Source organism: Scyliorhinus torazame, chromosome 1 (genome assembly GCF_047496885.1).
Source record: "Scyliorhinus torazame isolate Kashiwa2021f chromosome 1, sScyTor2.1, whole genome shotgun sequence".
Lineage (NCBI taxonomy): Eukaryota > Metazoa > Chordata > Chondrichthyes > Carcharhiniformes > Scyliorhinidae > Scyliorhinus > Scyliorhinus torazame.
In genome coordinates, this window is record NC_092707.1 from 218,310,081 (window position 1) to 218,871,790 (window position 561,710).

The 561,710-nt window shown below is 52.9% G+C and overlaps 1 protein-coding gene and 1 long non-coding RNA gene across 2 annotated transcripts in view; one reads left to right on the top strand and one right to left on the bottom strand.

Moving 5' to 3' along the window:
• LOC140430138 (uncharacterized) overlaps positions 1 to 120,446 on the top strand; it is a 143,352-nt gene extending 22,906 nt beyond the window's left edge. The window contains exons 2-3 of the long non-coding RNA XR_011949332.1: positions 38,537 to 38,601; positions 119,186 to 120,446. This is a non-coding gene — a long non-coding RNA (uncharacterized lncRNA). The remainder of the gene's footprint in view (positions 1 to 38,536; positions 38,602 to 119,185) is intronic.
• An 85,657-nt stretch (positions 120,447 to 206,103) lies between these two features.
• Positions 206,104 to 487,113, bottom strand: tinagl1 (tubulointerstitial nephritis antigen-like 1). Its single transcript, XM_072503177.1, has 11 exons — positions 487,071 to 487,113; positions 486,864 to 486,927; positions 373,421 to 373,510; positions 370,506 to 370,620; positions 367,741 to 367,864; positions 333,171 to 333,321; positions 315,221 to 315,404; positions 308,239 to 308,284; positions 275,218 to 275,341; positions 214,898 to 214,943; positions 206,104 to 208,269 (listed from the first exon to the last, which is right to left on the bottom strand). Exons 1-11 carry the CDS (start codon positions 487,111 to 487,113, stop codon positions 208,129 to 208,131), a joined length of 1,128 nt encoding a protein of 375 aa, XP_072359278.1. The 3' UTR covers positions 206,104 to 208,128.
• Between the last annotated feature and the right edge of the window lie 74,597 nt (positions 487,114 to 561,710).

Sequence of the window (561,710 nt, forward strand, 5' to 3'; positions counted from 1 at the left end):
ACCCACAATAGCCCCTGGCAACGACAGTGCCAGCCAACGGTACTCCTGGCATCATGGATGGGTGCCAGGGCCAGAGGCCCCCATGGTGCTGGACACCAACGGGGCCAGGGTTGTGGGGGTGGGGGTTGGAAGGAACATGCGGGGCAGATCCCACAGTGCCAACCGGGGCCACCATGTACCCTGTTGAACCTGGTTGAGCACGGGGATAGGCACAACGCTAACATGTCAACCTTTCACCCTGATGTACCATCAATTACCACGAGACAAGAATGGTGAAACAATCGAGGCTTTATTGAACAAGGTGTTGTGCCTCCCGCAGTTGGAACCAGAATGGAATCAGCGCAGGAGAGCACACACTTTTATACGTCGCCTGCTGAGCGGAGCCAGCAGGCAGGGATTTACCGTCATACCTGTAATATACGGGCAGTGCCGTAATACATACAATATACCACTAGTTGTGTTTACCATATTCACCCCCTGTTAAAAAAAAAGTCCGGCGGGGGTGATGAAACATTACAAATTAAGTCTGTTGGGAATTTTGACCCTCCGCCGCGATCGCCTCAGTCCTGGTGGTGATGTGGGCGCCGACCTGGTCACCTGCGACTCCGGGAGCATGTTGTCCTCGTCTTCGTCACCCTGAGTGAATCCAGTGGGAGGACGGATCCCGCTGGGGTGGGGGCTGCGCTGAGGTTTGCTGATGGGAGGGTGGGTGGCGCAGGGGTGAATGAGGCAACCGGGGGGGGTGGGTGGGGGGCGGTATCAGGTTGAGGGTCGTGTGTGGGGACCCCGCGGGCGCCAGGTCCCGGAGGTGGACTTTCCCGACCAAGGGGTCCGATTTATGGCTCCGCACATGCTTCCGGAGGAGGACGGGTCCAGGAACTGTCAGCCATGTTGGGAGGTGGACTTCCTGGAGAAGGCAAACACACGTTCGTGAGGGGTCTCATTCGTGGTGGTGCAGAGGAGCGACCGGATGGAGTGGAGCGCATCGGGGAGGACCTCCTGACACCTGCCCGTTTCCCCGGGGGTTGTAGCTGGTCGTCCTGCTCGAGGCGATGCCCTTGCTGAGCAGGAACTGACGCAGCTCATCGCTCATGAACGAGGATCCCCCATCGCTGTGGATGTAGGTGGGAAACCGAACAGAGTGGAGATGCTGTGCAGGGATTTGATTACTGTGGCAGAAGTCATATCGGGGCATGGGATGGCGAAAGGGAACCGGGAGTACTCGTCAATTACGTTGAGGAAGTACACGTTGCGGTCGGTGGAGGGGAGGGGCCCTTTGAAGTCCATGCTGAGGCGTTCAAAGGGGCGGGAGGCCTTCACCAGATGCGCTCTATCTGGCCGGTAGAAGTGCGGCTTGGCAGTCTCTGGTGACGGTCCTGACCTCAATGGAGTAGGGCAGGTTGCGGGCCTTGACAAAATGGAAGAACCGGGTGACCCCTGGGTGGCAGAGGTCATAGTGGAGAGCCCGGAGTCGGTCCACTTGTGCGCTGGCACATGTACCGCAGGATAGAACATCAGGGGGCTCGTTGAGCTTCCCCGGGCAATACAAGATCTCAAAATTATAGGTGGAGAGCTCAATCCTCCACCTCAAGATCTTGTCATTTTTGATCTTGCCCCTCTGTGTATTATTAAACATGAAGGCAACCGACCATTGGTCAGTGAGGAGACTGAATCTCCTGCCGGCCAGGTAATGCCTCCAATGTCGCACAGCTTCCACAATGGCTTGGGCCTCCTTTTCGACAGAGGACTGCCGAATTTCAGAGGCATGGAGGGTGCGGGAAAAGAAGGCCACGGGTCTGCCCGCCTGGCTGAGGGTGGCGGCCAGAGCCACGTCCGATGCATCGCTATTGTCATGTGAGGGTACCTTTAAGAAATGGATGTTTAAGCAATGTACCTTTAAGAAAGGCAGTGATGTCAGAGTGTGGGTGGAGCTTGGTTTTAGTTCAGCCATTTTGCAGTTTAGTTTCAGTTTGAAAAGAGCTGGGTGTGTGTCTGTGTTTTGCAGTGAGCTGGATCTGCTGTGATCTCTGCCATGAAAGACTATCTCTGGATCATTTGGGTGATTTAAACTCATAAAAGTAATCCCTTTAACCTGATGTGTTTCTGTTTAAAGGTGGTTAACTCTCATGGATGTTGAAAGGAATAACTGAAGAATTATTTAGTGCTGTAATATTTTCGGGGTTGTCTTTGAAGTAAGGGGTGTTAAAGATCCAATGTTTATTTCGGAGGTTAAGTTGAGTTCATAGAATAAACATTGTTTTGTGTTTAAAATCCCACTTGTCCATAATTGTAATTTCATAGAATGGGCCTGGATGGGCCCTGCTGCTGCTCGGGTGTCCCAGGTGCCATAGTGCCGCCCTGTTCTGCCTGCTGCCCATCAGGTGTGCCGGGGACAGGATGGGGGAGGTTCGAGGTGGTGCGGTGTTCCGGTACCTCCCCTGCGGGATTCACCGGCACGGACCCCATCACCTCCTCCTCCCTCGGGGTGTCTGACACCCTCCTCCTCCCTTGGGGTGTCCATGGGATAGGGCTCCGAGAGGAGCTATCCCTGAGGCGCCCCCGACACCTGGTGCTGCCAATTCTGGAGGCCCACTCTGGTCTCGACAAGGGTCTGCATGCTCGCGGCCGTGGAGCACAGGGAGTGGCCCATCTCCGCCTGGGACTGCACCACATCACCCATTTGTGTTGCATCAGCCAGTGACTGTGTCATCTCCCTCTGGGACTGGGCTACCTCCGTCTGTGTCTGCGCCATGTAGGCCAGCGCCTGGGCAATACCGCCAACGTTCCCAGCTATGGTCTGCTGTGACTGGGCCATGCTCAGGAGCGCCGCTGCAATTTCCAGGTGGCTCTAGCACTCTGCCTGTGAGATAGCAACCCTGTCCTGCGCCTTGGCTAGCGCCTGCACAGAATGCCCCAGGTCTTGGACATGCTGATGCATAGCCCAAATGGTCGCCCCCGGTGCCACCTGTGTGGTGTTGGCCTGGGTGCCACACATTGTTGCCACCACCTCCTGCTGCTGCATACGGTTGGACTCCTCCAACTGCGCCTGCAGGTGCTGGATGCTCGCCGACAACCCAGCATGCAGTCCTTGGCTCTGCGACTGCATCTCCATCGTCAGTTCCAGAAGCCCAAAGCCCGTCTGGATGGCAGCTAGTTCCTCGGGTCGGCCTGCTCTCCGGCCATCCGCCCCCTCGGGTGTTCCTATCTCCACCTGCTGTACCGGGTCAACTGTGTGGTGTTTACCAGAGTGTGTCCCAGGGGCTTCTTCACTAACATGGCCAACCGAGGTGATAGCCTCTGGGTTGGAGGAGGTGTTGGAGACCACTGTGATGGAAAATCAGTGTCATCCTCCAACCCAGGTTCTGGGGTTTCCTGAGTCTCAGGCGGAGGGCTGGTGTTCGGGCTGATCCCATCACTGCTTGGCTCACAGGGGAGCTCCAGGTATGGCAGTGGCTGGGGGTGAGGGGGCGCCAGATGGACCCGCCACATCTCCAGCAGGTCCTCCAAGACATAAGACAGCCAGACCAAGAAAAGGTAAAGGCGATATTGAACATGCCAGGCATGGTTGGACCAGGGTTGGGGGGGGGGGGGCGGGGGGGGGGGGGGGGGGGGGGCGCGGTAATGTGGGAGTGATGTAGGGTGAAGGTGTGGGTGGAGTGAGAGAGGTGTTGGCGTGACGGGGTGAGGGTGGTGTGGGAGATGGGGGATTGACACACTTGTCACCGAGAACCGCAACTCAGCAGGGTCTCACATCCTTGCCCATGGCCGAGCTCCACGGCGGCATCCTCCCTTTCCTCCGGGCCACCAACCACGTCCAAGGCCCACTGCTCTGCCACGGTAAGGGGCCACATGTCCGGCATTCCCCCTCCAGTCTTCTCCCAATCCTGACGGTTGTGCACGGCCTTCTCCTGGGCGGGGGGGGGGGGGGGGGGGGGGGGCACACATAAAACGACAGTGTTAGACAATCCAACGTATGCAGCCCAGGGGGTGGGTTGGCGATGGCCTCAATTGCCAGGTCAGCTGGCCATGGCAGCTGCTATTATTACCCGCATGTGGGGCAGGATGGGGGATCGGTAGCGGCTGGCAGCCTCCTTCCCGCCGGGGTACAGGGTCATCCGCCTCTCCTCCACCGTGTCCAACAGTGTCTCCAGCTCTGTGAACCTCAGGGCTGCTCTCCTCGCTGCCATACTGTTGGCTGGACACAAGAATTATTTATATGCGGCTGCAACTTGTCAGCCTTTGGCTGTCTATTGTGAAACTGGCAAATCTGGTTCTGTTTTTCATTAGAATCGATTGTGTTCCACGTGGCGCTGGTGCAAGCCCCTTAAAAGTAGCGGAAACCCACCCCTTATCTCTGTAACTTCATCATTATACATTGTATCCTTGGTGACATCTCATTCAGATTTTTCTTTACTATTATCACAAGTGATCTGTGGTTAGTTTCCACTCAGAATGTCGGTAGGCCATACATATAATCATGGAATTTGGTTAATCCATTTATCAAGCCAAACATTCTTTTTCTATTTGAATATACCTGTGCTCTGTGTCAGTCATTGACCTTGAAGCATAGGCAATTGGAAGCCAATTTTCATCATTGCCTTGCTGCTCTCGTACTGCTCCCAACCCATCTTTCGATGCATCTGTTGATATCTTTGTCTTCTTCATCGGGTCAAGAAATGTCAGCACCGGGCTGTAGTCACTGCTTCCTGTAACACTCGCCACTAATGCTCATGTCTGTCAGACCATTGGAAAACAATATCCTTTTTGATTGTTCCCGCAAACACGTTGTTTTCGCTGAAAGATAAGGAATAAATTTTCCTACGAAATATATCATGCCAAACATCCTGAGGACTCCTTTTTTGTCTGTTGGATGTGGCATGTTAAATATTGCCTTGATCTTTTCTTGGTCCGGTTGTATACCTCTTGCAGTAAGTTTGTCTCCGAAGAATGTGATTTTTTTCGACATCAAACTGACATTTGGCTTTATTTAACTTCAGACCATGCTTTTTGATGCTTCTCGGCTCTCTTGAGAAACCTTTCGTCGTGCTCGTCTCTTGTTGAACCCCAAACGATAATGTCGTACTCTGATGGCTGGAATTCCTTCTACGATGTGTTCCATTGCCCTATGGAAAATTTCAGATGCTGAAATAATACCAAAAGTCATTCTGAGGAAACAATATCGCCCTAACAGAGTGTTGAAGGTGCAGAGCTTTGTGCTCTCCTCATCCAGCTTCACGTTGCCAAAAACATAGAGCATAGAACGATACAGCGCAGTACAGGCCCTTCGGCCCACGATGTTACACCGAAACAAAAGCCATCTAACCTACACTATGCCATTATCATCCATATGTTTATCCAATAAACTTTTAAATGCCCTCAATGTTGGCGAGTTCACTACTGTTGCAGGGTGGGCATTCCACGGCCTCACCACTCTTTGCGTAAAGAACCTACCTCTGACCTCTGTCCTATATCTATTACCCCTCAGTTTAAAGCTATGTCCCCTCGTGCTAGCCATTTCCATCCACGGGAGAAGGCTCTCACTGTCCACCCTATCTAACCCCCTGATCATTTTGTATGCCTCTATTAAGTCTCCTCTTAACCTTCTTCTCTCTAACGAAAACAACCTCAAGTCCATCAGCCTTTCCTCATAAGATTTTCCCTCCATACCCGGCAACATCCTGGTAAATCTCCTCTGCACCCGCTCCAAAGCTTCCACGTCCTTCCTATAATGCGGTGACCAGAACTGTACGCAATACTCCAAATGCGGCCGTACCAGAGTTTTGTACAGCTGCAACATGACCTCATGACTCCAGAACTCAATCCCTCTACCAATAAAGGCCAACACTCCATAGGCCTTCTTCACAACCCTATCAACCTGGGTGGCAACTTTCAGGGATCTATGTACATGGACACCTAGATCCCTCTGCTCATCCACACTTCCAAGAACTTTGCCAAATATTCCGCATTCCTGTTATTCCTTCCAAAGTGAATCACCTCACACTTCTCTACATTAAACTCCATTTGCCACCTCTCAGCCCAGCTCTGCGGCTTATCTATGTCCCTCTGTAACCTGCTACATCATTCCGCACTGTCGACAACACCACCGACTTTAGTGTCGTCTGCAAATTTACTCACCCACCCTTCTGCGCCCTCCTCTAGGTCATTGATAAAAATGACAAACAGCAACGGCCCCAGAACAGATCCTTGTGGTACGCCACTTGTAACTGAACTCCATTCTGAACATTTCCCATCAACCACCACCCTCTGTCTTCTTTCAGCTAGCCAATTTCTGATCCACATCTCTAAATCACCCTCAATCCCCAGCCTCCGTATTTTCTGCAATAGCCTACCGTGGGGAACCTTATCAAACGCTTTACTGAAATCCATATACACCACATCAACTGCTCTACCCTCGTCTAAGTGTTCAGTCACCTTCTCAAAGAACTCGATAAGGTTTGTGAGGCATGACCTACCCTTCACAAAGCCATGCTGACTATCCCTGATCATATTATTCCTATGTAGATGATTATAAATCTTGTCTCTTATAATCCCCTCCAAGACTTTACCCACAACAGACGTGAGGCTCACCGGTCTATAGTTGCCGGGGTTGTCTCTACTCCCCTTCTTGAACAAAGGGACCACATTTGCTATCCTCCAATCCTCTGGCACTATTCCTGTAGCCAATGATGACATAAAAATCAAAGCCAAAGGCCCAGCAATCTCTTCCCTGGCTTCCCAGAGAATCCTAGGATAAATCCCATCAGGCCCCGGGGACTTATCTATTTTCAGCCTGTCCAGAATTGCCAACACCTCTTCCCGACGTACCTCAATGCCATCTATTCTAATAGCCTGGGACTCAGCATTCTCCTCCACAACATTATCTTTTTCCTGAGTGAATACTGACGAAAAATATTCATTTAGTATCACTTCATCTCTTGAGACTCCACACACAACTTCCCATCCCTGTCCTTGACTGGCCCTACTCTTATCCTAGTCATTCTTTTATTCCTGACATACCTATAGAAAGCTTTTGGGTTTTCCTTGATCCTACCTGCCAAATACTTCTCATGTCCCCTCCTTGCTCGTCTTAGTTCTCTCTTTAGATCCTTCCTCGCTACCTTGTAACTATCAATCGCCCCAACTGAAACTTCACACCTCATCTTCACATAGGCCTTGTAACTATCAATCGCCCCAACTGAAACTTCACACCTCATCTTCACATAGGCCTCCTTCTTCCTCTTAACAAGAGATTCCACTTCTTTGGTAAACCACGGTTCCCTCGCTCAACGCCTTCCACCCTGCCTGACCGGTACGTACTTATCAAGAACACGCAGTAGCTGTTCCTTGAACAAGCTCCACTTATCCAGTGTGCCCAACACTTGCAGCCTACTTCTCCAACCTATCCCCCCCAAGTCATGTCTAATGGCATCATAATTGCCCTTCCCCCAGCTATAACTCTTGCCCTGCGGTGTATACTTATCCCTTTCCATCACTAACGCAAACGTCACCGAATTGTGGTCACTGTCCCCAAAGTGCTCTCTTACCTCCAAATCTTACACCTGGCCTGGTTCATTACCCAAAACCAAATCCAAAGTGGCCTCACCTCTTGTTGGCCTGTCAACATATTGTGTCAGGAAACCCTCCTGCACACATTGTACAAAAAACGACCCATCTAATGTACTCGAACTATATCTTTTCCAGTCAATATTTGGAAAGTTAAAGTCTCCCATAATAACTACCCTGTTACTTTCGCTCTTATCCAGGATCATCCTCGCCATCCTTTCCTCTACATCCCTAGAACTATTTGGAGGCCTATAGAAAACTCCCAACAGGATGACCTCTCCTTTCCTGTTTCTAACCTCAGCCCATACTACCTCGGAAGAAGAGTCCCCATCTAGCATCCTCTCCGCCACCGTAATACTGTTCTTGACTAGCAGCGCCACACCTCCCCCTCTTTTGCCTCCTTCTCTGAGCTTACTAAAACACCTAAACCCCGGAACCTGCAACATCCATTCCTGTCCCTGCTCTATCCATGTCTCCGAAATGGCCACAACATCAAAGTCCCAGGTACCAACCCATGCTGCCAGTTCCCCTACCTTATTTCGTATACTCCTGGCATTGAAGTAGACACACTTCAAACCACCTACCTGAACACTGGCCCCCTCCTGCGAAGTCAAATCTGTGCTCCTGACCTCTATACTCTCATTCTCCCGTACCCTAAAACTACAATCCAGGTTCCCATGCCCCTGCTGCATTAGTTTAAACCCCCCCAAAGAGCACTAACAAATCTCCCCCCCAGGATATTTGTGCCCCTCAGGTTCAGATGTAGACCATCCTGTCTGTAGAGGTCCCACCTTCCCCAGAAAGAGCACCAGTTATCCAGAAATCTGAATCCCTCCCGCCTGCACCATCCCTGTAGCCACGTGTTTAATTGCTCTCTCTCCCTATTCCTTATCTCATTATCACGTGGCACGGGCAACAACCCAGAGATAACAACTCTGTTTGTTCTCGTTCTGAGCTTCCATCCTAGCTCCCTGAAAGCCTGCCTGACATCCTTGTCCCCTTTCCTACCTATGTCGTTAGTGCCAATGTGGACCACGACTTGGGGCTGCTCCCCCTCCCCCTTAAGGACCCGGAAAACACGATCCGAGACATCACGTACCCTTGCACCTGGGAGGCAACATACCAAACGTGAGTCTCTCTCGCTCCCACAAAATCTCCTATCTGTGCCCCTGACTATCGAGTCCACAATTACTAATGCTCTGCTCCTCTCCCCCCTTCCCTTCTGAGAAAGAGGGACAGACTCCGTGCCAGAGGCCCGTACCCCATGGCTTACCCCTGGTAAGTCCCCCCTCCCCACAAGTATCCAAAGCGGTATACTTGTTACTCAGGGGAACGACCGCAGGGGATCCCTGCACTGGCTGCTTCTTACCAGTCCCTCTTACAGTTACCCATCTATCTCCAATCTTTGGTGTAACTAATTCCCTGAAGCTGCTATCTATGACCCCCTCTGCCTCCCGAATGATCCAAAGTTCATCCAACTCCAGCTCCAGTTCCCTAACTCGGTCTTGGAGGAGCTGGAGATGGCTGCACTTCCTGCAGGTAAAATCAGCAGGGACACTAACTGCATCCCTCACCTCAAACATCCTGCAGGAGGAACACTGCACTCCCTTCCCTGCCATCCCTCTAATTCCAACCAAGATCTGGTTCATAAATACATTTGTTTTAAAAAGAAAAAAATAATCATATAATATGGCACTTACCTCACACCAATGGGTTTTACTATTAGGTTAGAGGAGGAGGGCGGGTGGGAGACACTACACGTGTAGTGTCTCGGGTTTCCTCTCCACCAGAATCTATTGGGGGGGGGGGACCTTCCCAGAAGTCCACGGGTCGAACTTCCGGATCCCGCCTTAAAAAATCAAATAAAAAATAAAACAGAAAAGAAGAACAGAAACGGGACCAGGTAAGTGTTTTAAACTCAAATACTCACCTCCCAGAAGGCCCCTGCACGCCGCTCCCGCTGAAACTCAAAGTGCTGCTCCTGCAAGGTAAGTTTCTAGTTTGCCAAAGCATGTCGCTCCTGACATCTCGCATGTGGTTTCTTCTCTTTTCGGAATAGGATAGTGCTCTCTCTTTATGTTTAAATTGAGATCTTTAGGATCCATGCAGATTCTCAGGTCATTATTTTGTTTCTTCACACAGACCATGGAGTTCACCCAATCTGTTGGTTCTTCAATTCATTTTATCACCCCCGATTTGTCATTCTCCCTAGTTCAAGTCATTCCTTCAGTGAAGCTGGTACACGTCTTGGTGCGTGTATGACTGGTTGCGTATTCTCTTTTAAGTATGTACGATAAGTGCATGGTAACACTCCGAAGCCTTGAAAATTTTCAGGTAATTCTTTCAGGATTGCATCCACTGATGTACTTTGCGCAGTTACAGCACAATCTGAACTGTAGACTCTTTTTACTAGTTCGAGTCCTTCACATGCTTCCCAATAATTATTCATGCTCAGCCTCTCCAATGGAAAGTTTCACTTTATGCACATTATTCTTTACATGGACTTCTAATTTGCATACTCCCAGTGTATTAATTCTTTTCCCGTTGTTTTTGTTTTGATTAAATTTAGAGTACTCAATTCTTTTTTTTTCCAATTAAGGGGAAATGTAGCGTGGCCAATCCACCCACCCTGCACTTTTTTGGGGATGAGAACCACGCAGGTACAGGGAGAATGTGGAAACTTCACACGGACAGTGACCCGGGGCCGTGATCGAACCCGGGTCCTCGGTGCTGTGAGGCAGCAGTGCTAATCACTGCACCTCCGTGCTGCCCACCTTTTGTAATCAGTTAAAAGTACTGCTTTATTTAAAACCTGTTCAATTTTTATTTCATATCGGATAAACTTATAAGATTGACTCTCGCTCACGTGTCGAGTTTGACAACAAACAACAAAGAACAAAGAAATGTACAGCACAGGAACAGGCCCTTCGGCCCTCCAAGTCCGTGCCGACCATGCTGCCCGACTAAACTACAATCTTCTACACTTCCTGGGTCCGTATCCCTCTATTCCCATCCTATTCATGTATTTGTCAAGATGCCCCTTAAATGTCACTATCGTCCCTGCTTCCACCACCTCCTCCGGTAGCGAGTTCCAGGCACCCACTACCCTCTGCGTAAAAAACTTGCCTCGTACATCTACTCTAAACCTTGCTCCTCTCACCTTAAACCTATGCCCCCTAGTAATTGACCCCTCTGCCCTGGGGAAAAGCCTCTGACTATCCACTCTGTCTATGCCCCTCATAATTTTGCATACCTCTATCAGGTCTCCCCTCAACCTCCTTCGTTCCAGTGAGAACAAACCGAGTTTATTCAACCGTTCCTCATAGCTAATGCCCTCCATACCAGGCAACATTCTGGTAAATCTCTTCTGCACCCTCTCTAAAGCCTCCACATCCTTCTGGTAGTGTGGCGACCAGAATTGAACACTATACTCCAAGTGTGGCCTAACTAAGGTTCTATACAGCTGCAACATGACTTGCCAACTCTTATACTCAATGCCCCGGCCAATGAAGGCAAGCATGCCGTATGCCTTCTTGACTACCTTCTCCACCTGTGTTGCCCCTTTCAATGACCTGTGGACCTGTACTCCTAGATCTCTTTGACTTTCAATACTCTTGAGGGTTCTACCATTCACTGTATATTCCCTACCTGCATTAGACCTTCCAAAATGCATTACCTCACATTACCTCCGGATTAAACTCCATCTGCCATCTCTCCGCCCAAGTCTCCAAACAATCTAAATCCTGCTGTATCCTCTGACAGTCCTCATCGCTATCCGCAATTCCACCAACTTTGGTGTCGTCTGCAAACTTACTAATCAGACCAGTTACATTTTCCTCCATATCATTTATATATACTACAAAGAGCAAAGGTCCCAGCACTGATCCCTGTGGAACACCACTGGTCACAGCCCTCCAATTAGAAAAGCATCCTTCCATTGCTACTCTCTGCCTTCGATTAATGTCGATTAATGACGTCGATTAATGTTTTATTAATCATCAGAGAAACTTCCAGTTATCTCTTTGAACACTCATATTTGCATTGCTTTAACTGCAAATTTGCTTTGAAGCCTTGTCTTCTTGCATGCCTTTACAATGCTTATCTTCACTAGATATGATATCTATGAAAAATGTGTCTTCGAGATTTACCTCATCAATCACGTTGATTGATTTTGGTATGTCCGATTTTTTAATGCGAAAAACATTGATTTGCAAAGTGATTTTTGACTTTGCATTTAGAACAGATGTTTCCAAATTGCCTTTGCAAATGCTTTTTGCAGCATCGCTTGCATAAAATGGTGGTTTTGATAACTCATTTAAAAAGGCCGCCGCTGCAGGGACCACATTTTGCCTTAGGACAGGTTGCAACACGAATGGCATCTGCTGCATTTCCGAGCTTCGCGCCAAAATGCTTTAGGTTTAGCTCACTGGCATGGCAACCTTTAATGGCATTGTCGAGCTGGAGTTCATTCTCTCTCAACAATCTCTCCCGAGCCTTATCATTGCTAATCCCAAACATTGTTTTGCAAAGTGATTTTTGCCTTTGCTTTAAATGAGTTGATTCTGCAAATCATCGTGAATGACTATGATTTTGTGGCCATTACTGAAACATGGTTAAAGGATGGTCACGACTGGGAGTTAAATATCCACGGGTATCAAACTATTCGGAAGGACAGAGTGGATCGTAAGGGAGGTGCTCTTCTCTTGTTGAACCCCAAACGATAATGTCGTACTCTGATGGCTGGAATTCCTTCTACGCTGTGTTCCATTGCCCTATGGAAAATTTCAGATGCTGAAATAATACCAAAAGGCATTCTGAGGAAACAATATCGCCCTAACAGAGTGTTAAAGGTGCACAGCTTTGTGCTCTCCTCATCCAGCTTCACGTTGCCAAAAACCCTGTTTCCTATAACAGTATGAAATGGAACCTACAAGGGAACAAGCAGTCCTAGATCTGGTCCTGTGTAATGAGACAGGATTGATTAATGATCTCATAGTTAGGGATCCTCTCGGAAGGAGCGATCACAGTATGGTGGAATTTAAAATACAGATGGAGGGTGAGAAGGTAAAATCAAACACTAGTGTTTTGTGCTTAAACAACGGAAATTACAATGGGATGAGAGAAGAGTCCACAAAAGATCAGCCATGATCTCATTGAATAGTGTGTTGATCCCCAAATTTCTTTCTCTGTCAGTCTGGCCTCAATAAAAGTTGAGATGGATTCGCACGTAAAAAGAAGTTATTTATTTAGCTTGCAAGCTTGATTCATTTCATAGAAATATAAGAGACATCCAGTTTCCTATATCCCAGAAAGCGAATGAACAAAGAAACAAAGGGATCTCTGCAAATCAATTCAAATGGTATCAAGTTTCACATACTCGACGGACATAGGTCAGCCTATGTCCCTCCTGACCTGTTCGATCTATTCTGATTGGCTCACTTCCAATCCCTTTCTCTGGCCCCTATCAATGCAGCATCACTCTCATAGACACACCTCTTCCTGCTTTTTCCATGCGGTCTCAAACCCCTTTGTCCCTAACTGCCAGAATCAAAGTGGCTTATTTCTACATTACATTAACTGGTATCTCTAAAGTAACTATTTTATATCACATTCGTCAAGTGGAGCAGGCTCGAGGGGCCAGATGGCCTACTCCTAGTTCTTATGTTCTTATGTTCAAAGACAGTTTGATCGTGGATCATCGACGCTTGCAAGGTTGCAAAGTTACATGTCTGAGCCTTTCACCTCAAGCCTGTTAAGAAGCTTTCGAACGATTTACCTGCCACGCTGTGTACGTGTGCAAAAAACATACCGCTTGATCGTTTCGTTTTTTTTGGGTGTGCAGTGCCGATCAAATTTTTTGATGACTTCATCAAAGTTATTTTTATCTGCTTTGTTATCGAATGCAAAGGTGTTAAAGACTTCTATCGCCTGTGGACCTGCTACAGTGAGCAGCAACGCTATTCTCCGTTCATCAGGCTGTGCCTGAAGACCTAGAGCTGCTACGTAGAGAGTGAATTGCTGTTGAAAAGCACACCAATTCGCATCTACATTACTAGTGACTCGAAGCTGGTGTGGTGTCTTCCGACCTTCCATCAAGAATGTCGATGCCTAGTAGTGCTTTGAGTGATATCTGTCAGTACTCTACATGGTTAGTATTGATGTTTTTTTCTTCTTTCTTCTCTGTTATCTTTGTTCTCTGGTCTTCTTAAATCTGCAGACCTGGTAACATGTTACATTCTGTGCTTGGCCGGTCAGAATCAGTGCACTAGAGAACGTCTAGTTCTTGACTAGTTATATATTTATTGTTGAACAATAACATGGGTTAGATAACCATAAGAACATTTTCAAAATCTATTCACTATTATAAATTATCTGCGAGCTACTACAAATTGTGACTATCCACTACAAAGACTATACCCAGACTCCCAGAGGTAGCAATGTCAACCGGTTGTTCTCTACTGCCACCTGCTGGTTGGAGGTCTTGTCTATCACTATATACATGAATGCTTATGCATATCATCACAATGAGTTTTTATGACAATCTACAATGGTTTCATGATCATCATTAGACTTTTAGTTCCAGATATTTTCAGATATTTTGAGTTTGTACCTGAGTCCCCAGATCATTACCCTGGGTCTCTGGGTTACTAGTCCAGTAACAATACCACTACGCTACTATCCCGCTGTGGTCAAAATCTATACTAGTCTGCGAACCACATGCCTCCCCCAACATTCAGTATGTGTGCTAAAGCTGCCAGGTTTCACATTTGGCATAGGATGAGGCCCGTATGTGGCCATTAATTGTGGAGGGGGCAGAGTCAGGTGGGTAGGCGAGAGGCATGGCACCCCCTGGATTTGACCCCCACATTCTAATCCACCATGAAGGGAACATTAAATCTAGCCCACAAAGTGACATCGGAAATACTTCTGTCCCCAATCTTTCCCAGTGATTCTGTTACCATGGTTATATAGTCCACCTAAGCCCTCCATCACTTTATTACAATAAAGAGTGTATCCCAGTATCTCCCAGTACCTGAAGAAGTACCATGGATAAATGAGATTCACAATACATTCCTGTTCAACAAAACAAGACATTTGAACCCAATTTTTTCCCCACTATTCTTTCCACCAGGTGTAACATTTGTCCCATTTAACAGCCAGTGGTTATGCAGGTGTCACATGCCAAAATTTTTCAAAGGATTACATATCCTTCGGATTTTCTAATAGGCATGTGAACAAACAGACCATTCAGATCAACCAGTCCGTGGATTAAAAAGACCACCAAACAAAACCACTCGCTCCATGTGAGCCTCCTCACAACTTTCCTCACCTAAATTTATCAGTGAACCCCTTTATTTTCCTCTCCCTCATCTGTTTATCTAGCTTACCCTTAAATTCATCCATATTATTCACCCCAGGCCCACAGCAATGTGGTTGGCTCTTAACTGCTCTCCGAAATTGCCCAGCAAGCCACTCAGTTCCAGGGCAATTAGGGATGGACAACAAATGCTGGGCCAGCCAGTGAAACCCACAACCCAAAATGAATTTTAAAAAATCTCCCCTTGTGATTCACAAAGATTGGCCGGGTGGTTAGCAGTGAGCTAGAGTATCTTGGGTTACAGGAAGATATAGACGGGATGGTCAAATGGGCAGAAGAGTAGCAGCTGGAATTTAACTCTGAAAAATGTGAGGTGATACACTTTGGAAGGAGTAATTTGACGAGGAAATATACTATGAAAGGTCTGACACTGGGAAGTTCCGAAGAACAAAGGGACCTTGATGTGTTGGTCCATAGATCCCTGAAGGCAGAAGGGTGGGTTAATAGGGTGGTTAAATGGGACACTTACTTTTATCACTCGAGGCATAGATCACAAAAGCAGAGAGATCATGTTGGAGTTGTATAGAACTTTGGTGAGGCCACAGCTGGAACACTGTGTGCAATTCTGGTCACCACATTATAGGAAGGATGTGATTGCACTGGAGGGGGAGCAGAGGAGATTCACCAGGATGTTGCCTGGGATGGAACCATAAGATTATAAGACATAGGAGCAGAATTAGGCCATTCAGCCCATGGAGTCTGCTCCGCCATTCAATCGTGGCTGAGCACGGTAGGACAGTGGTTAGCACTGTTGCTTTACAGCTCCAGGGTCCCAGGTTCGATTCCCGGTTTGGGTCACTGTCTGTGTGGAGTCTGCACGTTCTCCCTGTGTCTGCGTGGGTTTCCTCCGGGTATTCCGGTTTCCTCCCACAAGTCCCGAAAGATGGGGGGCGGGATTCTCCGAGCCCGCTCCGGGTCAGAGAATCGCCGGGGGCGCGGGAAATTCCACAGCATGCCGCTCCGATGCCGGGACGCGACCAGAGAATCGGTGCCAATCATGCCCACGCAGTCGCCGTGGCGTCGGTCGGGGGCCGCTGAAATAGCGGTGATTCTCTGCGGGCGACGGGCCGAACTCCCACCAAGTCTCGCCGGCGTGGTTCCAACCCGTTACCACCCGGCGGGAGCTCGGACCCACGGCTGCGGTGAATGTCCTGGGGGAGGGGGGGGGGCGCGGAGGGATCTGACTCCGGGGGGGGGGGGCCCTCCACGGGGTACAGGCCCACAATCGGGGCCTTCCGATCGGCGGGCGACAGCGATCTGGAGGGGGCCTACCTCCTTCCGCGTTGCCCGCTGTAAGGTCCCCGACATGTTGCTCTGCGCCGGCGTGGAGATGGCAACCACGCGCATGCACTGGCGCGGAGACGGCCGTCGTGCACATGCGCGGACCCGCACTGGCCGTGCAGGGCCGCGTTTCGGCGCTGGAGCGACGCACAGCATTCCGTCGCCGTGCTAGCCCCCTGAACACTGCTGAATCGCTGGGCCAGGAGGCATGTTGACACCAGCGTTCACCACTCCGGTGTTTACGCCGGCGTCAACACTTGGCTGGCATTTCGGACAATCCCGCTTGTGCTGTTAGGTGAATTGGACATTCTGAATTCTCCCTCTGTGTATCCGAACAGGAGCCAGAAGTTGGCGACTAGGGGATTTTCACAGTAGCTTCATTGCAGTGTTAAAGTAAGCCCATGTTTGACGATAATAAAAGATTATTAAGATTGTATATGTTCCTCATCCCCATTCACCTGCCTTCTCTCCATAACCCCTGATCCCCTCATTAATCAAGAACCAATCTATCTCTGTCTTAAAGACACTTAAAGAGGTTGGATAGGTTGGGTGTTTTCGCTGGAGCCGAGAAGACTGAGGGGCGACCTGATCGAGGTGTACACGATTATGAGGGGCATGGACAGGGTGGATAGGGAGCAGCTGGTCCCCTTAGTTGAAGGGTCAGCCACATGGGGCCACAAGTTCAAGGTGAGGGGTAGGAGGTTTCGGAGAGGATTTGAGGAAAATCTATTTTACCCAGAGGGTGGTGACGGTCTGGAATGCGCTGCCTGGGAGGGTGGTAGAGGCGGGTTGCCTCACATCCTTTAAAATGTACCTGGGTGAGCACTTGCCACGTGATAACATTCAAGCCTATGGGCCAAGTGCTGGTAAATGGGATTAGGTCGACAGGTCAGGTGTTTTTCATGTGTCGGTGCAGACTCGATGGACCAAAGGGCCTCTTCTGCACTAGTATTCTGTGACTTTATGATACTGAGTACCACATTCCCAACACTCTCTGGGTAAAGAAGTTTCTGCTTCATTCCCGATTGAATTTCTTGGTGACTGTCTTTTATTGACAGTGTCCAGTGATGCTCTTCTCTACATGAGGAAACTTTCTCTCTGTATATATTCTGTCAAAACCTTTCAGAATTAGAAAAACCTCTATTAGGTCACCCGATAGCTTCATTTTGTCAACAGAGAAGGGACCCAGCCTGTAAATGCTTTCCAGTCCAAAGATGTGCAGGTGAAGTGGATTGGCCGTGCTAAATTGCCCCTTAGTGTCCAAAGGTTAGGTGGGATTACAGGGATAGGGTGGCGGAGTGGGTGGAAGGTCAGTGCAGACTGGATGGGCCGAATGGCCTTCTTCTGTACTGTAGGGATTCTCTCATTCTCTGATATGTGTACCCATGTGCTTCTGATATTATCCTTGTAAATCCTCTCTGCATCATCTCCAAGTGCCTCAATATCCTTTTCATAATATGGAGACCAGAACGCACCCAATATTTTAAATGAGTTCTATCCAAGGTTCAAAATGAAATGAAATGAAATGAAAATCGCTTATTGTCACAAGTAGGCTTCAAATTAAGTTACTGTGAAAAGCCCCTAGTCGCCACATTCCGGCGCCTGTTCGGGGAGGCTGGTACGGGAATTGGTACCGGCCTGCCTTGATCTGCTTTCAAAGCCAGTAATAGATTTAGCCTGACTTCCCCACTTTTCAATTCTATCCCTCACGTAATGAAACCTTAGTGATTGCTTGCTTATGACCTTACTAACCGGAATGACAACTTTTATAATTGGTGCATTTGTATTTTGTTCCTCTATCCCATCTAGACTCATACCTTACCAATAGGCCCAGGAGAGCGGGCTGTGGGGCGGGGGGGGGGGGGGGTCTGCAGACGGTGCCAAGCACCAGGGCCCTCGGGCTAGCCTCTGACAGTTCGATTTTATTAAGCTGATCTTTCAGTTGAGTTTCACCGGCCAGTTGTTGTAAACAGGGCCTGGTGCTGCATCAGGCAGCTTCGTGGTTCCAATTATTTTTAAAAGACCACCAAACAAAACCAGAAAGCTGCCTGAATGTCCGCAGCAGCAGTAAGAGTAGTGGAGTGAGGCATAGGTGGTGGGGTGGCGACAGGGGGTGGGTGGGAAGGGGGATAATGGGATTTAGGTATAAGGGGCTGGGGTGAGATGTGGGTTGGGGACAGGGGGTGGGTGGGTTGACAGGGAATGGTGGGGGTGTTGGGAGGGTCACTTTTAAGGTTCAATACCACAAAATTAAATGCTGCATACTGTGCACTGCTCAACCGTTTCATTATGGGCTAAAGTAAAAACAATTCTGATGATATGCTGTGTTGATGTCCTAGAGGCTTGAGAATCTTGGCCCTCATCAAAGAAATGTAAGAAAATAGAAACTGGGAGTGAAACAGGGTGTTGACTCACTAACGCCTATTTTATTATTCTTGCAGCATCTGGGAATGAAATCCCTATTTGTCGCTAGAGATTGCTAGAGGTCACTAGAAAGGTTCTACAAATCTCTGCACTATCCTAGGTTCACCCCAGATAGGCTGTAAATTCACAGTGTACAGCACAATTTGTATAACAGTTTCCAGGGGAAGGGAAGTTGAGACCGTACTGAATGTATGAACTATATTGAGGATTTTCAGAGGATACAGCATAGATAGGTTGGAGATTTGGACAGAGAAATGGCAAATGGAGTTTAATCCGGACAAATGTGAGATAATGCATTTTGGCAGGTCTAAAATAGAGAAGAAATATACCGTAAATGGCAAAACTCTTAGGAATATAGAAAGTCAGAGAGCATGCAGGTCCACAGATCTTTGAAAGTGGCAACACAAGTGGACAAGGTAGTCAAGAAAACATATGGAATGTTTACCTTCATTGGACGGGGCATTAAGTATAAAAACTGGCAGGTCATGCTACAGTTGTATAGAACCTTGGTAAGCACTTGGAATATTGTACACAATTCTGGTCGCCACACTACCAGAAGGATGTGGAGGCTTTGGAGAAGGTGCAGAGGAGGTTTATCAGGATGTTGCCTGGTTTGGAAGGTGTTAGCTATGTGGAGAGGCTGAATAGACTCGGACTGTTTGTGGTAGTCACCACTGATGTATTGTACTGTATATATATATATGGGTTTTACGGTAAGTCCCTGTACTACAGGTACGGAGGTAGATCCCTGCCTGCTGGCTCCGCCCAGTAGGCAGAGTATAAATATGCGTGTTCTCCGTACAGCAGCCATTTCGTCAGCTGCTATAGGAGGCCACACATCTCTGTGTAATAAAGCTTCGATTACATCCTACTCTCGTCTTGTCGTAGTTGATAGTGCATCAATTTATTACACAGAGATTTTTCAGAGATGGACCTCCGCGTCAAGCCGGATCGCCTGCAGCTGCATCCTCAAGCAGACAATGCCAAAAAAGACTTTGAACATTGGCTAGCTTGCTTTGAAGCCTACATCGGGTCTGCACCAGAGCCAATCCCAGAAGCACAGAAGCCCCAGATTCTGTACACACGGCTGAGCTCCAACGTTTTTCCCCTCGTCCAGGACGCGCCGACCTACGCAGAAGTTACTGAAGGAAAATTACGCTCAGCGGACTAACAAAATCTACGCCAGGCATCTCCTATCCACGGCACAAACTTCCCGGTGAATCTGTGGAAGATTTCTGGCGCGCCCTGCTCGCCCGACGGAAAGACTGTGACTACCAGGCCGTTTCGGCCACTGAACACTTGAACCTACTGATGAGAGACGCGTTCGTTATGGGCCTAGGGCCTGACTACATCCGCCAGCGCCTCTTAGAAGGGGCTAGGCTTGACCTTGCGGCAACCAAAAAACTAGCGCTCTCGCTTACGGTCGCAACACGCAATGTTCGGCCTATGCCCCACACCGCGTGGCCCACCCCCCTGACGATGGCCACCCCACCATGGACCCCATCAGCGACCGCCCCCAGCCAACCCCACGCCTGCGCCGCGCGGCAGCCAACCAACCCATGTGTGGGCAGCACGGTAGCATAGTGATTAGCACAATTGCTTCACAGCTCCAGGGTCCCAGGTTCGATTCCCGGCTTGGGTCACTGTCTGTGTGGAGTCTGCACGTTCTCCCCGTGTGTGCGTGGGTTTCCTCCGGGTGCTCCGGTTTCCTCCCACACTCCAAAGACGTGCAGATTTGGTGGATTGGCCATGCTAAATTGCCCTTAGTGTCCAAAATTGCCCTTAGTGTTGGATGGGGTTACTGGGTTATGGGGATAGGGTGTAGGTGTTTGGTTGCAGACTCGATGGGCCGAATGGCCTCCTTCTGCACTGTAAATTCTATGAATATCTATGAATAACCCCGGGGGACCCGACCCAAATGCCACTTCTGTGGACAGTCAAAACATCCCCGGCAGCGCTGCCTGGCGCGGAGCGCTCTCTGCAAGGCCTGTGCCAAGAAGGGACATTTTGCTGCAGTGTGCCAGGCCCGCTCAATCGCCGCTGTTGTTCCGGCACCCCCCCCACCCACGTGCGGCCAGTGGGCCCCGCCATCTTACCCTCCTCGGACCATATGCGGCCCGTGGGCGCCGCCATCTTGCTCTACTCATAACACGTGCGGCCCGTGGGCGCCGTCGTCTTACCCGCCTCAGTACCCTGCCCGTCGGGCACCTCATCAGGCTGCTCATCGCCTGCAACCGCTGCCGACCAGCCGCGTCTCGCCTTGTTCACGATTGACCAGTCTCGACCGCACAACCTCGCGACCGCTTCGACAAAGGTGAAGGTCGACGGGCACGAGATCTCCTGCCTTCTGGACTCCGGGAGCACTGAGAGCTTAATCCACCCCGATACGGTAAGGCGCTGCTCCCTCGCGGTACACCCCGTTAACCAGAGAATCTCCCTGGCCTCCGGATCCCACTCCATGGCGATCCGGGGGTACTGCATCGCCATCCTCACCGTCCAGGGCGTGGAGTTCAGCGGCTTCCGCCTCTACGTCCTCCCCAACCTCTGCGCTGCCTTGCCACTCGGCCTGGACTTCCAGTGCAACGGGAGATGAACTGAATGGTTGACCGGTACGGACTGCGGGCCACCTTCCCGTACCTGGACAACAACACCATCTGCGACCACGACCAACAGAACCACAAAGCTAACCTTTCCAAATTTCTCCACACCGCCACAATCCTCAACCTCACGTATAACAAGGAGAAGTGCGTGTTCAGCACAAACCGATTAGCCAACCTCAGCTATGTGGTCCAGAACAGAGTTCTGGGGCCCGACCCCGATTGCATGCGCCCCCTCATGGAACTCCCCCCCCCCCCCCCCCCCCCCCCGCCCCTGCCCCAAGGACCTCAAACGATGCCTGGGATTCTTTGCGTATTACGCCCAGTGGGTCCCAAATTATGCGGACAAGGCCCGCCCACTCATTCAATCCACCGTTTTCCCACTGACGGCCGAGTCTCACCAGGCCTTCGACCGTATCAAGGCCGACATCGCCAAGACTCCCCTTCCAAGTCGAGAGCGATGCATCAGGCGTCTCTCTGGTCGCCACCCTCAACCAGGCAGGCAGGCCCGTGGCATTCTTTTCCCGCACCCTCCATGCCTCCGAAATTCGGCACTCCTCCGTCGAAAAGGAGGCCCAAGCCATCGTTGAAGCTGTGCGACATTGGAGGCATTACCTGGCCGGCAGGAGATTCACTCTCCTCACTGACCAACGGTCGGTAGCTTTCATGTTTAATAACACACAGCGGGGCAAGATCAAAAACAATAAAATCTTGAGGTGGAGGATCGAGCTCTCCACCTACAACTACGAGATTTTGTATCGCCCCGGTAAGCTCAACGAGCCCCCGATGCCCTATACGGAGGTACATGTGCCAGCGCACAAGTGGACCGACTCCGGACCCTGCACGACAATCTCTGTCAACCAGGAGTCACCCGCTTTTACCACTTCATTGAGGCCCGCAATCTGCCCTACTCCATCGAGGAAGTCAGGGCTATCACCAGAGGCTGCCAGGTCTGCGCAGAGTGTAAACCGCACTTCTACTGCACTTCACCAGACTGTGCACACCTGGTGAAGGCTACCCGTCCCTTTGAACGCCTCAGCGTGGACTTCAGAGGGCCCCACCCCTCCACTGACCGCAACACATACTTCCTCAGTGTGGTCGACGAATATTCCAGATTCCTCTTCGCCATCCCATGCCCCGACATGACGTCTGCCACCGTCATCAAAGCCCTCAACACCACCTTCGCTCTGTTCGGTTTCCCCGCCTACGTCATCAGCGACCAGGGATCCTCATTTATGAGCGATGAGCTGCGCCAGTTCCTGCTCAACAGGGACATTGCCTCGAGCAGGACGACTAGCTACAACCCCAGGGGAAACGGGCAGGTGGAGCGGGAGAATGGGACGGTCTGGAGGGCCGTCCAGCTGGCCCTATGGTCCAGAAATTCCTGGTCTCCCGCTGGCAGGAGGTCCTCTCCGACGCACTTCACTCCATTCGGTTGCTCCAGTGCACCGCGACTAACGAAACCCCCATGAACGTTTCTTTACCTTCCCCAGGAAGTCCACCTCCGGGGTTTTGCTCCCAACGTGGCTAGCAGCTCCAGGACCCGTTCTCCTCCGTAGATACGTGTGACTTCACAAGGCGGACCCGTTGGTTCAGAGGGTACAGCTACTTCACGCCAACCCGCAGTACGCTTACGTAACGTACCCTGACGGCCGCCAAGACACAGTCTCCCTCAGGGACCTGGCACCAGCCGGGTCCCCACACACCCCTCCCCTCCCCCGGCGCACCCCACCGCAGCCCCCGCTCCAGGACAATCCATCCTCCCCTTGCTCCCACCCGGGGATGAAGAGGATTTCACATCTCTGTAATAAAGCCTCGATTACATCCTACTCTCGTCTTGTCGTAATTGATAGTGCATCACTGTTTTCATTAGAAAGACGGAGATTGAGGGTTGACCTGATAAAGGTGGATAAGATTATGAGGGGCATGGATAGAGTGGATGGGCAGGCACTCTTTCCCAGGCTGCAGGAGTCGGTCACCAGGGGGCATAGGTTTAAGGTCTGTGGGGCAATGTTTAGAGGAGATGTGTGAGGCAGGTTTTTTACGCAGAGGGTGGTGAGTGCCTGGAAGGTGTTGCCAGGGGAGGTTGTGGAAGCAGATACATTTGCGGCGTTCAGAAGGCATCTTGACAAATACATGGAAAGGATGGGTATGGAGGGATATGGCACAAAGAAGTGCAGAGGGTTTTGGCCAAGGTTGGTATCATGACCGGCACAGGGTTGGAGGGCTGAAGGGCCCTGTATTGTTCTTTGTTCTTTTATACATCATTCTTGAAAAATTTAGAATGACAATTCAATCTACATTTTTCCTGAGTTGCTGTCTGATTGACAAACCCTGGGGATTGTATCATTGGTGTAACAGTAGCAGATGCCATTGATGGTATATTGTGGGTTGGTGCCAGAGAAGTCAGAATGGTAAGGCTGTATGAGCTATAGATTTGAATTGTTTTGGAAATGTAGTAATTTTTTTATGGTCACTTTCCTAACATTGGTCGATTGCTCAATGACTAATTATCCTGAGAGAATCTGCAGTGGTCTCCAGCCTCACCATTGCTCCAGCCACTTTGCCTAATGTGTGCAAGTGGAATGAAAGAAAGACTAAAGCTACATTTATACAGCAAGTTTCACAATGTCCCAAATCACTTTACAGCCAATGAAGCACTTTTGATTTGTATTCACTGGTATAATGTGGACAATATTATCAAATGGCAGAATAAGATTTAGGGACTGAATGGTCTGCTCCTGATCTTAATATGTATGTTTGTATGTCATCATGGATGGGTGAGATAAGCTGAGCTAGGTGGCCTTTGTCATTTATAATTATCTTGTGAATAGAGGGGGGAATCATGGCTCGAGTTGTGTGTAGCTTGGTGCTCATGGATACTTACTATGAGGGGGCATTGTGGGGTGAGATTGCCGGGACAGGAGTATGTAGTGCTCATAGTAAATTGGTAATCTATTTTACACTGTATATGATTTTCAGGAGTGTTTTCCATTAACTTCACTCGTGTCCTTTGTCTACTTATCTATTATCCCACTCTATCTTGGTGCTTTTCTGAATTTTTTGAGGCATTGAAATATTGTGATAAAGTTGTGTTGCATTTTAGATGTTGAAAATATATTGTAGTGAAAATCAACAAATCAGCACAGTCATCAGACTTGCTGATCAGCAAAACAGACACAATTGTCAATCATTCAGTATTTGGGAGGCAGTAGCATAGTGGTATTGCCCCTGGACTAGTTATCCAGAGTAATGCTCTGGAGGCCTGGGTTTGAATCCTGCCATGGCAGATGGTGAAATTTGAATTCAATAAAGAAAAATCTGGAATTAATTACCTAAAGATGACCATGCAGCCATTGTCGATTGTCGTAAAAACCCATCTGGTTCACTAATGTCCTTTGGGGAAGGGAATCTGCCGTCCTTACCTGGTCTGGCCACATGTGACTCCAGACCCACAGTAATGTGGTTGATTCTTTAAGGCTCTCAGGGATGGACAATACATGCTGACCCAGCGAGCGACCTCCACATCCCATGGAACGAGTAAAATAAAAATTGTCTTCTGGTATCTTAAGAGTTGTCACACAGGGACACCTGAGGACTCCACAGCTTCTCACTGATAGTGATATAATCAGTAAGGGAATGATGGATTATGGGGATAAGGCGGGAAGGTGAAGTTCAGGGATATGGTATCAGATCAGTCATGATCTCATTGAATGGCGGAGCAGACCCGATGGACTGAATGGCCTACTTCTGCTCCTATATCTTCGGGTCTTATCATGGTCTCAGACCTTTGTAGTACAATCGTTCCACTATGTTGTACAATCGTTCCACTATGTTGTACAATCGTTCCACTATGTTGAAAGGGAATCACTTGATTTTTATATCCTGTGAGATTATTGATAAAATAGAATCCAATTTCAACCTTTGTATGAAATAATAATATTGAATAATATCTTGCACTCAGGCAGAAGAAAATCATCTACTTCTTCTGAAGAATGAACAAGATTGTGTGCAGTTTATCGAGTTACAAGTATTGTGGGCTGGATTCTCCATTGCCCGACGCCGATTTCGCAATCAATGAACATGCAGAGAATCTCTTCTAATGCCCAAATCAGGGGCGGCACCTTTTTGACGCCGGTTAGTTAGTCTCCGACCCCCTCCAAAATGGCATAATCACATTGCGCGCCACACGCCTTTGAAACGGCATTGGCGTGTCATCGAAAGGCCCCCCCCGTGATGCTCCACCCCCGATGAGCCGAGTTCCCGACTGCTCAAACCCACACGTCAACCACACAGTCGGGAACTTGGCCCATCGGACTGTATTCACCACCACCACACTCAGCCGGGGTTCGTGCCGCTGGTCGGTAGGGCTTCTGCGAGGGCCGAGGGGACTCGTGGGGGGTTGCCAGGGGGTGGCCTGTGGTGTTGAATTTGGTTGGTTGGGTCCGCGCATGGCAGGTGCCATGTTGTACGCCGCAACCACTGCACGTCATCGCCATGCACATGCGCGGTCACGGACTTGGCCATTCTCCAGTCATTTTTTCCGTGGGAGTTTCACCCGGCGCCACTGTTAGCCCCTCACCGGTCCCGGAATCGGTGAGGGTTCAGCGCTGATTTTGGCGTCGTTAAACACCCAGGAATTTTCCGTTTCAGCCGGCACTTAGCCGCTGAAATGGAGAATCTAGCACTATGTTTCCCCCCGGAACTGAATTGTACCAGCTGTACAATCCCCTTGCAGTCGTGAAGCGTGATGCAATTTAGTGTTCCACACCATGCAAGTTGATGTATGGCGTGGAATACAAGGGATTCCCAGGGAATCCCGCTATCGGGCAGCCATCTTGAGCGAGTGGCCCGAGAGCAAGGTTCCACGGCTGGCCAATGCCTCCCCCACACAGCAAATCAGCCCCAACGCACCCCGACCGCACGCTAGACCTCTGCCCCCGAATTACCTGGGTGCCCCCCCCCACCCCCAAGTACGGGGATGACCCCCCCCCCAGGGACCCCTGTAATAGGGGGACATTTTTGGGATCCATATAGTAGGGCAGCACGATAGCATAGTGGTTAGCACTATGGCTTCACAGCTCCAGGGTTCCAGGTTCGATTCCTGGCTTGGGCCACTGTCTGTGCGGAGTCTGCACGTTCTCCCCGTGTCTGCCTGGGTTTGCTCCGGGTGCACCGGTTTCCTCCAAGGCCTGAAAGACGTGCTGGTTGGTGAATTGGGCATTCTGAATTCTCCCTCTGTGTACACGAACAGAGCCAAGGTGGCGACTCGGGGATTTTCACAGTAACTTCATTGCAGTAAGCCTACTTGTGACAATAATAAAGAGTATTATTATTAAATCACATGCTTGAGTGATTGGAATGCACTTAGTGCACTAACTAGATCGGCCCCCCCACACCAGCCCCCCCCCCCCCCCCCCCCCCCCCCCGCAAGGCATACCATGTGCAGGCGCTGTGTGTGAGTGCAAACTCAACAGACAGACAGGAGTCAGACTATGGGATAGATTGAGGAGCACCAGAGCTCAGCTCACTGCGGTTTATCGTCACCCTCCTGCCATGTATATTGACAGTGCTGATGCAGGCCCATCATACTGGACTGATGTAACACTAAACCTGGGAGGGTGGAACAGGGTGATGGGGATGTTAGGGAGAAGTGTTTTGGGGAGACAGTAGGTGGGATGGGTGATGCACTATCAATTACTCCAAGATGAGAGTAGAGAATAATCGAGGCTTTATTAAGCAGAGATGTGTGGCCTCCTGCAGCTGCTACCAGAATGGGAGCAGCTTTGGTGCACACACACATTTATACACCGCCTACTGGGCGGAGCCAGCAGGCAGGGATTTACCCCCGTACCTCTAGTACAGGAGCCTTACCGTACTACATCTAATATACAGTTACTACATCTCATATACAGTTAGTGGTGACTACCACAATGGGAAGAGGGGTGCGATGATGGACAAAGGCACATCCTATGTGAAGCGGGCGAGGATGGGGCCTCCCTGATCCTCGGGCATACCGAACCCTCGCCGCCGCCACCTGTCCTTCATCCTCCGGCTGGTCCCACGGGTCGTCCCTGTGCTCGTACTCCAGCCCTTCTGGTCAAGCTCCTCCTCCTCGGTGGCCGCATGTTCCTCCAGCTCCACCTCCAGCATATCGCCCTGTTGCTGTGCCAGGTTGTGGAGGTCACAGCAGGCTACCAGAAAGCAGATGACTCTCCCAAGGGTGTACTGGAGAGCACCACTAGAACAGTTGAGGCATCGGAACTACATTTTAAGCAGTCCGGGTGGGCCTCCTTATACCAGATCTCCGCATCGGTCACCGGCCTCCACACTGGCTTCATTAGCTAGGACCTAAGTGAGTACTGATCCCCCAATGGCTAACTGGTCACTCTGTTGTGTCCCTCGAAGATGCCGAGGATCTCCGACTGCCCCAGGATGTAGCTGTCCAGCTCACTCCCTGCAAAGCGTGCACAAATGTTCATGACCTTGAGGTGGTGGTCACACACAAGTCAAACGTTCAGGGAGTGGAACCCCTTCCTGGAAATGAAGGGCACTCCTGGGCCGCCCGTGCACGCAAGGTGACCTGCGTGCCATCTATTACCCCTGGACATGAGGCATCCCGCCGATGGTGCAGAATCCTGCTACCCGGGCATGTTGTTGGGCTTAGTTCAGGTCAAAGTTTATATAGCCATGCCAGGGCAAACAGGGCATCTGTGACTTCACGGATGCACTACTGGGCTGTTGGCTGGGAAATGCCACATAAGCCCCCGCTCGAGCCATTGAATAATCCCAAGGCCTAAATGTTCAGGCTGCTGTAACCTTGACGACCACCGGGAGCAGGTATCCTCCTCCTCCTCCACATGGTGCCAAGGACATGGAACAGGTGCTCTGCTGTCTCCTTATTCAGGCGGAGCCTCCTGTGGCACATGCTGTCTGACATCAGGTTAAAAGACCAGCGACATCTGTACGCCTTGGACCGTCGCTGGTCTCCCCCTCTGGGTCCTACGCCGGCCTGATGGACGGCTGGGTCCTCAGGGTGTGGGGCGGGACCCCCCTGCACACGAGCCGCTTCCTCGAGCCTCTGCCGCCGCCTTCTCCAATGTCTGGCCGCTTGGCCTGCCAGCAGCACCATGAGGGCAGCTTCCAGAGGGTCCCAAATATCATCCAAAATGAGGGTGAGACTGACAATCAGCGATGTCCTCCATCCCGGACCCACGGGTTCCCCAGGCCTTCCTCACCCTCACATCCCCATGGCATCATCCAACATGCCCTGCACACTCACCCCTGGCCGCAGCATGGACTCCTGGGCAATGGACTCCAGACTCTGTGTTCCAGACACATGCTGGAAATGTTACCTGGACTAGACGATGATCCCCTCCCTGGTCTATACAGCCACTCTCTGGTTGCGGCGATGTCCCCAGTGCTGTGGCCCAGCTCTTGGGTGTTAAAATGTTGGCTGCTGCCGCTGTGGTGTTGATGTGGTGTTGATGCCTCTGGAGTTCAGGCAAAGTGTCCGGACCTCGCAGCCTGGTTGGAATGTTAGACAGTCACAACCACCTGCTTCAAGGCACGCCTATCCCTGGGAATCCTCTTGGGAGCTGTGAAGTGTTCCCATTACGGGAATTGCCAACTCCCTATCAGCAATAGCCTTCAGCTGTGCAGCCAGTGGCCAACACGGATCAGAGGGAGTTAATGTGACCTGCACCATATGACCACAGATGGGCTTTGTCACAGGGGGGTTTGGTGGGACAGACACAGGCAGCAGCTGGAGCTGCCCCATTAAGGGGTGGCACCATGGCACAGTGGTTAGCACTGCTGCCTCACAGCGCCAGGGACTCGGGTACAATTTTGGCCTTGGGTGACTGTCTGTGTGGAGTTTGCACTTTCTCCCCGTGTCTGCATGAGTTTCTTCCCAGAGTCCAAAGATTTTCAGGTGAGTTGGCTTGGCCATGCTAAATTGCCCCTTAGTGTCCAAAGATTGTTTGGAGACTTGGGCGGAGAGATGACAGATGGAGTTTAATCCGGACAAATGTGAGGTAATGCATTTTGGAAGGTCTAATGCAGGTGGGGAATATACAGTGAATGGTAGAACCCTCAAGAGTATTGAAAGTCAAAGAGATCTAGGAGTACAGGTCCACAGGTCATTGAAAGGGGCAACACAGGTGGAGAAGGTAGTCAAGAAGGCTAGTGTTCAATTCTGGTCGCCACACTACCAGAAGGATGTGGTGGCTTTAGAGAGGGTGCAGAAGAGATTTACCAGAATGTTGCCTGGTATGGAGGGCATTAGCTATGAGGAGCGGTTGAATAAACTCGGTTTGTTCTCACTGGAACGAAGGAGGTTGAGGGGCGACCTGATAGAGGTCTACAAAATTATGAGGGGCATAGACAGAGTGGATAGTCAGGCTTTTCCCCGGGGTAGAGGGGTCAATTACTAGGGGGCATAGGTTTAAGGTGAGAGGGGCAAGGTTTAGAGTAGATGTACGAGGCAAGTTTTTTACGCAGAGGGTAGTGGGTGCCTGGAACTCGCTACCGGAGGAGGTGGTGGATGCAGGGACGATAGTGACATTTAAGGGGCATCTTGACAAATACATGAATAGGATGGGAATAGAGGGATACGGACCCAGGAAGTGTAGAAGATTGTAGTTTAGTCGGGCAGCATGGTCGGCACGGGCTTGGAGGGCCGAAGGGCCTGTTCCTGTGCTGTACATTTCTTTGTTCTTTGTTCTTTATTCTATTCAGCCTCTCAAAGAACAAAGAACAAAGAAAAGTACAGCACAGGAACAGGCCCTTCGGCCCTCCAAGCCCGTGCCGACCATACTGCCCGACTAAACTACAATCTTCTACACTTCCTGGGTCCGTATCCTTCTATTCCCATCCTATTCATATATTTGTCAAGATGCCCCTTAAATGTCCCTATCGTCCCTGCCTCCACTACCTCCTCCGGTAGTGAGTTCCAGGCACCCACTACCCTCTGCGTAAAAAACTTGCCTCGTACATCTACTCTAAACTTTGCCCCTCTCACCTTAAACCTATGCCCCCTAGTAATTGACCCCTCTACCCTGGGGAAAAGCCTCTGACTATCCACTCTGTCTATGCCCCTCATAATTTTGTATACCTCTATCAGGTCGCCCCTCAACCTCCTTCGTTCCAGTGAGAACAAACCGAGTTTATTCAATCGCTCCTCATAGCTTATGCCCTCCATACCAGGCAACATTCTGGTAAATCTCTTCTGCACCCTCTCTAAAGCCTCCACATCCTTCTGGTAGTGTGGCGACCAGAATTGAACACTATACTCCAAGTGTGGCCTAACTAAGGTTCTATACAGCTGCAACATGACTTGCCAATTCTTATACTCAATGCCCCGGCCAATGAAGGCAAGCATGCCGTATGCCTTCTTGACTACCTTCTCCACCTGTGTAGCCCCTTTCAGTGATCTGTGGACCTGTACTCCTAGATCTCTTTGACTTTCAATACTCTTGAGGGTTCTACCATTCACTGTATATTCCCTACCTGCATTAGCCCTTCCAAAATGCATTACCTCACATTTGTCCAGGTTAAACTCCATCTGCCATCTCTCCGCCCAAGTCTCCAGACAATCTAAATCCTGCTGTATCCTCAGACAGTCCTCATCGCTATCCGCAATTCCACCAACCTTTGTGTCGTCTGCAAACTTACTAATCAGACCAGTTACATTTTCCTCCAAATCATTTATATATACTACAAAGAGCAAAGGTCCCAGCACTGATCCCTGTGGAACACCACTGGTCACAGCCCTCCAATTAGAAAAGCATCCCTCCATTGCTACCCTCTGCCTTCTATGGCCTAGCCAGTTCTGTATCCACCTTGCCAGTTCACCCCTGATCCCGTGTGACTTCACCTTTTGTACTAGTCTACCATGAGGGACCTTGTCAAAGGCCTTACTGAAGTCCATATAGACAACATCTACTGCCCTACCTGCATCAATCATCTTAGTGACCTCCTCGAAAAACTCGATTAAGTTAGTGAGACACGACCTCCCCTTCACAAAACCGTGCTGCCTCTCACTAATACGTCCATTTGCTTCCAAATGGGAGTAGATCCTGTCTCGAAGAATTCTCTCCAGTAATTTCCCTACCACTGAAGTAAGGCTCACCGGCCTGTAGTTCCCGGGATTATCCCTGCCACCCTTCTTAAACAGAGGAACAACATTGGCTATTCTCCAGTCCTCCGGGACATCCCCTGAAGACAGCGAGGATCCAAAGATTTCTGTCAAGGCCTCAGCAATTTCCTCTCCAGCCTCCTTCAGTATTCTGGGGTAGATCCCATCCGGCCCTGGGGACTTATCTACCTTAATATTTTTTAAGACACCCAACACCTCGTCTTTTTGGATCACAATGTGACCCAGGCTATCTACACCCCCTTCTCCAGACTCAACATCTACCAATTCCTTCTCTTTGGTGAATACTGATGCAAAGTATTCATTTAGTACCTCGCCCATTTCCTCTGGCTCCACACATAGATTCCCTTGCCTATCCTTCAGTGGGCCAACCCTTTCCCTGGCTACCCTCTTGCTTTTTATGTAAGTGTAAAAAGCCTTGGGATTTTCCTTAACCCTATTTGCCAATGACTTTTCATGACCCCTTCTAGCCCTCCTGACTCCTTGCTTAAGTTCCTTCCTACTTTCCTTATATGCCACACAGGCTTCGTCTGTTCCCAGCCTTTTAGCCCTGACAAATGCCTCCTTTTTCTTTTTGACGAGGCCTACAATATCATTCGTCATCCAAGGTTCCCGAAAATTGCCGTATTTATCTTTCTTCCTCACAGGAACATGCCTGTCCTGTATTCCTTTCAACTGACACTTGAAAGCCTCCCACATGTCAGATGTTGATTTGCCCTCAAACATCCGCCCCCAATCTATGTTCTTCAGTTCCCGCCTAATATTGTTATAATTAGCCTTCCCCCAATTTAGCACATTCATCCTCGGACCACTCTTATCCTTGTCCACCAGTACTTTAAAACTTACTGAATTGTGGTCACTGTTACCGAAATGCTCCCCTACTGAAACATCTACCACCTGGCCGGGCTCATTCCCCAATACCAGGTCCAGTACCGCCTCTTCCCTAGTTGGACTGTTTACATATTGTTTTAAGAAGCCCTCCTGGATGCTCCTTACAAACTCTGCCCCGTCTAAGCCCCTGGCACTAAGTGAGTCCCAGTCAATATTGGGGAAGTTGAAGTCTCCCATCACCACAACCCTGTTGTTTTTACTCTTTTCCAAAATCTGTCTACCTATCTGCTCCTCTATCTCCCGCTGGCTGTTGGGAGGCCTGTAGTATACCCCCAACATTGTGACTGCACCCTTCTTATTCCTGATCTCTACCCATATAGCCTCACTGCCCTCTGAGGTGTCCTCTCGCTGTATAGCTGTGATACTCTCCTGAACAAGTAGCGCAACTCCGCCTCCCCTTTTACATCCCCCTCTATCCCGCCTGAAACATCTAAATCCTGGAACGTTTAGCTGCCAATCCTGCCCTTCCCTCAACCAGGTCTCTGTAATGGCAACAACATCATAGTTCCAAGTACTAATCCAAGCTCTAAGTTCATCTGCCTTACCCGTAATGCTCCTTGCATTAAAACATATGCACTTCAGGCCACCAGACCCGCTGTGTTCAGCAACTTCTCCCCGTCTGCTCTGCCTCAGAGCCACACTGTCCATATTCCCTAGTTCTCCCTCAACGCTCTCACCTTCTGACCTATTGCTCCCGTGCCCACCCCCCTGCCATACTAGTTTAAACCCTCCCGTGTGACACTAGCAAATCTCGCGGCCAGGATATTTATGCCTCTCCGGTTTAGATGCAACCCGTCCATCTTATACAGGTCACACCTGCCCCGGAAGAGCTCCCAGTGGTCCAGATAACCGAAACCCTCCCTCCTACACCAGCTGTTTAGCCACGTGTTTGTCTGCTCTATCTTCCTATTTCTAGCCTCACTGGCACGTGGCACAGGGAGTAATCCCGAGATTACAACCCTCGAGGTCCTGTCTTTTAACTTTCTGCCTAGCTCCCTGAACTCCTGCTGCAGGACCTCATGCCTCTTCCTGCCTATGTCGTTAGTACCAATATGTACAACGACCTCTACCTGTTTGCCCTCCCCCTTCAGGATTCCCTCTACCCGTTCGGAGACATCCTGGACCCTGGCACCAGGGAGGCAACATACCATCCTGGAGTCTCTTTCACGTCCACAGAAGCGCCTATCTGTTCCCCTGACTATAGAGTCCCCTATAACTATTACTCTTCTGCGCTTTGACCCACCCTTCTGAACATCAGAGCCAGCCGTGGTGCCACTGCTCTGGCTGCTGCTGTTTTCCCCTGATAGGCTATCCCCCCCGACAGTATCCAAAGGGGTATACCTGTTCGAGAGGGGGACAACCACAGGGGATTCCTGCACTGACTGCCTGCCCTTTCTGGTGGTCACCCATTTCTCTGCCTGCACCTTGGGTGTGACCACACTTACATAACTGCGATCTATGACGCTTTCCGCCACCTGCATGCTCCTAAGTGCATCCAATTGCTGCTCCAACCGAACCATGCGGTCTGTGAGGAGCTGCAGTTGGGTGCACTTTCTGCAGATGAAGCCATCCAGGACGCTGGAAGCCTCCCGGACCTGCCACATCTCACAGTCAGAGCACAGCACCCCTCTAACTGACATTGCGTCAATTAATTAAAATTAAAATTTGTCTTTTTTTTATAAATACTTTTTTTTTTTAATTACAAAGTTACTGTCAACTATCTGTTTCCTAGCACTAGATTTCTAATAGAAATGCGATAGCTAACTATAATATCCTCCGATCTCTGGCTTAGATATCCTCTAAATTATAATTAAGTTATTATGTTTAATTAGTTCCCAAATAGTCAAAAAAATTTAGGTTAGAATCCCAACCAGCCACTCAGGTCACAGCTTTTCTGTGTCCCCCCCGACACACAATTTGAAAAAAGGTATAAAAGTAAAAATCACTTGCTTACCTTCTGAGATGTTCTCAGGTTCTCTCGCTGACAGAGACTGCTCCTCCACCTCCAATCCTTGGCCTGCACAATGCTAATAATATATAATATAATATGGCACTTACCTTCCACCAATGGGTCTTATTATTAGGTTAGAGGAGGAGGGTGGGTGGGAGACACTACACGTGTAGTGTCTCGGGTTTCCTCTCCACCAGAATTTATTGGGGGGGTGGGGGGACTTGCCAGAGGTCGAACTTCCGGTTCCCGCCGAAATCCAAAGGGCTGCTCCTGTAAAGGTAAGTGCTTTTAAACTCACTACTCACCTCCAAGAAGGCCCCTGCGCACCGCTGCCGCCGAAATCCAATGGGCTGCTCCTGTAAAGGTAAGAGCTTTTAAACTAACTACTCACCTCCCAGAAGGCCCCTGCGCACCGCTGCCGCCGAAATCCAATGGGCTGCTCCTGTAAAGGTAAGAGCTTTTAAACTAACTACTCACCTCCCAGAAGGCCCCTGCGCACCGCTGCCGCCGAAATCCAAAGGGCTGCTCCTGTAAAGGTAAGTGCTTTTAAACTCACTACTCACCTCCAAGAAGGCCCCTGCGCACCGCTGCCGCCGAAATCCAATGGGCTGCTCCTGTAAAGGTAAGTGCTTTTAAACTCACTACTCACCTCCAAGAAGGCCCCTGCGCACCGCTGCCGCCGAAATCCAATGGGCTGCTCCTGTAAAGGTAAGAGCTTTTAAACTAACTACTCACCTCCCAGAAGGCCCCTGCGCACTGCTGCCGCCGAAATCCAAAGGGCTGCTCCTGTAAAGGTAAGTGCTTTTAAACTCACTACTCACCTCCAAGAAGGCCCCTGCGCACCGCTGCCGCCGAAATCCAATGGGCTGCTCCTGTAAAGGTAAGAGCTTTTAAACTAACTACTCACCTCCAAGAAGGCCCCTGCGCACCGCTGCCGCCGAAATCCAAAGGGCTGCTCCTGTAAAGGTAAGAGCTTTTAAACTAACTACTCACCTCCCAGAAGGCCCCTGCGCACCGCTGCCGCCGAAATCCAAAGGGCTGCTCCTGTAAAGGTAAGTGCTTTTAAACTCACTACTCACCTCCAAGAAGGCCCCTGCGCACCGCTGCCGCCGAAATCCAATGGGCTGCTCCTGTAAAGGTAAGAGCTTTTAAACTAACTACTCACCTCCCAGAAGGCCCCTGCGCACCGCTGCCGCCGAAATCCAATGGGCTGCTCCTGTAAAGGTAAGAGCTTTTAAACTAACTACTCACCTCCCAGAAGGCCCCTGCGCACCGCTGCCGCCGAAATCCAAAGGGCTGCTCCTGTAAAGGTAAGTGCTTTTAAACTCACTACTCACCTCCAAGAAGGCCCCTGCGCACCGCTGCCGCCGAAATCCAATGGGCTGCTCCTGTAAAGGTAAGAGCTTTTAAACTAACTACTCACCTCCCAGAAGGCCCCTGCGCACCGCTGCCGCCGAAATCCAATGGGCTGCTCCTGTAAAGGTAAGAGCTTTTAAACTAACTACTCACCTCCTAGAAGGCCCCTGCGCACCGCTGCCGCCGAAATCCAAAGGGCTGCTCCTGTAAAGGTAAGTGCTTTTAAACTCACTACTCACCTCCAAGAAGGCCCCTGCGCACCGCTGCCGCCGAAATCCAATGGCTCTCCACATAGCTAACGCCCTCCAGACCAGGAAACTTCCTGGTAAATCTCCCCTGCACCCTCTCCAAAGCCTCCACGTCCTTCTGGTAGTGTGGCGACCAGAATTGTGCGCAATATTCCAAGTCTGGCCTTACCAAGGTTCTATACAGCTGCAGTGCGACTTGCCAGTTTTTATACTCGATGACCCAACAATGAAGGCAAGCATTCCGTATGCTTTCTTGACTACCTTGTCCAGTTGTGTTGCCACCTTCAAAGATCTATGGACCTGTACGCGTTTTGATCACGGTGACTGTTTGATAGAAAGTCCTTCCCGTTAATGGGATAGAGATTGGACTTAATTGGTGATTATTGGTGTCCCATCACGCCGCGACTGGAACCGTATCGCGCCAATGGTGCGTGCCGGTTAGATCGGAAACCAATTGGTGCCGCGTGGTTCTCGATTTCAGCCTCACCCGTTGATCATGGTGAGATTACCTAGAGGTCACTGGGACCTTTCTGTGGTTGTTTGGTGGAATGATTGGTGAATCTTGCAAGTGGAAAACTATCGGGTATGATTGAGGGGGAGGGTTAAAAGGGGGAGGGGGTGAGGAACAAGTGGCATGGAAACAGGACAAGAAACAGGGCCCATGATTTATCTCCCAGGCCCTGCTTCACAATAATATGTGACCTCCCTTTTCTTCCTACAAAAATGTATTACCTCATATTTATCCGTGTTTAACTTCATTTTCCAATTATTTGCCCATTCTGCAAATTTATTAATGTCGTCCTGGAGATTTTTTGTCCTCCTCAGTATTGAGCATCCCTCTTGTAGCCAGCTAAAATGGCTAACTCCCGATTAGAATGGCCAAACCCCGATTTAAAATGGCGAATGGAGGAGGCTGATGGGAAAATCAGCCAACAGGACTCAAACAGGCAGCTGCAGGCAAAACTGTGTATTCGCCTCTGGGAGGCCAGACAGAATCGATACCTGCAGCCATCAACATAACAACACACCAGCCATCTGAATATAAATTAGCAATCCCCGGGAACAATGTGCAACAAATTAGACACACAAAGTCAACCCAGACTTTTCGGCGCCAGCAGGATCCTACACAAAAGAGAGGTGAACGACCACCCCAAAACCGCCATCGATCAAGGAATCGCTCCAGCATTGGAGAATATCGAACTAAGTGATTGGGACAAAGTCCAATCACTTGGAACCAGGTACAGGGTCCGCCCCGAAAGGCAGGAAGCCCCTGGGGACTATAAGAATAGAGTCCAAGTTCAAATCGACCCTTCTTCACCCTTCTTCTCCTCTCCGCACCCTTCGAGACCCTTCTACTGACCTTCTACAACAGCCGCAAGAACTGTAAGTCTTACCCCAACGCTCGCTACGAGATAGGCGCTCCTGACTATTGACCTGTACCCGCTTTGAATCCCGTAGGCTCAGAACCCATACGAAAGGCCATTCGTTTCCCTGACCTGATGGGCCATTTCCAAAGTTATTGGCCTGATTAGTTGTAGGAAGTAGCTTAGAAGTAGAATTAATGTATAAGTATTGATTACTGTATATATTAAATGTGCGTTGATTTAACTCTTACGAAGCGGTGTGTTAAATTATTGATCATTACTCGGACTTGAACCACGTGGCGGTATCAGAAAGATACCTGGTGACTCAAGAGCAAAGGTGATAGAACAAGAAGAACAAGAGCAATTAAACTAAGGCTAAAGCGAGCAACACTCTCAATTTTGGCTTCCACAAATTTAGAAATTGTGGCTTTTGATTTCAAAGTACAAATGATAGAATCAAAAAATGAGGCCATTCAGCCACCTGTGCTAGCTTTCTGAATGAGCAATGCACCCACAGCCATTCCCCCGCCTTCTCCTCACGGCCCTGTATATTCTTCCTTTTCAGATAACAATCTAATTCCTGCTCGATTGAACCTGCCTCCGCCGCACTCTCAGGGCGGTATTCTCCCAGCCCGCTGGATTGGGTGGTGAGTGGGAGTGGAGAATCTAGCAAGAACTGAAAAGCCGAAAACCCGCAGGTGTAAAATCACAATTCTCCCAAAGACAGGTTAATAACGGGCCGGTCTTCCCACTGGTTGGTGGCATGAATGTCATTTGCATTCATTTGCATCTCATGAATGTTGATTAAAACAGCTGTCCTGGTACCGGCATCCCCTCGGGCCTTTCAATCTTGCGTCATGGCATCAAGAAATTACATTGGTTCCAGCAGAGGGCAGTAGAGTGGAGCTGTTGATTGGCTGTTGCGGGGAAAATTTGCATACGTCCGTTGTGCTCACCCTAACTTAAAGGTGTACCTGAGCAAGAGACCCTAGCTGTTCAAGTGAAGACAAGCATCCAGCAGAGGGCAGTAGAGCGGAGCTGCTGATTGGCTGTTGCGGGGGAAATTTGCATACGTCTGTTGTGCTCACCCGAACTTGAAGGTGGTTAGTGGAGGAGCTGTTGTCAAGTGGCACTTAAACCCAAAACACTTCTTCAGTGTTTCCCTCCCTACCCCCTCCTCTAACCAAAAAAAATCAGCCAATGTAAAGATAAAGAGAAAGGCTCGAGGGCAGGTAGAAGAAGAAAGAAGTTGAACCGTGATGTCACAGCCTGCAGGTAAGGGATTGGCTGGTGACTGGTAAATAGTTTTTCTTTTATTTTCCCTCAGGTGTTATCGTGCAGGGCGCCGAGGTTGCTGAGTGAGTGCTTGCTGAGAAGGGGAGTAAATAACAGGTAAGCTATTTTTTGCTTTTTTTATCGAGAGGGGATGGCAGGGAAGGTAGTGCAATGTTCCTCCTGCAGAATGTTCGAGGTGAGGGGCGCTGTCAGTGTCCCTGCTAATTTCATCTGTGGGAAGTGCACCCATCTCCAGCTCCTCAGAAACCGCGTTAGGGAACTGGAGCTGGATGAACTTCGGATCATTCAGGAGGCAGAGGTGGTCATAGATAGAAGCTTCAGGGATGTAGTTACTCCGAAGAATAAAGATAGATGGGTGACGGTGAGAGGGGCTGGGAGGAAGCAGTCAGTACAGGGATCCTCTGTGGTTGTTCCCCTTAGTAACAAGTATACCGCTTTGGACACTGTTGGGTGGGATGACTTACCAGGGGTAAGCCATGGGGTACAGGTCTCTGGCACAGAGTCTGTCTCTGTTGCTCAGAAGGGAAGGGGGGAGAGGAGTAGAGCATTAGTTTGGAGACTCCATAGTTAGGGGGATAGATAGGAGATTCTGTGGGAACGAGAGAGACTCACGGTTGGTGTGTTGCCTCCCAGGTGCCAGGGTCCGTGATGTCTCAGAACGTGGTTTTGGGATCCATAAGGGGGAGGGGGAGCAACCCCACGTCGTGGTCCACATAGGTACCAACGACATAGGTAGGAAAAGGGATAGGGATGTAATGCAAGAATTCAGGGAGCTAGGGTGGAAACTTAGATCTAGGACAAACAGAGTTATTATCTCTGGGTTGTTACCCGTGCCATGTGATAGCGAGACGAGGAATAGGGAGAGAGAGGAGTTGAACACATGGCTACAGGGATGGTGTAGAAGGGAGGGTGTCAGATTTTTGGATAATTGGGGCTCATTCTGGGGTCGGTGGGACCTCTACAAACGGGATGGTCTACACCTGGACCAGAGGGCTACCAATATCCTGGGGGGGGGAAATTTGCGAATGCACTTCGGGAGGGGTTAGACTAGTTCAGCAGGGGCTTGGGAACCTGAATTGTAGCTCCAGTATACAGGAGGTTGAGAGTAGTGAGGTCATTAAAAAGGTTTCAAAGTTGCAGGAGTGTACCGGCAGGCAGGAAGGTGGTTTAAAGTGTGTCTTCTTCAATGCCAGGAGCATCCGGAATAAGGTGGGTGAACTTGCGGCATGGGTTGGTACCTGGGACTTCGATGTTGTGGCCATTTCAGAGACATGGATAGAGCAGGGACAGGAATGGTTGTTGCAGGTGCTGGGGTTTAGATATTTCAGTAAGCTCAGGGAAGGTGGTAAAAGAGGGGGAGGGGTGGCATTGTTAGTCAAAGACAGTACTACGGTGGCAGAAAGGACGTTTGATGAGGACTCGTCTACTGAGGTAGTATGGGCTGAGGTTAGAAACAGGAAAGGAGAGGTCACCCTGTTAGGGGTTTTCTATAGGCCTCGGAAAAGTTACAGAGATGTAGAGGAAAGGATTGCAAAGATGATTCTGGATAGGAGCGAAAGCAACAGGGTTGTTGTTATCGGGACTTTAACTTTCCAAATATTGACTGGAAACGCTTTAGTTCGAGTATTTTAGATGGGTCCGTTTTTGTCCAATGTGTGCAGGAGGGTTTCCTGACACAGTATGTAGATAGGCCAACGAGAGGCGAGGCCATATTGGATTTGGTACTGGGTAATGAACCAGGACAGGTGTTAGATTTGGAGTTAGGTGAGCACTTTGGTGACAGTGACAACAATTCGATTACGTTTACTTTAGTGATGGAAAATGTTGCTCTTTTTAACCTTAGTCTATTTGCTCTGATTATGTCACCTTTGCTCATGAGTCGCCAGGTATCTTTATGATACCGCCACGTGGTTCAAGTTCAGGTTATGATTAATAATACAGCACACCGCTTAGTAAGGATTAAAACAACGGTCATTTATTATATACAACAAGCAATATTAATACCCTAATACTACTTTCTATATAATAAACCTATCACTACTGGCCAATACTTCACTTAGGAAGAGCCCACCAGGTCAGGGAAACGAATGGCTTGTCCAATCAGATCTGGCCCGCGGGATTCAAAAGACTGCTACAGGTCGGTGGCTAGGTGTCTCTATCGGATAGCGATCGCTGGATTCAAACTTACTGTTGCCGGTTGCTGTTCTTGCGAAGGTCTCGAGCAGGCGAAGAGGAGAGAGAGAGAGATCTGAACTTGGCCCCTCACTTTTATAGGGCCCAGGGGCTTCCCGCCTCCCGGGGTGGCCCTTGACCCTGAGTCCCAAGTGATTGGATCTGTCCCCAATCTCTGGGGTCGATGTGTCCAATGGTGAGGCGATTCCTCGATCGGGGGGTGGTCGTTCACCTGTCTTTGTTTCGGCCACTGCAGGCGCCGACAGGTCTGGCCCGGTATTCAATTGCTAATATGTTGCAATCGTTCCCGGGGATAGCCGATTTAACTGCAGATGCCTGGATAGATGGGCTGCTAACAGTCCTGAATGAAACTGCGGATACCTGGGTTGATGGGCTGTTGATAGCCCTGAGTATCGATCTGGGCTAACTTCCCCAGAGCCGAATATGCAATACTGTCTGCAGCTGCCTGCTTGTGTCTTCTTAGCTGCTTTTCCCAGCAGTCTTTCGGATTAGCCATTTTAAACTGGGTTTTGGCCAGATTAATCGGAACGCAGCCATTTTACGTGGCTACAAAAGGGATAGGTATATACCGCAGGGCAAGAGTTATATCTGGGGGAAAGGCAATTATGATGCGATGAGGCAAGACTTAGGATGCATCGGATGGAGAGGAAAACTGCAGGGGATGGGCACAATGGAAATGTGGAGCTTGTCAAGGAACAGCTACTGCGTGTCCTTGATAAGTATGTACCTGTCAGGCAGGGAGGAAGTGGTCGAGCAAGGGAACTGTGGTTTACTAAAGCAGTCGAAACACTTGTCAAGAGGAAGAAGGAGGCTTATGTAAAGATGAGGCATGAAGGTTCAGTTAGGGCGCTCAAGAGTTACAAGTTAGCTAGGAAGGACCTAAAGAGAGAGCTAAGCAGAGCCAGGAGGGGACATGAGAAGTCTTTGGCAGGTAGGATCAAGGATAACCCTAAAGCTTTCTATAGATATGTCAGGAATAAATGAATGACTAGGGTAAGAGTAGGGCCAAGGACAGTAGTGGAAGTTGTGCTTGGACTCCGAGGAGATAGGAGAGGTGCTAAATGAATATTTTTTGTCAGTATTCACACAGGAAAAAGACAATGTTGTCGAGGAGAATACTGAGATTCAGGCGACTAGACTAGAAGGGCTTGAGGTTCATAAGGAGGAGGTGTTAGCAATTCTGGAAAGTGTGAAAATAGATACGTCCCCTGGGCCGGATGGGATTTATCCTAGGATTCTCTGGGAAGCTAGGGAGGAGATTGCTGAGCCTTTGGCTTTGATCTTTAAGTCATTTTTGTCTACAGGAATAGTGCCAGAAGACTGGAGGATAGCAAATGTTGTCCCCTTGTTCAAGAAGGGGAGTAGAGACAACCCAGGTAACTATAGACCAGTGAGCCTTACTTCTGTTGTGGGCAAAGTCTTGGAAAGGTTTATAAGAGGTGGGATGTATAATCGTCTGGAAAGGAATAATTTGATTAGAGATAGTCAACACGGTTTTGTGAAGGGTAGGTCGTGCCTCACAAACCTTATTGAGTTATTTGAGAAGGTGACCAAACAGGTGGATCAGGGTAAAGCAGTTGATGTGGTGTACATGGATTTCAGTAAAGCGTTTGATAAGGTTTCCCACGGTAGGCTACTGCAGAAAATACGGAGGCATGGGATTCAGGGTGAATTAGCAGTTTGGATCAGTAATTGGCTCGCTGGAAGAAGACAAAGGGTGGTGGTTGATGGGAAATGTTCAGACTGGAGTCCAGTTACTAGTGGTGTACCACAAGGATCTGTTTTGGGGCCACTGCTGTTTGTCATTTTTATAAATGACCTGGAGGAGGGCGTAGAAGGATGGGTGAGTAAATTTGCAGATGACACTAAAGTCGGTGGAGTTGTGCACAGTGCGGAAGGATGTTACAAGTTACAGAGGGACATAGATAAGCTGCAGCGCTGGGCTGAGAGGTGGCAAATGGAGTTTAATGCAGAAAAGTGTGAGGTGATTCATTTTGGAAGGAATAACAGGAAGACAGAGTACTGGGCTAATGGTAAGTTCTTGGCAGTGTGGATGAGCAGAGAGATCTCGGTGTCCATGTACATAGATCCCTGAAAGTTGCCACCCAGGTTGAGAGGGTTGTTAAGAAGGCGTACAGTGTGTTAGCTTTTATTGGTAGAGGGATTGAGTTTCGGAGCCATGAGATCATGTTACAGCTGTGCAAAACTCTGGTGCGGCCGCATTTGGAGTATTGCGTGCAATTCAGGTCGCCGCATTGTAGGAAGGATGTGGAAGCATTGGAAATGGTGCAGAGGAGATTTACCAGAATGTTGCCTGGTATGGAGGGAAGATCTTATGAGGAAAGGCTGAGGGACTTGAGGCTGTTTTCGTTAGAGAGAAGAAGGTTAAGAGGTGACTTAATTGGGGCATACAAGATGATCAGAGGATTGGATAGGGTGGACAGTGAGAGCCTTTTTCCTCGGATGGTGATGTCTAGCATGAGGGGACATAGCTTTAAATTGAGGGGAGATAGATATAAGACTACTGTCAGAGGTAGGTTCTTTACTCAGAGAGTAGTAAGGGCGTGGAATGCCCTACCTGCAACAGTAGTGGACTCGCCAACACCAAGGGCATTTAAATGGTCATTGGATAAACATATGGACGATAAGGGAATAGTGTAGATGGGCTTTAGAGTGGTTTCACAGGTCGGCGCAACATCGAGGGCCGAAGGGCCTGTACTGCGCTGTAATGTTCTATGTTCTATGTTCTGACACTCGACTGATAAAGAGTCCTCAGTTCAGCAGAGACTTTGAGGTGAATGCACCAACTTCCTGCCACAATGTGGCACTGCTCCTGACGCGCCGTTCACCACTCTGCCGGGCAGATCGAGTCCTCCCCTCCAGCTCCATGTCAAGCTGGTCTTCATGGACAGCACCGCGCTGCTGGACCCATGGACCCTCCCGTGCCACCGTCTTGGATCAGTACTGTGTCAGGGGTTGGGGAGCAGAGGGGGTAGAGTACCACAAAGCAGTGTCTATCTGGACATGCTGTGCTGTGGGACTATTGCAGCCATTGAAACAAAGGTCTAATTTTCAAAGGCGGGGTGAAGTGCGAGGTGAGGCCAGGATGGGGGTAGCCTGATGAAGACAAGGTGGGGGGAATGTGGAAGGAACAGTTTGCAAGGGGGGGTGGAGGGAAAGGTGGCTGAATCGAGGAACAGACTTCCTCTTGAAGCTGCTGGCCTTTTCCCTTTGGGTTGCTGACATCCTGCCCAGTCTGGTGAATATAGGTTCATAGAGAGAGTGAGATGACTGTGCTGAACTGGGTTTAAAAATAGCTGCGGGACCGTTGAACCCGCCAGCTGACAGCAGGCGGACAAATCAGCTCCAGGCCACCAGGATATTCAGAGGGGAACCTTTGTGTGCATCAGTCACAACAGGTTTCAAACATTCTGCCTAAACACACATCTCGATATAAACAATGAGGAATAAGAAAAGAAGAGAAAAGCTATTCCGTCATCGCCTCATCCTGTCTGTAACAAGCCATTCTTGTTGCCAGGTTTTTGTGCCAGGGCCAGGAGATGTGGTTGATGGATGTGCTCACAGTTGTAATATGCCTTTAACGGATGGCAGCATGCCATTCACTGGAAAAGGCGAATACCATGTGGTCCTGTTTTAGTTCCACTTTTGTTTTCAGCAGAGCACACACACACAGCTCTGCAGCTCGAATCTCTTCAAGATTTTCACCCATTTATATCTGTTTACATGTGCCTAGTCTTAATAACTGAACCCACAACACGTTTACACAATACACTTTATTGGTGCCTTTATGTCATTATAACAACACAGAACCCAAGTTTTTGATGTCCATCCCTAATTGCCCTTAAGAAGGTGGTGGTGAGCTGCCTTGAACCGTTGCAGTACATGTGGTGTAGGTACACCCACAGTGCTGTTCGGGTCGGAATTCCAGGATTTTGCTCCAGTGACAGTGAAGGAACGGTGATATATTTCCAAGTCAGGATGGTGAGTGACTTGGAGGGACCCTGCAGGTGGTGATGTTCGCATTCATCTTCACGTTTGTAGAGAACACGATTTGAAAGGTGCTGTTTAAGGAGTTTTGGTGAGTTACTGCAGTGTATCTTGTAGGTGATACACACGGCTGCTACTGTGTGTCGGCGGTGGAGGGAGTAGATGTTTTTAAAAGGGGTACCAGTCAAGCGGGGCTGCTTTAGCCTGGATGGTGTCGAGCTCCTTGAGTGTTGAAGCTGCACTCATCCAGGCATTAAACTCCTGACTTGTGCCTTGTTGATGGTGGACAGGCTTTGAGGAGTCAGGAGGTAAATTACATAATTTCCAGCCTTTGAACTGCTATTGTAGCTGCAATATTTATGTAGAGAGAGCAGTTAAGCTGGTCAATAGTAACACCTCATGATGCTAATGGTGGGGTTTTAGTGATGCTAACACCGTCAGCTGTCAAAAGGAAATGGTTAAATCTCACGATCATTGCCTGGCCTTCATGTGGCATGAATATTATTTGCCACCTCACAGGAACAATGTTGATAAGATACTTTAGGCCATGTAAAGGACTGTATGGCAGAGTCCAAGGGGTCTATAAAGTTGCAGAGTGGTTTGAGAAAGGATTCAGCCTGATGAAGTGACAGCTTTGGAGTCACTTTTATGCCAAGTGCTCTGTACAAGATTCAGCTGAGACCATTTAGGAGAGTGTACTCTAATGGCAAAAGTTCCACTGGGATCAATTCAGAGGGGATTGAATACAAAGGACCCATAGGTTGAGGAATGAGGAGTTGTGGGAATAAAACCAGACCGAGCACTTGGGCATGTTGGTGCTGTCCTATATATTGTGTTGTCACAGCTGCAGATTTCAGATGCAGGGATCAGATTTATTTTTATCCAAACAAATTACCGGAACACACAAGAATATTCTCACAGATTTGTATCTGCTCCTCAGCTATTTCTCATCGCCGGTAAAGCCATCCAACAGGTCACAGATCGGCAGACTGAGCTGGCCAATTGTTTTCATTGTCCTCCACACCTCCCCTCGTCAGTGCTGAAATAGGTGGTGTGACTTTCCCATGGCTCTCCCCGTTCTCCTCCTCTACCTCCCAGAATCCTTTCTCCATAACACAACCTCAATCAACAAATTACTGGAACACCCAGGAGAATATTTTGAATCGCAGAAGCAGACAAGTGTTTGACTCATTGCAATACACGCAGACCTTAAAAGCTGAACGTGCCATCACTGGCCACAAGCCCTGGGTCCATGTCTCCCCCCTCCTCCCCCACACCCCCTACCCCGACCAGATTAACTGGACGCCAGAGTCATATATTGTTACATCTAGATTTTGGGTATTGGCCCAGGGTTGCCAACCCTCTAAGACTGTCCTGGACCTCTCGGGAGTTAAAGCCTCATCTTCCAGATAGACAGGGTTGCAAGTGACTGGGGGGAAATAACACAGGGCTTTGAAAGGACGGGTGTGTTTGGAAATGTTCTTTCACCAACTGGGTGATGGAGATTGTTCTTCTTACAGTGAGTGAGTGAGTGAGGGAGGGTGGGGCTCAGTGTAAATGGACATGCCGAGTGACTTTGAGGGAGCGCGGTGGTTAGCGTTCATGATAAAACCTCCCAGAATACCAACCAGAATTAGTAACCCCTTTACAGTAAATCACATTGAACTAAGAGGGGGTGCGAAAAGCCTATTTTTTAAGGAGTCAGAGGGAGCTCATTCCTGAATGAGGCTGGATATGGGGAAGCCAAATTGTGACATTATCATAAATGTGAAGAATTGTAACGGTTAATGTAATGTCTAAGTCAACCACAAGAGGGAGCTAGATACTATATAAGACATTGATCGCCTTGTGGGTGAGAGATTGAGGAGAAAGCTAGAGAACAGACTGAAGGAAAGATAGTGTGAGTCAGAGCAGACCATAGTTAATGTAATAGTGTAGAGATTAGTAGTAGATGAGTGTAGATTATGGGCTGGATTCTCTGATTCTCAGGCTATGTCCTGACGCCGGTGTGGAAACGGTGGCCTTTTACGACTGTAAATTCGGCGCAAAACAGCCACCGAACCTCCGTTTGGTGGGGGGCTAGCAGGAAGGCAGTGTAGAGCACCCGGCTCTAACTGCCGATACGGTCCCGGAGAATTGCCGGGTCCGTGGCCGCGCATGCACATGGCGCCGGCTTTCAGAGGCCGCGCCGTGCAACATGCAGCTGCACGCGGACCCGGCCTGCAAAATAGTGCCCCCCTTTTGACCGGCTCGCGCGCTCTGGACCACCCCCCAAGAGTGCCCCCAGCCCCTACCCGCAGATCGGCTCTCGCCCGACTGTGGCGCCGGCTCGCGCGCTCTGGACCACCCCCCAAGAGTGCCCCCAGCCCCTACCCGCAGATCGGCTCTCGCCCGACTGTGGCGGCGCTGGACTGAGTCTGCAGCCGCCACACCGAGTTCCCGACGGGTAGTACCATGAGAGACCCACGCAGTCGGGAACTCGGCTGGTCGGGGCGGAGCATCGGGGGTGGGCCGTCGATACGGCGTGCGGTGCCGTCCCCGATTTAGTCGGAAACGGGATTTCTCCGGCCGATCGCCGACCGGAGAATCCCGTCCTATATGTTTAGTATCAACTGTCGATTTCAGCGGGAGCGGAGCAGGTTAGTCAATTTCAGCGGGAGCAGTGCGCAAGTGATTTCTGGGCAGTAAGTTTCTCCTTTAAAAACACTTGTCTTTGCAGGAGCAGGCCAGTCGATTTCAGCGGGAGCGGAGCAGGTTAGTCAATTTCAGCGGGAGCAGTGCGCAAGTGATTTCTGGGAGGTAGGTTTCTCCTTTAAAAACACTTGTCTTTGCAGGAACAGGCCAGTCGATTTCAGCGGGAGCGGAGCAGGTTAGTCAATTTCAGCGGGAGCAGTGCGCAAGTGATTTCTGGGAGGTAAGTTTCTCCTTTAAAAACACTTGCCTTTGCAGGAGCAGGCCAGTCGATTTCAGCGGGAGCGGAGCAGGTTAGTCAATTTCAGCGGGAGCAGTGCGCAAGTGATTTCTGGGAGGTAAGTTTCTCCTTTAAAAACACTTGCCTTTGCAGGAGCAGGCCAGTCGATTTCAGCGGGAGCGGAGCAGGTTAGTCAATTTCAGCGGGAGCAGTGCGCAAGTGATTTCTGGGAGGTAAGTTTCTCCTTTAAAAACTCTTGTCTTTGCAGGAGCAGGCCAGTCGATTTCAGCGGGAGCGGAGCAGGTTAGTCAATTTCAGCGGGAGCTGTGCGCAAGTGATTTCTGGGAGGTACGTTTCTCCTTTAAAAACACTTGTCTTTGCAGGAGCAGGCCAGTCGATTTCAGCGGGAGCGGAGCAGGTTAGTCAATTTCAGCGGGAGCAGTGCGCAAGTGATTTCTGGGAGGTCGTTTTCTCCTTTAAAAACACTTGTCTTTGCAGGAGCAGGCCAGTCGATTTCAGCGGTAAACACTTACCTGGTCCCGTTTCCGGTCCCTCTTTGCTGTTTTTTAAAAGAATTTTAGTGTTTAAGGCGGGAACAGGAAGTTCAACCCGCCTTCTGGGAAGACCCTCATCAATAAATTTTGGTGGAGAGAAAACCTGAGACACTACACGTGTAGTGTCTCCCACCCGCCCTCCTCCTCTAACCTAATAATAAAACCCATTGGTGTGAGGTAAGTACCATATTTTATTATTATTATTATTAAAAAAAAAATTAATTTAGTTGTTAGACAGATCTTGGTAGAAAGTTAGAGGGATGGCAGGGAAGGGAGTGCAATGTTCCTCCTGCAGGATGTTTGAGGTGAGGGATGCCATTAGTGTCCCTGCTGATTTTACCTGCAGGAAGTGCTGCCATCTCCAGCTCCTCCAAGACCGAGTTAGGGAACTGGAGCTGAAGTTGGAAGAACTTCGGATCTTTCGGGAGGCAGAGGGGGTCATAGATAGCAGCTTCAGGGAATTAATTACACCAAAGATTGGAGATGATGGGTAACTGTAAGAGGGACTGGGAAGAAGCAGTCAGTGCAGGGATCCCCTGCGGTCGTTCCCCTGAGAAACAAGTGTACCGCTTTGGATACTTGTGGGGGGGGGGGGACTTACCAGGGGTAAGCCATGGGGTACAGGCCTCTGGCACGGAGTCTGTCCCTGTTGCTCAGAAGGGAAGGGGGGAGAGGAGCAGAGCATTAGTAATTGGGGACTCGATAGTCAGGGGCACAGAGAGGAGATTTTGTGGATGGGTGAGAGACTCACGTTTGGTATGTTGCCTCCCAGGTGCAAGGGTACGTGATGTCTCGGATCGTGTTTTCCGGGTCCTTAGGGGGAGGGGGAGCAGCCCCAAGTCGTGGTCCACATTGGCACTAACGACTTAGGTAGGAAAGGGGACAAGGATGTCAGGCAGGCTTTCAGGGAGCTAGGATGGAAGCTCAGAACTAGAACAAACAGAGTTGTTATCTCTGGGTTGTTGCCCGTGCCACGTGATAATGAGATGAGGAATAGGGAGAGAGAGCAATTAAACACGTGGCTACAGGGATGGTGCAGGCGGGAGGGATTCAGATTTCTGGATAACTGGGGCTCTTTCTGGGGAAGGTGGGACCTCTACAGACAGGATGGTCTACATCTGAACCTGAGGGGCACAAATATCCTGGGGGGGAGATTTGTTAGTGCTCTTTGGGGGGGTTTAAACTAATGCAGCAGGGGCATGGGAACCTGGATTGTAGTTTTAGGGTAAAGGAGAATGAGAGTATAGAGGTCAGGAGCACAGATTTGACGTCGCAGGAGGGGGCCAGTGTTCAGGTAGGTGGTTTGAAGTGTGTCTACTTCAATGCCAGGAGTATACGAAATAAGGTAGGGGAACTGGCAGCATGGGTTGGTACCTGGGACTTCGATGTTGTGGCCATTTCGGAGACATGGATAGAGCAGGGACAGGAATGGATGTTGCAGGTTCCGGGGTTTAGGTGTTTTAGTAAGCTCAGAGAAGGAGGCAAAAGAGGGGGAGGTGTGGCGCTGCTAGTCAAGAGCAGTATTACGGTGGCGGACAGGATGCTAGATGGGGACTCATCTTCCGAGGTAGTATGGGCTGAGGTTAGAAACATGAAAGGAGAGGTCACCCTGTTGGGAGTCTTCTATAGGCCTCCAAATAGTTCGAGGGATGTAGAGGAAAGGATGGCAAGGACGATCCTGGATAAGAGCGAAAGTAACGGGGTAGTTATTATGGGAGACTTTAACTTTCCAAATATGGACTGGAAAAGATATAGTTCGAGTACATTAGATGGGTCGTTTTTTGTACAGTGTGTGCAGGAGGGTTTCCTGACACAATATGTTGACAGGCCAACAAGAGGTGAGGCCACGTTGGATTTGGTTTTGGGTAATGAACCAGGCCAGGTGTTGGATTTGGAGGTAGGAGAGCACTTTGGGGACAGTGACCACAATTCGGTGACGTTTACGTTAATGATGGAAAGGGATAAGTATACACTGCAGGGCAAGAGTTATAGCTGGGGTAAGGGCAATTATGATGCCATTAGACGTGACTTGGGGGGGATAAGGTGGAGAAGTAGGCTGCAAGTGTTGGGCACACTGGATAGGTGGAGCTTGTTCAAGGATCAGCTACTGCGTGTTCTTGATAAGTATGTACCGGTCAGGCAGGGAGGAAGGCGTCGAGCGAGGGAACCGTGGTTTACCAAAGAAGTGGAATCTCTTGTTAAGAGGCTTTGTGAAGGGTAGGTCATGCCTCACAAACCTTATTGAGTTCTTTGCGAAGGTGACTGAACAGGTAGACGAGGGTAGAGCAGTTGATGTGGTGTATATGGATTTCAGCAAAGCGTTTGATTAGGTTCCCCACGGTAGGCTATTGCAGAAAATACGGAGGCTGGGGATTGAGGGTGATTTAGAGATGTGGATCAGAAATTGGCTAGCTGAAAGAAGACAGAGGGTGGTGGTTGATGGGAAATGTTCAGAATGGAGTTCAGTTACAAGTGGAGTACCACAAGGATCTGTTCTGGGGCCGTTGCTGTTGTCATTTTTATCAATGACCTAGAGGAAGGCGCAGAAGGGTGGGTAAGTAAATTTGCAGACGATACTAAAGTCGGTGGTGTTGTCGATAGTGTGGAAGGATGTAGCAGGTTACAGAGGGATATAGATAAGCTGCAGAGCTGGGCTGAGAGGTAGCAAATGGAGTTTAATGTAGAGAAGTGTGAGGTGATTCACTTTGGAAGGAATAACATGAATGCGGAATATTTGGCTAATGGTAAAGTTCTTGGAAGTGTGGATGAGCAGAGGGATCTAGGTGTCCATGTACATAGATCCCTGAAAGTTGCCACCCAGGTTGATAGGGTTGTGAAGAAGGCATATGGAGTGTTGGCCTTTATTGGTAGAGGGATTGCGTTCCGGAGTCAGGAGGTCATGTTGCAGCTGTACAGAACTCTGGTACGGCCGCATTTGGAGTACAAAGAACAAAGAACAAAGAAATGTACAGCACAGGAACAGGCCCTTCGGCCCTCCAAGCCCGTGCCGACCATACTGCCCGACTAAACTACAATCTTCTACACTTCCTGGGTCCGTATCCTTCTATTCCCATCCTATTCATATATTTGTCAAGATGCCCCTTAAATGTCCGTATCGTCCCTGCTTCCACTACCTCCTCCGGTAGTGAGTTCCAGGCACCCACTACCCTCTGCGTAAAAAACTTGCCTCGTACATCTACTCTAAACCTTGCCCCTCTCACCTTAAACCTATGCCCCCTAGTAATTGACCCCTCTACCCTGGGGAAAAGCCTCTGACTATCCACTCTGTCTATGCCCCTCATAATTTTGTATACCTCTATCAGGTCGCCCCTCAACCTCCTTCGTTCCAGTGAGAACAAACCGAGTTTATTCAATCGCTCCTCATAGCTTATGCCCTCCATACCAGGCAACATTCTGGTAAATCTCTTCTGCACCCTCTCTAAAGCCTCCACATCCTTCTGGTAGTGTGGCGACCAGAATTGAACACTATACTCCAAGTGTGGCCTAACTAAGGTTCTATACAGCTGCAACATGACTTGCCAATTCTTATACTCAATGCCCCGGCCAATGAAGGCAAGCATGCCGTATGCCTTCTTGACTACCTTCTCCACCTGTGTTGCCCCTTTCAATGACCTGTGGACCTGTACTCCTAGATCTCGTAGTATTGCGTACAGTTCTGGTCACCGCATTATAGGAAGGACATGGAAGCTTTGGAGCGGGTGCAGAGGAGATTTACCAGGATGTTGCCTGGTATGGAGGGAAAATCTTATGAGGAAAGGCTGATGGACTTGAGGTTGTTTTCGTTGGAGAGAAGTAGGTTAAGAGGAGACTTAATAGAGGCATACAAAATGATCAGGGGGTTAGATAGGGTGGACAGTGAGAGCCTTCTCCCGCGGATGGAAATGGCTGGCACGAGGGGACATAGCTTTAAACTGAGGGGTAATAGATATAGGACAGAGGCCAGAGGTAGGTTCTTTACACAAAGAGTGGTGAGGCCGTGGAATGCCCTACCTGCTACAGTAGTGAACTCGCCAACATTGAGGGCATTTAAAAGTTTATTGGATAAACATATGGATGATAATGGCATAGTGTAGGTTAGATGGCTTTTGTTTCGGTGCAACATCGTGGGCCGAAGGGCCTGTACTGCGCTGTATTGTTCTATGTTCTATGTTCTATATAGGAGTGAGTGTCGAATCCAATTAAGTAGTGTTAATACATTTGTAGCTTTGTTCAATTTAAAAGCTATTTGTGGTCTTTGTGAACACTATGCCAACCATCCTAAAAGTAGCAACACAAAGAACACCACACAAATGCAGAAGGAACTGGTCCACTGCACTCCTCTGCACACGAGAGTAAAGAGTAACTGCTGCTTCCTGTTATCTCATTATCACTGTGACTTACTCATAGACCAGACAGTCGAACAGCGCAGAAAAGGCCCTTTGGTCCATCGAGTCTGCACTGACAATAACTTGCCTTATTCGCGTTAATCCCATTTAGAACCATAGAACCACAGAACTCTGACAGTGCAGAAGGAGGCTATTCAGCCCATCGAGTCTGCACTGACCCTCTGAAAGAGCAGCCTATCTAGGCCCACCACCCTGCCCTGCCCCCGTAACCCCACCTAGCCTACAGATTCTTGAACACTTGAGGGGCAATTTTGTAGCCTGGCCAATCCATCTCACCTGTACCTTTTTGGACTGGGCGAGGAAACCGGAGAACCCGGCGGAAACCCACACAGACACGTGGAGAAAGTGCAAAATCCCCAAAGGTTGTGAGGTTTCCAGCCTCCACTATCTTCCCAAGCAGTGCATTCCCCTTTCTCACCACCCTCTGGGTAAAAAATACATTCCCAAAACCCTCGGAATCTCCTGCCCCTCACCCTAAAACTTTGCTCCTTTGTGACTGACCTCCCAGCCAAGGGGAACAGCTGCTTCCTATTTACCCTGTCCAAAACCCTCATAATGTTATACTTCTCAATCATATCTCCCCTCAGCCTTCTCTGCTCCAAAGAAAACAACCCAAGCCTATCCAGTCTCTCCTTCTAGCTCCGATGCCCCATCACCAGCAAAATCCTGGGTAATCTCCTCTGTACCTCCACCTGTGCAACCACCTCTCCTGGAGTGTGGGGAATACCTGTGACCAGCACAGGGCAGGCAAGGTACAGAGTGATGGCGGGTTGGGTTGAGATTTGACCATGATCTGATTAAATGCAGTCAGGCTCTCGGGGATGAATGTCCAACTGTTCCTGTGGGTTAATTTAGATGATGCACGATAGGCCTTAACTCTCCCCTGAGTTATGAAAAGTATTGGTGGCACTGGTGAATCAATCTTACAACCTCAGCTCTCCATTCACATCGTCCTTTAAACACAACTATTTCCGTCTTTATTTGTTGTTTGTTTACAGTGTTTCTGAGATTACTTTCTGTACCTTGCAGATTTGATCAATCACCTCAGGATTGGTGCCACATATTCTGTTTTAGGCTGGACTTCAGATTAAGATAACTGACATCAACACCAGTAGCCTGCTGCTCGCAGACTCAGAGAGGGGGAGCGGCATGGAGATTACAGGGAGGGAAGCTGCTGAGAGAGGAGAGGCAAAGGGAAAAGGAGTGGAGGGAGGAGCAAGTGGAGGGTGTGGAACAGAAGGGGAGGATGGGTGGTAGCAGGAGGGGCAGAGGAGGAGGAGTGGAGGGGAAGGAGTGGAGGGGAGGAGTAATGGGGCAGGAACGGTGGGAAGGAGCAGAGGGAGGAGGGGCAGAGGGAGGAGGGGCAGAGGGAGGAGGAGCAGAGGGTGGGGGGGGAGAGTAGAGGGGTAGGTTGGTGGTGAAGCATTTTCTGCTGCTCACTCACAGATTCTCCATTCCTGTGATGCCCCAGCAGTACAATATCTGTGTCCAGCTCAGGGGAGCTCAGAGAGAGCTGCATCCTCTAATGTGCACTCTCCACAGCTGATCGTGTCAGCACCTGCAGCTCCTGTTCACTTGTAAACTATTACATATCCAGTGAAAATCCGAGAGCGGGCTAGTCCTTGTTCCAACTAATTTTACACTGCTCCCAGTGATAGAAGCTTGTGGGTCACTTATCAGAATTGTGGGCAGGCTCCGCACACAATTAGCCGAGGGAGCGTGAGGATGGCGGTCCATAAAGTCCAACCCGATGCTACAAATTAATTTGGCTAATAAGAAGCTGCATCTGCAACGATGCAGCAATCCCTCAGTACTGACCCTCTGACAGTGAAGCACTCTCTCAGCGCTGACTCTCTGACAGTGCAGCACTCCCTCAGTACTGACCCTCAGACGATGCTGCACTCCCTCAATACCATCTCTCTGACAGTGCAGTGAAATATTTGTTTCTATTTCACTCTACATCGAATACAATGGAGTGTTTGTTGGAACATTTGAAGTGTTCTTTGGACCAGGATGTAGAGAGTGAATCATCCACATATTATCATTAAACTGAGGAAGGAAGTTGATTAATTTCAGCAAAGTGATCTTAAAAAAGCAAATGATTTAAATAGAATCAACACAGTAAAAATGGAAACAATGATTTGAGCAAGGAAAGAAGGAAATTGGCTTGGATTGATTGGAGAAAGTGTAGCTAGCGAGGGATCCACATTGAGAGTGTCAGGTGTAGCTGACGATGGGATCCACATTGAGAGTGTCAGGTGTTGCTGGTGAGGGATCCACATTGAGAGTGTCAGGTGTCGCTGGGGAGGGATCCACATTGAGAGTGTCAGGTGTACCTGGCAAGGGATCCACATTGAGAGTGTCAGGTGTACCTGGCAAGGGATCCACATTGAGAGTGTCAGGTGTAGCTGGTGAGTGATCCACATTGAGAGTGTCAGGTGCAACTGGTGAGGAATCCACATTGAGAGTGTCAGGTGTGGCTGGTGAGAGATCCACATTGAGTGTGTCAGGTGTAGCTGGTGATGGTTCCACATTGAGAGTGTCAGGTGTGGCTGGTGAGGGATCCACATTGAGAGTGTCAGGTGTAGTTGGCGAGGGATCCACATTGAGTGTGTCAGGTGTAGTTGGCGAATGATCCACATTGAGTGTGTCAGGTGTAGTTGGTGAGTGATCCACATTGAGAGTGTCATGTGTTGCTGGTGAGGAATCCACATTGAAAGTGTCAGGTGTGGCTGGTGAGGGTTCCACATTGAGCGTGTCAGGTGTAGTTGGCGAGGGATCCACATTGAGTGTGTCAGGTGTAGTTGGCGAGGGATCCACATTGAGTGTGTCAGGTGTAGTTGGTGAGTGATCCACATTGAGAGTGTCAGGGGTTGCTGGGAGGTATCCACATTGAGAGTGTCAGGTGTAGCTGGTGAAGAACCCACATTGAGAGTGTCAGGTGTCGCTGGGAGGTATCCACATTGAGAGTGTCAGGTGTAGCTGGTGAGGAATCCACATTGAGAGTGTCAGGTGTAGCTGGTGAGGGATCCACATTGAGAGTGTCAGGTGTAGCTGGTGAGGGATCCACATTGAGAGTGTCTGGTGTAGCTGACGAGCGATCTACATTGAGAGTGTCAGGTGTAGCTGGTGAGGAATCCACATTGAGAGTGTCAGGTGTCGCTGGGGAGGGATCCACATTGAGAGTGTGACGTGTACCTGGCAAGGGATCCACATTGAGAGTGTCAGGTGTAGCTGGTGAGTGATCCACATTGAGAGTGTCAGGTGTAGCTGGTGAGGAATCCACATTGAGAGTGTCAGGTGTGGCTGGTGAGGGATCCACATTGAGAGTGTCAGGTGTAGCTGGTGAGGGATCCACATTGAGAATGTCAGGTGTACCTGGCGAGAGATCCACATTGAGAGTGTCAGGTGTTGCTGGTGAGGGATCCACATTGAGAGTGTCAGGTGTAGTTGGCGAGGGATCCACATTGAGAGTGTCAGGTGTAGTTGGCGAGGGATCCACATTGAGAGGGTCAGGTGTAGCTGGTGAGGGATCTACATTGAGAGTGTCAGGTGTAGATGGCGAGGGATCAACATTGAGAGTGTGAGGTGTAGCTGATGATGTGATCCACATTGAGAGTGTCAGGTGTACCTGGCAAGGGATCCACATTGAGAGTGTCAGGTGTGGCTGGTGAGAGATCCACATTAAGAGGGTCAGGTGGAGCTGGTGAGGGATCCACATTGAGAGTGTCAGGTGTAGCTGGCGAGGGATCCACATTGAGAGTGTGAGGTGTTGCTGCGGAGGGATCCACATTGAGAGTGTCAGGTGTACCTGGCGAAGGATCCACATTGAGAGTGTCTGGTGTATCTGGCGAGGGATCCACATTGCGAGTGTCAGGTGTAGCTGATGATGTGATCCAAATTGCGAGTGTCAGGTATAGCTGGTGAGGGATCCACATTGAGAGTGTCAAGGCGTAGCTGGTGAGGGATCCACATTGAGAGTGTCAGTTGTAGCTGATGATGTGATCCACATTGCGAGTGTCAGGTGTAGCTGGTGAGGGATCCACATTGAGAGTGTCAGGTGTACCTGGCGAGGGATCCACATTGAGAGTGTCAGGTGTATCTGGCGAGGGATCCACATTGAGAGTGTCTGGTGTAGCTGATGATGTGATCCACATTGCGAGTTTCAGGTGTAGCTGGTGAGGGATCCACATTGAGAGTGTCAGGTGTATCTGGTGAGGGATCCACATTGAGAGTGTCAGGTGTACCTGGTGAGGGATCCACATTGCGAGTGTCAGGTGTAGTTGGCGAGGGATCCACATTGAGAGTGTCAGGTGTAGCTGGTGAGAGATCCACATTGAGGGTGTCAGGTGTAGCTGATGATGTGATCTACATTGAGGGTGTCAGGTGTACTTGGCGAAGGATCCACATTGAGAGTGTGAGGTGTTGCTGCGGAGGGATCCACATTGAGAGTGTCAGGTGTAGCTGGCGAGGGATCCACATTGAGAGTGTCTGGTGTAGCTGATGATGTGATCCACATTGTGAGTGTCAGGTGTACCTGGCGAAGGATCCACATTGAGAGTGTCTGGTGTATCTGGCGAGGGATCCACATTGCGAGTGTCAGGTGTAGCTGATGATGTGATCCAAATTGCGAGTGTCAGGTGTAGCTGGTGAGGGATCCACATTGAGAGTGTCTGGTGTAGCTGATGATGTGATCCACATTGCGAGTGTCAGGTGTAGCTGGCGAGTGTTCCACATTGCGGGTGTCAGGTGTAGCTGATGATGTGATCCACATTGAGGGTGTCAGGTGTAGCTGGCGAGGGATCCTCATTGAGAGTGTCAGGTGTAGCTGTCGAGGGATCCACATTGAGGGTGTCAGGTGTAGTTGGCGAGGGATCCACATTGAGGGTGTCAGGTGTTGCTGCGGAGGGATCCAAATTGAGAGTGTCAGGTGTAGCTGATGATGTGATCCACATTGCGAGTGTCAGGTGTAGCTGCCGAGGGATCCACCTTGAGGGTGTCAGGTGTACCTGGCGAGGGATCCACATTGAGAGTTTCAGGTGTACCTGGCGAGGGATCCACATTGGGAGTGTTAGATGCACCTGGTGAGGGAAACACATTGAGAGTGTCAGGTGTATCTAGCGAGAGACCCACAGTGAGACTGTCAGGCGTAGCTGACGATGGGATCCACATTGAGAGTGTCATGTGTAGCTGGCGAGGGATCCACATTGAGTGTGTCAGGTGTGGCTGGTGAGGGATTCATTTTGAGAGTGTCATGTGTAGCTGGCGAGGGATCCACATTGAGTGTGTCAGGTGTGGCTGGTGAGGGTTCCACATTGAGAGTGTCACGTGTAGCTGGCGAGGGTTCCGCATTGAGAGTGTCAGGTGTAGTTGGCGAGGGTTCCGCATTGAGAGTGTCAGGTGTAGCTGGCGAGGGATCCACATTGAGAGTGTCAGGTGTACCTGGTGAGGGATCCACATTAAGAGTGTCAGGTGTAGCTGGTGAGGGATCCACATGGAGAATGTGAGGTGTAGCTGGGGAGGGACCCACATTGAGAGTGTCAGGTGTAGTTGGCGAGGGATCCACATTGAGAGTGTCAGGTGTAGCTGATGATGTGATCCACATTGAGAGTGTCAGTTGTAGCTGATGATGTGATCCACATTGAGAGTGTCAGTTGTAGCTGATGATGTGATCCACATTGCGAGTGTCAGGTGTAGCTGGTGAGGGATCCACATTGAGAGTGTCAGGTGTACCTGGCGAGGGATCCACATTGCGAGTGTCAGGTGTAGCTGGCGAGTGTTCCACATTGAGGGTGTCAGGTGTAGCTGGCGAGGGATCCACATTGAGAGTGTGAGGTGTAGCTGATGATGTGATCCACATTGTGAGTGTCAGGTGTATCTGGCGAGGGATCCACATTGCGAGTGTCAGGTGTAGCTGATAATGTGATCCAAATTGCGAGTGTCAGGTATAGCTGGTGAGGGATCCACATTGAGAGTGTCAAGGCGTAGCTGGTGAGGGATCCACATTGAGAGTGTCAGGTGTACCTGGCGAGGGATCCACATTGAGAGTGTCAGGTGTAGCTGGCGAGGGATCCACATTGAGGGTGTCAGGTGTAGTTGGCGAGGGATCCACATTGAGGGTGTCAGGTGTTGCTGCGGAGGAATCCAAATTGAGAGTGTCAGGTGTAGCTGATGATGTGATCCACATTGCGAGTGTCAGGTGTAGCTGGTGTGGGATCCACATTGAGAGTGTCAGGTGTACCTGGCGAGGGATCCACATTGAGAGTGTCAGGTGTAGCTTGTGTGGGAAACACATTGAGAGTGTCAGGTGTGGCTGGTGAGGGATCCACTTTGCGAGTGTCAGGTGTAGCTGGTGTGGGTTCCACATTGAGAGTGGCAGGTGTAGCTCATGATGGGATCCACATTGAGAGTGTCACGTGTAGCTGGTGTGGGTTCCACATTGAGAGTGTCAGGTGTGGCTGGTGAGGGATCCACTTTGCGAGTGTCAGGTGTAGCTGGTGTGGGTTCCACATTGAGAGTGGCAGGTGTAGCTGGCGAGGGATCCACATTGAGAGTGTCAGGTGTAGCTGGTGAGGGATCCACATGGAGAATGTGAGGTGTAGCTGGGGAGGGACCCACATTGAGAGTGTCAGGTGTAGTTGGCGTGGGATCCACATTGAGAGTGCCAAGGCGTAGCTGGTGAGGGATCCACATTGAGAGTGTCAGTTGTAGCTGATGATGTGATCCACATTGCGAGTGTCAGGTGTAGCTGGTGAGGGATCCACATTGAGAGTGTCAGGTGTACCTGGCGAGGGATCCACATTGAGAGTGTCAGGTGTATCTGGCGAGGGATCCACATTGAGAGTGTCTGGTGTCGCTGATGATGTGATCCACATTGCGAGTGTCAGGTGTAGCTGGCGAGTGTTCCAAATTGAGGGTGTCAGGTGTAGCTGATGATGTGTTCCACATTGAGAGTGTCAGGTGTAGCTGGCGAGGGATCCACATTGAGTGTGTCAGGTGTAGCTGGTGAGGGATCCACATGGAGAATGTCAGGTGTAGCTGGGGAGGGACCCACATTGAGAGTGTCAGGTTTGGCGGGTAAGGGGGATCCACATTGAGAGTGTCAAGTGTACCGGGTGAGGGATGCACGTTGCGAGTGACAGGGGTACCTGGCGAGTGATCCACATTGAGTGTGTCAGGTGTAGTTTGCGAGGGATCCACATTGAGAGTGTCAGGTGTTCCTGGTGAGGGATCCACATTGAGAGTGTCAGGTGTACCTGGCGAGACATCCACATTGAGAGTGTCAGGTGTAGCTGGCGAGGGATCCACATTGAGAGTGTCAGGTGTACCTGGCGAGAGATCCACATTGAGAGTGTCAGGTGTAGCTGGTGAGGGATCCACATTGAGAGTGTCCGGTGTAGTTGGCGAGGGATCCACATTGAGAGTGTCAGGTGTATCTGGCGAGGGATCCACATTGGGAGTGTCAGGTGGAGCTGGTGAGGGAACCACATTGAGAGTGTCAGGTGTAGCTGGCGAGGGATCCACATTGAGAGTGTCTGGTGTAGCTGATGATGTGATCCACATTGTGAGTGTCTGGTGTAGCTGATGATGTGATCCACATTGTGAGTGTCAGGTGTACCTGGCGAAGGATCCACATTGAGAGTGTCTGGTGTGTCTGGCGAGGGATCCACATTGCGAGTGTCAGGTGTAGCTGATGATGTGATCCAAATTGCGAGTGTCAGGTATAGCTGGTGAGGGATCCACATTGAGAGTGTCAAGGCGTAGCTGGTGAGGGATCCACATTGAGAGTGTCAGTTGTAGCTGATGATGTGATCCACATTGCGAGTGTCAGGTGTAGCTGGTGAGGGATCCACATTGAGAGTGTCAGGTGTACCTGGCGAGGGATCCACATTGAGAGTGTCAGGTGTAGCTGGAGAGGGATCCAGATTGAGAGTGTCAGGTGTCCCTGGCGAGGGCTCCACATGGAGAATGTCAGGTGTAGCTGGGGAGGGACCCACATTGAGAGTGTCAGGTGTAGTTGGCGAGGGATCCACATTGAGAGTGTCAGGTGTAGTTGGCGAGGGATCCACATTGAGAGTGTCAGGTGTAGCTGGCTAGGGATCCACATTGAGAGTGTCAGGTGTACCTGGCGAGGGATCCACATTGAGAGTGTCAGGTGTAGCTGGTGAGTGATCCACATGGAGAATGTCAGGTGTAGCTGGGGAGGGACCCACATTGAGAGTGTCAGGTGTACCTGGCGAGAGATCCACATTGAGTGTGTCAAGTGTACCTGGTGAGGGATCCACATTCAGAGTGTCAGGTGTGGCTGGTGAGGGATCCACATTGAGAGTGTCTAGTGTACCGGGTGACGGATCCACGTTGCGAGTGTCAGGTGTACTTGGCGAGGGATCCACATTGAGTGTGTCAGGTGTAGTTGGCGAGGGATCCACATTGGGAGTGTCAGGTGTTGCTGGTGAGGGATCCACATTGAGAGTGTCATGTGTAGCTGGTGAGGGATCCACATTGAGAGTGTCAGGTGTTGCTGGTGAGGGATTCACATTGAGAGTGTCAGGTGTACCTGGCGAGAGATCCACATTGAGAGTGTCAGGTGTAGCTGACGGTGGGATCCACATTGAGAGTGTCAGGTGTCCCTGGCGAGGGATTCACATTGAGAGTGTCAGGAGTACCTAGCGAGAGATCCACATTGAGAGTGTCAGGTGTTGCTGGTGAGGGATCTACATTGAGTGTGTCAGTTGTAGCTGGCGAAGGAACCATTTTGAGAGTGTCAGGAGTACCTAGCGAGAAATCCACATTGAGAGTGTCAGGTGTAGCTGGTGTGGGATCCACATTGAGACTGTCAGGTGTAGCTGATGATGGGACACACATTGAGAGTGTCAGGTGTAGCTGATGATGGGAACCACATTGAGATTGTCAGGTGTAGCTGATGATGGGATCCAAATTGAGAGTGACAGGAGTAGCTGGCGAGGGATCCACATTGAGAGTGTCAGGTGTAGCTGATGATGGGATCCACATTGAGAGTGTCTGGTGTAGCTGATGATGTGATCCACATTGCGAGTGACAGGTGTAGCTGGCGAGTGTTCCACATTGAGGGTGTCAGGTGTAGCTGATGATGTGATCCACATTGAGAGTGTCAGGTGTAGCTGGCGAAGATCCTCATTGAGACTGTCAGGTGTAGCTGGCGAGGGATCCACATTGAGGGTGTCAGGTGTTGCTGCGGAGGCATCCAAATTGAGAGTGTCAGGTGTAGCTGTTGATGTGATCCACATTGCGAGTGTCAGGTGTAGCTGCCGAGGGATCCACCTTGAGGGTGTCAGGTGTAGCTGGTGTGGGATCCACATTGAGAGTGTCAGGTGTACCTGGTGAGGGATCCACATTGGGAGTGTTAGATGTACCTGGTGAGGGAAACAGATTGAGAGTGTGAGGTGTATCTAGCGAGAGACCCACAGTGAGAGTGTCAGGCGTAGCTGACGATGGGATCCACATTGAGAGTGTCAGGTGTGGCTGGTGAGGGATCCACATTGAGAGTGTCAGGTGTAGCTGATGATGGGATCCACATTGAGAGTGTCGGGTGTAGCTGGTGAGGGATCCACATTGAGAGTGTCAGGTGTACCTGGCGAGGGATCCACATTGCGAGTGTCAGGTGTACCTGACGAGGGATTCACTTTGAGAGTGTTAGGTGTAGCTTGTGAGGGATCCACTTTGAGAGTGTCAGGTGTAGCTCATGATGGGATCCACATTGAGAGTGTCAGGTGTAGCTGGCGAGAGTTCCACATTGAGAGTGTCAGGTGTAGCTGGCGAGGGATCCACATTGAGAGTGTCAGGTGTATCTGGCGAGTGATCCACATTAAGAGTGTAAGGTGTAGCTGGTGAGGGATCCACATGGAGAATGTCAGGTGTAGCTGGGGAGGGACCAACATTGAGAGTGTCAGGTTTGGCGGGTAAGGGGGATCCACATTGAGAGTGTCAAGTGTACCGGATGAGGGATCCACGTTGCGAGTGTCAGGTGTACCTGGCGAGGGATCCACATTGCGTGTGTCAGGTGTAGTTGGCGAGGGATCCACATTGAGAGTGTCAGGTGTTGCTGGTGAGGGATTCACTTTGAGAGTGTCAGGTGTAGCTGGTGAGGGATCCACTTTGAGAGTGTCAGGTGTAGCTCATGGTGGGATCCACATTGAGAGTGTCAGGTGTAGCTGTTGAGGGTTCCACATTGAGACTGTCAGGTGTAGCTCATGATGGGATTCACATTGAGAGTGTCAGGTGTAGCTGGCGAGGGTTCCACATTGAGAATGTCAGGTGTAGCTCATGGTGGGATCCACATTGAGAGTGTCAGGTGTAGCTCATGATGGGATCCACATTGAGAGTGTCAGGTGTAGCTGGCGAGGGTTCCACATTGAGAATGTCAGGTGTAGCTGGAGAGGGATCCAGATTGTGAGTGTCAGGTGTCCCTGGCGAGGGCTCCACATGGAGAATGTCAGGTGTAGCTGGGGAGGGACCCACATTGAGAGTGTCAGGTGTAGTTGGCGAGGGATCCACATTGAGAGTGTCAGGTGTAGTTGGCGAGGGATCCACATTGAGAGTGTCAGGTGTAGCTGGCTAGGGATCCACATTGAGAGTGTCAGGTGTACCTGGCGAGGGATCCACATTGAGAGTGTCAGGTGTAGCTGGTGAGTGATCCACATGGAGAATGTCAGGTGTAGCTGGGGAGGGACCCACATTGAGAGTGTCAGGTGTACCTGGCGAGAGATCCACATTGAGTGTGTCAAGTGTACCTGGTGAGGGATCCACATTCAGAGTGTCAGGTGTGGCTGGTGAGGGATCCACATTGAGAGTGTCTAGTGTACCGGGTGACGGATCCACGTTGCGAGTGTCAGGTGTACTTGGCGAGGGATCCACATTGAGTGTGTCAGGTGTAGTTGGCGAGGGATCCACATTGGGAGTGTCAGGTGTTGCTGGTGAGGGATCCACATTGAGAGTGTCATGTGTAGCTGGTGAGGGATCCACATTGAGAGTGTCAGGTGTTGCTGGTGAGGGATTCACATTGAGAGTGTCAGGTGTACCTGGCGAGAGATCCACATTGCGAGTGTCAGGTGTAGCTGACGGTGGGATCCACATTGAGAGTGTCAGGTGTCCCTGGCGAGGGATTCACATTGAGAGTGTCAGGAGTACCTAGCGAGAGATCCACATTGAGAGTGTCAGGTGTTGCTGGTGAGGGATCTACATTGAGTGTGTCAGTTGTAGCTGGCGAAGGAACCATTTTGAGAGTGTCAGGAGTACCTAGCGAGAAATCCACATTGAGAGTGTCAGGTGTAGCTGGTGTGGGATCCACATTGAGAGTGTCAGGTGTAGCTGGCGAGGGATCCACATTGAGAGTGGCAGGTGTTGCTGATGATGGGATCCACATTGAGAGTGTCAGGTGTCCCTGGCGAGGGATCCACATTGAGTGTGTCAGTTGTAGCTGGCAAGGGATCCACTTTGGGAGTGTCAGGAGTACCTAGCGAGAGATCCACATTGAGAGTGTCAGGTGTAGCTGATGATGGGATCCACATTGAGTGTCAGGTGTAGCTGGCGAGGGATCCACATTGAGATTGTCAGGTGTAGCTGGCGAGGGATCCACATTGAGAGTGTCAGGTGTAGCTGATGATGGGACACACATTGAGAGTGTCAGGTGTAGCTGATGATGGGAACCACATTGAGATTGTCAGGTGTAGCTGATGATGGGATCCAAATTGAGAGTGACAGGAGTAGCTGGCGAGGGATCCACATTGAGAGTGTCAGGTGTAGCTGATGATGGGATCCACATTGAGAGTGTCAGGTGTAGCTGATTATGGGATCCACATTGAGAGTGTCAGGTATAGCTGGCGAGGGATCCACATTGAGAGTGGCAGGTGTAGCTGATGATGGGATCCACATTGAGAGTGTCAGGTGTCCCTGGCGAGGGATCCACATTGAGTGTGTCAGTTGTAGCTGGCAAGGGATCCACTTTGGGAGTGTCAGGAGTACCTAGCGAGAGATCCACATTGAGAGTGTCAGGTGTAGCTGATGATGGGATCCACATTGAGTGTCAGGTGTAGCTGGCGAGGGATCCACATTGAAAGTGTCAGGTGTAGCTGGTGAGGGATCCACTTTGAGAGTGTCAGGTGTAGCTGATGATGGGATCCACATTGAGAGTGTCAGGAGTACTTGGTGAGAGATCCACGTTGAGAGTGTCAGGTGTAGCTGATGATGGGATCCACATTGAGAGTGTCAGGAGCAGCTGGTGAGGGATCCACATTGAGAGTGTCAGGTGTAGCTGGTGAGGGATCCGTATTGAGAGTGACAGGAGTAGCTGGCGAGGGATCCACATTGAGAGTGTCAGGTGTCCCTGGCGAGGGATTCACATTGAGAGTGTCTGGTGTAGCTGATTATGGGATCCACATTCGAGAGTGTCAGGTGTAGCTGACGGTGGGATCCACATTGAGAGTGTCAGGTGTCCCTGGCGAGGGATTCACATTGAGAGTGTCAGGTGCAGCTGGCGTGAGATAAACATTGAGAGTGTCAGGTGTAGCACATGATGTGATCCACATTGAGAGTGTCAGGTGTAGCTGGCGAGGGTTCCACATTGAGAGTGTCAGGTGTAGCTGATGATGTGATCCACATTGAGAGGGTCAGGTGTAGCTGTTGAGGGATCCAAATTGATAGTGTCAGGTGTAGCTGGTGAGGGATCCACATTGAGAGTGTCAGGTGTTGCTGGTGAGGGAATCACATTGAGAATGTCAGATGCAGCTGGTGAGAGATCCACATTGAGAGTGTCAGGTGTAGTACATGATGGGATCCACATTGAGAGTGTCAGGTGTAGCTGGCGAGGGATCCACATTGATAGTGTCATGTGTACCTGGCGAGGGATCCACTTTGAGAGTGTCCGGTGTAGCTGGGGAGGGATCCACATTGAGAGTGTCAGGTGTAGCTCATGGTGGGATCCACATTGAGAGTGTCAGGTGTAGCTGGTGAGGGTTCCACATTGAGACTGTCAGGTGTAGCTCATGATGGGCTCCACATTGAGAGTGTCAGGTGTAGCTGGCGAGGGTTCCACATTGAGAATGTCAGGTGTAGCTGGAGAGGGATCCAGATTGAGAGTGTCAGTTGTCCCTGGCGAGGGCTCCACATTAAGAGTGTCAGGTGTAGCTGGTGAGGGATCCACATGGAGAATGTCAGGTGTAGCTGGGGAGGGACCCACATTGAGAGTGTCAGGTGTAGCTGGCGAGGGATCCACATTGAGAGTGTCAGGTGTAGTTGGCGAGGGATCCACATTGCGAGTGTCAGGTGTAGTTGGCGAGGGATCCACATTGAGAGTGTCAGGTGTAGTTGGCGAGGGATCCACATTGAGAGTGTCAGGTGTAGCTGGCTAGGGATCCACATTGAGAGTGTCAGGTGTACCTGGCGAGGGATCCACATTGAGAGTGTCAGGTGTAGCTGGTGAGTGATCCACATGGAGAATGTCAGGTGTAGCTGGGGAGGGACCCACATTGAGAGTGTCAGGTGTACCTGGCGAGAGATCCACATTGAGTGTGTCAAGTGTACCTGGTGAGGGATCCACATTCAGAGTGTCAGGTGTGGCTGGTGAGGGATCCACATTGAGAGTGTCTAGTGTACCGGGTGACGGATCCACGTTGCGAGTGTCAGGTGTACTTGGCGAGGGATCCACATTGAGTGTGTCAGGTGTAGTTGGCGAGGGATCCACATTGGGAGTGTCAGGTGTTGCTGGTGAGGGATCCACATTGAGAGTGTCATGTGTAGCTGGTGAGGGATCCACATTGAGAGTGGCAGGTGTTGCTGGTGAGGGATTCACGTTGAGAGTGTCAGGTGTACCTGGCGAGAGATCCACATTGAGAGTGTCAGGTGTAGCTGACGGTGGGATCCACATTGAGAGTGTCAGGTGTCCCTGGCGAGGGATTCACATTGAGAGTGTCAGGAGTACCTAGCGAGAGATCCACATTGAGAGTGTCAGGTGTTGCTGGTGAGGGATCTACATTGAGTGTGTCAGTTGTAGCTGGCGAAGGAACCATTTTGAGAGTGTCAGGAGTACCTAGCGAGAAATCCACATTGAGAGTGTCAGGTGTAGCTGATGATGGGACACACATTGAGAGTGTCAGGTGTAGCTGATGATGGGAACCACATTGAGATTGTCAGGTGTAGCTGATGATGGGATCCAAATTGAGAGTGACAGGAGTAGCTGGCGAGGGATCCACATTGAGAGTGTCAGGTGTAGCTGATGATGTGATCCACATTGAGAGGGTCAGGTGTAGCTGCTGAGGGATCCAAATTGATAGTGTCAGGTGTAGCACATGATGGGATCCACATTGAGAGTGTCAGGTGTAGCTGGCGAGGGATCCACATTGATAGTGCCAGGTGTAGCTGGTGAGGGATCCACATTGAGAGTGTCAGGTGTTGCTGGTGAGGGAATCACATTGAGAGTGTCAGATGCAGCTGGTGAGAGATCCACATTGAGAGTGTCAGGTGTAGCACATGATGGGATCCACATTGAGAGTGTCAGGTGTAGCTGGCGAGGGATCCACATTGAGAGTGGCAGGTGTAGCTGATGATGGGATCCACATTGAGAGTGTCAGGTGTCCCTGGCGAGGGATCCACATTGAGTGTGTCAGTTGTAGCTGGCAAGGGATCCACTTTGGGAGTGTCAGGAGAACCTAGCGAGAGATCCACATTGAGAGTGTCAGGTGTAGCTGATGATGGGATCCACATTGAGTGTCAGGTGTAGCTGGCGAGGGATCCACATTGAAAGTGTCAGGTGTAGCTGGTGAGGGATCCACTTTGAGAGTGTCAGGTGTAGCTGGTGAGGGATCCACATTGAGAGTGTCAGGAGTACCTAGCGAGAGATCAACATTGAGATTGTCAGGTGTAGCTGATGATGGGATCCACATTGAGAGTGTCAGGTGTAGCTGATGATGGGATCCACATTGAGAGTGTCAGGTGTAGCTGATGATGGGATCCACATTGAGAGTGTCAGGTGTAGCTGGTGAGGGATCCGCATTGAGAATGACAGGTGTCCCTGGCGAGGGATTCACATTGAGAGTGTCTGGTGTCCCTGGCGAGGGATTCACATTGAGAGTGTCTGGTGTAGCTGATTATGGGATCCACATTGAGAGTGTCAGGTGTAGCTGGCGAGGGATCCACATTGAGAGTGTCAGGTGTCCCTGGCGAGGGATTCACATTGAGAGTGTCTGGTGTAGCTGATTATGGGATCCACATTCGAGAGTGTCAGGTGTAGCTGACGGTGGGATCCACATTGAGAGTGTCAGGTGTCCCTGGCGAGGGATTCACATTGAGAGTGTCAGGTGTAGTTGGCGAGGGATCCACTTTGGGAGTGTCAGGTGTTGCTGGTGAGGGATCCACATTGAGAGTGTCAGGTGTAGCTGGTGAGGGATCCACATTGAGAGTGTCAGGTGTAGCTGATTATGGGATCCACATTCGAGAGTGTCAGGTGTAGCTGACGGTGGGATCCACATTGAGAGTGTCAGGTGTCCCTGGCGAGGGATTCACATTGAGAGTGTCAGGTGCAGCTGGCGTGAGATAAACATTGAGAGTGTCAGCTGTAGCACATGATGGGATCCACATTGAGAGTGTCAGGTGTAGCTGGCTAGGGTTCCACATTGAGAGTGTCAGGTGTAGCTGATGATGTGATCCACATTGAGAGGGTCAGGTGTAGCTGCTGAGGGATCCAAATTGATAGTGTCAGGTGTAGCACATGATGGGATCCACATTGAGAGTGTCAGGTGTAGCTGGCGAGGGATCCACATTGATAGTGCCAGGTGTAGCTGGTGAGGGATCCACATTGAGAGTGTCAGGTGTTGCTGGTGAGGGAATCACATTGAGAGTGTCAGATGCAGCTGGTGAGAGATCCACATTGAGAGTGTCAGGTGTAGCACATGATGGGATCCACATTGAGAGTGTCAGGTGTAGCTGGCGAGGGATCCACATTGATAGTGTCATGTGTACCTGGCGAGGGATCCACATTGAGAGTGCCCGGTGTAGCTGGGGAGGGATCCACATTGAGAGTGTCAGGTGTAGCTCATGGTGGGATCCACATTGAGAGTGTCAGGTGTAGCTCATGATGGGATCCACATTGAGAGTGTCAGGTGTAGCTGGCGAGGGTTCCACATTGAGAATGTCAGGTGTAGCTGGAGAGGGATCCAGATTGAGAGTGTCAGGTGTAGTTGGCGAGGGATCCACATTGAGAGTGTCAGGTGTCCCTGGTGAGGGCTCCACATGGAGAATGTCAGGTGTAGCTGGGAAGGGACCCACATTGAGAGTGTCAGGTGTAGTTGGCGAGGGATCCACATTGAGAGTGTCAGGTGTAGCTGGCTAGGGATCCACATTGAGAGTGTCAGGTGTAGTTGGCGAGGGATCCACATTGAGAGTGTCAGGTGTAGTTGGCGAGGGATCCACATTGAGAGTGTCAGGTGTAGCTGGCTAGGGATCCACATTGAGAGTGTCAGGTGTACCTGGCGAGGGATCCACATTGAGAGTGTCAAGTGTACCTGGTGAGGGATCCACATTCAGAGTGTCAGGTGTGGCTGGTGAGGGATCCACATTGAGAGTGTCTAGTGTACCGGGTGACGGATCCACGTTGCGAGTGTCAGGTGTACCTGGCGAGGGATCCACATTGAGTGTGTCAGGTGTAGTTGGCGAGGGATCCACATTGGGAGTGTCAGGTGTTGCTGGTGAGTGATCCACATGGAGAATGTCAGGTGTAGCTGGGGAGGGACCCACATTGAGAGTGTCAGGTGTACCTGGCGAGAGATCCACATTGAGTGTGTCAAGTGTACCTGGTGAGGGATCCACATTCAGAGTGTCAGGTGTGGCTGGTGAGGGATCCACATTGAGAGTGTCTAGTGTACTGGGTGACGGATCCACGTTGCGAGTGTCAGGTGTACCTGGCGAGGGATCCACATTGAGTGTGTCAGGTGTAGTTGGCGAGGGATCCACATTGGGAGTGTCAGGTGTTGCTGGTGAGGGATCCACATTGAGAGTGTCATGTGTAGCTGGTGAGGGATCCACATTGAGAGTGTCAGGTGTTGCTGGTGAGGGATTCACATTGAGAGTGTCAGGTGTACCTGGCGAGAGATCCACATTGAGAGTGTCAGGTGTAGCTGACGGTGGGATCCACATTGAGAGTGTCAGGTGTCCCTGGCGAGGGATTCACATTGAGAGTGTCAGGAGTACCTAGCGAGAGATCCACATTGAGAGTGTCAGGTGTTGCTGGTGAGGGATCTACATTGAGTGTGTCAGTTGTAGCTGGCGAAGGAACCATTTTGAGAGTGTCAGGAGTACCTAGCGAGAAATCCACATTGAGAGTGTCAGGTGCAGCTGGTGTGGGATCCACATTGAGAGTGTCAGGTGTAGCTGAAGATGGGATCCACATTGAGAGTGTCAGGTGTAGCTGATGATGGGACACACATTGAGAGTGTCAGGTGTAGCTGATGATCGGAACCACATTGAGATTGTCAGGTGTAGCTGATGATGGGATCCAAATTGAGAGTGACAGGAGTAGCTGGCGAGGGATCCACATTGAGAGTGTCAGGTGTAGCTGATGATGGGATCCACATTGAGAGTGTCAGGTGTAGCTGATTATGGGATCCACATTGAGAGTGTCAGGTGTCCCTGGCGAGGGATTCACATTGAGAGTGTCAGGTGTAGTTGCTGAGGGATCCACATTGAAAGTGTCAGGTGCAGCTGGCGAGTGATCCACATTGAGAGTGTCAGGTGTAGCTGACGGTGGGATCCACATTGAGAGTGTCAGGAGTACCTCGTGAGGGATCCACATTGAGACTGTCAGGTGTAGCTGACTGTGGGATCCACATTGAGAGTGTCAGGTGTACCTGGCGAGGGATCCACATTGAGAGTGTCAGGTGTAGCTCATGGTGGGATCCACATTGAGAGTGTCAGGTGTAGCTGTGGAGGGACCCACATTGAGAGTGTCAGGTGTAGTTGGCGAGTGATCCACATTGAGAGTGTCAGGTGTAATTGGCGAGGGATCCACATTGAGAGTGTCAGGTGTAGCTGGCTAGGGATCCACATTGAGAGTGTCAGGTGTAGCTGGTGAGTGATCCACATGGAGAATGTCAGGTGTGGCTGGTGAGGGACCCACATTGAGAGTGTCAGGTGTACCTGGCGAGAGATGCACATTGAGTGTGTCAAGTGTACCTGGTGAGGGATCCACATTCAGAGTGTCAGGTGTGGCTGGTGAGGGATCCACATTGAGATTGTCTAGTGTACGGGTGACGGATCCACGTTGCGAGTGTCAGGTGTACCTGGCGAGGGATCCACATTCAGTGTGTCAGGTGTAGTTGGCGAGGGATCCACTTTGGGAGTGTCAGGTGTTGCTGGTGAGGGATCCACATTGAGAGTGTCAGGTGTAGCTGGTGAGGGATCCACATTGAGAGTGTCAGGTGCAGCTGGCGTGAGATAAACATTGAGAGTGTCAGCTGTCGCACATGATGGGATCCACATTGAGAGTGTCAGGTGTAGCTGGCTAGGGTTCCACATTGAGAGTGTCAGGTGTAGCTGATGATGTGATCCACATTGAGAGGGTCAGGTGTAGCTGTTGAGGGATCCAAATTGATAGTGTCAGGTGTAGCACATGATGGGATCCACATTGAGAGTGTCAGGTGTTGCTGGTGAGGGAATCACATTGAGAGTGTCAGATGCAGCTGGTGAGAGATCCACATTGAGAGTGTCAGGTGTAGCACATGATGGGATCCACATTGAGAGTGTCAGGTGTAGCTGGCGAGGGATCCACATTGAGAGTGTCCGGTGTAGTTGGCGAGGGATCCACATTGAGAGTGTCAGGTGTGGTTGGCGAGGGATCCACATTGAGAGTGTCAGGTGTAGCTGGCTAGGGATCCACATTGAGAGTGTCAGGTGTACCTGGCGAGGGATCCACATTGAGAGTGTCAGGTGTAGCTGGTGAGTGATCCACATGGAGAATGTCAGGTGTAGCTGGGGAGGGACCCACATTGAGAGTGTCAGGTGTACCTGGCGAGAGATCCACATTGAGTGTGTCAAGTGTACCTGGTGAGGGATACACATTGGGAGTGTCTAGTGTACCGGGTGACGGATCCACGTTGCGAGTGTCAGGTGTACCTGGCGAGGGATCCACATTGAGTGTGTCAGGTGTAGTTGGCGAGGGATCCACATTGGGAGTGTCAGGTGTTGCTGGTGAGGGATCCACATTGAGAGTGTCATGTGTAGCTGGTGAGGGATCCACATTGAGAGTGTCAGGTGTTGCTGGTGAGGGATTCACATTAAGAGTGTCAGGTGTACCTGGCGAGAGATCCACATTTAGAGTGTCAGGTGTAGCTGACGGTGGGATCCACATTGAGAGTGTCAGGTGTCCCTGGCGAGGGATTCACATTGAGAGTGTCAGGGGTACCTAGCGAGAGATCCACATTGAGAGTGTCAGGTGTAGCTGGTGTGGGATCCACATTGAGAGTGTCAGGTGTAGCTGAAGATGGGATCCACATTGAGAGTGTCAGGTGTAGCTGATGATGGGACACACATTGAGAGTGTCAGGTGTAGCTGATGATGGGAACCACATTGAGATTGTCAGGTGTAGCTGATGATGGGATCCAAATTGAGAGTGACAGGAGTAGCTGGCGAGGGATCCACATTGAGAGTGTCAGGTGTAGCTGATGATGGGATCCACATTGAGAGTGTCAGGTGTAGCTGATTATGGGATCCACATTGAGAGTGTCAGGTGTCCCTGGCGAGGGATTCACATTGAGAGTGTCAGGTGTATTTGCTGAGGGATCCACATTGAAAGTGTCAGGTGCAGCTGGCGAGTGATCCACATTGAGAGTGTCAGGTGTAGCTGACGGTGGGATCCACATTGAGAGTGTCAGGAGTACCTCGTGAGGGATCCACATTGAGAGTGTCAGGTGTAGCTGACTGTGGGATCCACATTGAGAGTGTCAGGTGTACCTGGCGAGGGCTTCACTTTGAGAGTGTTAGGTGTACCTGGTGAGGGATCCACATTGAGAGTGTCAGGAGTACCTGGAGTTGGACAACATTGAGAGTGTCCGGTGTAGCTGGTCAATGATCCACAATGAGAATGTCAGGTGTAACTGGGGAGGGACCCACATTGAGAGTGTCAGGTGTACCTGGCGATGGATCCACATTGGGAGTGTCAGATGTACCTGGTGAGGGATACACATTGAGAGTGTCAGGTGTATCTAGCGAGAGACCCACATTGAGAGTGTCAGGTGTAGCTGATGTTGGGATCCACATTGAGAGTGTCAGGTGTAGCTGACGATGGGATCCACATTGAGAGTGTCAGGTGTAGCTGATGATGGGATCCACATTGAGAGTGTCAGGTGTAGCTGGCGAGGGATCAACATTGAGAGTGTCAGGGGTAGCTGATGATGGGATCCACATTGAGAGTGTCAGTTGTAGGTGGTGAGGGATCCACATTGAGAGTGTCAGGTGTAGCTGACGATGGGATCCACATTGAGAGTGTCAGGTGTCCCTTGCGAGGGATTCACATTGAGAGTTTCAGGAGTACCTCGCGAGAGATTCACGTTGAGAGTGTCAGGTGGAGCTGCTGAGGGATCCACATTGAGAGTGTCAGGTGTAGGTGGTGAGGGATCCACATTGAGTCTGTCAGTTGTAGCTGGAGAGGGATCCACTTTGGGAGTGTCAGGAGTACCTAGCGAGAGATCCACATTGAGAGTGTCAGGTCCAGCTGATGATCGGATCCACATTGAGAGTGTCAGGTGTAGCTGACGATGGGATCCACATTGAGAGTGTCAGGTGTAGCTGATGATGGGATCCACATTGAGAGTCTCTGGTGTAGCTGATGATGGGATCCACATTGAGAGTGTCAGGTGTACCTGGCGAGGGATCCACATTGAGAGTGTCACGAGTACCTGGTGAGGGATCCACATTGAGAGTGTCAGGTGTAGCTGATGATGGGATCCACATTGAGAGTGTCAGGTGCAGCTGATGATGGGATCCACATTGAGAGTGTCAGGTGTAGCTGGTGAGGGATCCACATTGAGAGTGTCAGGTGTAGCTGATGATGGGCTCCACATTGAGAGTGTCAGGTGTAGCTGATGATGGGATCCACATTGAGAGTGTCAGGTGTAGCTGGTGAGGGATCCACATTGAGAGTGTCAGGTGTAGCTGGTGAGGGATCCACATTGAGAGTGTCAGATGTAGCTGATGATGGGATCCACATTGAGAGTGTCAGGTGTAGCTGGTGAGGGATCCACATTGAGAGTGTCAGGTGTAGCTGACGATGGGACCCACATTGAGAGTGTCAGGTACAGTTGATGATGGGATCCACATTGAGAGTGTCTGGTGTAGCTGAGGATGGGATCCACATTGAGAGTGTCAGGTGTAGCTGACGATGGGATCCACATTGAGAGTGTCAGGTGTAGCTGACGGTGGGATCCACATTGAGAGTGTCAGGTGTACCTGGCGAGGGCTTCACTTTGAGAGGGTCAGGTGTACCTGGTGAGGGATCCACATTGAAAGTGTCAGGTGGACCTGGTGAGGGATCCACATTGAGAGTGTCCGGTGTAGCTGGTCAATGATGCACAATGTGAATGTCAGGTGTAACTGGGGAGGGACCCACATTGAGTGTGTCAGTTGCAGCTGGCGAGGGATCCACTTTGAGAGTGTCAGGAGTACCTAGCGAGAGATCATCATTGAGAGTGTCAGGTGTTGCTGGTGAGGGATCCACATTGAGTGTATCAGTTGTAGCTGGTGAGGGATCCACTTTGATAGTGCCAGGAGTACCTTGCGAGAAATCCACATTGAGAGTGTCAGGTGTACCTGGCGAGGGAACCACATTGGGAGTGTCAGGTGTACCTGGTGAGGGATACACATTGAGAGTGTCAGGTGTATCTGGCGAGGGATCCACATTGAGATTGTCAGCTGTAGCTGATGTTGGGATCCACATTGAGAGTGTCAGGTGTAGCTTACGATGGGATCCACATTGAGAGTGTCAGGTGTAGCTGATGATGGGATCCACATTGAGAGTGTCAGGTGTAGCTGGCGAGGGATCCACATTGAGAGTGTCAGGTGTAGCTGATGATGGGATCCACATTGAGAGTGTCAGGTGTAGCTGACAATGGGATCCACATTGAGAGTGTCAGGTGTAGCTGATGATGGGATCCACATTGAGAGTGTCAGGTGTAGCTGATGATGGGATCCACACTGAGAGTGTCAGGTGTACCTGGCGAGGGATCCACATTGCGAGCGTCAGGTGTACCAGACGAGGGATTCACTTTGTGAGTGTCAGGAGTACCTAGCGAGAGATCCACAGTGAGAGTGTCAGGTCCAGCTGATGATCGGATCCACATTGAGAGTGTCAGGTGTAGCTGACGATGGGATCCACATTGAGAGTGTCAGGTGTAGCTGATGATGGGATCCACATTGAGAGTCTCTGGTGTAGCTGACGGTGGGATCCACATTGAGAGTGTCAGGTGTCCCTGGCGAGGGATTCACATTGAGAGTGTCAGGAGTACCTGGTGAGGGATCCACATTGAGAGTGTCAGGTGTAGCTGACGGTGGGATCCACATTGAGAGTGTCAGATGTACCTGGCGAGGGCTTCACTTTGAGAGTGTCAGGTGTACCTGGTGAGGGATCCACATTGAAAGTGTCAGGTGTACCTGGTGAGGGATCCACATTGAGAGTGTCCGGTGTAGCTGGTCAATGATGCACAATGTGAATGTCAGGTGTAACTGGGGAGGGACCCACATTGAGTGTGTCAGTTGTAGCTGGCGAGGGATCCACTTTGAGAGTGTCAGGAGTACCTAGCGAGAGATCCACATTGAGAGTGTCAGGTGTCCCTGGCGAGGGCTCCACATTAAGAGTGTCAGGTGTAGCTGGTGAGGGATCCACATGGAGAATGTCAGGTGTAGCTGGGGAGGGACCCACATTGAGAGTGTCAGGTGTAGTTGGCGAGGGATCCACATTGAGAGTGTCAGGTGTAGCTGGTGAGGGATCCACATGGAGAATGTCAGGTGTAGCTGGGGAGGGACCCACATTGAGAGTGTCAGGTGTAGTTGGCGAGGGATCCACATTGAGAGTGTCAGGTGTAGTTGGCGAGGGATCCACATTGAGAGTGTCAGGTGTAGCTGGCTAGGGATCCACATTGAGAGTGTCAGGTGTACCTGGCGAGGGATCCACATTGAGAGTGTCAGGTGTAGCTGGTGAGTGATCCACATGGAGAATGTCAGGTGTGGCTGGGGAGGGACCCACATTGAGAGTGTCAGGTGTACCTGGCGAGAGATCCACATTGAGTGTGTCAAGTGTACCTGGTGAGGGATCCACATTGAGAGTGTGTCGTGTACCGGGTGACGGATCCACGTTGCGAGTGTCAGGTGTACCTGGCGAGGGATCCACATTGAGTGTGTCAGGTGTAGTTGGCGAGTGATCCACATTGGGAGTGTCAGGTGTTGCTGGTGAGGGATCCACATTGAGAGTGTCATGTGTTGCTGGTGAGGGATCCACATTGAGAGTGTCAGGTGTACCTGGCGAGAGATCAACATTGAGTGTGTCAGGTGTAGCTGACGGTGGGATCCACATTGAGAGTGTCAGGTGTCCCTGGCGAGGGATTCACATTGAAAGTGTCAGGAGTACCTGGTGAGGGATCCACATTGAGAGTGTCAGGTGTAGCTGACGGTGGGATCCACATTGAGAGTGTCAGGTGTACCTGGTGAGGGATCCACATTGAGAGTGTCAGGAGTACCTAGCGAGAGATCCACATTGAGAGTGTCAGGTGTTGCAGGTGAGGGATCTACATTGAGTGTGTCAGTTGTAGCTAGCGAGGGAACCATTTTGAGAGTGTCAGGAGTACCTAGCGAGAAATCCACATTGAGAGTGTCAGGTGTAGCTGGTGTGGGATCCACATTTAGACTGTCAGCTGTAGCTGATGATGGGATCCACATTGAGAGTGACAGGAGTAGCTGGCGAGGGCTTCACTTTGAGAGGGTTAGGTGTACCTGGTGAGGGATCCACATTGAGAGTGTCAGGTGCAGCTGGCGAGTGATCCACATTGAGAGTGTCAGGTGTAGCTGACTGTGGGATCCACATTGAGAGTGTCAGGTGTAACTGGGGAGGGACCCACATTGAGTGTGTCAGTTGTAGCTGGCGAGGGATCCACTTTGAGAGTGTCAGGAGTACCTAGTGAGAGATCCACATTGAGAGTGTCAGGTGTTGCTGGTGATGGATCCACTTTGAGAGTGTCAGGAGTACCTCGTGAGAGATCCACATTGAGAGTGTCAGGTGTTGCTGGTGATGGATCCACATTGAGTGTGTCAGTTGTAGCTGGTGAGGGATCCACATTGAGAGTGTCAGGTGTGGCTGGTGTGGGATCCACATTGAGAGTGTCAGGTGTACCTGGCGATGGATCCACATTGGGAGTGTCAGATGTACCTGGTGAGGGATACACATTGAGAGTGTCAGGTGTATCTAGCGAGAGACCCACATTGAGAGTTTCAGGTGTAGCTGATGTTGGGATCCACATTGAGAGTGTCAGGTGTAGCTGACAATGGGATCCACATTGAGAGTGTCAGGTGTAGCTGATGATGGGATCCACATTGAGAGTGTCAGGTGTAGCTGACGATGGGATCCACATTGAGAGTGTCAGGTGTAGCTGATGATGGGATCCACATTGAGAGTGTCAGTTGTAGCTGGCGAGGGATTCACATTGATAGTGTCAGGTGTAGCTGATGATGGGACCCACATTGAGAGTGTCAGGTATAGCTCATGATGGGATCCACATTGAGAGTGTCTGGTGTAGCTGATGATGGGATCCACATTGAGAGTGTTAGGTGTAGCTGGCGAGGGTTCCACATTGAGGGTGTCAGGTGTAGCTGATGATGTGATCCACATTGAGAGTGTCAGGTGTAGTTGGCGAGGGATCCACATTGAGGGTGTCAGATGTTGCTGCGGAGGGATCCACATTGAGAATGTCAGGTGTAGCTGGTGAGGGGTCTACATTGAGTGTGTCAGTTGTAGCTGGCGAGGGATCCACTTTGAGAGTGTCAGGTGCACCTGGCGAGGGATCCACATTGGGAGTGTCAGATGTACCTGGTGAGGGATACACATTGAGAGTGTCAGGTGTATCTAGCGAGAGACCCACATTGAGAGTGTCAGGCGTAGCTGACGATGGGATCCACATTGAGAGTGTCAGGTGTAGCTGATGATGGGATCCACATTGAGAGTGTCAGGTGTAGCTGATGATGGGATCCACATTGCGAGTGTCAGGTGTACCTGACGAGGGATTCACTTTGAGAGTGTCAGGTGTAGCTGGTGAGGGATCCACATTGAGAGTGTCAGGTGTACCTGGCGATGGATCCACATTGAGAGTGTCAGGTGTAGCTGGTGTGGGATCTACATTGAGAGTGTCAGATGTACCTGGCGAGGGATCCACATTGCGAGTGTCAGGTGCACCTGGTGAGGGATCCACATTGAGAGTGTCAGGTGTAGCTGGCGAGGGATCCACATTGAGAGTGTCAGGCGTAGCTGACGATGGGATCCACATTGAGAGTGTCAGGTGTGGCTGATGATGGCATCCACATTGAGAGTGTCAGGTGTAGCTGATGATGGGATCCACATTGAGAGTGTCAGTTGTAGCTGGGGAGGGATCCACATTGAGAGTGTCAGGTGTAGCTGATGATGTGATCCACATTGAGAGTGACAGGAGTAGCTGGCGAGAAATCAACATTGAGAGTGTCAGGTGTAGCTGATGATGGGATCCACATTGTGAGTGTCAGGTGTAGCTGATGATGTGATCCACATTGAGAGTGACAGGAGTAGCTGGCGAGAAATCAACATTGAGAGTGTCAGGTGTAGCTGGCGAGGGATCCACATTGAGAGTGTCATGTGTCCCTGGCGAGGGATTCACATTGAGAGTGTCAGGTGTAGTTGCTGATGGATCCACATTGAAAGTGTCAGGAGTACCTGGTGACGGATCCACATTGAGAGTGTCTGGTGTAGGTGATGATGGGATCCACATTGAGAGTGTCAGGTGTAGCTGATGATGGGATCCACATTGAGAGTGACAGGAGTAGCTGGCGAGGGATCCACATTGAGAGTGTCAGGTGTCCCTGGCGAGGGATTCACATTGAGAGTGTCAGGTGTTGTTGCTGAGGGATCCACATTGAAAGTGTCAGGTGTAGCTCGTGAGTGATCCACATTGAGAGTGTCAGGTGCAGCTGGCGTGAGATACACATTGAGAGTGTCAGGTGTTGTTGCTGAGGGATCCACATTGAGAGTGTCAGGTGTAGCTGGTGAGGGATCCACATTGAGAGTGTCAGGTGTAGCTGATTATGGGATCCACATTGAGAGTGTCAGGTGTAGCTGATTATGGGACCCACATTCGAGAGTGACAGGAGTAGCTGGCGAGGGATCCACATTGAGAGTGTCAGGTGTCCCTGGTGAGGGATTCACATTGAGAGTGTCAGGTGTTGTTGCTGAGGGATCCACATTGAAAGTGTCATGTGTAGCTGGTGAGGGATCCACATTGAGATTGTCAGGTGCAGTTGGCGAGGGATCCACATTGAGAGTGTCAGGTGTAGCTGGTGAGGGATCCACTTTGACAGTGTCAGGTGCACCTGACGATGGGATCCACATTGAGTGTCAGGTGTAGCCTGTGAGGGATCCAAATTGAGTGTGTCAGTTGTAGCTGGCGAGGAATCCACATTGAGAGTGTCAGTCAGGTGTTGCTGGTGAGGGATCCACATTGAGAGTGTCAGGTGTACCTTGCGAGAGATCCACATTGAGAGTGTCAGGTGCAGTTGGCGAGGGATCCACATTGAGAGTGTCAGGTGTAGCTGGTGAGAGATCCACATTGAGAGTGTCAGGTGCAGTTGGCGAGGGATCCACATTGAGAGTGTCAGGTGTATCTGGTGAGGGATCCACATTGAGAGTGTCAGGTGTAGCTGGCGAGGGATCCATATTGAGAGTGTGAGGTGTTGCTGCGGAGGGATCCACATTGGGAGTGTCAGGTGTAGCTGATGATGTGATCCACATTGTGAGTGTCAGGTGTATCTGGCGAGGGATCCACATTGAGAGTGTCAGGTGTATCTGGCGAGGGATCCACATTGAGAGTGTCAGGTGTAGCTGGTGAGGGATCCACATTGAGAGTGTCAGATGCAGCTGGTGACAGATCCACATTGAGAGTGTCAGGTGTAGCACATGATGGGATCCACATTGAGAGTGTCAGGTGTAGCTGGTGAGGGATCCACATTGATAGTGTCATGTGTATCTGGCGAGGGATCCACATTGAGAGTGTCCGGTGTAGCTGGTGAGGGATCCACATTGAGAGTGTCAGGTGTAGCTCATGGTGGGATCCACATTGAGAGTGTCAGTTGTAGCTGGCGAGGGTTCCACATTGAGAGTGTCAGGTGTAGCTCATGATGGGATCCACATTGAGAGTGTCAGGTGTAGCTGGCGAGGGATCCAGATTGAGAGTGTCAAGGGTAGCTGGTGAGGGATCCACATGGAGAATGTCAGGTGTAGCTGGGGAGGGACTCATATTGAGAGTGTCAGGTGTAGTTGGCGAGGGATCCACATTGAGAGTGTCAGGTGTAGTTGGCGAGGGATCCACATTGAGAGTGTCAGGTGTAGCTGGCTAGGGATCCACATTGAGAGTGTCAGGTGTACCTGGCGAGGGATCCACATTGAGAGTGTCAGGTGTAGCTGGTGAGTGATCCACATGGAGAATGTCAGGTGTAGCTGGGGAGGGACCCACATTGAGAGTGTCAGGTGTACCTGGCGAGAGATCCACATTGAGTGTGTCAAGTGTACCTGGTGAGGGATCCACATTCAGAGTGTCAGGTGTGGCTGGTGAGGGATCCACATTGAGAGTGTGTAGTGTACCGGGTGACGGATCCACGTTGCGAGTGTCAGGTGTACCTGGTGGGGGATCCACATTGCGTGTGTCAGGTGTAGTTGGCGAGGGATCCACATTGGGAGTGTCAGGTGTTGCTGGTGAGGGATCCACATTGAGAGTGTCAGGTGTAGCTGGTGAGGGATCCACATTGAGAGTGTCAGGTGTTGCTGGTGAGGGATCCACATTGAGAGTGTCAGGTGCACCTGGCGAGAGATCCACATTGAGAGTGTCAGGTGTAGCTGACGGTGGGATCCACATTGAGAGTGTCAGGTGTCCCTGGCGAGGGATTCACATTGAAAGTGTCAGGAGTACCTGGTGAGGGATCCACATTGAAAGTGTCAGGTGTAGCTGACGGTGGGATCCACATTGAGAGTGTCAGGTGTACCTGGTGAGGGATCCACATTGAGAGTGTCAGGAGTACCTAGCGAGAGATCCACATTGAGAGTGTCAGGTGTTGCAGGTGAGGGATCTACATTGAGTGTGTCAGTTGTAGCTGGCGAGGGAACCATTTTGAGAGTGTCAGGAGTACCTAGCGAGAAATCCACATTGAGAGTGTCAGGTGTAGCTGCTGTGGGATCCACATTTAGACTGTCAGGTGTAGCTGAAGATGGGATCCACATTGAGAGTGTCAGGTGTAGCTGACGATGGGACCCACATTGAGATTGTCAGGTGTAGCTGATGATGGGAACCACATTGAGATTGTCAGGTGCAGCTGATGATGGGATCCACATTGAGAGTGACAGGAGTAGCTGGCGAGGGATCCACATTGAGAGTGTCACGTGTAGCTGATGATGGGATCCACATTGAGAGTGTCAGGTGTCCCTGGCGAGGGATTCACATTGAGAGTGTCAGGTGTAGTTGCTGAGGGATCCACATTGAAAGTGTCAGGTGCAGCTGGCGAGTGATCCACATTGAGAGTGTCAGGTGTAGCTGACGGTGGGATCCACATTGAGAGTGTCAGGTGTCCCTGGCGAGGGATTCACATTGAGAGTGTCAGGTGTAGCTGACTGTGGGATCCACATTGAGAGTGTCAGGTGTACCTGGCGAGGGCTTCACTTTGAGAGTGTTAGGTGTACCTGGCGAGGGATCCACATTGAGAGTGTCAGGTGTACCTGGCGAGAGATCCACATTGAGAGTGTCAGGTGTAGTTGGCGAGGGATCCACTTTGAGATGGTCAGGTGTAGCTGGTGAGGGATCCACATTGAGAGTGTCAGGTGTAGCTGGTGAGGGATCCACATTGAGAGTGTCAGGTGTAGTTGGCGAGGGATCCACTTTGAGATGGTCAGGTGTAGCTGGTGAGGGATCCACATTGAGAGTGTCAGGTGTAGCTGGCGAGGGATCCATATTGAGAGTGTGAGGTGTTGCTGCGGAGGGATCCACATTCGGAGTGTCAGGTGTAGCTGATGATGTGATCCACATTGTGAGTGTCAGGTGTATCTGGCGAGGGATCCACATTGAGAGTGTCAGGTGTATCTGGCGAGGGATCCACATTGAGAGTGTCAGGTGTAGCTGGTGAGGGATCCACATTGAGAGTGTCAGATGCAGCTGGTGAGAGATCCACATTGAGAGTGTCAGGTGTAGTTGGTGAGGGATCCACATTGAGAGTGTCAGGTGTAGTTGGCGAGGGATCCACATTGAGAGTGTCAGGTGTAGCTCATGGTGGGATCCACATTGAGAGTGTCAGTTGTAGCTGGCGAGGGTTCCACATTGAGAGTGTCAGGTGTAGCTCATGATGGGATCCACATTGAGAGTGTCAGGTGTAGCTGGTGAGGGATCCACATGGAGAATGTCAGGTGTAGCTGGGGAGGGACCCACATTGAGAGTGTCAGGTGTAGTTGGTGAGGGATCCACATTGAGAGTGTCAGGTGTAGTTGGCGAGGGATCCACATTGAGAGTGTCAGGTGTAGCTGGCTAGGGATCCACATTGAGAGTGTCAGGTGTACCTGGCGAGGGATCCACATTGAGAGTGTCAGATGTAGCTGGTGAGTGATCCACATGGAGAATGTCAGGTGTAGCTGGGGAGGGACCCACATTGAGAGTGTCAGGTGTACCTGGCGAGAGATCCACATTGAGTGTGTCAAGTGTACCTGGTGAGGGATCCACATTCAGAGTGTCAGGTGTGGCTGGTGAGGGATCCACATTGAGAGTGTGTAGTGTACCGGGTGACGGATCCACGTTGCGAGTGTCAGGTGTACCTGGCGGGGGATCCACATTGAGTGTGTCAGGTGTAGTTGGCGAGGGATCCACATTGGGAGTGTCAGGTGTTGCTGGTGAGGGATCCACATTGAGAGTGTCAGGTGTAGCTGGTGAGGGATCCACATTGAGAGTGTCAGGTGTAGCTGGTGAGGGATCCACATTGAAAGTGTCAGGTGTACCTGGCGAGAGATCCACATTGAGAGTGTCAGGTGTAGCTGACGGTGGGATCCACATTGAGAGTGTCAGGTGTCCCTGGCGAGGGATTCACATTGAAAGTGTCAGGAGTACCTGGTGAGGGATCCACATTGAGAGTGTCAGGTGTAGCTGACGGTGGGATCCAGATTGAGAGTGTCAGGTGTACCTGGTGAGGGATCCACATTGAGAGTGTCAGGAGTACCTAGCGAGAGATCCACATTGAGAGTGTCAGGTGTTGCAGGTGAGGGATCTACATTGAGTGTGTCAGTTGTAGCTGGCGAGGGAACCATTTTGAGAGTGTCAGGAGTACCTAGCGAGAAATCCACATTGAGAGTGTCAGGTGTAGCTGGTGTGGGATCCACATTTAGACTGTCAGGTGTAGCTGAAGATGGGATCCACATTGAGAGTGTCAGGTGTAGCTGACGATGGGACCCACATTGAGATTGTCAGGTGTAGCTGATGATGGGAACCACATTGAGATTGTCAGGTGTAGCTGATGATGGGATCCACATTGAGAGTGACAGGAGTAGCTGGCGAGGGATCCACATTGAGAGTGTCAGGTGTAGCTGATGATGGGATCAACATTGAGAGTGTCAGGTGTCCCTGGCGAGGGCTTCACTTTGAGAGTGTTAGGTGTACCTGGCGAGGGATCCACATTGAGAGTGTCAGGTGTACCTGGAGTTGGACAACATTGAGAGTGTCAGGTGTACCTGGAGTTGGACAACATTGAGAGTGTCAGTTGTAGCTGGTGAGGGATCTACATTGGGAGTGTCAGATGTACCTGGTGAGAGATCCACATTGAGAGTGTCAGGTGTGGCTGGTGTGGGATCCACATTGAGAGTGTCAGGTGTACCTGGCGAGGGATCCACTTTGAGAGTGTCAGGAGTACCTGGTGAGAGATACACATTGAGAGTGTCAGGTGTATCTAGCGAGAGACCCACATTGAGAGTGTCAGGTGTAGCTGATGTTGGGATCCACATTGAGAGTGTCAGGTGTAGCTTACGATGGGATCCACATTGAGAGTGTCAGGTGTAGCTGATGATGGGATCCACATTGAGAGTGTCAGGTGTAGCTGGCGAGGGATCCACATGGAGAATGTCAGGTGTAGCTGGGGAGGGACCCACATTGAGAGTGTCAGGTGTAGTTGGTGAGGGATCCACATTGAGAGTGTCAGGTGTAGTTGGCGAGGGATCCACATTGAGAGTGTCAGGTGTAGCTGGCTAGGGATCCACATTGAGAGTGTCAGGTGTACCTGGCGAGGGATCCACATTGAGAGTGTCAGATGTAGCTGGTGAGTGATCCACATGGAGAATGTCAGGTGTAGCTGGGGAGGGACCCACATTGAGAGTGTCAGGTGTACCTGGCGAGAGATCCACATTGAGTGTGTCAAGTGTACCTGGTGAGGGATCCACATTGAGAGTGTGTCGTGTACCGGGTGACGGATCCACGTTGCGAGTGTCAGGTGTACCTGGCGAGGGATCCACATTGAGTGTGTCAGGTGTAGTTGGCGAGTGATCCACATTGGGAGTGTCAGGTGTTGCTGGTGAGGGATCCACATTGAGAGTGTCATGTGTTGCTGGTGAGGGATCCACATTGAGAGTGTCAGGTGTACCTGGCGAGAGATCAACATTGAGTGTGTCAGGTGTAGCTGACGGTGGGATCCACATTGAGAGTGTCAGGTGTCCCTGGCGAGGGATTCACATTGAAAGTGTCAGGAGTACCTGGTGAGGGATCCACATTGAGAGTGTCAGGTGTAGCTGACGGTGGGATCCACATTGAGAGTGTCAGGTGTACCTGGTGAGGGATCCACATTGAGAGTGTCAGGAGTACCTAGCGAGAGATCCACATTGAGAGTGTCAGGTGTTGCAGGTGAGGGATCTACATTGAGTGTGTCAGTTGTAGCTAGCGAGGGAACCATTTTGAGAGTGTCAGGAGTACCTAGCGAGAAATCCACATTGAGAGTGTCAGGTGTAGCTGGTGTGGGATCCACATTTAGACTGTCAGCTGTAGCTGATGATGGGATCCACATTGAGAGTGACAGGAGTAGCTGGCGAGGGCTTCACTTTGAGAGGGTTAGGTGTACCTGGTGAGGGATCCACATTGAGAGTGTCAGGTGCAGCTGGCGAGTGATCCACATTGAGAGTGTCAGGTGTAGCTGACTGTGGGATCCACATTGAGAGTGTCAGGTGTAACTGGGGAGGGACCCACATTGAGTGTGTCAGTTGTAGCTGGCGAGGGATCCACTTTGAGAGTGTCAGGAGTACCTAGTGAGAGATCCACATTGAGAGTGTCAGGTGTTGCTGGTGATGGATCCACTTTGAGAGTGTCAGGAGTACCTAGTGAGAGATCCACATTGAGAGTGTCAGGTGTTGCTGGTGATGGATCCACATTGAGTGTGTCAGTTGTAGCTGGTGAGGGATCCACATTGAGAGTGTCAGGTGTGGCTGGTGTGGGATCCACATTGAGAGTGTCAGGTGTACCTGGCGATGGATCCACATTGGGAGTGTCAGATGTACCTGGTGAGGGATACACATTGAGAGTGTCAGGTGTATCTAGCGAGAGACCCACATTGAGAGTTTCAGGTGTAGCTGATGTTGGGATCCACATTGAGAGTGTCAGGTGTAGCTGACAATGGGATCCACATTGAGAGTGTCAGGTGTAGCTGATGATGGGATCCACATTGAGAGTGTCAGGTGTAGCTGACGATGGGATCCACATTGAGAGTGTCAGGTGTAGCTGATGATGGGATCCACATTGAGAGTGTCAGTTGTAGCTGGCGAGGGATTCACATTGATAGTGTCAGGTGTAGCTGATGATGGGACCCACATTGAGAGTGTCAGGTATAGCTCATGATGGGATCCACATTGAGAGTGTCTGGTGTAGCTGATGATGGGATCCACATTGAGAGTGTTAGGTGTAGCTGGCGAGGGTTCCACATTGAGGGTGTCAGGTGTAGCTGATGATGTGATCCACATTGAGAGTGTCAGGTGTAGTTGGCGAGGGATCCACATTGAGGGTGTCAGATGTTGCTGCGGAGGGATCCACATTGAGAATGTCAGGTGTAGCTGGTGAGGGGTCTACATTGAGTGTGTCAGTTGTAGCTGGCGAGGGATCCACTTTGAGAGTGTCAGGTGCACCTGGCGAGGGATCCACATTGGGAGTGTCAGATGTACCTGGTGAGGGATACACATTGAGAGTGTCAGGTGTATCTAGCGAGAGACCCACATTGAGAGTGTCAGGCGTAGCTGACGATGGGATCCACATTGAGAGTGTCAGGTGTAGCTGATGATGGGATCCACATTGAGAGTGTCAGGTGTAGCTGATGATGGGATCCACATTGCGAGTGTCAGGTGTACCTGACGAGGGATTCACTTTGAGAGTGTCAGGTGTAGCTGGTGAGGGATCCACATTGAGAGTGTCAGGTGTACCTGGCGATGGATCCACATTGAGAGTGTCAGGTGTAGCTGGTGTGGGATCTACATTGAGAGTGTCAGATGTACCTGGCGAGGGATCCACATTGCGAGTGTCAGGTGCACCTGGTGAGGGATCCACATTGAGAGTGTCAGGTGTAGCTGGCGAGGGATCCACATTGAGAGTGTCAGGCGTAGCTGACGATGGGATCCACATTGAGAGTGTCAGGTGTGGCTGATGATGGCATCCACATTGAGAGTGTCAGGTGTAGCTGATGATGGGATCCACATTGAGAGTGTCAGTTGTAGCTGGGGAGGGATCCACATTGAGAGTGTCAGGTGTAGCTGATGATGTGATCCACATTGAGAGTGACAGGAGTAGCTGGCGAGAAATCAACATTGAGAGTGTCAGGTGTAGCTGATGATGGGATCCACATTGTGAGTGTCAGGTGTAGCTGATGATGTGATCCACATTGAGAGTGACAGGAGTAGCTGGCGAGAAATCAACATTGAGAGTGTCAGGTGTAGCTGGCGAGGGATCCACATTGAGAGTGTCATGTGTCCCTGGCGAGGGATTCACATTGAGAGTGTCAGGTGTAGTTGCTGATGGATCCACATTGAAAGTGTCAGGAGTACCTGGTGACGGATCCACATTGAGAGTGTCTGGTGTAGGTGATGATGGGATCCACATTGAGAGTGTCAGGTGTAGCTGATGATGGGATCCACATTGAGAGTGACAGGAGTAGCTGGCGAGGGATCCACATTGAGAGTGTCAGGTGTCCCAGGCGAGGGATTCACATTGAGAGTGTCAGGTGTTGTTGCTGAGGGATCCACATTGAAAGTGTCAGGTGTAGCTCGTGAGTGATCCACATTGAGAGTGTCAGGTGCAGCTGGCGTGAGATACACATTGAGAGTGTCAGGTGTTGTTGCTGAGGGATCCACATTGAGAGTGTCAGGTGTAGCTGGTGAGGGATCCACATTGAGAGTGTCAGGTGTAGCTGATTATGGGATCCACATTGAGAGTGTCAGGTGTAGCTGATTATGGGACCCACATTCGAGAGTGACAGGAGTAGCTGGCGAGGGATCCACATTGAGAGTGTCAGGTGTCCCTGGTGAGGGATTCACATTGAGAGTGTCAGGTGTTGTTGCTGAGGGATCCACATTGAAAGTGTCATGTGTAGCTGGTGAGGGATCCACATTGAGATTGTCAGGTGCAGTTGGCGAGGGATCCACATTGAGAGTGTCAGGTGTAGCTGGTGAGGGATCCACTTTGACAGTGTCAGGTGCACCTGACGATGGGATCCACATTGAGTGTCAGGTGTAGCCTGTGAGGGATCCAAATTGAGTGTGTCAGTTGTAGCTGGCGAGGAATCCACATTGAGAGTGTCAGTCAGGTGTTGCTGGTGAGGGATCCACATTGAGAGTGTCAGGTGTACCTTGCGAGAGATCCACATTGAGAGTGTCAGGTGCAGTTGGCGAGGGATCCACATTGAGAGTGTCAGGTGTAGCTGGCGAGAGATCCACATTGAGAGTGTCAGGTGCAGTTGGCGAGGGATCCACATTGAGAGTGTCAGGTGTAGCTGGTGAGGGATCCACATTGAGAGTGTCAGGTGTAGCTGGCGAGGGATCCATATTGAGAGTGTGAGGTGTTGCTGCGGAGGGATCCACATTGGGAGTGTCAGGTGTAGCTGATGATGTGATCCACATTGTGAGTGTCAGGTGTATCTGGCGAGGGATCCACATTGAGAGTGTCAGGTGTATCTGGCGAGGGATCCACATTGAGAGTGTCAGGTGTAGCTGGTGAGGGATCCACATTGAGAGTGTCAGATGCAGCTGGTGACAGATCCACATTGAGAGTGTCAGGTGTAGCACATGATGGGATCCACATTGAGAGTGTCAGGTGTAGCTGGTGAGGGATCCACATTGATAGTGTCATGTGTATCTGGCGAGGGATCCACATTGAGAGTGTCCGGTGTAGCTGGTGAGGGATCCACATTGAGAGTGTCAGGTGTAGCTCATGGTGGGATCCACATTGAGAGTGTCAGTTGTAGCTGGCGAGGGTTCCACATTGAGAGTGTCAGGTGTAGCTCATGATGGGATCCACATTGAGAGTGTCAGGTGTAGCTGGCGAGGGATCCAGATTGAGAGTGTCAGGTGTAGCTGGTGAGGGATCCACATGGAGAATGTCAGGTGTAGCTGGGGAGGGACTCATATTGAGAGTGTCAGGTGTAGTTGGCGAGGGATCCACATTGAGAGTGTCAGGTGTAGTTGGCGAGGGATCCACATTGAGAGTGTCAGGTGTAGCTGGCTAGGGATCCACATTGAGAGTGTCAGGTGTACCTGGCGAGGGATCCACATTGAGAGTGTCAGGTGTAGCTGGTGAGTGATCCACATGGAGAATGTCAGGTGTAGCTGGGGAGGGACCCACATTGAGAGTGTCAGGTGTACCTGGCGAGAGATCCACATTGAGTGTGTCAAGTGTACCTGGTGAGGGATCCACATTCAGAGTGTCAGGTGTGGCTGGTGAGGGATCCACATTGAGAGTGTGTAGTGTACCGGGTGACGGATCCACGTTGCGAGTGTCAGGTGTACCTGGTGGGGGATCCACATTGCGTGTGTCAGGTGTAGTTGGCGAGGGATCCACATTGGGAGTGTCAGGTGTTGCTGGTGAGGGATCCACATTGAGAGTGTCAGGTGTAGCTGGTGAGGGATCCACATTGAGAGTGTCAGGTGTTGCTGGTGAGGGATCCACATTGAGAGTGTCAGGTGCACCTGGCGAGAGATCCACATTGAGAGTGTCAGGTGTAGCTGACGGTGGGATCCACATTGAGAGTGTCAGGTGTCCCTGGCGAGGGATTCACATTGAAAGTGTCAGGAGTACCTGGTGAGGGATCCACATTGAAAGTGTCAGGTGTAGCTGACGGTGGGATCCACATTGAGAGTGTCAGGTGTACCTGGTGAGGGATCCACATTGAGAGTGTCAGGAGTACCTAGCGAGAGATCCACATTGAGAGTGTCAGGTGTTGCAGGTGAGGGATCTACATTGAGTGTGTCAGTTGTAGCTGGCGAGGGAACCATTTTGAGAGTGTCAGGAGTACCTAGCGAGAAATCCACATTGAGAGTGTCAGGTGTAGCTGCTGTGGGATCCACATTTAGACTGTCAGGTGTAGCTGAAGATGGGATCCACATTGAGAGTGTCAGGTGTAGCTGACGATGGGACCCACATTGAGATTGTCAGGTGTAGCTGATGATGGGAACCACATTGAGATTGTCAGGTGCAGCTGATGATGGGATCCACATTGAGAGTGACAGGAGTAGCTGGCGAGGGATCCACATTGAGAGTGTCACGTGTAGCTGATGATGGGATCCACATTGAGAGTGTCAGGTGTCCCTGGCGAGGGATTCACATTGAGAGTGTCAGGTGTAGTTGCTGAGGGATCCACATTGAAAGTGTCAGGTGCAGCTGGCGAGTGATCCACATTGAGAGTGTCAGGTGTAGCTGACGGTGGGATCCACATTGAGAGTGTCAGGTGTCCCTGGCGAGGGATTCACATTGAGAGTGTCAGGTGTAGCTGACTGTGGGATCCACATTGAGAGTGTCAGGTGTACCTGGCGAGGGCTTCACTTTGAGAGTGTTAGGTGTACCTGGCGAGGGATCCACATTGAGAGTGTCAGGTGTACCTGGCGAGAGATCCACATTGAGAGTGTCAGGTGTAGTTGGCGAGGGATCCACTTTGAGATGGTCAGGTGTAGCTGGTGAGGGATCCACATTGAGAGTGTCAGGTGTAGCTGGTGAGGGATCCACATTGAGAGTGTCAGGTGTAGTTGGCGAGGGATCCACTTTGAGATGGTCAGGTGTAGCTGGTGAGGGATCCACATTGAGAGTGTCAGGTGTAGCTGGCGAGGGATCCATATTGAGAGTGTGAGGTGTTGCTGCGGAGGGATCCACATTCGGAGTGTCAGGTGTAGCTGATGATGTGATCCACATTGTGAGTGTCAGGTGTATCTGGCGAGGGATCCACATTGAGAGTGTCAGGTGTATCTGGCGAGGGATCCACATTGAGAGTGTCAGGTGTAGCTGGTGAGGGATCCACATTGAGAGTGTCAGATGCAGCTGGTGAGAGATCCACATTGAGAGTGTCAGGTGTAGTTGGTGAGGGATCCACATTGAGAGTGTCAGGTGTAGTTGGCGAGGGATCCACATTGAGAGTGTCAGGTGTAGCTCATGGTGGGATCCACATTGAGAGTGTCAGTTGTAGCTGGCGAGGGTTCCACATTGAGAGTGTCAGGTGTAGCTCATGATGGGATCCACATTGAGAGTGTCAGGTGTAGCTGGTGAGGGATCCACATGGAGAATGTCAGGTGTAGCTGGGGAGGGACCCACATTGAGAGTGTCAGGTGTAGTTGGCGAGGGATCCACATTGAGAGTGTCAGGTGTAGCTGGCTAGGGATCCACATTGAGAGTGTCAGGTGTACCTGGCGAGGGATCCACATTGAGAGTGTCAGATGTAGCTGGTGAGTGATCCACATGGAGAATGTCAGGTGTAGCTGGGGAGGGACCCACATTGAGAGTGTCAGGTGTACCTGGCGAGAGATCCACATTGAGTGTGTCAAGTGTACCTGGTGAGGGATCCACATTCAGAGTGTCAGGTGTGGCTGGTGAGGGATCCACATTGAGAGTGTGTAGTGTACCGGGTGACGGATCCACGTTGCGAGTGTCAGGTGTACCTGGCGGGGGATCCACATTGAGTGTGTCAGGTGTAGTTGGCGAGGGATCCACATTGGGAGTGTCAGGTGTTGCTGGTGAGGGATCCACATTGAGAGTGTCAGGTGTAGCTGGTGAGGGATCCACATTGAGAGTGTCAGGTGTAGCTGGTGAGGGATCCACATTGAAAGTGTCAGGTGTACCTGGCGAGAGATCCACATTGAGAGTGTCAGGTGTAGCTGACGGTGGGATCCACATTGAGAGTGTCAGGTGTCCCTGGCGAGGGATTCACATTGAGAGTGTCAGGTGTAGCTGACGGTGGGATCCAGATTGAGAGTGTCAGGTGTAGCTGACGGTGGGATCCAGATTGAGAGTGTCAGGTGTACCTGGTGAGGGATCCACATTGAGAGTGTCAGGAGTACCTAGCGAGAGATCCACATTGAGAGTGTCAGGTGTTGCAGGTGAGGGATCTACATTGAGTGTGTCAGTTGTAGCTGGCGAGGGAACCATTTTGAGAGTGTCAGGAGTACCTCGCGAGAAATCCACATTGAGAGTGTCAGGTGTAGCTGGTGTGGGATCCACATTTAGACTGTCAGGTGTAGCTGAAGATGGGATCCACATTGAGAGTGTCAGGTGTAGCTGACGATGGGACCCACATTGAGATTGTCAGGTGTAGCTGATGATGGGAACCACATTGAGATTGTCAGGTGTAGCTGATGATGGGATCCACATTGAGAGTGACAGGAGTAGCTGGCGAGGGATCCACATTGAGAGTGTCAGGTGTAGCTGATGATGGGATCAACATTGAGAGTGTCAGGTGTAGCTGATTATGGGATCCACATTGAGAGTGTCAGGTGTCCCTGGCGAGGGATTCACATTGAGAGTGTCAGGTGTAGTTGCTGAGGGATCCACATTGAAAGTGTCAGGTGCAGCTGGCGAGTGATCCACATTGAGAGTGTCAGGTGTAGCTGACGGTGGGATCCACATTGAGAGTGTCAGGTGTCCCTGGCGAGGGATTCACATTGAGAGTGTCAGGTGTAGCTGACTGTGGGATCCACATTGAGAGTGTCAGGTATACCTGGCGAGGGCTTCACTTTGAGAGTGTTAGGTGTACCTGGCGAGGGATCCACATTGAGAGTGTCAGGTGTACCTGGAGTTGGACAACATTGAGAGTGTCAGGTGTACCTGGAGTTGGACAACATTGAGAGTGTCAGGTGTAGCTGGCGAGGGATCCACATTGAGTGTGTCAGTTGTAGCTGGTGAGGGATCTACATTGGGAGTGTCAGATGTACCTGGTGAGAGATCCACATTGAGAGTGTCAGGTGTGGCTGGTGTGGGATCCACATTGAGAGTGTCAGGTGTACCTGGCGAGGGATCCACTTTGAGAGTGTCAGGAGTACCTTGCGAGAAATCCACATTGAGAGTGTCAGGTGTGGCTGGTGTGGGATCCACATTGAGTGTGTCAGGTGTACCTGGCGAGGGATCCACATTGGGAGTGTCAGATGTACCTGGTGAGAGATACACATTGAGAGTGTCAGGTGTATCTAGCGAGAGACCCACATTGAGAGTGTCAGGTGTAGCTGATGTTGGGATCCACATTGAGAGTGTCAGGTGTAGCTTACGATGGGATCCACATTGAGAGTGTCAGGTGTAGCTGATGATGGGATCCACATTGAGAGTGTCAGGTGTAGCTGGCGAGGGATCCACATGGAGAATGTCAGGTGTAGCTGGGGAGGGACCCACATTGAGAGTGTCAGGTGTAGTTGGTGAGGGATCCACATTGAGAGTGTCAGGTGTAGTTGGCGAGGGATCCACATTGAGAGTGTCAGGTGTAGCTGGCTAGGGATCCACATTGAGAGTGTCAGGTGTACCTGGCGAGGGATCCACATTGAGAGTGTCAGATGTAGCTGGTGAGTGATCCACATGGAGAATGTCAGGTGTAGCTGGGGAGGGACCCACATTGAGAGTGTCAGGTGTACCTGGCGAGAGATCCACATTGAGTGTGTCAAGTGTACCTGGTGAGGGATCCACATTCAGAGTGTCAGGTGTGGCTGGTGAGGGATCCACATTGAGAGTGTGTAGTGTACCGGGTGACGGATCCACGTTGCGAGTGTCAGGTGTACCTGGCGGGGGATCCACATTGAGTGTGTCAGGTGTAGTTGGCGAGGGATCCACATTGGGAGTGTCAGGTGTTGCTGGTGAGGGATCCACATTGAGAGTGTCAGGTGTAGCTGGTGAGGGATCCACATTGAGAGTGTCAGGTGTAGCTGGTGAGGGATCCACATTGAAAGTGTCAGGTGTACCTGGCGAGAGATCCACATTGAGAGTGTCAGGTGTAGCTGACGGTGGGATCCACATTGAGAGTGTCAGGTGTCCCTGGCGAGGGATTCACATTGAAAGTGTCAGGAGTACCTGGTGAGGGATCCACATTGAGAGTGTCAGGTGTAGCTGACGGTGGGATCCAGATTGAGAGTGTCAGGTGTACCTGGTGAGGGATCCACATTGAGAGTGTCAGGAGTACCTAGCGAGAGATCCACATTGAGAGTGTCAGGTGTTGCAGGTGAGGGATCTACATTGAGTGTGTCAGTTGTAGCTGGCGAGGGAACCATTTTGAGAGTGTCAGGAGTACCTAGCGAGAAATCCACATTGAGAGTGTCAGGTGTAGCTGGTGTGGGATCCACATTTAGACTGTCAGGTGTAGCTGAAGATGGGATCCACATTGAGAGTGTCAGGTGTAGCTGACGATGGGACCCACATTGAGATTGTCAGGTGTAGCTGATGATGGGAACCACATTGAGATTGTCAGGTGTAGCTGATGATGGGATCCACATTGAGAGTGACAGGAGTAGCTGGCGAGGGATCCACATTGAGAGTGTCAGGTGTAGCTGATGATGGGATCAACATTGAGAGTGTCAGGTGTCCCTGGCGAGGGATTCACATTGAGAGTGTCAGGTGTAGCTGACTGTGGGATCCACATTGAGAGTGTCAGGTATACCTGGCGAGGGCTTCACTTTGAGAGTGTTAGGTGTACCTGGCGAGGGATCCACATTGAGAGTGTCAGGTGTACCTGGAGTTGGACAACATTGAGAGTGTCAGGTGTACCTGGAGTTGGACAACATTGAGAGTGTCAGGTGTAGCTGGCGAGGGATCCACATTGAGTGTGTCAGTTGTAGCTGGTGAGGGATCTACATTGGGAGTGTCAGATGTACCTGGTGAGAGATCCACATTGAGAGTGTCAGGTGTGGCTGGTGTGGGATCCACATTGAGAGTGTCAGGTGTACCTGGCGAGGGATCCACTTTGAGAGTGTCAGGAGTACCTTGCGAGAAATCCACATTGAGAGTGTCAGGTGTGGCTGGTGTGGGATCCACATTGAGTGTGTCAGGTGTACCTGGCGAGGGATCCACATTGGGAGTGTCAGATGTACCTGGTGAGAGATACACATTGAGAGTGTCAGGTGTATCTAGCGAGAGACCCACATTGAGAGTGTCAGGTGTAGCTGATGTTGGGATCCACATTGAGAGTGTCAGGTGTAGCTTACGATGGGATCCACATTGAGAGTGTCAGGTGTAGCTGATGATGGGATCCACATTGAGAGTGTCAGGTGTAGCTGGCGAGGGATCCACATGGAGAATGTCAGGTGTAGCTGGGGAGGGACCCACATTGAGAGTGTCAGGTGTAGTTGGTGAGGGATCCACATTGAGAGTGTCAGGTGTAGTTGGCGAGGGATCCACATTGAGAGTGTCAGGTGTAGCTGGCTAGGGATCCACATTGAGAGTGTCAGGTGTACCTGGCGAGGGATCCACATTGAGAGTGTCAGATGTAGCTGGTGAGTGATCCACATGGAGAATGTCAGGTGTAGCTGGGGAGGGACCCACATTGAGAGTGTCAGGTGTACCTGGCGAGAGATCCACATTGAGTGTGTCAAGTGTACCTGGTGAGGGATCCACATTCAGAGTGTCAGGTGTGGCTGGTGAGGGATCCACATTGAGAGTGTGTAGTGTACCGGGTGACGGATCCACGTTGCGAGTGTCAGGTGTACCTGGCGGGGGATCCACATTGAGTGTGTCAGGTGTAGTTGGCGAGGGATCCACATTGGGAGTGTCAGGTGTTGCTGGTGAGGGATCCACATTGAGAGTGTCAGGTGTAGCTGGTGAGGGATCCACATTGAGAGTGTCAGGTGTAGCTGGTGAGGGATCCACATTGAAAGTGTCAGGTGTACCTGGCGAGAGATCCACATTGAGAGTGTCAGGTGTAGCTGACGGTGGGATCCACATTGAGAGTGTCAGGTGTCCCTGGCGAGGGATTCACATTGAAAGTGTCAGGAGTACCTGGTGAGGGATCCACATTGAGAGTGTCAGGTGTAGCTGACGGTGGGATCCAGATTGAGAGTGTCAGGTGTACCTGGTGAGGGATCCACATTGAGAGTGTCAGGAGTACCTAGCGAGAGATCCACATTGAGAGTGTCAGGTGTTGCAGGTGAGGGATCTACATTGAGTGTGTCAGTTGTAGCTGGCGAGGGAACCATTTTGAGAGTGTCAGGAGTACCTAGCGAGAAATCCACATTGAGAGTGTCAGGTGTAGCTGGTGTGGGATCCACATTTAGACTGTCAGGTGTAGCTGAAGATGGGATCCACATTGAGAGTGTCAGGTGTAGCTGACGATGGGACCCACATTGAGATTGTCAGGTGTAGCTGATGATGGGAACCACATTGAGATTGTCAGGTGTAGCTGATGATGGGATCCACATTGAGAGTGACAGGAGTAGCTGGCGAGGGATCCACATTGAGAGTGTCAGGTGTAGCTGATGATGGGATCAACATTGAGAGTGTCAGGTGTAGCTGATTATGGGATCCACATTGAGAGTGTCAGGTGTCCCTGGCGAGGGATTCACATTGAGAGTGTCAGGTGTAGTTGCTGAGGGATCCACATTGAAAGTGTCAGGTGCAGCTGGCGAGTGATCCACATTGAGAGTGTCAGGTGTAGCTGACGGTGGGATCCACATTGAGAGTGTCAGGTGTCCCTGGCGAGGGATTCACATTGAGAGTGTCAGGTGTAGCTGACTGTGGGATCCACATTGAGAGTGTCAGGTATACCTGGCGAGGGATTCACATTGAGAGTGTCAGGTGTAGCTGACTGTGGGATCCACATTGAGAGTGTCAGGTATACCTGGCGAGGGCTTCACTTTGAGAGTGTTAGGTGTACCTGGCGAGGGATCCACATTGAGAGTGTCAGGTGTACCTGGAGTTGGACAACATTGAGAGTGTCAGGTGTACCTGGAGTTGGACAACATTGAGAGTGTCAGGTGTAGCTGGCGAGGGATCCACATTGAGTGTGTCAGTTGTAGCTGGTGAGGGATCTACATTGGGAGTGTCAGATGTACCTGGTGAGAGATCCACATTGAGAGTGTCAGGTGTGGCTGGTGTGGGATCCACATTGAGAGTGTCAGGTGTACCTGGCGAGGGATCCACTTTGAGAGTGTCAGGAGTACCTTGCGAGAAATCCACATTGAGAGTGTCAGGTGTGGCTGGTGTGGGATCCACATTGAGTGTGTCAGGTGTACCTGGCGAGGGATCCACATTGGGAGTGTCAGATGTACCTGGTGAGAGATACACATTGAGAGTGTCAGGTGTATCTAGCGAGAGACCCACATTGAGAGTGTCAGGTGTAGCTGATGTTGGGATCCACATTGAGAGTGTCAGGTGTAGCTTACGATGGGATCCACATTGAGAGTGTCAGGTGTAGCTGATGATGGGATCCACATTGAGAGTGTCAGGTGTAGCTGGCGAGGGATCCACATGGAGAATGTCAGGTGTAGCTGGGGAGGGACCCACATTGAGAGTGTCAGGTGTAGTTGGTGAGGGATCCACATTGAGAGTGTCAGGTGTAGTTGGCGAGGGATCCACATTGAGAGTGTCAGGTGTAGCTGGCTAGGGATCCACATTGAGAGTGTCAGGTGTACCTGGCGAGGGATCCACATTGAGAGTGTCAGATGTAGCTGGTGAGTGATCCACATGGAGAATGTCAGGTGTAGCTGGGGAGGGACCCACATTGAGAGTGTCAGGTGTACCTGGCGAGAGATCCACATTGAGTGTGTCAAGTGTACCTGGTGAGGGATCCACATTCAGAGTGTCAGGTGTGGCTGGTGAGGGATCCACATTGAGAGTGTGTAGTGTACCGGGTGACGGATCCACGTTGCGAGTGTCAGGTGTACCTGGCGGGGGATCCACATTGAGTGTGTCAGGTGTAGTTGGCGAGGGATCCACATTGGGAGTGTCAGGTGTTGCTGGTGAGGGATCCACATTGAGAGTGTCAGGTGTAGCTGGTGAGGGATCCACATTGAGAGTGTCAGGTGTAGCTGGTGAGGGATCCACATTGAAAGTGTCAGGTGTACCTGGCGAGAGATCCACATTGAGAGTGTCAGGTGTAGCTGACGGTGGGATCCACATTGAGAGTGTCAGGTGTCCCTGGCGAGGGATTCACATTGAAAGTGTCAGGAGTACCTGGTGAGGGATCCACATTGAGAGTGTCAGGTGTAGCTGACGGTGGGATCCAGATTGAGAGTGTCAGGTGTACCTGGTGAGGGATCCACATTGAGAGTGTCAGGAGTACCTAGCGAGAGATCCACATTGAGAGTGTCAGGTGTTGCAGGTGAGGGATCTACATTGAGTGTGTCAGTTGTAGCTGGCGAGGGAACCATTTTGAGAGTGTCAGGAGTACCTAGCGAGAAATCCACATTGAGAGTGTCAGGTGTAGCTGGTGTGGGATCCACATTTAGACTGTCAGGTGTAGCTGAAGATGGGATCCACATTGAGAGTGTCAGGTGTAGCTGACGATGGGACCCACATTGAGATTGTCAGGTGTAGCTGATGATGGGAACCACATTGAGATTGTCAGGTGTAGCTGATGATGGGATCCACATTGAGAGTGACAGGAGTAGCTGGCGAGGGATCCACATTGAGAGTGTCAGGTGTAGCTGATGATGGGATCAACATTGAGAGTGTCAGGTGTAGCTGATTATGGGATCCACATTGAGAGTGTCAGGTGTCCCTGGCGAGGGATTCACATTGAGAGTGTCAGGTGTAGTTGCTGAGGGATCCACATTGAAAGTGTCAGGTGCAGCTGGCGAGTGATCCACATTGAGAGTGTCAGGTGTAGCTGACGGTGGGATCCACATTGAGAGTGTCAGGTGTCCCTGGCGAGGGATTCACATTGAGAGTGTCAGGTGTAGCTGACTGTGGGATCCACATTGAGAGTGTCAGGTATACCTGGCGAGGGCTTCACTTTGAGAGTGTTAGGTGTACCTGGCGAGGGATCCACATTGAGAGTGTCAGGTGTACCTGGAGTTGGACAACATTGAGAGTGTCAGGTGTACCTAGAGTTGGACAACATTGAGAGTGTCAGGTGTAGCTGGCGAGGGATCCACATTGAGTGTGTCAGTTGTAGCTGGTGAGGCATCTACATTGGGAGTGTCAGATGTACCTGGTGAGAGATCCACATTGAGAGTGTCAGGTGTGGCTGGTGTGGGATCCACATTGAGAGTGTCAGGTGTACCTGGCGAGGGATCCACTTTGAGAGTGTCAGGAGTACCTTGCGAGAAATCCACATTGAGAGTGTCAGGTGTGGCTGGTGTGGGATCCACATTGAGTGTGTCAGGTGTACCTGGCGAGGGATCCACATTGGGAGTGTCAGATGTACCTGGTGAGAGATACACATTGAGAGTGTCAGGTGTATCTAGCGAGAGACCCACATTGAGAGTGTCAGGTGTAGCTGATGTTGGGATCCACATTGAGAGTGTCAGGTGTAGCTTACGATGGGATCCACATTGAGAGTGTCAGGTGTAGCTGATGATGGGATCCACATTGAGAGTGTCAGGTGTAGCTGGCGAGGGATCCACATGGAGAATGTCAGGTGTAGCTGGGGAGGGACCCACATTGAGAGTGTCAGGTGTAGTTGGTGAGGGATCCACATTGAGAGTGTCAGGTGTAGTTGGCGAGGGATCCACATTGAGAGTGTCAGGTGTAGCTGGCTAGGGATCCACATTGAGAGTGTCAGGTGTACCTGGCGAGGGATCCACATTGAGAGTGTCAGATGTAGCTGGTGAGTGATCCACATGGAGAATGTCAGGTGTAGCTGGGGAGGGACCCACATTGAGAGTGTCAGGTGTACCTGGCGAGAGATCCACATTGAGTGTGTCAAGTGTACCTGGTGAGGGATCCACATTCAGAGTGTCAGGTGTGGCTGGTGAGGGATCCACATTGAGAGTGTGTAGTGTACCGGGTGACGGATCCACGTTGCGAGTGTCAGGTGTACCTGGCGGGGGATCCACATTGAGTGTGTCAGGTGTAGTTGGCGAGGGATCCACATTGGGAGTGTCAGGTGTTGCTGGTGAGGGATCCACATTGAGAGTGTCAGGTGTAGCTGGTGAGGGATCCACATTGAGAGTGTCAGGTGTAGCTGGTGAGGGATCCACATTGAAAGTGTCAGGTGTACCTGGCGAGAGATCCACATTGAGAGTGTCAGGTGTAGCTGACGGTGGGATCCACATTGAGAGTGTCAGGTGTCCCTGGCGAGGGATTCACATTGAAAGTGTCAGGAGTACCTGGTGAGGGATCCACATTGAGAGTGTCAGGTGTAGCTGACGGTGGGATCCAGATTGAGAGTGTCAGGTGTACCTGGTGAGGGATCCACATTGAGAGTGTCAGGAGTACCTAGCGAGAGATCCACATTGAGAGTGTCAGGTGTTGCAGGTGAGGGATCTACATTGAGTGTGTCAGTTGTAGCTGGCGAGGGAACCATTTTGAGAGTGTCAGGAGTACCTAGCGAGAAATCCACATTGAGAGTGTCAGGTGTAGCTGGTGTGGGATCCACATTTAGACTGTCAGGTGTAGCTGAAGATGGGATCCACATTGAGAGTGTCAGGTGTAGCTGACGATGGGACCCACATTGAGATTGTCAGGTGTAGCTGATGATGGGAACCACATTGAGATTGTCAGGTGTAGCTGATGATGGGATCCACATTGAGAGTGACAGGAGTAGCTGGCGAGGGATCCACATTGAGAGTGTCAGGTGTAGCTGATGATGGGATCAACATTGAGAGTGTCAGGTGTAGCTGATTATGGGATCCACATTGAGAGTGTCAGGTGTCCCTGGCGAGGGATTCACATTGAGAGTGTCAGGTGTAGTTGCTGAGGGATCCACATTGAAAGTGTCAGGTGCAGCTGGCGAGTGATCCACATTGAGAGTGTCAGGTGTAGCTGACGGTGGGATCCACATTGAGAGTGTCAGGTGTCCCTGGCGAGGGATTCACATTGAGAGTGTCAGGTGTAGCTGACTGTGGGATCCACATTGAGAGTGTCAGGTATACCTGGCGAGGGCTTCACTTTGAGAGTGTTAGGTGTACCTGGCGAGGGATCCACATTGAGAGTGTCAGGTGTACCTGGAGTTGGACAACATTGAGAGTGTCAGGTGTACCTAGAGTTGGACAACATTGAGAGTGTCAGGTGTAGCTGGCGAGGGATCCACATTGAGTGTGTCAGTTGTAGCTGGTGAGGCATCTACATTGGGAGTGTCAGATGTACCTGGTGAGAGATCCACATTGAGAGTGTCAGGTGTGGCTGGTGTGGGATCCACATTGAGAGTGTCAGGTGTACCTGGCGAGGGATCCACTTTGAGAGTGTCAGGAGTACCTTGCGAGAAATCCACATTGAGAGTGTCAGGTGTGGCTGGTGTGGGATCCACATTGAGTGTGTCAGGTGTACCTGGCGAGGGATCCACATTGGGAGTGTCAGATGTACCTGGTGAGAGATACACATTGAGAGTGTCAGGTGTATCTAGCGAGAGACCCACATTGAGAGTGTCAGGTGTAGCTGATGTTGGGATCCACATTGAGAGTGTCAGGTGTAGCTTACGATGGGATCCACATTGAGAGTGTCAGGTGTAGCTGATGATGGGATCCACATTGAGAGTGTCAGGTGTAGCTGGCGAGGGATCCACATTGAGAGTGTCAGGTGTAGCTGATGATGGGATCCACATTGAGAGTGTCAGGTGTAGCTGACGATGGGATCCACATTGAGAGTGTCAGGTGTAGCTGATGATGCGATCCACACTGAGAGTGTCAGGTGTACCTGGCGAGGGATCCACATTGCGAGCGTCAGGTGTACCAGACGAGGGATCCACATTGAGAGTGTCAGTTGTAGCTGGCGAGGGATCCACATTGAGAGTGTCAGGTGTAGCTGATGATGCGATCCACATTGAGAGTGTCAGGTGTACCTGGCGATGGATCCACTTTGAGAGTGTCAGGTGTAGTTGGCGAGGGATCCACATTGAGAGTGTCAGGTGTACCTGGCGAGGGATCCACATTGAGAGTGTCAGGAGTACCTGGTGAGGGATCCACATTGAGAGTGTCAGGTGTAGCTCATGGTGGGATCTACATTGAGAGTGTCAGGTGCAGCTGATGATGGGATCCACATTGAGAGTGTCAGGTGTAGCTGGTGAGGGATCCACATTGAGAGTGACAGGTGTCCCTGGCGAGGGATTCACATTGAGAGTGTCAGGTGTAGCTGGTGAGGGATCCGCATTGAGAGTGACAGGAGCAGCTGGTGAGGGATCCACATTGAGAGTGTCAGGTGTAGCTGGTGAGGGATCCGCATTGAGAGTGACAGGTGTCCCTGGCGAGGGATCCACATTGAGGGTGTCTGGAGTAGTTGTCGAGGGATCCTCATTGCGAGTGTTAGGTGTAGCTGGCGAGGGTTCCACATTGAGGGTGTCAGGTGTAGCTGATGATGTGATCCACATTGAGAGTGTCAGGTGTAGCTGGCGAGGGATCCACATTGAGGGTGTCAGGAGTAGTTGGCGAGGGATCCACATTGAGAGTGTCAGGTGTAGCTGATGATGTGATCCACATTGCGAGTGTCAGGTGTAGCTGCCGAGCGATCCACATTGAGGGTGTCAGGTGTAGCTGATGATGTGATCCACATTGAGAATGTCAGGTGTAGCTGGTGAGGGGTCTACATTCAGTGTGTCAGTTGTAGCTGGCGAGGGATCCACTTTGAGAGTGTCAGTTGTACCTGGCGAGGGATCCACATTGGGAGTGTCAGATGTACCTGGCGAGAGACCCACATGAGAGTGTCAGGCGTAGCTGACGATGGGATCCACATTGAGAGTGTCAGGTGTAGCTGGCGAGGGATCCACATTGAGAGTGTCAGGTGTAGCTGATGATGGGATCCACATTGAGAGTGTCAGGTGTAGCACATGATGGAATCCACATGGAGAATGTCAGGTGTAGCTGATGATGGGATCCACATTGAGAGTGTCAGGTGTAGCTGGCGAGGGATCCACATTGAGAGTGTCAGGTGTAGCACATGATGGAATCCACATGGAGAATGTCAGGTGTAGCTGATGTTGGGATCCACATTGACAGTGTCAGGTGTAGCTGGTGAGGGATCCACATTGAGAGTGTCAGGTGTAGCTGATGTTGGGATCCACATTGAGAGTGTCAGGTGTACCTGGCGAGGGATCCACATTGCGAGTGTCAGGTGTACCTGACGAGGGATTCACTTTGAGAGTGTCAGGTGTACCTGGCGATGGATCCACATTGAGAGTGTCAGGTGTAGCTGGCGAGGGATCCACATTGAGAGTGTCAGGTGTAGCTGATGTTGGGATCCACATTGACAGTGTCAGGTGTAGCTGGTGTGGGAGCCACATTGAGAGTGTCAGATGTACCTGGCGAGGGATCCACATTGCGAGTGTCAGGTGCACCTGGTGAGGGATACACATTGAGAGTGTCAGGTGTATCTAGCGAGAGACCCACATTGAGAGTGTCAGGCGTCGCTGACGATGGGATCCACTTTGAGAATGTCAGGTGTAGCTGGTGAGAGATCCACATTGAGAGTGTCAGGTGTAGCTGCCGAGGGATCCACATTGAGAGTGTCAGGTGTAGCTGGCGAGGGATCCACATTGAGAGTGTCAGGTGTAGCTGACGATGGGATCGACATTGAGAGTGTCAGTTGTAGCTGATTATGGGATCCACACTGAGAGTGTCAGGTGTCCATGGCGAGAGATTCACATTGAGAGTGTCAGGTGTAGTTGCTGATGGATCCACATTGAAACTGTCAGGAGTACCTGGTGACGGATCCACATTGAGAGTGTCTGGTGTAGGTGATGATGGGATCCACATTGAGAGTGTCAGGTGTAGCTGATGATGGGATCCACATTGAGAGTGACAGGAGTAGCTGGCGAGGGATCCACATTGAGAGTGTCAGGTGTCCCTGGCGAGGGATTCACATTGAGAGTGTCAGGTGTTGTTGCTGAGGGATCCACATTGAAAGTGTCAGGTGTAGCTGGTGAGTGATCCACATTGAGAGTGTCAGGTGCAGCTGGCGTGAGATACACATTGAGAGTGTCAGGTGTAGCTGGTGTGGGATTGACATTGAGAGTGTCAGGTGTAGTTGCTGAGGGATCCACATTGAAAGTGTCAGGTGTAGCTGGTTATGGGATCCACATTGAGAGTGTCAGATGTAGCTGATTATGGGACCCACATTCGAGAGTGTCAGGTGTAACTGACGGTGGGATCCACATTGAGAGTGTCAGGTGTCCCTGGCGAGGGATTCACATTGAGAGTGTCGGGTGTAGTTGCTGAGGGATCCACATTGAGATTGTCATGTGTAGCTGGTGAGGGATCCACATTGAGATTGTCAGGTGTAGCTGGTGATGGATCGACATTGAGAGTTTCAGGTGTAGCTGGTGAGAGATCCACATTGAGAGTGTCAGGTGTACCTGGCGAGGGATCCACATTGCGAGTGTCAGGTTTACCTGACGAGGGATTCACTTTGACAGTGTCAGGTATAGCTGGTGAGGGATCCACATTGAGAGTGTCAGGTGTACCTGGCGATGGATCCACTTTGATAGTGTCAGGTGCACCTGACGATGGGATCCACATTGAGTGTCAGGTGTAGCTGGCGAGTGATCCACATTGAGAGTGTCAGGTGTAGTTGGCGAGGGATCCACATTGAGAGTGTCAGGTGTAGCTGGCGAGGGATCCACATTGAGAGTGTCAGGTGTAGTTGGCGAGGGATCCACATGGAGAGTGTCAGGTGTACCTGGCGAGAGATCCACATTGAGAGTGTCAGGTGTAGTTGGCGAGGGATCCACATTGAGAGTGTCAGGTGTAGCTGGTGAGAGATCCACATTGAGAGTGCCAGGTGTAGCTGGTGAGGGATCCACATTGAGAGTGTCAGGTGTACCTGGCGAGAGATCCACATTGAGAGTGCCAGGTGTAGCTGGTGAGGGACCCACATTGAGAGTGTCCTGTGTAGTTGGCGATGGATCCACATTGAGATGGTCAGGTGTAGCTGGCGAGGGATCCATATTGAGAGTGTGAGGTGTTGCTGCGGAGGGATCCATATTGGGAGTGTCAGGTGTAGCTGATGATGTGATCCACATTGTGAGTGTCAGGTGTATCTGGCGAGGGATCCACATTGAGAGTGTCAGGTGTATCTGGCGAGGGATCCACATTGAGAGTGTCAGGTGTAGCTGGTGAGGGATCCACATTGAGAGTGTCAGGTGTAGCTGGTGAGTGATCCACATTGAGAGTGTCAGGTGTAGCTGGCGAGGGATTCACATTGAGAGTGTGAGGTGCTGCTGCGGAGGGATCCACATTGAGAGTGTCAGGTGTAGCTGATGATGTGATCCACATTGTGAGTGCCAGGTGTAGCTGGCGAGGGATCCACATTGAGAGTGTCAGGTGTATCTGGCGAGGGATCCACATTGCGAGTGTCAGGTGTCGCTGGTGAGAGATCCACATTGAGAGTGTGAGGTGTAGCTGATGATGGAATCCACATTGAGAGTGTCAGGTGTCCCTGGCGAGGGATTCACATTGAGAGTGTCAGGTGTAGTTGCTGAGGGATCCACATTGAGATTGTCATGTGTAGCTGGTGATGGATCGACATTGAGAGTGTCAGGTGTAGCTGGTGAGAGATCCACATTGAGAGTGTCAGGTGTACCTGGCGAGGGATCCACATTGCGAGTGTCAGGTGTACCTGACGAGGGATCCACATTGAGTGTCAGGTGTAGCTGGTGAGGGATCCACATTGAGTGTGTCAGTTGTAGTTGGCGAGGGATCCACATTGAGAGTGTCAGGTGTAGTTGGCGAGGGATCCACATTGAGAGTGTCAGGTGTAGCTGGCGAGGGATCCACATTGAGAGTGTCAGGTGTACCTGGCGAGAGATCCACATTGAGAGTGCCAGGTGTAGCTGGTGAGGGATCCACATTGAGAGTGTCAGGTGTAGCTGATGATGTGATCCACATTGTGAGTGTCAGGTGTATCTGGCGAGGGATCCACATTGAGAGTGTCAGGTGTATCTGGCGAGGGATCCACATTGAGATTGTCAGGTGTAGCTGATGATGTGATCCACATTGTGAGTGTCAGGTGTAGCTGGCGAGGGATCCATATTGAGAGTGTGAGGTGTTGCTGCGGAGGGATCCACATTGGGAGTGTCAAGTGTAGCTGATGATGTGATCCACATTGTGAGTGTCAGGTGTATCTGGCGAGGGATCCACATTGAGAGTGTCAGGTGTATCTGGCGAGGGATCCACATTGAGAGTGTCAGGTGTAGCTGGTGAGGGATCCACATTGAGAGGGTCAGGTGTAGCTGGTGAGTGATCCACATTGAGAGTGTCAGGTGTAGCTGGCGAGGGATCCACATAGAGATTGTCAGGTGTACCTGGCGAGGGATCCACATTGCGAGTGTCAGGTGTAGCTGGTGAGGGATCCACATTGAGAGGGTCAGGTGTAGCTGGTGAGTGATCCACATTGAGAGTGTCAGGTGTATCTGGCGAGGGATCCACATTGCGAGTGTCAGGTGTACCTGGCGAGGGATCCACATTGCGAGTGTCAGGTGTACCTGGCGAGCGATCCACATTGAGTGTGTCAGGTGTAGCTGGCGAGGGTTCCACATTGAGGGTGTCAGGTGTAGCTGATGATGTGATCCACATTGAGAATGTCAGGTGTAGCTGGCAAGGGATCCACATTGAGGATGTCAGGTGTTGTTGTCGAGGGATCCACATTGCGAGTGTTAGGTGTAGCTGGCGAGGGTTCCACATTGAGGGTGTCAGGTGTAGCTGATGATATGATCCACATTGAGAGTGTCAGGTGTAGCTGACGATGGGATCCACATTGAGAGTGTCAGGTGTGGCTGATGATGGGATCCACATTGAGAGTGTCAGGTGTAGCTGATGATGGGATCCACATTGAGAGTGTCAGGTGTAGCTGGGGAGGGATCCACATTGAGAGTGTCAGGTGTAGCTGATGATGGGATCCACATTGAGAGTGTCAGGTGTAGCTGACGATGGGATACACATTGAGAGTGTCAGGTGTAGCTGATGATGTGATCCACATTGAGAGTGACAAGAGTAGCTGGCGAGGAATCAACATTGAGAGTGTCAGGTGTAGCTGATGATGGGATCCACATTGAGAGTGTCAGGTGTAGCTGATGATGGGATCCACATTGAGAGTGTCAGGTGTCCCTGGCGAGGGATCCACATTGAGAGTGTCAGGTGTAGTTGCTGATGGATCCACATTGAAAGTGTCAGGAGTACCTGGTGAGGGATCCACATTGAGAGTGTCTGGTGTAGGTGATGATGGGATCCACATTGAGAGTGTCAGGTGTAGCTGATGATGGGATCCACATTGAGAGTGACAGGAGTAGCTGGCGAGGGATCCACATTGAGAGTGTCAGGTGTCGCTGGCGAGGGATTCACATTGAGAGTGTCAGGTGTTGTTGCTGAGGGATCCACATTGAAAGTGTCATGTGCAGCTGGCGTTAGATACACATTGAGAGTGTCAGGTGTAGCTGGCGAGTGATCCACATTGAGAGTGTCATGTGCAGCTGGCGTTAGATACACATTGAGAGTGTCAGGTGTAGCTGGTGAGGGATCCACATTGAGAGTGTCAGGTGTAGCTGGTGTGGGATTGACATTGAGAGTGTCAGGTGTAGTTGCTGAGGATCCACATTGAAAGTGTCAGGAGTACCTGGTGAGGGATCCACATTGAGAGTGTCAGGTGTAGCTGATTATGGGATCCACATTGAGAGTGTCAGGTGTAGCTGATAATGGGATCCACATTCGAGAGTGTCAGGTGTAACTGACGGTGGGATCCACATTGAGAGTGTCAGGTGTCCCCGGCGAGTAATTTACATTGCGAGTGTCAGGTGTAGTTGCTGAGGGATCCACATTGAGAGTGTCATGTGTAGCTGGTGAGGGATCCACATTGAGATTGTCAGGTGTAGCTGGTGATGGATCGACATTGAGAGTGTCAGGTGTAGCTGGTGAGGGATCCAGATTGAGAGTGTCAGGTCTACCTGGCGAGGGATCCACATTGCGAGTGTCAGGTGTACCTGACGAGGGATTCACTTTGAGAGTGTCAGGTATAGCTGGTGAGGGATCCACATTGAGAGTGTCAGGTGTACCTGGCGATGCATCCACTTTGAGAGTGTCAGGAGTACCTAGCGAGAGATCCACATTGAGAGTGTCAGGTGTACCTGGCGAGGGATCCACATTGAGAGTGTCAGCTGTATCTAGCGAGAGACCCACATTGAGAGTGTCAGGCGTAGCTGATGATGGGATCCACTTTGAGAGTGTCAGGTGTAGCTGCCGAGGGATCCACATTGAGAGTGTCAGGTGTAGCTGGCGAGGGATCCACATTGATAGTGTCAGGTCTAGCTGGCGAGGGATCCACATTGAGAGTGTCAGGTGTAGCTGATGATGGGATCCACATTGAGAGTGTCAGGTGTAGCTGATTATGGGATCCACATTGAGAGTGTCAGGTGTCCCTGGCGAGGGATTCACATTGAGAGTGTCAGGTGTAGCTGACGGTGGGATTCACATTGAGAGTGTCAGGTGTAGCTGATTATGGGATCCACATTGAGAGTGTCAGGTGTCCCTGGCGAGGGATTCACATTGAGAGTGTCAGGTGTCCCTGGCGAGGGATTCACATTGAGAGTGTCAGGTGTAGTTGCTGATGGATCCACATTGAAAGTGTCAGGAGTACCTGGTGAGGGATCAACATTGAGAGTGTCTGGTGTAGCTGGTGATTGATCCACATTGAGAGTGACAGGTGTAGCTGACGGTGGGATCCACATTGAGAGTGTCAGGTGTCCCTGGCGAGGGATTCACATTGAGAGTGTCAGGTGTAGCTGGTGAGGGATCCACATTGAGAGTGTCTGGTGTAGCTGGTGAGGGATCCACATTGAGAGTGACAGGTGTAGCTGACGGTGGGATCCACACTGAGAGTGTCAGGTGTCCATGGCGAGGGATTCACATTGAGAGTGTCAGGTGTAGTTGCTGAGGGATCCACATTGACAGTGTCAGGTGTAGCTGGTGAGGGATCCACATTGAGAGTGTCAGGTGTACCTGGCGAGGGATCCACATTGCGAGTGTCAGGTGTACCTGACGAGGGATTCACTTTGAGAGTGTCAGGTGTACCTGGCGATGGATCCACATTGAGAGTGTCAGGTGTAGCTGGTGTGGGAGCCACATTGAGAGTGTCAGATGTACCTGGCGAGGGATCCACATTGCGAGTGTCAGGTGCACCTGGTGAGGGATACACATTGAGAGTGTCAGGTGTATCTAGCGAGAGACCCACATTGAGAGTGTCAGGCGTAGCTGACGATGGGATCCACTTTGAGAATGTCAGGTGTAGCTGGTGAGAGGTCCAAATTGAGAGTGTCAGGTGTAGCTGCCGAGGGATCCACATTGAGAGTGTCAGGTGTAGCTGGCGAGGGATCCACATTGAGAGTGTCAGGTGTAGCTGACGATGGGATCGACATTGAGAGTGTCAGTTGTAGCTGATTATGGGATCCACACTGAGAGTGTCAGGTGTCCCTGGCGAGAGATTCACATTGAGAGTGTCAGGTGTAGTTGCTGATGGATCCACATTGAAACTGTCAGGAGTACCTGGTGACGGATCCACATTGAGAGTGTCTGGTGTAGGTGATGATGGGATCCACATTGAGAGTGTCAGGTGTAGCTGATGATGGGATCCACATTGAGAGTGACAGGAGTAGCTGGCGAGGGATCCACATTGAGAGTGTCAGGTGTAGCTGGCGTGAGATACACATTGAGAGTGTCAGGTGTAGCTGGTGAGGGATCCACATTGAGAGTGTCAGGTGTTGTTGCTGAGGGATCCACATTGAAAGTGTCAGGTGTAGCTGGTGAGTGATCCACATTGAGAGTGTCAGGTGCAGCTGGCGTGAGATACACATTGAGAGTGTCAGGTGTAGCTGGTGAGGGATCCACATTGAGAGTGTCAGGTGTAGTTGCTGAGGGATCCACATTGAAAGTGTCAGGTGTAGCTGATTATGGGATCCACATTGAGAGTGTCAGGTGTAACTGACGGTGGGATCCACATTGAGAGTGTCAGGTGTCCCTGGCGAGGGATTCACATTGAGAGTGTCAGGTGTAGTTGCTGAGGGATCCACATTGAGATTGTCATGTGTAGCTGGTGAGGGATCCACATTGAGATTGTCAGGTGTAGCTGGTGATGGATCGACATTGAGAGTTTCAGGTGCAGCTGGTGAGAGATCCACATTGAGAGTGTCAGGTGTACCTGGCGAGGGATCCACATTGTGAGTGTCAGGTGTACCTGACAAGGGATTCACTTTGACAGTGTCAGGTATAGCTGGTGAGGGATCCACATTGAGAGTGTCAGGTGTACCTGGCGATGGATCCACTTTGACAGTGTCAGGTGCACCTGACGATGGGATCCACATTGAGTGTCAGGTGTAGCTGGTGAGGGATCCACATTGAGTGTGTCAGGTGTACCTGGCGAGAGATCCACATTGAGAGTGTCAGGTGTAGTTGGCGAGGGATCCACATTGAGAGTGTCAGGTGTAGCTGGCGAGGGATCCACATTGAGAGTGTCAGGTGTACCTGGCGAGAGATCCACATTGAGAGTGCCAGGTGTAGCTGGTGAGGGATCCACATTGAGAGTGTCCTGTGTAGTTGGCGATGGATCCACATTGAGATGGTCAGGTGTAGCTGGCGAGGGATCCATATTGAGAGTGTCAGGTGTAGCTGGTGAGGGATCCACATTGAGAGTGTCAGGTGTAGCTGGTGAGTGATCCACATTGAGAGTGTCAGGTGTATCTGGCGAGGGATCCACATTGAGAGTGTCAGGTGTATCTGGCGAGGGATCCACATTGAGAGTGTCAGGTGTATCTGGCGAGGGATCCACATTGAGAGTGTCAGGTGTAGCTGGTGAGGGATCCACATTGAGAGTGTCAGGTGTACCTGGCGAGGGATCCACATTGCGAGTGTCAGGTGTACCTGACGAGGGATTCACTTTGAGAGTGTCAGGTATAGCTGGTGAGGGATCCACATTGAGAGTGTCAGATGTACCTGGCGATGGATCCACTTTGACAGTGTCAGGTGCACCTGACGATGGGATCCACATTGAGTGTCAGGTGTAGCTGGTGAGGGATCCACATTGAGTGTGTCAGTTGTAGCTGGCGAGGAATCCACATTGAGAGTGTCAGGTGTTGCTGGTGAGGGATCCACATTGAGAGTGTCAGGTGTACCTGGCGAGAGATCCACATTGAGAGTGTCAGGTGTAGTTGGCGAGGGATCCACATTGAGAGTGTCAGGTGTAGCTGGCGAGAGATCCACATTGAGAGTGTCAGGTGTAGTTGGTGAGGGATCACATTGAGAGTGTCAGGTGTAGCTGGCGAGGGATCCACATTGAGAGGGTCAGGTGTACCTGGCGAGAGATCCACATTGAGAGTGCCAGGTGTAGCTGGTGAGGGATCCACATTGAGAGTGTCCTGTGTAGTTGGCGATGGATCCACATTGAGATGGTCAGGTGTAGCTGGTGAGGGATCCACATTGAGAGTGTCAGGTGTAGCTGGCGAGGGATCCATATTGAGAGTGTGAGGTGTTGCTGCGGAGGGATCCACATTGGGAGTGTCAGGTGTAGCTGATGATGTGATCCACATTGTGAGTGTCAGGTGTATCTGGCGAGGGATCCACATTGAGAGTGTCAGGTGTAGCTGGTGAGTGATCCACATTGAGAGTGTCAGGTGTAGTTGGTGAGTGATCCACATTGAGAGTGTCAGGTGTAGCTGGCGAGGGATCCACATTGAGTGTGTCAGGTGTAGCTGGCGAGGGTTCCACATTGAGGGTGTCAGGTGTAGCTGATGATGGGATCCACATTGAGAGTGTCCGGTGTAGCTGCGGAGGGATCCACATTGAGAGTGTCAGGTGTAGCTGATGATGTGATCCACACTGAGAGTGTCAGGTGTAGCTGGCGAGGGTTCCACATTGAGGGTGTCAGGTGTAGCTGATGATGTGATCCACATTGAGAATGTCAGGTGTAGCTGGCAAGGGATCCACATTGAGGATGTCAGGTGTTGTTGTCGAGGGATCCACATTGCGAGTGTTAGGTGTAGCTGGCGAGGGTTCCACATTGAGGGTGTCGGGTGTAGCTGATGATGTGATCCACATTGAGAGTGTCAGGTGTAGCTAGCGAGGGATCCACATTGAGAGTGTCAGGTGTAGCTGGCGAGGGATCCACATTGAGGTTGTCAGGTGTAGTTGGCGAGGGATCCACATTGAGAGTGTCAGGTGTAGCTGACGATGGGATCCACATTGAGAGTGTCAGGTGTGGCTGATGATGGGATCCACATTGAGAGTGTCAGGTGTAGCTGATGATGGGATCCACATTGAGAGTGTCAGGTGTAGCTGGGGAGGGATCCACATTGAGAGTGTCAGGTGTAGCTGATGATGGGATCCACATTGAGAGTGTCAGGTGTAGCTGACGATGGGATACACATTGAGAGTGTCAGGTGTAGCTGATGATGTGATCCACATTGAGAGTGACAAGAGTAGCTGGCGAGGAATCAACATTGAGAGTGTCAGGTGTAGCTGATGATGGGATCCACATTGAGAGTGTCAGGTGTAGCTGATTATGGGATCCACATTGAGAGTGTCAGGTGTCCCTGGCGAGGGATCCACATTGAGTGTGTCAGGTGTAGTTGCTGATGGATCCACATTGAAAGTGTCAGGAGTACCTGGTGAGGGATCCACATTGAGAGTGTCTGGTGTAGGTGATGATGGGATCCACATTGAGAGTGTCAGGTGTAGCTGATGATGGGATCCACATTGAGAGTGACAGGAGTAGCTTTCGAGTGATCCACATTGAGAGTGTCATGTGCAACTGGCGTTAGATACACATTGAGAGTGTCAGTTGTAGCTGGTGTGGGATCCACATTGAGAGTGTCAGGTGTAGCTGATTATGGGATCCACATTGAGAGTGTCAGGTGTAGCTGATAATGGGATCCACATTCGAGAGTGTCAGGTGTAACTGACGGTGGGATCCACATTGAGAGTGTCAGGTGTCCCCGGCGAGGGATTCACATTGAGAGTGTCAGGTGTAGTTGCTGAGGGATCCACATTGAGAGTGTCATGTGTAGCTGGTGAGGGATCCACATTGAGATTGTCAGGTGTAGCTGGTGAGGGATCCACATTGAGAGTGTCAGGTGTACCTGGCGAGGGATCCACATTGCGAGTGTCAGGTGTACCTGACGAGGGATTCACTTTGAGAGTGTCAGGTATAGCTGGTGAGGGATCCACATTGAGAGTGTCAGGTGTACCTGGCGATGCATCCACTTTGACAGTGTCAGGTGTAGCTGACGATGGGATCCACATTGAGTGTCAGGTGTAGCTGGCGAGGGATCCACATTGAGTGTGTCAGTTGTAGCTGGCGAGGGATCCACTTTGAGAGTGTCAGGAGTACCTAGCGAGAGATCCACATTGAGAGTGTCAGGTGTACCTGGCGAGGGATCCACATTGGGAGTGTCAGGTGCACCTGGTGAGGGATACACATTGAGAGTGTCAGCTGTATCTAGCGAGAGACCCACATTGAGAGTGTCAGGCGTAGCTGATGGTGGGATCCACTTTGAGAGTGTCAGGTGTAGCTGGCGAGGGATCCACATTGAGAGTGTCAGGTGTAGTTGATGATGGGATCCACATTGAGAGTGTCAGGTGTAGCTGGCGAGGGATCCACATTGAGAGTGTCAGGTGTAGCTGATGATGGGATCCACATTGAGAGTGTCAGGTGTAGCTGATTATGGGATCCACATTGAGAGTGTCAGGTGTCCCTAGCGAGGGATTCACATTGAGGGTGTCAGGTGTAGTTGCTGAGGGATCCACATTGAAAGTGTCAGGTGCAGCTGGCGAGTGATCCACATTGAGAGTGTCAGGTGTAGCTGACGGTGGGATTCACATTGAGAGTGTCAGGTGTAGTTGCTGATGGATCCACATTGAAAGTGTCAGGAGTACCTGGTGAGGGATCAACATTGAGAGTGTCTGGTGTAGCTGGTGATTGATCCACATTGAGAGTGACAGGTGTAGCTGACGGTGGGATCCACACTGAGAGTGTCAGGTGTCCATGGCGAGGGATTGACATTGAGAGTGTCTGGTGTAGCTGGTGAGGGATCCACATTGAGAGTGACAGGTGTAGCTGACGGTGGGATCCACACTGAGAGTGTCAGGTGTCCATGGCGAGGGATTGACATTGAGAGTGTCAGGTGTAGTTGCTGATGGATCCACATTGAAAGTGTCAGGAGTACCTGGTGACGGATCCACATTGAGAGTGTCTGGTGTAGCTGATGATGGGATCCACATTGAGAGTGACAGGAGTAGCTGGCGAGGGATCCACATTGAGAGTGTCAGGTGTCCATGGCGAGGGATTCACATTGAGAGTGTCAGGTGTAGTTGCTGAGGGATCCACATTGAAAGTGTCAGGTGTAGCTGGCGAGTGATCGACATTGAGAGTGTCAGGTGTACCTGGCGAGGGATCCACATGGAGAGTGTCTGGTGTAGCTGGTGAGGGATCCACATTGAGAGTGTCAGGTGTAGCTGGTGAGGGATCCACATTGAGAGTGTCATGTGTAGCTGGTGATGGATCGACATTGAGAGTGTCAGGTGTACCTGGCGAGGGATCCACATTGAGAGTGTCAGGTGTAGCTGGTGAGGGATCCACATTGAGTATCAGGGTAGCTGCTAAGTGTGATCCACTTTGAGAGTGTCAGGAACATAGAACATAGAAAAATACAGCACAGAACAGGCCCTTCGGCCCACGATGTTGTGCCGATTTTTTATCCTAGATTAAGAACAAATTAATCTACACTCCATCATTCTACCGTAATCCATGTACCTACCTAATAGCCGCTTGTAGGTCACTAATGTTTCCAAGTCAACTACTTCCAAAAGCAGTGCATTCCATGGCCCCACTACTCTCTGGGTAAAGAACCTACCTCAGACATCCCCCTCATATCTTCCACCATTCACCTTAAATCTATGTCCCTTTGTAATGGTTTGTTCCACACCGGGGGAAACGTTATGACTGTCTACTCTATCTATTCCCCTGATCATCTTCTAAGCCTCTGTCAAATCGCCCCTCATCCTTCTCCGCTCTAATGAGAAAAGGTCTAACACCCTCAACCTTCCCTCGTAAGACCTACTCTCCATTCCAGGCAACATCCTGGTAAATTTCCTTTGCACCTTTTCCAAAGCTTCCACATCCTTCCTAAAATGAGGCGACCAGAACTGTACACAATACTCCAAATGTGGCCTTATCAATGTTTTGTCCAGCTGCATCATCATCTCACGGCTCTTAAATTCAATCCCTCTGCTAATGAACGCCAACACACCTTCTTCACAGCTCTATCCACTTGAGTGGCAACTTTCAAAGATCTATAATGTCCTGCAGCCGCTCCGAGACATCCTTGACCCTTGCACCAGGGAGGCAACATACCATCCTGGAGTCTCGATTGCGTCCACAGAAACGCCTGTCTATTCCCCTTACAATTGAGTCCCCTATCACTATAGCCCTGCCATTCTTCTTCCTGTCCAACTGCGCAGCAGAGCCAGCCACGGTGCCATGAACCTGGCTGCTGCTGCCTTCCCCTGGTGAGCCATCTCCCTTCAACAGTATCCAAAGCGGTATATCTGTTTTGCAGGGAGATGACCACAGAGGACACCTGCACTGCCTTCCTACTCTTGCTCTGTCTTTTGGTCACCCATTTACTATCTCCCTCAGTACCTTTCACCTGCGGTGTGACCAACTCGCTAAACGTGCGATCCACGACGTCCTCAGCATCGCGGATGCTCCAAAGTGAGTCCATCCGCAGCTCCAGAGCCGTCAAGCGGTCTAACAGGAGCTGCAACTGGACACACTTCTTGCATGTGAAGGAGCCACGGACAATGGACGTGTCCCTGAGCTCCCACATCGCACACGAGGAGCATGACACGGGTCTTAGATCTCCTGCCATGTCTTAAACCTTCGGTTAACTTCAACAATTACAATTTCCCCCCCCCAAATTTAAATAAATAAATAAACAGCGAAGAAAAAAAAAAAATATATATATACCAATGAAAAGAAACAGAAAAACAGAAACACTACTTACCAGTCACTCATGGTAAACGCGAGATCGAGCGTAATAGAATTGACTTGATCGTCAAATTGCCCCTTCGCCACAATGTCTCAGCCCTCCGGTCATTTTTAGGACTAGTTGGTTACTGCCGAAACCATATTGACTGTTTCGCCACAAAAGCAGTGTCCCTTTCCGAACTTCTCAAGAAGCAGGCACCTTGGGAATGGCTTCCACAGCATACAGATGCCATGGACGCTTTAAAAAGAGCACTCAGCACTACAGGTCCCAGATCCACTTTCCCCGTACGCTATATAGGTAGCAAGCACTGACCGAACCCTTTCGTCCGTGCTCCTCCAGGAACGCCACGACCAGCATTCGCCTCACGCGTGTTAGACCCCGTAGAGCAAGGATTTTCTGCCTGTGAAAGGCACCTGCTCGCAGGTTTTTGGGCAGTGCAAAACTTCGCCTACATTACAGGACTCAACCCCCATCACCATCTTTACAGAACACACACTGGCACAGCTATTGTTAGACGGCCGACTTAAAGATGGCACAGTCAGCCAAATCCGTGCAGCCCGCTGGACCCTTCTTTTACAGGAACGGGACATCACGGTAAAGAGAACCAAAGCCCACACATTCCTTGCCGATAATCTGCAGTATGCAGGCACCCCTCACGAATGTGAGATCATCACCACTAAACACAACACAGGCCCATTTATTCCCAAAACACCCCCCAGGAAAACAGGTAGTACACCCTAGAGACCCCAACCCACAGACACGTGCGCACCCCTAAGGATTTATGTGGATGGCTCATCCACAGTGTTAAACAGAAAAAGAATTGCCGGTTGCGGTATATATGTGGAGGACGTGCAGGGACGCGCCCCAGATGAAATTTCCTTGAAGTTGCCAGGACACTTAGGCTCACAAGCAGCAGAGCTGGCAGCAATTGCGTATATTGTAGACCACCCAGACTCGTTCCCGACCCCAGCAGACATCTACTCAGACAGAGTAATTTGACAGAGTTCCTACCACTCTGGGAAACTAGAGGATTTGTTTCCACGGACGGTAAACCCCTACCCTCAGCCCCATTACTCCGCCATATCTTAGAGACAGCGAAGGATAGGAAATACGGAATAATTAAGGTTCACAGTCATCAACGTTCTTCCCCCGCTGGCAACGTTAAAGCAGATGCCCCAGCGAAGGCAGGCTCCATGCATGTATATTTTTGGAACCCCCCACGAAAGCACCCCAGTACATGCAGTTCAGGTCTCACAGACCAACATTCAGGATTTAGCGAAGGCCCAGAAAGAGGACGAGAAATTCAGAGAAGTTTTAAAGGGAACCTTCCCAGCCCCATACGACAAGTTTAGAAACGCGATCACCACTCATGACAGTGTGATTTTAAAGGATGGCATTTATATAGTTCCCAGCCAGGACAGGAACCAGATCATTTGTCAGTTCCATGACAATCATGGACACCAAGGAATTGAACCCACCCTAGCCCACCTCAGACCGCTTTGTTGGTGGCCTGATTTAAAAATCGATGTCACACACTACGTAGAGAACTGTTTAATCTGTGCCCAGAACAATCCGGACAGATATGCTAAAAAGGCTCAACTTAGTCATACCCGCCCCGTTAATGGACCCTGGACAAATCTCCAGATAGATAATATAGGACCCCTACCCCCATGCAGAAATGGTTACAAGTATGTGTTGGTGGTCATAGACACCTTCACAAAATGAGTGGAAGCAATTCCGTCAAGAACTAATACGGCCAAGACAACGGCTAAAATATTAACACACCACATCTTTACAAGATGGGGCTTCCCACACAGTATAGAGTCCGATCAAGGCTCCCATTTCACCGGACGTGTAATGAAAAACGTCCTCACGATTTTCGGCATTAGACAAAAGTTCCATATCGCATACCAGCCCAGTCAAGTGGTGTTGTAGAACGAATGAATAGGACATTGAAAGCCACCCTCAGGAAAATGGTACAGCAGAATAACAGCACCTGGGATTCAGTACTCCCATTTGCTTTGATGTTTTTAAGAAACACAGTATCTACATCCACAGGGTACACCCCCCACACCCTCATGACCGGACGCCCCATGAAAGGCACTGAGTATTTACTTGGACTGGATTTGGCCAGCCCCGCAGTTACAGCCCTCACACATGAAAACGCGGTTACACAACTGGTACAGAACATAAAGGCAGCCCAACTCGCCGCAGCAGTGAGACTTGGAACCAGGGAGAAACAGAGCAAGGCCTGGTTCGACAAAACAGTACACACCACTGAGTTTACAGTAGGGCAACAAGTTATGCTTTCCCTTTACAACCCCAGTTCATTCCTCTCCCCAAAATGTTCCGGACTGTACTCCATTTCGGACAAAGTCAGCCCCTCAGTATACAAAATAACCTATCCCAATGATAAGTCTGTGTGGTTTCATATAAACCAGCTCAAGGCTTATGGCTCACAGAATAACCACACACACCACATCCTGCTCGCAGCAGCAGATGATCACGCCCCGCCCACAGATGACGTATTCCTACCCTCCCCCAACCACTCCAGCCCGCCCTCAGACACGACTTCAACTCCACCCCCAGAGGCACGACTCCGCCTCTCCCTTCGCTCAACCAGCAGCGACAGTGATAGCGATCATGACGACGATAGCCACAGCACACCACGTTACAACTACACCCCTGCACCAGGCCCCACTCCCAGTGAATCTGAGCATGATTATACCGACCCATTTGAAATCACCTGTATCAAAGCCCCTGACCCAGACCCACCGCCCGACGATTTCGGATTGAAGCATAGCAGCTCCAACCTCGACACACGATTCTGGCACCGAGACAATTCATTCAGGCTAATCCGGAATGATGAGATGGACCCCAATTCGCCCCAAGCAGCTTTAGCACGATTACTACAGACAAGAGTTTGGCAGCCGGGAGAAGATGATGACTTAGAGTCTGACTCCCACCAAACGAATCTCTTTGCGACCCTGTTCGCTATTGAGCACTGAGGTGTCCAGATGATGCAGAAAAAGGAACCGATGGAGAAATACGGTGTCCTTTCTGATGGAACCTGCACCATGTTTGTTGAATGTTTGTTCGTAAGTGTTATCGCTAAATGTTGTGTGTAAACTTGGAAAGTTTTTCACGACCCCACGTCACCAATGGCTTTGACGGCCAATGGCTGTTGGAACAAGTTTGTCCCAGACAATAGTTCAGAGGAACTAGTCTGTCGGCAGAACCCGACTCATAGTTGCCCTCCTAATTCGAGAGGCAGCCCCCCACGACGACCACATTCTCACCTGTTCTTGCCGGTTGCTCAGGCAGCGGAGAAACGGCATTGGTCCCTGCCCTGCCTGAGGATCCCCCTCTGGTCAGCTATGCTCGGGTAGAGCACATACGGCATTGATCACCGTCCTACCCGGGGATTCCACCCATTTCTTACCCGCCACGGCCCATACGCACCCCATTTTGGCTCGTTACATTCAAAATCCTTTTGTTTGGTTTTGGCAACCCTTAGGTTGCTTCCCTATGCTATTTACATCCTCAAACATTGGGATGGTAAACCTCACGGGCTGCGAGATGGCTCGCAGTACGGCAGTATTTTCTTAGATGTCTTGTCCAAATATTTGGTTTAAACAAAAAAGGAGGGAGTCACAGATGGTGAGCAATTATAAAGGGAAATTGGCAGTAAAGGACAGGCGGACAGACATACGAGATCTTAAACAAGATAATAACAGAAATTATGCTTGTGTTCACAGAACTCAGAAACCCAGGAACCACAGAGGAAGACAAAGAAGTCCGACAAAGATGAAGACAGCCTTTGTGTTCACATGGACCTTAGCGGGATCCCTTCAGTTGCGCGCGGACGCTATCCCCCTGACCCCTACCACACAAACGGTAAATGATTCTCACCCCTGTAATACACGGAACCCTGAGATAACTAGCCCAGCGACAGCTAGCAATACCCCGACCTGCTGTGATAAGTTTATCACCTGGTACTCACTCTCATATGTAGTCGAAGCACTCTTAGTGCTGGCGATACTTTGCAGTGTCGTGCAAACGTTTAGAGTCAGGAAATGGCGAAACAGAGCATAACGCTCTCGCACCCCGGTATACAGATTTAGGTCCCCCATTTTTGGATTTCATCCAGACCCCCGAACCCATTGGGACGGATTAAAGAGCATCCATTTTGTTGGGGACAAAAGGGAAACATTTAGATACACAATGTTAGGACAGACTCCCCGGCGCCAGAAGAAGCTAAGACAAAGCAGACTGACAGTCACCAGGAGACGCCCAGCGATCAGGGAACCACCCCTCTATTGGGGGAAAATCTATATCGATGACTGGGAAAGGCCCAAAAGAGCGCGAAACCCTGTTCATAGATTATCATAAATTTACAGTGCAGAAGGAGGCCATTCGGCCCATCAAGTCTGCACCGGCTCTTGGAAAGAGCACCCTACCCAGCTGCACAGCTCCACCCTATCCCCATAACCCAGTAACCCCACCCAACACTAAGGGCAATTTTGGACACTAAGGGCAATTTATCATGGCCAATCCACCTAACCTGCACATCTTTGGACTGTGGGAGGAAACCGGAGCACCCGGAGGAAACCCACGCACACACGGGAAGAACGTGCAGACTCCGTACAGACGGTGACCCAAGCCGGGAATCGAACCTGAGACCCTGGAGCTGTGAAGCAATTGTGCTAATCACTATGCTACCATGCTGCGTTCGGGTATAAAAAGTATCCCCCAAGGGAGAATCTTTCTCCTTTGGCTTTGGCTCTCAGTGAAGAGAGAGACCAGCCTAGCAGCTACAACAGACCAAGTAAGTTCCAAGTCAACGCACGCTACGAGATAGACGCTCCTAGTTGCTACCCTGTAAACAGCTCAACCCAGCAGCCTCAGAACCGAGCAACGGCCATTGTTCCTCTGACTGAGTGGGCACCCGAAGCTATGTATAGGCTTTAGTAATAGTGATAGTTTAGTTTGTAGAGTTTATGCATGAGTAGATTTGACTGTGTGTAAATAAATGAGCATTGCTTTTGAACTTACTAACTGGTGTATCGAGTCATTGATCAGTATTCGGTTCTTAAACTTGTGGCGGTGTCGAAAGATACCTGGCGGCTCTTGAGCAAACGTGATTAAATACAGCCAAATTAAAAGCCAACCAAAAGTTAGCAAGAACCCCTTGTTAAAAATGAGTCCGGCGGGGGTGATGTGAATCTATATACAAATAATGCAATTATGTACAGTGTTAAGAAAAAAAAGAAAAAGTCCACGATGACAGTCCGGAATCCGTCAAAGGTTCAGCCCGTCCGGTGCTTTGGTGCTTCGTTGGGATCGGCGTAACAGTGGTGGCGAAGTCGGTGCTGGCGGTGGTGGAGGTGGCACCGATGGCGGTGGTGGCGATGCTGATGCTGGCCAGTCATCGGGGAACTCCGGGAGCTTGCCGAAGTCCTCTTCGTCCTCTTGTGCATAAAGGGGGGGGGGGGGGGGGTCTGGTGGGGACAGTGCTGGCGGCGCATTGGGAGGGGGGGGGGGGGTGGAGGTGGGGGGCGTGCATGGGTGGGGAGTGTGTTGGGGTGGAACCTGACGGTGCCAGGTCCCTGAGTGAGACAGTATCTTGGCGGCCATCGGGGAACTCAACGTAGGCATATTGAGGGTTGGCGTGGAGCAGGTGAACCCTGTCCACCAAGGGGTCCGCCTTGTGGAGTCGGACGTGCCTATGGAGAAGGACTGGTTCTGGAGCTGCGAGCCAGGTCGGGAGCGACACCCCGGATGTGGACTTCCTGGGGAAGGTAAAAACACGTTCATGGGGTGTGTTATTAGTGGCGGTGCACAATAGTGACAGGATGGAGTGTAGAGTGTCAGAGAGGACCTCCTGCCAGCGAGAGGCTGGGAGGTTCCTGGACCGTAGGGCCAGCTGGATGGCCCTCCAAACCGTTCCATTCTCCCGTTCTACTTGCCCGTTTCCCCGGGTGTTATAGCTGGTCGTCCTGCTGGAGGCTATACCCCTGCTGAGCAGGAACTGATGCAGCTCATCGCTCATGAATGAGGATCCCCTGTCACTGTGGATGTAAGCGGGGAAACCGAACAGAGCGAAGATGGCGTTGAGGGGTTTGATGACGGTGGCAGACGTCATATCGGGGCATGGGATGGCGAAGGGGAATTGGAGTACTCATCGACCACACTGAGAATGTTCGTGTTACGGTCGGCGGAGGGGAGGAGCCCTTTGAAATCCACGCTGAGGTGTTCAAAGGGGTGGGAAGCCTTCACCAGGTGCGCACGGCCTGGCCGGTAGAAGTGCGGCTTGCACTCCGCACAGACCTGGCAGTCCCTGGTGACTGTCTTTACTTCCTCGATGGAGTAGGGAAGATTGCGAGCTTTGACCAGATGGTACAATCGAGTGATCCCCAGGTGACAAAGGCTGTCGTGTAGGGCCTGAAGTTGGTCCACTTGTGCGCTGGCACATGTACCTCGGGAGAGGGCCTCTGGGGGCTCGATGAGTTTACCGGGGCGATACAAAATCTCGTAATTATAGGTGGAGAGCTCGATTCTCCACCGCAAGATTTTATCATTTTTGATCTTGCCCCGCTGTGTGTTATTGAACATGAAGGCTACCGAGCATTGGTCTGTAAGGAAAGTGAATCTCTTACTGGCCATGTAATGCCTCCAATGCCGCACAGCTTCAACGATAGCTTGGGCCTCCTTTTCGACGGATGAGTGTCAAATTTCAGAGGCATGAATGGTGCGGGAAAAGAATGCCACGGGTCTGCCTGCCTGGTTTAGAGTGGCGGCAAGGGCGACGTCTGAAGCGTCGCTTTCTACTTGGACAGGCAGTGACTCATCCACTGCGCGCATCCCGGCCTTGGCGATGTCTGCTTTGATGCGGGCGAAAGCGTGTTGTGCTTCGGCCGTGAGAGGGAATTGGGTGGACTGAATGAGTGGGCGGGCCTTGTCTGCATAGTTTGGGACCCACTGGGCGTAGTAGGAAAAGAACCCCAGGCAGCATTTGAGGGCCTTGGGGCAGTGGGGGAGGGGAAGCTCCATGAGGGGGCGCATGCGGTCGGGCCCCAGAAGTCCGTTTTGGACTACATAGCCGAGAATGGCTAACCGGGTCGTGCTGAACACACACTTCTCTTTGTTATAGGTCAGGTTGAGAGGAGTGGCAGTGCGGAGGAATTTATCGAGGTTGGTATCGTGGTCCTGCTGGTCATGGCCGCAGATGGTGACATTATCTAAGTATGGAAAGGTGGCCCGCAAACCGTACTGGTCGACCATTCGGTCCAACTCCCTTTGGAAGACCGAGACCCCATTTGTGACGCCGAAAGGGACCCTAAGGAAATGGTAGAGGCGACCGTCCGCCTCAAAGGCAGTGTATGGCCGGTCCGACTTCTGGATGGGGAGCTGGTGGTAGGCGGATTTCAGGTCAATTGTTGAGAAGACCTTGTACTGCTTGACCATATCAGATATGCTTGGGAGGGGGTACACGTCGAGCTGCGTGTACCGATTGATGGTATGGCTGTAGTCCACGTGTTTCTCCCCAGTTTTAACCACTACCACTTGGGCTGTCCAGGGGCTGTTGCTGGCCTCGATCATACCCTCCTTAAGCAGCCGCTGGGCTTCGGACTTGATGAAGGTCTTGTCCTGGGTGCTGTACCGTCTGCTCCTGGTGGCAACGGGCTTGCAATCCGCAGTTAAATTGGCAAAAGGGGAGGGGTGATCGAGGCCGCAAATGGTAAGGGGGGGGTAAGGGCCCGCCGAATTTGAGGGTGAGGCTCTGGAGATTGCACTGGACGTCCAGGCCCAACAGGAGTGCAGCGCAGAGATTAGGAAGGACATAGAGGCGGAAGTTACTAAATTCTACGCCCTGGACAGTGAGGGTGACTGTACAGAAGCCTCGGATCGGGACGGAGTGGGATCCGGAGGCTAGGGAGATCCTAGGATGGACCGTGAGGGAGCAGCGCCTTACCGTATCTGGGTGTACGAAGCTTTCGGTGCTCCCGGAGTCCAGCAGGCACGAGGTCGTGTGGCTGTTGATTTTCACCGTCGTCGACGCGGTGGCCAGGTTGTGCGGGCGAGATTGATCCAGCGTCGCCGAAGCGAGCTGCGGGTAGTCGTCGGATGCTTCAGGTGGCGAGCGTGCGCAGTTCCGATCTCGGGATGTCCGGAGACCCTGTGGCGGACAAAATGGCGGCGCCCATGGTGCGCACATTGCGGGGCCGGGACAAGATGACGGCGCCCATGGGGCGCACGTGGCCCCGGGAGGAGAAGATGGCGGCTCCCATTGTGCGTTTGGCGTGGGGGAGGGGGCGATAGCGGGCGTGATCTCAGCGACTGCGCGGGCCTGGCACACAGCTGCGAAGTGGCACTTCTTACTGCAGGATTTACAAACGGCAGTGCGGGTTGGCAGTGTTAGCAGGGGTGCTTTTGCTGACTGCAGAAGTAGCAGCGGGGACCCCCGGGGTGCGCGGATCGGCGTGCGGCACAGGCGTATTTGGAAGGCAGGGCCCCGGCTGACAAGGTCGTCGGTGGGGTCCAGGAGGGGTAGGAAGGGGTAGAAGGGTGGGCAGCACGGCGGGGGGTGGGGGGGGGGGGGGGGGGTAAGATTGTGCATTATGGGATGCGACCGTCATGGAGAGTGCCAAGGTTTTCGTCTCCGCCAGTTCGAGCATGGCCCCTTCCAGTAATCGTTCTCAGATGCGGTCCGAGGCAATCCCCGTCACGAAAGCATCGCGCATGAGGAGGTTTGCGTGTTCAGCGGCCGTAACGGCCTGACAGTCACAGTCCCAGACGAGTGGAATTAGGGGGCGCCAGAAGTCTTCGATGGACTCACCAGGTAGTTGCGAGCGTGTGGTGAGTACATGCCTGGCGAAGAGCGTGTTCGCCTTCTGAGCATAGTGTTCTTTAAGGAATTCCATTGCTTTCGCATAATTTGTGGCGTCTTGGATCAACGAGAACACTCCGGAGCTCAGTCTGGAGTACAGGACGTTTATCTTCTGAGCCTGCGTTGGCGCGGTGTCCACAGCGTTGATATAGGCCTCAAAACATGCTAGTAAAGTCTTTTCTGGCGTCGGGCGAGTGCGGATCCAGCTGCAGGCGATCTGGTTTGATTCTGATATCAATTCTGTGTAAAATCTGACTGTAATAAATTGATGCGCAATCAATTGCACAAAGACGCAGATTGGGTACAACTGTGGCTTTATTGCAGTCAGATGCGTGGCCTCCTGCTGCAGCTGGTGAAATGGCAGGGCACTGGAGGTCACGCATATTTATACAGTTCTTAGTGGGCGGAGCCAGCCAGCAGGGGCTACCGGCGAACCTGTAGTGCAGGTCCTACCTTACATCCCCTAATACAGTGGTTCACCACACATACACTCTGAACCTTTCACACTTTACAGACTGACAGGATAGGCTGTCCATTTGCCCTCTTAAACAGCCGATGATGTCATCAAATTGTCATGTGATTAGACTCTTAAAGTGACCTTGTTCCAAGTAGAAACAAACATGAATACAGAGCACACAGTTGTGTGGCATCAGGCTGTAGCCACATTGTCCCAATATGTTGATCTCAGTTTTTCAAAGTTGCTCATCGGCAGAGAAGTCAAATCAGAGGAAGAAAGCCCCCATCAGCACCTCACACAGGCCTCTCCTCTCCTCCAGTTAGAATCTAGTCCTGGCTCTGAGTGCGTATGCGGTACTCAGTGTGCAGTGGGGGAGGTGAATCAGACAGGCCAGAAAATATGCCAAAAACGTGGAACAGGAAGATTCTTGTCATTAATCATTTGTTCTGTTCACCCTTTAATTGGAGGCCCTTGAATCCTGAGAAAGTTCTATGGGGGAGTGGAGAAGCAATGTAAAACTGGCCTCTGATACAATCAGCTTGGCTTTATTGTGCCTCCCTGGAAAAGGGAGGCTGCTTTATCAATTTGCCAGTTCCTGTGATTCCCTTCATTGCAACAATGCACTCTTCCAATAACTGAATTATACAGAATTAAGATATTTGTGTTTAGGATTTTGATGCTGGAAAAGAGGTTGGGAGACGGGTAAGCAGTCTCAATTCAGACTTCATCCAGGTGCAGAGAAATTCCCCATTTCCAATCGACTGTGTCCATCAATTTACTCAGCATTTCAGCCTATCACTCCTGGTAGAAATGGTTTGCCGACGTTGTAAAGCTGAGAATCTAGCCGCAAGATTACAATCGTAGCTGTAAGCTTGAGCAATGTGCGTACTGAGAATGTTGTACCTAATGAGGGAGGATTAAATAGATAACCAAAAACTGAAAGAGGTTAATCTGTTATGAACATCAGAAGATATGGAGTTTACCATTTAGCCCCTCAAGCATTTCAATACAATCCTGACTGATCTACCTACACCCACTCGCCACTTTCCAGCCACTCCATTTATCAACTGAGATTAATTCTTTACTTTGGAGCCTGTAACCTGGTTAAACTCCTCACGTCAGGAATCTGGAGTCTGCCTAGAATCCCACAGGAGCATTACAAAACAAAATTTATAATTGAGTTACATCAGGAGATTATGGGCCATAATGTCCGAGCTCTGGGCAATATATCTTTAGGGATACCCCAACATGCACTGGGGAATGGCCCGAGGGAATTCCCAGGTAAGGATTGCACGACAATTATCCGGGAAACTCAAACTTCCTGCACATAAGCTCCAGATGGTTCCAGCTGTGTCACAGTAATAGTGACCCAGAAGTGGTTAGAAGAATTCCCAAGGGTTCCCCGACTATTCCCAAATGCCCATGGGCCACCCCCCAAACCCCCATAGACTCCCCAGCCTGCCCAATAACCACCCAGCAAGGCTCCCCCAGGCCTGACTACTATGTTGCTTTCAACTGTAGGCCCTGGAAGTCTGCTACTACATGGACCTAACCTGGCCTGAGGTGGAGGGTCGGGCAAGATAGGATTGCCTGGATTTCCAAGTCAGTAATTATGAGTGGAGAGGCAATCCAACTTAATTGCCGATCCATCAGAAGTTATGGCCCACCAGGTCTCAGATGAGATAAATTCCAGAAGTGTCTGTAAAAGGAAAAAGCGAAGTTGAGACAGAAAGGTGTTGGGAGGGAATTCCAGAGCTTAAGGGTCCAGACAGCTGAAGGCATAGCAGCAAATAGTGGAGTGATTAAAATTGGGGATGCTCAAGAGACTGGAATTAGAGGATCAAAGAGATCCCGAAGGGTTGTGGGGCTGGAGGAGATTACAGAGATAGGGAGGGACAAGGCACAGGAGAGTTTCAAAATCATAGAATATCATAGAATTTACAGTGCAGAAGGAGGCCATTCGGCCCATCGAGTCTGCACCGGCTCCCGGAAAGAGCACCCTACCCAAGCCCACATCTCCACCCAATCCCCACAACCCAGTTACCCCACCCAACACTAAGGGCAATTTAGCATGGCCAATCCACCTAACCTGCACATCTTTGGACTGTGGGAGGAAACCGGAGCACCCGGAGGAAACTCACGCACACACGGGGAGAACGTGCAGACTCCGCACAGACAGTGAACCAAGCCGGGAATCGAACCTGGGACCCTGCAGCTGTGAAGCAATTGTGCTAACCACCATGCTAAATCAAAAGGTGTTGTTTGATCAGAAGCCACTGTATGTTAGCGAGCACAAGGTGATAGGGGAACAGGACTTGTCATGGGATATAAGTCATGGGAAACTGAGTTTTGGATGATGTTAAGTTTATGGAGTAGAATGTGGGAGACTAGCCAGGAATGTGTGGGATTAGTTGATTCTGGTGCTAGCAAAGGAATGGATGACAGTTCCATCAGCAGATGAACTGAGGCAGGGGCAAAGTCAGACAATGTTACAGAGGTGGAAAATGGCGATTTCAGTGATGGCGTGAATATGAGATCGGAAGCTCATCTTGGGGTCAAATGTGACACCAAGATTGTGAACAAACAGATTTGACTTTAGACTGTTGCCAGGGAACGGGATGGAGTTGGTAACAAGGGAAGGGGAGTTCGTGATTCACTAACCTGATCTGGTTTATCGAGGATGTGACGAAGATGATTGATGCAGGTAGGACAGTGGATGTTGTCTATATGGACTTCAGTAAGGCCTTTGATAAGGTGCCTCATGGCAGACTGGTACAGAAGGTGAAGTCACATGGGATCAGAGGTGAGCTGGCAAGATGGATACAGAGCTTGCTAGGTCATAGAAGACAGAGGGTGGAGGTGGAAGGGTGCTTTTCTGATTGGAGGACTGTGACTAGCGGTGTTCCGCAGGGATCAGTGCTGGGACCTTTGGCTTTTGTGGTATATATAACTGATTTTGGAAGAAAATGTAACTGGTCTGATTAGTAAGTTTGTGGTCGACACAAAGATTGGTGGAGTTGCGGATAATGAAAAGGACTGTCAGAGGATACAGCAGGATTTAGATTGGTTGGAGACTTGAGCGGAGAGATGGCAGATGGAGTTTAATCTGGACAAATGTGAGGTAATGCATTTTGGAAGGTCTAGTACAGGTGGAAATGATGCAGTAAATGGCAGAACCCTTAAGTGTATTGACAGGCAGAGGGATCTGGGTGTACAGGTCCACAGGTCACAGCATACGGCTTACTTGCATTGATTGGCAGTGGCATTGAATACAAAAATTCATAAGTCATGCTGCCGCTGTACAGAATCTTAGTTAGGCCACATTTGGAATATTGCGTACAATTCTGGTTGCCACAGTACCAGAAGGATATGGAAGCTTTGGAGAGGGTACAGAAGAGGTTTACCAGAATGTTGCCCTGGTATTGAGGGTATTAGCTATGAGGAGAGGTTGGATAAACTCATTTTGTTCTCACTGGAATCTACAAAATTCTGAAGGGCATGGACAGAGTGAATAGTCAGAAGCTGTTTCCCAGGGTGGAAGAGTCAATTACTAGGGGGCATAGGTTTAAGGTGCGAGGAGCAAAGTTTAGAGGAGAAGTGCGAGGAAAGTTTTTAGTGGGTACCTGGAACTCGCTGCCGGAGGAGGTGGTGGAAGCAGGGACGATAGTGACATTTAAGGGGAATCTTGACAAATACATGAATCGGATGGGAATAGAGGGATACGGACCCCGGAGTGTAAAAGGGTTTAAGTTAGACAAGCAGCATTGTCGGCACGGGCTTGGAGGGCCGAAGGGCCTGTTCCTGTGCTGTACTTTTCTTTGTTCTTTGTTCTTCTTTGGAACAGAGTTTGGGGAGGGGACTGAAAACAATAGCTTTAGTCTCCGCAATATCTAACTGAAGTAAATTCCTGCCCATCCAGTACTGGATGTTGGATGCGCAGTGTGATAGTTAAGCACCAGTGGAGGAGTCGAGAGAGGTGCTGGTGAGATAGAGTTGGGTGTCATCCGTGTACGAGTGAAGACTATCACTGTGCGTTTGGATGGTGTGACTGAGGGACAGTGTTCAGATCAGAAATAGGAGCGAGCCAAGGAAGTGATACCAGAGGTAACGGTGCAAGAACTGGAAGAGAAACCTTATTGCAAATGATTCTCTAGCTATGATGAGAGAGATAAGAATGGAAGAAAAGTCGCTTGAAGTGGGATGAGAGTGGAGAGGTGTTGGAGGAGGATGGTGTGGTCACCGTGCCAAAGCCGAGACAGTGGACAAAGATGATGAGAGAAAGTAATGTGGGCAACTCAGTATTTAAGATGCAAGATTTTGCAAACAGCAATATGTTGATGACCTGATAATTTGTTTTAGGTGACATTAGCTGCAGGATAATTACTGGCCAGGATGCTGAGGAGAAACCCCATTGCCCTTCTTCCATTTTAGAATCATACAATCCCTGGTAACTCTTTGTGTGGAGTTTGCACTCTCTCCCAGTGTCTGTGTGGGTTTACTCCGGGTGCTCCGGTTTCCTCCCAAAGTACAAGTCCTCCTCCTCGGAGGAGGAGCAGTCTCTGTCAGGGAGAGAACCTGAGAACATCTAAGACACTCAGAAGGTAAGAAGGTAAGTAAGTGATTTTTACTCATTTTTACTTTTATACCTTTTTTAAATTGTGTGTGTCGGGGGGAAACTGAAGTGACATCACAGAAAAGCTGTGACCTGAGTGGCTGGTTGGGAATCTACACTAAATTAAAAAAATTAAGCATTGGTAACTAATTAAACATAATTACTTCATTATAATTTAGAGGGGTATCTAAGCCAGAGATCGGAGAGTACTATATTTAGCTTTCGCATTTATATTAGAAATCTAGTGCTAGGAAACAGATAGTTAGCAGTAACTTAAAAAATATATATATATTAAAAAAAAATTTTAAACTTTTAATTTTAATTAATTGACGCAATGTCAGTTAGAGGGGTGCAGTGCTCTGACTGTGAGATGTGGCAGGTCTGGGAGGCTTCCAGCGTCCCGGATGGCTTCATCTGCAAAAAGTGCACCCAACTGGAGCTCCTCACAGACCGCATGGTTCGGTTGGAGCAGCAATTGGATGCACTTAGGAGCATGCAGGTGGCGGAAAGCGTCATAGATCGCAGTTATATAAATGTGGTCACACCCAAGGTGCAGGCAGAGAAATGGGTGACCACCAGAAAGGGCAGGCAGTCAGTGCAGGAATCCCCTGTGGTTGTCCCCCTCTCGAACAGGTATACCCCTTTGGATACTGTCGGGGGGGATAGCCTATCAGGGGAAAACAGCAGCAGCCAGAGCAGTGGCACCACGGCTGGCTCTGATGTTCAGAAGGGAGGGTCAAAGCGCAGAAGAGCAATAGTAATAGGGGACTCTATAGTCAGGGGCACAGATAGGCGCTTCTGTGGATGTGAAAGAGACTCCAGGATGGTATGTTGCCTCCCTGGTGCCAGGGTCCAGGATGTCTCCGAACGGGTAGAGGGCATCCTGAAGGGGGAGGGCAAACAGGCAGAGGTCATTGTACATATTGGTACTAACGACATAGGCAGGAAGGGGCATGAGGTCCTGCAACAGGAGTTCAGGGAGCTAGGCAGAAGGTTAAAGGACAGGACCTCTAGGGTTGTAAACTCGGGATTACTCCCTGTTCCACGTTCCAGTGAGGCCAGAAATAGGACGATAGAGCAGCTAAACACGTGGCTAAACAGCTGGTGTAGGAGGAAGGGTTTTCATTAATTGGACCACTGGGAGCTCTTCCGGGGCAGGTGTGACCTATATAAGAAGGACGGGTTGCATCTAAACTGGAGAGGCATAAATATCCTGGCCGTGAGGTTTGCTAGTGTCACACGGGAGGGTTTAAACTAGTATGGCAGGGGGGTGGGCACGGGAGCAATAGGTCAGAAGGTGAGAGCATTGAGGGAGAACTAGGGAATAGGGACAGTGGGGCTCTGAGGCAGAGCAGACAGGGAGAAGTTGCTGAACACAGCGGGTCTGGTGGCCTGAAGTGCATATGTTTTAATGCAAGAAGTATTATGGGTAGGGCAGATGAACTTAGAGCTTGGATTAGTACTTGGAACTATGATGTTGTTGCCATTACAGAGACCTGGTTGAGGGAAGGGCAGGATTGGCAGCTAAACGTTCCTGGATTTAGATGTTTCAGGCGGAATAGAGGGGGATGTAAAAGGGGTGGCGGAGTTGCGCTACTGGTTAGGGAGAATATCACAGCTGTACTGTGGGAGGACACCTCAGAGGGCAGTGAGGCTATATGGGTAGAGACCAGGAATAAGAAGCGTGCAGTCACAATGTTGGGGGTTTACTACAGGCCTCCCAACAGCCAGTGGGAGATAGAGGAGCAGATAGGTAGACAGATTTTGGAAAAGAGTAAAAACAACAGGGTTGTGGTGATGGGAGACTTCAACTTCCCCAATATTGACTGGGACTCACTTAGTGCCAGGGGCTTAGACGGGGCGGAGTTTGTAAGGAGCATCCAGGAGGGCTTCTTAAAACAATATGTGGACAGTCCAACTAGGGAAGGGGCGGTACTGGACCTGGTATTGGGGAATGAGCCCGGCCAGGTGGTAGATGTTTCAGTAGAGGAGCATTTCGGGAACAGTGACCACAATTCAGTAAGTTTTAAAGTGCTGGTGGACAAGGATAAGAGTGGTCCTAGGATGAATATGCTAAATTGGGGGAAGGTTAATCATAACAATATTAGGCAGGAACTGAAGAACATAGATTGGGGGCGGACGTTTGAGGGCAAATCAACACCTGACATGTGGGAGGCTTTCAAGTGTCAGTTGAAAGGAATTCAGGACCGGCATGTTCCTGTGAGGAAGAAGGATAAATACGGCAATTTTCGGGAACCTTGGATAACGAGAGATCTTGTAGGCCTCGTCAAAAAGAAAAAGGAGGCATTTGTCAGGGCTAAAAGGCTGGGAACAGACGAAGCCTGTGTGGAATATGAGGAAAGTCGGAAGGAACTTAAGCAAGGAGTCAGGAGGGCTAGAAGGGGTCACGAAAAGTCATTGGCAAATAGGGTTAAGGAAAATCCCAAGGGTTTTTACACGTACATAAAAAGCAAGAGGGTAGCCAGGGAAAGGGCTGGCCCACTGAAGGGCAGGCGAGGGAATCTATGTGTGGAGCCAGAGGAAATGGGCGAGGTACTAAATGAATACTTTGTATCAGTATTCACCAAAGAAAAGAAATTGGTAGATGTTGAGTCTGGAGAAGAGTGTGTAGATAGCCTGGGTCACATTGAGATCCAAAAAGACGGGGTGTTGGGGTGTCTCAAAAAAATATTAAGGTAGATAAGTCCCCAGGGCCTGATGGGATCTACCCCAGAATACTGAAGGAGGCTGGAGAGGAAATTGCTGAGGCCTTGGCAGAAATCTTTGGATCCTCACTGTCTTCAGGTGATGTCCCGGAGGACTGGAGAATAGCCAATGTTGTTCCTCTGTTTAAGAAGGGTAGCAAGGATAATCCCGGGAACTACAGGCCGGTGAGCCTTACTTCAGTGGTAGGGAAATTACTGGAGAGAATTCTTCGAGACAGGATCTACTCCCATTTGGAAGCAAATGGACGTATTAGTGAGAGGCAGCATGGTTTTGTGAAGGGGAGGTCGTGTCTCACTAACTTGATAGAGTTTTTCGAGGAGGTCACTAAGATGATTGATGCAGGTAGGGCAGTGGATGTTGTCTATATGGACTTCAGTAAGGCCTTTGACAATGTCCCTCATGGTAGACTAGTACAAAAGGTGAAGTCACACGGGATCAGGGGTGAGCTGGCAAGGTGGATACAGAACTGGCTAGGTCATAGAAGGCAGAGAGTAGCAATGGAAGGATGCTTTTCTAATTGGAGGGCTGTGACCAGTGGTGTTCCACAGGGATCAGTGCTGGGACCTTTGCTCTTTGTAGTATATATAAATGATTTGGAGGAAAATGTAACTGGTCTGATTAGTAAGTTTGCAGACGACACAAAGGTTAGTGGAATTGCGGATAGCGATGAGGACTGTCAGAGGATACAGCAGGATTTAGATTGTTTGGAGACTTGGACGGAGAGATGGCAGATGGAGTTTAATCCGGACAAATGTGAGGTAATGCATTTTGGAAGGTCTAATGCAGGTAGGGAATATACAGTGAATGGTAGAACCCTCAAGAGTATTGAAAGTCAAAGAGATCTAGGGGTACAGGTCCACAGGTCACTGAAAGGGGCAACACAGGTGGATAAGGTAGTCAAGAAGGCATATGGCATGCTTGCCTTCATTGGCCGGGGCATTGAGTATAAGAATTGGCAAGTCATGTTGCAGCTGTATAGAACCTTAGTTAGGCCACACTTGGAGTTCAATTCTGGTCGCCACACTACCAGAAGGATGTGGAGGCTTTAGAGAGGGTGCAGAAGAGATTTACCAGAATGTTGCCTGGTATGGAGGGCATTAGCTATGAGGAGCGGTTGAATAAACTCGGTTTGTTCTCACTGGAACGAAGGAGGTTGAAGGGCGACCTGATAGACGTCTACAAACTTATGAGGGGCATAGTCAGAGTGGATAGTCAGAGGCTTTTCCCCGGGGGAGAGGGGTCAATTACTAGGGGGCATAGGTTTAAGGTGAGAGGTGCAAAGTTTAGAGTAGATGTACGAGGCAAGTTTTTTACGTAGAGCGTAGTGGGTGCCTGGAACTCGCTACCAGAGGAGGTGGTGGAAGCAGGGACGATAGTGACATTTAAGGGGCATCTTGACAAATACATGAATAGGATGGGAATAGAGGGATACGGACCCAGGAAGTGTAGAAGATTGTAGTTTAGTCGGGCAGCATGGTCGCCACGGACTTGGAGGGCCGAAGGGCCTGTTCCTGTGCTGGTCATTTCTTTGTTCTTTGTTCTTTGTACAAAGATGTGCTGGTTAGTTGAATTAGCCATGATCAATTGCCCCTCATGTCCCGGGATGTGCAGGTTAGGTAAAGGGGTTATTGGGATAGGGCGAGGGAGTGGGCTTGGATGGTGTGCTCTTTCAGAGGGACGGTGCAGACTCGATGGGCTGAATGGCCTACTTTTGCACTGTAGGGATTCTATGTCCATCTGAGATGAGGCATCAGCTTAATGTTTAAATGATAAACAGCAACTCGCAATCTACACCTGACACCCTCAAGCTGGATAATAGTAATAATAACAATAACGTATTGTCACAAGCGGTCTTCAAAAAAGTTAATGTGAAAAGCCCCTAGTCTCCGCATTCCGGCGCCTGTTCGGGGAGGCCGGTACGGGAATTGAACCTGCGCTGCTGCCATTGTTCTGCATTACAAGCCAGCTGTTTAGCCCACTGTGCTAAAATGGCCCCATCGCCAGCAACACCTGACACTCTCCATGTGGATCCCTCACCAGCTACACCTGACACTCTCAATGTGATCCCTCACCAGCTACACCTGACACTCTCAATGTGGATCCCTCACCAGCTACACCTGATACTCTCAATGTGGATCCCTCGCCAGGTACACCTGACACTCTCAATGTGGATCCCTCGCCAGCTACACCTGACACTCTCCATGTGGATCCCTCGCCAGCTACACCTGACACTCTCAATGTGGATCCCTCGTTAGCTACACCTGACTCTCTCAATGTGGATCCCTCGTCAGCTACACCTGACACTCTCAATGTGGATCCCTCGTCATCTACACCTGACACTCTCAATGTGGATCCTTTGCAAGCTACACCTGACACTCCCAATGTGGATCCCTCACCAGCTACACCTGACACTCACAATATGCATTCCCCTCGCCAGCTACACCTGACACTGAGTGCTGAATTTGGGTGCATTTGAGTGCTATAGTGAGAGTTTGGTGACTGAGGAATAATAAGGGTTCATATTTATCTAAAGTCTAGTCTTTCTTTTATTTAGTTGCTGTTTGGTTTAGAAGAAGGTGAATTTTCAATCAGCTTTAAACAAAGGTTCTACTTGAAGCTACTTGCAACTGGAGCTTGTTAATTAGTTAATTGGATTAGGCCAGTTTTCAGGGGCGAGATCCACAGCATAAATGTGAGCCAGCTACAGTGCTGACTACGTTTGCACTGAGTGCTGAATTTGGGTACATTTGAGTGCTATGGTGAGAGTTTGGTGACTGAGGAAGTGCTGAATTTGGGTGCATTTGAGTGCTATAGTGAGAATTTGGTGACTGAAGGAGTTAGGTGAGGAGGGAGTAAGGTGGTCCCTTCATTTCATTTCCTACATTTCCTCAAAGAGCGTGAAGGGAGCCAGGAGTTTACAGAGAGTGCAGCTGACTGGGAGCAGCCGGAGGGCGGTGTTCCAGTTTGTCCACAGGGCAGCTATATTCTGTAAGGTAAGAGGGGATGGAGGCTGGGGCAGTTGCACGCTCCTCCTGTAGGATGTGGGTGGTGAGGGGTCCCACCAGTGTCCCCGCTGACTATACCTGCAGGAAATGCACCCAACTCCAGCTCCTCAGAGACCGTGTTAGGGAACTGGAGCTGGATGAACTTCGGATCATCCGGGAGGCAGAGGGGGTAATAGACAAGAGTTACAGGGAGGTAACCACACCCAAGGTACAGGGCAAGAGTAGCTGGGTTACAGTCAGGGGAAAGAAAACAAACGGGCAGATAATGCAGGGGTCGCTCGTGGCCGTTCCCGTTCAAAACAAGTATACTATTTTGGATGCTGATGGGGTGATGACCTACCGGGGGAAGGCCCTAGTGGCCAGGTCTCTGGCACTGAGTCTGCCTCTGGGGCTCAGAAGGGCAGGGGGGAGAATAGAAAGTGAAATGAAATGAAATGAAAATCGCTTATTGTCACAAGTAGGCTTCAAATGAAGTTACTGTGAAAAGCCCCTAGTCGCCACATTCTGGTGCCTGTTCGGGGAGGCTGTTACGGGAATTGAACCATGCTGCTGGCCTGCATTGGTCTGCTTTCAAAGCCAGCGATTTAGCCCTGTGCTAAACAGCCCCTGAAGCAATAGTGATACCAATGGTTCGGGGAATGGATCGGAGATTCTGTGGTCGCGAGCGAGACTCCCGGAAGGTATGTTGCCAGGGCCAGGGATGTCTCGGATTGTGTCTTCAGTGCAGTTGAACACGTGGCTGCAGGAATAGTGTAGGAGGAAGGGCTTCAGGTATTTGAATAATTAGAGCGCATTCTGGGGAAGGTGGGACCTGTACAAGCAGGATGGGTTGCATCTGAACCAGAGGGGCACCAATATCCTGGGAGGGAGGTTTTCTAGTACTCTTCGGGAGCATTTAAACTAATTTGGCCGGGGAATGGGAACCGGATTTGTCGTCCAGCAACTAAGGTAGCCGATGTTCAGGACGTCAAAGTGTGTAGTGAGGCAGGTAAGGGGAACGTAACACTGACAAAGGAGAGTACTTGCAGGCACGGAGATGGGTTGAAGTGTGCATACTTCAATGCAAGAATCATCAGGAATAAGGTGGGTGAACTTAAGACATGGATCGGTACTTGGGGCTACGATGTGGTGGCCATCACGGAAACTTGGATAGAAGAGGGGCAGAAATGGTTGTTGGAGGTTCCTGGTTATAGATGTTTCAATAAGATTAGGGAGGGTGGAAAAGAGGTGGGGGTTTGCATTGTTAATTAGAGATAGTATAACATACAGCCAGTGGATGGCAGGGGTGGGGTTATCGGTGTGGTGTTGGGTGCTCTGCACCCAACGATCGCGATTGGCGATCGCGCTGCAGTTGCATCCTATGCAGTACCGGAGCATGGTCAATTGTTGGTGCCAGGATGGAAGGCACAGTGGTTCTGAGGGCGCGACCCATCAGCAGCTGTGCTGGCGAGAGACCCGTGGCTAGTGGGGCCGAGCAATAGGCCAGCAGGGCGAGGTGAAAGTCCGATCCGGCAGCAGCAGCCTTGCAGAGGAGCCGCTTGGCAATGTGAACGCCCTTCTCCGCCTTTCCATTGGACTGGGGATGCAGAGGGCTGGACGTCACGTGTGTGAAGCCATACGAGGCTGCCATTCATGGCTGGCAAAACAGGGCCCATTGTCCGACATTGTCCGACTACTTCAATGCCAGGAGTATACGAAACAAGGTAGGGGAACTGGCAGCATGGGTTGGTACCTGGGACTTCGATGTTGTGGCCATTTCGGAGACATGGATAGAGCAGGGACAGGAATGGATGTTGCAGGTTCCGGGGTTTAGGTGTTTTAGTAAGCTCAGAGAAGGAGGCAAAAGAGGGGGAGGTGTGGCGCTGCTAGTCAAGAGCAGTATTACGGTGGCGGAGAGGATGCTAGATGTGGCCTCTTCTTCCGAGGTAGTATGGGCTGAAGTTAGAAACAGGAAAGGAGAGGTCACCCTGTTGGGAGTTTTTTATAGGCCTCCTAATAGTTCTAGGGATGTAGAGGAAAGGATGGCGAAGATGATTCTGGATATGAGCGAAAGTAACAGGGTAGTTATTATGGGAGACTTTAACTTTCCAAATATTGACTGGAAAAGATATAGTTCGAGTACAATAGATGGGTCGTTTTTTGTACAGTGTGTGCAGGAGGGTTTCCTGAAACAATATGTTGACAGGCCAACAAGAGGCGAGGCCACGTTGGATTTGGTTTTGGGGAATGAACCAGGCCAGGTGTTGGATTTGGAGGTAGGAGAGCACTTTGGGGACAGTGACCACAATTCGGTGACGTTTACGTTAATGATGGAAAGGGATAAGTATACACCGCAGGGCAAGAGTTATAGCTGGGGGAAGCGCAATTATGATGCCATTAGACGTGACTTGGGGGGGATAAGGTGGAGAAGTAGGCTGCAAGTGTTGGGCACACTGGATAAGTGGGGCTTGTTCAAGGATCAGCTACTGCGTGTTCTTGATAAGTATGTACCGGTCAGACAGGGAGGAAGGCGTCGAGCGAGGGAACCGTGGTTTACCAAGGAAGTGGAATCTCTTGTTAAGAGGAAGAAGGAGGCCTATGTGAAGATGAAGTGTGAAGTTTCGGTTGGGGCGATGGATAGTTACAAGGTAGCAGGGAAGGATCTAAAGAGGGAGCTAAGACGAGCAAGGAGGGGACATGAGAAGTATTTGGCAGGAAGGATCAAGGAAAACCCAAAAGCTTTCTATAGGTATGTCAGGAATAAGCGAATGACTAGGGAAAGAGTAGGACCAGTCAAGGACAGGGATGGGAAATTGTGTGTGGAGTCTGAAGAGATAGGCGAGATACTAAATGAATATTTTTCGTCAGTATTCACTCAGGAAAAAGATAATGTTGTGGAGGAGAATGCTGAGCCCCAGGCTAATAGAATAGATGGCACTGAGGTACGTAGGGAAGAGGTGTTGGCAATTCTGGACAGGCTGAAAATAGATAAGTCCCCGGGACCTGATGGGATTTATCCTAGGATTCTCTGGGAGGCCAGGGAAGAGATTGCTGGACCTTTGGCTTTGATTTTTATGTCATCATTGGCTACAGGAATAGTGCCAGAGGACTGGAGGACAGCAAATGTGGTCCCCTTGTTCAAAAAGGGGAGCAGAGACAACCCCGGCAACTATAGACCGGTGAGCCTCACGTCTGTAGTGGGTAAAGTCTTGGAGGGGATTATAAGAGACAAGATTTATAATCACCTAGATAGGAATAATATGATCAGGGATAGTCAGCATGGCTTTGTGAAGGGTAGGTCATGCCTCACAAACCTTATTGAGTTCTTTGAGAAGGTGACTGAACAGGTAGACGAGGGTAGAGCAGTTGATGTGGTGTGTATGGATTTCAGCAAAGCATTTGATAAGGTTCCCCACGGTAGGCTATTGCAAAAAATATGGAGGCTGGGGATTGAGGGTGATTTAGAGATGTGGATCAGAAATTGGCTAGCTGAAAGAAGACAGAGGGTGGTGGTTGATGGGAAATGTTCAGAATGGAGTACAGTCACAAGTGGAGTACCACAAGGATCTGTTCTGGGGCCGTTGCTGTTTGTCATTTTTATCAATGACCTACAGGAAGGCGCAGAAGGGTGGGTGAGTAAATTTGCAGATGATACTAAAGTCGGTGGTGTTGTCGATAGTGTGGAAGGATGTAGCAGGTTACAGAGGGATATAGATAAGCTGCAGAGCTGGGCTGAGAGGTGGCAAATGGAGTTTAATGTAGAGAAGTGTGAGGTGATTCACTTTGGAAGGAATAACAGGAATGCGGAATATTTGGCTAATGGTAAAGTTCTTGAAAGTGTGGATGAGCAGAGGGATCTAGGTGTCCATGTACATAGATCCCTGAAAGTTGCCACCCAGGTTGATAGGGTTGTGAAGAAGGCCTATGGAGTGTTGGCCTTTATTGGTAGAGGGATTGAGTTCCGGAGTCGGGAGGTCATGTTGCAGCTGTACAGAACTCTGGTACGGCCGCATTTGGAGTATTGCGTACAGTTCTGGTCACCACATTATAGGAAGGACGTGAAGGCTTTGGAGCGGGTGCAGAGGAGATTTACCAGGATGTTGCCTGGTATGGAGGGAAAATCTTATGAGGAAAGGCTGATGGACTTGAGGTTGTTTTCGTTGGAGAGAAGAAGGTTAAGAGGAGACTTAATAGAGGCATACAAAATGATCAGGGGGTTGGATAGGGTGGACAGTGAGAGCCTTCTCCCGCGGATGGATATGGCTGGTATGAGGGGACATAACTTTAAACTGAGGGGTAATAGATATAGGACAGAGGTCAGAGGTAGGTTCTTTACGCAAAGAGTAGTGAGGCCGTGGAATGCCCTACCTGCTACAGTAGTGAACTCGCCAACATTGAGGGCATTTAAAAGTTTATTAGATAAACATATGGATGATAATGGCATAGTGTAGGTTAGATGGCTTTTGTTTCGGTGCAACATCGTGGGCCGAAGGGCCTGTACTGCGCTGTATTGTTCTATGTTCTATGACAGTCATCGGAATGCCGTGGCGAGCAAAGGTGTCTTTGCAGGCCCTGATGACAGCAGACGACGTCAGATCGTGCAGGCGTATGACTTCTGGGTAATTGGAGAAGTAGTCCATGATGATAACATAGTCCATGCCAAGCGCGTGAAATAGGTCGACACCCACCTTCGCCCAGGGGGATGTCACCAGCTCATGGGGCAGAAGCATCTCAGGAGGTTGCGCCGGCTGAAACCTTTGGCAGGTTGTACAGTTGATCACCATGTTGGCAATATCGTCATGATGCCCGGCCAGTATACCGCCTCTCGGGCCCTCCGTCTGCACTTCTCGACCCCCAAGTGGCCTTCGTGTATTTGATCGAGAACCAGCTGGCGCATACTGTGCGGAATGACAATCCTGTCCAGCTTAAGAAGGATCCCATCAATGATGGCTAGGTCATCTCGTACATTATAGAACTGCGGGCACTGCCCTTTGAGCCATCCTCCCGTCATGTGGCGCATCACTCGCTGTAAAAGGGGGTCGGCCGCTGTCTCTCAGCGGATGCGGGCCAGACTGGAGTCGTCAGCCGGCAGATTTGCCGCTGTCAAGGCCACCTGTGCCTCAACCTGACATACGAACCCCTCCGCATCTGGCGGCGTGCTCACTGCTCTGGATAGGGCATCCGCCACGATGAGGTCCTTCCCTGGAGTGTAGACCAGTTGGAAGTCGTACCTCCTGACTTTAAGTACGATGCGCTGGAGGCGAGGGGTCATCTCGTTCAGGTCCTTGTTTATTATGCTGACCTGGGGGCGGTGGTCAGTTTCGACCGTGAACCGTGGAAGACCATAGACATAATCGTGGAACTTGTCTAAACTGGTTAGCAAGCCCAGGCATTCTTTTTCGATTTGCGCGTAGCGCTGCTCTGTGGGGGTCATAGCCCGCGATGCATAGGCAACCGGGGCCCATGATGACGTGTCATCCCTCTGCAGGAGCACTGCTCCAATGCCGGATTGGCTGGCATCAGTTGAGATTTTGGTGGGACGAGACCTGTCGAAGAACGCCAACACTGGTGCCGTGGTGAGTTTGCGTTTGAGCTCCTCCCATTCCAGCTGGTGTGTGTGTTGCCACTGGAACTCTGTAGATTTTTTGACGAGGTGGCGCAGAATCGTTGTGTGGGAGGCAAGGTTGGGAATGAATTTCCCTAGGACGTTGACCATGCCAAGGAATCGTAGGACAGCCTTCTTGTCGGCCGGCTGCAGCATGGCTGTGATGGCGCTCACCTTGTCTGCATCCAGACGGACCCCTGACCGGGAGATGTGGTCCCCCAGGAACTTCAATTCGGTCTGGCCAAAGGCGCACTTGGCTCGGTTGAGGCGCAGGCCGTTTTCCCGTATGCGGGCAAAAACGCGTTGGAGTCGATGTATGTGCTCCTGCGGAGTTGTGGACCAGATGATGACATCGCCCACACATATGCGCACCCCTTCGATGCCTTCCATCATCTGCTCCATGATTTTGTGGAAGACCTCGGATGCCGAGATGATGCCAAATGGCATCCGGTTGTAGCAGAATCTGCCGAAAGGGGTGTTGAAGGTACATAGCTTTTGGCTGGACGGGTCCAGTTGGATCTGCCAAAATCCTTTTGAAGCATCCAGTTTCGTGAATATCTTCGCTTGGGCCATTTCACTGGTGATCTCCTCCCGTTTGCGTATGGGATAATGTTCCCGCATAATGTTATTATTGAGGTCTTTGGGGTCTATACAGATGCGGAGCTCGCCAGAGGGCTTCTTGACACACACCATGGAGCTGACCCATGGCGTGGGCTCCATGACCCTGGATAGGACCCCTTGGTCCTGGAGATCCTGCAGCTGCAGCTTGAGGCGGTCTTTAAGTGGCGCAGGAACACTGCGAGGTGCGAGAACGACCGGGATGGCGTCCGGTTTGAGGCGAATTCAGTATGTGTATGGCAGTGTTCCCATGCCTTCGAATGCCTCCTGGTTGTGTGCGAGGAGCGATTGGAGCTGTGCGTTGAACTCTGCATCCGGGAAGTCAGACGTGCCGTCTGGAGAGAGAGAAAGAATTTGTTGCACAAGGTGGAGAGCCTTACATGCCTGTGCGCCCAGCAGGGAGTCCTTCGATGAGCCAACTATCTCGAACAAGAGTGTGGCCGTGTGAGTTTAGTGTGTCAACTGGAGCTGGCAGGATCCCATGGCCGGGATAACGTTCCCGTTGTAGTCGACCATTCTGCACCGGGATGGCCGGATTGGTGGTCTGACCTTCATGGCGTAGAAGGCTGACCATGCTATGAGGTTGGCGGAGGTGCCAGTGTCCAGGCGGAAAGTAATCGGCGATCGGTTGACCGTCAGGGTGGCACTCCATTCATCAGCCGGATTGATGGTGTTGACTCGGTTCCCATCAATGACCGCAACCCGGAAGGCGTCTTGGTCATCTGTGTCATCGGTTTGGATGTCGTAATGTGGAGGTTGAATGGTCCGCACGTTCCTGCGAGGTTGTCGGAGATGCGGGAGATCCACAGGTTGAGCCGCTCGACAGTACGCAGCGTAGTGGCCCATCTTGCCACAGCGTAGGCATTGTCGGGTTTTTGCAGGACATTGCCCTTTTAAATGTGCAGCTCCACAGTTGCCGCACGTCATGACGTCATGGCGTTCGTTACGCCACTGCGCATGCGCTGTTTGGTCTTGCGTCGGGCGCGCCTGCGCAGCAAGTCCCTCAATGTTGCCGTTGGTTTTGGCGCGCACAAACGCGGGAGGCCTCAAAAAGCGTGCGAAACGGCCGCCCTCGTCCGGGCCGCGGGCCGGGAGAAACTCGATTGCCTGGATGCGTTCGGCCTTGTGGGCGGCCTGGCTTGCCGATTCGATCGCTTGGGATCCCGTCCGTGCCGATTCGGTCGCCTGAAATTGGGCATAGCGGCTAGTCGCATTTTCATGCAGGACACAGGCTTCCACTGCAGATGCTAAGGTCAGGCCGTTAATTTTTAGAAGCTGCTGGAGTAGGCCACTGGAGGCAACGCCAAAAACGATCTGGTCCCGGATCATGGACTCTGAGGTGGTGCCGTAACCGCAGGACTGCGCGAGTATGCGGAGGTGCGTCAGGAAGGACTGAAAGAGCTCATCCTTACCTTGTAGGCGCTGCTGAAAGATATACCTCTCAAAGCTTTCATTGACCTCAACGTTGAAGTGCTGGTCGAGCTTGAGGAGGACTGTGTCATATTTAGATTTGTTCTCACCTTCCACGAACACCAAGGAGTTGTATACATCGATGGCGTGCTGACCTGCGGTAGTGAGGAGCATGGCAATCTTTGTTTCGTCCGAGGCGCCCTGTTTTTCGTTGGCTCGCATGAACAGTTCAAATCGCTGCTTGAAGAGCTTCCTGTTGGTGCCCAGGTTCCCAGCGACTTGCAACGGCTGTGGTTTGTTGTGGGTGTCCATGGCTCAGGACGGCAGATTTGCCGGTAAGTATCGATTTACTCACTGGTACCATGTGGTGTTGGGTGCTCTGAGGTACAGACGAACCAACACGGTTGCGATTGGTACAACGCAGTTTTATTCCAACTAGTTATTTACACATATGACTTGGTACTCAGCACGTGGTGACGGTGTGAGTGTCTTGTTAATGAGGTCCTGGCCTTGTCCTGTCTCCAGATGGACTGGCCAGCAGGTGTCGTGTTTCTTGTCTTATACTGTGTCTTCTCTTGTCTGTGATTGGCTGTCGTGTTATGTGTGCTAATTGGTCTGTTGGTCTGTCTATCATGATGTGTGTGTTGTGATGTGTGTTTGAATATCATGACAATCGGGCGATGTTGCTGGGGGGGGGGGGGAGAGTTATTTTGCTGACGTGGGGGGGATCTGAAGTACGTAATGGAAAGGAGGTCGGGGGTGGAGGCGGCCAAGAAGCGAGCCAAGAATGGCGCGGCGCATGGGCCGGGGGCGGTCCCAAGAAAGGTTATGGCTTACCGGCGGGGGAGGGTGGGGTGTGGGGGGGTGGGGGGGGGGGGGGTGGTTGTGCCCCCCAACCAGGCTGAGCACCTGGAATGTCAGGGGACTAAATGGGCTAGTTAAAAGAGTACGTGTGTTCGTGCACTTGCGCGCTCTGAAGGCGGATGTAATTATGTTGCAGGAGACACATCTGAAAGTGTCTGACCAGACTAGGCTAAGGAGGGGCTGGATCAGCCAGGTCTTCCACTCGGGCTTGGACTCTAAGTCCAGGGGGGTAGCAATTATGATGAATAAGCGGGTTCAATTTGAGGCGGAGGGCATAGTCGCAGATGGCGGGGGCAGATTCCTTATGGTAAGGGGCAAGCTGGAGGGGAGAAGAGTGGTGCTGGTGAACATATATGCGCCGAACTGGGACGACGTTGACTTTATCAAAAGAGTGCTGGGGAAAATCCCAGACCGAGACTCACGGAAGTTGATAATGGGGGGGGACTTTAATACGGTCCTTGACCCGGGGCTGGACTGGTCATGTCCCAGAATGGGTAGACTCCCAGCAATGGCAAGGGAGTTGAAATGGTTCATGGAGCAAATGGGGCTGTGGACCCATGGAGAGCCAGACAGCCGACGGGAAGGGGCTACTCGTTTTATTCGCATGTTCACAGAGTATATTCTAGGATTGACTTTTTTAATCTTGAGCAGGGACTGTGTAGGGGAGGTAAAGAATACGGAATACTCGGCAATCACTATCTCGGACCATGCCCCGGTGGACCTGCAGGTCGGGGGGGGCGAATTACCAACACCCGCAATGGAGGTTAGGCGTAGGACTGTTGTCGGAGGAGGGGATATGTGAGAGACTGCGGAAGTGTATGCAAAATTACTTGCAGGTGAACGATACGGGGGAGGTTTCAGCAGCGACCCTGTGGGAGGCGCTGAAGGCAGTAGTGAGGGAGGAGCTGATCTCAATTCGGGCACACAGGGTCAGGGCGGACAGAGCAGAAATGGACAGATTGGTTAGGGAAATTCACCGGATAGACGAGCATGCGGGGTCCCCGGGGGAGGAGCTACTCAGGGAGAGACGGAGATTGCAGGCGGAACTGGGGGTGCTATCCACGAGTAGGGCCGTGGAACAACTTAGGAAGGTGAGGGGAGTGATGTATGAGCATGGGGAGAAGGCCAGCAGATTGCTAGCGCAGCAACTCAGGAAGAGGGAGGCGGCCAGGGAAATAAGTAGAGTGGTTGATGGGGAGGGGAGCAGAGTGGAGGACCCGGTAGGACTGAATCAGGTATTTCGGGACTTCTATAGTAAGCTTCACTTCAGAACCCCCGGAAGAGCCGGAGGAGATGAAAAGGTTCCTGGATGGACTAAACTTTCCAAAAGTAGGCAGGGGACTAGTGGACGGGCTGGGGGCCCCGATTAGAGCGGAGGAGGTATGGGGGGGCCTAAAGGCCATGCAGTCGGGGAAAGCCCCGGGGCCAGATGGATACCCAGTAGAGTTTTACAAGAAGTTCTCGGAGATAGCGGGACCGGTCCTGACAAGGGTTTTTAATGAGGCAAGGGACAGAGGGACCCTGCCGCCGCCGATATCGCAAGCCACCATCTCGCTGATATTGATGTAGGACAAGGTCATACAGGCCAATCTCCCTGGTCAATGTGGATGCCAAGCTCCTGGCCAAGGTCCTGGTGATTAGAACTGAGGACTGCGTACCGGAGGTGATTGGAAACGATCAGACAGGGTTTGTGAAAGGCAGGCAGCTGACAGCTAACTTGAGAAGATTGCTTAATGTGATCATGATGCCCCCGATGGGCAAGGAGGTGGAGGTAGTGGTGGCAATGGACGCTGAGAAGGCCTTCGACTGGGTGGAGTGGGGCTATTTGTGGGAGGTGCTTGGACAGTTTGGGCTCGGGGAGGGACTGGTTAATTGCGCGGTAGCCTTGTGGATAGCACAATTGCTTCACAGCTCCAGGGTCCCAGGTTCGATTCCAGCTTGGGTCACTGTCTGTGCGGAGTCTGCACATCCTCCCCGTGTGTGCGTGGGTTTCCTCCGGGTGCTCCGGTTTCCTCCCACAGTCCAAAGATGTGCGGGTTATGTGGATTGGCCATGATAAATTGCCCTTAGTGTCCAAAATTGCCCTTAGTGTTGGGTGGGGTTACTGGGTTATGGGGATAGGGCGGAGGTGTTGACCTTGGGTAGGGTGCTCTTTCCTAGAGCCGGTGCAGACTCGATGGGCCGAATGGCCTCCTTCTCTACGGAGCGTCCTAACGACCTCCTCTGTGCCTCGCAATTGTGCCAAACAGGACACGATTGCCATCGGCTTGCGAGCTTTTCCCAAGCTCTTCTTGTGGATCTCTGACAGGTTCTTCCACCAAGTATGTCCTATACTCCCGGGTCCTGTTTCCTCATTGTCACAGAATTCACTCCAAAGGGGCCATCCTTTCCCTTTGAGATATTTTCTGATCTCTTCCTCCCAAACGGGACACTGTCCTATTTTACTGCTGGTCGCTGCGACCTCGAATTCCTGGGGGTTCATATGGCGTTCCATTGCCTTCATTGCCATTCTCTCCACTCGGATCTCTAACGAATTTGGAACAGGGGGTGATAAAGCAGTGATGTAAATACGGGTACGGCTTACGCTAATTTCCGGCCTACAAAACTCCCGACAGTTCTTGCAACAAAATCTCTCAGGTTTCCCTTATATCCCTGTTAGTACGCCTGCATTAACACACTTCCGTATCTCAGAGGCTTGATCAGTACTGTTTTGACGCTTGTGGTTTTTCTTTCTGTTCCCAATTGGATTCTCAATTCAAATTTTGGGTTCTCTCGGAGTGGTTAGGCCACTTCTAAATCGAGTCCCGTCAGATGTCTCCAGTAAATGTTGCTAACTTTTGGTTGGTTCTTAATTTGGCTCTATTTAATCACGTTTGCTCAAGAGTCGGCAGGTATCTTTCGACACCGCCACAAGGTTCAGAACCGAATACTGATCAATGACTCGCTACACCAGTTAGTAAGTTCAAAAGAAATGCTCATTTATTTACACAGTCAAATCTACTCATGCATAAACTCTACAAACTAAACTACCACTATTACTAAAGCCTATACTTAGCTTCGGGCGCCCACTCAGTCAGAGGAACAATGGCCGTTGCCCGGTTCTGAGGCTGCTGGGTTGAGCTGTTTACAGGGTAGCAACTAGGAGCATCTATCTCGTAACGTGCGTTGACTTGGAACTTACTTGGTCTGCTGTAGCTGCTAGGCAGGTCCCTCTCTTCAGTGAGAGCCAAAGCCAAAGGAGGGCGTTCTCCCTTGGGGGATACCTTTTATACCCAAAAGGGCTTTGCGCTCTTTTGGGCGGGCCTTGAACTTGGCCTCAACTAATTGGGTCTTTCCCAAGCATCTGTATCGATTTTCCTCCAATAGAATGGTGGTTCCCTGATCGCTGGGCGTGTCCTGGTGACTGTCAGTCTGCTTTGTCTTAGCTTCTTCTGGCGCCGGGGAGTCTGTCCTAACATTGTGTATCTAAATGTTTCCCTTTTGTCCCCGGAGATGGCTCATTAGTATGTAGATTGTTTGGTAGTTTCTGTCCTGTCTGAGCGTTTAAGGTTCTAATCAACAGACAGAGCTTGCACCTGCTTGTTTCTTAGCATTGTCCAATTTTCCCTGCAGTCTTTGCAACTGCCCATTTGTAATCGGGTCGTAGCCATCCCAGATGGCTACAGGGTGAATGTGGTGAACCACTGTATTATAGGATGTAAGGTAGGACCTGCACTACGGGTTCGCCGGTAGCCCCTGCCGGCTCGCTCCGCCCACTAAGAACTCTATAATTATGCATGACCTCCATTGCCCTGCCATTTCGCCAGCTGCAGCAGGAGGCCACGCATCTGACTGCAACAAAGCCACAGTTGTACCCAATCTGTGTCTTTGTGCAATTGATTGCGTATCAGTATGAAATTCTTAAAATGCATCCAGGAGAACATTTTAAGCCAGTTACATAGAAAGTCATACAAGAGAAGGGCAATCCTGGACTTAATTTTCGGTGAAGAAGCTGGGCAAGTGGTTGAAGTATCAGGGGGGAGAATTTTGCAGACAACAATCATTAGTCCGTTAGGTTCAAGGTTGTTATGAAAAAGTACAAGGATGGGCCTGAGATCAAAGGTTAAACTGGGGGAAGGCCGATTTTAATAAGATCAGATATGATTTGGCCAGAGTGGACTGGGAGCAGACACTTTTTTTGTTTATACCTACGTGGTCTGTATGATAAACCTCCACAAGGACCCCGGGGGAATAATAATGGATCTCCCTGTGGGGCTCGTGGAGTACGAGTTAGCCTGGTAACGGGCTGAGGCCTGCCCAGTTGTGACCCGTCAGTTCAGCCCTTTAAATGCCGGCCCAAATCTGGACCAGCTAAATTGGTAGCGGGGGCTGGAGCTTGTTGTTGTACACCACAATAGTGACTTGTATCCCTGTAACCCCGCCTAACCTGCACATATTTCGACACTAAAGGGCAATTGATCAGGACCTATGCACCTAACCTGCACATCTTTGGACTGTGGGAGGAAACCGCAGCATCTGGAGGAAACCCACGTACACACGGGGAGAATGTGCAAACTCCACAGTCACCTATCGCCTCAGCCTGGCCGCTATTAGTTGCGGCATACTAGTACACTTTTGGGCATTGCCCAGGGATGCAAATAGCAAACGCAGATGCCTGGAGTCGCCCAATGCTGCCCACGAGCCTGCCCCCCCACCCCCCACCCCCACCCCCCCAACTCTGCCAAGGATGAACAAAGCCATTACGACTCCAAATTCCATGGATACCTGCCTGTGTCCACCAAACAGATTCAGACATGGGCTCAAAAGGACCCTGCGCTGTCAACACTCGGCCATGTCATCCTAAGTGGCGGAGAACAAGGTCACCCCACAGAGAATTAAAAACCCTTCCTCACAAAACACTAGGAACTAAGGCGGCATTATCCTTTTTTAAAAATGTATTTTATTACAAACATGTATCAAAACAGGTTACAGCGAATAAACATGTTTGGAACATAGATCCCATGAACAATCCAGCGAAATCTGCAAGCGCTCCTACCCAAGATCTCCCTGGCCATTCCCAGGCCGATGGTGGGAGCTTCTCATTCTCTAGGCAGTTTGGACACTATTACCTTGTTCCCAATATCCGGGTTGAGTCCGGCCACCAGATGTTGCTCCTTGCGAGCGTCTTCATTTTTTAAGATAAATTTAGAGTATCCAATTCATTTTTTCCAATTAAGGGGCAATTTAGCTTGGCCAATCCACTTAACCTGCACATCTTTGGGTTGTGGGGGTCAAACCCAAACACGGGGAGAATATGTAAACTCCACATGGACAGTGACCCAGAGCCGGGATCGAACCGGGGACCTCGGCGCTGTGAGGATGCAGTGCTAGCCACTGCGCTGCCATGCTGCCCTCCCACAGAGGATTAATGATAAATCTCCCTGTGGGGCTCGTGGAGTGCGTGTCCTCCTGGTAACAGGTTGAGGCTTGGCCAACTGGGACTCGTCAATTCAGCCTTTTAAATGTCGGCCTGAATCTGGACTGGCTAAACTGGTAGCCCAGCTGGGGATTGCTGTTGCACACCACCATAGTGGCTTTACGTTTTGAGTTACAAATAAATTGAGTTCATCTCTAAGGTTGTGACCCCTGGATTACTGCATGCCTATCCTTTAAAAATACCACAAAGAAAACTGTGGACGAGGAGGTCAAAACCACACTGGAAGATTCCCAGAGAAGTAAAAAAAGAAGTAAAATCATCGATCAGTGCACTGACAAAGGGTTACCAAGCTAAGAACTTTGCTGCACCAAAGCTGGTGATGGAGGGGTGTCAAATATCAAATATCAGTAGCAGCCATCAAAGAAACCAAAATATGAAGTAGATTTTGGAGGAAACAACATCAAAAAGAAGCTCACCACTTGCTCTGCCTGGAAAAATGTGGAACAGTACAAGGAGCACGGTGAGTAGCAAGTCCCCTACAACAATGTCTAAGAGTTGAGGGTGTTTCAGAACTCAGAAGGAAGCAGGCTGAGCTCAGGGGTACCTTGTTTGAAATAAGAAGCGAGGTAGTGCTACAAATGTTGTAGCACATTTCCATCGTAAAAATGGTGGGAACATTTGACACCATGGGACCATGGGACGGTGGAGCTTATATACTGAAAGATTTGATTATATTGTCTAAACAAATAAAATTGTGGCAGATATTGTAGTCCCAACTTTCTTGAGTACAATGGAAGGGGGAACATTCAACTTCTTGCAAAGTCTGGTCCATCCAGAAAGATCAGGCTTGAAAAGCTATGATGAGATTGTGGAGATATTGCGGGGCCATCACCGAGAGGTTCAGCTTCCATAAAAGTAACCAACAAGAAGGTACATCAATCACACTGTTCCCAGCTGCTTTGAAGAAATTAGGTGAATACTGTGAATTTGGAGACGTCTTGAATGACACCATTAGAGATCGACTAGTGCGTAAGAAGTGAAGATGTCCAAAAGAGGCTGTTAACAGAAAGCAACTTAAAATTAAAGAACGTTTAGAAGTCACAATCGCTCTGGAATTAGCCGCTATGAAAGCACAACAATTAAGTTTGAGCATTAGAATCCATGAAATGTCGGCTGAGAACACAGATACCGGTTCAAAATTGCCAGTGATGTGCAAAAACCCGGGCACGCAGCAGCAGACGGCTGGTGCTAAGATGCAAAATGGAGGAATTGTGGTAAAATTGTGGTAAAAAGGGACACATCGAACGTGCTGGCAAAAAGTAGTAAATTATGACAGCCTTTGAGAAAACAAATGGCAAATAACTCAAAATGGTTAACTCAATGACAATTGAGCCGTAAAGGAATCAAGGGTTATGGGGAAAAGGCAGGAAAGTGGAAGTGAGGAATGTTGGATCAACCGTGACCCTATTAAATGGCGGAGCAGGCTCAAGAAGTCGAAGGGCTGACTCCTGGTCCATTTCTTTTTTTTTGCTATATTTTAATTAAACTTTTAACATTTTATACTCCATGAACTCCTCCAAACACATGATTCGCCCTTCCTGCCTGTAGAAGCCAAGTATTTCAAATACAACTAGTATAGGTAAAAGATAGCTGTTTAAGCATAAATGTTGAGCCCCAGTTTTAAATACCCATTTATACAGCATAATTCACTTTTACTGAAGTCCGTTGTTCTGGCAAATGCATATTTTCAAGATAATGACACTGTCTTGTGCTAATTGTCAAGGCCAAGGGATTGAATACACAGCAACATGAAGGCACCATTGTTCACAATGCAGATAACAGCTAGGTCAGAAAAGCTGATGTTGCACATTGAAGATGGACGGCTTGCCATCAAATCAAATGTGTTTGAGTCTAACCCAAACCAATTAGGATTATATTGGGGTGTAATTAGACGACTTAAGACAGATATGAAAGTGTATAACTGAAAAGTTTCTCCCCGCCATTTTAGGTTTTATTGTCTTTGAAAGTGTATTGTCTTTGGGGGTGTGTGTTGAGGAGATGTCTTTGTGTTGTCTTTCTGTTAGTTTAGTCAGTTTTGTCCTTTATAGTCTCCATTTTAGAGATGTCTTTTGGGGGTTCTGTCAGTCTAACAGTCTGTGTCAGTGATGTTAGTCCACTTTTGACTTTGAGTTTGAGTTTAGCTGAAGATTAGCTTTCTCTCTCTCTTCATGTTTCATTGCCAGACTTTGACCTTTTAAAAGTTACTTTCGAGCTGTCTGCCTAAGCAAAGAAAGATAATGTCTGTAATTCTCTGAAAGCTTCGAATTGTCTACGAATTGCCTTTTAAATGACTTTCAAATTGTCTACGAATTGCCTTTTAAATTACTTTCAAATTGTAATCAAGCGACTACAAATAAAACAATTCTTTTTGGCACCTGAGGAGTTTATACTGCAAATTTCTGCTGAGTTCCAGTATTCGCAAAGTGCTACTGATAACCGAATAGCAGAGATGATATAAATTCCTTCAACTATACACAGTCGAATAATACAAGGAATCGAACAACTTAACACAGTCTACAAATAGTACAAATCTTACAACTTGTCGTATTGCGCCAGGACTTGATTCATTAACTAAGCTTCCCCCAAACTTGGTGTAATTCGACAGGTTAAGATTCCTTAAATTAAAGTTTCCTTCATTTTGGCGTAGTCAGGCAGTAGGGGGGAGTACTGAGGACGACCTTCGGAGGCCCAGGTAACGACGGAAAGCTTTGAAGATAATCGGAGGAGGTCGGGAACCTTCGGGAAGCTTCGGAGATAATCGGAGGAGGCCCAGAAGACAGCCGGAACCCACGGCTAGACTAGGGTAAGAAATATCTTTTTCACCCATTAAAAGTCTTAAAGCCGCATCAATCAGTACTTCGACCCTTGAAAAGAACATTTTTAAAAAATAAACTGTGTTAAATAAATCAAGTGCCAGTCGGTCAGACTATCAGACGTGACTGGAAGATTAGTCACTGCAGTAACTAAAATAAAACGGCAGTCAGCGATCAAGAAAAGTTATGGCTGATCCAATTCAAAGTGTAGATTCAGAGCCTTTAGCAGACAGAAAATTACTCCCCACTACATCCAAGGGGGGTGCTGGAATACCAGATGTTTCTGTTGAAGATATGTTGGGGGATTGTAGATCTTTCACTCGTAGACATTTTAACCTATGTGAAACCTCAAAAAAAATTGAATCAAAGTATGATATCCCCAGAGGACAGTGGTCCTTCAATAATATCAAGAGAGCATGGGGACAATGCACACGATTACACGGTGCAGAACGTGTAAAATGGTCCCTGGTAATTACGGGACAGATACACAGTCAGCAAGAGATCATTGTTAAAAATAAAAGTGATCATCAGCTTCAGTCCATTAATGACCAACTAAGTGCAGTTCTTGAAGATTTGCAAGATGCAAAATCCAAACTTGAGCATTATGATGAAATTAGAACAGATTTGCAAAATAAAACCTCTGAACTCCAGCAGTTAAATGTTCAAATCGCAGAATTTCAAAATCAAGTTTTTAAAGTGGAGTCAGAATTCCAAAATCAAGTTTTTAAAATGGAGTCAAAATACTAACAGCTGCAATTAAATACTGAACGAAGTGATGATGAGTATAGGTCTACTAAAAGGCAACTAATTGCAGTTGTTGAAGAATTGCAAGATGCAAAATCCAAACTTGAAACAGATTTGCAAGATGCAAAATCCAAACTTGAGCATTCTGATGAAATTAAAACAGATTTGCAAGTTGCAAAATCCAAACTTGAGCATTATGATGAAATTAAAACAGAATTGCAAGATGCAAAATCCAAACTTGAAACAGAATTGCAAGATGCAAAATCCAAACTTGAGCATTTTGATGAAATTAAAACAGAATTGCAAGATGCAAAATCCAAACTTGAAACAGATTTGCAAGATGCAAAATCCAAACTTGAGCATTCTGATGAAATTAAAACAGAATTGCAAGATGCAAAATCCAAACTTGATACAGATTTGCAAGATGCAAAATCCAAACTTGAGCATTCTGATGAAATTAAAACAGATTTGCAAGTTGCAAAATCCAAACTTGAGCATTATGATGAAATTAAAACAGATTTGCAAGATGCAAAATCCAAACTTGAGCATTCTGATGAAATTAAAACAGATTTGCAAGTTGCAAAATCCAAACTTGAGCATTATGATGAAATTAAAACAGAATTGCAAGATGCAAAATCCAAACTTGAAACAGATTTGCAAGATGCAAAATCCAAACTTGAGCATTATGATGAAATTAAAACAGATTTGCAAGTTGCAAAATCCAAACTTGAGCATTATGATGAAATTAAAACAGAATTGCAAGATGCAAAATCCAAACTTGAAACAGATTTGCAAGATGCAAAATCCAAACTTGAGCATTCTGATGAAATTAAAACAGATTTGCAAGTTGCAAAATCCAAACTTGAGCATTATGATGAAATTAGAACAGATTTGCAAAACAAAACCTCTGAACTCCAGCAATTTCAAATCCAAGTTTTTAAAGTGGAGTCAAAATACCAACAGTTGCAATTAACTACTGAGCGAAGCGATGATGAGTATAGGTCCACTAAAAAGCAATTAATTGCAGTTGTTGAAGAATTGCAAGATGCAAAATCCAAACTTGAGCATTCTGATGAAATTAAAACAGATTTGCGAAACAAAACCTCTGAACTCCAGCAGTTATCTTTTCAAATAACAGAATTCCAAAATCAAGTCTTTGAAGTGGAGTCAAAATACCGACAATTGCAATTAAAAACTGAGCGAATTGAACTTGAAAATTGCAAGTTAGTGAAAGAAAGATGTGTTTTGGAAAGAAATATAACCAGCGTGACTGAACATTGCAATTCTTTGACAAACATGGTTTCTGTACAAAAGATTGAACAAACTCAGAAAGCAGTCCAAGCCACCCACCTAGTGGCACAATCGGCAATTGCACAGCCAAGATCAATTGTTAAACATAAATCATTTTCTCTGTCGGATGAATCAGACGAAGATAGTGTTCCTACAATACAAAATACTAAAGCAATTCGACTAGCCCCTTTAAAACACAAACGGGTTAGAGTTGGAAGCAAAAAAAATAGAGGAAGATGGTGAACCTATCACTAGAAACATATTTGACCACCAATGGGTTCATGAACAAATTGATCCTTCTAAAATTGACGAATGGTCCAAGGGTCTTCCACACCCTAAAAAGGGTGGTAAGATCACATGGGATGGAATTCACAGATTACAAGCCATTTACAGTCTCCACCCATTTGATGGAGTACAAATTCTGACTATCATGCTAGGTACTCGTATCAGTTCAACCCTTAGAAATGAAGTAGAAGTTGCCCTTGGAGACGATTTGCAAAATTTAGAAGCTGGTTGGCTAACAATCAAGAATTGGCTATTACAATTTCGCCCCCCGAGGACCAATTGGTCTAAGATCACAGCTTGCTTTCAAAAAAATGATGAAGATATTCAGGATTTTGAGGAAAGATTTTTACATACTTGGATGGAATATTCAAGGATGACACTCGACCAGGAAAATGACACATGGGATGCAAGCACTTTAAGTCCATTAAAAACGGCTTTTATAGCCGGTGTTAAACCTGGAGTTTCTGCTGCCTTGAATTTGGTTTTACCAGCTTGGGCCACAGCTGGCACATACCGAGACATAGTTGACCGATGCATTCAGGTAGATCGTGGTTTGCACAATCAGGCAACTTTTAACACTGCAGCTGCTCAAATGCAGCCTATTGCTCAAATCCAGCCCATGTTACCTGCTGCTCCAGCGGCGGCTGTTGCAGCACCTGCAGGAATATCAGCAGTAACTACAATTTCACCACCAGCGCTAGAACAAACACGTTCCCTTGCTCCATTAAAATCACGTAAGAAAATACCACAATGTCTTTCCTGTGGTAGAGTAGGACACTGGATGGCAAAATGCTATCAAAAACAACGGATGGATTCAAGAGATGATAATGAAGTAGACAATGTTCACTACAATACATCTCCACCTCGTGGTCAACCATGTAACACGTACCAACAAGACGCACCCAGTATGGCTTCTGGTCAGCAACACTGGCTAAGCAACTACAACCATGGTTTGCTTTTACAGTTAATCAACAACAGTATCATAATAGCCCAACTGTCTACCACATGGCTTTACAGAATCATCTCAGGCAACTGCCTGTTCGGCCTTCCACCATTATCCAATATGAAGATGATGTTCTGATAACCTCCATCAATAAAGATGATCATGACAAAGACTTACGGGTGGTCTTGAACCACCTCAGTACTAACAATCACAAAGCTAGCTTTCACAAAGCACAAATTGCCCAGAAAGATGTTTACTTGGGACAGAAAATTTCCAAACGAGAAAGGGAACTTACTCAGAAGAGAACGGCTGCCATCAAAGCAGCTAAAGAACCCTCGATGTATCGCTAAAAATTTGCCAAGAACTGTCAACTTAAGAAAACTGTAATTATTCTGAATGTTGCTTTATTAATTTAAAGAAATTAACATATCTTGTTAGCTGTGTTTCCTTTAACAGAATCGACAAATTCATCTACAGAAAATCAAGATACAGCACAAGATTGGTTCAGTTATATATTTAATAAGTTATTGTATTTGATATTTTAAAATAAATGTTTAAAATTAGCCTGGAAATTAATACTTCAAACAATGTGGAAGCTGGTTTTTAAAAAAAACCCCAACAATCATTGATTAAAAGCCAAAAGAACATATCGTTCAAAGAAATTTGATAACGGGAATTTGGCAGCAATCCAACTTTTACTCCCAGTCCATTTGAGTGACAAAAAAAAGTTTAAAGATGCGAATGGCATCATTCCAAGCTATACGCCTCTTTTTGTCTCTGCAAGAAAATTAACCCTTTCAACAAGTTTTTGTGTATTATCCAGAAGATGTCAAAGACTTGACATCAATTTTGATAATCATTTTACCATTTATTACTAGATCATATGTTCAACTTTTATTGTATAATCATTTTACAAGAAGTTATTATTAATTACCAATGTGATCAAATTTGATTAATTTATTATTTATAATAATTATTTTGAAATGCCTGTTGCAATGTTAATTCCATTTTATTGTTTAAAACTGCAATGATTCTTTGCGCGTTTACCTATCCTATCGCATTAATGATGTATTTTAATCTTTTCTGATATATCTCAATTTTTCGATTTATCAAAGGGCCGACTGTAGAAGCCAAGTATTTCAAATACAACTAGTATAGGTAAAAGATAGCTGTTTAAGCATAAATGTTGAGCCCCAGTTTTAAATACCCATTTATACAGCATAATTCACTTTTACTGAAGTCCGTTGTTCTGGCAAATGCATATTTTCAAGATAATGACACTGTCTTGTGCTAATTGTCAAGGCCAAGGGATTGAATACACAGCAACATGAAGGCACCATTGTTCACAATGCAGATAACAGCTAGGTCAGAAAAGCTGATGTTGCACATTGAAGATGGATGGCTTGCCATCAAATCAAATGTGTTTGAGTCTAACCCAAACCAATTAGGATTATATTGGGGTGTAATTAGACGACTTAAGACAGGTATGAAAGTGTATAACTGAAAAGTTTCTCCCCGCCATTTTAGGTTTTATTGTCTTTGAAAGTGTATTGTCTTTGGGGTGTGTGTTGAGGAGATGTCTTTGTGTTGTCTTTCTGTTAGTTTAGTCAGTTTTGTCCTTTATAGTCTCCATTTTAGAGATGTCTTTTGGGGGTTCTGTCAGTCTAACAGTCTGTGTCAGTGATGTTAGTCCACTTTTGACTTTGAGTTTGAGTTTAGCTGAAGATTAGCTTTCTCTCTCTCTTCATGTTTCATTGCCAGACTTTGACCTTTAAAAAATTACTTTCGAGCTGTCTGCCTAAGCAAAGAAAGATAATGTCTGTAATTCTCTGAAAGCTTCGAATTGTCTACGAATTGCCTTTTAAATGACTTTCAAATTGTAATCAAGCGACTACAAATAAAACAATTCTTTTTGGCACCTGAGGAGTTTATACTGCAAATTTCTGCTGAGTTCCAGTATTCGCAAAGTGCTACTGATAACCGAATAGCAGAGATGATATAAATTCCTTCAACTATACACAGTCGAATAATACAAGGAATCGAACAACTTAACACAGTCTACAAATATTACAAATCTTACAACTTGTCGTATTGCGCCAGGACTTGATTCATTAACAAACTTCCCCCAAACTTGATGTAGTTCGACAGGTTAAGATCCCTATAAATTAAAGATTCCATCACTGCCCCGGCGTCAACACTTAGCCTCAGGAACGGAGAATCAAGCCCCACACACCTTCTAGCCAGCTCCACCATGACATCCTGGTATACATTTACCACTGCCTTTCCACCTCACCTTGTGATTCTGCTTGGCCCATCTCAATACCTGCTCCTTCAACTGGTAACTATGAAAGCAGCCAATCACAGCTCTTGGTGATTTGTTTGCCTGTGGTTTCAGCCGGAGTGAGCGGTGGGCCCTATCCATCTTGGGGGGGGGGGCACGGACATCTTTCTTCACCTCCAACAGCTTCACGAACATCTTCGCAAAATCCTCCATTTGCATCGGCCCCTCCACACCCTCACGCAGCCCCATGATCCTGAGGTTCTGCCGCTGCGACCTGTTCTCAAGGACCCCAATCTTGGACTTCAGGCCCTTATTTCTGCCCTCTCCACTTTCAGCAACTCCCCTTCCAGCAAAGCGAGCTGGTCACTGTCTGGCGACAGAGCTTCCTCCACCCCTTTCAGCACCTCAGCCCATGCTCTCCGAAGTCTTTCCAAGAGCCTCCTTTATCAGGGCCAGCGACTCTTCCACCGATTTCTTAAGTTTGTCCTTCATCTCCCTCCCTTGCCACTCAAAATGTTTGACAAATTGTCGCTCAAACTCCACCGCCTTCATTCGGCCAATGTATCCACTGCAATGGGAGCAGCCCACCCGGGAAGCTTACTCCCGCCATCTTTCCTCCAACCGCACTCCACGCCATATTTGACTCTGCCGGCAGACTAGCGCTCGCTCCCTTTCTCCCTATGTTCTTTCTTTGGGATTTCAACATCCTCGAGTGCCCATGACTCTATTAGGATAAGCTTACCCACACGGTTCCTCCAAAAACTGGGTGAAAAGGGCCAAAAGCTGAGGACTCTAGCGGGAGTCATCCAACATGAAACCTTCACCTACATACCACCATCAGAAGCCCTGTTCCTATTTCTTATGGTCTTATTCCATAAGCTTTATTAATTACTTGCTGTAGCTGCAAACTAACCTTTTGTGACTCATGCATTCGAACACCAATATCAAATGTTCCCAACTGGCGGGCCACCAATAGTGGCTCAAAATAGGGCTCAAAATGATTGTACATTAATGTAAATAAACTGAGGCAGCACGATGGCGCGGTGCTTAGCACTGCTGCCTCACAGTGATGAGGATCCGGGTTCGATCCCGGCCCCGGGTCACTGTCTGTGTGGAGTTTGCACATTCTACCCGTGTCTGCGTGGGTCTTATGCCCGCAACCCAAAGGTGTGCTGAATAGGTGGATTGGCCTCGCTAAATTGCCCCTTAATTGGAAAAAAATAATTGGGTACTTTAAAAAAAAATTTGTTTAAAAATGTAAATAAATTAAATCTAATCTTTGTCTTCAGCTTTGTGATCGGCATCTCCAAGTCCCAATGAGCCTTGGGCCTCCCACACCTGTGCCGGTTGGGAATGGGCCATATGTGCATGGTTCGGATTTTTTAACATTGGTCAGATGCATGGGGTGGATTCAATGGGAAATCCCACTGACAGCAGTGGGACCAGAAAATCCTGCTGCCAGCCTACTTCTGGCCATCTCCTGCTGCTGAGAAACATGCCACGGACGGGCTAGAGAATCTTGCTCCAAGTTCCTCTCTTCTTCCACCACCTGATTCATAGCTATTACTGGAATATTTTTTATATTCACTATAGTGAAGACAGAAGCAAAATATTTGATAATTTCATCTGTCATTTCCTTATTATCTACTATTAATTCCTCATTGTCACCCTCTAGAGGATCAACACTCACTTCACTTACTCTTCTCCTTTTTAAATTCCTGTGAAAACCTTTTTGCATTCCTAGCTAACTTCCTCTCATACTCTATTTCTCTATCCTGATGAATCTGTTAGTCATTCTCTACTGTTCTTTATATTCTGATCAATCATCTGATCTGCCACTGATCTTTGTGCTTTTTCCTTAAGTTTTATGCTTTCCTTAAGTTCTTTAGTTAACCACAGATTGTGGGTCCTTCCTTAGCACTTTTATTTATAGTAGGAATCTACTTATTCTGTGTATTCTGAAGTATCTCCTTGAAATGTTTGCCACTGCTCCTCTATTGATTTAGCCTATAGCCTTGTATCCCAGTTCACTGTAGCTAGCTCAGCTTTTATGCCCATATAGTTGCCTTTATTTCAGTTTAGAATATTAGTCTTAGACCCACTCTTCTCCCCTTCAAACTGGATGTAAAATTCAATCATTTTGTGGGCACTGCTACCTAGGGGTGCCTTTACTCTGAGGTCATTAATTAAGCCTGTCACATTACACAAGATCAAGTCTAATATAACCTGCCCTCTGGTTAGTTCCAGAATGTGCTGCTCTAAGAAACTATTCCAAACTAACTATTCTATTATGAGAAAGCATTCGATGAACTCCTCATCCAGGCTACTACTGCCAATCTGATTTTTCCAGTTTATATGTAGATGAAAATCACCCACGATTATTGTCATCCCTTTATCACAGAACCCAATGTTTCTTCCTGTATACTGTGGCCTACATTGTAGTTATTGTTAGGGGGCCTGTAGACCACTCCCACTAATGACTTCTCTGCCCTACTCTTCCTCATTTCCACCCAAACCAATTCTACATCCTGATCTCCTAAACCAAGACTAACTATTGCACAAATGCCACCCTTGGTTAACAATGCTCCACCTTTACCCAGATTCCTATTCTTTTTGAATGTTATGCAGCTGTCAATATTCAGGACCTGATTCTTGTTGTCTTGCAGCCAGATCTCCATAATGGCTATCAGATCATATTTATTTACTTCAACGCGCGATCAATTCATTTGCTTTGTTATGAATATTATGCACATTCAATTATGTGTTTTTGATATCTTTGTGACATCTCGGGCTGGATTCTACGTTTTTGGGACCAAGTCTCCATGCCGTCGGGAAAACTGTGGTCTTTTACGCCAGGAAAACTGGAGTCAAAAGGCCACAGATTCCCCGTTTTGCCAGGGGCTAGCAGGGAGCTCTCGTAGAGTTTGCGATTTCAGCATCGGCGGGGGGGGTGGGGGGGTGGGGGGGGAATCCAGCCCCAAGTCTTTCCTGTTGATAATTCATGGCTGAAGCCCCTCCATCACAACATGCTGGTTCCCTTTACCTGACTGACCCTGCGGTCACAGCCTCTTGTCGCTGACCAACTCAAAGGGTCTGCCTAACCCATTGCCTCCTGAAAATATGTGTCCCGGTAACTTTGCCCACTCCCTGATGCCCCACAATTGCCGAAGCTATGTACACTTCCAATAGATATGGTTGCCTGGGATTGCAGTGCATTCCACAGATTCCTACATGTTGCTGTCATGGCAAACCATCATCCCTGTCATTTCTGTCCAATCTTACTTACTTAATTAGCAAATTAGGCGCGGAGATTTAAAAAGCGCGGGAGCTGCGAGTCGGAGCGGAGATTTGAAAAGCGCGGGAGCTGCGAGTCGGAGCGGAGACGAAAAAAGCGCGGGAGCTGCGAGTCGGAGCAGAGATTTAAAAAGAGCTGGAGCTGCGAGTCCGAGCAGAGATTTAAAAAGCGTGGGAGCTGCGAGTCGGAGTGGAGACTTAAAAAGCGTGGGAGCTGCGAGTCGGAGCAGAGATTTAAAAAGAGCGGGAGCTGCGAGTCGGAGCAGAGATTTAAAAAGCGTGGGAGCTGCGAGTCGGAGCAGAGATTTAAAAAGAGCGGGAGCTGCGAGTCTGAGCAGAGATTTAAAAAGAGCGGGAGCTGCGAGTCGGAGCGGAGATTTGAAAAGCGCGGGAGCTGCGAGTCGGAGCAGAGATTTAAAAAGCGTGGGAGCTGCGAGTCGGAGCGGTGATTTAAAAAGAGCGGGAGCTGCCAGTCGGAGCAGAGATTTAAAAAGCGTGGGAGCTGCGAGTCGGAGCAGAGATTTAAAAAGAGCGGGAGCTGCGAGTCGGAGCAGAGATTTAAAAAGAGCGGGAGATGCGAGTCCGAGCAGAGATTTAAAAAGCGTGGGAGCTGCGAGTCGGAGCTGAGATTTAAAAAGCGTGGGAGCTGCGAGTCGGAGCAGAGATTTAAAAAGAGCGGGAGCTGCGAGTCGGAGCAGAGATTTAAAAAGCGCGGGAGCTGCGAGTCGGAGCAGAGATTTAAAAAGAGCGGGAGCTGCGAGTCGGAGCAGAGATTTAAAAAGAGCGGGAGCTGCGAGTCCGAGCAGAGATTTAAAAAGCGCGGGAGCTGCGAGTCGGAGCGGAGATTTAAACAGCGCGGGAGCTGCGAGTCGGAGCGGTGATTTAAAAAGAGCAGGAGCTGCGAGTCAGAGCGGAGATTTAAAAAGCGCGGGAGCTGCGAGTCGGAGCAGAGATTTAAAAAGCGCGGGAGCTGCGAGTCGGAGCAGAGATTTAAAAAGAGCTGGAGCTGCGAGTCTGAGCAGAGATTTAAAAAGAGCGGGAGCTGCGAGTCGGAGCAGAGATTTAAAAAGCGCGGGAGCTGCGAGTCGGAGCGGAGATTTAAAAAGCGCGGGAGCTGCGAGTCGGAGCAGAGATTTAAAAAGAGCGGGAGCTGCGAGTTGGAGCAGAGATTTAAAAAGCGTGGGAGCTGCGAGTCGGAGCGGAGATTTAAAAAGCGCGGGAGCTGCGAGTCGGAGCAGAGATTTAAAAAGAGCTGGAGCTGCGAGTCCGAGCAGAGATTTAAAAAGCGTGGGAGCTGCGAGTCGGAGCGGAGACGAAAAAAGCGCGGGAGCTGCGAGTCGGAGCAGAGATTTAAAAAGAGCTGGAGCTGCGAGTCCGAGCAGAGATTTAAAAAGCGTGGGAGCTGCGAGTCGGAGCGGAGACTTAAAAAGCGCGGGAGCTACGAGTCGGAGCAGAGATTTAAAAAGAGCGGGAGCTGCGAGTCGGAGCAGAGATTTAAAAAGCGTGGCGGGGCTGCGAGTCGGAGCGGAGATTTAAAAAGCGCGGGAGCTGCGAGTCGGAGCAGAGATTTAAAAAGAGCTGGAGCTGCGAGTCCGAGCAGAGATTTAAAAAGCGTGGGAGCTGCGAGTCGGAGCAGAGATTTAAAAAGCGCGGGAGCTGTGAGTCGGAGCAGAGATTTAAAAAGAGTTGGAGCTGCGAGTCCGAGCAGAGATTTAAAAAGCGCGGGAGCTGCGAGTCGGAGCGGAGATTTAAAAAGCGCGGGAGCTGTGAGTCGGAGCGGAGACGAAAAAAGCGCGGGAGCTGCGAGTCGGAGCAGAGATTTAAAAAGCGCGGGAGCTGCGAGTCGGAGCAGAGATTTAAAAAGCGCGGGAGCTGCGAGTCGGAGCAGAGATTTAAAAAGAGCTGGAGCTGCGAGTCGGAGCAGAGATTTAAAAAGAGCTGGAGCTGCGAGTCCGAGCAGAGATTTAAAAAGCGTGGGAGCTGCGAGTCCGAGCAGAGATTTAAAAAGAGCGGGAGCTGCGAGTCCGAGCAGAGATTTAAAAAGAGCGGGAGCTGCGAGTCGGAGCAGAGATTTAAAAAGCGCGGGAGCTGCGAGTCGGAGCAGAGATTTAAAAAGCGCGGGAGCTGCGAGTCGGAGCAGAGATTTAAAAAGAGCTGGAGCTGCGAGTCCGAGCAGAGATTTAAAAAGCGCGGGAGCTGCGAGTCGGAGCAGAGATTTAAAAAGCGCGGGAGCTGCGAGTCGGAGCAGAGATTTAAAAAGAGCTGGAGCTGCGAGTCGGAGCAGAGATTTAAAAAGAGCTGGAGCTGCGAGTCCGAGCAGAGATTTAAAAAGCGCGGGAGCTGCGAGTCGGAGCGGAGATTTAAAAAGCGCTGGAGCTGCGAGTCGGAGCGGAGACGAAAAAAGCGCGGGAGCTGCGAGTCGGAGCGGAGACGAAAAAAGCGCGGGAGCTGCGAGTCGGAGCAGAGATTTAAAAAGCGCGGGAGCTGCGAGTCGGAGCAGAGATTTAAAAAGAGCTGGAGCTGCGAGTCGGAGCAGAGATTTAAAAAGAGCTGGAGCTGCGAGTCCGAGCAGAGATTTAAAAAGCGCGGGAGCTGCGAGTCGGAGCGGAGATTTAAAAAGCGCGGGAGCTGCGAGTCGGAGCGGAGACGAAAAAAGCGCGGGAGCTGCGAGTCGGAGCAGAGATTTAAAAAGCGCGGGAGCTGCGAGTCGGAGGGGAGATTTAAAAAGCGCGGGAGCTGCGAGTCGGAGCAGAGATTTAAAAAGCGCGGGAGCTTCGAGTCGGAGCGGTGATTTAAAAAGAGCAGGAGCTGCGAGTCAGAGCGGAGATTTAAAAAGCGCGGGAGCTGCGAGTCGGAGCAGAGATTTAAAAAGCGCGGGAGCTGCGAGTCGGAGCAGAGATTTAAAAAGAGCTGGAGCTGCGAGTCTGAGCAGAGATTTAAAAAGAGCGGGAGCTGCGAGTCGGAGCAGAGATTTAAAAAGCGCGGGAGCTGCGAGTCGGAGCGGAGATTTAAAAAGCGCGGGAGCTGCGAGTCGGAGCAGAGATTTAAAAAGAGCGGGAGCTGCGAGTTGGAGCAGAGATTTAAAAAGCGTGGGAGCTGCGAGTCGGAGCGGAGATTTAAAAAGCGCGGGAGCTGCGAGTCGGAGCAGAGATTTAAAAAGAGCTGGAGCTGCGAGTCCGAGCAGAGATTTAAAAAGCGTGGGAGCTGCGAGTCGGAGCGGAGACGAAAAAAGCGCGGGAGCTGCGAGTCGGAGCAGAGATTTAAAAAGAGCTGGAGCTGCGAGTCCGAGCAGAGATTTAAAAAGCGTGGGAGCTGCGAGTCGGAGCGGAGACTTAAAAAGCGCGGGAGCTGCGAGTCGGAGCAGAGATTTAAAAAGAGCGGGAGCTGCGAGTCGGAGCAGAGATTTAAAAAGCGTGGCGGGGCTGCGAGTCGGAGCGGAGATTTAAAAAGCGCGGGAGCTGCGAGTCGGAGCAGAGATTTAAAAAGAGCTGGAGCTGCGAGTCCAAGCAGAGATTTAAAAAGCGTGGGAGCTGCGAGTCGGAGCAGAGATTTAAAAAGCGCGGGAGCTGTGAGTCGGAGCAGAGATTTAAAAAGAGTTGGAGCTGCGAGTCCGAGCAGAGATTTAAAAAGCGCGGGAGCTGCGAGTCGGAGCGGAGATTTAAAAAGCGCGGGAGCTGTGAGTCGGAGCGGAGACGAAAAAAGCGCGGGAGCTGCGAGTCGGAGCAGAGATTTAAAAAGCGCGGGAGCTGCGAGTCGGAGCAGAGATTTAAAAAGCGCGGGAGCTGCGAGTCGGAGCAGAGATTTAAAAAGAGCTGGAGCTGCGAGTCGGAGCAGAGATTTAAAAAGAGCTGGAGCTGCGAGTCCGAGCAGAGATTTAAAAAGCGTGGGAGCTGCGAGTCCGAGCAGAGATTTAAAAAGAGCGGGAGCTGCGAGTCCGAGCAGAGATTTAAAAAGAGCGGGAGCTGCGAGTCGGAGCAGAGATTTAAAAAGCGCGGGAGCTGCGAGTCGGAGCAGAGATTTAAAAAGCGCGGGAGCTGCGAGTCGGAGCAGAGATTTAAAAAGAGCTGGAGCTGCGAGTCCGAGCAGAGATTTAAAAAGCGCGGGAGCTGCGAGTCGGAGCAGAGATTTAAAAAGCGCGGGAGCTGCGAGTCGGAGCAGAGATTTAAAAAGAGCTGGAGCTGCGAGTCGGAGCAGAGATTTAAAAAGAGCTGGAGCTGCGAGTCCGAGCAGAGATTTAAAAAGCGCGGGAGCTGCGAGTCGGAGCGGAGATTTAAAAAGCGCTGGAGCTGCGAGTCGGAGCGGAGACGAAAAAAGCGCGGGAGCTGCGAGTCGGAGCGGAGACGAAAAAAGCGCGGGAGCTGCGAGTCGGAGCAGAGATTTAAAAAGCGCGGGAGCTGCGAGTCGGAGCAGAGATTTAAAAAGAGCTGGAGCTGCGAGTCGGAGCAGAGATTTAAAAAGAGCTGGAGCTGCGAGTCCGAGCAGAGATTTAAAAAGCGCGGGAGCTGCGAGTCGGAGCGGAGATTTAAAAAGCGCGGGAGCTGCGAGTCGGAGCGGAGACGAAAAAAGCGCGGGAGCTGCGAGTCGGAGCAGAGATTTAAAAAGCGCGGGAGCTGCGAGTCGGAGGGGAGATTTAAAAAGCGCGGGAGCTGCGAGTCGGAGCAGAGATTTAAAAAGCGCGGGAGCTGCGAGTCGGAGGGGAGATTTAAAAAGCGCGGGAGCTGCGAGTCGCAGCAGAGATTTAAAAAGCGCTGGAGCTGCGAGTCGGAGCGGAGACGTAAAAAGCGTGGGAGTTGCGAGTTTGAGGGGAGATTTAAAAAGCGCGGGAGCTGCGAGTTTGAGGGGAGATTTAAAAAGCGCGGGAGCTGCGAGTCGGAGCAGAATTTAAAAAGCGCGGGAGCTGCGAGTCGGAGCAGAGATTTAAAAATCGTGGGAGCTGCGAGTCGGAGCAGAGATTTAAAAAGCGCGGGAGCTGCGAGTCGGAGCAGAGATTTAAAAAGCGCGGGAGCTGCGAGTCGGAGCAGAGATTTAAAAAGCGCGGGAGCTGCGAGTCGGAGCAGAGATTTAAAAAGCGTGGGAGCTGCGAGTCGGAGCAGAGATTTAAAAAGCGCGGGAGCTGCGAGTCGGAGCAGAGATTTAAAAAGCGCGGGAGCTGCGAGTCGGAGCAGAGATTTAAAAAGCGTGGGAGCTGCGAGTCGGAGCAGAGATTTAAAAAGCGCGGGAGCTGCGAGTCGGAGCAGAGATTTAAAAAGCGCGGGAGCTGCGAGTCGGAGCAGAGATTTAAAAAGAGCTGGAGCTGCGAGTCCGAGCAGAGATTTAAAAAGCGCGGGAGCTGCGAGTCGGAGCAGAGATTTAAAAAGCGTGGGAGCTGCGAGTCGGAGCAGAGACTTAAAAAGAGCGGGAGCTGCGAGTCGGAGCGGAGACAAAAAAAGCGTGGGAGCTGCGAGTCGGAGCGGAGATTTAAAAAGCGCGGGAGCTGCGAGTCGGAGCAGAGATTTAGAAAGATCGCGGCCTAGTTTCGGGAGCCGTTTGGAGGAGGAGGAGCAGTCTCTGTCAGGGAGAGAACCTGAGAACATCTAAGACCCTCAGAAGGTAAGAAGGTAAGTAAGTGATTTTTACTCATTTTTACTTTTATTACCTTTTCAAATTGTGTGTGTGTGGGGGGTGGACTGAAGTGACATCACAGAAAAGCTGTAACCTGAGTGGCTGGTTCGGAATATACACTAAATTTTAAAAAATTAAGCATTGGTAACTAACTAAACATAATTACTTAATTATAATTTAGAGGTGTATCTAAGCCAGAGATCGGAGAGTACTATATTTAGCTTTCACATTTATAGTAGAAATCTAGTGCCAGGAAACAGATAGTTAACAGTAACTTTTTTTTTCGAATTTCTTTTAACTTTTAATTTTAATTTACTAATTAATTGACGCAATGTCAGTTAGAGGGGTGCAGTGCTCTGACTGTGAGATGTGGCAGGTCCGGGAGGCTTCCAGCGTCCCGGATGGCTTCATCTGCAGAATGTGCACCCAACTGGAGCTCCTCACAGACCGCATGGTTCAGTTGGAGCAGCAATTGGATGCACTTAGGAGCATACAGGTGGCGGAAAGCGTCATAGATCGCAGCTACATAAATGTGGTCACACCCAAGGTGCAGGCAGAGAAATGGAAGACCACCAGAAAGGGCAGGCAGTCAGTGCAGGAATCCCCTGTGGTTGTCCCCTCTCGAACAGGTATACCCCTTTGGATACTGTCGGGGGGGATAGCCTATCAGGGGAAAACAGCAGCAGCCAGAGCAGTGGCACCACGGCTGCCTCTGATGTTCAGAAGGGAGGGTCAAAGCGCAGAAGAGTAATAGTAGTAGGGGACTCTATAGTCAGGGGCACAGATAGGCACTTCTGTGGACGTGAAAGAGACTCCAGGATGGATTGTTGCCTCCCTGGTGCCAGGGTCCAGGATGTCTCTGAACGGGTAGAGGGCATCCTGAAAGGGGAGGGCAAACAGGCAGAGGTCGTTGTACATATTGGTACTAACGACATAGGCAGGAGGGGCATGAGGTCCTGCAGCAGGAGTTCAGGGAGCTAGGCAGAAAGTTAAAAGACAGGACCTCTAGGGTTGTAATCTCAGGATTACTCCCTGTGCCACGTGCCAGTGAGGCTAGAAATAGGAAGATAGAGCAGCTAAACACGTGGCTAAACAGCTGGTGTAGGACGGAGGGTTTCCGTTATCTGGACCACTGGGAGCTCTTCCGGGGCAGGTGTGACCTATATAAGAAGGACGGGTTGCATCTAAACTGGAGAGGCATAAATATCCTGGCTGAGAGGTTTGCTAGTGTCACACGGGAAGGTTTAAACTAGTATGGCAGGGGGGTGGGCACGGGAGCAATAGGTCAGAAGGTGAGAGCATTGAGGGAGAACTAGGGAATAGGGACAGTGTGACTCTGAGGCAGAGCAGACAGGAAGAAGTTGCTGAACACAGCGGGTCTGGTGGCCTGAAGTGCATATGTTTTAATGCAAGGAGTATTACGGGTAAGGCAGATGAAATTAGTACTTGGTACTATGATATTGTTGCCATTACAGAGACCTGGTTGAGGTAAGGGCAGGATTGGCAGCTAAATGTTCCAGGATTTAGATGTTTCAGGCGGGATAGAGGGGGACGTAAAAGGGGTGGCGGAGTTGCGCTACTGGTTAGGGAGAATATCACAGCTGTGCTACGGGAGGACACCTCAGAGGGCAGTGAGGTTATATGGGTAGAGATCAGGAATAAGAAGGGTGCAGTCACAATGTTGGGGGTTTACTACAGGCCTCCCAACAGCCAGTGGGAGATAGAGGAGCAGATAGGTAGACAGATTTTGGAAAAGAGTAAAAACAACAGGGTTGTGGTAATGGGAGACTTCAACTTCCCCAATATTGACTGGAACTCACTTAGTGCCAAGGACTTAGACGGGGCAGAGTTTGTAAGGAGCATCCAGGAGGGCCTCTTAAAACAATATGTAGACAGTCCAACTAGGGAAGGGGCGGTACTGGACCTGGTATTGGGGAATGAGCCCGGCCAGGTGGTAGAAGTTTCAGTAGGGGAGCATTTCGGGAACAGTGACCACAATTCAGTAAGTTTTAAAGTGCTGCTGGACAAGGATAAGAGTGGTCCTAGGATGAATGTGCTAAATTGGGGGAAGGCTAATTATAACAATATTAGGCGGGAACTGAAGAACATAGATTGGGGGCACATGTTTGAGGGCAAATCAACATCTGACATGTGGGCGGCTTTCAAGTGTCAGTTGAAAGGAATTCAGGACCTGCATCTTCCTGTGAGGAAGAAGGATAAATACGGCAATTTTCGGGAACCTTGGATAACGAGAGATAGTGTAGGCCTCGTCAAAAAGAAAAAGGAGGCATTTGTCAGGGCTAAAAGGCTGGGAACAGACGAAGCCTGTGTGGAATATAAGGAAAGTCGGAAGGAACTTAAGCAAGGAGTCAGGAGGGCTAGAAGGGGTCACGAAAAGTCATTGGCAAATCGGGTTAAGGAAAATCCCAAGGCTTTTTACAAGTACATAGAAAGCAAGAGGGTAGCCAGGGAAAGGGTTGGCCCACTGAAGGATAGGCAAGGGAGTCTATGTGTGGAGCCAGAGGAAATGGGCGAGGTACTAAATGAATACTTTGCATAAGTATTCACCAAAGAGAAGGAATTGGTAGATGTTGAGTCTGGAGAAGGGGGTGTAGATAGCCTGGGTCACATTGTGATCCAAAAAGACGAGGTGTTGGGTGTCTTAAAAAATATTAAGGTAGATAAGTCCCCAGGGCCTGATGGGATCTACCCCAGAATACTGAAGGAGGCTGGAGAGGAAATTGCTGAGGCCTTGACAGAAATCTTTGGATCCTCACTGTCTTCAGGTGATGTCCCGGAGGACTGGAGAATAGCCAATGTTGTTCCTCTGTTTAAGAAGGGTAGCAAGGATAATCCCGGGAACTACAGGCCGGTGAGCCTTACTTCAGTGGTAGGGAAATTACTGGAGAGAATTCTTCGAGACAGGATCTACTCCCATTTGAAAGCAAATGGACGTATTAGTGAGAGGCAGCATGGTTTTGTGAAGGGGAGGTCGTGTCTCACTAACTTGATAGAGTTTTTCGAGGAGGTCACAAAGATGATTGATGCAGGTAGGGCAGTGGATGTTGTCTATATAGACAACTTCAGTACTTCAGTAAGGACTTCAGTAAGGCCTTTGACAAGGTCCCTCATGGTAGACTAGTACAAAAGGTGAAGTCACACGGGATCAGGGGTGAGCTGGCAAGGTGGATACAGAACTGGCTAGGTCATAGAAGGCAGAGAGTAGCAATGGAAGGATGTTTTTCTAATTGGAGGGCTGTGACTAGTTGTTGGGGCTGTCTCTGCCCTGTTTCGAGTATTTGTTCAAGCAGGGCTGATTTGGGGAAGTGGTGTGGATGGGCCAGGGGGAGGGGTGTTCATTTAGCTAGTTTATGTCAGGAGTTATAAGGTGGTGTTGCTGGGGGGGGGGGGAGAGTAGGCCTGCTGACGATGTTGGAAATTGGGCATGGTAACAGTGAGGAGGTCAGGGGTGGAGGCAGCCAGGAGGTGGGCCAGAGGAAGCATAACACATGGCTTGGGGGCTGGCCAAAGAAAGGAGATGGCTGATCAGCAAAGATGGGAGGGGGGGGGGGGCCAGGTGACCCCGACCAGGCTGATCACCTGGAATGTTAGAGGGCCAGTCAAGAGGGCGCGTGTGTTCGTGCATTTACGGGTTTTGAAGGCGGACGTAGCCATGTTACAGGAAACTCAGGTCAGATTAAGGAAGGGCTGGATTAGTCAGGTCTTCCATTCGGGGCTCGACACTAAGACCAGGGGGGTTGCGATCTTGATCAACAATTTGAGGTGGAGGGCACAGTTGCGGACGGGGGTGGCAGATTTGTTATGGTTAGGGGTAAGCTCGAGGGGGTGAGAGTAGTCCTGGTCAACGTATGTACCCCTAATTGGGATGACGTAGATTTTGTTAAGAGGTTGCTGGGGGAAATCCCTGACTTGGACTCAGGTGAACTGATCATGGGTGGGGACTTTAACACAGTTCTTGATCCTGGCCTGGACCAGTTGTGTTCAAAAACAGGTAGGGTGCCAGCGATGGCAAAGGAACTGAGAGGGTTCATGAAGCAAATGCGGGAGCTGCCCCATGGAGATTTAGTCACCCGTCGGCGAAGGAGTTTTCGTTCTAGTCTCACGTCCACAGGGTGTATTCCCGAATCGATTTCTTTATCATGAGCAGGGACTTGCTGACAGGGATGACGGGTGCAGAATATTCGGCAATTACCATCTCGGACCATGCTCCGCAATGGGTTGATCTGCAGATTTGCAAAGATAGCTTTCAGCGCCCACAATGGAGGCTGGAAGTTGGATTGCTAGCGGACGAGGCGGTGTGTGAGAGGCAGAGGAAATGCATGCAGAATTACCTGCAGGTAAATGATACTGGAGAAGTCTCAGCAGCGGTGCTCTGGGAGGCGCTGAAGGCAGTCGTGAGAGGGGAGCTGATTTCAATCCGAGCCCATAGGAACAGGACAGACAGGGCAGAAACGGACCGACTGAGGCACGATCAATTGAACAAAAACTAGAGTTGGATACAACTGAGGCTTTATTGCTCTAAGATGTGTGGCCTCCCACAGCAGCTGGCAAAATGGCTGCTGAATGGAGGACACGCATATTTATACTCCACCTACTGGGCGGAGCCAGCAGGCAGGGACTACGGGTGAACCTGTAGTACAGGTCCTACCTTACATCACCTAATACAGGTGCAACAGTGGTTTACCACATTCACCCCGTGTTAAAATTGAGTCCGGCGGGGTTGGTGGAGATCTATATACAGCAATGAATTTATATTTACAGTATTTGATCAGGAAAAAAATGACTTTTGAAGTCCGGTGCCAATTAGAGGTTTAACCGGTCCGGTGCCTTGATGTTCCGCTGGGACGACGTAGCGGTGGCGGCGATGTCGATGCTGGCCTGATGTTCAGTGACTTCGGGAGCGTGCCAAAATCCTCTTCATCCTAGGGCGTGGGCAGGGGAAGGATGGACGGTCCTGGTGGGGTTAATGCTGGGAGCGCCGGGGGAGGAAAGGGTGGCGCCGGACCGGAGAGGTGTGTGTGTGTAGAACCTGCTGGTACCAGGTCCCTGAGGGAGACAGTATCCTGGCGGCCGTCGGGGTACGCCACGTAGGCATATTGGGGGTTGGCATGGAGCAATTGCACCCTTTCCACCAATGGGTCCGCCTTGTGGAGGTGCCTACGGAGCAGGACTGGTCCTGGAGCTGCGAGCCAAGTCGGGAGCGACACCCCGGATGTGGACGTCCTGGGGAAGGCAAAAAGAAGTTCATGGGGTGTGTTGTTTGGAGCGGTGCCCAGTAGTGACCGAATGGAGTGGACTGCATCAGGGAGGACCTCCTGCCAGTGAGAGGCTGGGAGGTTCCTGGACTGTAGGGCCAGTTGGATGGCCCTCCATACCGTCCCGTTCTCCCTCTCTACCTGCCCGTTTCCCCTCGGGTTATAGCTGGTCATCCTGCTGGAGGCGATACCCCTGCTGAGCAGGAACTGACGCAGCTCATCGCTCATGAATGAGGATCTCCTGTCACTGTGGATATAGGCGGGGAAACCAAAGATAGTGTTCAGGGCTTTGATGATGGTGGCAGATATCATTTCGGGGCATGGGATGGCGATGGGGAACCTGGAGAACTCATCGACCACACTGAGAATAAAAGTGTTTCGATCGGTGGAGGGGAGGGGCCCTTTGAAATCCACGCTGAGGTGTTCAAAGGGGCGGGAGGCCTTCACCAGACCCGCACGGTCCGGCCGGTAGAAGTGCGGCTTGCACTCCGCACAGACCTGGCAGTCCCTGGTAATTGTCCGTACTTCCTCGACGGAGTAGGGCAGATTGCGGGCCTTTATGAAATGGTACAACCTTGTGACTTCCGGGTGACAAGGCTGTCGTGTAGGGTCCAGTGTCGGTCTACTTGTGCACTGGCACATGTACCTCGGGATATGGCATCTGGGGGCTCGTTGAGCTTCCTGGGGCGATACAAAGCCCCGTAATTATAGGTGGAGAGCTCGATCCTCCACCGCAAGATTTTGTCATTTTTGATCTTGCCCCGCTGGAGGCTACCGACCGTTGGTCAGTGAGGAGAGTGAATCTCCTGCCGGCCAGGTAATGCCTCCAATGCCGCACAGCTTCAACGATAGCTTGGGCCTCTTTTTCGACGGATGAGTGCCGAATTTCTGAGGCATGAAGGGTGAGGGAAAAGAATGCCACGGGTCTGCCAGCCTGATTGAGGGTGGCAGCTAGGGCGACGTCCGATGCGTCGCTCTCTACTTGAAAGGGCAGTGTCTCATCTACTGCATGCATCCCGGCCTTGGCGATATCGGCTCTGATACGGGCGAAGGCCTGCTGTGCCTCGGCCGTCAGGGGAAAATGGGTGGACTGAATGAGTGGGCGGGCCTTGTCCGCATAGTTTGGGACCCACTGGGCGTAGTACGAGAAGAACTCCAGGCAGTGATTGAGGGCCTAGGGGCAGTGGGGAAAGGGGAGTTCCATGAGGCGGCGCTTGCGGTCGGGATCGGGCCCCAGAACTCCGTTCTGGACCACATAGCCGAGTATGGCTAAGCGGGTCGTGCCCAACATGCACTTCTCCTTGTTGTAGGTGAGGTTGAGGAGAGTGACGGTGTGGAGAATTTTGGCAAGGTTGGCATCATGGTCCTGCAGGTCATGGCCGTAGATGGTGATGTTGTCTAGGTACGGGAAGGGGGCCTGCAAACCGTACCGGTCGACCATTCGGTCCATCTCCCTTTGGAAGTCTGAGACCCCGTTAGTGACGCCGAAGGGAACCCTGAGGAAGTGATAGAGACGACCGTCCACCTCGAAAGCGGTGTGCGGACGGTCTGATTTACAAATGGGGAGCTGGTGGTAGGCGGATTTGAGGTCTACCGTTGAGAAGACCCGGTACTGCGCAATCTGATTGACCATATCAGATATGCGTGGGAGGGGGTACGCGTCGAGCTGCGTGTACCGATTGATGGTCTGGCTGTAGTCCACGACCATCCTGTGTTTCTCCCCAGTTTTAACCACTACCACTTGGGCTTTCCAGGGGCTGTTGCTGCCTCGATAATGCCCTCCCGAAGCAGCCGCTGTACCTCGGACCTGATGAAGGTCCAGTCCTGGGTGCTGTACCATCTGCTCCTGGTGGCGACGGGTTTGCAATCCGGGGTTAGATTGGCGAAGAGGGAAGGCAGATCGACCTTTATGGTCGCGAGGCCGCACACAATGAGGGGTGGTAGGGGCCCGCCGAATTTGAGGGTTAGGCTCTGGAGGTTACACTGGAAGTCCAGGCAGTGCAGAGGTTAGGGAGGACGTAGAGGCGGAAGCCGCTGAATTCTACGCCCTGGGCCGTGAGTGTGACCATGCAGAACCCCCGGATCGCAACGGAATGGGATCCAAAGGCCAGGGAAATTCTTTGGTTGGCAGGGTGCACCGCGAGGGAGCAGCGCCTTACCGTATCCGGGTGTATGAAGCTTTCGGGGCTCCCGGAGCCCAGCAGGCAAGAGGTCACGTGGCCGATGATTTTCACACTGGCCGATGCGGTGGCCAGGTTGTGCGGACGAGACTGGTCGAGCGTTACTGAGGCGAGTCGTGGTCGGTCGTCACTGACGTCGGATGATGGGGAGTCTGGGGGGCCCAGGCCCTGGAATGCCATCGGTGTCCATGTCCCGTGGGGGAGACAAGATGGCGGCGCCTGAAGATCCTGCGGGGAACAAAATGGCGGCGCCTATGGGCCGCACGTTGCGGGGGTTGGACAAGATGGCGGCGCCCATGGGCCGCACGTGGACTGAGGGGGAGAAGGTGGCGGCACTCACTGGCCGCGCGTGGCCCCGGGAGGTGAAGATGGTGGTGCCCATTGTGTGTAGGCTAGGGAGGTGGGGGCGATAGCGGTGACTGCGCGGGCCTGGCACACCGTGGCAAAGTGCCCCTTTTTGCCGCAAGCCTTGCAAAGGGCAGCGCGGGCCGGGCAGCGTTGGCGAGGGTGCTTCTGCTGGCCGCAGAAGTAACATCGGGGACAACCGGCGTGCGCGGGCTGGTGTGTGGTGCAGGCGTACTGGCTGGGTAAGGCCCCCGCTGGAGCGGCCGTCTGTGGGGTCCACGAGGGGTAGGAGGGGTGGGCCGCGCGGCTGGTGGGGTAGGCCTGAATGTTACGTGAGGCAACCGTCATGGAGAGTGGTAGCTTCTTTGTTTCAGCTAAGTCGAGCGTGGCACCTTCGAACAGTCTTTGGCGTATGAGGTCCGACCCAATCCCCGTTACGCATAAGAAGGTTGGAATGTTCGGTGGCCGTAACGGCCTGACAGTCACAGTACCGGATGAGTGGGATTAGGGCCCGCCAGATGTCTTCTATGGACTCACCAGGGAGTTGAGAGCGAGTGGCGAGTACGTGCCTGGCGAAGAGCGTGTTCGTTTTCTGTGCATAGTTTTCTTTGAGAAGCGCCATGGCGTCGGCGTAGTTCGGGGCGTCCTGGATCAGCGGAAACACATTGGAGCTCAACCTTGAGTACAGGATCTGTATCTTCTGAGCCTCCGGAACAGGGATGGTCGCTGAGTTGATATAGGCCTCGAAGCAAGCTAGCCAGTAATGAAAGTCCTTTTTGGCGTCGCTTGATTGCGGATCCAGCTGCTGGTTTGATTCGGAGGTCCTTCTTTTAGAAAATCTTAGAGCAATAAATTGAGGCACGATCAATTGAACAAAGACTAGAGTTGGATACAACTGAGCTTTATTGCTCTAAGATGTGTGGCTTCCCACAGCATCTGGTGAAATGGCTGCTGAATGGAGGACACGCATATTTATACTCCGCCTACTGGGCGGCAGCAGGCAGGGACTACCGGTGAACCTGTAGTACAGGTCCTACCTTACATCACCTAATACAGGTGCAACAGTGGTTTACCACACCGACTGGTTAAGGAAATTTTACGGACGGACAGGAGCTATGCAGAGTCCCCGAGGCCAGAGTTACTTAGGAAACAGCAGAGGCTGCAGAGGGGTGTTGTCTACAGGGAAGGCCATAGAGCAGCTTAGAAGGGCAAAGGGTGCAATATACGAGCATGGGGAGAAGGCCAGCAGAATGCCTGCACAACAACTAAGAAAAAGAGAAACGGCTAGGGAAATAGAAAAGGTAGTCGACGGGGAGGGAAACCTGGTGGGGGACCCGGTAGGACTGAACAAGGTGTTTAGGGACTTCTATAGCAAGCTGTACACCTTGGACCCCCCAGGGGACCGGAGGGGATGAGGTGCTTTTTGGACGGACTGACCTTTCCAAGAGTAGGTAGGGGGTTGGTAGACGGCCCCGATCAGGACCGAAGACATACTGGGGGGGCCTGAAGGTCATGCTGTCGGGTAAAGCCCCGGGGCCGGATAGATACCCGGTGGAATTTTATAAAAAGTTCTCCGAGATAGTGGGGCTGGTGCTGGTCAGGGTGTTCAACGAGGCAAGAGACAGAGGGGTCTTACCCCCGACGAGGTCGCAGGCCACTATCTCGCTTATACTGAAACGGGATAAAGACCCGGAGGCATGTGGGTCCTGTAGGCCGATCTCTTTGATTAACGCAGATGCTAATTTACTGGCCAAGATCTTGGCGTCTAGAATTGAGGACTGTGTACCGGACCTGATTGAGGAGACCAAACCGGCTTCATAAAGGGCAGGCAACTGGTGGCCAATTTAAGGAGGCTGCACAAAATGATTATGCCGCCCCCGGAGAGCAGGGAGGCAGAGGTAGTGGGAGCAATGGATGCCGAAAAGGCGTTCGACCGGGTTGAGTGGGACTATTTATAGGAGGTGCTGGGATGTTTTGCGTTCGGGGTGGGATTCATTGACTGGGCTAGGCTGTTATATCAGGCCCCAGAGGCTAGTATGAGGATGAACAGGATGACATCTGACTACTTCAGACTGCACCGCAGGACTAGACCGGGATGCCCCTCTCCCCACTGCTGTTTGCACTGGCCATAGAGCCCCTGGCAATTGCTCTGAGAGCTTCAAGGGACTGGAAAGGGCTGGTCCGGGGGGGAAGTGGAACATAAAGTCTCATTATATGCGGATGACCTGCTGTTATACGTGTCAGACCCAATGGCGGGGATGGACGGAATCATGGAAACCCTGAGGGAATTTGGTCAGTTCCCAGGATATAAATTGAACGTGGCAAAGAGCGAGATGTGGGTAGTGCAGGCGAGGGGGCAGGAGAGTAGGCTGAGGGGGCTGCTGTTAAGGCTGGTAGGAGAAAGCTTCAGATATTTAGGGATACAAGTAGCGCGAGACTAGGGTAAGTTGTATAAGCTAATCTTGTCCCAGTTGGTGGAGCAAGTGAGGGACGAATTCCGGAATGGGATGCGCTCCCGCTGTCATTGGCGGGGAGAGTGCAGAGGGTGAAGATGTTGATTTTCCCGAGATTCTTGTTCATATTTCAGTGTCTCGCCATTTTCATTCCGCGGTCCTTCTTTAAGATGCTCGATAAAATTATCCTGGGATTTGTTTGGGCGGGAAAGTCCCCACGGGTGAGGAAGCCGATGCTCTAGAGGAACCGAGGGGTGGGGGCCTGGCATTGCCGAACTTCAGCAACTACTACTGGGCAGCTAACATAGTCATGGTAAGGAAATGGATGGTGGGTACGGGGTCGGTTTGGGAGCGGACGGAGGCTGCTTCGTGCAGGGGCACCAGTTTGACAGCCTTTGTTACGGCGCCTCTGCCGCTCCTGCCGGCGCGGTACTCCACCAGCCCTATAGTGGTGGCGGCTCTTCGGATCTGGGGCCAGTGGAGGGGGCATATAGGGGAAGTGAGAGCATTGGTGTGGACCCCAATTTGCGGCAATCACCAATTTGCCCCGGGGAACATGGACGGTGGGTTCCAATTATGGCGGAGGGCGGGGATTGCGAGGATGGGCAATCTGTTCCTGGAAGGGAGCTTCCCGAGCATGAGGGTGTTGGAGGAGAAGTTCGGGCTGGCGAGAGGGAATGATTTCAAGTACTTGCAGGTGCAGGATTTTGTACGCAGATTGGTACCATCCTTCCCACGCCTCTCACCAAGGGGAATCCAGGACAGGGTAGTTTCCAGAGGAGAGGTGGGAGAGGGGAGAGTCTCTGACATTTATAAAGAACTAATGGGAGCAGAGGAGGCACAGACCGAAGAACTGAAGCTTAAGTGGGAGGAGGAGCTCGGGGGGAGATAGAGGATGGCATATGGGCAGACGCTTTAAGTAGAGTAAACACGCCCGCAACATGCGCCAGGCTCAGTCTGATCCAGTTCAAGGCCGTGCACCGGGCCCACATGACGGTGGCCCGGATGAGCAAATTCTTTGGGCTGGAGGGCAAAATGTGCTAGATGTGCCGGAGGACCAGCGAACCATGTCCACATGTTCTGGGCGTGTCCTAAACTAAGGGGGTACTGGCAGGGATTCGCAGGCGTCATGTCCCGGGTGTTGAAAACTAGGGTAGCAATGAGTCCTGAGGTGGCAATTTTGGGGGTTTCGGAGGACCCGGGAGTCCAGGAGGAGAAAGAGGCCGACGTCTTGGCCTTTGCTTCCCTGGTAGCCCGGCGATGAATACTGTTGGCATGGAGGGACTCAAAGCCCCCGAAGTCTGAAGTATGGCTTTCTCGGGCTGGAGAAAATTAAGTTTGCCTTGAGAGGATCGCTGTCAGGGTTCGCCCGGAGGTGGCAGCCATTCGTTGACTTCTTCGCGGAGAATTAATCGTCAGCGGGGGGGGGCGGTTAGGGTAGCGTAGAGTAGGGGGTTGCTTAGGCAGGTTCTTGCAAGAGGTGAGTCGATGCTTGCATTATGTCTTATTTGCTTTTTGTACACTACGGTATAATGTTGCTGTTTTATATGCCAAAATCCTCAATAAAATTGTTTACTAAAAAAAAAAGGATGGCCAAGAAATTTTAGAAGTGGCAATATCTAAATGGTGAATAAAAAACACAGTTTGTGATTATTGTATAATTTTTTTCAACTCAATTGCTCAAGTTACTTCACACAACATGTTCATCTGCTACTCACTCCCAGTTGCGAAAACCAACCCAGACACACATCTACACCCTCTCAAACAGTCAGATAGTGAACAGACCTCATTGCAGACTGGCAAAGCTACCAGCATTGCACACATTATTGATAAGCATGGAAACAGTTAACTGGCTGGGAATGAGATTGAGAGATACCACTGTGTGCCTGGTTATATGTGATCAAGAGATTAAGACAGGCCAGGACATAACAAAACATTGAGTTATTCCATGGTTTCTCTCATTAGATGTGTCTGATAACTGGACGTTCACAGATAAGAACTCGGTGATACCTCAGCAAAAATACAGGGAAATGTAATGTGAGTTTCACTGAGTGTGAAGGAACCATGTGCTTCAGGATTGGCCATGCAACCCCCAAATCAAAAAACAACTAATCAGTTAATAATTTTCACCCAGGGTTTACAAATGGCAATCAATATGTCAAATTCATAAAGTCAGAGCAGATCTTCTCATGTGAAAGATGCAGCAAAAACATGGAAACGTGGAGAGGGAACTTTACTCTGTATCTAACCCCGTGCTGTACCTGTCCTGGGAGTGTTTGATGGGGACAGTGTAGAGGGAGCTTTACTCTGTATCTAACCCTGTGCTGTACCTGTCCTGGGAGTGTTTGATGGGGACAGTGTAGAGGGAGCTTTACTCTGTATCTAACCCCATGCTGTACATGTCCTGGGAGTGTTTGATGGGACAGTGTAGAGGGAGCTTTACTCTGTGTCTAACCCCATGCTGGACCTATCCTGGGAGTGTTTGATGGGGACAGTGTAGAGGGAGATTTACTCTGTATCTAACCCTGTGCTGTACCTGTCCTGGGAGTGTTTGATGGGGACAGTGTAGAGGGAGCTTTACTCTGTGTCTAACCCCATGCTGGACCTATCCTGGGAGTGTTTGATGGGGACAGTGTAGAGGGAGATTTACTCTGTATCTAACCCTGTGCTGTACCTGTCCTGGGAGTGTTTGATGGGGACAGTGAAGATGGAGCTTTACTCTGTATCTAACCCTGTGCTGTACCTGTCCTGGGAGTGTTTGATGGGGACAGTGTAGAGGGAGCTTTACTCTGTGTCTAACCCCATGCTGGACCTATCCTGGGAGTGTTTGATGGGGACAGTGTAGAGGGAGATTTACTCTGTATCTAACCCCATGCTGTACCTATCCTGCGAGTGTTTGATAGGGACAGTGGAGAGGGAGTATTACTCCGTATCTAACCCCGCCTCTGTACCCGTCCTCGGAGTGTTTGATGGGAACTGGGAAGTGGAAGCTTTACTCTGTATCTAACCCGGTGCTGTATCTGTCACATATGAAAATAAACAGGCAGTTGAAAAAGACGCATTATTACGTTACAAAATACAAAAGTAATACGAGTCCAGATGACAGCCTCCCCGAACAGGCGCCGGAATGTGGCGACTAGGGGCTTTTCACAGTAACTTCATTTGAAGCCTACTTGTGACAATAAGCGATTTTCATTTCATTTCATTTCATTCATGAGATAGAAAGTGAAATTAACAGTGACAATTCAGAAGATCAATTATATTTCATTCTGTCTGAACTGTAACTTAATGAAGGACTAAAGGTTGGCATTGCCTTAACTAGTGAAATGGTTCAAATGGAGGTTGACTCTGGAGCATCTGTTTCTATTGCTTCAGAGAGGACATGGGAGAACATTTTCAAGAAATGTCCATTGACGACAACCCTCCTCCAGCTAAACACCTACATTGGACAGCCTGTGAATATAACTGATAAAATGTCAGTTCAAAGTTAAATATGGAAACCGTTTGGACTTGTTAAGGTTAATGCAATCTGACAAAATGCAGAGGGATGCTGTACTCGCCAAAGTTTAGTTGCACACCCTGAAAGGTTGGTGTGCACCCCAAGAAGTGATTAGAGAGCTTGGGCATTACCACACATTTAGATTTGAGCCAACAGGGGCTGTTTAGCACAGGGCTAAATCGCTGGCTTTAAAAGCAGACCGAGGCAGGCCAGCAGCACGGTTCAATTCCCGTAACAGCCTCCCCGAACAGGCGCCGGAATGTGGCGACTAGGGGCTTTTCACAGTAACTTCATTTGAAGCCTACTTGTGACAATAAGCGATTTTCATTTCATTTCATTTTTCACTCTGCAAGATGGTGATTTGTTTGGGGAATCCGAGTTATTATTCCTCCAAAATTCTAAACAGAATGTTGGAGAAACTTCACCTCAGTCAATTGGAAATCGCCAAAATGAATGTGTGGTATTATTATACATGCCAGTAAAGTAAGGGTTAATAAAATGTACACAGAGAGCCACTAGAGGGTGCTAGTTTCAGAAGTATATAAGGGATGATGCAGAGCCTTGTGGGACAGAAGGTTGGAGTAGGTGCTAGGAGCAGGAACTGGCTCGAAGGACTGAAGATAGAGAGAGAGCAAGGGAGTAGTTTATTATGTTAATGAGTTAAATGTAGATGTGTATAGTTTATGTGTGATCAATCAACTGTTTGTTTCTTAGGGATAAGTGTTGAATCCAGTTAGTCATGTTTAATAAAATAGTTTTGTTGATTTACAAGACTCGTTGTTCTCTGATCAACACTACACGTTGAAGTCATCGGAGAGAGCAAGGCAGCGAACAAGACAGAATGCGTTGGTTCATCATGTCCGTGTATGGTGACTACACCTGGATAAACACATTGAAGACGCAGCCAGTGACTGCCTTCCATGCTGAGAAGTCCTCGCCTGCACCTGTTCCATTGCATCCGTGAGCTTGGCCTGATCGCCCATGGCACGGATTACATGTCACCTTTGCCAGATCACTACTTGGAAATATGCTCTGAATTGTGGTGGATAGCCACACAAAATGGACTTGTATTATTCCCATAAGGGACCTGGGAAGCACCGAGGATCAGAGGGACCTGGGTGTGCATGCACACAGCTCCCATCATTCTTTCAACCTTAACATTGATGCAGGATTGGACACAACTCTTGTTGCGAATCTGACTCCTGCTGAGCTGTGAAATGTGCTGCTTCAGCATTTGTTAGTGGAACAACCCATGGGATTGAAAGGCTGAGTAAATATTTCAGATACTTCTGGCTTTTGATGTCTACTGCACTAAAGCCAACATCTCCTATCCACTTTCACAGGGCATTAATGAAGCTTACATTGTTCACACTGCCTGTTGGGACCAGTATTAAAAGCCCAGCTCATCGCATTCCTCACATTCACTGGTGTCCACAGTCCAGACACTCAGACACATTCATACAATTGATTTTTTAAAGTCTCACTGAGTGACTGGGAGCAGCTGTAAACACGGAAGAATAACCATCCACATTGCAGCAGCACCCTACACAAGGGCTCACTTCAGCTATGAGAGCATTTGATGGTCTATTTCGTATGGCTGTAGTGATAATATTCTAAAGCCTCCTGCTGCCTGTCACATCTAATTCTCGCAACCCTTGTTGATGTACTCCCATTAGTCTCTACATTAAGCAGAGAACATAGCCTAATAAAAACTGGCAGGTTGACAATAGAATGCTTTACCCCCGGGCCAGGTGAACATTCAAACATACAAAGTAGGAGTAGAAGGAGACCTTTCAGCCCCTCGAGCCCATTCTGCCATTCAATAAGATCATGGGTGATCTGTTTGTGTTGAGTTCCACATTCCCATCTACCCTGATAATCGTTGATCCCTTTGCTTAACAACAATCTATCTTCCTCCACATTAAGAACATTCAGTGACTTCGCCTCCGCTGCCTTCTGAAGCAGAGTTCCAAAGTCGCACAATCCTCTGACAGAAAAGAAAATCTCCTCATCTCTGTTCTAAAAGGGTGACCCCCTAATTTTAAAACAGTGACCCCAAGTTCTGGACTCGCCCACAAGAGGAAACATCCTTTCCACGTCCAACTTGTCGAGATCGTTCAGGATCTTATAAACTTCAATCATCTCACCCCTCACTCTTCTAAACTCCAATGGAAACAAGTCTAATCTATCCTCGTAAGACATCTCACTCATTCCAGGTATCAGTGAGTAAATCTCCTCAACCATCTCCAAATTAGATACAGGTAACGCTGTAGGATTGTAACATTATCTGTCACAAAGAGCTGATTCAGGTGCAAAGTGGGGTGGAGAGCTTGGGTTGGGGGGTGCTGTGGAGTCTATCTAATGGCCAGGTTTTAAAAGTGTTGTGGACAAGCGCTCGGGGTTCCTACTCAACCCTACAGTCCCAGAAAAATATAATCGGATCTCACCTCTCCCACCCACAACATAATTGAACCATTCGGTAAACTCTGTCTCGAATATTATCATAGAATCATAGAATTTACAGTGAGAAAGAGGCCATTCAGCCCATTGAGTCTGCACCGGCCCTTGTAAACAGCACCCTACTCAATCTCACATCTGCACCCTATCCCCGTAACCCATCCTTTTTGGACACTAAGGGCAATTTATCATGGCCAATCCACCTAACCTGCACATCTTTGGACTGTGGGAGGAAACCGGAGCACCCGGAGGAAACCCACGCAGACACGGGGAGAACGTGCAGACTCCGCACAGACAGTGACCCAAGACAGGATTCGAACCTGGGACCCTGGAGCTGTGAAACAACAGTGCTAACCACTGTGCTGCCGTGCCGCTGGGGGCAGGAGTTAAGTGAGCTCTGAATCAGCAGAAGCTGCCAGAGATGTGTTAATAATCACCTTCAATCAGAATGAACTGTGAATGTACCTGAGCAGGATTCGAATTGGAATCAGAATGAACTGTGAATGTACCTGAGCAGGATTCGAATTGGAATCAGAATGAACTGTGAATGTACCTGAGCAGGATTCGAATTGGAATCAGAATGAACTGTGAATGTACCTGAGCAGGATTCAAAATGGAATCAGAATGAACTGTGAATGTACCTGAGCAGGATTCAAAATGGAATCAGAATGAACTGTGAATGTACCTGAGCAGGATTCAAATTGGAATCAGAATCAACTGTGAATGTACCTGAGCAGAATTCGAATTGGAATCAGAATCAACTGTGAATGTACCTGAGCAGGATTCGAATTGGAATCAGAATCAACTGTGAATGTACCTGAGCAGGATTCGAATTGGAATCAGAATCAACTGTGAATGTACCTGAGCAGGATTCGAATTGGAATCAGAATGAACTGTGAATGTACCTGAGCAGGATTCGAATTGGAATCAGAATCAACTGTGAATGTACCTGAGCAGAATTCGAATTGGAATCAGAATCAACTGTGAATGTACCTGAGCAGGATTCGAATTGGAATCAGAATCAACTGTGAATGTACCTGAGCAGGATTCGAATTGGAATCAGAATCAACTGTGAATGTACCTGAGCAGGATTCGAATTGGAATCAGAATCAACTGTGAATGTACCTGAGCAGGATTCGAATTGGAATCAGAATCAACTGTGAATGTACCTGAGCAGGATTCGAATTGGAATCAGAATCAACTGTGAATGTACCTGAGCAGGATTCGAATTGGTGAGATCCAGTTGTGAAAAGAAGGCCAATAATAAAGGCTGGAGTGTTGTGGATTGTGAGTGAACGGACTGGCTGTGAACATGCTCCGTATGGTGCACACCTCACTGTGTCTGACTCTTAGAGCTGCTTTGCAGGCATGGCTTTCTTTGTGTGTTTTGTCAAGTAAGCAATGCTCTTTCAGAGTCAGTGACTGGAAATATGGACATAGAACTGACTGCAAAAAGTACTCATCTGAAACTTCGAATCACAAAGTTCAGTGCCTCATTTCAGAGCAACTGCTGAAACAGGGTAGTGGGAATCCCAGCTTCATTATCCAATGGATTAAAAGAAAGGATTTGAGTTCACCACAGTGGCTGCTGCTGGGATCTGTCTCTCACAGCCACTGTGCTGAACTGTCCTTAGCTTTGGATCAGTAATACAATGCTTATCCTTTGGCTCAGCAGGTTGTGAGTTCAGGTCCCCCCAACTCCCCCCACCGCACCACCCCACTCCTGCCCCCCACCCCCTCCAGGGGCTTAAAAGCATAACATCGGCTGACACTCCCAATGTAGCACTGAGATAATTTCGCCCTGCCAGAGGTGCTGTATGTCTTCTGAAATGTTAAACTGAGGCCCTACGTCTTCTTTTCAGTCAATATGAAAGTTCTCAGTGTAAAGAAGAGAACATAGAACATAGAACAATACAGCGCAGTACAGGCCCTTCGGCCCACGATGTTGCACCGAAACAAAAGCCATCTAACCTACACTATGCCATTATCATCCATATGTTTATCCAATAAACTTTTAAATGCCCTCAATGTTGGTGAGTTCACTACTGTAGCAGGTAGGGCATTCCACGGCCTCACTACTCTTTGCGTAAAGAACCTACCTCTGACCTCTGTCCTATATCTATTACCCCTCAGTTTAAAGTTATGTCCCCTCGTGCCAGCCATTTCCATCCGCGGGAGAAGGCTCTCACTGTCCACCCTATCCAACCCCCTGATCATTATGTATGCCTCTATTAAGTCTCCTCTTAACCTTCTTCTCTCCAACGAAAACAACCTCAATTCCATCAGCCTTTCCTCATAAGATTTTCCCTCCATACCAGGCAACATCCTGGTAAATCTCCTCTGCACCCGCTCCAAAGCCTCCACATCCTTCCTATAATGCGGTGACCAGAACTGTACGCAATACTCCAAATGCGGCCGTACCAGAGTTCTGTACAGCTCCAACATGACCTCCCGACTCCGGAACTCAATCCCTCTACCAATAAAGGCCAACACTCCATAGGCCTTCTTCACAACCCTATCAACCTGGGTGGCAACTTTCAGGGATCTATATACATGGACACCTAGATCCCTCTGCTCATCCACACTTTCAAGAACTTTACCATTAGCCAAATATTCCGCATTCCTGTTATTCCTTCCAAAGTGAATCACCTCACACTTCTCTACATTAAACTCCATTTGCCACCTCTCAGCCCAGCTCTGCAGCTTATCTATATCCCTCTGTAACCTGCTACATCCTTCCACACTATCGACAACACCACCGACTTTAGTATCGTCTGCAAATTTACTCACCCACCCTTCTGCGCCTTCCTCTAGGTCATTGATAAAAATGACAAACAGCAACGGCCCCAGAACAGATCCTTGTGGTACTCCACTTGTGACTGTACTCCATTCTGAACATTTCCCATCAACCACCACCCTCTGTCTTCTTTCAGCTAGCCAATTTCTGATCCACATCTCTAAATCACCCTCAATCCCCAGCCTCCGTATTTTCTGCAATAGCCTATTGGGGAACCTTATCAAACGCTTTGCTGAAATCCATATACACCACATCAACTGCTCTACCCTCATCTACCTGTTCAGTCACCTTCTCAAAGAACTCAATAAGGTTTGTGAGGCATGACCTACCCTTCACAAAGCCATGCTGATTATCCCTGATCATATTATTCCTATCTAGATGATTATAAATCTTGTCTCTTATAATCCCCTCCAAGACTTTACCTACTGCAGGTGTGAGGCTCACCGGTCTATAGTTGCCGGGGTTGTCTCTGCTCCCCTTTTTGAACAAAGGGACCACATTTGCTGTCCTCCAGTCCTCTGGCACTATTCCTGTAGCCAATGATGACATAAAAATCAAAGCCAAAGGTCCAGCAATCTCTTCCCTGGCCTCCCAGAGAATCCTAGGATAAATCCCATCAGGTCCCGGGGACTTATCTATTTTCAGCCTGTCCAGAATTACCAACACCTCTTCCCTAGGTACCTCAATGCCATCTATTCTATTAGCCTGGGGCTCAGCATTCTCCTCCACAACATTATCTTTTTCCTGAGTGAATACTGATGAAAAATATTCATTTAGTATCTTGCCTATCTCTTCAGACTCCACACACAATTTCCCATCCCTGTCCTTGACTGGTCCTACTCTTTCCCTAGTCATTCGCTTATTCCTGACATACCTATAGAAAGCTTTTGGGTTTTCCTTGATCCTTCCTGCCAAATACTTCTCATGTCCCCTCCTTGCTCGTCTTAGCTCTCTCTTTAGATCCTTCCTACCTTGTAACTATCCATCGCCCCAACTGAAACTTCACACCTCATCTTCACATAGGCCTCCTTCTTCCTCTTAACAAGAGATTCCACTTCCTTGGTAAACCACGGTTCCCTCGCTCGACACCTTCCTCCCTGCCTGACCGGTACATACTTATCAAGAACACGCAGTAGCTGATCCTTGAACAAGCCCCACTTATCCAGTGTGCCCAACACTTGCAACCTACTTCTCCACCTTATCCCCCCCAAGTCACGTCTAATGGCATCATAATTGCCCTTCCCCCAGCTATAACTCTTGCCCTGCGGTGTATACTTATCCCTTTCCATCATTAACGTAAACGTCACCGAATTGTGGTCACTTTCCCCAAAGTGCTCTCCTACCTCCAAATCCAACACCTGGCCTGGTTCATTACCCAAAACCAAATCCAACGTGGCCTCGCCTCTTGTTGGCCTGTCAACATATTGTGTCAGGAAACCCTCCTGCACACACTGTACAAAAAACGACCCATCTAATGTACTCGAACTATATCTTTTCCAGTCAATATTTGGAAAGTTAAAGTTAAAGAAGGAAAGATCGGGGGCTGGATTTTCCGTTGCCCGACGCTGATATCGTAATTTGCGATTGGGCGGAGAATCCCTACCGATGCCCAAATCGGGGGCCATGGCGATATGACGCCGGCTTTCTATTTTCCGCCCACTCCGAAAAGGCGTTATCGCGTTGCGTGCTGCATGCTGTTGGAACGGCGTTGGCACGTCATCGGAAGGCTGTCCCTGATGCTCCGCCCCCGATGGTCCGAGTTCAGCGATCAGGAACCCAGCATGGGGTCGGGGACTGTGTCCAACACCGGCACAGTCGGCTGGGAGCCATGCTGCTGGCCAGGGGGGCTTCCGTGAAGGCTGGGGGGGGACAGGTGGAGGGTAGCCGGGGAGCAGTATTTGGCAGTTTGGGTCCACGCACGGCTGCCGCCATGTTGTATGCGCGACCGCTGCAGGTCGTCGCCGTGCGCATTCGCGGCCACGGACCCGGCCATTCTCAAGCTGTTTTTGTTGCGGGAGCCGGGAGCTTTACCCGGCGCAGCTGCTAGGTCCTCACCGGTCCCAGGATCGGTGAGGGGTCGGTGCCGATTTTGGCGGCGTCAAATGCCAGAGTTCCCACACCGGCGTTGCCACTTAGACACAAAATGAGAGAATCCCGTCCAGGGGACGTGCTCTGAACCATTATAAAGCTCTACTCAGGCGCCGACTAAAGATTGCATCCAGTTCTGATCACCACTCTTTAGGAAGCATGTGAGGGTCTTTGAGCGGGTGCAGAGGGAGATTTACCAAAATGGTTCCAGGGATGAGGGATTTTGGCTACAAGGTCAAGGTTGGAGAAGTTGGGGTTGTTCTTCTTGGAGCCTCAGAGATTGAGGGGAGATTTGATCGAAGATTCTCGACAGGTTTTGAGGTGCAGTGGATACTCTCCCTGCCTCTGAGCCAGAAGCTCTGTGTACAAGTCCCAGTCCAGAGCTTGATGACCAAGGAAGGTGTGATGATAACGTGGCCAAACAGGTTGAGTGTGTGGTGAACACCACTAGTGGTATATTATATGTACTACGGCACGCTGAGCATGCGGCGTATAAATGTGTGTGCTATCCTGCGCTGCAGCCATTCTGGTTCCAGCTACAGGAACCACAACATCTTGTTCAATAAAGCCTCGACTGTTCCACCATTCTCATCTCGTGGTAATTGATGGTGCATCAATTTATTGAACAAGATTTTAAAAGATGGATCTCCTAATCAAGCCTGATCGCCTGCAGCTGAGCCCTCAAGCAGCCAACGCCACATCCACCTTCGACCACTGGCTAGTCTGCTTCGAAGACTACTTCAGAGCAGCCGCTGAAGAATCCTCAGAACATAGAACATAGAACATAGAAAATACAGCACAGAACAGGCCCTTCGGCCCACGATGTTGTGCCGAACCTTTGTCCTAGATTAATCATAGATTATCATTGAATTTACAGTGCAGAAGGAGGCCATTCGGCCCCTTGAGTCTGCACCAGCTCTTGGAAAGAGCACCCTACCCAAACTCAACACCTCCACCCAACACCAAGGGCAATTTGGACATTAAGGGCAATTTATCATTGGCCAATTCACCTAACCCGCACATCTTTGGACTGTGGGAGGAAACCGGAGCACCCGGAGGAAACCCACGCAGACACGGGGAGGACGTGCAGACTCCGCACAGACAATGACCCAAGCCGGAATCGAACCTGGGACCATGGAGCTGTGAAGCAATTGTGCTATCCACAATGCTACCGTGCTGCCCTTAAGAACAAATAAATCTACACTATATAATTTTACCGTAATCCATGTACCTATCCAATAGCTGCTTGAAGGTCCCAAATGTTTCCGACTCAACTACTTCCACAGGCAGTGCATTCCATGCCCCCAATACTCTCTGGGTAAAGAACCTACCTCTGATATCCCTCCTATATCTTCCACCTTTCACCTTATATTTATGTCCCCTTGTAATGGTTTGTTCCACCCGGGGAAAAAGTCTCTGACTGTCTACTCTATCTATTCTCCTGATCATCTTATAAACCTCTATCAAGTCGCCCCTCATCCTTCTCCGCTCTAATGAGAAAAGGCCTAGCACCCTCAACCTTTCCTCGTAAGACCTACTCTCCATTCCAGGCAACATCCTGGTAAATCTTCTTTGCACCTTTTCCAGAGCTTCCACATCCTTCCTAAAATGAGGCGACCAGAACTGTACACAGTACTCCAAATGTGGCCTTACAGAGAACAATACAGCGCAGTACAGGCCCTTCGGCCCACGATGTTGCACCGAAACAAAAGCCATCTAACCTACACTATGCCATTATCATCCATATGTTTATCCAATAAACTTTTAAATGCCCTCAATGTTGGCGAGTTCACTACTGTAGCAGGTAGGGCATTCCACGGCCTCACTACTCTTTGCGTAAAGAACCTACCTCTGACCTCTGTCCTATATCTATTACCCCTCAGTTTCAAGCTATGTCCCCTCGTGCCAGTCATTTCCATCCGCCTTTCCTCGTAAGACCTACTCTCCATTCCAGGCAACATCCTGGTAAATCTTCTTTGCACCTTTTCCAGAGCTTCCACATCCTTCCTAAAATGAGGCGACCAGAACTGTACACAGTACTCCAAATGTGGCCTTACCAAGTGTGGTAGTATGTATTGGGGGTCATGTGGGACTGGAAGCCCTAATGTCATTGGCTGACAGATCCCGGGTCCTGGTTGGCCGTTGACCTCATACTCCGCCCTGAAGGCGAAGTATAAGAAGCCGGTGCCTTCCCCCGCATGCCAGTTTACTATCGGGCTGCTGGGGAACAGACACGCTTAATAAAGCCTCATCGACTTCACTCTGTTTGTCTCACGGAGTCTTTGTGCGCCACACCAAGGTTTTGTACAGCTGCATCATTACCTCATGGCTCTTAAATTCAATCCCTCTGTTAATGAACGCGAGCACACCATAGGCCTTCTTCACAGCTCTATCCACTTGAGTGGCAACTTTCAAAGATGTATGAACATAGACCCCAAGGTCTCTCTGCTCCTCCACAATGCCAAGAACTCTACCGTTAACCCTGTATTCCGCATTCATATTTGTCCTTCCAAAATGGACAACCTCACACTTTTCAGGGTTAAACTCCATCTGCCACTTCTCAGCCCAGCTCTGCATCCTATCTATGTCTCTTTGCAGCCGACAACAGCCCTCCTTACTATCCACAACTCCACCAATCTTCGTATCGTCTGCAAATTTACTGACCCACCCTTCAACTCCCTCATCCAAGTCATTAATGAAAATCACAAACAGCAGAGGACCCAGAACTGATCCCTGCGGTACACCACTGGTAACTGGGATCCAGGCTGAATATTTGCCATCCACCCCCACTCTCTGACTTCTATCGGTTAGCCAGTTCGTTATCCAACTGGCCAAATTTCCCACTATCCCATGCCTCCTTACTTTGTGCAGAAGCCTACCATGGGGAACTTTATCAAATGCCTTACTAAAATCCATGTACACTACATCCACTGCTTTACCTTCATCCACATGCTTGGTCACCTCCTCAAAGAATTCAATAAGATTTGTAAGGCAAGACCTACCCCTCACAAATCCGTGCTGACTATCCCTAATCAAGCAGTGTCTTTCCAGATGCTCAGAAATCCTATCCTTCAGTACCCTTTCCATTACTTTGCCTACCACCGAAGTAAGACTAACTGGCCTGTAATTCCCAGGGTTATCCCTAGTTCCTTTTTTGAACAGGGGCACGACATTCGCCACTCTCCAATCCCCTGGTACCACCCCTGTTGACAGTGAGGACGAAAAGATAATTGCCAACGGCTCTGCAATTTCATCTCTTGCTTCCCATAGAATCCTTGGATATATCCCGTCAGGCCCGGGGGACTTGTCTATCCTCAAGTTTTTCAAAATGCCCAACACATCTTCCTTCCTAACAAGTATTTCCTCGAGCTTACCAATCTGTTTCACACTGTCCTCTCCAACAATATCGCCCCTCTCATTTGTAAATACAGAAGAAAAGTACTCATTCAAGACCTCTCCTATCTCTTCAGACTCAATACACAATCTCCCGCTACCGTCCTTGATCGGACCTACCCTCGCTCTAGTCATTCTCATATTTCTCACATATGTGTAAAAGGCCTTGGGGTTTTCCTTGATCCTACCCGCCAAAGATTGTTCATGCCCTCTCTTAGCTCTCCTAATCCCTTTCTTCAGTTCCCTCCTGGCTATCTTGTATCCCTCCAATGCCCTGTCTGAACCTTGTTTCCTCAGCCTTACATAAGTCACCTTTTTCCTCTTAACAAGACATTCAACCTCTCTTGTCAACCATGGTTCCCTCACTCGACCATCTCTTCCCTGCCTGACAGGGACATACATATCAAGGACACGTAGCACCTGTTCCTTGAACAAGTTCCACATTTCACTTGTGTCCTTCCCTGCCAGCCTATGTTCCCAACTTATGCACTTCAATTCTTGTCTGACAACATCGTATTTACCCTTCCCCCAATTGTAAACCTTGCCCTGTTGCACGTACCTATCCCTCTCCATTACTAAAGTGAAAGTCACAGAATTGTGGTCACTATCTCCAAAATGCTCCCCCACTAACAAATCTATCACTTGCCCTGGTTCATTACCCAGTACTAAATCCAATATTGCCCCTCCTCTGGTTGGACAATCTACATACTGTGTTAGAAAAGCTTCCTGGACACACTGCACAAACACCACCCCATCCAAACTATTTGATCTAAAGAGTTTCCACTCAATATTTGGGAAGTTAAAGTCGCCCATGACTACTACCCTATGACTTCTGCACCTTTCCAAAATCTGTTTCCCAATCTGTTCCTCCACATCTCTGCTACTATTGGGGGGCCTATAGAAAACTCCTAACAAGGTGACTGCTCCTTTCCTATTTCTGACTTCAACCCATACTACCTCAATAGGGTGATACTCCTCAAACTGCCTTTCTGCAGCTGTTATACTATCTCTAATTAATAATGCCACCCCCCCACCTCTTTTACCACCCTCCCTAATCTTATTGAAACATCTATAACCAGGGACCTCCAACAACCATTTCTGCCCCTCTTCTATCCAAGTTTCCGTGATGGCCACCACATCGTAGTCCCAAGTACCGATCCATGCCTTAAGTTCACCCACCTTATTCCTGATGCTTCTTGCGTTGAAGTATACACACTTCAACCCATCTCCGTGCCTGCAAATACTCTCCTTTGTCAGTGTTCCCTTCCCCACTGCCTCATTACAAGCTTTGGCGTCCTGAATATTGGCTACCTTAGTTGCTGGACTACAAATCCGGTTCCCATTCCCCTGCCAAATTAGTTTAAACCCTCCCGAAGAGTACTAGCAAACCTCCCTCCCAGGATATTGGTGCCCCTCTGGTTCAGGTGCAACCCGTCCTGCTTGTACAGGTCCCACCTTCCCCAGAATGCGCTCCAATTATCCAAATACCTGAAGCCCTCCCTCCTACACCATTCCTGCAGCCACGTGTTCAACTGCACTCTCTCTCTATTCCTAGCCTCGCTATCACGTGGCACCGGCAACAAACCAGAGATGACAACTCTGTCTGTCCTGGCTTTCAACTTCCAGCCTAACTCCCTAAACTTGTTTATTACCTCCACACCCCTTTTCCTACCTATGTCGTTGGTACCAATGTGCACCACGACTTCTGGCTGCTCCCCCTCCCCCTTAAGGATCCTGAAGACACGATCCGAGACATCCCTGGCCCTGGCACCCGGGAGGCAACATACCTTCCGGGAGTCTCGCTCGCGACCACAGAATCTCCTATCTATTCCCCTAACCATTGAATCTCCTACAATTATTGCTTTTCTATTCTCCCCCCTTCCCTTCTGAGCCCCAGAGCCAGACTCAGTGCCAGAGACCTGGCCGCTAGGGCCTTCCCCCGGTAGGTCATCCCCCCCAACAGCATCCAAAACGGTATACTTGTTTTGAAGGGGAACGGCCACGAGGGATCCCTGCACTGTCTGCCTGTTTGTTTTTTTCCCCCTGACTGTAACCCAGCTATTCTTGTCCTGTACCTTGGGTGTGGTTACCTCCCTGTAACTCTTCTCAATCACCCCCTCTGCCTCCCGGATGATCCGAAGTTCATCCAGCTTCAGCTCCAGTTCCCTAACACGGTCTTTGAGGAGCTGAAGTTGGGTGCACTTCCCGCAGGTATAGTCAGCGGGGACACCGGTGGTATCCCTCACCACCCACATCCTACAGGAGGAGCATGTAACTGGCCTAGCCTCCATCCCCTCTTACCTGACAGAATATAGCTGCCCTGTGGACTAACTAGATCTCCGCCCTCCGACTCTGCTCCCAGTCAGCTACACTTCCTGTAAACTCCTGGCTCTCTTCGCACTCTTTGCGGAAATGTCGGAAACAAAATGAAAGGAGCACCTTACTCCCTCCTCACCTAACTCCCTCGGTCACCAAACTCTCACTATCGCACTCAAAAATCACCAAATTCAGACTCGCAGAAGCTCCAAGTCCTCTATTCACGAGTGAGCCCTGACAGTTTTCCCCTCATCCGGGATGCGTTTCTGAAGGGACATTACGTTCGACCGGTGAATCACGTGTACGCCAGCCACCTCCTGGCCACGAGACAGCAACTCCCCGGGGAAACTGGATGATTTCTTGCATGCCCTGCAGATCCTTAGTAGGAACAGTGACTGCCAGGCAGTTTCGGCTGTCCAACACACCAAATTTTTAATTCGAGACGCTTACGTTACGGGCATGAAATCTGCGTACGTCCGCCAGCGGCTACTGGAAGGGGGTACGCTCGATCTAGGCAGCTCGCTAACGCGTTAGAAGTGGTCTCCCGTAACGTCCAGTCCTACTCCCCCGACCGCGCGGCACCCTCGTAGGCATCGTGGGCCCCACCAGCTGCCGACTCCAGCTCACGGCAAGTCTGCGCCATGCGGCAGCCAGCCAACCCTGGGGGGCCCAAGTGTTATTTTTGCAGACAAAACAAACACCCCAGGCAGCGCTGCCCAGCGCGGAGCGCGACCTGCAATGGGTGTGGGAAGAAAGAACATTTCGCTTCTGTTTGCCAGGCCCGGTCGGTCGCCGCCGTTTCCAGGCTCGGCATTTCTACACCTCCCATGTGCGGCCCGTGGGCGCCGCCATCTTAACCACCGCAAGCCACATGCGGCCCGTGGGTTTTGCCATCTTTGATGCCGCCCACCATGTGCGCCCTGTGGGCGCCGCCACCTTCGGCGCCATTTTGGACCGCGCCTCAGGACCCCGGCTCGTCTGACCGTTCGTCGCCTACCGCTACCTCCGCCACCGCTGATCAGTCCGGGACCTCCCAGCATCTTCCTCAGCTCGCCTCTATCACCCTTGATCAGTCTCAGCCCCGCAACCTCGCGACCGCGACGACGACGGTGAAGATCAATGGGCACGAGACGACCTGTCTCTTTGCCTCCGGGAGCACAGAGAGCTTCATACACACCACTACGGGTAAGGTGCTGCTCCTCCTGGTACACCCCGTCACCCAGAAAATCTCCCTGGCCTCCGGATCCCATTCTGTGGAAATCCGGGTACTGTATCGCGACCCTCACCATCCAGGGCGTAGAGTTCAGCAACTTCCGGCTCTACGTCCTCCCCCACCTCTGCGCTGCCCTGTTGCTCGGCCTGGATTTTCAGTGCCATCGCCAAAGCTCAAGTAGTGGCAGTGAAGACCGGGGAGAAGCACAGGATGATCATTGACTACAGTCAGACCATCAATCGGTACACGCAGCTCGACGCGTACCCCCTCCCACGCATATCTGACATGGTCAATCAGATTGCGCAGTATCGAGTCTTTTCCACAGTAGAGTTGAAGTCCGCCTACCACCAGCTCCCCATCCGCCCGGAGGACCGCCAATACACTGCGTTTGAAGCAGATGGCCGCCTCTATCACTTCCTTAGGGTTCCCTTCGGCGTCACTAATGGGATCTCGGTCTTCCAGCGAGAGATGGACCAAATGGTTGACCGGTACGGATTGCGGGCCACCTTCCTGTACCTAGATAACATCACCATCTGCGGCCACGATCAGCAGGACCACGATGCAAACCTCCAAAAGTTCCTCCATACCGCCAAACTCTTTAACCTCACATACAATTAGGAGAAATGCGTGTTCCGCACCAACCACTTAGCCATCCTTGGCTACATAGTGGAAAATGGAGTCCTAGGGCCTACCCCGACCGCATGCGCTCCCTCATGGAACTCCCACTCCCCCACTGCCCCAAGGCCTTGAAACGATGCCTGGGGTTTTTCTCCTATTACGCCCAGTGGGATCCTAACTATGCAGACAAGGCCCGCCCACTCATTCAGTCCACAGTTTTCCCCCTGACGGCTGAGGCCCGCCAGGCTTTCAATCGCATCAAGGCGGACATCGCCAAGGCCACGATGCACGTGATCGACGAGTCCCTCCCCTTTCAGGCGGAGAGCGATGCATCGGACGTAGCCCTGGCCACGACCCTCAACCAGGCAGCATGGTGGCGCAGTGGGTTAGCCCTGTTGCCTCACGGTGCCGAGGTCCAGGTTCGTTCCCGGCTCTGGGTCACTGTCCGTGTGGAGTTTGCACATTGTCTAGAGACTAGAGGATTGGGAAGTCTTTAGGGGATAACAGAAAGCTACTAAAAAGCCATAAAGAAGAGTAAGGTAGACTATGAAAGTAAACTGGCTCAGAACATAAAAGCAGATAGTAAAAGCTTCTACAAATATATAAGACAAAAAAGAGTGGCTAAGGTAAATATTGGTCCTTTGGAAGATGAGAAGGGAGATTTAATAATAGGAGACGGGTTAAATGGCTGAGGAGCTGAACAGGTTTTTTGGGTCAGTCTTCACAGTGGAGGACACAAATAACATGCCAGTGACCAATGGAAATAAGGATGTGATAGGTGAGGACCTTGAGATGATTGTAATCACTAAGGAGGCAGTATTGGGCAAGCTAATGGGGCTAAAGGTAGACAAGTCTCCTGGCCCTGATGGGCTGCATCCCAGAGTGTTAAAAGAGATGGCTAGGGAAATTGTAAACGCACTAGTGATAATTTATCAAAATTCACTAGACTCTGGGGTGGTCCCAGAGGATTGGAAAGTAGCAAACGTGACACCACTGTTGAAAAAAGGAGATCGGCAGAAAGCGGGTAATTATAGGCCGGTAGGCTTAACTTCGGTTGTAGGGAAAATGCTGGAATCTATCATTAAGGAGGAAATAGCGGGGCACCTGGAGGGAAATTGTCCCATTGGGCAGACGCAGCATGGGTTCACAAAGGGTAGGTCGTGTCTGACTAATTTGGGAGAATTTTTTGAGGACGTTACCAGTGCAGTAGATAACGGGGAGCCAATGGATGTGGTATATCTGGATTTCCAGAAAGCTTTTGACAAGGTGCCACACAAAAGGTTGCTGCATAAACTAAAGATGCATGGCATTGAGGGTAAAGTGGTAGCATGGGTAGAGGATTGGTTAACTAACAGAAAGCAGAGAGTGGGGATAAATGGGTGTTTCTCTGGTTGGAAACCTGTAACTAGTAGGGTCCCTCAAGGATCAGTGTTGGGCCCGCAGTTGTTCACAATTTACATAGACGATTTGGAGTTGGGGACCAAGTGCAATGTGTCAAAGTTTGCAGACGACACTAAGATGAGTGGTAAAGCAAAAAGGGCAGAGGATACTGGAAGTCTGCAGAAGGATTTGGATAGGTTAGGTGAATGGGCTAGGCTCTGGCAGATGGAACTCAATGTTGCCAAGTGTGAGGCTATCCATTTTGGGAGGAATAACAGCAGAATGGATTATTATTTAAACGGTAAGATGTTAAAACATGCTGCTGTGCAGAGGGACCTGGGTGTGCTGGTGCACGAGTCGCAAAAAGTTGGTGTGCAGGTGCAACAGGTGATTAAGAAGGCTAATCGAGTTTTGTCTTTCATTGCTAGAGAGATGGAGTACAAGACTAGTGAGGTTATGCTGCAATTGTATTGGGTGTTGGTGAGGCCGCATCTGGAGTATTGTGTTCAGTTTTGGTCTCCTTACCTGAGAAAGGACATATTGGCACTGGAGGGAGTGCAGAGGAGATTCACTAGGTTGATCCCAGAGTTGAGGGGAGTGAGCACAGTAAGAAGTCTTACAACACGAGGTTAAAGTCCAACAGATTTGTTTCGAATCACTAGCTTTCGGAGCACAGCTCCTTCCTCAGGTGACTGAACCCAAGGAAGGAGCCGTGCTCTGAAATCTAGTGATTTGAAACAAACCTGTTGGACTTTAACCAGGTGTTGTAAGACTTCTTACGATATTTATCACATGCAATACTTCACACTTCTCTTTAACTATGATGTCTGGGAAGGTGGTGGAGTAGTGCTTTTGGCACTAGACTCATAATCCAGAGACCCAGGATGATGCTCTGGGGACCCAGGTTCGAATCCCACCACGGCAGATGGTGAAATCTGAATTCAATGAAAAAAAAATCAGAATGACAAGATGAATGTCAATTGTTGTAAAAACAGATCTGGGTCATTAATGTCCTTTAGGGAAGGAAATCTGCTGTCCTTACCCGGTCTGCCCCTCATGTGACTCCAGAAATGCGGGGTTGAATTTTAACTACCCTGAGGGCGGCATGGTGGCCCAGTGGGCTTAAGTAGGGGTTCTTTCAAGGGCTGGTATAGAGTCAATGGACCGAATTGCCTCCTTCTGCACTTTAAATTCTATGATTCTCTGGAATATTTGAGCAAGCCACTCAGTTCAACGGCAATTAGTGTGGCGATTAGGGGATTTTCATTGTAACTTCATTCTTACATTGTTAATGTAAGCTTACTTGTGTGCAATAAATGCTGATCCAGCCAGTGACAACAACGTCCCATGAATGAATTGTTCCCCTCTTTTGTGAAGACCGATTCAAAGTATTCATTAAGAATTATTCATAGGCAGCACGGTAGCACAAGTGGATAGCACTGTGGCTTCACAGCGCCAGGGTCCCAGGTTCGATTCCCGGCTTGGGTCGCTGTCTGTGCGGAGTCTGCACGTCCTCCCCGTGTCTGCGTGGGTTTCCTCCAGGTGCTCCGGTTTCCTCCCACAGTCCAAAGATGTGCAGGTTAGGTGGATTGGCCATGATAAATTGCCCCTTAGTGACCAAAAAAAGGTTAGGAGGGGTTATTGGGTTATGGGGATAGGGTGGAAGTGAGGGCTGAAATGGATCGGTGCAGACACGATGGGCCGAATGGCCTCCTTCTGCACTGTATGTTCTAAGTCTAAGTCTAACCATACCCCCAAGTTCTTTCCGTTCTCACCTTTGAAAATATTGTTCTTTGCCTTGTTACCAAGCTCAGCACCCAGTTCATTGAAGGTACGCAGGCTGCTGACTTCTCCCACACCCCCACTTTGAAAACTGCAGTGGTGTCAGAAGACTGGTGCCATTTGAGTGTGTCTCCGCCCCACCTCACCCCCATGGTCAATTAAACATTCTGAAATGAGCTGTTCCACTCACCAGCACTAACACTTTCACCTTCATACTCCAAGAAACAGCATTAAAATTCTCACAGACCCCAGAGATGAGGTTTTAGTGTGGGGATTAGTTAAGCTGCTGAGTATACTGAAGGTCTGGATAGACCAGAATCTGTGCATCAGTCAGCTAAGTGTCACTTGAAAGAGGAGGTATGCATGGCAACACAACATTGCGACTTAGGTGCCCTCTGACTGAATAATACTGAGTGAGAGGCATGCTGGAATCAATACCTGTCGGAGACTATTCAACCAGGATTAATAGGATGGCACAGTGGCTGGCACTGCTGCCTCACAGCGCCAGGGACCTGTCGTGTTGGGTGTTCCGCTATACAGACAAACCAACACGGTTGCAGATGGTACAACTCTGTTTTCTTACTATAAATAACAACATCTGTAAACATATGACTGTGGTTCGTTCTTTACCCTTTAACCTGTGGACCCAGCCCTAACACTATCTTAGAGAGGCACTCAGCACATGGTGCATGTCTGAGTGGCTTGCTGTGAGCTCTGTGCCCTGAGCTGTCTCCTGCTGGAATGAACGGGAACTGTGGTGTTCCCCGTTTTATAGTGCGTGTGCTCTTGCTTGTGATTGGCTGTGATGTTGCGTGTGTGTTGATTGGTCTGTTGATCTGTCCATCAGTGTGTATGTGTGTTTGCACCATGATGTTTATCTGAATATCATGACATCCCCCCCTTTTTTACAAGAATATGTGCCTATGTGGTAATAAATATAGATGTGTACTGAGTGCAGCTCAATGTGTGTGTGCAATATCTACAACATGTACATGAGGCTAAACTAGATACATAGGAAGGTGTCAGGTGCAACATAGCAACGAGGTTGTACCATAAACAAAACAAGTGTAATCATCAAACATCAAAAACAAACTCCTGTAACAGCAAAAAGAGAAACATATTAACATTGTGACATAACACTTTAGTGAGTCCAATGTTCAAATGGGCTCATAAGTCCAGTCTAGTAGGTGGGCGACGAATTTGGGTTGACCGCCTCAAGGGCGGGTCAGGATCCACCGGCTGAGGAATGGGCCTGGCCACAGGCGACAGAGGAATAGGCAGAGTGTCAGGAAGCTCCACAAAGTTGACATCAGGGACAACAGGAGGGCGTGGCACCGGCGTATGATCACGTAGCGAGCGCGGAAGCAGGCGAAGAGCCCGGCGATTACGCCGGCGAATGGAGCCATCAGGCATGCGAACCAGGAACGAGCGGGAAGCCACGCGTCAGAGAACTTCGGCAGTTCCCAACCAGCCACCCTCTGGTAGGTGGATGCGGACGTTGTCTCCAGGCGCCAAGACAGGAAGATCAGTTGCCCGAGTGTCATGTGCCACCTTCTACTGAGCACGCTGCTGTCGCATCCTTTGCAGTACTGGAGCATGGTCGGGTGTAGGAACAAGAATGGATGGCACAGTGGTCCTGAGGGCGCGACCCATCAACAGCTGGGCTGGTGAGAGGCCTGTGGACGATAGGCCAGCAGGGCTAAACAGAAGTCAGATCCGGCATCAGCAGCCTTGCAGAGGAGCCGCTTGATGATATGGACGCCCTTTTCCGCCTTGCCATTCGACTGGGGATGCAGAGGGCTGGACGTCACGTGTGTGAAGCCATACGAAGCAGCAAAAGAAGACCATTCTTGGCTTGCAAAACAGGGCCCATTGTCCGACATGACAGTAAGCGGAATGCCATGACGAGCGAAGGTTTCTTTGCAAGCCCTGATGACAGCGGACGATGTCAAATCGTGCAGGCGTATGACCTCTGGATAATTCGAAAAGTAATCTATAATGATGACGTAGTCCCTGCCGAGCGCATGAAAAAGGTCCACACCCACCTTCGCCCAGGGGGACGTTACCAACTCATGGGGCTGAAGCGTCTCAGGGGGTTGCGCCGGCTGAAAACTTTGGCAGGTGGGGCAGTTGAGCACCATGTTGGCAATGTCGTCGCTGATGCCCTGTCAGTACACAGCTTCTCGGGCCCTCCGCCTGCACTTCTCAACCCCGAGATGGCCTTCGTGCAGTTGTTCGAGGACCAGCCTGTGCATGCTGTGCGGAATCACAATCCGGTCCAGCTTTAGGAGGACACCGTCAATGACAGGCATGTCGTCCCGGACATTGTAGAACTGCGGGCATTGTCCTTTGAGCCACCCTCCCATCATGTGGTGCATCACACGTTGTAGAAGGGGGTCAGCCGCAGTCTCCCGGCAAATACGGGCCAGACTGGAGTCGTCAGCTGGCAGATTGGCCGATATGAAGGCCACATGCGCTTCGACCTGACAGACGAACCCCTCCGAATCAGGCGGTGTGCTCACTGCTCTGGACAGATGCCCGCGATGATGAGGTCCTTTCCCGGGGTGTAGACCAGTTGGAAGTCGTACCTCCGGAGCTTGAGCAGAATGCGCTGGAGGCGAGGGGTCATCTCATTCAGGTCCTTTTGTATGATGCTGACCAGGGGGCGATGGTCGGTTTCCACGGTGAACTGAGGGAGACCATACACGTACGCGTGGAACTTATCTATGCTGGTTAGAAACCCAGGCACTCCTTCTCGATCTGCGCATAGCGCTGTTCTGTGGGGGTCATGGCCGGGGCATAGTCGACCGGGGCCCATGGTGCAGTGTTGTCCCATTGCAGGAGTACCGCCCCAATGCCGGACTGGCTGGCATCAGTCGAGATCTTCGTATCTCGAGAGGTGTCGAAGAACGCCAATACCGGGGCTGTGGTGAGCTTAATCTTGAGCTCCTCACATTCCTTCTGGTGTGCGGGCAGCCACTGGAACTCTGTGGTCTTCTTCACTAGGTGGCGAAGAGCCGTTGTGTGGGAGGCAAGGTTGGGAATGAACTTCCCCAGGAAGTTGACCATCCCGAGAAAGCGTAGCACTGCCTTCTTGTCTGCCGGCTGCGGCATGGCTGCAATAGCTGCCACTTTGTCTGCATCCGGACGCACCCCTGACCGGGATATGTGGTCCCCCAGAAACTTTAGCTCAGTTTGACCAAAGGAACACATGACTCGGTTGAGGCGCAGGCCGTGTTCTCGTATCCGAGCAAAGACATGCTGGAGACGACTGATGTGCTCCTGTGGTGTGGTGGACCAGATGATGACGTCGTCAACATAGACGCGCACCCCTTCGATGCCCTCCATCATCTGTTCCATGATTCTGTGAAATACCTCGGATGCCGAGATGATGCCAAATGGCATGCTATTGTAGCAGTATCTGCCAAAGGGAGTGTTGAAAGTGCACAGCTTCCTGCTGGACTGATCCAGTTGAATCTGCTAAAAACCCTTTGAGGCATCAAGCTTTGTAAAGATTTTAGCCCGGGCCATTTCGCTCGTGATCTCTTCCCGTTTGGGTATGGGGTAGTGTTCCCTCATGATGTTGTTGTTCAGGTCTTTCGGGTCGTTGCAGATCCTGAGTTCGCCAGAGGGCTTTTTAACGCACACCATGGAGCTGACCCATGGCGTGGGCTCCGTGACCCGGGAAAGCATTCCTTAGTCCTGCAGATCCTGCAGCTGCTGCTTGAGGCGGTCTTTGAGTGGTGCTGGGACTCTACGAGGTGCGTGAATGACCGGGGTGGCATCCGGTTTGAGCCGTATTCTGTAGGTATAGGGCAGTGTGCCCATGCCCTCGAAAGCCTCCTGGTTGCGGGCGAGGAGCGAGTGGAGCTGTGCCCTAAATTCTGCATCCGGGAAGTCGGACGTGCCTCCTGGAGACAGAGTGTGTACCCGCTGAACGAGGTGGAGAACCTTGCACGCCTGTGCGCCTAGCAGAGAGTCCTTCGAGGATCCAACTATCTCAAAGGACAGTGTGGCTGTGTATGCATTGTGTGTGACCTCGAGCTGGCAGGATCCCATGGCCGGGATAACATTTCCACTGTAATCGACCATCTGACAGCGGGATGGCTGAATCGGTGGTCTGACCTTCAAGACGTAGAAGGCTGACCATGCTATAAGGTTGGCGGAGGCACCAGTGTCTAAATGGAATGTGATTGGTGATCGGTTGACCGTTAGGGTGGCACACCATTCATCACCCGGATTAACGCTGTTCACTGGCGTCGGCTGGTGGGACGCTTGGGGACATCCGGTTCCTGTTAATGAAATGAAATGAAAATCGCTTATTGTCACAAGTAGGCTTCAATGAAGTTACTGTGAAATGCCCCTAGTCGCCACATTCCGGCGCCTGTTTGGGGAGGCTGGTACGGGAATTGAACCGTGCTGCTGGTCTGCCTTGGTCTGCTTTAAAAGCCAGCGATTTAGCCCTGTGCTAAACCAACCCCACGGCGCGGAAGGCTTCCCGGTCTGTACATCGTCAGGGTATGACTCGGTGTATGGAGGCTGAATGGCCCGCACGTCCCTGCGAGGCTGACGGAATTGGGGAGCGCTGGCAGGTTGAGCCGCTCGACAGCAGGCAGTGTAGTGGCCCATCTTGCCACAGCGGAGGCATTGTCGAGTTTTGGCTGGACATTGCCGCTTTAAGTGTGCGGATCCACAGTTGCCGCACGTCGTGATGTCATGGCATTCGTTGCGCCATCGTGCATGCGCAGTTCGGTCCTGCGTAGAGTGCGCCTGCGCGTCGCGTCTCTCTGCGTCGACGTCTCTTTTGGCATGTACAAGCGCGGGAGGCCGTGGAAAGTGCGCAAAATGGCCGCCCTCGTCTGGGCTGCGGGCCGCGAGGAACTCAATAGACTGGACCCGCTCGGCCTCGTGGGACCGATTCGGCCGCCTGGAATTGGGAGTACCGGCTGGTCGCGTTTTCATGGAGGACGCAGGCTTCGATGGCGGTGACTAAGGTGAGGCTCTTAATTTTGAGGAGCTGCTGGCGTAGGGTGCCCGAGGTGACCCCAAAAACTAACTGGTCCCGAATCATGGAGTCGGAGGTGGCCTCATAGCCGCAGGGCTGCGCGAGGATACGGAGGTGTGTCAGGAAAGATTGAAAAGGCTCATCCTTACCCTGCAGGCGCTGCTGGAAGAGATACCTCTCAAAGCTCTCGTTCACCTCGACGCTGAAGTGCTGCTCGAGTTTAAGAAGGACCGTCTTGTACTTCGTCTTGTCCTCACCGTCCGCGAACACCAGGGAGTTGTAGATGTGGATGGCGTGTTGCCCCGCCGTGGAGAGGAGGAGGGCGATTTTTCTGGTGTCCGAAGCATTCTCCCTTTCTGTGGTTCCTAGGAAGAGCTGGAAGCACTGTTTAAACAGCTTCCAGTTGACACCGAGGTTTCCAGCGATTTGGAGCGGCTGTGGCGGGCTGATGGTGTCCATGGCGCAGGATGGCGGATTCCTGAAGATGTGTAGGTAGGTCTCACAGTTGCTGGGTTCCAATCCTGGTACTATGTCGTGTTGGGTGTTCTGCTATACAGACGAACCAACACGGTTGCAGATGGTACAACTCTGTTTTATTACTATCAATAACAACATCTGTAAACATATGACTGTGGTTCGTTCTTTACCCTTTAACCTGTGGACCCAGCCCTAACACTATCTTAGAGAGGCACTCAGCACATGGTGTATGTCTGAGTGGCTTGCTGTGAGCTCTGTGCCCTGAGCTGTCTCCTGCTGGAATGAGCGGGAACTGTGGTGTTCCCCGTTTTATAGTGCGTGTGCTCTTGCTTGTGATTGGCTGTGATGTTGTGTGTGTGTTGATTGGTCCGTTGATCTGTCCATCAGTGTGTATGTGTGTTTGCACCATGATGTTTATCTGAATATCATGACAGGGCCCAGGTTCAATTCTGGCCTTGCGTGGATGTCTGTGTGGTGTTTGTACATTCTGCGTGTCTCTGCGTGGGTTTTCTCTGGATTCCTCCAACAGTCCAAAGATGTCCAGGTTAGGTGAATTGGCCATGCTAAATTGCTCCTTAGTGCCCAGGGATGTTCAGGTTAGGTGGGGTTACGGGGATAGGGCGGGGGAGTGGGCCTAGGTGATGTAGCCATCTCAGATGGCCACCTGCAAAGGACCATGGGAATTATGGCCAACCCAGGACTCAGACACACTCAGAGCTTGTGTGTGTATTTGCAACCCAGGTAGCTAGACGTGGTCGAAGCCCCCACTCGTTTGCATTCTAATGGCCCATTTCCCCAGAACAACAGGACTGTACTCAGGTAACCGATACAGATGCTGACTAACCGGCGCCACTCCCTTTGCTAAGAAAGCCCAAACGGCCAAGGTCAATGACTGCTCAGGACACGCCCAGCCATCAAGGCACCTGCCCCTTTATTGGCCAAAATCGAAGGCAGTGATTGAAGCCTGTTGAATTATTGGGTCCAAAGCTAAGGACCGGCCCAAAGAGCGTGAAATCCCAGAGGGATAAAAAGAGACACAGCCATGTGTTCGGTCTCTCTTGGCCCCTACGCCTAAAACCAAGTGTAGCATTATGACCAGAAGACAAGTTCAAGACCAACGATCGCTACCAGGCGTATGAGCCCAGCAGAAACAAAGTTACCCAGCCACGCAAGGTCCGAACAAAGGTCTTGTTCATCTGCAAAGCGCCAGTTGCCCTGAAGTTCAGTATAGATTATTGTAGTTGATAGGTGTAGTTTAACTTGTAGTGTTTTATGTTGCATGTCGAAGTAATCCTTGTGTGTAAATAAACTACCTTTGAACTTGAACTGACTAACTGGTTGTTTGTCTTTGATCGATATCCGGTAAAGCCTTGTGGTGGTATCATTTGATACCTGGTGACTCTGAAAAGCAATATTATCATTAATAGCTGTCATATCTAGTTAATTTGGCAACATTATTGGTGACGCTGGTGGGATAGTATTCCACTCATTAAAAAGAGCAACATTATTGGCGTCTCCGGTGCCGATTGGCAACAGTAGGGTGCTCTTTTGGTGGGTCGGTACAGTCTCGATGGGCTGAATGGCCTCCTTCTGCACTGGAGGGGTTCTGTGAGAGAAACTCTACGCAGTTAGACTCCACAGAATCTCTGCAGTGTAGAAGCAGGCCATTCTAACAGAACACCTGAGCCCAAAATACAGGAAGCCTCCTTGGTTATGCTGCAACTGTACATGACCCTGGTGAGACCACATTTGGAGTATTGTGTGCAGTTCTGGTCACCTCATTATAGGAAGGATGTGGAAGCATTGGAAAGGGTGCAAAGGAGATTTACCAGGATGCTGCCTGGATTGGAGGGTAGGTCTTATGAGGAAAGGTTGAGAGAGCTAGGGCTTTTCTCATTGGAGCGGAGGAGTATGAGAGGCGACTTAATCGAGGTTTATAAGATGATGAGGGGGATAGATAGAGGGGACGTTCAGAGACTATTTCCTCGGGTGGCTGTAGCTGTTACAAAGGGGCATAACTATAAGGTTCAGGGTGGGAGATATAGGAGGGATGTCCGAGGTAGGTTCTTTACTCAGAGAGTGGTTAGGGTGTGGAATGGACTGCCTGCTGTGATAGTGGAGTCGGACACTTTAGGAACTTTCAAGCGGTTATTGGATAGGCACATGGAGCACACCAGAATGACAGGGAGTGGGATAGCTTGATCTTGGTTTTTGACAATGCTCGGCACAACATCGAGGGCCGAAGGGCCTGTTCTGTGCTGTACTGTTCTATGTTCATCTGAAGGAGACGGTCTTCGAGGAGCTGCCTTGTCACCAAGCCAAGAGATTTTCCTGTGGATGAGAAGCTTCCTCTAACCCCTGACTCTATTTACTCCTGGGTGCTTACCTGTTCCACCAGCATAGCTGTCTCACATCTCTCCATTCGTCACACCTCAGGCCAATTCCCCAAGATCAGCACCCATCCATTTATGGTTTGCGTGATAGAAACACATGAAAGCAGCCATCATTTTAACTGATTTTTTTAATTTTGTCATTTATAATAGAAATCAATCAGGAAGATCAAAATTTGTGGCTGGTCATAAAAATATATAAACCTGACAGTCCAGAAATCGAGCAACAATGAATAGTTATGGTGGACATCCACTGGGAATAGTTAGCGACCAAATCTCTCCCCCTCTGTAACCTGGAATTTGAACAAGACTTTGGCACAATAATGTTGACTTGCTGGAGAATCACAGAGAAGGAGGCCATTCAGCCCATTGCACCTGTGACAACATTTTGAGCAAAACTATCCAATCAGGTCCCCCCCCTGCTCTTTCCTCATCATTCTGCTCAGTTCTCTTTTCACCAATTTCTCCAATTCACTTTTGAAAGTTCCAGAATCTGATTCTGCTGCTATTTTAGATCGTGTGTTCCAGCTCACAACCTGCCGTGTAAAACACTGCTCCTCTCCCACAGCTGCCAATTACCTTAAATCTGTGTTGTCCAGTTACCAAACTTCCTGCTAGTGAAACAGCTTCCATTATTTATACTATCGAAACCTCTCACGATTTGGAATGACTCGATTAAATCTCCCTCTTAACCATCTCTGCTCTATGGTGAACAATCTAGTCTCTCCACATTAACTGGACTCCCTCATCCTTGGTATCTTCCCAGCAAATCTCCTTTCCTGCCTGAATCTGGCACAGCAAATTACGGGACACAGGAGCAGTTGGAGACCATTAGGCCCCTCAAGCCTATTACACGGGAACAGGAGGAGATCATTAGGCCCCTCCAACCTGTTTCACAGGAAGAGGAGACCACCATTTGGCCCCTTGAACCTGTTACACAGGAACAGCGGAGGCCATTCGGCCCCTTGAACCTGTTACTCAGGAACAGGAGAAGGACGTTAGGCCCCTCAAGCCTGTTACCCAGGAACTGGAGGAGGCCATTCAGCCGCTCGAACCTGTTACACAGGAGCAGGAAGGAAAATATTCGACTTGAAACATTAATTCTGTCCTTCACAGATGTTGTCAGACTTACTGAATATTTCTCACACTTTTTATTTTAAAAATCTGTTGGTGTCAGTGTTCGAAACTTCAGAGCCACCAGAATTCACAGCCTTTTGGAGGACCCAAACCCAGATTAGCACTAACCTTTAGGTGAAAATTTCTTAATATTGCTCCTGACTAGATTGCTCGAATTTAAAATTGTGCACTGAATGGTGAATGGAACTCCTACTATTTTCAATTCTGTGCGATACGTAAATCATACCTTTCCCTGACTCAGTGAAAATATTCAGTTAATATGTCCGCACATGTGGATGGTGCAGTTGGTATTAGGGGCCATTTCGCAATGTGGAATGGTGTATATTAAATGCCAAAGGTAGAGCAATTGTAGAACAGAGTACAAATTCCAGATCTGAATCTGAGACCTTGCTCTGAGAGGGAGGTTAACATCAGAGGAAGTGACCATTTGGTACCCTCACTATTTCCCAGCATTCCTTTAGTTTTGTGTTACAGATTCCATGGCATTGTGACAAACGCCTAAACCAATGAGAATCTCCCATTGTTAACAGTCCACCGAAAGTGCCCAGGGCCGAAGGGGAATTCTATAATGCAACATTTCCGACTCTGATGGATGGTTCGGCATGAATGAGCGGCACAATTTCCTCTCATGTTGTTGTGCTGGTTGTCAGTTGCCTGGGTTACCAGTTGCCCTCTCACATGGCCTGTCACACCTTCCGTGACACTCATTGATTGATGTCTTGTTGTCCATTAACACTGTATTAAGGTGTTACCTGGAGTGTGTCCACAAAGAAATGAGTTCCTCTTACAACAAGTGAAGTTCTCTGGCTAAGGCACTGGCTTTATCCTGATGTGTGATATCAGACATAATCTGTGGTGCTGATGAAAATCCATTTACCATGGCTGATTTGTTGAATACGAAGAGCAGTGCAGACTGAGGAATAGGGGGAACATGATGAAGGGAGTCTCCTCCAACCTCGCCATTCACTGTCTCCTGTGTCACAGCCAGGATGCTGGACGCCTCATTTGTGATGCATGTCCTCCATGGTCACTCGTCCCCAGCTACCAAGGATGAATGTTTCGATGTCACACTCGTTCTCACCCCGAGCTATCTTGAAGTAACCATTCTCACCCCAGCCCCTCCCCCAGGAGTTAGCGGCAATCTGGAACATACAGAAAGAGGAGAGATTAGGGAAGAAGGAAAGTACTGTTAATTGTAGGGTGCTCTTTCCAAGGGGCAGTGCTGACCAGGTGGACCGAGAGGCTTCTTTCTGCACTGTAAATTCTATGATTCTATGATTCTTTGGTGCTCAGATTCTCTCAGCAGCACCAAGCCATAGATATCAGAGAAAAGTGTTGGGCACACTGGAAAGTGGAGCTTGTTCAAGGGTCAGCTACTGCGTGTTCTTGATAAGTATGTACCGGTCAGGCAGGGAGGAAGGCGTCGAGCGAGGGAACCGTGGTTTACCAAAGAAGTGGAATCTCTTGTTAAGAGGAGGCCTATGTGAAGATGAGGTGTGAAGTTTCAGTTGGGGCGATGGATAGTTACAAGGTAGCGAGGAAGGATCTAAAGAGAGAGCTAGGACGAGCAAGGAGGGGACATGAGAAGTATTTGGCAGGTAGGATCAAGGAAAACCCAAAAGCTTTCTATAGGCATGTCAGGAATAAGCGAATGATTAGGGAAAGAGTAGGACCAGTCAAGGACAGGGATGGGAAGGTGTGTGTGGAGTCTGAAGAGATAGGCGAGATACTAAATGAATATTTTTCGTCAGTATTCACTCAGGAAAAAGATAATGTTGTGGAGGAGAATGCTGAGACCCAGGCTAATAGAATAGATGGCATTGAGGTACGTAGGGAAGAGGTGTTGGCAATTCTGGACAGGCTGAAAATAGATAAGTCCCTGGGTCCTGATGGGATTTATCCTAAGATTCTCTGGGAGGCCAGGGAAGAGATTGCTGGACCTTTGGCTTTGATTTTTATGTCATCATTGGCTACAGGAATAGTGCCAGAGGACTGGAGGATAGCAAATGTGGTCCCTTTGTTCAAAAAGGGGAGCAGAGACAACCCCGGCAACTATAGACCGGTGAGCCTCACGTCTGTAGTGGGTAAAGTCTTGGAGGGGATTATAAGAGACAAGATTTATAATCATCTAGATAGGAATAATATGATCAGGGATAGTCAGCATGGCTTTGTGAAGGGTAGGTCATGCCTCACAAACCTTATCGAGTTCTTTGAGAAGGTGACTGAACAGGTAGATGAGGGTAGAGCAGTTGATGTGGTGTATATGGATTTCAGCAAAGCGTTTGATAAGGTTCCCCACGGTAGGCTATTGCAGAAAATACGGAGGCTGGGGATTGAGGGTGATTTAGAGATGTGGATCAGAAATTGGCTAGCTGAAAGAAGACAGAGGGTGGTGGTTGATGGAAAATGTTCAGAATGGAGTTCAGTTACAAGTGGAGTACCACAAGAATCTGTTCTGGGGCCGTTGCTGTTTGTCATTTTTATCAATGACCTAGAGGAAGGCGCAGAAGGGTGGGTGAGTAAACTTGCAGACGATACTAAAGTCGGTGGTGTTGTCGATAGTGTGGAAGGATATAGCAGGTTACAGAGGGATATAGATAAGCTGCAGGGCTGGGCTGAGAGGTGGCAAATGGAGTTTAATGTAGAGAAGTGTGAGGTGATTCACTTTGGAAGGAATAACAGGAATGCGGAATATTTGGCTAATGGTAAAGTTCTTGGAAGTGTGGATGAGCAGAGGGATCTAGGTGTCCATGTACATAGATCCCTGAAAGTTGCCACCCAGGTTGATAGGGTTGTGAAGAAGGCCTATGGAGTGTTGGCCTTTATTGGTAGAGGGATTGAGTTCCGGAGTCAGGAGGTCATGTTGCAGCTGTACAGAACTCTGGTACGGCCGCATTTGGAGTATTGCGTACAGTCCTGGTCACCGCATTATAGGAAGGATGTGGAGGCTTTGGAGCGGGTGGAGAGGAGATTTACCAGGATGTTGCCTGGTATGGAGGGAAAATCTTATGAGGAAAGGCTGATGGACTTGAGGTTGTTTTCGTTGGAGAGAAGAAGGTTAAGAGGAGACTTAATAGAGGCATACAAAATGATCAGGGGGTTAGATAGGGTGGACAGTGAGAGCCTTCTCCCGCGGATGGAAATGACTGGCACGAGGGGACATAGCTTGAAACTGAGGGGTAATAGATATAGGACAGAGGTCAGAGGTAGGTTCTTTACGCAAAGAGTAGTGAGGCCGTGGAATGCCCTACCTGCTACAGTAGTGAACTCGCCAACATTGAGGGCATTTAAAAGTTTATTGGATAAACATATGGATGATAATGGCATAGTGTAGGTTGGATGGCTTTTGTTTCGGTGCAACATCGTGGGCCGAAGGGCCTGTACTGCGCTGTATTGTTCTCTGTAAGGCCACATTTGGAGTACTGTGTACAGTTCTGGTCGCCTCATTTTAGGAAGGATGTGGAAGCTCTGGAAAAGGTGCAAAGAAGATTTACCAGGATGTTGCCTGGAATGGAGAGTAGGTCTTACGAGGAAAGGTTGAGGGTGCTAGGCCTTTTCTCATTAGAGCGGAGAAGGATGAGGGGCGACTTGATAGAGGTTTATAAGATGATCAGGAGAATAGATAGAGTAGACAGTCAGAGACTTTTTCCCCGGGTGGAACAAACCATTACAAGGGGACATAAATATAAGGTGAAAGGTGGAAGATATAGGAGGGATATCAGAGGTAGGTTCTTTACCCAGAGAGTATTGGGGGCATGGAATGCACTGCCTGTGGAAGTAGTTGAGTCGGAAACATTTGGGACCTTCAAGCAGCTATTGGATAGGTACATGGATTACGGTAAAATTATATAGTGTAGATTTATTTGTTCTTAAGGGCAGCACGGTAGCATTGTGGATAGCACAATTGCTTCACAGCTCCATGGTCCCAGGTTCGATTCCGGCTTGGGTCATTGTCTGTGCGGAGTCTGCACGTCCTCCCCGTGTCTGCGTGGGTTTCCTCCGGGTGCTCCGGTTTCCTCCCACAGTCCAAAGATGTGCGGGTTAGGTGAATTGGCCAATGATAAATTGCCCTTAATGTCCAAATTGCCCTTGGTGTTGGGTGGAGGTGTTGAGTTTGGGTAGGGTGCTCTTTCCAAGAGCCGGTGCAGACTCAAAGGGCCGAATGGCCTCCTTCTGCACTGTAAATTCAATGATAATCTATGATTAATCTAGGACAAAGGTTCGGCACAACATCGTGGGCCGAAGGGCCTGTTCTGTGCTGTATTTTCTCTGTTCTCTGTTCTGTTCTCTGTTCTAAAAATTACAGCACAGAAGGAGACCATTCCGCCCATCTTGTCCATGCCAGTCCGATGGTGTCCGAAAGGTGCCCTTTCTAATCCCACCTTCCTGCACCCTTAACCCTGTATCTTACATTACTTAAGGTGCAGATCCAGTACTTTTTCAAAGAGTTTTAAGGTCTCTGCTTCCATCACCAACTCGGGCAGCGAATTCCAGGATGTTGCCTGGTCTGCAGTGTGTTGCTGTGTGGAGAGGCTGAATAGACTCGGACTGTTTTCATTAGAAAGATGGAGTTTGAAGGGTGCTGATAGAGGCCTACAAAATTATGAGTGGCATGGATAGAGTGGATGGGGCAGCACGTGGCGCAGTGGTTAGCACTGGGAATGCGGCGCTGAGGACCCGGGTTTGAATCCCATCTTTGGGTCACTGTCTGTGTGGAGTTTGCACATTCTCCCCATGAATTCGTGAGTTTCACGCCCACAACCCAAAGATGTGCTGGTTAGGAGGATTGGCCACGCTAAATTGCCCTTAATTGGAAAAAAATAATTGGCTGGCATTATTCTGGAGATTATAGCTATCCTCTACACTGTCCACCACTTGGCCAATCTTTGTGTTGCCTGCATATTTCCCATCTCACTGTGGGCACCCCCACGCCGTCGGGACTTCTGCGGGTTTGAGTGCACTGCCGGCGAAGAGGAGGATCCCGCCCTTGCAGTTTGTTGGTATAATGAAAAAATACTCTGCATTTAACACTGCTTTACCTGTCCTGGGTGTGTTTGATGGGGGCAGTGTAGAGGAAGCTTTACTCTGTATCTAACCCCGTGTTGTACCTGTCCTGGGACTGTTTGATGGGGACAGTGTGAGGAAGCTTTACTCTGTATCTAACCCCGTGCTGTACCCGTCCTGGGAGTGTTTGATGGGGACAGTGTAGAGGGAGATTTACTCTGTATCTAACCCCGTGCTGTACCTGTCCTGGGAGTGTATGATGGGGACAGTGAAGATGGAGCTTTACTCTGTATCTAGATCCGTGCTGTACCTATCCTGGGAGTGTTTGATGGGGACAGTGTGAGGGAGCTATACTCTGTATCTAACCCCGTGCTGTACCTGTCCTGGGAGTGTTTGATGGGGACAGTGTGAGGGAGCTATACTCTGTATCTAACCCCGTGCTGTACCTATCCTGGGAGTGTTTGATGGGGACAGTGTGAGGGAGCTTTACTCTGTATCTAACCCCGTGCTGTACCTGTCCTGGGTGTGTTTGATGGGGACAGTGTGAGGGAGCTATACTCTGTATCTAACCCCGTGCTGTACCTATCCTGGGAGTGTTTGATGGGGACAGTGTAGAGGGAGCTTTACTCTGTATCTAACCCCGTGCTGTACCTGTCCTGGGAGTGTTTGATGGGGATGGTGTCGAGGGAGCTTTCCTCTGTATCTAACCCCATGCTGTACCTGTCCTGGGAGTGTTTGATGGGGACAGTGTAGAGGGAGCTTTACTCTGTATCTAACCCCATGCTGTACCTGTCCTGGGAGTGTTTGATGTGGACAGTGTAGAGGGAGCTTTACTCTGAATCTAACCCCGTGCTGTACCTGTCCTGGGTGTGTTTGATGGGGACAGTGTAGAGGGAGCTTTACTCTGTATCTAACCCCATGTTGTACTTATCCTGGGAGTGTTTGATGGGGACAGTGTAGAGGGAGCTTTACTCTGAATCTAACCCCGTGCTGTACCTGTCCTGGGAGTGTTTGATGGGGACAGTGTCGAGGGTACTTTACTCTGTATCTAACCCCATGCTGTACCTGTCCTGGGTGTGTTTGATGGGGACAGTGTAGAGGGAGCTTTACTCTGTATCTAACCCCGTGCTGTACCTGTCCTGGGAGTGTTTGATGGGGACAGTGTAGAGGGAGCTTTACTCTGTATCTAACCCCATGCTGTACCTGTCCTGGGAGTGTTTGATGGGGACAGTGTAGAGGGAGCTTTACTCTGTATCTAACCCCGTGCTGTACCTGTCCTGGGAGTGTTTCATGGGGACAGTGTAGAGGTAGCTTTACTCTGTATCTAACCCCGTGCTGTACCTGTCCTGGGAGTGTTTGATGGGGACAGTGTAGAGGGAGCTTTACTCTGTATCTAACCCCATGCTGTACCTGTCCTGGGAGTGTTTGATGGGGACAATGTAGAGGGAGCTTTACTCTGTATCTAACCCCATGCTGTACCTGTCCTGGGAGTGTTTGATGGGGACAATGTAGAGGGAGCTTTACTCTGTTTCTAACTTTGTGCTGTACCGGTCCTGGGTGTGTTTGATGGGGACAGTGTAGAGGGAGTTTTACTCTGTATCTAACCCCATGCTGTACCTGTCCTAGGAGTGTTTGATGGGGACAATGTAGAGGGAGCTTTACTCTGTATCTAACTTTGTGCTGTACCTGTCCTGGGAGTATTTGATGGGGACAATGTAGAGGGAGCTTTACTCTGTATCTAACTTTGTGCTGTACCGGTCCTGGGAGTGTTTGATGGGGACAGTGTGGAGGGAGCTTTACTCTGTATCTAACCCCATGCTGTACCTGTCCTGGGAGTGTTTGATGGGGACAATGTAGAGGGAACTTTACTCTGTATCTAACCCCGTGCTGTACCTGTCCTTGGAGTGTTTGATGGGGACAATGTAGAGGGAGCTTTACTCTGTATCTAACTTTGTGCTGTACCGGTCCTGGGAGTGTTTGATGGGGACAGTGTAGAGGGAGCTTTACTCTGTATCTAACCCCGTGCTGTACCTGTCCTGGGACTGTTTGATGGGGACAATGTAGAGGGAGCTTTACTCTGTATCTAACCCCGTGCTGTACCTGTCCTGGGATTGTTTGATGGGGACAGTGTGAGGGAGCTTTACTCTGTATCTAACCCCGTGCTGTACCGGTCCTGGGAGTGTTTGATGGGGACAGTGTGAGGGAGCTTTACTCTGTATCTAACCCCGTGCTGTACCTGTCCTGGGAGTGTTTGATGGGGACAGTGTGAGGGAGATTTACTCTGTATCTAACCACATGCTGTACCTGTCCTGGGAGTGTTTCATGGGGACAGTGTAGAGGGAGCTTTACTCTGTATCTAACCACATGCTGTACCTGTCCTGGGAGTGTTTGATGGGGACAGTGTGAGGGAGATTTACTCTGTATCTAACCCCGTGCTGTACCTGTCCTGGGAGTGTTTGATGGGGACAGTGTGAGGGAGCTTTACTCTGTATCTAACCCCATGCTGTACCTGTCCTGGGAGTGTTTGATGGGGACAGTGTAGAGGGAGCTTTACTCTGTATCTAACCCCGTGCTGTACCGGTCCTGGGAGTGTTTGATGGGGACAGTGTAGAGGGAGCTTTACTCTGTATCTAACCCCATGCTGTACCTGTCCTGGGAGTGTTTGATGGGGACTGTATAGAGGGAGCTTTACTCTGTATCTAACCCCGTGCTGTACCTGTCCTGGGAATGTTTGATGGGAGGTCGGTGTGCGTGGTTTCTACATACCCAGTATTTGCGGATTTGTCCGTCATATCGTTGGTCTTCACCCCACCTACAAACAATAAAATAATCATTGGTCTTTTCATTCCTGAGTTATTAGTCAGAAACAATATTCCTTTCATACGCTAACTGCCTCTGGAACATTGCAGATCAGAAAAGCTGCAGCTGTGTGGAGAGCTGTGTTTGTGTTTTCCTTGTTTGGTGACAGCCTGGGGGGGCTTGTGGCTCCATTCACTGCCTGAGTGAGCTGCTCTTAGTGAGACAGCGACCACCCACGACCACCCAGCCTGACGTAAGACGAGCAATCTGACAGGTTGTTCATTCCTCATTACTGTCCAGGACATTTGCCTGAGTGTGGGTGCGTGCATGAAGACCAAACACAGGAGATAGACAGCAGTCTGCTGGCTGGGAATCTACATGAGGCTCTTCAGTTGATTTTTCCTAATAGGCCTCAGGTACAGTGCCTGCTGTTGGCTGCTTATAGGCAGGTCAAACCACAGCTCCAACAGACTGCCCAGTGGCACCAAGATTAATCAGGGGGTGTGAGGGAGGGGATGGGTGTCAGGTTATTTCACGTGTTTTGGGAGGGTGTGGGGGGGCGGGGGGGACTTGGGGCGACAGGGAGCTCAGTTAGGGCAGCAAAACCCCAAACATTCCCTGTGTGATCCAGTGAGGAAAGGTTCAGATTTATCCCTGAGAGTCTCCTCTACCTCTCCAGCTGGCTTTACTCAGGAACCCAAGTTATCTCCTGGCTGTACCCAGTTATTTCCAGCCCTCATGGCTGTTCAAACACCAATGGGATTCAAAAGGCCAAACCGATCAACATTAATCAAAAGCTGCCAGAGTCAGGCAGGCTTGGTGGCTACCTAAAGAAGGGCTCAATGAAGCTGGTGGTGGGTGGGGTAGGTCTGGTGGTGGGTGGGGTAGGTCTTTGCACAGCTATTTGAGAGAATTACAAACCCAAATTTATTTGGTGTTTTGCACAACTAAGATATATTGTAAAGCATTTACAGTAAACTAAGTACAAACAGCAATGCAATAATGACCAGATAAAGTTTTCATAATATTGAGGGTTAAATATCTGTCTGGTCACCAAGGAGAATGCCTTTGCTCTTCTCTGAAATGGTATTGTGGGATCTTCCATCTGAGAAAGCAGGCAGTGACATAGACTCATTTGAAAGGGAGGACAATGGGCGGTGCGGCACTCCCTCAGTGCTGCCGACCTACATTTTGTGTTCAAATCCTGCAGTGGGATCTGAGCCTGGAAAATTTTGACTCGGAGATGAGAATGATACTAACTAGGTCACAGTTAATACACACACCCTATTCCTATTTGCTGGGGAGGGTTAAATCTCCCCTTTTCTGACATCTGGCTGCTGTTACCAATGGGGCTGTTCGCCACAGAAAATCAGTTCGGAATGGAGATCTGGATAATGTTTTGAATCGTTTAAATGTCCAGGTTAAACCCCATGATTGAGGAGGTGTGGTCGACACAACTAGTGGTATATTGTATGTATTACGGCACTGCCCGTATATTACAGGTACGACGGTAAATCCCTGCCTGCTGGCTCCGCCCAGCAGGCGACGTATAAAAGTGTGTGCTCTCCTGCGCTGATTCCATTCTGGTTCCAACTGCAGGAGGCACAACATCTTGTGCAAAAAAGCCTCAATTGTTTCACCATTTTCGTCTCGTGGTAATTGACGGTGCATCAATTTATTGCACAAGATGTTGTGCCCCCCGCAGCTGGTGAAACAATCGAGGCTTTGGAGGTGGCATTGAAAATCCAGGCTGAGCAACAGGGCAGCGCAGAGGTGGGGGAGGACGTAGAGCCGGAAGTTGCTGAACTTTACACCCTGGACGGTGAGGGTCGCGATACAGTACCCCCGTATTTCAACAGAATGGGATCCGGAGGCCAGGGAGATTTTCTGGGTGACGGGGTGTACCGGGAGGGAGCAGCACCTTACCGTAGTGGAGTGGATGAAGCTCTCTGTGCTCCCGGAGTCAAAGAGACAGGTCGGCTCGTACCCGTTGATCTTCATCGTCGTCGTAGCGGTCGCGAGATTGCGGGGCCGAGACTAATCCAGGGTGATGGAGGCAAGCTGCGGAAGATGTTGGGAGGTCCCGGGCTGATCAGCGGTGACTTTGGTAGCAGTAGGCGGCGAACGGCCAGACGAGCCGGGTTCCTGAGGCGCGGTCCAAAATGGCGCCGAAGGTGGCGGCGCCCATGGTCTGCACATGGCGGGCGGCATCAAAGATGGCGGCGCCCCGCAACCTGCCCTACTCCATTGAGGAGGTCAGGACCGTCACCAGAGACTGCCAAGTTTGCGCAGAGTGCAAGCCGCACTTCTACCGGCCAGATAAAGCACACCTGGTGAAGGCCTCCCGCCCCTTTGAACGACTTCAAAGGGCCCCTCCCCTCCACCGACCGCAACGTGTACTTCCTCAACGTAATTGACGAGTACTCCCGGTTCCCTTTCGCCATCCCGTCCCGACATGACTTCTGCCACGGTATTCAAATCCCTGCACAGCATCTTCACTCTGTTCGGTTTCCCACCTACATCCACAGCGATGGGGGATCCTCGTTCATGAGCGATGAGCTGCGTCAGTTCCTGCTCAGCAAAGGCATCGCCTTGAGCAGGACGACCAGCTACAGGCGGAGGGTCAAAGCCCCGACAGACTTAATTTGTGATGTTTTCGTCACCCCCGCCGGACCTTTTTTTAACAGGGGGTAAATGTGGTAGACACCACTAGTGGTATATTGTATGTATTATGACACTGCCCGTATATTACAGGTACGACGGTAAAACCCTGCCTGTTGCAGCTGCGGGAGGCACAACATCTTGTGCAATAAAGCGTTGATTGTTTCACCATTTTCGTCTCGTGGTAATTGACGGTACATCAGGAGGGTGACTCCATTCGGATTGTTGGTACAATCTCAGTGATCCGAAATCTGTAAAAGGTAGTTCTGAGTGTTTGGTTTTCCTGCAGGATTAGGAATCCAGACGATGGAAGTTTACACACAGAAATTCTTTGTCATTCTGGTCCCTGAATATTTTATGAATATCCCGGAGATCAGGAAGAGAATTGAGATATCAAAGAGTTGCACAAGGTACAAGCTGTACTCAGTTATCTCCAGCCCTCATGTCCTGTCCCCAGCTCTGGCTTGTTATTTGCTCAGTGACAACAAAAGCTGAATTAGTCCTTCCATTTTGAGCCAAGTTCATTTTCCACTGAGAAACGACAGCTGTTAGAGGTTAACACCCAACCGGAGGTCACCAAGCAGATTCCATTCAGGAATCTCTAACAATACAGGGACCAGTCAGTGCTTCCGGCAAACCTCTGGGCAGGATTCCACCTGTCAACCTACTGTTGCAACACAACCAAACTGTGAGTCATGTAATATCAGAGTATTTCCTCAGACTAAAGTTAAAATGATCCACATTAACAAATACCAAACCCCACAGAGAATAAACATTCCAATCACGCCAACAGTTGGCCAGGAACGTTTTAGAAATTCCTTAGATCAATACATTCAGTCTGAATATCTGATCTGAATCAGCAATCACACCGATACCGGGATCGCGATCTGAATCAGTGCTCACACCGACACCGGGATCTCGATCTGAATCAGCGCTCACACCGACACCGGGATCTCGATCTGAGTCAGCGCTCACACCGACACCGGATTGTCGATCTGAATCAGCGCTCACACCGACATTGGGATCTCGATCTGAGTCAGCGCTCACACCGACACCGGGATCTCGATCTGAATCAGCGCTCACAACGACACCGGATTGTCGATCTGAATCAGCGCTCACACCAACACTGGGATCTCGATCTGAGTCAGCGCTCACACCGACATTGGGATGTCGATCTGAATCAGCGATCACACCGACACCGGGATCTCGATCTGAATCAGCGCTCACACCGACACCGGGACCTCGATCTGAATCAGCGATCACACCGACACCGGGATCACGATCTGAGTCAGCGCTCACACCGACACCGGGATCTCGATCTGAATCAGCGCTCACACCGACATTGGGATCTCGATCTGAGTCAGCGCTCATACCGACACCGGGATCTCGATCTGAATCAGTGCTCACACCGACACCGGGATCTCGATCTGAATCAGCGCTCACACCGACACCGGGATCTCGATCTGAATCAGCGCTCACACCGACATCGGGATCTCGATCTGAGTCAGCGCTCACACTGACATCGGGATCTCGATCTGAATCAGCGCTCACACCGACACCGGGATCTCGATCTGAATCAGCGCTCGCACTGACACCGGGATCTCGATCTGAATCAGCGCTCACACCGACATTGGGATCTCGATCTGAATCTGCGCTCACACCGACACTGGGATCTCGATCTGTATCAGTGCTCACACCGACACCGGGATCTCGATCTGAATCAGCGCTCACAATGACACCGGATTGTCGATCTGAATCAGCGCTCACACCGACACCGGGATCTCGATCTGAATCAGCGCTCACAATGACACCGGGATCTCGATCTGAATCAGCGCTCGCACCAACACTGGTATCTCGATCTGAGTCAGCGCTCACACCGACACCGGGATCTCGATCTGAATCAGCGCTCACACCGACATTGGGATCTCGATCTGAATCAGTGCTCACACCGACACCAGGATCTCGATCTGAATCAGCGATCACACCGACACCGGGATCTCGATCTGAATCAGCGCTCACACCGACACCGGGATCTCGATCTGAATCTGCGCTCACACCGACACTGGGATCTCGATCTGAGTCAGCGCTCACACCGACACCGGGATCTCGATCTGAAGCAGCGCTCACACCGACATCGGGATCTCGATCTGAATCAGCGCTCACACCGACACCGGGATCTCGATCAGAATCAGCGCTCACACCGACATTGGGATCTCGATCTGAATCAGTGCTCACACCGACACCAGGATCTCGATCTGAATCAGCGATCACACCGACACCGGGATCTCGATCTGAATCAGCGCTCACACCGACACCGGGATCTCGATCTGAATCTGCGCTCACACCGACACTGGGATCTCGATCTGAGTCAGCGCTCACACCGACACCGGGATCTCGATCTGAAGCAGCGCTCACACCGACATCGGGATCTCGATCTGAATCAGCGCTCACACCGACACCGGGATCTCGATCAGAATCAGCGCTCACACCGACACCGGGATCTCGATCTGAATCAGTGCTCACACCGACACCGGGATCTCGATCTGAATCAGCGCTCACACCGACACCGGGATCTCGATCTGAAGCAGCGCTCACACCGACATCGGGATCTCGATCTGAATCAGCGCTCACACCGACACCGGGATCTCGATCAGAATCAGCGCTCACACCGACACCAGGATCTCGATCTGAAACAGCGCTCACACCGACACCGGGATCTCGATCTGAATCAGCGCTCACACCGACACCGGGATCTCGATCTGAATCAGCGCTCACACCGACATCGGGATCTCGATCTGAATCAGCGTTCACACCGACATCGGGATCTCGATCTGAATCTGCGATCACACCGACACCGGGATCTCGATCTGAATCAGCGCTCACACCGACATCGGGATCTCGATCTGAATCAGCGCTCACACCGACACCGGGATCGCGATCTGAATCATCGCACACACCGACACCGGGATCTGGATCTGAATCAGCGTTCACACCGACATCGGGATCTTGATCTGAATCTGCGATCACACCGACACCGGGATCACGATCTGAATCAGCGCTCACACCGACACCGGGATCTCGATCTGAATCAGCGCTCACACCGACATCGGGATCTGGATCTGAGTCAGCGCTCACACCGACATCGGGATCTCGATCTGAATCAGCGCTCACACCGTCACCGGGACCTCGATCTGAATCAGCGATCACACCGACACCGGGATCTCGATCTGAATCACGCTCACACCGACATCGGGATCTCGATCTAAGTCAGCGCTCACACTTACATCGGGATCTCGATCTGAATCAGCGCTCACACCGTCACCAGGACCTCGATCTGAATCTGCGATCACACCGACACCGGGATCTCGATCTGAATCAGTGCTCACACCGACACCGGGATCTCGATCTGAATCAGCGCTCGCACTGACACCGGGATCTCAATCTGAATCAGCGCTCACACCGACACCGGGATCTCGATCTGAATCAGTGCTCACACCGACATTGGGATCTCGATCTGAATCAGTGCTCACACCGACATTGGGATCTCGATCTGAATCAACGCTCACACCGACACCGGGATCTCGATCTGAATCTGCGATCACACCGACACCGGGATCACGATCTGAATCAGCGCTCACACCGACATCGGGATCTTGATCTGAGTCAGCGCTCACACCGACACCGGGATCTCAATCTGAATCAGTGCTGACACTGACATCGGGATCACGATCTGAATCAGCGCTCAAACCGACATCGGGATCTCGATCTGAATCAGAGCTCACACCGACACCGGGATCTCGATCTGAACCAGCGCTCACACTGATATCGGGATCACGATCTGAATCAGCGCTCACACCGACACCGGGATCTCGATCTGATTCAGCGCTCACACCGACATCGGGATCTCGATCTGAATCTGCGATCACACCGACATCGGGATCTCGATCTGAGTCAGCGCTCACACCGACACCGGGATCTCGATCTGAATCAGCGATCACACCGACACCGGGATCTCGATCTGAATCAGCGCTCACACCGACATCAGGATCTCGATCTGAATCAGCACTCACACCGACACTCGGATTTTGATCTGAATCAGCGTTCACACCGACACCGGGATCTCGATCTGAATCAGCGCTCACACCGACATCGGGATCTCGATCTGAATCAGCGCTCACACCGACACCGGGATCTTGATCTGAATCAGCGCTCGCACTGACACCGGGATCTTAATCTGAATCAGCTCTCACACCGACACCGGGATCTCGATCTGAATCAGCGCTCACACCGACACCGGGATCTCGATCTGAATCAGCGCTCACACCGACATCGGGATCTCGATCTGAATCTGCGCTCACACCGACACCGGGATCTCGATCTGAATCTGCGATCACACCGACACCGGGATCTCGATCTGAGTCAGCGATCACACCGACACCGGGATCTCGATCTGAATCAGCTCTCACACCGACACCGGGATCTCGATCTGAATCAGCGCTCACACTGACACTGGGATCCCGAACTGAATCAGCGCTCACACCGACATTGGGATCTCGATCAAAATCAACGCTCACACCGACACCAGGATCTCAATCTGAATCAGCGCGCACACTGACATCGGGATCTCGATCTGAATCAGCGCTCACACCGACACCGGGATCTCGATCTGAATCAGTGCTCACACCGACATCGGGATCTCGATCTGAATCTACGCTCACACCGACACTGGGATCTCGATCTGAATCAGCGCTCACACCGACACCGGGATCTCGATCTGAATCAGCACTCACACCGACAACGGGATTTCGATCTGAATCAGTGAATGCTCCAACACTGGGATCTCAATTTGAATCAGCGCTCACACCGACACCGGGATCTCGATCTGAATCAGCGCTCACACCGACATCGGGATCTCGATCTGAATCAGTGCTCACACCGACACCGGGATCTCGATCTGAATCAGCGCTCGCATCGACACCGTATCTCGATCTGAATCAGCGATCACACCGACACCGGGATCTCGATCTGAATCAGCGCTCACACCGACACCGGGATCTCGATCTGAATCAGCGCTCGCACCGACACCGGGACCTCTATCTGAATCAGCGCTCATACCGACACCGGATTCTCGATCTGAATCAGTGCTCACACCGACATCAGGATCTCGATCTGAATCAGTGCTCACACTGACATCGGGATCACGATCTGAATCAGCGCTCACACCGACATCGGGATCTCGATCTGAATCAGAGCTCACACCGACACCGGGATCTCGATCTGAATCAGCGCTCACACTGATATCGGGATCTCGATCTGAATCTGCGATCACACCGACATCGGGATCTCGATCTGAGTCAGCGCTCACACCGACACCGGGATCTCGATCTGAATCAGCGATCACACCGACACCGGGATCTCGATCTGAATCAGCGCTCACACCGACATCAGGATCTCGATCTGAATCTGCACTCACACCGACACTCGGATTTTGATCTGAATCAGCGTTCACACTGACACCGGGATCTCGATCTGAATCAGCGCTCACACCGACATCGGGATCTCGATCTGAATCAGCGCTCACACCGACACCGGGATCTTGATCTGAATCAGCGCTCGCACTGACACCGGGATCTCAATCTGAATCAGCTCTCACACCGACACCGGGATCTCGATCTGAATCAGCGCTCACACCGACACCGGGATCTCGATCTGAATCAGCGCTCACACTGACATCGGGATCTCGATCTGAATCTGCGCTCACACCGACACCGGGATCTCGATCTGAATCTGCGATCACAACGACACCGGGATCTCGATCTGAGTCAGCGATCACACCGACACCGGGATCTCGATCTGAATCAGCTCTCACACCGACACCGGGATCTCGATCTGAATTAGCGCTCACACTGACAGTGGGATCCCGAACTGAATCAGCGCTCTCACCGACATTGGGATCTCGATCAAAATCAACGCTCACACCGACACCAGGATCTCAATCTGAATCAGCGCTCACACTGACATCGGGATCTCAATCTGAATCAGCGCTCACACTGACACCGGGATCTCGATCTGAATCAGTGCTCACACCGACATCGGGATCTCGATCTGAATCTACGCTCACACCGACACTGGGATCTCGATCTGAATCAGCGCTCACACCGACACCGGGATCTCGATCTGAATCAGCACTCACACCGACATTGGGATCTCGATCTGAATCAGTGAATGCTCCAACACTGGGATCTCAATTTGAATCAGCGCTCACACCGACACCGGGATCTCGATCTGAATCAGCGCTCACACCGACATCAGGATCACGATCTGAATCAGCGCTCAAACCGACATCGGGATCTCGATCTGAATCAGAGCTCACACCGACACCGGGATCTCGATCTGAATCAGCGCTCACACTGATATCGGGATCACGATCTGAATCAGCGCTCACACCGACACCGGGATCTCGATCTGATTCAGCGCTCACACCGACACCGGGATCTCGATCTGAATCAGCGCTCACACCGACATCAGGATCTCGATCTGAATCAGCACTCACACCGACACTCGGATTTTGATCTGAATCAGCGTTCACACCGACACCGGGATCTCGATCTGAATCAGCGCTCACACCGACATCGGGATCTCGATCTGAATCAGCGCTCACACCGACACCGGGATCTAGATCTGAATCAGCCCTCGCACTGACACCGGGATCTCAATCTGAATCAGCTCTCACACCGACACCGGGATCTCGATCTGAGTCAGCGATCACACCGACACCGGGATCTCGATCTGAATCAGCTCTCACACCGACACCGGGATCTCGATCTGAATCAGCGCTCACACTGACACTAGGATCCCGAACTGAATCAGCGCTCACACCGACATTGGGATCTCGATCAAAATCAACGCTCACACCGACACCAGGATCTCAATCTGAATCAGCGCTCACACTGACATCGGGATCTCGATCTGAATCAGCGCTCACACCGACACCGGGATCTCGATCTGAATCAGTGCTCACACCGACATCGGGATCTCGATCTGAATCTACGCTCACACCGACACTGGGATCTCGATCTGAATCAGCGCTCACACCGACACCGGGATCTCGATCTGAATCAACACTCACACCGACAACGGGATTTCGATCTGAATCAGTGAATGCTCCAACACTGGGATCTCAATTTGAATCAGCGCTCACACCGACACCGGGATCTCGATCTGAATCAGCGCTCACACCGACATCGGGATCTCGATCTGAATCAGAGCTCACACCGACACCGGGATCTCGATCTGAATCAGCGCTCGCATCGACACCGTATCTCGATCTGAATCAGCGATCACACCGACACCGGGATCTCGATCTGAATCAGCGCTCACACCGACACCGGGATCTCGATCTGAATCAGCGCTCGCACCGACACCGGGACCTCGGTCTGAATCAGCGCTCATACCGACACCGGATTCTCGATCTGAATCAGTGCTCACACCGACATCGGGATCTCGATCTGAATCAGTGCTCACACTGACATCGGGATCACGATCTGAATCAGCGCTCACACCGACATCGGGATCTCGATCTGAATCAGAGCTCACACCGACACCGGGATCTCGATCTGAATCAGCGCTCACACTGATATCGGGATCACGATCTGAATCAGCGCTCACACCGACACCGGGATCTCGATCTGATTCAGCACTCACACCGACATCGGGATCTCGATCTGAATCTGCGATCACACCGACATCGGGATCTCGATCTGAGTCAGCGCTCACACCGACACCGGGATCTCGATCTGAATCAGCGATCACACCGACACCGGGATCTCGATCTGAATCAGCGCTCACACCGACATCAGGATCTCGATCTGAATCAGCACTCACACCGACACTCGGATTTTGATCTGAATCAGCGTTCACACCGACACCGGGATCTCGATCTGAATCAGCGCTCACACCGACATCGGGATCTCGATCTGGATCAGCGCTCACACCGACACCGGGATCTTGATCTGAATCAGCGCTCGCACTGACACCGGGATCTCAATCTGAATCAGCTCTCACACCGACACCGGGATCTCGATCTGAATCAGCGCTCACACCGACACCGGGATCTCGAGCTGAATCAGCGCTCACACCGACATCGGGATCTCGATCTGAATCTGCGCTCACACCGACACCGGGATCTCGATCTGAATCTGCGATCACAACGACACCGGGATCTCGATCTGAGTCAGCGATCACACCGACACCGGGATCTCGATCTGAATCAGCTCTCACACCGACACCGGGATCTCGATCTGAATTAGCGCTCACACTGACACTGGGATCCCGAACTGAATCAGCGCTCACACCGACATTGGGATCTCGATCAAAATCAACGCTCACACCGACACCAGGATCTCAATCTGAATCAGCGCTCACACTGACATCGGGATCTCAATCTGAATCAGCGCTCACACTGACACCGGGATCTCGATCTGAATCAGTGCTCACACCGACATCGGGATCTCGATCTGAATCTACGCTCACACCGACACTGGGATCTCGATCTGAATCAGCGCTCACACCGACACCGGGATCTCGATCTGAATCAGCACTCACACCGACATCGGGATCTCGATCTGAATCAGTGAATGCTCCAACACTGGGATCTCAATTTGAATCAGCGCTCACACCAACACCGGGATCTCGATCTGAATCAGCGCTCACACCGAAATCAGGATCACGATCTGAATCAGCGCTCAAACCGACATCGGGATCTCGATCTGAATCAGAGCTCACACCGACACCGGGATCTCGATCTGAATCAGCGCTCACACTGATATCGGGATCACGATCTGAATCAGCGCTCACACCGACACCGGGATCTCGATCTGATTCAGCGCTCACACCGACATCGGGATCTCGATCTGAATCTGCGATCGCACCGACGTCGGGATCTCGATCTGAGTCATCGCTCACACCGACACCGGGATCTCGATCTGAATCAGCGATCACACCGACACCGGGATCTCGATCTGAATCAGCGCTCACACCGACATCAGGATCTCGATCTGAATCAGCACTCACACCGACACTCGGATTTTGATCTGAATCAGCGTTCACACCGACACCGGGATCTCGATCTGAATCAGCGCTCACACCGACACCGGGATCTCGATCTGAATCAGTGCTCACACCGACATCGGGATCTCGATCTGAATCTACGCTCACACCGACACTGGGATCTCGATCTGAATCAGCGCTCACACCGACACCGGGATCTCGATCTGAATCAGCACTCACACCGACAACGGGATTTCGATCTGAATCAGTGAATGCTCCAACACTGGGATCTCAATTTGAATCAGCGCTCACACCGACACCGGGATCTCGATCTGAATCAGCGCTCACACCGACATCGGGATCTCGATCTGAATCAGTGCTCACACCGACACCGGGATCTCGATCTGAATCAGCGCTCGCATCGACACCGTATCTCGATCTGAATCAGCGATCACACCGACACCGGGATCTCGATCTGAATCAGCGCACACACCGACACCGGGATCTCGATCTGAATCAGCGCTCGCACCGACACCGGGACCTCGATCTGAATCAGCGCTCATACCGACACCGGATTCTCGATCTGAATCAGTGCTCACACCGACATCGGGATCTCGATCTGAATCAGTGCTCACACTGACATCGGGATCACGATCTGAATCAGCGCTCACACCGACATCGGGATCTCGATCTGAATCAGAGCTCACACCGACACCGGGATCTCGATCTGAATCAGCGCTCACACTGATATCGGGATCACGATCTGAATCAGCGCTCACACCGACACCGGGATCTCGATCTGATTCAGCACTCACACCGACATCGGGATCTCGATCTGAATCTGCGATCACACCGACATCGGGATCTCGATCTGAGTCAGCGCTCACACCGACACCGGGATCTCGATCTGAAACAGCGATCACACCGACACCGGGATCTCGATCTGAACCAGCGCTCACACCGACATCAGGATCTCGATCTGAATCAGCACTCACACCGACACTCGGATTTTGATCTGAATCAGCGTTCACACCGACACCGGGATCTCGATCTGAATCAGCGCTCACACCGACATCGGGATCTCGATCTGAATCAGCGCTCACACCGACACCGGGATCTTGATCTGAATCAGCGCTCGCACTGACACCGGGATCTCAATCTGAATCAGCTCTCACACCGACACCGGGATCTCGATCTGAATCAGCGCTCACACCGACACCGGGATCTCGATCTGAATCAGCGCTCACACCGACATCGGGATCTCGATCTGAATCTGCGCTCACACCGACACCGGGATCTCGATCAAAATCAACGCTCACACCGACACCAGGATCTCAATCTGAATCAGCGCTCACACTGACATCGGGATCTCAATCTGAATCAGCGCTCACACTGACACCGGGATCTCGATCTGAATCAGTGCTCACACCGACATCGGGATCTCGATCTGAATCTACGCTCACACCGACACTGGGATCTCGATCTGAATCAGCGCTCACACCGACACCGGGATCTCGATCTGAATCAGCACTCACACCGACACCGGGATCTCGATCTGAATCAGCGCTCGCATCGACACCGTATCTCGATCTGAATCAGCGATCACACCGACACCGGGATCTCGATCTGAATCAGCGTTCACACCGACACCGGGATCTCGATCTAAATCAGCGCTCGCACCGACACCGGGACCTCGATCTGAATCAGCGCTCATACCGACACCGGATTCTCGATCTGAATCAGTGCTCACACCGACATCGGGATCTCGATCTGAATCAGCGCTCACACCGACACCGGGATCTCGATCTGAATCTGCGATCACACCGACACCGGGACCTCGATCTGAATCAGCGCTCATACCGACACCGGATTCTCGATCTGAATCAGTGCTCACACCGACACCTGGATCACGATCTGAATCAGCGCTCACACCGACACCGGATTCTCGATCTGAATCAGTGCTCACACCGACACAGGGATCTCGATCTGAATCAGCGCTCATACCGACAACGGATTCTCGATCTGAATCAGCGCTCACACCGACACCGGGACCTCGATCTGAATCAGCGCTCATACCAACACCGGATTCTCGATCTGAATCAGAGCTCACACCGACATCGGGATCTCGATCTGAATCAGCGCTCACACCGACACCGGGATCTCGATCTGAATCAGCGCTCACACCGACACCGGGACCTCGATCTGAATCAGCGCTCATACCGACCCCGGATTTCCGATCTGAATGAGTGCTCACACCGACATCGGGATCTCAATGTGAATCAGCGCTCACACCGACACCGGGATCTCGATCTGAATCAGCGATCACACCGACACCGGGATCTCGATCTGAATCAGCGCTCACACCGACACCGGGATCTCGATCTGAATCAGCGCTCACACCGACATCGGGATCTCGATCTGAATCAGCGCTCACACCGACACCGGGATCTCGATCTGAATCACTGCTCACACCGACACCGGGATCTCGATCTGAATCAGCGCTCATACCGACACCGGATTCCCGATCTGAATCAGCAATCACACCGACACCGGGATCTCGATCTGAATCAGTGCTCACACCGGCACCGGTATCTCGATCTGAATCAGTGCTCACACCGACACCGGGATCTCGATCTGAATCTGCGCTCACACCGACACCGGGATCTCGATCTGAATCAGTGCTCACACCGACACCGGGATCTCGATCTGAATCAGTGCTCACACCGACACCGGGATCTCGATCTGAATCAGCGCTCACACCGACACCGGGATCTCGATCTGAAACAGCGCTCACACCGACACCGGGATCACGATCTGAATCAGCGCTCACACCGACACCGGGATCTCGATCTGGATCAGCGATCACACCGACACCGGGATCTCGATCTGAGTCAGCGATCACACCGACACCGGGATCTCGATTTGAGTCAGCGCTCACACCGACACCGGGATCTCGATGTGAATCTACGCTCACACCGACACTGCGATCTCGATCTGAATCAGCGCTCACACCGACACCGGGATCTCGATCTGAATCAGCACTCACACCGACATCGGGATCTCGATCTGAATCAGTGAATGCTCCAACACCGGGATCTCGATCTGAATCAGCGCTCGCATCGACACCGTATCTCGATCTGAATCAGCGATCACACCGACACCGGGATCTCGATCTGAATCAGCGCTCACACCGACGCCGGGATCTCGATCTGAATCAGCGCTCGCACCGACACCGGGACCTCGATCTGAATCAGCGCTCATACCGACACCGGATTCTCGATCTGAATCAGTGCTCACACCGACATCGGGATCTCGATCTGAATCAGCGCTCACACCGGCACCGGTATCTCGATCTGAATCAGTGCTCACACCGACACCGGGATCTCGATCTGAATCTGCGCTCACACCGACACCGGGATCTCGATCTGAATCAGTGCTCACACCGACACCGGGATCTCGATCTGAATCAGTGCTCACACCGACACCGGGATCTCGATCTGAATCAGCGCTCACACCGACACCGGGATCTCGATCTGAAACAGCGCTCACACCGACACCGGGATCACGATCTGAATCAGCGCTCACACCGACACCGGGATCTCGATCTGGATCAGCGATCACACCGACACCGGGATCTCGATCTGAGTCAGCGATCACACCGACACCGGGATCTCGATTTGAGTCAGCGCTCACACCGACACCGGGATCTCGATCTGAATCTACGCTCACACCGACACTGGGATCTCGATCTGAATCAGCGCTCACACCGACACCGGGATCTCGATCTGAATCAGCACTCACACCGACATCGGGATCTCGATCTGAATCAGTGAATGCTCCAACACCGGGATCTCGATCTGAATCAGCGCTCGCATCGACACCGTATCTCGATCTGAATCAGCGATCACACCGACACCGGGATCTCGATCTGAATCAGCGCTCACACCGACACCGGGATCTCGATCTGAATCAGCGCTCGCACCGACACCGGGACCTCGATCTGAATCAGCGCTCATACCGACACCGGATTCTCGATCTGAATCAGTGCTCACACCGACATCGGGATCTCGATCTCAATCAGCGCTCACACCGACACCGGGATCTCGATCTGAATCTGCGATCACACCGACACCGGGACCTCGATCTGAATCAGTGCTCATACCGACACCGGATTCTCGATCTGAATCAGTGCTCACACCGACATCTGGATCACGATCTGAATCAGCGCTCACACCGACACCGGATTCTCGATCTGAATCAGTGCTCACACCGACATCGGGATCTCGATCTGAATCAGCGCTCATACCGACAACGGATTCACGATCTGAATCAGCGCTCACACCGACACCGGGATCTCGATCTGGATCAGCGATCACACCGACACCGGGATCTCGATCTGAGTCAGCGATCACACCGACACCGGGATCTCGATTTGAGTCAGCGCTCACACCGACACCGGGATCTCGATCTGAATCTGCGCTCGCACCCACACGGGGATCACGATCTGAATCAGCGCTCACACCGACACCGGGATCTCGATCTGAGTCAGCGATCACACCGACACCGGGATCTCGATCTGAGTCAGCGATCACACCGACACCGGGATCTCGATCTGAGTCAGCGATTACACCGACACCGGGATCACGATCTGAATCAGCGCTCATACCGACACCGGGATCTCGATCTGAGTCAGCGATCGCACCGACACCGGGATCACGATCTGAATCAGCGCTCACACCGACACCAGGATCTCGATCTGAATGGTGATGGCCAGAACAAGGGGAGATAGAAATAGAACAGATGTCAGAGGTAGGTTCTTTACCCAGAGAGTAGTAAGGGCGTGGAATGTCCTGCCTGCAACAGTCGTGGACTCGCCAACATTAAAGGGCATTTAAATGGTCATTGGATAAACATATGGACAATAAGGGAATAGTGTAGATGGGCTTTAGAGTGGTTTCACAGGTCGGCACAACATCGAGGGCTGAAGGGCCTGTACTGCGCTGTAATGTTCTATTGTTCTATCTCGATCTGAATCAGCGCTCACACCGACATCGGGATCTCGATCTGAATCAGCGCTCACACCGACACCGGGATCTTGATCTGAATCAGCGCTCGCACTGACACCGGGATCTCAATCTGAATCAGCTCGCACACCGACACCGGGATCTCGATCTGAATCAGCGTTCACACCGACACCGGGATCTGGATCTGAATCAGCGCTCACACCGACATCGGGATCTCGATCTGAATCTGCGCTCACACCGACACCGGGATCTCGATCTGAATCAGTGCTCACACCGACACCGGGATCTCGATCTGAATCAGTGCTCACACCGACACCGGGATCTCGATCTGAATCAGCGCTCACACCGACACCGGGATCTCGATCTGAAACAGCGCTCACACCGACACCGGGATCACGATCTGAATCAGCGCTCACACCGACACCGGGATCTCGATCTGGATCAGCGATCACACCGACACCGGGATCTCGATCTGAGTCAGCGATCACACCGACACCGGGATCTCGATTTGAGTCAGCGCTCACACCGACACCGGGATCTCGATCTGAATCTACGCTCACACCGACACTGGGATCTCGATCTGAATCAGCGCTCACACCGACACCGGGATCTCGATCTGAATCAGCACTCACACCGACATCGGGATCTCGATCTGAATCAGTGAATGCTCCAACACCGGGATCTCGATCTGAATCAGCGCTCGCATCGACACCGTATCTCGATCTGAATCAGCGATCACACCGACACCGGGATCTCGATCTGAATCAGCGCTCACACCGACACCGGGATCTCGATCTGAATCAGCGCTCGCACCGACACCGGGACCTCGATCTGAATCAGCGCTCATACCGACACCGGATTCTCGATCTGAATCAGTGCTCACACCGACATCGGAATCTCGATCTCAATCAGCGCTCACACCGACACCGGGATCTCGATCTGAATCTGCGATCACACCGACACCGGGACCTCGATCTGAATCAGTGCTCATACCGACACCGGATTCTCGATCTGAATCAGTGATCACACCGACATCTGGATCACGATCTGAATCAGCGCTCACACCGACACCGGATTCTCGATCTGAATCAGTGCTCACACCGACATCGGGATCTCGATCTGAATCAGCGCTCATACCGACAACGGATTCACGATCTGAATCAGCGCTCACACCGACACCGGGATCTCGATCTGGATCAGCGATCACACCGACACCGGGATCTCGATCTGAGTCAGCGATCACACCGACACCGGGATCTCGATTTGAGTCAGCGCTCACACCGACACCGGGATCTCGATCTGAATCTGCGCTCGCACCCACACGGGGATCACGATCTGAATCAGCGCTCACACCGACACCGGGATCTCGATCTGAGTCAGCGATCACACCGACACCGGGATCTCGATCTGAGTCAGCGATCACACCGACACCGGGATCTCGATCTGAGTCAGCGATTACACCGACACCGGGATCACGATCTGAATCAGCGCTCATACCGACACCGGGATCTCGATCTGATTCAGCGCTCACACCGACACCGGGATCTCGATCTGAATCAGCGCTCACACCGACATCAGGATCTCGATCTGAATCAGCACTCACACCGACACTCGGATTTTGATCTGAATCAGCGTTCACACCGACACCGGGATCTCGATCTGAATCAGCGCTCACACCGACATCGGGATCTCGATCTGAATCAGCGCTCACACCGACACCGGGATCTAGATCTGAATCAGCCCTCGCACTGACACCGGGATCTCAATCTGAATCAGCTCTCACACCGACACCGGGATCTCGATCTGAGTCAGCGATCACACCGACACCGGGATCTCGATCTGAATCAGCTCTCACACCGACACCGGGATCTCGATCTGAATCAGCGCTCACACTGACACTAGGATCCCGAACTGAATCAGCGCTCACACCGACATTGGGATCTCGATCAAAATCAACGCTCACACCGACACCAGGATCTCAATCTGAATCAGCGCTCACACTGACATCGGGATCTCGATCTGAATCAGCGCTCACACCGACACCGGGATCTCGATCTGAATCAGTGCTCACACCGACATCGGGATCTCGATCTGAATCTACGCTCACACCGACACTGGGATCTCGATCTGAATCAGCGCTCACACCGACACCGGGATCTCGATCTGAATCAACACTCACACCGACAACGGGATTTCGATCTGAATCAGTGAATGCTCCAACACTGGGATCTCAATTTGAATCAGCGCTCACACCGACACCGGGATCTCGATCTGAATCAGCGCTCACACCGACATCGGGATCTCGATCTGAATCAGAGCTCACACCGACACCGGGATCTCGATCTGAATCAGCGCTCGCATCGACACCGTATCTCGATCTGAATCAGCGATCACACCGACACCGGGATCTCGATCTGAATCAGCGCTCACACCGACACCGGGATCTCGATCTGAATCAGCGCTCGCACCGACACCGGGACCTCGGTCTGAATCAGCGCTCATACCGACACCGGATTCTCGATCTGAATCAGTGCTCACACCGACATCGGGATCTCGATCTGAATCAGTGCTCACACTGACATCGGGATCACGATCTGAATCAGCGCTCACACCGACATCGGGATCTCGATCTGAATCAGAGCTCACACCGACACCGGGATCTCGATCTGAATCAGCGCTCACACTGATATCGGGATCACGATCTGAATCAGCGCTCACACCGACACCGGGATCTCGATCTGATTCAGCACTCACACCGACATCGGGATCTCGATCTGAATCTGCGATCACACCGACATCGGGATCTCGATCTGAGTCAGCGCTCACACCGACACCGGGATCTCGATCTGAATCAGCGATCACACCGACACCGGGATCTCGATCTGAATCAGCGCTCACACCGACATCAGGATCTCGATCTGAATCAGCACTCACACCGACACTCGGATTTTGATCTGAATCAGCGTTCACACCGACACCGGGATCTCGATCTGAATCAGCGCTCACACCGACATCGGGATCTCGATCTGGATCAGCGCTCACACCGACACCGGGATCTTGATCTGAATCAGCGCTCGCACTGACACCGGGATCTCAATCTGAATCAGCTCTCACACCGACACCGGGATCTCGATCTGAATCAGCGCTCACACCGACACCGGGATCTCGAGCTGAATCAGCGCTCACACCGACATCGGGATCTCGATCTGAATCTGCGCTCACACCGACACCGGGATCTCGATCTGAATCTGCGATCACAACGACACCGGGATCTCGATCTGAGTCAGCGATCACACCGACACCGGGATCTCGATCTGAATCAGCTCTCACACCGACACCGGGATCTCGATCTGAATTAGCGCTCACACTGACACTGGGATCCCGAACTGAATCAGCGCTCACACCGACATTGGGATCTCGATCAAAATCAACGCTCACACCGACACCAGGATCTCAATCTGAATCAGCGCTCACACTGACATCGGGATCTCAATCTGAATCAGCGCTCACACTGACACCGGGATCTCGATCTGAATCAGTGCTCACACCGACATCGGGATCTCGATCTGAATCTACGCTCACACCGACACTGGGATCTCGATCTGAATCAGCGCTCACACCGACACCGGGATCTCGATCTGAATCAGCACTCACACCGACATCGGGATCTCGATCTGAATCAGTGAATGCTCCAACACTGGGATCTCAATTTGAATCAGCGCTCACACCAACACCGGGATCTCGATCTGAATCAGCGCTCACACCGAAATCAGGATCACGATCTGAATCAGCGCTCAAACCGACATCGGGATCTCGATCTGAATCAGAGCTCACACCGACACCGGGATCTCGATCTGAATCAGCGCTCACACCGACACCAGGATCTCGATCTGATTCAGCGCTCACACCGACATCGGGATCTCGATCTGAATCTGCGATCGCACCGACGTCGGGATCTCGATCTGAGTCATCGCTCACACCGACACCGGGATCTCGATCTGAATCAGCGATCACACCGACACCGGGATCTCGATCTGAATCAGCGCTCACACCGACATCAGGATCTCGATCTGAATCAGCACTCACACCGACACCGGGATCTCGATCTGATTCAGCGCTCACACCGACATCGGGATCTCGATCTGAATCTGCGATCGCACCGACGTCGGGATCTCGATCTGAGTCATCGCTCACACCGACACCGGGATCTCGATCTGAATCAGCGATCACACCGACACCGGGATCTCGATCTGAATCAGCGCTCACACCGACATCAGGATCTCGATCTGAATCAGCACTCACACCGACACTCGGATTTTGATCTGAATCAGCGTTCACACCGACACCGGGATCTCGATCTGAATCAGCGCTCACACCGACACCGGGATCTCGATCTGAATCAGTGCTCACACCGACATCGGGATCTCGATCTGAATCTACGCTCACACCGACACTGGGATCTCGATCTGAATCAGCGCTCACACCGACACCGGGATCTCGATCTGAATCAGCACTCACACCGACAACGGGATTTCGATCTGAATCAGTGAATGCTCCAACACTGGGATCTCAATTTGAATCAGCGCTCACACCGACACCGGGATCTCGATCTGAATCAGCGCTCACACCGACATCGGGATCTCGATCTGAATCAGTGCTCACACCGACACCGGGATCTCGATCTGAATCAGCGCTCGCATCGACACCGTATCTCGATCTGAATCAGCGATCACACCGACACCGGGATCTCGATCTGAATCAGCGCACACACCGACACCGGGATCTCGATCTGAATCAGCGCTCGCACCGACACCGGGACCTCGATCTGAATCAGCGCTCATACCGACACCGGATTCTCGATCTGAATCAGTGCTCACACCGACATCGGGATCTCGATCTGAATCAGTGCTCACACTGACATCGGGATCACGATCTGAATCAGCGCTCACACCGACATCGGGATCTCGATCTGAATCAGAGCTCACACCGACACCGGGATCTCGATCTGAATCAGCGCTCACACTGATATCGGGATCACGATCTGAATCAGCGCTCACACCGACACCGGGATCTCGATCTGATTCAGCACTCACACCGACATCGGGATCTCGATCTGAATCTGCGATCACACCGACATCGGGATCTCGATCTGAGTCAGCGCTCACACCGACACCGGGATCTCGATCTGAAACAGCGATCACACCGACACCGGGATCTCGATCTGAACCAGCGCTCACACCGACATCAGGATCTCGATCTGAATCAGCACTCACACCGACACTCGGATTTTGATCTGAATCAGCGTTCACACCGACACCGGGATCTCGATCTGAATCAGCGCTCACACCGACATCGGGATCTCGATCTGAATCAGCGCTCACACCGACACCGGGATCTTGATCTGAATCAGCGCTCGCACTGACACCGGGATCTCAATCTGAATCAGCTCTCACACCGACACCGGGATCTCGATCTGAATCAGCGCTCACACCGACACCGGGATCTCGATCTGAATCAGCGCTCACACCGACATCGGGATCTCGATCTGAATCTGCGCTCACACCGACACCGGGATCTCGATCAAAATCAACGCTCACACCGACACCAGGATCTCAATCTGAATCAGCGCTCACACTGACATCGGGATCTCAATCTGAATCAGCGCTCACACTGACACCGGGATCTCGATCTGAATCAGTGCTCACACCGACATCGGGATCTCGATCTGAATCTACGCTCACACCGACACTGGGATCTCGATCTGAATCAGCGCTCACACCGACACCGGGATCTCGATCTGAATCAGCACTCACACCGACACCGGGATCTCGATCTGAATCAGCGCTCGCATCGACACCGTATCTCGATCTGAATCAGCGATCACACCGACACCGGGATCTCGATCTGAATCAGCGTTCACACCGACACCGGGATCTCGATCTAAATCAGCGCTCGCACCGACACCGGGACCTCGATCTGAATCAGCGCTCATACCGACACCGGATTCTCGATCTGAATCAGTGCTCACACCGACATCGGGATCTCGATCTGAATCAGCGCTCACACCGACACCGGGATCTCGATCTGAATCTGCGATCACACCGACACCGGGACCTCGATCTGAATCAGCGCTCATACCGACACCGGATTCTCGATCTGAATCAGTGCTCACACCGACACCTGGATCACGATCTGAATCAGCGCTCACACCGACACCGGATTCTCGATCTGAATCAGTGCTCACACCGACACAGGGATCTCGATCTGAATCAGCGCTCATACCGACAACGGATTCTCGATCTGAATCAGCGCTCACACCGACACCGGGACCTCGATCTGAAACAGCGCTCATACCAACACCGGATTCTCGATCTGAATCAGAGCTCACACCGACATCGGGATCTCGATCTGAATCAGCGCTCACACCGACACCGGGATCTCGATCTGAATCAGCGCTCACACCGACACCGGGACCTCGATCTGAATCAGCGCTCATACCGACCCCGGATTCCCGATCTGAATGAGTGCTCACACCGACATCGGGATCTCAATGTGAATCAGCGCTCACACCGACACCGGGATCTCGATCTGAATCAGCGATCACACCGACACCGGGATCTCGATCTGAATCAGCGCTCACACCGACACCGGGATCTCGATCTGAATCAGCGCTCACACCGACATCGGGATCTCGATCTGAATCAGCGCTCACACCGACACCGGGATCTCGATCTGAATCACTGCTCACACCGACACCGGGATCTCGATCTGAATCAGCGCTCATACCGACACCGGATTCCCGATCTGAATCAGCAATCACACCGACACCGGGATCTCGATCTGAATCAGTGCTCACACCGGCACCGGTATCTCGATCTGAATCAGTGCTCACACCGACACCGGGATCTCGATCTGAATCTGCGCTCACACCGACACCGGGATCTCGATCTGAATCAGTGCTCACACCGACACCGGGATCTCGATCTGAATCAGTGCTCACACCGACACCGGGATCTCGATCTGAATCAGCGCTCACACCGACACCGGGATCTCGATCTGAAACAGCGCTCACACCGACACCGGGATCACGATCTGAATCAGCGCTCACACCGACACCGGGATCTCGATCTGGATCAGCGATCACACCGACACCGGGATCTCGATCTGAGTCAGCGATCACACCGACACCGGGATCTCGATTTGAGTCAGCGCTCACACCGACACCGGGATCTCGATGTGAATCTACGCTCACACCGACACTGCGATCTCGATCTGAATCAGCGCTCACACCGACACCGGGATCTCGATCTGAATCAGCACTCACACCGACATCGGGATCTCGATCTGAATCAGTGAATGCTCCAACACCGGGATCTCGATCTGAATCAGCGCTCGCATCGACACCGTATCTCGATCTGAATCAGCGATCACACCGACACCGGGATCTCGATCTGAATCAGCGCTCACACCGACGCCGGGATCTCGATCTGAATCAGCGCTCGCACCGACACCGGGACCTCGATCTGAATCAGCGCTCATACCGACACCGGATTCTCGATCTGAATCAGTGCTCACACCGACATCGGGATCTCGATCTGAATCAGCGCTCACACCGGCACCGGTATCTCGATCTGAATCAGTGCTCACACCGACACCGGGATCTCGATCTGAATCTGCGCTCACACCGACACCGGGATCTCGATCTGAATCAGTGCTCACACCGACACCGGGATCTCGATCTGAATCAGTGCTCACACCGACACCGGGATCTCGATCTGAATCAGCGCTCACACCGACACCGGGATCTCGATCTGAAACAGCGCTCACACCGACACCGGGATCACGATCTGAATCAGCGCTCACACCGACACCGGGATCTCGATCTGGATCAGCGATCACACCGACACCGGGATCTCGATCTGAGTCAGCGATCACACCGACACCGGGATCTCGATTTGAGTCAGCGCTCACACCGACACCGGGATCTCGATCTGAATCTACGCTCACACCGACACTGGGATCTCGATCTGAATCAGCGCTCACACCGACACCGGGATCTCGATCTGAATCAGCACTCACACCGACATCGGGATCTCGATCTGAATCAGTGAATGCTCCAACACCGGGATCTCGATCTGAATCAGCGCTCGCATCGACACCGTATCTCGATCTGAATCAGCGATCACACCGACACCGGGATCTCGATCTGAATCAGCGCTCACACCGACACCGGGATCTCGATCTGAATCAGCGCTCGCACCGACACCGGGACCTCGATCTGAATCAGCGCTCATACCGACACCGGATTCTCGATCTGAATCAGTGCTCACACCGACATCGGGATCTCGATCTCAATCAGCGCTCACACCGACACCGGGATCTCGATCTGAATCTGCGATCACACCGACACCGGGACCTCGATCTGAATCAGTGCTCATACCGACACCGGATTCTCGATCTGAATCAGTGCTCACACCGACATCTGGATCACGATCTGAATCAGCGCTCACACCGACACCGGATTCTCGATCTGAATCAGTGCTCACACCGACATCGGGATCTCGATCTGAATCAGCGCTCATACCGACAACGGATTCACGATCTGAATCAGCGCTCACACCGACACCGGGATCTCGATCTGGATCAGCGATCACACCGACACCGGGATCTCGATCTGAGTCAGCGATCACACCGACACCGGGATCTCGATTTGAGTCAGCGCTCACACCGACACCGGGATCTCGATCTGAATCTGCGCTCGCACCCACACGGGGATCACGATCTGAATCAGCGCTCACACCGACACCGGGATCTCGATCTGAGTCAGCGATCACACCGACACCGGGATCTCGATCTGAGTCAGCGATCACACCGACACCGGGATCTCGATCTGAGTCAGCGATTACACCGACACCGGGATCACGATCTGAATCAGCGCTCATACCGACACCGGGATCTCGATCTGAGTCAGCGATCGCACCGACACCGGGATCACGATCTGAATCAGCGCTCACACCGACACCAGGATCTCGATCTGAATGGTGATGGCCAGAACAAGGGGAGATAGAAATAGAACAGATGTCAGAGGTAGGTTCTTTACCCAGAGAGTAGTAAGGGCGTGGAATGTCCTGCCTGCAACAGTCGTGGACTCGCCAACATTAAAGGGCATTTAAATGGTCATTGGATAAACATATGGACAATAAGGGAATAGTGTAGATGGGCTTTAGAGTGGTTTCACAGGTCGGCACAACATCGAGGGCTGAAGGGCCTGTACTGCGCTGTAATGTTCTATTGTTCTATCTCGATCTGAATCAGCGCTCACACCGACATCGGGATCTCGATCTGAATCAGCGCTCACACCGACACCGGGATCTTGATCTGAATCAGCGCTCGCACTGACACCGGGATCTCAATCTGAATCAGCTCGCACACCGACACCGGGATCTCGATCTGAATCAGCGTTCACACCGACACCGGGATCTGGATCTGTATCAGCGCTCACACCGACATCGGGATCTCGATCTGAATCTGCGCTCACACCGACACCGGGATCTCGATCTGAATCAGTGCTCACACCGACACCGGGATCTCGATCTGAATCAGTGCTCACACCGACACCGGGATCTCGATCTGAATCAGCGCTCACACCGACACCGGGATCTCGATCTGAAACAGCGCTCACACCGACACCGGGATCACGATCTGAATCAGCGCTCACACCGACACCGGGATCTCGATCTGGATCAGCGATCACACCGACACCGGGATCTCGATCTGAGTCAGCGATCACACCGACACCGGGATCTCGATTTGAGTCAGCGCTCACACCGACACCGGGATCTCGATCTGAATCTACGCTCACACCGACACTGGGATCTCGATCTGAATCAGCGCTCACACCGACACCGGGATCTCGATCTGAATCAGCACTCACACCGACATCGGGATCTCGATCTGAATCAGTGAATGCTCCAACACCGGGATCTCGATCTGAATCAGCGCTCGCATCGACACCGTATCTCGATCTGAATCAGCGATCACACCGACACCGGGATCTCGATCTGAATCAGCGCTCACACCGACACCGGGATCTCGATCTGAATCAGCGCTCGCACCGACACCGGGACCTCGATCTGAATCAGCGCTCATACCGACACCGGATTCTCGATCTGAATCAGTGCTCACACCGACATCGGAATCTCGATCTCAATCAGCGCTCACACCGACACCGGGATCTCGATCTGAATCTGCGATCACACCGACACCGGGACCTCGATCTGAATCAGTGCTCATACCGACACCGGATTCTCGATCTGAATCAGTGATCACACCGACATCTGGATCACGATCTGAATCAGCGCTCACACCGACACCGGATTCTCGATCTGAATCAGTGCTCACACCGACATCGGGATCTCGATCTGAATCAGCGCTCATACCGACAACGGATTCACGATCTGAATCAGCGCTCACACCGACACCGGGATCTCGATCTGGATCAGCGATCACACCGACACCGGGATCTCGATCTGAGTCAGCGATCACACCGACACCGGGATCTCGATTTGAGTCAGCGCTCACACCGACACCGGGATCTCGATCTGAATCTGCGCTCGCACCCACACGGGGATCACGATCTGAATCAGCGCTCACACCGACACCGGGATCTCGATCTGAGTCAGCGATCACACCGACACCGGGATCTCGATCTGAGTCAGCGATCACACCGACACCGGGATCTCGATCTGAGTCAGCGATTACACCGACACCGGGATCACGATCTGAATCAGCGCTCATACCGACACCGGGATCTCGATCTGAGTCAGCGATCGCACCGACACCGGGATCACGATCTGAATCAGCGCTCACACCGACACCAGGATCTCGATCTGAATGGTGATGGCCAGAACAAGGGGAGATAGAAATAGAACAGATGTCAGAGGTAGGTTCTTTACCCAGAGAGTAGTAAGGGCGTGGAATGTCCTGCCTGCAACAGTCGTGGACTCGCCAACATTAAAGGGCATTTAAATGGTCATTGGATAAACATATGGACAATAAGGGAATAGTGTAGATGGGCTTTAGAGTGGTTTCACAGGTCGGCACAACATCGAGGGCTGAAGGGCCTGTACTGCGCTGTAATGTTCTATTGTTCTATCTCGATCTGAATCAGCGCTCACACCGACATCGGGATCTCGATCTGAATCAGCGCTCACACCGACACCGGGATCTTGATCTGAATCAGCGCTCGCACTGACACCGGGATCTCAATCTGAATCAGCTCGCACACCGACACCGGGATCTCGATCTGAATCAGCGTTCACACCGACACCGGGATCTGGATCTGAATCAGCGCTCACACCGACATCGGGATCTCGATCTGAATCTGCGCTCACACCGACACCGGGATCTCGATCTGAATCTGCGATCACAACGACACCGGGATCTCGATCTGAGTCAGCGATCACACCGACACCGGGATCTCGATCTGAATCAGCGCTCACACTGACACTGGGATCCCAAACTGAATCAGCGCTCACACCGACATTGGGATCTCGATCAAAATCAACGCTCACACCGACACCAGGATCTCAATCTGAATCAGCGCTCACACTGACATCGGGATCTCAATCTGAATCAGCGCTCACACTGACACCGGGATCTCGATCTGAATCAGTGCTCACACCGACATCGGGATCTCGATCTGAATCTACGCTCACACCGACACTGGGATCTCGATCTGAATCAGCGCTCACACCGACACCGGGATCTCGATCTGAATCAGCACTCACACCGACATCGGGATCTCGATCTGAATCAGTGAATGCTCCAACACCGGGATCTCGATCTGAATCAGCGCTCGCATCGACACCGTATCTCGATCTGAATCAGCGCTCATACCGACACCGGATTCTCGATCTGAATCAGTGCTCACACCGACATCGGGATCTCGATCTCAATCAGCGCTCACACCGACACCGGGATCTCGATCTGAATCTGCGATCACACCGACACCGGGACCTCGATCTGAATCAGTGCTCATACCGACACCGGATTCTCGATCTGAATCAGTGCTCACACCGACATCTGGATCACGATCTGAATCAGCGCTCACACCGACACCGGATTCTCGATCTGAATCAGTGCTCACACCGACATCGGGATCTCGATCTGAATCAGCGCTCATACCGACAACGGATTCACGATCTGAATCAGCGCTCACACCGACACCGGGATCTCGATCTGGATCAGCGATCACACCGACACCGGGATCTCGATCTGAGTCAGCGATCACACCGACACCGGGATCTCGATTTGAGTCAGCGCTCACACCGACACCGGGATCTCGATCTGAATCTGCGCTCGCACCCACACGGGGATCACGATCTGAATCAGCGCTCACACCGACACCGGGATCTCGATCTGAGTCAGCGATCACACCGACACCGGGATCTCGATCTGAGTCAGCGATCACACCGACACCGGGATCTCGATCTGAGTCAGCGATTACACCGACACCGGGATCACGATCTGAATCAGCGCTCATACCGACACCGGGATCTCGATCTGAGTCAGCGATCGCACCGACACCGGGATCACGATCTGAATCAGCGCTCACACCGACACCAGGATCTCGATCTGAATGGTGATGGCCAGAACAAGGGGAGATAGAAATAGAACAGATGTCAGAGGTAGGTTCTTTACCCAGAGAGTAGTAAGGGCGTGGAATGTCCTGCCTGCAACAGTCGTGGACTCGCCAACATTAAAGGGCATTTAAATGGTCATTGGATAAACATATGGACAATAAGGGAATAGTGTAGATGGGCTTTAGAGTGGTTTCACAGGTCGGCACAACATCGAGGGCTGAAGGGCCTGTACTGCGCTGTAATGTTCTATTGTTCTATCTCGATCTGAATCAGCGCTCACACCGACATCGGGATCTCGATCTGAATCAGCGCTCACACCGACACCGGGATCTTGATCTGAATCAGCGCTCGCACTGACACCGGGATCTCAATCTGAATCAGCTCTCACACCGACACCGGGATCTCGATCTGAATCAGCGTTCACACCGACACCGGGATCTGGATCTGAATCAGCGCTCACACCGACATCGGGATCTCGATCTGAATCTGCGCTCACACCGACACCGGGATCTCGATCTGAATCTGCGATCACAACGACACCGGGATCTCGATCTGAGTCAGCGATCACACCGACACCGGGATCTCGATCTGAATCAGCGCTCACACTGACACTGGGATCCCGAACTGAATCAGCGCTCACACCGACATTGGGATCTCGATCAAAATCAACGCTCACACCGACACCAGGATCTCAATCTGAATCAGCGCTCACACTGACATCGGGATCTCAATCTGAATCAGCGCTCACACTGACACCGGGATCTCGATCTGAATCAGTGCTCACACCGACATCGGGATCTCGATCTGAATCTACGCTCACACCGACACTGGGATCTCGATCTGAATCAGCGCTCACACCGACACCGGGATCTCGATCTGATTCAGCACTCACACCGACATCGGGATCTCGATCTGAATCAGTGAATGCTCCAACACCGGGATCTCGATCTGAATCAGCGCTCGCATCGACACCGTATCTCGATCTGAATCAGCGATCACACCGACACCGGGATCTCGATCTGAATCAGCGCTCACACCGACACCGGGATCTCGATCTGAATCAGCGCTCGCACCGACACTGGGACCTCGATCTGAATCAGCGCTCATACCGACACCGGATTCTCGATCTGAATCAGTGCTCACACCGACATCGGGATCTCGATCTGAATCAGCGCTCACACCGACACCGGGATCTCGATCTGAATCTGCGATCACACCGACACCGGGACCTCGATCTGAATCAGTGCTCATACCGACACCGGATTCTCGATCTGAATCAGTGCTCACACCGACATCTGGATCACGATCTGAATCAGCGCTCACACCGACACCGGATTCTCGATCTGAATCAGTGCTCACACCGACATCGGGATCTCGATCTGAATCAGCGCTCATACCGACAACGGATTCTCGATCTGAATCAGCGCTCACACCGACACCGGGACCTCGATCTGAATCAGCGCTCATACCGACACCGGATTCTCGATCTGAATCAGTTCTCACACCGACATCGGGATCTCGATCTGAATCAGCGCTCACACCGACACCGGGATCTCGATCTGAATCAGCGCTCACACCGACACCGGGACCTCGATCTGAATCAGCGCTCATACCGACCCCGGATTCTCGATCTGAATGAGTGCTCACACCGACATCGGGATCTCGATCTGAATTAGCGCTCACACCGACACCGGGATCTCGATCTGAATCAGCGATCACACCGACACCGGGATCTCGATCTGAATCAGCGCTCACACCGACACCGGGATCTCGATCTGAATCAGCGCTCACACCGACATCGGGATCTCGATCTGAATCAGCGCTCACACCGACACCGGGATCTCGATCTGAATCAGTGCTCACACCGACACCGGGATCTCGATCTGAATCAGCGCTCATACCGACACCGGATTCTCGATCTGAATCAGCAATCACACCGACACCGGGATCTCGATCTGAATCAGTGCTCACACCGGCACCGGTATCTCGATCTGAATCAGTGCTCACACCGACACCGGGATCTCGATCTGAATCTGCGCTCACACCGACACCGGGATCTCGATCTGAATCAGTGCTCACACCGACACCGGGATCTCGATCTGAATCAGTGCTCACACCGACACCGGGATCTCGATCTGAATCAGCGCTCACACCGACACCGGGATCTCGATCTGAAACAGCGCTCACACCGACACCGGGATCACGATCTGAATCAGCGCTCACACCGACACCGGGATCTCGATCTGAGTCAGCTATCACACCGACACCGGGATCACGATCTGAATCAGCGCTCATACCGACACCGGGATCTCGATCTGAGTCAGCGATCACACCGACACCGGGATCTCGATCTGAGTCAGCGATCACACCGACACCGGGATCTCGATCTGAGTCAGCGATGACACCGACACCAGGATCTCGATCTGAATCTGCGCTCGCACCCACACCGGGATCACGATCTGACTCAGCGCTCACACCGACACCAGGATCTCGATCTGAATGGTGATGGCCAGAACAAGGGGAGATAGAAATAGAACAGATGTCAGAGGTAGGTTCTTTACTCAGAGAGTAGTAAGGGCGTGGAATGTCCTGCCTGCAACAGTCGTGGACTCGCCAACATTAAAGGGCATTTAAATGGTCATTGGATAAACATATGGACAATAAGGGAATATTGTAGATGGGCTTTAGAGTGGTTTCACAGGTCGGCGCAACATCGAGGGCCGGAGGGCCTGTACTGCGCTGTAATGTTCTATTGTTCTATCTTGATCTGAATCAGCGCTCACCCCGACACCGGGATCTCGATCTGAATCAGATCTCACACCGACACCGGGATCTCGATCTGAATCAGCGCTCACACCGATACCGGGATCTCGATCTGAATCAGCGCTCACACCGACACCGGGATCTCGATCTGAATCAGCGATCACACCGACACCGGGATCTCGATCTGAATCAGCGCTCACACCGACATCGGGATCTCGATCTGAATCAGCGCTCACACCGACACTGGGATCTCGATCTGAATCAGCGCTCACACCGACATCGGGATCTCGATCTGAATCAGCGCTCACACCGACACCGGGACCTCGATCTGAATCAGCGCTCACACCGACACTGGGATCTCAATCTGAGTCAGCGCTCACACCGACACCGGGATCTCGATCTGAATCAGCGCTCACACCGACATCGGGATCTCGATCTGAATCTGAGCTCACACCGACATCGGGATCTCGATCTGAATCAGCGCTCACACCGACACTGGGATCTGGATCTGAGTCAGTGATCACACCGACACCGGGATCTCGATCTGAGTCAGCGATCACACCGACACCGGCATCTGGATCTGAATCTGCGCTCGCACCCACACGGGGATCACGATCTGAATCAGCGCTCACACCGACATCGGGATCTCGATCTGAATCAGCGCTCACACCGACACCGGGATCTTGATCTGAATCAGCGCTCACACTGACACCGGGATCTCAATCTGAATCAGCTCTCACACCGACACCGGGATCTCGATCTGAATCAGCGCTCACACCGACACCGGGATCTCGATCTGAATCAGCGCTCACACCGACATCGGGATCTCGATCTGAATCTGCGCTCACACCGACACCGGGATCTCGATCTGAATCTGCGATCACACCGACACCGGGATCTCGATCTGAGTCAGCGATCACACCGACACCGGGATCTCGATCTGAATCAGCTCTCACACCGACACCGGGATCTCGATCTGAATCAGCGCTCACACTGACACTGGGATCCCGAACTGAATCAGCGCTCACACCGACATTGGGATCTCGATCAAAATCAACGCTCACACCGACACCAGGATCTCAATCTGAATCAGCGCTCACACTGACATCGGGATCTCGATCTGAATCAGCGCTCACACTGACACCGGGGTCTCGATCTGAATCAGTGCTCACACCGACACCGGGATCTCGATCTGAATCTGCGATCACACCGACACCGGGATCTCGATCTGAGTCAGCGATCACACCGACACCGGGATCTCGATCTGAATCAGCTCTCACACCGACACCGGGATCTCGATCTGAATCAGCGCTCACACTGACACTGGGATCCCGAACTGAATCAGCGCTCACACCGACATTGGGATCTCGATCAAAATCAACGCTCACACCGACACCAGGATCTCAATCTGAATCAGCGCTCACACTGACATCGGGATCTCGATCTGAATCAGCGCTCACACTGACACCGGGGTCTCGATCTGAATCAGTGCTCACACCGACATCGGGATCTCGATCTGAATCTACGCTCACACCGACACCGGGATCTCGATCTGAATCAGCGCTCACACTGACACTGGGATCCCGAACTGAATCAGCGCTCACACCGACATTGGGATCTCGATCAAAATCAACGCTCACACCGACACCAGGATCTCAATCTGAATCAGCGCTCACACTGACATCGGGATCTCGATCTGAATCAGCGCTCACACTGACACCGGGGTCTCGATCTGAATCAGTGCTCACACCGACATCGGGATCTCGATCTGAATCTACGCTCACACCGACACTGGGATCTCGATCTGAATCAGCACTCACACCGACATCGGGATCTCGATCTGAATCAGTGAATGCTCCAACACTGGGATCTCAATTTGAATCAGCGCTCACACCGACACCGGGATCTCGATCTGAATCAGCGCTCACACCGACATCGGGATCTCGATCTGAATCAGCGCTCACACCGACACCGGGATCTCGATCTGAATCAGCGCTCGCATCGACACCGTATCTCGATCTGAATCAGCGATCACACCGACACCGGGATCTCGATCTGAATCAGCGCTCACACCGACACCGGGATCTCGCTCTGAATCAGCGCTCGCACCGGCACCGGGACCTCGATCTGAATCAGCGCTCATACCGACACCGGATTCTCGATCTGAATCAGTGCTCACACCGACATCGGGATCTCGATCTGAATCAGCGCTCACACCGACACCGGGATCTCGATCTGAATCTGCGATCACACCGACACCGGGACCTCGATCTGAATCAGCGCTCATACCGACACCGGATTCTCGATCTGAATCAGTGCTCACACCGACATCTGGATCACGATCTGAATCAGCGCTCACACCGACACCGGATTCTCGATCTGAATCAGTGCTCACACCGACATCGGGATCTCGATCTGAATCAGCGATCACACCGACACCGGGATCTCGATCTGAATCAGCGCTCATACCGACACCGGGATCTCAATCTGAATCTGCGCTCACACCGACATCGGGATCTCGATCTGAATCAGTGCTCACACCGGCACCGGTATCTCGATCTGAATCAGTGCTCACACCGACACCGGGATCTCGATCTGAATCTGCGCTCACACCGACACCGGGATCTCGATCTGAATCAGTGCTCACACCGACACCGGGATCTCGATCTGAAACAGCGCTCACACCGACACCGGGATCACGATCTGAATCAGCGCTCACACCGACACCGGTATCTCGATCTGAGTCAGCGATCACACCGACACCGGGATCTCGATCTGAGTCAGCGATCACACCGACACCGGGATCTCGATTTGAGTCAGCGCTCACACCGACACCAGGATCTCGATCTGAATCTGCGCTCGCACCCACACCGGGATCACGATCTGAGTCAGCGCTCACACCGACAGCAGGATCTCGATCTGAATCAGCGCTCACACCGACACCGGGATCTCGATCTGAATCAGCGTTCACACCGACACCGGGATCTCGATCTGAATCAGCGCTCACACCGACACCGGGATCTCGATCTGAATCAGCGTTCACACCGACACCGGGATCTCGATCTGAATCAGCGCTCACACCGACATCGGGATCTCGATCTGAATCTACGCTCACACCGACACTGGGATCTCGATCTGAATCAGCGCTCACACCGACACCGGGATCTCGATCTGAATCAGCACTCACACCGACATCGGGATCTCGATCTGAATCAGTGAATGCTCCAACACTGGGATCTCAATTTGAATCAGCGCTCACACCGACACCGGGATCTCGATCTGAATCAGCGCTCACACCGACATCGGGATCTCGATCTGAATCAGCGCTCACACCGACACCGGGATCTCGATCTGAATCAGCGCTCGCATCGACACCGTATCTCGATCTGAATCAGCGATCACACCGACACCGGGATCTCGATCTGAATCAGCGCTCACACCGACACCGGGATCTCGCTCTGAATCAGCGCTCGCACCGGCACCGGGACCTCGATCTGAATCAGCGCTCATACCGACACCGGATTCTCGATCTGAATCAGTGCTCACACCGACATCGGGATCTCGACCTGAATCAGCGCTCACACCGACACCGGGATCTCGATCTGAATCTGCGATCACACCGACACCGGGACCTCGATCTGAATCAGCGCTCATACCGACACCGGATTCTCGATCTGAATCAGTGCTCACACCGACATCTGGATCACGATCTGAATCAGCGCTCACACCGACACCGGATTCTCGATCTGAATCAGTGCTCACACCGACATCGGGATCTCGATCTGAATCAGTGAATGCTCCAACACCGGGATCTCGATCTGAATCAGCGCTCGCATCGACACCGTATCTCGATCTGAATCAGCGCTCATACCGACACCGGATTCTCGATCTGAATCAGTGCTCACACCGACATCGGGATCTCGATCTCAATCAGCGCTCACACCGACACCGGGATCTCGATCTGAATCTGCGATCACACCGACACCGGGACCTCGATCTGAATCAGTGCTCATACCGACACCGGATTCTCGATCTGAATCAGTGCTCACACCGACATCTGGATCACGATCTGAATCAGCGCTCACACCGACACCGGATTCTCGATCTGAATCAGTGCTCACACCGACATCGGGATCTCGATCTGAATCAGCGCTCATACCGACAACGGATTCACGATCTGAATCAGCGCTCACACCGACACCGGGATCTCGATCTGGATCAGCGATCACACCGACACCGGGATCTCGATCTGAGTCAGCGATCACACCGACACCGGGATCTCGATTTGAGTCAGCGCTCACACCGACACCGGGATCTCGATCTGAATCTGCGCTCGCACCCACACGGGGATCACGATCTGAATCAGCGCTCACACCGACACCGGGATCTCGATCTGAGTCAGCGATCACACCGACACCGGGATCTCGATCTGAGTCAGCGATCACACCGACACCGGGATCTCGATCTGAGTCAGCGATTACACCGACACCGGGATCACGATCTGAATCAGCGCTCATACCGACACCGGGATCTCGATCTGAGTCAGCGATCGCACCGACACCGGGATCACGATCTGAATCAGCGCTCACACCGACACCAGGATCTCGATCTGAATGGTGATGGCCAGAACAAGGGGAGATAGAAATAGAACAGATGTCAGAGGTAGGTTCTTTACCCAGAGAGTAGTAAGGGCGTGGAATGTCCTGCCTGCAACAGTCGTGGACTCGCCAACATTAAAGGGCATTTAAATGGTCATTGGATAAACATATGGACAATAAGGGAATAGTGTAGATGGGCTTTAGAGTGGTTTCACAGGTCGGCACAACATCGAGGGCTGAAGGGCCTGTACTGCGCTGTAATGTTCTATTGTTCTATCTCGATCTGAATCAGCGCTCACACCGACATCGGGATCTCGATCTGAATCAGCGCTCACACCGACACCGGGATCTTGATCTGAATCAGCGCTCGCACTGACACCGGGATCTCAATCTGAATCAGCTCTCACACCGACACCGGGATCTCGATCTGAATCAGCGTTCACACCGACACCGGGATCTGGATCTGAATCAGCGCTCACACCGACATCGGGATCTCGATCTGAATCTGCGCTCACACCGACACCGGGATCTCGATCTGAATCTGCGATCACAACGACACCGGGATCTCGATCTGAGTCAGCGATCACACCGACACCGGGATCTCGATCTGAATCAGCGCTCACACTGACACTGGGATCCCGAACTGAATCAGCGCTCACACCGACATTGGGATCTCGATCAAAATCAACGCTCACACCGACACCAGGATCTCAATCTGAATCAGCGCTCACACTGACATCGGGATCTCAATCTGAATCAGCGCTCACACTGACACCGGGATCTCGATCTGAATCAGTGCTCACACCGACATCGGGATCTCGATCTGAATCTACGCTCACACCGACACTGGGATCTCGATCTGAATCAGCGCTCACACCGACACCGGGATCTCGATCTGATTCAGCACTCACACCGACATCGGGATCTCGATCTGAATCAGTGAATGCTCCAACACCGGGATCTCGATCTGAATCAGCGCTCGCATCGACACCGTATCTCGATCTGAATCAGCGATCACACCGACACCGGGATCTCGATCTGAATCAGCGCTCACACCGACACCGGGATCTCGATCTGAATCAGCGCTCGCACCGACACTGGGACCTCGATCTGAATCAGCGCTCATACCGACACCGGATTCTCGATCTGAATCAGTGCTCACACCGACATCGGGATCTCGATCTGAATCAGCGCTCACACCGACACCGGGATCTCGATCTGAATCTGCGATCACACCGACACCGGGACCTCGATCTGAATCAGTGCTCATACCGACACCGGATTCTCGATCTGAATCAGTGCTCACACCGACATCTGGATCACGATCTGAATCAGCGCTCACACCGACACCGGATTCTCGATCTGAATCAGTGCTCACACCGACATCGGGATCTCGATCTGAATCAGCGCTCATACCGACAACGGATTCTCGATCTGAATCAGCGCTCACACCGACACCGGGACCTCGATCTGAATCAGCGCTCATACCGACACCGGATTCTCGATCTGAATCAGTTCTCACACCGACATCGGGATCTCGATCTGAATCAGCGCTCACACCGACACCGGGATCTCGATCTGAATCAGCGCTCACACCGACACCGGGACCTCGATCTGAATCAGCGCTCATACCGACCCCGGATTCTCGATCTGAATGAGTGCTCACACCGACATCGGGATCTCGATCTGAATTAGCGCTCACACCGACACCGGGATCTCGATCTGAATCAGCGATCACACCGACACCGGGATCTCGATCTGAATCAGCGCTCACACCGACACCGGGATCTCGATCTGAATCAGCGCTCACACCGACATCGGGATCTCGATCTGAATCAGCGCTCACACCGACACCGGGATCTCGATCTGAATCAGTGCTCACACCGACACCGGGATCTCGATCTGAATCAGCGCTCATACTGACACCGGATTCTCGATCTGAATCAGCAATCACACCGACACCGGGATCTCGATCTGAATCAGTGCTCACACCGGCACCGGTATCTCGATCTGAATCAGTGCTCACACCGACACCGGGATCTCGATCTGAATCTGCGCTCACACCGACACCGGGATCTCGATCTGAATCAGTGCTCACACCGACACCGGGATCTCGATCTGAATCAGTGCTCACACCGACACCGGGATCTCGATCTGAATCAGCGCTCACACCGACACCGGGATCTCGATCTGAAACAGCGCTCACACCGACACCGGGATCACGATCTGAATCAGCGCTCACACCGACACCGGGATCTCGATCTGAGTCAGCTATCACACCGACACCGGGATCACGATCTGAATCAGCGCTCATACCGACACCGGGATCTCGATCTGAGTCAGCGATCACACCGACACCGGGATCTCGATCTGAGTCAGCGATCACACCGACACCGGGATCTCGATCTGAGTCAGCGATCACACCGACACCAGGATCTCGATCTGAATCTGCGCTCGCACCCACACCGGGATCACGATCTGACTCAGCGCTCACACCGACACCAGGATCTCGATCTGAATGGTGATGGCCAGAACAAGGGGAGATAGAAATAGAACAGATGTCAGAGGTAGGTTCTTTACTCAGAGAGTAGTAAGGGCGTGGAATGTCCTGCCTGCAACAGTCGTGGACTCGCCAACATTAAAGGGCATTTAAATGGTCATTGGATAAACATATGGACAATAAGGGAATAGTGTAGATGGGCTTTAGAGTGGTTTCACAGGTCGGCGCAACATCGAGGGCCGGAGGGCCTGTACTGCGCTGTAATGTTCTATTGTTCTATCTTGATCTGAATCAGCGCTCACCCCGACACCGGGATCTCGATCTGAATTAGATCTCACACCGACACCGGGATCTCGATCTGAATCAGCGCTCACACCGATACCGGGATCTCGATCTGAATCAGCGCTCACACCGACACCGGGATCTCGATCTGAATCAGCGATCACACCGACACCGGGATCTCGATCTGAATCAGCGCTCACACCGACATCGGGATCTCGATCTGAATCAGCGCTCACACCGACACTGGGATCTCGATCTGAATCAGCGCTCACACCGACATCGGGATCTCGATCTGAATCAGCGCTCACACCGACACCGGGACCTCGATCTGAATCAGCGCTCACACCGACACTGGGATCTCAATCTGAGTCAGCGCTCACACCGACACCGGGATCTCGATCTGAATCAGCGCTCACACCGACATCGGGATCTCGATCTGAATCTGAGCTCACACCGACATCGGGATCTCGATCTGAATCAGCGCTCACACCGACACTGGGATCTGGATCTGAGTCAGTGATCACACCGACACCGGGATCTCGATCTGAGTCAGCGATCACACCGACACCGGCATCTGGATCTGAATCTGCGCTCGCACCCACACGGGGATCACGATCTGAATCAGCGCTCACACCGACATCGGGATCTCGATCTGAATCAGCGCTCACACCGACACCGGGATCTTGATCTGAATCAGCGCTCACACTGACACCGGGATCTCAATCTGAATCAGCTCTCACACCGACACCGGGATCTCGATCTGAATCTGCGATCACACCGACACCGGGATCTCGATCTGAGTCAGCGATCACACCGACACCGGGATCTCGATCTGAATCAGCTCTCACACCGACACCGGGATCTCGATCTGAATCAGCGCTCACACTGACACTGGGATCCCGAACTGAATCAGCGCTCACACCGACATTGGGATCTCGATCAAAATCAACGCTCACACCGACACCAGGATCTCAATCTGAATCAGCGCTCACACTGACATCGGGATCTCGATCTGAATCAGCGCTCACACTGACACCGGGATCTCGATCTGAATCAGTGCTCACACCGACATCGGGATCTCGATCTGAATCTACGCTCACACCGACACTGGGATCTCGATCTGAATCAGCGCTCACACCGACACCGGGATCTCGATCTGAATCAGCACTCACACCGACATCGGGATCTCGATCTGAATCAGTGAATGCTCCAACACTGGGATCTCAATTTGAATCAGCGCTCACACCGACACCGGGATCTCGATCTGAATCAGCGCTCACACCGACATCGGGATCTCGATCTGAATCAGCGCTCACACCGACACCGGGATCTCGATCTGAATCAGCGCTCGCATCGACACCGTATCTCGATCTGAATCAGCGATCACACCGACACCGGGATCTCGATCTGAATCAGCGCTCACACCGACACCGGGATCTCGCTCTGAATCAGCGCTCGCACCGGCACCGGGACCTCGATCTGAATCAGCGCTCATACCGACACCGGATTCTCGATCTGAATCAGTGCTCACACCGACATCGGGATCTCGATCTGAATCAGCGCTCACACCGACACCGGGATCTCGATCTGAATCTGCGATCACACCGACACCGGGACCTCGATCTGAATCAGCGCTCATACCGACACCGGATTCTCGATCTGAATCAGTGCTCACACCGACATCTGGATCACGATCTGAATCAGCGCTCACACCGACACCGGATTCTCGATCTGAATCAGTGCTCACACCGACATCGGGATCTCGATCTGAATCAGCGATCACACCGACACCGGGATCTCGATCTGAATCAGCGCTCATACCGACACCGGGATCTCAATCTGAATCTGCGCTCACACCGACATCGGGATCTCGATCTGAATCAGTGCTCACACCGGCACCGGTATCTCGATCTGAATCAGTGCTCACACCGACACCGGGATCTCGATCTGAATCTGCGCTCACACCGACACCGGGATCTCGATCTGAATCAGTGCTCACACCGACACCGGGATCTCGATCTGAAACAGCGCTCACACCGACACCGGGATCACGATCTGAATCAGCGCTCACACCGACACCGGTATCTCGATCTGAGTCAGCGATCACACCGACACCGGGATCTCGATCTGAGTCAGCGATCACACCGACACCGGGATCTCGATTTGAGTCAGCGCTCACACCGACACCAGGATCTCGATCTGAATCTGCGCTCGCACCCACACCGGGATCACGATCTGAGTCAGCGCTCACACCGACAGCAGGATCTCGATCTGAATCAGCGCTCACACCGACACCGGGATCTCGATCTGAATCAGCGTTCACACCGACACCGGGATCTCGATCTGAATCAGCGCTCACACCGACACCGGGATCTCGATCTGAATCAGCGTTCACACCGACACCGGGATCTCGATCTGAATCAGCGCTCACACCGACATCGGGATCTCGATCTGAATCTACGCTCACACCGACACTGGGATCTCGATCTGAATCAGCGCTCACACCGACACCGGGATCTCGATCTGAATCAGCACTCACACCGACATCGGGATCTCGATCTGAATCAGTGAATGCTCCAACACTGGGATCTCAATTTGAATCAGCGCTCACACCGACACCGGGATCTCGATCTGAATCAGCGCTCACACCGACATCGGGATCTCGATCTGAATCAGCGCTCACACCGACACCGGGATCTCGATCTGAATCAGCGCTCGCATCGACACCGTATCTCGATCTGAATCAGCGATCACACCGACACCGGGATCTCGATCTGAATCAGCGCTCACACCGACACCGGGATCTCGCTCTGAATCAGCGCTCGCACCGGCACCGGGACCTCGATCTGAATCAGCGCTCATACCGACACCGGATTCTCGATCTGAATCAGTGCTCACACCGACATCGGGATCTCGATCTGAATCAGCGCTCACACCGACACCGGGATCTCGGTCTGAATCTGCGATCACACCGACACCGGGACCTCGATCTGAATCAGCGCTCATACCGACACCGGATTCTCGATCTGAATCAGTGCTCACACCGACATCTGGATCACGATCTGAATCAGCGCTCACACCGACACCGGATTCTCGATCTGAATCAGTGCTCACACCGACATCGGGATCTCGATCTGAATCAGCGATCACACCGACACCGGGATCTCGATCTGAATCAGCGCTCATACCGACACCGGGATCTCGATCTGAATCTGCGCTCACACCGACATCGGGATCTCGATCTGAATCAGTGCTCACACCGGCACCGGTATCTCGATCTGAATCAGTGCTCACACCGACACCGGGATCTCGATCTGAATCTGCGCTCACACCGACACCGGGATCTCGATCTGAATCAGTGCTCACACCGACACCGGGATCTCGATCTGAAACAGCGCTCACACCGACACCGGGATCACGATCTGAATCAGCGCTCACACCGACACCGGTATCTCGATCTGAGTCAGCGATCACACCGACACCGGGATCTCGATCTGAGTCAGCGATCACACCGACACCGGGATCTCGATTTGAGTCAGCGCTCACACCGACACAAGGATCTCGATCTGAATCTGCGCTCGCACCCACACCGGGATCACGATCTGAGTCAGCGCTCACACCGACAGCAGGATCTCGATCTGAATCAGCGCTCACACCGACACCGGGATCTCGATCTGAATCAGCGTTCACACCGACACCGGGATCTCGATCTGAATCAGCGCTCACACCGACACCGGGATCGCGATCTGAATCAGCGCTCACACCGACACCAGGATCTCGATCTGAATGGTGATGGCCAGAACAAGGGGAGATAGAAATAGAACAGATGTCAGAGGTAGGTTCTTTACCCAGAGAGTAGTAAGGGCGTGGAATGTCCTGCCTGCAACAGTCGTGGACTCGCCAACATTAAAGGGCATTTAAATGGTCATTGGATAAACATATGGACGATAAGGGAATAGTGTAGATGGGCTTTAGAGTGGTTTCTCAGGTCGGCACAACATCGAGGGCTGAAGGGCCTGTACTGCGCTGTAATGTTCTATTGTTCTATCTCGATCTGAATCAGCGCTCACCCCGACACCGGGATCTCGATCTGAATCAGCGCTCACACTGACACCGGGATCTCGATCTGAATCAGCCCTCGCACCGACACCGGGATCTCGATCTGAATCAGCGCTCACACCGACATCGGGATCTCGATCTGAATCTGCGCTCACACCGACACCGGGATCGCGATCTGAATCAGCGCTCACACCGACACCAGGATCTCGATCTGAATGGTGATGGCCAGAACAAGGGGAGATAGAAATAGAACAGATGTCAGAGGTAGGTTCTTTACCCAGAGAGTAGTAAGGGCGTGGAATGTCCTGCCTGCAACAGTCGTGGACTCGCCAACATTAAAGGGCATTTAAATGGTCATTGGATAAACATATGGACAATAAGGGAATATTGTAGATGGGCTTTAGAGTGGTTTCACAGGTCGGCACAACATCGAGGGCCGGAGGGCCTGTACTGCGCTGTAATGTTCTATTGTTCTATCTCGATCTGAATCAGCGCTCACACCGACACCGGGATCTCGCTCTGAATCAGCGCTCGCACCGGCACCGGGACCTCGATCTGAATCAGCGCTCATACCGACACCGGATTCTCGATCTGAATCAGTGCTCACACCGACATCGGGATCTCGATCTGAATCAGCGCTCACACCGACACCGGGATCTCGATCTGAATCTGCGATCACACCGACACCGGGACCTCGATCTGAATCAGCGCTCATACCGACACCGGATTCTCGATCTGAATCAGTGCTCACACCGACATCTGGATCACGATCTGAATCAGCGCTCACACCGACACCGGATTCTCGATCTGAATCAGTGCTCACACCGACATCGGGATCTCGATCTGAATCAGCGATCACACCGACACCGGGATCTCGATCTGAATCAGCGCTCATACCGACACCGGGATCTCAATCTGAATCTGCGCTCACACCGACATCGGGATCTCGATCTGAATCAGTGCTCACACCGGCACCGGTATCTCGATCTGAATCAGTGCTCACACCGACACCGGGATCTCGATCTGAATCTGCGCTCACACCGACACCGGGATCTCGATCTGAATCAGTGCTCACACCGACACCGGGATCTCGATCTGAATCAGCGCTCACACCGACACCGGGATCTCGCTCTGAATCAGCGCTCGCACCGGCACCGGGACCTCGATCTGAATCAGCGCTCATACCGACACCGGATTCTCGATCTGAATCAGTGCTCACACCGACATCGGGATCTCGATCTGAATCAGCGCTCACACCGACACCGGGATCTCGATCTGAATCTGCGATCACACCGACACCGGGACCTCGATCTGAATCAGCGCTCATACCGACACCGGATTCTCGATCTGAATCAGTGCTCACACCGACATCTGGATCACGATCTGAATCAGCGCTCACACCGACACCGGATTCTCGATCTGAATCAGTGCTCACACCGACATCGGGATCTCGATCTGAATCAGCGATCACACCGACACCGGGATCTCGATCTGAATCAGCGCTCATACCGACACCGGGATCTCAATCTGAATCTGCGCTCACACCGACATCGGGATCTCGATCTGAATCAGTGCTCACACCGGCACCGGTATCTCGATCTGAATCAGTGCTCACACCGACACCGGGATCTCGATCTGAATCTGCGCTCACACCGACACCGGGATCTCGATCTGAATCAGTGCTCACACCGACACCGGGATCTCGATCTGAAACAGCGCTCACACCGACACCGGGATCACGATCTGAATCAGCGCTCACACCGACACCGGTATCTCGATCTGAGTCAGCGATCACACCGACACCGGGATCTCGATCTGAGTCAGCGATCACACCGACACCGGGATCTCGATTTGAGTCAGCGCTCACACCGACACCAGGATCTCGATCTGAATCTGCGCTCGCACCCACACCGGGATCACGATCTGAGTCAGCGCTCACACCGACAGCAGGATCTCGATCTGAATCAGCGCTCACACCGACACCGGGATCTCGATCTGAATCAGCGTTCACACCGACACCGGGATCTCGATCTGAATCAGCGCTCACACCGACACCGGGATCTCGATCTGAATCAGCGTTCACACCGACACCGGGATCTCGATCTGAATCAGCGCTCACACCGACATCGGGATCTCGATCTGAATCTACGCTCACACCGACACTGGGATCTCGATCTGAATCAGCGCTCACACCGACACCGGGATCTCGATCTGAATCAGCACTCACACCGACATCGGGATCTCGATCTGAATCAGTGAATGCTCCAACACTGGGATCTCAATTTGAATCAGCGCTCACACCGACACCGGGATTTCGATCTGAATCAGCGCTCACACCGACATCGGGATCTCGATCTGAATCAGCGCTCACACCGACACCGGGATCTCGATCTGAATCAGCGCTCGCATCGACACCGTATCTCGATCTGAATCAGCGATCACACCGACACCGGGATCTCGATCTGAATCAGCGCTCACACCGACACCGGGATCTCGCTCTGAATCAGCGCTCGCACCGGCACCGGGACCTCGATCTGAATCAGCGCTCATACCGACACCGGATTCTCGATCTGAATCAGTGCTCACACCGACATCGGGATCTCGATCTGAATCAGCGCTCACACCGACACCGGGATCTCGGTCTGAATCTGCGATCACACCGACACCGGGACCTCGATCTGAATCAGCGCTCATACCGACACCGGATTCTCGATCTGAATCAGTGCTCACACCGACATCTGGATCACGATCTGAATCAGCGCTCACACCGACACCGGATTCTCGATCTGAATCAGTGCTCACACCGACATCGGGATCTCGATCTGAATCAGCGATCACACCGACACCGGGATCTCGATCTGAATCAGCGCTCATACCGACACCGGGATCTCGATCTGAATCTGCGCTCACACCGACATCGGGATCTCGATCTGAATCAGTGCTCACACCGGCACCGGTATCTCGATCTGAATCAGTGCTCACACCGACACCGGGATCTCGATCTGAATCTGCGCTCACACCGACACCGGGATCTCGATCTGAATCAGTGCTCACACCGACACCGGGATCTCGATCTGAAACAGCGCTCACACCGACACCGGGATCACGATCTGAATCAGCGCTCACACCGACACCGGTATCTCGATCTGAGTCAGCGATCACACCGACACCGGGATCTCGATCTGAGTCAGCGATCACACCGACACCGGGATCTCGATTTGAGTCAGCGCTCACACCGACACCAGGATCTCGATCTGAATCTGCGCTCGCACCCACACCGGGATCACGATCTGAGTCAGCGCTCACACCGACAGCAGGATCTCGATCTGAATCAGCGCTCACACCGACACCGGGATCTCGATCTGAATCAGCGTTCACACCGACACCGGGATCTCGATCTGAATCAGCGCTCACACCGACACCGGGATCGCGATCTGAATCAGCGCTCACACCGACACCAGGATCTCGATCTGAATGGTGATGGCCAGAACAAGGGGAGATAGAAATAGAACAGATGTCAGAGGTAGGTTCTTTACCCAGAGAGTAGTAAGGGCGTGGAATGTCCTGCCTGCAACAGTCGTGGACTCGCCAACATTAAAGGGCATTTAAATGGTCATTGGATAAACATATGGACGATAAGGGAATAGTGTAGATGGGCTTTAGAGTGGTTTCTCAGGTCGGCACAACATCGAGGGCTGAAGGGCCTGTACTGCGCTGTAATGTTCTATTGTTCTATCTCGATCTGAATCAGCGCTCACCCCGACACCGGGATCTCGATCTGAATCAGCGCTCACACTGACACCGGGATCTCGATCTGAATCAGCCCTCGCACCGACACCGGGATCTCGATCTGAATCAGCGCTCACACCGACATCGGGATCTCGATCTGAATCTGCGCTCACACCGACACCGGGATCGCGATCTGAATCAGCGCTCACACCGACACCAGGATCTCGATCTGAATGGTGATGGCCAGAACAAGGGGAGATAGAAATAGAACAGATGTCAGAGGTAGGTTCTTTACCCAGAGAGTAGTAAGGGCGTGGAATGTCCTGCCTGCAACAGTCGTGGACTCGCCAACATTAAAGGGCATTTAAATGGTCATTGGATAAACATATGGACAATAAGGGAATATTGTAGATGGGCTTTAGAGTGGTTTCACAGGTCGGCACAACATCGAGGGCCGGAGGGCCTGTACTGCGCTGTAATGTTCTATTGTTCTATCTCGATCTGAATCAGCGCTCACCCCGACACCGGGATCTTGATCTGAATCAGCGCTCGCACTGACACCGGGATCTCAATCTGAATCAGCTCTCACACCGACACCGGGATCTCGATCTGAATCAGCGCTCACACCGACACCGGGATCTCGATCTGAATCAGCGCTCACACTGACACCGGGATCTCGATCTGAATCAGCGCTCACACCGACATCGGGATCTCGATCTGAATCTGCGCTCACACCGACACCGGGATCTCGATCTGAATCAGCGCTCACACTGACATCGGGATCTCGATCTGAATCTGCGCTCACACCGACACCGGGATCTCGATCTGAATCAGCGCTCACACCGACACCGGGATCTTGATCTGAATCAGCGCTCGCACTGACACCGGGATCTCAATCTGAATCAGCTCTCACACCGACACTGGGATCTCGATCTGAATCAGCGCTCACACCGACACCGGGATCTCGATCTGAATCAGCGCTCACACCGACATCGGGATCTCGATCTGAATCAGCGCTCACACCGACACCGGGATCTTGCTCTGAATCAGCGCTCGCACTGACACCGGGATCTCAATCTGAATCAGCTCTCACACAGACACCGGGATCTCGATCTGAATCAGCGCTCACACCGACACCGGGATCTCGATCTGAATCAGCGCTCACACTGACACCGGGATCTCGATCTGAATCAGCGCTCACACCGACATCGGGATCTCGATCTGAATCTGCGCTCACACCGACACCGGGATCTCGATCTGAATCAGCGCTCACACTGACATCGGGATCTCGATCTGAATCTGCGCTCACACCGACACCGGGATCTCGATCTGAATCAGCGCTCACACCGACACTAGGATCTCAATCTGAATTAGTGCTCACACCGACATCGGGATCTCGATCTGAATAAGTGCTCGCACTGACACCGGGATCTCGATCTGAATCAGCGCACACACCGACATCGGGATCTCGATCTGAATCAGCGCTCACACCGACACCGGGATCTCGATCTGAATCAGCGCTCACACCGACACCGGGATCTCGATCTGAATCAGCGCTCACACCGACATCGGGATCTCGATCTGAATCAGCGCTCACACCGACACTGGGATCGCGATCTGAATCAGCGCTCACACCGACACCGGGATCTCGATCTGAATCAGCGCTCACACCGACACCAGGATCTCGATCTGAATCAGCGCTCGCACCGACACCGGGATCTCGATCTGAATCAGCGCTCACACCGACACCGGGATCTCGATCTGAATCAGCGCTCACACCGACACAGGGATCACGATCGGAATCAGCGCTCACACCGACACTGGGATCTCAATCTGAGTCAGCGCTCACACCGACACCGGGATCTCGATCTGAATCAGCGATCACACCGACATCGGGAACTCGATCTGAATCTGAGCTCACACCGACATCGGGATCTCGATCTGAATCAGCACTCACACCGACACCGGGATCTGGATTTGAGTCAGCGATCACACCGACACCGGGATCTCGATCTGAGTCAGCGATCACACCGACACCGGGATCTCGATCTGAATCTGCGCTCGCACCCACACCGGGATCATGATCTGAATCAGCGCTCATACCGACATCGGGATCTCGATCTGAGTCAGCGATCACACCGACACCGTGATTTCGATCTGAGTCACCGATCACACCGACACCGGGATCTCGATCTGAGTCAGCGATCACACCGACACCGGGATCTCGATCTGAGTCAGCGACCACACCGACACCGGGATCTCGATCTGAATCAGCGATCACACCGACACCGGGATCACGATCTGAATCAGCGCTCATACCGACACCGGGATCTCGATCTGAGTCAGCGATCACACCGACACCGTGATTTCGATCTGAGTCACCGATCACACCGACACCGGGATCTCGATCTGAGTCAGCGATCACACCGACACCGGGATCACGATCTGAATCAGCGCTCATACCGACACCGGGATCTCGATCTGAATCAGCGCTCGCACCGACACCGGGATCTCGATCTGAATCTGCGATCACACCGACACCGGGATCTCGATCTGAATCAGCGATCACACCGACACCGGGATCTCGATCTGATTCAGCGATCACACCGACACTGGGATCGCGATCTGAATCTGCGCTCACACCGACTCCGGGATATCGATCTGAATCAGCGCTCACACCGAAACCGGGATCTGGATCTGAATCTGCGTTCACACCGACATCGGGATCTCGATCTGAATCTGCGATCACACCGACACCGGGATCTCGATCTGAATCAGCGATCACACCGACACCGGGATCTCGATCTGATTCAGCGATCACACCGACACTGGGATCTCGATCTGAATCTGCGCTCACACCGACTCCGAGATATCGATCTGAATCAGCGCTCACACCGACACTGGGTTCTGGATCTGAATCTGCGTTCACACCGACATCGGGATCTCGATCTGAATCTTCGATCACACCGACACCGGGATCTCGATCTGATTCAGCGCTCACACCGACACCGGGATCTCGATCTGAATCTGCGATCACACCGACACCGGGATCTCGATCTGAATCTGCGATCAAAGCGACACCGGGATATCGATCTGAATCTGCGATCACACCGACACCGGGATCTCGATCAGAATCAACGCTCACACCAACACCGGGATCTCGATCTGAATCAGCGATCACACCGACACCGGGATCTCGATCTGACTCAGCGATCACACCGACACTGGGATCTTGATCTAAATCTGCGCTCACACCGACACCGGGATATCGATCTGAATCAGCGCTCACACCGACACCGGGATCTGGATCTGAATCAGCGTTCACACCGACACCGGGATCTCGATCTGAATCTGCGTTCCACCAACACCGGGATCTCGATCTTAATCAGCGATCACACCGACATCGGGATCTCGATCTGAATCAGCGCTCGCGCCGACATCGGGATCTCGATCTGAATCAGCGCTCACACCGACACTGGGATCTCGATCTGAATCAGCGCTCACACCGACACCGGGATCTCGATCTGAATCAGCGCTCACACCGACACCGGGATCTCGGTCTGAATCAGCGCTCACACCGACACTGGGATCACGATCTGAGTCAGCGCTCACACCGACACCGGGATCGCGATCTGAATCAGCGCTCACACCGACACCAGGATCTCGATCTGAATGGTGATGGCCAGAACAAGGGGAGATAGAAATAGAACAGATGTCAGAGGTAGGTTCTTTACCCAGAGAGTAGTAAGGGCGTGGAATGTCCTGCCTGCAACAGTCGTGGACTCGCCAACATTAAAGGGCATTTAAATGGTCATTGGATAGACATATGGACAATAAGGGAATAGTGTAGATGGGCTTTAGAGTGGTTTCACAGGTCGGCACAACATCGAGGGCTGAAGGGCCTGTACTGCGCTGTAATGTTCTATTGTTCTATCTCGATCTGAATCAGCGCTCACACCGACACCGGGATCTCGATCTGAATCAGCGCTCGCACCGACACCGGGATCTCGATCTGAATCAGCGCTCACACCGACATCGGTATCTCGATCTGAATCAGCGCTCACACCGACACCGGGATCTCGATCTGAATCAGCACTCACACCGACACTGGGATCTCGATCTGAATCAGTGCTCACACCGACATTGGGATCTCGATCTGAATCAGCGCTCACACCGACACCGGGATATCGATCTGAATCAGTGCTGACACCGACACCGGGATCTCGATCTGAATCAGCACTCACACCGACACTGGGATCACGATCTGAGTCAGCGCACACACCGACACCGGTATCGCGATCTGAATCAGCGCTCACACCGACATCGGGATCTCGATCTGAATCTGCGCTCACACCGACACCGGGATCTCAATCTGAATCAGCGCTCACACCGACACTAGGATCTCAATCTGAATTAGTGCTCACACTGACATCGGGATCTCGATCTGAATCAGCGCTCGCACCAACACCGGGATCTCGATCTGAATCAGCGCTCACACCAACATCGGGATCTCGATCTGAATCAGCGCTCACACAGACACTGGGATCTCGATCTGAATCAGCGCTCACACCGACACCGGGATCTCGATCTGAATCAGCGCTCACACCGACACCGGGATCTCGATCTGAATCAGCGCTCGCACAGACACCGGGATTTCGATCTGAATCAGCGCTCACACCGACACCGGGATCTCGATCTGAATCAGCGCTCACACCGACACTGGGATCACGATCTGAGACAGCGCTCACACCGACACTGGGATCACGATCTGAGTCAGCGCTCACACCGACACCGGGATCTCGATCTGAATCAGCGATCACACCGACATCGGGATCTCGATCTGAATCTGCGCTCACACCGACATCGGGATCTCGATCTGAATCAGCGCTCACACCGACACCGGGATCTGGAGCTGAATCAGCGATCACACCGACATCGGGATCTCGATCTGAATCTGCGATCACACCGACACCGGGATCTCGATCTGATTCAGCGCTCACACCGACACCGGGATCTCGATCTGAATCTGCGATCACACCGCCACCGGGATCTCGATCTGAATCTGCGATCACACCGACACCGGGATCTCGATCTGAATCAGCGCTCACACCGACACTGGGATCTCAATCTGAGTCGGCGCTCACACCGACACCGGATTCTCGATCTGAATCAGCGCTCACACTGACACCGGGATCTCGATCTGAATCAGCGCTCACACCGACATCGGGATCTCGATCTGAATCAGCGATCACATCGACATCGGGATCTCGATCTGAATCAGCGATCACACCGACACCGGGATCTCGATCTGAATCAGTGCTCACACCGACATCGGGATCTCGATCTGAATCAGCGATCACACCGACACCGAGATCTCGATCTGAATCTGCGTTCCACCAACACCGGGATCTCGATCTTAATCAGCGATCGCTCCAACACCGGGACCTCGATCTGTATCACGCTCACACCGACACTGGGATCCCGAACTGAATCAGCGATCGCTCCGACACCGGGATCACGATCTGAATCAGCGCTCACACCGACACTGGGATCTCGATCTTAGACAGCGCTCACACCGACACTGGGATCACGATCTGAATCAGCACTCACACCGACATCGGGATCTCGATCTGAATCATCGCTCACACCGACACCGGGATCTCGATCTGAATCTGCGCTCGCACCCACACCGGGATCACGATCTGAATCAGCGATCACACCGACATTGGGATCTCGATCTGAATCAGCGATCACACCGACACTGGGATCTCGATCTGAATCAACGATCACACCGAAACTGAGATCTGGATCTGAGTCAGCGATCACACCAACATCGGGATCTCGATCTGAATCAGCGATCACACCGACACCGGGATCTCGATCTGAATCAGCGATCACACCGACACTGAGATCTCGATCTGAATCAGTGCTCACACTGACACCGGGATCTCGATCTGAATCTACGCTCACACCGACATCGGGATCTCGATCTGAATCAGCGCTCACACCGACATCGGGATCCCGATCTGAATCAGCGCTCACACCGACATCGGGATCTCGATCTGAATCAGCGCTCACACCGACATCGGGATCTGGATCTGAATCAGCGCTCACACCGACATCGGGATCTCGATCTGAATCAGCGATCACACCGCCACCGGGATCTCGATCTGAATCAGCGCTCACACCGACACTGGGATCTCGATCTGAATCAGCGATCACACTGACATCGGGATCTCGATCTGAATCAGCGATCACACCGACACCGGGATCTCGATCTGAATCAGTGCTCACACCGACATCGGGATCTCGATCTGGATCAGCGATCACACCGACACCGGGATCTCGATCTGAATCTGCGTTCCACCAACACCGGGATCTCGATCTTAATCAGCGATCGCTCCAACACCGGGACCTCGATCTGAATCACGCTCACACCGACACTGGGATCCCGAACTGAATCAGCGATCGCTCCGACACCGGGATCACGATCTGAATCAGCGCTCACACCGACAATGGGATCTCGATCTTAGACAGCGCTCACACCGACACTGGGATCACGATCTGAATCAGCGCTCACACCGACATCGGGATCTCGATCTGAATCAGCGCTCACACCGACACCGGGATCTCGATCTGAATCTACGCACACACCGACACCGGGACCTCGATCTGAATCAGCGCTTACACCGACACCGGGATCTCGATCCGAATCAGCGATCACACCGACACTGGGATCTCAATCTGAATCAGCGCTCACACCGACATCGGGATCTCGATCCGAATCAGCGATCACACTGATACCGGAATCTCGATCTGAATCAGCGCTCACACCGACATCGGGATCTCGATCTGAATCAGCGCTCACGCTGACACTGGGATCTCGATTTGAATTAGCGCTCACACCAACATCGGGATCTCGATCTGAATCAGCGATCACACCGACACCGGGATCTCGATCTGAATCAGCGATCACACCGACACCGGGATCTCGATCTGAGTCAGCGATCACACCGACACCGGGATCTCGATCTGAATCTGCGCTCGCACCCACACCGGGATCACGATCTGAATCAGCGATCACACCGACATTGGGATCTCGATCTGAATCAGCGATCACACCGACACTGGGATCTCGATCTGAATCAACGATCACACCGAAACTGAGATCTGGATCTGAGTCAGCGATCACACCAACATCGGGATCTCGATCTGAATCAGCGATCACACCGACACCGGGATCTCGATCTTAGACAGCGCTCACACCGACACTGGGATCACGATCTGAATCAGCGCTCACACCGACATCGGGATCTCGATCTGAATCAGCGCTCACACCGACACCGGGATCTCGATCTGAATCTACGCACACACCGACACCGGGACCTCGATCTGAATCAGCGCTTACACCGACACCGGGATCTCGATCCGAATCAGCGATCACACCGACACTGGGATCTCAATCTGAATCAGCGCTCACACCGACATCGGGATCTCGATCCGAATCAGCGATCACACTGATACCGGAATCTCGATCTGAATCAGCGCTCACACCGACATCGGGATCTCGATCTGAATCAGCGCTCACGCTGACACTGGGATCTCGATTTGAATTAGCGCTCACACCAACATCGGGATCTCGATCTGAATCAGCGATCACACCGACACCGGGATCTCGATCTGAATCAGCGATCACACCGACACCGGGATCTCGATCTGAGTCAGCGATCACACCGACACCGGGATCTCGATCTGAATCTGCGCTCGCACCCACACCGGGATCACGATCTGAATCAGCGATCACACCGACATTGGGATCTCGATCTGAATCAGCGATCACACCGACACTGGGATCTCGATCTGAATCAACGATCACACCGAAACTGAGATCTGGATCTGAGTCAGCGATCACACCAACATCGGGATCTCGATCTGAATCAGCGATCACACCGACACCGGGATCTCGATCTGAATCAGCGATCACACCGACACTGAGATCTCGATCTGAATCAGTGCTCACAATGACACCGGGATCTCGATCTGAATCTACGCTCACACCGACATCGGGATCTCGATCTGAATCAGCGCTCACACCGACATCGGGATCCCGATCTGAATCAGCGCTCACACCGACATCGGGATCTCGATCTGAATCAGCGCTCACACCGACATCGGGATCTGGATCTGAATCAGCGCTCACACCGACATCGGGATCTCGATCTGAATCAGCGATCACACCGCCACCGGGATCTCGATCTGAATCAGCGCTCACACCGACACTGGGATCTCAATCTGAGTCAGCGCTCACACCGACACCGGATTCTCGATCTGAATCAGCGCTCACACCGACACCGGGATCTCGATCTGAATCAGTGCTCACACCGACATCGGGATCTCGATCTGAATCAGCGATCACACCGACATCGGGATCTCGATCTGAATCAGCGATCACACCGACATCGGGATCTCGATCTGAATCAGCGATCACACCGACACCGGGATCTCGATCTGAATCTGCATTCCACCAACACCGGGATCTCGATCTTAATCAGCGATCGCTCCAACACCGGGACCTCGATCTGAATCACGCTCACACCGACACTGGTATCCCGAACTGAATCAGCGATCGCTCCGACACCGGGATCACGATCTGAATCAGCGCTCACACCGACACTGGGATCTCGATCTTAGACAGCGCAAACACCGACACTGGGATCACGATCTGAATCAGCGCTCACACCGACATCGGGATCTCGATCTGAATCAGCGCTCACACCGACACCGGGATCTCGATCTGAATCAACGATCACACCGAAACTGAGATCTGGATCTGAGTCAGCGATCACACCAACATCGGGATTTCAATCTGAATCAGCGATCACACCGACACCGGGATCTCGATCTGAATCAGCGATCACACCGACACTGAGATCTCGATCTGAATCAGTGCTCACACTGACACCGGGATCTCGATCTGAATCTACGCTCACACCGACATCGGGATCTCGATCTGAATCAGCGCTCACACCGACATCGGGATCCCGATCTGAATCAGCGCTCACACCGACATCGGGATCTCGATCTGAATCAGCGCTCACACCGACATCGGGATCTGGATCTGAATCAGCGCTCACACCGACATCGGGATCTCGATCTGAATCAGCGATCACACCGCCACCGGGATCTCGATCTGAATCAGCGCTCACACCGACACTGGGATCTCAATCTGAGTCAGCGCTCACACCGACACCGGATTCTCGATCTGAATCAGCGCTCACACCGACACCGGGATCTCGATCTGAATCAGCGCTCACACCGACATCGGGATCTCGATCTGAATCAGCGATCACACCGACATCGGGATCTCGATCTGAATCAGCGATCACACCGAAATCGGGATCTCGATCTGAATCAGCGATCACACCGACACCGGGATCTCGATCTGAATCTGCATTCCACCAACACCGGGATCTCGATCTTAATCAGCGATCGCTCCAACACCGGGACCTCGATCTGAATCACGCTCACACCGACACTGGTATCCCGAACTGAATCAGCGATCGCTCCGACACCGGGATCACGATCTGAATCAGCGCTCACACCGACACTGGGATCTCGATCTTAGACAGCGCAAACACCGACACTGGGATCACGATCTGAATCAGCGCTCACACCGACATCGGGATCTCGATCTGAATCAGCGCTCACACCGACACCGGGATCTCGATCTGAATCTACGCACACACCGACACCGGGACCTCGATCTGAATCAGCGCTTACACCGACACCGGGATCTCGATCCGAATCAGCGATCACACTGATACCGGAATCTCGATCTGAATGAGCGCTCACACCAACACTGGGATCTCGATCTGAATCAGCGCTCACACCGACATCGGGGTCTCGATCTGAATCAGCGCTCACACCGACACCGGGACCTCGATCTGAATCTACGCACACACCGACACCGGGACCTCGATCAGAATCAGCGCTTACACCGACACCGGGATCTCGATCCGAATCAGCGATCACACTGATACCGGAATCTCGATCTGAATCTACGCACACACCGACACTGGGATCTCGATCTTAGACAGCACTCACACGACACCGGGATCTCGATCTGAATCTACGCTCACACCGAAACCGGGATCTTGATGTGAATCTGCGCTCACACCGAAACCGGGATCTCGATCCGAATCAGCGATCACACTGATACCGGAATCTCGATCTGAATCAGCGCTCACACCGACACCAGATTCTCGATCTGAATCAGCGATCACACCGACACCGGGATCTTGATCTGAATCAGCGCTTACACCGACACCGGGATCTCGATCCGAATCAGCGATCCCACTGATACCGGAATCTCGATCTGAATCAGCGCTCACACCAACACTGGGATCTCGATCTGAATCAGCGCTCACACCGACATCGGGGTCTCGATCTGAATCAGCGCTCACACCGACAACGGGATCTCGATCTGAATCTACGCACACACCGACACCGGGACCTCGATCGGAATCAGCGCTTACACCGACACCGGGATCTCGATCCGAATCAGCGATCACACTGATACCGGAATCTCGATCTGAATCTACGTACACACCGACACTGGGATCTCGATCTTAGACAGCACTCACACGACACCGGGATCTCGATCTGAATCTACGCTCACACCGAAACCGGGATCTTGATGTGAATCTGCGCTCACACCGAAACCGGGATCTCGATCCGAATCAGCGATCACACTGATACCGGAATCTCGATCTGAATCAGCGCTCACACCGACACCAGATTCTCGATCTGAATCAGCGATCACACCGACACCGGGATCTTGATCTGAATCAGCGATCACTCCGACACCAGAGAGGACGTTGCTGCTTTCCTTTCTCAGACTTGCGCAGGGACCTGCTCCCTGCGTTGTTCTGATGCTTCGTTGGAATGTCTACGCTGGCTACGATCAGCTGCAAGTGAAGATGTGGTTTGAGGTGAAGTCTCAGCTGTGGTCAAGCTCAGAATCCTCGCTCTGCTGACAGGAGAGAGATGTAATTCCAGGGCCTCAAAGTCAAAACAATTGCTGAATATATTGTATATTTAGTTAGCGAGTTATCGCAGCTGATCAGAGAGTGTGTATTGATACATCAGTATCAATCTGTGTGATGTTCTGGAGAATTACAACACAGTGTAAAATAACACTGGGGTTGGGGCATCTCTGCCTTCCTCCAGGGGTTTATGGCTCCAGTACTTGTATGTTTTATACAAGAGGCCATGCAGATGCTGGCCTCCAGTGTGTCCTTTGAGGAAAATGGAGAAGTTGGAGAGCCACCAGCTGCCTCAAGATTGAACAATCTCTTCTCCTGCAAATCTGTGGGAGTGTTGTGCCACAGCCCTATGGCAGAGGTGGATGTGCAATGAGCTTGAGATACGTAATCCCCACTATCTCAGGATGAGATCTGCAGCCATGCCACCCCCTAAACCAAAACATGCTCTGGTGCCATTAGCTAGCTGGGCTATGCCATCCTGCCAGCCTGGTAAGGTACGACAGTTTGCCCATCCACAGGCTGTTCCCTCTAGAAGGTGCTGCCCGAAAGGCTATTGGAAACAGATTCAATAACAACTCGCAAAAGGGAATCTGATAAATATTTAAAAAGCAAAACTTTGCAGAACTATGAGAAAATAGCGGGGAAGTGGGACTAACTGAACAACTCAGCTAAAGAGCCAACTCTTTGATGGGCGGAATGGCCTCTTTCTGTCTTTGATTCAATGATCCTCAGTCACTGACCACAAGGATCTCAAGGGCCCTCTTCGGAAATCCTGATGGGGCTGCAATTGCTGATGGAGCGATACTTTTTCTGCCAGTTTCTTCATGATGAGGCATCTTCAGGTATCCCCATAACTAACACAGAACAATCTGATTTCACATCGGAGTTCGCCAATCAGCAGAGAGGAGATTGATATCTCATTAATATGGTCTGCATTTAGATCCAGACTCTGGCAGTGACTGTTCTGTAAGCCACCGTAACCACTCTATACACTTTGTGTTGTAACAGGACATGCTGATGTAGACTATTTCCACAGAATGGAATAATGTTATTACGCACACAGAAAAAAAACAGTGAAATGTTACTGGTCTCAGCCATTCGTTCAATGGCAATTCAGCTCACACACAGCTGGGAACATTATCAGGAATTGACTGCATGACCAGGTATTGGGTGCAACACCAACCTTTCCACTTTGAAACATTGAATGGATGGAGAATCATTGTGCTTTGGGCATTGTGTTAATCAGTGTCTTTCACTCATTTTCAGATGTCTCCATGTTGCTCAATTGGAATGGTTTTACCTTTTGACCTTCCTACTCGTTGTTAGCTGTTGTCCTGACGCTCTGACACCTCACTAACCAGTTACTCTCTACCTGAAGTACAGAGAGCAAGTGGGTGGACTGACCATGGTGGGGTGCAGTCAGACCTAATCCAACATTGCCAAATACTATTTTTTTCCTTTTCTGCTCTGACTGGAAGCTCTGATGTTGGTGGGTAGCCTGGAACTGGAAGCTGCTGGGCATCTCACTGTTTAATAACCCAGCCACCTCGCAATCCCTTCTCCCATTGGAATGTTATCAAACTTACTCTGGAAACTATTTACTGCACTCTTGGCTTCAACGGGCCACTTTGTTCTCAATTTTATATAATACATCCTGTAAACAGCAACTTTAATCTCATGTGTCCTTGTGCGAAGAATAGGACAACCCATGTCACATTCCGGCCTATTTTACAGTCCGACTTCAACGGGAAAGGTTGTGACACGATGCCTGACCAGAGCCCCGCAGTATTGCATTGAGGAAGGTTGTGTACAATTGCCCCACTGCCGATAATTGTTATGTTATGAGGTTGTTGTTTTTAATCCTTGTTAATTGCCGATCATTCTTACTGGTTTCACATTATTTGGACCAATTGTCCACACTGATCATTCCTTACCCTGTGATTTTAACTGAGTGAGTCCCGTGTCGACGGAATTTCTCTGGTTTGTCAGCCATCACTGGTGTGTGTCTGTAAACTCCACTTCTGTACACAAAGAGATCTTCATGTACCTCCATCAATGCTGTGTGAGAACATAGGAGATGTGTCAGTATTCGTTCTACAATCTCAACAGAACCTCGTCTTAGCTTCACCATGATTCGACCACAATCCCACTGTCATCTCACTGGAACCTGATCATATTCCCACTGTAAACCCAGCACTGATCAAGCATAATCATGCTGGAACTTTACCAAACCTGTCATAACCCCACCATAATCTAACTGTAGCCCTACTGTGTAGGACCGAGAGGGCATAGTCGCAGAATAGAGGGGAGCTCATTTAAGACAGATTTAAGGAAGAGTTTATTCTCTCAAGGAGTGATGAATCTTTGGAATTCTTTACCCCAGGGAGCTGTGGAGGCCAAGCCCTTGAACGTTTTAAAGGTCAAAATTGATAGGTTTTCAATCAGTCGGGAAATTAGGGTTATGGACAGAGGTGGGAAAGTGAATTTAGTGAGTGTTAGATTAGCCATGATTTTATTAAATGGCGGAGCAGGCTTGAAGGGCTGTATGGCCTACTCCTGTGCCTATTTCCTCTGGTCTTGTAGTCTTCTTCATCTCGTTTGACCATTGCTCTACCATAATCCTGGCACAATCTCAGCAAATCTCCACCTTCATTGTCCCACTGTAATACCCACTGACTATTAATGCTGCCATGACAGTGCACAGTTGTGTGCATCCTGTAAATGGTCATTCTGGGCACATTATTTCCAGTTTTCTCACTGACAAATTGACCAGGATTTACTCTCCATTTGTTGATAAAATTGTGGTGCTGACGACATGACCTGAAACCTTGAATGGAATCGTGATCGGTATCAGCTGCAAAGAGACATAGATAGGATGCAGAGCTGGGCTGAGAAGTGGCAGATGGAGTTTAACCCTGAAAAGTGTGAGGTTGTCCATTTTGGAAGGACAAATATGAATGCGGAATACAGGGTTAACGGTAGAGTTCTTGGCAATGTGGAGGAGCAGAGAGATCTTGGGGTCTATGTTCATACATTTTTGAAAGTTGCCACTCAAGTGGATAGAGTTGTGAAGAAGGCCTATGGTGTGCTCGCGTTCATTAACAGAGGGATTGAATTTAAGAGCCGTGAGGTGATGATGCAGCTGTACAAAACTTTGGTAAGGCCACATTTGGAGTACTGTGTACAGTTCTGGTCGCCTCATTTTAGGAAGGATGTGGAAGCTTTGGAAAAGGTGCAAAGAAGATTTACCAGGATGTTGCCTGGAATGGAGAGTAGGTCTTACGAGGAAAGGTTGAGGGTGCTAGGCCTTTTCTCATTAGAACGGAGAAGGATGAGGGGCGACTTGATAGAGGTTTATAAGATGATCAGGGGAATAGATAGAGTAGACAGTCAGAGACTTTTTCCCCGGGTGGAACAAACCATTAAAAGGGGACATAAATTTAAGGAGAAAGGTGGAAGATATAGGAGGGATATCAGAGGTAGGTTCTTTACCCAGAGAGTAGTGGGGGCATGGAATGCACTGCCTGTGGAAGTAGTTGAGTCGGAAACATTAGGGACCTTCAAGCAGCTATTGGATAGGTACATGGATTATGGTAAAATGATATAGTGTAGATTTATTTGTTCTTAAGGGCAGCACAGTAGCATTGTGGATAGCACAATTGCTTCACAGCTCCAGGGTCCCAGGTTCGATTCCGGCTTGGGTCACTGTCTGTGCGGAGTCTGCACGTCCTCCCGTGTCTGCGTGGGTTTCCTCCGGGTGCTCCGGTTTCCTCCCACAGTCCAAAGATGTGCGGGTTAGGTGAATTGGCCAATGATAAATTGCCCTTAATGTCCAAATTGCACTTGGTGTTGGGTGGAGGTGTTGAGTTTGGGTAGGGTGCTCTTTCCAAGAGCTGGTGCAGACTCAAAGGGCCGAATGGCCTCCTTCTGCATTGTAAATTCAATGATAATCTATGATTAATCCCAGACAAAGGTTCGGCACAACATCGTGGGCCGAAGGGCCTGTTCTGTGCTGTATTTTCTATGTTCTATGTTCTATCAGGCACATGATAATATCTGACTCAAAGCAGCCCTTCCCAGCGTAACATGGACAACACCCAAAATACCTGAAGGTGTTGAAAACAGAAGCTATCAGCATATCACAATCAACTGTAACCTGCACCACACAGCAATGATACATCCTGATTCTGGCCCTTGTAACTAGCCAATGTATCCATAGAATTCCTCTAGTGCAGGAGACCATTTGGCCCATTGAGTCTGCACTGACCCTGTGAAAGAGCCCAACCCCGTATCCCTGCGCATTGACCATGGCCACTCCACCTACCAGCTCACCTTTGGAGAGTTAGCCAGCGGTTTCTGTAGTGTAGTGGTTATCATGTTCGCCTCAGACGCGACAGGCCCCCGGTTAGAAACCAGGCAGCAACATCTTTGGACAGTGGGAGGAAACCGGAGCACCCGAAGGAAACCCACGCAGACACGGGGTGAACGTGCACACTCCACACAGTCACCTGAGGCCGGAATTGAACCCGTGTGCATGGTGCTATGAGGCAGCAGTGCTAATCATCATTTCATCATTCTTAACGTTTGGCCTGGCATCCAGCTGTACAATCAGAAATTGACCCTGAGCTCATTGTTTGGTATTTTGCTCACCAATTGTGTTTGTTGGAATCAAGGCCTCTGAACTAACCTATCTCCAAAACTATTTGGCATCACAGAAAACTGCAGCGATTCCTGTCATGAATGGTGTGTTTGGAGTGAAATAACCGTTGACCAGGGGGTTATCAAATGTTACAGTGAGGGGTGTGGGGTATATCAGAGTGTCACAGTGAGGGGTGTGGGGTATATCAGAGAATCACAGTGAGGGGTGTGGGGTATATCAGAGTGTTACAGTGAGGGGTGTGGGGTATATCAGAGTGTTACAGTGAGGGGTGTGGGGTATATCAGAGTGTAACAGTGAGGGGTGTGGGGTATATCAGAGTGTAACAGTGAGGGTGTGGGGTATATCAGTGTTACAGTGAGGGGTGTGGGGTATATCAGAGTGTTACAGTGAGGGGTGTGGCGTATATCAGAGTGTCACAGTGAGGGTGTGGAGTATATCAGAGTGTCACAGTGAGGGGTGTGGGGTATATCAGAGAATCACAGTGAGGGGTGTGGGTATATCAGAGTGTTACAGTGAGGGGTGTGGGGTATATCAGAGTGTTACAGTGAGGGGTGTGGGGTATATCAGAGAATGACAGTGAGGGGTGTGGGGTATATCAGAGTGTTACAGTGAGGGGTGTGGGGTATATCAGAGTGTTACAGTGAGGGGTGTGGGGTATATCAGAGTGTTCCTGTGAGGGGTGTGGGGTATATCAGAGTGTTACAGTGAGGGGTGTGGGGTATATCAGAGTGTTACAGTGAGGGGTGTGGGGTATATCAGAGTGTTACAGTGAGGGGTGTGGGGTATATCAGAGTGTTACAGTGAGGGGTGTGGGGTATATCAGAGTGTTACAGTGAGGGGTGTGGGATATATCAGAGTGTTACAGTGAAGGGTGTGGGATATATCAGAGTGTTACAGTGAGGGGTGTGGGGTATATCAGAGTGTCACAGTGAGGGTGTGGGGTATATCAGAGTGTTACAGTGAGGGGTGTGGGGTATATCAGAGTGTTACAGTGAGGGGTGTGGGGTATATCAGAGAATGACAATGAGGGGTGTGGGGTATATCAGAGAATGACAGTGAGGGGTGTGGGGTATATCAGAGTGTTACTGTGAGGGGTGTGGGGTATATCAGAGTGTTACAGTGAGGGGTGTGGGGCATATCAGAGTGTTACAGTGAGGGGTGTGGGGTATATCAGAGTGTTACAGTGAGGGGTGTGGGGTATATCAGAGAATGACAGTGAGGGGTGTGGGGTATATCAGAGTGTTACAGTGAGGGGTGTGGGGTATATCAGAGTGATACAGTGAGGGGTGTGGGGTATATCAGATTGTTACAGTGTGGGGTGTGGGGTATATCAGAGTGTTACAGTGTGGGGTGTAGGGTATATCAGAGTGTTACAGTGAGGGGTGTGGGGTATATCAGAGTGTCACAGTGAGGGGCGTGGGGTATATCAGAGTGTTAAAGTGAGGGGTGTGGGGTATATCAGAGTGTTACAGTGAGGGGTGGGGGATATATCTCAGAGTCACAGTGAGGAGTGTGGGGTATATCAGAGTGTTACAGTGAGGGGTGTGGGGCATATCAGAGTGTTACAGTGAGGGGTGTGGGGTATATCAGAGTGTTACAGTGAGGGGTGTGGGGCATATCAGAGAGTTACAGTGAGGGGAATGGGGTATATCAGAGTATTACAGTGAGGTGTGAGGTATATCAGAGTGTTACAGAGAGTGGTGTATGGGAGTGTCACAGTGAGGAGTGTGGGATATATCAGAGTGTTACAGTGAGGGGTGTGAGGTATATCAGAGTGTTACAGTGAGGGGTATGGGGTATATCAGAGTGTTACATTGAGGCGTGTGGGGTATATCAGAGTGTTAAACTGAAGCATATGGGGTATATCAGAGTGTTACACTGAGGCGTGTGGGGTATATCAGAGTGTTACACTGAGGAGTTTGGGGTATATCAGAGTGTCACAGTGAGGGTGTGGGGTATATCAGTGTTACAGTGAGGGGTGTGGGGTATATCAGAGTGTTACAGTGAGGGGTGTGGGGTATATCAGAGTGTCACAGTGAGGGTGTGGAGTATATCAGAGTGTCACAGTGAGGGGTGTGGGGTATATCAGAGAATCACAGTGAGGGGTGTGGGGTATATCAGAGTGTTACAGTGAGGGTTGTGGGGTATATCAGAGTGTTACAGTGAGGGGTGTGGGGTATATCAGAGTGTTACAGTGAGGGGTGTGGGGTATATCAGAGTGTTACAGTGAGGGGTGTGGGGTATATCAGAGTGTAACAGTGAGGGTGTGGGGTATATCAGTGTTACAGTGAGGGGTGTGGGGTATATCAGAGTGTTACAGTGAGGGGTGTGGGGTATATCAGAGTGTCACAGTGAGGGTGTGGAGTATATTAGAGTGTCACAGTGAGGGGTGTGGGGTATATCAGAGAATCACAGTGAGGGGTGTGGGGTATATCAGAGTGTTACAGTGAGGGGTGTGGGGTATATCAGAGTGTTACAGTGAGGGGTGTGGGATATATCATAGTGTTACAGTGAAGGGTGTGGGATATATCAGAGTGTTACAGTGAGGGGTGTGGGGTATATCAGAGTGTCACAGTGAGGGTGTGGGGTATATCAGAGTGTTACAGTGAGGGGTGTGGGGTATAGCAGAGTGTTACAGTGAGGGGTGTGGGGTATATCAGAGAATGACAGTGAGGGGTGTGGGGTATATCAGAGTGTTACAGTGAGGGGTGTGGGGTATATCAGAGTGATACAGTGAGGGGTGTGGGGTATATCAGATTGTTACAGTGTGGGGTGTGGGGTATATCAGAGTGTTACAGTGTGGGGTGTAGGGTATATCAGAGTGTTACAGTGAGGGGTGTGGGGTATATCAGAGTGTCACAGTGAGGGGCGTGGGGTATATCAGAGTGTTAAAGTGAGGGGTGTGGGGTATATCAGAGTGTTACAGTGAGGGGTGGGGGATATATCTCAGAGTCACAGTGAGGAGTGTGGGGTATATCAGAGTGTTACAGTGAGGGGTGTGGGGCATATCAGAGTGTTACAGTGAGGGGTGTGGGGTATATCAGAGTGTTACAGTGAGGGGTGTGGGGCATATCAGAGAGTTACAGTGAGGGGAATGGGGTATATCAGAGTATTACAGTGAGGTGTGAGGTATATCAGAGTGTTACAGAGAGTGGTGTATGGGAGTGTCACAGTGAGGAGTGTGGGATATATCAGAGTGTTACAGTGAGGGGTGTGAGGTATATCAGAGTGTTACAGTGAGGGGTATGGGGTATATCAGAGTGTTACATTGAGGCGTGTGGGGTATATCAGAGTGTTAAACTGAAGCATATGGGGTATATCAGAGTGTTACACTGAGGCGTGTGGGGTATATCAGAGTGTTACACTGAGGAGTTTGGGGTATATCAGAGTGTCACAGTGAGGGTGTGGGGTATATCAGTGTTACAGTGAGGGGTGTGGGGTATATCAGAGTGTTACAGTGAGGGGTGTGGGGTATATCAGAGTGTCACAGTGAGGGTGTGGAGTATATCAGAGTGTCACAGTGAGGGGTGTGGGGTATATCAGAGAATCACAGTGAGGGGTGTGGGGTATATCAGAGTGTTACAGTGAGGGTTGTGGGGTATATCAGAGTGTTACAGTGAGGGGTGTGGGGTATATCAGAGTGTTACAGTGAGGGGTGTGGGGTATATCAGAGTGTTACAGTGAGGGGTGTGGGGTATATCAGAGTGTAACAGTGAGGGTGTGGGGTATATCAGTGTTACAGTGAGGGGTGTGGGGTATATCAGAGTGTTACAGTGAGGGGTGTGGGGTATATCAGAGTGTCACAGTGAGGGTGTGGAGTATATTAGAGTGTCACAGTGAGGGGTGTGGGGTATATCAGAGAATCACAGTGAGGGGTGTGGGGTATATCAGAGTGTTACAGTGAGGGGTGTGGGGTATATCAGAGTGTTACAGTGAGGGGTGTGGGATATATCATAGTGTTACAGTGAAGGGTGTGGGATATATCAGAGTGTTACAGTGAGGGGTGTGGGGTATATCAGAGTGTCACAGTGAGGGTGTGGGGTATATCAGAGTGTTACAGTGAGGGGTGTGGGGTATAGCAGAGTGTTACAGTGAGGGGTGTGGGGTATATCAGAGAATGACAGTGAGGGGTGTGGGGTATATCAGAGAATGACAGTGAGGGGTGTGAGGTATATCAGAGTGTTACTGTGAGGGGTGTGGGGTATATCAGAGTGTTACAGTGAGGGGTGTGGGGTATATCAGAGTGTTACAGTGAGGGGTGTGGGGTATATCAGAGTGTTACAGTGAGGGGTGTGGGGTATATCAGAGTGTTACAGTGAGGGGTGTGGGGTATATCAGAGTGTTACAGTGAGGGGTGTGGGATATATCAGAGTGTTACAGTGAAGGGTGTGGGATATATCAGAGTGTTACAGTGAGGGGTGTGGGGTATATCAGAGTGTCACAGTGAGGGTGTTGGGTATATCAGAGTGTTACAGTGAGGGGTGTGGGGTATATCAGAGTGTTACAGTGAGGGGTGTGGGGTATATCAGAGAATGACAGTGAGGGGTGTGGGGTATATCAGAGAATGACAGTGAGGGGTGTGGGGTATATGAGAGTGTTACTGTGAGGGGTGTGGGGTATATCAGAGTGTTACAGTGAGGGGTGTGGGGTATATCAGAGTGTTACAGTGAGGGGTGTGGGGTATATCAGAGTGTTACAGTGAGGGGTGTGGGGTATATCAGAGAATGACAGTGAGGGGTGTGGGGTATATCAGAGTGTTACAGTGAGGGGTGTGGGTATATCAGAGTGTTACTGTGAGGGGTGTGGGGTATATCAGTGTGTTACAGTGAGGGGTGTGGGGTATATCAGAGTGTTACAGTGAGGGGTGTGGGGTATATCAGAGTGTCATAGTGAGGGTGTGGGGTACATCAGAGTGTTACAGTGAGGGGTGTGGGGTATATCAGAGTGATACAGTGAGGGGTGTGGGGTATATCAGAGTGTTACAGTGTGGGGTGTGGGGTATATCAGAGTGTTACAGTGTGGGGTGCAGGGTATATCAGAGTGTTACAGTGAGGGGTGTGGGGTATATCAGAGTGTCACAGTGAGGGGCGTGGGGTATATCAGAGTGTTAAAGTGAGGGGTGTGGGGTATATCAGAGTGTTACAGTGAGGGGTGGGGGATATATCTCAGAGTCACAGTGAGGGGTGTGGGGTATATCAGAGTGTTACAGTGAGGGGTGTGGGGCATATCAGAGTGTTACAGTGAGGGGAATGGGGTATATCAGAGTATTACAGTGAGGTGTGAGGTATATCAGAGTGTTACAGAGAGGGGTGTATGGGAGTGTCACAGTGAGGAGTGTGGGATATATCAGAGTGTTACAGTGAGGGGTGTGAGGTATATCAGAGTGTTACAGTGAGGGGTATGGGGTATATCAGAGTGTTACATTGAGGCGTGTGGGGTATATCAGAGTGTTAAACTGAGGCGTATGGGGTATATCAGAGTGTTACACTGAGACGTGTGGGGTATATCAGAGTGTTACACTGAGGAGTGTGGGGTATATCAGAGTTACAGTGAGGGGTGTGGGGTATATCAGAGTGTCACAGTGAGGGGTGTGGGGTATACCAGAGTGTTACAGTGAGGGTGTGGGGTATATCAGAGTGTCACAATGAGGGGTGTTGGGTATATCAGAGTGTTACAGTGAGGGTGTGGGGTATATTAGAGTCTCACAGTTTGGGGTGCGGGGTATATCAGTGTGTCACAGTGAGGGGTGTGGGGTATACCAGAGTGTTACAGTGAGGAGTGTGGGGTATATCAGAGTGTTACAGTGTGGGGTGTGGGGTATATCAGATTCTTACAGTGAGTGGTGTGGGGTACATCAGAGTGTTACAGTGAGGGGTGTGGGGTATATCAGATTGTCACAGTGAGGGTGTGGGGTATATCAGAGTGTTACAGTGAGGGGTGTGGGGTATATCAGAGTGTTACAGTGAGGGGTGTGGGGTATATCAGAGTGTTACAGTGAGTGGTGTGGGGTATATCAGAGCGTCACACTGATGGGCGTGGGGTATATCAGAGTGTCACAGTGAGGGGTGTGGGGAGTATCAGAGTGTTACAGTGAGTTCTGTGGGGTATATCAGAGTGTTACAGTGAGGGGAGTGGGGTATATCAGAGTGTTACAGTGAGGGGTGTGGGATATATCAGAGAGTCACAGTGAGGGGTGTGTGGTATATCAGAGTGTCACAGTAAGGGGTATGGGGTATATCAGAATGTCACAGTGAGGGGTGTGGGGTAGATCAGAGTGATACAGTGAGGGGTGGGGGATATATCTGAGAGTCACAGTGTGGGGTATATCAGTGTCACAGTGAGGGGTGTCGGGTATATCAGAGTGTTACAGTGAGGGGTATAGGGTATATCAGAGTGTTACAGTGAGGTGTGTAGTGTACATCAGTGTGTGACAGTGAGGGGTGTGGGGTATATCAGAGTGTCACTGTGAGGGTGTGGGGTATGTCAGAGTGTTACAGTGAGGGGTGTGGGGTATATCAGAGTGTTACAGTGAGGGGTGTGGGGTATATCAGTGTGTGACAGTGAGGGGTGTGGGGTATATCAGAGTGTCACAGTGAGGGTGTGGGGCATATCAGAGTGTTACAGTGAGGGGTGTGGGGTACATCAGAGTGTTACAGTGAGGGGTGTGGGTTATATCAGAGTGTTACAGTGAGGGGTGTATGTGAGGGTCACAGTGAGGGGTGTGGGATATATCAGAGTGTTACAGTGATGGGTGTGAGGTATATCAGAGTCTTACACTGAGGGGTGTGGGGTATATCAGAGTGTTACACTGAGGCGTGTGGGGTATATCAGAGTGTTACACTGAGGGGTGTGGGGTATATCAGAGTTACAGTGAGGGGCGTGGGGTATATCAGTGTGTTACAGTGTGGGGTGTGGGGTACATCAGAGTGTTACAGTGAGGGGTGTGGGGTATATCAGAGTGTCACAATGAGGGGTGTGGGGTACATCAGAGTGTCACAGTGAGGGTGTGGGGTATATCAGAGTGTCACAGTGAGGGGTGTGGGGTGTATCAGAGTGTTACAGTGAGGGGTGTGGGGTATATCAGAGTGTTACAGTGAGGGGTGTGGGGTATATCAGAGTGTTACAGTGAGGGGTTTGGGGCATATCAGAGAGTTACAGTGAGGGGTATGGGGTATATCAGAGTATTACAGTGAGGTGTGAGGTATATCAGAGTGTTACAGAGAGGGGTGTATGGGAGTGTCACAGTGAGGAGTGTGGGATATATTAGAGTGTTACAGTGAGGGGTGTGAGGTATATCAGAGTGTTACAGTGAGGGGTATGGGGTATATCAGAGTGTTACATTGAGGCGTGTGGGGAATATCAGAGTGTTACACTGAGGGGCGTGGGGTATATCAGAGTGTTACACTGAGGCGTGTGGGGTATATCAGAGTGTTACACAGAGGGGTGTGGGGTATATCAGAGTTACAGTGAGGGGTGTGGGGTATATCAGAGTGTCACACTGAGGGGTGTGGGGTATACCAGAGTGTTACAATGAGGGGTGTTGGGTATATCAGAGTGTTACAGTGAGGGTGTGGGGTATATTAGAGTCTCACAGTTTGGTGTGCAGGGTATATCAGTGTGTCACAGTGAGGGGTGTGGGATATACCACAGTGTTACAGTGAGGGTGTGGGGTATATCAGAGTGTCACAGCGAGGGGTGTGGGTATATCAGTGTGTCACAGTGAGGGGTGTGGGGTATACCAGAGTGTTACAGTGAGGGGTGTGGGGTATATCAGAGTGTTACAGTGAGGGGTGTGGGGTATATCAGATTGTTACAGTGAGTGGTGTGGGGTACATCAGAGTGTTACAGTGAGGGGTGTGGGGTATATCAGATTGTCACAGTGAGGGTGTGGGGTATATCAGAGTGTTACAGTGAGGGGTGTGGGGTATATCAGAGTGTTACAGTGAGGGGTGTGGAGTATATCAGAGTGTTACAGTGAGGGGTGTGGGGTATATCAGAGCGTCACACTGATGGGCGTGGGGTATATCAGAGAGTCACAGTGAGGGGTGTGGGGAGTATCACAGTGTTTCAGTGAGTTCTGTGGGGGATATCAGAGTGTTACAGTGAGGGCTGTGGGGTATATCAGAGTGTTACAGTGAGGGGTGTGGGATATATCAGAGAGTCACAGTGAGGGGTGTGTGGTATATCAGAATGTCACAGTGAGGGGTGTGGGGAAGATCAGAGTGATACAGTGAGGGGTGGGGGATATATGTGAGAGTCACAGTGTGGGGTATATCAGTGTCACAGTGAGGGGTGTCGGGTATATCAGAGTGTTACAGTGAGGGGTATGGGGTATATCAGAGTGTTACAGTGAGGGGTGTGGGGTACATCAGAGTGTTACAGTGAGGGGTATGGTGTATATCAGTGTGTGACAGTGAGGGGTGTGGAGTATATCAGAGTGTCACTGTGAGGGTGTGGGGTATATCAGAGTGTTACAGTGAGGGGTGTGGGGTATATCAGAGTGTTACAGTGAGGGGTGCGTGGTATATCAGAGTGTTACAGTGAGTAGTGTGGGGTACATCAGAGTGTTACAGTGAGGGGTGTATGTGAGTGTCACAGTGAGGGGTGTGGGATATATCAGAGTGTTACAGTGAGGGGTGTGAGGTATATCAGAGTGTTACAGTGAGGGGTATGGGGTATATCAGAGTGTTACATTGAGGCGTGTGGGGTATATCAGAGTGTTACACTGAGGGGTGTGGGGTATATCAGAGTGTTACACTGAGGCGTGTGGGGTATATCAGAGTGTTACAATGAGGGGTGTTGGGTATATCAGAGTGTTACAGTGAGGGTGTGGGGTATATTAGAGTCTCACAGTTTGGGGTGCGGGGTATATCAGTGTGTCACAGTGAGAGGTGTGGGATATACCAGAGTGTTACAGTGAGGGTGTGGGGTATAACAGAGTCTCACAGTTTGGGGTGTGGGGTATATCAGAGTGTCACAATGAGGGGTGTGGGGTATATCAGAGTGTCACAGCGAGGGGTGTGGGTATATCAGTGTGTCACAGTGAGGGGTGTGGGGTATACCAGAGTGTTACAGTGAGGGGTGTGGGGTATATCAGAGTGTTACAGTGATGGGTGTGGGGTATATCAGATTGTTACAGTGAGTGGTGTGGGGTACATCAGAGTGTTACAGTGAGGGGTGTGGGGTATATCAGATTGTCACAGTGAGGGTGTGGGGTATATCAGAGTGTTACAGTGAGGGGTGTGGGGTATATCAGAGTGTTACAGTGAGGGGTGTGGAGTATATCAGAGTGTTACAGTGAGGGGTGTGGGGTATATCAGAGCGTCACACTGATGGGCGTGTGGTATATCAGAGAGTCACAGTGAGGGGTGTGGGGAGTATCACAGTGTTTCAGTGAGTTCTGTGGGGGATATCAGAGTGTTACAGTGAGGGCTGTGGGGTATATCAGAGTGTTACAGTGAGGGGTGTGGGATATATCAGAGAGTCACAGTGAGGCGTGTGGGATATATCAGAGAGTCACAGTGAGGGGTGTGTGGTATATCAGAATGTCACAGTGAGGGGTGTGGGGAAGATCAGAGTGATACAGTGAGGGGTGGGGGATATATGTGAGAGTCACAGTGTGGGGTATATCAGTGTCACAGTGAGGGGTGTCGGGTATATCAGAGTGTTACAGTGAGGGGTATGGGGTATATCAGAGTGTTACAGTGAGGGGTGTGGGGTACATCAGAGTGTTACAGTGAGGGGTATGGGGTATATCAGTGTGTGACAGTGAGGGGTGTGGGGTATATCAGAGTGTCACTGTGAGGGTGTGGGGTATATCAGAGTGTTACAGTGAGGGGTGTGGGGTATATCAGAGTGTTACAGTGAGGGGTGCGGGGTATTTCAGAGTGTTACAGTGAGTAGTGTGGGGTACATGAGAGTGTTACAGTGAGGGGTGTATGTGAGTGTCACAGTGAGGGGTGTGGGATATATCAGAGTGTTACAGTGAGGGGTGTGAGATATATCAGAGTGTTACACTGAGGGGTGTGGGATATATCAGAGTGTTACACTGAGGCGTGTGGGGTATATCAGAGTGTTACAGTGAGGGGTGTGGGGTATATCAGAGTGTTACAGTGAGGGGTGTGGGGTATATCAGAGCGTCACACTGATGGGCGTGGGGTATATCAGAGTGTCACAGTGAGGGGTGTGGGGAGTATCAGAGTGTTACAGTGAGTTCTGTGGGGTATATCAGAGTGTTACAGTGAGGGCTGTGGAGTATATCAGAGTGTTACAGTGAGGGGTGTGGGATATATCAGAGAGTCACAGTGAGGGGTGTGGGGTATATCAGAGTGTCACAGTAAGGGGTATGGGGTATATCAGAATGTCACAGTGAGGGGTGTGGGGTAGATCAGAGTGATACAGTGAGGGGTGGGGGATATATCTGAGAGTCACAGTGTGGGGTATATCAGTGTCACAGTGAGGGGTGTCGGGTATATCAGAGTGTTACAGTTAGGGGTATGGGGTATATCAGAGTGTTACAGTGAGGGGTGTGGGGAACATCAGAGTGTTACAGTGAGTGGTGTGGGGTATATCAGTGTGTGACAGTGAGGGGTGTGGGGTATATCAGAGGGTCACTGTGAGGGTGTGGGGTATATCAGAGTGTTACAGTGAGGGGTGTGTGGTATATCAGAGTGTTACAGTGAGGGGTGTGGGGTATATCAGAGTGTTACAGTGAGGGGTGTGGGGTACATCAGAGTGTTACAGTGAGGGGTGTGGGTTATATCAGTGTGTGACAGTGAGGGGTGTGGGGTATATCAGAGTGTCACAGTGAGGGTCTGGGGTATATCAGAGTGTTACAGTGAGGGGTGTGGGGTACATCAGAGTGTTACAGTGAGGGGTGTGGGTTATATCAGAGTGTTACAGTGAAGGGTGTATGTGAGTGTCACAGTGAGGGGTGTGGGGTATATCAGAGTGTTGCAGTGAGGGGTGTGAGGTATATCAGAGATTTACAGTGAGGGGTGTGGGGTATATCAGAGTGTTACACTGAGGCGTGTGGGGTATATCAGAGTGTAACACTGAGGGGTGTGGGGTGTATCAGAGTGTTACACTGAGGCGTGTGGGGTACATCAGAGTGTTACACTGAGGGGTGTGGGGTATATCAGAGTTACAGTGAGGGGTGTGAGGTATATCAGAATGTTACAGTGAGGGTGTGGGGTATATTAGAGTCTCACAGTTTGGGGTGTGGGGTATATCAGTGTGTCACAGTGAGGGGTGTGGGGTATACCAGTGTTACAGTGAGGGTGTGGGGTATATCAGAGTCTCACAGTTTGGGTGTGGGGTATATCAGAGTGTCACAATGAGGGGTGTGGCGTATATCAGAGTGTCACAGCGAGGGGTGTGGGTATATCAGTGTGTCACAGTGAGGGGTGTGGGGTCTCCCAGAGTGTTACAGTGAGGGGTGTGGGGTATATCAGAGTGTTACAGTGAGGGGTGTGGGGTACATCAGAGTGTTACAGTGAGGTGTGTGGGGTACATCAGATTGTTACAGTGAGGGGTGTGGGGTATATCAGAGTGTTACAGTGAGGGGTGTGGGATATATCAGAGTGTCACAGTGAGGGTGTGGGGTATATCAGAGTGTCACAGTGAGGGGTGTGGAGTGTATCAGAGTGTTACAGTGAGGTCTGTGGGGTATATCAGAATGTTACAGTGAGGGGTGTGGGGTATATCAGAGTGTCACAGAAAGGGATGTGGGGTGTATCAGAGTGTTACAGTGAGGGCTGTGGGGTATATCAGAGTGTTACAGTGAGGTGTATGTGGTATATCAGAGTGTTACAGTGAGGGGTGTGGGGTATATCAGTGTCACAGTGAGGGGTGTGGGGTATATCAGAGTGTTACAGTGAGAGGTTTGGGGGATATCAGAGAGTTACAGTGAGGGGTATGGGGTCTCACAGAGAGTTACAGTGAGGGGTGTGTGGTATATCAGAGTGTTACAGTGAGAGGTGTGGGGTATATCAGAGTGTCACAGTGAGGGGTATGGGGTATATCAGAGTGTTACAGTGAGGGGTGTGGGGTATATCAGAGTGTCACAGTGAGGGATGTGGGATATATCAGAGTGTTACAGTGAGGGGCGTGGGGTATATCACAGTATTACAGTGAGGGGTGTGGGGTATATCAGAGTGTTACAGTGAGGGGTGTGGGATATATCAGAGAGTCACACTGATGGGCGTGGGGTATATCAGAGTGTCACAGTGAGGGGTGTGGGGAGTATCAGAGTGTTACAGTGAGGGGTGTGGGGTAGATCAGAGTGATACAGTGAGGGGTGGGGGATATATCTGAGAGTCACAGTGTGGGGTATATCAGTGTCACAGTGAGGGGTGTGGGGTACATCAGAGTGTTACAGTGAGGGGTGTGGGTTATATCAGAGTGTTACAGTGAGGGGTGTATGTGAGTGTCACAGTGAGGGGTGTGGGGTATATCAGAGTGTTGCAGTGAGGGGTGTGAGGTATATCAGAGTGTTACAGTGAGGGGTGTGGGGTACATCAGAGTGTTACACTGAGGCGTGTGGGGTATATCAGAGTGTAACACTGAGGGGTGTGGGGTGTATCAGAGTGTTACACTGAGGCGTGTGGGGTACATCAGAGTGTTACACTGAGGGGTGTGGGGTATATCAGAGTTACAGTGAGGGGTGTGAGGTATATCAGAATGTCACAGTGAGGGGTGTGGGGTATACCAGAGTGTTACAGTGAGGGTGTGGGGTATATTAGGGTCTCACAGTTTGGGGTGTGGGGAACATCAGTGTGTCACAGTGAGGGGTGTGGGGTATACCAGAGTGTTACAGTGAGGGTGTGGGGTATATCAGAGTCTCACAGTTTGGGTGTGGGGTATATCAGAGTGTCACAATGAGGGGTGTGGCATATATCAGAGTGTCACAGCGAGGGGTGTGGGTATATCAGTGTGTCACAGTGAGGGGTGTGGGGTATACCAGAGTGTTACAGTGAGGGGTGTGGGGTATATCAGAGTGTTACAGTGAGGGGTGTGGGGTACATCAGAGTGTTACAGTGAGGTGTGTGGGGTACATCAGATTGTTACAGTGAGGGGTGTGGGGTATATCAGAGTGTCACAGCGAGGGTGTGGGGTATATCAGAGTGTCACAGTGAGGGGTGTGGGGTGTATCAGAGTGTTACAGTGAGGTCTGTGGGTATGTCAGAATGTTACAGTTAGGGGTGTGGGGTATATCAGAGTGTCACAGAGAGGGATGTGGGGTGTATCAGAGTGTTACAGTGAGGGCTGTGGGGTATATCAGAGTGTTACAGTGAGGTGTATGTGGTATATCAGAGTGTTACAGTGAGGGGTGTGGCATATATCAGTGTCACAGTGAGGGGTGTGGGGTATATCAGAGTGTTACAGTGAGGGGTGTGGGGAACATCAGAGTGTTACAGTGAGTGGTGTGGGGTATATCAGTGTGTGACAGTGAGGGGTGTGGGGTATATCAGAGGGTCACTGTGAGGGTGTGGGGTATATCAGAGTGTTACAGTGAGGGGTGTGTGGTATATCAGAGTGTTACAGTGAGGGGTGTGGGGTATATCAGAGTGTTACAGTGAGGGGTGTGGGGTACATCAGAGTGTTACAGTGAGGGGTGTGGGTTATATCAGTGTGTGACAGTGAGGGGTGTGGGGTATATCAGAGTGTCACAGTGAGGGTCTGGGGTATATCAGAGTGTTACAGTGAGGGGTGTGGGGTACATCAGAGTGTTACAGTGAGGGGTGTGGGTTATATCAGAGTGTTACAGTGAAGGGTGTATGTGAGTGTCACAGTGAGGGGTGTGGGGTATATCAGAGTGTTGCAGTGAGGGGTGTGAGGTATATCAGAGTGTTACAGTGAGGGGTGTGGGGTATATCAGAGTGTTACACTGAGGCGTGTGGGGTATATCAGAGTGTAACACTGAGGGGTGTGGGGTGTATCAGAGTGTTACACTGAGGCGTGTGGGGTACATCAGAGTGTTACACTGAGGGGTGTGGGGTATATCAGAGTTACAGTGAGGGGTGTGAGGTATATCAGAATGTTACAGTGAGGGTGTGGGGTATATCAGAGTCTCACAGTTTGGGTGTGGGGTATATCAGAGTGTCACAATGAGGGGTGTGGCGTATATCAGAGTGTCACAGCGAGGGGTGTGGGTATATCAGTGTGTCACAGTGAGGGGTGTGGGGTCTCCCAGAGTGTTACAGTGAGGGGTGTGGGGTATATCAGAGTGTTACAGTGAGGGGTGTGGGGTACATCAGAGTGTTACAGTGAGGTGTGTGGGGTACATCAGATTGTTACAGTGAGGGGTGTGGGGTATATCAGAGTGTTACAGTGAGGGGTGTGGGATATATCAGAGTGTCACAGTGAGGGTGTGGGGTATATCAGAGTGTCACAGTGAGGGGTGTGGAGTGTATCAGAGTGTTACAGTGAGGTCTGTGGGGTATATCAGAATGTTACAGTGAGGGGTGTGGGGTATATCAGAGTGTCACAGAAAGGGATGTGGGGTGTATCAGAGTGTTACAGTGAGGGCTGTGGGGTATATCAGAGTGTTACAGTGAGGTGTATGTGGTATATCAGAGTGTTACAGTGAGGGGTGTGGGGTATATCAGTGTCACAGTGAGGGGTGTGGGGTATATCAGAGTGTTACAGTGAGAGGTTTGGGGGATATCAGAGAGTTACAGTGAGGGGTATGGGGTCTCACAGAGAGTTACAGTGAGGGGTGTGTGGTATATCAGAGTGTTACAGTGAGAGGTGTGGGGTATATCAGAGTGTCACAGTGAGGGGTATGGGGTATATCAGAGTGTTACAGTGAGGGGTGTGGGGTATATCAGAGTGTCACAGTGAGGGATGTGGGATATATCAGAGTGTTACAGTGAGGGGCGTGGGGTATATCACAGTATTACAGTGAGGGGTGTGGGGTATATCAGAGTGTTACAGTGAGGGGTGTGGGATATATCAGAGAGTCACACTGATGGGCGTGGGGTATATCAGAGTGTCACAGTGAGGGGTGTCGGGTATATCAGAGTGTTACAGTGAGGGGTATGGGGTATATCAGAGTGTTACAGTGAGGGGTGTGGGGTACATCAGAGTGTTACAGTGAGGGGTGTGGGGTATATCAGTGTGTGACAGTGACGGGTGTGGGGTATATCAGAGGGTCACTGTGAGGGTGTGGGGTATATCAGAGTGTTACAGTGAGGGGTGTGGGGTATATCAGAGTGTTACAGTGAGGGGTGTGGGGTATATCAGAGTGTTACAGTGAGGGGTGTGGGGTACATCAGAGTGTTACAGTGAGGGGTGTGGGTTATATCAGTGTGTGACAGTGAGGGGTGTGGGGTATATCAGAGTGTCACAGTGAGGGTTTGGGGTATATCAGTGTGTTACAGTGAGGGGTGTGGGGTACATCAGAGTGTTACAGTGAGGTGTGTGGGTTATATCAGAGTGTTACAGTGAGGGGTGTATGTGAGTGTCACAGTGAGGGGTGTGGGGTATATCAGAGTGTTGCAGTGAGGGGTGTGAGGTATATCAGAGTGTTACAGTGAGGGGTGTGGGGTACATCAGAGTGTTACACTGAGGCGTGTGGGGTATATCAGAGTGTAACACTGAGGGGTGTGGGGTGTATCAGAGTGTTACACTGAGGCGTGTGGGGTACATCAGAGTGTTACACTGAGGGGTGTGGGGTATATCAGAGTTACAGTGAGGGGTGTGAGGTATATCAGAATGTCACAGTGAGGGGTGTGGGGTATACCAGAGTGTTACAGTGAGGGTGTGGGGTATATTAGAGTCTCACAGTTTGGGGTGTGGGGAACATCAGTGTGTCACAGTGAGGGGTGTGGGGTATACCAGAGTGTTACAGTGAGGGTGTGGGGTATATCAGAGTCTCACAGTTTGGGTGTGGGGTATATCAGAGTGTCACAATGAGGGGTGTGGCATATATCAGAGTGTCACAGCGAGGGGTGTGGGTATATCAGTGTGTCACAGTGAGGGGTGTGGGGTATGCCAGAGTGTTACAGTGAGGGGTGTGGGGTATATCAGAGTGTTACAGTGAGGGGTGTGGGGTACATCAGAGTGTTACAGTGAGGTGTGTGGGGTACATCAGATTGTTACAGTGAGGGGTGTGGGGTATATCAGAGTGTCACAGCGAGGGTGTGGGGTATATCAGAGTGTCACAGTGAGGGGTGTGGGGTGTATCAGAGTGTTACAGTGAGGTCTGTGGGTATGTCAGAATGTTACAGTTAGGGGTGTGGGGTATATCAGAGTGTCACAGAGAGGGATGTGGGGTGTATCAGAGTGTTACAGTGAGGGCTGTGGGGTATATCAGAGTGTTACAGTGAGGTGTATGTGGTATATCAGAGTGTTACAGTGAGGGGTGTGGCATATATCAGTGTCACAGTGAGGGGTGTGGGGTATATCAGAGTGTTACAGTGAGGGGTATGGGGTATATCAGAGTGTTACAGTGAGGGGTGTGGGGTATATCAGAGTGTTACAGTGAGAGGTGTGGGGGATATCAGAGAGTTACAGTGAGGGGTATGGGGTCTCACAGAGAGTTACAGTGAGGGGTGTGTGGTATATCAGAGTGTTACAGTGAGAGGTGTGGGGTATATCAGTGTCACAGTGAGGGGTGTGGGGTATATCAGAGTGTTACAGTGAGAGGTTTGGGGGATATCAGAGAGTTACAGTGAGGGCTATGGGGTCTCACAGAGAGTTACAGTGAGGGGTGTGTGGTATATCAGAGTGTTACAGTGAGAGGTGTGGGGTATATCAGAGTGTCACAGTGAGGGGTATGGGGTATATCAGAGTGTTACAGTGAGGGGTGTGGGGTATATCAGAGTGTCACAGTGAGGGATGTGGGATATATCAGAGTGTTACAGTGAGGGGCGTGGGGTATATCAGAGTGTTACAGTGAGGGGTGTGGGGTATATCAGAGTGTTACAGTGAGGGGTGTGGGATATATCAGAGAGTCACACTGATGGGCGTGGTGTATATCAGAGTGTCACAGTGAGGGGTGTGGGGAGTATCAGAGTGTTACAGTGAGGGGTGTGGGGTAGATCAGAGTGATACAGTGAGGGGTGGGGGATATATCTGAGAGTCACAGTGTGGGGTATATCAGTGTCACAGTGAGGGGTGTCGGGTATATCAGAGTGTTACAGTGAGGGGTATGGGGTATATCAGAGTGTTACAGTGAGGGGTGTGGGGTACATCAGAGTGTTACAGTGAGGGGTGTGCGGTATATCAGTGTGTGACAGTGACGGGTGTGGGGTATATCAGAGGGTCACTGTGAGGGTGTGGGGTATATCAGAGTGTTACAGTGAGGGGTGTGGGGTATATCAGAGTGTTACAGTGAGGGGTGTGGGGTATATCAGAGTGTTACAGTGAGGGGTGTGGGGTACATCAGAGTGTTACAGTGAGGGGTGTGGGTTATATCAGTGTGTGACAGTGAGGGGTGTGGGGTATATCAGAGTGTCACAGTGAGGGTTTGGGGTATATCAGAGTGTTACAGTGAGGGGTGTGGGGTACATCAGAGTGTTACAGTGAGGGGTGTGGGTTATATCAGAGTGTTACAGTGAGGGGTGTATGTGAGTGTCACAGTGAGGGGTGTGGGGTATATCAGAGTGTTGCAGTGAGGGGTGTGAGGTATATCAGAGTGTTACAGTGAGGGGTGTGGGGTACATCAGAGTGTTACACTGAGGCGTGTGGGGTATATCAGAGTGTAACACTGAGGGGTGTGGGGTGTATCAGAGTGTTACACTGAGGCGTGTGGGGTACATCAGAGTGTTACACTGAGGGGTGTGGGGTATATCAGAGTTACAGTGAGGGGTGTGAGGTATATCAGAATGTCACAGTGAGGGGTGTGGGGTATACCAGAGTGTTACAGTGAGGGTGTGGGGTATATTAGAGTCTCACAGTTTGGGGTGTGGGGAACATCAGTGTGTCACAGTGAGGGGTGTGGGGTATACCAGAGTGTTACAGTGAGGGTGTGGGGTATATCAGAGTCTCACAGTTTGGGTGTGGGGTATATCAGAGTGTTACAATGAGGGGTGTGGCATATATCAGAGTGTCACAGCGAGGGGTGTGGGTATATCAGTGTGTCACAGTGAGGGGTGTGGGGTATACCAGAGTGTTACAGTGAGGGGTGTGGGGTATATCAGAGTGTTACAGTGAGGGGTGTGGGGTACATCAGAGTGTTACAGTGAGGTGTGTGGGGTACATCAGATTGTTACAGTGAGGGGTGTGGGGTATATCAGAGTGTCACAGCGAGGGTGTGGGGTATATCAGAGTGTCACAGTGAGGGGTGTGGGGTGTATCAGAGTGTTACAGTGAGGTCTGTGGGTATGTCAGAATGTTACAGTGAGGGGTGTGGGGTATATCAGAGTGTCACAGAGAGGGATGTGGGGTGTATCAGAGTGTTACAGTGAGGGCTGTGGGGTATATCAGAGTGTTACAGTGAGGTGTATGTGGTATATCAGAGTGTTACAGTGAGGGGTGTGGCATATATCAGTGTCACAGTGAGGGGTGTGGGGTATATCAGAGTGTTACAGTGAGGGGTATGGGGTATATCAGAGTGTTACAGTGAGGGGTGTGGGGTATATCAGAGTGTTACAGTGAGAGGTGTGGGGGATATCAGAGAGTTACAGTGAGGGGTATGGGGTCTCACAGAGAGTTACAGTGAGGGGTGTGTGGTATATCAGAGTGTTACAGTGAGAGGTGTGGGGTATATCAGAGTGTCACAGTGAGGGGTATGGGGTATATCAGAGTGTTACAGTGAGGGGTGTGGGGTATATCAGAGTGTCACAGTGAGGGATGTGGGATATATCAGAGTGTTACAGTGAGGGGTGTGGGGCATATCAGAGAGTTACAGTGAGGTGTATGGGGTATATCAGAGTATTACAGTGAGGTGTGTGGGGTACATCAGAGTGTTACAGTGAGGGGTGTGGGGTATATCAGTGTGTGACAGTGACGGGTGTGGGGTATATCAGAGGGTCACTGTGAGGGTGTGGGGTATATCAGAGTGTTACAGTGAGGGGTGTGGGGTATATCAGAGTGTTACAGTGAGGGGTGTGGGGTATATCAGAGTGTTACAGTGAGGGGTGTGGGGTACATCAGAGTGTTACAGTGAGGGGTGTGGGTTATATCAGTGTGTGACAGTGAGGGGTGTGGGGTATATCAGAGTGTCACAGTGAGGGTTTGGGGTATATCAGAGTGTTACAGTGAGGGGTGTGGGGTACATCAGAGTGTTACAGTGAGGGGTGTGGGTTATATCAGAGTGTTACAGTGAGGGGTGTATGTGAGTGTCACAGTGAGGGGTGTGGGGTATATCAGAGTGTTGCAGTGAGGGGTGTGAGGTATATCAGAGTGTTACAGTGAGGGGTGTGGGGTGCATCAGAGTGTTACACTGAGGCGTGTGGGGTATATCAGAGTGTAACACTGAGGGGTGTGGGGTGTATCAGAGTGTTACACTGAGGCGTGTGGGGTACATCAGAGTGTTACACTGAGGGGTGTGGGGTATATCAGAGTTACAGTGAGGGGTGTGAGGTATATCAGAATGTCACAGTGAGGGGTGTGGGGTATACCAGAGTGTTACAGTGAGGGAGTGGGGTATATTAGAGTCTCACAGTTTGGGGTGTGGGGAACATCAGTGTGTCACAGTGAGGGGTGTGGGGTATACCAGAGTGTTACAGTGAGGGTGTGGGGTATATCAGAGTCTCACAGTTTGGGTGTGGGGTATATCAGAGTGTTACAATGAGGGGTGTGGCATATATCAGAGTGTCACAGTGAGGGGTGTGGGGTATACCAGAGTGTTACAGTGAGGGGTGTGGGGTATATCAGAGTGTTACAGTGAGGGGTGTGGGGTACATCAGAGTGTTACAGTGAGGTGTGTGGGGTACATCAGATTGTTACAGTGAGGGGTGTGGGGTATATCAGAGTGTCACAGCGAGGGTGTGGGGTATATCAGAGTGTCACAGTGAGGGGTGTGGGGTGTATCAGAGTGTTACAGTGAGGTCTGTGGGTATGTCAGAATGTTACAGTGAGGGGTGTGGGGTATATCAGAGTGTCACAGAGAGGGATGTGGGGTGTATCAGAGTGTTACAGTGAGGGCTGTGGGGTATATCAGAGTGTTACAGTGAGGTGTATGTGGTATATCAGAGTGTTACAGTGAGGGGTGTGGCATATATCAGTTGCACAGTGAGGGGTGTGGGGTATATCAGAGTGTTACAGTGAGGGGTATGGGGTATATCAGAGTGTTACAGTGAGGGGTGTGGGGTATATCAGAGTGTTACAGTGAGAGGTGTGGGGGATATCAGAGAGTTACAGTGAGGGGCATGGGGTCTCACAGAGAGTTACAGTGAGGGGTGTGTGGTATATCAGAGTGTTACAGTGAGAGGTGTGGGGTATATCAGAGTGTCACAGTGAGGGGTATGGGGTATATCAGAGTGTTACAGTGAGGGGTGTGGGGTATATCAGAGTGTCACAGTGAGGGATGTGGGATATATCAGAGTGTTACAGTGAGGGGCGTGGGGTATATCAGAGTGTTAAAGTGAGGGGTGTGGGGTATATCAGAGTGTTACAGTGAGGGGTGGGGGATATATCTCAGAGTCACAGTGAGGGGTGTGGGGTATATCAGAGAGTTACAGTGAGGGGTGTGGGGCATATCAGAGTGTCACAGTGAGGGGTGTGGGGTATATCAGAGTGTTACAGTGAGGGGTGTGGGGTATATCAGAGAGTTACTTTGAGGGGTATGGGGTCTCTCAGAGTGTTACAGTGAGGGGAGTGGGGTATATCAGAGTGTTACAGTGAGGGGTGTGGGGCATATCAGAGAGTTACAGTGAGGTGTATGGGGTATATCAGAGTATTACAGTGAGGTGTGAGGTATATCAGAGTGTAACAGAGAGGGGTGTATGGGAGTGTCACAGTGAGGGGTGTGGGATATATCAGAGTGTTACAGTGAGGGGGGTGAGGTATATCAGAGTGTTACACAGAGGAGTGTGGGGTATATCAGAATGTTACACTGAGGGGTGTGGGGTATATCAGAATGTTACAGTGAGGGGTGTGGGTTATATCAGAGTGTCACAGTGCGGGTTGTGGGGTATATCAGAGTGTTACAGTGAGGGGTGTGGGTTATATCAGAGTGTTACAGTGAGGTGTGTGGGGTATACCAGAGTGTTACAGTGAGGTGTGTGGGGTATACCAGAGTGTTGCAGTGAGGTGTGTGGGGTATATCAGAGTGTTCCAGTGAGGGGTGTGGGTATACCAGAGTGTTACAGTGAGGGGTATGGGCTATATCAGATTGTCATAGTGAGGGGTGTGGAGATATCAGAGTGTTACAGTGAGGGATATGGGATATACCAGAGTGTTACAGTGAGGGGTATGGGGTATATAAGAGTGTTACAGTGAGGGGAGTGGGGTATATCAGAGTGTTACAGTGAGGGGTATGGGGTCTATCAGATTGTCAAGTTAGTGGTGTGGGGTACATCAGAGTGTTACAGTGAGGGGTGTGGGTATATCAGAGAATCACAGTGTGGGGTGTGGGGTTCATCAGAGTGTGACAGTGAGGGGTGTGGGATATATAAGAGTGTTACAGTGAGGGGTGTGGGGTATATCAGAGTGTTACAGTGAGGGGTTAGGGGTATATCAGAGTGCTACAGTGAGGGGTGTGGGGTATATCAGAGTGTTACAGTGAGGGGTGTGGGGTATATCAGAGTGTCACAGTGAGGGGTATGGGGTATATCAGAGAGTTACAGTGAGAGTTGTCGGGTATATCAGTGTCACACTGAGGGGTGTGGGGTATATCAGAGTGTTACATTGAGGAATTTGGGGTATATCAGAGTCTCACAGTGAGGGGTATGGGGTATATCAGAGTGTTACATTGAGGAATTTGGGGTATATCAGAGTGTCACAGTGAGGGGTGTGGAGTATATCAGAGTGTCACAGTGAGGGGTGTGGGGTATATCAGAGTGTTACAGTGAGGGATGTTTGGTATATCAGAGTGTTGCAGTGAGGGGTGTGGGGTATACCAGAGTGTTACAGTGAGGTGTGTGGGGTATATCAGAGTGTTCCAGTGAGGGGTGTGGGTATACCAGAGTGTTACAGTGAGGGGTGTGGGGTATATCAGAGTGTTACAGTGAGGGATGTTGGGTATATCAGAGTGTTGCAGTGAGGGGTGTGGGGTATACAAGAGTGTTACAGTGAGGTGTGTGGGGTATATCAGAGTGTTACAGTGAGGGGTGTGGGGTATATCAGAGTGTTACAGTGAGGGGTGTGGGGTATATCAGAGTTTTACAGTGAGGGGTGTGGGGTGTATCAGAGTGTTACAGTGAGGGTTGTTGGGTATATCAGAGTGTTACAGCGAGGGGTGTGGGGTATATCAGAGTGTTACAGTGAGGGGTGTGGGGTACACCAGAGTGTTACAGTGAGGTGTGTGGGGTATATCAGAGTGTCACAGTGAGGGGCGTGGGGTATATCAGAGTGTTACAGTGAGGGATGTTGGGTATATCAGAGTGTTGCAGTGAGGGGTGTGGCTTATACCAGAGTGTTCCAGTGAGGGGTGTGGGTATACCAGAGTGTTACAGTGAGGGATGTTGGGTATATCAGAGTGTTACAGTGAGGGGTGTGGGGTATATCAGAGTGTTGCAGTGAGGGGTGTGGTGTATACCAGAGTGTTACAGTGAGGTGTGTGGGGTATATCAGAGTGTTCCAGTGAGGGGTGTGGGTATACCAGAGTGTAACAGTGAGGGGTATGGGCTATATCAGATTGTCACAGTGAGGGGGGTGGGTATATCAGAGAATCACAGTGTGGGGTGTGGAGTTCATCAGAGTGTTACAGTGAGGCGTGTGGAGTATATCAGATTGTTACATTGAGGCGTGTGGTGTATATCAGAGTGTAACACTGAGGGATGTGGGATATATCAGAGTGTTACAGTGAGGGGTGTGGGGTATATCAGAGTGTTACAGTGAGGGATGTGGGGTATATCAGAGTGTTACAGTGAGGGGTGTGGGGTATATCAGAGTGTTACAGTGAGGGGTGTGGGGTATATCAGAGTGTTACAGTGAGGGGTATGGGCTATATCAGATTGTCACAGTGAGGGGTGTGGGGTACATCAGAGTGTTACAGTGAGGGGTGTGGGTATATCAGAGAATCACAGTGTGGCGTGTGGGGTTCATCAGAGTGTTACAGTGAGGGGTGTGGAGTATATCAGAGTGTTACAGTGAGGGGTGTGGGGTATATCAGAGTGTTACAGTGAGGGGTGTGGGGTATATCAGAGTGTCACAAAGAGGGGTATGGGGTATATCAGAGTGTTCCAGTGAGAGTTGTCGGGTATATCAGTGTCACACTGAGGGGTGTGGGGTATATCAGAGTGTTACAGTGAGGGGTGTGGGGTATATCCGTGTCACACTGAGGGGTGTGGGCTTTATCAGAGTGTTACATTGAGGAATTTGGGGTATGTCAGAGTCTCACAGTGAGGGGTTTGGGGTATATCAGGGTGTTACAGTGAGGGGTGTGGGGTATATCAGAGTGTTACATTGAGGAATTTGGGGTATATCAGAGTGTCACAGTGAGGGGTGTGGAGTATATCAGAGTGTCACAGTGAGGGGTGTGGGGTATATCAGAGTGTTACAGTGAGGGATGTTTGGTATATCAGAGTGTTGCAGTGAGGGGTGTGGGGTATACCAGAGTGTTACAGTGAGGTGTGTGGGGTATATCAGAGTGTTCCAGTGAGGGGTGTGGGTATACCAGAGTGTTACAGTGAGGGGTGTGGGGTATATCAGAGTGTTACAGTGAGGGATGTTGGGTATATCAGAGTGTTGCAGTGAGGGGTGTGGGGTATACAAGAGTGTTACAGTGAGGTGTGTGGGGTATATCAGAGTGTTACAGTGAGGGGTGTGGGGTATATCAGAGTGTTACAGTGAGGGGTGTGGGGTATATCAGAGTTTTACAGTGAGGGGTGTGGGGTGTATCAGAGTGTTACAGTGAGGGTTGTTGGGTATATCAGAGTGTTACAGCGAGGGGTGTGGGGTATATCAGAGTGTTACAGTGAGGGGTGTGGGGTACACCAGAGTGTTACAGTGAGGTGTGTGGGGTATATCAGAGTGTCACAGTGAGGGGCGTGGGGTATATCAGAGTGTTACAGTGAGGGATGTTGGGTATATCAGAGTGTTGCAGTGAGGGGTGTGGCTTATACCAGAGTGTTCCAGTGAGGGGTGTGGGTATACCAGAGTGTTACAGTGAGGGATGTTGGGTATATCAGAGTGTTACAGTGAGGGGTGTGGGGTATATCAGAGTGTTGCAGTGAGGGGTGTGGTGTATACCAGAGTGTTACAGTGAGGTGTGTGGGGTATATCAGAGTGTTCCAGTGAGGGGTGTGGGTATACCAGAGTGTAACAGTGAGGGGTATGGGCTATATCAGATTGTCACAGTGAGGGGGGTGGGTATATCAGAGAATCACAGTGTGGGGTGTGGAGTTCATCAGAGTGTTACAGTGAGGCGTGTGGAGTATATCAGATTGTTACATTGAGGCGTGTGGTGTATATCAGAGTGTAACACTGAGGGATGTGGGATATATCAGAGTGTTACAGTGAGGGGTGTGGGGTATATCAGAGTGTTACAGTGAGGGATGTGGGGTATATCAGAGTGTTACAGTGAGGGGTGTGGGGTATATCAGAGTGTTACAGTGAGGGGTGTGGGGTATATCAGAGTGTTACAGTGAGGGGTATGGGCTATATCAGATTGTCACAGTGAGGGGTGTGGGGTACATCAGAGTGTTACAGTGAGGGGTGTGGGTATATCAGAGAATCACAGTGTGGCGTGTGGGGTTCATCAGAGTGTTACAGTGAGGGGTGTGGAGTATATCAGAGTGTTACAGTGAGGGGTGTGGGGTATATCAGAGTGTTACAGTGAGGGGTGTGGGGTATATCAGAGTGTCACAAAGAGGGGTATGGGGTATATCAGAGTGTTCCAGTGAGAGTTGTCGGGTATATCAGTGTCACACTGAGGGGTGTGGGGTATATCAGAGTGTTACAGTGAGGGGTGTGGGGTATATCCGTGTCACACTGAGGGGTGTGGGCTTTATCAGAGTGTTACATTGAGGAATTTGGGGTATGTCAGAGTCTCACAGTGAGGGGTTTGGGGTATATCAGGGTGTTACAGTGAGGGGTGTGGGGTATATCAGAGTGTTACACTGAGGGGTATGGGGTATATCAGAGTGTGACAGTGAGGGATGTTGGGTATACCAGAGTGTTACAGTGAGGTGTGTGGGGTATACCAGAGTGTTACAGTGAGGTGTGTGGGGTATACCAGAGTGTTACAGTGAGGTGTGTGGGGTATATCAGAGTGTTCCAGTGAGGGGTGTGGGTATACCAGAGTGTTACAGTGAGGGGTATGGGCTATATCAGATTGTCACAGTGAGGGGTGTGGGGTACATCAGAGTGTTACAGTGAGGGGTGTGGGTATATCAGAGAATCACAGTGTGGGGTGTGGGGTTCATCAGAGTGTTACAGTGTGGGGTGTGGGGTATAACAGAGTGTTACAGTGATGGGTATTGGGTATATCAGAGTGTTACAGTGAGGGGTGTGGGGTATATCAGAGTGTTACAGTGAGGGGTGTGGAGTATATCAGATTGTTACAGTGAGGGGTGTTGGGTATATCAGAGTATTACAGTGAGGGGTGTGGGGTATATCAGAGTGTCACAGTGAGGGGTATGGGGTATATCAGAGTGTTACAGTGAGGGTTGTGGGGTATATCAGTGTCACACTGAGGGGTGTGGGGTATATCAGAGTGTTACAGTGAGGAATTTGGGGTATGTAAGAGTCTCACAGTGAGGGGTGTGGCGTATATCAGAGAGTTACAGTGAGGGGTGTGGGGTATATCAGAGTGTCACAGTGAGGGGTGTGGGGTATATCAGGGTGTTACAGTGAGGGGTGTGGGGTATATCAGAGTGTTACAGTGAGGGGTGTGGGGTATATCAGAGTGTCACAGTGAGGGGTGTGGGGTATATCAGAGTGTTACAGTGAGGGATGTTGGGTATATCAGAGTGTTGCAGTGAGGGGTGTGGGGTATACCAGAGTGTTACAGTGAGGTGTGTGGGGTATATCAGAGTTTTCCAGTGAGGGGTGTGGGTATACCAGAGTGTTACAGTGAGGGGTGTGGGGTATATCAGAGTGTTACAGTGAGGGATGTTGGGTATATCAGAGTGTTGCAGTGAGGGGTGTGGGGTATACCAAAGTGTTACAGTGAGGTGTGTGGGGTATATCAGAGTGTTACAGTGAGGGGTGTGGGGTATATCAGAGTGTTACAGTGAGGCGTGTGGGGTATATCAGGGTGTTACAGTGAGGGGTGTGGGCTATATCAGAGTGTTACAGTGAGGGATGTTGGGTATATCAGAGTGTTGCAGTGAGGGGTGTGGGGTAGATCAGAGTGTTACAGTGAGGTGTGTGGGGTATATCAGAGTGTCACAGTGAGGGGCGTGGGGTATATCAGAGTGTTACAGTGAGGGATGTTGGGTATATCAGAGTGTTGCAGTGAGGGGTGTGGGGTATACCAGAGTGTTCCAGTGAGGGGTGTGGGTATACCAGAGTGTTACAGTGAGGAATTTGGGGTATGTCAGAGTCTCACAGTGAGGGGTGTGGCGTATATCAGAGAGTTACAGTGAGGGGTGTGGGGTATATCAGAGTGTCACAGTGAGGGGTGTGGGGTATATCAGGGTGTTACAGTGAGGGGTGTGGGGTATATCAGAGTGTTACAGTGAGGGGTGTGGGGTATATCAGAGTGTCACAGTGAGGGGTGTGGGGTATATCAGAGTGTTGCAGTGAGGGGTGTGGGGTATACCAGAGTGTTACAGTGAGGTGTGTGGGTTATATCAGAGTGTTCCAGTGAGGGGTGTGGGTATATCAGAGTGTTACAGTGAGGAATTTGGGGTATGTCAGAGTCTCACAGTGAGGGGTGTGGCGTATATCAGAGAGTTACAGTGAGGGGTGTGGGGTATATCAGACTGTCACAGTGAGGGGTGTGGGGTATATCAGGGTGTTACAGTGAGGGGTGTGGGGTATATCAGAGTGTTACAGTGAGGGGTGTGGGATATATCAGAGTGTCACAGTGAGGGGTGTGGGGTATATCAGAGTGTTACAGTGAGGGATGTTGGGTATATCAGAGTGTTGCAGTGAGGGGTGTGCGGTATACCAGAGTGTTACAGTGAGGTGTGTGGGTTATATCAGAGTGTTCCAGTGAGGGGTATGGGTATACCAGAGTGTTACAGTGAGGGGTGTGGGGTATATCAGAGTGTTACAGTGAGGGATGTTGGGTATATCAGAGTGTTGCAGTGAGGGATGTGGGGTATACCAGAGTGTTACAGTGAGGTGTGTGGGATATATCAGAGTGTTACAGTGAGGGGTGTGGGGTATATCAGAGTGTTACAGTGAGGGGTGTGGGGTATATCAGAGTGTTACAGTGAGGGGTGTGGGCTATATCAGAGTGTTACAATGAGGGATGTTGGGTATATCAGAGTGTTGCAGTGAGGGGTGTGGGGTATATCAGAGTGTTACAGTGAGGGGTGTGGGGTATATCAGAGTGTCACAGTGAGGGGTGTGGGGTATATCAGAGTGTTCCAGTGAGGGGTGTGGGTATACCAGAGTGTTACAGTGAGGGATGTTGGGTATATCAGAGTGTTGCAGTGAGGGGTGTGGGGTATACCAGAGTGTTACAGTGAGGTGTGTGGGGTATATCAGAGTGTTCCAATGAGGGGTGTGGGTATACCAGAGTGTTACAATGAGGGGTATGGGCTATATCAGATTGTCACAGTGAGGGGTGTGGGTATATCAGAGAATCACAGTGTGGGGTGTGGGGTTCATCAGAGTGTTACAGTGAGGGGTGTGGGGTATATCAGAGTGTTACAGTGAGTGGTGTGGGCTATATCAGAGTGTTACAGTGAGGGATGTTGGGTATATCAGAGTGTTGCAGTGAGGGGTGTGGGGTATATCAGAGTGTTACAGTGAGGTGTGTGGGGTATATCAGAGTGTTACACTGAGGGATGTGGGATATATCAGAGTGTTACAGTGAGGGGTGTGGGGTATATCAGAGTGTTACAGTGAGGGATGTGGGGTATATCAGAGTGTTACAGTGAGGGGTGTGGGGTATATCAGAGTGTTACAGTGAGGGGTGTGGGGTATATCAGAGTGTTACATTGAGGGGTGTGGGGTATACCAGAGTGTCACAGTGAGGGGTGTGGGTATACCAGAGTGTTACAGTGAGGGGTATGGGCTGTATCAGATTGTCACAGTGAGGGGTGTGGGGTACATCAGAGTGTTACAGTGAGGGGTGTGGGTATATCAGAGAATCACAGTGTGGGGTGTGTGGTTCATCAGAGTGTTACAGTGAGGGGTGTGGGGTATATCAGAGTGTTACAGTGAGGGGTGTGGGGTATATCAGAGTGTTACAGTGAGGGGTATGGGGTATATCAGAGTGTTACAGTGAGGGGTGTGGAGTATATCAGAGTGTTACAGTGAGGGGTGTGGGGTATATCAGAGTGTTACAGTGAGGGGTGTGGGGTATATCAGAGTGTCACAGTGAGGGGTATGGGGTATATCAGAGTGTTACAGTGAGGGGTGTGGGGTATATCAGAGTGTCACAGTGAGGGGTATGGGGTATATCAGAGTCTTACAGTGAGGGGTGTGGGATATATCAGAGTGTGACAGTGAGGGTTGCGGGGTATATCAGAGTGTTACAGTGAGGGGTGTGGGGTATATCAGAGTGTCACAGTGAGGGGTATGGGGTATATCAGAGTGTTACAGTGAGGGGTGTGGGATATATCAGAATGTGACAGTGAGGGTTGCGGGTATATCAGAGCGTCACACTGAGGGGTGTGGGGTATATCAGAGTGTCACAGTGAGGGGTGTGGGGTATATCAGAGAGTAACAATGAGGGGTGTGGGGCATAACAGAGTGTTACAGTGAGGGGTGTGGGGTATATCAGAGTGTTACAGTGAGGGGTGTGGGGTATATCAGAGTGTTACACTGAGGGGTATGGGGTATATCAGAGTGTCACAGTGAGGGGTGTGGGGTATATCAGAGAGTTACAGTGAGGGGTGTGGGGTATATCAGAGAGTCACAGTGAGGGGTGTGGGGTATATCAGTGTGTTACACTGAGGGATGTGGGATATATCAGAGTGTCACAGTGTGGGGTATGGGGTATATCAGTGTGTTACAGTGAGGGTGTTGGGTATACCAGAGTGTTACAGTGAGGTGTGTGGGGTATACCAGAGTGTTACAGTGAGGTGTGTGGGGTATACCAGAGTGTTACAGTGAGGTGTGTGGGGTATATCAGAGTGTTCCAGTGAGGGGTGTGGGTATACCAGAGTGTTACAGTGAGGGGTATGGGCTATATCAGATTGTCACAGTGAGGGGTGTGGGGTACATCAGAGTGTTACAGTAAGGGGCGTGGGTATATCAGAGAATCACAGTGTGGGGTGTGGGGTTCATCAGAGTGTTACAGTGAGGGGTGTGGGTATATCAGAGAATCACAGTGTGGGGTGTGGGGTTCATCAGAGTGTTACAGTGAGGGGTGTGGGTATATCAGAGAATCACACTGAGGGGTGTGGGGTATATCAGAGTGTTACAGTGAGGGGTGTGGAGTATATCAGATTGTTACAGTGAGGGGTGTTGGGTATATCAGAGTATTACAGTGAGGGGTGTGGGGTACATCAGAGTGTCACTGTGAGGGGTATGGAGTATATCAGAGTGTTACAGTGAGAGTTGTGGGGTATATCAGTGTCACACTGAGGGGTGTGGGGTATATCAGAGAGTTACAGTGAGGAATTTGGGGTATGTCAGAGTCTCACAGTGAGCGGTGTGGCGTATATCAGAGAGTTACAGTGAGGGGTGTGGGGTATATCAGGGTGTTACAGTGAGGGGTATGGGGTATATCAGAGTGTTACAATGAGGGGTGTGGGGTATATCAGAGTGTTACACTGGAGTGTATTCTCTTGATAGTACAGTACGAAGTCTTACAACACCAGGTTAAAGTCCAACAGGTTTGTTTCGATGTCACTAGCTTTCGGAGCGCTGCTCCTTCCTCAGGTGAATGAAGAGGTATGTTTCAGAAACATGTATATAGACAGAAGGAGCAGCGCTCCGAAAGCTAGTTACATCGAAACAACCCTGTTGGACTTTAACCTGGTATTGTAAGACTTCGTACTGAGTACCAGTTCAACGCCGGCATCTCCACATCATGGCTTGATATTATAGTCTGTTTCCAGATTTCTCCATCCCCCCAGCTTAAAGATGAACAGAATCTTTACCCTCTGTCTCCTACCTTGAACAGGCCCATTCACCATCACTTCTTTCATTATTTCCTTATCCTGTTGAATAAAAATTTAATGTTCAATTAAATTTGATTAAGATCGATGGTATTTACTGATTTTTTCTCCTCCATCGTGCTGGATTGTCCGTTTTTGGGACTATGTCCCCACACCGTCGTGAAAACGGTGGACTGGCAATATAGTGCCCCGCAGCGGCCACTTGCGTGCCCCAGACCCCCCGCACACATAGCCCCCAGCCCCGAAAGAAGCCCCCTGCCCTCCGATCGGCCCTCCCCCGACTCGGCGACCCCGGACTCTCGGCAGCCACCACCCATGGATCCCAGACGGTGGGACCATGAGAGGTCCATGCCGTCGGGAAATCGGCCGGTTGGGGATGGAGAATGGCCGGAGGCGGTGGATACTCGGCGTGGAGTACGCCGATTTTCGGGGTTAAAGAATCGAAGAACCGGGGCCGCCCCCGATTTCAGGTGCCAAAACGGATTCTCCGCCCCGTCGCCAAACGCGATTTTAGCGTTGGGCTGTGGAGAATCCAGACCATGATGAATGGAATTCACATTAGTGACTCTGAATGGGGGGAGGAGGGGTGGTGGTGAGTGACCCCAATGGGGCGACGGTTAGTGACCCCAATGAGGGGGGGGTGAGTGACGCCAATGGGGGGACAGTTGGTGACCCCAAAGGGGAGGGGGGGGGTTAGTGACCCCCAATGGGAAGGGGCGGTTAATGATCCCAATGGGGGGGAGGGGGGTGGTACTGACCCCAATGAGGAGGGGGTTAGTGAACACAATGGGTGGGGGGGGGGGGTTAGTGACCCCAATGGAGGGGTGGTGTTAATGACCCCAATGAGGAAGGGGTTAGTGACTCCAATGGGGAGGGGGTTAGTGACCCCAATGGGGCGTGGGGGGGCGGGTTTAGTGACCCCAATGGGGTGTGGGGGGTTAGTGACCACAATGGGGGGGGGTGTTAGTGACCTCAATGGGGAGGGGGGTTAGTGACCCCAATGGGGAGGGGGGTTAGTGGCCCCAATGGGGAGGGGGGTAGTGACGCCAAAGGGGAGGGGGGGGTCAGTGACCCCCAATGGGGAGGTGGATGGTGACCCCAATGGGGTGTGGTTAGTGACTCCAATGGGGAGGGCGTTAGTGACCCCAATGGAGGGGTGGTGTTAATGACCCCAATGAGGAGGGGTTAGTGACTCCAATGGGGAGGGGGTTAGTGACCCCAATGGGGCGTGGGGGGGGGGGGGTTTAGTGATCCCAATGGGGTGTGGGGGGTTAGTGACCACAATGGGGGGTGTTAGTGACCTCAATGGGGAGGGGGGTTAGTGACCCCAATGGGGAGGGGGGTTAGTGACCCCAATGGTGAGGGGGGTAGTGACGCCAAAGGGGAGGGGGGGGTCAGTGACCCCCAATGGGGAGGTGGATGGTGACCCCAATGGGGTGTGGTTAGTGACCCCAATGGGGGGGTGTTAGTGACCCCAATGGGGAGGGGGATGGTGACCCCAATGGGGAGGGCATTAGTGACCCCAATGGGGGGGGGTGTTAGTGACCCCAATGGGGGGGGTGTTAGTGACCCCAATGAGGAGGGGGTTAGTGAACACAATGGGGTGTGGGATAGTGAACACAATTGTGTGTGGGGGAGGTGGTTAGTAGACCCCAATGGGGAGGGTGCAGGGTTAGTGACCCCAATGGGGGGATAGTGACACCAATGAGGAGTGCGAGTTAGTGACCCCAATGGGGATGGGAGGGTGAGTGACTCCAATGGGGGGGGTTAATGACCCCAATGTGGGTGATGTATGTGACCCCAATGGGGGGGTGGGTTTGTGACCCCAATGGGGGGGGTTAGTGATCCTATGGGGGAGAGGTTATTGACCCCGATGAGGAATCGGGGTTAATGACTCTGATGGGAGGGGATTAGTGACTCTGATGGGAGGGGGTTAGTGATTCTGATGGAGGGGATTAGTGATCCTGATGGGAGGGGGTTAGTGATTCTGTTGGAGGGGATTAGTGACTCTGATGGGAGGGGATTAGTGACTCTGATGGGAGGGGGTTAGTGATCCTGAAGGAGGGGATTAGTGATTCTGATGGGAGGCGATTAGTGACTCTGATGGGAGGGGGTTAGTGATCCTGATGGGAGGGGGTTAGTGATCCTGATGGGAAGGCGTTAGTGACTCTGATGGGAGGGGATTAGTGACTCTGATGGGAGGGGATTAGTGATCCTGATGGAGGGGATTAGTGATCTTGATGGGAGGGGGTTAGTGATCCTGATGGGAATAGTTAGTGACTCTGATGGGAGGGGGTTAGTGACTCTGATGGGAAAGGATTAGTGACCAATAGATTCTACAGGTTGTGATGCGAATTAAAGCAGTTACAAATTGGTGTTTCAATTGTATTTAACTCAACCTATAATTTTAAGGAAGTTTGGAGAGCATGCGATAGGGTCATAAATGGCAGGAAATTTTGGCGCGATGGGTTCATTTCATGAAGACTCAGAGAACTGGAAATCATACTCAGTAAGATTCCATTATTATATTCGAGCCAATAAGATTTTGGAAGATATTAATGTCCTTGTATCCCTAAGTACAACTGGAAGCAAAACTTTCAATTTGTTAAAATGTTTGGTTCAGTCGAGAAATCTGGGGATCAGATGTATTAAGAATTAGTTGAACTATTAGAAGACCATTCTGCACCAAAGCCGCTAATTATTGTGGAGAGGTTTCAATTTCAACAAAGGAATCATTTAGAAGGGATACTATTGTGCAGTTCATCACAACCCTCAACAGACTTGCAGAGCTTTAAAAATTTGGTGATTTATTAGACGACACAATTAGAGATCGTTTAGTTTGTGGTTTGCAAAATAAGGCCATTCAGAGAAGATTATTACCAGAATTAAACCCAAGCCTGAAGACTGCATTAGATGTTACTGTTTCAGTGGGGCTCACAGTTAAGGAGGCTTCTCAGCTCGGAGTGAGCACAAGGATCCATAAACTGGTTTCCGCCCAGAACACGCCTACCCAGCAACAAGCGTGTCATCACTGTGCAAAAACGGGCCAATCACAGACTGATTGCTGGAGCAAGGGCAGTCAATGTAAAAATTGTGGCAGAACTGGCCGCACAGCAAGAGCTTGCTGGAGTAAAATAACTTCTCCAGAGAAGAATGTTTAAAGGTGATTGAATAAGCTGAGATTGTTCTCCCTGAGAGACGAAGGCTGCGGGGCGACATGATAGAAGTTTATAAAATTATTCGGGGTATAGATAGGATGGACAGCTGGAGGCTATTTCCCAGGATGGAAATGACAATTACAAGGGGGCACAAGTTCAAGGTGAGGGGGGACGGGTTCAATGGAGATGTCCAAGGAAGTTTTTTTACACAGAGGGTGGTGGTGGCCTGGAATGCAATATCAAGTGAGGTGGTTGAGGCAGATACATCAGTGACCTTTAAAACCTATCTGGATAGACACATGAACAGCCGGGTATAGAAGGATACAGGCAGTTGGTCTAGATAGGACACCCGATCGGCGTAGGTTTGGAGGGCCGAAGGGTCTGTTCCTGTGCTGTATTGTTCTTTGTTCTTTGAAGACACAGAACCCATTTAAAGGAAAAACCAAAATTAATTCAAGTAAGAAAATTCACAATGTGGAAGAAAAGACCAACAAGCAGAGAAGCTGACGAAGAACTGAAGCTGAACGTGCCATTAGTTCAGGGTGAGACACACCATTTGTGGGTGTCATATCAAAACGAAGGTCAATATGGGGGCTGAGTCTAATTCCTGAGACCATCTACGAACAGAAACTTAATCATCTGCCTTTCAAGTCAGCAGATGTGATCTATAATGAGGAAATAATGCCACCGAGACATTCCATCACAGCCAAGATTGAGCTAAGTGGACAAATTACAGAACTATCACTCAATGCGAGGAGGTGAAGTTTTCTAGCTCTCTTTGGCCATTCTTGGTTGGAAAGGATTGAAATGAATTGGAGCCCTGTAAACAGCTTTGTTGATAAAAAGTCGGCCTTACAGACCACTATGGAATAGGCTGGTTTAGCTCACTGGGCTAAATCTCTGGCTTTTAAAGCAGACCAAGGCAGGCCAGCAGCACGGTTCAATTCCCGTACCAGCCTCTCCGAACAGGCACCAGAATGTGGCGACTAGGGGCTTTTCACAGTAACTTCATTGAAGCCTACTCGTGACAATAAGTGATTTTCATTTCATTTCACTGGGGTCCATGAAAGGAGTACAAGTGTCCCTGAAGATTAAAGAAAATAGTCAGCCGAAATATCTCAAGTCTAGAGTCGTACTTTATGCTATACGTCCAGAACGTTGAAACTGAACTCCTGAGACTTATGGAAACAGGACTTTTAGAACATGTCACTACTAGTGACTGGGAAACCTCTACTGTGCCTGTCATGAAGCAGGATGGTACAATTCATATCTATGTAGATAGACAATAATCAATCTGGTTTTATGCATGGATCGATACCCGCTACAAAGAGTCATTGGACTCAAAACGTTTGCTCTTTTCTCTCCCTACAGATGCTGCCAGACCAGCTGAGATTTTCCAGCATTTTCTCTTTCCTTTCAATACCCGCTACCATTGATCAAAGATTTGTTCGCAGGCCTAGCAGGAGAACAGAAGTTCAGCAAGGTTGACCTATCGCAGGCTGACCTGCAATTAAATGTGGCAGCTGAATTTCAACACCTGCTCACTATCATCACTCACAAAGACCTATTCCGCTATAAGAGATTATCTTTCGGAATAACGTCAGCACCAGCTTTATTTCAATGATAAATGGACCAGATCCTTAGTGGTTTACCGGGCCACAGTGTTGCCTTGATGATACAGTGATAATTGGCACCAATGAACAAGAACACTTATGGCACTTAGAAGCTAAACTGAAATGCCTGCAATGCTTGGGCTTTGTGTCAGGAAAGATAAATGTAATTTCTTTCCGACATCCAGACAATATTTAGGACATGTAAGTGACAGTAAGGGTCTACACAAAGCACCTAAAAAGATGAAAGCTCCACCACCAACGAATGTCACTCATCTTAGGTCATTCCTAGGGTTAATCAAGTGCTGGAAAATTAGAATCTGGGAACCCTATTAAAACTATTACATATCTTGTGCACCAAACAGGCATGGCTAGGGAAGGTATTGGCTGAGACTGAGCCAATTTCCGGCACGGTCCAAACGACAGACAAACTCGTATGGAGATGTCATGCGGACCAATTATTGTCAACATACGTTAATGTGCCAATGCCAAAACTACCTCAAGAGATCATGGTTTCCATCGCACCTGACTGTGTAACTTCTAATCCATCTACAGAAGACGAGATTGCACCAGTCTTACCTGTTACTACTTGTCTTCCCTTGGGAAATGATACTTTAACACCTTCCAGGGTAGAGACATCTACTGGAGAATCTAAAAATACACCTCAGGTTGGGAATAACAAAGTCCCAGAAGTGCGGAGGCAAAAAGTGAGAAACAGATACCCACCTGATCGTCTATCTTATTGGCCGTATTATTACAATATAATCTATTGATGTCTGCATTTGTGCATATATAGGTAAATGACCAAGTTAAAATACTAGTTATTAGGTGTGTTGCACCAGAGAAGTAAAGCGGTAAGGATGTTGGGCGGAATCCTCTGTTAGCCGACGGCAGAATCAGGAAACGAGATTGGGCAGAGAATTGCGCATTAGCTGATAATCGTGGTCGGTGCCAAGCACCCGACGGAATGCCGTGCTCCAGGGCCTCAACAGCGGTGTGAATGCATTCTAAGCCATACCTACAGTAAACCCCGTTGGCATATCATTAACGGGCCGTCTTGGTATTCTCCGGGGCTCCTCTGACGCTCTGCCTCCGCCAGGGGAATTACCGATGGCAAGGTTCACTTGGGGTATTAAAAATCGGGAAACAGGTGCCATTGCTGCTGTGGGAGAGAGAGGAGGTAGGGTATGTTCCCAGAGGTGCAACCATGGGCTGCCGGTCCTGCCACTGGCATGGCTGGCTGGGGGCATCTGCCAGGGCCGGGGGAAATAGCAGAGTGACCAAGGGTTGAGCCGTGACATCGGGGTGACCGCCGAGGTGTCCAGGCACAGACCGCTATTTCCATGGCCGGCAAGGTAGCCACCTAGCTGCACACCCCACTGACTGCCACTGTAGCCCTAGAGCGACACCGGCCATATGGGTGCACCCACTCCACCTCCCCATCCCCAAACCCCTCCCTCCACCCCACCTCCACCTTCACCCACAACCGGGCGCCATTCGCCGGCAGGGCATCACACGGACCACCCAAGGGCAAAGCCCACGGTAGCCCCTGCAGGAGGGACGGGTGCCGGGGCCAGAGACCATGGGGCATAGGGACTGGGCCACCTTCCTCTGTGACTGTGCCATGTCTCTCTGTGTCGTCGATGTCTGCACCCATGACCCGTTGTGACTGGGCCAAGCTCTTGAGCACCGCTGCGGGGTTGAGGTGGTGTGGGGAAGGTGAGGTGGTGGAACATATCCAATAAACTTCTGTTAATGTTGCATTAAACCTATGTGTTTCGGCAATCTATTTATTTTGTACTGTTAGTCTAAAGATACAACAAAGTTTGGTGGTTAGTGACTCTGATGGGGGGTGGTTAGTGATGTTACACCACGGCCAGTCTGAGTGATATTACTGAATCTGGCAGTGAGATCGAGCCCACTTGACTGAGACTAATCTCTGGAATGTTCTTTCAATCTTTAAAGCAACAAGTGGGTGAAGTGAATTGTAAAGTGAGTGGGTTGTGTTGTGGGTCAGAGATGATATTCAATGGGTAAATGAACAGGATTGAACTCAGTTAATGTCACTGACTCACAGATTGAGTGCTACCCTGAGTTTCCTCCTGTAAACTGGTTCTGTCTTTTAGATAAAACGTCACTGATAGTGAGAGGTGAAATCCTGAAGACATGAGGTGTACAGACCGACTAGGGCTCAGCTCTGAGTTACTCACGTTATTGGAGAGGCGGTAGGGTGGAGTGGATTGGTAGATGTGGTTTGTGTGGGTGTAGGGATTGGGACAAGGCATTGTTGCTTGTCTCTTGCCACGGCCAGTTGATCGAGTGGACATCATGCACTGGTTTCTGAGCTGCTGCTTGTCTGAGCTCGAGAATGGGTAGCAGGTGTCTGAAACCACCCTGGAAGGAAAAAAACAGAAAGAGTTAAGTCTGGAGCTTTAAACAAGGAACGTCAGTCAAAGTAATTATCCAATTGGCAACATCAACTTGTGAACAAGTCCTGAAGTTACCGCAAGGGTTAATGATTTCTGAATTTTTTACTCTGACCCTGGAAGTTTATTGATTATTTTGATCCATTCGGAGTTGTCCGATTTGTTTCAGCTCTGGAAACAGAAAATAGCGAATAGCTCTTCGGATCTGCCCCACCATTCATTATAATCATAATTATCCTCGACCTCACTGCCATATTCTCGTTCTCTCCCCATACAGAAATCTATCGATTTCATTCTTAAATACATTCAGTGACTTGGCTTCCACAGACTTCTGGGTTGGACAATTTCACAGATTCACCACCTTCTGAGTGAAGAAGTATCTCCTCGTCTCAGTCCTTTTTTTAAAAAAGTATTTTTATTGGTTTTTAAATTTGATTATGATAACATTGCAAAAAAACAAAAGAATAAAAATACATACAGATAAATAAAACAATGAAAGGGAAAACAAAGTATGAATACATAGAAAGCAATTATATCCAGCTACAGCGCAGGTTAACATTGGGGTCATCTCAGTCCAAAATTAACAACCCCATATCCTGAGACTGTGACCCATTGTTCTAGACCCCCCCAAAGATCAAAGAACAATACAGCACAGGAACAGGCCCTTCCATTCGCGACTCCTCAGATAATGAAGCAGTCCATGTACAAATGCAGAAAGACCTGGATAATATCAAGGCTTGGGCTGACAAATGGCCAGTTACATTCACGCCACATAAGTGACAGAAAATGCCCGTCTCCTACAAGAGGATCTAACCACTGCCCTTTGACATTCAATGGCATTCCCATCGCTGAATTCCCCACAATCAACATCCTGGAGGTTACCACTGATCAGAAACTGAACTAGCCATATAAATACTGTGGCTACCACGGCAGATCAAAAGGTAGGAATCCTACGGCGAGTAACTCACCTCCTGACCCCCCCCCCCCCCCCCTCCCCCCCCCCCCCCCCCCCCAAAGCCTGTCCACCACCATCTACAAGGCACAAGTCAGGAGTGGGACGGAATACGCTCCACTTGCCTGGATGAGTGCAGATCCAACAACACTCAAGAAGCTCAACACCATCCAGGACAAAGCAGCCCTGCTTGATTGGCACCCCCTCCATAATCATTCAAACCCTTCACCACCAACGAACAGCGGCAGCGGTGTTTGTACCATCTATAAGATGCACTGCAGTAACATGCCATGGTTCCTTAGAGGGCACCTTCCAAACCCATGACTACTACCATCTGGAAGGACAAGAGCATCACATACCTGGGAGCACCACTAAAATCACAGAATCACAGAATAATACAGAATGGAAGAGGCCCTTTGGCCCATCGAGTCTGTACAGACCATGAGAAACACCTGACCTGTCTACCTAATCCCATTTGTCAGCACTTGGCCCATAGTCTTGAATGTTACCACGTGTCAAGTGCTCATCCAGGTACTTTTTAAAGGATGTGAGGCAACCTGCCTCTACCATTCACCCAGGGAATGCATTCCAGACCATCATCACCTTCTGGGTAAAAAGGTTTTTCCTTACATCCGCCTAAACCTACTGTCCTTGACCTTGAACTTGTGCCCCCTCATGACTGAAACTTCAACGAAGGGGAACAGCTGCTCCCTATCCACCCTGTCCATGCCCCTCATAGAAACATAGAATCGCTATAGTGCAGAAGGAGACCATTTAGCCCATCAAGTCTGCACCGACCCTCCGAAAGACCATCCTACCTAGGCCTAATCCCCCACCCTATTCTGATAACTCCAGCCTAAGGGGCAATTTATCATGGCCAATCCACCTAACCTGCACATCTTTGGATTGTGGGAGGAAACCGGAGCACCCGGAGGAAACCCACGCACACACGGGGAGGATGTGCAGACTCCACACAGTCACCCAAGGCTGGAATTGAACTTGGGTCCCTGGTGCTCTGATGCAACAGTGCTAATCACTGTGCCACCGAGCCACCCATAATCTTATCACCACTTGTCACACCTCAATCAGGTCACATTCAGTTATCTCTAATCCAGCGAAAACAACCCAAGCCTATCTAACCTCTCTTTATAACTTAAATGTTCCATCCCAGGCAACATCCTGGTGAATCGCCTCTGCTCCCCCTCCAGTGCAATCACATCCTTCCTATAATGTGACGACCAGAATTGCACACAGAACTCCAGCTGTGGCCTCACCAAAGTTCTATACAGCTCCAACATGAAGGGCAACACGGTAGCATTGTGGATAGCACAAATGCTTCACAGCTCCAGAGTCCCAGGTTCGATTCCGGCTTGGGTCACTGTCTGTGCGGAGTCTGCACATCCTCCCCGTGTGTGCGTGGGTTCCCTCCGGGTGCTCCGGTTTCCTCCCACAGTCCAAAGATGTGCGGGTTAGGTGGATTGGCCATGATAAATTGCCCATAGTGTCCAAAATTGCCCTTAGTGTTGGGTGGGGTTACTGGGTTATGGGGATAGGGTGGAAGTGTTGACCTTGGGTGGGGTGCTCTTTCCAAGAGCCGGTGCAGACTCGATGGGCCGAATGGCCTCCTTCTGCACTGTAAATTCTATGATGATTCTATGACCTCCCTGCTTTTGGTTGATAAAGGCAAGTGTTCCATCTGCCTTTTTCAGCACCCTATTAACCAGCCCTTCTGCCTTCAGAGATCTATGAACAAACGTTCCATGGTCCCTTTGTTCATCAGAACTTCCCAGTGTCAGACCTTTCACTGAGCTGCGCACGTGAAGGGGACACATCCTGAGTGAGACACAGCCAGAGTGGGAATTGGAACTTGGTAATTTGGGCAGTGTGGTAATTAAAGAGGTAAGTGGTGAATTTTAATTTAAATCTTCCAGTTTTTCAGTTCAAAGTTCAGTGTCTAGCTTAAGTGTCTGACTGGCTGAAGCTGCCCCCACCCTAATTGCTGAGAGGCAGTTATTGGTCAGTCACCTGAAGCCTGCTTAGTGGCACAAGGGTGTACATTGTATTCTTCTGTTTGAAGCTTAAGTAGTGTGGGTCGCCTTGGTTTAGCTGAGTTCGATATAAGAAACAGGCATCAAGCGCACACTCAGTAAACTGTGCACGTGAAGGAGACACATCGAAATCGGCGTGGAGTGGGAGGAGGTGCTGTTTCCCTTTTTGTTCTGTTTTCTTAGTTTGGCTCTGTAACTGGTAATCTGCAGGGAGAGATCCAGAGTGCATTCCGGGAAGCAGGGAGAAAACCAGGGAGAATCCAGGGAGGGTAGGTGACATAAACTCTTACCCCCAGGTTCCAACGGGTAAGTGATAGATATTCTGCTGTTCTGAGTGATCCGACTGGGGGGTGGGGGGAACTGAGAAGTGATGTCACAGGAAAGAGATAATGTTGTGGAGGAGAATGCTGAGCCCCAGGCTAATAGAATAGATGGCATTGAGGTACGTAGGGAAGAGGTGTTGGCAATTCTGGACAGGCTGAAAATAGATAAGTCCCCGGGACCTGATGGGATTTATCCTAGGATTCTATGGGAGGCCAGGGAAGAGATTACTGGACCTTTGGCTTTGATTTTTATGTCATCATTGGCTACAGGAATAGTGCCAGAGGACTGGAGGACAGCAAATGTGGTCCCTTTGTTCAAAAAGGGGAGCAGAGACAACCCCGGCAACTATAGGCCGGTGAGCCTCACGTCTGTAGTGGGTAAAGTCTTGGAGGGGATTATAAGAGACAAGATTTATAATCATCTAGATAGGAATAATATGATCAGGGATAGTCAGCATGGCTTTGTGAAGGGTAGGTCATGCCTCACAAACCTTATTGAGTTCTTTGAGAAGGTGACTGAACAGGTAGACGAGGGTAGAGCAGTTGATGTGGTGTATATGGATTTCAGCAAAGCGTTTGATAAGGTTCCCCACGGTAGGCTATTGCAAAAAATACGGAGGCTGGGGATTGAGGGTGATTTAGAGATGTGGATCAGAAATTGGCTAGCTGAAAGAAGACAGAGGGTGGTGGTTGATGGGAAATGTTCAGAATGGAGTACAGTCACAAGTGGAGTACCACAAGGATCTGTTCTGGGGCCGTTGCTGTTTGTCATTTTTATCAATGACCTAGAGGAAGGCGCAGAAGGGTGGGTGAGTAAATTTGCAGACGATACTAAAGTCGGTGGTGTTGTCGATAGTGTGGAAGGATGTAGCAGATTACAGAGGGATATAGATAAGCTGCAGAGCTGGGCCGAGAGGTGGCAAATGGAGTTTAATGTAGAGAAGTGTGAGGTGATTCACTTTGGAAGGAATAACAGGAATGCGGAATATTTGGCTAATGGTAAAGTTCTTGAAAGTGTGGATGAGCAGAGGGATCTAGGTGTCCATGTACATAGATCCCTGAAAGTTTCCACCCAGGTTGATAGGGTTGTGAAGAAGACCTATGGAGTGTTGGCCTTTATTGGTAGAGGGATTGAGTTCCGGAGTCGGGAGGTCATGTTGCAGCTGTACAGAACTCTGGTACGGCCGCATTTGGAGTATTGCGTACAGTTCTGGTCACCGCATTATAGGAAGGACGTGGAGGCTTTGGAGCGGGTGCAGAGGAGATTTACCAGGATGTTGCCTGGTATGGAGGGAAAATCTTATGAGGAAAGGCTGATGGACTTGAGGTTGTTTTCGTTGGAGAGAAGAAGGTTAAGAGGAGACTTAATAGAGGCATACAAAATGATCAGGGGGTTGGATAGGGTGGACAGTGAGAGCCTTCTCCCGCGGATGGATATGGCTGGCACGAGGGGACATAACTTTAAACTGAGGGGTAATAGATATAGGACAGAGGTCAGAGGTAGGTTCTTTACGCAAAGAGTAGTGAGGCCGTGGAATGCCCTACCTGCTACAGTGGTGAACTCGCCAACATTGAGGGCATTTAAAAGTTTATTGGATAAACATATGGATGATAATGGCATAGTGTAGGTTGGATGGCTTTTGTTTCGGTGCAACATCGTGGGCCGAAGGGCCTGTACTGCGCTGTATTGTTCTATGTTCTATGTTCTATGAAAGCTGTGACCTGATTGGCTGGTAGAGAATCTGCACTAAATTTAAAAATTAAACATTGTCAAACTTAATAAAACATAATTAATTAATTACTTAATCATAATTTAGAGGGGTATCTAAGCCAGAGACTGTATTTAACATTTAGATTTATAGTAGAAATCTAATGCTAGGAAATATTAACAGTAACTTTTTTAAATAATTTATTTTTTAATTAAATTTATTATTTAGATAACGCAATGTCAATTAGAGGGGTGCAGTGCTCTGACTGTGAGATGTGGCAGGTCTGGGAGGCTTCCAGCGTCCCAGATGGCTTCATCTGCAGAAAGTGCACCCAACTGGAGCTCCTCACAGACCGCATGGTTCGGTTGGAGCAGCAATTGGATGCACTTAGGAGCATGCAGGTGGCGGAAAGCGTCATAGATAGCAGTTATATAAATGTGGTCACACCCAAGGTGCAGGCAGAGAGATGGATGACCACCAGAAGGGGCAGGCAGTCAGTGCAGCCCCTGTGGTTGTCCCCCTCTCGAACAGCGAGACCCCTTTGGATACTGTCGGGGGGCATAGCCTATCAGGGGAAAACGGCAGCAGCCAGAGCAGTGGCACCACGGCTGGCTCTGATGTTCAGAAGGGAGGGTCAAAGCGCAGAAGAGCAATAGTAATAGGGGACTCTATAGTCAGGGGCACAGATAGGCGTTTCTGTGGACGTGAAAGAGACTCCAGGATGGTATGTTGCCTCCCTGGTGCCAGGATCCAGGATGTCTCAGAATGGGTAGCGGGCATCCTGAAGAGGGCGGGCAAACAGGCAGAGGTCGTTGTACATATTGGTACTAACGACATAGGCAGGAAGGGGCATGAGGTCCTGCAGCAGGAGTTCAGGGAGCTAGGCAGAAAGTTAAAAAACAGGACTTCAAGGGTTGTAATCTAGGGATTACTCCCTGTGCCACGTGCCAGTGAGGCTAGAAATAGGATGATAGAGCAGCTAAACAGGTGGCTAAACAGCTGGTGTAGGAGGGAGGGTTTCAGTTATCTGGGCCACTGGGAGCTCTTCCGGTGCAGGTGTGACCTGTAAAACAAGGACCGGTTGCATCTAAACTGGAGAGGCATAAATATCCTGGCCGTGAGGTTTGCTAGTGTCACACGGGAGGGTTTAAATTAGTATGGCAGGGGGGTGGGTACCAGATCAATAGGTCAGAAGGTGAAAAGATTGAGGGAGAACTAGGAAATAGTGCAACACTATTTTATTGAGTCATTAACTGTTTAACATACTCTCACTGTGGGTTAACACGATATTAGCTTTAACTAAAGACCTTTGCCTTGTCCTAACCAGTCGATGAATTCAGCACATGGTGAATGTCTGTGCTGCAGGCTGTGAGCTCTGTCCTACTAGGAAGCTGCAGCTCGAATGAGCAGGAACTCTGTTGCCCCCTGTCTTTATAGTGCGTGTGCTCTAACTGGTGATTGGCTGCAGTGTTGTGTGTGTTGATTGGTCCCACTGTGTGTCCATCAGTGTGTGTCTGCACCATGATATACTGGTGTATATTATGACAACTATCACAGTTGTACTGCGGGAGGATACCTCAGAGGGCAGCGAGGCTATATGGGTAGAGATCAGAAATAAGAAGGGTGCAGTCACAATGTTGGGGGTTTACTGCAGGCCACCCAACAGCCAGCGGGAGATAGAGGAGCTGATCGGTAGACAGATTTTGGAAAGGAGTAAAAGCAACAGGGTTGTTGTGATGGGAGACTTTAACTTCCCCAATATTGACTGGGACTCACTTAGTGCTAGTGGCTTGGGCGGGGCAAAGTTTATAAGGAGCATCCAGGAGGGCTTCTTAAAACAATATGTAGATAGTCCAACTAGGGAAGGGGCCTTTCTGGACCTGGTATTGGGGAATGAGCCTGGCCAGATGGTAGAAGTTTCAGTACGGGAGCATTTTGGGAACAGTGACCACAATTCAGTAAGTTTTTTAAGTGCTGGTAGACAAGGATAAGAGTGGTCCAGGGTGAATGTGCTAAATTGGGGGAAGGCTAATTATAACAATATTAGGCGGGGACTGAAGAACCTGGATTGGGGGCGGATGTTTGAGGGTAAATCAACATCTGACAGGTGGGAGGCTTTCAAATGTCAGTTGAAAGGAATTCCGGACCGGCATGTTCCTGTGAGGAAGAAGGATAAATATGGCAAATTTCAGGGACCTTGGATAATGAGAGATATTGTAGGCCTCATCAAAATGAAAGGCACGTTTTTTACACAGAGGGTAGTTGTGGCCTGGAACTCGCTGCTGGAGGAGGTGGTGGAGACTGCAGTGGTTCAAGAAGGCAGCTCACCACCACCTTCTGAAGGGCAACTAGGGCTGGGCAATAAACGCTGGCCCAACCAGCGATGCCCACATCTCGTAAATGAATAAAACAAGGTTGGTTCTCTCAGCTTTTGCTGCTGATTGGCTCACCAGTGGATCTGTCAGCCGCAAACATGGAAGACAACCAGTCTGTGATTGGAGGACTAGTGAATCCAACAGCTCCAAATATGTGGAGATAGAGAAAGACTGTGTGGTGCGCGAGGCCACACTTACCCCCTACACTCACCCCGCCTCTGGCCTCTTCACCCGCCTCCGGCCCCTCCCCTCCCCGCCTCTGGCCGCTTCCCCCCGGCGCCAGCCCCTCCCCCAGCACCGACTCCGCCCCAGGTACTGGCCCCCCCCCCCCGGCGCCAACCCCGCCCCCCCCCCCCCGGCAGCAGCTCCTCCCCCCCGGCTCAGGACCCTTACTCCAGGCTCCGGCCCCTCACTCCCGGCTCCGGCCCCTCACTCCCGGCTCCGGCCCCTCACTCCCGGCCCCTCACTCCCGGCTCTGGCCCCTCACTCCCGGCTCCGGCCCCTCACTCCCGGCTCCGGCCCCTCATTCCCGGCTCCGGCCCCTCACTCCCGGCTCCGGCCCCTCACTCCCGGCTCTGGCCCCTCATTCCCGGTTCCGGCCCCTTATTCCCGGCTCCGGCCCCTTACTCCCGGCTCCGGACCCTTACTCCCGGCTCCTGCTCCTTACTCCCGGCTCCGGCCCCTTACTCCCGGCTGAGGGGCGACTTAATTGAGGTGTACAACAGTATGAGGGGAACAGATAGAGCCGACAGGATAAAATTGTTTCCCTTGGTGGAGAATTCTAGAACTAGGGGACATAGATAAGTGGCAGAAGGTGCAGAGGGGACATTAGGAAGAACGTTTTTACAGAGGGTAGCAGGAGTCTGGAATTCGCTGCCTGAGTTGCTGGTGGAGGCACAGACGCTAAACTCTTTTAAAAAGTACCAGGATCTGCAGCTTAAGTGCTGTGAGATACAGGGCTATGGATTGGATGGACCAGGTGCAGGCGGGTGGGGTTAGAAAGTGCACCTGGGTGTCCTCGGGCTGGCATGTTTAAGATGGGCTGAATGGCACCCTTTTATGCTGTAACTTTTCTATAAATCTATATGTGGGGGTTTGGGGTTGCGGGGTGGGGGCTGCAGTTTGGGGTGGCGTCTCCGGCAAGGGTGGGGGGGAGGGGCCTCCCAATGGGCCTCCCAATGCCAATGCCAGGTCACTTTGATCAGGCTGAATGCCTCTGAATATAGGACCTGTCCCCTGGGCGCCTACAAGCAATACCACATTGGCTTAGTCATGTCACCCGCGAGGAGAGTACCCCACCCTCCAGCGGTGGCAGAATGGATCTCTTAAGCAGGCAGCAATTCCCCATGTTAGGAGATTGATTGGCAGAAGGGTTCCTACCTTCTAGTAAATGATCTGCTCCCACCAAAACCATCACACTGAGGACATTGCATTTTGTGAACAATTTGGTTCAGAGAACACATTCTGTAATTCCATTTGATTTCCCAGTGAAATCAAAACCCAAGGATCATACCCATGATCCATGAAAACAAACAGTTCTAGTGGGATACCCACTACCTGAAACAGCAGACAAACCCATCACTTGTCCTGTAGGAAGAAAGCTAAATCACACAGCAACATGGCCTTTACACCAATGGGTAACTCAATAGGACATCAGCGAGAGGCCAGGTTACCGGCTGATTCCCCCAGAATATTGACCACTCTTCTTTGCTGGGAGAGAGGTTCCCCTCCTGCCTGTCTATACCCAATAAATGACTTTGCTATGGTGCAATGGGCCACAGGAGGTGAGAGTTGATGGGTTAATTCTGTAAAACTAAGCCCTGAGCATTTGTTCAAAAGTCAAGGGCAGTTACACCGTCCCAAGTCAGTGAAGCCCTGCAGTCAGAGATTAAATCTGCGGTTTTGTATCCCGAGTTTGACATCAAACACCTTTGGTTTACAAATGCATTGAAGAAACATTATATGAGCAAAAGACTGATGAGACAAGTTAGGCATTTAACGAAAAAGAGAAACTGAGACAGACAGGGAAATATAGAAGCAGAGACAGATAAACATGGCGAGAGACACAGACAGAGAGAGAGAGATATGTATAGATATGAGAGACAGGGGCCTGGATTCTCCGCACCCCGACGCCGAAATCGTGTTTGGCGATGGGACGAAGAATCCAGGGGGGGTGGGGATTCTCCGGTCCGCCAGCCGCATGCTTCTCGGCCATGCACCGTTCACTGGTGGTGGGATTCTAACCTCCCACCATTTGTCAATGGGATTTCCCATTGAAACTACCCCACACTGCCGTGAAACCCGTTGGCAGGGGTGTGCTACCAGTGGGAATGGTGAACCCTGATGACCGGAGAATTCCAACCCAGTTTCCTGCATGAAATCGGGACGGCACCGGTTCGGCGATTCTCCGCCCCCCGAAAAGAGGCGTACTCCCCAGTATCCACCACCTGAGGGCATTGCCAGAGGCCCGCCCCACTATTCTCCGCCCCCGATTGGCCGAATTCCCGACGCGTGGACCACTCATGGTCCTGCTGTTCGGGATATTCGCGAGGTGGCTGCGGACTCCGTCCTTGGCCGCCACAAGGGGGCAGGCCGATTGGAGGGCAGAGGGTGCCTCATTCGGGACTGGAAGTGCAGGGGGGCCGTATCTGCAGCTGGAGCTGTGAGCTCCACGACAGCTGCCTGCTAGCCCCCTGCAGGGCTGGGAATATTCACAACGGTGTGGGGGACATAGTTCCGGAAACTGAGAAGCCAGCCCAGGGAGAGCGAAAGACCGAGAGGCAGTGGGTTGTAAAGATAATACGATTCCGTCACCAAGTTGCGAGTGATACTGTTCACTGCCCACAAACATTGCCCTGCACTCAGCTACTGGACATTGACCCAAGGCACAATTCACAGCTGCAGTGATCTGATACTCAGGGTAAAAGGGGAGGTTACTGTGGTTACTTTCCCTCCAAATATCCGCAGCAGGAAAACAATCCTGTGTGGAATGTCACTGCACAACTTTTAAAAACAAGATGTGAATATTCAGTTCGCCAGTCTTGTTATTGTTTAAATAAAGATTGCCATAAAAAGTTGAGGAATTTCTCCTCAAAGGGAAATAAACTGAGCATGAAAGGGAGTGCATTGTGGAGGCAGAAACATTGCAGACCCTCTCCCAGACCAGGGCTTCACCAGGCACAATATGTCTCGGATATTCCACACACAATTACTCGTACAACTCCTGCCAATTTATCGTGTGAAATGTGATACCTAGGCAAAATTGAGCCTCTCTTGCGATCTTGTGAAAGGATTCTGAAATTTCGAGATTTTTCAAAGTGTGTTTGTCTTGGGGTAAAATGAATCAGTGGGATCTCCCTGAGCTCTGCCTGAATGAATCAGTGGGGATCTCCCTGAGCTCTGCCTGAATGAATCAGTGGGATCTCCCTGAGCTCTGCCTGAATGAATCAGTGGGGATCTTGCTGAGCTCTGCCTGAATGAATCAGTGGGATCTCGCTGAGTTCTGCCTGAATGAATCAGTGGGGATCTTGCTGAGCTCTGCCTGAATGAATCAGTGGGGATCTTGCTGAGCTCTGCCTGAATGAATCAGTGGGATCTCGCTGAGCTCTGCCTGAATGAATCAGTGGGATCTTGCTGAGCTCTGCCTGAATGAATCAGTGGGGACCTTGCTGAGCTCTGTCTGAATGAATCAGTGGGATCTTCCTCAGCTCTGCCTGAATGAATCAGTGGGATCTCCCTGAGCTCTGCCTGAATGAATCAGTGGGGACCTTGCTGAGCTCTGCTTGAATGAATCAGTGGGATCTCCCTGAGCTCTGCCTGAATGAATCAGTGGGGATCTTGCTGAGCTCTGCCTGAATGAATCAGTGGGATCTCCCTGAGCTCTGCCTGAATGAATCAGTGGGGACCTTGCTGAGCTCTGCCTGAATGAATCAGTGGGATCTTGCTGAGCTCTGCCTGAATGAATCAATGGGATCTCCCTGAGCTCTGCCTGAATGAATCAGTGGGATCTTGCTGAGCTCTGCCTCAATGAATCAGTGGGGATCTTGCTGAGCTCTGCCTGAATGAATCAGTGGAATCTTGCTGAGCTCTGCCTCAATGAATCAGTGGGGATCTTGCTGAGCTCTGTCTGAATGAATCAGTGGGATCTTCCTCAGCTCTGCCTGAATGAATCAGTGGGATCTCGCTGAGCTCTGCCTGAATGAATCAGTGGGATCTTGCTGAGCTCTGCCTGAATGAATCAGTGGGATCTCGCTGAGCTCTGCCTGAATGAATCAGTGGGATCTTGCTGAGCTCTGCCTGAATGAATCAGTGGGATCTCCCTGAGCTCTGCTTGAATGAATCAGTGGGGATCTTGCTGAGCTCTGCCTGAATGAATCAGTGGGATCTTGCTGAGCTCTGCCTGAATGAATCAGTGGGGATCTCGCTGAGCTCTGCTTGAATGAATCAGTGGGGATCTTGCTGAGCTCTGCCTGAATGAATCAGTGGGATCTCCCTGAGCTCTGCCTGAATGAATCAGTGGGATCTTGCTGAGCTCTGCCTGAATGAATCAGTGGGGATCTCGCTGAGGTCTGCCTCAATGAATCAGTGGGATCTTGCTGAGCTCTGCCTGAATGAATCAGTGGGGATCTCGCTGAGCTCTGCTTGAATGAATCAGTGGGGATCTTGCTGAGCTCTGCCTGAATGAATCAGTGGGATCTTGCTGAGCTCTGCCTGAATGAATCAGTGGGGATCTCGCTGAGCTCTGCTTGAATGAATCAGTGGGGATCTTGCTGAGCTCTGCCTGAATGAATCAGTGGGATCTCCCTGAGCTCCGCCTGAATGAATCAGTGGGATCTTGCTGAGCTCTGCCTGAATGAATCAGTGGGGATCTCGCTGAGCTCTGCCTCAATGAATCAGTGGGATCTCCCTGAGCTCTGCCTGAATGAATCAGTGGGATCTTGCTGAGCTCTGCCTGAATGAATCAGTGGGGATCTCGCTGAGCTCTGCCTCAATGAATCAGTGGGATCTTGCTGAGCTCTGCCTGAATGAATCAGTGGGGATCTCGCTGAGTTCTGCCTGAATGAATCAGTGGGATCTTGCTGAGCTCTGCCTGAATGAATCAATGGGATCTCGCTGAGCTCTGCCTGAATGAATCAGTGGGATCTCGCTGGACTCTGCCTGAATGAATCAGTGGGATCTTGCTGAGCTCTGCCTGAATGAATCAGTGGGATCTCGCTGAGCTCTGCTTGAATGAATCAGTGGGATCTTGCTGAGCTCTGCTTGAATGAATCAGTGGGATCTTGCTGAGCTCTGCCTGAATGAATCAGTGGGATCTCGCTGAGCTCTGCTTGAATGAATCAGTGGGATCTTGCTGAGCTCTGCCTGAATGAATCAGTGGGGATCTTGCTGAGCTCTGCCTGAATGAATCAGTGGGGAACTTGCTGAGCTCTGCCTGAATGAATCAGTGGGATCTCGCTGAGCTCTGCTTGAATGAATCAATGGGAACTTGCTGAGCTCTGTCTGAATGAATCAGTGGGATCTTGCTGAGCTCTGCCTGAATGAATCAATGGGATCTCCCTGAGCTCTGCCTGAATGAATCAGTGGGGATCTCGCTGAGCTCTGCTTGAATGAATCAGTGGGGATCTTGCTGAGCTTTGCCTGAATGAATCAGTGGGATCTCCCTGAGCTCTGCCTGAATGAATCAGTGGGATCTCGCTGGACTCTGCCTGAATGAATCAGTGGGATCTTGCTGAGCTCTGCCTGAATGATTCAGTGGGGATCTCGCTGAGCTCTGCCTGAATGAATCAGTGGGGATCTTGCTGAGCTCTGCCTGAATGAATCAGTGGGATCTTGCTGAGCTCTGCCTGAATGAATCAGTGGGATCTTCCTCAGCTCTGCCTGAATGAATCAGTGGGATCTCGCTGAGCTCTGCTTGAATGAATCAGTGGGATCTTGCTGAGCTCTGCTTGAATGAATCAGTGGGATCTTGCTGAGCTCTGCCTGAATGAATCAGTGGGATCTTGCTGAGCTCTGCCTGAATGAATCAGTGGGATCTTGCTGAGCTCTGCCTGAATGAATCAGTGGGATCTCGCTGAGCTCTGCTTGAATGAATCAGTGGGATCTTGCTGAGCTCTGCTTGAATGAATCAGTGGGATCTTCCTCAGCTCTGCCTGAATGAATCAGTGGGATCTCGCTGAGCTCTGCTTGAATGAATCAGTGGGATCTTGCTGAGCTCTGCTTGAATGAATCAGTGGGATCTTGCTGAGCTCTGCCTGAATGAATCAGTGGGATCTCCCTGAGCTCTGCCTGAATGAATCAGTGGGATCTTGCTGAGCTCTGCCTGAATGAATCAGTGGGATCTCGCTGAGCTCTGCTTGAATGAATCAATGGGAACTTGCTGAGCTCTGCCTGAATGAATCAGTGGGATCTTGCTGAGCTCTGCCTGAATGAATCAATGGTATCTCCCTGAGCTCTGCCTGAATGAATCAGTGGGATCTTGCTGAGCTCTGCCTGAATGAATCAGTGGGGATCTTGCTGAGCTTTGCCTGAATGAATCAGTGGGATCTCGCTGGACTCTGCCTGAATGAATCAGTGGGATCTTGCTGAGCTCTGCCTGAATGAATCAGTGGGGATCTCGCTGAGCTCTGCCTGAATGAATCAGTGGGATCTCGCTGAGCTCTGCCTGAATGAATCAGTGGGATCTCGCTGAGCTCTGCCTGAATGAATCAGTGGGATCTCGCTGAGCTCTGCCTCAATGAATCAGTGGGATCTTGCTGAGCTCTGCCTGAATGAATCAGTGGGGATCTCGCTGAGCTCTGCCTGAATGAATCAGTGGGATCTCGCTGGACTCTGCCTGAATGAATCAGTGGGATCTTGCTGAGCTCTGCCTGAATGAATCAGTGGGATCTCCCTGAGCTCTGCCTGAATGAATCAGTGGGATCTTGCTGAGCTCTGCCTGAATGAATCAGTGGGATCTCTCTGAGCTCTGCCTGAATGAATCAGTGGGATCTCCCTGAGCTCTGCCTGAATGAATCAGTGGGGATCTTGCTGAGCTCTGCCTCAATGAATCAGTGGGATCTTGCTGAGCTCTGCCTGAATGAATCAGTGGGATCTTCCTCAGCTCTGTCTGAATGAATCAGTGGGGATCTTCCTCAGCTCTGCCTGAATGAATCAGTGGGATCTCGCTGAGCTCTGCCTGAATGAATCAGTGGGATCTTGCTGAGCTCTGCCTCAATGAATCAGTGGGATCTTGCTGAGCTCTGCCTGAATGGCAGTGTTGAAAGCCAGAGTGAGGCTGGGGAGGGAGAATGGGAAGGTTGTTTTTTATTCTTTCATGGGATGTGGGAGTCTCTAGCAAAGCCAGATAATTGCCCATTCCGAACTGCCCCTTGAGGAGATGGATTTTAACCCAGCAAGTGAAGGAATGGAGATATATTTCCAAGTCACAATGATGAGTGATTTGGAGGGGAACCTCCAGATGATGGAAGGTAAATGGTACTGGTTACAGATTTGAAAGTGTTGAAGGAGCCTTGGCAAGTTTCAGCAGTGAAACCATTGTGCGTCCGTGGTGGATGGAGTGAATGTTTAACGTGGGGTATGGGGTGCTAATCAAGGTTTGTCCTGCATGGTGTTGAGCTTCTTGAGTACAGTTGGAGCTGCACTCATCCAGGCAAGTGGGGAGTATTCCATTACACTCCTGACTTGTGCCTTGTAGATGGTGGACAGGCTTTGGGAGATATGGAGATGAGTTACCTGTCGAAGCCTCTGACCTGCTCTTTTAACCACAGTATTTATATGAATAGTCCAGTTCAGTTTCTGGTCAATGATAACCCCCAGGCTGTTGATAGTGGGGGATTCAGTGACTGTCAAACATTTGAATGTCAAGGGGCAATGATTTGGTTCTCTCAGATTGGAGATGGGCATTGTGTGGCACAAATGTTACTTGCCACTTGTCAGCCCAATCATGGATATTGTCCATGCTTTGTTCCACATGGGCACTGACTGCTTCAGTGACTGAGGAGTCACAAGTGATGCTGAACATTGTGCAGTCATCAGCAAACATCCCCGCTACGGACCTTCTGATGGAAGGGAGGTCATTGATGAGGCAGCTGAAGATGGTTGGCCCTAGGAACCTGAGGAACTCCTGCAATGATGTCCTGGGACTGAGATGATTGACCTCCAACCACCACAACCATCTTCCTTTGTGCCAGGTATGACTTCAAAGAGCAGAAATATTTCCCCCTGATTCCCAGTCTTGCTAGGGCTCCTTGATGCCATACACGTTCAAATGCTGCCTTGATGTCAAGGGCAGTCACTGTCACCTCACCTCTACCATGCAGCTCTTTTGTCCATGTTTGAGCCAAGGCTGTAATAAGCTCAAGAGTAGAGGGATCCTGGCAAAATGAGTGTCAGTGAGCAGGTTATTGCTGAGTAAATGCCACTTGCTATCACTTTTGATGACTCCTTCCATCACTGATGATCGAGAATAGAAAGAGAGGGTGGTTATTGGTCAGGTTGGATGTGTTCTTTTTGTGACTCGACATACCTGGGCAATTTTCCACATTGCCGGGTAGATGTCAATGTTGTCGCTGTACTGGAACAGCTTGGCTAGAGGTGCGGCACGATCTGGAGCTATTCAGTACTATTGGCAGAATATTGTCAGGGCCCATAGCCTTTGCAGTATCCAATGCCTTCAGCCATTTCTATTTCATGCTGCAGCTGTATAAAACGTTAGTTAGGCCACACTTGGAATATAGTGTCCAATTCTAGTTGCCACACTACCAAAAGGATGTGGGGGCTTTGGAGAGGGTACAGAAGAGGTTTACCAGGACGTCACCTGGTATGGAGAGCATTAGCGATGAGGAGAGGTTGAATTACTAAATCCAGTATTACTTGTCCCCTTGTTGCATCCAGCACATATGAATGGAGGAAATGATTCCTGACACCTCCAGAAATTCATTATCTTCCTAACAGGTTCTTGACTACCTCTCCCAATCTAGGCCAATACTACTTTGCGACACACTTGCCTATTGTCTGCATTTATACAATCTAACACTACTGAGCTGCTACCAATAGGTCTGCACACAACACTTCTGACAGTTTTAAATCCTTTACTGTTCCTCGGCTCCACACATCAGGGGCGGGATTCTCTGACCCCCCCGCCAAGTTGGAGAATCCCCGGGGGGGGGGGGGGGGGGGGGGGGGGGGGGGGGGTGAATGCCGCTCCGACGCTGGCTGCTGTATACTCCGGCGCCGGTCTTTGGGCGGGGGCGGGTATCACGCCATGTCAGTCGGGGGCCGTTGGCAGCGGCCCCCCCCGGCAATTCTCCGGGCCCCAATGGGCCGAGCGGCCGGCGGTTTCTGGCCAGTTCCGCCGGCGTAAATTGGACATGGTCCCACACGGCGGGAACAGGCTGGTAGGCTGGCTGGTACGGTCCACGGGGCGAGGGGGGGGTAGGATCCGGCCCCGGAGGGCCCTAACGGTGGCCTGGCCCGCGATCAGGGCCCACCGATCTGCGGGCGGGCCCATGCCATGGGGGCACTACTGCCTTCTCCGCGCCGGCCATGGTGGATCCCTACAGGGGCCAGCGCGGCGAAGAAACCCCCTGCGCATGCGCTAGAATACACTGACCAGTCTGCGCATGCGCGGAACCACGCCGACGGTTCTGCGCATGCACTAAGTCACGCCAGCCCTTCGGCGCCGGCCCAGCCCCCGGAAGTGCGGAGGATTCCGCAACTTCCGGTTAGCCCGACGCCGGAGTGGTTTGCGCCGTTTTTTACGTCAGCGTCGGGCCTTCGCGGGGATTCGGGAGAATCGCGCCCCAAGGTTCCACCTGATGCTTTGCCCTCATTATATTCCCTCATCAATGGATTGATTCTGTTTCTAATCAGTCAGGCTACTCGCCCCACGCTCCCCACCTGCCATTTTCCCTATCGGTCCTGTAAACCTTATACTCTGGAATATTAAAGTTCCCATTCTTGACCATCCTGCAGCCATGTCTCAGTAATGGCGACATCGTCTCCAATTTGAATTTCTGCCTCCAGCTCAGTTAATTTATTCCCTACACTCCATGCATTATTGAACTGTATATAAAAACTTGAAAACAAAAAGTACTTGGCGAAGCGACTGCATTGACAAAGAATCATCCAGACTCGAAACGTTATGTCCCTTCTCTCTCCACAGATGCTGTCTGAACAGTTGATTCTGTCCAGTTTTTTCTGCTTTTGTTTCAGATTCCAGCATCTGCAGTCATTTGCTTTGATCCAAGATGTAACGTTGGTTTAGCCAACCCCTGATGCAAAGCAGACCACCAATCTATCTTAGACACACTGATGTCAGGGGACGTACCCGCGCCGTCTCAGGTACCACCAGGCACCATCCAGCCGCCCGCCATTACAGCCTTGCTGGTTCTGTGTGTTGCATGAGATCAAATTCTGTGGAGATAACGTTGCCGTCATGTGTCCCATCGATTGGATAGAAATCCTGTCAGATGCCACAGCTAAGAGAAAAGAGGCAGAGATTAGAGAAACCTCATCCAATCATCGTTCTTCCACACCCCTCACTGTCACACTCTGATATACCCCACACCCCTCACTGTCACACTCTGATATACCCCACACCCCTCACTGTGACACTCTGATATACCCCACACCCCTCACTGTAACACTGATATACCCCACACCCCTCACTGTCACACTCTGATATACCCCACACCCCTCACTGTAACACTCTGATATACCCAACACCCCTCACTGTAACACTCTGATATACCCCATACCCCTCACTGTCACACTCTGATATACCCCACACCCCTCACTGTAACACTGATATACCCCACACCCCTCACTGTCACACTCTGATATACCCCACACCCCTCACTGTAACACTCTGATATACCCAACACCCCTCACTGTGACACTCTGATATACCCCACACCCCTCACTGTAACACTCTGATGTACCCCACACCCCTCACTGTAACACTCTGGTACACCCCACACCCCTCACTGTGACACTCTGATATACCCCACACCCCTCACTGTAACACTCTGATATACCCCACACCCCTCACTGTAACACTCTGATATACCCAACACCCCTCACTGTAACACTCTGATGTACCCCACACCCCTCACTGTCACACTCTGATATACCCCACACCCCTCACTGTAACACTCTGATATACCCAACACCCCTCACTGTGACACTCTGATATACCCCACACCCCTTACTGTGACACTCTGATATACCCCACACCCCTCACTGTAACACTCTGATATACCCCACACCCCTCACTGTGACACTCTGATATACCCCACACCCCTCACTGTGACTCTCTGATATACCCCACACCCCTCACTGTAACACTCTGATATACCCCACACCCCTCACTGTGACTCTCTGATATACCCCACACCCCTCACTGTAACACTCTGATATACCCCACACCCCTCACTGTGACACTCTGATATACCCCTCACCCCTCACTGTGACTCTCTGATATACCCCACACCCCTCACTGTAACACTCTATTTTCCCCACACCCCTTACTGTGACACTCTGATATACCCCACACCCCTCACTGTGACACTCTGATATACCCCACACCCCTCACTGTAACACTCTGATATACCCCACACCACTCACTGTAACACTCTGATATACCCAATCCCCTCACTGTAACACTCTGATATACCCCACACCCCTCACTGTAACACTCTGATATACCCCACACCCCTCACTGTAACACTCTCATATACCCCACACCCCTCACTGTAACACTCTGATATACCCTACACCCCTCACTGTAACACTCTGATATACCCCACACCCCTCACTGTAACACTCTGATATACCCCACACCCCTCACTGTAACACTCTGATATACCCCACACCCCTCACTGTAACACTCTGATATACCCCACACCCCTCACTGTAACACTCTGATATACCCCACACCCCTCACTGTAACACTCTCATATACCCCACACCCCTCACTGTAACACTCTGATATACCCCACACCCCTCACTGTAACACTCTGATATACCCCACACCCCTCACTGTGACACTCTGATATATCCCACACCCCTCACTGTGACACTCTGATATACCCCACACCCCTCACTGTAACACTCTGATATACCCCACACCCCTCACTGTGACTCTCTGATATACCCCACACCCCTCACTGTAACACTCTGATATACCCCACACTCCTCACTGTAACACTCTGATATACCCCACACCCCTCACTGTGACACTGATATACCCCACACCCCTCACTGTAACACTCTGATATACCCCACACCCCTCACTGTAACACCCTGATATACCCCACACCCCTCACTGTAACACTCTGATATACCCCACACCCCTCACTGTAACACTCTGATATACCCCACACTCCTCACTGTAACACTCTGATATACCCCACACCCCTCACTGTAACACTCTGATGTACCCCACACTCCTCACTGTAACACTCTGATATACCCCACACCCCTCACTGTGACACTGATATACCCCACCCCCTCACTGTAACACTCTGATATACCCCACACCCCTCACTGTAACACCCTGATATACCCCACACCCCTCACTGTAACACTCTGATATACACCACACCCCTCACTGTGACACTCTGATATACCCCACACCCCTCACTGTAACACTCTGATATACTCCACACCCCTCACTGTGACACTCTGATATACCCCACACCCCTCACTGAGGCACTCTTATATACCCCACACTGTAACACTCTGATATACCCCACACCCCTCACTGTGACACTCTGGTATACCCCACACCCCTCACTGTAACACCCTGATACACCCCACACCCCTCACTGTAACACCCTGATATACCGCACACCCCTCACTGTAACACTCTGATATACCGCACACCCCTCACTGTAACACTCTGATATACCCCACACCCCTCACTGTAACACTCTGATATACCCCACACCCCTCACTGTAACACTCCGATATAGCCCACACTCCTCCTGTAACACTCTGATATAACCCACACCCCTCACTGTAACACTCTGATACACAACACACCCCTCACTGTAACACTCTGATATACCCCACACCCCTCACTGTGACACTCCGATATACTGAACACCCCTCACTGTAACACTCTGATATACCCCACACCCCTTACTGTGACACTGATATACCTCACACCCATCACTGTGACATTCCGATATACCCCACTCCACTCACTGTAACACTCTGATATACCCCACACCCCTCACTGTGACACTCTGATATACCCCACACCCCTCACTGTAACACTCTGATATACCCCACACCCCTCACTGTGACACTCTGTTATACCCCATACCCCTCACTGTAACACTCTGATATACCCCATACCCCTCACTGTAACACTCCGATATACCCCACACCCCTCACGGTGACACTCTGATATACCCAACACCCCTCACTGTAACACTCTGATATACCCCACACCCCTCACTGTAACAGTCTGGTATACCCCACACCCCTCACTGTAACACTCTGGTATACCCCACACCCCTCATTGTAACACTCTGATATACCCCACACCCCTCACTGTAACACTCTGATATACCCCACAGCCCTCACAGTAACACTCTGATATACCTCACACCCCTCACAGTAACACTCTGATATACCCCACACCCCTCACTGTAACACTCTGATATACCCCACAGCCCTCACTGTAACACTCTGATATACCCCACAGCCCTCACTGTAACACTCTGATATACCTCACACCCCTCACTGTAACACTCTGATATACCCCACACCCCTCACTGTAACACTCTGATATACTTCACACCCCTCACTGTAACACTCTGATATACCCCACACCACTCACTGTAACACTCTGATATACCCCACACCCATCACTGTAAAACTCTGATATAGCCCGCACTCCTCACTGTAACACTCTGATATACCCCTCACCCCTCCCTGTAACACTCTGATATACCCCACAGCCCTCACTGTAACACTCTGATATAGCCCACACTCCTCACTGTAACACTCTGATATACCCCACACCCCTCACTGTAACACTCTGATATACCCCACACCCCTCACTGTGACACTCTGATATAGCCCATACCCCTCACTGTAACACTCTCTATATACCACACACCCCTCACTGTAACACTCTGATATACCCCACACTCCTCACTGTGACACTCCGATATACCCCACACCCCTCACTGTAACACTCTGATATACCCCACACCCCTCACTGTGACACTGATATACCTCACACCCCTCACTGTGACAGTCCGATATACCCCACACCCCTCACTGTGACACTCTGATATACCCCACATCCCTCACTGTGACACTCCGATATACCCCACACCCCTCATTGTAACACTCTGATATACCGCACACCCCTCACTGTGACACTCTGATATACCCAATACCCCTCACTGTAACACTCTGATATACCCCACACCCCTCACTGTGACACTCCGATATACCCCACTCCACTCACTGTAACACTCTGATATACCCAACACCCCTCACTGTAACACTCTGATATACCCCACACCCCTCACTGTAACACTCTGGTATACCCCACACCCCTCACTGTAACACTCTGGTATACCCCACACCCCTCATTGTAACACTCTGATATACCCCACACCCCTCACTGTAACACTCTGATATACCTCACACCCCTCACTGTAATATTCTGATGTACCCCACAACACTCACTGTAACACTCTGATATACCCAACACCCATCACTGTAACACTCTGATATAGCCCACACTCCTCACTGTAACACTCTGATATACCCCACACCCCTCACTCTGACACTCTGATATAGCCCATACCCCTCACCGTAACACTCTGATATACCCCACACCCCTCACTGTAACACTCTGATATACCCCACACACCTCACTGTAACACTCTGGTATACCCCACACCCCTCACTGTAACACTCTGATATACCTCACACCCCTCACTGTAGCACTCTGATATACCCCACACCCCTCACTGTAACACTCTGATATACCTCACACCCCTCACTGTAACACTCTGATATACCCCACACCACTCACTGTAACACTCTGATATACCCCACACCCCTCACTGTAACACTCTGATATACTCCACACCCCTCATTGTTACTCTCTGATATACCCCACACCCCTCACTGTGACACTCTGATATACCCCACACCCCTCAGTGTGACGCTCTGATATACCCCGCACCCCTCACTGTCACATTCTGATATACCCCACACCACTCACTGTAACACTCTGATATACCCCAAACCCCTCACTGTAACACTCTGATATACCCAAACCCCTCACTGTAAAACTCTGATATACTCCACACCCCTCATTGTTACTCTCTGATATACCCCACACCCCTCACTGTGACACTCTGATATACCCCACACCCCTCAGTGTGACGCTCTGATATTCCCCGCAACCCTCACTGTCACATTCTGATATATCCCACACCCCTCACTGTAACACTCTGATATACCCCAAACCCCTCACTGTAACACTCTGATATACCCCACACCCCTCACTGTAACACTCTGATATACCCCATACCCCTCAATGTAACACTCTGTTATACCACACCCCCCTCACTGAGACACTCTGATATACCCCGTACCCCTCACTGTAACACACTGATATACCCCACACCCCTCACTGTAACACTCTGATATACCCCACACCCCTCACTGTAACACTCTGATATACCCCACACCCCTCACTGTAACACTCTGGTACACCCCACACCCCTCACTGTAACACTCTGGTATATCCCACACCCCTCATTGTAACACTCTGATATACCCCACACCCCTCACTGTAACACTCTGATATACCCCACACCCCTCACTGTAACACTCTGATATATCCCACAGCCCTCACTGTAACACTCTGATATACCCCACACCCTTCACTGTAACACTCTGATATACCCCACACCCCTCACTCTGAGACTCTGATATAGCCCATACCCCTCACCGTAAGACTCTGATATACCCCACACCCCTCACTGTAACACTCTGATATACCCCACACACCTCACTGTAACACTCTGGTATACCCCACACCCCTCACTGTAACACTCTGATATACCTCACACCCCTCACTGTAGCACTCTGATATCACCCACACCCCTCACTGTAACACTCTGATATACCTCACACCCCTCACTGTAACACTCTGATATACCCCACACCACTCACTGTAACACTCTGATATACCCCACACCCCTCACTGTAACACTCTGATATATTCCACACCCCTCATTGTTACTCTCTGATATACCCCACACCCCTCACTGTGACACTCTGATATACCCCACACCCCTCAGTGTGACGCTCTGATATACCCAGCACCCCTCACTGTCACATTCTGATATACCCCACACCACTCACTGTAACGCTCTGATATACCCCAAACCCCTCACTGTAACACTCTGTTATACCCCACACCCCTCACTGTGACACTCTGATATACCCCACACCCCTCACTGTGACACTCTGATATACCCCACACCCCTCAGTGTGACGCTCTGATATTCCCCGCAACCCTCACTGTCACATTCTGATATATCCCACACCCCTCACTGTAACACTCTGATATACCCCAAACCCCTCACTGTAACACTCTGATATACCCCACACCCCTCACTGTAACACTCTGATATACCCCATACCCCTCAATGTAACACTCTGTTATACCACACCCCCCTCACTGAGACACTCTGATATACCCCGTACCCCTCACTGTAACACACTGATATACCCCACACCCCTCACTGTAACACTCTGATATACCCCACACCCCTCACTGTAACACTCTGATATACCCCACACCCCTCACTGTAACACTCTGGTACACCCCACACCCCTCACTGTAACACTCTGGTATATCCCACACCCCTCATTGTAACACTCTGATATACCCCACACTCCTCCTGTAACACTCTGATATAACCCACACCCCTCACTGTAACACTCTGATACACAACACACCCCTCACTGTAACACTCTGATATACCCCACACCCCTCACTGTGACACTCCGATATACTGAACACCCCTCACTGTAACACTCTGATATACCCCACACCCCTTACTGTGACACTGATATACCTCACACCCATCACTGTGACATTCCGATATACCCCACTCCACTCACTGTAACACTCTGATATACCCCACACCCCTCACTGTGACACTCTGATATACCCCACACCCCTCACTGTAACACTCTGATATACCCCACACCCCTCACTGTGACACTCTGTTATACCCCATACCCCTCACTGTAACACTCTGATATACCCCATACCCCTCACTGTAACACTCCGATATACCCCACACCCCTCACGGTGACACTCTGATATACCCAACACCCCTCACTGTAACACTCTGATATACCCCACACCCCTCACTGTAACAGTCTGGTATACCCCACACCCCTCACTGTAACACTCTGGTATACCCCACACCCCTCATTGTAACACTCTGATATACCCCACACCCCTCACTGTAACACTCTGATATACCCCACAGCCCTCACAGTAACACTCTGATATACCTCACACCCCTCACAGTAACACTCTGATATACCCCACACCCCTCACTGTAACACTCTGATATACCCCACAGCCCTCACTGTAACACTCTGATATACCCCACAGCCCTCACTGTAACACTCTGATATACCTCACACCCCTCACTGTAACACTCTGATATACCCCACACCCCTCACTGTAACACTCTGATATACTTCACACCCCTCACTGTAACACTCTGATATACCCCACACCACTCACTGTAACACTCTGATATACCCCACACCCATCACTGTAAAACTCTGATATAGCCCGCACTCCTCACTGTAACACTCTGATATACCCCTCACCCCTCCCTGTAACACTCTGATATACCCCACAGCCCTCACTGTAACACTCTGATATAGCCCACACTCCTCACTGTAACACTCTGATATACCCCACACCCCTCACTGTAACACTCTGATATACCCCACACCCCTCACTGTGACACTCTGATATAGCCCATACCCCTCACTGTAACACTCTCTATATACCACACACCCCTCACTGTAACACTCTGATATACCCCACACTCCTCACTGTGACACTCCGATATACCCCACACCCCTCACTGTAACACTCTGATATACCCCACACCCCTCACTGTGACACTGATATACCTCACACCCCTCACTGTGACAGTCCGATATACCCCACACCCCTCACTGTGACACTCTGATATACCCCACATCCCTCACTGTGACACTCCGATATACCCCACACCCCTCATTGTAACACTCTGATATACCGCACACCCCTCACTGTGACACTCTGATATACCCAATACCCCTCACTGTAACACTCTGATATACCCCACACCCCTCACTGTGACACTCCGATATACCCCACTCCACTCACTGTAACACTCTGATATACCCAACACCCCTCACTGTAACACTCTGATATACCCCACACCCCTCACTGTAACACTCTGGTATACCCCACACCCCTCACTGTAACACTCTGGTATACCCCACACCCCTCATTGTAACACTCTGATATACCCCACACCCCTCACTGTAACACTCTGATATACCTCACACCCCTCACTGTAATATTCTGATGTACCCCACAACACTCACTGTAACACTCTGATATACCCAACACCCATCACTGTAACACTCTGATATAGCCCACACTCCTCACTGTAACACTCTGATATACCCCACACCCCTCACTCTGACACTCTGATATAGCCCATACCCCTCACCGTAACACTCTGATATACCCCACACCCCTCACTGTAACACTCTGATATACCCCACACACCTCACTGTAACACTCTGGTATACCCCACACCCCTCACTGTAACACTCTGATATACCTCACACCCCTCACTGTAGCACTCTGATATACCCCACACCCCTCACTGTAACACTCTGATATACCTCACACCCCTCACTGTAACACTCTGATATACCCCACACCACTCACTGTAACACTCTGATATACCCCACACCCCTCACTGTAACACTCTGATATACTCCACACCCCTCATTGTTACTCTCTGATATACCCCACACCCCTCACTGTGACACTCTGATATACCCCACACCCCTCAGTGTGACGCTCTGATATACCCCGCACCCCTCACTGTCACATTCTGATATACCCCACACCACTCACTGTAACACTCTGATATACCCCAAACCCCTCACTGTAACACTCTGATATACCCAAACCCCTCACTGTAAAACTCTGATATACTCCACACCCCTCATTGTTACTCTCTGATATACCCCACACCCTTCACTGTGACACTCTGATATACCCCACACCCCTCAGTGTGACGCTCTGATATTCCCCGCAACCCTCACTGTCACATTCTGATATATCCCACACCCCTCACTGTAACACTCTGATATACCCCAAACCCCTCACTGTAACACTCTGATATACCCCACACCCCTCACTGTAACACTCTGATATACCCCATACCCCTCAATGTAACACTCTGTTATACCACACCCCCCTCACTGAGACACTCTGATATACCCCGTACCCCTCACTGTAACACACTGATATACCCCACACCCCTCACTGTAACACTCTGATATACCCCACACCCCTCACTGTAACACTCTGATATACCCCACACCCCTCACTGTAACACTCTGGTACACCCCACACCCCTCACTGTAACACTCTGGTATATCCCACACCCCTCATTGTAACACTCTGATATACCCCACACCCCTCACTGTAACACTCTGATATACCCCACACCCCTCACTGTAACACTCTGATATATCCCACAGCCCTCACTGTAACACTCTGATATACCCCACACCCTTCACTGTAACACTCTGATATACCCCACACCCCTCACTCTGAGACTCTGATATAGCCCATACCCCTCACCGTAAGACTCTGATATACCCCACACCCCTCACTGTAACACTCTGATATACCCCACACACCTCACTGTAACACTCTGGTATACCCCACACCCCTCACTGTAACACTCTGATATACCTCACACCCCTCACTGTAGCACTCTGATATCACCCACACCCCTCACTGTAACACTCTGATATACCTCACACCCCTCACTGTAACACTCTGATATACCCCACACCACTCACTGTAACACTCTGATATACCCCACACCCCTCACTGTAACACTCTGATATATTCCACACCCCTCATTGTTACTCTCTGATATACCCCACACCCCTCACTGTGACACTCTGATATACCCCACACCCCTCAGTGTGACGCTCTGATATACCCAGCACCCCTCACTGTCACATTCTGATATACCCCACACCACTCACTGTAACGCTCTGATATACCCCAAACCCCTCACTGTAACACTCTGTTATACCCCACACCCCTCACTGTGACACTCTGATATACCCCACACCCCTCACTGTGACACTCTGATATACCCCACACCCCTCAGTGTGACGCTCTGATATTCCCCGCAACCCTCACTGTCACATTCTGATATATCCCACACCCCTCACTGTAACACTCTGATATACCCCAAACCCCTCACTGTAACACTCTGATATACCCCACACCCCTCACTGTAACACTCTGATATACCCCATACCCCTCAATGTAACACTCTGTTATACCACACCCCCCTCACTGAGACACTCTGATATACCCCGTACCCCTCACTGTAACACACTGATATACCCCACACCCCTCACTGTAACACTCTGATATACCCCACACCCCTCACTGTAACACTCTGATATAACCCACACCCCTCACTGTAACACTCTGGTACACCCCACACCCCTCACTGTAACACTCTGGTATATCCCACACCCCTCATTGTAACACTCTGATATACCCCACACCCCTCACTGTAACACTCTGATATACCCCACACCCCTCACTGTAACACTCTGATATATCCCACAGCCCTCACTGTAACACTCTGATATACCCCACACCCTTCACTGTAACACTCTGATATACCCCACACCCCTCACTCTGAGACTCTGATATAGCCCATACCCCTCACCGTAAGACTCTGATATACCCCACACCCCTCACTGTAACACTCTGATATACCCCACACACCTCACTGTAACACTCTGGTATACCCCACACCCCTCACTGTAACACTCTGATATACCTCACACCCCTCACTGTAGCACTCTGATATCACCCACACCCCTCACTGTAACACTCTGATATACCTCACACCCCTCACTGTAACACTCTGATATACCCCACAACACTCACTGTAACACTCTGATATACCCCACACCCCTCACTGTAACACTCTGATATATTCCACACCCCTCATTGTTACTCTCTGATATACCCCACACCCCTCACTGTGACACTCTGATATACCCCACACCCCTCAGTGTGACGCTCTGATATACCCAGCACCCCTCACTGTCACATTCTGATATACCCCACACCACTCACTGTAACGCTCTGATATACCCCAAACCCCTCACTGTAACACTCTGTTATACCCCACACCCCTCACTGTGACACTCTGATATACCCCACACCCCTCACTGTGACACTCTGATATACCCAAACCCCTCACTGTAAAACTCTGATATACCCCACACCCCTCACTGTGACTCTCTGATATACCCCACACCCCTCACTGTAACACTCTGATATACCCCACACCCCTCACTGTGACACTCTGATATACTCCACACTCCTCATTGTTACTCTCTGATATACCCCACACCCCTCACTGTGACACTCTGATATACGCCACACCCCTCAGTGTGACGCTCTGATATTCCCCGCAACCCTCACTGTCACATTCTGATATACCCCACACCCCTCACTGTAACACTCTGATATATCCCAAACCCCTCACTGTAACACTCTGATATACCCCACACCCCTCACTGTAACACTCTGATATACCCCATACCCCTCACTGTAACACTCTGATATACCCCACACCCCTCACTCTGACACTCTGATATAGCCCATACCCCTCACCGTAACACTCTGATATACCCCACACCCCTCACTATAACACTCTGATATACCCCACACACCTCACTGTAACACTCTGGTATACCCCACACCCCTCACTGTAACACTCTGATATACCTCACACCCCTCACTGTAGCACTCTGATATACCCCACACCCCTCACTGTAACACTCTGATATACCTCACACCCCTCACTGTAACACTCTGATATACCCCACACCACTCACTGTAACACTCTGATATACCCCACACCCCTCACTGCAACACTCTGATATACTCCACACCCCTCATTGTTACTCTCTGATATACCCCACACCCCTCACTGTAACACTCTGATATACCCCATACCCCTCACTGTAACACTCTGTTATACCACACCCCCCTCACTGAGACACTCTGATATACCCAATACCCCTCACTGTAACACTCTGATATACCCCATACCCCTCACTGTAACACTCTGATATACCCCACACCCCTCACTGTAACACTCTGATATACCCCACACCCCTCACTGTAACACTCTGGTATACCCCACACCCCTCACTGTAACACTCTGGTATATCCCACACCCCTCATTGTAACACTCTGATATACCCCACACCCCTCACTGTAACACTCTGATATACCCCACACCCCTCACAGTAACACTCTGATATATCCCACAACCCTCACTGTAACACTCTGATATACCTCACACCCCTCACTGTAACACTCTGATATACCCCACACCCCTCACTGTGAGACGCTGATATACCCCACACCCTTCACTGTAACACTCTGATATACCCCACACCCCTCACTGTAACACTCTGATATACCCCACAGCCCTCACTGTAACACTCTGATATACCCCTCAGCCCTCACTGTAACACTCTGATATACCTCACACCCCTCACTGTAACACTCTGATATACCCCACACCCCTCACTGCAACACTCAGATATACCTCACACCCCTCACTGTAACACTCTGATATACCCCACAACACTCACTGTAACACTCTGATATACCCAACACCCATCACTGTATCACTCTGATATAGCCCACACTCCTCACTGTAACACTCTGATATACCCCACACCCCTCACTGTAACACTCTGATATACCCCACACCCCTCACTGTAACACTCTGATATACCTCACACCCCTCACTGTAACTCTCTGATATACCCCACACCACTCACTGTAACACTCTGATATACCCCACACCCCTCACTGTAACACTCTGATATACTCCACACCCCTCATTGTTACTCTCTGATATACCCCACACCCCTCACTGTGACACTCTGATATACCCCACACCCCTCAGTGTGACGCTCTGATATACCCCGCACCCCTCACTGTCACATTCTGATATATCCCACACCACTCACTGTAACACTCTGATATACCCCAAACCCCTCACTGTAACACTCTGTTATTCCCCACACCCCTCACTGTGACACTCTGATATACCCCGCACCCCTCACTGTCACATTCTGGTATATCCCACACCCCTCACTGTAACACTCTGATGTACCCCACACCCCTCACTGTAACACTCTGATATACCCCAAAACCCTCACTGTAACACTCTGATATACCCCACACCGCTCACTGTAACACTCCGATATACCGCATACCCCTCACTGTAACACTCTGTTATACCACAACCCCCTCACTGAGTCACTCTGATATACCCCGTACCCCTCACTGTAACACTCTGATATACCCCACACCCCTCACTGTAACACTCTGATATACCCCACACCCCTCACTGTAACACTCTGATATACCCCACACCCCTCACTGTAACACTCTTATATACCCCAAACCCCTCACTGTAACACTCTGATATACCCCACACCCCTCACTGTAACACTCTGATATACCCCATACCCATCACTGTAACACTCTGATATCCCCCAAACCACTCACTGTAACACTCTGATATACCCCACACCCCTCACTGTGACACTCTGATATACCCCACACCCCTCACTGTGACACTCTGATATACCCCACACCCCTCACTGTGACACTCTGATATACCCCACACCCCTCACTGTGACACTGATATACCCCATATCCATCACTGTAACACTCTGATATACCCCACACCCCTCACTGTAACACTCTGATATACCCCATACCCCTCACTGTAACACTCTGATATACCCCACACCCCTCACTGTAACTCTCTGATATACCCCAAACCCCTCACTGTGACACTCTGATATACCCCACACCCCTCACTGTGACACTCTGATATACCCCACACCCCTCACTGTGACACTCTGATACACCCCACACCCCTCACTGTAACACTCTCATATACCCCACACCCCTCACTGTAACACTCTGATATACTCCACACCCCTCATTGTTACTCTCTGATATACCCCACACCCCTCACTGTGACACTCTGATATACCCCACACCCCTCAGTGTGACGCTCTGATATACCCCGCACCCCTCACTGTCACATTCTGATATATCCCACACCACTCACTGTAACACTCTGATATACCCCAAACCCCTCACTGTAACACTCTGTTATACCCCACACCCCTCACTGTGACACTCTGATATACCCCGCACCCCTCACTGTCACATTCTGGTATATCCCACACCCCTCACTGTAACACTCTGATGTACCTCACACCCCTCACTGTAACACTCTGATATATCCCACACCCCTCACTGTGACACTCTGATATACCCCACACCCCTCACTGTGACACTCTGATATACCCCACACCCCTCACTGTGACACTCTGATATACCCCACACCCCTCACTGTGACACTGACATACCCCATATCCATCACTGTAACACTCTGATATACCCCACACCCCTCACTGTAACACTCTGATATACCCCATACCCCTCACTGTAACACTCTGATATACCCCACACCCCTCACTGTAACTCTCTGATATACCCCAAACCCCTCACTGTGACACTCTGATATACCCCACACCCCTCACTGTGACACTCTGATATACCCCACACCCCTCACTGTGACACTCTGATATACCCCACACCCCTCACTGTAACACTCTCATATACCCCACACCCCTCACTGTAACACTCTGATATACCCCAAACCCCTCACTGTAACACTCTGATATACCCCTCACCCCTCACTGTAACACTCTGATATACCCCATACCCCTCACTGTAACACTCTGATATACCCCACACCCCTCACTGTAACTCTCTGATATACCCCAAACCCCTCACTGTGACACTCTGATATACCCCACACCCCTCACTGTGACACTCTGATATACCCCACACCCCTCACTGTGACACTCTGATATACCCCACACCCCTCACTGTAACACTCTCATATACCCCACACCCCTCACTGTAACACTCTGATATACCCCAAACCCCTCACTGTAACACTCTGATATACCCCACACCCCTCACTGTAACACTCTGATATACCCCATACCCATCACTGTAACACTCTGATATACCCCACACCCCTCACTGTGACACTCTGATATACCCCACACCCATCACTGTGACACTCTGATATACCCCACACCCCTCACTGTGACACTCTGATATACCCCACACCCCTCACTGTAACACTCTGATATACCCCACACCCCTCACTATAACTCTCTGATACATACCACACCCCTCACTGTGACACTCTGATATACCCCACACCCCTCACTGTGACACTCTGATATACCCCACACCCCTCACTGTGACACTCTGATATACCGCACACCCCTCACTGTGACACTCTGATACACCCCACACCCCTCACTGTAACACTCTGCTATACCCCACACCCCTCACTGTAACTCTCTGATATACCCCACACCCCTCACTGTGACACTCTGATACACCCCACACCCCTCACTATGACACTCTGATATGCCCCACACCCCTCACTGTGACACTCTGATATACCCCACACCCCTCACTGTGACACTGTGATATACCCCACACCCCTCACTGTAACACTCTGATATACCCCAACACCCCTCACTGTAACTCTCTGATATACCCCACATACCTCACTGTGACACTCTGATATACCCCACACCCATCACTGTGACTCTCTGATATACCCAAACCCCTCACTGTGACACTCTGATATACACCACACCCCTCACTGTGACTCTCTGATATACCCCACACCCCTCACTGTAACACTCTGATATACCCCATATCCCTCACTGTGACACTCTGATATACCCCACAGCCTTCACTGTAACACTCTGATATACCCCACACCCCTCACTGTGACATTGATATACCCCACACCCCTCACTGTAACACTCTGATATACCCGACACCCCTCACTGTAACACTCTGATATACCCCACACAGCTCACTGTGACTCTCTGATATAGCCCACTCCCCTCACTGTGACTCTGATATACCCCAAACCCCTCACTGTGACGCTCTGATATACGCCACACCCCTCACTGTGACACTCTGATATACTCCACACCCCTCACTGTAACACTCTGATATACCCCACACCCCTCACTGTAACACTCTGATATACCCCACACCCCTCACGGTAACACTCTGATATACCCCACACCCCTCACTGTGACACTCTGATATACCCCACACCCCTCACTGTGACACTGATATACCCCACACCCCTCACTGTAACACTCTGATATACCCCACACCCCTCACTGTAACATTCTGATATACCCCACACCCCTCACTGTGACACTCTGATATACCCTACACCCCTCACTGTGACACTCTGATAAACCCCACACCCCTCACTGTAACACTCTGATATACCTCACACCCCTCACTGTAACACTCTGATATACCCCATACCCCTCACTGTAACACTCTGATATACCCCACACCCCTCACTGTAACACTCTGATATACCTCACACCCCTCACTGTGACTCTCTGATATACCCCACACCCCTCACTGTCACACTCTGATATACCCCATACCCCTCATTGTGACTCTTTGACATACCACACACCCCTCACTGTGACACTCTGATATACCCCATACCCCTCACTGTCACACTCTGATATACTCCATACCCCTCATTGTGACTCTCTGATATACCCCACACCCCTCACTGTAACACTCTGATATACCCGACACCCCTCACTGTGACACTCTGATATACCGCGCACCGCTCACTGTGACTCTCTGATATACCCCACACCCCTCACTGTGACGCTCTGATATAACCAAACCCCTCAGTGTAACACTCTGATATACCCCACACCCCTCACTGTAACACTCTGATATATCCCACACCCCTCACTGTAACACTCTGATATACCCCACACTCCTCACTGTAACACTCTGATATACCCCACACCCCTCACTGTAACTCTCTGATATACCCCACACCCCTCACTGTAACTCTCTGATATACCCCACACCCCTCACTGTAACTCTCTGATATATCCCACACAACTCACTGTAACACTCTGATATACCCCACACCCCTCACTGTGACAGTCTGATATACCCCACAACCCTCACTGTAACACGCTGATATATCCCACACCCCTCACTGTGACACTCTGATGTACCCCACACCCCTCACTGTAACTCTCTGATATACCCCACACCCCTCACTGTGACACTCTTATATACCCCACATCCCTCACTGTGACACTCTGATATACCCCACACCCCTCACTGTGACACTCTGATATACCCCACACCCCTCACTGTAACACACTGATATATCCCACACCCCTCACTGTAACTCTCTGATATATGCCACACCCCTCACTGTGACACTCTGATATACCCCACACCCCTCACTGTAACACTCTGATATACCCCATACCCCTCACTGTAACACTCTGATATACCCCACACCCCTCACTGTAACACTCTGATATACACCATACCCATCACTGTAACACTCTATTATACCCCACATCCCTCATTGTTACTCTCTGATATACCCCACACCCCTCACTGTGACACTCTGATATACCCCACACCCATCACTGTGACACTCTGATATACCCAAACCCCTCACTGTGACACCCTGATATACACCACACCCCTCACTGTGACTCTCTGATATACCCCACACCCCTCACTGTGACATTGATATATCCCACACCCCTCACTGTAACACTCTGATATACCCGACACCCCTCACTGTGACACTCTGATATACCCCACACCGCTCACTGTGACTCACTGATATAGCCCACTCCCCTCACTGTGACTCTGATCTCCCCCACATCCCTCACTGTGACACTCTGATATACGCCACACCCCTCACTGTGACACTCTGATATACTCCACACCCCTCACTGTAACACTCTGATATACCCCACACCCCTCACTGTAACACTCTAATACACCCCACACCCCTCACTGTAACACTCTGATATACCCCACACCCCTCACTGTGACACTCTCATATACCCCACACCCCTCACTGTGACACTGATATACCCCACACCCCTCACTGTGACACTGATATACCCCACACCCCTCACTGTAACACTCTGATATACCCCACACACCTCACTGTAACACTCTGATATACCCCACACCCCTCACTGTGACACTCTGATATACCCCACACCCCTCACTGTAACACTCTGATATACCTCACACCCCTCACTGTAACACTCTGATATCCCCCAAACCACTCACTGTAACACTCTGATATACCCCACACCCCTCACTGTGACACTCTGATATACCCCACACCCCTCACTGTGACACTCTGATATACCCCACACCCCTCACTGTGACAGTCTGATATACCCCACAACCCTCACTGTAACACGCTGATATATCCCACACCCCTCACTGTGACACTCTGATGTACCCCACACCCCTCACTGTAACTCTCTGATATACCCCACACCCCTCACTGTGACACTCTTATATACCCCACATCCCTCACTGTGACACTCTGATATACCCCACACCCCTCACTGTGACACTCTGATATACCCCACACCCCTCACTGTAACACACTGATATATCCCACACCCCTCACTGTAACTCTCTGATATATGCCACACCCCTCACTGTGACACTCTGATATACCCCACACCCCTCACTGTAACACTCTGATATACCCCATACCCCTCACTGTAACACTCTGATATACCCCACACCCCTCACTGTAACACTCTGATATACACCATACCCATCACTGTAACACTCTATTATACCCCACATCCCTCATTGTTACTCTCTGATATACCCCACACCCCTCACTGTGACACTCTGATATACCCCACACCCATCACTGTGACACTCTGATATACCCAAACCCCTCACTGTGACACCCTGATATACACCACACCCCTCACTGTGACTCTCTGATATACCCCACACCCCTCACTGTGACATTGATATATCCCACACCCCTCACTGTAACACTCTGATATACCCGACACCCCTCACTGTGACACTCTGATATACCCCACACCGCTCACTGTGACTCACTGATATAGCCCACTCCCCTCACTGTGACTCTGATCTCCCCCACATCCCTCACTGTGACACTCTGATATACGCCACACCCCTCACTGTGACACTCTGATATACTCCACACCCCTCACTGTAACACTCTGATATACCCCACACCCCTCACTGTAACACTCTAATACACCCCACACCCCTCACTGTAACACTCTGATATACCCCACACCCCTCACTGTGACACTCTCATATACCCCACACCCCTCACTGTGACACTGATATACCCCACACCCCTCACTGTAACACTCTGATATACCCCACACACCTCACTGTAACACTCTGATATACCCCACACCCCTCACTGTGACACTCTGATATACCCCACACCCCTCACTGTAACACTCTGATATACCTCACACCCCTCACTGTAACACTCTGATATCCCCCAAACCACTCACTGTAACACTCTGATATACCCCACACCCCTCACTGTGACACTCTGATATACCCCACACCCCTCACTGTGACACTCTGATATACCCCACACCCCTCACTGTGACACTCTGATATACCCCACACCCCTCACTGTGACACTGATATACCCCATATCCATCACTGTAACACTCTGATATACCCCACACCCCTCACTGTAACACTCTGATATACCCCATACCCCTCACTGTAACACTCTGATATACCCCACACCCCTCACTGTAACTCTCTGATATACCCCAAACCCCTCACTGTGACACTCTGATATACCCCACACCCCTCACTGTGACACTCTGATATACCCCACACCCCTCACTGTGACACTCTGATATACCCCACACCCCTCACTGTAACACTCTCATATACCCCACACCCCTCACTGTAACACTCTGATATACTCCACACCCCTCATTGTTACTCTCTGATATACCCCACACCCCTCACTGTGACACTCTGATATACCCCACACCCCTCAGTGTGACGCTCTGATATACCCCGCACCCCTCACTGTCACATTCTGATATATCCCACACCACTCACTGTAACACTCTGATATACCCCAAACCCCTCACTGTAACACTCTGTTATACCCCACACCCCTCACTGTGACACTCTGATATACCCCGCACCCCTCACTGTCACATTCTGGTATATCCCACACCCCTCACTGTAACACTCTGATGTACCTCACACCCCTCACTGTAACACTCTGATATATCCCACACCCCTCACTGTGACACTCTGATATACCCCACACCCCTCACTGTGACACTCTGATATACCCCACACCCCTCACTGTGACACTCTGATATACCCCACACCCCTCACTGTGACACTGACATACCCCATATCCATCACTGTAACACTCTGATATACCCCACACCCCTCACTGTAACACTCTGATATACCCCATACCCCTCACTGTAACACTCTGATATACCCCACACCCCTCACTGTAACTCTCTGATATACCCCAAACCCCTCACTGTGACACTCTGATATACCCCACACCCCTCACTGTGACACTCTGATATACCCCACACCCCTCACTGTGACACTCTGATATACCCCACACCCCTCACTGTAACACTCTCATATACCCCACACCCCTCACTGTAACACTCTGATATACCCCAAACCCCTCACTGTAACACTCTGATATACCCCTCACCCCTCACTGTAACACTCTGATATACCCCATACCCCTCACTGTAACACTCTGATATACCCCACACCCCTCACTGTAACTCTCTGATATACCCCAAACCCCTCACTGTGACACTCTGATATACCCCACACCCCTCACTGTGACACTCTGATATACCCCACACCCCTCACTGTGACACTCTGATATACCCCACACCCCTCACTGTAACACTCTCATATACCCCACACCCCTCACTGTAACACTCTGATATACCCCAAACCCCTCACTGTAACACTCTGATATACCCCACACCCCTCACTGTAACACTCTGATATACCCCATACCCATCACTGTAACACTCTGATATACCCCACACCCCTCACTGTGACACTCTGATATACCCCACACCCATCACTGTGACACTCTGATATACCCCACACCCCTCACTGTGACACTCTGATATACCCCACACCCCTCACTGTAACACTCTGATATACCCCACACCCCTCACTATAACTCTCTGATACATACCACACCCCTCACTGTGACACTCTGATATACCCCACACCCCTCACTGTGACACTCTGATATACCCCACACCCCTCACTGTGACACTCTGATATACCGCACACCCCTCACTGTGACACTCTGATACACCCCACACCCCTCACTGTAACACTCTGCTATACCCCACACCCCTCACTGTAACTCTCTGATATACCCCACACCCCTCACTGTGACACTCTGATACACCCCACACCCCTCACTATGACACTCTGATATGCCCCACACCCCTCACTGTGACACTCTGATATACCCCACACCCCTCACTGTGACACTGTGATATACCCCACACCCCTCACTGTAACACTCTGATATAACCCAACACCCCTCACTGTAACTCTCTGATATACCGCACATACCTCACTGTGACACTCTGATATACCCCACACCCATCACTGTGACTCTCTGATATACCCAAACCCCTCACTGTGACACTCTGATATACACCACACCCCTCACTGTGACTCTCTGATATACCCCACACCCCTCACTGTAACACTCTGATATACCCCATATCCCTCACTGTGACACTCTGATATACCCCACAGCCTTCACTGTAACACTCTGATATACCCCACACCCCTCACTGTGACATTGATATACCCCACACCCCTCACTGTAACACTCTGATATACCCGACACCCCTCACTGTAACACTCTGATATACCCCACACAGCTCACTGTGACTCTCTGATATAGCCCACTCCCCTCACTGTGACTCTGATATACCCCACACCCCTCACTGTGACGCTCTGATATACGCCACACCCCTCACTGTGACACTCTGATATACTCCACACCCCTCACTGTAACACTCTGATATACCCCACACCCCTCACTGTAACACTCTGATATACCCCACACCCCTCACGGTAACACTCTGATATACCCCACACCCCTCACTGTGACACTCTGATATACCCCACACCCCTCACTGTGACACTGATATACCCCACACCCCTCACTGTAACACTCTGATATACCCCACACCCCTCACTGTAACACTCTGATATACCTCACACCCCTCACTGTGACTCTCTGATATACCCCACACCCCTCACTGTCACACTCTGATATACCCCATACCCCTCATTGTGACTCTTTGACATACCACACACCCCTCACTGTGACACTCTGATATACCCCATACCCCTCACTGTCACACTCTGATATACTCCATACCCCTCATTGTGACTCTCTGATATACCCCACACCCCTCACTGTAACACTCTGATATACCCGACACCCCTCACTGTGACACTCTGATATACCGCGCACCGCTCACTGTGACTCTCTGATATACCCCACACCCCTCACTGTGACGCTCTGATATAACCAAACCCCTCAGTGTAACACTCTGATATACCCCACACCCCTCACTGTAACACTCTGATATATCCCACACCCCTCACTGTAACACTCTGATATACCCCACACTCCTCACTGTAACACTCTGATATACCCCACACCCCTCACTGTAACTCTCTGATATACCCCACACCCCTCACTGTAACTCTCTGATATACCCCACACCCCTCACTGTAACTCTCTGATATATCCCACACAACTCACTGTAACACTCTGATATACCCCACACCCCTCACTGTGACAGTCTGATATACCCCACAACCCTCACTGTAACACGCTGATATATCCCACACCCCTCACTGTGACACTCTGATGTACCCCACACCCCTCACTGTAACTCTCTGATATACCCCACACCCCTCACTGTGACACTCTTATATACCCCACATCCCTCACTGTGACACTCTGATATACCCCACACCCCTCACTGTGACACTCTGATATACCCCACACCCCTCACTGTAACACACTGATATATCCCACACCCCTCACTGTAACTCTCTGATATATGCCACACCCCTCACTGTGACACTCTGATATACCCCACACCCCTCACTGTAACACTCTGATATACCCCATACCCCTCACTGTAACACTCTGATATACCCCACACCCCTCACTGTAACACTCTGATATACACCATACCCATCACTGTAACACTCTATTATACCCCACATCCCTCATTGTTACTCTCTGATATACCCCACACCCCTCACTGTGACACTCTGATATACCCCACACCCATCACTGTGACACTCTGATATACCCAAACCCCTCACTGTGACACCCTGATATACACCACACCCCTCACTGTGACTCTCTGATATACCCCACACCCCTCACTGTGACATTGATATATCCCACACCCCTCACTGTAACACTCTGATATACCCGACACCCCTCACTGTGACACTCTGATATACCCCACACCGCTCACTGTGACTCACTGATATAGCCCACTCCCCTCACTGTGACTCTGATCTCCCCCACATCCCTCACTGTGACACTCTGATATACGCCACACCCCTCACTGTGACACTCTGATATACTCCACACCCCTCACTGTAACACTCTGATATACCCCACACCCCTCACTGTAACACTCTAATACACCCCACACCCCTCACTGTAACACTCTGATATACCCCACACCCCTCACTGTGACACTCTCATATACCCCACACCCCTCACTGTGACACTGATATACCCCACACCCCTCACTGTAACACTCTGATATACCCCACACACCTCACTGTAACACTCTGATATACCCCACACCCCTCACTGTGACACTCTGATATACCCCACACCCCTCACTGTAACACTCTGATATACCTCACACCCCTCACTGTAACACTCTGATATACCCCATACCCATCACTGTAACACTCTGTTATGCCCCACACCCCTCATTGTTACTCTCTGATATACCCCACACCCCTCACTGTGACACTCTGATATACCCAACACCCATCACTGTGACACTCTGACATACCCCACACCCCTCAGTGTGACGCTCTGATATACCCCGCACCCCTCACTGTCACACTCTGATATACACCACACCCCTCACTGTAACACTCTGATATACCCCACACCCCTCACAGTAACACTCTGATATACCTCAAACCCCTCACTGTAACACTCTGATATACCCCACACCCCTCACTGTAACACTCTGATATACCCCACACCCCTCACTGTGACACTCTGATATACCCCACACCCCTCACTGTGACACTGATATACCCCATATCCAACACTGTAACACTCTGATATACCCCACACCCCTCACTGTAACACTCTGATATACCCCATACCCCTCACTGTAACACTCTGATATACCACACACCCCTCACTGTAACTCTCTGATATACCCCACATCCCTCACTGTGACACTCTGATATACCCCACACCCCTCACTGTGACACTCTGATATACCCCACACCCCTCACTGTGACACTCTGATACACCCCACACCCCTCACTGTAACACTCTCATATACCCCACACCCCTCACTGTAACTCTCATATATATGCCACACCCCTCACTGTGACACTCTGATATACCCCACACCCCTCACTGTGACACTCTGATATACCCCACACCCCTCACTGTAACACTCTGCTATACCCCACACCCCTCACTGTAACTCTCTGATATACCACACACCCCTCGCTGTGACACTCTGATATACCCCACAGCCTTCACTGTGACACTCTGATATACCCCACACCCCTCACTGTGACACTCTGATACACCCCACACCCCTCACTGTAACACTCTGCTATACCCCACACCCCTCACTGTAACTCTCTGATATAACCCACACCCCTCACTGTGACACTCTGATACACCCCACACCCCTCACTGTGACACTCTGATATAACCCACCCCCATCACTGTGACACTCTGATATACCCCACACCCCTCACTGTGACACTCTGATATACCCCACACCCCTCACTGTAACACTCTGATATACCCCACACCCCTGACTGTAACACTCTAATATACCCCACACCCCTCACTGTAACACTCTGATATACCCCACACCCCTCACTGTGACACTCTGATATACCCCACACCCCTCACTGTGACACTGATATACCCCACACCCCTCACTGTAACACTCTGATATACCCCACACACCTCACTGTAACACTCTGATATACCCCACACCCCTCACTGTGACACTCTGATATACCCTACACCCCTCACTGTGACACTCTGATATACCCCACACCCCTCACTGTAACACTCTGATATACCTCACACACTTCACTGTAACACTCTGATATACCCCATACCCATCACTGTAACACTCTGTTATGCCCCACACCCCTCATTGTTACTCTCTGATATACCCCACACCCCTCACTGTGACACTCTGATACACCCCACACCCCTCACTGTAACACTCTGCTATACCCCACACCCCTCACTGTAACTCTCTGATATAACCCACACCCCTCACTGTGACACTCTGATACACCCCACACCCCTCACTGTGACACTCTGATATAACCCACCCCCATCACTGTGACACTCTGATATACCCCACACCCCTCACTGTGACACTCTGATATACCCCACACCCCTCACTGTAACACTCTGATATACCCCACACCCCTGACTGTAACACTCTAATATACCCCACACCCCTCACTGTAACACTCTGATATACCCCACACCCCTCACTGTGACACTCTGATATACCCCACACCCCTCACTGTGACACTGATATACCCCACACCCCTCACTGTAACACTCTGATATACCCCACACACCTCACTGTAACACTCTGATATACCCCACACCCCTCACTGTGACACTCTGATATACCCTACACCCCTCACTGTGACACTCTGATATACCCCACACCCCTCACTGTAACACTCTGATATACCTCACACCCCTCACTGTAACACTCTGATATACCCCATACCCATCACTGTAACACTCTGTTATGCCCCACACCCCTCATTGTTACTCTCTGATATACCCCACACCCCTCACTGTGACACTCAGATATACCCAACACCCATCACTGTGACACTCTGACATACCCCACACCCCTCAGTGTGACGCTCTGATATACCCCGCACCCCTCACTGTCACACTCTGATATACACCACACCCCTCACTGTAACACTCTGATATACCCCACACCCCTCACAGTAACACTCTGATATACCTCAAACCCCTCACTGTAACACTCTGATATACCCCACACCCCTCACTGTAACACTCTGATATACCCCACACCCCTCACTGTGACACTCTGATATACCCCACACCCCTCAATGTGACACTCTGATATACCCCACACCCCTCACTGTGACACTGATATACCCCATATCCAACACTGTAACACTCTGATATACCCCACACCCCTCACTGTAACACTCTGATATACCCCATACCCCTCACTGTAACACTCTGATATACCCCACACCCCTCACTGTAACTCTCTGATATACCCCACATCCCTCACTGTGACACTCTGATATACCCCACACCCCTCACTGTGACACTCTGATATACCCCACACCCCTCACTGTGACACTCTGATACACCCCACACCCCTCACTGTAACACTCTCATATACCCCACACCCCTCACTGTAACTCTCATATATATGCCACACCCCTCACTGTGACACTCTGATATACCCCACACCCCTCACTGTGACACTCTGATATACCCCACACCCCTCACTGTAACACTCTGCTATACCCCACACCCCTCACTGTAACTCTCTGATATACCACACACCCCTCGCTGTGACACTCTGATATACCCCACAGCCTTCACTGTGACACTCTGATATACCCCTCACCCCTCACTGTGACACTCTGATACACCCCACACCCCTCACTGTAACACTCTGCTATACCCCACAACCCTCACTGTAACTCTCTAATATAACCCACACCCCTCACTGTGACACTCTGATACACCCCACACCCCTCAATGTGACACTCTGATATACCCCACCCCCATCACTGTGACACTCTGATATACCCCACACCCCTCACTGTGACACTCTGATATACCCCACACCCCTCACTGTAACACTCTGATATACGCCAACACCCCTCACTGTAACTCTCTGATATACCCCACATGCCTCACTGTGACACTCTGATATACCCCACACCCCTCACTGTGACTCTCTGATATACCCAAACCCCTCAGTGTGACACTCTGATATAAACCACACCCCTCACTGTGACTCTCTGATATACCCCACACCCCTCACTGTAACACTCTGATATACCCCACACCCCTCAGTGTAACACTCTGATATACCCCATACCCTTCACTGTAACACTCTGATATACCCCACACCCCTCACTGTAACACTCTGATATACCCCATATCCCTCACTGTGACACTCTGATATACCCCACAGCCCTCACTGTAACACTCTGATATAACCCACACCCCTCACTGTGGCATTGATATACCCCACACCCCTCACTGTAACACTCTGATATACCCGACACCCCTCACTGTAACACTCTGATACACCCCACACCGATCACTGTGACTCTCTGATATACCCCACACCCCTCACTGTGACTCTGATATACCCCACACCCCTCACTGTGACACTCTGATATACCCCACACTCCTCACTGAGACACTCTGATATACTCCACACCCCTCACTGTAACACGCTGATATACCCCACACCCCTCACTGTAACACTCTGATATACCCCACACCCCTCACTGTAACACTCTGATATACCCCACACCCCTCACTGTGACACTCTGATACACCCCACACCCCTCACTGTGACACTCTGATATACCCCACCCCCATCACTGTGACACTCTGATATACCCCACACCCCTCACTGTGACACTCTGATATACCCCACACCCCTCACTGTAACACTCTGATATGCCCCACACCCCTCACTGTAACACTCTAATATACCCCACACCCCTCACTGTAACACTCTGATATACCCCACACCCCTCACTGTGACACTCTGATATACCCCACACCCCTCACTGTGACACTGATATACCCCACACCCCTCACTGTAACACTCTGATATACCCCACACACCTCACTGTAACACTCTGATATACCCCACACCCCTCACTGTGACACTCTGATATACCCTACACCCCTCACTGTGACACTCTGATATACCCCACACCCCTCACTGTAACACTCTGATATACCTCACACCCCTCACTGTAACACTCTGATATACCCCATACCCATCACTGTAACACTCTGTTATGCCCCACACCCCTCATTGTTACTCTCTGATATACCCCACACCCCTCACTGTGACACTCAGATATACCCAACACCCATCACTGTGACACACTGACATACCCCACACCCCTCAGTGTGACGCTCTGATATACCCCGCACCCCTCACTGTCACACTCTGATATACACCACACCCCTCACTGTAACACTCTGATATACCCCACACCCCTCACAGTAACACTCTGATATACCTCAAACCCCTCACTGTAACACTCTGATATACCCCACACCCCTCACTGTAACACTCTGATATACCCCACACCCCTCACTGTGACACTCTGATATACCCCACACCCCTCACTGTGACACTCTGATATACCCCACACCCCTCACTGTGACACTGATATACCCCATATCCAACACTGTAACACTCTGATATACCCCACACCCCTCACTGTAACACTCTGATATACCCCATACCCCTCACTGTAACACTCTGATATACCCCACACCCCTCACTGTAACTCTCTGATATACCCCACATCCCTCACTGTGACACTCTGATATACCCCACACCCCTCACTGTGACACTCTGATATACCCCACACCCCTCACTGTGACACTCTGATACACCCCACACCCCTCACTGTAACACTCTCATATACCCCACACCCCTCACTGTAACTCTCATATATATGCCACACCCCTCACTGTGACACTCTGATATACCCCACACCCCTCACTGTGACACTCTGATATACCCCACACCCCTCACTGTAACACTCTGCTATACCCCACACCCCTCACTGTAACTCTCTGATATACCACACACCCCTCGCTGTGACACTCTGATATACCCCACAGCCTTCACTGTGACACTCTGATATACCCCACACCCCTCACTGTGACACTCTGATACACCCCACACCCCTCACTGTAACACTCTGCTATACCCCACACCCCTCACTGTAACTCTCTGATATAACCCACACCCCTCACTGTCACACTCTGATACACCCCACACCCCTCACTGTGACACTCTGATATACCCCACCCCCATCACTGTGACACTCTGATATACCCCACACCCCTCACTGTGACACTCTGATATACCCCACACCCCTCACTGTAACACTCTGATATACGCCAACACCCCTCACTGTAACTCTCTGATATACCCCACATGCCTCACTGTGACACTCTGATATACCCCACACCCCTCACTGTGACTCTCTGATATACCCAAACCCCTCAGTGTGACACTCTGATATACACCACACCCCTCACTGTGACTCTCTGATATACCCCACACCCCTCACTGTAACACTCTGATATACCCCACACCCCTCAGTGTAACACTCTGATATACCCCATACCATTCACTGTAACACTCTGATATACCCCACACCCCTCAGTATAACACTCTGATATACCCCATATCCCTCACTGTGACACTCTGATATACCCCACAGCCCTCACTGTAACACTCTGATATAACCCACACCCCTCACTGTGACATTGATATACCCCACACCCCTCACTGTAACACTCTGATATACCCGACACCCCTCACTGTAACACTCTGATACACCCCACACCGATCACTGTGACTCTCTGATATACCCCACACCCCTCACTGTGACTCTGATATACCCCACACCCCTCACTGTGACACCCTGATATACTCCACACCCCTCACTGTAACACGCTGATATACCCCATATCCCTCACTGTGACACTTTGATATACCCCACAGCCCTCACTGTAACACTCTGATATAACCCACACCCCTCACTGTGACATTGATATACCCCACGCCCCTCACTATAACACTCTGATGTACCCTACACCTCTTACTGTAACACTCTGATATACCCCACACCCCTCACTGTAACACTCTGATATACCCCACACCCCTCACTGTGACACTCTGATATACCCCACTCCCCTCACTGTGACACTCTGATAGACCCCATGCCCCTCACTGTAACACTCTGATATATCCCTCACCCCTCACTGTGACACTCTGATATACCCCACGCCCCTCACTGTGACACTCTGATAGACCCCACACACCTCACTGTAACACTCTGATATACCCCACACTCCTCACTGTAATACTATGATATACCCCATACCCCTCACTGTAACACTGATATACACCACACCCCTCACTGTAACACTCTGAATACCCCACGCCCCTCACTATTATACTCTGATATACCCCAGACCCCTCACTGTAACACTCTGGTATACCCCACACTCCTCACTGTAACACTGATATACCCCCCACCCCTCACTGTGACACTCTGATATACCCCACGCCCCTCACTATAATACTCTGATATACCCTACAGCTCTCACTGTAACTCTGATATACACCACACCACTCACTGTAACACTCTGATATATACAACACCACTCACTGTTACACTCTGATATACCTCACGCCCCTGGGTCTGACACTCTGGTATACCCCATACCCGTCATTATAACACTCTGATATACCCCTTACCCCTCAGTGTGACACTCTGATATACCCCATACGCCTCACTCTAGCACTCTGATATACTCAATACCCCCACTGTAACTCTCTGATATAGCCCACATCCGTCATCGTAACTCTGATATACCCCACACCCCTACCCCACACCCCACATTGTAACACTGTGATAAACCCCATACCCCTCACTGTGACACTCTGATATACCCCTCACCCCTCATCGTAACTCTCTGATATACCGCACACCCCTCACTGTAACACTCTGATATGCCCCACACCCCTCACTGTAACTCTCTGATATACCCCAAATCCTGCACTGTAACACTCTGATATACCCCACACTCCTCACTGTAACACTCTGATATACCCCACACCCCTCACTGTAACACTCTGATATACCCCACACCCCTCATCGTAACTCTCTCATATACCGCACACCCCTCACTGTAACACTCAGATATAACCCACACCCCTCACAGTAACACTCTGATATACCCCACAACCCTCACTGTAACTCTCTGATATACCCCACACCCCTCACTGTGACACTCTGATATACCCCACACCCCTCACTGTAACTCTCTGATATACCCCACACGCCTCACGGTAACTCTCTGCTGTACCCCACACCCCTCACTGTGACACTCTGATATACCCCATGCCCCTCACTGTAACACTCTGATATACCCTAAACCCCTCACTGTAACTCTCTGATATACCCCATGCCCCTCACTGTAACACTCTGATATACACCACACCCCTCAGTCTGACACCCTGATGTACCCCATACCCCTCGTTGTAACACTCTGATATACTCCTCACCCCTCACTGTAGCACTCTGATATACCCCACTCCCCTCACTGTGACACTCTGATATACCCCACACCCCTCACTGTAACACTCTGATACACCCACACCCCTCACTGTGACACTCTGATATACCCCACACCCCTCACTGTAACACTCTGATATACCCCACACCCCTCACTGTAACACTCTGATATACCCCACACCCCTCACTGTAACACTCTGATATACCCCATACCCCTCACTGTAACACTCTGATATACCCCACACCCCTCACTGTAACACTCTGATATACCCCACACCCCTCACTGTAACACTCTGATATACCCCAAACCCCTCACTGTAACACTCTGATATACCCCACACCCCTCACTGTAACTCTCTGATATACCCCACACGCCTCACGGTAACTCTCTGCTGTACCCCACACCCCTCACTGTGACACTCTGATATACACCATGCCCCTCACTGTAACACTCTGATATACCCTAAACCCCTCACTGTAACTCTCTGATATACCCCATGCCCCTCACTGTAACACTCTGATATACACCACACCCCTCAGTCTGACACCCTGATGTACCCCATACCCCTCGTTGTAACACTCTGATATACTCCTCACCCCTCACTGTAGCACTCTGATATACCCCACTCCCCTCACTGTGACACTCTGATATACCCCACACCCCTCACTGTAACACTCTGATACACCCCACACCCCTCACTGTGACACTCTGATATACCCCACACCCCTCACTGTAACAGTCTGATATACCCCACACCCCTCACTGTAACACTCTGATATTCCCCACACCCCTCACTGTAACACTCTGATATACCCCATACCCCTCACTGTAACACTCTGATATACCCCACACCCCTCACTGTAACACTCTGATATACCCCACACCCCTCACTGTAACACTCTGATATACCCCAAACCCCTCACTGTAACACTCTGATATACCCCACACCCCTCACTGTAACACTCTGATATACCCCACACCCCTCACTGTAACACTCTGATATATCCCACACCCCTCACTGTAACACTCTGATATACCCCACACCCCTCACTGTAACACTCTGATATACCCCACACCCCTCACTGTAACACTCTGATATACCCCACACCCCTCACTGTAACACTCTGATATACCCCACACCCCTCACTGTGGCACTCTGATATACCCCACACCCCTCATTGTAACACTCTGATATACCCCACACCCCTACCCCACACCCCACACTGTAACACTGTGATAAACCCCATACCCCTCACTGTGACACTCTGATATACCCCTCACCCCTCATCGTAACTCTCTGATATACCGCACACCCCTCACTGTAACACTCTGATATGCCCCACACCCCTCACTGTAACTCTCTGATATACCCCAAATCCTGCACTGTAACACTCTGATATACCCCACACCCCTCACTGTAACACTCTGATATACCCCACACCCCTCACTGTAACACTCTGATATACCCCACACCCCTCATCGGAACTCTCTCATATACCCCACACCCCTCACTGTAACACTCTGATACACCCCACACCCCTCACTGTGACACTCTGATATACCCCACACCCCTCACTGTAACACTCTGATATACCCCACACCCCTCACTGTAACACTCTGATATACCCCACACCCCTCACTGTAACACTCTGATATACCCCATACCCCTCACTGTAACACTCTGATATACCCCACACCCCTCACTGTAACACTCTGATATACACCACACCCCTCAGTCTGACACCCTGATGTACCCCATACCCCTCGTTGTAACACTCTGATATACTCCTCACCCCTCACTGTAGCACTCTGATATACCCCACTCCCCTCACTGTGACACTCTGATATACCCCACACCCCTCACTGTAACACTCTGATACACCCCACACCCCTCACTGTGACACTCTGATATACCCCACACCCCTCACTGTAACACTCTGATATACCCCACACCCCTCACTGTAACACTCTGATATTCCCCACACCCCTCACTGTAACACTCTGATATACCCCATACCCCTCACTGTAACACTCTGATATACCCCACACCCCTCACTGTAACACTCTGATATACCCCACACCCCTCACTGTAACACTCTGATATACCCCAAACCCCTCACTGTAACACTCTGATATACCCCACACCCCTCACTGTAACACTCTGATATACCCCACACCCCTCACTGTAACACTCTGATATATCCCACACCCCTCACTGTAACACTCTGATATACCCCACACCCCTCACTGTAACACTCTGATATACCCCACACCCCTCACTGTGGCACTCTGATATACCCCACACCCCTCATTGTAACACTCTGATATACCCCACACCCCTCACTGTAACACACTGATATACCCCATACCCCTCACTGCGACACTCTGATATACCCCACACCCCTCACTGTAACACTCTGATATACCCCATACCCCTCACTGTAACACTCTGATATACCCCACACCCCTCACTGTAACACTCTGATATACCCCACACCCCTCACTGTAACACTCTGATATACCCCAAACCCCTCACTGTAACACTCTGATATACCCCACACCCCTCACTGTAACACTCTGATATACCCCACACCCCTCACTGTAACACTCTGATATACCCCACACCTCTCACTGTAACACTCTGATATACCCCACACCCCTCACTGTAACACTCTGATATACCCCACACCCCTCACTGTAACACTCTGATATACCCCACACCCCTCACTGTAACACTCTGATATACCCCACACCCCTCACTGTGGCACTCTGATAGTCTCCCTCAGTTGCTCTTACCTGCTGTGGAAAAGGCCCATGATGCTGCACAGTTACCCTGGTCCATGGGCTCATGGATCATTCCTGGCCATTTCTCTTCCGCGTTGAAGTATCTGGGAAGAAGATCATTGCTGTCCATGTTCATCTGAAACATGATGGAAACTCACTTTAAACGAAGGGCTTGTAGGAATAGAGCTCGTGACACACCTGATTCACAAGAATTAGAAAGATCACAATTAGCACAGAGAGGAGGTCGGACTCCGTCCATGTGTTGTAGGTACATCCACTGTGCTGTTAGGGAGGGTGTTTCAGGATTTTGATCCAGCGACAGTGAAGGAACAGTGATATATTTCCAAGTCAGGGTGATGAGTGATTTGGAGGGGAACCGCCAGGTGGTGAGGTTCCCCGGTATGTGCTGCCCTTGTCCTTCTAGGTGGCAGTGGTCATGGTTTTGAAAGGTGCTGCCTCAGGAGCCTTGGTGAGTTCCTACAATGCATCTTGTCGATGTTACATACAGCTGCTACTGTTCATCAGTGATGGAGGGAGTGAATGTTGAGGGTGATGTATGGGGGTGGGGCGGTGCGATTGGGGGTTGTGTGGGCAAAGAAGTGGGATGTTTTGCCCTGGATGATGTCAAGCTTCTTGGAGCTGCACTCATCCAGGCAAGTGGGGAAAGTTTGGGCAGGAAAGAAAGAGAATATTACAGTGATGGAGAAATAGAATGCCCATGAGGTGTCAAGATAAACACAGCACATATAAGCCAGTCAGTTCAACCTGGGTATTGGAAAAGCTGTTCAAAATGATGATCCAGGACAAAATTAACAGTCACTTGGACAAATTAGGAATAATTAACAAACACGTTATTTAAGGAAAATTGTCTTATACAGACACGATTGAGTTTTTTGAAAATGTAGCAGAGGACTGATGAGGGTAATGCTGTTGATGTGGTGCACATGGACTTCCGAAAGGCACAAGAACTCAAGAAGTAGGAGGAGGAGTAAAACACACGACCTGTGGAATCTGCTCTGCCATTCATGATGACCATGACCGAACTCCACTTCACTCTTATTCCTCATAATCCCTCAATTCCCTGAGACCACAAAAATCTGCCTATCCCAGCCTCAAACATATTTGATGATGGAGCGTCCACAACCCTCTGGGGCAGAGAAATCCAAAGATTCGCAACCCTTTGATTGAAGTAATGTCTCCTCTTTTCAGCCTAAACGTTCCCTTGTCCTGAGACCGTGACCCCGTGTTTTAGATTCTCCGACCCATGGAGTGTACCCCAGGTTTCAATGAGATAATCTCTCATTCTTCTGGACCCGAGAATATAAACCCAATTCACTCAGCCTCTCATCAAAGGACAACCCCCTTATCCCAGGGACCAATCCAGTTAATCTTTGCTGTACCGTCCCCAATTGGAATATATCCTTTCTTAAATACGGAGACCGAAACTGCACAAGTATTCCAGATGCGGTCTCACCAAAATCCTGTACATTTGTAATAAGGGCGGCACGGTGGCACAGTGGTTAGCACTGCTGTCTCGGGACCCGGGTTCAATTCTGGCCTTGGGTCACTGACTGTGCAGTTTGCACTTTCTCCCCGTGTCTGCGTGGGTTTCCTCCGGGTGCTCTGGTTTCTTCCCACAGTCCAAAGATGCGCAGGTTAGGTGGATTGGCCATGATAAATTGCCCTTAGTGTCCAGCGATGGTTAGGCTGTGGGGTTACCAGGGCGGGGTGAATAAAGGAGTGGTCATGGGTAGAGTGCTCGTCCAAACGGTTGGTGCAGACTCGATGGGTTGAATGGTCTTGTTCTGCACTGTAGGGATTCTATGATTCTTATATCCCAATCCCCTTGCAATGAAGGCCAGTGTGCCATTACCCTTTCTGATTTCTTGGTGTATCTGCATGCTAACTTTCTGCGTCCCTTCTCGGAGCACATTCAAAGTCTTTGAACATCAACACTTTGAAGTCACTTTGCAAAAATATTCTGCTTTTCTAGCCTTACAATGAAAGTGGATACATCACACTTCTCACATTGTACTACATCTGCCATCTTGTTGCTCCCTCACGTATCCAGTTGCTATGTCTTAGTAGCCTCTCAGTGTCCTCCTCACAGCCTACCTCCCCACCTAGCTTTGTGTCATCAGCAAACTTAGATACATTACTCCCTGGCTCTTCATGTAAGTCGTTGAGGTAATCAGCTGAGGTCCCAGCATTGATCCTATAGCTCTCCACTATTCACTGCCTCATTTATTCCTACTCCCTGCTTTCTACCCATTAACAGATCCTCTCCCCATGCTGATGTTCAGAGTGGGGAATTCAGCGATGAGGATGCCATTGAATGTCAAAGGAGATGGGTGGATTCTCTCTCATTGCAGATGGTCATTGCCTGGCACTTGTGTGGTGGAAATGTTGCTCACCACTTATCAACCCGAGCCTGGATATTGTCTAGGTTTTGCTGCTTATGGACAGGGACAGCTTCAGTATCTGATGGGCCATGAATGGTGCTGAACAGTGTGCAGTCATCAGTGAACATCCCCATTTCTGATCTTATGTTGGAAGGAAGGCCATTGATGAAGCAGCTGAAGATGGTTGGGCCTAGGACACAACTCCCTGGAACAGTTTTTCTTTACCTACTTTATCGAACCGTGCTATAATATTGTACATTTCTATTAAATCACCTTTCAATCACCTTTACTCCAGTGAAGGAGAACATATCCAGCATTTTAAAACTTCCAATCTGTATACACCATTACTCTAGGCATCACAATAAGTGGGCTTACATTCAGTTCATTCATGTTCAACACTGTAGTTGAGGGTCGTCTGGTCCCCAGTCTGTAACGGATTCCTTCGTCCAGAGTCAATCCCCAGAACTGGCTGTAGTTTGAAGCCCTCCATCTGCCAGGGAAAATAATAAAGGTGAGATGAGGCTTAGAGCATGAGCCTCACTGAGATAAGCAGGTCTGACCATTCCACATGCTCAGTGATTGCGAGGAACGTGCGTGGGAGCTATGCCTACTGTACAGCACTGACTCTCTGCCCTGACACCTTACTATTGTTAGTATCCTGGGAGCTCAGAATAGCTGGACATCCCCATAAGAGTAGGAAATGGCCATGATTAGAAGTAACTTTCAGATTTAAAACTGGCAATATCAGATAAGCTGTCTATTACTGATCCCATCCCAGGTGATATTCAATAGGCTCATAGGGAGGGGAAGGTGGGGGCAAGGGGAAGGAGAGAAGGAGGAGGGAGTGGAAGGAGAGATGGGGGAAAGAGAGATGTTGGGGAGGGGATGGTGGGGACAGGCGAAGGTGGGGACAGAGAGAAGGAGAGAAGGTGGGGGGGAAGGTGGGGATGAATTGTCGAGGGGGGCGGTGAGGATAGGGCTGGGGTGTGAACCGTGACAGAGCGCAAACTCCACACAGACGGTCACCTGAGGCTGGAATTGAACCCGGGTCTCTGGCGCTATGAGGCAACCATGCTAACCACTGTGCCACCGTGCTGTCCCCAGACAGAATAGAGGCAGAAGGATTAGGAGTAGGCCATTTGGCCCCTCGCGCCTGCTCTGCCATTCAATAAGATCATGGCTGATCAACCCAAATTCCTGCCTGTCTCCCAGAACCTTTGATCCCCTTGTTGATTAAAAATCTGTCTAACTCAGCCTTGAAGATATTAAATAAACCAGCCTCCACTGCTGTCTGGGAGGAGAATTCCACAAACTAAAGACCCTCCAGAGAAAAAACGCCTCCTTAGCTTAACCTTAATTGGAGATGATTAATTTCTAAACTGTGTCCCACAAAAGGAAACATCCTCTCAGCGTCCACCCTGTCAAGTTACCTCAGGATCTTAAAAGTTTCAGTCTGATCACCCGTCATTCTTCTAAACTCCAATGAGTATAGGCCCAATCTACTCAACCATTCCTCATTAGACAAACCCTTCATTCCAGGAATCAATCAACCTCTCGAAACAACTTATAATGCAATTATATCCTTTCTTAACTAAGGAGACCAAAACTGTACACATTACTCCAGATGTGGTCACACCCTATTCCCTGTACAGCTGCAGTAAAATGTCCTTATTTTTATATTCCATTGTCTTCTAATCACCTGCTGTACCTGCAGACTAACATTTTGCAATTCATCTACCAAGACACCCAGATCCCTCTGTACCGCAGAGTTCTGCAATCTCACTCTATTTAAATAATTTGCTGCTTTTCTATTCTTCCTGCCAAAGTGCACAAGTTCCCAATTTTCCACATAGTCATAGAATTTACAGTGCAGAAGGAGGCCATTCGGCCCATCGAGTCTGCACCAGCTCTTGGAAAGAGCACCCTACCCAAGGTCAACACCTCCACCCTATCCCCATAACCCAGTAACCCCACCCAACACTAAGGGCAATTTTGGACACTAAGGGCAATTTATCATGGCCAATCCACCTAACCTGCACATCTTTGGACTGTGGGAGGAAACCGGAGCACCCGGAGGAAACCCACGCAGACACGGGGAGGATGTGCCGACTTCGCACAGACAGTGACCCAAGCCGGAATCGAACCTAGGACCCTGGAGCTGTGAAGCAATTGTGCTATCCACAATGCTACCGTGCTGCCCCATTTCTGATATTATGTTTAATGTTATCACATTAAACACCATCTGTCAAATTTTTGCTCATTCCCTTAACCTATCTAAATCCTGTAGACTCATTAAGTCCTCTTGAAAGCTTGCCCTCGGTCTTTGTGTCATCAGCAAATTTAGCTGGCATACTTTCAGTCCCTTCATCCAAGTCAGGGTTAGAGATTTTGAATAGTTGAGACCCCGGCACTGATCCCTGTGGCACTCCATCAGTAATAACTTATCAACCCGGAAACAACCCATTAATCCCTACTCTCCGCGTCTGTTAGCTAACCAATCCTCCATCCATGTTAATATATTACCCCCTACACCATGAGCTCTTATTTTATGTGGGAACCTTTGATGTGACACTTGTCAAATCCGTTTTAGAAATCCAAGTACACCACATCCACAGATTCCCCTTTATCCATGTTACTTCTTATTTCACAAAGAATTAGTCAATCTCTTTTTCCCTTTCACTAAAGCACGCTGCCTCTTCCTGATTGTATTATAATTTTCTAATCTGCACTTAGGTGGGGGAATTGGTTGTCATCAACTATGGAGCTGGGGGAACAATTACCCTATTACTGGAGGCCTCCAGCTCGACAATTTAGACCACATGGAAACTGGTTTCCCTAAATGCAGCCAGTCCGATTCCAGTTAAGTTCAGGGCAGTGCAATGCATACAGAGCCCTAATAGGTCATGTACTCCTGTCTCTTTACCAATATGGCAGGTGGCTTGTAATGAACACCTTTCTGCTACATTGGAAGCTTATGTGCTGTTTAAAAAAAACAGGCACTGCATCTTCACATATTTCATAAAATGTTTGAGTAACCAGACACAGAAGCATGAGTGCACATACACAACAGTGATACTATCACAGCACGCACAGATGATCAACAGTGTCACAGCACATGTGTGTGTCAGTCCAGCTGTTACAGCACATACATGTGAATAACATGGTTACAGCATACACAAGTGTAAGTAATATTGTTATCGTATAGGTGAATGCGCGTGATATTGTTTCATAACAAGTGTGTGAATTACAAGGTCAAACCCACATCTTTGTTGTTGAAGAACGACACTTACCCATAATTCCCTTGATTGATGTTTTGGATCATTTCCTGATTGATAAGACACACATGCTGCTCGCAATCCCATTGGCTGTTGCGGCAAGTGCTGAAAAATCACAGACACAGTTAAAAAGAACATTATACATCTCGAAACAGGGTCAGAAAGCTCAACAGAAATATTGCCTTTAAAATCAGTGGAATGGGAGAGTACCTTTCAAAAATCTTCAATCACCAGGAATTACATCGGTGATCCCTTACTCTGAGATTATGGCCTCTGGTCCTAGACTCTCCCAAAAGAGGAAACATCCTCTCAGTATCTACCCTGTCAAGCCCCTGAGAATCCTCTCTGTCTGAATAAGGTGGCTTCTCATTCTTCTAAACTCCAATGAGTACAGGTGCAACCTTCTGAACCTCTCCTCATACGAAAATCCCTCCAAACCCAGGGTCGACCTAGTGAACCTTCTTTGGACTGCCTCCAATGGCAGTATATCTTTCCTTAGATAAGGGGAACAAAACTGTTCACAGTATTCCAGGTGTGGTCTAACTAGTGCCTTGTATCATATAGCAAGACTTCCCTATTTTGATACTCCATTCCCTTTGAAATAAAGGTCAATATTCCATTTGCTTCCCAATTACCTTCTGAACTTACGTGCTAGCTCTTTGTGATTTATGCCCGAGGAACCCCAAATCCCTCTGAGCTGCAGCTTTCTGCAGCCTTTCTCCATTTAAGTAATATTCAGCTCCTTTATTCTTCATACAAATGTGTATATCTTCACATTTTCCTACATTACATCTACCAAGTTTTGCCCACTCGCCTAATCTGTGTCCATTCTTCTATAGACTCTTCGTGTCATCCTCACCACTTGACTTCCCAACATATTCTGGTGTCATCTACAAACTTTGCAATTGTACATTCACTTCCCTCATCCAAGTCATTAATATATATTGTCGATAATTGTGGCCCCAGCGCTGATCCCTCTGGCACTTCACTAGTTACAGGTCGCCATCCTGAAAATGCCCCTCTGATCCCAACTCTCTGTCTTGGCCCCTCGAGCCTGCCAAGCCTCTATCAATGCTACCCCCAGCACCAAGTGCTCTTATTGTATTAAGCAGCCTTTTATGCGGTACCTTATCGAACACTATTTGGAAGCCCAAGTGTATTACATCTACTGGTTCCCCTTTTTCTACCCTGTTCTTAGCCACCTCAAAGAATTTTAATAAATTTGTCCGGCATGATTTCCACTTCATGAAGCCATGCTGACTCTGCTTCATTATATTCTGTATTTCTAAATGATTTGCTGTTACATTCTTTATAATGGACTCTCCTACTCGCTGAGGTCGTCCATGAAGGCCCCACCTTCTCAACTTTGCCCCTTGCCTGAGGTGTTGTGACCTTCAGGTTAAATCACCACCAGTCATTTCTCTCTCAAAAGGGGAGATCAGCCTATGGTCCTCGGGGACTATGGCGACTTTCAATTTTGATGGAGACCAACATTTTCTCGATGACAGATGTTAAGCTAACTGGCCTACAGTTACCTATTTTTTGTCTCCCTCTTTTTTTCAATAATTAAGACTAATAAGTGACATGTGGCCATGTAGTAATGAGGCCTTTATGCAAATTCCAAGACTGAATCCCAAACTCTCTGGAACTTGTAAATGATCCTGACTGAGTGAGGTGAATCTGCTTTCTCTGAAGCTCATCTACACCATACAGATTGCATTCCGACAGACTCTCTGCAGCTCCATTGCTAAGGCAGCAACAGTCATAGCTCAAAATCCTTCTTCCTAAAGCTCACAACCGCAGCGATGTTACAGTCAATCACCAGTATACTGTGTTTGCTCAGAATGATTATATGCCACTCAGATCTTGGAAGAAATCTTCCATGGAACACACCCCTTTCCGATTGTACAGAGTCCCAGTGGGTCAAACCCTTCCCATTCATAGATATCCCTACATTGCGGAAGTACAGCACGGTGGCTCGGTGGTTAACACTGCTGCATCACAATGCCAGGACCCGGGTGCGATTCAGACCTTGGACGACTGACTGCGTGGAGTTTGCATGTTCTCTCCGTGTCTGCGTGACATCCCCTTTGCACTGTAGGGGATTGTATGATTCTAAGGAGGCCATTCAGCCCATTGAGTCTGCACTGACCCTGCAAAAGAATACCCTACCGAAGCCCATGCTCCCAGCCCATCCCCATAGCCTCACCTAACCTTTTGGCCACTAAGGGCAATTTAACATCGCCAATCCACCTAACGTGTGCATATTTGGACTGTGGGAGGAAACCGGAGCACCTGGAGGAAACCCAAACAGACACCGGAAGAAAGTGCAAACTCCACACAGTCACCCGAGACTGGAATTGAACCCGGGACTCTGGAGCTGTGAGGCAACAGTGCTAAACACTGTGCCACCGTGCCGCCCATCTCCAGGGATTGATGCAGAGTGTTGGAATGTGTTGATGGGGAGGGCTAGAGAAGTATTTTTGGATGGAGAGCAGGGGGTCATCCTAAAGGAGTGTTAAACAGAGTCAACTGTTACATGGGCCATTTACCAAATGAAGCCCTTCATACCCGGGTGAGACATGGCCGGCAGCAGGAACCTCTGCTCCCAATGCTGGCAATAGGATTCCCCATTGAATCCATCCCACTCCCCCAGGAAACCGGCGACAGGGGATCAGCTGTCGGCCGGTCAGGAAGATTCCGTTGACGAAAATGGCTGGAATATCCCCCCATTAACTATGTTGCTTCCAAGATTCTTCCCAAATTGGACAAACATTGTAGGTAATACCCGTGTCTCCTCCATGCAGCCAGCATCAAAAAATCCCAATGTAATTCCTATGTTAAAGTCCCACTCTGACGGACGAATGGGCCACACTCCCAGTTCCTGCAGTTACCCACAATCAGTGGTGTGTTTAAGCCTCAGGGCCCAGGCCTCAGATTAATCATTATAGTGTGTTCGCTGGGCTCAAATTATTCTGCAAAATATACTGAACTTCGAAATGGTGGGTTCATTGCACAATTGTTAACCTCCCTTCCTCTGAACCAGAACCTTAGGGTTCAGATTCGAATCTCACTCTGATGATCCCTGATGACCCTGATGGTCAAGGAAGGTGTGTTCATAACATGGCCAAAAAGATTGCTTATCAACATGAAAACCCTTCCAATAGACCTATGGTAGGCGGTAAGAGTGGAAAGGTTCCCGGTTAGCTATGCTCAATACAGAGTGTTGTCCCTCAAGCTGCATCCTCTGATTTCAGGCTAGCAACCTGTTAAGGAAAAAGAATCTACGGAAATAGGCGTAAGCATGTCTGCTTCAAGTGCCACGAGTCGCGGGATCTTCAAAGTCCCCAAACTTCTAAACAGAAAACAGGACCTATTTTTACATCTGCCACAGGACCTCTGGCACAGCTAATCAGATTGGCCCTCCTGGTATCTGCAGTTTCCAATATGGCTGGAGAGCAGAAACAGTTTAAGTTTCCTTCTCTCTGCTCTAAGGCCATTGAGACCAAATGCAGTGTCAATGGAATACACGCCTCAGAGTTAGAGCACTGGGATCTGACTCTAGAGACTGAAGACCACGGATGGCCCAACGCCGGCGTCAAAAACGGCGCGAACCAGTCTGTCGTCGGGTCAACTGGAATGTCAGAAAACCTCTGACCTGGAAGGGGCTAGCAGCAGCGTGACGCCAATCGCGACACCGTCACTGACGTGCGCGCCGTCATTGATGCTGCGCGGCGTCACAGCACAAAAGACGCCCCCGCCAGAGACCCGTCAAAATGGCCGCCCGCCGTGCAGCGCTGAGGTTCCAGGAGTGGGACATCGAGGTGCTCCTGGACACAGTGGAGCAGAGGAGGGAGGCCCTGTACCCCGGACACGGCCGCAGGGTCGCACCACAACTCAGCCGGCGCCAGTGGAGGGAGGTGGCAGAGGCCGTCAGCGCCGTGGCCGTAACAGCTAAGACAGGCATCCAGTGCCACAAGAAGGTCAATGACCTAGTCAGGGCAGCCAGGGTGAGACCCCCCACATTCCCCCCTCCCCCCCCCACAATGGGCTGCACCCACCCATGCAGGCTGCATTGGCAGGATGGGGTGTTAACCTATTCCAACAGACACACAACCGCTGGTCTGCATGTGTATGCCTGCCTGCCACTCTCATCCCTGCCACCCCCCCCCCCCCCCCCCCAAACCCCTGCAGGAGAAGCGCGCTCATAACAACCGGGAACGGGAACGTGAGAGGACCGGAGGGGGTCCACCTGAATTGCGCCCCCTCACCATTCATGAAGAGAGGGCCCTGGACCTTGCAGGCAGACCCGAGGACTGGGAGGTTGCGGATGTAGAGGTCAGGGGCGCACCACCAAGTGAGACCCCCCACTGCCTGCCCACCCTGCCCCCTTCCCCCACCTCCCCTTCCCCCCTTCCCCCATTCCCCATCCTTGTCTGCATGTCTAACCATGCATGCTGTATTGTTTATTGCAGGACCAAACGTTCACCCGGCCCTGCAGATGGCGACCGCCTCCAGGACATGCCAGGACGCCCATGAGACAGGGATAGACGCGGCCCGTCAGGTGGACGCCGCCCCCACCCAGTGCCAGGACACCCACGAGCCAGGGATAGACCTGGAGCGTCAGGCGTACACCGCCCCCATCTCGTGCCAGTGCGGCAACGCTGGTGGTCCACACCCAGCGACGAGGAGGTCAGCCACAGCAACAGGCCCCCGTCCCAGTCAACTCGGGACACTGACACACATGACACAAGCACACAGGAGACCCACATACAGAGCACACACACCCAGAGCACACCCACCCAGGGCACACCCACCCAGGGCACACCCACCCAGGGCACACCCACCCAGGGCACAACCCACCCAGGGCACAACCCACCCAGGGCACAACCCACCCAGGGCACAACACACCCAGGACACACCCACCCAGGGCACACCCACCCGGGACACAACCCACCCAGGGCACAACCCACCCAGGGCACAACCCACCCAGGGCACAACACACCCAGGGCACAACACACCCAGGACACACCCACCCAGGACACAACCCACCCAGGACACAACCCACCCAGGGCACAACACACCCAGGGCACAACACACCCAGGGCACAACCCACCCAGGGCACAACACACCCAGGACACACCCACCCGGGACACAACCCACCCAGGGCACAACACACCCAGGGCACAACACACCCAGGGCACACCCACCCAGGGCACACCCACCCAGGGCACAACCCACCCAGGGCACAACACACCCAGGGCACACCCACCCAGGGCACACCCACCCAGGGCACAACCCACCCAGGGCACAACCCACCCAGGGCACAACCCACCCAGGGCACAACACACCCAGGACACACCCACCCGGGACACAACCCACCCAGGGCACAACACACCCAGGGCACAACCCACCCAGGACACAACCCACCCAGGACACAACCCACCCAGGACACAACCCACCCAGGACACTCACACACAGAATACCCACACACAGGACACAATACCCCAGGACACCCACACACAGGGGTCAGATGGACAGGAAACACCACTCCACGGGACCCCAGATTTCCGGTTGGATGAGGAGCAAGACATTACGCCACTGCTATCTCCTACACCCTCCACCATCGCAGAGACACTCACCTCGGTTGGGCACTTTAGTGATGAGGCGTCTGGTACACTCACTGGTGCGCACAACTCATCAGTCCCGGTACAGCAGTGGAGGTAGGAGCAGCAGAGGGGCCGGGCGGTCGGAGGGTAGCCCGCGCAGGAAACCATCTGTCGCCCAGACGGGTCACGGGTTCCTGGAGTTACCACACCCACCCATAGACCCGATGCAGTCACGGACCAGGGATGAAGGAAGAGGGTGACGGGCGGCTTGCGGCGGCTGCAGACGCAGGTGGAGGAGTCCACCTGCATCCAGGAGCTGGGAGTGATGCCGGTCATGCGTGCCACCCAGGCCGAAACCACACTGGTGGCATCCGCAGTGGAGGCAATGGGTGCGACGGTGTCAGACATGGGGAGCAGTATGCAAGACCTGGGACTTTCCGTGCAGGCGGCGCCTGTGGCCCAGGACATGGCTGCCCTCTGACAGGAAGCCATGAGCCAGAGCCAGCGGCAGATCCCAGAGGCGCTCAACGCCTTGACCCTGTCTCAGCAGCCATGGCCCAGCCTCTGCAGGCAGTGGCCCAGTCTCAGCAGGCCATCGCTGAGGGCATCGGCGCCATTGCCCAGGTGCTGGCCGGCGTCGCCCAGATACAGACAGGGTGGCCAATTCCCTGAGCTCCATGGCTGCAATGGACCCGCTTCCACTGGCGACTGTGTGAGCCCTGCCCGTCGTGCCACAGGTGGATGTGCAATGGAGGGGCGGTATGCATGCGGGTGACATGAGGGTGGTTGGTGGTGGGTTGGTGAGGGGAGGGTGGTTGGTAGTGGGTGGGGTGAGGTAAGGGTGCTTGGTGGTGGTGGGGTGAGGGTGGTTGGTGGTGGGTGGGGTGAGGGTGGTTGGTGGTGGGAACTGTCTGCGATGGCGTACAGGGCGTCCGTCACTGCACGGATGCACCGGTGCAGCGATGCCTGCGAGATGCCGGACAGGTCCCCACTGGGCGACTGGAACGACCCCGTGGCACAGAAGTTCCGGGCCACCGTAATCTTGACAGCCACTGGGAGAGGGTGTCCTTCCCCAGCGCCACGCGGTGCGAGGTGTACCATCAGTTGGCAGATATGGGCGACGGTTTCCCGGCTCATCCCGAGTCGCCTCCTTCATGCCCGGTCCATGAGGTCCTGGAACGACGTGCAGCGCCGGTGCACACAGGGCCTCATCGGCATCTCCGTCGCCGTGGCACCACCAGCTCCTCGTCCTGTCGTGCGGGCGGTCCTCCAGCTTGGGCGGCTGCCACCTGCCTCTCTGCGGCTCGCTCCTCTGCGGCAGCCTCCACCGCCTCCCTGGCACGCTCCTGCTCCAGCCCCCCCAGGGCAACATGTAGAAGGGCGGCTCCCGCCACAGCAGCCAACACCGCCGGGTGATGCCCAAACATTACGGTCTGCAGGGGGTGGGGATAGACGACATATCATCATTGTACATACCCCCGTCCGCAGCCAGGTGCCATGGGCTGCATGGTTGCGGCTCTTGCCACCTATCACCTGGCCAGGCAATGCCCCCCTCTCCGGCACTCACCCTCCCCGGCACTCACCCTCCCCAGCCCCCCCTCTCCCCGGCACTCACCCTCCCCGGCACTCACCCTCCCCGGCACTCACCCTCCCCGGCACTCACCCTCCCCGGCACTCACCCTCCCCAGCCCCCCCTCTCCCCGGTACTCACCCTCCCCGGCACTCACCCTCCCCGGCACTCACCCTCCCCGGCACTCACCCTCCCCGGCACTCAATCTCCCCGGCACTCAATCTCCCCGGCACTCACCCTCCCCGGCACTCACCCTCCCCGGCACTCAATCTCCCCGGCACTCACCCTCCCCGGCACTCACCCTCCCCGGCACTCACCCTCCCCGGCACTCAATCTCCCCGGCACTCAATCTCCCCGGCACTCACCCTCCCCAGCACTCAACCTCCCCATTACTCACACTCCCCGCACTTACCCGCCCCCCCCGCCTGCTCCCTCCCCGAGCACTCACCCTCCCCAGGCCCCCCTCCCCGGCACTCACCCGTGTGAAGTAATGGGTTAAGAGACATTGCAATTAGTTGTCTCATTTATGTTAACTATCCATTAATTGACACTGATAAGTAAAGGGGCTTCAGGTGGCCTCTGTCAGGTGATGTATAGTTAGAGTTTTGTGCAAAGGCTGTTGGAATGAAATAAATGTGTTTGTGAAAAAGGAGCAGAACTTTAGACTCTTCATATCACAGCAACTTCCCCCCCCCCCCACCCCCTCCACCCCGGCACTCACCCTCCCCAGCACTCGCCCTCCCCCGCACTCACCCTCCACCCCCCGGCACCCCTCTTCCCCGCCCTCCCTCCCCTCCCCGGCACTCACCCCCCACCCCCGGCACTGACCAAGATCACCAGCACGCACCCTCCACCGGCACCCGTGATCCTCCCCCACCTACGGCCGTGCCGTCACTTCTCCGGCGGCCGCCCCGCGCCGACCCCTATCTCTGCGCTGGCCGACGTCAGCCACCATGACTGGATGACGCCATTATAAAGGTTGTTTGATTTGCCCATCCGGCCCAGAGAATTGGAGCAGCCCTGGGGCCCATAGCGTTGCGCCGGTCCTCGCTATTCTGTGAGGCGCACGGCACGATTCCCGTCAGCGAGAATTTTTGGCTGCCGGAGAATATTGCGGGTAGTGTCGGAGCGGCGGGGCATGATTCACGCAGCCCCACTGCGATTCTCTGATCCAGCGGGGAGTCAGAGAATCCCGCCCCATAATCCAGAATGATCTTCAGTGCAGTATTGAGCGACTGCTGAACTATCAGAGGTGGCACCTTTCAGATGAAACGTTGAACTGAGGTTCTGTCTGCTACTTCAGGCTGGTATGAAAGATGCCATGGTACTCTTTAAAGAGAAGAATTATCCCTACTATCCATAATGTGGTAATATGCATATGCATAGCAATGTATATAGTTATCTATTAATGTATATAGTTATCTATACGACCTCCAACCAGCAGGTGATGAAGGAGATCCACCATGTGACTCCAGAGATCTGGCAGGTGGTAGTAAGTTGTACTGGAGGACAGATGCATTAGAAGTTGTTCCAGGGGAATTCAATTATTCGTTACCGTTTATATTATAGTTTGTTAGTTATCTTTCCACTTGTTCATTTTATTAATAATTGATGTTACTAGTCAAAGAACTAAATGTTCTTTGTGCATCTGTACCACAGCCACAATACAGAACAAAACACATAGACCATAAAATACAGGAGCAGACTTAGGCCATTCGGCCCATCAAGTCTGTTCCATCATTCGGTCATGGTTGATATGTTTCTCATCCCTATTCACCTGCCTTCTCTCCATAGCCCCTGATCCCCTTATTAATCAAGAACCTATCTATCTCTGACTTAAAGACACTCAGTGATTTGGTCTCCACAGTCTTCTGCGGCAAAGAGTTCCACAGATTCACCGCCCTCTGGCTAAAGAAATTCCTTTTCATCTCTGTTTTAAAGGATTGTCTCTTCAGTCTGAGGCTGTGCCCTTGGGTTCTAGTCTCTCTTACTAGTGAACATCTTCGCCACATCCATTCTATCCAGGCCTCTCAGCATTCTGTAAGTTTCAATGGGATCCCCCCCCCCCTCATCCTTCTAAACTCCATTGATACAGACCCAGAGTCCTCAAGCGCTCCACATACGACAAGCCCTTCCCTCCAAGAGTCATGCTTGTGAACCTCCGCTGGACCCCCTCCAAGGCCTTCCTTAGATACGGGGCCCAAAACTGCTCACAATATTCCAAATGGGGTCTGACCAGAGCCTTATACAGTACATCCCTTCTCTTGTATTCTATCCCTCTCAAAATGAATGCTAACAGTGCATTTGCCTTTCTAACCGCCAACTGAACCTGCACGTTAACCTTAAGAGAATCCTGAACTAGGACTCTTCATTAATATTCAACACTCAATCATCATCACCATCACAAAATCAGATTATCGGCTGTTGGGAGAGTTTGCTATGTGTAAATTGATTTCAGAGCTTCCTACACTCCAGATCACACTTCAAAAGTGAATCACTTTGAGACATCTTGAGCTTGTGAAAGGTGTTGTAGAAATGCCAGGCCTTCATTCTTTCTTTCTCATGGTCACCAACAAGCTCAGCAGAGAGCAGGACTGAGTAACGGCATCACTTGTAATTCCAGTCGGCAGTGTACATGTCGTGCGTTTGATTACATTCAGACACCGAGTGCAGTCCATTTCTGATCAACATCAATGGAATAGAAGTTTAAACTCCACCATCTAACTATGTTTCTCCTTGGTATTTGCTGCTCTTTGATTCTTAAGATGAAATCACCGAGTGAATGATTAAAGGTCAGCAGTACAAAGTTGAACAATTTGCTTCATTTATTGACAGCTTGATCCAGTGAGAATATATTTGGGCAGCCACGTCACGCAGCTATCAACAGTGTGAAGCAAACCCATATTCTATCCACTGTCACCTGTTCTTTGGCAATGTCAGTCACTCCAATTTCAGCTTTCTGTAAGAGGAGGTGAGCTAAGCCACAAATATTAGACAAGGAAAGGCAGAGTGGGTTTTATTGGGGAAATGTCACTTTCATACTGATTTGGGCTCGCAGACTATCACATATCAGCAAGGTAGTTAATTTCTCGAGAGTGCCTGAAATTGTTTTTCCACAAAAGTATGGGCAAGAACATCAAAGAGGAAGGCCATATCAGATTTATCAACAAACAGGCTGATTTACTTAACAGCCTAATGCTGCATGAACATTTATCTGATATTGAGATTGAGTTCAAAGAAATGTTTAAAAGTGAGATACACAAAATAGCTTTTTGCTCATTTTTAAAATTCAGTTACGGGATGTGGGTGTTGCTGGCTAGGCCAGCATTTATTGTCCATTCCCAGTTAGCCACCTTCTTGACTCACTGCAGTCCCTGTGGTGTGCGTACACCCACAGTGCTGTCAGGAAGGGAGTTGCAGGACTTTGACCCAGCAACTGCAAAGATTCCAGATTTAGGTAAGGTTGATTTCCATGGGATGAGACAACCTGTTCACAGTAAACTGGGCAAACCTGGTAATGGGTAAAACAACAGATCAATGGGAGGTGTTTAAAAATAATTTAACGTGATATAGGATGTGTTTATACCCCTAATGGGCATAAGTTCTATTTGTCAAAAGAGGCAGTCATGGATAACTCCAGAGGTGGAGACTAAGGGTGCAATTCTCCCAAAATATTTCTAAGTCTGGCAGGAAACGAGATGCGATTCCCATTGGGTGGATCGGCACGATCAAGACCACATTCTACCTACACCTAGAAGTTATTTTGGAGCTGGGGAGATCACGCCGTGTGACCCGAAGAAGCGGGCAAGGCTGGATCCTCTTAGAATAACACTACATCGCCCAAAGTGCTGGCAAGCTCCCCACCAAGTGAGTGACACACTGCTATGGATTTGCCAAAGGCCCCTCCCCTTTCAGGGCACGCCCCTTCAGGCCACGCCCCTTGGCAGTGACAACCTTTAGTGCTGGTCTGGCAATGTCTCCTGGCACTGCCAGGGTGCCGGGGGCAGAACTCAACCAGAGCACCTGGTCATTCGAGGAATCACTTCAGAACAAAGAAACAGGCCATTTTTTAAAAACTATGGTTAGAAACACTAGCTCAAAAGAGGAAGCACTTCAGAGTTAATGAACTGTGAAGAGCTATAAAAACAAACTAAACTAATCCATCAATTGAAATAGTCTGGACCTGTCAATCAACAGGCTTGTGAAAGGTAATGAACTGTAGAGAGCTATAAAAACAAACAAAGCTAATCCCTCAGATAAAAGAAAATAACTGCAGATTCTGGAACCTAAAACAAAAACAGAAAATGCTGGACAATCTCAGCAGGTCTGACAACATCTGTGGAGAGAGAACAGAGCTAACATTTTGACTCTGGATGAGTAGAGTTTCCTCTGATGAAGAATCATCTAGACTCAGAACATGAGCTCCATTCACTCTCCACAGGTGCTGCCAGATCTGCTGACATTTTGCAGCATTTACTGTTTTTGTTTGAAGCTAATCCATCCTTTGAAATAGCCTGGACCTGTCAATCAAGAGGCTTGTAAAAGGTAATGGACCATAGTGATTTGTGCCAGCGGGACTTCCAGCTGGGGAGGTGGGAGCATCCTGGGAGGCCGCAGCATTCCACTTCAATCTCGCGCACGAGATTGAAGTGGATGCTAATGAGTTTTGATCAGGGGCGGGATTCTCCAACCCCCCGCCAGGTCGGAGAATCGCCGGGGGCTGGCGTGAATCCCACCCCACCGGTTGTCTAATTCTCCGGCACCGGATATTTGGCGGGGGTGAGAATCGCGCCGTGCCGGTTGGCGGGCCCCCGGGCGATTCTCCGGCCTGCGATGGGCCGAAGTCCCGCTGCTGGAATGCCTGTCCCGCTGGCGAGAATTAAACCACCTCTCTTACCGGCGGGACAAGGTGGCGGGGGCGGGCTCCACGGTCCTGGGGGGGCGGGGGGCGATCTGGCCCCGGGGGTTACTCCCACGGTGGCCTGACCCGCGATCGGGGCCCACCGATCCACGGGCGGGCCTGTGCCGTGGGGGCACTCTTTTCCTTCCGCCTTCGCCATGGTCTCCACTATGGCGGAGGCGGAAGAGACCCCCTCCACTGCGCATGTGCGGGGATGCCGTGAGCGGCCGCTGACGCTCCCGCGCATGCGCTGCACGGCAAAGTCATTTCTGCGCCAGCTGGCGGGGCACCAAAGGCCTTTCGCGCCAGCTGGCGGGGCGGAAATCAGTCCGGCGTGGGCCTAGCCCCTCAAGGTGAGGGCTCGGCCGCTCAAGATGCGGAGAATTCCGCACCTTTGGTGCAGCGCGATGCCGGACTGATTCGCGACGTTTTTGGCACCGGTCGGCGGACATTGCGCCGATTGCGGAGAATCCCGCCCCTGGTTCTTGCCAGCAGGAATCCCGACCAGGGCTAATGGCCCCGGAGAATCCCGGCTATGCTTAACCGTCCTGGAGAATCCTGATTAGTACTAACGGCCCCGGAGAATCCTGGCTCGTGCTAAATCCTCTGGAGAATCCTAGTAGGCCTAACCGTCCTGGAGAATCCCGGCTAGGGCTAACGGCCCCTGAGAATTCCGGCTAGGTCTAATTGTCCCAGAGAATCCAACTCGGACTAATGGCCTGGAAGAATTCCGATTATGGCTAACGGCCCCGGAGAATCCGGCTGGGGCTTTCTGTCCCGGAGAATCCGGCTGGGTCTAACTGTCCCGGAGAATCCGGCTGGGGCTGACAGCTCTGGATAATTCTGGCTAGGTTTAACGGCCCCGGAGAATCCGGCTGGGTCTAACGGCCGTGGAGAATCCGGCTGGGGCTTTCTGTCCCGGAGAATCCGGCTGTGGCTAACTGTCCCAGAGAATCCGGCTGGGGCTAACAGCCCTGGAGAATTGCCCCGGCTATAAAAATAAAAGCAAAAAAGCAAAATGGCAAAAAACTTGCACCGATCCTGGTAAATGTGAGAGTTATAAAGACTGACAAAAATGATGGTAAGAGTTGGACAAAGAGAATATGAAGAGACTTGAAAGACATATTGAAATCTACATTATATTGGGAATAAAAGAGCGAGATTGCAGCAACTAAACCAATCCCCAGGCCCAGATGGCTTCAAATCGAGGATTTTAAAGGAAGTAGGTGAGAATATTGCAAATACTAAATCTTAATCTTCCAAAATTATCTTGACTTGGGAACTGTTCCTTTAGATTGGAAAATTGTTATCACCTCTTCTCTATTTACAAAAATTAACAAAGGGAAAGCAGTGCCCGATGATCCTGATTAATATTTTCTAAGGCGACTGAAGTATTGGCCTGGCGAATGTCTATGGCTGTTATTCATATGGACATCCCAAAGGCATTTGATAAAGTCCCTCATAAGATGCTGTTAACTAAAGTTGAAAACCATGGAATTGAAAGCAAATGATTGATGTGATAGGGTCATTAGTGAGTGACAGGAGACAGAGACCAGGGATAATGGGCAGGTACTCCCATTGGCAGTGTCATGATATTCAACACACACATCATGATAGACACACCAACAGACAAATCAGAACACACAACACCACAACCAATGACAGAAAGATATAAAAGCACAGACACGACCCCCGGTGGTCAGTATTAGCTGGAGAGGAAGACCAGGACAGACCTGCTACCAGACACACTCAGGGAGACAGCACGTGCAGAGTATCCAGAACGAACTGTATTATAAGAGTTAAAATAAAATAGAGTTGTACCACATACAACTGTGTTGGCTCATCTGTGCACCAGAGCACCCAACACCACATGGTACAGGAGTGGATCGATACCTGCCGGCATACCTCAGTGTACACAGACAACCAGCAGTGCCCAGGCAAAATGATAGAGCTCCCGGTTCCGCAGCCGCTCCAGTGCTACGGCGATCTTCGCGAAAACTGGCGGCGATTGAGGGCAGCACGGTAGCACAAGTGATTAGCACTGTGGCTTCACAGCGCCAGGGTCCCAGGTTCGATTCCCCGCTGGGTCACTGTCTGTGCGGAGTTTGCACGTTCTCCCCGTGTCCGCGTGGGTTTCCTCCGGGTGCTCCGGTTTCCTCCCACAGTCCAAAGACGTGCAGGTTAGGTGGATTGGCCATGCTAAATTACCCGTAGTGTCCATAAAGGTTGGGAGGGGTTATTGGGTTGCGGGGATAAGGTGGAAGTGAGGGATTAATGTGGGTCGGTGCAGACTCGATGGGCCAAATGGCCTCCTTCTGCACTGTATGTTCTATGTAATCTATGTAATATGATTCCGGCAAGTGTTCGAATTGTTCCTGGTGGCAGCTGAACTCCAAGACCTGGATGATAGCGAAAAAATTGAATTTCTCCTCACCATCGCCGGTGCAAGGGCAAGAGAAATATTCACAAGGTTCAGGTTCTTCAGGAGGCAGCAAAGGTACGATTACCAGGCAGTCCTGGACAAATTCTCCAAGTACTGTGAAGAAAACGCAATCCAATCGGCAAGTAAAGGTAAGAAAAGCGGCAGTACTCACCTCGTGGCTGGGATCCCGGAGCCCGAATTCCCAGAGGCCGAAATCCCGGGCCTGAGAGAGGGCTGGGTCGAGGTCGGCGGCCATCTTGCTAAAGGTATCATGCTAGCACAGTTGCGCGAGCAGTGCGCAGAACTGGAAGTTTTGTTTGCGCATGCGCGAGATGCTGCGTATGCGCAGTCAAGAAAACGGCCATCGGTAAAGGAACAGCGATCTGAGCATGCGCAGTCGCTTCCTACGTGCTACATACCGAGCGTCAGGATATCAGAGGCCCCAGACTGCACCAATTTAAAAGGGAAACGTCCCAAATCAAAAAAACAAAAATCTGTTAAAGCTGTAAAACAACCTTCCCTCACCTGGAATGACAGCACATTGCCGCAAATTGACCCAGGAGATGAATTTGACCTCCGAAGAACCCTCCGACAAGCAGTTACCTATGCACAAGCCGATGATTCCGACCTCGAATACTTCGATGACGATCTTTACAGTGTTTCCGGACCTCGCGAGCCCAATGATAGCTCCGTGGTCCTATACGACTATGACTCGGACGAACCTTTCGTGTTGCACATTGGCGGCCCCCACATTGAATCCGACGCAGATGCGGATTCATTTTTCGGATTTGAGGATCTTCAATCCAGCAAATATGACGTCCCAACTTATCAGTACCGGATGATGCTGCAGCCTGACATTAACAGACAGGGAGCGCTGCAAGCACACGGAGAGCGCCCTGCTGCCACACAGAGCGTGGTCCACGTCCCGCTTAACGTTCCCGACTCTATGAAAGAAGACATGCAAGACTCCAGAGCGCAGTCCTCGCATGAACCAGAAGTGACTCCAGTGTCACAAGCCTCCACAGCAAGCTCGTGGACAGACTCCACAATTGCAGAAACGCAAGACTCCAGAGCGCAGTCCTTGCACGAACAAGAAGTGACTCCAGTGTCACAAGCCTCCACAGAGAGCTCGTGGACAGCCTCCACGATAGAAGCAACGCAAGACTCCAGAGCGCAGTCCTTGCATGAACAAGAAGTGACTCCAGAGTCACAAGCCTCCACAGGGAGCCCGTGGACAGCCTCCACGATAGAAGCAACGCAAGACTCCAGAGCGCAGTCCTTGCACGAACAAGAAGTGACTCCAGTGTCACAAGCCTCCACAGAGAGCTCGTGGACAGCCTCCACGATAGAAGCAACGCAAGACTCCAATGTGCAGTCCTTGCAGGAACAAGACCATGAGGGTCTAGCAACCTCTCCTGACCAACCAGCGGCAGACGATGCAAGTCTGCCATGCTCACGTGAACAGCAAGAAGGCTATAACAGCCTACCATGCTCCACTACACAGCAGCATGACCATGACGGTCTCTCATGCTACAATGAAGGGCACAGCGCTGAAGACTGTTCAAGCCCAACTGAAGACAAGCCAAAGGAATCGCCTCGTCCAAGCCCGAAGAAAAAAGGTTTATGCGCTGACCTTCAGGATCATTATAGCCGAACAGAGATTAATAATGCTGCATGGCCACAGAAGGATGCTGAGGATTTGCTAAAGAAAGTAATTGAATGTTTAACTTGCAAGGAGCAGACTGAGAATTGCCAGTGTTTTAGTACGGATCGAAAAAATGGACAAGACATTGATCCTCAGGTAATGGAAATAACACAATCTGAATCATATCTACAGCAGGGACAAATGTCTCCCTTCAACACAACGCCGCAAAGTCCCAACTTCGGAGACCAGCAGTTAGTCAGTAATGACTCTTCAAACCTTGAGGGGAACATTAATTGCATTGAACCTATACACACTCCACTGATAAATGAGCAGAACATTGGAGCAAGAATCCTGAGGACACCGACATCGAGTAGCCAGATAATGAATTTAAAACCCACAGCAGTTTCAAGTGAACCAAGTGTGCTTTCCACTAATGGTGAAGATGCAGATAAGGTCGACCCGATTATCCATTGTACCACACTAACCCCAGTGATTAAGCAGTTATGTATGGGGAGTATAATGTGGGCAATTGAGAACAGTAAAAGAGAGACTGTGACCATGTCAGTCCCAGCAAAATCAGACCCAGAGACCATGAAGGCATGTACATTAGACAAAGATACATATGAGGTACCTGAGAAGAAAAGTGAAACGGAATGTTCTTTGGAAAATAGTACAATGTCGATAGAAACATTGGATCCTATAGTCGAGACCATACATATGGGAGAATTTGGGGATAATAAACAAGGTTCTGCAATGTCTGGGGGAAGATTTAAAATTCCAAAGAAGAAAAGCCCAAATGAAGGACAACGGCAAGACAATGACAGTCCACCGACATGGTGTGCACCACCAGATGAAAACTCTGACAATTTACCCAACCCTAGTGAACAGCAAGCTGCTAATGAGGATCTATCCACGGGATGTGAGACGAGTGACGACAGCATCCCACTTCCCATGCAAAAGGTGCAAGGTGACAGACCTCGCCTAGTGCGTACCGAGGCACTCGACGATCACGGTGGGACCACTGACGACTGCGGTGGCGGCGCACCACCTCCACCCTCGATGGCTCGAGCCTGTCCACTGGTTGGTGCATTCCTGCATGTTCCGACTCCAGAAGTGCAGCTTCAGGGAATCTCGGCTGCCTCCAGTGAACCTGTTGGGACTCCGGACGGGGGGCATCGACGGAAGGCAGACCGGACTCCAGATGGGGAGCAGCCAAGCGCCGACTCTGATTCGCGCACGCCAGACCTTGCTCCGGACGGGCGGTGTCGCGGCCTCGGTGATGGCACGCTCAGGGTGACGGCGGATGCCACGGCGACAGGGAATGGATCGCGTGGCAGTCCCACTGGGTCGGCAGTGGCAACCAGCACCGGCGGTCCAAGATGGACACACCAATTCGCGCCATCGCCAGACGTTGATGCGAGCAACAATTCTCTCTCCAAGGCGACATGCTTCGACGTTTCTCTGTGGAGTCGCCCTTCCGGCACAGCAGGTGGCCGGAACCAGCGTGCACGGTCTCGGCCAACTTCCACATCTGGCACAGTCATCGCCTTGCATGATATTAGTGATGGTGCTACTTCGATGGCAACGACCCATCGGCTACAAGATGCCGTCCACCACAAACATCAAAAGAAAAAAGACTCCACCTTGTTCCTGGCATGCAGGGCGGATGGATTGGTGCGTAGGCGCAATCAGCGAGCTTTGCGCCGCCTTCCACGCTCGAAACTGAACCGTACGCACACGCCGGATCCTCCACTGGTTCCCAAGGATGACTTTGTGGAGATGCCACGGATCATGCCCCTTCCATCGCCACCAGAACCAAACCACAGCCAAGGCAACACTAACAAAGATGTTGAATGTTATATTTGCACGAATGAAAAACCAAGCACTGCACGAAGTACAACAAATGGTAAAGTAGAGACTTCGGCAACAGCATCACCTCCAACAGTCCAAGGTGAACCAGTGTGACCCCAAATCTCCACAGCTGAACCGGCTTGGGAACCAGCCCATTCTTGAGGCGGTCACCCATTAGACTGGACTTATAACGCTGTTCATACGTTCAAAAAGTCAAACACTTCTGTATTATAACCTGTTGTTGTTTATTGTTCCAGATATCGTCTGACCGGACCACTGTTCAAGTTTTTTTTTTTCTCTCGCATCCATGTTTTGTTATGGTACAACCTTGTTAGTGTGCCGCACCCGACATCGCCCCATGTAAATAGTTACGTCATATACACACGCTGTACACAACACACGCACACACTCTTAGATGCACTCACGACACGATTATATTTATAACCACGTAGGCACATATCTTTGTAAAAAGGGGGCATGTCATGATATTCAAACACACACATCATGATAGACACACCAACAGACAAATCAGAACACACAACACCACAACCAATGACAGAAAGATATAAAAGCACAGACACGACCCCCGGTGGTCAGTATTAGCTGGAGAGGAAGACCAGGACAGACCTGCTACCAGACACACTCAGGGAGACAGCACGTGCAGAGTATCCAGAACGAACTGTATTATAAGAGTTAAAATAAAATAGAGTTGTACCACATACAACTGTGTTGGCTCATCTGTGCACCAGAGCACCCAACACCACAGGCAGCATGTAACTAACGGTGTTCCAAACATCAGTGTTGGGGCCTCAAACATTGACGATGTTTACTAATGACTCAGATGATGGACTGGAAAGCCACATCCACATTTGTAGCACAGGCATACAGGCAGCATTTTGTTAGCAGTGTAGATGGAAGCATAGAATTACAGAGAGATTAAGTGAATGGACAAGACTGTTGGCAAATGGATTTCAACATTGGCAAACTCGACAAACCCATCTCAGTTTGAAAGGCCCAATAGGCCCAATTTTCACTCCAAAGAGGCAGGGGTGAGATAGCATTGGGCCCACCAAACCCGAAAGAAGATCCTGGGCAGCCAGAGAAGTGGGCCCGTGTCAAGGCAGGCTGGTAGAATGCCCATCTCGAATCTCTGTGACTCCATCCAAGATGTTTTAGAAGCTGTTGGTCCCTAGCCTCTGCACTCACCCACCCCCATAGATTGTCTATTGTTACGACATCCTGGGTGAGTGCGCAGTCAATCCCAGCCCACAGACCCCAGAATCCCAACACAAGTGAATTAACCTATAATTTGTGTGTTTTCCTAAGAATCTAAACCCTTGACTGCTCCAATGAGTTACAGGCACCAGACTTCCAAGTAAAACATTAACAAACTGCTTATTTATTACAGAGTGAAAGATGGGCCAATCAAGGAAATAATGGAACGATGGTCTACTACTCCACCTATTCCCAAAACCCCATTCCACCCTCCACCCAGACATGCACAAGATAGACACATGGTAAGGGGATAGGGGAAGAATTAAAATAACGGAAATTGAAGGAAAAGATTTGAGATGAATCTTCGCTGCTGTCGTTGTGACCTCTGTAGGTGCCGGTCTTCTCTGAATGCGACCATGTGAGGAATGGATTTCTAGAAGAAATGTGGGTTGGTAGAATTCTATCCTTCGAACATCAGATGGAGCCTTGCACAAGAGATTCAGGTCGGTTCAATTGTCTCCTTCGACCACCAGATGAAGCCTCCATCTCCCTAAGAAATTACTGGAGCTCTATACCTGAGAAATTACAGACTTTTCCGTATGCCTGATCTCTGTGCAGAGACCCCAGCTGTATTATGAAGAGTGTTCTCAGGCTGGATTTTTCCCAGCCATTCACACAGAGGATGAAAGTCTTACAGACCTGATGAGAAACTGCTAAAGCCTTTCACTCCAGAAGTTCCCTTCACAGATCTTACTGCTGCTTGTAGTCTTCCAAGTAAGAGTGTCTTCCCAGGTCTGGCTAGGAGTCTTTTAAAATCGCCTGGCAGAGAGAGTGCCTTCCAGCTGCTTCCCGCCTGTGTATTCTTACAGAACTCAGGACAAAATGAAGCTCTTCACATAACCTGCCTTTCTTCCTGAAGATTGTAAATGGTTCCACCAATTGCAAGTAACAACAGGAGATGGCTCAGAATTCCAGATTCACTGATTGGCTACTTGCCAAGTTTATCAAACTGACATCATGGACTCTGCCACAGAATCTAAAAGGGAAGTCCTAGGCTAATTTATTAGAGCAGGGGCATTTTGGTTTGCCTAAACTCTCTAGCTTAAGTAACAAAAAAAAAATCTAATATTGTAGCAGCTAACAAGAAGGCTGTAGATTAAAGGTAGTCAACAGAACAGGATTTAAAAAAAAAACACAAAACAGTCAAAGGCTTTACACCAGTATCCTAACATCATGCCAACTCATGCCTTCCACCCACCAGCAATGTCTGGCATACACCATGCCAGCGTGAAGAACAAATAACAAAGAAAAGTACAGCACAGGAACAGGTCCCTTGGCCCTCCAAGTCTGTGCCGATCATGATGCCCTAACTAAAAAAAACTTCTGCCCTTACTCGGTCCGTATCACTCTATTTCCTCGCTATTCATGTGCCCATCCAGATGCCGCTTAAATGTTGCTAACCTTCCTGCTTCCACCACATCCTCTGACAGCACGTTCCAGGCACCCATCACTCTCTGCATGATAAACCTATCCTGCACATCTCCCTTAAACTTTCCCCCTTGCACCTTGAGACCTGTGCCCCCTTGTAATTGACACTTCCACCCTTGGGAAAAGCCTCTGACTATCCACCCTATCTATGCCTCTCATAATTTTGTAGACCTCTATCAGGCCTTCCCTCAGCCTCCATCTTTCCAGTGAAAACAATCCTAGTTTATTGAACCTCCCCTCATAGCCAACACCCTTGAGACCAGGCAACATCCTGGTGAACCTTTATTGAACTCGCTCCAAAGCTTCCACATCCTTCTCATAATGTGGTGACCAGAACTGCATGGAATACTCCAAATGCAGCCTAACCAAGGTTTTATATAGCTGTAACATGATTTCCCATCTCCTGTACTCAATGCGCCGGCTGATGAATGCAAGCATGACAAATGCCTTCTAATACACCTTGGCCGCCCATGTTGCCACTTTTAGGGAACTATGGACTGCACGCCCAGATCCTTCTATATGTTAATGTTCCTAAGGAATCTGCCATTTACAGTATAATTCATACCTAGATTTGATCCTCCAAAATGCATTACCTCGCATTTGTCCGGATTAAACTCTATCTGCCATTTTTGTGCCCAAGTCTCCAATCTATCTTTATCCTGTTGTATCCTCTGACAATCTGATCAGCAACTCTGCCAATCATCGTGTCATCTGCAAACTTTCTAATCAGACCACCCACATTTTCCTCCAGATCATTTATAGATACTACAAACAATAGAGGTCCCAGCTACAGATCTCCATTCAGAAAAACACCCTTCCACCGCTACTCTCTGTCTTTTATAACCAAGCCAGTACTGTATCCATCTCGCCAGCCCACCCTGAATCCCATGTGATTTTAGTTTTTGTACCAGTCTACCATGTGTGACCTTGTCTAACACCTTACTAAAGTCCATATAAACTAGATCCACAGCCCTTCCCTCATCAATTTTCTTTGACACCTCTTCAAAAAACTCAATCAAGTTGGTGAGACAGGACCTTCCCCGTACAAAGCCATGCTGCCTATCACTAGTCAATTTTTCTCCAAATGTGCTGATCAATTCATGCCCCAACCTACACAATGTCCCCTCATTCACCCATACCACCTCCATCCTAAATCATGCCCCACTCATCCTCATGCCCCCTCATATCACTCATGGCCCTCTCACACCTCCATGATATGTCCATAGCCATTGACCATCCACAGGCCTCAGGAGCCATATGCAGATGAAAAGAATTTGAACAATCTAATGCAGTTCCTAAACACAGAATATTCAAAAAACTTCCATTGATGAAACCCATTCAAAGCTTTCCAATCTCAAATGGTTAACCTCTTGAAACAAAAAAAACTTCTGTTCAGACCCAACATCAAAGGCATCTAATCGTTTCATAGCTTTTTAACACTGTCAATTAAATTGTGAACCCTGCTGAGAAATTATACCATTGAAACTCAACCAAGTATTCATAGAATTTCTACAGTGCAGAAGGAGGCCATTCTGCCCATCAAGTCTGCACTGATCCTTTGAAAGAGCACCCTGCCTAGGTCCATTTTCCCGCCCTATCGCCATAACTCCACCTCACCTACACATTTTTGGATACTAAGGAGAGATTTAGCATGGCCACTCCAGCTAATCTGCGCATGTTTGAACTGTGGAGGAAACCAGAGGACCTGGAGGAAACCCATGCAGCCAAGGGAAGAACGTGCAAACTCCACACAGACAGTCACCCAAGGTCCGAATTGAACCTAGGTCCCTGGTGCCAGCAGTGCTAACTACTGTGCCACCATGCTGCACATAATAGCATAATCACACCCCTTGGGGAAATGCCAATTAAGAATTCTATTCAACCTACAGAACCAGGTTGTAATTCTGTTTCTAACCTACACCAGATTAATAAAAGAAGTCCAGGATGGCGTTTTAAACTCCCACTTACAGCTTAAGTCAGTTTTTCACATTTAAAGAGTGTTGTATTCAACAAACTTCAGATCATTACACTTAAACAGACCTTATCCACCCTTCAAGAGCATTTACAGCTACGCCAATGATGTGTGCAGGTTAAGGTCCTTGGAACACAGAAAATGCGATCTGTTGAACTCAGCATTAATATCAAATGGACCTGCTGAGTTCAGGTTTCCCTTTGATGTGGCACATCTCCCCCTATAGGCAAAAATTGGAACTGTTGGGAATTGGGCCAAACCTTTTATTTATTCACTCACGAGATGTGGGTATCACTGGCAAAGCCAGAATGTCTTTCCCATCCCTAATTGCCATTGAGATGGTGGTAGACAGCCACATTCTTGAACAACTTCAGTCCATGTGGTGTAGGTACACGCACAGTTAGGGACAGAGTTCCAAGTTTTTGACCCAGTGATAGTGAAGGAATGGCAATATATTTCCAAATCAGGATGATGAGTGACTTGGTGGGGAACCTCCAGGTAGTGGGGTTCCCAGATACCTGTCCTTCTAGATGGTAGAGGTTGTGGGTTTGGAAGGTGCTGTCGAAGGAGTCTTGGTGAGTTGCTACAGTGCATCTTGTAGATTGTACACATATGGTTGCTACTTTGCATCGTTGGTGGAGGGAGTGAATGTTTATGGAAGGGGGAACAATCAGGTGGGCTGCTTTATCCTGAATGACGTGGAGCTCCCTGAATGTTCTCGGAGCTGCACTCACCCAGGCAAGTGGAGGGTATTCCATCACACTCCTGACTTGTGCCTTGTAGATGGAGAACAGGCTTTGGGAAATCAAGAGGTGAGTTACTCACCACGCGATTCCCAGCCTCTGACCTGCTCTTGTAGCCACAGTATTAATATGACTGGTCCAATACAATTTCTGGTCAATGGTAAACCCCAGGATGTCGATTGTGGGAGATTCAGTGGTCGTAAAACCATTCACTGTCAAGGGGCGATGGTTAGATTCTCTCTTGATGGAGATTGTCATTGCCTGGCACTCGTGTGGCATGAATGTCACTTATCACTTGTCAGTTAGCAGCACTGTAGCACAAGTGGCTAGCACTGTGGCTTCACAGCGCCAGGGTCCCAGGTTCGATTCCTTGCTGGGCCGGTGCAGACTCGATGGGCCGAGTGGCCTTCTTCTGCACTGTATGTTCTATGTTCTATGTCAGCTCAAGCCTGGATATTGTCCAGGTCTTGTTGCATATGAACATGGACTGCTTCATTATCTGAGGTGTTTCAAATGGTGCTGAACATTGTGCAGGCGTCTGCGAACATCCATACTCTTGGTCTTATGATGGATCATACACTCGGCACTTGTGCGTGAAGATTATTTCAAATGCTTCACTTTTGTCTTTTGCACTGATATGCTGAGCTTGCCTATCATTGAGGCTGTGGCAGGAGTGCACAGCATGGATGATGTGTTAGTTGTGGCATCTTAGCTCTGCCTATTCATAGAATCATAGAATTTACAGTGCATTCGGCCCATCGAGTCTGCACCGGCCCTTACAAAGAGCACCCTGCTCAGGCCTACGTCTCTACCCTATCCCCGTAACCCGTAACCCAGTAACCCCCACTTAACCTTTTTGGACACTAAGGGCAATTTATCATGGCCAATCCACCTAACCTGCACACCTTTGGACTGCGGGAGGAAACCGGAGCACCCGGAGGAAACCCACGCAGACACGGGGAGAACGTGCAGACTCCGCACAGACAGTGACCCAAGCCGGGAATTGAACCTGGGACCCTGGAGCTGTGAAGCAACTATGCTAACCACTATGCTACCGTGCTGTGCCTATTACTTGCTGTGTATGTTGTTTGGTATGCAAGTAGCCCTGTAGTTGTAGTTTGTTGACCCCTCATTTTCGGTATGCCAGGTGCAACTCCTGACATGCCCTCCTGCCACTTCATTGAACCAGAGTTGATCCCCTGACTTGGTGGTAATGGTAGAATGGGGGATATGCCAGGCCATGAGGTTGCACATTGCGGTTGAATACAATTCTGCTGCTGCTGATGGCCCACAGTGCCTCATGGATGCCCAGCTTTGAGCTGGTGGATATGTCTATTCCATCTAGCAAGATGGTAGTGCCACACAACTCAATGGAGGATATCTAAGGACTGCTACTAATACTGTCATGGACAGATGCATTCTGTGACCAGTAGGTTGGCGAGGATGAGGTCAAGTACGTTTTTCCCTCTTGTTGGTTCCCTCACCACCTGCTCAGTCCCAGTCTGACAGCTATGTCCTTTAGGACCCGGCCAGCCCGGCCTGTGGTAGTACTACCGAGTCACTCTTGGTGATGGACATGGAAGCCCGCCACCCAGAGCATATTCTGTGCCCTTGCTTCCTCCCAGTGCTGTGCAACATGGAAGAGTACTGACTCCCTCCTGACTGTATACCACAGTTCCGACACCTCACAGAAAGAGGCCTTTGGGCCTATCGTGTCTGTGTTGACCATCAAGCACCTAACTATTCTAATCCCAATCTCCAGCACTTGGTCCGTAGCCATATATGCAATGGTGTTTCACGTGCTCAACTAAATACTTCTTGAAAGTTGTGCGGGCTCCTGCCTCCAGCACTCTTTCAGGCAGTGAATTCCAGGTTCCCACCACTCTCTGGGTGAAAGGTATTTCCCCACACCTCCTCTAAATCTCCTGCCCATTAACTTAAGTCTATGACCCCTGGTTATTGACCCCTCCACTAAGGGGAAATGTACCTTCCTGTCCACCCTACCTATGTCCCTCATCATCCTATACACCTCAAATAGGCCCCCCCTCAGCTTTCTCTGCTGCAGAGAAACAACACCAGCCTATCCAGACTCTCTTGATGGCTGAAACGATCCAACTCAGGCAACATCCTGGTGAATCTCCTCTGCAATCACACACTTTCTATCGTGTGCTGACTCCAACTGGGGACTAACCAGCATTTTATACAGCTCCAACATAACCTTCCTCCTCACAGCTTCGGTTAATAAAGTCAAAAATCCCATGGGCCTTCTTAACCACCTGATCTACCTGTCCTGCTGTCTTCAGAGATCTGTGAACATGCCCACTTTGATCCTCTGTCCTTCCCAGGGTCTGAGAATTCACTGTATGCTCCCTTGCCTTGTTAGTCTTCCCAAAATGCACTACCTCACACTTTTCAGGGTTAAATTCCATTTGCCACTCTTCTGACCATCTAACCAACCTGTCTATATTGTCCTGCAATCTAAGGCCTTGCCCCTCCATATTTATCACACCACCAATGTTTGTGTAATCTGTGAATTTACTTACCATACCTCCTGCATTCACATCCAGATCATTAATGTATACAACAAACAACAAGGGACCCAGCACTGATTCCTGCAGAACACTACTGAACACAGGCTTCCAGGCACAAAAACAACCTTCAACCAGCAACCTCTGCCTTTTACCACTCCACTACTTTTGGATCCAGTTTGACAAATTGTCCTGGGTCCCATGGGCTCCTACTTTATTCATCAGCCTCCCATGTGGGACCTTGTCAAAAGTCTAACTAAAATCCATGTGAACTACATCAACCGCACTAACCTCATCTACACACCTAGTCACCTCTTCCAAAGATTCAATCAAATTTGTAAGACTTGAACCCCCTTTGACAAAACCATGTTGACTATCTTTGATTAATCCTTGCCTCTCTAAGTGGAGATTAATTCTGTCCCCCTGAATTTTTTCCAGTAGTTTCCCTACAACGGATGTTAGACTCACTGGCCTGTAATTTCCTGGTTCGTCCCAACTTCCTTTCTTGAATAATGGCACCACACTAGTTGTTCTCCAATCCTCTGGCACCTCTCCAGTGGCCAGAGAAGATTTGAAATTTTTTGTCAGAGTCGCTGCCTTACCTCCCACAGCAACCTGGGATACATTTCATCTGACTCGAGGCTTTATCTACTTTTAGGCCGGTTAAAACTGTTAATTCCTCCTCCTTCTCAATGTTAAGTTGTTTAAGTAAGCCACAAACCTCTGATTCAATACCTACATCATCCTTCTCCGCAGTGAACACCGATGCAAAGCATTATTTAAAACCTCAGCTGCATCTTCCAGTCCCACACACACATTGCCACGTTAGTCCCAAATGGGCCCTACTCTTACACTGGTCAACCTCATTAATATACTTATGAAACACCTTTGGATTTTCCTTTATTTTACCCGCCATGCTTTTTCATCCCACCTCTTCGCTCTCCTAATTTCTTTCTTAAGTAACCCCATGCACTTTCTATATTTCTCTATATTGCTGTAGGGCTTCATCTGCTGGGTCTGTCCTGCCAGTGGGACAAGATATACCCTGAGATGGTGATAGTGGTGTCTGGGAAATTATCGGTCAGTTATTATTGCTGAAGTACAGTGATGTTAGGATGTCACTTGACTAGGCTGTGAGACAGTTCTCTCAATTTTGGCATGTGGGGGGTATGAGAGTGCAGGTGTATCAGAGTGGGGGTGTATCAGAGTGGGGTGTATCAGAGTGGGGGTGTATCAGAGTGGGGGGGGTATCAGAGTGGTGAGCGTCAGAGTGGGGTTGTATCAGAGTGGGGGGTATCAGAGTGGGGTCTATCAGAGTGGGGGTGTATCAGAGTGGGGGTGTATCAGAGTGGGGGGTATCAGAGTGGGGGGTATCAGAGTGGGGGGTATCAGAGTGGAGGTGTATCAGAGTAGCGAGTCTCAAGAGTGGGGTTGTATTAGAGCGGCGGGTATCAGAGTGGGGGGGGTGTTAGAGTGGGGGTGTATCAGAGAGGGGGGATATCAGAGTGGGGATGTATCAGAGTAGCGAGTGTCAGAGTGGGGTTGTATCACAGTGGGGGTGTATCAGAGTGCGGGTTATCACAGCAGGGGGGTATCAGAATGGGGGTGTTTCAGAGTGGAGGGTTATCAGAGTGGGGGGTATCAGAGTGGGGGTGTATCAGAGTGGCGGGTATCAGAGTGGGGGGTATCAGAGTGGGGGGTATCAGAGTGGGGGGGCATCAGAGTGGGGGTGTATCAGAGTAGTGGGCATCAGAGTCGCGGGCATCAGAGTGGGGGGTATCAGAGTGGGGGGTATCAGAGTGGGGGGGGGTCAGAGTGGGGGGGGGTCAGAGTGGGGGGGTGTCAGAGTGGTGGGTGTCAGAGTGGGAGTGTATCAGAGTGGGAGTGTATCAGAGTGGGATGTATCAGAGTGGGGGGTATCAGAGTGGTGGGTATCAGAGTGGGAGTGTATCAGAGTGGGAGTGTATCAGAGTGGGAGTGTATCAGAGTGGGAGTGTATCAGAGTGGGGGGTTATCAGAGTGGGGGGTTATCAGAGTGGGGTGATCAGAGTGGGGGTGTATCAGAGTGGGGGGGTATCAGAGTGGGTGTGTATCAGTGTGGCGGGTATCAGAGTGGCGGGTATCAGAGTGGGGGTGTATCAGAGTGGGGGGTATCAGAGTGGGTGTGTATCAGAGTGGGGGGTATCAGAGTGGGGGGTATCAGAGTGGGGTGATCAGAGTGGGGGGTGTCAGAGTGGGGTGTATCAGAGTGGGGTGTATCAGAGTGGGGGGTGTCAGAGTGGGGTGTATCAGAGTGGGGGGGTGTCAGAGTGGGAGTGTATCATTGTGGGGGTGTATCAGAGTGGGGGTATCAGAGTGGGGGGTATCAGAATGGGTGTGTATCAGAGTCGGGGGTATCAGAGTGGGGGGTATCAGAGTGGGGTGATCAGAGTGGGGGTGTATCAGAGTGGGGTGTATCAGAGTGGGGGTGTATCAGTGTGGGGGTGTATCAGAGTGGGGGGTATCAGAGTGGGGGTGTATCAGTGTGGGGGTGTATCAGAGTCGGGTGTATCAGAGTGGGATGCATCAGTGTGGGAGTGTATCAGAGTGGGTGTGTATCAGAGTGGGGGTGTATCAGTGTGGGGGTGTATCAGAGTGGGGTGTATCAGAGTGGGGTGTCAGAGTGGGGTGTATCAGAGTGGGGTGTATCAGAGTGGGGTGTATCAGTGTGGGAGTGTATCAGAGTGGGTGTGTATCAGAGTGGGGTGTATCAGTGTGGGAGTGTATCAGAGTGGGTGTGTATCAGAGTGGGGGTGTATCCGTGTGGGGGTGTATCAGAGTGGGGTGTATCAGAGTGGGGTGTATCAGAGTGGGTGTGTATCAGAGTGGGGTGTATCAGTGTGGGAGTGTATCAGAGTGGGTGTGTATCAGAGTGGGGGTGTATCAGTGTGGAGGTGTATCAGAGTGGGGTGTATCAGAGTGGGGTGTATCAGAGTGGGTGTGTATCAGAGTGGGGTGTATCAGAGCGGGGGTGTATCAGTGTGGGGGTGTATCAGAATGGGGTGTATCAGCGTGGGGTTGTATCAGTGTGGTGGTGTATCAGTGTGGGGTTGTATCAGAGTGGGGGTGTATCAGAGTGGGGGGTGTCAGAGTGGGGGGTATCAGAGTGGGGTTATCAGAGTGGGGGGTGTCAGAGTAGGGTGTATCAGAGTGGGGGGGTGTCAGAGTGGGGGTGTATCAGTGTGGGGGTGTATCAGAGTGGCGGGTATCAGAGTGGGGGTATCAGAATGGGTGTGTATCAGAGTGGGGGGGTATCAGAGTGGGGGGTATCAGAGTGGGGTGATCAGAGTGGGGGTGTATCAGAGTGGGGTGTATCAGAGTGGGGGTGTATCAGTGTGGGGGTGTATCAGAGTGGGGGGTATCAGAGTGGGGGTGTATCAGTGTGGGGGTGTATCAGAGTGGGGTGTATCAGAGTGGGGTGTATCAGAGTGGGGGTGTATCAGTGTGGGGGTGTATCAGAGTGGGGGGTATCAGAGTGGGGTGTATCAGTGTGGGGGTGTATCAGTGTGGGGGTGTATCAGAGTGGGGTGTATCAGAGTGGGGTGTATCAGAGTGGGGTGTATCAGAGTGGGGTGTATCAGAGTGCGGTGTATCAGAGTGGGGTGTATCAGAGTGGGTGTGTATCAGAGTGGGGTGTATCAGTGTGGGAGTGTATCAGAGTGGGAGTGTATCAGAGTGGGGGTGTATCAGTGTGGGGGTGTATCAGAGTGGGGTGTATCAGAGTGGGGTGTATCAGAGTGGGTGTGTATCAGAGTGGGGTGTATCAGAGCGGGGGTGTATCAGTGTGGGGGTGTATCAGTGTGGGGGGTATCAGAGTGGCGGGTATCAGAGTGGCGGGTATCAGAGTGGGGTTGTATCAGAGTGGGTGTGCATCAGAGTGGCGGGTATCAGACTGGGGTTTATCAGAGTGGGGGTGTATCAGAGTGGCGGTGTATCAGAGTGGGCGGGTATCAGAGTGGGTGTGTATCAGAGTGGCGGGTATCAGAGTGGCGGGTATCAGAGTGGCGGGTATCAGAGTGGCGGGTGTCAGAGTGGGGTTGTATCAGAGTGGGGGTGTATCAGAGTGGGGGTGTATCAGAGTGGGCGGGTATCAGAGTGGGTGTGTATCAGAGTGGGTGTGTCAGAGTGGGGGTGTATCAGAGTGGGGTGTATCAGAGTGGGTGTGTATCAGAGTGGGCGGGTATCAGAGTGGGTGTGTATCAGAGTGGCGTGTATTGGGGTGTACCAGAGTGGGGTGTATCAGAGTGGCGGGTATCAGAGTGGGGTTGTATCAGAGTGGGGGTGTATCAGTGTGGGGGTGCATCAGAGTGGGGGTGCATCAGTGTGGTGGTGTATCAGATTGGGTGTGTATCAGATTGGGTGTGTATCAGAGTGGGGGGTATCAGAGTGGGTGTGTATCAGAGTGGGGGTGTATCAGAGTGGCGTGTATTGGGGTGTATCAGTGGGGTGTATCAGTGTGGTGGTGTATCAGATTGGGTGTGTATCAGAGTGGGTGTGTATCAGAGTGGGGTTGTATCAGAGTGGGGGTGTATCAATGTGGTGGTGTATCAGAGTGGAGGTGTATCAGAGTGGCGTGTATTGGGGTGTATCAGAGTGGGGGCGTATCAGTGTGGGGGTGCATCAGAGTGGGGTGTATCAGAGTGGGGTTGTATCAGAGTGGGGGTGTATCAGAGTGGGTGTGTATCAGCGTGGGGTGTATCAGAGTGGGGGTGTATCAGAGTGGGTGTGAATCAGAGTGGCGTGTATCAGAGTGGGTGTGTATCAGAGTGGCGGGTATCAGAGTGGGGTTGTATCAGAGTGGGGGTGCATCAGTGTGGGGGTGCATCAGAGTGGGAGGGGTTGTATCAGAGTGGGGTGTATCAGAGTGGGGGTGTATTAGAGTGGGTGTGTATCAGAGTGGGTGTGTATTAGAGTGGGGGTGTATCAGAGTGGGTGTGTATCAGAGGTGGTGTGTATCAGTGTGGGGGTGTATCAGAGTGGCGGGTATCAGAGTGGGTGTGTATCAGTGTGGCGGGTATCAGAGTGGGGTGTATCATAGAGGGTGTGTATCAGAGTGGGTGTGTCAGAGTGGGGGTGTATCAGAGTGGGGGTGTATCAGAGTGGGGTGTGTCAGAGTGGGGGTGTATCAGAGTGGGGGTGTATCAGAGTGGGGGTGTATCAGAGTGGGGTGTATCAGAGTGGGCGGGTATCAGAGTGGGTGTGTATCAGAGTGGGGTGTATCAGAGTGGGGTGTATCAGAGTGGGCGGGTATCAGAGTGGGTGTGTATCAGAGTGGGGTGTATCAGAGTGGCGGGTATCTGAGTGGGTGTGTATCAGAGTGGGTGTGTATCAGAGTGGGGGTGTATCAGAGTGGGGGGTATCAGAGTGGCGGGTATCAGAGTGGGGTGTATCAGAGTGGGGGTGCATCAGAGTGGGTGTGCATCAGTGTGGGGGTACATCAGAGTGGGTGTGTATCAGAATGGGTGTGAATCAGTGTGGGGGTGCATCAGAGTGGGTGTGTATCAGAGTGGGTGTGTATCAGAGTGGGTGTGTATCAGAGTGGGGGTGTATCAGAGTGGGTGTGTATCAGAGTGGGTGTGTATCAGTGTGGCGGGTATCAGAGTGGCGGATATCAGAGTGGGTGTGTATCAGAGTGGGTGTGTATCAGAGTGGGGTGTATCAGAGTGGCGTGTATCAGAGTGGGTGTGTATCAGAGTGGCGTGTATTGGGATGTATCAGAGTGGGGTGTATCAGAGTGGCGGGTATCAGAGTGGGGTTGTATCAGAGTGGGGGTGTATCAATATGGGGATGCATCAGAGTGGGGGGTATCAGTGTGGTGGTGTATCAGATTGGGTGTGTATCAGAGTGGGTGTGTATCAGAGTGGGGGGTATCAGAGTGGGTGTGTATCAGAGTGGGGGTGTATCAGAGTGGCGTGTATTGGGGTGTATCAGTGGGGTGTATCAGAGTGGGTGTGTATCAGAGTGGGAGTGTATCAGAGTGGGGGGTTATCAGAGTGGGGGGTATCAGAGTGGGGTGATCAGAGTGGGGGTGTATCAGAGAGGCGGTTATCAGAGTGGCGGGTATCAGAGTGGGGTGTATCAGAGTGGGGTGTATCAGAGTGGTGGGTGTCAGAGTGGGGTGTATCAGAGTGGGGGGGTGTCAGAGTGGGAGTGTATCATTGTGGGGGTGTATCAGAGTGGGGGTATCAGAGTGGGGGGTATCAGAATGGGTGTGTATCAGAGTCGGGGGGTATCAGAGTGGGGGGTATCAGAGTGGGGTGATCAGAGTGGGGGTGTATCAGAGTGGGGTGTATCAGAGTGGGGGTGAATCAGTGTGGGGGTGTATCAGAGAGGGGGGTATCAGAGTGGGGGTGTATCAGTGTGGGGGTGTATCAGAGTGGGGTGTATCAGAGTGGGATGTATCAGTGTGGGAGTGTATCAGAGTGGGTGTGTATCAGAGTGGGGGTGTATCAGTGTGGGGGTGTATCAGAGTGGGGTGTATCAGAGTGGGGTGTCAGAGTGGGGTGTATCAGAGTGGGGTGTATCAGAGTGGGGTGTATCAGTGTGGGAGTGTATCAGAGTGGGTGTGTATCAGAGTGGGGTGTATCAGTGTGGGAGTGTATCAGAGTGGGTGTGTATCAGAGTGGGGGTGTATCAGTGTGGGGGTGTGTCAGAGTGGGGTGTATCAGAGTGGGGTGTATCAGAGTGGGGTGTCAGAGTGGGGTGTATCAGAGTGGGGTGTATCAGAGTGGGGTATCAGAGTGGCGGGTATCAGAGTGGGTGTATCAGAGTGGGGTATCAGAGTGGCGGGTATCAGAGTGGGTGTATCAGAGTGGGGTGAATCAGAGTGGGTGTGTATCAGAGTGGGGTGTATCAGTGTGGGAGTGTATCAGAGTGGGTGTGTATCAGAGTGGGGGTGTATCAGTGTGGGGGTGTATCAGATTGGGGTGTATCAGAGTGGGGTGTATCAGAGTGGGTGTGTATCAGAGTGGGGTGTATCAGAGCGGGGGTGTATCAGTGTGGGAGTATATCAGAGTGGGGTGTATCAGCGTGGGGTTGTATCAGTGTGGGGGTGTATCAGTGTGGGGTTGTATCAGAGTGGGGGTGTATCAGAGTGGGGGGTATCAGAGTGGGGGGTATCAGAGTGGGGTGATCAGAGTGGGGGGTGTCAGAGTGGGGGGTATCAGAGTGGGGGTGTATCAGTGTGGGGGTGTGTCAGAGTGGGGGTGTATCAGTGTGGGGGTGTATCAGAGTGGCGGGGATCAGAGTGGGGGTATCAGAATGGGTGTGTATCAGAGTGGGGGGGTATCAGAGTGGGGGGTATCAGAGTGGGGTGATCAGAGTGGGGGTGTATCAGAGCGGGGTGTATCAGAGTGGGGGTGTATCAGTGTGGGGATGTATCAGAGTGGGGGGTATCAGAGTGGGGGTGTATCAGTTTGGGAGTGTATCAGAGTGGGGTGTATCAGAGTGGGGTGTATCAGAGTGGGGGTGTATCAGAGTGGGGGGTATCAGAGTGGGGGTGTATCAGAGTGGGGGGTATCAGAGTAGGGGTGTATCAGTTTGGGGGTGTATCAGAGTGGGGTGTATCAGAGTGGGGGTGTATCAGTGTGGGGGTGTATCAGAGTGGGGTGTATCAGAGTGGGGGTGTATCAGAGTGGGGGGTATCAGAGTGGGGTGTATCAGTGTGGGGGTGTATCAGTGTGGGGGTGTATCAGAGTGGGGTGTATCAGAGTGGGTGTGTATCAGAGTGGGGTGTATCAGTGTGGGAGTGTATCAGAGTGGGAGTGTATCAGAGTGGGGGTGTATCAGTGTGGGGGTGTATCAGAGTGGGGTGTATCAGAGTGGGGTGTATCAGAGTGGGTGTGTATCAGAGTGGGGTGTATCAGAGCGGGGGTGTATCAGTGTGGCGGTGTATCAGTGTGGGGTTGTATCAGTGTGGGGGGTATCAGAGTGGGGTGTATCAGAGCGGGGGGTATCAGAGTGGGGTTGTATCAGTGTGGGGGTGTATCAGTGTGGGGTTGTATCAGTGTGGGCGGTATCAGAGTGGGGTGCATCAGAGCGGGGGTGTATCAGAGTGGTGTGTATCAGAGTGGGGTGTATCAGAGTGGGGTGTATCAGTGTGGGGGTGTATCATAGTGGGGTGTATCAGAGTGGGGGTGTATCAAGAGTGGGGTGTATCAGAGCGGGGGCGTATCAGTGTGGGGGTGTATCAGAGTGGCGTGTATCACAGTGGGGGTGTATCAGAGTGGGGTTGTATCAGAGTGGGGGTATCAGAGTGGGGGGTATCAGAGTGGGGGTGTATCAATGTGGGGGTGTATCAGAGTGGGGTGTATCACAGTGGGGGTGTATCAGAGTGGGGTTGTATCAGAGTGGGGGTATCAGAGTGGGGGGTATCAGAGTGGGGGTGTATCAGTGTGGGGGTGTATAAGAGTGGGGTGTATCAGAGTGGGGTGTATCAGAGTGGGTGTGTATCAGAGTGGGGTGTATCAGAGCGGGGGTGTATCAGTGTGGGGGTGTATCAGTGTGGGGTTGTATCAGTGTGGGGGGTATCAGAGTGGGGTGTATCAGAGCGGGGGGTATCAGAGTGGGGTTGTATCAGTGTGGGGGTGTATCAGTGTGGGGTTGTATCAGTGTGGGGGGTATCAGAGTGGGGTGTATCAGAGCGGGGGTGTATCAGTGTGGTGTGTATCAGAGTGGGGTGTATCAGAGTGGGGTGTATCAGTGTGGGGGTGTATCATAGTGGGGTGTATCAGAGTGGGGGTGTATCAAGAGTGGGGTGTATCAGAGCGGGGGTGTGTCAGTGTGGGGGTGTATCAGAGTGGCATGTATCACAGTGGGGGTGTATCAGAGTGGGGTTGTATCAGAGTGGGGGTATCAGAGTGGGGGGTATCAGAGTGGGGTGTATCAGAGTGGGGGTATCAGAGTGGGGGGTATCAGAGTGGGGTGTATCAGAGTGGGTGTGTATCAGAGTGGGGGGTATCAGAGTGGGGTGTATCAGAGTGGCAGGTATCAGAGTGGGGTTGTATCAGAGTGGGGGTGTATCAGAGTGGGGGTGTATCAGAGTGGGGGTGTATCAGAGTGGCGGGTATCAGAGTGGGTGTGTATCAGAGTGGGGGTGTATCAGAGTGGGGTTGTATCAGAGTGGGGGGTATCAGAGTGGGGTGTATCAGAGTGGCGGGTATCAGAGTGGGTGTGTATCAGAGTGGCGGGTATCAGAGTGGCGGGTATCAGAGTGGGGTTGTATCAGAGTGGGTGTGCATCAGAGTGGCGGGTATCAGAGTGGGGTTTATCAGAGTGGGGTGTATCAGAGTGGGTGTGTATCAGAGTGGCGGGTATCAGAGTGGCGGGTGTCGAGTGGGGTTGTATCAGAGTGGGGGTGTATCAGAGTGGGGGTGTATCAGAGTGGGCGGGTATCAGAGTGGGTGTGTATCAGAGTGGGTGTGTCAGAGAGGGGGTGTATCAGAGTGGGGTGTATCAGAGTGGGTGTGTATCAGAGTGGCGGCTATCAGAGTGGGTGTGTATCAGAGTGGGGGTGTGTCAGAGTGGGGTGTATCAGAGTGGGGTGTATCAGAGTGGGCGGGTATCAGAGTGGGTGTGTATCAGAGTGGCGTGTATTGGGGTGTATCAGAGTGGGGTGTATCAGAGTGGCGGGTATCAGAGTGGGGTTGTATCAGAGTGGGGGTGTATCAGTGTGGGGGTGCATCAGAGTGGGGGGTATCAGTGTGGCGGTGTATCAGATTGGGTGTGTATCAGATTGGGTGTGTATCAGAGTGGGGGGTATCAGAGTGGGTGTGTATCAGAGTGGGGGTGTATCAGAGTGGCGTGTATTGGGGTGTATCAGTGGGGTGTATCAGAGTGGGTGTGTATCAGAGTGGGGTTGTATCAGAGTGGGGGTGTATCAATGTGGTGGTGTATCAGAGTGGAGGTGTATCAGAGTGGCGTGTATTGGGGTGTATCAGAGTGGGGGTGTATCAGTGTGGGGGTGCATCAGAGTGGGGTGTATCAGAGTGGGGTTGTATCAGAGTGGGGGTGTATCAGAGTGGGTGTGTATCAGCGTGGGGTGTATCAGAGTGGGGTTGTATCAGAGTGGGGGTGTATCAGAGTGGGGGTGTATCAGAGTGGGTGTGTATCAGAGTGACGTGTATCAGAGTGGGTGTGTATCAGAGTGGCGGGTATCAGAGTGGGGTTGTATCAGAGTGGGGGTGCATCAGTGTGGGGGTGCATCAGAGTGGGAGGGGTTGTATCAGAGTGGGGTGTATCAGAGTGGGGGTGTATCCGAGTGGGTGTGTATCAGAGTGGGTGTGTATCAGAGTGGGGGTGTATCAGAGTGGGTGTGTATCAGAGTGGGTGTGTATCAGTGTGGGGGTGTATCAGAGTGGCGGGTATCAGAGTGGGTGTGTATCAGTGGTGCTGTATCAGATTGGGTGTGTATCAGATTGGGTGTGTATCAGAGTGGGGGGTATCAGAGTGGGTGTGTATCAGAGTGGGGGTGTATCAGAGTGGCGTGTATTATGGTGTATCAGTGGGGTGTATCAGAGTGGGTGTGTATCAGAGTGGGGTTGTATCAGAGTGGGGGTGTATCAGTGTGGTGGTGTATCAGAGTGGAGGTGTATCAGAGTGGCGTGTATTGGGGTGTATCAGAGTGGTGGTGTATCAGTGTGGGGGTGCATCAGAGTGGGGTGTATCAGAGTGGGGTTGTATCAGAGTGGGGGTGTATCAGAGTGGGTGTGTATCAGAGTGGGGTGTATCAGAGTGGGGTTGTATCAGAATGGGGGTGTATCAGAGTGGGGGTGTATCAGAGTGGGTGTGTATCAGAGTGGCGTGTATCAGAGTGGGTGTGTATCAGAGTGGCGGGTATCAGAGTGGGGTTGTATCAGAGTGGGGGTGCATCAGTGTGGGGGTGCATCAGAGTGGGAGGGGTTGTATCAGAGTGGGGTGTATCAGAGTGGGGGTGTATCAGAGTGGGTGTGTATCAGAGTGGGTGTGTATCAGAGTAGGGTGTATCAGAGTGGCGGGTATCAGAGTGGGGTTGTATCAGAGTGGGTGTGCATCAGTGTGGGGGTGCATCAGAGTGGGAGTGTATCAGAATGGGTGTGTATCAGAGTGGGTGTGTATCAGAGTGGGTGTGTATCAGAGTGGGTGTGTATCAGAGTGGGGTGTATCAGAGTGGGGTGTATCAGAGTGGGCGCGTATCAGAGTGGGTGTGTATCAGAGTGGGGTGTATCAGAGTGGCGGGTATCAGAGTGGGTGTGTATCAGAGTGGGTGTGTATCAGAGTGGGGGTGTATCAGAGTGGGGGGTATCAGAGTGGCGGGTATCAGAGTGGGGTGTATCATAGTGGGGGTGCATCAGAGCGGGTGTGCATCAGTGTGGGGGTGCATCAGAGTGGGTGTGTATCAGAATGGGTGTGCATCAGTGTGGGGGTGCATCAGAGTGGGTGTGTATCAGAGTGGGTGTGTATCAGAGTGGGGGTGTATCAGAGTGGGGGTGTATCAGAGTGGGTGTGTATCAGAGTGGGTGTGTATCAGTGTGGCGGGTATCAGAGTGGCGGGTATCAGAGTGGGTGTGTATCAGAGTGGGTGTGTATCAGAGTGGGGTGTATCAGAGTGGCGTGTATCAGAGTGGCGTGCATTGGGGTGTATCAGAGTGGGGTGTATCAGAGTGGCGGGTATCAGAGTGGGGTTGTATCAGAGTGGGGGTGTATCAGTGTGGGGGTGCATCAGAGTGGGGGGTATCAGTGTGGTGGTGTATCAGAGTGGGTGTGTATCAGAGTGGGTGTGTATCAGAGTGGGTGTGTATCAGAGTGGCGGGTATCAGAGTGGGTGTGTATCAGAGTGGCGTGTATTGGGGTGTATCAGAGTGGGGGTGTATCAGTGTGGGGGTGCATCAGAGTGGGGTGTATCAGAGTGGGGTTGTATCAGAGTGGGGATGTATCAGAGTGGGTGTGTATCAGAGTGGGGTGTATCAGAGTGGGGTTGTATCAGAGTGGCGGGTATCAGAGTGGGGTTGTATCAGAGTAGGGGTGCATCAGTGTGGGGGTGCATCAGAGTGGGAGGTGTTGTATCAGAGTGGGGTGTATCAGAGTGGGGGTGTATCAGAGTGGGTGTGTATCAGAGTGGGTGTGTATCTGAGTGGGGGTGTATCAGAGTCGGTGTGTATCAGAGTGGGTGTGTATCAGTGTGGGGGTGTATCAGAGTGGCGGGTATCAGAGTGGGTGTGTATCAGTGTGGCGGGTATCAGAGTGGGGTGTATCAGAGTGGGTGTGTATCAGAGTGGGTGTGTCAGAGTGGGGGTGTATCAGAGTGGGTGTGTATCAGAGTGGGGTGAATCAGAGTGGGGTTGTATCAGAGTGGCGGGTATCAGAGTGGGGTGTATCAGAGTGGGGTTGTATCAGAGTGGCGGGTATCAGAGTGGGTGTGTCAGAGTGGGGGTGTATCAGAGTGCGTGTGTATCAGAGTAGGGTGTATCAGAGTGGCGGGTATCAGAGTGGGGTTGTATCAGTGTGGGGGTGTATCAGAGTGGGTGTGTATCAGAGTGGCGGGTATCAGAGTGGGTGTGTATCAGAGTGGGGGTGTATCAGAGTGGGTGTGTATCAGTGTGGGGGTGTATCAGAGTGGGTGTGTATCAGAGTAGGGTGTATCAGAGTGGCGGGTATCAGAGTGGGGTTGTATCAGTGTGGGGGTGTATCAGAGTGGGTGTGTATCAGAGTGGCTTATCAGTGTGGGGGTGTATCAGAGTGGCGTGTATTGGGTGTATCAGAGTGGTGGGTATCGGAGCAGGAGAATATGTTCCAGTGTTACTCGACGAATTTTCCCAACACAGTTTTTAAACGGGAGGCAGTTTCATTCCTGGAGCCGTTTCCCACAGGAATGTCTGGCACAAATCCCAATTCTATCCTCGGGAAGGCAGCCAGTAAGAGCCAGCCACCCAACTAGAGCTGACGGATGGGTTGAGGTGTATCAGAGTGGGGGTGTATCAGTGTGGGGGTGCATCAGAGTGGGGTGTATCAGAGTGGGGTTGTATCAGAGTGGGGGTGTATCAGAGTGGGTGTGTATCAGAGTGGGGGTGTATCAGTGTGGGGGTGCATCAGAGTGGGGGGTATCAGTGTGGTGGTGTATCAGAGTGGGTGTGTATCAGAGTGGGTGTGTATCAGAGTGGGTGTGTATCAGAGTGGCGGGTATCAGAGTGGGTGTGTATCAGAGTGGCGTGTATAGGGGTGTATCAGAGTGGGGGTGTATCAGTGTGGGGGTGCATCAGAGTGGGGTGTATCAGAGTGGGGTTGTATCAGAGTGGGGATGTATCAGAGTGGGTGTGTATCAGAGTGGGGTGTATCAGAGTGGGGTTGTATCAGAGTGGCGGGTATCAGAGTGGGGTTGTATCAGAGTGGGGGTGCATCAGTGTGGGGGTGCATCAGAGTGGGAGGTGTTGTATCAGAGTGGGGTGTATCAGAGTGGGGGTGTATCAGAGTGGGTGTGTATCAGAGTGGGTGTGTATCAGAGTGGGGGTGTATCAGAGTCGGTGTGTATCAGAGTGGGTGTGTATCAGTGTGGGGGTGTATCAGAGTGGCGGGTATCAGAGTGGGTGTGTATCAGTGTGGCGGGTATCAGAGTGGGTGTGTATCAGTGTGGCGGGTATCAGAGTGGGGTGTATCAGAGTGGGTGTGTATCAGAGTGGGTGTGTATCAGAGTGGGGTGAATCAGAGTGGGGTTGTATCAGAGTGGCGGGTATCAGAGTGGGGTGTATCAGAGTGGGGTTGTATCAGAGTGGCGGGTATCAGAGTGGGTGTGTCAGAGTGGGGGTGTATCAGAGTGCGTGTGTATCAGAGTAGGGTGTATCAGAGTGGCGGGTATCAGAGTGGGGTTGTATCAGTGTGGGGGTGTATCAGAGTGGGTGTGTATCAGAGTGGCGGGTATCAGAGTGGGTGTGTCAGAGTGGGGGTGTATCAGAGTGGGTGTGTATCAGAGTGGGGTGTATCAGAGTGGCGGGTATCAGAGTGGGGGTGCATCAGAGTGGGTGTGTATCAGAGTGGCGTGTATCAGAGTGGGTGTGTATCAGAGTGGGGGTGTATCAGAGTGGGTGTGTATCAGTGTGGGGGTGTATCAGAGTGGGTGTGTATCAGAGTAGGGTGTATCAGAGTGGCGGGTATCAGAGTGGGGTTGTATCAGTGTGTGGGTGTATCAGAGTGGGTGTGTATCAGAGTGGCTTATCAGTGTGGGGGTGTATCAGAGTGGCGTGTATTGGGTGTATCAGAGTGGTGGGTATCGGAGCAGGAGAATATGTTCCAGTGTTACTAGACGAATTTTCCCAACACAGTTTTTAAGCGGGAGGCAGTTTCATTCCTGGAGCCGTTTCCCACAGGAATGTCTGGCACAAATCCCAATTCTATCCTCGGGAAGGCAGCCAGTAAGAGCCAGCCACCCAACTAGAGCTGACGGATGGGTTGAGGTGTATCAGAGTGGGGGTGTATCAGTGTGGGGGTGCATCAGAGTGGGGTGTATCAGAGTGGGGTTGTATCAGAGTGGGGGTGTATCAGAGTGGGTGTGTATCAGAGTGGGGTGTATCAGAGTGGGGTTGTATCAGAGTGGCGGGTATCAGAGTGGGGTTGTATCAGAGTGGGGGTGCATCAGTGTGGGGGTGCATCAGAGTGGGAGGTGTTGTATCAGAGTGGGGTGTATCAGAGTGGGGGTGTATCAGAGTGGGTGTGTATCAGAGTGGGTGTGTATCAGAGTGGGGGTGTATCAGAGTGGGTGTGTATCAGAGTGGGTGTGTATCAGTGTGGGGGTGTATCAGAGTGGCGGGTATCAGAGTGGGTGTGTATCAGTGTGGCGGGTATCAGAGTGGGGTGTATCAGAGTGGGTGTGTATCAGAGTGGGTGTGTCAGAGTGGGGGTGTATCAGAGTGGGTGTGTATCAGAGTGGGGTGTATCAGAGTGGGGTTGTATCAGAGTGGCGGGTATCAAAGTGGGGTGTATCAGAGTGGGGTTGTATCAGAGTGGCGGGTTTCAGAGTGGGTGTGTCAGAGTGGGGGTGTATCAGAGTGCGTGTGTATCAGAGTAGGATGTATCAGAGTGGCGGGTATCAGAGTGGTGTTGTATCAGTGTGGGGGTGTATCAGAGTGGGTGTGTATCAGAGTGGCGGGTATCAGAGTGGGTGTGTCAGAGTGGGGGTGTATCAGAGTGGGTGTGTATCAGAGTGGGGGTGTATCAGAGTGGGTGTGTATCAGTGTGGGGGTGTATCAGAGTGGGTGTGTATCAGAGTAGGGTGTATCAGAGTGGCGGGTATCAGAGTGGGGTTGTATCAGTGTGGGGGTGTATCAGAGTGGGTGTGTATCAGAGTAGGGTGTATCAGAGTGGCGGGTATCAGAGTGGGGTTGTATCAGTGTGGGGGTGTATCAGAGTGGGTGTGTATCAGAGTGGCGGGTATCAGAGTGGGGTTGTATCAGTGTGGGGGTGTATCAGAGTAGGGTGTATCAGAGTGGCGGGTATCAGAGTGGGGTTGTATCAGTGTGGGGGTGTATCAGAGTGGGTGTGTATCAGAGTAGGGTGTATCAGAGTGGCGGGTATCAGAGTGGGGTTGTATCAGTGTGGGGGTGTATCAGAGTGGCGTGTATTGGGTGTATCAGAGTGGTGGGTATCGGAGCAGGAGAATATGTTCCAGTGTTACTAGACGAATTTTCCCAACACAGTTTTTAAACGGGAGGCAGTTTCATTCCTGGAGCCGTATCCCACAGGAATGTCTGGCACAAATCCCAATTCTATCCTCGGGAAGGCAGCCAGTAAGAGCCAGCCACCCAACTGGAGCTGACGGATGGGTTGAGGTGAGAGACTCATTGAGCTCAGTCCATTGTCCAGGGGGTTTCACTTTGTGCAGTGACACTGAGGCCGTGCAGACAGGAGGAGGCTCAGTGAGGCTGGGGGGAATGGCAGCCAGTGTCCTGTCCAGTCCACTCTGTCACACATACTTCAGGGGGTAATCATGTCAGACACTTCCTGCAGATGCACAGGCTTGCTGGTTTGGACATTTAAATGTGCCACGAGGTGATGACACTGACCTCGCGCTCTCACATTCTGAAGTTGACGAGCCTCAGGCATTGCGGGGTCTCATCGTCACTCGGATAAACTCAATTGCCCTCGAAAAAGGCCGGAATGTCTTTATGAACAGCGTCAATTGTTTCCCTCACTGCGGGGGACTGTCCGGTTAGCATAAATGTAGAGAATCTGTTTCCAGGACATGTCGGAGCAGATCTTCATTTCCCCCTTCATCGCGTTTGTTGTTTGAAATCTCTCTTATTTGACAGTATATTTTTGCAGTTTCATTTTTACTGATCTCTCCCCCTTTATTGTGTAGACAAAATATTCAGACAATCCTTTTAAGGAGAAGCTTGTTTGGAATTTCAGCCTGTGAGTAATATTCATTTTTATCATGTTTTGGCTGGAGGCTTGCCTCTTGTTTTGGTTATTTGTTCTGCAAGGTTACATTGATGATGGGCCCTTACTGGGCTCAATTTTCCTCCTTAGCTGCACCCCACAGGCTCATTTCCCAGCACACGCATGTGTAAAAACAGGGGTAATTAATGAACATGGAACCTCCGACTAACTGGCCCCTAAGTCCAGGCACTGCCCGATAAGATTTAATAGAAATTTAAGCGGCTGTCCGCTTTCTGTCAATTTAAACCCCCACCCACCAGTTCATGGGTCAACTCACTCACACGCCGAACAGACAACATTAGAGAAATGTTGAGTAAGACTAATGACCAAAATGAGTGAGACCATCACTTCAGGACATAAGGCTGGGTTTATTTTGAAGGACAAAAACAATCTGTAATCCTATTCATGACTGCAGGACATTCCAAAATGCTTCATAGCCAATCACTTGCTTGACGAAGTACTGTCACTGTTATTTTGTAGTCAAATCATTTAATTTACACACACTGAAACCCCACATCCAGCTAGGGTGAAGCATCCAGACAACCCGTTTACATGGAGGCCAGGGTGAAGAGAAAATTCCCCTGCTCATTTTCAAGCTGTGTCACGGACTGCATCCTGCAAACTGCATCCTGACACAAAAACAGTTGGTCCAACATTTCTGGCAGTGCACCTCTCCCTGGGTATTATGCTGGTGTGTCAGTCTGGGTTGCATGGTCAAGTTCTATGGTAGGATCTTTGATTCAAATAAGAGTGCTCCAGCCTACGAGCTACACTGACACCTGGAACGGGTCAATGTAGATCTCAAAATGTAAACAAAAATAATTGGGTTTCACGCCAAAAGAGGAACCCTAAACATTCAGTGTGCTGCATCCTGCAGCAATCCACTTCATTGAGTCAGAGAAACCCTACAGTGCAGGAGATGGCTATTCAGCCCATCGAGTCTGCATCAACCCTCTGAAAGAGCAGCCTATCCCCATCACCCCACCGAACCTGCACATCTTTGAACACTAAGGGGCAATTTATCATGGCCAATCCACCGAACCTGCACATCTTTGAACGCTAAGGGGCAATTTATCATGGCCAATCTACCTAACCTGCACATCTCTGAACTGCTGGAGGAAACCAGGGCACCTGGAGGATACCCATGCAGACACGGGGAGAACGTGCAGACTCCACACAGCCACTAGGTTGGAATGGAACCCAGGTCCATGGTGCTAACCACTGTGCCACCATGCCGCCCGGTCCCTGGTGTGGAGGCAGCAGTGCTAACCACTGTGCCACCTGCTCCCTGGCACTGAGGCAGCAGTGCTCACCACCATAACACCATGCCGCCCGGTCCCTGGTGTGGAGGCAGCAGTGCTAACCACTGTGCCACCTGCTCCCTGGCACTGAGGCAGCAGTGCTCACCACCATAACACCGTGCCGCCCAGTCCCTGGTGCTGAGGCAGCAGTGCTAATCACTGTGTCACAGAGTCGCCTGGTCTCTGGCACTGAGGCAGCAGTGCTAACCACTGTGCTGCCCATGAATGCCTCAGGTTATAATATTCTGCCTTGCTGCTATTATACAGGGCCTTGGTGAGACCACACCTGGAATATTGTGTGCAGTTTTGATCTCCTTATCTGAGGAAGGATGTTCTTGCTGTAGAGGGAGTGCAGAGAAGGTTTACCACACTGATTCCTTTGATGGCGGGACTGATGTATGAGGAGAGATTGAATCAGTTAGGATTATATTTGCTGGAATTCAGAAGAATGAGAAGGGCTCTCATAGAAACCTCTCAAATTCTAACAGGACTAGACAGGGCAGATGCAGCAAGGATATTCCCGATGGTGGGTGTGTCCTGAACCAGGGGTCATAGTCTGAGGATACGGAGTTGACCATTTTGGACAGAAATGAGGAGAAATGTCTTCATCCAAAGAGTAATTGGCCTGTGGAATTTACTATGACAGGAAGCAACTGAGGCCAAAACATTGCATGTTTACAAGGAGGAGTTATGAAATGAAATGAAAATGAAATGAAAATCGCTTATTGTCACAAGTAGGCTTCAAATGAAGTTACTGTGAAAAGCCCCTAGTCGCCACATTCCGGCGCCTGTTCGGGGAGGCTGTTGCAGGAATTGGACCGTGCTGCTGGCCTGCCTTGGTCTGCTTTAAAAGCCAGCGATTTAGCCCTGTGCTAAACAGCCCCAGAAGGGAGTTAGATATAGAACATAGAACTGTACAGCACAGTACAGGCCCTTCGGCCCACGATGTTGTGCCGAACTAGTCAGAAACTAAGATCAAATCAATCTACTCCCAATCATTCTAGTGCACTCCATATGCCTATCCAATAACCGCTTGAAAGTTCCTAAATTGTCCGACTCCTCTACCATAGCTGGGAGTGCGTTCCACGCCCCAACCACTCTCTGAGTAAAGAACCTACCTCTGACCTCCCTCCTATATCTTCCACCATGAACCTTATAGTTATGCCCCCTTGTAACAGCTACATCCACCCGAGGAAAAAGACGCTGAACGTCCACTCTATCTATCCCTCTCATCATCTTATACACCTCAATTAAGTCACCTCTCATCCTCATTCGCTCCAATGAGAAAAGCCCTAGCTCCCTCAACCTTTCCTCATAAGACCTACCCTCCAATCCAGGCAGCATCCTAGTAAATCTCCTTTGCACCCTTTCCAATACTTCCACATCCTTCCTATAATAAGGTGACCAGAACTGCACACAATACTCCAAATGTGGTCTAACCAAGGTCTTGTACAGTTGCAGCATAACCTCATGGTTCTTAAACGCAATCCCCCTGTTAATAAATGCTAACACACTATAGGCTTTCTTCACGGCTCTATCCACTTGGGTGGCAACTTTCAGAGATCTATGGACATGAACCCCGAGATCTCTCTGCTCCTCCACATTCTTCAGAACCCTGCCGCTAACCCTGTAATCCGCATTCAAATTTGTCCTACCAAAATGAATCACCTCACACTTATCAGGGTTAAACTCCATCTGCCACTTTTCAGCCCAGCTCTGCATCCTATCAATGTCTCTTTGCAGCCTATAACAGCCCTCCACATTATCCACTACTCCACCAATCTTGGTGTCATCAGCAAATTTACTAACCCACCCTTCAACTCCATCATCCAAGTCATTGATAAAAATCACAAATAGCAGAGGACCCAGCACTGATCCCTGGGTACACCGCTGGTGACTGGGCTCCAGGATGAAAATTTACTATCTACTACCACCCTCCGTCTTCTATGTGATAGCCAGTTACTGATCCAATCCGCCAACTTTCCTTCTATGCCATGCCTCCTTACTTTCTGCATGAGCCGACCATGGGGCACCTTATCAAATCCTTACTAAAATCCATGTATACAACATCAACTGCTCTACCTTCATCTATGTACTTAGTTACCTCCTCAAAGAATACAATCAAACTTGTGAGGCAAGACTTACCCCTCACAAATCCGTGCTGACTATCCTGAATTAAGCTGTATCTTTCCAAATTATCATAAATCCTATCCCTCAGGGCCCTTTCCAATAATTTACCTATGACCAAAGTGAGACTAACCGGCCTATAATTACAAGGGTTATACCTATTCCCTTTCTTGAACAAGGGGACAACATTTGCCTCTCTCCAGTCTTCTGGCACTATTCCTGTAGACAGTGAGGACATAAAGATCAAAGCCAAAGGCTCTGCAATCTCATCCCTCGCCTCCCAAAGAATCCTAGGATATATCCCATCAGGCCCAGGGGACTTATCTATCCTCAGGCTTCTCAAAATTTTGGACACATCTTCCTTCCGAATATCTACCTCCTCCAGCCTACCAGTCTGTATCGCACCATCCTCCTCAACAACATGGCCCATCTCCTTTGTGAACACTGAAGAAAAGTATTCATTTAGGGCCTCTCCTATATCTTCAGACTCCATGTTCCCACTTCTGTCCTTGACCAGCCCTAACTTCACCTTGGTCATTCTTTTATTCCTCACATAAAAAGGGTTTTCCTTGATCCTACCCACCAAGGACTTCTCATGCCCTCTCCTAGCTCTCCTGAGCCCTTTCTTGAGCTCCTTCCTAGCTATCTTGTATCCCTCAAGTGCCCTAACTGAACCTTGTTTTCTCATCCTTACAGAAGCCCCCTTCTTCCTCTTGACAAGACATTCAACCTCTTTTGCAAACCATGGTTCCCTCACTTGGCCATTTCCTCCCTGCCTGACAGGGACATACATATCAAGGACACGCAGTATTTGCTCCTTGAACAAGCTCCACACCTCAATTGTGCCTATCCCTGACAGTTCCTGTTTCCATCTTATGCTCCCCAATTCTTGCCTAATTGCATCGTAATTACCCTTCCCCCAGTTATAAACCTTGCCCTGCCGTATGTTCCTATCCCTCTTCATTGCTATCGTGAAAGTCACCGAATTGTGGTCACTATCTCCAAAGTGCTCTCCCACAACCAAATCTAACACTTGGCCCGGTTCTTTACCCAGTACCAAATCCAATGTGGCCCCGCCTCTTGTCGGTCTATCCACATATTGTGTGAGGAAACCCTCCTGCACACACTGGATGAAAACAGCCCCATTCAAACTATTCGAATTATAGTGGTTCCAATCAATATTTGGAAAGTTAAAGTCACCCATGACAACTACCCTGTGACTACCGCACCTATCCAAAATCTGCATTGCAATCTTTTCCTCCACATCTCTGTTACGGTTTGGGGGTCTATAGAAAACTCCTAACAAAGTGACCGCTCCTTTCCTATTTCTAACTTCAGCCCACACTACCTCAGTAGACAGATCCTCCTCAAACTGCCTTTCTGCAGCCATTATACTATCCTTGATTAACAATGCTACTCCTCCACCTCTTTTACCACCTTCCCTAATCTTACTGAAACATCTAAACCCAACAGGAACCTCCAACAACCATTCCTGTCCCTGTTCTATCCACGTCTCCGTAATGGCCACAACATCGTAGTCCCAGGTACCAATCCATGCTTCAAGCTCACCAACCTTATTCCTGATGCTCCTCGCATTGAAGTAGCCACACTTCAAACCACTTTCATGCCTGCAGGTCCACTCTTGTGACCTTGGGACCTTTCTCAGTACTGCACTACCCTCAACTTCCTGAACTCCAGCAACGCTATCTCCTGGACTACAAATCAGTTTCCCATCCCCCTGCCAAATTAGTTTAAACCCCCCGAAGAGCTGTAGCAAATTTCCCTCCCAGGATATTGGTGCCCATCTGGTTCTGGTGCAACCCTTCCTGTTTGTACAGGTCCCACCTTCCCCAGAATGTGCTCCAATTATCCAGGCAACTGAAACCCTCCCTCCTACACCATCCCTGCAGCCACGTGTTTATCTGCACTCTCTCCCTGTTCCTTACCTCGCTAGCACGTGGCACTGGCAGCAAACCAGAGATGACAACACGGTCTGTCCTGGCTCTCAGCTTCCACCCTAGCTCCCTGAATTCCTATTTTACATCCCCGTCCCTTTTCCTACCTATGTCATTGGTACCGATGTGTACCACGACTTGTGACTGCTCCCCCTCCCCTTAAGGATCTTGAAAACACGATCAGAGACGTCCCGGACTTTGGCACTCGGGAGGCAACACAGCAACTGTGAGCCTCTATCGTTGCCACAGATCCGCCTATCTGTACCTCTAACTCTCGAGTCTCCAATAACTAATGCTCTCCTGCTCCCCCCCTTCCCTTCGGAGCCACAGGGACAGACTCAGTGCCAGAGACCTGGTCACAGTGGCTTAACGCTGGTAGGTCCCACCCCCCCGCCCCCAACAGTATCCAAAACGGTATACCTGTTATTATGGGGAACAACCGCAGGGGATCCCTGCACTGGCTGCTTCTTCTCCTTTTAAACATCACCCAGCTACCTTCATTCTTAGGAGTAACTACATCCCTGTAGCTTCTATCTATAACCGACTCTGCCTCCCGAATGATCCTCAGTTCACCCAGCTCCAGCTCCAGTTCTCTAACACGGTCTTTGAGGAGCTGGAGATAGGTGCACTTCCCGCAGGTGAACTCAGCAGGGCCACTGACGGCGTCCCTCACCTCGAACATCCTGCAGGAGGAACATTGCACTGCCCTCTCTGACATCCCTTCCATTTATCCACTTGACAATTACAGAGAGAGAAAAAACGCTTCCCTGATTTTCACACTCCCTGCAGATTAGAGGTGGTGGAAGGGTGGAGAGAGGAAAAGGAAAGAAAAGCTTACCTCACCAACTCACCACACAGTCTTTTTTTTTTTGGTTCGAGGAGGAGGATGGGTGGGAGACACTACCTGTGTAGTGTCTCGGGTTTAGCCACTGCCTGAAATATATTAGTTCTAGAAACTCACCCGACAGCAGCTTTCCACAATTCACTCCCCGCAACAGCCAATCAGCGTCGCCGCTCTGCCGCACTCTGCAAGAGGCACTTGGCGGTGGCGGAAGCAGGCACGTGACTGAGTTGGATGATCAGCCATGATGATAATCAATGGTGAAGCAGGCTTGAAGGGCCAAATGGCCTCCTCCTGCTCCTATTTTTAATGTGCTATATTTCTAATAGAATAGTAAGAAGTCTTACGACACCAGGTTAAAGTCAGGAGATGAAGGAACTGTGCTCCGAAAGCTAGTGATTCGAAACAAACCTGTTGGACTTTAACCTGGTGTTGTAAGACTTCTTACTGTGCCCACCCCAGTCCAATGCCGGCATCTCCACATATGGCTACCATCTAGTAGAATAGAATGGAATCCCTATAGTGCAGAAAGAGGCCATTCGGCCCATCACATCTGTACCAACCCTCCAAAAGAGCACCCCTACCTAGGCCCACCCATCCCTGTAACCCTGCAGCCCCAATTAACCTTTTGGACACTAAGGGGAAACTTAGCTTGGCCAATCCACCGAACCTGCACATCTTTGGCATGTGGGAGGAAACCGGAGCACCCGGAGGAAACCCACGCACACACAGGGAGATCGTGCAGACTCCACACAGACAGTGACCCAGCTGGGAATCGAACCTGGGACCATGGAGCTGTGAGGCAGCATTGCTAACCACTGCGCTGTCGTGTTAGGTACATTGGTCTAACACTGGCTGCAGCTTAGATCAGAAAGATACTCCAGACCTTGAAGTTAGTTCAATCAGGTTTGTTGAACTAATAGCACAGTTAGCACAGTTCTCTGTGAGTTCGACTCTCTGCTAACTTAAGTGTGGTTACTCTGTCTGATTGAACCAGACTAGCTCTTAGCCACACGGTGGAGGTGTGAGATTGTAACTACACCCTTGACTGACTCTCTGGATGTTCATCAGTGGAAAGAGGTGGAGTGTGAGGGCCTTGTGTCTTTTATAGTCAGATCCCACCCCGGAGTGTCCTGCCTGCTTATTGGTCATGTCCTGTTCTCTGTGTCCATTAGCTGCTTGTCTGTATATCATTATGTGTGTGTCTGCATATCATGACATGTGCCACTGTGCCACCCATTTGTTTATACAAACTCAAGCTGTAACCTCATGGCCTGGCATATCCCCCACTCTACCATTACCAGGAAATCGACCCTGGTCCAATGAAGAGTGCAGGGGGGCATGCCAGGGGCAGCAATAGGCACACCCTCTAAGAGAACAAATTCCTCATCGGGCCGGTTTAGCTCAGTGGGCTAGCCAGCTGGTTTGTAATGCCGAAGAAGGCCAGCAGCGCAGGTTCAATTCCCGTACCGGCTAAGAATTCTGAATTCTCCCCCTGTACCCGAACTGGCGCCGGAATGTGGCGACTAGGGGCTTTTCACAGTAACTTCATTGAAACCTACTTGTGACAATAAGCGATTATCATTCTGAAACTACACCCTCTTGCTCTAGATTGCCCCATGATTCAATAAATGCCATCCTTGCTAGCATCTCAAAAGCAAATTTTGAAATAAAACTATCAGAGAAAGAAGGCACAGTAAAGGTTAGAAGAACATGAAAAGAAAGTACATGTTGCTCTCGATACTGGGGTTGGTGAGAATGGGAACTTGATACTTTATTCTATTCTTTGAAGAGGGTTTCCCACAGATTCCTGCTGCATGTCGAAGATCAGACAAGCTGGAATGTGCAGGTTAAAAATATCATTCAGTAACATGTGTGTAAACAATCGTCAGAAATAGTTACAAACTCCAACGAATTCTCACTTTAGGCTTGAGAATTCCAGAATCACAGAATGATTGCACCATAGAGAGAGACCATTCAGCCTGCAGCGTCTCTGCTAGCTCCAGTACATGTGGTATCGTACAGCCCATGTGTGTCTCACTGTCAGCTCCAAAACATGTGGTATCGTACAGCCCGTGTGTATATCACAGTCAGCGCCAGTACATGGGGTATCGTACAGCCCGTGTGTATATCACTGTCAGCTCCAGTACATGGGGTTTCGTACAGCCCGTGTGTATATCACTGTCAGCTCCAGTACATGGGGTATCGTACAGCCCGTGTGTGTCTCACTGTCAGCGCCAGTACATGGGGTATCGTACAGCCCGTGTGTGTCTCACTGTCAGCACCAGTACATGGGGTATCGTACAGCCCGTGTGTGTCTCACTGTCAGCGCCAGTACATGGGGTATCGTACAGTCTGTGTGTATATCACTGTCAGCGCCAATACATGTGGTATTGTACAGCCCGTGTGTGTCTCACTATCAGCTCCAGTACATGGGGTATCGTACAGCCCGTGTGTGTCTCACTGTCAGCGCCAGTACATGGGGTATCGTACAGCCCGTGTGTGTCTCACTATCAGCTCCAGTACATGGGGTATCGTACAGCCCGTGTGTGTCTCACTGTCAGCTCCAAAACATGTGGTATCGTACAGCCCGTGTGTATATCACAGTCAGCGCCAGTACATGGGGTATCGTACAGCCCGTGTGTATATCACTGTCAGCTCCAGTACATGGGGTTTCGTACAGCCCGTGTGTATATCACTGTCAGCGCCAATACATGTGGTATTGTACAGCCCGTGTGTGTCTCACTGTCAGCGCCAGTACATGGGGTATTGTACAGCCCGTGTGTGTCTCACTGTCAGCTCCAGTACATGGGGTTTCGTACAGCCCGTGTGTGTCTCACTGCCAGCTCCAGTACATGGGGTATCGTACAGCCCGTGTGTGTCTCACTGCCAGCTCCAGTACATGGGGTATCGTACAGCCCGTGTGTGTCTCACTGTCAGCGCCAGTACAAGGGGTATCGTACAGCCCGTGTGTGTCTCACTGTCAGCGCCAGTACATGCGGTATCGTACAGTCCGTGTGTATATCACTGTCAGCGCCAATACATGTGGTATTGTACAGCCCGTGTGTGTCTCACTGTCAGCGCCAGTACATGGGGTATCGTACAGCCCGTGTGTGTCTCACTGTCAGCGCCAATACATGTGGTATTGTACAGCCCGTGTGTGTCTCACTGTCAGCGCCAGTACATGGGGTATCGTACAGCCCGTGTGTGTCTCACTGTCAGCGCCAGTACATGGGGTATTGTACAGCCCGTGTGTGTCTCACTGTCAGCGCCAGTACATGGGGTATCGTACAGCCCGTGTGTGTCTCACTGTCAGCGCCAATACATGTGGTATTGTACAGCCCGTGTGTGTCTCACTGTCAGCGCCAGTACATGGGGTATCGTACAGCCCGTGTGTGTCTCACTGTCAGCGCCAGTACATGGGGTATCGTACAGCCCGTGTGTGTCTCACTGTCAGCGCCAGTACATGGGGTATTGTACAGCCCGTGTGTGTCTCACTGTCAGCGCCAGTACATGGGGTATTGTACAGCCCGTGTGTATATCACTGTCAGCGCCAGTACATGGGGTATCGTACAGCCCGTGTGTGTCTCACTGTCAGCTCCAAAACATGTGGTATCGTACAGCCCGTGTGTGTCTCACTGTCAGCGCCAGTACATGGGGTATCGTACAGCCCGTGTGTATATCACTGTCAGCTCCAGTACATGGGGTATCGTACAGCCCGTGTGTGTCTCACTATCAGCTCCAGTACATGGGGTATCGTACAGCCCGTGTGTGTCTCACTGTCAGCGCCAGTACATGGGGTATCGTACAGCCCGTGTGTGTCTCACTATCAGCTCCAGTACATGGGGTATCGTACAGCCCGTGTGTGTCTCACTGTCAGCGCCAGTACATGGGGTATCGTACAGCCCGTGTGTGTCTCACTGTCAGCGCCAGTACATGGGGTATCGTACAGCCCGTGTGTGTCTCACTGTCAGCGCCAGTACATGGGGTATTGTACAGCCCGTGTGTGTCTCACTGTCAACGCCAGTACATGGGGTATCGTACAGCCCGTGTGTGTCTCACTGTCAGCGCCAGTACATGGGGTATTGTACAGCCCGTGTGTGTCTCACTGTCAGCGCCAGTACATGGGGTATTGTACAGCCCGTGTGTGTCTCACTGTCAGCGCCAGTACATGGGGTATTGTACAGCCCGTGTGTGTCTCACTGTCAACGCCAGTACATGGGGTATCGTACAGCCCGTGTGTGTCTCACTGTCAGCGCCAGTACATGGGGTATTGTACAGCCCGTGTGTATATCACAGTCAGCGCCAGTACATGGGGTATCGTACAGCCCGTGTGTATATCACTGTCAGCGCCAGTACATGGGGTATCGTACAGCCCGTGTGTGTCTCACTGTCAGCGCCAGTACATGGGGTATCGTACAGCCCGTGTGTGTCTCACTGTCAGCTCCAGTACATGGGGTATTGTACAGCCCGTGTGTGTCTCACTGTCAACGCCAGTACATGGGGTATTGTACAGCCCGTGTGTATATCACTGTCAGCGCCAGTACATGGGGTATTGTACAGCCTGTGTGTGTCTCACTGTCAGCGCCAGTACATGGGGTATCGTACAGCCCGTGTGTGTCTCACTGTCAGCGCCAGTACATGGGGTATTGTACAGCCCGTGTGTGTCTCACTGTCAGCGCCAGTACATGGGGTATTGTACAGCCTGTGTGTGTCTCACTGTCAGCGCCAGTACATGGGGTATCGTACAGCCCGTGTGTATATCACTGTCAGCGCCAGTACATGGGGTATCGTACAGCCCGTGTGTATATCACTGTCAGCGCCAGTACATGGGTTATTGTACAGCCGGTGTGTGTCTCACTGTCAGCGCCAGTACATGGGGTATCGTACAGCCCGTGTGTGTCTCACTGTCAGCGCCAGTACATGCGGTATCGTACAGTCCGTGTGTATATCACTGTCAGCGCCAGTACATGGGGTATCGTACATCCCGTGTGTGTCTCACTGTCAGCGCCAGTACATGGGGTATCGTACAGCCCGTGTGTATATCACTGTCAGCGCCAGTACATGGGGTATTGTACAGCCCGTGTGTGTCTCACTGTCAGCGCCAGTACATGGGGTATTGTACAGCCCGTGTGTGTCTCACTGTCAGCGCCAGTACATGGGGTATCGTACAGCCCGTGTGTGTCTCACTGTCAGCGCCAGTACATGGGGTATCGTACAGCCCGTGTGTATATCACTGTCAGCGCCAGTACATGGGGTATCGTACAGCCCGTGTGTGTCTCACTGTCAGCGCCAGTACATGGGGTATCGTACAGCCCGTGTGTATATCACTGTCAGCGCCAGTACATGGGGTATTGTACAGCCCGTGTGTGTCTCACTGTCAGCGCCAGTACATGGGGTATCGTACAGCCCGTGTGTGTCTCACTGTCAGCGCCAGTACATGGGGTATTGTACAGCCCGTGTGTATATCACTGTCAGCGCCAGTACATGGGGTATCGTACAGCCCGTGTGTGTCTCACTGTCAGCTCCAAAACATGTGGTATCGTACAGCCCGTGTGTATATCACAGTCAGCGCCAGTACATGGGGTATCGTACAGCCCGTGTGTATATCACTGTCAGCTCCAGTACATGGGGTATCGTACAGCCCGTGTGTGTCTCACTGTCAGCGCCAGTACATGGGGTATCGTACAGCCCGTGTGTGTCTCACTGTCAGCGCCAGTTCATGGGGTATCGTACAGCCTGTGTGTATATCACTGTCAGCGCCAATACATGTGGTATTGTACATCCCGTGTGTGTCTCACTGTCAGCTCCAGTACATGGGGTATCGTACAGCCCGTGTGTGTCTCACTGTCAGCGCCAGTACATGGGGTATCGTACAGCCCGTGTGTGTCTCACTGTCAGCGCCAGTACATGGGGTATCGTACAGCCCGTGTGTGTCTCACTGTCAGCGCCAGTAGATGGGGTATCGTACAGCCCGTGTGTGTCTCACTGTCAGCGCCAGTACATGGGGTATCGTACAGCCCGTGTGTGTCTCACTGTCAGCGCCAATACATGGGGTATTGTACAGCCCGTGTGTGTCTCACTGTCAGCGCCAGTACATGGGGTATTGTACAGCCCATGTGTGTCTCACTGTCAGCGCCAGTACATGGGGTATTGTACAGCCCGTGTGTGTCTCACTGTCAGCGCCAGTACATGGGGTATTGTACAGCCCGTGTGTATATCACTGTCAGCGCCAGTACATGGGGTATCGTACAGCCCGTGTGTATATCACTGTCAGCGCCAGTACATGGGGTATCGTACAGCCCGTGTGTATATCACTGTCAGCGCCAGTACATGGGTTATTGTACAGCCCGTGTGTGTCTCACTGTCAGCGCCAGTACATGGGGTATCGTACAGCCCGTGTGTATATCACTGTCAGCTCCAGTACATGGGGTATTGTACAGCCCGTGTGTGTCTCACTGTCAGCTCCAGTACATGGGGTATCGTACAGCCCGTGTGTGTCTCACTGTCAGCGCCAGTACATGGGGTATCGTACAGCCCGTGTGTGTCTCACTGTCAGCGCCAATACATGGGGTATTGTACAGCCCGTGTGTGTCTCACTGTCAGCGCCAGTACATGGGGTATTGTACAGCCCATGTGTGTCTCACTGTCAGCGCCAGTACATGGGGTATTGTACAGCCCGTGTGTGTCTCACTGTCAGCGCCAGTACATGGGGTATTGTACAGCCCGTGTGTATATCACTGTCAGCGCCAGTACATGGGGTATCGTACAGCCCGTGTGTATATCACTGTCAGCGCCAGTACATGGGGTATCGTACAGCCCGTGTGTATATCACTGTCAGCGCCAGTACATGGGTTATTGTACAGCCCGTGTGTGTCTCACTGTCAGCGCCAGTACATGGGGTATCGTACAGCCCGTGTGTATATCACTGTCAGCTCCAGTACATGGGGTATTGTACAGCCCGTGTGTGTCTCACTGTCAGCGCCAGTACATGGGGTATTGTACAGCCCGTGTGTGTCTCACTGTCAGCGCCAGTACATGGGGTATCGTACAGCCCGTGTGTGTCTCACTGTCAGCGCCAGTACATGCGGTATCGTACAGTCCGTGTGTATATCACTGTCAGCGCCAATACATGTGGTATTGTACAGCCCGTGTGTGTCTCACTGTCAGCGCCAGTACATGGGGTATCGTACAGCCCGTGTGTGTCTCACTGTCAGCGCCAGTACATGGGGTATTGTACAGCCCGTGTGTGCCTCACTGTCAGCGCCAGTACATGGGGTATTGTACAGCCCGTGTGTGTCTCACTATCAGCTCCAGTACATGGGGTATCGTACAGCCCGTGTGTGTCTCACTGTCAGCTCCAAAACATGTGGTATCGTACAGCCCGTGTGTATATCACAGTCAGCGCCAGTACATGGGGTATTGTACAGCCTGTGTGTGTCTCACTGTCAGCGCCAGTACATGGGGTATCGTACAGCCCGTGTGTATATCACTGTCAGCTCCAGTACATGGGGTATCGTACAGCCCGTGTGTGTCTCACTGTCAGCTCCAGTACATGGGGTATCGTACATCCCGTGTGTGTCTCACTGTCAGCTCCAGTACATGGGGTATCGTACAGCCCGTGTGTATATCACTGTCAGCTCCAGTACATGGGGTATCGTACAGCCCGTGTGTGTCTCACTGTCAGCGCCAGTACATGGGGTATCGTACAGCCCGTGTGTGTCTCACTGTCAGCGCCAGTACATGTGGTATTGTACATCCCGTGTGTGTCTCACTGTCAGCTCCAGTACATGGGGTATCGTACAGCCCGTGTGTGTCTCACTGTCAGCGCCAGTACATGGGGTATCGTACAGCCCGTGTGTGTCTCACTGTCAGCGCCAGTACATGTGGTATTGTACATCCCGTGTGTGTCTCACTGTCAGCTCCAGTACATGGGGTATCGTACAGCCTGTGTGTATATCACTGTCAGCTCCAGTACATGGGGTATTGTACAGCCCGTGTGTGTCTCACTGTCAGCGCCAGTACATGTGGTATCGTACATCCCGTGTGTGTCTCACTGTCAGCTCCAGTACATGGGGTATCGTACAGCCTGTGTGTATATCACTGTCAGCTCCAGTACATGGGGTATCGTACAGCCCGTGTGTGTCTCACTGTCAGCGCCAGTACATGGGGTATCGTACAGCCTGTGTGTATATCACTGTCAGCGCCAATACATGTGGTATTGTACATCCCGTGTGTGTCTCACTGTCAGCTCCAGTACATGGGGTATCGTACAGCCCGTGTGTGTCTCACTGTCAGCTCCAGTACATGGGGTATCGTACAGCCCGTGTGTGTCTCACTGTCAGCGCCAGTACATGGGGTATCGTACAGCCCGTGTGTGTCTCACTGTCAGCGCCAGTACATGGGGTATCGTACAGCCCGTGTGTGTCTCACTGTCAGCGCCAGTACATGGGGTATCGTACAGCCCGTGTGTGTCTCACTGTCAGCGCCAGTACATGGGGTATTGTACAGCCCATGTGTGTCTCACTGTCAGCGCCAGTACATGGGGTATTGTACAGCCCATGTGTGTCTCACTGTCAGCGCCAGTACATGGGGTATTGTACAGCCCGTGTGTGTCTCACTGTCAGCGCCAGTACATGGGGTATTGTACAGCCCGTGTGTATATCACTGTCAGCGCCAGTACATGGGGTATCGTACAGCCCGTGTGTATATCACTGTCAGCGCCAGTACATGGGGTATCGTACAGCCCGTGTGTGTCTCACTGTCAGCGCCAGTACATGGGGTATTGTACAGCCCGTGTGTGTCTCACTGTCAGCGCCAGTACATGGGGTATCGTACAGCCCGTGTGTATATCACTGTCAGCTCCAGTACATGGGGTATCGTACAGCCCGTGTGTGTCTCACTGTCAGCGCCAGTACATGGGGTATTGTACAGCCCGTGTGTATATCACTGTCAGCGCCAGTACATGGGGTATCGTACAGCCCGTGTGTATATCACTGTCAGCGCCAGTACATGGGGTATCGTACAGCCCGTGTGTGTCTCACTGTCAGCGCCAGTACATGGGGTATTGTACAGCCCGTGTGTGTCTCACTGTCAGCGCCAGTACATGGGGTATCGTACAGCCCGTGTGTATATCACTGTCAGCTCCAGTACATGGGGTATCGTACAGCCCGTGTGTGTCTCACTGTCAGCGCCAGTACATGGGGTATTGTACAGCCCGTGTGTGTCTCACTGTCAGCGCCAGTACATGCGGTATCGTACAGCCCGTGTGTATATCACTGTCAGCGCCAGTACATGCGGTATCGTACAGTCCGTGTGTATATCACTGTCAGCGCCAATACATGTGGTATTGTACAGCCCGTGTGTGTCTCACTGTCAGCGCCAGTACATGGGGTATCGTACAGCCCGTGTGTGTCTCACTGTCAGCGCCAGTACATGCGGTATCGTACAGTCCGTGTGTATATCACTGTCAGCGCCAATACATGTGGTATTGTACAGCCCGTGTGTGTCTCACTGTCAGCGCCAGTACATGGGGTATCGTACAGCCCGTGTGTGTCTCACTGTCAGCGCCAGTACATGGGGTATTGTACAGCCCGTGTGTGTCTCACTGTCAGCGCCAGTACATGGGGTATCGTACAGCCCGTGTGTGTCTCACTGTCAGCGCCAGTACATGGGGTATCGTACAGCCCGTGTGTGTCTCACTGTCAGCGCCAGTACATGGGGTATCGTACAGCCCGTGTGTGTCTCACTGTCAGCGCCAGTACATGGGGTATCGTACAGTCCGTGTGTATATCACTGTCAGCTCCAGTACATGGGGTATCGTACAGCCCGTGTGTGTCTCACTGTCAGCGCCAGTACATGGGGTATCGTACAGCCCGTGTGTGTCTCACTGTCAGCGCCAATACATGTGGTATTGTACAGCCCGTGTGTGTCTCACTGTCAGCGCCAATACATGTGGTATTGTACAGCCCGTGTGTGTCTCACTGTCAGCGCCAGTACATGGGGTATTGTACAGCCCGTGTGTGTCTCACTGTCAGCGCCAGTACATGGGGTATTGTACAGCCCGTGTGTATATCACTGTCAGCGCCAGTACATGGGGTATCGTACAGCCCGTGTGTATATCACTGTCAGCTCCAGTACATGGGGTATCGTACAGCCCGTGTGTGTCTCACTGTCAGCGCCAGTACATGGGGTATTGTACAGCCCGTGTGTGTCTCACTGTCTGCGCCAGTACATGGGGTATCGTACAGCCCGTGTGTGTCTCACTGTCAGCGCCAGTTCATGGGGTATCGTACAGCCTGTGTGTATATCACTGTCAGCGCCAATACATGTGGTATTGTACATCCCGTGTGTGTCTCACTGTCAGCTCCAGTACATGGGGTATCGTACAGCCCGTGTGTGTCTCACTGTCAGCGCCAGTACATGGGGTATCGTACAGCCCGTGTGTGTCTCACTGTCAGCGCCAGTACATGGGGTATCGTACAGCCCGTGTGTGTCTCACTGTCAGCGCCAGTACATGGGGTATCGTACAGTCCGTGTGTATATCACTGTCAGCGCCAGTACATGGGGTATCGTACAGCCCGTGTGTGTCTCACTGTCAGCGCCAGTACCTGGGGTATTGTACAGCCCGTGTGTGTCTCACTGTCAGCTCCAATACATGGGGTATTGTACAGCCCATGTGTGTCTCACTGTCAGCTCCAGTACATGGGGTATCGTACAGCCCGTGTGTGTCTCACTGTCAGCGCCAGTTCATGGGGTATCGTACAGCCTGTGTGTATATCACTGTCAGCGCCAATACATGTGGTATTGTACATCCCGTGTGTATATCACTGTCAGCTCCAGTACATGGGGTATCGTACAGCCCGTGTGTGTCTCACTGTCAGCGCCAGTACATGGGGTATCGTACAGCCCGTGTGTGTCTCACTGTCAGCGCCAGTACATGGGGTATCGTACAGCCCGTGTGTGTCTCACTGTCAGCGCCAGTACCTGGGGTATTGTACAGCCCGTGTGTGTCTCACTGTCAGCTCCAATACATGGGGTATTGTACAGCCCATGTGTGTCTCACTGTCAGCGCCAGTACATGGGGTATTGTACAGCCCGTGTGTGTCTCACTGTCAGCGCCAGTACATGGGGTATCGTACAGCCCGTGTGTGTCTCACTGTCAGCGCCAGTACATGGGGTATTGTACAGCCCGTGTGTATATCACTGTCAGCGCCAGTACATGGGGTATTGTACAGCCCGTGTGTGTCTCACTGTCAGCGCCAGTACATGGGGTATTGTACAGCCCGTGTGTATATCACTGTCAGCGCCAGTACATGGGGTATCGTACAGCCCGTGTGTGTCTCACTGTCAGCGCCAGTACCTGGGGTATTGTACAGCCCGTGTGTGTCTCACTGTCAGCTCCAGTACATGGGGTATCGTACAGCCCGTGTGTGTCTCACTGTCAGCGCCAGTTCATGGGGTATCGTACAGCCTGTGTGTATATCACTGTCAGCGCCAGTACATGGGGTATTGTACAGCCCATGTGTGTCTCACTGTCAGCTCCAGTACATGGGGTATCGTACAGCCCGTGTGTGTCTCACTGTCAGCGCCAGTTCATGGGGTATCGTACAGCCTGTGTGTATATCACTGTCAGCGCCAATACATGTGGTATTGTGCATCCCGTGTGTATATCACTGTCAGCTCCAGTACATGGGGTATCGTACAGCCCGTGTGTGTCTCACTGTCAGCGCCAGTACATGGGGTATCGTACAGCCCGTGTGTGTCTCACTGTCAGCGCCAGTACATGGGGTATCGTACAGCCCGTGTGTGTCTCACTGTCAGCGCCAGTACCTGGGGTATTGTACAGCCCGTGTGTGTCTCACTGTCAGCTCCAATACATGGGGTATTGTACAGCCCATGTGTGTCTCACTGTCAGCGCCAGTACATGGGGTATTGTACAGCCCGTGTGTGTCTCACTGTCAGCGCCAGTACATGGGGTATTGTACAGCCCGTGTGTGTCTCACTGTCAGCGCCAGTACATGGGGTATCGTACAGCCCGTGTGTGTCTCACTGTCAGCGCCAGTACATGGGGTATTGTACAGCCCGTGTGTATATCACTGTCAGCGCCAGTACATGGGGTATTGTACAGCCCGTGTGTGTCTCACTGTCAGCGCCAGTACATGGGGTATTGTACAGCCCGTGTGTATATCACTGTCAGCGCCAGTACATGGGGTATCGTACAGCCCGTGTGTGTCTCACTGTCAGCGCCAGTACATGGGGTATTGTACAGCCCATGTGTGTCTCACTGTCAGCGCCAGTACATGGGGTATTGTACAGCCCGTGTGTGTCTCACTGTCAGCGCCAGTACATGGGGTATTGTACAGCCCGTGTGTGTCTCACTGTCAGCGCCAGTACATGGGGTATCGTACAGCCCGTGTGTGTCTCACTGTCAGCGCCAGTACATGGGGTATCGTACAGCCCGTGTGTATATCACTGTCAGCGCCAGTACATGGGGTATCGTACAGCCCGTGTGTATATCACTGTCAGCGCCAGTACATGGGTTATTGTACAGCCCGTGTGTGTCTCACTGTCAGCGCCAGTACATGGGGTATCGTACAGCCCGTGTGTGTCTCACTGTCAGCGCCAGTACATGGGGTATCGTACAGCCCGTGTGTGTCTCACTGTCAGCGCCAGTACATGGGGTATTGTACATCCCGTGTGTATATCACTGTCAGCTCCAGTACATGGGGTATTGTACAGCCCGTGTGTGTCTCACTGTCAGCGCCAGTACATGGGGTATTGTACAGCCCGTGTGTGTCTCACTGTCAGCGCCAGTACATGGGGTATCGTACAGCCTGTGTGTATATCACTGTCAGCGCCAGTACATGGGGTATCGTACAGCCCGTGTGTATATCACTGTCAGCTCCAGTACATGGGGTATCGTACAGCCCGTGTGTATATCACTGTCAGCTCCAGTACATGGGGTATCGTACAGCCCGTGTGTGTCTCACTGTCAGCGCCAGTACATGGGGTATTGTACATCCCGTGTGTGTCTCACTGTCAGCGCCAGTACATGGGGTATTGTACATCCCGTGTGTGTCTCACTGTCAGCTCCAGTACATGGGGTATCGTACAGCCCGTGTGTGTCTCACTGTCAGCGCCAGTACATGCGGTATCGTACAGTCCGTGTGTATATCACTGTCAGCGCCAATACATGTGGTATTGTACAGCCCGTGTGTGTCTCACTGTCAGCGCCAGTACATGCGGTATCGTACAGTCCGTGTGTATATCACTGTCAGCGCCAGTACATGGGGTATCGTACAGCCCGTGTGTGTCTCACTGTCAGCGCCAGTACATGGGGTATTGTACAGCCCATGTGTGTCTCACTGTCAGCGCCAGTACATGGGGTATTGTACAGCCCGTGTGTGTCTCACTGTCAGCGCCAGTACATGGGGTATTGTACAGCCCGTGTGTGTCTCACTGTCAGCGCCAGTACATGGGGTATCGTACAGCCCGTGTGTGTCTCACTGTCAGCGCCAGTACATGGGGTATCGTACAGCCCGTGTGTGTCTCACTGTCAGCGCCAGTACATGGGGTATTGTACAGCCCGTGTGTGTCTCACTGTCAGCGCCAGTACATGGGGTATTGTACAGCCCGTGTGTATATCACTGTCAGCGCCAGTACATGGGGTATCGTACAGCCCGTGTGTATATCACTGTCAGCTCCAGTACATGGGGTATCGTACAGCCCGTGTGTATATCACTGTCAGCGCCAGTACATGGGGTATCGTACAGCCCGTGTGTATATCACTGTCAGCTCCAGTACATGGGGTATCGTACAGCCCGTGTGTATATCACTGCCAGCGCCAGTACATGGGGTATCGTACAGCCCGTGTGTGTCTCACTGTCAGCGCCAGTACATGGGGTATCGTACAGCCCGTGTGTATATCACTGTCAGCTCCAGTACATGGGGTATCGTACAGCCCGTGTGTGTCTCACTGTCAGCGCCAGTACATGGGGTATCGTACAGCCCGTGTGTGTCTCACTGTCAGCACCAGTACATGGGGTATCGTACAGCCCGTGTGTATATCACTGTCAGCTCCAGTACATGGGGTATCGTACAGCCCGTGTGTGTCTCACTGTCAGCGCCAGTACATGGGGTATCGTACAGCCCGTGTGTGTCTCACTGTCAGCGCCAGTTCATGGGGTATCGTACAGCCTGTGTGTATATCACTGTCAGCGCCAATACATGTGGTATTGTACATCCCGTGTGTGTCTCACTGTCAGCTCCAGTACATGGGGTATCGTACAGCCCGTGTGTGTCTCACTGTCAGCGCCAGTACATGGGGTATCGTACAGCCCGTGTGTGCCTCACTGTCAGCGCCAGTACATGGGGTATCGTACAGCCCGTGTGTGTCTCACTGTCAGCGCCAGTACATGGGGTATCGTACAGCCCGTGTGTGTCTCACTGTCAGCGCCAGTACATGGGGTATTGTACAGCCCGTGTGTGTCTCACTGTCAGCGCCAGTACATGGGGTATTGTACAGCCCGTGTGTGTCTCACTGTCAGCGCCAGTACATGGGGTATTGTACAGCCCGTGTGTGTCTCACTGTCAGCGCCAGTACATGGGGTATTGTACAGCCCGTGTGTGTCTCACTGTCAGCGCCAGTACATGGGGTATTGTACAGCCCGTGTGTGTCTCACTGTCAGCGCCAGTACATGGGGTATTGTACAGCCCGTGTGTGTCTCACTGTCAGCGCCAGTACATGGGGTATTGTACAGCCTGTGTGTGTCTCACTGTCAGCGCCAGTACATGGGGTATCGTACAGCCCGTGTGTATATCACTGTCAGCGCCAGTACATGGGGTATCGTACAGCCCGTGTGTATATCACTGTCAGCGCCAGTACATGGGTTATTGTACAGCCCGTGTGTGTCTCACTGTCAGCGCCAGTACATGGGGTATCGTACAGCCCGTGTGTATATCACTGTCAGCTCCAGTACATGGGGTATTGTACAGCCCGTGTGTGTCTCACTGTCAGCGCCAGTACATGGGGTATTGTACAGCCCGTGTGTGTCTCACTGTCAGCGCCAGTACATGGGGTATTGTACAGCCCGTGTGTGTCTCACTGTCAGCGCCAGTACATGGGGTATCGTACAGCCCGTGTGTGTCTCACTGTCAGCGCCAGTACATGGGGTATCGTACAGCCCGTGTGTGTCTCACTGTCAGCGCCAGTACATGGGGTATCGTACAGCCCGTGTGTGTCTCACTGTCAGCGCCAGTACATGGGGTATTGTACAGCCTGTGTGTGTCTCACTGTCAGCGCCAGTATATGGGGTATCGTACAGCCCGTGTGTATATCACTGTCAGCGCCAGTACATGGGGTATCGTACAGCCCGTGTGTATATCACTGTCAGCGCCAGTACATGGGGTATTGTACAGCCCGTGTGTGTCTCACTGTCAGCGCCAGTACATGGGGTATCGTACAGCCCGTGTGTATATCACTGTCAGCTCCAGTACATGGGGTATCGTACAGCCCGTGTGTGTCTCACTGTCAGCGCCAGTACATGGGGTATCGTACAGCCCGTGTGTATATCACTGTCAGCGCCAGTACATGGGGTATCGTACAGCCCGTGTGTGTCTCACTGTCAGCGCCAGTACATGGGGTATTGTACAGCCCGTGTGTGTCTCACTGTCAGCGCCAGTACATGCGGTATCGTACAGTCCGTGTGTATATCACTGTCAGCGCCAATACATGTGGTATTGTACAGCCCGTGTGTGTCTCACTGTCAGCGCCAGTACATGGGGTATCGTACAGCCCGTGTGTGTCTCACTGTCAGCGCCAGTACATGGGGTATCGTACAGCCCGTGTGTGTCTCACTGTCAGCGCCAGTACATGGGGTATTGTACAGCCCATGTGTGTCTCACTGTCAGCGCCAGTACATGGGGTATTGTACAGCCCGTGTGTGTCTCACTGTCAGCGCCAGTACATGGGGTATCGTACAGCCCGTGTGTATATCACTGTCAGCTCCAAAACATGTGGTATCGTACAGCCCGTGTGTATATCACGGTCAGCGCCAGTACATGGGGTATCGTACAGCCCGTGTGTGTCTCACTGTCAGCGCCAGTACATGGGGTATTGTACAGCCCGTGTGTGTCTCACTGTCAGCTCCAAAACATGTGGTATCGTACAGCCCGTGTGTATATCACAGTCAGCGCCAGTACATGGGGTATCGTACAGCCCGTGTGTATATCACGGTCAGCGCCAGTACATGGGGTATCGTACAGCCCGTGTGTGTCTCACTGTCAGCTCCAAAACATGTGGTATCGTACAGCCCGTGTGTATATCACAGTCAGCGCCAGTACATGGGGTATCGTACAGCCCGTGTGTATATCACTGTCAGCTCCAGTACATGGGGTTTCGTACAGCCCGTGTGTATATCACTGTCAGCGCCAATACATGTGGTATTGTACAGCCCGTGTGTGTCTCACTGTCAGCTCCAGTACATGGGGTATCGTACAGCCCGTGTGTGTCTCACTGTCAGCTCCAGTACATGGGGTATCGTACAGCCCGTGTGTGTCTCACTGTCAGCGCCAGTACATGGGGTATCGTACAGCCCGTGTGTGTCTCACTGTCAGCGCCAGTACATGCGGTATCGTACAGTCCGTGTGTATATCACTGTCAGCGCCAATACATGTGGTATTGTACAGCCCGTGTGTGTCTCACTGTCAGCGCCAGTACATGGGGTATCGTACAGCCCGTGTGTGTCTCACTGTCAGCGCCAGTACATGGGGTATTGTACAGCCCGTGTGTATATCACTGTCAGCGCCAGTACATGGGGTATTGTACAGCCCGTGTGTGTCTCACTGTCAGCGCCAGTACATGGGGTATTGTACAGCCCGTGTGTATATCACTGTCAGCGCCAGTACATGGGGTATCGTACAGCCCGTGTGTGTCTCACTGTCAGCTCCAAAACATGTGGTATCGTACAGCCCGTGTGTATATCACAGTCAGCGCCAGTACATGGGGTATCGTACAGCCCGTGTGTATATCACAGTCAGCGCCAGTACATGGGGTATCGTACAGCCCGTGTGTGTCTCACTGTCAGCGCCAGTACATGGGGTATCGTACAGCCCGTGTGTGTCTCACTGTCAGCGCCAGTACATGGGGTATCGTACAGCCCGTGTGTGTCTCACTGTCAGCGCCAGTACATGGGGTATCGTACAGCCTGTGTGTATATCACTGTCAGCGCCAATACATGTGGTATTGTACATCCCGTGTGTGTCTCACTGTCAGCTCCAGTACATGGGGTATCGTACAGCCCGTGTGTATATCACTGTCAGCGCCAATACATGTGGTATTGTACAGCCCGTGTGTGTCTCACTGTCAGCGCCAGTACATGGGGTATCGTACAGCCCGTGTGTGTCTCACTGTCAGCGCCAGTACATGGGGTATTGTACAGCCCGTGTGTGTCTCACTGTCAGCGCCAGTACATGGGGTATTGTACAGCTGGTGTGTGTCTCACTGTCAGCGCCAGTACATGGGGTATTGTACAGCTGGTGTGTGTCTCACTGTCAGCGCCAGTACATGGGGTATCGTACAGCCCGTGTGTGTCTCACTGTCAGCGCCAGTACATGGGGTATTGTACAGCTGGTGTGTGTCTCACTGTCAGCGCCAGTACATGGGGTATCGTACAGCCCGTGTGTGTCTCACTGTCAGCGCCAGTACATGGGGTATTGTACAGCCCGTGTGTGTCTCACTGTCAGCGCCAGTACATGGGGTATCGTACAGCCCGTGTGTGTCTCACTGTCAGCGCCAGTACATGGGGTATTGTACAGCTGGTGTGTGTCTCACTGTCAGCGCCAGTACATGGGGTATCGTACAGCCCGTGTGTGTCTCACTGTCAGCGCCAGTACATGGGGTATCGTACAGCCCGTGTGTGTCTCACTGTCAGCGCCAGTACATGGGGTATTGTACAGCCTGTGTGTGTCTCACTGTCAGCGCCAGTACATGGGGTATCGTACAGCCCGTGTGTATATCACTGTCAGCGCCAGTACATGGGGTATCGTACAGCCCGTGTTTATATCACTGTCAGCGCCAGTACATGGGGTATTGTACAGCCCGTGTGTGTCTCACTGTCAGCGCCAGTACATGGGGTATCGTACAGCCCGTGTGTATATCACTGTCAGCTCCAGTACATGGGGTATTGTACAGCCCGTGTGTGTCTCACTGTCAGCGCCAGTACATGGGGTATCGTACAGCCCGTGTGTGTCTCACTGTCAGCGCCAGTACATGGGGTATCGTACAGCCCGTGTGTGTCTCACTGTCAGCGCCAGTACATGGGGTATTGTACAGCCCGTGTGTGTCTCACTGTCAGCTCCAGTACATGGGGTATCGTACAGCCTGTGTGTATATCACTGTCAACTCCAGTACACTGGGTATCGTACAGCCCGTGTGTATATCACTGTCAGCGCCAGTACATGGGGTATCGTACAGCCCGTGTGTGTCTCACTGTCAACTCCAGTACACTGGGTATCGTACAGCCCGTGTGTATATCACTGTCAGCGCCAGTACATGGGGTATCGTACAGCCCGTGTGTATATCACTGTCAGCGCCAGTACATGGGGTATCGTACAGCCCGTGTGTGTCTCACTGTCAGCGCCAGTACACTGGGTATCGTACAGCCCGTGTGTATATCACTGTCAGCGCCAGTACATGGGGTATCATACAGCCCGTGTGTATATGACTGTCAGCTCCGGTACATATGGTATCGTACAGCCAGTGTGTATATCACTGTCAACTCCAGTACACTGGGTATTGTCCAGCCCGTGTGTATATCACTGTCAGCGCCAGTACATGGGGTATCGTACAGCCCGTGTGTGTCTCACTGTCAGCGCCAGTACATGGGGTATCGTACAGCCCGTGTGTGTCTCACTGTCAGCTCCAGTACACGGCTTATCGTACAGCCCGTGTGTATATCACTGTCAGTGCCAGTACATGGGGTATCGTACAGCCCGTGTGTATATGACTGTCAGCTCCGGTACATATTGTATCGTCCAGCCCGTGTGTATATCACTGTCAGCGCCAGTACATGGGGTATCGTACAGCCCGTGTGTGTCTCACTGTCAACTCCAGTACACTGGGTATCGTACAGCCCGTGTGTATATCACTGTCAGCGCCAGTACATGGGGTATCGTACAGCCAGCGTGTATATCACTGTCAGCGCCAGTACATGGGGTATCGTACAGCCAGCGTGTATATCACTGTCAACTCCAGTACACGGGGTATCGTACAGCCTGTGTGTGTCTCACTGTCAGCTCCAGTAAATGTGTCGTACAGAGTGGGTAAGTTGCAGGATCAGTACATTAGAGGGGCTAACATTTGAGAATTCCCCTCAATTCAGGGTTCAGTGCCAAGCCCCTGGCATCACCAACATCTTCTCCCAATCTAACAGTTTCTAGCGCTCCTTGGAACATACCTTTCCACATATAATTTTCACATTTTCAATGTTCTATTAAACAATAATCACACCAATCGGTTATCAAATCCGAGCTGATATTAATTTCTCCCAGGAGGCCTGGTGAAAGTCCTGCTGTCAGGAACATGTTATGATTATTGTTTCTCTGCATCATTGCTGTTTTGCAAAAAGAACATTCCAATCCCGAGGCTGAGCTGGGAATGTTTAAACTGCAGCTTTGAACAGATAGTATTCGGAGGCACACTGAGTGTTATCATCTGTGTGAGCCAATTGTAAGCGATGGGTGCCAGCTTTTTGGTAGCGGCGAAGGGAGCAGGCCACAAGCCTCACTTCCTGACCCAGACAGGAGGGGGACTCAGGCTTCGAACAGTTTCAAATTCTCCAAACTCAACCTGGCCAAATATTCCTCTAGATCATCACTGGGAACTACTTCTGCAAGCTCTAGCATCCTGTATCAGGGAGGTGGTGGTTCATGGTGACACCTGTGGACTAGTAATCCAAAGGCCCAGCCTAATGCTCTGGGAACACAGCTTCAAATCCCACCAGAGCAGCTGATGGAATTTAAACTCAAGTAATAAATCCAGAATTAAAAGTTAGTCTCAGAAATGGTAATCTTGACATTGTTCTAAAAACCCATCTGGTTCACTAGTGTCCTTTCGGGAAGAAAATCTGCCATCCTTACCCGGTCTGGATACAGGTGACTCCAGATCCATAGCAATGTGGTTGGCTCTTAACTGCCCCCTAAATATAAAACTGCTACAAAACCTACAAGAAGCAATGAAACCAGAGAGAGGACCTGCCATCGACCTAAGCACAAAGATAATCCAACCTTATTGTGCCTACAAAGGCCACCTTACTAACACCTGAGGACATGTGCCAAAATTGGGAGAGCTGTCTCACAGAATAGTCAAGCAACAGCCTGACACAGTCATACTGATGGAAGCATATCTTATAGACCAGGCATTTTCAACGTGGGGGTTGCGACCCACGGGTGGGACGCGTAGCCGGCCGTCAGGGCATTCCCAATCGCACGAAACAGCCCCAGCAGCCGGCTTTTAACAATGCCAGCTGCGACCATATTAAAAAATGCGGGCGTACTGCTCATGCATGCCCGCTCATCAGTACGCTTGCGCAGAACCACGCGAGAAGCACCGCCTCCTCCTGACACCAGCGCACTGAAGCAGAAGATTTTTTTTAAAATTCAGTGTAATCTTCCTGCCTGAAGCGACGCAGAGAGCAGGTCACGCGCCCTGATGCTGACGTCACATGCTTTGGGCTTGATTGCTAATCCTCCATTTTGTCAGCAGCAAATAAATAAATGAGGACCAAGCATGCTCATCTTTCGCATTAAAGGTAAGAGAAAATGGTGGGTCTCAAAGGTCGGCCGGCGTGGGTCCCGAAGGTCAGCCGGTTGGTAAAAATGGGTCCCCAGAGAAAAAGTTAGTAAAACACTGTTATAGACAATGTCGCAGCCCTGGCATATAGTAGGAGGGAGTTGCCCTGGGACTCCTCAACATTGACACTGTGAAGTCTCATGGAGTAAAACATGAGCAAGGAAACCCAACCATGCTCCCCTTCACCCACCCTTCACACTGCCCCATCCCCCACCCCCGATTTATCATCTACTCCTCCATATACTCCACGTACTCCTCCAAACCACAGGGGCTGGTTTAGCACAGTGGGCTAAATAACTGGCTTGCAATGCAGAACAATGCCAGAAGCGCGGGTTCAATTCCCATACCAGCCTCCCCGAACAGGCGCCGGAATGTGGCAACTATGCGCTTTTCACAGTAACTTCATTGAAGCCTACTTGCGACAACAAGCTATTATTATTATATTGGAACCAATTGAAGGAAGCACTGAGGGTGACAAGGGCACAGAATGTACTCGGGGTGGGGGACAATGTCTACCACCACTATTGAGGGAGTTGTCTGGGTCCTTCAGACTGGGTCTGGAGGAGGTGGTGAGGGAACCAACAAAATTGAAAAACCTACTTGACCTCAATCTCACTAGTCCATCTGTTGCAGATGTATCTGCCCATGACAGCTATCAGTAGGAGTGACCTCCGCCAAGTCTTTCTGGAGAGAAAGACTATGTTGTGTGGCACTACTATCGTGTTAAATTGGAATCGACTTTGAACAGATCTAGCAACTCAAGACTGGGCATCCATGAGGCGCTGTGGGCCATCAGCAGCGGCAGAATTGTATTCAACCACAATCTGTGTGGTGGTATGTATTAGGGGTAATATGGTACACCACGTGTCGACAGGCTATTGGTGGAGGGATGCCAGGTCCTGATAGGATCTGCCACCTACTGGACTCCACCCAGAAATGCCGGTATAAGAACCCAGTTTTTCCCTCCATTTCCCTCAGCAGTTGCATTCTGTAACCATGCTGCTGGGGATAAAGTTCTGCTTAATAAAGCCTTCAATTGACATTACCTCAGCCTCGCGTCATATTGACGGTGCTACAATCTGTAACCTCATGGCCTGGCATATCCCCCACTCTACCATTACCACCAAGCCAGGGGACCAACCCTGGTTCAATGAAGAGTGCAGGAGAGCATGCCAGGAGCAACACCAGGCATACTAAAAAATGAGGCACCAACCTGGTGAAGCTACAACACAGGGCTACTTGTGTGGCAAACAACATAAGTAGCAAGTGACAGACAGGGCTAAATGATTCCAACAAACGCATCAGATCTCAGATCCTCAGTCCTGTCGCATCAAGTTGTGAATGGTGGTGGACAACTAAATAACTCACTGGAGGAGGAGGCTCCACAAGTATCCTCATCCTCAATGATGGAGGCGCCCAACACATCAGTGAAAATGACAAGGCTGAGCACTTGCAACAATCTTCAGCAAGAAGTGCCGAGCGGATGATCCATCTCGGTCTCCTCCGGAGATCCCCAGCATCATGAATGTCAGTCTTCAGCCAATGCGATTCACTTCACGTGATATCAAGAAACGGCTGAAGGCACTGGATACTGCAAAGGCTCTGGCCCCTGATAATATCGCAGCAATAGTACTGAAGACGTGTGCTCCAGAACTTGCTCTGCCCTAGCCAAGCTGTTCCAGTGCAGCTACAACACTGACATCTACCCAATGTGGAAAGTTGCTCAGGTGTGTCCTGTACACAAGAAGCAGGCCAAATCCAACCCAGCCAATTACTGCCCTATCAGTCTACTCTCCATCATCAGCAAAGTGATGGAAGAAGTCATCAACAGTGCTATCAAGCGGTACGTACACGGCAATAACTTGCTCACGGATGCTCAGTTTGGGTTCCTCCAGGGTCACTCAACATCCTAACCTCATCACAGCCTTGGTTCAAACATGGGCAAAAGAGCTGAACTCCAGAGATGAGGTGAGAGTGATAGAAGTTTACAAAATTATGAATGGCATGGACAGAGTGGCTAGTCAGAAGCTTTTTTCCCAGGGTGGAAGAGTCAATTACTAGGGGACATAGGTTTAAGGTGCGAGGGGCAAAGTTTAGGGGAGATGTGCGAGGGAAGTTTTTTTACACAGAGAGTAGTGGATGCCTGAAACTCGCTGCCGGAGGAGGTGATGGAGCCAGGCACGATAGTGACGTTTAAGGGGCATCTTGACAAATACGTGAATAGAAGGTTTTAGGTTAGATGGGCAGCATGGTCATTGCAGGTTTGGAGGGCCATGGGGCCTGTTCCTGTGCTGTACTCTTCTTTTTTCTTTGTGGTCAATGGGAATCAGGGGAAAACGCTCCACTGATTGGAGACATACCTGCACAAAGGAAGATCATAGAATCCCTACAGTGAACATTCGGCCCATCGAGTCTGCACCGACCCTCTAAAAGAGCACCCTACCTAGGCCAAAGTCCTGTCCTATTCCCCATAAACCCATAATACCAGCTAACCTTTTGGACACTAAGGGGAAATTTTGCATGGCCTATCTACCTAAACGACACATCTTCTGACTGGTTTTGGTGGTTGGTGCCAATCATTTCAGCTCCAGGCCATCACTGCAGGGGTTCATCAGGGTAGTAACTTAGGCCCAACCATCTTTAGCTGCTTCTTCAATGACCTTCCTTCTATTAGAAGATCAGAAGTGAGGATGTTCACAGACGACTGCACCATTTAGCATCATTCACGATGCCTCAGACATTCAAGAAGACCATGTCCACATGATGCAAACTTGGACAATATCAAACATTGGGCTGACAAGTGGCAAGTTACACTTGACCCACACAAGTGCCAAGCAATGACCATCTCAACAAGAGAGAATCTAACCCTTGGCATTTAATGGCATTACCATCACTAAATCCCGCACAATCAACATCCTGGGGATGACCGTTGACCACAAGCTGAATATAAATACTGTGGCTACAAGAGCAGGTCAGAGGCTGGGAATCCTACTGTGAGTAACTTACCTCCTGACCCCCAAAGCCTCTCCACCATCTACAAGGCACAAGTCAGGAGTGTGATGGAATACTCTCCACTTGCCTGGGTGAGTGCAGCTCCATCAACACTCACGGAGCTCGACACCACCCAGGACAAAACAGCCCCGCTTGATTTTCACTCCCTCCACCACCAACGGACAGTAGCAGCCATAAGTACCATCTGCAAAATGCACTGCAGTAACTCACCAAGGCTTCTTTGATAGCACCTTCCAAATCTGTGACCTCCACCATTTGAAGGACAAGGGCAGCAGATACATGGGAATCCCATCACCTGAAGGTGCCCCTCCAAGTCACTCACCACCCTGACTTGGAACTCTCAAATGGAGCCGCCAATGTGGTTCACGGTTTAGGAGTCATTCAAAAATGTTCTTTCCAGCATCAATGTAATGGTGTTGTCATTGTTAAGAACAGAAACAGCATCCTGTGAGCAAAGGGCCTTCTGACAATTTGACCTTTGGTCTAATTAATTATATCAAAATGTGCATATCGTGATGGTCAGCATACTGATGGATTTATTGGGCTCTCTCTCCCACCAGTCTCCATGAAGGCCCCACCTTCTCAACCTTGCCCCTCACCTGAAGTGTGGTTAAATCATCACTGGACAACTCTCCCTCTCAAAAGGGGAAAGCAGCCTATGGTCATCTGGGACTACGGCCACTTTACCTTTACCTCTCCCCATCATAGAATCCCTACAGTGCAGAAGGAGGCGCACTGAGTCTGCACCGACCATCCAAAAGAGCACCCTACCTAGGCCCACTCCCCGTCCCTATCCCATACACAAATGTTGATGGAATTGCGGATAATTGGTGGAATGGTGGCATGGTAGCACTGTTGCTTCACAGTGCCAGGGTCCCAGGTTCGATTCCCGGCTTGTATCACTGTCTGTGCATAGTCTGCACGTTCTCCCCGTGTCTGCGGGGTTTCCTCCGGGTGCTCCGGTTTCCTCCCACAAGTCCCAAAAAACATGCTTGTTAGGTGAATTGGACATTCTGAATTCTCCCTCCGTGCACTTGAACAGGCGCCACAGTGTGGCGACTAGGGGCTTTTCACAGTAACTTCAATGCAGTGTTAATGTAAGCCTACTTGTGACAATAAAGCTTATTATTATTAGCGATAAGGACTGCCAGAGGATACAGAAGGATATAGATCATTTGGAATCCTGGGTGGAGAGATGGCAGATGGAGTTTAATCATAGAATCATAGAATTTACAGTGCAGAAGGAGGCCATTAGGTCCACTGAGTCTGCATCGGCACTTGGAAAGAGTGCCACAATTAAGCCCGGACCTCCAACCCATCCCCGTAACCCAGTAACCCCACCTAACCTTTTTGGACACGAAGGGCAATTTAGCATGGCCAATCCACCTAACCTGCACGTCCTTCAACTGTGGGAGGAAACCGGAGCACTCGGAAGAAACCCACTCTGACATAGGGAGAACGTGCAGACAGTGACCCAAGCCATAATCGAACCTGAGACCCTGGAGCTGTGAAGCAACAGTGCCAACCACTAAGCTACCGTGCCACCTGTAATCCGGACAAATGAGAGGTAGGTCTTTGGAAGGTCTTAAACAGGTGGGAAATATAAATGGCAGAACCCTTAAGTGTATTGACAGGCAGAGGGATCTGGGTGTACAGGTCCACAAGTCATTGAAAGTGGCAATGCAGGTGGAGGAGGTGGTCAAGAAGGCATTTGGGATACTTGCCTTCATCGGCCGGGGCACTGAATATAAAAATTGGCAAGTCATGCTGCAGCTGTACAGATCTTCGTTAGGCCACACTTAGAATAGTGTTCAATTCTGGTCACCACACTACCAGAAGGATGTGGAGGCTTTGGAGAGGGTGCAGAAGAGGTTTAAATGGGTGTTGTCTGGTATGGAGGGCATTAGCTATGAGGAGAGGCTGGATAAACCCGGTTGGTTCTCACTGGAACGAAGGAGGTTGAGGGGCGACCTGATAGAAGTTTACAAAATCAAATCATGAGCAGAGTGGATAGTCAGAAGCTTTTTCCCAGGGTAGAAGAGTCAATTACTAGGGAACAGAGGTTTAAGTTGCGAGGAGGAAAGTTTGGAGAAGATGTGCGAGGAAAGTCTTTTTACTCAGAGGGTAGTGGGTGCCTGGAACTCGCTGCTGGAGGAGGTAGTGGAAGCAGGGACGATAGTGACGTTTAAGAGGCATCTTGACAAATACATGAATAGGATGGGAATAGAGGGATACAGACCCTGGAAGTGTAAAGGGTTTTAGGTTAGACGGGCAGCATGGTTGGCGCAGGCTTGGATGACCGAAGGGCCTGTTCTTGTGCTGTATTTTTCTTTGTTCTTTTATTAATCTTGAGCTGTTGGATTCTGCCTCCTTGATTGTGACCTTGGGTTGTTCTGTCAGACGCTGAAGGCTTCTTGTTTTTGTTCCAGGAGGCCACAGAGTTCAGCATCGTTTTCGTTCAACCCAGCCTGATGTTGAGGATGCCCAATTTCAATGGTCAGGACACATGAGTCCAGCACAGTTGCCCTTTTTTGATCACAATTATTCTGGAATGGAGTTGGTTGTGTGATGTTTTTCCACATAGGTGGTGGGCTGTGTTTGGAATTCCTCTCTTCGGTCAGGTGACTTTAGGACTGAGACACTGACCTTCTTCCTCTCAGACATTTGGGTCTTGCAATGTCTTGCCGCCAGGTGAATATTCATCACCGATCAAACAAGTTTATAATCTGCCCACAGGCATCAGTCCATCATGGTTTGAGTGATACAGACATCACTTTGGTCTTTGACATTACAAGGACATAATTCAGAAGACACCAATGATTTGATGGAGGATGTCTCCATGTGGTTTTGTATTTGTCCCTCGGGTGATAGAGGGTGTTTGTTATAATGAGTCCACACTGAACCGTAAGCAGGAGAGCACCATTTGCGTTGGTTTTTCCCATTGTTTGCAATAGTTCCATTCCAGACATTGGAGCCATGGTCAATCCTGGCATTAATGTTCCCTCCAGAGGGATGATCCTTTCTTCTTTTGAGGTGGCAGTGATTATTTCATCAAGGTCAGAATAGAAATTTTCTTGAACATCTTCACCAGAGTCAAGAGTCAGGGCATAGGTGGAGAAGAAACTACTTCTTCCAAAGGGTTGTGAATCTGCGGAATTCGCTACCCTAGAGTGCGATAGATGCTGGGATAATGAGTAAATTTAAGGAAGAGTTAGACAGATTTTTAATTGGAAATGGGTTGAAGGGTTCTGGAGAACTGGCAGGATGGTGGAGATAAATCCAAGATGATATCAGCCATGATAGAAAGGCGGAGCAGTCCAATGGGCCAAATGACATAATTCTGCTCCTATATCTTATGAAGTTATGAAAGCTGATGACGGTGGCATGCTTTCCGAACAGTCACTCTGAGATTTTCCATGGTTGTCCTAACATTCCAAATTGCTAAATTTAAACTTTTCTTTTTTTTAAACCCAAAGATGGTCATCTTACAGGATGTCGTTCCCCGGCCAGGAGAAAGTGGGCAGCCTATTTTTGGGGCACCTTGTCCAGCCAATTGGAATGAGCAGCGTGTATTCTGAGGAGGATTTCCCAGACACAGAAGCTGATGCCCTGACCCAACACAGGCGTCCGAAAACCGGCGTGCATCTGTCACCTGTCTGCAGATTTTTGACCAGACTCTCAACAGTTCACAGCCCTGTCGCCATCACCAATCCTCAATTGCTACACAACTTGACAGATGGACCCTGGTAGAAGCCTACCCTTAACGTTATTTAACATAGATACCTTGGGCCCTCTCATTATCCACACGATCTTGACAGCCTGATGATCAGGCTTCTGGGGCGGGATTCTTCCCGACCGGGCAGGGCGGGAGCGCCAACGTGTGCTGGCGTCATCCCAGCGCATGCCCAGGGGGGTTCGTCTCCGCACCGGCCATGGCGGAGGTCCACAGCAGTCGGTGCGGAGGGAAAGAGTGCCCCCATGGCACCGGCCCGCCCGTGAATCGGTGGGCCCCGATCACGGGCCAAGCAACCGTGGGGGTATCCCCCCCCTGGACCACATCCCCCCGCGCCCCCCCGAGGACCCTGGAGGCCGCCCGCAGAGCCCGGTCCCACCGGTAAGTACCAGGTCTAATTTACGCCGGCAGGACCGGCCTAAAACAGGCAGCCACTTGGCCCATCGCGGGCCGGAGAATCGCCAGCGGCACGATTCCCGCCCCCACCAAAACCCCGGTGCCGGAGAATTCGGCTGCCGGCAGGGGCGGGATTCATGCCGCCCCCCGGTGATTCTTCGGCCCGGCGGGGGGTCGGAGAATCCCACCTCAGGTTTGTTTTCATAAATTTAGAGTACCCAAATCAGTTTTTCCAATTAAGGTGCAATTTAGTGTGGCCAATCCACCTACCCTGCACATCTTTGGGTTGTGCGGGTGAAACCCACGCAAACACGGGGAGAATGTGCAAATTCCACACGGACAGTGACCCAGGGCCGGGATCAAATCTGGGACCTCGGCGCCGTGAGGCAGCAGTGCTAATCCACTGCGCCACTGTGCTGCCCTAATGATCAGGTTTCAGTGATGTGTTGAACCACAATGACCAGTGCTACCTTACCACTGCAACCTTCTTCCACCTTCATAACCAGTGAGACAGCCTTCCTTCACCTGTTCTGTGGTCCAGGGCATTTGGATCACACCCTGTCTGGCACCTCCTCCCAACTTTGGCACAAATTGTGATCCAACCAGGAGCAAGGATCTCCCAACTACATCACTCCAGGGACTGTTGGAGTGCACAAGACTCTCCACTGCGTCAAGGTGGGAATACACAAAGGCAGCCAAATATATCTGGTCAATGATAGCACGCTGTATTATAATAATATAATAATCCTTATTGTCACAAGTAGACTTATATTAACACTGCAATGAAGTTGCTGTGAAAAGCCCCTAGTCGCCACATTCCGGCGCCTGTTCGGGTACAGAGGGAGAATTCAGAATGTCCAGCATGTCCTTCAGGACTTCAGGGAGGAAACCGGAGCACCCGCAGGAAACCCACGCAGACAGGGGGAGAACGTGCAGACTCCACACAGACAGTGACCCAGCGGGGAATCGAACCTGGGACCCCGGCGCTGTGAAGCTACAGTGCTAACCACCGTGCTACCATGCCGCCATGTCAATGGGACCAGGAGAGTGCGAGTTTACATCTCCAACTACAGAAGTTATTGGAAACATAACTGTGTCTCTCAAATAATAAACTCCCAGAGGGAAACCAATTTAGTAGAAAATCAACTAATGGAAAAAAGGTTGGTGAATAATGAGAACACGGGAGAATTCTCTGCTGCTGGGATTCTCTGTTCTGCCGGCAGAGTACCCCCGACTCTCCCGTTGGCGTGGAGTGGCTACAATGGTAAATCCCATTGGCCGGCAGCGGGAAGGGAGAATCCTGCTGCCAGTGACGGCGCGCTGCCGAGGAACACCCGGCTGGGAAAGCGGAGAATTCACCCCATGTCTTTGACTCAGTTCCCATCTCTGGGTCCCTCCAGCAGTCCCAATGAGAGGAGACTGGAGATCCAGCTCGGAATCCTCATGTGGGTTGTGGGGGTTCATAAACCCCCTGTCCCCAAATAGGATGAACCTCCCCCCACCCCTGCCCCACCCCACCCCCACAGTGGCAGAGTTCACCCTGTGGCCCATCAGACTGTTAGCCTGTGAATCTTTCCAATGCAACACACCATTCACTAAGAGACAAGTGTGAAAATACAAATCTAACTGGGGTGAAAGGATATCCAGGTCTGGATTCTCGGATTGCCGATGCTGAAATCGCGTTCGGCGATTGGCCGGAGAATCTGTTTTTACACCGAAATCGGGGCACCGCCGTTCTTCGGATGCTCTGCCCCTCAAAGACGGCGAAATCGCTGAGTCCGCCACACACTGCTGGGACAGCCTCAGGACGTCACCCGAGGCCCGCTCCTGATGCTCCACCCCCGATGGGCCGACTGCCCGATGACGTGGGGCACGTGTGCTCGCAGTTACCGGGGACCTCGCCACAGTCGGGGGGGGGGGGGCATTCCGCTGGCCGGGAGGGGCTTCGGCGGGTGTTGGGGGGGGACTGGTGAGAGGTGGTCCAGTGGGGGTTACAGGGGAGCAGTATCTGGCAGGTCTGGTCCGCATGCAGCCAGCATCATGTTGTACGGCGCGACCGCTGCACGCGCGGCCATAGACCAGGCAAATCTCCGTCCATATCTGCAAGGGGGGCTTTGCGTGGCACAGTTGCTAGCCCCCCACTGGGTGGAGCATAAGTGAGGGTGCGGCACCGACTTTTTGCTCGTAAGACACATGCTCTGGACATAGCGTCAAAATCAGAGAATCCAGCTGAATTGCAGTTCAGAACCCAAGCTAACAATGGTTGTTCTGTGTGTCACCTTCAAGATATATCACGGGCTGGATTCTCCGCAGCCCCGCGTCAAATTCACGTTCGCCGCAGGGGCGGAGAATCCACTTTCACGCTGAAATCGGGCCCGGTGATTTTCCGGGACCCGAGAATCAGAGTGACCGCGGAGTACACCGCGCGGCTGCGGACCCATTGACAGAGACGAGCCCAGTGATCCCCCACTCCCGACAGGCCGAGTTCTCGATGGCGTGGAACTAACCTGATATTGCCGGTCGGGATGCTGGCGTGGCGGCTGGAGACTCAGTCCACGGCCGCCCAGGTGGGGGGGGGGGGGGGGCCTTATAGGCGGCCAGGGGTTAGATCCGCACAGTTAGATGCTCGGGCCGCAGCAGATCGGGGGGGGGTCTAATTTTTATGTCTACCTCCGCGGTTTGAGTGCGCCATGGAGCTCGGCGCGCCCGCTGGAGCCCACCGCTGTGCGCACGCGCAGACTCATTGCCGGAAGTGCGGGGGCCCGTATCTGCAGCTAAAGCGGCGTGAATTACTCCGTGTCCCTGCCAGCCCCCTGCAGGGCATTGAATTAGTTCATCTTTTTTCCAGGGATCCCTGGAGTAAAACTCCAGCATTGTTACACCGGCGTGGGGACGTAGTTCCATTTTGGGAGAATCTAGCCCCACGTCCCTAATACAAAACACGATGCATGCCCTCTGGTTGTTTGGAACTTGTACTTACTGACCTCCAGGGATAATATCTCTCCCGGAATCGCTCTTTCTCCGCACTTACACATTCTAGGATATCCCCGTGTCTATTCTCAATCAATCCCACCTCCTCTTTATCACATTCTCCCTTTGAGCAAAGGATCTGTCATTCCACAAGGCCTCCGATTCTCTGTCTCTAATCACCCTGCCCTTTGCCCAGTGACACAGTAGCTGACTCTCCCATTTTCTATTGCTCTCACTAAATGCAACGCTGTCAAATCTACAAGAGAAAAAACACAACAATTGTCAGTTTTGTTCCCACACATGACAGTTTGAGGAGTGCCTCAGTGAGTAACACTCTCAACTCTGAGTCAGGATGTCATAGCTTCAGTTTCTACCGGGAAGACATGAACACAAAATCCAGGCTGACACTCCAGTGTTTGAAATTCAACATACAGACCGTACGACAAATCAAAGGCTGCCAGATATCGTAGGAGCAAAGAGAACTCGAACAAAATGACATCCAGACAAGAAAATGTCAGTATTTCAGCCACTCGATCAGAGCTGAAAGGTGCAGAGATTTATTCTTCAGGGCGAATTGAAGGATAGTAGACAGAGGGGTTGACCTAGGTGTAGTTTAATGATGCATTTCACAGAATGGTAGCAAACAAGCTATAGTGTGCAAGGATGGCCAAGACAGAGGAGTGTGACATACGGTGACAACGGGTTTGCTAGTAGAAGGGGATACAATAGGACAGGAGAACTCCAGTGAGGCCCTGAGGGAGTGCCACACTGTCCGCGGGTCAGTGCTGAGGAGGCGTCACACTGTCCGAGGGTCAGTGCTGAGGAAGCGCCACGCTGTCCGTGGGTCAGTGCTGAGGGAGCGCCACACTGTCCATGGGTCAGTGCTGAGAGAGCGCCACACTGTCCGATGGCCAGTGCTGAGGGAGCGCCACACTGTCCGAGGGCCAGGGCTGGGGGAGCGGCACACAGTCCGCGAGTCAGGGCTGAGGGAGCGCCACACTGTCCGCGAGTCAGTGCTGAGGGAGCGCCACACTGTCCGATGGTCAGTGCTGAGGGAGCGCCACACTGTCCGATGGTCAGTGCTGAGGGTGTGCCACACTGTCCGAGGGTCAGTACTGAGCGAGCGCCACACTGTTCAGTGGTCAGTGCTGAGGGAGCGCCACACTGTCCGAGGGTCAATGCTGGGGGAGCGCCACACTGTCCGAGGGTCAGTGCTGAGGGAGCGCCACACTGTCCGAGGGTCAGTGCTGAGGGAGCGCTACACTGTCCGAGGGTCAGTGCTGAGGGAGCGCCACACTGTCCGAGGGTCAGTGCTGAGGGAGTGCCACACTGTCCGATGGTCAGTGCTGAGGGTGTGCCACACTGTCCGAGGGTCAGTGCTGAGAGAGCGCCACACTGTCCGCGAGTCAGTGCTGAGGGAGCGCCACACTGTCCGAGGGTCAGTGCTGAGGGCGCGCCACACTGTCCGAGGGTCAGTGCTGAGGGAGCGCCACACTGTCCGAAGGTCAGTGCTGAGGAGGCGTCACACTGTCCGAGGGTCAGTGCTGAGGGAGCGCCACACTGTCCGAGGGTCAGTGCTGAGGGAGCGCCACACTGTCCGAAGGTCAGTGCTGAGGGCGCGCCACACTGTCCGAGGGTCAGTGCTGAGGGAGCGCCACACTGTCCGAAGGTCAGTGCTGAGGAGGCGTCACACTGTCCGAGGGTCAGTGCTGAGGGAGCGCCACACTGTCCGAGGGTCAGTGCTGAGGGAGAGCCACACTGTCCATGGATCAGTGCTGAGGGAGCAGCACACTGTCCGAGGGTCAGTGCTGAGGGAGCGCCACACTGTCCGAGGGTCAGTGCTGAGTGGGCGCCACACTGTCCGCGAGTCAGTGCTGAGGGAGCGCCACACTGTCCGCGAGTCAGTGCTGAGGGAACACCACACTGTCCGAGGGTCAGTGCTGAGGGAGAGCCACACTGTCCGCGAGTCAGTGTTGAGGGAGCGCCACACTGTCCGAGGGTCAGTGCTGAGGGAGCGCCACACTGTCCGATGGTCAGTGCTGAAGGAGCGCCACACTGTCCGCGGGTCAGTGCTGAGGGAGCGCCACACTGTCCGATGGTCAGTGCTGAAGGAGCGCCACAATGTCCGATGGTCAGTGAAGAGGGAGCGCCACACTGTCCGATGGTCAGTGCTGAGGGAGCGCCACACTGTCCGCGGGTCAGTGCTGAGGGAGCGCCACACTGTCCGCGGGTCAGTGCTGAGGGAGCGCCACACTGTCCGCGAGTCAGTGCTGAGGGAGCGTCACACTGTCCGATGGTCAGTGAAGAGGGAGCGCCACACTGTCCGATGGTCAGTGCTGAGGGAGCGCCACACTGTCCGCGAGTCAGTGCTGAGGGAGCGTCACACTGTCCGATGGTCAGTGCTGAGGGAGCGCCACGCTGTCCGCGATTCAGTGCTGAGGGAGCGTCACACTGTCCGAGGGTCAGTGCTGAGGGAGCGCCACACTGTCCGAGGGTCAGTGCTGAGGGAGCGCCACACTGTCCGCGAGTCAGTGCTGAGGGAGCGCCACACTGTCCGCGGGTCAGTGCTGAGGGAGCGTCACACTGTCCGAGGGTCAGTGCTGAGGGAGCGCCACACTGTCCGCGAGTCAGTGCTGAGGGAGCGTCACACTGTCCGATGGTCAGTGAAGAGGGAGCGCCACACTGTCCGATGGTCAGTGCTGAGGGAGCGCCACACTGTCCGAGGGTCAGTGCTGAGGGAGCTCCACACTGTCCGATGGTCAGTGAAGAGGGAGCGCCACACTGTCCGCGGGTCAGTGCTGAGGGAGCGCCACACTGTCCGCGGGTCAGTGCTGAGGGAGCGCCACACTGTCCGATGGTCAGTGCTGAGGGAGCGCCACACTGTCCGATGGTCAGTGCTGAGGGAGCGCCACACTGTCCGATGGTCAGTGCTGAGGGAGCTCAACACTGTCCGAGGGTCAGTGCTGAGGAAGCGACACACTGTCCGATGGTCAGTGCTGAGGGAGCGCCACACTGTCCGCGGGTCAGTGCTGAGGGAGCGCCACACTGTCCGCGGGTCAGTGCTGAAGGAGCGCCACACTGTCCGCGAGTCAGTGCTGAGGAAGCGTCACACTGTCCGATGGTCAGTGACGAGGGAGCGCCACACTGTCCGATGGTCAGTGCTGAGGGAGCCCCACACTGTCCGAGGGTCAGTGCTGAGGGAGCGACACACTGTCCGATGGTCAGTGCTGAGGGAGCGCCACACTGTCCGTGGGTCAGTGCTGAGGGTGCGCCACACTGTCCGAGGGTCAGCGCTAATAGAGCGGCACACTGTCAGAGGGTCAGTGCTGAGGGAGCGCCACGCTGTCCGCGATTCAGTGCTGAGGGAGCGTCACACTGTCCGAGGGTCAGTGCTGAGGGAGCGCCACACTGTCCGAGGGTCAGTGCTGAGGGAGCGCCACACTGTCCGCGAGTCAGTGCTGAGTGAGCGTCACACTGTCCGCGGGTCAGTGCTGAGGGAGCGCCACACTGTCCGAGGGTCAGTGTTGGGAGCGCCACACTGTCCGAGGGTCAGTGCTGAGGGAGCGCCACACTGTCCGCGTGTCATGCTGAGGGAGCGCCACACTGTCCATGGGTCAGTGCTGAGAGAGCGCCACACTGTCCGATGGCCAGTGCTGAGGGAGCGCCACACTGTCCGAGGGCCAGGGCTGGGGGAGCGGCACACAGTCCGCGAGTCAGGGCTGAGGGAGCGCCACACTGTCCGCGAGTCAGTGCTGAGGGAGCGCCACACTGTCCGATGGTCAGTGCTGAGGGAGCGCCACACTGTCCGATGGTCAGTGCTGAGGGTGTGCCACACTGTCCGAGGGTCAGTACTGAGCGAGCGCCACACTGTTCAGTGGTCAGTGCTGAGGGAGCGCCACACTGTCCGAGGGTCAATGCTGGGGGAGCGCCACACTGTCCGAGGGTCAGTGCTGAGGGAGCGCCACACTGTCCGAGGGTCAGTGCTGAGGGAGCGCTACACTGTCCGAGGGTCAGTGCTGAGGGAGCGCCACACTGTCCGAGGATCAGTGCTGAGGGAGTGCCACACTGTCCGATGGTCAGTGCTGAGGGTGTGCCACACTGTCCGAGGGTCAGTGCTGAGAGAGCGCCACACTGTCCGCGAGTCAGTGCTGAGGGAGCGCCACACTGTCCGAGGGTCAGTGCTGAGGGCGCGCCACACTGTCCGAGGGTCAGTGCTGAGGGAGCGCCACACTGTCCGAAGGTCAGTGCTGAGGAGGCGTCACACTGTCCGAGGGTCAGTGCTGAGGGAGCGCCACACTGTCCGAGGGTCAGTGCTGAGGGAGCGCCACACTGTCCGAAGGTCAGTGCTGAGGGCGCGCCACACTGTCCGAGGGTCAGTGCTGAGGGAGCGCCACACTGTCCGAAGGTCAGTGCTGAGGAGGCGTCACACTGTCCGAGGGTCAGTGCTGAGGGAGCGCCACACTGTCCGAGGGTCAGTGCTGAGGGAGAGCCACACTGTCCATGGATCAGTGCTGAGGGAGCAGCACACTGTCCGAGGGTCAGTGCTGAGGGAGCGCCACACTGTCCGAGGGTCAGTGCTGAGTGGGCGCCACACTGTCCGCGAGTCAGTGCTGAGGGAGCGCCACACTGTCCGCGAGTCAGTGCTGAGGGAACACCACACTGTCCGAGGGTCAGTGCTGAGGGAGAGCCACACTGTCCGCGAGTCAGTGTTGAGGGAGCGCCACACTGTCCGAGGGTCAGTGCTGAGGGAGCGCCACACTGTCCGATGGTCAGTGCTGAAGGAGCGCCACACTGTCCGCGGGTCAGTGCTGAGGGAGCGCCACACTGTCCGATGGTCAGTGCTGAAGGAGCGCCACAATGTCCGATGGTCAGTGAAGAGGGAGCGCCACACTGTCCGATGGTCAGTGCTGAGGGAGCGCCACACTGTCCGCGGGTCAGTGCTGAGGGAGCGCCACACTGTCCGCGGGTCAGTGCTGAGGGAGCGCCACACTGTCCGCGAGTCAGTGCTGAGGGAGCGTCACACTGTCCGATGGTCAGTGAAGAGGGAGCGCCACACTGTCCGATGGTCAGTGCTGAGGGAGCGCCACACTGTCCGCGAGTCAGTGCTGAGGGAGCGTCACACTGTCCGATGGTCAGTGCTGAGGGAGCGCCACGCTGTCCGCGATTCAGTGCTGAGGGAGCGTCACACTGTCCGAGGGTCAGTGCTGAGGGAGCGCCACACTGTCCGCGAGTCAGTGCTGAGGGAGCGCCACACTGTCCGCGGGTCAGTGCTGAGGGAGCGTCACACTGTCCGAGGGTCAGTGCTGAGGGAGCGCCACACTGTCCGCGAGTCAGTGCTGAGGGAGCGTCACACTGTCCGATGGTCAGTGAAGAGGGAGCGCCACACTGTCCGATGGTCAGTGCTGAGGGAGCGCCACACTGTCCGAGGGTCAGTGCTGAGGGAGCGCCACACTGTCCGAGGGTCAGTGCTGAGGGAGCTCCACACTGTCCGATGGTCAGTGAAGAGGGAGCGCCACACTGTCCGCGGGTCAGTGCTGAGGGAGCGCCACACTGTCCGCGGGTCAGTGCTGAGGGAGCGCCACACTGTCCGATGGTCAGTGCTGAGGGAGCGCCACACTGTCCGATGGTCAGTGCTGAGGGAGCGCCACACTGTCCGATGGTCAGTGCTGAGGGAGCTCAACACTGTCCGAGGGTCAGTGCTGAGGAAGCGACACACTGTCCGATGGTCAGTGCTGAGGGAGCGCCACACTGTCCGCGGGTCAGTGCTGAGGGAGCGCCACACTGTCCGCGGGTCAGTGCTGAAGGAGCGCCACACTGTCCGCGAGTCAGTGCTGAGGAAGCGTCACACTGTCCGATGGTCAGTGACGAGGGAGCGCCACACTGTCCGATGGTCAGTGCTGAGGGAGCCCCACACTGTCCGAGGGTCAGTGCTGAGGGAGCGACACACTGTCCGATGGTCAGTGCTGAGGGAGCGCCACACTGTCCGTGGGTCAGTGCTGAGGGTGCGCCACACTGTCCGAGGGTCAGCGCTAATAGAGCGGCACACTGTCAGAGGGTCAGTGCTGAGGGAGCGCCACACTGTCCGATGGTCAGTGCTGAGCATGTGCCACACTGTCCAGGGGTAAGTGCTGAGAGAGCGTCACACTGTCCGAGGGTCAGTGCTGGGGGAGCGCCACACTGTCCGAGGGTCAGTGCTGAGGGAGCGCCACACTGTCCGCGAGTCAGTGCTGAGGGAGCGCCACACTGTCCATGGGTCAGTGCTGAGAGAGCGCCACACTGTCCGATGGTCAGTGCTGAGGGAGCGCCACACTGTCCGAGGGTCAGGGCTGGGGGAGCGCCACACTGTCCGCGAGTCAGTGCTGAGGGAGCACCACACTGTCCGATGGTCAGTGCTGAGGGAGCGCCACACTGTCCGATGGTCAGTGCTGAGGGTGTGCCACACTGTCCGAGGGTCAGTGCTGAGGGAGTGCCACACTGTTCAATGGTCAGTGCTGAGGGAGCGCCACACTGTCCGAGGGTCAGTGCTGGGGGAGCGCAACACTGTCCGAGGGTCAATGCTGAGTGAGCGCCACACTGTCCGAGAGTCAGTGCTGAGGGAGCGCCACACTGTCCGATGGTCAATGCTGAGGGTGTGCCACACTGTCCGATGGTCAGTGCTGAGGGAGCGTCACACTGTCTGAGGGTCAGTGCTGAGGGAGCGCCACACTGTCCGATGGTCAGTGCTGAGGGAGCGCCACACTGTCCACGGGTCAGTGCTGAGGGAGCACCACACTGTCCGAGGGTCAGTGCTGAGGGAGTGCCACACTGTCCGAGGGTCAGTGCTGAGGAAGCGCCGCACTGTCCGCGAGTCGGTGCTGAGGGAGCGCCACACTGTTCGAGGGTCAGTGCTGAGGGAGCGCCACACTGTCCGCGAGTCAGTGCTGAGGGAGCGCCACACTGTCCGAGGGTCAGTGCTGAGGGCGCGCCACACTGTCCATGGATCAGTGCTGAGGGAGCAGCACACTGTCCGAGGGTCAGTGCTGAGGGAGCGCCACACTGTCCGAGGGTCAGTGCTGAGTGGGCGCCACACTGTCCGCGAGTCAGTGCTGAGGGAGCGCCACACTGTCCGCGAGTCAGTGCTGAGGGAGCGCCACACTGTCCGCGGGTCAGTGCTGAGGGAGCGCCACACTGTCCGCGAGTCAGTGCTGAGGAAGCGTCACACTGTCCGATGGTCAGTGCCGAGGGAGCGCCACACTGTCCGAGGGTCAGTGCTGAGGGAGAGCCACACTGTCCGTGGGTCAGTGCTGAGGGAGCGCCACACTGTCCGCGAGTCAGTGCTGAGGAAGCGTCACACTGTCCGATGGTCAGTGAAGAGGGATCGCCACACTGTCCGATGGTCAGTGCTGAGGGTGTGCCACACTGTCCGAGGGTCAGAGCTGAGGGAGCGCCACACTGTCCGCGAGTCAGTGCTGAGGGAGCGCCACACTGTCCGATGGTCAGTGCTGAGGGAGCTCCACACTGTCCGAGGGTCAGTGCTGAGGAAGCGACACACTGTCCGATGGTCAGTGCTGAGGGAGCGCCACACTGTCCGCGGGTCAGTGCTGAGGGAGCGCCACACTGTCCGCGGGTCAGTGCTGAAGGAGCGCCACACTGTCCGCGAGTCAGTGCTGAGGAAGCGTCACACTGTCCGATGGTCAGTGACGAGGGAGCGCCACACTGTCCGATGGTCAGTGCTGAGGGAGCGCCACACTGTCCGATGGTCAGTGCTGAGGGAGCTCCACACTGTCCGAGGGTCAGTGCTGAGGGAGCGACACACTGTCCGATGGTCAGTGCTGAGGGAGCGCCACACTGTCCGCGGGTCAGTGCTGAGGGTGCGCCACACTGTCCGAGGGTCAGCGCTAATAGAGCGGCACACTGTCAGAGGGTCAGTGCTGAGGGAGCGCCACACTGTCCGATGGTCAGTGCTGAGCATGTGCCACACTGTCCAGGGGTAAGTGCTGAGAGAGCGTCACACTGTCCGAGGGTCAGTGCTGGGGGAGCGCCACACTGTCCGAGGGTCAGTGCTGAGGGAGCGCCACACTGTCCGCGAGTCAGTGCTGAGGGAGCGCCACACTGTCCATGGGTCAGTGCTGAGAGAGTGCCACACTGTCCGATGGTCAGTGCTGAGGGAGCGCCACACTGTCCGAGGGTCAGGGCTGGGGGAGCGCCACACTGTCCGCGAGTCAGTGCTGAGGGAGCACCACACTGTCCTATGGTCAGTGCTGAGGGAGCGCCACACTGTCTGATGGTCAGTGCTGAGGGTGTGCCACACTGTCCGAGGGTCAGTGCTGAGGGAGTGCCACACTGTTCAATGGTCAGTGCTGAGGGAGCGCCACACTGTCCGAGGGTCAGTGCTGGGGGAGCGCAACACTGTCCGAGGGTCAATGCTGAGTGAGCGCCACACTGTCCGAGAGTCAGTGCTGAGGGAGCGCCACACTGTCCGATGGTCAATGCTGAGGGTGTGCCACACTGTCCGATGGTCAGTGCTGAGGGAGCGTCACACTGTCTGAGGGTCAGTGCTGAGGGAGCGCCACACTGTCCGATGGTCAGTGCTGAGGGAGCGCCACACTGTCCACGGGTCAGTGCTGAGGGAGCACCACACTGTCCGAGGGTCAGTGCTGAGGGAGTGCCACACTGTCCGAGGGTCAGTGCTGAGGAAGCGCCGCACTGTCCGCGAGTCGGTGCTGAGGGAGCGCCACACTGTTCGAGGGTCAGTGCTGAGGGAGCGCCACACTGTCCGCGAGTCAGTGCTGAGGGAGCGCCACACTGTCCGAGGGTCAGTGCTGAGGGAGCGCCACACTGTCCGATGGTCAGTGCTGAGAGAGCGTCACACTGTCCGCGAGTCAGTGCTGAGGGAGTGCCACACCGTCCGAGGGTCAGTGCTGAGAGAGCGTCACACTGTCCGCGAGTCAGTGCTGAGGGAGTGCCACACTGTCCGATGGTCAGTGCTGAGTGAGCGTCACACTGTCCGAGGGTCAGTGCTGAGGGAGCGCCACACTGTCCGATGGTCAGTGCTGAGGGAGCGCCACACTGTCCACGGGTCAGTGCTGAGGGAGCGCCACACTGTCCGATGGTCAGTGCTGAGGGTGTGCCACACTGTCCGAGGGTCAGTGCTGAGGGAGTGCCACACTGTTCAATGGTCAGTGCTGAGGGAGCGCCACACTGTCCGAGGGTCAGTGCTGGGGGAGCGCAACACTGTCCGAGGGTCAATGCTGAGTGAGCGCCACACTGTCCGAGAGTCAGTGCTGAGGGAGCGCCACACTGTCCGATGGTCAATGCTGAGGGTGTGCCACACTGTCCGATGGTCAGTGCTGAGGGAGCGTCACACTGTCTGAGGGTCAGTGCTGAGGGAGCGCCACACTGTCCGATGGTCAGTGCTGAGGGAGCGCCACACTGTCCACGGGTCAGTGCTGAGGGAGCACCACACTGTCCGAGGGTCAGTGCTGAGGGAGTGCCACACTGTCCGAGGGTCAGTGCTGAGGAAGCGCCGCACTGTCCGCGAGTCGGTGCTGAGGGAGCGCCACACTGTTCGAGGGTCAGTGCTGAGGGAGCGCCACACTGTCCGCGAGTCAGTGCTGAGGGAGCGCCACACTGTCCGAGGGTCAGTGCTGAGGGAGCGCCACACTGTCCGATGGTCAGTGCTGAGAGAGCGTCACATTGTCCGCGAGTCAGTGCTGAGGGAGTGCCACACTGTCCGAGGGTCAGTGCTGAGAGAGCGTCACACTGTCCGCGAGTCAGTGCTGAGGGAGTGCCACACCGTCCGAGGGTCAGTGCTGAGAGAGCGTCACACTGTCCGCGAGTCAGTGCTGAGGGAGTGCCACACTGTCCGATGGTCAGTGCTGAGTGAGCGTCACACTGTCCGAGGGTCAGTGCTGAGGGAGCGCCACACTGTCCGATGGTCAGTGCTGAGGGAGCGCCACACTGTCCACGGGTCAGTGCTGAGGGAGCGCCACACTGTCCGATGGTCAGTGCTGAGGGTGTGCCACACTGTCCGAGGGTCAGTGCTGAGGGAGTGCCACACTGTTCAATGGTCAGTGCTGAGGGAGCGCCACACTGTCCGAGGGTCAGTGCTGGGGGAGCGCAACACTGTCCGAGGGTCAATGCTGAGTGAGCGCCACACTGTCCGAGAGTCAGTGCTGAGGGAGCGCCACACTGTCCGATGGTCAATGCTGAGGGTGTGCCACACTGTCCGATGGTCAGTGCTGAGGGAGCGTCACACTGTCTGAGGGTCAGTGCTGAGGGAGCGCCACACTGTCCGATGGTCAGTGCTGAGGGAGCGCCACACTGTCCACGGGTCAGTGCTGAGGGAGCACCACACTGTCCGAGGGTCAGTGCTGAGGGAGTGCCACACTGTCCGAGGGTCAGTGCTGAGGAAGCGCCGCACTGTCCGCGAGTCGGTGCTGAGGGAGCGCCACACTGTCCGCGAGTCAGTGCTGAGGGAGCGCCACACTGTCCGAGGGTCAGTGCTGAGGGAGCGCCACACTGTCCGATGGTCAGTGCTGAGAGAGCGTCACACTGTCCGCGAGTCAGTGCTGAGGGAGTGCCACACTGTCCGAGGGTCAGTGCTGAGAGAGCGTCACACTGTCCGCGAGTCAGTGCTGAGGGAGTGCCACACTGTCCGATGGTCAGTGCTGAGGGAGCGTCACACTGTCCGAGGGTCAGTGCTGAGGGAGCGCCACACTGTCCGATGGTCAGTGCTGAGGGAGCGCCACACTGTCCACGGGTCAGTGCTGAGGGAGCACCACACTGTCCGAGGGTCAGTGCTGAGGGAGTGCCACACTGTCCGAGGGTCAGTGCTGAGGGAGCGCCGCACTGTCCGCGAGTCAGTGCTGAGGGAGCGCCACACTGTCCGAGGGTCAGTGCTGAGGGAGCGCCACAATGTCCGATGGTCAGTGCTGAGGGAGCGCCACATTGTCCGCAGGTCAGTGCTGAGGGAGCACCACGCTGTCCGCGAGTCAGTGCTGAGGGAGCGCCACACTGTCCGAGGGTCAGTGCTGAGGGCGCGCCACACTGTCCATGGATCAGTGCTGAGGGAGCACCACACTGTCCGAGGGTCAGTGATGAGGGAGCGCCACACTGTCCGAGGGTCAGTGCTGAGGGAGCGCCACACTGTCCGCGAGTCAGTGCTGAGGGAGCACCACACTGTCCGAGGGTCAGTGCTGAGGGAGAGCCACACTGTCCGCGAGTCAGTGCTGAGGGAGCGCCACACTGTCCGAGGGTCAGTGCTGAGGGAGCGCCACACTGTCCGATGGTCAGTGCTGAGGGGGCGCCACACTGTCCGCGGGTCAGTGCTGAGGGAGCGCCACACTGTCCGATGGTCAGTGCTGAGAGAGCGTCACACTGTCCGCGAGTCAGTGCTGAGGGAGTGCCACACTGTCCGAGGGTCAGTGCTGAGAGAGCGTCACACTGTCCGCGAGTCAGTGCTGAGGGAGTGCCACACTGTCCGATGGTCAGTGCTGAGGGAGTGTCACACTGTCCGAGGGTCAGTGCTGAGGGAGCGCCACACTGTCCGATGGTCAGTGCTGAGGGAGCGCCACACTGTCCGAGGGTCAGTGCTGAGGGAGTGCCACACTGTCCGAGGGTCAGTGCTGAGGGAGCGCCGCACTGTCCGCGAGTCAGTGCTGAGGGAGCGCCACACTGTCCGAGGGTCAGTGCTGAGGGAGCGCCACAATGTCCGATGGTCAGTGCTGAGGGAGCGCCACATTGTCCGCAGGTCAGTGCTGAGGGAGCACCACACTGTCCGCGAGTCAGTGCTGAGGGAGAGCCACACTGTCCGCGAGTCAGTGCTGAGGGAGCGCCACACTGTCCGAGGGTCAGTGCTGAGGGAGCGCCACACTGTCCGATGGTCAGTGCTGAGGGGGCGCCACACTGTCCGATGGTCAGTGCTGAGGAAGCGCCACACTGTCCGAGGGACAGTGCTGAAGGAGTGCCACACTGTCCGAGGGTCAGTGCTGAGGGAGCGCCACACTGTCCGCGGGTCAGTGCTGAGGGAGCGCCACACTGTCCGCGAGTCAGTGCTGAGGAAGCGTCACACTGTCCGATGGTCAGTGAAGAGGGAGCGCCACACTGTCCGATGGTCAGTGCTGAGGGAGCGCCACACTGTCCGATGGTCAGTGCTGAGGGAGCTCCACACTGTCCGAGGGTCAGTGCTGAGGGAGCGACACACTGTCCGATGGTCAGTGCTGAGGGAGCGCCACACTGTCCGCGGGTCAGTGCTGAGGGTGCGCCACACTGTCCGAGGGTCAGCGCTAATAGAGCGGCACACTGTCAGAGGGTCAGTGCTGAGGGAGCGCCACACTGTCCGATGGTCAGTGCTGAGCATGTGCCACACTGTCCAGGGGTCAGTGCTGAGAGAGCTTCACACTGTCCGAGGGTCAGTGCTGGGGGAGCGCCACACTGTCCGAGGGTCAGTGCTGAGGGAGCGCCACACTGTCCGCGAGTCAGTGCTGAGGGAGCGCCACACTGTCCATGGGTCAGTGCTGAGAGAGCGCCACACTGTCCGATGGTCAGTGCTGAGGGAGCGCCACACTGTCCGAGGGTCAGGGCTGGGGGAGCGCCACACTGTCCGCGAGTCAGTGCTGAGGGAGCACCACACTGTCCGATGGTCAGTGCTGAGGGAGCGCCACACTGTCCGATGGTCAGTGTTGAGGGTGTGCCACACTGTCCGAGGGTCAGTGCTGAGGGAGTGCCACACTGTTCAATGGTCAGTGCTGAGGGAGCGCCACACTCTCCGAGGGTCAGTGCTGGGGAGCGCAACACTGTCCGAGGGTCAGTGCTGAGTGAGCGCCACACTGTCCGAGAGTCAGTGCTGAGGGAGCGCCACACTGTCCGATGGTCAGTGCTGAGGGTGTGCCACACTGTCCGAGGGTCAGTGCTGAGAGAGCGTCACACTGTCCGCGAGTCAGTGCTGAGGGAGTGCCACACTGTCCGATGGTCAGTGCTGAGGGAGCGTCACACTGTCTGAGGGTCAGTGCTGAGGGAACGCCACACTGTCCGATGGTCAGTGCTGAGGGAGCGCCACACTGTCCACGGGTCAGTGCTGAGGGAGTGCCACACTGTCCGAGGGTCAGTGCTGAGGGAGCGCCGCACTGTCCGCGAGTCGGTGCTGAGGGAGCGCCACACTGTCCGAGGGTCAGTGCTGAAGGAGCGCCACACTGTCCGCAAGTCAGTGCTGAGGGAGCGCCACACTGTCCGAGGGTCAGTGCTGAGAGAGCGCCACACTGTCCGATGGTCAGTGCTGAGAGAGCGTCACACTGTCCGCGAGTCAGTGCTGAGGGAGCACCACACTGTCCGCGAGTCAGTGCTGAGGGAGTGCCACACTGTCCGATGGTCAGTGCTGAGGGAGCATCACACTGTCCGAGGGTCAGTGCCGAGGGAGCGCCACACTGTCTGAGGGTCAGTGCTGAGGGAGCGCCACACTGTCCGCGAGTCAGTGCTGAGGGAGCGCCACACTGTCCGAGGGTCAGTGCTGAGGGAGCGCCACACTGTCCGCGTGTCAGTGCTGAGGGAGCGCCGCACTGTCCGAGGGTCAGTGCTGAGGGAGCGCCATACTGTCCGATGGTCAGTGCTGAGGGTGCGCCACACTGTCCGATGGTCAGTGCTGAGGGAGCGCCACACTGTCCGCGGGTCAGTGCTGAGGGAGCGCCACACTGTCCGCGAGTCAGTGCTGAGGAAGCGTCACACTGTCCGATGGTCAGTGAAGAGGGAGCGCCACACTGTCTGAGGGTCAGTGCTGAGGGAACGCCACACTGTCCGATGGTCAGTGCTGAGGGAGCGCCACACTGTCCACGGGTCAGTGCTGAGGGAGTGCCACACTGTCCGAGGGTCAGTGCTGAGGGAGCGCCGCACTGTCCGCGAGTCGGTGCTGAGGGACCGCCACACTGTCCGAGGGTCAGTGCTGAAGGAGCGCCACACTGTCCGCAAGTCAGTGCTGAGGGAGCGCCACACTGTCCGAGGGTCAGTGCTGAGAGAGCGCCACACTGTCCGATGGTCAGTGCTGAGAGAGCGTCACACTGTCCGCGAGTCAGTGCTGAGGGAGCACCACACTGTCCGCGAGTCAGTGCTGAGGGAGTGCCACACTGTCCGATGGTCAGTGCTGAGGGAGCATCACACTGTCCGAGGGTCAGTGCCGAGGGAGCGCCACACTGTCTGAGGGTCAGTGCTGAGGGAGCGCCACACTGTCCGCGAGTCAGTGCTGAGGGAGCGCCACACTGTCCGAGGGTCAGTGCTGAGGGAGCGCCACACTGTCCGCGTGTCAGTGCTGAGGGAGCGCCGCACTGTCCGAGGGTCAGTGCTGAGGGAGCGCCATACTGTCCGATGGTCAGTGCTGAGGGTGCGCCACACTGTCCGATGGTCAGTGCTGAGGGAGCGCCACACTGTCCGCGGGTCAGTGCTGAGGGAGCGCCACACTGTCCGCGAGTCAGTGCTGAGGAAGCGTCACACTGTCCGATGGTCAGTGAAGAGGGAGCGCCACACTGTCCGATGGTCAGTGCTGAGGGAGCGCCACACTGTCCGATGGTCAGTGCTGAGAGAGCGACACACTGTTCGATGGTCAGTGCTGAGGTAGCGCCACACTGTCCGCGGGTCAGCGCTAATGGAGCGGCACACTGTCCGAGGGTCAGTGCTGAGGGAGCGCCACACTGTCCGATGGTCAGTGCTGAGCATGTGCCACACTGTCCGGGGGTCAGTGCTGAGAGAGCGTCACACTGTCCGAGGGTCAGTGCTGGGGGAGCGCCACACTGTCCGAGGGTCAGTGCTGAGGGAGCGTCCCACTGTCCGCGGGTCAGTGCTGAGAGAGCGTCACACTGTCCGAGGGTCAGTGCTGGGGGAGCGCCACACTGTCCGAGGGTCAGTGCTGAGGGAGCGCCACACTGTCCGCGAGTCAGTGCTGAGGGAGCGCCACACTGTCCGAGGGTCAGTGCTGAGGGAGCGCCACACTGTCCGCGAGTCAGTGCTGAGGGAGCGCCACACTGTCCATGGGTCAGTGCTGCGAGAGCGCCAGACTGTCCGATGGTCAGTGCTGGGGGAGCGGCACACTGTCCGCGAGTCAGTGCTGAGGGAGCGCCACACTGTCCGCGAGTCAGTGCTGAGGGAGCACCACACTGTCCGAGGGTCAGGGCTGGGGGAGCGGCACACTGTCCGCGAGTCAGTGCTGAGGGAGCGCCACACTGTCCGCGAGTCAGTGCTGAGGGAGTGCCACACTGTCCGATGGTCAGTGCTGAGGGAGCGCCACACTGTCCGATGGTCAGTGCTGAGGGTGTGCCACACTGTCCGAGGGTCAGAGCTGAGGGAGCGCCACACTGTCCGCGAGTCAGTGCTGAGGGAGCGCCACACTGTCCGATGGTCAGTGCTGAGGGAGCGCCACACTGTCCACGGGTCAGTGCTGAGGGAGCACCACACTGTCCGAGGGTCAGTGCTGAGGGAGTGCCACACTGTCCGAGGGTCAGTGCTGAGGGAGCGCCGCACTGTCCGCGAGTCAGTGCTGAGGGAGCGCCACACTGTCCGAGGGTCAGTGCTGAGGGAGCGCCACACTGTCCGCGAGTCAGTGCTGAGGGAGCGCCACACTGTCCGAGGGACAGTGCTGAGGGAGCGCCACACTGTCCGATGGTCAGTGCTGAGAGAGCGTCACACTGTCCGCGAGTCAGTGCTGAGGGAGTGCCACACTGTCCGAGGGTCAGTGCTGAGAGAGCGTCACACTGTCCGCGAGTCAGTGCTGAGGGAGTGCCACACTGTCCGATGGTCAGTGCTGAGGGAGCGTCACACTGTCCGAGGGTCAGTGCTGAGGGAGCGCCACACTGTCCGATGGTCAGTGCTGAAGGAGCGCCACACTGTCCACGGGTCAGTGCTGAGGGAGCACCACACTGTCCGAGGGTCAGTGCTGAGGGAGCGCCACACTGTCCGCGAGTCAGTGCTGAGGGAGCGCCACACTGTCCGAGGGTCAGTGCTGAGAGAGCGCCACACTGTCCGAGGGTCAGTGCTGAGGGAGCGCCACACTGTCCGCGAGTCAGTGCTGAGGGAGCGCCACACTGTCCGAGGGTCAGTGCTGAGAGAGCGCCACACTGTCCGATGGTCAGTGCTGAGAGAGCGTCACACTGTCCGCGAGTCAGTGCTGAGGGAGCGCCACACTGTCCGCGAGTCAGTGCTGAGGGAGTGCCACCCTGTCCGATGGTCAGTGCTGAGGGAGCATCACCCTGTCCGAGGGTCAGTGCCGAGGGAGCGCCACACTGTCCGAGGGTCAGTGCTGAGGGAGCGCCACACTGTCCGCGAGTCAGTGCTGAGGGAGCGCCACACTGTCCGAGGGTCAGTGCTGAGGGAGCGCCACACTGTCCGCGAGTCAGTGCTGAGGGAGCGCCGCACTGTCCGAGGGTCAGTGCTGAGGGAGCGCCATACTGTCCGATGGTCAGTGCTGAGGGTGCGCCACACTGTCCGAGGGTCAGTGCTGAGAGAGCGTCACACTGTCCGCGAGTCAGTGCTGAGGGAGCGCCACACTGTCCGAGGGTCAGTGCTGAGGAAGCGCCACACTTTCCGCGAGTCAGTGCTGGGGGAGCGCCACACTGTCCATGGGTCAGTGCTGAGAGAGCGCTACACTGTCCGATGGTCAGTGCTGAGGGAGCGCCACACTGTCCGAGGGTCAGGGCTGGGGGAGCGCCACACTGTCCGCGAGTCAGTGCTGAGGGAGCACCACACTGTCCGATGGTCAGTGCTGAGGGAGCGCCACACTGTCCGATGGTCAGTGCTGAGGGTGTGCCACACTGTCCGAGGGTCAGTGCTGAGGGAGTGCCACACTGTTCAATGGTCAGTGCTGAGGGAGCGCCACACTCTCCGAGGGTCAGTGCTGGGGAGCGCAACACTGTCCGAGGGTCAGTGCTGAGTGAGCGCCACACTGTCCGAGAGTCAGTGCTGAGGGAGCGCCACACTGTCCGATGGTCAGTGCTGAGGGTGTGCCACACTGTCCGAGGGTCAGTGCTGAGAGAGCGTCACACTGTCCGCGAGTCAGTGCTGAGGGAGTGCCACACTGTCCGATGGTCAGTGCTGAGGGAGCGTCACACTGTCTGAGGGTCAGTGCTGAGGGAGCGCCACACTGTCCGATGGTCAGTGCTGAGGGAGCGCCACACTGTCCACGGGTCAGTGCTGAGGGAGTGCCACACTGTCCGAGGGTCAGTGCTGAGGGAGCGCCGCACTGTCCGCGAGTCGGTGCTGAGGGAGCGCCACACTGTCCGAGGGTCAGTGCTGAGGGAGCGCCACACTGTCCGCGAGTCAGTGCTGAGGGAGCGCCACACTGTCCGAGGGTCAGTGCTAAGGTAGCGCCACACTGTCCGCGGGTCAGCGCTAATGGAGCGGCACACTGTCCGAGGGTCAGTGCTGAGGGAGCGCCACACTGTCCGATGGTCAGTGCTGAGCATGTGCCACACTGTCCGGGGGTCAGTGCTGAGAGAGCGTCACACTGTCCGAGGGTCAGTGCTGGGGGAGCGCCACACTGTCCGAGGGTCAGTGCTGAGGGAGCGTCCCACTGTCCGCGGGTCAGTGCTGAGAGAGCGTCACACTGTCCGAGGGTCAGTGCTGGGGGAGCGCCACACTGTCCGAGGGTCAGTGCTGAGGGAGCGCCACACTGTCCGATGGTCAGTGCTGAGCATGTGCCACACTGTCCGGGGGTCAGTGCTGAGAGAGCGTCACACTGTCCGAGGGTCAGTGCTGGGGGAGCGCCACACTGTCCGAGGGTCAGTGCTGAGGGAGCGTCCCACTGTCCGCGGGTCAGTGCTGAGAGAGCGTCACACTGTCCGAGGGTCAGTGCTGGGGGAGCGCCACACTGTCCGAGGGTCAGTGCTGAGGGAGCGCCACACTGTCCGCGAGTCAGTGCTGAGGGAGCGCCACACTGTCCATGGGTCAGTGCTGCGAGAGCGCCAGACTGTCCGATGGTCAGTGCTGGGGGAGCGGCACACTGTCCGCGAGTCAGTGCTGAGGGAGCGCCACACTGTCCGCGAGTCAGTGCTGAGGGAGCACCACACTGTCCGAGGGTCAGGGCTGGGGGAGCGGCACACTGTCCGCGAGTCAGTGCTGAGGGAGCGCCACACTGTCCGCGAGTCAGTGCTGAGGGAGTGCCACACTGTCCGATGGTCAGTGCTGAGGGAGCGCCACACTGTCCGATGGTCAGTGCTGAGGGTGTGCCACACTGTCCGAGGGTCAGAGCTGAGGGAGCGCCACACTGTCCGCGAGTCAGTGCTGAGGGAGCGCCACACTGTCCGATGGTCAGTGCTGAGGGAGCGCCACACTGTCCACGGGTCAGTGCTGAGGGAGCACCACACTGTCCGAGGGTCAGTGCTGAGGGAGTGCCACACTGTCCGAGGGTCAGTGCTGAGGGAGCGCCGCACTGTCCGCGAGTCAGTGCTGAGGGAGCGCCACACTGTCCGAGGGTCAGTGCTGAGGGAGCGCCACACTGTCCACGAGTCAGTGCTGAGGGAGCGCCACACTGTCCGAGGGTCAGTGCTGAGGGAGCGCCACACTGTCCGATGGTCAGTGCTGAGAGAGCGTCACACTGTCCGCGAGTCAGTGCTGAGGGAGTGCCACACTGTCCGAGGGTCAGTGCTGAGAGAGCGTCACACTGTCCGCGAGTCAGTGCTGAGGGAGTGCCACACTGTCCGATGGTCAGTGCTGAGGGAGCGTCACACTGTCCGAGGGTCAGTGCTGAGGGAGCGCCACACTGTCCGATGGTCAGTGCTGAAGGAGCGCCACACTGTCCACGGGTCAGTGCTGAGGGAGCACCACACTGTCCGAGGGTCAGTGCTGAGGGAGCGACACACTGTCCGCGAGTCAGTGCTGAGGGAGCGCCACACTGTCCGCGGGTCAGTGCTGAGAGAGCGTCACACTGTCCGAGGGTCAGTGCTGGGGGAGCGCCACACTGTCCGAGGGTCAGTGCTGAGGGAGCGCCACACTGTCCGCGAGTCAGTGCTGAGGGAGCGCCACACTGTCCGAGGGTCAGTGCTGAGGGAGCGCCACACTGTCCGCGAGTCAGTGCTGAGGGAGCGCCACACTGTCCATGGGTCAGTGCTGCGAGAGCGCCAGACTGTCCGATGGTCAGTGCTGGGGGAGCGGCACACTGTCCGCGAGTCAGTGCTGAGGGAGCGCCACACTGTCCGCGAGTCAGTGCTGAGGGAGCACCACACTGTCCGAGGGTCAGGGCTGGGGGAGCGGCACACTGTCCGCGAGTCAGTGCTGAGGGAGCGCCACACTGTCCGCGAGTCAGTGCTGAGGGAGTGCCACACTGTCCGATGGTCAGTGCTGAGGGAGCGCCACACTGTCCGATGGTCAGTGCTGAGGGTGTGCCACACTGTCCGAGGGTCAGAGCTGAGGGAGCGCCACACTGTCCGCGAGTCAGTGCTGAGGGAGCGCCACACTGTCCGATGGTCAGTGCTGAGGGAGCGCCACACTGTCCACGGGTCAGTGCTGAGGGAGCACCACACTGTCCGAGGGTCAGTGCTGAGGGAGTGCCACACTGTCCGAGGGTCAGTGCTGAGGGAGCGCCGCACTGTCCGCAAGTCAGTGCTGAGGGAGCGCCACACTGTCCGAGGGTCAGTGCTGAGGGAGCGCCACACTGTCCGCGAGTCAGTGCTGAGGGAGCGCCACACTGTCCGAGGGTCAGTGCTGAGGGAGCGCCACACTGTCCGATGGTCAGTGCTGAGAGAGCGTCACACTGTCCGCGAGTCAGTGCTGAGGGAGTGCCACACTGTCCGAGGGTCAGTGCTGAGAGAGCGTCACACTGTCCGCGAGTCAGTGCTGAGGGAGTGCCACACTGTCCGATGGTCAGTGCTGAGGGAGCGTCACACTGTCCGAGGGTCAGTGCTGAGGGAGCGCCACACTGTCCGATGGTCAGTGCTGAAGGAGCGCCACACTGTCCACGGGTCAGTGCTGAGGGAGCACCACACTGTCCGAGGGTCAGTGCTGAGGGAGCGCCACACTGTCCGCGAGTCAGTGCTGAGGGAGCGCCACACTGTCCGAGGGTCAGTGCTGAGAGAGCGCGACACTGTCCGAGGGTCAGTGCTGAGGGAGCGCCACACTGTCCGCGAGTCAGTGCTGAGGGAGCGCCACACTGTCCGAGGGTCAGTGCTGAGAGAGCGCCACACTGTCCGATGGTCAGTGCTGAGAGAGCGTCACACTGTCCGCGAGTCAGTGCTGAGGGAGATCCACACTGTCCGCGAGTCAGTGCTGAGGGAGTGCCACCCTGTCCGATGGTCAGTGCTGAGGGAGCATCACCCTGTCCGAGGGTCAGTGCCGAGGGAGCGCCACACTGTCCGAGGGTCAGTGCTGAGGGAGCGCCACACTGTCCGCGAGTCAGTGCTGAGGGAGCGCCACACTGTCCGAGGGTCAGTGCTGAGAGAGCGTCACACTGTCCGCGAGTCAGTGCTGAGGGAGTGCCACACTGTCCGAGGGTCAGTGCTGAGAGAGCGTCACACTGTCCGCGAGTCAGTGCTGAGGGAGTGCCACACTGTCCGATGGTCAGTGCTGAGGGAGCGTCACACTGTCCGAGGGTCAGTGCTGAGGGAGCGCCACACTGTCCGATGGTCAGTGCTGAAGGAGCGCCACACTGTCCACGGGTCAGTGCTGAGGGAGCACCACACTGTCCGAGGGTCAGTGCTGAGGGAGCGCCACACTGTCCGCGAGTCAGTGCTGAGGGAGCGCCACACTGTCCGAGGGTCAGTGCTGAGAGAGCGCCACACTGTCCGAGGGTCAGTGCTGAGGGAGCGCCACACTGTCCGCGAGTCAGTGCTGAGGGAGCGCCACACTGTCCGAGGGTCAGTGCTGAGAGAGCGCCACAATGTCCGATGGTCAGTGCTGAGAGAGCGTCACACTGTCCGCGAGTCAGTGCTGAGGGAGATCCACATTGTCCGCGAGTCAGTGCTGAGGGAGTGCCACCCTGTCCGATGGTCAGTGCTGAGGGAGCATCACCCTGTCCGAGGGTCAGTGCCGAGGGAGCGCCACACTGTCCGAGGGTCAGTGCTGAGGGAGCGCCACACTGTCCGCGGGTCAGTGCTGAGGGAGCGCCACACTGTCCGAGGGTCAGTGCTGAGGGAGCGCCACACTGTCCGCGAGTCAGTGCTGAGGGAGCGCCGCACTGTCCGAGGGTCAGTGCTGAGGGAGCGCCATACTGTCCGATGGTCAGTGCTGAGGGTGCGCCACACTGTCCGAGGGTCAGTGCTGAGAGAGCGTCACACTGTCCGCGAGTCAGTGCTGAGGGAGCGCCACACTGTCCGAGGGTCAGTGCTGAGGGAGCGCCACACTGTCCGCGAGTCAGTGCTGAGGGAGCGCCACACTGTCCATGGGTCAGTGCTGAGAGAGCGCCACACTGTCCGATGGTCAGTGCTGAGGGAGCGCCACACTGTCCGAGGGTCAGGGCTGGGGGAGCGCCACACTGTCCGCGAGTCAGTGCTGAGGGAGCACCACACTGTCCGATGGTCAGTGCTGAGAGAGCGCCACACTGTCCGATGGTCAGTGCTGAGGGTGTGCCACACTGTCCGAGGGTCAGTGCTGAGGGAGTGCCACACTGTTCAATGGTCAGTGCTGAGGGAGCGCCACACTCTCCGAGGGTCAGTGCTGGGGAGCGCAACACTGTCCGAGGGTCAGTGCTGAGTGAGCGCCACACTGTCCGAGAGTCAGTGCTGAGGGAGCGCCACACTGTCCGATGGTCAGTGCTGAGGGTGTGCCACACTGTCCGAGGGTCAGTGCTGAGAGAGTGTCACACTGTCCGCGAGTCAGTGCTGAGGGAGTGCCACACTGTCCGATGGTCAGTGCTGAGGGAGCGTCACACTGTCTGAGGGTCAGTGCTGAGGGAGCGCCACACTGTCCGATGGTCAGTGCTGAGGGAGCGCCACACTGTCCACGGGTCAGTGCTGAGAGAGCGACACACTGTTCGATGGTCAGTGCTGAGGTAGCGCCACACTGTCCGCGGGTCAGTGCTGAGGGAGCTCCACACTGTCCGATGGTCAGTGCTGAGCATGTGCCACACTGTCCGGGGGTCAGTGCTGAGAGAGCGTCACACTGTCCGAGGGTCAGTGCTGGGGGAGCGCCACACTGTCCGAGGGTCAGTGCTGAGGGAGCGTCCCACTGTCCGCGGGTCAGTGCTGAGAGAGCGTCACACTGTCCGAGGGTCAGTGCTGGGGGAGCGCCACACTGTCCGAGGGTCAGTGCTGAGGGAGCGCCACACTGTCCGCGAGTCAGTGCTGAGGGAGCGCCACACTGTCCGAGGGTCAGTGCTGAGGGAGCGCCACACTGTCCGCGAGTCAGTGCTGAGGGAGCGCCACACTGTCCATGGGTCAGTGCTGCGAGAGCGCCAGACTGTCCGATGGTCAGTGCTGGGGGAGCGGCACACTGTCCGCGAGTCAGTGCTGAGGGAGCGCCACACTGTCCGCGAGTCAGTGCTGAGGGAGCACCACACTGTCCGAGGGTCAGGGCTGGGGGAGCGGCACACTGTCCGCGAGTCAGTGCTGAGGGAGCGCCACACTGTCCGCGAGTCAGTGCTGAGGGAGTGCCACACTGTCCGATGGTCAGTGCTGAGGGAGCGCCACACTGTCCGATGGTCAGTGCTGAGGGTGTGCCACACTGTCCGAGGGTCAGAGCTGAGGGAGCGCCACACTGTCCGCGAGTCAGTGCTGAGGGAGCGCCACACTGTCCGATGGTCAGTGCTGAGGGAGCGCCACACTGTCCACGGGTCAGTGCTGAGGGAGCACCACACTGTCCGAGGGTCAGTGCTGCGGGAGTGCCACACTGTCCGAGGGTCAGTGCTGAGGGAGCGCCGCACTGTCCGCGAGTCAGTGCTGAGGGAGCGCCACACTGTCCGAGGGTCAGTGCTGAGGGAGCGCCACACTGTCCGCGAGTCAGTGCTGAGGGAGCGCCACACTGTCCGAGGGTCAGTGCTGAGGGAGCGCCACACTGTCCGATGGTCAGTGCTGAGAGAGCGTCACACTGTCCGCGAGTCAGTGCTGAGGGAGTGCCACACTGTCCGAGGGTCAGTGCTGAGAGAGCGTCACACTGTCCGCGAGTCAGTGCTGAGGGAGTGCCACACTGTCCGATGGTCAGTGCTGAGGGAGCGTCACACTGTCCGAGGGTCAGTGCTGAGGGAGCGCCACACTGTCCGATGGTCAGTGCTGAAGGAGCGCCACACTGTCCACGGGTCAGTGCTGAGGGAGCACCACACTGTCCGAGGGTCAGTGCTGAGGGAGCGCCACACTGTCCGCGAGTCAGTGCTGAGGGAGCGCCACACTGTCCGAGGGTCAGTGCTGAGAGAGCGCCACACTGTCCGAGGGTCAGTGCTGAGGGAGCGCCACACTGTCCGCGAGTCAGTGCTGAGGGAGCGCCACACTGTCCGAGGGTCAGTGCTGAGAGAGCGCCACACTGTCCGATGGTCAGTGCTGAGGGAGCGCCACACTGTCCGATGGTCAGTGCTGAGGGTGTGCCACACTGTCCGAGGGTCAGTGCTGAGAGAGTGCCACACTGTTCAATGGTCAGTGCTGAGGGAGCGCCACACTCTCCGAGGGTCAGTGCTGGGGAGCGCAACACTGTCCGAGGGTCAGTGCTGAGTGAGCGCCACACTGTCCGAGAGTCAGTGCTGAGGGAGCGCCACACTGTCCGATGGTCAGTGCTGAGGGTGTGCCACACTGTCCGAGGGTCAGTGCTGAGAGAGCGTCACACTGTCCGCGAGTCAGTGCTGAGGGAGTGCCACACTGTCCGATGGTCAGTGCTGAGGGAGCGTCACACTGTCTGAGGGTCAGTGCTGAGGGAGCGCCGCACTGTACGCGAGTCGGTGCTGAGGGAGCGCCACACTGTCCGAGGGTCAGTGCTGAGGGAGCGCCACACTGTCCGCGAGTCAGTGCTGAGGGAGCGCCACACTGTCCGAGGGTCAGTGCCAAGGTAGCGCCACACTGTCCGCGAGTCAGTGCTGAGGGAGCGCCACACTGTCCGAGGGTCAGTGCTGAGAGAGCGCCACACTGTCCGATGGTCAGTGCTGAGAGAGCGTCACACTGTCCGCGAGTCAGTGCTGAGGGAGCGCCACACTGTCCGCGAGTCAGTGCTGAGGGAGTGCCACACTGTCCGATGGTCAGTGCTGAGGGAGCATCACACTGTCCGAGGGTCAGTGCCGAGGGAGCGCCACACTGTCTGAGGGTCAGTGCTGAGGGAGCGCCACACTGTCCGCGAGTCAGTGCTGAGGGAGCGCCACACTGTCCGAGGGTCAGTGCTGAGGGAGCGCCACACTGTCCGCGTGTCAGTGCTGAGGGAGCGCCGCACTGTCCGAGGGTCAGTACTGAGGGAGCGCCATACTGTCCGATGGTCAGTGCTGAGGGTGCGCCACACTGTCCGATGGTCAGTGCTGAGGGAGCGCCACACTGTCCGCGGGTCAGTGCTGAGGGAGCGCCACACTGTCCGCGAGTCAGTGCTGAGGAAGCGTCACACTGTCCGATGGTCAGTGAAGAGGGAGCGCCACACTGTCCGATGGTCAGTGCTGAGGGAGTGCCACACTGTCCGATGGTCAGTGCTGAGAGAGCGACACACTGTTCGATGGTCAGTGCTGAGGTAGCGCCACACTGTCCGCGGGTCAGCGCTAATGGAGCGGCACACTGTCCGAGGGTCAGTGCTGAGGGAGCGCCACACTGTCCGATGGTCAGTGCTGAGCATGTGCCACACTGTCCGGGGGTCAGTGCTGAGAGAGCGTCACACTGTCCGAGGGTCAGTGCTGGGGGAGCGCCACACTGTCCGAGGGTCAGTGCTGAGGGAGCGTCCCACTGTCCGGGGGTCAGTGCTGAGAGAGCGTCACACTGTCCGAGGGTCAGTGCTGGGGGAGCGCCACACTGTCCGAGGGTCAGTGCTGAGGGAGCGCCACACTGTCCGCGAGTCAGTGCTGAGGGAGCGCCACACTGTCCGAGGGTCAGTGCTGAGGGAGCGCCACACTGTCCGAGGGTCAGTGCTGAGGGAGCGCCACACTGTCCATGGGTCAGTGCTGCGAGAGCGCCAGACTGTCCAATGGTCAGTGCTGGGGGAGCGGCACACTGTCCGCGAGTCAGTGCTGAGGGAGCGCCACACTGTCCGCGAGTCAGTGCTGAGGGAGCACCACACTGTCCGAGGGTCAGGGCTGGGGGAGCGGCACACTGTCCGCGAGTCAGTGCTGAGGGAGCGCCACACTGTCCGCGAGTCAGTGCTGAGGGAGTGCCACACTGTCCGATGGTCAGTGCTGAGGGAGCGCCACACTGTCCGATGGTCAGTGCTGAGGGTGTGCCACACTGTCCGAGGGTCAGAGCTGAGGGAGCGCCACACTGTCCGCGAGTCAGTGCTGAGGGAGCGCCACACTGTCCGATGGTCAGTGCTGAGGGAGCGCCACACTGTCCACGGGTCAGTGCTGAGGGAGCACCACACTGTCCGAGGGTCAGTGCTGAGGGACTGCCACACTGTCCGAGGGTCAGTGCTGAGGGAGCGCCGCACTGTCCGCGAGTCAGTGCTGAGGGAGCGCCACACTGTCCGAGGGTCAGTGCTGAGGGAGCGCCACACTGTCCGCGAGTCAGTGCTGGGGAGCGCAACACTGTCCGAGGGTCAGTGCTGAGTGAGCGCCACACTGTCCGAGAGTCAGTGCTGAGGGAGCGCCACACTGTCCGATGGTCAGTGCTGAGGGTGTGCCACACTGTCCGAGGGTCAGTGCTGAGAGAGCGTCACACTGTCCGCGAGTCAGTGCTGAGGGAGTGCCACACTGTCCGATGGTCAGTGCTGAGGGAGCGTCACACTGTCCGAGGGTCAGTGCTGAGGGAGCGCCACACTGTCCGATGGTCAGTGCTGAGGGAGCGCCACACTGTCCACGGGTCAGTGCTGAGGGAGCACCACACTGTCCGAGGGTCAGTGCTGAGGGAGTGCCACACTGTCCGAGGGTCAGTGCTGAGGGAGCGCCGCACTGTCCGCGAGTCAGTGCTGAGGGAGCGCCACACTGTCCGAGGGTCAGTGCTGAGGGAGCGCCACACTGTCCGCGGGTCAGTGCTGAGGGAGCGCCACACTGTCCGAGGGTCAGTGCTGAGAGAGCGCCACACTGTCCGATGGTCAGTGCTGAGAGAGCGTCACACTGTCCGCGAGTCAGTGCTGAGGGAGCGCCACACTGTCCGCGAGTCAATGCTGAGGGAGTGCCACCCTGTCTGATGGTCAGTGCTGAGGGAGCATCACACTGTCCGAGGGTCAGTGCCGAGGGAGCGCCACACTGTCCGAGGGTCAGTGCTGAGGGAGCGCCACGCTGTCCGCGAGTCAGTGCTGAGGGAGCGCCACACTGTCCGAGGGTCAGTGCTGAGGGAGCGCCACACTGTCCGCGAGTCAGTGCTGAGGGAGCGCCGCACTTATCGAGGGTCAGTGCTGAGGGAGCGCCACACTGTCCGCGAGTCAGTGCTGAGGGAGCGCCACACTGTCCGAGGGTCAGTGCTGAGGGAGCGCCACACTGTCCGCGAGTCAGTGCTGAGGGAGCGCCGCACTGTCCGAGGGTCAGTGCTGAGGGAGCGCCATACTGTCCGATGATTAGTGCTGAGGAAGCGTCAAACAGTCCGATGGTCAGTGAAGAGGGAGCACCACACTGTCCGATGGTCAGTGCTGAGGGAGCGCCACACTGCCCGCGGGTCAGCGCTAATAGAGCGGCACACTGTCCGAGGGTCAGTGCTGAGGGAGCGCCACACTGTCCGATGGTCAGTGCTGAGCATGTGCCACACTGTCCGGGGGTCAGTGCTGAGAGAGCGTCACACTGTCCGAGGGTCAGTGCTGGGGGAGCGCCACACTGTCCGAGGGTCAGTGCTGAGGGAGCGCCACACTGTCCGATGGTCAGTGCTGAGGGAGCACCACACTGTCCGCGAGTCAGTGCTGAGGGAGCGCCACACTGTCCGAGGGTCAGTGCTGAGGGAGTGCCACACTGTCCGATGGTCAGTGCTGAGGGAGCACCACACTGTCCGCGAGTCAGTGCTAAGGGAGCACCACACTGTCCGCGAGTCAGTGCTGAGGGAGCACCACACTGTCCGCGGGTCTGTGCTGGGGGAGCGCCACATTGTCCATGGGTCAGTGCTGCGAGAGCGCCACACTGTCCGAGCGTCAGGGCTGGGGGAGCGCCACACTGTCCGCGAGTCAGTGCTGAGGGAGCACCACACTGTCCGCGAGTCAGTGCTGAGGGAGCACCACACTGTCCGAGGGTCAGTGCTGAGGGAGCACCACACTGTCCGCGAGTCAGTGCTGAGGGAGCACCACACTGTCCGCGAGTCAGTGCTGAGGGAGCGCCACACTGTCCATTGGTCAGTGCTGCGAGAGCGCCACACTGTCCGATGGTCAGTGCTGAGGGAGCGCCACACTGTCCGAGGGTCAGGGCTGGGGGAGCGCCACACTGTCCGCGAGTCAGTGCTGAGGGAGCACCACATTGTCCGCGAGTCAGTGCTGAGGGAGCGCCACACTGTCCGCGAGTCAGTGCTGAGGGAGCACCACACTGTCCGAGGGTCAGGGCTGGGGGAGCACCACACTGTCCGAGGGTCAGTGCTGAGGGAGCGCCACGCTGTCCGCGAGTCAGTGCTGAGGGAGCGCCACACTGTCCGAGGGTCAGTGCTGAGGGAGCGCCACACTGTCCGCGAGTCAGTGCTGAGGGAGCGCCGCACTTATCGAGGGTCAGTGCTGAGGGAGCGCCACACTGTCCGCGAGTCAGTGCTGAGGGAGCGCCACACTGTCCGAGGGTCAGTGCTGAGGGAGCGCCACACTGTCCGCGAGTCAGTGCTGAGGGAGCGCCGCACTGTCCGAGGGTCAGTGCTGAGGGAGCGCCATACTGTCCGATGATTAGTGCTGAGGAAGCGTCAAACAGTCCGATGGTCAGTGAAGAGGGAGCACCACACTGTCCGATGGTCAGTGCTGAGGGAGCGCCACACTGCCCGCGGGTCAGCGCTAATAGAGCGGCACACTGTCCGAGGGTCAGTGCTGAGGGAGCGCCACACTGTCCGATGGTCAGTGCTGAGCATGTGCCACACTGTCCGGGGGTCAGTGCTGAGAGAGCGTCACACTGTCCGAGGGTCAGTGCTGGGGGAGCGCCACACTGTCCGAGGGTCAGTGCTGAGGGAGCGCCACACTGTCCGATGGTCAGTGCTGAGGGAGCACCACACTGTCCGCGAGTCAGTGCTGAGGGAGCGCCACACTGTCCGAGGGTCAGTGCTGAGGGAGTGCCACACTGTCCGATGGTCAGTGCTGAGGGAGCACCACACTGTCCGCGAGTCAGTGCTAAGGGAGCACCACACTGTCCGCGAGTCAGTGCTGAGGGAGCACCACACTGTCCGCGGGTCTGTGCTGGGGGAGCGCCACATTGTCCATGGGTCAGTGCTGCGAGAGCGCCACACTGTCCGAGCGTCAGGGCTGGGGGAGCGCCACACTGTCCGCGAGTCAGTGCTGAGGGAGCACCACACTGTCCGCGAGTCAGTGCTGAGGGAGCACCACACTGTCCGAGGGTCAGTGCTGAGGGAGCACCACACTGTCCGCGAGTCAGTGCTGAGGGAGCACCACACTGTCCGCGAGTCAGTGCTGAGGGAGCGCCACACTGTCCATTGGTCAGTGCTGCGAGAGCGCCACACTGTCCGATGGTCAGTGCTGAGGGAGCGCCACACTGTCCGAGGGTCAGGGCTGGGGGAGCGCCACACTGTCCGCGAGTCAGTGCTGAGGGAGCACCACATTGTCCGCGAGTCAGTGCTGAGGGAGCGCCACACTGTCCGCGAGTCAGTGCTGAGGGAGCACCACACTGTCCGAGGGTCAGGGCTGGGGGAGCGGCACACTGTCCGCGAGTCAGTGCTGAGGGAGCGCCACACTGTCCGCGAGTCAGTGCTGAGGGAGCGCCACACTGTCCGATGGTCAGTGCTGAGGGTGTGCCACACTGTCCGTGGGTCAGTGCTGAGGGAGCGCCACACTGTTCAATGGTCAGTGCTGAGGGAGCGCCACACTGTCCGAGGGTCAGTGCTGGGGGAGCGCAACACTGTCCGAGGGTCAGTGCTGAGTGAGCGCCACACTGACCGAGAGTCAGTGCTGAGGGAGCGCCACACTGTCCGATGGTCAGTGCTGAGGGTGTGCCACACTGTCCGAGGGTCAGTGCTGAGAGAGCGTCACATTGTCCGCGAGTCAGTGCTGAGGGAGTGCCACACTGTCCGATGGTCAGTGCTGAGGGAGCGTCACACTGTCCGATGGTCAGTGCTGAGGGAGCGCCACACTGTCCGATGGTCAGTGCTGAGGGAGCGCCACACTGTCCACGGGTCAGTGCTGTGGGAGCACCACACTGTCCGAGGGTCAGTACTGAGGGAGTGCCACACTGTCCGAGGGTCAGTGCTGAGGCAGCGCCGCACTGTCCGCGAGTCAGTGCTGAGGGAGCGCCACACTGTCCGAGGGTCAGTGCTGAGGGAGCGCCACACTGTCCGCGAGTCAGTGCTGAGGGAGCGCCACACAGTCCGAGGGTCAGTGCTGAGGGAGCGCCACACTGTCCGATGGTCAGTGCTGAGAGAGCGTCACACTGTCCGCGTGTCAGTGCTGAGGGAGCGCCACACTGTCCGATGGTCAGTGCTGAGGTAGCGTCACACTGTCCGAGGGTCAGTGCTGAGGGTGCGCCACACTGTCCGATGGTCAGTGCTGAGGGAGCGCCACACTGTCCACGGGTCAGTGCTGAGGGAGCACCACACTGTCCGAGGGTCAGTGCTGAGGGAGCGCCACACTGTCCGCGAGTCAGTGCTGAGGGAGCGCCACACTGTCCGAGGGTCAGTGCTGAGGGAGCGCCACACTGTGTGAGGGTCAGTGTTGAGTGAGCGCCACACTGTCCGCGAGTCAGTGCTGAGGGAGCGCCACACTGTCCAAGGGTCAGTGCTGAGGGAGCGCCACACTCTCCGCGAGTCAGTGCTGAGGGAGCGCCGCACTGTCCGAGGGTCAGTGCTGAGGGAGCGCCACACTGTCCGATGGTCAGTGCTGAGGGTGCGCCACACTGTCCGATGGTCAGTGCTGAGGGAGCGCCACAATGTCCGAGGGTCAGTGTTGAGGGAGCGCCACACTGTCCACGAGTCAGTGCTGAGGGAGCGCCACACTGTCCGAGGGTCAGTGCTGAGGGAGCGCCACACTGTCCGAGAGTCAGTGCTGAGGGAGCGCCACACTGTCCAATGATCAGTGCTGAGGGAGCGCCACAATGTCTGAGGGTCAGTGCTGAGGGAGCGCCACACTGTCCGAGAGTCAGTGCTGAGGGAGAGCCACACTGTCCGCGAGTCAGTGCTGATGGAGCGACACACTGTCCGATGGTCAGTGCTGAGGGAGCGCCACGCTGTCCGCGATTCAGTGCTGAGGGAGCGCCACAATGTCCGAGGGTCAGTGCTGAGGGAGCGCCACACTGTCTGCGGGTCAGTGCTGAGGGAGCGCCACACTGTCCGATGGTCAGTGCTGAGGGAGCGCCACATTACCCGATGGTCAGTGCTGAGGGAGCACCACACTGTCCGCGTGTCAGTGCTGAGTGAGCGCCACACTGTCCGAGGTTCAGTGCTGAGGGCGCGCCACACTGTCCGCGGGTCAGTGCTGAGGGAGCACCACACTGTCCGCGGGTCAGTGCTGAGGGAGCGCCACACTGTTCGAGGGTCAGTGCTGGGGGAGCGCCACACTGTCTGCGGGTCAGCGCTGAGGGAGCGCCACACTGTCCGCGGGTCAGTGCTGAGGGAGCGCCATACTGTCCGCGGGTCTGTGCTGGGGGAGCGCCACACTGTCTGCGAGTCAGTGCTGAGGGAGCGCCACACTGTCGCGGGTCAGTGCTGAGGGAGCGCCACACTGTCCGCGAGTCAGTGCTGAGGGAGTGCCACATTGTCCGTGGGCCAGTGCTGAGGGAGCGCCACACTGTCCGATGGTCAGTGCTGAGGGAGCGCCACACTGTCCGAGGGTCAGCGCTAATAGAACGCCCCACTGTCCGAGGGTCAGTGCTGAGGTAGCGCCACACTGTCCGAGGGTCAGTGCTGAAGGAGCACCACACTGTCCGATGGTCAGTGCTGAGGGAGCGCCACACTATCCGATGGTCAGTGCTGAGGGAGCGCCACAATGTCCGAGGGTCAGTGCTGAGGGAGCGCCACACTGTCCGCGAGTCAGTGCTGAGGGAGCGCCACACTGTCCGATGGTCAGTGCTGAGGGAGCGCCACACTGTCCGAGGGTCAGTGCTGAGGGAGCTCCACACTGTCCGATGGTCAGTGCTGAGAGAGCGTCACACTGTCCGCGAGTCAGTGCTGAGGGAGCTCCACACTGTCCGATGGTCAGTGCTGAGGGAGCGCCACGCTGTCCGCGAGTCAGTGCTGAGGGAGCGCCACACTGTCCGAGGGTCAGTGCTGAGGGAGCGCCACGCTGTCCGCGGGTCAGTGCTGAGGGAGCGCCACACTGTCCGAGGGTCAGGGCTGGGGGAGCGCCACACTGTCCGATGGTCAGTGCTGAGGGAGCGCCACACTGTCCGAGGGTCAGTGCTGAGGGAGCGCCACACTGTCCGAGGGTCAGTGCTGAGGGAGCGCCACACTGTCCACGGGTCAGTGCTGAGGGAGCGCCACACTGTCCGCGGGTCAGTGCTGAGGGAGCGCCACAATGTCCGAGGGTCAGTGCTGAGGGAGCGCCACAATGTCCGCGAGTCAGTGCTGAGGGAGCGCCACACTGTCCGCGAGTCATTGCTGAGGGAGCGCCATACTGTCCGCGAGTCAGTGCTGAGGGAGCGCCACACTGTCCGAGGGTCAGTGCTGAGGGAGCGCCACACTGTCCGATGGTCAGTGCTGAGAGAGCGTCACACTGTCCGCGAGTCAGTGCTGAGGGAGCGCCACACTGTCCGCGAGTCAGTGCTGAGGGAGCGCCATACTGTCCGCGAGTCAGTGCTGAGGGAGCGCCACACTGTCCGATGGTCAGTGCTATGGGAACGCCACACTGTCCGCGAGTCAGTGCTAAGGGAGCGCCACACTGTCCGCGAGTCAGTGCTGAGGGAGCGCCATACTGTCCGCGAGTCAGTGCTGAGGGAGCGCCACACTGTCCGAGGGTCAGTGCTGAGGGAGCGCCACACTGTCCGATGGTCAGTGCTGAGGGAGCGCCACACTGTCCGCGAGTCAGTGCTGAGGGAGCGCCACACTGTCCGAGGGTCAGTGCTGAGTGGGCGCCACACTGTCCGAGGGTCAGTGCTGAGGGAGCGCCACACTGTCCGATGATCAGTGCTGAGGGGGCGCCACACTGTCCACGGGTCAGTGCTGAGGGGGCGCTATGCGAACCGAGGATTTGTGCTGAGGTAACAGCGCCGGCGGGGGCAAGCGCTGAGTGTAGGCAGTGCATTGAGCAGTGGAGTTGTCCCTGATATTCTGGTTAACATTATTCTTCAACCAACTCCACATTATCTGGTCATTATCAAATTGTTATTTGCTATGTGCAATGTTTCCTACATTGAAACAATATCTGTACTTCATAAATAACTACATTTAGACACAGAGGTCATAAATGATACGATAAAAATACAAGTCTATATTTTTGGTGGCTCTGGGTGTGCCCTTCAGGGATATTCCAGTTCTGGGCACCACATTTTAGGAAGGATGTGAAGGTTTTAGAGAGAGTGTGGGAATGATTGACGAGAATGGTTCCAAGCATGAGGAATTTCAGTTATGTCGATGGTTTGGGAGAATGTGGAATTGTTTTTCTTGGGGAAGAAGATTAAGAGAGGATTGACAGGGGTGCTCAAAGTCATGAGGAGTGTGGACAGAGTACACATGGAGAAACTTCCCAATGGTGGAAGGATCGAGAACGAGGGCACACATTTAAGGTGATTGGCAAAAGAAGCAATGGAGACACGAAGAAAAACTTTTTCAGACAGAAGGTGGTTAGGATACTGAATTGCCTTGTGAGTAAAGTGGAGGCAGGTTCAGCCGAGGCTTTAAAATTGAAACATTGAGCGGGATTCTCCGCAATCGGCGCGATGTCCGCCGAACGGCGCCAAAAACAGCGCGAATCAGTCTGGCATCGCGCCGCCCCAATGGTGCGGACGTCTCCGCATCTTGAGGGGCCGAGCCCTAACCTTGAGGGGCTAGGCCCACGCCGGACTGATTTCCGCCCCGCCAGCTGGCTGGAAAGGCCTTTGGTGTCCCGCCAGCTGGCGCGAAACTGACTTTGTCGGCTGGCGCATGCACGGGAGCGTCAGCGGCCGCTCACGGCATCCCCGCGCATGTGCAGTGGAGGGGGTCTCTTCCTCCTCCGCCATGGTGGAGACCATGGCGAAGGTGGAAGGAAAAGAGTGCCCCCACAGCACAGGCCCGCCCGTGGATCGGTGGACCCCAATCGCAGGCCAGGCCACCATGGGGGCACCCCCCGGGGCCAGATCGCCCCGCGCCCCCCCCCCCAGGACCCCGGAGCCTGCCCGCGCCACCTTGTCCCGCCGGTAAGAGAGGTGGTTTGATTCTTGCCGGCGGGACAGGCATTCTAGCAGCGGGACTTCGGACCATCCGGGCCGGAGAATCGCCGGGGGCGGGGGGCCCGCCAATCGGCGCGGCGCGATTCCCGCCCCCGCCGAATATCCGGTGCCGGAGAATTCGGCAACCGGCGGGGGCGGGATTCATGCCAGCCCCCAGCGATTCTCCGACCCGGCGGGGGGTCGGAGAATCCCGCCCATTATCTGAAAAGAAAGAATATGCAGGGCTATGGGGAGATGGTGAGGAGTGCCACTTGGTGAATTATTCCTTTGGCAAGCCCAGCACAGACACGATGGACTGAATGGCTGCCTTCTGCACTGTAATTATGATATGATTCTATATTCCATATATTTCATTCTACAATCTATAGTTTGCAAACACACAGCAGTCAGTAAATGAGGCGGAGTGGGAATAATCCTTACCACAGGTTGCAGTTCTCCCGATACGTAGCTCCTGATGGGTATTGGAGCCCATTCTTTGTACAACCTAGAACAGAAAGAGACAATCAGCATAGGACAACCAGAGACAGAGAGAGAGAGAGAGACACAGGCAGAGAGACAGAGACACACACAGACAGAGAGACGGAGAGAGAGACACACACAGAGAGTCCCAATATCCAGCTGTCTCACTGTGCCCAGAGAAATCATATATTCGAATATTTGAGGCACCCATTCAAGCATAGACATCTGCAGCTGCATTCTCCATTCTTGAGAATGTGATGACGTCAGGGCAGAATTCGGGGAGTTCTACAACAGCAAAACTGGTGCCGCACCTGAACCGATTCAGCGACCATTGAGGAGCGATCGCCAACCCCACGTGGAACACGATCGATTCCAGAGCAAAACGGTGTTGCATTCGCCGGGGTCGGGATTGGCACTCGAGAGGCTGACAGGCTGCAGCCGCATATTAGCTCTCCACTCCCCACACACATTCATCTCAGCCAACAAGATGGCACTGGTTGCGCTGAAGTGCGACCATCCCGTTGTTGGGTCAGCTGGGACCAGAGGATACCCAGGAGGGGCAGCCTGGGTGGCACCCACCAATCCGTGGCACTAGGTTGACAGTGGGCAGTCAGCAGCGTGCCCAGCTGCATGGCTGCCTGGCAGGCGGCGACAATGGTCTTCCTTACCCGTCCACCCTGACTCCACAGCCCACCCCCTGGCCCTGGCAGGAGCCATCCAGCCAGAGGTACACTGTCAGCAAACTATGGAGACGTTGGACACTCTCCCTCCCCCCCAGCAGACACGGACCTGTTTCATGATGTTTTAAAGAACAAGTGAACCTCACCGCTGGGAATTTCCCCAGTGGAGGCGGATAATCGCGGAAGTTCTGGAGAATACCAGGTCAGGCCCACTAATGATATGCAAACGGCATTTACTGTACGTGCGGAGTAGAACATAAGAACGAGGAGCAGGAGTAGGCCACCTGGCCCCTCGAGGCTGCTCCGCCATTTAATGAGATCATGGCTGATCTTTTGTGGAATCAGCTCCACTTTCCGGCCTGAACACCATAACCCTTAATCCCTTTATTCTTCAAAAAACTATCTATCTTTATCGTAAAAACATTTAATGAAGGAGCCTCTACTGCTTCACTGGGCAAGGAATTCCATAGATTCACAACCCTTTGGGTGAAGAAGTTCCTCCTAAACTCAGTCCTAAATCTACTCCCCCTTATTTTATGAAGCTATGCCCCCTAGTTCTGCTTTCACCCGCCAGTGGAAACAACCTGCCCGCATCTATCCTATCTATTCCCTTCATAATTTTATATGTTTCTATAAGATCCCCCCGCATCCTTCTAAATTCCAATGAGTGCAGTCCCAGTCTACTCAACCTCTCCTCGTAATCCAACCCCTTCAGCTCTGGAATCTCCTCTGCACACCCTCCAGCACCAGTACGTCCTTTCTCAAGTAAGGAGACCAAAACTGAACACATTACTCCAGGTGTGGCCTCACTAAAACCTTATAGCTTGCCCATCACTACCTCCTTGGTGATAACAATCCTCTCAAGGTCCTCACCTGCCATAGCCTCATTTCGATCAGTCACTGGCATGTTATTTGTGTCTTCCACTGTGAAGACCGACCCAATGAAGACCAAATGCATTGGCAAGACACCAGAGATTGAGATTTGGCGTGAAGCCAGTGCCCACTACGATTTCAGCGCTAAAGCCGATAATCCGCCCAATCGCATTTCGCGATTCCAGCGGCGGCTGACAAAGAATCATGCCCAAGGTTTCCATTGTCCTGACCTGAGATGTCGAAATCCAAGGTCAACTCCAAACGTCTCTCAAGTAAAGGGGAAGACACCAAATCGTAGTTCCTTTGACCAAATCACAAATCCGCTGCCCAGCAAGGTAGGTAGTGTGACGAATGTAGGGATTTCAGATATATTGTATTATACGTATCTGGTGCAGTAGGGGTTAAAAACCCAATTTAGAGTGTGTATGACTGCTGCAGTAGTGTTTTTAAAAATCCTGGTTTGAAAGACAGCAAGGCCTTTTAGAGTGACAGGTGCAATTAAAGCATTGTAAAAGTTTGGGCTCCTGGATATTTATTTATATTAAGAGGCTTCCCTGTAGAGCTGGTAATTAGCATTGGGCTGGATTCTCAACAGCCCCGTGCCAAAATCGCGTTTGGCGCAGGGACGGAGAATCCGATTTCACGCCGAAATGGGGCCCGGAGAATCTCCGGACCGGCGCGTTCGTGTAGTACTCCGCGCGGCTGGGGGGTCATTGCCAGAGCGATCGTCCACTCCCGACCAGCCGAATTCTCAATGGCGTGGAACTAACATGCTATGGCCGGTCGGAACTCTCGCTTGGCGGCTGCGGACGCAGTCGGCAGCCGCCCTGGTGTGGAGGAGCGGGGGGGGAAATCGGGCACCGGTAGAGGCCTTATGGGCGGCCGGGGGAGAGATCAACCGGACGGATCCTCGGGCGCACGGCCATTCGGGGGGGGGGGGCTATATCTTCCAGGTGCTTCCACGATCCGAGTTCGCCATGGCGCTCGGCGAGGCCGCTAGAAGCCGCCGCCGTGCGCACGTGCGAACTCAAAACCGGAAATATGGGGGCCCGTATCCGCAGCCAAAGCTGCGTGAAGCACTCCGGGTCCCTGCTGGCCCCTTGGAAGTAAGTGAATCGGCTTGTATTATTTTGAGGAAACACGGGAGTGCAACGCCAGCGTTTGTGCGCCGGTGTGGGGACATAGCCCCATTTTGGGAGAATCCAGCCCCTTGTGTTCAGCTTAGTGAGATAATGTAGTTAATGGGAGGAGCCATGGGTTGAAGCAGTCAGGCGTTAAGGTTTTCAGGGTTAGTTTTTTGGGTTGGAAGGGGTGCTGAGAATGTTTCTGAAGAAATACAGCCAGAGATTCTGAATTATCCTGACAGGGGGTCAGATATTTCTTTTAAGAAGTTTCAAAAGGTCTCTCATTCTCAAAGTGGAGTATCAAAACATTTCTATACAGCAGGTATTCCTGAGTACAAACTGTGTTTAAAAGTGGATTGTGAGCTGAAATGGTTTTGATGTTTTGAGTGGGAATAAAGATAGCAGTTGAGGGTTATCATGTCACAGTATTGATTAGCATTGTTTAAGGGTAATTGTAAGTTATTTTCTGATGTGATGTTAAAGATGTTTTAATGCGGTGTTAGTAATAAAGTTTGTTTTAATACACCAGATCTCTATTTCTTTGTGAACTCACCCCTGGAGCAAAGTATCCTTTCCTCAAAGTCTTACAAAATTCAACTAAAATATTGGGGTTGCTGTCCTGTATCCCAGCAACTGTTAGGGCCTGGTCCAGGATTGTAAAATAATAGGAAGAAATGCGAACACACAGCGCACTTCTTTTTAAAAAATAAATTTAGAGTACCCAATTAATTTTTTCCAATTAAGGGCAATTTAGCGTGACCAATCTGACCTATCATGCATATTTTTGGGTTGTGGGGGCGAAACCCACGCAAACACGGGGAGGATGCTTAACGCAGAACACCCCTAACCTAATAAACCCATTCTGCTCAACATCATGCTGCCCATCAATACCCCTCATTAATATCGTAAGTACAGCTTCTCCGATTTATTTCATCACAATCCTACTGTCTCCTGCATCAGTGCCATCCATGTCTCCTCAGCACTGCCACTTCTCAGATACTCAATGGAACTGCATCAGTGTGACACCCATACCCCAGTGAGAGTCACTGTGTGTAAGTAACCAGCGTACCCCAGAGAGAGTCAGTGTGTGTAAGTAACACCCGTATCCCAGTGAGAGTCACTGTGTGTAAGTAACGCCCGTACCACAGTGAGAGTCACTGTGGGTGTAACACCCGGAAACAAGTGAGAGTCACTGTGTGTAAGTAACACCCATATCCCAGTGAGAGTCACTGTGTGTAAGTAACGCCCGTACCACAGTGAGAGTCACTGTGTGTGTAACACCCGGAACCCAGTGAGAGTCACTGTGTGTAAGTAATGCCCGTACCCCAGTGAGAGTCACTGTGTGTAACACCCGTACCCCAGTGAGAGTCACCGTGTGTAAGTAATACCCGTACCCCAGTGAGAGTCACTGTGTGTTTAATACCCGTACCCCAGTGAGAGTCACTGTGTGTGTAATACCCGTACCCCAGTGAGAGTCAGTGTGTGTGTAATACCCGTACCCCAGTGAGAGGCAGTGTGTGTGTAATACCCGTACCCCAGTGAGAGTCACTGTGTGTGCAATACCCGTACCCCAGTGAGAGTCACTGTGTGTGTAACACCCGTACCCCAGTGAGAGTCAGTGTGTGTGGAACACCCGTACCCCAGTGAGAGTCAGTGTGTGTGGAACACCCGTACCCCAGTGAGAGTCAGTGTGTGTGTAATACCCGTACCCCAGTGTGAGTCACTGTGTGTAACACCCGTATCCCAGTGGGAGTCACTGTGTGTGTAACACCCGTATCCCAGTGGGAGTCACTGTGTGTGTAACACCCGGACCCCAGTGAGAGTCACTGTGTGTATAATACCCGTACCCCAGTGAGAGTCACTGTGTGTATAATACCCGTACCCCAGTGAGAGTCACTGTGTGTATAACACCCGTACCCCAGTGAGAGTCAGTGTGTGTGGAACACCCGTACCCCAGTGAGAGTCAGTGTGTGTGGAACACCCGTACCCCAGTGAGAGTCAGTGTGTGTGTAATACCCGTACCCCAGTGTGAGTCACTGTGTGTAACACCCGTATCCCAGTGGGAGTCACTGTGTGTGTAACACCCGTATCCCAGTGGGAGTCACTGTGTGTGTAACACCCGGACCCCAGTGAGAGTCACTGTGTGTATAATACCCGTACCCCAGTGAGAGTCACTGTGTGTATAATACCCGTACCCCAGTGAGAGTCACTGTGTGTATAACACCCGTATCCCAGTGGGAGTCACTGTGTGTGTAACACCCGTACCGCAGTGTGAGTCACTGTGTGTATAACACCCGTATCCCAGTGGGAGTCACTGTGTGTGTAACACCCGTACCCCAGTGTGAGTCACTGTGTGTAACACCCGTACCCCAGTGGGAGTCACTGTGTGTGTAACACCCGTACCCCAGTGTGAGTCACTGTGTGTATAACACCCGTATCCCAGTGGGAGTCAGTGTGTGTGTAAGACCCGTACCCCAGTGAGAGTCAGCGTGTGTAAGTAACACCCGTATCCTAGTGAGAGTAACTGTGTGTGTAACACACGCACCACAGTGAGAGGCAGTGTGTGTGTAACACCCGGACCCCGGTGAGAGTCACTGTGTGTGTAACACCCGTACCCCAGTGAGAGGCAGTGTGTGTGTAACACCCGTATCCCAGTGTGAGTCACTGTGTGTAACACACGCACCCCAGTGAGAGAGAGTGTGTTTGTAACACCCATACCCCAGTGAGAGTCACTGTGTGGGAACACCCGTGCCCCAGTGAGAGTCAGTGTGTGTGTAAAACCCGTACCCCAGTGAGAGGCAGTGTGTGTGTAACACCCGTCCCCCAGTGAGAGGCACTGTGTGTGTAACACCCGTATCCTAGTGAGAGTCACTGTGTGTGTAACGCACGTACCCCAGTGAGAGTCAGTGTGTGTGTAACACCCGTACCCCAGTGGGAGTCACTGTGTGTGTAACACCCGTATCCCAGTGTGAGTCACTGTGTGTAACACCCGTATCCCAGTGGGAGTCACTGTGTGTGTAACACCCGTATCCCAGTGTGAGTCACGGTGTGTATAACACCCGTACCCCAGTGAGAGTCACTGTGTGTAAGTAACGCCCGTACACCAGTAAGAGTCACTGTGTGTGTAACACCCGGACCCCAGTGAGAGACAGTGTGTGTGTAACACCCGTATCCCAGTGAGAGTCACTGTGTGTGTAATACCCGTACCCCAGTGAGAGTCACTGTGTGTGTAACACCCGTACCCCAGTGAGAGTCAGTGTGTGTGTAACATCGGTACCCCAGTGAGAGGCAGTGTGTGTGTAATACAGGTACCCCAGTGAGAGTCACTGTGTGTGTAATACCCGTACCCCAGTGAGAGTCAGTGTGTGTGGAATACCCGTACCCCAGTGAGAGTCAGTGTGTGTGTAACACCCGTACCCCAGTGAGAGGCACTGTGTGTGGAACACCCATACCCCAGTGAGAGTCACTGTGTGTGTAACACCCGCATCCCAGTGAGAGTCAGTGTGTGTGGAACACCGATACCCCAGTGAGAGTCAGTGTGTGTGTAACACCCGCACCCCAGTGAGAGTCAGTGTGTGTGTAACACCCGTACCCCAGTGAGAGGCAGTGTGTGTGTAACACCCGTACCCCAGTGAGAATCACTGTGTGTGTAACACCCGTACCCCAGTGAGAATCACTGTGTGTGTAACACCCGTACCCCAGTGAGAATCACTGTGTGTGTAACACCCGGACCCCAGTGAGAATCACTGTGTGTGTAACACCCGGACCCCAGTGAGAATCATTGTGTGTGTAACACCCGTACCCCAGTGAGAATCACTGTGTGTGTAAGACCCAGACCCCAGTGAGATTCACTGTATGTATAAGTAAGACCCGTACCCCAGTGAGAGTCAGTGTGTGTGACACCCGTATTTCAGTGAGAGTCACTGTTTGTAAATAACACCTGTACCCCAGTGAGAGTCAGTGTGTGTAACACCCGTATATCAGTGAGAAATTAAATGAAAAATGAAAATCGCTTATTGTCACAAGTAGGCTTCAAATGAAGTTACTGTGAAACGCCCCTAGTCGCCACATTCCGGCGCCTCTTCGGGGAGGCTGTTACGGGAAGTGTGTGTGTAATACCTGTACCCCAGTGAGAGTTACTGTGTGTAAGTAACACCCGTGTCCTAGTGAGAGTCACTGTGTGTGTAACACCCGCACCCCAGTGAGAGTCAGTGTGTGTGTAACACCCGGACCCCGGTGAGAGTCACTGTGTGTGTAACGCCCGGACCCCAGTGAGAGGCAGTGTGTGTGTAACACCCGTACCCCAGTGAGAGTCACTGTCTGTGTACCACCCGTACCCCAGTGAGAGGCAGTGTGTGTGTAACAGCCGGACCCCAGTGAGAGACACAGTGTGTGTAATACCCGTACCCAGTGTGAGTCACTTTGTGTGTAACACCCGGATCCCAGTGAGAGTCACTGTGTGTGTAACACCCGTACCCCAGTGAGAGTCACTGTCTGTGTACCACCCGTACCCCTGTGAGAGGCAGTGTGTGTGTAACACCCGGACCCCAGTGAGAGACACTGTGTGTGTAACACCCGTATCCCAGTGTGAGTCACTGTGTGTAACACCCGTACTCCAGTGAGAGTCACTGTGTGTGTAACACCCGGACACCAGTGAGAGTCACTGTGTGTGTAACACCCGTACCCCAGTGAGAGGCAGTGTGTGTGTAACACCAGTATCCCAGTGTGAGTCACTGTGTGTAACACCCGTATCCCAGTGGGAGTCACTGTGTGTGTAACAACCGTATCCCAGTGTGAGTCACGGTGTGTATAACACCCGTATCCCAGTGGGAGTCAGTGTGTGTGTAATACCCGTACCCCAGTGGGAATCACTGTGCCCGTAACACCCGTACCCCAGTGAGAGTCACTGTGTGTGTCACACCCGTACCCCAGCGAGAGTCAGTGTGTGTAACACCCGTACCCCAGTGAGAGGCAGTGTGTGTGTGTAACACCCGTACCCCAGTGAGAGTCAGTGTATGTGTAACACCCGTACCCCAGTGAGAGGCACTGTGTGTGTAAGACCCAGACCCCAGTGAGATTCACTGTATGTGTAAGTAATACCCGTACCCCAGTGAGAGTCAGTGTGTGTGACACCCGTATATCAGTGAGAGTCACTGTTTGTAAGTAACACCTGTACCCCAGTGAGAGTCAGTGTGTGTAACACCCGTATATCAGTGAGAATCACTGTTTGTAAGTAACACCTGTACCCCAGTGAGAGTCAGTGTGTGTAACACCCGTATATCAGTGAGAAATGAAATGAAAAATGAAAATCGCTTATTGTCACAAGTAGGCTTCAAATGAAGTTACTGTGAAACGCCCCTAGTCGCCACATTCCGGCGCCTGTTCGGGGCGGCTGTTACGGGAGGTGTGTGTGTAACACCCGGACCCCAGTGAGAGTCACTGTGTGTATAATACCCGTACCCCAGTGAGAGTCACTGTGTGTATAATACCCGTACCCCAGTGAGAGTCACTGTCTGTGTAACACCCGTACCCCAGTGAGAGGCAGTGTGTGTGTAACACCCGGACCCCAGTGAGAGACACTGTGTGTGTAACACCCGTATCCCAGTGGGAGTCACTGTGTGTATAACACCCGTATCCCAGTGGGAGTCAGGGTGGGTAAATAACACCCGGACCCAAGTGAGAGTCACTGTATGTGTAATACCCGGACCCCAGTGAGAGTCATTGTATGTGTAACACCCGTACCCCAGTGAGAATCACTGTGTGTGTAAATAACACCCGTACCCCAGTGAGAGTCACTGTATGTGTAATACCCGTACCCCACTGAGAGTCAGTGTGTGTTTAAGTATCACCCGTACCCTAGTGAGAGTCAGTGGGTGTGTAAGTATCACCCGTACCCCAGTGAGAGTCAGTGTGTGTGTAAGTATCCCCCGTACCCCAGTGAGAGTCAGTGTGTGTGTAAGTAACACCTGTACCCCAGTGAGAGTCAGTGTGTGTGTAAGTATCACCCGTACCCCAGTGAGAGTCAATGTGTGTGTAACTAACACGCGTACCCCAGTGAGAGTCAGTGTGTGTGTAAGTAACACCCGTACCCCAGTGAGAGTCAGTGTGTGTGTAAGTATCCCCCGTACCCCATTGAGAGTCAGTGTGTGTGTAAGTAACACCCGTACCCCAGTGAGAGTCAGTGTGTGTGTAAGTAACACCCGGACCCCAGTGAGAGTCAGTGTGTGTGTAAGTATCACCCGTACCCCAGTGAGAGTCAGTGTGTGTGTAAGTAACACCTGTACCCCAGTGAGAGGCAGTGTATGTGTAAGTATCACCCGTACCCCAGTGAGAGTCAATGTGTGTGTAACTAACACGCGTACCCCAGTGAGAGTCAGTGTGTGTGTAAGTAACACCCGTACCCCAGTGAGAGTCAGTGTGTGTGTAAGTATCCCCCGTACCCCAGTGAGAGTCAGTGTGTGTGTAAGTAACACCCGTACCCCAGTGAGAGTCAGTGTGTGTGTAAGTAACACCCGGACCCCAGTGAGAGTCAGTGTGTGTGTAAGTATCACCCGTACCCCAGTGAGAGTCAGTGTGTGTGTAAGTAACACCTGTACCCCAGTGAGAGTCAGTGTGTGTAAGTAACACCCGTACCCCAGTGAGAGTCAGTGTGTGTGTAAGTATCACCCGTACCCCAGTGAGAGTCACTGTGTGTGTAACACCCGTACCCCAGTGAGAGGCAGTGTGTGTGTAACACCCGTATCCCAGTGTGAGTCACTGTGTGTAACACCCGTATCCCAGTGGGAGTCACTGTGTGTGTAACAACCGTATCCCAGTGTGAGTCACGGTGTGTATAACACCCGTATCCCAGTGGGAGTCAGTGTGTGTGTAATACCCGTACCCCAGTGGGAATCACTGTGCCTGTAACACCCGTACCCCAGTGAGAGTCACTGTGTGTGTCACACCCGTACCCCAGCGAGAGTCAGTGTGTGTAACACCCGTACCCCAGTGAGAGGCAGTGTGTGTGTGTAACACCCGTACCCCAGTGAGAGTCAGTGTATGTGTAACACCCGTACCCCAGTGAGAGGCACTGTGTGTGTAACACCCGGACCCCAGTGAGAATCACTGTGTGTGTAACACCCGTACCCCAGTGAGAATCACTGTGTGTGTAAGACCCAGACCCCAGTGAGATTCACTGTATGTGTAAGTAATACCCGTACCCCAGTGAGAGTCAGTGTGTGTGACACCCGTATATCAGTGAGAGTCACTGTTTGTAAGTAACACCTGTACCCCAGTGAGAGTCAGTGTGTGTAACACCCGCATATCAGTGAGAGTCACTGTTTGTAAGTAACACTGTACCCCAGCGAGAGTCAGTGTGTGTAACACCCGTACCCCAGTGAGAGGCAGTGTGTGTGTGTAACACCCGTACCCCAGTGAGAGTCAGTGTATGTGTAACACCCGTACCCCAGTGAGAGGCACTGTGTGTGTAACACCCGGACCCCAGTGAGAATCACTGTGTGTGTAACACCCGCACCCCAGTGAGAATCACTGTGTGTGTAAGACCCAGACCCCAGTGAGATTCACTGTATGTGTAAGTAATACCCGTACCCCAGTGAGAGTCAGTGTGTGTGACACCCGTATATCAGTGAGAGTCACTGTTTGTAAGTAACACCTGTACCCCAGTGAGAGTCAGTGTGTGTAACACCCGCATATCAGTGAGAGTCACTGTTTGTAAGTAACACTGTACCCCAGTGAGAGTCAGTGTGTGTAACACCCGTATATCATTGAGAAAAGAAATGAAAAATGAAAATCACTTATTGTCACAAGTAGGCTTCAAATGAAGTTACTGTGAAACGCCCCTAGTCGCCACATTCCGGCGCCTGTTCGGGGCGGCTGTTACGGGAGGTGTGTGTGTAATACCCGGACCCCGGTGAGAGTCACTGTGTGTGTAACACCCGCACCCCAGTGAGAGGCAGTGTGTGTGTAACACCCGCACCCCAGTGAGAGGCAGTGTGTGTGTAACACCCGTACCCCAGTGAGAGTCACTGTGTGTGTAACACCCATATCCCAGTGTGAGTCACTGTGTGTAACACCCGTACCCCAGTGAGAGTCACTGTCTGTGTAACACCCGTACCCCAGTGAGAGGCAGTGTGTGTGTAACACCCGGACCCCAGTGAGAGACACTGTGTGTGTAACACCCGTATCCCAGTGGGAGTCACTGTGTGTATAACACCCGTATCCCAGTGGGAGTCAGGGTGGGTAAATAACACCCGGACCCAAGTGAGAGTCACTGTATGTGTAATACCCGGACCCCAGTGAGAGTCATTGTATCTGTAACACCCGTACCCCAGTGAGAATCACTGTGTGTGTAAATAACACCCGTACCCCAGTGAGAGTCACTGTATGTGTAATACCCGTACCCCACTGAGAGTCAGTGTGTGTTTAAGTATCACCCGTACCCCAGTGAGAGTCAGTGGGTGTGTAAGTATCACCCGTACCCCAGTGAGAGTCAGTGTGTGTGAAAGTATCCCCCGTACCCCAGTGAGAGTCAGTGTGTGTGTAAGTATCACCCGTACCCCAGTGAGAGTCAATGTGTGTGTAACTAACACGCGTACCCCAGTGAGAGTCAGTGTGTGTGTAAGTAACACCCGTACCCCAGTGAGAGTCAGTGTGTGTGTAAGTATCACCCCTACCCCAGTGAGAGTCAGTGTGTGTGTAAGTAACACCTGTACCCCAGTGAGAGTCAGTGTGTGTAAGTAACACCCGTACCCCAGTGAGAGTCAGTGTGTGTGTAAGTAACACGCGTTCCCCAGTGAGAGTCAGTGTGTGTGTAAGTAACACCCGTACCCCAGTGAGAGTCAGTGTGTGTGTAAGTAACACCTGTACCCCAGTGAGAGTCAGTGTGTGTAAGTAACACCCGTACCCCAGTGAGAGTCAGTGTGTGTGTAAGTAACACCTGTACCCCAGTGAGAGTCAGTGTGTGTGTAAGTAACACCCGTACCCCAGTGAGAGTCAGTGTGTGTGTAAGTAACACCTGTACCCCAGTGAGAGTCAGTGTGTGTAAGTAACACCCGTACCCCAGTGAGAGTCAGTGTGTGTGTAAGTAACACCCGTACCCCAGTGAGAGTCACTGTGTGTGTAAGTAACACCCGTACCCCAGTGAGAGTCAGTGTGTGTGTAAGTAACACCCGTACCCCAGTGAGAGTCACTGTGTGTCTAACACCCGTAACTCAGTGAGAGTCAGTGTGTGTAAGTAACACCCGTACCCCAGTGAGAGTCAGTGTGTGTGTAAGTAACACCTGTACCCCAGTGAGAGTCAGTGTGTGTAAGTAACACGCGTACCCCAGTGAGAGTCAGTGTGTGTAAGTAACACCCGTACCCCAGTGAGAGTCAGTGTGTGTGTAAGTAACACCTGTACCCCAGTGAGAGTCAGTGTGTGTAAGTAACACCCGTACCCCAGTGAGAGTCAGTGTGTGTGTAAGTAACACCCGTACCCCAGTGAGAGTCAGTGTGTGTGTAAGTAACACCCGTACCCCAGTGAGAGTCAGTGTGTGTGTAAGTAACACCCGTACCCCAGTGAGAGTCACTGTGTGTCTAACACCCGTAACTCAGTGAGAGTCAGTGTGTGTGTAAGTAACACCCGTACCCCAGTGAGAGTCACTGGGGGGGATTCTCCACTCCCGCGCCGATCTTCCCACGCCATCGTGAACGACGTTGAGGTTCACGACGGCGCAAAACGGCCCCGATCCTGACCGATTCAGGCCCCGACAAAGAGCTAGGATCATGTCCGTGTTATCTACCCGCGCCAGGCCTTGTTGCTGCATAAAGGCGGCGCCGCATAGATGACGCGGCCGGCGCCGCATAACTGACATCACCCGCGCATGTGTGGTTGCCGTCCTCTCTAAGCCCGCTCCACAAGAAGATGGGGGACGGATCTTGCGGGGCCGCGGAAGGAAGGAGGTCCTCCTTCAGAGAGGATGGCCCGACGATCGGTGTGCACCGATCACGGGCCACCCCACATTTGAGGTACGCCCCGGTGCAGGATCCCCCTCGCCACCCCCGCAGGCCGCCCCCTCCCCAGCGTTCGCGCGCTGTTCCCGATGGCAGCGACCAGGTGTGGACGGCGCCGGGGGGAACCCGCCGTTTTGGCCTGGCCGCTCGGCCCATCCGGGCCTGAGAATAGCGGGGGTGCCGGAGAATCGCCATTTTGGGTGTCTCCGGCGATTCTCCGGCCTGTGGCCCGCGAAACCCGACCAGGCCATTCCCGCCGCTTGGGTGAATCAGGGGAGGGCGTCGGACCGGCATCCCCGGAAGTTTTGACGGCCCAGGCAATTCTCCCAACCGGCGCGGGACTGGAGAATCTCGCCCACTGTGTGTGCAAGTAACACCCGAACCCCAGTGAGAGTCACTGTGTGTATAAGTAACATAGAGAACATAGAACACAGAACATACAGTGCAGGAGGTCATTCGGCCCATTGAGTCTGCACCGGCCCGTGGAAAGAGCACCCTACCCATGCCCACACTTCCACCCTATCCTCTTAACCCAGTAACTCCACCAGTAACACCCGTACCCCAGTGAGAGTCACGGTGTGTGCAAGTAACACAAGTGACCCCAGAGAGAGTCAGTGTGTGTGTGTGTAACACCCGGACCCCAGTGAGAGTCAGTGTGTGTGTAACACCCGTCTCCCAGTGAGAATCACTGTGTGTGTGTAACACCCGGACTCCAGTGAGAGTCAGTGTGTGTGTGTGTACCACCCGGACCCCAGTGAGAGTCAGTGTGTGTGTGTGTAACACCCGAACCCCAGTGAGAGTCACTGTGTGTATAAGTAACATAGAGAACATAGAACACAGAACATACAGTGCAGGAGGTCATTCGGCCCATTGAGTCTGCACCGGCCCGTGGAAAGAGCACCCTACCCATGCCCACACTTCCACCCTATCCTCTTAACCCAGTAACTCCACCAGTAACACCCGTACCCCAGTGAGAGTCACGGTGTGTGCAAGTAACACAAGTGACCCCAGAGAGAGTCAGTGTGTGTGTGTGTAACACCCGGACCCCAGTGAGAGTCAGTGTGTGTGTAACACCCGTCTCCCAGTGAGAATCACTGTGTGTGTGTAACACCCGGACTCCAGTGAGAGTCAGTGTGTGTGTGTGTACCACCCGGACCCCAGTGAGAGTCAGTGTGTGTGTGTGTACCACCCGGACCCCAGTGAGAATCACTGTGTGTGTAACACCCAGACCCCAGTGAGAGCCAGTGTGTGTGTAACACCCGTCTCCCAGTGAGAATCACTGTGTGTGTGTAACACCCGGACTCCAGTGAGAGTCAGTGTGTGTGTGTGTACCACCCGGACCCCAGTGAGAGTCAGTGTGTGTGTGTGTACCACCCGGACCCCAGTGAGAATCACTGTGTGTGTAACACCCAGACCCCAGTGAGAGCCAGTGTGTGTGTAACACCTGTCTCCCAGTGAGAGTCACTGTGTGTGAAACACCCGGACCCCAGTGAGAATCACTGTGTGTGTAACACCCAGACTCCAGTGAGAGTCACTGTGTGTCTAAGTAACACCCGTACCCCAGTGAGAGTCAGTGTGTGTAACACCCGTACCCCAGTGAGAGTCAGTGTGTGTAACACCCGTACCCCAGTGAGAGTCACTTGTGTGTAACACCCGTATCCTAGTGAGAGTCACTGTGTGTGTAACACCCGTACCCCAGTGAGAATCACTGTGTCTGTAACACCCGTACCCCAGTGAGAGTCACTGTGTGTGGATCACCCATACCCCAGTGAGAGTCACTGTGTGTGGAACACCCATACCCCAGTGAGAGTCTGTGTGTGTCGAACACCCGTACCCCAGTGAGAGTCAGTGTGTGTCGAACACCCGTACTCCAGTGAGAGTCACTGTGTGTGTAACACCCGTACCCCAGTGAGGGTCAGTGTGTGTGTAACACCCGGACCCCAGTGAGAGGCACGGTGTGTCTAACACCCGTACCCCTGTGAGAGGCACTGTGTGTGGAACACCCATACCCCAGTGAGAGTCAGTGTGTGTCGAACACCCAGTGGTAGTATGTATTGGGGGTCATGTGGGACTGGAAGCCCTAATGTCATTGGCTGACAGATCCCGGGTCCTGGTTGGCAGTTGACCTCTAGCTCCGCCCTGAAGGCGGAGTATAAGAAGCCAGAGTCCTCCCCCGCAGGCCATTCTACTATCGAGCTGCGGGGGAACAGACACGCTTAATAAAGCCTCATCGACTTCACTCTATTCGTCTCACGGAGTCTTTGTGCGCTACAATTTATTAAGCGTGCCTAAAAAGGACTATGGAGCTCAGGATCATTCCGGAATGCCTGAGGATCAGCCCCCACGCAGTGAACGCGGCAGCAGCCTTCAAGCACTGGCAGACTTGCTTCGAGGCCTACCTCAGAACGGCCACCGGCCGGGTCACAGAAGACCAAAAACTACAGGTCCTGCACTCGAGGGTGAGCACGGAGACCTCCCTCATCGAAAACTCGGAGGATTTCCAGACGGCGTTCGCAGCACTGAAAAGTCTCTATGTCCACCCAGTTAACCAAATCTACGCTCGCTACCAGCTCGCGACGAGACGGCAAGGCTTGCGCGGTCCAAACGCCAAGTCGCACCGGGGCGCCCGCTGTTATTTCTGCGGCCAGGCGAAACACCCCCAACAGCGCTGCCCGGCCCGCGCAGCAATCTGCAAGAGCTGCGGGAAAAAGGGCCATTTCGCGGTTGTGTGCCGGTCCCGCGAGGTCGCCGCTTTCCCGGGAGAACAGGGAGCCCTGCAAGCCGTTTACGCTCCCCAACCCCCCCAGCACGCCATGTACGACCCGCATGCGCAGCCGCTCTGGGTCCTGACCACCGCGGTCCCGGGAGAATAGGGAGCCCTGCACGCCGCTTACGCTCCCCAACCCCCACCCACGCACCCCATGTATGACCCGCCGGCGCTACCGCTTTGGGTCCCGACCACCGCTCTCCCCGGAGAAGAGGGAGTTTTGCGCGTCCCTAACGCCCCCCTAACCCCCCCCCCCCGCACCCCACGTCTGACCCGCCGGCGCTACCAACTTGGGTCCCGACCACCGCTGTCCCCGGTGAGGGCGCTCCGCGTGGTCCTAGCGCTCCCCAGCGCCCCATGTGCGACCCGCAGACGCCGCCATTTTGGGTCCCGGCCACCACGAGGGGAGAAAGGGCGCCGCCATCTTGGACCACCCCAGACCTGTACAACGCGTGGGGGTTTCCATTTTGTCCACCCCCGCCGCCATCTTGTGACCCCCCAGCCACGTGCGATGTATGGGGGCGGCCAATTTGTTCATCCCCGACGCCATCTTGGACGGCAACAACGGACCCCACTCCACTACTACAACCACGTCTCGCGTCAATTACGCTCGATCAAGCTCGGCCCCGGACGCTCCAGACGACGACGACAACGGTACTAATAAACGGCCACGAGACACCATGCCTAGTCGACTCCGGGAGCACGGAGAGCTTTATCCACCCCGACACGGTAAGACGCTGTTCCTTGACCACCTATCCCAGCGCACAAAAGATTTCCCTAGCTGCAGGATCCCACTCCGTACAGATCCAAGGATTCTGCATAGTTACCCTAACGGTGCAGGGGAGGGAGTTCAAAAACTACAAACTAAACGTCCTTCCCCAACTCTGCGCCCCCACCTTACTGGGATTAGGTTTCCAATGCAATCTACAGCCTGCACCGGGGGGGGGGGGGGGCTCAAAAGGGGTCTGGCCCACGATCGGTTCCCACCGATCGGCGGGCCGGCCTCTCTGAAGGAGGACCTCCTTTCCCCCGCCCACCCCGCAAGATCCATCCGACATCTTCTTGCGGGTCAGCCTCGGGGAGGACGGCAACCTGGTGTCTATTAACCTGGTGCACACTGTTGTTATGGGCAACAAGGGGCGGGATTCTCTGCAATCGGCGCGATGTCCGTTGACCGGCGCCAAAAACGGCACGAATCAGTCTGGCATCGCGCCGCCCCAAAGGTGCGGAATCCTCCGCCCCTTAAGGGGCCGAGCCCTAACCTTGAGGGACTAGGCCCGCCCGCGGATCGGTGGGCCCCGATTGTGGGCCAGGCCACCGTGGGGGAACCCCCCGGGGCCAGATCGCCCCCCCCACCTCCCCCCCCCCCAGGACGCCGGAGCCCGCCCGCGCCGCCTTGTCCCGCCGGTAAGAGAGGTGGTTTGATTCTTGCCGGCGGGACAGGCATTCCAGCAGCGGGACTTGGGGCCATCCGGGCCGGAGAATCGCCGGGGGGGGGCCCGCCAACCGGCGCAGCGCGATCCCCGCCCCCGCCGAATATCCGGTGCCGGAGAATTCAGCAACCGGCGGGGGCGGGATTCATGCCAGCCCCCGGCGATTCTCCGACCCAGCGGATCCCTCTCTCCAGTGAATACTGGAGCAAAATATTCATTTAGGGCCTCCCCTATCTCCTCAGACTCTAGGCACAAGTTACCTCCACACATTGGGGTGTGATATGTAGATACCACACCCCAGTGAGAGTCAGTGTGGGTGGATCCCGTACCCCAGTGAGAGTCAGTGTGGGTGGATCCCGTACCCCAGTGAGTCAGTGTGTGTGTAACATTGTACCCCAGTGAGTCACTGTGCGTGTAATACCCGTACCCCAGTGAGAGTCAGTGTGGGTGTAACATCGTACTCCAGTGGGAGTCAGTGTGTGTGTAACATTGTACCACAGTGAGAGTCAGTGTGTGTGTAACATCGTACCTCAGTGGGAGTCAGTGTGTGTGTAACATTGTACCCCAGTGAGAGTCAGTGTGTGTGTAACATCGTACCCCAGTGAGAGTCAGTGTGTGTGTAACATCGTACCCCAGTGAGAGTCAATGTGTGTGTAACATTGTACCCCAGTGAGAGTCAGTGTGTGTGTAACATCGTACCCCAGTGAGAGTCAGTGTGTGTGTAACATTGTACCCCAGTTGGAGTCAGTGTGTGTGTAACATCGTACCCCAGTCGGAGTCAGTGTGTGTGTAACATTGTACCCCAGTGGGAGTCAGTGTGTGTGTAACATTGTACCCCAGTGAGAGTCAGTGTGTGTGTGTAACATCGTACCCCAGTGAGAGTCAGTGTGTGTGTAACATCGTACCCAATTGAGAGTCAGTGTGTGTGTAACATTGTACCCCAGTGGGAGTCAGTGTGTGTGTAACATTGTACCCCAGTGGGAGTCAGTGTGTGTGTAACATCGTACCCCAGTGAGAGTCAGTGTGTGTGTGTAACATCGTACCCCAGTGAGAGTCAGTGTGTGTATTAACATCGTACCCCAGTGAGTCAGTGTGTGTGTAACATCGTACCCCAGTGAGAGTCAGTGTGTGTGTAACATCGTACCCCAGTGAGAGTCAGTGTGTATTAACATCGTACCCCAGTGTGAGTCAGTGTGTGTGTAACATTGTACCACAGTGAGAGTCAGTGTGTATGTAACATTGTACCCCAGTGAGAGTCAGTGTGTGTGTAACATTGTACCCCAGTGGGAGTCAGTGTGTGTGTAACGTCGTACCCCAGTGAGAGTCAGTGTGTGTTTAACATTGTACCCCAGTGAGTCACTGTGCGTGTAATACCCGTACCCCAGTGAGAGTCAGTGTGTGTGTAACATTGTACCCCAGTGAGAGTCAGTTTGTGTGTAACATTGTACCCCAGTGAGAGTCAGTGTGTGTGTAATACCCGTACCCCAGTGAGAGTCAGTGTGTGTGTAACATCGTACCCCAGTGAGAGTCAGTGTGGGTGTAACATCGTACCCCAGTGAGAGTCAGTGTGGGTGTAACATCGTACTCCAGTGGGAGTCAGTGTGTGTGTAACATTGTACCACAGTGAGAGTCAGTGTGGGTGTAACATCGTACCCCAGTGAGAGTCAGTGTGGGTGTAACATCGTACTCCAGTGGGAGTCAGTGTGTGTGTAACATTGTACCACAGTGAGAGTCAGTGTGTGTGTAACATCGTACCCCAGTGAGAGTCAGTGTGGGTGTAACATCGTACCCCAGGGAGAGTCAGTGTGTGTGTAACATCGTACCCCAGTGAGAGTCAGTGTGTGTGTAACATTGTACCCCAGTGAGAGTCAGTGTGTGTGGATCTCATATGCCAGTGGGAGTCAGTGTGTGTGTAACATTGTACCCCAGTCAGAGTCAGTGTGTGTGTAACATTGTACCCCAGTCAGAGTCAGTGTGTGTGTAACATCGTACCCCAGTGGGAGTTAGTGTGTGTATTAACATCGTACCCCAGTGAGAGTCAGTGTGTGTGTAATACCCGTACCCCAGTGAGAGGCAGTGTGTGTGTGTAACATCGTACCCCAGTGAGAGTCAGTGTGTGTGTGTGTACCACCCGGACCCCAGTGAGAATCACTGTGTGTGTAACACCCAGACCCCAGTGAGAGCCAGTGTGTGTGTAACACCTGTCTCCCAGTGAGAGTCACTGTGTGTGAAACACCCGGACCCCAGTGAGAATCACTGTGTGTGTAACACCCAGACTCCAGTGAGAGTCACTGTGTGTCTAAGTAACACCCGTACCCCAGTGAGAGTCAGTGTGTGTAACACCCGTACCCCAGTGAGAGTCAGTGTGTGTAACACCCGTACCCCAGTGAGAGTCACTTGTGTGTAACACCCGTATCCTAGTGAGAGTCACTGTGTGTGTAACACCCGTACCCCAGTGAGAATCACTGTGTCTGTAACACCCGTACCCCAGTGAGAGTCACTGTGTGTGGATCACCCATACCCCAGTGAGAGTCACTGTGTGTGGAACACCCATACCCCAGTGAGAGTCTGTGTGTGTCGAACACCCGTACCCCAGTGAGAGTCAGTGTGTGTCGAACACCCGTACTCCAGTGAGAGTCACTGTGTGTGTAACACCCGTACCCCAGTGAGGGTCAGTGTGTGTGTAACACCCGGACCCCAGTGAGAGGCACGGTGTGTCTAACACCCGTACCCCTGTGAGAGGCACTGTGTGTGGAACACCCATACCCCAGTGAGAGTCAGTGTGTGTCGAACACCCAGTGGTAGTATGTATTGGGGGTCATGTGGGACTGGAAGCCCTAATGTCATTGGCTGACAGATCCCGGGTCCTGGTTGGCAGTTGACCTCTAGCTCCGCCCTGAAGGCGGAGTATAAGAAGCCAGAGTCCTCCCCCGCAGGCCATTCTACTATCGAGCTGCGGGGGAACAGACACGCTTAATAAAGCCTCATCGACTTCACTCTATTCGTCTCACGGAGTCTTTGTGCGCTACAATTTATTAAGCGTGCCTAAAAAGGACTATGGAGCTCAGGATCATTCCGGAATGCCTGAGGATCAGCCCCCACGCAGTGAACGCGGCAGCAGCCTTCAAGCACTGGCAGACTTGCTTCGAGGCCTACCTCAGAACGGCCACCGGCCGGGTCACAGAAGACCAAAAACTACAGGTCCTGCACTCGAGGGTGAGCACGGAGACCTCCCTCATCGAAAACTCGGAGGATTTCCAGACGGCGTTCGCAGCACTGAAAAGTCTCTATGTCCACCCAGTTAACCAAATCTACGCTCGCTACCAGCTCGCGACGAGACGGCAAGGCTTGCGCGGTCCAAACGCCAAGTCGCACCGGGGCGCCCGCTGTTATTTCTGCGGCCAGGCGAAACACCCCCAACAGCGCTGCCCGGCCCGCGCAGCAATCTGCAAGAGCTGCGGGAAAAAGGGCCATTTCGCGGTTGTGTGCCGGTCCCGCGAGGTCGCCGCTTTCCCGGGAGAACAGGGAGCCCTGCAAGCCGTTTACGCTCCCCAACCCCCCCAGCACGCCATGTACGACCCGCATGCGCAGCCGCTCTGGGTCCTGACCACCGCGGTCCCGGGAGAATAGGGAGCCCTGCACGCCGCTTACGCTCCCCAACCCCCACCCACGCACCCCATGTATGACCCGCCGGCGCTACCGCTTTGGGTCCCGACCACCACTCTCCATGGAGAAGAGGGAGTTTTGCGCGTCCCTAACGCCCCCCTAACCCCCCCCCCCCCCGCACCCCACGTCTGACCCGCCGGCGCTACCAACTTGGGTCCCGACCACCGCTGTCCCCGGTGAGGGAGCTCCGCGTGGTCCTAGCGCTCCCCAGCGCCCCATGTGCGACCCGCAGATGCCGCCATTTTGGGTCCCGGCCACCACGAGGGGAGAAAGGGCGCCGCCATCTTGGACCACCCCAGACCTGTACAACGCGTGGGGGTTTCCATTTTGTCCACCCCCGCCGCCATCTTGTGACCCCCCAGCCACGTGCGATGTATGGGGGCGGCCAATTTGTTCATCCCCGACGCCATCTTGGACGGCAACAACGGACCCCACTCCACTACTACAACCACGTCTCGCGTCAATTACGCTCGATCAAGCTCGGCCCCGGACGCTCCAGACGACGACGACAACGGTACTAATAAACGGCCACGAGACACCATGCCTAGTCGACTCCGGGAGCACGGAGAGCTTTATCCACCCCGACACGGTAAGACGCTGTTCCTTGACCACCTATCCCAGCGCACAAAAGATTTCCCTAGCTGCAGGATCCCACTCCGTACAGATCCAAGGATTCTGCATAGTTACCCTAACGGTGCAGGGGAGGGAGTTCAAAAACTACAAACTAAACGTCCTTCCCCAACTCTGCGCCCCCACCTTACTGGGATTAGGTTTCCAATGCAATCTACAGCCTGCACCGGGGGGGGGGGGGGCTCAAAAGGGGTCTGGCCCACGATCGGTTCCCACCGATCGGCGGGCCGGCCTCTCTGAAGGAGGACCTCCTTTCCCCCGCCCACCCCGCAAGATCCATCCGACATCTTCTTGCGGGTCAGCCTCGGGGAGGACGGCAACCTGGTGTCTATTAACCTGGTGCACACTGTTGTTATGGGCAACAAGGGGCGGGATTCTCTGCAATCGGCGCGATGTCCGTTGACCGGCGCCAAAAACGGCACGAATCAGTCTGGCATCGCGCCGCCCCAAAGGTGCGGAATCCTCCGCCCCTTAAGGGGCCGAGCCCTAACCTTGAGGGACTAGGCCCGCCCGCGGATCGGTGGGCCCCGATTGTGGGCCAGGCCACCGTGGGGGAACCCCCCGGGGCCAGATCGCCCCCCCCACCCCCCCCCCAGGACGCCGGAGCCCGCCCGCGCCGCCTTGTCCCGCCGGTAAGAGAGGTGGTTTGATTCTTGCCGGCGGGACAGGCATTCCAGCAGCGGGACTTGGGGCCATCCGGGCCGGAGAATCGCCGGGGGGGGGCCCGCCAACCGGCGCAGCGCGATCCCCGCCCCCGCCGAATATCCGGTGCCGGAGAATTCAGCAACCGGCGGGGGCGGGATTCATGCCAGCCCCCGGCGATTCTCCGACCCAGCGGATCCCTCTCTCCAGTGAATACTGGAGCAAAATATTCATTTAGGGCCTCCCCTATCTCCTCAGACTCTAGGCACAAGTTACCTCCACACATTGGGGTGTGATATGTAGATACCACACCCCAGTGAGAGTCAGTGTGGGTGGATCCCGTACCCCAGTGAGAGTCAGTGTGGGTGGATCCCGTACCCCAGTGAGTCAGTGTGTGTGTAACATTGTACCCCAGTGAGTCACTGTGCGTGTAATACCCGTACCCCAGTGAGAGTCAGTGTGGGTGTAACATCGTACTCCAGTGGGAGTCAGTGTGTGTGTAACATTGTACCACAGTGAGAGTCAGTGTGTGTGTAACATCGTACCTCAGTGGGAGTCAGTGTGTGTGTAACATTGTACCCCAGTGAGAGTCAGTGTGTGTGTAACATCGTACCCCAGTGAGAGTCAGTGTGTGTGTAACATCGTACCCCAGTGAGAGTCAATGTGTGTGTAACATTGTACCCCAGTGAGAGTCAGTGTGTGTGTAACATCGTACCCCAGTGAGAGTCAGTGTGTGTGTAACATTGTACCCCAGTTGGAGTCAGTGTGTGTGTAACATCGTACCCCAGTCGGAGTCAGTGTGTGTGTAACATTGTACCCCAGTGGGAGTCAGTGTGTGTGTAACATTGTACCCCAGTGAGAGTCAGTGTGTGTGTGTAACATCGTACCCCAGTGAGAGTCAGTGTGTGTGTAACATCGTACCCAATTGAGAGTCAGTGTGTGTGTAACATTGTACCCCAGTGGGAGTCAGTGTGTGTGTAACATTGTACCCCAGTGGGAGTCAGTGTGTGTGTAACATCGTACCCCAGTGAGAGTCAGTGTGTGTGTGTAACATCGTACCCCAGTGAGAGTCAGTGTGTGTATTAACATCGTACCCCAGTGAGTCAGTGTGTGTGTAACATCGTACCCCAGTGAGAGTCAGTGTGTGTGTAACATCGTACCCCAGTGAGAGTCAGTGTGTATTAACATCGTACCCCAGTGTGAGTCAGTGTGTGTGTAACATTGTACCACAGTGAGAGTCAGTGTGTATGTAACATTGTACCCCAGTGAGAGTCAGTGTGTGTGTAACATTGTACCCCAGTGGGAGTCAGTGTGTGTGTAACGTCGTACCCCAGTGAGAGTCAGTGTGTGTTTAACATTGTACCCCAGTGAGTCACTGTGCGTGTAATACCCGTACCCCAGTGAGAGTCAGTGTGTGTGTAACATTGTACCCCAGTGAGAGTCAGTTTGTGTGTAACATTGTACCCCAGTGAGAGTCAGTGTGTGTGTAATACCCGTACCCCAGTGAGAGTCAGTGTGTGTGTAACATCGTACCCCAGTGAGAGTCAGTGTGGGTGTAACATCGTACCCCAGTGAGAGTCAGTGTGGGTGTAACATCGTACTCCAGTGGGAGTCAGTGTGTGTGTAACATTGTACCACAGTGAGAGTCAGTGTGTGTGTAACATCGTACCCCAGTGAGAGTCAGTGTGGGTGTAACATCGTACCCCAGGGAGAGTCAGTGTGTGTGTAACATCGTACCCCAGTGAGAGTCAGTGTGTGTGTAACATTGTACCCCAGTGAGAGTCAGTGTGTGTGTAACATCGTACCCCAGTGAGAGTCAGTGTGTGTGGATCTCATATGCCAGTGGGAGTCAGTGTGTGTGTAACATTGTACCCCAGTCAGAGTCAGTGTGTGTGTAACATTGTACCCCAGTCAGAGTCAGTGTGTGTGTAACATCGTACCCCAGTGGGAGTTAGTGTGTGTATTAACATCGTACCCCAGTGAGAGTCAGTGTGTGTGTAATACCCGTACCCCAGTGAGAGGCAGTGTGTGTGTGTAACATCGTACCCCAGTGAGAGTCAGTGTGTGTGTAACATCGTACCCCAGTGAGAGTCAGTGTGTGTGTAACATCGTACCCCAGTGGGAGTCAGTGTGTGTGTAACATCGTACCCCAGTGAGTCAGTGTGTGTGTAACATCGTACCCCAGTGAGAGTCAGTGTGTGTGGATCTCATACGCCAGTGGGAGTCAGAATCCGCAAGAACCCTCAGAAGAAAAGTATTGCACCCAAGTTCAATCTCTGGCCCATTTTTCTGCATATTTCAATGGCAATGGATTAAAGAGCCAAGGTTATTTGGGACACACATCTTGTGGTAATTATTGCACAATTCATTCTCAATAACCTTCAGTTAGTGATGATTTAAAGGAATGTGATGGAGTTAGTAACCTCACTGAATGCTGGACAGTATTTCTTTTGCATGAAGTATAATGTAGAGGACACCTTGTTAATCCGAGAGGAATGCAGCTGCAATCTCAGGTATGTAACCTCACCCGACAGCTCTGCTGCCTCAGCAACAACTTCTTCATAGAATCCCTGTAGTGCACGAGGGGGTAATTTGGCCCAATGAATCTGCACCGACCCCACCTATCCCCAGAACCCCGCAACCCCGTCTAACCTGCACATCTTTGGACACTAAGGGGCAATTATCATGGCCAATCCACCTAACCTGCACATCTTTGGACTGTGGGAGGAAACCGGAGCACCCGGAGGAAACCCACGCAGACGAAGTGCAAACTTCACAGACAGTCACCCAAGGCCGGAATTGAACCTGGTCCCTGGGGCTGTGATGCAGCAGTGCTCGTCATAATATCCACTCATGTATATAATGAGATGCAGACAGGCTGTGATTGACATACAGGATGACCAGTAAGCACACAACACAGCACAGCCAATCACCAGACAGGACACTACCACTATAAAGCCAGAGGGCACGAGGTTTCCCGCTCTCCTGGGACCCAGCTACTGAGACAGTCAGAGTCCACGAGCTGGCAAGCACAAACACCATGTGGTAGCTAGTAAGTCTGGTCAGGCTACTACAAGGTCACTAGTCAGATCAGTATAGGGACGACCCACAGCTGAATATGTACAGCAGTTCATCTAGTTGAATAAAATAATGTTGGATCTTCTCCTGTGTTAGACGTCTGTTTCTAACTTCCCTGCATCGATTGCAGTCCCCATCGAACCAACCTGCCTAACACATCATGGTACCAGAGTGATATTGATCTTGACGGACCTACATCGAGTGAATCAGCATCGACCAGCAAGCAGCCATCCGGTGAAATGGAAAACATCCAGCCTCCTCCGCAGCTCCGCAACTCCAGCAGCAACCTCGGTGCCAACTGGAAAATCTTCAAGCAAAAGTTCCTCTTGTACATCGAGGCCTCCGACCTCGAGGCAGCATCGGATGCCAGAAAGATCGCGCTATTTCTCTCCACTGCGGTGGACCACGCCATCCATATCTACAATTCGCTTACGTTCGCCGACGGCGAAGACAAAACGAAATTCAAAACAGTGCTGCTGAAGTTCGACAGCCACTGCGACATTGAGGTGAATGAGAGCTTTGAACGTTACATCTTCCAACAGAGGCTTCAGGGTAAGGATGAACCTTTTCAGTCCTTCTTGACCCATCTCCGCATCCCAGCGCAGTCATGTAATTATGACTCGACCACTGATTCCATGATCCGGGATCAGATCGTTTTCGGGGTCCAGTCCGACTCCCTGCGGGAGCAGCTCCTCAAAATCAAACAGTTGACCCTCTCCGTCTCCATCGAAACGTGCGTTGTCCATGAGCATGCCAGAAATCAGTACTCCCGCATCAGGGCGGCAGAAACTGCAAAGCTGGCCTCCCACGAGGCAGAAAGTATGCAGGCCATTGCACAGATGCAGGGCCTGAGCTTCAAGGAGAGTGGCCGTTTTGCACGCTTTTCTCGGATCCCTGCGCATGCACGCCACGACCGAGTGGATGATGAGACCGAAAGCCCGACTGCACAGGTGCGTATGTCGGCCGACCGCACTGCGCATGCGCGATGGCGCACGGATCGCGCTGACGTCAGCGTCATGACGTGTCCGAATTGTGGCTCCGCTCACTTAAAGCGCCGATGTCCGGCAAGAGGACGCCGATGTCTCCAGTTTGGCAAGCTTGGCCACTACGCAGCCCGCTGTAGATCCGCTCCACCGCTCAGCAGCCAGCGATCCCAGCTGCGGCGCAGAAGTATCCACTCAATACAACAAGGCATGCCAGATTCTGATCCCGACAGCCCAATAGACCCTGATGCTGACTGCCTCCAGTCTCCATATCGGGTGGGCATCATAACCACACATGAGCTGGCCTCCACCACACCTGCACAACGCTTCTCGATCCTCAGTGTGGATCCCGACGACGAGTGGTGTGCTGTCCTCACAGTTAACAAGGCTCGCATCCAATTTAAACTGGACACCGGCACGTCTGCGAACCTCATCTCAAAATCCAACCTCGACACCATCCAGGCCCGACCAAGCATTCTCCCACCGGCCTGCCAGCTCCTTGACTACAATGACAATGACATAGCTGCCAGTGGCTCGTGTCAACTAGGGGTATCCACAAGGCGATCAAGGCAACGTTACGGTTTGAAATAGTCAGGCCTGACAGGGCGTCCCTGCTCGGTGCTCGAGCCTGCAAGTTCCTGAACCTGGTTCAGCGAGTCCACACCATGTCATCGTCATGGGCGACGGCCTTGCCCGATGGAAATTTGCAAGCCAACATAGACGACATTATCACGCAGTACCACAGTGTATTCGATGGAATGGGCACGCTCCCATACCGATACAAAATACTGCTCAAGCCGAACGCCACCCCTGTGATCCATGCACCATGCCGGGTGCCGGCGCCCCTCAAGGATCATCTGAAAAAGCAACTACAGGACCTCCATGACCAGGGCATCATCTCGAAGGTCACGGAGCCAACAGACTGGGTCAGTTCCATGGTCTGTGTAAAGAAGCCATCAGGGGAGGTCCGCATTTGCATTGATCCCAAGGATCTAAACCGCAACATCATGCGGGAGCATTACCTGATCCCGAAGTGTGAAGAGTTAACCAGTGAGATGGCTCATGCCAAATTCTTCACTAAGCTGGACGCCTCCCGGGGTTTTTGGCGAATACAGCTGGACGCGTCCAGTCGCAAGCTGTGCACGTTCAAAACCCGTTCAGCCGCTACTGTTACAACCGCATGCCTTTCGGTATCATATCTGCCTCCGAAGTGATTCATCGCATGATGGAGCAGATGATGGCGGGCATCAAGGGGGCACGAGTATACGTGGATGACGTGATCATCTGGTCCACAACGCCCCAGGAACACATCGCTCGCCTCAAGCAGGTCTTCCAGCGAATTCATGAACATGGTCTCCAGCTCAACAGAGCCAAGTGCTCATTTGGTCAATCTGATATAAAGTTTCTAGGCGACCACATCTCGCGGCAGGGTGTGCGGCCAGACGCCGACAAGGTCTTGGTGATCAACGCCATGAAGACCCCGGGAGGATACAAAGGCGGTCCTCCGCTCCCTCGGGATGGTCAACTTTCTCGGGAAATTCATTCCCAATATGGCATCCCACACCACGGCCCTCCGCCATCTCGTCAAGAAGTCAACGGAATTCCAGTGGCTGCCACACATGAAGAGGAATGGCGTCAGCTGAAGGCAAAGCTCACCACAGTCCCAGTTCTAGCGTTCTTCAACCCAACCAAGGAAACCAAGATGTCAACTGATGCAAGCCAGGACGGCATTGGGGCGGTGCTCCTCCAGCGAGATGACTCCTCGTCCTGGGCTCCAGTGGTATATGCCTCCAGGGCCATGACGCCCACTGAGCAATGGTATGCCCAGATCGAAAAGGAATGTCTGGGTCTCCTGACAGGAATAGTCAAGTTTCATGACTACGTTTACGGCCTGCCGAAATTCACGGTGGAAACGGACCACTGGTCTCTAGTCCACATAATCCAGAAGGATTTAAATGACATGACACGTCGGTTACGGCGAATTCTTCTTCGACTCGCCGCTATGACTTCGAACTTGTCTACACGCCAGGCAAAGAGCTGATCATTGCAGATGCCCTATCCCGGTCCATCACCACACCGTGTGAACAAGGTGACTTCATCTGCCACATAGAAGCGCAAGTGCAATTGTGTGCCACCAACCTCCCAGCCTCTGATGAACAGGTGGTTCAAATTTGTGAGGAAATGGCCAAGGATCCTTTACTGCAGCGTGTGATGCAGCACCTTACCCATGGCTGGCAGAAGGGACAATGTCCCCAATTCTTTAATGTTAAAGACGAGCTGACGGTTGTGGAGGGAATCCTTCTGAAACTCGACAGGATCGTTATTCCTCAAAGCGTGCAGGCTCTGGTGCAGGGTCAAGTCCATGAGGGTCACCTTGGAGTCGAGAAATGCCGACGCAGAGCTCGGGAGGTGATTTACTGGCCGGGCATTAACTGCCCTTCCTGTCAGAAGTTTCAACCGGCTCAACCCAAGGAAACACTGCAACAGCACGAGACCGTGACCTCTCCGTGGTCCAATGTAGGTGTAGACCTTTATCATGCCAAGGGGCGTGACTACGTACTACTGGTCGACTACTTCTCCAGTTACCCAGAAGTGGTGAAACAGTCCGACCTCACGTCGAAGGCGGTCATCAAAGCCTGCAAAGAAACCTTTGCCAGGCACGGGATACCGCTCACGGTAATGAGCGACAACGGTCCTTGCTTTTACAGCCAAGAATGGTCTGATTTTGCACAGTCCTACAACTTCCGTTACATTACCTCCAGTCCCACTACCCGCAATCAAACGGGAAGGCCGAGAAAAGGGTCCATATTGTCAAGCGGTTGCTGTACAAAGCTGCAGACTCAGGCTCCGACTTCAACCTGGCAATGCTGGCATACAGGGCAACCCCACTGTCCACGGGGTTGTCTCCAGCGCAGATGCTCATGAATCGGACTCTGAGGACCACAGTTCCAGCCTTTTCCAGACCTTGACCACCTCTCGGTACTACAAAAAATGCAGCAGTCCTGGGCCCAACAGAAGGCCACATATGATGCTCATGCCACGGATTTTCCTGAGCTGGCTCCAGCCGATCATGTTCGCGTCCAGTTGCCTGAGGGCGGTTGGTCAGCCACAGCTGTTGTTGTCAAACAAGTTGCCCCGAGGTCTTTCATTGTTCGCATGGCTGATGGCTCCCTGCTACGGCGCAACAGACGGGCATTGCGAAGAGTTCCACGCCCACCGACTGTCATGCTTCCTCCGGATGTACCCTGCCACGAGGCCACCGATCTGCCAGCAATCCTGCCGGATCACGCGACCACCGCAATGGCAGCGATCCCGCCTATCCACGTGCAGGCGGCTCCTGATCCACCTCTGCGGCGATCGACAAGAATTCGTCGCCCGCCACAAAGACTGAATCTGTAGACTTAACTCTTGTAAATATTGCTTAGTTTGCCATGTATCTGCACTATCGGCACCTTCCCATGTATATACGTTTGTTCAATCACCGTTTGTATATAGTCAGGCACCCATACCTCAGTATTTATTTAACTCAGAAAAAAGGGGAGATGTCATAATATCCACTCATGTACATAATGAGATGCAGACGGGCAGTGATTGACACATAGGATGATCAGTAAGCACACAACACAGCACAGCCATTCACCAGACAGGACACTACCACTATAAAGCCAGAGGGTACTAGGTTTCCCGCTCTCCCGGGACCCAGCTATTGAGACAGTCAGAGTTCACGAGCTAGCAAGCACAAACACCATGCGGTAGCTAGTAAGTCTGGTCAGGCTACTACAAGGTCACTAGTCAGATCAGTATAGTGTTGACCCACAGCTGAATATGTACAGCAGTTCATCAAGTTGAATAAAACAGTGTTGGATCTTCTCCTGTGTTAGACGTCTGTTTCTAACTTCCCTGCATCGAGTGCAGTCCACGTCGAACCAACCTGCCTAACACATCAGTGCTAACTACAATGCCAACAGTTTAGTCAGCAGTGTGAAATCCTCAAGATAGATCCTTCAAGACCCTTCAAAACTCTCCCCTCAATTTGGGTTTTCCTTCAAATGTTTAAGTTACATTAGTAGTGTCCCTCGAAAACCACATGACTACCTGTCAATCGTTAATACAAAGGCAACTCTCCTCGAGGCCTTAACAGACAGAAGCTCCTCCTGTCCCAATAATGATTTCCCAGGTCAGCTGGTAGGAATCATGAGGTTCCGGGTTCAAGTCCCATTTCCGAGCTTGATTGTGAAAGTATGGACTGACAGTCCAGGGCGGCAATGTGTACACGAGTCTTTGTAATGACCCAGCAAACTACGAACCCAAACTTGTGCCTGTGTGTGGCGGGAGAGGACTGATGGAATGCCCTCACCATTGAAAGGGCTATTGTTAAAAGTGTGAGACAAAGCCAGCGACAATGGCCCAGTCTCACTGACCATTTCCAACACTCACTCAAACAATGGCACTATATTTTCTATTTTGTTTCCTTTGCTCGGTGTTTATCTGGAAATCACTCCCACATCTGCACCCAAGAAGCCCATGTTTCAGCTGTGAACCGAGATGGTATTGACAGGTTACCTGACCATGGAGGATTCGTCAAGTCAAGTCCGATATGATCATGAACGAAATCTTTCCAATAGAGGCTGCTAGATACAGAGCAACGATAATCAGGTGCCATGCAAACTTTAAAAGAGACACAAAAGTATTTGCGGTTTTAAAGCACTTTTCACAATTTTGAGTGTCCCAAAATGCCAATGAGGCACTTTGAAGTTTAGTCATTGTTGTAATGTAGGAAAAGCAGGAACTAATTTTCACTCCGCAATCTCTGATAAACAGCAAGGTGTGAATGAGCAGATCAGCTTCAGTGACTTGCTGCATTGATAAATATTGATCAGTTTACCTGGGAGATTTGCTCTTCTTCAAAATAGTGCCAGTGATTTGCATGTCCACCTGAAGAGGGATTAGAAAGATGGCACCTCCAACAGTGCAGCACCCCCTCAGTGTGGTGTTGGGTGCTCTGAGGTACAGATGAACCAACACGGTTGCGATTGGTACAACGCAGTTTTATTCCAACTAGTTATTTACACATCTGACTTGGTACTCAGCACGTGGTGACTGTGTGAGTGTCTTGTTAATGAGGTCCTGGCCTTGTCCTGTCTCCAGATGGACTGACCAGGAGGTGTCTTATACTGTGTCTGCTCTTGTCTGTGATTGGCTGTCGTGTTATGTGTGCTAATTGGTCTGTTGGTCTGTCTATCATGATGTGTGTGTTGTGATGTGTGTTTGATTATCATGTCATCCCCCTTTTTTACAAGATTATGTGCCTACGTGGTTATAAATATAAATGTGTCCTGAGTGCAGCTAAAGGTGTGTGTGCATGATATTTACAGCATGTACATGTGGCGTAACTATATACAAGGGGCGATGTCAGGTGTGACATGCTAACGAGGTTGTACCATAACAAAAGAAGAAGAACGTTGAAATTTGGACCGATCAAACGAGGCCTGGAACGATAAAACAGTGACATGTTACAATACAGTAGTTGCTAAACTTTGACGTGTGAACAGTCTCATAAGTCCAGTCTAGTAGGTGGGCGACGAATTCGGGTTGACCGCCTCAAGGGTGGGTCGAGAACCACCGGCTGAGGTGCGAGCCTGGCCACGGGCGGCGAAAGAAGGGGCATGGTCTGTGGCAGCTCCACAAAGTCACTATCAGGAACCATTGGAGGACACGGCGTCTGTGTATGGTTCCTTTGCGAGTGTGGAAGTAGGTGAAGGGCTCGGCGATTGCGCCTACGCACGGATCCATCCGGCATGCGTACCAGGAACGAGCGGGGAGCCACAAGTCGGAAAACTTCGGCAGGTGCTGACCAGCCACCGTCTGGTAGGTGAATGCGGACGTTGTCTCCAGGGTCCAGGGAGGGAAGATCAGTTGCCCTTGTGTCATACGATCTCTTCTGGCGATCGCGCTGCAGTTGCATCCCATGCAGTACCGGAGCATGGTCTATTGTTGGTGCCAGGATGGAAGGCACAGTGGTTCTGAGGGCGCGACCCATCAGCAGCTGTGCTGGCGAAAGACCCGTGGCTAGTGGGGCTGAGCGATAGGCCAGCAGGGCGAGGTAGAAGTCCGATCCGGCAGCAGCAGCCTTGCAGAGGAGCCGCTTGGCAATGTGAACGCCCTTCTCCGCCTTTCCATTGGACTGGGGATGCAGAGGGCTGGACGTCACGTGTGTGAAGCCATACGAGGCCGCAAAGGACGACCATTCATGGCTGGCAAAACAGGGCCCATTGTCCGACATGACAGTCATCGGAATGCCGTGGCGAGCGAAGGTGTCTTTGCAGGCCCTGATGACAGCAGACGACGTCAGATCGTGCAGGCATATGACCTCTGGGTAATTGGAGAAGTAGTCCACTATGATAACATAGTCCATGCCAAGCGCGTGAAATAGGTCGACACCCACCTTAGCCCAGGGGGACGTCACCAGCTCATGGGGCAGAAGCGTCTCAGGAGGTTGCGCCGGCTGAAACCTTTGGCAGGTTGTACAGTTGATCACCATGTTGGCAATTTTGTCACTGATGCCCGGCCAGTATACCGCCTCTCGGGCCCTCCGCCTGCACTTCTTGACCCCCAAATGGCCTTCGTGTATTTGATCGAGAACCAGCTGGCGCATACTGTGCGGAATCACAATCCGGTCCAGCTTCAGAAGGATCCCATCAATGATGGCTAGGTCGTCTCGTACATTATAGAACTGCGGGCACTGCCCTTTGAGCCATCCTCCCGTCATGTGGCGCATCACTCGCTGCAGAAGGGGGTCGGCCGCTGTCTCTCGGCGGATGCGGGCCAGACTGCAGTCGTCAGCCGGCAGATAGGGCAGCATGGTAGCATTGTGGATAGCACAATTGCTTCACAGCTCCAGGGTCCCATGTTCGATTCCGGCTTGAGTCACTGTCTGTGTGGAGTCTGCACATCCTCCCAGTGTGTGCGTGGGTTTCCTCTGGGTGCTCCGGTTTCCTCCCACAGTCCAAAGATGTGCAGGTTAGGTGGATTGGCCATGATAAATTGCCCTTAGTGTCCAAAATTGCCCTTAGTGTTGGGTGGGGTTACAGTGTTATGGGGATAGGGTGGAGGTGTTGACCTTGGGTAGGGTGCTCTTTCCAAGAGCTGGTGCAGACTCGATGGGCCGAATGGCCTCCTTCTGCACTGTAAATTCTATGAGAATCTATGAGATTTGCTGCTGTCAAGGCCACCTGTGCCTCGACCTGACATACGAACCCCTCCGCATCTGGCGGCGTGCTCACTGCTCTGGATCGGGCATCCGCCAGGATGAGGTCCTTCCCTGGAATGTAGACCAGTTGGAAGTCGTACCTCCTGAGTTTAAGTAGGATGTGCTGGAGGCGAGGGGTCATCTCGTTCAGGTCCTTGTTTATTATGCTGATAAGGGGGCGGTGGTCAGTTTCGACCGTGAACCGTGGAAGACCATAGACGTAATCGTGGAACTTGTCTAAACCGGTTAGCAAGCCCAGGCATTCTTTTTCGATTTGCGCGTAGTGCTGCTCTGTGGGGGTCATAGCCCGCGATGCATAGGCAACCGGGGCCCATGACAACGTGTCATCCCTCTGCAGGAGCACTGCTCCAATGCCGGATTGGCTGGCATCAGTTGAAATTTTGGTGGGACGAGACGTGTCGAAGAACGCCGACACTGGTGTCGTGGTGAGTTTGCGTTTGAGCTCCTCCCATTCCAGCTGGTGTGTGTGTTGCCACTGGAACTCTGTAGATTTTTTGACGAGGTGGCGCAGAATCGTTGTGTGGGAGGCAAGGTTGGGAATGAATTTCCCCAGGAAGTTGACCATGCCAAGGAAGCGTAGGACAGCCTTCTTGTCGGCCGGCTGCGGCATGGCTGTGATGGCGCTCACCTTGTCTGCATCCGGACGGACCCCTGACCGGGAGATATGGTCCCCCAGGAACTTCAATTCGGTCTGGCCAACGGCGCACTTGGCGCGGTTGAGGCGCAGGCCGTTTCCCCGTATGCGGGCAAAAACGCGTTGGAGACGATGTATGTGCTCCTGCGGTGTGGTGGACCAGATGATGACATCATCCACACATACGCGCACCCCTTCGATGCCTTCCATCATCTGCTCCATGATTCTGTGGAAGACCTCGGATGCCGAGATGATGCCAAATGGCATCCGGTTGTAGCAGAATCTGCCGAAAGGGGTGTTGAAGGGGTGTTGAAGGAATAGCTTTCGGCTGGACGGGTCCAGTTGGATCTGCCAAAATCCTTTAGAAGCATCCAGTTTCGTGAATATCTTCGCTTGGGCCATTTCACTGGTGATCTCCTCCCGTTTGGGTATGGGATAATGTTCCCGCATAATGTTATTATTGAGGTCTTTGGGGTCTATACAGATGCGGAGCTCGCCAGAGGGCTTCTTGACACACACCATGGAGCTGACCCATGGCGTGGGCTACGTGACCCTGGATAGGACCCCTTGGTCCTGGAGATCCTGCAGCTGCAGCTTGAGGCGGTCTTTAAGTGGCGCAGGAACCCCGCGAGATGCGTGAACGACCGGGATGGCGTCTGGTTTGAGGTGAATTCGGTAGGTGTGTGGCAGTGTTCCCATGCCTTCGAATGCCTCCTGGTTGTGGGCGAGGAGCGATTGAAGCTGTGCGTTGAACTCTGCATCCGGGAAGTCAGACGTGCCGTCTGGAGAGAGAGAATTTGTTGCACAAGGTGGAGAGCCTTACATGCCTGTGCGCCCAGCAGGGAGTCCTTCGATGAGCCAACTATCTCGAACGAGAGTGTGGCCGTGTGTGTTTTGTGTGTCACCTGGAGCTGGCAGGATCCCATGGCCGGGATAACGTTCCCGTTGTAGTCGACCATCTTGCACCGGGATGGCTGGATTGGTGGTCTGACCTTCATGGCATAGAATGCTGACCATGCTATGAGGTTGGCGGAGGCGCCAGTGTCCAGGCGGAAAGTGATCGGCGATCGGTTGACCGTCAGGGTGGCACTCCATTCATCAGCCGGATTGATGGTGTTGACCCGGTTCCCATCAATGACCGCAACCCGGAAGGCGTCTTGGTCATCTGTGTCATCGGTTTGGATGTCGTAATGTGGAGGTTGAATGGTCTGCACGTTCCTGCGAGGTTGTCGGAGATGCGGGAGATCAACAGGTTGAGCCGCTCGACAGTACGCAGCGAAGTGGCCCATCTTGCCACAGCGTAGGCATTGTCGGGTTTTTGCGGGACATTGCCCTTTTAAATGTGCAGCTCCACAGTTGGCGCACGTCATGACGTCATGGCGTTCGTTACGCCACTGCGCATGCGCAGTTCGGTCTTGCGTCGGGCGCGCCTGCGCAGCAAGTCCCTCAGTGTTGCCGTAGGTTTTGCCGCGCACAAACGCGGGAGGCCTCAAAAAGCGCGCGAAATGGCCGCCCTCATCCGGGCTGCGGGCCGGGAGAAACTCGATTGCCTGGATGCGTTCGGCCTCGTGGGCGGCCTGGCTTGCCGATTCGATCGCTTGGGACCCCCTCCGTGCCGATTTGGTCGCCTGAAATTGGGCAAAGCGGCTGGTTGCATTTTCATGCAGGACACAGGCTTCAACTGCAGATGCTAAGGTCAGGCCGTTAATTTTTAGAAGCTGCTGGCGTAGGCCACTGGAGGCAACGCCAAAAACGATCTGGTCCCGGATCATGGACTCTGAGGTGGTGCCGTAACCGCAGGACTGCGCAAGTATGCGGAGGTGCGTCAGGAAGGACTGAAAGAGCTCATCCTTACCTTGCAGGCGCTGCTGAAAGATATACCTCTCAAAGCTTTCATTGACCTCAACGTTGAAGTGCTGGTCGAGCTTGAGGAGGACTGTGTCATATTTAGATTTGTTCTCGCCTTCCAAGGAGTTGTATACATCGATGGCGTGCTGACCTGCGGTAGTGAGGAGCATGGCAATCTTTGTTTCGTCCGAGGCGCCCTGTTTTTCGTTGGCTCGCATGAACAGTTCGAATCGCTGCTTGAAGAGCTTCCAGTTGGTGCCCAGGTTCCCAGCGACTTGCAACGGGTGTCCATGGCTCAGAATGGCAGATTTGCCGGTAAGTATCGATTCACTCACTGGTACCATGTGGTGTTGGGTGCTCTGAGGTACAGACAAACCAACACGGGTGCGATTGGTAATACGCAGTTTTATTCCAACTAGTTATTTCATCTGACTTGGTACTCAGCACGTGGTGACTTTGTGAGTGTCTTGTTAATGAGGTCCTGGCCTTGTCCTGTCTCCAGATGGACTGACCAGGAGGTGTCTTATACTGTGTCTGCTCTTGTCTGTGATTGGCTGTCGTGTTAATTGTGCTAATTGGTCTGTTGGTCTGTCTATCATGTGTGTGTTGTGATGTGTGTTTGAATATCATGACACTCAGCACTGCATTGAAATGTCAGCCAGGAAGATGCGCTCAAGTCTGCAGTGAGACTTGAAACTATGATCTGCTGAGTCAGAGGTGAGGGGACTACCAATTGATCAGAGGGTCGTTTGCTCTCCTTTCGTAACCTGGGGCACTGAGGCTGATTGGAGCTGGCTGGTCAAAGTCAGCTAACAAAACATAGAATGGCAGGGCAGTGAACCTGGGATCATCCTGTGCGGTGGGGGCTCAGTACCACAGCACTGGCTGCTTTGTCACTCACTGAGGGAGCTGGGCCAAAGCATTACATTGAGAGCAGTCACAGAGGCAACAGGGCACATTTTGGGTGAAGTTAGTCAGGATGTCCTGCATTATGAAAAATCATAGAATCCTTACAGTGCAGAGGAGAATATTCGGCCCATGGAGTCTGCACTGACCCTTCGAAGGAGCACACTACCTAGGCCCAATCCTCCGCCATATTCCCATAACCCCACCCAACCTTTCGCCACTTAAGGGGCAATTTATCATGGCTAATCCACCTAACCTGCACATCTTTGTGAGGAAATCGGAGCACCCGGAGGAAACTATACAAGCTCCACACAGTCACCCTAGGTCGGAATCAAATCCGGGTTGCTAGCGCTGTAAGGCAGAGTGGCAACCATCGTCCCTCCCCATGCTTGTTCTTCTTCCATACTTAACCCAATTTTTCTAGTGCGAGTCATGGCTTAGTTGGTCATATTCTTCTCTCGGAATTCAGTTAGTTGTGGGCAAAAGTCCACTTGAGCACAAAACTCAAAGCGGTAATTCCACTGCAGTACAGAGGTAGTGCTACACTGTTGAAGGTGCAGCCTTTCAGATCAGATATTAAACTGAGGCACTGTCTGCCTTTGGAGCTAATTATGAAAAATCCCTTGCACAGTTCAGTAGGAGATCAGTGGACGTCTATCAGGTGTCCTGACCAAATATAACAATCAACATCACAAAAAAAGATAGTTAGTACATTGGGGTTTGCTTTGACTTTCTTACTTTCTAACAAAAACGGCACCTCCCAGGTTTTCCATTGGCTGTTCTGCTCTCTGGACGATCCTGAAGTTGTTATATCTCTGCACATTATTTTTTTCTGACGTCCGCTTGGTCAATCAGACTGCAATATATTCTTGTTAGAATCATAGAATCTACGGCATGGAGATAAGGCCCTTCGGCCCAAACTGGTCCATGCCAACCAAAAAGCCCATCTAAGCTAACCCCTTTTGCCTACATTTGGCTCATATCCCTCTAAACCTTTCCTATCCATGTATGTGTCCAAATGCCTTTTAAATGTTGTCAATGTCCCTGCCTCAACCACTTCCTCTGGCAGATCATTCCACATACACACCACCTTCTGGGTAAAAAATTTGCTCCTCGGGTTCCCATTAATTCTTTCCCCTCTTAACTTAAACCTATGTCCCCTAGTTCTCGATTCCCCAACCAGGAAAAAGACCGAGTGCATTATGGATGATAAGGGAATAGTGTAGATGGGCTTTAGAGTGGTTTCACGGTCGGCGCAACATCGAGGGCCGAAGGGCCTGTACTGCGCTGTAATGTTCTATGTTCTATGTATTCACCTTACCCGTGCCGCTCATGATCTTATACACCTCTATAATATCACCCCTCAGTCTCCTACGCTCCAAAGAAAAAAGGTCCTAGCCTGTCCAATCTCTCTCTATAACTCAGTCCCTTGAGTCCTCACAACATCCTTGTAAATCTCTTCTGCATTCTCTCCAATTTAATAACATCTTTCCTATAGCAAAGCGACCAAAATTGAACCCAATACTCCAGGTGCGGCCTCACCAATATCCTGTAAAACTGCAACATAACTTCCTGACTCCTGACTTCTACACTCAATTCCCTGACTGATGAAGGGCATAGAGTATAGAAGTTGGGAAGTTATGTTGCCCTTGTATTCACAGTTTCAGAATTTCAATGGAGAGAATTTTTTAAAAATTCATTTATGGAATGTGGGCGTCACTGGTACGGCCAGCATTTATTACCCATCCCCAATTGCCCTTCAGAAGGTGCTGGTGAGTTGCCATGTTGAACCGCTGCAGTCCTTCAGGTGTAGGTACACCCACTGTGCAGTTAGGGAGTTCCAGGATTTTGCCCCAGCAACAGTGAAGGAACAGCGATATATTTCCAAGTCAGGGTGTTGAGTGATTTGTAGGGGGACCTCCAGGTGGTGGGGTTCCCAGGTATCTGCTGCTCTTGTCCTTCTAGGTGGTAGTGGTCGTGGGTTTGGAAGGTGTTGCCCAAAGGATATTGGTTAGTTACTACAGTGCATCTTGTAGATGGTACACACGGCTGCCACTGTCCATCGACAGTGGAGAGAGTGAATGTTTGTGGAAGGGAGAACAATCAAGTGGCCTGCTTTGTCTTAGAACATAGAACGATACAGTGCAGTACAGGCCCTTCGGCCCACGATGTTGCACCAAAATAAAAGCCATCTAACCTACACTATGCCATTATCATCCATATGCTTATCCAATAAACTTTTAAATGCCCTCAATGTTGGCGAGTTCACTACTGTTGCAGGTAGGGCATTCCACGGCCTCACTACTCTTTGCGTAAAGACCTACCTCTGACCTATATCTATTACCCCTCAGTTTAAAGCTATGTCCCCTCGTGCCAGCCATTTCCATCCGCGGGAGAAGGCTCTCACTGTCCACCCTATCTAACCCCCTGATCATTTTGTATGCCTCTATTAAGTCTCCTCTTAACCTTCTTCTCTCCAACGAAAACAACCTCAAGTCCATCAGACTTTCCTCATAAGATTTTCCCTCCATACCAGGCAACATCCTGGTACATCTCCCCTGCACCCGCTCCACGTCCTTCCTATAATGCAGTGACCAGAACTGTACGCAATACTCCAAATGCGGCCGTACCAGAGTTTTGTACAGCTGCAACATGACCTCCTGACTCCGGAACTCAATCCCTCTACCAATAAAGGCCAACACTCCATAGGCCTTCTTCACAACCCTATCAACCTGGGTGGCAACTTTCGGGGATCTATGTACATGGACACCTAGATCCCTCTGCTCATCCACACTTCCAAGAACTTTACCATTAGCCAAATATTCCGCATTCCTGTTATTCCTTCCAAAGTGAATCACCTCACACTTCTCTACATTAAACTCCATTTGCCACCTCTCAGCCCAGCTCTGCAGCTTATCTATGTCCCTCTGTAACCTGCTACATCCTTCCACACTGTCGACAACACCACCGACTTTAGTGTCGTCTGCAAATTTACTCACCCACCCTTCTGCCCCTTCCTCTAGGTCATTGATAAAAATGACAAACAGCCACACTCGGTCAAATGCTGCCTTGATGTCAAGGGCAGTCACTGTCACCTCACCTCTGGAATTCAGCTCTTTTGTCCATGTTTGAACCAAGGCTGGAATGAGGTCAGAGGCTGAGTGAACCTGGCAGAACCCAAACTGAGCGTCAGCAAGTGCCGCTCGATAGGACTGTTGATGACCCCCTCCATGTCTTTACTGAGGACTGTTGATGACCCCCTCCATGTCTTTACTGATGAATCTATACACATCCCCAGTAGTGGCTCTCAGTACCAGTATAAACCAATTCTAGCTCAGGTAGGGTATTGGTCAACCCAATAAACTTCCTCCCTGCTGGCTGACCCGCTCCGTCTCGCTCCAGTCCTGGCTTGTCCTATCACTTTCCAACTGACCCCAGGTGTGACCTTGGAGTGGGGTGGTGGGAAGGTCCACACTCGTCCCTCTGATGAACTACTTAGATAGTGAAACAGGTCCCCAGGAGATGAGCTGGTTCGAGCAGCACTTGCATTTTGTGTGTCCAGCTATCTGCCTGAATATATCAGTGTTCAAGATCCTACACTTTACAAAGACTTTCAGGCTGGAAGTGAATAGGTTCCCATTTCAAATGCTCAGAAAATCCAAAGTGGATGATTTTGGTTCCTGAATTGTTGGAGAACTGAGTCCAACAATGAAAATGAAAAGGGTAATTAGGGTGAAAACGTGAAGTATTTCCTTGGGTAGTTAGACTTTAAAAAATCATCTAAATCAAAATGTCTTCAGGCCTGGTTATCGCTCTGAATAAAGCCCACTTTCTGAACATGTGGGTTCCTGTTGACTGGGGTCACAGCCTATAGAACCTGGCAGAATGCTGAATCCGCTCAGAGCCAGCTCGAGTATACCAGAATAATGTCGCAATAACTAAACAGGTGGGATCCCTCCAGAATACAGTCCCATCCTGTGTCAGTCATCATATCAGACAGGGTGGCGAGTATGGGAAAGAATTACAATTAAAATTCCTACAATGCTGAAGGAGGCCATTCGGCCCATCAAGTCTGCACTAACCCTCTAAAAGAGCACCTCACCCAGGCTCACGCCCCCACTCTATCCCTGTAACCCCACCTAACCTGTACATCTTTGGACTGTGGGAGGAAGCCGGTGCACCCGGTAGGAAACCACCTAGACACGAGGAGAAAGTGCAGACTCCGCACAGACAGTCACCCAAGGTTGGAATTGAACCCGGGTCCCTGGCGCTGCAAGGCAACAGGTCTAAACACCGTGGCACCCCGGAAGAAGGGGGAATATTTGAACAGATGGTCTCTCCCTCGGCTTGACTATCCGTTTAAACAAAACCTCATTCTATTTTTCTCTTGTTGCAGGCAGCAGTTTAATAAGCTCAGTTTGAATATATTTCAGCATATTTACCCGCTCTACTCATCCCACCACCCGTGTAATAAGTGAGAGGAAGACCCTTGTTCCACACACAGTAGATGAGTGAGAATCTTGCCCGTGACTGCTCCTAACCACAAGATCCCCCCCATGTGCAGTGGCCAGCACCAGCTTCATTGTTAATATGTAACAACTTGCAATCTATAAGCCAGTGATATGATTGTTGTGTTGGGCGCTCTGGATCCGTGGAACACATACAGGTCACCAACACTATTTTATTGAGACATTAACAGTTTAACATACTCTGACTGTGGGTTAACACGATACTAGCTAACTAACTAAAGACCTTTGCCTTGTCCTAACCAGTCGATGCACTCAGCACATGGTGAATGTCTGTGTTGCAGGCTGTGAGCTCTGTCCTCCTAGCTAGCTGCAGCTCGAATGAGCGGGAACTCTGATGCCCCCTGTCTTTATAGTGAATGTGTTCTAACTGGTGATTGGCTGCAGTGTTGTGTGTGTTGATTGGTCCCGCTGTGTGTCCATCAGTGTGTGTGTCTGCACCATGATATACTGGTGTAGATTATGGCAATGATGTGCAACAGATGGATGGAAAACCAGATTTTCTCTATTGTGGATAGTCAGAGGCTTTTCCCCAGGGTAGAGGGGTCAATTACTAGGGGGCATAGGTTTAAGGTGAGAGGGGCAAAGTTTAGAGTAGATGTACGAGGCAAGTTTTTTACGCAGAGGGTAGTGGGTGCCTGGAACTCACTACCGGAGGAGGTAGTGGAGGCAGGGACGATAGGGACATTTAAGGGGCATCTTGACAAATATATGAATAGGATGGGAATAGAAGGATACGGACCCAGGAAGTGTAGAAGATTGTAGTTTAGTCGGGCAGTATGGTCGGCGCGGGCTTGGAGGGCCGAAGGGCCTGTTCCTGTGCTGTACATTTCTTTGTTCTTTGTTTGTTTGCATCACACCGTCAGCCCTGGTAGTCTTTATTAGACATTAGTCTGGGTAATGAAGGTCTGCTACAGAAACCAGCAACACTGTGCCAGCATGTGCACGATGCCAGCATGTATACGTGCCAACTGTGCACATGGTGCCAGCTGTGAGCTTGCCAGTGTGTGCGCACGGTGAGCTTGTAACACCTCAACTCACTTCACCATCCAATTGTTTAGAGAATGCTTCTCTTGAACATTTCATCTCCCCTCCCTCACCCCTCATCAAGCTCCCCAGTGCCTCGGTCCCTCAATCCAGCTTCCACTTTCTCTCACATGCTCAAGTGGCTGCTCCTTGTGCTCCTTGTCTGTGAACCAAGACAACAATCTATTTGATAGTGAAAGGCATCCATTTTAAGGCTGATTGGGTCTTCACCACACTTCATTGCGGAGGAGCAGGGAAGGGGTCGGAGTTCAACCATATCAGCTTTCCTCCAGACTCATTTCTCAAAGTCTGTCTGTAAACAGCCAACACAGATGTGAAGACGTGGGTCAGTGAACTACCTGAGGTGGGGGCGGGGGGGGGAAGAGAGAGACTATGTCAGGGCGGGGGGGGGGGGGGGGGGTAGAGTGTGTTGGGGCGTGGGGGGGGGAAAGAGTGTGTTTGGGTGGGGGGGAGAGTTTGTTGGGGCGGGGGGAGAGTGTGTTGGAGCGGGGGGGGGAAGAGAGTGTGTTGGGGCGGGGGGAGAGAGTGTGTTGGGGCGGGGAGAGATTGTTGAGGCGGGGGGGGCGAGAGAGTGTTGGGGCGGGGGGAGAGAGTGTGTTGGGGCGGGGGGAGAGTGTTGGGGCGGGGAGAGATTGTTGAGGCGGGGGGGCGAGAGAGTGTTGGGGCGGGGGGAGAGTGTTGGGGCGGGGTAGAGAGAGTGTTGGGGCGGGGGGAGAGAGAGTGCTTTGGGGCGGGGGTGTGGGGAGTCTGTTGGGGCGGGAGGGTGGGGAGTGTGTTGGGGAGGGAGGGTGGGGAGTATGTTGGGGCGGGGGGGGTGTTGGGTCGGGGGGGTGGGGAGTATGATGGGACAGGGGGGTGCAGAGTGTGTTGGGGTGGGGGGTGGGGAGTGTGTTGGGGCGGGGGGGTGTTGGGTCGGGGGGGTGGGGAGTGTGATGGGACAGGGGGGTGCAGAGTGTGTTGGGGTGGGGGGTGGGGAGTGTGTTGGGGCGGGGGGGTGGGGAGTGTGTTGGGGCGGGGGGGTGGGGAGTGTGTTGGGGTGGGGAGTATGTTGGGGCGGGGGGGTTGGGAGTGTGTTGGGGCGGGGGGGTGCGGAGTGTGTTGGGGCGGGGGGGTGGGGAGTATGTTGGGGTGGGGGGGTGGGGAGTATGTTGGGGTCAGGGGGGTGGGGTGTGTGTTGGGGCGGGGGGTGCGGAGTGTGTTGGGGCAGGGGGGTGGGGAGTCGTTGGGGTCGGGAGGTTGGGGAGTGTGTTGGGGCGGGGGGGTGCGTAGTGTGTTGGGGCGGAGGTGTGGGGAGTGTGATGGGGCGGGGGGGCGGGGAGTGTTTTGGGGCGGGAGGGTGGGGAGAGTGACGGGGCGGGAGGGTGGGGAGTGTGTTGGGGCGGGGAGAGAGTGTTGGGGCGGGGGAGGGAGAGTGTTGGGGCGGGGGGGGAGAGAGTGTGTTCGGGCGGGGGTGTGGGGAGTCTGTTGGGGCAGGAGGGTGGGGAGTGTGTTGGGGCGGGGGGGGTGCGGAGTGTGTTGGGGCGGGGGGGTGGGGAGTCGTTGGGGTCGAGAGGGTGGGGAGTGTGTTGGGGCGGGGGGGTGCGGAGTGTGTTGGGGCGGGGGGGTGGGGAGTCGTTGGGGTCGGGAGGGTGGGGAGTGTGTTGGGGCGGGGGGGTGCGGAGTGTGTTGGGGCGGGGGGGTGCGGAGTGTGTTGGGGCGGGGGTGTGGAGGAGTCTGTTGGGGCGGGAGGGTGGGGAGTGTGTTGGGGCGAGGGGGTGTTGGGGCGGGGTGGGTGGGGAGTGTGTTGGGGCGAGGGGGTGGGGAGTGTTTTGGGGCGGGGGGTGGGGAGTGTGATGCGGCGGGGGGTGGGGAGTGTGATGCGGCGGGGGGTGGGGAGTGTGATGCGGCGGGGGGTGGGGAGTGTGATGCGGCGGGGGGGTGGAGAGTGTGTTGGGGCGGGGGAGGTGGGGAGTGTGATGGGGCGGGGTGGTGGAGAGTGTGATGGGGCGGGGAGTGTGGGGAGTGTGTTTGGGCGGGAGGGTAGGGAGTGGGATGGGGCGGGGGTTGGGGAGTGTTTTGGGGCGGGATGGTCGGGAGTGTGATGGGGCGGGGGGGTGGGGAGTGTGATGGGGCGGGGGGGGGTGGAGAGTGTTTTGGGGAGGGGGGGTGGGGAGTGTGATGGGGCGGGAGGGTGGGGAGTGTGTTGGGGCGGAGGGGGGTGGGGAGTGTGTTGGGGCGGAGGGGATGTGGAGTGGGATGGGGCGGGGGTTGGGTAGTGTGTTGGGGCGGGGGGGTGGGGAGTGTGTTGGGTCGGGGGGTGGGGAGTGTGTTGGGGTGGGGAGTGTGTTGGGGTGGGGGGGTGGGGAGTGTGATGGGCCGGGTTTGGGGAGTGTGATGGGGCAGGGGTTGGGGAGTGTGATGGGGCAGGGGTTGGGGAGTGTGATGGGGCAGGGGGGTGGGGAGTGTGTTAGGGCGGAGGGGTGGGGAGTGTGATGGGGCGGGGGGGGTGGGGAGTGTGATGGGGCGTGGGGGTGGGGAGTGTGTTGGGGCGGGGGTGGTGGGAAGTGGGATGGGGCGGGGGTTGGGTAGTGTGTTGGGGCGGGGGGGTGCGGAGTGTGTTGGGGCAGGGCGGTGGGGATGTGGGAGTGTGTTGGGGCGGGGGGTGGGTAGTGTGTTGGGGCGGGGCGGTGGGGTGTGTGTTGGGGCGGGGTGTAAGGAGTGTGATCGGGTGAGGAGTGTGTTGGTGCGGGCGGGTGGGGAGTGTGTTGGGGCGGGGGGGGTGGGGAGTGTGTTGGGGCGGGGGTGGTGGGGAGTATGTTGGGGCGGGGGGGGGTTGGGGAGTGTTTGGGGGCGGGGGGGTTGGGGAGTGTGTTGGGGCGGGAGGGTGGGGAGTGTTATGGGGCGAGGGGGTGGGGAGTGTGATGGGGTGGGGGGGTGGGGATTGTGTTGGGGCGGGGGTGGGGTGTGTGTTGGGGCGGGGGGGGGTGGGGAGTGTGATGGTGTGGGTGGTGGGGAGTGTGTTGGGGCCGGGGGGTGGGGAGTGTGTTGGGACGGGGGGGTTGGGAGAGTGTTGGGGGGGGTGCGGAGTGTGTTGGGGTGGGGAGTGTGATGGGGAGGGGGGTGGGGAGTGTGTTGGGGCGGGGGGTGTGGGGAGTATGTTGGGGCGGAGGGGTGGGGTGTGTGTTGGGGCGGGGGGGTGGGGAGTGTGTTGGGGCGGGGGCGTGGGGAGTGTGTTGAGGCGGGGGGGGGTGAGGAGTGTGTTGGGGCGGGCAGGTGGGGAGTGTGTTGGGGCGGGCAGGTGGGGAGTGTGTTGGGGCGGGGGGGGTGGGGAGTGTGTTGGGGCAGGGGGGTGGGGAGTGTGTTGGGGCGGGGGGGTGGGGAGTGTGTTGGGGCGGGGGGGTGGGGTGTGTGTTGGGGCGGGGGGGTGGGGTGTGTGTTGGGGCGGGAGGGTGGCGAATGTGTTGGGGCGGGAGGGTGGGGAGTGTGATGGGGTGGGGGTGGGGCGGGGGGGCGGGGTTTGTGTTGGGGCGGGGGGTGCGGGGAGTGTGTTGGGGCGGGGGTGGGGGTGGGGGAGTGTGTTGGGGCGGGGGGGTGGGGAGTGTGATGCTGTGGGTGGTCGGAAGTGGGTTGGGGCAGGGTGTGGGGAGTGTGTTGTGGCGGGGGGGTGGGGAGTGTGATGCTGTGGGTGGTCGGGAGTGGGTTGGGGCAGGGGGTGGGGAGTGTGTTGGGGCGGGGGGTGCGGGGAGTGTGTTGGGGCGGGGGGGTGCGGGGAGTGTGTTGGGGCGGGGGGTGCGGGGAGTGTGTTGGGGCGGGGGTGGGGGTGGGGAGTGTGTTGGGGCGGGGGGGTGGGGAGTGTGATGCTGTGGGTGGTCGGGAGTGGGTTGGGGCAGGGGGTGGGGAGTGTGTTTGGGCGGGGAGTGTGTTGGGGTGGGGGGGGTGCGGAGTGTGTTGTGGCGGGGGGGTGCGGAGTGTGATGGGGTGGGGGGGTGCGGAGTGTGTTGGGGCGGGGGGTGGGGAGTGTGATGGGGCGGGGGGTGGGGAGTGTGATGGGGCGGGGGGGTGGGGAGTGTGTTGGGGCGGGGGGGTGGGGAGTGTGTTGGGGCGGGGGGGTGGGGAGTGTGTTGGGGCGGGGGGGTGGGGAGTGTGTTGGGGCGGGGGGCTGGGGAGGTGTGTTGTGGCGGGGGCGTGGGGGGTGTGTTGGGGCGAGGGGTTTGGGAGTATGTTGGGGCAGGGGGGTCCAGAGAGTGTTGGGGCGGGGGGGGTGGGGAGTGTGTTGGGGCGGGGGGAGTATATTGAGGCGTGGGGGTGGGGAGTATGTTGGGGCGGGGGATGGGGAGTGTGTTGGGGCGGGGGGGGGTGGGGAGTGTGTTGGGGCGAGGAGGTGGGGAGTATGTTGGGGCGGGGGGGGGTGCGGAGTGTGTTGGGGCGGGGGGGTGCGGAGTGTGATGGGGCGGGGGGTGGGGAGTGTGTTGGGGCGGGGGGGTGGGGAGTATGTTGGGGCGGGGGGTGAAGAGTGTGTTGGGGCGGGGGGGTGGGCAGTGTGTTGGGGCGGGGGGGTGGGGAGTGTGTTGGGGCGGGGGGGTGGGGAGTGTGTTGGGGCGGGGGGGGTGGGGAGTATGTTGGGGCGGGGGGGGTGGGGAGTATGTTGGGGCGTAGGGGTGGGGAGTGTTTTGGGGCGAGGGGGTGGGGAGTATGTTGGGGCGGGGGGGTGGGGAGTGGGATGGGGCGGGGGGGTGGAGAGTGTGTTGGGGCGGGGGGGTGGGGAGTGTGCTGGGGCAAGGAGGTGGGGAGTGTGTTGGGGCGGGCGCGTGGGGAGTGTTTTGGGGCGGGCGGGTGGGGAGTGTTTTGGGGCGGAGGGGGGTGGGGAGTGGGATGGAGCGGGGGGGGTTGCGGAGTGTGTTGGGGCGGGGGGGGTGCGGATGTGGGAGTGTGTTGGGGCGGGGTGTGGGTAGTGTGTTGGGGCGGGGGGGTGCGGATGTGGGAGTGTGTTGGGGCGGGGGGTGGGTAGTGTGTTGGGGTGGGGGGGTGTTGGGGCGGGGCGGTGGGGAGTGTGTTGGGGCGGGGGGGTGGGGAGTGTGTTGGGGCGGGGGGGTGGGGAGTGTGTTGGGGCGGGGGGGTGGGGAGCGAGTTGGGGCGGGGGGGTGGGGAGCGAGTTGGAGCGGGGGGGGAATGTGATGGGGCGGGGGGTGGGGAATGTGTTGGGACGGGGGAGTGAGGAGTGTGTTGGGGAGTGGGAGGTGGGGAGTGTTTTGGGGCGGGGTGGTGGGGAGTGTGTTGGGGTGGCGTGGGTTGGGGAGTGTGTTGGGGTGGCGTGGGTTGGGGAGTGTTTGGGAGCGGGGGGTGGGGACTGTGTTGGGGCGGGAGGGTGGGGAGTGTGTTGGGATTGGGGGACTGGGGAGTGTGATGGGGTGGGGAGTGTGATGGGACGGGGGGTGCAGAGTGTGATGGGAGGGGGGTGGAGAGTGTGTTGGGGCGGGTGGAGAGTGTGTTGGGGCGGGGGGGGTGGGGAGTGTGTTGGGGCGGGGGGTGGAGAGTGTGTTGGGATTGGGGACTGGGGAGTGTGTTGGGGTGGGGTGGGGTGGGGAGTGTGTTGGGGCGTGGGGGTGGGGAGTGTGTTGGGGCGGGGGGGGGGGTGGGGAGTGTGATGGGACGAGGGGTGGAGAGTGTGTTGGGGCAGAGGGCTGGGGAGTGTGATGGGGCGGGTGGGGAGTGTGATGGGACGGGGGAGTGGAGAGTGTGTTGGGGGGGGGGAGTGTTTTGGGGCGGGGGGGTGGGGAGTGTGATGGGGTGGGGGGGTGGGGAGTGTTTTGGGGCGGGGGGTTGGGGAGTGTGATGGGGCGGGGGGGGTGGAGAGTGTTTTGGGGAGGGGGTGGGGAGTGTGATGGGGCGGGAGGGTGGGGAGTGTGTTGGGGCGGAGGGGGGTGGGGAGTGGGATGCGGCGGGGGTTGGGTAGTGTGTTGGGGCGTGTGGTGGGTAGTGTGTTGGGGCAGGGGTTGGGTCGTGTGTTGGGGTGGGGAGTGGGTTGGGGCGGGGGGGGAGGGGAGTGTGTTGGGGAGGGGGGTGGGGAGTGTGTTGGGGCGGAGGGGGTGGGGAGTGGGATGGGGGTTGGGTAGGGTGTTGGGGCGGGGGGGTGGGGAGTGTGTTGGGGCGTGAGGGGTGGCGAGTGTGTTGTGGCGGGGGGGTGGGGAGTGTGATGGGACGATGGGTGGAGAATGTGTTGGGGCGGGGGGGTGGGGAGTGTGATGGGGCGGGTGGGGAGTGTGATGGGATGAGGGGTGGAGAGTGTGTTGGGGCGGGGGGTGGGGAGTGTGATGGGGCGGGTGGGGAGTGTGATGGGGCGGGGGGGTGGGGAGTGTGTTGGGGCGGGGGGGTGGGGAGTGTGTTGGGGCGGGGGGGTGGGGAGTGTGTTGGGGCGGGTGGGGAGGGGAGTGTGATAGGGCGGGTGGGGAGTGTGATGGGGCGGGGGGGGGTGGGGAGTGTTTTGGGGAGGGGGGGGGTGGGTAGTCTGTTGGGGCAGGGGTTGTGTAGTGTGTTGGGGCGGGGGGGTGGGGAGTGTGTTGGGGCGGGGGAGTGGGGAGTGTGTTGGGTGGGGAGTGTGTTGGGGCGGTGGGTGGGGAGTGTGTTGGGGCGGGGGGTGGGGAGTGTGTTGGGGCGGGGGGGGTGGGGAGTGTGTTGGGGCGGGGGTGGGGAGTGTGTTGGGGCGGGGGGGTGGGGAGTGTGATGGGTCAGGAGGGTGGGGAGTGTGATGGGGCGGGGGGGGTGGGGAGTGTGATGGGACAGGGGGGTGGGGAGTGGGATGGGGCGGGGGGGTGGGGAGTGGGATGGGGCGGGGGGGTGGGGAGTGGGATGGGGCGGGGGGTGGGGAGTGGGATGGGGCGGGGGGGTGGGGAGTGGGATGGGGCGGGGGGGTGGGGAGTGGGATGGGGCGGGGGGGTGGGGAGTGGGATGGGGCGGGGGGGGTGGGGAGTGGGATTGGGCGGGGGTTGGGTAGTGTGTTGGGGCGGGGGGGGTGGGGAGTGTGATGGAGCGGGGGGTGGGGAGTGTTTTGCGGCGGGGGGGGTGGGGAGTGTGTTGGGGCAGGGGGGGTGGGGAGTGGGATGGGGCGGGGGTTGGGTAGTGTGTTGGGGCGGGGGGGTGGGGAGTGTGTTGGGGCGGGGGGGTGGGGAGTGTGTTGGGGCGGGGGGGTGGGGAGTGTGTTGGGGCGGGGGGGTGGGGAGTGTGTTGGGGCGGGGGTGTGGAGGAGTGTGTTGGGGCGGGGGGGTGGGGAGTGGGATGGGGCGGGGGGATGGGGAGTGGGATGGGGCGGGGGGGGATGGGGAGTGGGATGGGGCGGGGGGGATGGGGAGTGTGTTGGGGCGGGGGGGGTGCGGAGTCTGATGGGGTGGGGGGGTGGGGAGTGTGTTGGGGCGGGGGGTGGTGAGTGTGTTGGGGCGTGTTTGGGGGCGGGGAGTGTGTTGGGGTGGGGAGTGTGATGGGACGGGGTGGTGGGGATTTTGTTGGGGCGGGGGGTGCGGGGAGTGTGTTGGGGCGGGGGGTGGGGAGTCTGTTGGGGCGGGAGGGGTCGGGGGTGTGATGGTGCGGGTGGTGGGGAGTGTGTTGGGGCGGGGGGTGGGGAGTGTGTTGGGGCGGGGGGGTGGGGAGTGTGTTGGGGCGGGGGGGTGGGCAATATGTGTGGGGGTGGGGAGTGTTTTGGGGCGAGGGGGTGGGGAGTATGTTGGGGCGGGGGGGTGGGGAGTATGTTGGGGCGGGGGGGGGTGGGGAGTGTGTTGGGGCGGGGGGGGTGGGGAGTGTGTTGGGGCGGGGGGGTGGGGAGTGTGTTGGGGCGGGGGGTGAGTAGTGTGTTGGGGTGGGGGGGTGTTGGGGCGGGGGGGTGGGGAGTGTGTTGGGGCGGGGGTGGAGGGGAGTGTGTTGGGGCGAGAGGGTGGGGAGTGTGTTGGGATTGGGGACTGGGGAGTGTGATGGGGTGGGGAGTGTGATGGGACGGGGGGGGTGGAGAGTGTGTTGGGGCGGGGGGGGTGGGGAGTGTTTTGGGATTGGGGACTGGGGAGTCTGTTGGGGCTGGGGGGGTGGGGAGTGTGTTGGGGCGGGGGGGTGGGGAGTGTGACGGGACGGGGTGTGGAGAGTGTGTTGGGGCGGGGGGTGGAGAGGCTGTTGGGATTGGGGACTGGGGAGTCTGTTGGGGCGGGGGCGGGGGGGGAGTGTGATGGGACGGGGTGTGGAGAGTGTGTTGGGGCGGGGGGGTGGGGAGTGTGATGGGGCGGGTGGGGAGTGTGATGGGGCGGGTGGGGTGTGTGATGGGACGGGGGGTGGAGGAGTGTGCTGGGGCGGGGGGTGGGTAGTGTGTTGGGGTGGGGGGGTGTTGGGGCGGTGCGGTGAGGAGTGTGTTGGGGCAGGGTGTGGGGAGTGTGTTGGGGCGGGGGGGTGGAGAGTGTGTTGGGGAGGGGGGGTGGGGAGTGTGTTGGGGCGGGGGTGGTGGGGAGTGTTTGGGGGCGGGGGGGTTGGGGAGTGATTGGGGGCGGGGGGGTGGGGAGTGTGTTGGGGCGGGGGGGGTGGGGAATGGGATAAGGGGTTGGGTAGTGTGTTGGGGCGGGGGGGTGGGGAGTGTGTTGGGGCGGGGGGATGGGGAGTGTGTTGGGGCTGGGGGGTGGGGAGTGTGATGGGGCGGGGGGGTGGGGAGTGTGATGGGGCGGGGGGGGTGGGGAGTGTGATGGGGCGGGGGGGTGGGGAGTGTGATGGGGCGGGGGGGGGTGGGGAGTGGGACGGGGCGGGGGGGTGGGGAGTGGAACGGGGCGGGGGGGTGGGGAGTGGGACGGGGGTGTGGGGAGTGGGACGGGGCGGGGGTTGGATAGTGTGTTGGGGCGGGGGGGGTGCGGAGTGTGATGGGGTGGGGGGGTGGGGAGTGTGTTGGGGCGGGGGGTGGTGAGTGTGTTGGGGCGGGGGTGGTGGGGAGTGTGTTGGGGCGGGGGTGGTGGGGAGTGTGTTGGGGCGGGAGGGTTGGGAGTGTTACGGGGCGAGGGGGTGGGGAGTGTGATGGGGCGGGGATGGGGTGTGTGTTGGGGCGGGGGGTGCGGGGAGTGTGTTGGGGCGGGGGGTGGGGAGTGTGTTGGGGCGGGTGTGGGGGTGGGGATTGTGTTGGGGCGGGGGGGTGGGGAGTGTGTTGGGGCGGGGGGTGGGGAGTGTGTTGGGGCGGGGGGGGATGGGGAGTATGTTGGGGTGGGGGGTGAAGAGTGTGTTGGGACGGGGGGTTGGGGAGTGTTTTGGGGCGAGGGGGGTGGGGAGTATGTTGGGGCGGGGGGGGTGATGAGTGTGTTGGGGCGGGGGTGGAGGGGAGTGTGTTGGGGCGGGGGTGGAGGGGAGTGTGTTGGGGCGGGGGTGGAGGGGAGTGTGTTGGGGCGGGGGTGGAGGGGAGTGTTTGGGGGTGGGGGGTGGGGAGTGTGTTGAGGCGGGAGGGTGGGGAGTGTGTTGGGATTGGGGACTGGGGAGTGTGATGGGACGGGGGGTGGAGAGTGTGTTGGGGCGGGGGGGGTGGGGAGTGTTTTGGGTTTGGGGACTGGGGAGTCTGTTGGGGCGGGGGGGTGGGGAGTGTGATGGGACGGGGTGTGGAGAGTGTGTTGGGGCGGGGGGGTGGGGAGTGTGATGGGGCGGGTGGGGAGTGTGATTGGACGGGGGGTGGAGGAGTGTGTTGGGGCGGGGGGTGGGTAGTGTGTTGGGGCGGGGGGGTGGAGAGTGTGTTGGGGCGGGAGGAGTGTGTTGGGGTGGGGAGTGTGATGGGGCGGGGGTTGGGTAGTGTGTTGGGGCGGGGGGGTGGAGAGTGTGTTGGGGCGGGGGCGTGTGGAGTGTGATGGGGCAGGGGGGGGTGGGAGTGTGTTGGGGCGGGGCGGTGGGGAGTGTGATGGGGCGGGGCGGTGGGGAGTGTTTTGGGGCGGGGCGGTGGGGAGTGTTTTGGGGCGAGGGGTGGGGAGTGTGATCGGGCGGGGGGGGGGGGAAAGTGTGTTGGGGCGGGGGGGCGGGGAGTGTGTTGGGGCGGGAGGGTGGGGAGTGTGATGGGTCGGGAGGGTGGGGAGTGTGTTTGTGCGGGGGGTGAGGAGTGTGATGGTGCGGGGGGGGAGGGGGAGTGTGTTGGGGCGGGGGGGCAGGGAGTGTGTTGGGGTGGGTGGGTGGGGAGTGTGATGGGTCGGGAGGGTGGGGAGTGTGTTTGTGCGGGGGGAGAGGAGTGTGATGGTGCGGGTGGGGGTGGAGAGTGTGTTTGTGCGGGGGGTGTGAAGTGTGTTGGGGCAGGGTGGGGTGGGAGTGTGTTGGGGCGGGGCGGTGGGGAGTGTGTTGGGGCGGGGGGGTGCGGAGTATGTTGGGGCGGGGGGGTGCGGAGTGGGTTGGGGCGGGGGGGTGCGGAGTGGGTTGGGGCGGGGCGGTGCGGAGTGGGTTGGGGCGGGGCGGTGGGGTGTGTGTTGGGGCGGTGGGGTGGGGAGTGTGTTGGGGCGGGGGGGTGGTGAGTGTGTTGGGGCGGGGGGGTGGGGAGTGTGATGGGGCTGGGGAGTGTCTTGGGGGGTGGGGAGTGATCAGTGTGTTGGGGTGGGGGGGGTGAGGAGAGTGTTGGGGCGGGCGGGTGGGGAGTGTGTTGGGGTGGGGGGTGTGGGGAGTCTGTTCGGTCGGGAGGGTGGGGAGTGTTTTGGGGCGGGGGGGTGGGGAGTGTGTTGGGATTGGGGACTGGGGAGTGTGATGGGGTGGGGAGTGTGATGGGGCGGGGTGGTGGGGAGTGTGATGGGGCGGGGGGGGTTGGGGAGTGTTATGGGGCGGGGGTGGGGTGTGTGATGGGGCGGGGAGTGTGATGGGGCGGGGGTTGGGTAGTGTGATGGGGCGGTGGGGTGGAGAGTGTGTTGGGGCGGGGGCGTGGGGAGAGTGTTGGGGCGGGGGTGTGTGGAGTGTGTTGGGGCGGGGCGATGGGGAGTGTGTTGGGGCGGGGGGGGGATGGGGAGTGTGTTGGGGCGGGGGGGGGATGGGGAGTGTGTTGGGGCGGGGGGGTGGGGAGTGTGTTGGGGCGGGGGGGTGGGGAGTGTGTTGGGGCGGGGGGGTGGGGAGTGTGTTGGGGCGGGGGGGTGGGGAGTGTGTTGGGGCGGGGGGGTGGGGAGTGTGTTGGGGCGGGGGGGTGGGGAGTGTGTTGGGGCGGGGGGGTGGGGAGTGTCTTGGTGCGGGGGGGGTGGGGAGTGTGTTGGGGCGGCGGGGTGGAGAGTGTGTTGGGGCGGGAGGGTGGGGATTGTGTTGCGGCAGGGGCGTGGGGAGTGTGTTGGGGCGAGGGGAGTATGTTGGGGCGGGGGGGTGGGGAGCGTTTTGGGGCGGAAGGGTGGGGAGTGTGATGGGGCGGGGGAGGGTGGAGTGTGTTTTGGGGCGAGGGGTGGGGAGTGTGATGGGGCGGGGGGGGGCAGTGTGTTGGGGCGGGGGGGTGGGGAGTGTGTTGGGGCGGGAGGGTGGGGAGTGTGATGGGGCGGGTGTGTGGGGAGTGTCTAGGTGCGGGTGGGGGGGTTTGGGGAGTGTGTTGGGGCGGGGGGGGTGGAGAGTGTGTTGGGGCGGGAGAGTGGGGATTGTGTTGCGGCGAGGGGAGTATGTTGGGGCGGGGGGTGGGGATTGTTTTGGGGCGGAGGGGTGGGGAGTGTGATGGGGCGGGGGGGGTGGAGAGTGTTTTGGGGCGAGGGGTGTGGAGTGTGTTGGGGCGGGGGGGCGGGGAGTGTGTTGGGGCGGGAGGGTGGGGAGTGTGTTGGGATTGGGGACTGGGGAGTGTGATGGGGTGGGGAGTGTGATGGGGCGGGGTGGTGGGGAGTGTGATGGGGCGGGGGGGGGTGTGGAGTGTGATGGGGCAGGGGGGTGGAGAGTGTTTTAGGGCGAGGGGTGGGGAGTGTGATGGGCCGGGGGGGGGGGTGGGTGGGGAGTGTGTTGGGGCGGGAGGGTGGGCAGTGTGATGGGTCGGGAGGGTGGGGAATGTCTTGGGGCGGGGGGGTAGTGAGTGTGATGGTGCGGGTGGGGGTGGAGAGTGTGTTGGTGCGGGGGGGGGTGTGGAGTGTTTTGGGGCGGGGGCTGGGGAGTGTGATGGGGCGAGGGGTTGGGAGTGTGATGGGGCGGGGGGGTGGGGAGTGTGATGGGGCGGGGGGGTGGGGAGTGTGATGGGGCGGGGGGTGGTGGGGCGTGTGGGCGGTGGGGAGTGGGATGGGGCGGGGGTTGGATAGTGTGTTGGGGCGGGGGTTGGGGATGTGGGAGTGTGTTGGGGCGGGGGGTGGGTAGTGTGTTGGGGTGGGGGGGTGTTGGGGCGGGGTGGTGGGGAGTGTGTTGGGGCGGAGGGGTGGGGAGTGTGTTGGGATTGGGGACTGGGGAGAGTGATGGGACGGGGGGTGGAGAGTGTGTCGGGGCGGGGGCGTGCGGAGTGTGTTGGGCGAGGGGGTGGGGAGTATGTTGGGGCGGGGGGTGGGGAGTGTTTTGGGGCGGACGGGTGGGGACTGTGATGGGGCGGGGGGGTGGAGAGTGTTTTGGGTGAGGGGTGGGGAGTGTGATGGGGCGGGGGGGGGTAGTGTGTTGGGGCGGGGGGAGGGGGGAGTGTGTTGGGGCGGGAGGGTGGGGAGTGTGTTGGGGCGAGTGGGTGTTGGGGCGGGGGTGTGGGGAGTGGGATGGGGCAGGGGGGTGGGGAGTGTGTTGGGGCGGCGGGGTGGGGAGTGTGTTGGGGCGGGGGGGTGGGGAGTGTGTTGGGGCGGGTGGTGGGGAATGGGATGGGGCAGGGGGGTGGGGAGTGTGTTGGCGCGGGGGGGTGGGGATTGTGATGGGGCGGGTGGGGAGTGTGATGGGGCGGGTGGGGAGTGTGATGGGACGGGGGGGTGGAGGAGTGTGTTGGGGTGGGGGGTGGGTAGTGTGTTGGGGTAGGGGGGTGTTGGGGCGGGGCGGTGAGGAGTGTGTTGGGGCAGGGTGTGGGGAGTGTGATGGGGTGGGGGGTGGAGAGTGTGTTGGGGCGGGGGTGGTGGAGAGTGTGTTGGGGCGGGGGGGTTGGAGAGTGTTATGGGGCGGGGGTGGGGTGTGTGATGGGGCGGGGAGTGTGATGGGGCGGGGGTTGGGTAGTGTGATGGGGCGGGGGGGTGGAGAGTGTGTTGGGGCGGGGGCGTGGGGAGTGTGTTGGGGCGGGGGTGTGTGGAGTGTGTTGGGGCAGGGGGGGGTTGGAGTGTGTTGGGGCGGGGCGATGGGGAGTGTGTTGGGGCGGGGGGGTGCGGAGTTTGTTGAGGCGGGGGGGTGCGGAGTGTGTTGAGGCGGGGGGTTGGGGAGTGTGTTGAGGCGGGGGGTTGGGGAGTGTGTTGGGGCGGGGGGTTGGGGAGTGTGTTGGGGCGGGGGGGTGCGGGGTGTGTTGAGGCGGGGGGGGTGGGGAGTGTGGCGAGGCGGGGGGGCTGGGGAGTGTGGCGAGGCGGGGGGGCTGGGGAGTGTGTCGGGGCGGGGGAGATGGGGAGTGTGTTGGGGCGGGGGGGGGTGGGGAGTGTGTTGGGGCGGGGGGGTGGGGAGTGTGTTGGGGCGGGGGGGTGGGGAGTGTGTTGGGGCGGGGGGGTGGGGAGTGTGTTGGGGCGGGGGGGTGGGGAGTGTGTTGGGGCGGGGGGGTGGGGAGTGTGTTGGGGCGGGGGGGGGGGAGTGTGTTGGGGCGGGGGGGGGGAGTGTGTTGGGGCGGGGGGGGGGGGGAGTGTGTTGGGGCGGGGGGGGTGGGGAGTGTGATGGGGCGGGGGGGGTGGGGAGTGTGTTGGGGCGGCGGGGTGGAGAGCGTGTTGGGGCGGGAGGGTGGGGATTGTGTTGCGGCGGGGGCGTGGGGAGTGTGTTGGGGCGAGGGGAGTATGTTGGGGCGGGGGGGTGGGGAGCGTTTTGGGGCGGAAGGGTGGGGAGTGTGATGGGGCGGGGGAGGGTGGAGAGTGTTTTGGGGCGAGGGGTGGGGAGTGTGATGGGGCGGGGGGGGGCAGTGTGTTGGGGCGGGGGGGTGGGGAGTGTGTTGGGGCGGGAGGGTGGGGAGTGTGATGGGGCGGGAGGGTGGGGAGTGTCTTGGTGCGGGGGGGGGTTTGGGGAGTGTGTTGGGGCGGGGGGGGTGGAGAGTGTGTTGGGGCGGGAGGGTGGGGATTGTGTTGCGGCGAGGGGAGTATGTTGGGGCGGGGGGTGGGGATTGTTTTGGGGCGGAGGGGTGGGGAGTGTGATGGGGCGGGGGGGGTGGAGAGTGTTTTGGGGCGAGGGGTGTGGAGTGTGTTGGGGCGGGGGGGCGGGGAGTGTGTTGGGGCAGGAGGGTGGGGAGTGTGATGGGTCGGGAGGGTGGGGAGTGTGTTGGGGGGGGGCGCGGAGTGTGTTGTGGCGGGGGGGTGCGGTGTGTGTTGGGGCGGGGGGGTGTTGGGGCGGGGCGGTGGGGAGTGTGTTGGGGTGGGGGGGGTGGAGAGTGTGTTGGGGCAGGGGCGTAGGGAGTGTGTTGGGGCGGTGGGGTGGGGAGTGTGTTGGGGCGGTGGGGTGGTGAGTGTGTTGGTGCGGGGGGGTGGGGAGTGTGATGGGTCTGGGGAGTGTGTTGGGGGGTGGGGAGTGAGCAGTGTGTTGGGGTGGGGGGGGTGAGGAGAATGTTGGGGCGAGCGGGTGGGGAGTGTGTTGAGTGGGGGGTGTGGGGAGTCAGTTCGGGCGGGAGGGTGGGGAGTGTTCTGGGGTGGGGGGGTGTGGAGTGTTTTGGGGCGGGGGCTGCGGAGTGTGATGGGGCGAGGGGGTGGGGAGTGTGATGGGGCGGGGCGGTGGGGAGTGTGTTGAGGCGGGGGGGTGGGGAGTGTGTTGAGGCGGGGGGGTGGGGAGTGTGTTGAGGCGGGGGGGTGGGGAGTGTGTTGGGGCGGGGGGGGTGGGGAGTGTGTTGGGGCGGGGGGGTGGGGAGTGTGTTGGGGCGGGGGGGTGGGGAGTGTGTTGGGGCGGGGGGTGGGGAGTGTGTTGGGGCGGGGGGTGAGGAGTGTGTTGGGGCGGGGGGGTAGGGAGTGTGTTGGGGCGAGGGGCGTATGTTGGGGCGTGGGCTGGGGAGCGTTTTGGGGCGGAGGGGTGGGGAGTGTGATGTGGCGGGGGGGGGTGGAGAGTGTTTTGGGGCGAGGGGTGGGGAGTGTGATGGGGCGGGGGGGCAGTGTGTTGGGGCGGGGGGGCCAGTGTGTTGGGGCAGGGGGGTGGGGAGTGTGTTGGGGCAGGGGGGTGGGGAGTGTGATGGGGCGGGGGGGTGGGGAGTGTGTTGGGGCGGGGGGGTGGGGAGTGTGTTGGGGCGGGGGGGTGGGGTTTGGGGAGTGTGTTGGGGCGGGGGGGTGGAGAGTGTGTTGGGCGGGAGGGTGGGGATTGTGTTGCGGCGAGGGGAGTATGTTGGGGCGGGGGGTGGGGAGTGTTTTGGGGCGGAGGGGTGGGGAGTGTGATGGGGCGGGGGGCTGGAGAGTGTTTTGGGGCGTGGGGTGGGGAGTGTGTTGGGGCGGGGGGGCGGGGAGTGTGTTGGGGCGGGAGGGTGGGGAGTGTGATGGGTCGGGGAGGTGGGGAGTGTGTTGGGGCGGGGGGGTGCGGAGTGTGTTGGGGCGGGGGGGTGCGGAATGTGTTGGGGCGGGGGGGTGCGGAGTGTGTTGGGGCGGGGGGGTGCGGAGTGTGTTGGGGCGGGGGGGTGCGGAGTGTGTTGGGGCGGGGGGCTAGTGAGTATGATGGTGCGGGTGGGGGTGGAGAGTGTGTTGCTGCGGGGGGGGTGTGGAGTGTTTTGGGGCGGGGGCTGCGGAGTGTGATGGGGCGAGGGGGTGGGGAGTGTGATGGGGCGGGGGGGTGGGGAGTGTGTTGAGGCGGGGGGGTGGGGAGTGTGTTGAGGCGGGGGGGTGGGGAGTGTGTTGAGGCGGGGGGGTGGGGAGTGTGTTGGGGCGGGGGGATGGGGAGTGTGTTGGGGCGGGGGGATGGGGAGTGTGTTGGGGCGGGGGGGTGGGGAGTGTGTTGGGGCGGGGGGTGGGGAGTGTGTTGGGGCGGGGGGTGAGGAGTGTGTTGGGGCGGGGGGGTAGGGAGTGTCTTGGTGCGGGGGGGGGGGGGTGGGGAGTGTGTTGGGGCGGCGGGGTGGAGAGTGTGTTGGGGCGGGAGGGTGGGGATTGTGTTGCGGCGGGGGCGTGGGGAGTGTGTTGGGGCGAGGGGCGTATGTTGGGGCGGGGGCTGGGGAGCGTTTTGGGGCGGAGGGGTGGGGAGTGTGATGTGGCGGGGGGGGGTGGAGAGTGTTTTGGGGCGAGGGGTGGGGAGTGTGATGGGGCGGGGGGGCAGTGTGTTGGGGCGGGGGGGGCAGTGTGTTGGGGCAGGGGGGTGGGGAGTGTGTTGGGGCAGGGTGGTGGGGAGTGTGATGGGGCGGGGGGGTGGGGAGTGTGATGGGGCGGGGGGGTGGGGAGTGTGTTGGGGCGGGGGGGGGTTTGGGGAGTGTGTTGGGGCGGGGGGGTGGAGAGTGTGTTGGGGCGGGAGGGTGGGGATTGTGTTGCGGCGAGGGGAGTATGTTGTGGCGGGGGGTGGGGAGTGTTTTGGGGCGGAGGGGTGGGGAATGTGATGGGGCGGGGGGGTGGAGAGTGTTTTGGGGCGTGGGGTGGGGAGTGTGTTGGGGCGGGGGGGCGGGGAGTGTGTTGGGGCGGGAGGGTGGGGAGTGTGTTGGGGCGGGGGGGTGGGGAGTGTGTTGGGGCGGGGGGGTGCGGAGTGTGTTGGGGCGGGGGGGTGCGGAGTGTGTTGGGGCGGGGGGGTGCGGAGTGTGTTGGGGCGGGGGGGTGCGGAGTGTGTTGGGGCGGGGGGGGTGTTGGGGCGGTGGGGTGGGGAGTGTGTTGGGGCGGGGGGGGTGGTGAGTGTGTTGGTGCGGGGGGGTGGGGAGTGTGATGGGGCTGGGAAGTGTGTTGGGGGGTGGGGAGTGAGCAGTGTGTTGGGGTGGGGAGGTGAGGAGAGTGTTGGGGCGGGCGGGTGGGGAGTGTGTTGGGGTGGGGGGTGTGGGGAGTCTGTTCGGGCGGGAGGGTGGGGAGTGTTTTGGGGCGGGGGGGTGGGGAGTGTGTTGGGATTGGGGACTGGGGAGTGTGATGGGGTGGGCAGTGTGATGGGGCGGGGGGTGGAGAGCGTGTTGGGGCGGGGGTGTGGAGAGTGTGTTGGGGCGGGAAGGTGGGGATTGTGTTGCGGCGGGGGCGTGGGGAGTGTGTTGGGGTGAGGGGAGTATGTTGGGGCGGGAGGGTGGGGAGTGTGTTGGGGCGGGGGGGGTAGGGACTGTGATGGTGCGGGTGGGGGTGGAGAGTGTGTTGGTGCGGGGGCGGTGTGGAGTGTTTTGGGGCGGGGGCTGGGGAGTGTGATGGGGCGAGGGGGTGGGGAGTGTGATGGGGCGGCGGGGTGGGGAGTGTGTTGGGGCGGGGGGGTGGGGAGTGTGATTGGGCGGCGGGGTGGGGAGTGTGTTGGGGCGGGGGGGGTGGGGAGTGGGATGGGGCCGGGGTTGGATAGTGTGTTGGGGCGGGGGTTGGGGATGTGGGAGTGTGTTGGGGCGGGGGGTGGGTAGTGTGTTGGGGTGGGGGGGTGTTGGGGCGTGGCGGTGGGGAGTGTGTTGGGATTGGGGACTGGGGAGCGTGATGGGACGGGGGGTGGGGAGTGTTTTGGGGCAGAGGGGTGGGGAGTGTGATGGGGCGGGTGGGGTGGAGAGTTTTTTGCGGGGGGGGTAGTGTGTTGGGGCGGGGGAGTTTGTTGGGCGGGAGGGTGGGGAGTGTGTTGGGGCGAGGGGGTGTTGGGGCGGGGGTGTGGGGAGTGGGATGGGGCAGGGGGGTGGGGAGTGTGTTGGGGCGGGGGGGTGGGGAGTGTGTTGGGGCGGGGGGGTGGGGAGTGTGTTGGGGCGGGGGGGTGGGGAATGGGATGGGGCAGGGGGGTGGGGAGTGTGTTGGGGTGGGGGGGTGCGGAGTGTTTTGGGTAGGGGGGGTGGAGAGTGTGTTGGGGCGGGGGCGTAGGGAGTGTGTTGGGGCGGGGGGGGTGGTGACTGTGTTGGGGCGGGGGAGTGGGGAGTGTGATGGGGCTGGGGTGTGTGTTGGGGGGTGGGGAGTGAGGAGTCTGTTGGGGTGGGGTGTGTGTTTGGTCGGGGGGGTGGGGAGTGTGTTGGGGCGGGGGGGGTGGGGAGTGTGTTGGGGTTGGGGGACTGTGTTGGGGCGGGGGGTGGGGAGTGTGTTGGGGTGGGGGGGTGTGGGGAGTCTGTTGGGGCGGGAGGGTGGGGAGTGTGTTGGGGCGAGGGGGTGTTGGGGTGGGGGTGTGGGGAGTGTGTTGGGATTGGGGACTGGGCAGTGTGATGGGGTGGGGAGTGTGTTGGGGCGGGGGGTGGGTAGTGTGTTGGGGTGGGGGGGTGTTGGGGCGGGGCGGTGAGGAGTGTGTTGGGGCAGGGTGTGGGGAGTGTGATGGGGTGGGGGGGTGGAGAGTGTGTTGGGGCGGGGGGGTGGAGAGTGTGTTGGGGAGGGGGGGTGAGGAGTGTGTTGGGGCGGGAGGGTGGGGAGTGTTATGGGGCGAGGGGGTGGGAAGTGTTATGGGGCGGGGGTGGGGTGTGAGTTGGGGTGGGGAGTGTGATGGGGCGGGGGTTGGGTAGTGTGTTGGGGCGGGGGGTGGAGAGTGTGTTGGGGCGGGGGCGTGGGGAGTGTGTTGGGGCGAGGGGGTGTGGAGTGTGTTGGGGCGGGGGGGTGTGGAGTGTGTTGGGGCGGGGGGGGTGTGGTAGTGTGTTGGGGCGGGGGGGGTGGGAGTGTGTTGGGGCGGGAGGGTGGGGATTGTGTTGCGGCGGGGGCGTGGGGAGTGTGTTGGGGAGGGGGGGTGGGGAGTGTGATGGGGCGGGGGGGGAGGGGGAGTGTGTTGGGGCGGGGGGGGCAGGGAGTGTGTTGGGGCGGGTGGGTGGGGAGTGTGATGGGTCGGGAGGGTGGGGAATGTGTTTGTACGGGGGGTGAGGAGTGTGATGGTGCGGGTGGGGGTGGAGAGTGTTTTGGTGCGGGGGGGTGGGGAGTGGGATGGGGCGGGGGGGGGTGCGGAGTGTGTTGGGGCGGGGGGGTGCGGAGTGTGTTGGGGCGGGGGGGTGGGGTGTGTTATGGGGCGGGGGGGGTGGGGTGTGTTATGGGGCGGGGGGGTGGAGTGTGTGTTGGGGCGGGGGCGTGGGGAGTGTGTTGGGGCGGGGGGGTGTGGAGTGTGTTGGGGAGGGGGGGTGGGAGTGTGTTGGGGCGGGGCGGTGGGGAGTGTGTTGGGGCGGGGCGGTGGGGAGTGTGTTGGGGCGGGGCGGTGGGGAGTGTGTTGGGGCGGGGCGGTGGGGAGTGTGTTGGGGCGGGGCGGTGGGGAGTGTGTTGGGGCGGGGGGCTGGGGAGTGTGTTGGGGCGGGGGGCTGGGGAGTGTGTTGGGGCGGGGGGCTGGGGAGTGTGTTGGGGCGGGGGGCTGGGGAGTGTGTTGGGGCGGGGGGCTGGGGAGTGTGTTGGGGCGGGGGGCTGGGGAGTGTGTTGGGGCGGGGGGCTGGGGAGTGTGTTGGGGCGGGGGGCTGGGGAGTGTGTTGGGGCGGGGGGCTGGGGAGTGTGTTGGGGCGGGGGGCTGGGGAGTGTGCTGGGGCGGGGGGGTGGGGAGTGTTTTGGGGCGAGGGGTGGGGTGTGTGATGGGCCGGGGGGGGGGGGGGTGGGGAGTGTGTTGGGGCGGGAGGGTGGGGAGTGTGATGGGTCGGGAGGGTGGGGAGTGTGTTGGGGCGGGGGGGTAGGGAGTGTGATGGGGCAGGGGGGTGGGGAGTGTGTTGGGGCGGGGGGGTGCGGAGTGTGTTGGGGCGGGGGGGTGCGGAGTGTGTTGGGGCGGGGGGGTGCGGAGTGTGTTGGGGCGGGGGGGTGCAGAGTGTGTTGGGGCGGGGGGGTGCAGAGTGTGTTGGGGCGGGGGGGTGTTGGGGCGGGGCGGTGGGGAGTGTGTTGGGTTGGGGGGGGTGGAGAGTGTGTTGGGGCGGGGCGTAGGGAGTGTGTTGGGGCGGTGGCGTAGGGAGTGTGTTGGGGCGGTGGGGTGGGGAGTGTGTTGGGGCGGGGGGGTGGGGAGTGTGTTGGGGCGGGGGGGGTGGGGAGTGTGTTGGGGCGGGGGGGTGGGGAGTGTGTTGGGGCGGGGGGGTGGGGAGTGTGTTGGGGCGGGGGGGTGGGGAGTGTGTTGGGGCGGGGGGGTGGGGAGTGTGTTGGGGTGGCGGGTGGGGAGTCTGTTGGGGCGGGGGTGTGGGGAGTGTGTTGGGGTGGCGGGTGGGGAGTCTGTTGGGGGCGGGGGGTGTGGGGAGTGTGTTGGGATTGGGGACTGGGCAGTGTGATGGGGTGGGGGAGTGTGATGGGGGCGGGGGGTGGAGAGTGTGTTCGAGCGGGGGTGTGGGGAGTGTGTTGGGGTGGGGGGGGTGGGAGTGATGGGGCGGGGTGGTGGAGAGTGTTTTGGGGCGGGGTGGTGGGGAATGTGGGGTGAGTGGTGGGGAGTGTGATGGGGCGGGGAGGGGTGTTGGGGCGGGAGGGTGGGGAGTGTGTTGGGGCGAGGGGGTGTTGGGGCGGGGGTGTGGGGAGTGGGATAGGGCAGGGGGGTGGGGAATGGGATGGGGCGGGGGGGTGGAAATGTGTTGGGGCGGGGGGGGGTGTTGGGGCGGGGCGGTGGAGAGTGTGTTGGGGCGGTGGGGTGGGGAGTGTGTTGGGGCGGGGGGGTGGGGAGTGTGTTGGGGCGGGGGGCTGGGGAGTGTGTTGGGGCGGGGGGCTGGGGAGTGTGTTGGGGCGGGGGGGCTGGGGAGTGTGTTGGGGCGGGGGGCTGGGGAGTGTGTTGGGGCGGGGGGCTGGGGAGTGTGTTGGGGCGGGGGGCTGGGGAGTGTGTTGGGGCGGGGGGCTGGGGAGTGTGTTGGGGCGGGGGGCTGGGGAGTGTGTTGGGGCGGGGGGGTGGGGAGTGTGTTGGGGCGGGGGGGGTGGGGAGTGTGTTGGGGCGGGGGGGTGGGGAGTGTGTTGGGGCGGGGGGGTGGGGAGTGTGTTGGGGCGGGGGGGTGGGGAGTGTGTTGGGGCGGGGGGGTGGGGAGTGTGTTGGGGCGGGGGGTGGGGAGTGTGTTGGGGCGGGGGGGTGGGGAGTGTGTTGGTGCGGGGGTGTGGGGAGTGTGTTGGGGCGGGGGGGTGGGGAGTGTGTTGGGGCGGGGGGGTGGGGAGTGTGTTGGGGCGGGGGGCTGGGGAGTGTGTTGGGGCGGGGGGGTGGGTAGTGTGTTGGGGCGGTGGGGTGGGGAGTGTGTTGGGGCGGTGGGGTGGGGAGTGTGTTGGGGCGGTGGGGTGGGGAGTGTGTTGGGGCGGTGGGGTGGGGAGTGTGTTGGGGCGGTGGGGTGGGGAGTGTGTTGGGGCGGGGGGGTGGGGAGTGTGTTGGGGCGGGGGGGTGGGGAGTGTGTTGGGGCGGGGGGGTGGGGAGTGTGTTGGGGCGGGGGGGTGGGGAGTGTGTTGGGGCGGGGGGGTGGGGAGTGTGTTGGGGCGGGGGGGTGGAGAGTGTGTTGGGGCGGGGGGGTGGAGAGTGTGTTGTGGCGGGGGGGTGGGGATTGTGTTGGGGCGGGGGGGTGGGGATTGTGTTGCGGCGGGGGCGTGGGGAGTGTGTTGGGGCGAGGGGAGTATGTTGGGGCGGGGGGGTGGGGAGTGTTTTGGGGCGGAGGGGTGGGGAGTGTGATGGGGCGGGGGGGTGGAGAGTGTTTTGGGGCGAGGGGCGGGGAGTGTGTTGGGGCGGGGGGGCGGGGTGTGTGTTGGGGCGGGAGGGTGGGGAGTGTGATGGGTCGGGAGGGTGGGAAGTGTGTTTGTGCGGGGGGTGAGGAGTGTGATGGTGGGGGTGGAGAGTGTTTTGGTGCGGGGGGGGGTGGGGAGTGGGATGGGGCGGGGGCATGGGTAGTGTGTTGGGGCGGGGGGGTGCGGAGTGTGTTGGGGCGGGGGGGGTGTTGGGGCGGGGCGGTGGGGAGTGTGTTGGGGTGGGGGGGTGGAGAGTGTGTTGGGGCGGGGGGGTGGGGAGTGTGATGGGGCTGGGGAGTGTGTTGGGGATGGGGAGTGAGCAGTGTGTTGGGGTGGGGGGGGTGAGGAGAGTGTTGGGGCGGGCGGGTGGGGAGTGTGTTAGGGTGGGGGGTGTGGGGAGTCTGTTCGGGCGGGGGTGTGGGGAGTGTGTTGGGGCGGGGTGGTGGAGAGTGTTTCGGGGCGGGGTGGTGGGGAGTGTGATGGGGTGGGGGGGTTGGGGAGTGTGATGGCGCAGGGGGGTGGAGAGTGTTTTGGGGCGAGGGGTGGGGTGTGTGATGGGCCGGGGGGGGGGGGGTGGGGAGTGTGTTGGGGCGGGAGGGTGGGGAGTGTGATGGGTCGGGAGGGTGGGGAGTGTGTTGGGGCGGGGGGGTAGGGAGTGTGATGGGGCAGGGGGGTGGGGAGTGTGTTGGGGCGGGGGGGTGCGGAGTGTGTTGGGGCGGGGGGGTGCGGAGTGTGTTGGGGCGGGGGGGGTGCGGAGTGTGTTGGGGCGGGGGGGGTGCGGAGTGTGTTGGGGCGGGGGGGTGCGGAGTGTGTTGGGGCGGGGGGGTGTTGGGGCGGGGCGGTGGGGAGTGTGTTGGGTTGGGGGGGGTGGAGAGTGTGTTGGGGCGGGGCGTAGGGAGTGTGTTGGGGCGGTGGCGTAGGGAGTGTGTTGGGGCGGTGGGGTGGGGAGTGTGTTGGGGCGGTGGGGTGGGGAGTGTGTTGGGGCGGGGGGGTGGGGAGTGTGTTGGGGCGGGGGGGGTGGGGAGTGTGTTGGGGCGGGGGGGTGGGGAGTGTGTTGGGGCGGGGGGTGGGGAGTGTGTTGGGGTGGGGGTGTGGGGAGTCTGTTGGGGCGGGGGTGTGGGGAGTGTGTTGGGATTGGGGACTGGGCAGTGTGATGGGGTGGGGAGTGTGATGGGGCGGGGGGTGGAGAGTGTGTTCGAGCGGGGGTGTGGGGAGTGTGTTGGGGTGGGGGGGTGGGGAGTGATGGGGCGGGGTGGTGGAGAGTGTTTTGGGGCGGGGTGGTGGGGAATGTGATGGGGCGGGGTGTGGGGAGTGTTTTAGGGCGGAGGGATGGAGAGTGTTTTGGGGTGAGTGGTGGGGAGTGTGATGGGGCTGGGGGGGGTGTTGGGGCGGGAGGGTGGGGAGTGTGTTGGGGCGAGGGGGTGTTGGGGCGGGGGTGTGGGGAGTGGGATAGGGCAGGGGGGTGGGGAGTGTGTTGGGGCGGGGGGGTGGGGAGTGTGTTGGGGCGGGGGGGTGGGGAATGGGATGGGGCGGGGGGGTGGAAATGTGTTGGGGCGGGGGGGGGTGTTGGGGCGGGGCGGTGGAGAGTGTGTTGGGGCGGTGGGGTGGGGAGTGTGTTGGGGCGGGGGGGGTGGGGAGTGTGATGGGGCCGGGGTGTGTGTGTTGGGGGGGTGGGGAGTGAGGAGTCTGTTGGGGTGGGGGGGTGGGGAGTGTGTGTTGGGTCGGGGTGGGTGGGGAGTGTGTTGGGGTTGGGGGTTTGGGGGGCTGTGTTGGGGCAGGGGGTGGGGAGTGTGTTGGGGTTGGGGGTGTGGGGAGTCTGTTCGGGCGGGAGGGTGGGGAGTGTGTTGGGGCGAGGGGGTGTTGGGGCGGGGGTGTGGGGAGTGTGTTGGGGCGGGGGGTCGGGAGTGTGATGGGGCGGGGGGGTGGAGAGTGTTTTGGGGCGAGGGGTGGGGAGTGTGATGGGGTGGGGGGTGGGGAGTGTGTTGGGGCGGGAGAGTGGGGAGTGTGTTGGGGTGGGGGGTGAGGAGTGTGTTGGTGCGGGGGGGGGGGTGGGGAGTGGGATGGGGCGGGGGTTGGGTAGTGTGTTGGGGTGGGTGGGTGGGGAGTGTGATGGGGCGGGGTGGTGGAGAGTGTGATGGGGCGGGGAGGGTGGGGTGTGTGTTTGGGCGGGACGATAGGGAGTGTGATGGGTCGGGAGGGTGGGGAGTGTGTTGGGGCGGGGGGGTGGGGTGTGGGATGGGGCAGGGGTTGCGTAGTTTGTTGGGGCGGGGGTGTGGTGAGTGCGTTGGGGCGGGGGGGTGCGGAGTGTGTTGGGGCAGGGTGGTGGGGAGTGTGTTGGGCTGGGGACTGTGATGGGGCGGGGGGGTGGGAAGTGTTTTGGGGCGGGGGGGTGGACAGTGTTTTGGGGCGGGGGGGTGGGGACTGTGATGGGGCGGGGGGTGGGGAGTGTGATGGGGCGGGGGGGTGGGGAGTGTGATGGGGCGAGGGCTGGGGAGTGTGTTGGGGCGGGTGGGTGGGTAATGTGTTGGGGCGGGGGGGTGGGGAATGTGTTGGGGCGGGGGGATGGGGAGTGTGTTGGGGCGGGGGGGATGGGGAGTGTGTTGGGGCGGGAGGGATGGGGAGTGTGTTGGGGCGGGGGGATGGGGAGTGGGGACTGTGAAGGGGCAGGGTGGTGGGGAGTGCGATGGGGCGGGGGGGTGGGGAGTGGGATGGGGCGGGGGTTGGGATGGGGCGGCGGTTGGGTAGTGTGTTGGGGCGGGGGGGTGGGGAGTGTGATGGGGCGGCGGGGTGGGGAGTGTGATGGGGCGGGGGGGTGGGGAGTGTGTTGGGGCGGGGGGGTGGGGAGTGTGTTGGGGCGGGGGGTGGGGAGTGTGATGGGGCGGGGGGTGGGGAGTGTGATGGGGCGGGGGGTGGGGGGGGTGGGGAGTGTGATGGGGCGGGGGGGGTGGGGAGTGTGTTGGGTCGGGGGCGTGTGTTGGGGCGGGGCGGTGGGGCGTGTGTTGGGGCGGGGCGGTGGGGAGTGTGTTGGGGCGGGGCGGTGGGGAGTGTGTTGGGGCGGGGCGGTGGGGAGTGTGTTGGGGCGGGGCGGTGGGGAGTGTGTTGGGGCGGGGCGGTGGGGAGTGTGTTGGGGCGGGGCGGTGGGGAGTGTGTTGGGGCGGGGCGGTGGGGAGTGTGTTGGGGCGGGGCGGTGGGGAGTGTGTTGGGGCGGGGCGTGGGGAGTGTGTTGGGGCGGGGCGGTGGGGAGTGTGTTGGGGCGGGGCGGTGGGGAGTGTGTCGGGGCGGGGGCGGGTGGGGAGTGTGTCGGGGCGGGGCGGTGGGGAGTGTGTCGGGGCGGGGGGGTGGGGAGTGTGTCGGGGCGGGGGGGTGGGGAGTGTGTCGGGGCGGGGGGGTGGGGAGTGTGTCGGGACGGGGCGGGGTGGGAGTGTGTCGGGGCGGGGCGGTGGGGAGTGTGTTGGGGCGGGGCGGTGGGGAGTGTGTTGGGGCGGGGCGGTGGGGAGTGTGTTGGGGCGGGGCGGTGGGGAGTGTGTTGGGGCGGGGCGGTGGGGAGTGTGTTGGGGCGGGGCGGTGGGGAGTGTGTTGGGGCGGGGCGGTGGGGAGTGTGTCGGGGCGGGGCGGTGGGGAGTGTGTCGGGGCGGGGCGGTGGGGAGTGTGTCGGGGCGGGGGGGTGGGGAGTGTGTCGGGGCGGGGGGGTGGGGAGTGTGTCGGGGCGGGGGGGGTGGGGAGTGTGTCGGGGCGGGGGGGTGGGGAGTGTGTCGGGGCGGGGGGGTGGGGAGTGTGTCGGGACGGGGGGGTGGGGAGTGTGTCGGGACGGGGGGGTGGGGAGTGTGTCGGGGCGGGGTTGGGGAGTGTGTCGGGGCGGGGGGGGTGGGGAGTGTGATGGGTCGGGAGGGTGGGGAGTGTGTTGGGGCGGGGGGGTGGGGAGTGTGTTGGGGCGGGGCGGTGGGGAGTGTGTTGGGGCGGGGGGGTGGGGAGTGTGTTGGGGCGGGGGGTGGGGAGTGTGTTGGGGCGGGGGGTGGGGAGTGTGTTGGGGCGGGGGGTGGGGAGTGTGTTGGGGCGGGGGGTGGGGAGTGTGTTGGGGCGGGGGGTGGGGAGTGTGTTGGGGCGGGGGGTGGGGAGTGTGTTGGGGCGGGGGGTGGGAGTGTGTTGGGGCGGGGGGTGGGGAGTGTGTTGGGGCGGGGGGTGGGGAGTGTGTTGGGGCGGGGGGGTGGGGAGTGTGTTGGGGCGGGGGGTGGGGAGTGTGTTGGGGCGGGGGGTGGGGAGTGTGTTGGGGCGGGGGGTGGGGAGTGTGTTGGGGCGGGGGGGGTGGGGAGTGTGTTGGGGCGGGGGGTGGGGAGTGTGTTGGGGCGGGGGTTGGGAGTGTGTTGGGGCGGGGGTTGGGAGTGTGTTGGGGCGGGGGTTGGGAGTGTGTTGGGGCGGGGGGGTGGGGACTGTGTTGGGGCGGGGGGGTGGGGACTGTGTTGGGGCGGGGGGGTGGGGAGTGTGTTGAGGCGGGGGGTGGGGAGTGTGTTGGGGCGGGGGGTGGGGAGTGTGTTGGGGCGGGGGGGTGGGGAGTGTGTTGGGGCGGGGGGGGTGGGAGTGTGTTGGGGCAGGGGGGTGTGGGAGTGTGTTGGGGCAGGGGGGTGTGGGAATGTGTTGGGGCGGGGGGTGGGGAATGTGTTGGGGCGGGGGGTGGGGAGTGTGTTGGGGCGGGGGGTGGGGAGTGTGTTGGGGCGGGGGGTGGGGAGTGTGTTGGGGCGGGGGGTGGGGAGTGTGTTGGGGCGGGGGGTGGGGAGTGTGTTGGGGCGGGGGGTGGGGAGTGTGTTGGGGCGGGGGGTGGGGAGTGTGTTGGGGCGGGGGGTGGGGAGTGTGTTGGGGCGGGGGGGGGTGGGGACTGTGTTGGGGCGGTGGGGTGGGGAGTGTGTTGAGGCGGGGGGGGTGGGGAGTGTGTTGGGCCGGGGGGGTGGGGAGTGTGTTGGGGCGGGGGGGGTGGGGAGTGTGTTGGGGCGGGGGGGGTGGGGAGTGTGTTGGGGCGGGGGGGTGGGGAGTGTGTTGAGGCGGGGGGGGTGGGGAGTGTGTTGGGGCGGGGGGGGGGTGGGGAGTGTGTTGGGGCGGGGGGGTGGGTAGTGTGTTGGGGCGGTGGGGTGGGGAGTGTGTTGGGGCGGTGGGGTGGGGAGTGTGTTGGGGCGGTGGGGTGGGGAGTGTGTTGGGGCGGTGGGGTGGGGAGTGTGTTGGGGCGGTGGGGTGGGGAGTGTGTTGGGGCGGTGGGGTGGGGAGTGTGTTGGGGCGGGGGGGTGGGGAGTGTGTTGGGGCGGGGGGGTGGGGAGTGTGTTGGGGCGGGGGGGTGGGGAGTGTGTTGGGGCGGGGGGGTGGGGAGTGTGTTGGGGCGGGGGGGTGGGGAGTGTGTTGGGGCGGGGGGGTGGGGATTGTGTTGGGGGCGGGGGGGTGGGGATTGTGTTGCGGCGGGGGCGTGGGGAGTGTGTTGGGGCGAGGGGAGTATGTTGGGGCGGGGGGGTGGGGAGTGTTTTGGGGCGGAGGGGTGGGGAGTGTGATGGGGCGGGGGGGGTGGAGAGTGTTTTGGGGCGAGGGGCGGGGAGTGTGTTGGGGCGGGGGGGCGGGGTGTGTGTTGGGGCGGGGGGGGTGGGGAGTGTGATGGGTCGGGAGGGTGGGAAGTGTGTTTGTGCGGGGGGTGAGGAGTGTGATGGTGGGGGTGGAGAGTGTTTTGGTGCGGGGGGGGGTGGGGAGTGGGATGGGGCGGGGGCATGGGTAGTGTGTTGGGGCGGGGGGGTGCGGAGTGTGTTGGGGCGGGGGGGGTGTTGGGGCGGGGCGGTGGGGAGTGTGTTGGGGGTGGGGGGGTGGAGAGTGTGTTGGGGCGGGGGGGTGGGGAGTGTGATGGGGCTGGGGAGTGTGTTGGGGATGGGGAGTGAGCAGTGTGTTGGGGTGGGGGGGGTGAGGAGAGTGTTGGGGCGGGCGGGTGGGGAGTGTGTTAGGGTGGGGGGTGTGGGGAGTCTGTTCGGGCGGGAGGGTGGGGAGTGTTTTGGGGCGGGGAGGTGGGGAGTGTGTTGGATTGGGGGACTGGGGAGTGTGATGGGGTGGGGAGTGTGATGGGGCGGGGGGTAGAGAGGGTGTTGGGGCGGGGGTGTGGGGAGTGTGTTGGGGCGGGGTGGTGGAGAGTGTTTCGGGGCGGGGTGGTGGGGAGTGTGATGGGGTGGGGGGGTTGGGGAGTGTGATGGCACAGGGGGGTGGAGAGTGTTTTGGGGCGAGGGGTGGGGTGTGTGATGGGCCGGGGGGGGGGGTGGGGAGTGTGTTGGGGCGGGAGGGTGGGGAGTGTGATGGGTCGGGAGGGTGGGGAGTGTGTTGGGGCGGGGGGGTAGGGAGTGTGATGGGGCAGGGGGGTGGGGAGTGTGTTGGGGCGGGGGGGTGCGGAGTGTGTTGGGGCGGGGGGGTGCGGAGTGTGTTGGGGCGGGGGGGTGCGGAGTGTGTTGGGGCGGGGTGGTGCGGAGTGTGTTGGGGCGGGGGGGTGCGGAGTGTGTTGGGGCGGGGGGGTGTTGGGGCGGGGCGGTGGGGAGTGTGTTGGGTTGGGGGGGGTGGAGAGTGTGTTGGGGCGGGGCGTAGGGAGTGTGTTGGGGCGGTGGCGTAGGGAGTGTGTTGGGGCGGTGGGTGGGGAGTGTGTTGGGGCGGTGGGGTGGGGAGTGTGTTGGGGCGGGGGGGTGGGGAGTGTGTTGGGGCGGGGGGGTGGGGAGTGTGTTGGGGCGGGGGGGTGGGGGAGTGTGTTGGGGCGGGGGGTGGGGAGTGTGTTGGGGTGGGGGTGTGGGGAGTCTGTTGGGGCGGGGGTGTGGGGAGTGTGTTGGGATTGGGGACTGGGCAGTGTGATGGGGTGGGGAGTGTGATGGGGCGGGGGGTGGAGAGTGTGTTCGAGCGGGGGTGTGGGGTGTGTGTTGGGGTGGGGGGGTGGGGAGTGATGGGGCGGGGTGGTGGAGAGTGCTTTGGGGCGGGGTGGTGGGGAATGTGATGGGGCGGGGTGTGGGGAGTGTTTTAGGGCAGAGGGGTGGAGAGTGTTTTGGGGTGAGTGGTGGGGAGTGTGATGGGGCTGGGGGGGGGTGTTGTGGCGGGAGGGTGGGGAGTGTGTTGGGGCGAGGGGGTGTTGGGGCGGGGGTGTGGGGAGTGGGATAGGGCAGGGGGGTGGGGATTGTGTTGGGGCGGGGGGGTGGGGAGTGTGTTGGGGCGGGGGGGTGGGGAATGGGATGGGGCGGGGGGGTGGAAATGTGTTGGGGCGGGGGGGGTGTTGGGGCGGGGCGGTGGAGAGTGTGTTGGGGCGGTGGGGTGGGGAGTGTGTTGGGGCGGGGGGGTGGGGGAGTGTGATGGGGCCGGGGTGTGTGTGTTGGGGGGTGGGGAGTGAGGAGTCTGTTGGGGTGGGGGGGTGGGGAGTGTGTGTTGGGTCGGGGTGGGTGGGGAGTGTGTTGGGGTTGGGGGTTTGGGGGGCTGTGTTGGGGCAGGGGGTGGGGAGTGTGTTGGGTTGGGGGTGTGGGGGAGTCTGTTCGGGCGGGGAGTGTGTTGGGGCGAGGGGGTGTTGGGGCGGGGGTGTGGGGAGTGTGTTGGGGCGGGGGGTCGGGAGTGTGATGGGGCAGGGGGGTGGAGAGTGTTTTGGGGCGAGGGGTGGGGAGTGTGATGGGGTGGGGGGGGTGGGGAGTGTGTTGGGGCGGGAGAGTGGGGAGTGTGTTGGGGTGGGGGGTGAGGAGTGTGTTGGTGCGGGGGGGGGTGGGGAGTGGGATGGGGCGGGGGTTGGGTAGTGTGTTGGGGTGGGGGGGGTGGGGATTGTGATGGGGCGGGGTGGTGGAGAGTGTGATGGGGCGGGGAGGGTGGGGTGTGTGTTTGGGCGGGACGATAGGGAGTGTGATGGGTCGGGAGGGTGGGGAGTGTGTTGGGGCGGGGGGGTGGGGTGTGGGATGGGGCAGGGGTTGCGTAGTTTGTTGGGGCGGGGGTGTGGTGAGTGCGTTGGGGCGGGGGGGTGCGGAGTGTGTTGGGGCAGGGTGGTGGGGAGTGTGTTGGGCTGGGGACTGTGATGGGGCGGGGGGGTGGGAAGTGTTTTGGGGCGGGGGGGTGGACAGTGTTTTGGGGCGGGGTGGTGGGGACTGTGATGGGGCGGGGGGTGGGGAGTGTGATGGGGCGGGGGGGTGGGGAGTGTGATGGGGCGAGGGCTGGGGAGTGTGTTGGGGCGGGTGGGTGGGTAATGTGTTGGGGCGGGGGGGTGGGGGAATGTGTTGGGGCGGGGGGGATGGGAGTGTGTTGGGGCGGGGGGGATGGGGAGTGTGTTGGGGCGGGGGGACGGGGAGTGTGTTGCGGCGGGGGGCGGGGAGTGGGGACTGTGTAGGGGCAGGGTGGTGGGGAGTGCGATGGGGCGGGGGGGTGGGGAGTGGGATGGGGCGGGGGTTGGGATGGGGCGGCGGTTGGGTAGTGTGTTGGGGCGGGGGGGGGGGTGGGGAGTGTGATGGGGCGGCGGGGTGGGGAGTGTGATGGGGCGGGGGGGTGGGGAGTGTGTTGGGGCGGGGGGGTGGGGAGTGTGTTGGGGGCGGGGGGTGGGGAGTGTGATGGGGCGGGGGGTGGGGGGGGGTGGGGAGTGTGATGGGGCGGGGGGGGTGGGGAGTGTGTAGGGGCGGGGCGTGTGTTGGGGCGGGGCGGTGGGGCGTGTGTTGGGGCGGGGCGGTGGGGCGTGTGTTGGGGCGGGGCGGTGGGGCGTGTGTTGGGGCGGGGCGGTGGGGAGTGTGTTGGGGCGGGGCGGTGGGGAGTGTGTTGGGGCGGGGCGGTGGGGAGTGTGTTGGGGCGGGGCGGTGGGGAGTGTGTTGGGGCGGGGCGGTGGGGAGTGTGTTGGGGCGGGGCGGTGGGGAGTGTGTTGGGGCGGGGCGGTGGGGAGTGTGTTGGGGCGGGGCGGTGGGGAGTGTGTTGGGGCGGGGCGGTGGGGAGTGTGTTGGGGCGGGGCGGTGGGGAGTGTGTTGGGGCGGGGCGGTGGTGGGAGTGTGTTGGGGCGGGGCGGTGGGGAGTGTGTTGGGGCGGGGCGGTGGGGAGTGTGTTGGGGCGGGGCGGTGGGGAGTGTGTTGGGGCGGGGCGGTGGGGAGTGTGTTGGGGCGCGGCGGTGGGGAGTGTGTTGGGGCGGGGCGGTGGGGAGTGTGTTGGGGCGGGGCGGTGGGGAGTGTGTTGGGGCGGGGCGGTGGGGAGTGTGTTGGGGCGGGGCGGTGGGGAGTGTGTTGGGGCGGGGCGGTGGGGAGTGTGATGGGGCTGGGGAGTATGTTGGAGGGTGGGGAGTGAGGAGTGTGTTGGGGGCGGGGGTGGTGGGGAGTGGTTTGGGGCGGGGCTGGTGGGTAGTGTGTTGGGACGGGGGTGGTGGGGAGTGTGTTGGGGCGGGGGGGTGGGGAGTGTGTTGGGGAGGGGGGGTGGGTAGTGTGTTGGGGCGGGGGTTGGGTAGTGTGTTGGGGCGGGGGGGTGGGGAGTGTGTCGGGGCGGGGGGGTGGGGAGTGTGTCGGGGCGGGGGGGTGGGGAGTGTGTCGGGGCGGGGGGGGTGGGGAGTGTGTTGGGGCGGGGGGGTGGGGAGTGTGTTGGGGCGGGGCGGTGGGGAGTGTGTTGGGGCGGGGCGGTGGGGAGTGTGTTGGGGCGGGGCGGTGGGGAGTGTGTTGGGGCGGGGCGGTGGGGAGTGTGTTGGGGCGGGGCGGTGGGGAGTGTGTTGGGGCGCGGCGGTGGGGAGTGTGTTGGGGCGGGGCGGTGGGGAGTGTGTTGGGGCGGGGCGGTGGGGAGTGTGTTGGGGCGGGGCGGTGGGGAGTGTGTTGGGGCGGGGCGGTGGGGAGTGTGTTGGGGCGGGGCGGTGGGGAGTGTGATGGGGCTGGGGAGTATGTTGGAGGGTGGGGAGTGAGGAGTGTGTTGGGGCGGGGGTGGTGGGGAGTGGTTTGGGGCGGGGCTGGTGGGTAGTGTGTTGGGACGGGGGTGGTGGGGAGTGTGTTGGGGCGGGGGGGTGGGGAGTGTGTTGGGGAGGGGGGGTGGGTAGTGTGTTGGGGCGGGGGTTGGGTAGTGTGTTGGGGCGGGGGGGGTGGGGAGTGTGATGGGGCCGGGGTGTGTGTGTTGGGGGGTGGGGAGTGAGGAGTCTGTTGGGGTGGGGGGGTGGGGAGTGTGTGTTGGGTCGGGGTGGGTGGGGAGTGTGTTGGGGTTGGGGGTTTGGGGGGCTGTGTTGGGGCAGGGGGTGGGGAGTGTGTTGGGGTTGGGGGTGTGGGGAGTCTGTTCGGGCGGGAGGGTGGGGAGTGTGTTGGGGGCGAGGGGGTGTTGGGGCGGGGGTGTGGGGAGTGTGTTGGGGCGGGGGGTCGGGAGTGTGATGGGGCAGGGGGGTGGAGAGTGTTTTGGGGCGAGGGGTGGGGAGTGTGATGGGGTGGGGGGGGTGGGGAGTGTGTTGGGGCGGGAGAGTGGGGAGTGTGTTGGGGTGGGGGGTGAGGAGTGTGTTGGTGCGGGGGGGGGGTGGGGAGTGGGATGGGGCGGGGGTTGGGTAGTGTGTTGGGGTGGGGGGTGGGGATTGTGATGGGGCGGGGTGGTGGAGAGTGTGATGGGGCGGGGAGGGTGGGGTGTGTGTTTGGGCGGGACGATAGGGAGTGTGATGGGTCGGGAGGGTGGGGAGTGTGTTGGGGCGGGGGGGTGGGGTGTGGGATGGGGCAGGGGTTGCGTAGTTTGTTGGGGCGGGGGTGTGGTGAGTGCGTTGGGGCGGGGGGGTGCGGAGTGTGTTGGGGCAGGGTGGTGGGGGAGTGTGTTGGGCTGGGGACTGTGATGGGGCGGGGGGGTGGGAAGTGTTTTGGGGCGGGGGGGTGGACAGTGTTTTGGGGCGGGGTGGTGGGGACTGTGATGGGGCGGGGGGTGGGGAGTGTGATGGGGCGGGGGGGTGGGGAGTGTGATGGGGCGAGGGCTGGGGAGTGTGTTGGGGCGGGTGGGTGGGTAATGTGTTGGGGCGGGGGGGGTGGGGAATGTGTTGGGGCGGGGGGATGGGGAGTGTGTTGGGGCGGGGGGATGGGGAGTGTG

Excerpts from the sequence above, each read along its gene's own strand:
- tinagl1 (XM_072503177.1), bottom strand. The coding sequence starts at position 487,113 with ATGGGTGCCTCAAATATTCGAATATATGATTTCTCTGGGCACA. Across the intron at positions 367,865-370,505 it reads TGAACATGAATGAACTGAAT|ATGAACATGGACAGCAATGA; the intron begins GTAAGCCCACTT and ends ATCATGTTTCAG. Across the intron at positions 315,405-333,170 it reads TGGTACCTGAGACGGCGCGG|GGTGGTTTCAGACACCTGCT; the intron begins GTACGTCCCCTG and ends TTTTCCTTCCAG.